At 44.3% G+C, this 576716-nt stretch overlaps 3 protein-coding genes and 3 long non-coding RNA genes across 11 annotated transcripts in view; 3 read left to right on the plus strand and 3 right to left on the minus strand.

The window, feature by feature from the left end:
- Nucleotides 1-103627: 103627 nt before the first annotated feature.
- pappab (pregnancy-associated plasma protein A, pappalysin 1b) lies at nt 103628-406869 on the minus strand. Of its 5 annotated transcripts, none has more exons than XM_060906902.1 (24): nt 406441-406869; nt 399586-400669; nt 332689-332834; nt 332277-332570; nt 309942-310134; nt 309588-309709; nt 289024-289525; nt 249049-249177; nt 248284-248375; nt 243976-244172; nt 241577-241687; nt 209378-209513; nt 208996-209209; nt 208587-208755; nt 165679-165862; nt 164913-165120; nt 164138-164298; nt 158087-158133; nt 157587-157616; nt 148208-148355; nt 144444-144559; nt 139736-139807; nt 133850-133948; nt 103628-106888 (listed from the first exon to the last, which is right to left on the minus strand). In XM_060906902.1, the coding sequence occupies exons 1-24, from the start codon at nt 406826-406828 to the stop codon at nt 106784-106786; spliced, it is 4947 nt and encodes a 1648-aa protein (XP_060762885.1). In that variant the 5' UTR covers nt 406829-406869; the 3' UTR covers nt 103628-106783. The 5 variants fall into 5 exon arrangements, with proteins under 5 accessions (XP_060762885.1, XP_060762887.1, XP_060762886.1 ...); XM_060906904.1 differs by lacking the exons at nt 157587-157616; nt 158087-158133 and adding exons at nt 160413-160438; nt 162324-162333 and having other exon boundaries at nt 164130-164298; XM_060906903.1 differs by lacking the exons at nt 157587-157616; nt 158087-158133 and having other exon boundaries at nt 164130-164298.
- LOC132872231 (uncharacterized) lies at nt 168785-169434 on the plus strand. Its single transcript, XR_009651400.1, has 2 exons — nt 168785-169100; nt 169375-169434. It is a non-coding gene; the product is annotated as an uncharacterized LOC132872231 (long non-coding RNA).
- Nucleotides 406870-534833: 127964 nt separating the features above from the next.
- LOC132872741 (uncharacterized) lies at nt 534834-535305 on the plus strand. Its single transcript, XR_009651480.1, has 3 exons — nt 534834-534865; nt 535032-535146; nt 535247-535305. It is a non-coding gene; the product is annotated as an uncharacterized LOC132872741 (long non-coding RNA).
- Nucleotides 535306-536147: 842 nt separating this feature from the next.
- On the plus strand, nt 536148-537135 carry LOC132872742 (uncharacterized). Its single transcript, XR_009651481.1, has 4 exons — nt 536148-536352; nt 536430-536589; nt 536680-536767; nt 536899-537135. It is a non-coding gene; the product is annotated as an uncharacterized LOC132872742 (long non-coding RNA).
- A 6772-nt stretch (nt 537136-543907) lies between these two features.
- On the minus strand, nt 543908-544498 carry cmlc1 (cardiac myosin light chain-1). Its single transcript, XM_060907790.1, has one exon. It carries the CDS (start codon nt 544496-544498, stop codon nt 543908-543910), a length of 591 nt encoding a protein of 196 aa, XP_060763773.1.
- Nucleotides 544499-570424: 25926 nt separating this feature from the next.
- Nucleotides 570425-576716, minus strand: part of ak5l (adenylate kinase 5, like) — a 13306-nt gene continuing 7014 nt past the window's right edge. The window contains exons 3-8 of one of the 2 annotated variants that reach the window (XM_060907792.1): nt 576273-576434; nt 575928-576100; nt 575180-575293; nt 574490-574681; nt 572444-572525; nt 570425-571513 (exon numbers count right to left, since the gene is read on the minus strand). In XM_060907792.1, the coding sequence (XP_060763775.1) occupies nt 571461-571513; nt 572444-572525; nt 574490-574681; nt 575180-575293; nt 575928-576100; nt 576273-576434 (776 nt within the window). In that variant the 3' untranslated portion in view covers nt 570425-571460. Of the gene's footprint in view, nt 571514-572198; nt 572366-572443; nt 572526-574489; nt 574682-575179; nt 575294-575927; nt 576101-576272; nt 576435-576716 lie in introns of those variants that run through there. The other variant, XM_060907793.1, reaches the window with a different exon arrangement.

The raw sequence follows: 576716 nt of genomic DNA on the forward strand, positions 1-576716 counted from the left end.
CTGTCCTGCCATCGGAACAGCCGCCAAATGGTCTTCTGCCAACTCGATGGCCTGATCCAGCGACGCCGGGCGGTGGCACTGGACCCACTCCACAGTTCCCTCTGGTAGGCGGGCGATGAACTGCTCCAGCACCACCTGCTCGATGATTCCCTCGGCGTCATGGTTGTCGGCCCTCAACCACCACCAGCAGGCATCCCAGAGCTGCTGGCCAAACGCCAACGGCCGGCCGACTTCCTCCAGACGCAGAGTGTGGAAGCGCTGTCGCTGTTGCTCGGGGGTGCGCCCCACCCGCTGGAGGACGGCCCGGTGAAGGTCTGCGTAGGCCAGCTGGCAGTCGGCGGAGAGCTGTAGCGCGGCCAGCTGCGCCTCGCCCGTTAGCAGGGGGAGGAGGCGCGCTGAGCGCTGTTCCACCGGCCAGCCCGAGGCCTCTGCTGCCTGCTCGAAGAGCGTGAGGAAGGCCTCGGGGTCGTCATGCGGGCCCATCTTAGTTAGGGTGAGGGAAGAAGGGCCAGCGGCGGTGGAGATGGTGGACCCCGCCGACGTGAGGAGGTGCCGGAATGCCTGTCGATCTTCCTGCTGCGCCAGCACCAGGGCCTCGAACCGGTGCTCTTGCTCCTTCCAGAGGGTGACTAGTGCCTGGTGCTGGCTCTGCTGGGCCATGGCGAGGGCATAGACCAGGTCTGCGAAGGGGAGGACTCCATGGAGCTGTTCTTTTCCTGTGCTCGGTCCCGGGTTTCAGCACCACTGTAGCAGTTCGTAGGAGGGGGAGGAGCACAGAAAGACGGCAGGCCAGAATAAAGTTCAATAACTTGTTTATTTTGCTCTTTTCAGATGCAAAATTCACTCTCTCAGCCATGCACGCACGCACGCACACACACACACAAGTCGTCTGGCTGGGGAGAGAGCTCACTTCCTCTTTATATAGGGCACGGTCACTGGGAAGACACACAAACACAGGTTAATTGACATCAGGTGTAGTGATTCTGCCACTTACCTTCCCTGACTCCGCCCTCCGGTCACAGACCGGTGCTTGACCACGCTCCCGCTACCACACCGTTCTTGTAACACCAGGTCATCTTACTCCAAGAACTTATATACTCAGTATTCTTGTACAAATCTACAAAATAACTCATTTTCCCGTGTTGGTGTTAGGGTATGGAACCAGATTCCAACTTCTATAAGATCTTCATCTAAATTGTCATTCAAGAAAAAAGTCAGACAGCACCTTTTTTTCTGATTTAAGTAGATATGGATATGATGTTGACATCTCCCAAACTCTTTCTTTCTACATAACTTTATTTCTACATATAAATAAGAGCTATTTATATATATATTTATTTATCTTAGTTTTAACTTTAAATAATATTTAATGCTATGCATGAATTATTATCAGTATGACAAGTATACCTCTCTCTATATATTTTTTTTCAATGTTATTGAATGATATATTACTGTAACTTTTATATCGAATAACAAGTATTGTCTCCTTTTTCTTTTTGTTACCAAATATTTGTTAATTTGTCAAGTATGTTTTATCTTTTTCATACATTTTTAAGTATTATATTACACATCACACACATCACATTATCTCTAGCCGCTTTATCCTTCTACAGGGTCGCAGGCAAGCTGGAGCCTATCCCAGCTGACTACGGGCGAAAGGCGGGGTACACCCTGGACAAGTCGCCAGGTCATCACAGGGCTGACACATAGACACAGACAACCATTCACATTCACACCTACGGTCAATTTAGAGTCACCAGTTAACCTAACCTGCATGTCTTTGGACTGTGGGGGAAACCGGAGCACCCGGAGGAAACCCACGCGGACACGGGGAGAACATGCAAACTCCGCACAGAAAGGCCCTCGCCAGCCCCGGGGCTCGAACCCAGGACCTTCTTGCTGTGAGGCGACAGCGCTAACCACTACACCACCGTGCCGCCAGTATTATATTAATTCATATAAAATATTTTTTTTCTTTGTAAACATGAGTCTGCCTTGATTAGCAGTGCACTATTTGCAGACTCGTGTAGTCCATTATATGTTTATATATAATTGAAATAAAAGATTGATTGATTGAAGTACGCATGCTCTCTCCATAAACACTGTCTAGTGTGCATGCTCTCTACATAAACACTGTCTAGTGCAGACATCCCAAGTCTCCTGGAAGTTCCGGGAGTCTCCTGCATATTGATATTGGCTCCCTGATGCCCGCAAATTGGATAATATCACCCGGAATCTAGAGCAAGCGAGCAAGAACGTGCACGTGAAACATTAACGTCTGCATCGCGCATATGACGGAGTGCGCAAGGGAGAGCGAGAGAGTCTGCATGTGTGCCTGTTCATGTAGCGCATGCTAGACAAAGAGCATCCTGATTGGTTTACAGACATCCAAACTCATTTCAGGGAGGTGTTGTGACACCCCCTCGCTGATGGGAAAAAAGTCATGCGTCACAACACCTCCCTGAAATGAGTTTCTGCAGGCTGGGATGTCTGCTAGTGTGCATGCTCCATTGTTCACAGACTTGTGTTTCTGCCTCCGTTTAACATGTCGCAATATATTAAGGCACAGCAACAGGTCTGAAAAGCGAAGTTTCCCCCCGTATGTTTCACAGTAACTCAAATATGGGTCAATATATGACAAAGCATTCAGTTGCTGTCCCACCAATAATCCCTGCAGAACAAGTTTCTCATGACATGTTAATTGAATTTAAGTTAGCTTAACCAAGCCAACTTTAGCATGAAGCTAGCGGTCCCATTCATTTTCGCCAGGTCACGGTGTTTTGGAAAACTTCATAGGAAATTCATGACAGCCTGATTGTTGAGTGACCTTAACCAAAGCTGGCAAATGTATGCATGACTTCTTGTAATGTTAACTTACTGTCGCAGAAATAGCAGCATGGTGAGCCTTTAGATGACTCTTGAGGTCGGTCGTATTCTTGCCACGTAGTTTATAGCCACAGCGTGTACCTCTGTCTCCCACTACAAGGCATTCCGTTTTATTTCTGCTGGATGATGTGTAAAGTATGTCCATAAATCATCGTGTCTTTTCCGCCCACCAAGCCCTTGTGCTGGCGTTGCAGCCGCCATGGTCCATGAACTGTGTGCACTGTGCCTGGTGGGCGTGGCCAAACAAGGACAGGATGCAGGTGCATTGCTGATATTTTCAGCATTTGGCAGACAGGTTGCACGCACTGTTGGAGGAAATGCCATGCATTTTGATAGTCCTATAGCCAACCTACTAACATTTTCGTCTCGTCTCGTCTCGTCAACGAAAACAACAGATACGTCTCGTCATATTTTCATGATCAAAGAGTTATGTTTAGCTCGTTACTGTCTTGTTTTAGTCATGAAAAAAGGTGCGTTGACGAAATCATTTCGTCATCGTTAACGAAAACAACACTGTAGTCTACCGGGCGGAGGCATCCCCATCGACGCCATTGGCGTCGAGTTCTGTCTAGTTTGAGATGTGTTGTTGTCATGAAATTTAAAATCACCTAATTTTTCTCTTTAAATGATACATTTTCTCAGTTTAAACATTTGATATGTCATCTATGTTCTATTCTGAATAAAATATGGAATTTTGAAACTTCCACATCATTGCATTCCGTTTTTATTTACAATTTGTACTTTGTCCCAACTTTTTTGGAATCGGGGTTGTACATCGGCTCTCCAACACCTGCTTTCAGGCAGAGACTCTCCAGCTAGCCGACAAGCTCATTAGAGAGCTGTGCCAGTCTGGTAACCAACATCAGTCACCCCTTCTGCTTGCAGTCAATGGCACCCTAGTTACTGAAGATGAACCCATCACAGTAGACCTGCTCAAAATCAGAGAGATCATGGACACTATCAGGAAGCTCCTGTCTGGTCAAGCCCCAGGTGTGGATGTCATCTCAGGTGAAATGCTGAAGGTAGCAGTTGATTTGGTTGCCCCCTGGCTCCAAGAGCTTTGTTAGTGCATCTGAAAAGAGCAAGTCCTAGCCAAGTGGAAGAAGGGCATCATCCTCTCATTTTATAAGAACAAGGGTGATGGGAGGAGTACCTCCGGCTATTGTTCCATCATCCTTTTCTCTGGGCCTTCCACAATTGTTATGGCCATTGTCCTGAGACTGCTAGCCAAGCACCACCCCCCAACAAGCCGGTTTCACACCAAGGTACTCCACCACAAACTGTATCCCTGCTCTAAGAGTCCTGGTGCAACAATGGAGTGAGTCCCAGCAGATGCTGTACACAGCCTATGTGGACATCAAGGCCACCTTTGACTCCTTGGACAAGAATGCTCTCTGGTTCTTGCTCCAGGCTCTTAGAGTCCCCCCCCAATACATCACCACCCTCTTGGACTACTACACCAACACCACCTGTAGGGTGCAAGCAGAGAGTGCAATATCAGACCCCTTCCTTGCCAACTTTGGAGTCTGACAGGGATGCATCACCACACTGAACCTCTTCAATGTTGCTGTTGACTATTGGCTGAACAGCAAGATGGAGCAGTGCCCTGATCTTGATGTTGAATACATCAAGAATACATCTCTATCTCTGCTATGCAGATGACCTCATGCTCTTCACCACACTTATGGACACCCTGACTGAGTCCTTAGAGGCTCTAAGTGAGGAAACTTCACCCCTGGGCCTCTCCATCAACTGGGCAAAGACGGTCCCTGTCTGACTTCCTGCCACCATCAACAAAGGTGATCAACTTTAACACCAAGGAGTTCAAGGTAGTTGACAGATTTGTTTTTCTTGGTTCAGAGACTACCAGTGATTGCTTGTTAGACCCTGAGACTGATTGTTGCTTCCAACTGGCCCATAGAACCTGTGAAACATGGACCCTCTCAGCTGCAATTAGTCACTGCCTTGATGCCTACCACCAAAGCTGCCTATCTGCTGGTACCATCACATCACAAACAACAAGGTCTGTTCAATTGCAGGTGATCCTACCCCCCCCCCATCACAAAAAGCAGGGCATACTGCAGCTCATGTCTCAGGGATGAAGTTCCGATGAAGCAACTACTCACTTCAGCTTCCTGTCTGCCTCCAGAGGGGTGGTAATCACCATCTAGGATGCCCTCGTCTCACGTGGATGTCCCAAGTGGCAGAAATACACCCACTAGCTCAGCTCAGCTTATGATTGCTATGTCTCTAGGCAACTGATTGCTATGGTTACAAGACTGTGACCAAGTGCCCTGAAGTCAAGAATTAGCATTGTAATTTCCCTGTACTGGAACTTTCTTTCAATTTATTTGTATCATGCTTTTAACAATCGACATTGTTGCAAAGCAGCTTGACAGAAAAAATATAGTTTAGTTTATTGAGTTCGCCACATTCACACAACACGCGCGTGCGTGCGCGCGCGCGCACACACACACACACACACACAAAAAGGAACAAACAAAATGTGGGAGGGGAAAGGAACCGGACTTGGATCCTACATGCTAGAACATGGTAATCCAAAGATTACACTATAAAAATTACACCACAATACATCATAATAACAGCAAACAATAGAAAAAAATTGTGCTGACATAAATCAATGTATGTGTTGATTAATAAATATCATATATATAAAAAATTAAATCAGACATAGAAACCGCACGATATCAGCACTGGATTGCAAAAAGTTTCTAAGGGCCGAGAATGAAAGGTTTAGGAAATTCTCATGTTGAGCATTTTCTTACCCAAATGGTAACAAGTCATGTAACATACATGTAAGTTACTTACATGTAACGTCTAAGTAAGTTATGTACATGTACTGTAAGTATACATGTAACTTACATGTATACATTTAAGTTACATCCACATTACATACATGTAAGTTTTTGTATATGTACAGAATGGCATTACTCGCAGATGTAGATGCTCCATAACACATTTTGGGGGTTCTTTATTTGCTTGTCACTCAGGCTAAGTGAGCAATAGGTATCCCTTTTTTCAATTCTGAGCATAGGCAAAGGAATATAAGAACTTAATGGAAACCACACAGGACTTTTGTCTCAAACTTTGCAAATAAAATCTAACAAAATATGACCAAGTACAGCAAAATGTAAAAACAATAAATGACAGTCAAATACATGAAAAATACAGCAGTGGAGGGTTCAAAAGTTCTGTTGCTTTACAGACTCCAAACTTTTTGTAAGGCAACTGCACAAATATCCCTCAAATCTTTTTTTTTTTTTTCTTGGCTAGTCTGCAATTTCTCAACTAAATGCTTAACACATCATGTTATACTTGAACCCTAGGGTTAATGCCATAATTCTTGCAGAGCCACCATTCTCTCTCCATGTATGCCAACTGGACCACCAAGGAAATAAATGTCACATTAAGTATATTCCATACATTACCAGGGACCATGCCTTTTTAAAGGGACAGTAACAGTGGTTAATGCATATATGCAATATAATTTTCATAAAACTGATCAGTCCCTAACAACTATCAAAACCTGAATAAACAAAAAAATTTTATTAACCCAATAAGAAAAATCAATGTACAAAAACAAGCAATAAATGTTCTGGGCACATAAAATAGATTAAAGAAACATACTTGAACTCAAGCTATTCAAGATTCAAGATGTTTATTTGTCATATACACAATAACAGACACAGTGGTTTATTATTGGGTAATGAAATTCTTATTTTGCAACTGCCCAACCAAACTATGCTTACCAGTATAAAAAGAAATTTATATATATATATATATATATATATATATATATATATATATATATATATATATATATATATATATATATATATATAAAATATGAAATATAAAATATAAAGTGCATATGGAATGCAAAATATAAAAGTAGAATGAAAAATGAAGATAACATTTAAAAAAAGGAGAGGCAAACAAACAACGTGCAAACATAGAGGTAGATATACTGTGCAATGTCTTTTAAAAAAAGGAGAGGCAGACAATGTGCAAACATAGAGGTAGATATACTGTGCAATGTCTTGTGAAAAATTGCTAATATAATCTGTGGTTCAAAGCCTGATGGAAATATAGAGGTAGATGGTGGATATAATCCGTGGTTCAAAAGCCTGATGGAAATATAGAGGTAGATGATGATTATAATCTGTGGTTCAAAAGCCTGATGGCCTGGGGGTAAAAACTATTTGTCAGTCTTGTAGTCCTTGCTTTCACACTCCTGTAGCGTCTGCCAGATGGTAGGAGTGTGAATAGTCGTTGTTGTGGGTGTGTTTGGTCCCTGATGATGCTCTGTGCCCTTTTTGTGACCCGGGTGTTGTAAATGTCCTGTAGTGGGGGGAGGACAGCTCCACAGATGAACTGTGCCATTTTAATGATACGCTGGAGAGCCTTTCTGTCCTGAGTTGTGCAGTTCCCATACCACACAGTGATGGAATTTGTCAGGACGCTCTCCACTGTGCACATGTAGAAGTTGCTGAGGCGTTCGGTGGACAGTCCAAATTTCCTCAGCTTCCTCAGGAAGAAGAGTCTCTGTTGAGCCTTCTTGATGGTCTGCTGTGTGTCCAGGTGAGATCCTCACTGATGTGAGTTCCGAGGAATTTAAATGTTTTCACCCTCTCCACCTGTGTCCCGTTGATGTGCAGCGAGGCGTGCTGGTCTCTCCTCCTCTTCCTCGGGTCAATAATCATCTCCTTGGTCTTCTCACCATTCAAGGAGAGGTTATTTTCCTGGCACCAGGAGACCAGCTGAGCCACCTCCTCCCTGTAGGCTCTCTCATCTCCGCCGGTGATCAGCCCAATGACAGTGGTGTCGTCAACGAACTTGATGATGGAAGTGTTGCTCTGGGTGGGGGTGCAGTCGTAGGTGAAGACGGTGTACAGGAGTGGACTGAGCACACAGCCTTGGGGGGTCCCTGTGCTCACTGTCTTGGTGCTGGATGTTCTGGTACCAACTCTGACAGCCTGGGGTCTGTTTGTGAGAAAGTCCAGGACCCAGCAGCAGAGGGAGGATGTCAGTCCAAGGGTGGAGAGCTTCTCTGTCAGTCTGCTGGGGATGACGGTGTTGAAGGCTGAACTGTAGTCCACAAACAGCATTCGAACATAGGTGTCCCTGTGTTCCAGGTGTGACAAGGCTGTGTGGATGGCTGCATTGACGGCATCATCAGTTGAACGGTTCTGACGATATGCAAATTGAAGGGGGTCTATTGTGTCTGGGATGCCCTTTTTGATGTATGACATAACTATCCTCTCAAAACACTTCATTACAACTGAAGTGAGTGCAAGTGGGTGATAGACAGGCATGTTATATTGTTTTTCTTTGGGAGGGGCACTATGGTGGTGGTCTTGAAGCATGTGGGCACAGAAGACATGGAGAGGGACAGGTTGAAAATGTCTGTGAAGACCTCTGCTAACTGTGTGGAGCAGGCCCTCAAAGCACGGCCGGGGATGTTGTCAGGGCCGGCTGCCTTTCGGGGGTTAGTTCTCCTGAAGACCTTGCTCACCTCAGTTATGGTCACAATAGGTGAAGAGCTCTGTGCTGCCTCTGTTGGTAGAATCCCTCTATGTTGGTTGGTGTTGAGAGTGTTGAAGCGAGCATAGAACTCGTTCAGCTCATCTGGTGATGTGTTGTGGTTGGCTGTGACCCTGCTGTTCTTCTGCTGGAAATTGGTAATGTGTTGCAGGCCCTGCCACATGCATCTGGAGTCTGAGGTGTTGTAATATCCTTCCAGCTTCAGTCTGTACTGCCTCTTGGCATTCCCTGATGGATCTGCATAGGTCATATCTGGCCTTTTTATATCCATCTGCGTCACCAGAGGCAAAAGCGGTGGAGCGTGCATGTAGCATGGAGTGTTCTTCACTGTTTAATCCAAGGTTTTTGGTTAGGATATATTTTTCAGCGCTAGGTGGGGACAATGTCATTAATGCACGTAGTGATGTAGCTGGTGACCACAGATGCATATTCCTCTAAATCCACAGAACAGTCTTCTCTCAAAGCAGCAGTCTTAAACACATCCCAGTTTGTAGAACTGAAGCAGTCCTGGAGCACCAGATCAGTCTCCTCATTCCAAACTTTAACAGTTTTACTCACTGGGGGGGCTTGTTTGAGAAGGGCCTTGTAAGCTGGGTAGAGGAACACAGAGATGTGGTCAGACTGTCCAAAGCGGGGCACAGCCTTGTAGCCATTTCTCACGTTGCTGTAGACATGGTCCAGGATGTTGTTGTCCCTTGTCGGAAAGCTCACGTGTTGATGGCACTTTGGTAGCACAGTCCTGAGGTTGCAATGATTAAAATCCCCGGCCACGATGAACACAGCATCTGGGTGTGTGGTCTCGTGTTTGCCGATGATGTCGTGTAGTAGTCCTAGCGCTGTAGTGCGGTCGGCCCACGGCAGGATGTAAACAGCCAGCATAAACACAGCACTGAACTCCCTCGGTAGATAAAAGGGTCTGCACTTCACCATCAGCAATGTCCGCACAACAGTGTTTTTCAACCACCTGTACGTCTGTACACCATCTGTTGTTAACATAAACACACACACTGCCACCTTTGTTTTTACCGGAAGCAGATGTGCGGTCTCCGCGGTGCATGGAGTGGGTCTGTAGTTCAATGGCCAGGTCTGGCAGGCTTGCAGTAGTCCAGGTTTCCGTAAAAATCAGGGCACAACACTCTCTGATCTCACGTTGAGATGTTATCTTGGTTCTCAGCTCATCCATCTTATTCTTGAGCGAGCAAACGTTAGCTAGCAGAAGGCTAGGTAGCAGTGGTCTTGTAGCTCTGGGCTTTAGCCTAGCATGTAGCCTGCCTCTCTTACCGCGCTGCCGTTTTGGGTGTGTGGATCATCGGCCGTTTCGCCTACTCGAGTCTGGTGATGATGCGGCCTGCCGGATGGTGTCGGTGTAGCTTCGGTCGGTGTCAGCGATGAGAAGAAAGCTACAGTCCAGAAGGACTGGACTGGGCCCGTGGTGAATTTTACCAATGTCCAGAAGTCTGTCTTTGCTGTAGGTGATCCTAGTGTACAAGCACTGAGCATTTGTCACAATCAAAAGTACTAAAATAAACAATAAAGACAATCGGTGTCGGGAGCGCGTCGCAAACACGTTCGCCACGGGGGGCGCCATTTTTTAGCAATTTTTTAAGCTATGATAAAGTAACTTGACAATGTAACTCAACAAACCATCTGGCCTAACAAAAATGAATTGCACTCACAAAGACAGAACAAAGGCAACATATATCATAGCTGATCAGACCAGTGACAAACACAGGGGGTGACAACTCAAAACATACTAACTAACTAACTACAAAGGAAACAAAACAGGACAGATGGTCTATAATTTAAATTAAACATCTTATTAATCAAACAAAAGTTCTCTCAACTATCAACTGAAGCCTAAAAAAATATATAAAATCTGAACTAAATGATCTCAGATCCCCATCTGATGCAGCAGAAACATTGGTAGGGCCCAGTTGCTTCTTCCTACATTTAAGGCCACTCCTCCCAGGGCTCAGCCTTTTTCCAGGTTCTGCCAAATTACCTCAGCAGCTCGGAACCCCCCAGCACCGATTAAACAGAAAAGGGAATTAGAACTGACTTTCATGCAGTTGTGTAGCTGCATGTGTGGCCATCAAACACACTCTTGTATGACACGCTTCATCAGCAATTTTGAAATGTGCTTCCTTGACTTCCTTGTATTGTGTGGGAGGGATACACCTGTGTAGCAGTGTGACAGGGACATGTAACTTATGCTGCATTTTATCAATGTAGCCTAAGTCCTCATCTTCAGAGCCAAATATCCTGGAGTAATTTCCTAGCGGTACCTGCAGATGAGCTCTCTGTTCAGGAATGCCCCCTATTGGACTTTGTCAAGAATTGACTGGAAACATGTAAATGGTGACCTGTTCAAGGTCTACAGAAATTCTCTGAAACGTATTTTCACAAGGCTTATCAGAGTACAGATGCTGTATGGACAGATTACCCGGCCTAATCCTAGACTGCAACCAAATGTCTTTCTCAGATGCAAAGGTGGACTGAAACAATAATTCAGTACAGGGAATTGACTCCATCCCAGGCCACCCTGTTTATGCAAACCACCTAATTCTGTAGGCTAATCGTGGGCATAATTTTGGTTGAAAAGTGCTAGGATCTGTCACTGGTCTATTGCACTGTCTGACTCTATTATGATGAGTGTAACCCACTAGATATAAAGATAATAAAATAGGTGAAATTATTTTACTATCATACTATCATTAATGTATCAGTAGACTACATTAATATATTATTGTAGTTACATACGTATAATGTTATAGTGTACTTGCAGATGGTGCTAATGATCTTTGTCATTGCCTGTGTTGCACAGATTACTGTGCCATGTTCATGGATGTATTATGGTTATGTTACTGTATCCTGTTTCAGTGCATAGTGTGTACATTTTCCCTAACTTATGTGACATGACTGAGTGCTGGCAAGCACATAGTCTAGGTTTAATATTTTTCATGAGTTGAAACATTTTGCTTTCAGTGTCCTATGATTGCTATGTTGTGTAGCGTAGACTATCCCAGCCAGGTTAAAGTTAAGTTGTTTGTGGGTTGTTTGTGGGTTTCCCCCTTTTACGTTCATTAATCCAGGGGTGCCAGGCAGACAATACATTTTTTAAATCCACTACAGCAATTCAACTTTATTAAAGAAAACAGAGATGCTAGTTTTAAATGAAAAAGTTCATATATTGGAGATGTAGAATGAAGTTAATAATTATGGTAAATTAGAATTTGCACATGATTTTATACCATTTTAATACGCAAGCAAAGTAAAAAACAGAACATATAACAATCATAACAACATAAGCTGATGTTTAATGTTCAGGGATGAGAGGTTTAACTGAACCGGTGAGTTGTATGCAGAGAAGCCGGTGGAATAAAGGGAATTGCAAGGGAGAAAGATAACTTTGGGGAAGAAGAGGTTTAGGGCCATTCGGCCAGCAGGAATAATAAGAAAAAAATGCTTTTCCAACCCATCTGTCCAGCGCTGACTTTCTTCCAATCACCGTTCCTGTTCCAAGAAACATGCAGTTTGGTCACAATAGAATCCATACTCCGATTGCAGTGTCCTCCCAGGGAAATCCAAGAGTAATCAGGTTCCAGAGACTACTACACTTGACTTACTGACTTTTTTTAGAACCACTGCTACACTGTCATCCACCCTCGGCTTCCGACTACTACAATCTCGACTCATTCATAAGACGATGTCATCATGATGTCATCAGACTAGCCTATCGTAATTACCATGGTAGACAGTCCAACCCCCTGTGGCAACGCAGAAAGAGGGTAAACAATTACTGCTTTATTATACAGGATTGATGTGAACATTGCAGCCACCTGCTACAGTTGCAGTCATTGCTATGATATAAATCCTCGACAAATATGTTACACATGTAAACTGTGTAGCCTATTGTCCTATAGGCTGTTGTCAGACTGTTATACGCTACTAAGCTAGTAAGGATGGGTGGATCAATGCCAAAATATTGACACTTCCAATCTTGATGGTTCAGTTTTGAGAATTGATCCTCATATTAAAAATAAGTAACAAGTATTGTCTTTTTAAGTAATGATTAAATAACTTTATTTTATTAATTTTTTTTAAATTATTGTTTAGGATAGTGTAACAAGACTTTAATTTGTGGGGGAAGAGAGGAACTGGAAGCAGGGTTCAGAACAGGTGAGTTCTTTTATTTTTGACACTTCATTGATGACTAATATGTCTGCTTGCGCGCGCACACACATGTGGGGTGACACAGCTCTCGTTCGCTCTCATCCCTGGCTGTCTGAAAGACACACAGAAACACAGGTTAATAGACAGCCAGTAATTTGACACAGGTGCACCTCCTCACATGTTACCTGCTGGCTCAACCTGCTTCTTCGCCTTTCTCAGCTGATGCTCAACCACACCCCTGCTGCCACATAACCCTACCACCAGAATCAGACCAGGGAGTTGTCCCACCTGCAGCTGACTCCCCCCAGCAGGAGAGGTAATCTGCCACCACCATCTGTGCCCCTGGCCTGTGGACCACCTCAAATTTAAAGGGCTGAAGGCCCAGATGCCAATGAGTAATATGCATGTTGGCATCCTTCATGTGGTGGAGCCACAGGAGCAGGGCATGGCCAGAACAGAGGGTGAATGGGCATCCTATCAGGTAGTACCGGAGGGTGAGGGCCACCCACTTGATAGCCAGACACTCCTTCTCTATTGTGCTGTACTTTGACTCTCGCATGGAGAGCTTGCAGCTGATGTATAGCACCGGACACTCCTCCCCCTCCACCATCTGGGACAAAAAATAGCCCCCAGCCCTCTGTCCGACATGTCAGTCTGTAAAACAAAAGGGAGAGAAAAGTCATGTGAATGCATCAGCAGGCCCCCACACAAAACCGCCTTTACTTGAGCAAAAACCTGTTCGCACAGCTCTGTCCACTGGATGGGACCTGGTGCCCCCTTTTTAGTGAGGTCAGTCAGCGGGCTGGGGACATCCAAAAAGTTAGGCACAAACTGCCTACAATAGCCAGCCAGCCCCAGGAACTGCCTGACCCCCTTTTTGGTCTTGGGTCACAGGCAGACCGCAATCACTGCCATCTTAACAATTTGGGGACGCACCTGCCCATGACCCAAGTGGAAGACCAGATACTGTAATTCCACCCATCCAATTGCACATTTTCTGGGTTTGCTGTGAGCCCAGCACACCTCAACGACCTCAGAACCATCCTAAAATACTATAAATGCAGCTCCCAATCATGACTATAAATGATTGTCATCTAAGTAGGCCACCGCATATGTATTGTGGAGACAGAGAATTTGGTCCATGAGACTCTGAAACATTGCTGGAGCCCCAAACAACCTGAAAGGAAGGGTAATAAATTGGTCTAAGCCAAACGGAGTGGAAAAGGCAATTTTCTTGTGGGATAATGGAGTCAAGGGGATCTGCAAATATCCCTTTGTTAAATCCAGTGTCAAGTAAAAGTGAGCCGTGCCTAACCGATTGAGCAGTCTATCAATGCGAGGCATTGGATATGCATCAAATTTAGACACCGCGTTGACTTTTCTATAGTCCACACAGAACCAGACCGACCTTTCAGTCTTGTGTGCCAAAACCAATGGGCTGCTCCAGTCACTGTGCGACTTCTCAATTACTCCCACCTTAAGTATAGCCTGGAGTTCGTCCCGAACCACATTTTTCTTGTTTTCAGGGAGCCGATATGTGCGGCTGTGCACCACCACCCCTGGGGGAGTTTCAATGTGGTGTTCTGTGAGGTTAGTGCAACCAGGGAGGGGCAAGAACACATCAGAGAATTCCTCCTGCAATGCAATTTCCTGTGCTTTCTTAGACAGTGAGAGGTGGTCTCCACAGGGGACCAGAGTGAATTGGGTCACGTTTTTTAGACTTACCTCCGGTCCCAGCTCTGCTCTCTCCGGAACTACTGTTACCAGAGCCACAGGAACCTCCTCTCTCCACAGTTTCAGGAGCAGAGACTCAGAATGTTGGCAAGCCTACGTCTAAGACGCACTATTTCGAATAATGAACGCATTGTCGAGAGGGGCGGGGCCAATATGGACGCGAGCATTTTATACCCTATTTGGAACATTTTGTGGCGTATTACTTGACTTCATGGTCTCAATATCGAAAATCTTGCACAAATATGCAACTTCCAACATAATTATCTGGATATTCAACAGATTTCAGCATCGGATGAATTTGTTTTGACCGCCGCCATATTGAATATACATCGGACCCGTTCGGACCCATTCATGTATTTACGCCACCCCATTTGTAGTGTCCCAAGCGAGTAAAACCTGATCCAAGTCTTTCGCTAGGTGGCGTCTTACGGTCTGTGTACGAATATTCGAAAGAGACAAGAAAACATGGATAAGAAAAAAAAGAAAAATACATCTATTTTGTCATTCTTCGGCAGAAAGAGAGTACATTCACCTGAAAAAACTGATACCCCTGATACCCAAGGTTCTAGTCATACTAGATTTACAACAACAACAACAACTACTACTGCAACATCAACTACTACAACAGCAACCACGACTACTACTACTACTACTACCACTGCCACTAAGATGATGTCAGATGATCTGATCATTACTTGTATAAGTTGTTACTATGGTTGTTAAACATTAAAGAAATGTTCAGAGATTGAGTTCAATTATTTTACTTTCTATCATCACAAAATACTGAACAGCATGCAGAACAATCATAGGCTACGTTCACACTGCAGGCTGAAGTGACTCAAATCCGATCTTTTCGCCCATATGTGACCTGTATCCGATCTTTTATTGACAATTTGAACGACACAGATCCGATTTTTTCAAATCCGACCCAGGCCGTTTGGATATGTGGTGCTAATTCCGATTCCTATCCGCTCTTTTCATATGCGACTTCAGTCTGAACCGCCAGGTCGCATTCATCCGACTTACACGTCATCAACAAGCCACAAATGTCACTATTCTGCGCTGAAGTAGGCGGCGGGTCTCTCAAAAAAGTTACAACAACATGGCGCATAATCACGGGCGCAGATAGAGGGTGGGACGAGTCATATTTAAATTCACCTCATTCGGTCCCCCCCACTTATAGGGAGGAAAAAACGTCTATGCTGTCTTTCTTTGCATAAAGCAAACCTCACGGAAAAATCAAAAGACTAATTACCATTCGGTTTATTGAGGTGCACAGCAACACTGCTGTGCACCTCAATAAACCGAATTATACATAGTTGCAACAACTATACATAGTTTTATTATAGAATTCTATATTCTATCATAGAATTTTATCATTTTTTAGAGTTTTATCATAGAATTATACATAGTTGCAACAACTCACATAAAACAAAACAAAGACTGATATTCGGTTGGTTGAGCTGCGCAGACTGCACAGGTTGCGAGATCGAGCTTGGTTGCTATGGTTACTAACAACAAGTTTGACAGGCATATCGGGGTTGGGGTTGGTTTGCTGGCAGCTTTGTCCCCCCCCAGTTTTTTGTTCCCCCCAGTTCAAAAAATGTATCTGCGCCCCTGCGCATGACATCAGTGCGAGGGACGCTTCGGGCTGTGAAGGTTCTGAATCTTCTCAATGGAAGGACGCAGAGGTTAGGGAGCTGATTTCCATTTGGGGGGATGCAGCTATTCAAGCTAGATTGGATGAGTCATACCGCAACCGGGCGGTTTTACTTCCGTAAACACTGGCCATGCTCACTGCGTGTGACGTCGTCGTATCCTGCAGTGCGCATGCGGAACACTTTTAGGTCGCTTTTCGTTCATACTGAGGATCACATACAAGTCGCATATATTTGTTAATGTGAACGACCTCACAAAAAAATCGGATTTCACAAAAAAATCGGAATTGAGCATTAAGCCTTGCAGTGTGAACGTAGCGATAGACATACATACAGTGGGGCAAAAAAGTATTTAGTCAGTCACCAATTGTGCAAGTTCTCCCACTTAAAAAGATGAGAGAGGCCTGTAATTTTCATCATAGGTATACCTCAACTATGAGAGACAAAATGAGAAAAAAAAATCCAGAAAATCACATTGTCTGATTTTTAAAGAATTAATTTGCATATTATGGTGGAAAATAAGTATTTGGTCAATAACAAAAGTTCATCTCAATACTTTGTTATATACCCTTTGTTGACAATGACAGAGGTCAAACATTTTCTGTAAGTCTTCACAAGGTTTTCACACACTGAGTGCGTTTACATGCACATAGAGAAAATCGAATTTCTGCCATTGCTCGTCTGAAATCGAAGTTCTAAATGGCATGTAAACACCTTAGCTAGGCTGAAATTGAACCGAACTTGATTTCTCGGAATCGAGCTACACGACCTAGATTATGCGATTTCTGCCGAGCTACTTAGTGCATGTAAACCCTATTGAGCTACGTATTCGAGCTACTTACTTCAGCACTGCCCCTTCCGGAAGTGACGAGTGACGAGACCACAAGCGGGAAACACAACAGCCTCAGTCGGAAAAAAAAAAAAAAAAAACAGCCTCGGTTGGCATGACACGTCACCTTAGCCGCCCACTTTATTAGGAACACTTCTGTTACCTTACCCGCCCACTTTATTAGGAACACTTCTGTTCGTACATACAAACTACAAACACTCTTCTTAAAGTTTAGAGTTTATTTTATTTTTAAAAGGGACAGTGTACAAATTAAACATTATCCTTGTGGTAAGGACAGATGTCTGTACCAGGTTATAGCAGTACATGCTAATTTCCACCTGTAGTCCCTTTGTTTATACTCTTGAATAGCTCTTCTTCATGATGACAACCGGTACCAACACGATGGGGCGTGTAGCGCCACCTGTGGCTCGGGTGCACAATGCACCTCACACAATAGCTCGATTTCACAGTATGCATGTAGGATTGGATTTCTCTGGCATCCCTGCTGGGACCCTTTGCTTGATTACCGACAGCAGCTCGATTTGGATGCGCATGTAAACGTACTGAGTGTTGCTGGTATGTTGGCCCATTCCTCCATACAGATCTCCTCTAGAGCAGTGATGTTTTGGGGTTGTCGCTGGGCAACACGGACTTTCAACTCCCTCCAAAGATTTTCTATGGGGTCGAGATCTGGAGACTGGCTAGGCCACTCCAGGACCTTGAAATGCTTCTTACGAAGCCACTCCTTTGTTGCCCGGGCGGTGTGTTTGGGATCATTGTCATGCTGAAAGACCCAGCCATGTTTCATCTTCAATGCCCTTGCTGATGGAAGGAGGTTTTCACTCAAAATCTCATGATACATGGTCCCATTCATTCTTTCCTTTACACGGATCAGTCGTCCTGGTCCCTTTGCAGAAAAACAGCCCCAAAGCATGATGTTTCCACCCCCATGCTTCACAGTAGGTATGGTGTTCTTTGGATGCAACTCAGCATTCTTTCTCCTCCAAACATGACAAGTTGAGTTTTTACCAAAAAGTTCTATTTTGGTTTCATCTGACCACATGACATTCTCCCAATCCTCTTCTGGATCATCCAAATGCTCTCTAGCAAACTTCAGATGGGCCTGGACATGTACTGGCTTAAGCAGGGGGACACGTCTGGCACTGCAGGATTTGAGTCCCTGGCGGCGTAGTGTGTTACTGATGGTAGCCTTTGTTACTTTGGACCCAGCTCTCTGCAGGTCATTCACTAGGTCCCCCCGTGTGGTTCTGGGATTTTTGCTCACCGTTCTTGTGATCATTTTGACCCCACGGGGTGAGATCTTGCGTGGAGCCCCAGATCGAGGGAGATTATCAGTGGTCTTGTATGTCTTCCATTTTCTAATAATTGCTCCCACAGTTGATTTCTTCACACCAAGCTGCTTATCTATTGCAGATTCAGTCTTCCCAGCCTGGTGCAGGTCTACAATTTTGTTTCTGGTGTCCTTTGACAGCTCTTTGGTCTTGGCCATAGTGGAGTTTGGAATGTGACTGTTTGAGGTTGTGGACAGGTGTCTTTTATACTGATAAAGAGTTCAAACAGGTGCCATTAATACAGGTTATGAGTGGAGGACAGAGGAGCCTCTTAAAGAAGTTGTTACAGGTCTGTGAGAGCCAGAAGTATTGCTTGTTTGTAGGTGACCAAATACTTATTTTACCGAGGAATTTACCAATTAATTCATTAAAAATCCTACAATGTGATTTCCTGGATTCTTTTCCCCCATTCTGTCTCTCATAGTTGAAGTGTACCTATGATGAAAATTACAGGCCTCTCTCATCTTTTTAAGTGGGAGAACTTGCACAATTGGTGGCTGACTAAATACTTTTTTGCCCCACTGTATACCGGTACACACATCCTGATTCTGATGATTTAATCAACTGTTGTATCATTAGTATCAGACATTATTAATTTTCAAACTTCATAGCCTGAATTTGAACCCAAGATTGAAGATTCAGCATCCCATCTGATTCTCTGAAATTAGAAGTAGAGATGATTAGAGACAAGCAGAATTAGACCGTCACAGCATGCAAAAAACAAACCCATTCTTGTGCTATAATTTACAAGGAGGAGATAATATAGATGTGATATATAGTGGCCTGTGGTTGAATTCCAAAATATTGCCACTGATTAAACAATATCTCAATATATTTGGTTGAAGCATTGATTTTTGTCATCTACATTGCTTCATATGGCTTCTAATACCAAAAAAAAACAGAATTGAGAAGAAAAAAACAGCCCCTGGGCTGCCCCAGCTGTTCATTGGGCTTGCTTTGCTCACTAGGTTCGCTTCAACTGAAGGATAATCACTGGGCCCCCCATTGTAGAAATGGGCCCCTGTTTTTTCCCAGGAGGGGCCCTGTGGGCCCCTTGACCTGCAAAACAATCTGAGTCTCTGCAGGAGATTGAATTGGTAAATTTGATGTCATCCCTATCTGGCTGTTTGACTTCCCCAAATCACCATGTAACCTCAAAGGGCCCTTGCCACTTGGCCAGCAATTTTGAACTTGAAGTGGGCAGTAAAATGAGGACTTTATCTCCCAGTGCAAATTCCCTTAGCCATGCCCCTCTGTTGTACAGGCAAGCTTGACATTCTTGGGCCTGTAGCAAATTCTCCAGGGTTATGTGTCTCAGTGCATGGACTTTTACTCTCAGGTCAAGAACGTATTGAATTTCATTTTTGCTTTGAGAAGGCCCCTCCTCCCAATTTTCTCTAATGATGTCTAAGACACTATGGGGATTATGCCCATACAGTAATTCAAATGGGGAAAACCCAGTGGAGGCTTGTGGGAACTCACGCACTGCAAACAAGAGAGGGTTGAGCCACCTGTCTCAATTTTTAGAATCTCCATGAATGAACTTATGAATCATGTTCTTAAATGTTTGGTTAAATTGTCCGACCAGCCCATCCATTTGTGGATGATAAACACTACTATGAATCGATTTAATCCCCAATAATTTGTATAATTCACACAGTGTGTGAAATAATAGTGCCTTGATCAGTCAAGATTTCTTTCAGAATCCTGACTTGGGAGATAACGTGGAAGAGTGCCTCTGCAAGACTGTGTACTGAAATATTGTGGAGCAGCACTGCTTCCAGATATCACATTGCATAGTCCACCATGAGTAACACAAAGCAATACTCACATGCAGATTGATCTAATGGCCCAATGAGCTCCATGCCAGTTCTTTCGAAGGGGATCTCCATCAATGGCAGTGGGCGCAATGATGCTTTTGGTGTGGCCGTTGGATTTACCAGCTGGGATTTGTGACATGCCACACACTACCTGCGGCCATCAGTGTGAATCCCTGGCCAATAGAAATGGGCCATGAGATGATTTAGTGTTTTTATCCTGCCCCAAATGCCCAGCCATAGGATTATGATGAGCCGCATGGAATAAAAGTTCCCTGCAGCTCTTTGGGGCCAACAACTGTCATCTTTTCTTTAGTTTGAGTGTTGTGCATCACTTGATACAGCCTATCATCAATAATACCAAAGTACATGAAGGAAAGCGCAATGTTAGGCTGGAGGATTTGGCCATCAATTATTTTTACTTGGTCAAAAGCGTGTCTCAGAGACTCGCCATGCGCCTGCTCCAATGGGAAGTCCCCTAAGGGATGTCATGATGACACTCTGTGTCATCATGACATGGTGCTGATGCTGACAGCCCTGGGACTGCCTCCTCAGCTAATGTTGCAGCGGGATTCCCCCATGACATGCTACTGCAGGACCCACCCACTACTATCTGCTTTATTAATGTTTTACACCCCACCAATTGGTTCCCAGGATCAGCAGGTGACTGAGGCTTGGCCCAACCGCTGCCTCCTCACTATGTTTTAATCACCAGAAGTGAATAGTGTTGGGCATTAGTGGATATTTGTGTATATGACTGTGCACACACTAAACCTTCACCAAACATGCATTTCACAGTGCCCTGCATTGAGCCAGGCTTTGATGTATGGAGTTCTGATAGCAACCCAAATCCACCAAAGCCTGATGTGTACCCCCTTGAATACTCACAACTATCCTGTATGCCTCTGCTCAATCAGTGGAAGCCTGAGGTACATCAGAGATGCAAATCAATAGCCCCACCTTCTTGCAGAAGCGCTGATTCCCCACCTTCCCCCTATGCCTACCGACCTGCCTGGGCTCGCTCTTGGTTCTGGTGGGCATGGATGAGTTCATCTGTGGAGAGAGAGAGGTGGTTAATGGTGGCACAGACACAGAAGGAGGAGAGTAGACACAAGGACAGACACAGGTGCAGGAAGTGGGTTTCAAGGGAATTGGCTCCAGTTTCCGCAGGGCTGGGGTAGGGAAGGAGCAAGGAGAGGGAGAAGGAGAAAGCAAAAGCAGGAGAGGGAGAGAGGAACTTGTAACGGAGCCTGCTTCCGAAAACGCCATCAGATGATCCTCGGCCAGGTGGACCGCCTCCTCCAGTGACATCATTTGGTGACACCAAATCCATGCTAATGTCCCATGTGGCAGCTGGGCAAAGAACTGTTCCAGTGTCACTCACTCAATGATGGATTCCACATTGCTCTCGCCAGCCAGCAGCCACTGTTGGCAGGCATCCCGGAGTTGTTGGGCGAATGCGAACCACCGGCCCACTTCACCATAAGCCAGTGAGCAGAAGCGCTGGTGCTGCTCTTCTGGACCACGGCTGACCCACTATAGGTTGGCTCATTTCAGGTGGGGGTACTCCACCCTGTTGATGGCTGGGAGCTGTCGAGCTACAAGCTGGGCTTCCCCTGACAGGAGTGGCAGTAGGCGAGCTCGCCTCCAGAACATGCTTGAACAGCTCAAGGAAGGCATCAGGGTCATTCTGCGGCCCCATCTTCACCAGCTGTATGGGCATGCTGGCCTCAGGAACGACGGCTGGAGCACCTGCAGACTGGATCCAGCTTCGTATCACCTGCTGGTCCTCTGTCTGGGCTTCAAGCAGAGCCTGGAAGCGTCAGCCCCAATACACGGATAGCACGACAAGAGTGAGCTGCTGGCACTGAAGGTCGTTGGCGAGCATCTCAGCCTGGTTCAGATCCCATGGCGGTGTTCGTTCGTCAGTCCCGGGTTTTGGCACCAGTGTAACACTTTAACTTGTGGGGGAAAAGAAGAACTGGAAACAGGCTTCAGAACAGGTGAGTTCTTTTATTTTTGACACTTTTCAATGATGACTAATACATTTGCTTGCACACAAACACACATGTGGGGTGACACAGCTCTGTCTCTCTTGTTCTTGTGTGTCTGAAAGACATGTTAATAGGCAGCCAGTAATTTGACACAGGTGCACCTGTGTCACATGTTACCTGCTGGTTCAACCTGCCTCCTCACCATTCCCATCCAACGCTCAACCACACCCTGGCTGCCCCAGATAGTAACTACTTTTCCTTCCACTTTCTCACTCCCCACCCCATAGCTTATAGAAAGGCAGTAGTAAGGCATGCAAGGAAACAGATTCTGCCAGTTAGTCAGTCCCACAATGGCAGAAAAGAGACAAAGCAATATTCTTGAACATTCATGAACTTGTTAATGTGAGGAGTAACTCCTGAAAAGGATACTAATATCCAACCCTGTCTCAAAAAAGTTGGGATGCTGTGTAAACTGTAAATAAAAATAGAGTGTGATGAGTTCTAAATCATGGAAACCCTATATTTAATTGAAAATAGTACAAAGACAACATATCAAATGTTGTGGTGTAGTGGTTAGCGCTGTCGCCTCACAGCAAGAAGGTCCGGGTTCGAGCCCCGTAGCCGACGAGGGCCTCTCTGTGCAGAGTTTGCATGTTCTCCCCATGTCCGCATGGGTTTCGTCCGGGTGCTCCGGTTTCCCCCACAGTCCAAAGACATGCAGGTTAGGTTAACTGGTGACTAAATTGACTGTAGGTGTGAGTGTGAATGGTTGTCTGTGTCTATGTGTTAGCCCTGTGATGACCTGGCGACTTGTCCAGGGTGTACCCCGCCTTTCGCCCGTAGTCAGCTGGGATAGGCTCCAGCTTGCCTGCGACCCTGTAGAACAGGATAAAGCGGCTAGAGATAAAGAGATAAGATGTATGCTGCTTTTGAATTTAATGCCAGCAACAGGTTTCCAAAAATTGGGACAGGGGCATGTTTACCACTGAGTTGCATCACCTCTTCTTTCAAAAACTCTCTGGAAACATTTGGAAAATGAGGAGACCAATTGAACCTGTGTTTTATAATTTCTGTTGTTTAGAATTAAATTAAAATAGAGAAGTCTGATCTTTTATAGTTTTTCATACTATTGCCAAAGCTTTCAAGTACAACTTTTGATGTCTGCATTTACTAATGTTCCAAGAGAAATCACAAAGATTTCCTGTTTTTTTGTATGTAAGAAAACTTTTTTGCTGTTATTTTTTAAAGTATAGGTATCAAGATAGTGGAGAGGCTTGGGGCATGGGAGACTTGGGACAGTTTATATTCCCATAAATTAATTTCAATCAATCAGGTTTTAGATTACATCAGAGGTTAGATTTTACCCCTTAGAGTGACCTTCCTTTGGAGCCACGAAGCTGGACACTGCAGCAAGGTATGTACAGTTAAATATTTTCTACTTTCTACAGTTTACCTCCATTCTGTATAATGTGTACGCTAGTGTATGCATAATGTTGGTGAAATTGGGATTTGTTAGGAATTAAAGTATGTAGCCTAGACTTACCATATATAGTATTATTTATTAAACAAATTCTGGAAGAAAAAAAAAATCAGGATTTTTTTTTTTCAAAATGGCCTGGGACAGTTCAAGTTACAGTTTTTTTTTTCTTGTGGTTTGCAAATATAAAATAAAAAAAAATCTTAAAAATGTGCCAGGAGTGTACCATCATGAGGATTAGGATTTCATTCCTTCTTGAGAATGGAACTCTCTTGTCCAGTCAGGTTTGGGTAAACTGACATTTTTCTATAGCTGTACCAGCATTGTGTGTTCATACAGTTCATATGTTAAAGTTTTGATAATAAATAAAAATTAAACATGTAGGCTTATGTATTTTATTTTTGTCCCAAGAAGAAGAAGGTGGTGGCACGGTGGTGTAGTGGTTAGCACTGTCACATCACAGCAAAAAGATTCTGGGTTCAAGCCCAGTGACCAACAGAGGCCTTTCTACAGTATATGGAGTTTGCATGTTCTCCCTGTGATTGTGTGGGTTTCCTCCGGGTGCTCTGGATTCCCCCACAGTTCAAATGTGGTTAGGTTAACATGGGATGGCCTTGGGCTGAATTGCCCTTGAGCAAGGCACCTAACCCCCAACTGCTCCCTGGGCACTGTAGCATTGCTGCCCACTGCTCTGGGTATGTGTGTGTGCTCATTGTGCATGTGTGTTCACTGCTTCAGATGGGTTAAATGCAGAGAGGAATTTCACTGTGCTTAAATGTGCATGTGATATAGTTCTTCTTCTAATGCAATATGAATGTGAGTGCTACCTGCAAGGAATTTCACACAACCTACAAAAGCTAAAAAACTTGTCCCAAGTCTCACTGCTCTTCCCTACTAGCTTTAGTATTACTTGGTATCAGATCAAAAAGAAAATCAGTGGTATCGCCCATCCCTATTAGCTAGCCATGCTAGGTATGTTGTGTGTGTGTGTGTGTGTGTGTGTGCGCGCGCGTGTGTTTTAGTTTGTGTTTTTGATGGACCTGGTTCCTTACTGGTGAATATGTTGTTTATTTTGCAGCACTTGGCTGCATCTGTGGCAAGGGCCTTTTCTGTTTTGTTCAAAATATTATTGGTTAGAGAAGCAGGTAGAACATTTCTGTGTGCACTGCTGAGGGACCTGATCATTTTTATAATATGCACCCTTGCACTAGGGACAGTGTGGCAAAGGTGAGAATTGTGCCTGATATATAGATTCTGAGAAGTCTGTCATGTCATTCCAGCTTTCTGTATTAATTTATCGCTCGTCAGGGTAACTGTTCATGGCAGGCCAAAATAACCCTCAGGCCACTGGGAAATGTCCTAGCATGCCTGACAAGCTGTCCGTGTGTGCTTGGATGGATTTACTACCTGCACAGGGAACATGACACTGGAAAGTTACTAATGTGGGCAAAACAATTAAACCACCAGATGTGGCATTCACTGGCTCTAACACTAACTTAGGACCCACATCCTTCTTGGCCCTCAGCCTTTTAACCATGACAGTGGATACTGATGAAGCCGGCGCATGGACGATGTTTCTTCCCTACCACCCGGGCACATAAACAATGTCTTTCCCCACCACCCAGGCACAGGGAGATTTATTCATTAACGTTACTCTCTACATTTGCTGCAAAGCTTATTGCCAATCAGAATCAAGTGTACAGCAATGCAAAGTATGTAGTGCATGCAGTGCAATGTCATGTTGAACCATTTCCCTATATCTTCTGATGATATTCATTCCAAATGTCCTTAACTATGAGGATCCTGCAATCTTGCAAAGTTACCCCCATAGTCTCTACATCCAGATCAAGGTCCTCAAGGTATGGTATGTCCAACCTGTTGGATGCAGTTAACTTTCAGTATCCAGATGTAAAAAGTATGTCTTCATACAGGATGCTGTGACCCCCCCCCAATCTTTAAATCCACCACTAGACATTTGCCACCTGCATGATCCAGTCACTTACTCTGGCATCAGTTGTCTTTAGCTGAGCGTACTGTGACTGGTCACATTGCCTGGCTCAACACAACCAAGGGGATCCATTTCCCTGAGCTGTTCTCCCTGACTTTGCTGTCTAGTCCTCAAGACACTTTCAAGTTCTTCAATGAGTTCCTACATAGACATTCCTACATGATGTAAATAAATTCCTACATTCAGATCCTTACTGAACTCCCCACAAAAACTCCTGGAACATACTGTATATATAAGAGCATGTGGGACTATTCCCTGCCATGGCCCTACTGGCCATGATTTCATCCATCTACTACTTGGCTCTATCTAATGTTGAATTCCTTCAAGTTCATTATGCCAATATACCCCAGAAAGAAATGGGGCATCATCACAAGATTCTTGTGACATTTCATTCAGCTATGCTAGATACTCAGTCCACAGTCAGAGTCCTCAGCTAATTAGAGCTGCACCTGTGCAGTCTTTAGGATGTCTTAAGGATATGGGTTATGGTTGACATAGTTTATCTCCCAGCCTTTCCAAAATTGGTACCAAGATTGTATAGCCTAAAGAGCACATATTACTCAGGACATGTGACTCAGTGAGGACTCAACAATTCATTTTGGGGTTCTTTATTTGCTTGTTGCTCAGGCTAAGGGAGCAACAAGTATCCCTTTGTTTAACTCTGAGCATAGTCAAAGTAATATAAGAATTTGATGGACGCCACACAGGATAGTGTGAAATTTTGATTCAGACTTTGCTAATAAAATCTGATAACTTGTGATCAAGTAGAGCAAATATAGCCAATAGGATAAATTATTGTCAAATAAAAGAAGGAAGAAAAAAACAGCACTGGAGGGTTCACAAATTGTTATTTTACAGACTGCAAACTTTCTCTAAGGCAACTGCACAAATATCCCCCAAATCTATTTTTCTTGGTGAGTCTGCAATTTTCTCAAAAGAAAAACACTTAAACCACTGAGTTGTATCCAAACCCTCAGGTTATTGCTACAGTCCTCACAGAGCCACCATTCTCTCTGTGTGCCAACTGGACCACCATGGAAATAAATGGCAAGTTAAATTTGCTCCACAAAATACATGTGAACATGCCTTGTTAAAGGGAAAGTAACATAGTGCATGCAGTGTCTTACAAAAGTATTCATCCCCCTTGGTGTTTGTCCTGTTTTGTTGCATTACAAGACAGAATTAAAATGGATTTTTGGAGGGTTAGCACCATTTGATTTACAGAAAATGCCTGCCACTTTAAAGGTGCAATTTGTTTTATTGTGACACAAACAATAATTAAGATGAAAAAACATAAATCTGGAGTGTGCATAGGTATTCACCCCCTTTCACATGAAACCCCTAAATAAGAGCTGGTCCAACCAATTCACTTCATAAGTCACATAATTAGTTGATTAAGATCCACCTGTGTGCAAAGTGTCACATGATGTCTGTATAAATCAACCTGTTATGGAAGGACCCTGACTCTGGGTTCCAGGTGGACACTTGAACAAACCTAGTCTTTCAACAGATATCATCATCAGACAGGGCACAGCAGGGACAGATATGTGTCGATGCATGTCTCCAGAGCCCGGGCTTCAGGCAGTTGGTAACAACTGGGCTGTGAATGGACAGGAGACGGGAGTGACGGTTCAGGAAGTGAGACAGTGGAATTGAAATATGGCTGGAGTTACGAAGAGTGGGATTTGGTGAGAAGTAAAAAGAAAAGTGTAGCAGCCCCTCTGAAAGATGGTCTGACACTTGACTGATGATTTCAGATTTATTAACAAATCACAAAACCAATGTAAGAGCTGAGTAAAAAAAACATAAAAACAAAACATATGAGCCATTTTACCGTCCAGATCCAGAGAATCATCATTGCCAAACATTAGCTTACATTAATATAACACTAACATAAACTAAGGTGAAAGAGTTATTTTAAGCCAAAAACAAAATTGATAGAGCAGTATTTTAACAAACACCAACCTTGTACATCTTTGGGGGATGCTAAACATCAGCATTCTACTATTTTTGTTTTCATTTCACCATCCCTTTCTTTATTTACCGTATTTTACCATCACTACATTCATAATCAAGTTACCGATCTTCTTTGCACCACAGGAAGTAAGCAAGTACAGCTGAGCAATTTTTCAAAATAAAAGCCCGTCTAATAAAAAATAGGAAATTAGAAAATAAGAGCAGATATAAACAGATATAAATACCTAATGAAAAGCAACAGACATTACTGTTAAACAGGGTTAGCTTTTCCTTTGAACAATTAACATGAACTGGGTTATTTACACTCACCAAAATTATGAATGTTTCACATTAGTAACACAAACAATGAAGAATTTTCACATTTGGTATGCTAATGTTACTTTACAGCTATGGACTCAAGAGACCTCAAACAGAATTAATTTTTGTACGGGATGCTCCAGCACAAAGTTTACCTAGGTGTTCACCCTTCTTATTCAGTTTCATATCTCCCACTGAAATTTTCATGTTCCTCACAAGTCCATCCTTACCACTGACAGCCTTTAAGACTCTTGCAAGTTTCCATTCATCTCTGGGTGGCAGTTCATCCACATCAATCACTACATCATCCACTTGTAGATTTCTCCTTGGTGAGTGCCACCGCCACGGCGATGTAGTGGTTAGCGCTGTTGCCTCACAGCAAGAAGGTCCAGGTTTGAGCCCTGTGGCCGACTAGGGCCTTTCTGTGTGGAGTTTGCATGTTCTCCCCATGTCTGCATGGGTTTTCTCTGGGTGCTCTAGTTTCCCCCAAAGGCCTGCAGGTTAGGCTAACTGGTGACTCTAAATTGACCATAGGTGTGAATGTGAATGTGAGTGTTGTCTGTGTCTATGTGTCAGCCCCGTGATGACCTGATGACTTGTCCAGGGTGTACCCTGCCTTTCGCCCATAGTCAGCTGGGATAGGCTCCAGCTTGCCTGCGACCCTGTAGAACAGGATAAAGCGGCTAGAGATGATGAGATGAGTGCCAGTGCTGCCTTGTGGTGGTGATGTGGAGATACTCACCTTTCCAGCAGCTCCAAAACTGCTCTGCCAGATACCATATGTAGGGCCATCTTTTCATTCCATACAAGTCCTCTCTGAGAAACTTGCCAGGTGGAGGCAGTGCTGTGCCAGATTTCATGTTGATCAGATGATTGGGGCTCAGTGGTTTCAGGCTGTCAGGGTTGTTCAGATTATCCACAGAGAGGGGTTGACTGTTGGCTATGGCCATGGCCTCACAGAGTGGAGTCCATAATGAGACATCATTGAGTCTGCCATGAGAAAGTGATAGAGTGGAGTTCAAAACAGTCTTGACCTTCTTTATCTAGCGCTCCCAAACACCCCCTGCATGACTGGAGTAGGGTACATTCATGACAGTCACACTGCCTTTGTGACAGAAATGTACTGAGTCTCTTTTTGTCAAGCTCTTGTAAAGCTGCCTTGAATTCATTCTTTGCCCCAACAAAGTTAGTGCCTTGGTCACACTGGATTTGACGAACAACACTTTGAACAGCAATGAAGCATTGTAGGCTGTTAATGAAGGCATTGGTGGACAGATCCTCCAGCATCTCAATGTGTACAGCCCTTGAGCAAAAAACAGGTAAAGAGCAGCCCATATTGTTTATGCTGTTTTCTTAGTGACAAAAGGACCAAAGCAGTCCATGCTGCAATATGTGAATGGCAGGGAAGGCTCTATATGTTCTGCAGGTAGGTCACTCATTCTTTGGCCCTCCAGAGGTCTCCTGAGCCTACAACAAGTCACACACTGGTGGATGAATGAAGCAACTGTGCTGCTCATTCCAGGTATCCAAAAGCCCATTGGATCTGATTTTGGATATGGTGAAGCCTTTTCCCTGATGCTTTGTATTTTTGTGGTTATGAGCTATTATCAGCTTTATTGTATGATGTTCTTTAGGGATGATGATGGGATGCTTGAATGATTCAGCAAGAGATGAGTGGTGGAGTCTTCCTCCGCCTTGAGGATACCATCCGTGTCTAGAAAAACATCAACGTGTTGCAGTTTGTTGCAATGTGGTAGTTGACTCCCTTTGTTTAACAATTTGATTTCTTTCTCATAGGTTTGACTTTGTAGAGCTTGGATTATCACACAATCAGCACTTTCTAGCTCACTCACTGTAGAAGGAGCATGTGACTTGATTTTCTTAGTCCATCACAGAAGGTGGGCCACAGCCTTGGTGGCTTGAAGCCTTGAAGAGAACTTGGACAGGTGGTCAGCAAGACTTGTCGGTTCTGTGCGTAGCAGCGTTTGTGCCTTGTTGATTTCCAGATCTCCAATGGTTAGATCTGGTACTACATCATTTGTCCCAGGTATTTCCTTTTCCCAGAGGAAAATGGGACCAGTGAACCAATTTGATGTGAGCAGCTCCTTTACAGATTTTCCTTGGGATGCACTGTCCACTGGATTCTCTTCTGTGGGGACATAAAACCACTGCTGGGGGCTTGTGCTTTGGCGGCTCTTCTGGACTCGGTTGGCAACAAAATGTGAAAGCATCATGCAGCATTCTTTATGTAGCCTAAAACTACCTTTGAGTCTGTCCAGAAGTATTCTTTCACAGCAGCATAGCTGAGCTCCTCTCTGAGCATATCCTGACAGTGACTGAGACCAAAGCTGCTATTAATTCAAGCCGTGGTATTGTCAGCTTTGTGGGGAAAACACGGGGCTTTCCTATCACTAGACAGCAATGAATCTCTCCCTTTTTGTTCCTGACTCTCAGATAAGAGCACTGAACGTATCCACAGGTGCTTGCATCTGAAAAGTGGTGCAAATCTGTGCCCGCGACCTCTCCAAAATCAGTGGGTATGTAACATCGACCTATGTTTATCTTCTCTAGGTTGGCAAAGTCGTGTTGCCAGCTCTCACACCGTGGCTTCAGTGGCTCCAGAAGGGGGTCATCCCAGCCAATGCTTTGTCTGCACATTTCCTGTAGGATCCTCTCCCCAGTGAGGACATATGGTGCGAGGAGGCTGAGAGGGTCATATATGGAGGCAACAGGAGACAATATGGCCCTACGTGTCCTGGTTGGTCTTTCAAGGTGTTGTTAAATCTGAAGCTATCCACCTTAATGTGCCAGTGAATCCCTAGTGCCTGCTCCATAGGTATGTTAGTGAAAGTCAAATCCTTTGTCTTGACAGTTATTGCACACTGATGAGGGTATGCTCTGTATGACAGCAGGGTTGTGTAGGTGCATTTGGGTAATTGAGTGATCAATCTCATTAAATCTGAAGGTTAATAATTTAAGTTGAATCAGTCTCATATTATCATTAAATCACTCATGGAATCAGTCTCATTAATCAGTCTCATTAATTAATACCATTAATTTTGGTGCATAATAATAAATTAGCAAACAGCTAAATTAGGGTATATTCCAAATTATTATGATCACTTACCATATTACATAAATCATATGCACCTTTTCGAATTCTTTGGAGATTGGGGACTTCAAAGATATTGGAACACAAATAAACACACAGTTTCAATAATAAATGAATTTATTATAACAAGATAAAATGGATAATGGCAGTTGAAATATATACAAACAGTGAGGTGTGTGTGTGTGTGTGTGAGTGAAGACAAAAGATTAGCTCATCTCATCTCCTCAAGCCGCTTTATCCTTTTACAGGGTCGCAGGCAAGCTGGAGTCTATCCCAGCTGACTACGGGCGAAAGGTGGGGTACACCCTGGACAAGTCGCCAGGTCATCACAGGTCATCATCAAGTCGCCCCCCCCCCATCTGTCCCTCTGAGTTACATGTTGATCCTGGGATTGAGATGCTGGCCTCTTCTGCCCCTCGGACCTGCTTGATCCATCCTGGTGCCCTGTGTCTGGTCGGAGTTTTATCGCCCCACTCCTGTGAAGGACGGCCCCATGAGGACAGTTGAGGGTTATACCTGTTAAAACTGTTAATATTATAGTCAGGCTGTCTGTTGTTGCCCAAATGAGGATGGGTTCCCTTTTGAGTCTGGTTCCTCTCGAGGTTTCTTCCTCATGTCGTCTGAGGGAGTTTTTCCTTGCCACCGTCGCCACAGGCTTGCTCATTGGGGATAGATTAGGGATAAAATTAGCTCATGTTTTAAGTCGTTCAAATTCTGTAAAGCTGCTTTGCGACAATGTTTATTGTTAAAAGCGCTGTACAAATAAACTTGATTTGATTTGATCACAGGGCTGAAACATAGACACAGACAACCATTCACACTCACATTCACACCTACGGTCAATTTAGAGTCACCAGTTAACTTAACCTGCATGTCTTTGGACTGTGGGGGAAACCGGAGCACCCGGAGGAAACCCACGCGGACACGAGGAGAACATGCAAACTCCACACAGAAAGGCCCTTGCCGGCCCCGGGGCTCGAACCCAGGACCTTCTTGCTGTGAGGCGACAGTGCTAACCACTACACCACTGTGTATTAAGACAAAGACAATTAAGACAAAGGAATGTTATCTAAGTAGAACAAAGGATTAGCTCTGTTGCTAACTAAGGTGTGTTTGTGGGTGTAAGGCCTTGTGTCCACGTGGTGGAGTTGACCATGTGTCGCTAAGTAAAACAAAGAATTAGCACGTGTTGCTAATGTGTGCTTGTGTGTGTGGCCTGTGTGTGAGAAAGGCCCTATGGCCTGAGCAGAAGGCTAGCGTGGGATGCTAGCTATGTTTGTGTGTGTCCACGTGGGAGAGAGAGAGACCTTGTGTGTGGCCTACAAAAAGGATTAGCTCTGGTAGCTAACTCCATGTGTGTTTGTGGGGGGAGGAGTTGACCACATGGTAAGGCCTATGGCCTAGCAAAAGAAAGAAGCTAGCATGGGATGCTAACTGAGGTGTATTTGTGAAGCCAGGTGAGGCCTGTGACCACGTGTTTGTGTGTGTGTCAGGCCTGGTGTCCACGTGTTCGTGTAGGCCTAGATTAACCTCGTGTGGCTAAGCTAAGACAAAGGAATGCTAGCTAAGGTGTGTTTGTGAGAGGCCACGTGTTTGTGTAGGCCTAGATTAGCCTTGTGTTTAGCTAAGGCAAAGGAAAGCTAGCTAAGGTGTGTTTGTGAGAGGCCACGTGTTTGTGTAGGCCTAGATTAGCCTTGTGTTTAGCTAAGGCAAAGGAAAGCTAGCTAAGGTGTGTCTGTGTGGGGGGAGGAGGACCGCCACTTGTTTCTAAGACAATACACTTAGCTTTGGATGCTAATGGGACAAAAGATATTCACTAGCTTATAACAGTACTGAATCCACTGAAACCTTGATAAGGTCAAAATGTGATAAGGAAATTAAAGGGTTAGTCAGGAATAAAGAGAAGCATGCACAGCCTATCTATTAAAACAACTGAGAGATTAAAACAAAACAATACAGTGGTGCTTGAAAGTTTGTGAACCCTTCAGAATTTTCTATATTTCTGCATAAATATGTCCTAAAACATCATCAGATTTTCACACAAGTCCTAAAAGTAGATAAAGAGAACCCAGTTAAACAAATGAGACAAAAATATTATACTTGGTCATTTCCCAGATAGCAGAGGGTCGTTGATTCGACGTGGAATCATCGGCATGTTCTTCGACCTATACGCCGTCGAATCACCGTCGATCACCGACGTTGATTCAACACCGCTTTGCTCATACGAGTTTCCGTTGAAACGACGTTGAAAAGTGGATGGTGCCTGACAGAGAATAGACCCCCTTTCACCCTTTATTCATCTACGTATTTCGGTCGATTTATAGTTGAATTTTCGGCGATGATTCATCCAACTTTACTTCCTGTTTTATGTACAACAGGAAGGCTACAAATTAAGCAAAACAGGCTAAATTAAACTAGCTAACAATAAAGCATCGGGGCTCTTGCCTAGGATGAACACACACATGCATACTTCAACCATGAAAGTGAAACTTAATTTATATCAATGTGCGTAGGCTACGTCCTGTTTAATGTACAACAGGATATAAAAATGCATGCAACAATGCACCTCTCCTAATGTTTGTCAAGCTATCTAATGAGGCATAACTTTTAACATTTATAAGGAACAGAACACACTTGAACAAGTTCTTAGAAACATTTTATGATTTATTTATAATTGTGGCCTATTCCTCCTGCGGCGCAGACCTGTACATGGAAACAGAAAAACATAACCAAAATTAATTTGATGCAGCATTGATAAAGAAAGTCAGCAGTAGGCTATGGGTTTCTAAATGCCACCCTACCTCATTATTTGGACATGGGGAAAAACTATATTTAAAATCCAAAGAGGGATGGAGGGAGGAAAATTAAAACAAAAGAAAGAAATGAAATATAGAGTAGAGAATATTTGATAAAATTAAGGATGTTTTTATTCAGTAAACATTTTAAAAAATGTTCTACAACACTCTAGCCTAGTGACTTACCAGTAACAAAATAGACTTGAAGTATTCAGATCCGCTCTGCATAAAGCAGCTAAATCCTCTCTCTGTCTCCCGGCAGAAAGCTCCTTGGTTTGCTTGTGTCTCAATCACAGCTGGTATTCTGTAGAAAGACTTCTTTCCCATCAGCTTTGTTAGAACCCTAACACAGCACAAAAAGTTTACCATTGTAGGTTTATGATGAACCAAGTGCCTCGTGGGTTCACATACCGCGCGCTGCCTTTATTTCCCCCAAATCACGAGTTTATGGTCTTCCAATGTGGCGCAGGGTTTGTTTACTTCCGGTTTCGGGTGACGTCAGTGAAAGGGGTCTAATGGGGGCATTACCGCCACCCACTGGATTGGGGTGTAAAGCAGTCTGAACAAAACGTGTAAACATAAACATAGGAGAAATGAACCCGTTTTTCTAACTCGTCCTCACTTAGTCTACTTTTCTTTTTTGATTAGTCTGGATTTGATATTGTAAATTTAAATGTGAATCAATGTATATTCATCGGACATGAACAAATGAATAAATCTTGAGTAATCTTGAGGGGCGTGTGTGTCCGGGGCGCAGTGTCGTGGGGGGGGGATCGAATTCACGAACCCTCCGATCCCCCCTGGCTACGGGCCAGTTGCTCATCCTACCAATGTTGAAAACTGGCCGGCAAAAGTGACAATGGTTCAACGTCATATATTCAACCTTCTCTGACGGTCGACAGATCAACCTTTACCCACGTTGATTCAACGGTGATAAATCGACCCTCTCAGACGGCGGAGAAATCGACGTTTCACGGCGCCGTTTCAACGTTGATTTTCTGACGTACGACGGAAACCGACCATTCTGACCAAAACTCTACGTCGTTTCAACGACCCTCTGCTATCGGGGTTATTTATTGAGAAAAATGATCCAACATTACATATCTGTGAGTGGCAAAAGTATGTGAACCTTTGATTTCAGTATCTGGTGTGACCCCCTTGTGCAGCAATAACTGCAACTAAATGTTTCCGGTAACTGTTGATCAGTCCTGCACACCAGCTTGGAGGAATTTTAGCCCATTCCTCTGTACAGAACAGCTTCAACTCTGGGATGTTGGTGGGTTTCCTCACATGAACTGCTTGCTTCAGGTCCTTCCACAACATTTCGATTGGATTAAGGTCAGGACTTTGACTTGGCCATTCCAAAACATTAACTTTATTCTTCTTTAACCATTCTTTGGTAGAATGACTTGTGTGCTTAGGGTCGTTGTCTTGCTGCATGACCCATCTTCTCTTGAGATTCAGTTCATGGACAGATGTCCTGACATTTTCCTTTAGAATTCACTGGTATAATTCAGAATTCATTGTTTCATCAACGATGGCAAGCTGTCCTGGCCCAGATGCAACAAAACAGATCCAAACCATGATACTACCACCACCATGTTTCACAGATGGGATAAGGTTCTTATGCTGGAATGCAGTGTTTTCCTTTCTCCAAACATAACACTTCTCATTTAAACCAAAAGGTTCTATTTTGATCTCATCCGTCCACAAAACATTTTTCCAACAGCCTTTTGGCTTGTCCACATGATCTTTAGCAAACTGCAGATGAGCAGCAATGTTCTTTTTGGAGAGCAGTGGCTTTCTCCTTGCAACCCTGCCATGCACACCGTTGTTGTTCAGTGTTCTCCTGATGGTGGACTCATGAACATTAACATTAGCCAATGTGAGAGAGGCCTTCAGTTGCTTAGAAGTTATCCTGGGGTCTTTTGTGACCTCACCGACTATCACATGCCTTGCTCTTGGAGTGATCTTTGTTGGTCAACCATTCCTGGGGAGGGTTACAATGGTCTTGAATTTCCTCCATTTGTACACAATCTGTCTGACTGTGGATTGGTGGAGTCCAAACTCTTTAGAGATGGTTTTGTAACCTTTTCCAGCCTGATGAGCATCAACAATGCTTTTTCTGAGGTCCTCAGAAATCTCCTTTGTTTGTGCCATGATACACTTCCACAAACATGTGTTGTGAAGATCAGACTTTGATAGATCCCTGTTCTTTAAATAAAACAGGGTGCCCACTCATACCTGATTGTCATCCCATTGATTGAAAACACCTGACTCTAATTTCACCTTCAAATTAACTGCTAATCCTAGAGGTTCACATACTTTTGCCACTCACAGATATGTAATATTGGATCATTTTCCTCAATAAATAAATGACCAAGTATAATATTTTTGTCTCATTTGTTTAACTGGGTTCTCTTGATCTACTTTTAGGACTTGTGTGAAAATCTGATGATGTTTTAGGTCATATTTATGCCGTAATATAGAAAATTCTAAAGGGTTCACAAACTTTCAAGCACCACTGTAAATCAATTCAACACGCTGTGTGTTTACAGTGTAACAAACCGTTCCTGAGGTAAATTCACACTACTTCAATAAAAGCTAATTTCCTAAGACTAGGTTTTGCCCAAATGCCAAGTCTTACTCAGTATCTTGCCTCTAGCAAGATTATGAAGAAATGTTCCGAGACTTTGGAGTTTCGCCGTTGTGGAGCACGTGAGTAGCTTCCGTGAGGCACAGAGAACTTCTTGGTCCGACGCGTGGTCGCTCGTGATGAAAAGAAAGTCTCTGATCAAATAATGTGCACAGCTTTTGAGTTAAAAAGGATCCAGTTGCTTCTTAACTTTAAAATAACTGCCTGGACTGCAGTAGTACATACTTATAAGGAACAAATGAAAAACCGGTTGTAAGCTCAAGATGAGTTTAAAATCGCGTGATCTTAGAGTCTACCGTGGCCAAAGGTAAACAAAGAAAAGCGCGAAACTCTGATTCTTGCAAGAAAGAAAAGACGTCTTTTTGGGTTTGCTCGCGGAGAGAGCGATTCCTCCCTGTGTCCATGTTGAAATCACGGCGCCAAAAGAGGAGGAGCTAGGAGTTTCCGGGTTTCTTATGCTTTCATGGAGGATGTGATGTTGGTGATCCCGCCCCCGCGTGACGCAGGTCAAAGCGGAAGCTGGTGATGGGAAATGTGGTCCTTAAAGGGACTGTGTATTGTACCTACAGTTGTTTGACATGAATTTGTGTCGACAAAGACCTCCTTTGGCTCATATCTCTCTTGCCTCATGAACCAACTGAACAGCCTTTTCCACTGTGTCTGTACTTGTGACTCCAATACCCACATAAAAGTCTCTTGCAACAAACTGTGATCCAGCTGGATGTGAGAGACTGTTTTACTTGGCTAGGTGTTTCAGCCCACAGTTGGCACAGCTGGGGGATGACACTGCCCTGAACAGATGTACCTTCTTTCTGTATTCCTGAGGTTGTATGTTTGTGTCACCGTCCCTCCACCACAGGAAAAACAGGTACCGTAGTTGCGGTCATCTTCCTAAACGTGGAACTGGTGAAACATTTTCTCTGTGTCACACATAAGAGCTATGGGACACTGTCTATCATATGAGGATGCCTGTTAAATTGTTTATCATGTCTGGACCTAGTAGAAGGTGCTCGATGAGGCTGGTGCCACCATATTTTGCTGAGCAGTCGAACACAACGTGTAGTTTTTCAGGCTTTTTAGGGTGGTAGATGCCATGATGGGGAATATACCACCATTCACCATGAGTTCCATCATTGTGTACCTCTTCAGCATCACCTCTCTCAATGATTTCTTTCATGCATGCTGTGTAGTCTTTCTTATATTTTTTATCCCTGTTGAACTTGCATCATAGATGACTGAGCCTGATTTCAGCAAGTTTCTTATTGTCAGGTAAGTGTAGTCATCGCTTATGCCTCAGTCACAACCAGCCGTACATGCTCCTATGGCCAGTCTATGTGCAAAAAATGCAAGAAACACACGGAGGGCACGCGTGAAACGCACGGAGGGCGCGCGTGTGACGTGCTGATTTTCGAGCCTTAGACTGGCCGCAGACTGGCCGCAGAGGTTCTTTGTCATGTCAAACAAACTCTATGGGCGCTTACGTTTTTTCAGGTTGCAAGACAAACTTGCAGCCAATGTGCGTCTTTCTCCATGAACAAAAAAACGCAGCGATTTGGGAAATGCCAAAAATCGCACGGCCAAAAAAATCGTACGTCCGGTTGTGACCTAGGCTTTAAAGGGGAGAGGCATCTCATAATGTCCTTGATCATTTCTCTGTAAACCTTGTTCAACTTTGCTCAGGAAAACCAGATCCTCTTGCGAGACAGCCTTGTCATTTCCTTTAGTGTCCTTGACATCTGACTCCAGGGTACTTATCACATTCATTGGTGTTACTGGAGGGAGTTCCTTTATGGTGACACTGTGGCACAGGTGGGTTTGAGTCTCATCACAGCATGGTGTTGGGGAGCCAATAACGCTCCAGCCAAAATCTGTGAGGATGGCATAGGGCTCATCATCTTTTCCTGCTAATAACTGTCTGGGTGCTAGTGCTCTGGGGCAGTTGAACCCAATCAGGAGTCCTACATCACAGCTAAGGAGAGGTGCCATCTTACCTGTGATTGCTCTTAGGTGAGGCCATAGTTTTGCCATTTCATGGGTGGGTATATGATCACGATTCATAGGGATGCAGCCTTTTGTATATGAACAAGGAAGGTTGATGTGAACACATGAATTGTAGCCTTTCACACAGAGTCCAGATACAACTTCACTCTTTACACTGCAAAAAATCATATCTTAGCAAGTGAAAATATCTTGAAAATAGTTGAAGTGATTTAGCATTTTTTGTTAATAAAATACAAGACAACAATTCTGAGATTATTAAACCTAGTTCTAGATTGCAACCAACTTATTCTTAGATGTCTTATCAAGTAAAAATATTTGTCCATGCAACAAGATAATTTCACTAGTATTAAGTAATTTTCTCCTCAAATTCAGTTTTCAATTTTTTGCAGTGTATGATCTTGTTTTCTCCAAGCATTGTGGTAAGTTTCAGTCTCACAGGATAGGTATTTGCTTGTAACTCTTTACTCACATCATTGTCAATGAAGGTGCTGTCACTCTGCATGTCTAGCAGTGCATAGACAAGCTTTTCCTTGGATGGGTTTGTAGTAGAGAACACCCACACAGGGATGATCATGAAAGTACTGCATGACAGACCACCTTGAGTGACATTAAGTGCCATGGCTGCTGTGGTTTCATTTGCCATGTTTGAAGCTGTGTTCATAATGGAGACAAACCTCTCTCTGCCTTCACGTCCTCTGAAGTTCTTATCAAGAAGGCAGGTAGGGTGTCTTCCCTTGCAAACATTACAAGTGTAGCAGTGATGGCATTCCTTGGCGCTGTGACCTGATTTTCATACATCCATAACACAGCTTTTTATCCTTCACATGTTTTCATCAATCTTCAAGGGACCTTTTCATGAAGTCTGCACTTCGAGATTTGATACTTATCATCTTTACACCACGTGCAGGAGGGCCTTGATTTTTTCATTGATTTATCACTGTAAATAACAGTTTGAGTGCTTAAGACATTGGCTTTGCTTACCTTTGTTTCTTTTGTACTTCTTTTGTCATGGGGTGAGTTAGATGAGTGAAGATGTAGAGAAGTGACTGGGTTACATGCTATCTCTTGCCTCAACAGCCACAAAGTTAGCAAAATCCTCAAAGGTAGGAAACTCTTTGCCTTCCATGAGGGCTAGTGTAACCTGATGATTCCAATGGGATGCTAACCAATCAGGAGCTTTCTGCATCAGTTTTTGGTTTTCTTCAGTCACTTAATATTTCTAGACCTTTCACATAAGGCATGGCTTGCTGGCAAGTATTTAGGAAGTCTGAGAATGTTCTTAACCCTTCAGCATCTTTGGACTGTATCTTAGGCCATTTAGACAGCTGGTCTCTGAAAGCTCTTTGAATGACAAATGGCTGACCGAAGCATTGGTTGAGCTTGTTCCATGCATCTCTGTATGCTTCATCATTGCGTCTATAAAAGGTGGCTTTTCTATTTCTAGTTCTATTGCTGATATGTCTTTCTTTAAATGTTCTCTGGATTTTCTTATCTGAATTTTTCATTGTTTGTTTCCATTGCTAAGCAGTCTCTTCTCTTTTACTCAGTTCATCCCTTTGGTAGGTGAGTATTTTCTCTGTGGGCACACTACAACGTTCTGAACGACATGGTAATATTAATGCATCAGCTTCATCCCCTTTGTTTTGAAGCTCAGCTAGTTGTTTTTCCTTGAATTTAATTATCCTCTTTAGTTCCTGCCTTAACGTGCCTTCACATTCCTCTTGATGTACAGTGGTTCTTGAAAGTTTGTGAACCCTTTAGAATTTTCTATATTTCTGCATAAATATGACCTAAAACAACATCAGATTTTCACACAAGTCCTAAAAGTAGATAAAGAGAACCCAGTTAAACAAATGAGACAAAAATATTATACTTGGTCATTTATTTATTGAGGAAAATGATCCAATATTACATATGTGAGTGGCAAAAGTATGTGAACCTTTGCTTTCAGTTTCTGGTGTGACCCCCTTGTGCAGCAATAACTGCAACTAAATGTTTCCAGTAACTGTTGATCAGTCCTGCACTTTTTTTTAGCCCATTTTAGAATTTTAGCCCATTCCCCCATACAGAACAGCTTCAACTCTGGGATGTTGGTGGGTTTCCTCACATGAACTGCTCACTACAGGTCCTTCCACAACATTTTGATTGGATTAAGGTCAGGACGTTGACTTGGCCCTTCCAAAACCTTAACTTTATTCTTCTTTCACCATTCTTTGGTAGAACAAATTGTCTGCTTCAGGTCATTGTCTTGCTGCATGACCCACCTTCTCTTGAGATTCAGTTCATGGGCAGATGTCCTGACCTTTTCCTTTAGAATTCACTGGTATAATTCAGGATTCATTGTTCCATCAATGATGGCAAGCCATCCTGGCCCAGATGCAGCAAAACAGGCCCAAACCATGATCTTACCACCATCATGTTTCACAGATGAGATAAGGCTCTTATGCTGGAATGCAGTGTTTTCCTTTCTCCAAACATAACGCTTCTCATTTAAACCAAAAAGTTCTAATTTGGTCTCATCCATCCACAAAACATTTTTCCAATAGTCTTCTGGCTTCTCCACATGATCTTTAGCAAATTGCAGATGAGCAGCAATGTTCTTTATGGAGAGCAGTGGCTTTCTCCTTGCAACCCTGGCATGCACACCATTGTGGTTAAGTGTTCTGATGGTGGACTCATGAACATTTAATATTAGCCAAGGTGAGAGAGGCCTTCAGTTGTTTAGAAGTTACCCTGGGGTCCTTTGTGACCTCGTTGACTATTACACGCCTTGCCCTTGGAGTGATCTTTATTGGTCAACCACTCTTGGGGAGGGTAACAATGGTCTTGAATTTCCTCCATTTGTACACAATCTGACTGTGGATTGCTGGAGTCCAAACTCTTTTAGAGATGGTTTTGTAACCTTTTCCAGCCTGAATAGCATCAACACTTTTTCTGAGGTCCTCAGAAATCTCTTTTGTTCATGCCATGATACACTTCCACAAACATGTGTTGTGAAGATCAGACTTTGATAGCTCTCTGTTCTTTAAATAAAACAGGGTGCCCACTCATACCTGATTGTCATCCCATTGATTGAAAACACCTGACTCTAATTTCACCTTCAAATTAACTGCTAATCCAAGAGGTTCACATACTTTTGCCACTCACAGATATGTAATATTGGATCATTTTCCTCAATAAATAAATAACCACGTATAATATTTTTGTCTCATTTGTTTAACTGTGTTCTCTTTATCTACTTTTAGGACTTTTGTGAAAATCTTTTGAGGATTTAGATCATATTTATGCAGAAATATAGAAAATTCTAAAGGGTTCACAAACTTTCAAGCACCACTGTAGTAAGCCTCTGCTTTCTTGTATTTCAGTTTGTAGCTTATGTATCTGAGAAATATCTAGGTGTAAATGGACTGTTATGGGAAACAGTCAGAGACAGTTCACATGAAGACGCACAATCTTCCCAGACAGGATCCAGCTCCTATTAAAGATGCTAATACTGCAATGGAATAATAGAAGCCTGATTGTACATGGTCAAGGATTCAATAAATATATTGATAAATTGAGAGAAACCTAATATTTGTGTACAGGAAACATGGTTGAAACCAAAATTAGATTTTATAATAAAAGGATATACTGCAATTAGGAGGGATAAAGAAAATGGTACAGGAGGAGGATTTGCTACTTTCATACAAAATGGAATAAGTTATAGAATTATACTTGTAAATAATAATCATGAATCAATTGTAATCAAGATATGGACTAACAGAGGTACTGTAAATGTAATTAATTATTAAAACCCATGTGGGAAATTAAATGAGAGTATTTTAGAAAATATTGTGGGACCACTACAAAATGAAGTAATATGGTGTGGGGATTTCAATTCACATAACTCACTATGGGGAAGTAATGGCTCTGTTATAGAAGAGTTTATTGATAGTCACTGTTTAGTGTATCTTAATAATGGGGAAGGTACACTATATAATACTACAAACAATACAGAATCAGTGCTTGACCTGACATTTGTATCAACTACAATAACAGGTATGAGTACATGGAATGTGGTTAAACAAACTACAATAGGAAGTGACCATTATCCAGTGCTAACTGAAGTTGGAACAGAGATGTGCTATGAAAGCATGAAAAAAATTCCCAGGTGGAAAATGGAGAATGCAAACTGGGAAGGTTTTCAAATGATCAGCGGTGGGTTTCCTGAAAGCCTCTTAAGGCCAAGAGTGTCTTTACCTACCTCCTAAAAGCCATTGTCAAGCTAATGTGGTTTTTCCGAACAACATCATAGCCAAAGTAGTCCTTTAGTTTGCTCTGAATTTACGAGAGACCCAGACCACTCGTTCAAAACAAAGAGCAACTTGCTCGCAGCTGAATACATAGAATGTGCATGCGCCTCCAAGGGACTCTCACAGCCAATGTGGGAAATTGTTGTTGAATCTGCTGCTGGTGTTCAGTTATTTTTTTTGTACATTGCAAGTACATCAAGTTAATTATTAAATAACTATACTCAAAACATTATGAATATATTTCAATATGTTCTGGAATTACGTATGGATATTGTAATGTCACCTTGATATTGCCACATTTTTAAAATAAAATTTAACTCCATGAGGCAAGTGATTATTGAATTTAGTGTCAGAAATGAGACATTTCTGCACCTGTAACATTGTGCGTGTGTGCACGAGAGAGGTTTTAATCTGTCTCTACTGAAGGACGTGTGTGTGTGTGTGTGTGTGTGTGTGTGTGTATATATATATATATATATATATATATATATATATATATATATATATATATATAAGAGGTCAATTCAATCTCCTTAGGTAGAGACAGATCAAAACTCGTCTCTCTCTCTCTGCGCGCACACACTTAAGGGAGACCATTGCTTACTTGGCATTGTGGATAAGAGTTGAAATAATCCTGACTGCATGTTTGGGTAACAGTGAAATGAGCAGGCATGGAGTACACATTTACTTAATTATTTAGTTTACTATTTGCTCATTCCTTCATGTGAATGTTTATTTGTTGAATTAAAAAATGCACTTGGAATAAAAATTTTTGCCCAAAAATGTAGTTTCAATTATTAATTACCACATTATGTGTGTGTGTGTGTGTGTGTTGGCCTTGCATCACAATGTGATGATAAGGGGGTTCCAAGCTTAGGTATTGGGGTTTGATGACTGTTGTCACTTTTTCAAACAATAAAGATGCTGTCGGTGACGCAAGTTTGCAAAATTGACTACTGATGATTTGGATCCTTCATGTAGAAGCGATTTCCAAGCAGTTCTATCCTTTGCAAAGTGTTCCCATGTAGAGGGATCGATACCAAAGTCCTTCATGTCTCTTTTTAAAACATCTTTGAAACGGAGAAGTGGACGACCAACAGAGCGCTTGCCATCACAGAGCTCTCCATAGAGTATTCCTTTTGGAAAGCATGACTCATCCATACGGTAGACATGACCAAGCCAGCGAAGGTGACGTTTGCAAATAATTGTAAAAAGGTTTGACGACCCACAAAAATCAAGAAGTTGGACATCAGGAACTTTATCCTGCCAGCTAACTTTGGCAATCTTATGAAGACACCTAAGGTGAAAGGAGTTAAGGCGCCTCTCTTGATTACTGTATGTTGGCCATGTTTCACTCCCATATAGCAGGATAGATAAAACACAAGCTTCATAGACTTTAACCTTAGTGATTAAAGAGAGTTTTCTGTTGTCCCAGACACAGTCTTTTAAGTTTCCAAAGGTTGAAGCTGCCATCCCAATCCGTTTACTTATTTCGACATCCAGATGTGGTATGTTGGCGACAGTAGAACCAAGATAGCAAAAATGATCGACTGACTCAAGGGGCTCACCATTTATTTTGATTTCAGTGGGACATGGCAGATCATACGACATCACTTTTGTTTTCGAAGTGTTGATTGACACCCCAAAGAAAGCACAAGCTGAAGCAAAGGAGTCACAAAGTGATTGCAAATCATCCTGGGTGTGGGCTAGAAAGACTGCATCATCAGCAAAGAGAAGTTCGCGTATCAGGAGAGTGTTAGTCTTTGCTTTTAATCTGGCCAAGTTGAACAATGACCCATCTGACCTAGTGCACAGAGATATTCCAGAGGGATCAGGAAAAGCATGTCTTAACATAACAGAAAAAAAGATACCAAACAAGGTAGGAGCTAGTACACAGCCTTGCTTTACACCATTCTGAATATCAAAGGGAGCAGACATTGTGTCTTCTGAGCTGACAATGGCTTGCATATTCTCATGAAAGGAGCGAATAACTGATAGCAGAATAGATGGACAGCCAATGATCTGGAGGACAGAAAAGAGTGCCGATCTATTAATTGTGTCAAAAGCCTTGGTTAGGTCAATGAAGACCATAACCAGAGAACGATTCTGTTCCACTGCTTTTTCCTGTAGTTGGCGTAAGGAGAAGACCATATCCACAGTTGAACGACCAGAGCGAAAACCGCATTGACTTTCTGGGAGTACTTGTGCAGCAAGGCAGTTCAGACGATTCAGGACAACATGGGCAAGAACTTTACCAGCAACATTCAAAAGGGAGATAGCACGATAATTATTGCAATCTCTACGATCACCTTTGTTTTTGTACAGTGTTATCATCTTTGCATCACGCCATTCTTTTGGGACAGTGCCAGAATTCCACCAGTTGACAATAATTGAATGCAGATATTCGATTAGAACAGTTCCTCCACTTAACAACAGTTCAGGAACAATACCATCATCACCAGCAGCTTTACCAGGTTTTAAGCACTTAACAGCCACTTTTAACTCATTCAATGTTGGTACGCTATCAAGGTGGAAGAGTGTATCGAGGTGAGGGGTACTTAGGATAACATCCATGTTAACTGGGATAGTGCAGTTGTAGAGGTTAGAGAAATGATCAACCCAACGGGATATCTTTTCATCCTTGCTGGAGAGTACAGCCCCATTAGAATCAAGCAGGGGTGCAACCTTTAATGTTCTGGGACCAAGCACTTCTTTCAACCCACTGTACATACCTTGCAGATTCCCAGAGGTGGCACAGTTTTGAATCCTAGAAGACAGGTCTAACCAGTAATCCTGCAAGCACTGGCGAGACAATGATTGAGCATGAGCACTAGCATGTTTTAAGAGATCTCTGTTTGACTGGGAAGGATCTTTAAGATATTGAAGATGGGCTGACCTTTTCTCCTCAATGGCAGGCCAGAGACGACCAGCAGAAGCTGCAAACCAGTCAGGCTGCTTATGAAGAGCTGTTCCAAGGGAGCATTTAGCACTTGAAGTAATTGCACTACGCAGTATTTCCCATTGGGAGGAAGGACAACCAACAGAAAGGCACTTTGAAGCCTTCAACACTGTTTCCAAGTTTGACTGATAGATAGCACAGTGATCAGGATGTTTTAATGCTGTGATGTTTAATCTCGGCTTTGGAGAGGGACGTACACGATGGACTTTTTTAGGATGAAACATTGTTTTACAGCGAACAAGAGCATGGTCAGTATTACACACAGCACTATGCATACTGCGGGTATGATGAATATGCCTCAAGTCATGTCTGCGACAAACAATGTGATCTAGCTGATGCCAGTGTTTTGAGCGAGGATGCTGCCATGTTACCTTGCTGCGAGAATTGCCCTCGAAAAACAAATTTGAAAGGCACAGAGAGAAGTCACAACAGAATTCTAATAAACGCTGGCCATTTTCATTCATTTTGCCAATACCATGTGGCCCAAGAACTGATTCCCATGTCAAGCTGTCTGAGCCCACTCGGGCATTAAAATCACCCAATATGAACAAGCTATCAGAGCGTGGAATTGTAGATACAATGGAAGACAGATGTTCGTAGAATGCATCCTTTGACTCACTTGAGGATGAGAGTGTTGGCGCATAAGCTGCTAAGAGATGAATTGTGTGACCCTCACAGGACAAATCAAGCTGCATTAGACATTCAGAGTAACCAACAGGGGCAGTTATGCAAGATTGTAGGAGATTGTTCCTTACCACAAAGCCAACCCCATGTAAACGGTGCTCGTTGGAAGGTTTGCCAATCCAGAAGAAGGTATGATCTGCTTCACGGATTGAACCATGTTCAGCAATACGAGTTTCAGTGTGGGCTGCAATATCGACATTTAAGATATTTAGTTCTTTTGAAATCCAAGCCGTTTTCCGTAAGTCTGGCTCCAAGGGATTAGAGTCCAGACCTGTTAACATAGTCCTAACGTTCCAGGTCGCGAGGGTTAAAGGGGTAAATCTTGTACGACGAGAAGAGACAGGAAATAGAGAACTGACATCAGCTTTTTTAGCGCACCTTTTCTAGCGCCCTCCCCGGACTGGGGCACGCAGGCCATCCCTAAAAAGGGCTGCGTGGTCATATGGTCAGCTGCTGGAGTAATCCTAGATGCCAGATTTTGGATTTAACAACGACCATCTTAACCATACCTTCGGCTCGTAAGCCTGGGCAAAAGGGATTAAGAAGGTACGCTTGCCCTAAGTCGAACACTCTTCTTTAATCCAATGGAACCAAGTGTGGAGGCAAGGGGAGACCAAGACGTCCAGCAAGTTCCACAGGATGTAGATTTTCTGTCGGGGTTTACTCCCTAAGCCTTTACTCCTCCCGGAGCTACACACAAGGCAGTGCAAAATAAGGTGCATGATGGCTGTTGGCTAGCTAGTAGCTCATCCGCCCTTTGACAGGTCTTGTTTTTAATCCTGCTGGGTGTCATGCCACCCTCCTCACCAGCGAAAAGCTGGTGGGGGAGACGGTTTAGACGCCGACTGCCCGTCCATGCAGCAGGTAGTACTGGATTACATGTTACCAGTAGCAGTGACCAGCACTGACCTCACCTGAAATTACCACATTATGTATGCAATGCTTAATGATGATGATACAATATATTAACATATTTTAAACACTTTAATTTTTTTTTGGTAAAAAAAAACAACGGCATGTGACCTCATCGACTGGACTTGGCAACTACTAATGCCTATATCAGGGACATGCATTGCAAAGAAGCTCTTCATCCTGTTGCTCTTTAGACTTCTCCTTACGAGTGAGTTCAGGAAAACCATGTCCAGAGACTACATTCATTGCTGAAGGGAGTCTCTCAACTTGCTCTTTAGCCCCAAAGGGCAACATTATTGGGAAACCTACCCCAGTGCAGTAAGATGTCTCAAACTGGAAAAAGTAAAAGAAATTGATATAAATGAATATAACACTGTATTATTAAATGGGTGGCATGGTGGTGTAAGTTGTTAGCACTGTCGCCTAATAGCAAGAAGTTTCTGGGTTTGAGCCCAGTGGCTGATGGGGGCATTTCTGTGTAGAGTTTGCATGTTCTCCCTGTGTCTGCGTGGGTTTCCTCTGGGTGCTCCAGTTTCTCTCACAGTCCAAAGACATGCAGGTTAGGCTAATTGGTGGCTCTAAAGTGTCCATAGGTGTGAATGGTTGAGAGGAGAAAGCCTCTATAATAATCCAGTAGAAGGCAATGGGAAACCACTACTGTAATGTTCCCTAGAGACTTTGATGGCTGAAGCCATCAGAGTGGCCACGTCACTGTAGTGATATGCCAAAATGGATGGATTAGTACAGGGGTTTTCAAATACCCCTTTTCCATCAAATCAGTTCCAGGGCTGGTTCGGGGCCAGTGCTGGTGCTGGTTCACAACTGGTTCAACTTGCGAGCCCGCTGAGAACCAGTTTGCTTTTCCATAGATCGGGTGCTAAGGGGAGCCACATCATTATGTCGCTGTATATGTCAGTTACGTTGCTGCATTTGCATAAACCTTGGCGTGAATATCGAAGCAAAAACAGCACGGAAGAAGAAGTAGCAACAACAACAATGGATGACTTCACATTTGTACAGCTGCTGCTTATGGCTTTCCGGTGGTTCATTGGGATCAGACAATGGCAGATCCAATACGTTTGTGCTGCTCGACAGGCTTTGATTGGATGGTGATTAAGTTCTAGGAGACAGGTAATAACCTAATAACGTTTTGACTCTTACTTACACTGAACGTGAGATGGTTATGTTAGCCGGTGTTATGTCCCTGCTGGAATCGCCACAAATTCACAAACATATTACTGGCGATTTTTAAGTCGCTGCTCATATCTACCACAGCGGTAGATATGAGGATGCTTAGCTCTGTAATGAACTTAACTTGCTGAAGTGAATGTAAACAAACTGCATGGAAATACAAGTGAATGATTTATGTTTAACCTCGTTTCTTTAACCGTTTTGCCTCACTAAGGACATTTTTGGCTTGTCAGTAGTTAATTTTATTATTTTGACTGTGTTCAAACACATAGAAATATAATAAGGTCAGAATATTAAGTATGGCAAATGTGCTGTACATTAACTCCACAAGTAAATGTAACACTTATGTTTCCAACACTCACACATGCACACTTATTTGTCAATACACATCCCACTCTAATCAAAGGGGAAACAGAGGCACAAGGGTTAAGTACCATGATGAATATTTGTTTGAGTATTGATGATTCTCCACACAACATGTTTATTTACCTACATATTTTTCTCTTTACAGGTAATCTTGCAAATGATGGCAAGGCGGAGATCACATGTTGTCTGGGCACACCCAAGATTTCGCTACTGGTGGGACACAATTGTTCCTGATTTCACCTCTCACCAGTTCATGCAGAATTTCTGTATGTCCCGAGAGTCGTTTGAGTATATCTGCAGTCGGTTGAGGCATGTCTTGGGGAGAAGGAACACAAATTACCATTTGTGTGTCCCAATCCAGAAGCGGGTGGCTATTGCCATCTGGAAGCTGGCCACTGGCGGCGAATACAGGACCATCAGCCATCTTTTTGGAGCAGGCGTGAGCACCGTCTTTAATTGTGTTCAGGATTTCTGTAACGCAGTCATCAAGCTGCTGATCCCTGCCCACATAACATGCCCTGATGCTGAGAGGTTAGTGGAAATGGCTGCTCTCTTTCAGAGTTATTGGAGAGTGCCACAGTGTGTTGGTGCAATAGATGGAAGCCACATTCCCATTATAGCACCAGAAGAGTATCCCCGAGACTACTACAACCGGAAGGGATGGCATTCGGTTGTTCTGCAAGCAGTTGTAGATGGCAGAGGTTTTTTTCTTGGATGTGTATGTTGGCTTTCCAGGGAGTGTGCATGATGCAAGAGTCCTAAAACAGTCACATTTGTGGGAAGTCCTAAGTGACGGAGAACTTCCAGGTCAAAGCAAAGTGACCATCTCTGGCTGTGAGGTTGGACATTACCTGATAGGTGATCCAGCCTACCCCATGCAGAACTGGCTGATGAAACCCTTTTCTGACACTGGCAGATTAACCCCTGAACAACACATCTACAATTACAGACTCAGCAGTGCACGATCGGTTGTGGAAATGGCATTTGGGAGGTTGAAAGGATGGTGGAGGTGCCTACTAAAAAGAAAGGACTGCAAGCTGGAACTGTGCAAGAAAATAGCGCTGACCTGCTGTGTTCTTCATAACATCTGTGAGGAACATGGTGACAATTTCACTGAGGAGCACCAAGACAGACATGCCAACATCCAGCCTCCTCTTCAGGCATTACCTGAGCATGGCAGTCAAGAAGGGGCTGACATTAGAGCCGCTTTAATGGCTTACTTTAACAGAGGGAATGAGCAATTTGTTTGGTTATTTTGCTATTTACTTCATGTCAATGTTGCTTAATTGCTCAGTTTGATAAGTTCATAGAAATGAGTCATTTATTTGTAAATAAAGTGACTGAGAAAGGTAGCTTGTTGTTCTTTCATTACTTGTTTTCACAAGCTCTAACCAGCTTTACTTGTACTTATTACACAGTTAAAATAATTTTACATCACTAGTGAAAACATATACAAGCAGACATGTTTCTAGAAAAAAAACATTTATTTACATAGTGTGTGGAAACACAAAATAACAAAGTGACGTGAGCAGTACAAGGGTGCAAAAAAAAGTGGTGTGGTTATTTTCTGGCTTGCACCTCCATTACAGACACCATGCACCCCATCATGCTGAGGAATGCACTGTTGTCTGCCTCCAGCTTGTGCAAGGCATCGTTGATTTCCTTGCAGTACTGCAGGAACCTCTCGTCCGCCCGCTCAAGGTATTCCAGGAACTCAGTGCTGTCTCGCTTCCTCTTAGCTGTGTACAAGAACAGAATAATGAGTTTAAAAGTTTTTAAGTCATAAGTAGATTAACACAGGTTCAGCAATACAATATAAGAAACATGTTGGCTCAGCAATAAGAGCATTAGTTAACTGTTTACGGTTGGTGGGGGATTTTATATGAATGACTGGTCACTTATTACAGCATGTATTTATAATATAAAGTCACACTATTACGGTAGGTATATATCCATGTTTGCATAGTATCCGGTGAGAAACAGACTACTGGATACTCAGCACAACAACTTACCAGGTCTGGTCTGCTGTGATTGTCCTGAGCTGCTGGATGATGCAGGAGAGCTGCAGTGGAGTGGAGACATAAGGTCCTCATCCCCAATGCTGGACAACTCTATAAACCACATAAAAACAGCCAGTGTTCACCTTCTACATGAACTATTTCAAAGTTCAGTTCACAAATGTTAAAATGAGCTAGTTCAGTCTCATCTCATCTCATTATCTCTAGCTGCTTTATCCTTCTACAGGGTCGCAGGCAAGCTGGAGCCTATCCCAGCTGACTACGGGCGAAAGGCGGGGTACACCCTGGACAAGTCGCCAGGTCATCACAGGGCTGACACATAGACACAGACAACCATTCACACTCACATTCACACCTACGGTCAATTTAGAGTCACCAGTTAACCTAACCTGCATGTCTTTGGACTGTGGGGGAAACCGGAGCACCCGGAGGAAACCCACGCGGACACGGGGAGAACATGCAAACTCCGCACAGAAAGGCCCTCGCCGGCCCCGGGGCTCGAACCCAGGACCTTCTTGCTGTGAGGCGACAGCGCTAACCACTACACCACCGTGCCGCCCGAGCTAGTTCAGTTCATAGTGAAAATTTTTGAACTAAGTTCACAGTTACAAAAATGAACTATGCATCAAATTTCATTATAACATTATACAAACAAACATTAACTGAAGTAGCTAGTAATGGTCACTCACTAAAAAACTTTATGCAAGGCGAAAATGTTTGAAAAGAAACTTACCAGGCTGTGATTGCGGCACCATCACCTCCAGCATCGCCGTCGCTGAATTTAAGGCTCCAGTGGCGTTATTTGCCGGTCTATCACCGAGGACCGAGTCCAGAATATCGAAGTGGGGGTTCTTCCTCGGCCGCCCGTTGCCGCTTCGACCGAGCTCCTTTTTTTGGTCCCTGTAATCTTTCTTAAGTTTCTTTAATTTGTTGCTTATCTGCTCGAGACTGCGTTCGTATCCCGCCGCAGCCATCTCTTTTTGTATTTGGTATAATACAGGTTTGGTCCGCGTAGCACCCTCCAGTTTCGCCTGGACTTCACCTGTGGACCATATTGCTAGGAGACAGGTTGTCTCCTCCACAGACCACTGCTGCTTTACTGCATCCATATCTCGTAGCTTAAAAATACCTCGTAGCTTAAAAATGGCGACTTTTCGTGGTCTTGTTTTGTTGTTGGTCTTAACAACTCCGCCCCCCTGCTGTCATAAGCGGTTCTTTCCTCTGGCCCAGCAGAGAGTTGGTGCTAGCCTGGAACCGGTTTTTCTGGTCCCAGAGACAGTTCTTTGTCAGTGGAAACAGAAAGCCCGGTTCCAAACTAAGCACTGGCCTCAAACCAGCCCTGGAACTGCTTTGGTGGAAAAGGAGCAAAAGTGTGGGAGAGTCAGCCCCCCCCCCCCCAGAGAGCAAATAAACAACAGCGCCCCCTCACAATTTTTGTTGTTGCTATACTTAATGTTCCATTCGTATTTAAAAAAATGGTTGTTGTACACATTTTTATTTTTTTTCTTTTACACATTTTAAACATCTGTGCTTTTTAAAACATCTTTTTTTACACATTTTAAACATCTCATAGCATCGTTAGCTAGGACCTCTTGGCAGACAACACACTGTGGCAGTGGAGCATCTTCAGATCCAGTCCATGAAAATCCAAACTTTAAATAATCGTGGTCATACTTCCTTCTTTTTTCATTCCCCCCAGGATTCCACAGGCCTTGTTTGTGATTGTTGCGGGCTAAAATGTCTGATGTTGTGGGGTTTTTTTTCCAAAAAATTGCGATGAAAGTTGCGGTGTTTTTTAGGTTTTTGTTGCGATTACATTGCGGGAGGAAGTGAAAGTTGCGAGAAATTGTTGCAATTTTCTGTTTTTGTGATTAAAATTGAGTGATATGTTAAATATTAAGTTATTACCAAAAAACTATTGATTAAAAAAACAAAGACACTGAGAAATAGTCCTATAAACAACTTTACCAATATAAAAGATTACCAGGACTACAAAAATGCAGAAAAATAGGCTTTACTTATCCAAATGCACTTGTTGGTTCAAAAGTTAAAGTGCATAGAACCTCACAGCACAACAAGAAGTTACCTTAAAATATAATATAAATGCCTCAGCTTTCATGTAAGAAAAAAAAAACTATTAATACTAGTACTGTGTGCAGGCAGTCTCTCCTGAAGACTAAATTAACCAATAATTATAAACTAATAAAATAAATGGCTCAGGCTTCATAGAAGAAAAAAATAATTGAACAGAATCTCACAGTATGATGCTGAAGCTGCCTAAACAATGGAAATTAAATACCATTTTGGCAAAAATGTTGGCATCCATTAATTTCTTGTATTAAGTAAAAAAATAATGTAAAGTGCACAGTCCTTCACTGTAAACATAGCACACTTGCAGTAACAGAATTTAAGCCTATATAAACATTGTCGGGCGGCACGGTGGTGTAGTGGTTAGCGCTGTCGCCTCACAGCAAGAAGGTCCTGGGTTCGAGCCCCGGGGCCGGCAAGGGCCTTTCTGTGTGGAGTTTGCATGTTCTCCCCGTGTCCGCGTGGGTTTCCTCTGGGTGCTCCGGTTTCCCCCACATCCCAAAGACATGCAGGTTAGGTTAACTGGTGACTCTAAATTGACCGTAGGTGTGAATGTGAGTGTGAATGGTTGTCTGTGTCTATGTGTCAGCCCTGTGATGACCTGGCAACTTGTCCAGGGTGTACCCCGCCTTTCGCCCGTAGTCAGCTGGGATAGGCTCCAGCTTGCCTGCAACCCTGTAGAAGGATAAATCGGCTTGAGATAATGAGATGAGATAAACATTGTCTCACACATGCAGTGTTGCCAGATACTGCTGACGTTTTCCAGTCCAAAATATGTTCAAAATGCACTTAAAACCGCCCAATCTGGCAACACTGCGTGCATGCTGCTTCTCTTGAACGTATACATGGAAGTAAGACGGAAGGTAGTTTGTCGACGTCACCTCAAGACGATGCCAACGATTGGTCAAATTTGTGGGAAGGTTGCGGTGATTGGATATAATTGCAACACCGCCCTGAATTTGCGGGGATTGGTTGAATTTGCAAATCACAACATCGCGAAATCCTGGAGGGTCTGGTTTTTTGCTTGGCCCAGACTCTGTCTCCTCACTCACTCTAGCTTTAGGTAATAAAAATCGATCCATTTTGTCTCTGGCAAAGGCTAGCTGAAGTTCGCTAAATGTCCGCAATAGTAACTTATTCTGGTTTATGTTTCCTCACGTTGCGCCCCCTCCGAAGAACTCTGGTGCCCCCAGGGGAGGCGCACCCCACACTTTGAAAAGCCCTGGATTAGTAAATGAAATAATTAGGTCTGCTGAGGAAACAATACCTAGTACAGGAATTAGAAGCAATAAAAGTGGTGGAATGATGAATGTAGTCTTCTTCTTCATGTGTCAGGCCTGGCACAGGCATCGATGATCATGGTCTGCCAGTCAGTTCTGTTGCCAGTAAGGTGGGTAAGATCATTATTGGTCAGTGAACTGTTGGTGGCAAAGGTGTTAAGGCTATTTGTATATGTCATTCTCTGTCTTCCTCTTCCTCGCTTTCCTTCAATTTTACCACTTAACACAAGTTTTTCTAGGTCATCTTTTCTGTTGATGTGGCCAAAGAAATCCAGTTGTCATTTTCTGATTGTCTTAATAAGTGAACATTTTGTTCCTGCCAGCTGTAGCACTTCTTCATTTGTCTTTCTCTTTTCCCAAGATATTCTCAGCATTCGTCTGAGGAACCACATCTCTGTTGCCTCCAACTTCTTCTTTAAGTCATTCATAATTGTCCAGCATTCGCAACCATATAGGAGGACTGACCATACATACGATTTTAGTGTCCTTAGTTTCGTGTCTGTTGTGATATTTCTGTTTTTGAGTATGGAGCTCATTTTACCAGAGGTATCTTTCGCCATTGCTATGCGTCTTTTAATCTCAGTACTGCATTTTGCATCTGATGTTATCATGAAGCCGAGATATTTAAATTTAGTTACTTCTTTGAATTTTTCTCCTTTGCAGTTGATGTTGCATGTGGGCTTTTGCTCTTTCTTGGAGATCACCATGCATTCTGTTTTCTTTGCATTCAGTTCTAGCCCTTTTATCTCACTTTCTTCTGATACTTTGTTGAGGATTTTTTGCAGCTGGTCTTCAGAATCTGTAATGAGTACTGTATCATCTGCGTATCTTAGGTTATTGATGTTCCAGCCCCCTACTTTCAGCCCATCATGATCACAGATATTTCGAAGGATCATTTTGCTGTAGATGTTAAACAGGTCGGGTGACAATACACAGCCTTGTCTCACTCCTCTGCATATTGGTTCAAATTTACTGACTTCACTGTCTAATCTGATCGCTGCTTCTTGTTCCCAATAAAGATTACGCAGGATTCTGAGGTCTTTTCCATCTATATTTAAGTCAGCTAGAATCTTAAAAAGTTCTTCATGTTTCACTCTATCAAATGCCTTTGAATAGTCGATAAAACACAGGAATAGGTCTCTTTGCATTTCAATTGATCTTTCCATCAGTGTTTGTAGAGTGAAGATTGCATTCCTTGCTCCACTGTCTGATATAAAACCGAATTGAGAATTTGAAATTTCTGGGTTCACTTTGTTTCTAACTCTTTTCATGATGATCCTGAGGATTAGTTTTGTGAGATGACTCATGAGGCTTATTGTTCTATGTTGTTCACTTGAGGGGCGCGTGGTCCGAACAGAGAGTGAAAGGGCGCCCCAGCAGGTAGTATCGGAGGGCGAGGACTGCCCACTTGATGGCAAGACACACTCTTTCTCAATTGTGCTGTACCTGCTTTCACACATCGAGAGTTTCCGGCTGATGTACAGCACGGGGCGCTCCTCCCCCTCCACCTCCTGGGCCAAAAGGGCCCCCAGCCCTCTGTCAGATGCATCAGCCTGCAAAATAAAGGGGAGAGAGAAGTCAGGGGAGTGTAAAAGTGGCTCCCCCCACAGTGCAGCTTTTACTTTAGAGAAGGCCTGTTGGCACTGCTCTGTCCACTGGACCAGATCTGGAGCTCCCTTTTTAGTGAGATCGGTTAGTGGGCTGGTGACGTCCAAATAATTGGGTATAAATCTACGATAATAGCCAGCCAGCCCCAGGAACCTTCTCACCTCCTTTTTGGTCTTGGGCCTTGGGCAGGCCGCAATCACTGCAGTCTTGTTAATTTGGGGATGCACCTGCCCATGACCCAAGTGGAACCCCAGATACCGTACTTCCATCCGCCCAATTGCACACGTTATCGGGTTAGCTGTGAGGCCCGCTTGCCTCAGTAATTTTAGAATGGCCCTCAGGTGTTCTAAGTGCCATGGCCAATCATGGCTGTAGGTTATTATATCGTCCAGATAGGCAGCCGCATTGGCAGCATGAGGGCGGAGGACCCTGTCCATAAGCCGCTGGAACGTAGCAGGTGCCCCAACAACCCAAAAGGGAGCGTGACAAATTGGTGTAATCCAAACGGTGTGGAAAAGGCCATTTTCTCTTGGGATAGAGGAGTCAAGGGGATCTGCCAATGTTCCTTAGATCCAGTGTCGAATAAAAGCAAGCAGTGCCTAACCGGTCAAGCAATTCATCAATGCAATGCATTGGGTATGCGTCAAATTTATTGTAGTAGAGAATGCACGCACAACCAACTTTGTACAGGTGCAGGGTAAAAAAGTCCGTCAATTTAAAAGAAAAAATATACCCGCACACTGTCGCTGCTGCTCTCAGTGGTTTTATTGATAGATACACAACGTTTCGACCATAGTAGGTCTTCGTCAGGTGTTCGTCAACACCTGACAAAGACCTACTATGGTCAAAACGTTGTGTATCAATAAAATCACTGAGAGCAGCAGCGACAGTGTGTGGGTATATTTTTTCTTTTTAATATGCGTCAAATTTTGACGCCATGTTGACCGGTCCACACAGAAATGGACCGACCCATCTGTCTTGGGAACCAGGACCCCTGGGCTGCTCCAGTCACTGTGGGACTCCTCATTTATGCCCATTTTGAGCATAGTCTTAAGTTCGTCCCGAACCACCTTTTTCTTGTGTTCGGGCAAGCGGTAAGGTCAGCTACGCACTATCACCCCCAGGGGTATTTCGATGTGGTGTTCTATGAAGTGGGTATGACCAGGAAGGGGCGAGAACATGTGGGAGAATTCCTTTTGCAACTTGGCCACCTCTGTGAGTTGGGCCGGTGAGAGGTGGTCTCCACAAGTGACCAGCTCCACCTTATCTGGGACTACAGACACCAACGCCATGGGGACCCCCTCATTCCAGCATTTTAAAAGGTTGAGGTGGTAGATTTGCAATGCCCCATCACATCCATTCGCCTCACCTCATAGTCGACGTCCCCGACTCACTGTGTGACCTTGAAGGGCCCTTGCCAATTGGTGACTAATTTGGAGCTTGACGTGGGCAATATGAGCACTTTGTCTCCCAGCGTGAACTCTCTAAGGCGTGTGCCCCTGTCATACAGCCAGAGTTGATGTTCTTGTGCTTGCTGCAAATTCTCCTGGGTTAGGTGCATGAGGGTGTGGAGTTTTACATGCAGGTCAAGAATGTACTGGATTTTGTTTTTGCTAGGTGAAGGTCCCTCCTCCCAATTTTCTTGTAGCATGTCCAGAATGCCACGCGGCTTATGCCCATATAATAATTCAAATGGAAAAAAAACCCGTGGAGGCTTGTGGGACCTCTCGTACTGCAAAAAACAGGGGCTTGAGCCACTTATCCCAATTATGTTCATCTTCACTTATGAATTTCCGGATTATGTTCTAGAGTGTTTGGTTAAATCGCTCTACTAAGCTATCTATTTGTGGGTGATAGACACTGATGCAGATAGACTTAATCCCCAATAACCCATACAGCTCGCGCAGTGTGCATGACATAAATGAAGTGCCTTGGTCTGTCAGGATTTCTTTCGGAATCCCAACCCAGGAGATAAACCGGAAGAGAGCTTCCACAATACTACATGCTGAGATATAGCAGAGAGGCACTACTTCTGGATATCGCGTTGCATAGTCCACCAGAACTAAAATAAAGCGATACCCTCATGCCGACCAATCTAATGGCCTGACGAGATCCATCCCAATTCACTCAAACGGGGTCTCAATTAGAGGAAGAGGGTGCAAAGGCACTTTTGGAGTGGCTGCTGGATTTACTAATTGGCATTCATGGCATGCCACCGACGGACATCCCCGTGAATCCCTGGCCAATAGAACCGGGCCATTATTTGGGCTAGTGTTTTATCTTGCCCCAAGTGTCCAGCCATGGGATTAAAGTGAGCCGCATGGAATACGAGTTCCCTGCGGCTCTTTGGGATTAGCAATTGGGTTATTCATTCACTAGTTTGAGTGTCCTGCATCACTCGGTACAATCTATCGTTAATAACAGCAAAATAAGGGAAGGTAGGTGCCACACTTGGCTGAAGAGTTTGACCACCGATTACTCTCACTTGGTCAAACACATGCTGCAGAGTCTTATCTCGTGACTGCTCTAATGGGAAATCCCCAAGAGAATCCCCGAGAGAGGGAGGAGGAGCGGGCTGCTACTCACTTTGACGCAGTGTTGATATAGACGGCTCTGTGACAGCTTCTCCAATCAACACCACACCGGGATCTTCCCGTGACCTACTAGTGCAGGACCCACTACATGTTAAATATTCCATCAGCTTTTTAAACCCTGGCCAAACAGTACCCAAAATCAACAAGTGGGTGAGACTAGGATTAACCACCACCTTTACTCTATGCATTTGGCCATGGAATAGAATACAGATAGACACTAAGGTATAATTGTGAACATTCCCGTGCACACACAACACTTTCACCACTTGTGCTCTCCCCAATGCTTCACCTTGCACCAGGCATTGGTGACTTGAGGTCTGATTACAACCGGAATCCACTAAGGCCTGATATGTATCCCCTTGAACACTTATCGGTATGCGATACATTCTGGCCCAATCAGGGGTAGTTTCTGGCACGTCGGGGATCCGGATCACAGCTCCCACCTCCCTTGCCGAGCTCCAACTCTGGAGATGCTCCGACTCCCTGCCACGCCAGCACACCGGCCCAGGTACTGGTGTTATGGGTGTCACTCACCTGAGGAGGGGGCAACACAGGCATGGAAGAGGGAGATGGGAGGACACCACGGGTGTGACGGGCCGGCTGGAGACAAGCCAGCCGCCACCTCCGCGGCAGGAGAACGGGGTGGGGTGGGGAGGGGAATGAGAGACGGTGGGAAAAGAGGGAGAGAGAAGAGAAGCGAGGGGAGACACCTCATCTGCCTGCCATTGGAACTGCCTCCAGATGGTCTGCCGCCAGCTCGATGGCTCGTTCCAGCGATGCCAGGCGATGACACTGGACCCGTTCCGAGATGGACTATTCTAGTGCCACCAGATTGATGATCTCATCGGCGTCACAGTCTTCCACCCTCAGCCACCACCAGCAGGCATCCCGGAGTTGCTGGCTGAATGCAAACAGCAAGCCATCCTCCTCCAATGCCAGCAACTGGAAGCGCTGGCAATATTGTTCCGAGGAGTGGCCGACCTGCTGCAGGATGGCTTTCCTCAGGTCAGCATACACCAGTCGGCTGTCAGCAGGGAGCTGCTGTGCTGCGAGCTATGCCTCGCCAGTCAGGAGCGGGAGGAGGCATGCCGCGCACTGCTCCAGCGGCCACCCCATGCCTCGGCTGCTTGCTCGAAGAGGGTGAGGAATGCTTCTGGATCGTCCTGCGGGCCCATCTTCATGGGGATGCTGGCTGCGGTGATGGTCGACACCCCTGCTGACGCGAGCAGGTCAGACCCTCCAGGATTTCGCGAAGTTGCGATTTGCAACTTCAACGCAAATTCAACCAATCCCCATGAATTCAGGGCGATGTTGCAATTATATCCAATCACCGCAACTTTCCCGCAAATTTGACCAATCATTGGCGTCGTCTTGAAGTGACGTCGACAAACTACCTTCCGCCTTACTTCCGTGTATACATTCAAGAGAAGCAGCATGTGCGCAGTGTTGCCAGATTGGGCGCTTCCCCGCCCAATTGGGCGGTTTTAAGTGCATTTTGGCGGGTTTTGAACACTGGAAAGCGTCAGCAGTATCTGGCAACAATGAATGTGTGAGTCAGTGTTTATATAGGCTTAAATTCTGTTACTGAAAGTGTGTTATGTTTACAGTGAAGGACTGTGTGCACTTTACATTATTTTTTTTACTTAATACAAGAAATTAATAGATGCCAACATTTTTGCCAAAATGGTATTTAATTTCCATTGTTTAGGCAGCTTCAGCATCATACTGTGAGATTCTGTTCAATTATTTTTTTCTTCTATGAAGCCTGAGCCATTTATTTTATTAGTTTATAATTATTGTTTAATTTAGTCTTCAGGAGAGACTGCCTGCACACAGTAATAGCATTAATAGTTTTTTTTTTTCTTACATGAAAGCTGAGGCATTTATATTATATTTTAAGGTAACTTCATGTTGTGCTGTGAGGTTCTATGCACTTTAACTTTTGAACCAACAGGTGCATTTGGATAAGTAAAGCCTATTTTTCTGCATTTTTGTAGTCCTGGTAATCTTTTATATTGGTAAAGTTGTTTATAGGACCATTTCTCAGTGTCTTTGTTTTTTTCAATCAATAGTTTTTCAGTAATAACTTAATATTTAACATATCACTCAATTTTAATCACAAAAAGAGAAAATAGCAACAATTTCTTGCAACTTTCACTTCCTCCCGCAATGTAATCGCAACAAAAACCTAAAAAACACTGCAACTTTCATCGCAATTTTTTGGAAAAAAACCCACAACATCAGACATTTTAGCCCACAACAATCACAAAAAAGGCCCGCGAAATCCTGGGGGGACTGGCAGGTGCCAGAATGCCTGGCCATCTTCCTGCTGGGCCAGCATCAAGGCTTCAAAGCATTGCTCTTGTTCCTTTCAGAGGACAGTCAGAGCTTGATGCTGGTTCTGCTGGGCAGTAGTGAGGGCCAGGATGAGCTCTTCGAATGGGGAGGACTCCATGGGGTGGTTCCCTTCTGTGCATCCTGGGTTTTGGCACCACTGTGGCAGTTCCTGATGTGGGTGGAGCACAGAAGCATGGCAGGCGAGTTGATGGTCACACACAAACTCTTTATTTCACTCATTACTAGCTTTTCAGCTTGCTTTCATTCATTCATTCATTCATTCATTCACTCAGTCACTCACTACACACACACATGCATTGTGGTCGGGAGGGCATCCCTTTTCTCTGCTCTCCCTCTCCTTTTATGCTCCGTCCCTGTAACAAACACACACATTAATTGACAGCAGGTGGAATGACTTAGCCACTTACCTTCCCGACCCCACCCTCCATTCACAGATTGCTGCTTGGCCACGCCCCCACTGCCACACACACTTCTTTGGGTTTGTTGTGAGCCCAGCATGCCTCAGCAACCTCAGAACTGCCCTGAGATGTTGTAGATGCTGCTCCCTATCATTACTATAAATGATTATATTGTCTAAGTAGCCTGCCGCATCTGTATTGTGGGGACAGAGAATTCGGTCCATGAGATGCTGAAATGTCACAGGGGTCCCAAACAACCTGAAAGGAAGGGTGACAAATTGGTGTAAACCGAAAGGAGTGGAAAAGGCCATTTTTTTCTGGGATAACAGAGTCAAGGGCATCTGCCAATATCCCTTTGTTAAATCCATTCTTGAGTAAAAGTGAGCTGTGCCTAACTGATTGAGCAGTTCATTCATGCAGGGTATTGGATATGCATCAAAATTAGACACCGCATTGACTTTTCTATTGTCTACATAGAACTGGATCGACCCGTCACTCTTGGGAACCAAGACCACTGGGCTGCTCCAGTCACTGTGTGACTCCTCAATTACTCCCATCTTCAGCATAGCCTGGAGTTCATCCCAAACCACATTTTTGTTGTGTTCAGGGAGCCGATATGGGTGGCTGCGCACCACCACCCCTGGGGCAGTCTCAATGTGGTGTTCCATGAGGTCAGTGTGACTGGGGAGGGGTGAGAACACATCAGAGAATTCCCCCCCCCCCAAAAAAAATGTCCCTCTGAGTTACATATTAATCCTGAGATCTTCTGCTCCTCCGACCTGCCTGATCCATCCTGGTGCCCTATGTCTGGTTGGAGTCTCATCACATCGCTCCTGTGGCGGATGGCCCCATATGGACAGTTGAAAGTCACACTTGGAAGACGCTCTGGACACTTACAGTAATGCTTTTATGGTTGAGGACTACAGTTGACTTGCTTACTTTAGGACTGCAGTTGTCATGAACAGTTTTGCACTCAATTTTCAATCAATGAAGAGTTATTACATCAACAAAACTGACTTCATGTTAAAACTGTTAATGTTATAGGCATGTTGTCTGTTGTTGCCCAAATGTTGCCCAAAAGGGTTCCCTTTTGAGTCTGGTTCCTCTTGATGTTTCTTCTTCATTGCGTCTGAGGGAGTTTTTCCTTGCCACTGTCACCACAAGCTTGCTCATTGGGGATAGATGAGGGATAAAATTAGCTCATGTCTTAAGTCATTCAAATTCTGTAAAGCTGCTTTGGGACAATGTCTATTGTTAAAAGTGCTAGACAAACAAACTTGACTTGACTTCACCCCTGCAACCTAATTACTGATATTTCTCTGGGACAGTGAAAAGTGGTCTCCACAGGGGACCAGGGTGAATTGGGCTGCACTTTTCAGACTTGCCTCTGGTCCCAGCTCCACCCTCTCTGGAACTACCATCACCAGAGCCACAGGAACCTCCTCTCTCCATGGTTTTAGGAGCCTGAGGTGGTACATTTGACATGTGTCACCCCTATCCAGACACTTAATCTCATAGTCGACTTCCCCAATTTGTCATGTGACCTCAAAGGGTCCTTGCCACTTGGTGAGCAATTTTGAATTTGAAGTACACAGTAAAATGAGGACTTTATCTCCCAATGCAAATTCCCTTAGCTGTGCCTCTCTGTTGTACAGGCAAGCTTCACATTCTTGGGCCTATAGCAAATTCTCCTGGGTTATGTGACTCAGTGACAACAGAGGGGGTCTAGCCACCTGTCCCAATTTTCAGCATCTCCGTGAATGAACTTATGAATCATATTTTTAAGTATCTGGTTAAATCATTTGACTAGCCCATCCATTTGTGGATGATAAACACTAATATGAATTGATTTAATTCCCAGTAATTTGTATAATTTGTGCAGTGTGCGTGACATTTTAAAGTAGTGCCTTGATCAGTCAGGATTTCTTTCAGAATCCTGACTTGGGAGATAACACAGAAGAGTGCCTCTGCAACACTGCATGCTGAGATATTACGGAGAGGCACTGCTTCCAGGTATCCCGTTGCATAATCCACAATGTCTCATGTTTTTTATCATGATTTTTTTTTGTTATATATTTATCATGCTGTGTTTTATGTTGGATGTTTTAAGTGTTGTTTGGCCTGTGTGGAAGAGAAAGCTGACTTACTTCACTGCAAAACAAGTTTACCTTTGGGTATAAAGTTACTTGACTTGACAATGACTAACACGAAGTGATATCCACATGCAGATCGATCTAATAACCCAACGAGATCCATGCCAGTTCTTTCAAAGGGGGTCTCAATCAAGGGGAGGGGACACAATGGTGCTGGATTCACCAGCTGGCATTCGGGGCATGCCACACATCACCTGCAGACATCAGCGTGAATCCCTGGCCAATAGAAATGGGCCATGAAATGGTTTAGTGTTTTATCCTGCCCCAAATGCCCAGCCATAGGATTATGATGAGTCACATGGAATAAGAGTTCCTTACGGCTCTTCGGGACCAACAACTGTGTCTTCTTTTCTTTAGTTTGAATGTCCTGCATCACTCTATGCAATCTATCCTTAATAATAGGATAGATTGTGCAAAGGAAAGGAAAAGGAACGTTAGGCTGGAGGATTTGACCATCAATTACTTTCACTTGGTCAAAGGCGTGTCTCAGGGACTCGTCACACGCCTATTCCAATGGAAAATCCTCACTCTCTGTGTCCTCATGACACGGCGCTGACGCAGACGAGCCTGAGACCGCCTCCCCAGCCAATGTTGCAACAGGATTCTTCTGTGATGTGCTATGGCAGGACCCACCCACTACTATCTGCTTCATTAATATTTTAAACCCTGGCCAATCAGTTCCCAGGATCAGCGGATGGGCAAGGCTCAGACTCTACATTATGCTTTTCTCCCTGGAAATGAATAGTGATGGGCAATCGTGGATATTTGTGTATATCACTGTGCACACAACATTCACCAAACGTGCATTCCCCAGTGCCCCACAGTTTATCAGGCTTTGATGAATGGAGGTCTGATTACAACCTGAATCCACCAATGCCTGATGTGTACCCTCTTGAACACTCATCAGTATGCAGTATGTTCTAGCTTAATCGGGGGCAACTTCTGGTGTGTCAGGGATTCAGACCACTGCCCTAACCTCTATCACCTGGCACTGGTCCTGGAAGTGCCCCAGCTCCCCGCAGCGCCAGCACACCGACCCAGGCCTCACCTCTGCACTGCTGGGGTGAGGAGCACTCAACTGTAGGGGAGACACAGAAATGCAGGGGGAAGGGGGACCATGGGCTCAGGGAGTGGGCTGCAGGGGAATCAGCCCCCGTGGTGCAGGGAGGGGACAGGAGGGAGGGGAGGAACAAGAGGAAGGAGGCATAGAAAGAGAGAGAAGCTAGATGTCTGCCTGCGACTGGAACTGCTGCCAGATGGTCCTCTGCTAGCTCAATGGCCCAATCCAGTGATGCTGGGCAGTTGCACTGGACCCATTCCTCTGTCCACCTCATCAGCTGAGTGATGAATTGCTCCAGCGCCACCGCATCCATGATTTCCTCAACCTCACGGTTCTCCACTCTCAGTGAAGGGTTGGCCGACCTCCTCCAGCATCAGGTCATGGAAGAGCTGCTGATGTTGCTCCAGGGAGTAGCCAACTCTCTGGAGGATCGCGCGCTTCAAGTCTGCATACACCAGCCAGTTATACATGGGCAGTTGCTAAACTACAAGCTGTGCTTTGCTGGTCAGGAGTGGTAACAGGCAGGCCACTCGCTGCTTGTCCAGCCACCCCCACACCTCTGCAGACCACTCAAACAGGTCCAGAAATACTTCTGGGTTGTCATCTGGCCCCATCTTGGTGAGGGTGATGTGTGGAAATCCTGCAGACTCCAGGACTGGTGCACCTGCAGGGTTGATGAGATGCAGGAGCACCTGGTAGTCATCCTATTGGGCCCATAGCAGAGCCTCAAAGTGCTGCTCCTGCTCTGTTCTCATGGTTCTGCTGGGGCGCGTCAAGGACATGAATCAGCTCACTAAACGGGGAGGACTTCATGGCAAAGGCTTTTTTCCAGCATCCCAGGTTTGAGCACCAGTGTAACGTTTCCCTGATCACAGTGGATGCTGAATCACAGGCAGGCGGGATCAAGTTCACTCTCAGTTTTATTTCAAAACCACAAAATCAATCAAAACATTCTTTTCAGCAGTTTCACAATGATGAGCTGTGTGCCAATGCACGGATGTGACTTCAGTCGGGGGAAGAGAGAGCTCCTCACACTCCGCTGCTCTCCCCTTTTATCTGCTCCTTCTTACTGTGCACAAACACACACAGACAGCACATTAATTCACCACAGGTGCTTCCACTTTACCACTCACCTTCCCCGGCCTCACTCTTCATTCACAGACCGGCACTTGACCACGCCCCCACTGCCACAGTGACAGTGAAATCTGAGAGTTGTGCAGGGAGATCACCTGATCTTGACATGGAGAAGCATCTCTGGGGATGTACAGCAGCTCAGTCTTGCTGGGATTTAGTTTTAGCTAATGAGTTGTCATCTATGATATATCTGCCAGATATGCTAAGACCCATGGAACTACGCGAGTGTCTGAGAAAGTATTTAAGTTGACTGTCATCAGTACAGCATTGGCATGGAAATTCATGCTCAGATATGACCTCACAGAGAGAGTAGGTACAAAGGGAGAACAGAAGAGGGCCCAGATAGCAGTGGACAGTTTGTATGGAGCAAATGAGGATCCATCCATGAGAGCTCATATAACCATCCCTCCACCTAAACAGTTAAAGGTTCCCCTAATTCCTATGTCACTTCCATCAGTGTTCATCAGCTCTAGATGTTTACCCACTGCCATGTGTAATGGCACACTACACACTGATACCATTTCCCCCTCCCCTGGCTAACCCTAAATAACCCTATTATATCTTAGAATGATTGAGAATTAACTTATTTGAGTTCAATTTGTCTTGAAGAGTGCATTTCAAACCCTGCAACAAACACTTAGAGTCCCAAAAACTGTTATGTTTAGATCTGCAAACTCCATAAAGTCTAAGCTGAAGCCAAGGCCTCTAAGTTACCACCACACAAAATGTGGACCTGCATTTTCCACCTCCTCCCAGGAACATCTCCACCACATTGCCGGGTGTATAACTTATTGGCAGTGGCGGCTCCTGAATTTTTTTTCAGGGGGGGCAATTTTCCCCAGTTATGTCTACACGGACCATAAATGTCCACAGGACTGAAGTAAATTGACCTAGGTAGCAAATCAATTGGCCAAACTTGTTTTTGCCTAGTAAATTCAGATATCAATATAGACAATATCTCTTCTCTCCACTAGGTGGCAACACTGAACAAATTAAAGGTGGCAAACTAAGGTAGCCTAGTAAACTAGACCCACCCGCCTAGCGGCCAAAAATATTTTTGCCTACGAGTGGCAAATATTCACATTTAGTCTGGCTTGCCAGGCTAAAACTAAGGAAGATTCATTGTGAAGCCTTCAAAGCAAAACATTTGGCATCACAATCAATTAATATTACATTACTCATTTATTTTCTCATATTTTTCCAGTATTCTATAATAAGTAGACACAAATTCTTAATTATAAACATATTCTAATTTCTTCATTCTAAAGAATGCAGTTAAAGTGGCAGGATATAAATCCAAAACAAGTGTTTATTTAAGTTTTGAAAAAGATGAAGAAAAGCATAACCATCAAACAAACATGTGCAGCTTAATTATGTGTTTTTTTAAAATATGGAATTGCACCATTTTAACAACAAATAATAATTCTAAATAAACTCTGCAGTTTTTTTTCCCAAGAATTCCTCCAGAAAGCCATGCCTTAAAAGGAAATTTAAAGTATTACAAGCATGTCAATGAACACAAAAGGCTTTAGTTATTTAGCTATATACACACAAGGTTACACAAGGTTTTGTAGTCAGTGCAACTTGGCTTAACAAGTTGGAAAAAAGGTAAGGTGCTGCTGGCTCCAATGAACACATATACTGTACAATATATCTCATCTCATCTCATTATCTCTAGCCGCTTTATCCTTCTACAGGGTCGCAGGCAAGCTGGAGCCTATCCCAGCTGACTACGGGCGAGAGGCGGGGTACACCCTGGACAAGTCGCCAGGTCATCACAGGGCTGACACATAGACACAGACAACCATTCACACTCACATTCACACCTACGGTCAATTTAGAGTCACCAGTTAACCTAACCTGCATGTCTTTGGACTGTGGGGGAAACCGGAGCACCCGGAGGAAACCCACGCGGACACGGGGAGAACATGCAAACTCCGCACAGAAAGGCCCTCGCCGGCCCCGGGGCTCGAACCCAGGACCTTCTTGCTGTGAGGCGACAGCGCTAACCACTACACCACCGTGCCGCCCTGTACAATATATAAAAACTGAAAATATGCTTAATTTACACCAAGTCAGAGAGAACTTGAGGCTACTGAAATATTCCAAGCATGGCAATGTTAAACTGCCATTGGTAAAACAAAAACATGGCAATGTTAAACTGCCATTGGTAAAACAACTGCCATTGGTAACACACACACACACACACACAAAAACTTTTACCTAGTAAATTCAAATATCAGATATCACTGTACCGTCTGCTGTGCTACTTCCAGGGTGGAAGAGAACGCAAGGGTAGCAAAAAAAGAGCAGTGACTACATCACAGCCAGCTAGCCAAGTTTTCCGGTGGTACCAGTTCTTGTTAAAACCTCTTGAGTAGGTCTTCTCCCCCTTCATAGACACTTGCTTGATGTTTAAATTCGGTCTAGGAGGTCCTAGCTGTTTGATTGCCGTTTTCTCCTCATAGAGTGCTCCGAGATGATGCTAAAAATAGTAACACTGTGGTCTGCGCGGCCATCTTGGAAGTCACTTGCTCCAGAGCGCTCATAGAGTACACATGATAGAGTACACATTCACTGATTCATTTCCGCATTAGAGGGCTTAGAAGCTTGGATTTTTTAAGAATTTAGACATCTGAAGTGATGGAGCACTACTGTGATAGTTTAGATAAACAGGCACGGGAGCGTTATGCTGAGAAGGTATGTTTCATTGGGAATGTAGATCCATACACTGTTAGTGAGAAGGAATGGAAAGCTGACCCCAGCTTGTTGCCGCACGTGACATACATCGATCTTGTGAACTATCTAGTGTTTCACCCAAGTCCATTTTGTGAACTAAAGCATGTGTACATAAACATTACTAGGCCTAGATCTTAAATGCCATTTGATGCAACAATGCACTGCAGTAGACATAAGCTACCTAATCTGACAAATATATCCATTAATCATTGCTGAAAGTAAATAGAAAAGATAATAGTTTGTATCACATTCATTTTAGTAACTATGAAATTCAAGACAATTTAACCTACCTGTCACAAAGTGATCAGAACAAATCCGGAAACAGTCAAGTTGTCCTAAATTTGATCGGTTAATGGCAGCCAGCCACTGTCATCTCCTCCGCTCGCTTTTCTCCTGTGCTGCAATTCCCTGGTTAGTCACGACTTTAGGGAGTCTGTGGAAGCTTTTGCCACCCTTTTCCCCCCGGCTACTACAGCCAACAATGACACACGTATTCGGCACTGTCACCCCTTTTTGCTTCGCTGAACAACAACAATGCACTGACACAGCGACCTTTGACTTCCAATATGGCCACCGCTGGGTTCACGCTGACCTCGAAGCACTCTATTGGTACGACGACTAAAGGGAACTTCTTTCAGAGATGCTATTGTATTGTTGCACTTAACACTCACCATCTTCTTCATAGAATGTTCACACATTTCCTGCGCAAGTTGCGTTTTCCAGCCCAAAATTATGTTCAAAACCCGCCAAAATGCACTTAAAACCGCCCAATTGGGTGGGAAACAGCCCAATCTGGCAACACTTGCGCGGCGCAACCGGTGTATGACGTAAGCACGCTGCTTGTACGAGCACATAAAACCTAATAGAAAATGCATTGGGAGCATGATTTTCGAAAAAAAAAACGTACGTACCATTACTGTCAATGGGAGATTTTGGGGCAAATCTGAACCTGACAGAAATCGCCCCAAAAGGGCGTGGCTACACCAGGCACGACCTTAGTTTGATTGGACAATGACATTACTGTTGCTGTGGTAGTAGGAGTAGATAAAAAAAAATCTCCCTCCCTGTTTGGGAGTCGCCCAAATCGCCCCTATTAATGAGGCGCCAGTGCTTATTGGTTCCTGAAACACCGACCATGGAAGAATATATAAAGGAGGCTCTAACTTTGACTTATACATGTCCTTAAACTTCCCCAGCAGCAGCTAATTGCAGCTTCACTGAAATAAAAGATGGCACTGCAACCATGTATTGATAAATATGGTTTAAATTTAGTAAACATTAAATACAGACATCCATTTCCATTAGTCTCTTCAGCCACTAGAATGGCTGCAGTGATTATAAATAGTATAACTCAGTATTAGAAGTGACTTGCTTATTCAAATTAGGAAAGGGAATGAGTGGAAGACAGACTTCAGCACTAATTCAGGCCTATGTGAGTATTTAAATAATATTGGCTTGTCTTTGATTCATTCAATATCATGCTAGCTGAATGGAATATATCTGATATATCATGGAAAAAAGCCAGCCAATAAATTATTATTATTATTATTATTATTATTATTATTATTATTATTATTATTATATATTTGATGGAACAATTACAGACTTTACAAAAAGTTAAGAACAGGTGGGTTACTTACCAATATCAAATGCTCTTTGGTAAAGAGAGAACTTTCTCATTGAATATTCACATCAGCTCTGACGTGTGATGCCAAGTTGTTTTGACAACCATGCAATATCATAAACCATATTCAATGCTCATTCTCCATTGTGTAGAGTGACAATACATGTAGGATAAGCAATATGCTAACAATATTGCATGCTATCAAACCAAATTAGTGAAACCTGCTAGAAAGGAATAGAATAATGTTCTTATTCCATTAAAAGTGTCCTGTCTGTATAATAATTGGTGATATCTAATGGAATTGTAACATTACAGGCCAAACCATCCTACCTCCATCATGTATAGTGCCTATTTATTGGAAAATATTGGAATACATCACAAGAGGTCAGGAAAATGACCCTGCTCCTCCACAGTGCCCCCAAACAAAGTTATATTCCACAGATTATGTGTAAAGAAATTTATGGGAAATGTTCATTAATTTGAACAGGAAATGTTCATGAAATGGAATTCAGAGGACCACGGGTCAATAAGAGATTCTCTTGGATCACCATTAACGATGATGTAAATAACTTTGAATTTTTTGATTTTGACTTCATAATGGATCTCCTGCAGTCAAATGTTTACACCACCATTCTTGTGATTACTGATTGCTATGTGTTCGCTGGATGTAGTTCCTATGACTTAGGTCATTTTTGAATTGTTTGCCAGGAGTTTCTTGCCTGTATCAGAATTCAAACTATGCCACTTTTTATTTTTCTTCAATAATAGTTTTTGTTTGTTGTATTTTCCCATTCTGCTTAATTTTAATTTTCTCAAAGAATGCCATTTTTTTTATCTAAATACAGCAAGCAGAAGCCATCCATGTTGAAACTTCCTAAAATCATCTCCACAAAACATTGACTAAGGTGTGTTTAACATGCCAAACTTTCAACGCTTTCAGTGTGTTGAGGGCAGGATGTTTGGTATTTTTTCCTCCATCATTAGTTAGTACCTTTATTTGTTAGAAGTATAAATTATTTAGCTCTCTAACCGAGAAGATGGTAGCAATAGAGGTGTCCATCCAGATGCTACAGAGGGTTAGTGAGAGTGAGTGAGAGCAGCATACTTTTGGTAGGGGAATGTCTGGGTGCCTTAGGCATAGATAGCAACTGAGGAATTACAGCCCTCACAATGATGCAAATGGATGAAAACTTGGCAGCATTATTGTGAAGTCAAAGGTAATGCCGTGGTTCACACATGGGAGCACCACTCCTCTCCACTTTATGCATCAAACAGGTTTGCTTTCATTAGTGAAGCACCCACTGAGAAGCCTGTTGAAAGACCAGTGGTTATAGGAGACTGTATCTTATGGCACTTCAAATTAGCTAGACTTTTAGGTACACAAGACTAGTTAGATGTATTTTGGGAGCCAGGGTGCTGGACATAGCAGGTAATCTTTGGGTCCATCCATCCATCTGTCCATTATCTGTAGCCACTTATCCTGTCCAAGAGGGTCGCAGGCAAACTGGAGTCTATCCCAGCTAACTATGGGTGAGATGCGGGGTACACCCTGGACAAGTTGCCAGGTTATCGCAGGGCTGACACAGAGACAAACAACCATTCACACTCACATTCACACCTACGGTCAATTTAGAGTCACCAGTTAACCTAACCTGCATGTCTTTGGACTGTGGGGGAAGCCGGAGCACCCGGAGGAAACCCACGCGGACACGGGGAGAACATGCAAACTCCACACAGAAAGACCCTCTCCGCAATATCTCAGCACGCAGTATTGTGGAAGCGCTCTTCCGCTTTATCTCCCGGGTTGGGATTCCGAAAGAAATCCTGACAGACTTCGTTTATGTCACACACAGTGTGTGAGCTGTATGGGTTATTGGGGATTAAGTCTATCTGCACCAGTGTTTATCACCCACAAACAGATGGCTTAGTAGAGCGATTTAACCAAACACTCAAGAACATAATCCAGAAATTCGTAAGTGAAGATGCACGTAATTGGGATAAGTGGCTCGAGCCCTTGTTATTTGCAGTACGAGAGGTCCTGCAAGCCTCCACAGGGTTTTCTCCATTTGAATTATTATATGGGCGTAAGCCACATGGCATTCTGGACGTGCTACAAGAAAATTGGGAGGAGGGACCTTCACCTAGCAAAAACGAAATCCAGTACGTTCTTGACCTGCATGTAAAACTCCACACCCTCACGCACCTAACCCAGGAGAATTTGTGGCAAGCACAAGAATGTCAAATCTGGCTGTATGACAGGGGCACGCGCCTTAGAGAGTTCACGCCAGGAGACAAAGTGCTCATATTGTTGCCCACGTCAAGCTCCAAATTAGTCGCCAAGTGGCAAGAGCCCTTCGAGGTCACACGGCAAGTCAGGGACATCAACTATGAGGTGAGGTGAATGGATGGGGCGGAGCATTGCAAATCTACCACCTCAACCTTTTAAAACACTGGAATGAGGGGGTCCCCATGGTGTTGGTGTCAGTAGTCCTGGAGAAGGCGAAGTTGGGGCCGGAGGTGAAAAAGATAACATCTTGGACTACTCTGGTCACTTGTGGAGACCACCTCTCGCTGGCCCAACTCATGGTGGTGGCCAAGTTGCAAAAGGAATTCTCCATGTTCTCACCCCTTCCTGGTCATACCCACTTCATAGAACACCACATCAAAATGTCCCCGGGGGTGGTAGTGCATAGCTGACCTTACCGCTTGCCTGAACACAAGAAAAAGGTGGTTCAGGATGAACTCAAGGCCATGCTTGAAATGGGCATAATCGAGGAGTCCCACAGTGACTGGAGCAGCCTAGGGGTCCTGGTTCCCAAGACAGATGGGTCAGTCCAGTTCTGTGTGAACTATAGAAAGGTCAATGCGGTGTCTAAATTTGATGCATACCCAATGCCTCGCATTGATGAGTTGCTTAATCGGTTAGACATTGCTCGCTTTTATTCGACACTGGATCTAAAAAAGGGATATTGGCAGATCCCCTTGACTCCTCTTTCCCGAGAGAAAACGGCCTTTTCCACACTATTTAGATTACACCAATTTGTCACACTCCCTTTTGGGTTATTTGGGGCGCCTGCTACATTCCAGCAGCTTATGGACAGGGTCCTCTGCTCTCATGCTGCCTACGCGGCCGCCTATCTGGACGATATAATAATCTACAGCTATGATTGGCAATGGCACTTGGAACACCTGAGGGCCATTCTAAAGTTGCTGAGGTGAGCGGGCCTTACAGCTAACCCGAAAATGTGTCCAATTGGGTGGGTGGAAGTACAGTATCTGGGGTTCCACTTGGATCATGGGCAGGTGTGTCCCCAAATTAACAAGACTGCAGCAATTGCGGCCTGCCCAAGACCAAAAAGGAGGTGAGACGGTTCCTGGGGCTGGCTGGCTATTATTGTAGGTTTATACCTAATTATTCGGATGTCACCAGCCCGCTAACTGATCTCACTAAAAAGGGGGCTTCAGATCCGGTCCAGTGGATGGAGCAGTGCCAACAGGCCTTCTCTGAGGTAAAAGTTGCACTGTGTGGGGGGCCACTTTTACACTCCCTGACTTCTCTCTCCCCTTTATTTTGCAGACTGATGCATCGGACAGAGAGCTGGGGGACATTTTGTCCCAGGAGATGGAGGGCGAGGAGCACCCCATGCTGTACATCAGCCAGAAACTCTCGATGCATGAAAGCAAGTACAGCACCATCGAGAAAGAGTGTCTTGCCATCAAGTGGGTGGTTCTCGCCCTCCAATACTACCTGCTGGGGCACCCTTTCACTCTCTGTTCAGACCACGCACCCCTCCAGTGGCTCCACTGCATGAAGGATGCCAACGCGCAGCTCACCCATTGGTATCTCGCCCTCCAGCCATTTAAGTTTGAGGTTATCCACAGGCCGGGGGCACAGATGGTGGTGGCAGACTTCCTGTCCCATCAGGGGGAGTCAGCTTCAGGCCGGACAGCTCCCCGGCCTGAGTCAGGTGGTGGGGGTATGTGGCAGTGGGGGCATGGCCAAGCAGCAGTCTGTGAATGGAGGGTGGGGTCGGGGAAGGTAAGTGGCTAAGTCATTCCACCTGCTGTCAATTAATGTATGTAGGTGTGTTTGTTACAGGGATGGAGCATAAAAGGAGGGGGAGAGCAAAGAAAAGAGGCTCCCTCCCGACCACAACGCATGTGTGTTTGGAGTGAGTGAGTGAAAGAATGAAAGAACCGGCCCCAGGAACTGCTTCACCCCTTTTTGATCTTAGGTTTTGGGCAGGCTGCAATTGCTGCAGTTTTACCAATTTGGGGATGCACCTGCCCATGAGTAAAGTGGAAGCCCAGAAACCATACTTTCACCCGCCCAATTGCACACTATTTTCAGGTTTGCTGTGAGCTCCACATGCCTCAGTGCCCTCAGGACAGCTCTTAGGTGTTGGAAATGCTGCTGCCAGCCATTACTATAAATAATTATGTCCTTTTAAATAGGCAGCAGCATATGCATTGTGAGGATGGAGGATTAAATCCATGAGATGCTAAAACGTTGCTGGGGCCCCAAACAACCCAAAAGGAAGGGTGCCAAACTGACATAAACCCAAGGTAATTTTCTCATGGGGTAAGAGAGTCAAGAGGAACTGCAAATATCCCTTTGTTAAAGCTAGTGTCAAATAAAAGCAACTCGTGCCTAACAGATTAAGTAGTTCATCAATGCAATGCATCAGATATGCGTCAAATTTAGACACCGTGCTGACTTTTCTATAGTCCACACAGAAACAGATCAACCCGTCGGTCTTGCAAACCAAGACCACTGGGCTGCTCCAGTCACTGTGCGACTCTTCAATTACCCCCATATCAAGCATAGCCTTGAGTTCATCCCAAAACACATTTTTCTTCTGTTCAGGGAGCCAATATGAGCAGCTGTGCATGTAGTGGTCTATGAAGTCATTGCGACCAGGGAGTGGCGAGAACAGATTGCAGAACTCTTCCTGCAACCTGATAGCTTGTGCTCTCTGGGACAGTGAGAGGTGGTCTCCACAGGGGATCGGGGTGAATTGGGCCACACTTTTTGGACTTACCTCTAGTCCCAGTTTTGCCCTCTCCAGAACTACCATCACCAGAGCCACAGGAACCTCCTCTCTCCACACTTTTAGGAGATTGAGGTGGTAAATTTGACATGCATCCCCCCTCTCTGGGCGCCAGACCTCATAGTCAACTTCCTCAATTCATGGTGTGACCTCAAAGGGCCCTTGCCACTTGGCAAGTAATTTTGAGCTCAATGCAGGAAGTAAAATGAGGACTTTATCTCCCAGTGCAAATTCCCTTAGCTGTGTCCCTCAGTTTTACAGGCAGGATTTAAGTTATTGTGCCTGTAACAAAGTCTCCTCGGTTATGTGATTCAGTGTATGGAATTTTGCTCTCAGGTCAAGAACATATTGTATTTCATTTTTGCATTGAGAAGGCCCCTCCTCCCAATTTTCTTTGATGATGTCTAAAACACCCCAGGGTTTGTGCTCTTACAGAAATTCAAATGGGTAAAACCCGGTGGAGGCTTGTGGGACTTCACACACTGCAAACAACAGTGGGTCTAGCCATCTGTCCCAGTTTCTAACATCCCTGTGAATGAATTTATGAATCATGGTTTTAAATGTTTGGTTAAATCGTTTGACCAGCCCATCTGTTTGTGGATGATAAACACTAGTACGAATCAATTTAATCCCCAATAATTCATACAATTTGTGTAGTGTGTGTGACATAAAAGTAATGCCTTGATCAGTCAGGATTTCTTTTAGAATACCAACTTGGGAGATAATGCAGAATAGTGCCTCTGCAACACTACATGCAGAGATATGGTGAAGAGGCTCTGCTTCCGGGTATTGCTTTGCATAATCTATTATGGCTAACACAAAGCAATACGCATGTTCAGATCGATCTAATGGCCCAATGAGATCCATGCCAAGTCTTTCAAAGGGGATCTCAATTAATGGTAATGGGCACAATGGCATTTTTGGTGTGGCTGCTGGATTTACCAGCTGGCATTCACAACAAGCCTCACACCACCTGCGGACATCTGTGCAAGTCCCTGGCCAATAGCAATAAGCCATGAGTTGATTTAGTGTTTTGTCCTGACCCAAGTCTCCAGCCATAGGATTATGATGAGCTACATGGAATTTGTTTCCTACGGCTCATTGTGACCAGCAACTGAGACTTATGTCACTCAGTATAGCCTATGCTTAGTAATACAATAATATGGAAAGGAAAGTGCACTGTTGGGCTGGAGTTTTTGGCGATCAATTACTTTCACTTGGTCGTGCATCAGAGACACATCACATTTCTGTTCCAATGGGAAATCCCCTGAGGAATTTCCCAGAAAGAGAGGAGGTGCATGGTCCTCCCCACTCTCCATGTCATCATGATGCAGAGCCGATGTGGACAGCTCTGGGACCGACTCCCCAGCTAACATTACAACAGTATTCTCTTGTGACGTACTTCTGCAGGACCCATCCACTACTAACTGTTTTATTAATGTTTTAAACCCCAGCCAATCTGTCCTCAGGATAAGTGGATGGGTGGGGGTACGGGGTGCCAGATAGACAGGATAACACCTTTAGTGGGGGGGCTTGCAGTGTCCCTGTCAGGGACAGCTCATTCACTACTAGTTCCCACCTGGCACTCAGCTCTCACCTGTGGCTCCTAGAACTGCTTGCATGTGGCAGTGTGCCACCTCCTGGGCAACGGCTTTGGCAGGTTTGTTAAACCAGGTGAGGGTAGCCATCAAGTCATAGACTCTTGGTGATTCCCAGGGCTTGTCACCCTAACCACGTAAAGACTGGATCCTCAGTGGACTTTACGGAAGAAACCCAACAGTCATCGGTCACAGTTCAATGGACAGGAAGGCAACATCCAGCAACACAGCCACGGGATGCACTTCTCAGAACATGGCAAGACACATAGGTCATCCTGCTGCATCCTGGACTTCCCCCAGTCATCTTGGCCATGCCTTGTCAATGGACCAGGAGGTCAGAGATGAGAGAGTGAGGCTGGTGTCCTGCACAGCCCTCCCTCACTATAATCCAAGTCCAGTGCAAGTCATCTTCCTGGACCAATCTGCATTTCTAAAGTCCTGTGGCGATGGGGGAAAGGTGAACCAACAGGTGAGGATCCACCCAAGCTGCAGTCATGAACCTGCACGCAGGTGACTCAAGCTATAGGGTCATTCCCCACTGGACTGAAGAAGCAATGGAGTCTGGCAGCCCCCTGAGTGACCGAGCAGTCCTCTTTAGGATCACTCAACTTGCCTCCAAAGCCTGAGCATGGGGTTAGAAAAGGTGCCCTAAAAATAGCCTGCTTTACCTCACCCTGGCCATCTAACCATGACTGTATGGGATCCCATCATTGCAGCCGAAACTCAAGAAGGAAAACTATGCTCACCCTTGCATCTTGGAATGTTCACACTCTGCTAGACAACACCACAGCTGATAGACCCAAGAGGAGAACTGCACTCATGACCAGAGAGCTTTTTTTTGTGTGTATATACTGGTGAACAAATTGGTTCACTGCTACTCAGAGATAAAGAAGTCATTACAGTCAGGGACTGAAAGGGAAGCATGCATGGCTGGAAACCCATGTGGCTGAGAAGAGAGAGAACTTATCCTTACCAGAAAAGGACAGAGCCAGGTCTTATTGCATTGTTCTCTGGCAGTTTAAGGAGCAAGTCCAGCCAGCTTATAAATCACAAGTGCTCTAATAAGCCAGGTGATTTAAGCTTGCCCACTACATCAGTATTGCAGCTCTCAGTGAGACTTGCTTTGCAGGCAAAGGCCAGCTGACACAGATCAGAGGCGGCTACACCTTCTGGAGTGGCCACAGCAGCAAAGACCATTGTGAGGCCACTGTGGGCTTTGCCATCAAGACCCACCATGTGTCGAAGCTTGCCAGCATCCCTGAGGGCCTCAATGACCGGCTGATGACCATGAAGCTCCCACTGGGGAACAAGAAGAGCACCACACTAATCAGTGCCTACACTCCCACCATGTCCAACCCTGACAAGTCCAAGGACAAGTTCTATGTGGAACTGCATGCTCTCATTGCTGCCATCCCACAGTTTGAGAAGCTCATCATCCTCGGTGACTTCAACGTTCATGTTGGCACCGACTACAAAGCCTGGGACATGGTCATCCGGAAGCACAGAGTGGGCAAGTGCAACAGAAACAGACGACTCCTGCTTAGGACCTGCACATCCCATGATCTGACCATCACCAATACCATGTTCTGCCTACCAACCTGCAACAAGATGTCGTGGATGCACCCTCACTCTCACCACTGGCATCTCATCGACTACGTCATTGTCAGGGCAAAGGGCAGGCATGATATGAGAGTGACTAAGGCCATGTGTGATGCATATTGCTGGACCAACCACTGCCTCATTGTATCCAAAATGGCCCTACACATTCAGCCCAAGAGGAGACCCCAGGGCCAGGAGGTCATGAAGAGGATCAATGTCAGCAAGCTTAAGTCCACACAGACAATAGAGGAGCTCCAGCATGCCCTGGACAGCAAGCTCTCCAACAACCCCAGTAATGAAGCCAGGGTCAATGAACAGTGGGTGTTCTTCAGAGACATGTTCCATCTCACCACCCCTGAGGTTCTTGGTCTGGCCACCAGAAACCACCAGGACTGGTTTGATGAGAACGATGCCAAAATTCAAGCATTGCTGGAGGAGAAGCACCACTTGCTCAGAGCCCGCCAGATCGACCCCTGCTGTGTTGCAAAGATGGCTACCTTCACCAACGTGTGCAGCAAAGTCAGGGCCAAGCTCCACACCATGCAAGGCTCCTGGCTCAGTGCCAAAGCTGACAAGCTCCAGGGCTACACTGACAGGCACGACATGAAGAGGTTCTACAATGCACTCAGAGCTATCTATGGACCACCATCCTCTGGATCATCCCCATGCCATCACCTGCTTTCCTCAAGTGGAGACCAACCCCAAACTTGATGTCCCTCCCATGTACAAGTGAGGTCCAGATGGCCATAAAGCACATGTCCACCAGAAAAGCCCCTGGTCTAGATGCCATCCCAGTCAAGATTTACAAGATGGGAGGCCCAGCACTGCTTGGCTAGCGAACTGATCTCTTCCAGTCCATGTGGAGCAAGGGACAGCTACCACAAGAGTTCAGGGATGCCACAATTGTCCACACCTACAAGGAGAAGAGAAATTGGCAGTCGTGTGATGACTCTCAGGGAATCTCGCTCCTGTCAATTGTGGGCAAGATTCTGGCCTGTGTCCTGCTTAACCACTTGCTGCAGCACCTTGAGCAAGGCCTCCTCCCTGAGAGCCAGTGTGGTTTCCACGCAGGTTGAGGGACTGTGGACACAATCTGTGCCATTCGCCAGCTTCAGGAGAAGTGCATGGAACAGCATCAGTACCTATACACCACCTTCATGGACCTGACTAAGGCCTTTGACACTGTCAGCCAGGAGGGACTGTGGAAGATCATGTCCAAGTTTGGCCGCCCAGACACCTTCATTTCTATTGTGTGTCAGTTCCACCATGACATGATGGCCCACATCCTGGACAATGGCGATTCCTCTAAAGGCCTTCCCGGTGACCAATGGGGTCAAACAAGGCTGTGTCCTTGCGCCTACGCTGTTCAGCATGATGTTCTCCGCCATGCTCATAGATGCCTTCAGTGACTCTGATGCCAGTATACCCATCAGATTCCGGTACAACAGAAAATTCCTCAACCCTAGGAGACTCAAGGCCATCACCAAGGTGTCCAAGACCATTATCAGAGACTTTCTCTTTGAAGACGACTGTGCTCTTAACACCTGCCTCAAGCAAGAGATGCAGTCTCAGGTGGACAGCTTTGCATCAGCCTGTGACAACTACAACCTCACCATCAGCATTCAAAAGACCATAGTGATGCTCCAACCAGCCCCAGGCAAACCCTACCAGGAGCCCAACATTGCAGTGAAGGGTCAGAAACTCCAGGTGGTCAACAGCTTCACATAACTGGGCAGCACTCTCTCCCACTTGGCAACTATCAACAACGGAGTCTTGAAAGCCCAAACACCTGGGACCGAAGAGGGATAAGCCTGACCACCACGCTCAAAGTTTATTGGGCTGTTGTACTCACAACTCTCCTCTATACCTGCAAGACATGGACTGTGTACAGGAGGGACGACAAGCAGCTGTACCAGTTCCACCTCACATGTCTCAACAACCTCCTCAAGATACACTGGCAGAACAAAGTACCAGACACTGAGGTCCTGAGTAACATCACCACCATCATATGCAAGGCACAGCTCAGATGGGCAGGCCATGTCACTCATATGCCAGACAATTACATCCCCAAACAGCTCCTCAATAGGGAATTCAGCCATGGCAAGCACTTGGTCAGTGGCCAGAGAAAGCATTTCAAGGACAATCTGAAGGTTTCCCTGAAAGACTTTTCAATTGACATCAAGTCCTGGGAGTCTCTGGCAGCAGACTGACCAGCCTGGCATGGTCTCATCTGGCAAGGAGCGAAAGCAGCAGAAGAGTGGCACACCTCCATGGCTGTTAAGAAGCACCAATTTCACAAGGCAAGAGCCTCCAGCACCCCCCGTGCCCCACCCACGCACTGGTGCCCTACCTGTGGGAGAGGGTTCCTCACCCGGATTGGTCTTATCCATTTCCAGGCCCACACCAGATTGACTTCAACTTAACCAGTGGACACGGTTATCTTCAAAACCAAAGGACAAACAACAAGAAGTGGATGGGTGAGGCTCAGGCTAACTGCTGCCTCCACACTATGGTTTTCACCCCGGAAATGAATAGTGATGGGCTTTCGGGGATATTTGTGAACACCCATGCACGCACCTCATCAATTGTGCATTTCTGTGTGCCCCACAATGAATCAGGCTTTGACGCATAGAGATTAACAGGGGGTTAATGACTCCTAGGACTTGATGTCAATTGAAAAGTCTTTCAGGGAGACCTTCAGATTCCAACCAGAATCCACCAAAGCCTGATGTGTACTCCCTGGATTACTCACAGAGGCTTACTCAGTACTCAATTACTCAGTATGTTCCTGTTCAATCAGGGGACGCTCACAGCATGTCAGGAATCCCTGCCTCCTTGTGGAAGTGCTGATTTTGTGAAATCCCAGCCTTCTTGCTGTGCCAACAGACCTGCCCGGACTCACTCCCAGTTCTGGTGGGCATGAATGAGTCCACCTGTGGAGAGAGAGAGAGACAGGGGGTTAATGACAGCACAGACACAGAAGGAGAAGGGAGGGAGGAAACATGAGGACAGACATGAGTGCAGGGAGCAGGTTATGGGGAACTGGCCCCCATTTCTGCAGAGGGAGAGGGGAGAAAGTGAAAGAGAGAGAGGAGAAGATAAGCTGCAGGAGCACCTGCTCCTGGAAACACCATTAGGTGGTCTTCTGCCAGTCAGACTGCCTCTGCCAGCAATGTCACGCGATGACGCTGGATCCACATCAAGGTCTCACTCAGCAGTTTGGTAACAAACTGCTCCAGCGTCAGGTGGTCGATGACATCCTCCATGTTGCACTCGCCTGACAGCGGCTACATTTGGCCAGCGTCTCATAGGTACTGTATGAATGCAAATTGGTGGCCAACTTCACTGTAGGTCAGTGCACAGAACCACTGGATATGTTCTTATGGGCCATGGCCAACCCATTACAACATAGCCCACTTCAGGTCCAGGTACTCCAGCATGTTGGTGGCTGGGAGCTGCCGAGCCACAAGTTGTGCTTCCCCGACAGTAGTGCCAATATGCATGCTGTCCACTACGAGGTTGGCCACAAGCTTGCCTCAGAAACATGCTCTAACAGCTTGAGGAAGTCTTCAGGGTCATCCTGTGACCACATCTTGACCAGCTGGATGGGCATGCTGGCCGCAGGAATGACCACTGGAGCACCCACTGACTGGACCAAGCTCTGAATCACCTGCTGGTCCTTCAGCTGGGCCTCGAGCAGAGCCCAGAAGTGCTGCCCCTGTTAGATGGACAGCATGACAAGTGCTTGGTGGTGGCACTGGAGTTCATTGATGAGTGTCTGGAGGAGATCTCTGACTGGTTTGGACTCCATGGCAGTGTTTTGTTCCTCACTCCTGGATTTCGGCACCAGTGGAGCAGATTATTTTGGGGCAATGAAGAACATGGAGACAGGCACTGAAATTTAAGGTGCACTTTTATTTTTCCTTTCACTTTTCAGTGATGACTGACATACACACTAACATGCCACAAATAGTGGGGAACTTCTCTCTCTCTCTCTCTCTCTCTCTCTCATATTGCTGGCTATCTGAAAGATGCACGGAGACACACGTTATAGACAGCCAGTAATTAGACACAGATGTAACTTGTCATATGTTATCTGCTGGTTCAACCTGATTCCTCATTGTTCACAGCTGATGCTTGAGCACACCCTCACTGCCACAAGTTTATATGAATATTTGAATTAAATATAGAAAATATAGTCACATAGCTTGAATATTGAAGGTGACATCAGGGGTATAAATAGGTGGTTCTTACAAAGCCCCCATTTATGATACAGCCTTCCAATTAGTATTCAGAGCTGAAACATAGTCTATGTTTATGGATAGCCTGAATGTCTATTTGTTCATTCAAGGTTTTTGTTCATAATCTTTTCTCTTGGGTAAAGGCACAGGTCTGAAGGGTTCATGAGCATAGAGTGTTTTGATAAACTTGTATGTTTGGATGCTGTCACCTCCCACTCTCATGTGTTCACTCAGGTTTATTGATGGGTAGAGTGGTTGGCTGCTTTATGTCCCAGGATGTCCTCATATCTGTTAGGGTTTTGCTGGGATTCGAACCTGGTTCGCTGGTGTGATAATCCAGCAAACCCCCACTAGGCCACCAGGGGGATGACTCAAATGCAGAGGCGTGAGGCGGAAGTAGAAAAAGTATCAAAAGGTTTATTTACAATATTTAAACTATTTACAATCCAAGGCAAAAGCAAAAGTTCAAAGAAACAAAGAGCCAAAAAACCAGAAAAGAAGAGGCAAAAATACAAACGCTCAGAGGATCCAAAATGGTAAACACAAAGTCCAAAAAGTCCAAAAGAAAGCAAAGTACAAAAACCACAAAGACATGGGCGAGGAAATCGGAACAGAGGTTACTGGAGCTAAACATAACAGCACAAAGACTCCGTGACAAGAGGACTGAACTCAGGGGTATAAATACACAAACTAATTAAGGACAGGGCGGGGCAGGAAACAGGCAATAAGACAAAAACAAAACACAGAACACAGTGGTGACCTCTAGAGGCCCAAAACAAACATGGCCAGAAAAGGAAATAACAGTGGCCTATAGAGGCCAAAACAGTCCCAGTCCTAACAATATCTGTGTTATGTTCTGGCTCACCTTTTTTTTATTATCATAGCTTGTCATGCTGGAGTCCCTGCTTGCAGTCTGCACACAATGTACATGTTTTTAAACTATTACAGGACAAGAGCACACTTAAAGGTGCTGAAAGTGCGCATAAGTGAGATGTAAACAAACCTTCAGAAATTGGGCAAAACAGTATATTTTAAGCATTTTATTCAATTTTAGGGTGAAAATTAGAATAAGTTATATTTGCAATATAATAATAGTTATATTAACAATATAATAATAGGCAATGGTCAGAGGTGAAATGTAGAATATCAACTTTATTGTCTAGAAGAATGACCCAAAAAGCGAATTCAATCTTCCTGGTGTCTAATTTGCACCCTAAAATTGAATAAAATGCTTAAAATATACTGTTTTGCCCAATTTCCGAAGGTTTGTTTACATCTCACTTATGCGCACTTTCACCACCAGGGGGCCATCGTCATGATGTCATTTAAGCCAAACAGATCGGGAGTACCTCTGTGTTAACTTGCAAACCGAGCACACGTTTAGGAGATTCATTTATTTAACCACTTTCTAAATATATCTTTTTTTTTTTTTGCTGGAGAGAAACGTACATGGCTAATTTTCAACAATTCAATAATAATATATACCAAGACATTTAATGGGGTTACTACTGATGCGCACAGGGGCACACACATAATCCCTATAATAGAACATGGATTCATTTACTAGTATATTGCTAATATAATTTATTGCTAATATTAATCCAAGCATTATACTGTTTATAACCTACTCTAAACATACACACAAACATTAATCATGTTAGTCAATAGCATGTTAGCATGCTAGCAGCTAGCCATTGCAAATCAACTTCAACTTAGTGGCCACTTTATTAGGAGCACTTGTGTAAAAACATGCACAGACATACATTGAGCATGTCAGCAATTGTCATGTTAGCAGGGTAGCAGTTAGTATGTTAGCTGTGACTAATCAACTTCAACTTAATGGCCACATTATTAGGAACATGTCTGTCTGTATAAACACACACATACATTTAGCATGGGGGCGGCACGGTGGTGTAGTGGTTGGCGCTGTCGCCTCACAGCAAGAAGGTCCTGGGTTCGAGCCCCGGGGCTGGCGAGGGCCTTTCTGTGTGGAGTTTGCATGTTCTCCCCGTGTCCGCGTGGGTTTCCTCCGGGTGCTCCGGTTTCCCCCACAGTCCAAAGACATGCAGGTTAGGTTAACTGGTGACTCTAAATTGACCGTAGGTGTGAATGTGAGTGTGAATGGTTGTCTGTGTCTATGTGTCAGCCCTGTGATGACCTGGCGACTTGTCCAGGGTGTACCCCGCCTTTCGCCCGTAGTCAGCTGGGATAGGCTCCAGCTTGCCTGCGACCCTGTAGAAGGATAAAGCGGCTAGAGATAATGAGATGAGATGAGATGACATTTAGCATGCAAATGGCATGTGAACCATTAGCATGTTAGCATGCCCGCAGGTATCATTTTAGTGGTGACTAATTAACTTCAGCTTAGTGGCCACTTCATTAGGAACACTTGCGTTTGGACATACACACACAGACATTTATCATGTTAGTCAATAGCATATTAGCATGCTGGCAGGTAGCCATGACAAACTATCCCTTTTGTCTCATTGTACAGGATCCCTCAGGATTCTTTACTTGAAAACTTGCAAGTAAAGGTAAAAATGTTTACCTCCAATCTTCTCCTTTTTGCTTGAGCGTTGCTGGTCCGTTTCTTCTGTGACTGCTTGCTTTTGTGCTCGAATTTTGTTGAAACAGTATCAGGTTTGAGTCTTCTCAGTCCAACACTGACACCTAAACTCTCCAACAGATGGGGATTCTTCAAAAATGAATCCTCCTCGAAGTGATCAGAGCACAGAGCGGCGTATTTACCCTGCTGCCAAACCTCTCGCTTCACACACACAATCCACTGTCTCCTCCTCTTATCCTCTTTTGGAAAAAGGTAAAAACTTCTTCTTGAACCGGTCCCATTGTCACAGTTCACTGCACAACAATAAGGCATGTTTTTTTTGGAAATTCACGAACACACGTCTGCACTTAAGCCAAACGGCAATGTAAGTAAATGGAAGTGGACTCAACTCAAGCAGTTTGTTTGGCTTAAATGACATCACGCGCCGAGTGGTCGCGGAAATAGCCGACAGAAATTTGCCGTGATCCGAGCTAACTTATTTTAATTATTACAACCCCGATTCCAAAGAAGTTGGGACAAAGTACAAATTGTGAATAAAAATGGAATGTAATGATGTGGAAGTTTCAGAATTCCATATTTTATTCAGAAGAGAACATAGATGACATATCAAATGTTTAAACTGAGAAAATGTATCATTTAAAAAGAAAAAAATTAGGTGATTTTAAATTTCATGACAGCAACACATCTCAAAAAAGTTGGGACAAGGCCATGTTTACCACTGTGAGACATCCCCTTTTCTCTTTACAACAGTCTGTAAATGTCTGGGGACTGAGGAGACAAGTTGCTCAAGTTTAGGGATAGGAATGTTAACCCATTCTTGTCTAATGTAGGATTCTAGTTGCTCAACTGCCTTAGGTCTTTTTTGTCATATCTTCCGTTTTATGATGCGCCAAATGTTTTCTATGGGTGAAAGATCTGGACTGCAGGCTGGTCAGTTCAGTACCCGGACCCTTCTTCTATGCAGCCATGATGCTGTAATTGATGCAGTATGTGGTTTGGCATTGTCATGTTGGAAAATGCAAGGTCTTCCATGAAAGAGATGTCATCTGGATGGGAGCATATGTTGCTCTAGAACTTGGATATACCTTTCAGCATTGATGGTGTCTTTCCAGATGTGTAAGCTACCCATACCACATGCACTAATGCAACCCCATACCATCAGAGATGCAGGCTTCTGAACTGAGCACTGATAGCAACTTGGGTCGTCCTTCTCCTCTTTAGTCCGAATGACACGGCGTCTCTGATTTCCATAAAGAACTTCAAATTTTGATTTGTCTGACCACAGAACAGTTTTCCACTTTGCCACAGTCCATTTTAAATGAGCCTTGGCCCAGAGAAGACGTCTGCGCTTCTGGATCATGTTTAGATACGGCTTCTTCTTTGAACTATAGAGTTTTAGCTGGCAACGGCGGATGGCACGGTGAATTGTGTTCACAGATAATGTTCTCTGGAAATATTTCTGAGCCCATTTTGTGATTTCCAATACAGAAGCATGCCTGTATATGATGCAGTGCCGTCTAAGGGCCCAAAGATCACGGGCACTCAGGATGGTTTTCTGGCCTTGACCCTTACGCACAGAGATTCTTCCAGATTCTCTGAATCTTTTGATGATATTATGCACTGTAGATGCTGATATGTTCAAACCTTTGCAATTTTACACTGTCGAACTCCTTTCTGATATTGCTCCACTATTTGTCGGTGCAGAATTAGGGGGATTGGTGATCCTCTTCCCATCTTTACTTCTGAGAGCTGCTGCCACTCCAAGATGCTCTTTTTATACCCAGTCATGTTAATGACCTATTGCCAGTTGACCTAATGAGTTGCAATTTGGTCCTCCAGCTGTTCCTTTTTTGTACCTTTAACTTTTCCAGCCTCTTATTGCCCCTGTCCCAACTTTTTTGAGATGTGTTGCTGTCATGAAATTTCAAATGAGCCAGTATTTGGCATGACATTTCAAAATGTCTCACTTTCGACATTTGATATGTTGTCTATGTTCTATTGTGAATACAATATCAGTTTTTGAGATTTGTAAATTATTGCATTCTGTTTTTATTTACAATTTGTACTTTGTCCCAACTTTTTTGGAATCGGGGTTGTACTTATTACCAATACTTCTTGGGACCAGAAGAAAATTACAGAGGGTTTTTTAAATGTATAAAGTTTCAAATGTGCATAAAATTAAAACTCTTGCCTATGACCTTTAATAACTCTATTGAGCCACACATGACACTCCTGATATACCAGTTATCCTGACTCCTGACTTTTGGAACTGCCTGCTTTCATCACCTGAAAATCATTCACCTTTGCTAAGGATGGCCCCACATGGATAGCCAAAAAGATCATCATGTGATTACTGTGGATGGTGCCACACAGTCACCCAAAAGATGGCTGTGAATGTTCTTCATTGGATATCATTGAACAGTTGATAAATTTGGTTTGATATGATAGACTTAAAGCTAAAACATTAATGATGCTCATACTGTTTGCACAATTAGCAATTAATCATTCCTTCTTTTGGATTTTGAAGGGCAACCAACTCAGTCCAGGCAACGGGGTCTTTTCCTGTATTATCTGCTGGACTGGGAGAGGTATGGGCCAGAGGACACCTCCTGCTCTTATCTGAAGTCATCCTTGATGCCTTCTTAATTCCAAACTTTCATTGCATCTGGAGTGGCCTTCCAGGCTGAGAGGAAAACCATATCACAGGAGTGTTTCAACTTCAGTAGCCAATCCATCAGGGGAGCTCTCTCACAATTATCCAGGACAATAACCTTGCCCATCAGCAGAGAGAAATGTCTCCAAATTTCTACTTCTGCCTCTTGCTTTCTGTTCCTGTTCCATTTAGCACTCCTGGGTCAAAAACGATATAGGACACAACACACAAGCTTTGCCTCTTTATGCAGTATGTATGTTCTGAGACATATTATACTGTTTTTGCCTTGCTTGTTTTAGTCCTTGCCATTCCCTGTCTTGTTTATGCTATTGGATTGTACCTCTCTGGGTCTGGCTATTTTGGATGTTTGGTGGTATTGACCTTGCCTCTTTATGACAATGACTTAGATGATGTCCACAGCCCCAATTCCAAAAACAAACAATGACTGTGCTCATTAGCTTTTAGGAAGTATTACTATTTCTTCATTGTCTGTAAATCACAACTTGTTAAAGTACAAAGAAAAGATTTTCTATAGTTTCCCTGACCAACTTAATTGTATTTTGTAAATATAAAACAAAGTTAGAATTTGATGCCTGCAACACACTCAAAAAAAAGTTGGGACTGAGGCAAAATAAGACAGAAAAGCTTATAGGATATTTAAGTAACACCATTTTGGAAGATTCTATAATAGGCAGGTCAGCTGGTAACATGATTGCTTATAAAAGGAACATGCACCAAAGGCTCAGTTTTTGCAAGCAAGGATGGGTCATGGCTCATTCCTTCATGCAAAAATCTCATCTCATCTCATTATCTCTAGCCGCTTTATCCTTCTACAGGGTCGCAGGCAAGCTGGAGCCTATCCCAGCTGACTATGGGCGAAAGGCGGGGTACACCCTGGACAAGTCGCCAGGTCATCACAGGGCTGACACATAGACACAGACAACCATTCACACTCACATTCACACCTACGGTCAATTTAGAGTCACCAGTTAACCTAACCTGCATGTCTTTGGACTGTGGGGGAAACCGGAGCACCCGGAGGAAACCCACGCGGACACGGGGAGAACATGCAAACTCCACACAGAAAGGCCCTCGCCGGCCCCGGGGCTCGAACCCAGGACCTTCTTGCTGTGAGGCGACAGCGCTAACCACTACACCACCGTGCCGCCTCATGCAAAAATTTGTGGGAGAATTGTTAGTCAATTCAAAAAAGAACATTTCTCAATGCAAAATTGCAAAGAATTTAAGTCTTTCAAAATCTTTAGTACATAATATTGTGAAAAGATTCAGGGAATTCGGAGACATATCAGTGCATAAAGGGCAAGATCAGAAACCACTGTTGAATGTGGTGACATTTGAGCCCTCAGGCAGCACTGCCTGAGAAACTATCATGCTAATGTGACAAATATAGTCACACAATCTTGGGAGTACTTCGGAAAACCATTGTCCATTAACACAGTCTGCTGCTGCATCCAGAAGTGCAACCTGAAAGTGTATTATGCAAGGAGGAAGCCATTCATCACTTCTATGCAGAACCACTGCCAACTTTTCTGGTCTTAAACTCATCTCACATGAACCAAAAGTCAGTGAAAACATGTGCTGTGGTCAAATGAGTCCACATTTCATCATTTTTTTTTCAGGAAAACCAGGTGTAGAGTTCTCCATACCAAAGATGAATGTGGTCATCCAGTTTATCAGAGAATGTTGCAAAAGGCAGCATTTGTGATGGTATGGGGGTGCATCAGTGTCCATAGTATGGGTGAGTTGCATGTGTGTGAAGGTACTATTGACGTGGAGACATATATTGGGATTTTAGAGTGACATATGTTGCCATCAAGGCGATGTCTCTTCCTGGGAAGTCCATGCTCATTCCAGCAGGACAATGCCAGGCCTCATTCTACATGGGCTACAACAGTGTAGCTTTATAGACGCAGAGTGCTTGACTGGCCTGCCTGCAGTCCAAATCTGTCTCCTATTGAGAATGTATGGCACATGAAGAGGAGAATCAGACAACAGTGACCACGGACTGTTGAGCAGCTGAAGTCTTGTATTAACCAGGAATGGACAAAAATTCCAATTGCAAAACTGCAACAGTTGGTATCCTCAATTCCGATACAATTAAAAAGTGTTATTAAAAGGAAAGGTGATGTAACACAATGGTAATAATGCCTCTGTCCCAACTTTTTTTTTAAGGTAATGCAGGTGTCAAATTCTAAGTTCATTAGTGTACATGACATGGAAATAAATTTAGCTTGTCCAGCTGGGAATACATCATTAATGTTGAATGATATATACACTCCCGTTCAAAAGTTTGGGGTCACCCAGACAATTTTGTGTTTTCCATGAAAAGTCACACTTTTATTTACCACCATAAGTTGTAAAATGAATAGAAAATATAGTCAAGACATATTTCTGGCCATTTTGAGCATTTAATCGACCCCACAAATGTGATGCTCCAGAAACTCAATCTGCTCAAAGGAAGGTCAGTTTTATAGCTTCTCTAAAGAGCTAAACTGTTTTCAGCTGTGCTAACATGATTGTACAAGGGTTTTCTAATCATCCATTAGCCTTCTGAGGCAATGAGCAAACACATTGTACCATTAGAACACTGGAGTGATAGTTGCTGGAAATGGGCCTCTATACACCTATGTAGATATTGCACCAAAAACCAGACATTTGCAGCTAGAATAGTCATTTACCACATTAGCAATGTATAGAGTGTATTTCTGATTAGCTTAAAGTGATCTTCATTGAAAAGAACAGTGCTTTTCTTTCAAAAATAAGGAAATTTCAAAGTGACCCCAAACTTTTGAATGGTAGTGTACATGTTTCAGAAAAATATGTTGCCATCCAGACCCTTTTTTTTCAGGGAAGGCTTTCTTTCTTTCAGCAAGACAATGCCAAAATGCTTTCTGTAGATATTAAAATTGCATAGCTTCATAGTAAAAGATTCCAGGTGCTATACTGGCCTGCCTGCAGTCCAGACCTGTCTCCCATTTAAAACATTTGGCACATTATGAAATGCAAAATACAACAAAGGAGACCCGAAATGTTGAGCAACTGAAATTGTATATCAGGCATGAATGGGACAACATTTCTCTTTCAAAACTTCAGCAACTGGTCCCTTCATTTCCCAAATGTTTACAGAGAGTTGTTAAAAGTAGAGGTGATGCAACACAGTGGTAAACATGGCCCTGTCCCAACTTTTTTGAAATGTGGCTGACATCAAATTCAAAATGAACATGTATTAAAAAAACAAACAAAAAACCCAACAAAATCTGTTTTTCAACATTTGACATGTTGTTTTATACTATTTTTAATGAAATATAGGTGTGGCAGCGGGGGCGTGGTCAAGCATCGGTCTGTGACCGGAGGGCAGAGTCAGGGAAGGTAAGTGGCAGAATCACTGCACCTGATGTTAATTAATGTGTTTGTGTGTCTTCCCCAGTGACCGTGCCCTATTGAAGGAGAAAGAGCGAGAGCAGAGGGAGCTCTCTCCCCAACCAGATGACTGATGTGTGTGCGAGAGTGAATATAGAAGCTGAAAAGCTAAATAAAAGAGTTGTGTGAACTCAGTTCTGGCCTGCCGTCCTTCTGTGCTCCACCCACCTACACAAACTGTCACAGTGGTGCCGAAACCCGGGATGAGCACAGAAGAGAACAGCCCCATGGAGTCCTCCCCCTTTGCAGACCTGATCCACGCCCTCACCACGGCCCAACAGAGCCAGAACCAGGCGCTCCTCGCCCTCCGAAAGGAGCAAGAACAATGGTTCGAGGCCCTGGTGCTGGCGCAACAGGAAGATCATCGGGCGTTCCGGCACCTCCTTGCGTCGGCGGGGTCCACCAACTCCACCGCCGCGGGCCCTTCCCCCTCACCCTCACGAAGATGGGCCCACAGGACGACCTCGAGGCCTTCCTCATGCTCTTTGAGCAGGTAGCAGAGACCTCGGGGTGGCCGGTGGAACAGCGCGCGACGCGCCTCCTCCCCCTGCTAATGGGAGAGGCACAGCTGGCCGCGCTACAGCTCCCCGCCGACCGTCGGCTGGCCTACGTGGACCTTCACTGGGCCGTCAGCGCTTCCGCGCTTTGCGCTTGGAGGAAGTCGGCCGGCCGTTCGCATTTGGCCAGCAACTCTGGGACGCCTGCTGGCAGTGGTTGAGGGCCGACAACCGCGATGCCAAGGGACTCATCGACCAGGTGGTACTGGAGCAGTTCATCGCACATTTACCTGCAGGAACCGCAGAGTGGGTCCAGTGCCACCGCCCGGCGTCGCTGGATCAGGCAATTGAGCTGGCGGACGACCATTTGGTGGCTGTCCCGATGGCAGGACAGCAGACAACCTCTTCTCTCCTCTCCTCTCCTCTCCTCTCTCTCTCTCCCCCTCCTCCTGTGTCTCCTCCTCGCCCCATTCCCCCACCGCAGAGGAGGGGGCTGGCGCCACCCCAGCTGGCCCGTCACACCCACGGTGCCCTCCCGTTTCTCCCTTCTGTGTCTGTCTCCCCCCCCCAGGTGAGTGAGCCCCTGAGCACTAGTGCAGAGAGGAAGCCCGGGCCGGTTTGCTGGTGCTGCGGGGAGCCGGGCCAGCCACCTCCAACAGCAGTGCTTGGTAATGGAGGAGGGCGCGGTGGTTTGGATCCTTGACGTGCCAGAAGCCGCCCTTGATCAGGCTGGAGCATATCGCATACCGGTGAGTATCCAAGGGGATACATATCAGGCGTTGGTGGATTCTGGTTGTAATCAGACCTCAATCCACCAAAGCCTGGTGCAAGATGAGGCATTGGGGGGAGCACAATTGGTGAAGGTGTTGTGTGTGCACGGGGATGTTCACAACTACCCTCTAGTGTCGGTCCACATTCTTTTTTCATTCTTCTTTGAACCCCTGTTATTCACAGTGCGAGAGGTCCCACAAGCCTCCACGGGGTTCTCCCCGTTCGAATTATTATATGGGTGTAAGCTGTATATCTACAGTGGCATGCAAAAGTTTGGGCACCCCTGGTCAAAATTGCTGTTACTGTGAACAGTTAAGCAAGTTGAAGATGAAATGATCTCCAAAAGGCATAAAGTTAAAGATGACTCATTCCCTTTATATTTTAAGCAAAAACTATTTTTTATTTTCATTTTTTACATTTTCAAAATGGCAAAAAAGGAAAAGGGCCCAACGCAAAAGTTTGAGCACCCTGCATAGTTAGTACCTAGTAACACCCCCTTTGGCAAGTACCACAGCTTGTAAACACTTTTTTGTAGCCAGCTAATAATCTTTCAGTTCTTACCTGGGGGATTTTCACACATTCGTCCTTGCAAAAGGCTTCCAGTTCGACAAGTTTCTTGGGCTGTCTTGCATGCACTGCTCTTCTGAGATCTATCCACAGATTTTCAATGATGTTTAGGTCAGGGGACTGCGAGGGCCAGGGCAAAACCTTCAGCTTGGGCCTCTTGAGGTATTCCATTGTAGATTTTGAAGTGTGTTTTGGATCATCGTCTTATTGTAGGACCCATCCTCTTTTTAACTTCAACTTTTTTACAGATGGTGTGATGTTTGCTTCCAGAATTTGCTGGTATTTATTCGAATCCATGCTTCCCTCGACCAATGAAATGTGCCCTGTGCCACTGGCTGCAATACAACCCCAAAGCATGATCGATCCACACCCATGCTTCAGAGTTGGAGAGGTGTTCTTTTCCTGGAATTTGCCACCCTTTTTCTCCAAACATACCTTTGCACATTGTGGCCAAAAAGTTCTATTTTGATTTCATCAGTCCACAGGACTTGTTTCCAAAATGCATCAGGCTTATTTAGATGTTCATTTGTAAACTTCAGACGCTAAATTTTGTGGCTAGGACGCAAGAACGGTTTTCTTCTGATGACTCTCTCATGAAGGTCATATTCGTTCAGGTGTCTCTGCATAGTAGAACAGTGCACCACCACTCCAGGGTCTGCTCAATCTTTCTGAAGGTCTTTTGCAGTCAAACAGGGTTTTTATTTGCCTTTCTAGCAATCCAACGAGCAGGTAACTTTCAGAAAGTTTTCTTCATCTTCCAGACCTCACCTTGATCTCCACTGTTTCCGTTAACTGCCATTTCTTAATAACATTACAGTCTGAGGAAACAGCTACCTGAAAACACTTTGCTACGTTCTTGTAGCCTCCTCCTGCTTTGTGAGCGTCAATTATTTTATTATTCAGAATGCGAGGGAGTTGCTTAGAGGAGCCCATGGCTGTTGATTTTAGGGACAAGTTTGAGGAGTCAGAGAATTTATACAGCTTTGAAATCTGCATCATCTGACCTTTCCTAATGAAGAATTTGAACAAGCCACAGCTCAATAAGCTAATTAAGGTCTGGAACCTTGGTAAAAGTTACCCGAGAACTCCAATGTATTGGGGTGCCCAAACTTTCGCATGGTGTTCCTTTTCTTTTTTCACTCTCCAATTGTACAAAACAAAAATAATACACAAATCCTGCATAAAACGCTGAAAAGAAATGTCTCATCTTTACCCTTCTGCCTTTTGGTGATCAGTTCATGTTCTGCTCACTTAACTATTCACAATAACAGACATTTTCAGCAAGGGTGCCCAAACTTTTGCATGCCACTGTAGGCATCCTAGATGTACTGCAGGAAAATTGGGAGGAGGGACCTTCACCGAGCAAAAATGAAATTCAATACGTTATTGATCTGCACGCAAAACTCCACACACTCACTCACCTAACCCAGGAGAATTTGCGGCAGGCCCAAGAACGGCAAATCCGCCTGTATGACAGGGGTATGCACCTTAGAGAGTTCACACTGGGAGATCAATACTCATACTGTTGCCCACATCAAGCTCCAAATTGATCGCCAAGTGGCAAGGATCCTTTGAGGTCACACGGCAAGTCAGGGACGTTGACTATGAGGTGAGGCGAACGGACAGGGGTGGGGCGCTACAGATTTACCACCTCAATCTGCTCAAACTCTGGAACGAGGAGGTCTCCGTGGCGTTGGTGTCGTTGGTTCCAGAGAAGGCGGAGCTGGGGCCGGAGGTTCCAAAGGGAACATTGACATCGCTTACCTCTCTGGTCCCCTGTGGAGACCACCTCTCCCTGACCCAGCTCACAGAGGTTGCCCAGTTGCAGACAGAATTTTTGGACATGTTCTCACCCCTGCCCGGCCACACCCGCCTCATAGAACACCACATTGAGATGCCCCCAGGGGTGGTAGTGCGTAGCCACCCTTACAGGCTTACCCGAACACAAGAAAAAGGTGGTTCGGGAAGAACTCGAGGTCATGCTCGACATGGGCATTGTAGAGGAGTCCCACAGTGACTGGAGCAGCCCGGTCATCTTGGTTCCCAAGGCTGACGAGTCGGTCCGGTTCTGTGTGGACTATAGAAAAGTCAACGCTGTGTCTAAATTCGATGCGTACCCAATGCCTCATATTGACGAGTTGCTGGATCGACTAGGCACGGCTCACTTTTATTCGACACTGGATTTGACAAAGGGTTATTGGCAGATCCCCTTGACTCCACTATCCCGAGAAAAAACGGCCTTTTCCACACCATTTGGCTTACACCAATTTGTCACACTTCCTTTTGGGCTGTTTGGGACGCCTGCTACGTTCCAGCGGCTTATGGACAGGGTCCTCCGCCCCCACGCCACCTATGCGGCTGCATACTTAGACAACATTATAATCTATAGTAATGACTGGCCGCGGCATCTGCAACACCTGAGGGCCATCCTTGGGTCGCTGAGGCGAGCGGGTCTCACGGCCAACCCAAAGAAGTGTGTGATTGGGCAAGTGGAAGTACAGTATCTGGGCTTCCACTTGGGCAATGGGCAGGTGCGTCCCCAAATTAATAAGACAGCAGCAATTGTGGCCTGCCCAAGACCAAAAAGGGGGTGAGACAATTCCTGGGGCTGGCTGGCTACTATCATAGGTTTATACCTAATTATTCGGATGTCACCAGCCTGCTGACTGAGCTCACTAAAAAGGGGGCACCAGATCTGGTCCAGTGGATGGAGCAATGCCAGCGGGCTTTCTCTGAGGTGAAGGCTGCACTGTGTGGGGGATCACTGTTAAACTCCCCTGACTTTTCTCTCCCTTTATGTTGCAGACAGACACATCGGACAGAGGGATGGGGGCTGTTCTGTCCCAGGATGGGGAGGATCACCCTGTGCTGTACATCAGCAGAAAGCTGTCGGTGCATGAGGGGCGCTACAGCATGATAGAGAAGGAATGCCTAGCCATCAAGTGGGCGGTCCTCACCCTCCGCTTCTATCTTCTGGGATGCCCTTTCACCCTCTGTTCAGACCACGCGCCCCTCCAGTGGCTCCACTGCATGAAGGATGCCAACGCGCGGATCACCCATTGGTATCTGGCACTCTAGCCCTTTAACTTCAAGGTGATCCACAGGCCAGGGGTGCAGATGGTCGTGGCGGACTTCCTCTCTCGTCGGGGGGGGAGTCGGCTGCAGGCCGGACGGCTGCCCGGCCTGAGTTGGGCGGTGGGGGCATGTGGCAGTGGGGGCGTGGTCAAGCACCAGTCTGTGACCAGAGGGCGGAGTCAGGGAAGGTACGTGGCAGAATCACTGCACCTGATGTCAGTTAACCTGTGTTTGTGTGTCTTCCTTAGTGACAGCGCCCTATATAACGAGAGAGAGAGAGCAGAGGAACAGAGCTCTCTCCCCAACCAGACGACTGATGTGTGTGTGCATGTCTGTGTGACTGGGAGGTTGAAAAGCTGAAAATAAAGAGCTTTTTGAAACTCAGTTCTGGCCTGCCATACTTCTGTGTTCCACCCACCCGCTCAAAGTCCTACACTCGTCTTATGAGCACGGCATTAGATTGGGCTACCACAGTTTGGCTCACAGTCCAATCTAACACTTATGATCATTTTGTTAGAGAATTTAAAGCAGTTTTCAATCACAGCAATGAGGGCCGCTCCCAAGGGGAATTACTCACCCGACTACATCAGGGTAATCGCTCAGTTTCTGATTACACTTTGGAATTTCGCACTCTCGCGGCTGGGAGTGGTTGAAATGAGCCTGCATTATTAGTGACATTTTGCAACAGACTTAACTCTGACATTTTGGCTGAAATGGCTTGTAAGGACAACAGTCTTTCGCTAGAGAAGCTGATTTCATTGACCATTTGCCTAGACCAACTGAAACATGGGAGAAGTCCATGTAAATTTCCTATGGCTCCATCTACTGCACTGACCCCTCACTGCTCGTATCCACCTACAACCCAGACTTGTGAGGATCCAGAAACTCCCGAACCTATGCAGTGTGACACATTTTGTTTGTCTGCAGAAGAAGGTCACCGACATCTCCAAAGTGGTTTGTGTCTCTATTGCAGGACTACCAGTCATGTTTTACATGACTGTCAAATCGGTCGACACAGAACTCCGGCACCAACCCCAGGAAAGCGCATGGAGTCTACTCCATGCGCTAATGTGGTGAGTATACCCACTATGGGGTTGGTCTGTAAGTCCTTTCTCCTACCCGTGACAGTTAACTGCCCGCAGTCTGTCTCTGTGTTCTCAGTGTTAATTGACTCCAGAGCTGAAGGGGACTTTATTCACGCCAAGCTCGTAGAGCAAATCCAGATTCCTGTGGAGCCACTGGAAACACCGCTGAGACTGACTACTGTCAATGGGGATCCTGTTAAAGAGGAACTTATTAACTGGGTCATGAAACCCATCAGTATGACTGTCAGTGCTTTACATTCTGAAGAGATATTTTTGTTGTATTAAATTCTTCTGAGTATGCTATCATTTTAGGTTTGCCCTGGCTTAGAAAACATAACCCTGTCATATCCTGGTCTGATAAAGAAATACTCTCTTGGTCTAGTTCCTGTTATGACACCTGTCTAGCATTTCCCACAGTTATGGTATTGTCAACTACTCTAGAAAGCCCCAATACTAATGTTGTAGTCTCCATTCCCCCTGAACACAGTGACCTGTTAGAAGTGTTTAACAAGAAAAGTGCTACCAAACTTCCTCCCCACAGAGAATATGACTCTTCCATTGAGTTGATTGATGATGCTAGGCCACCTAAATCTAGAATTTATCCACTCACTCAAGCAGAGGGGAAAGCGATGGAGGAGTACATTCAGGAAGCTTTAGAACAGGGTTTCATCCATCCTTCTACATCTCCCACAGCTGCAGGGTTCTTTCTTGTTAATAAGAAGGATGGGGGGGCTTAGGCCCTGCATTGATTATTGTGGCCTTAATCAAATCACCAGACCCTATTCTTACCCTTTGTCTTTGGTCAATGTAGCACTAGAACAATTTCATGGAGCATCCATTTTCACAAAACTCAACTTAAGAAGCGCATATAATTTAGTCTGCATTAAGGAAGGTGATGAGTGGAAAACTGCATTCCTTACCACTAGGGGGCACTATGAGTACTTAGTAATGCTCTTCGGGTTACATAATTCTCTGTCTGTATTCCAAGCGTTAATAAACAATGTTCTAAGGGATATGCTTGGGCATTATGTTATTGCCTACATTGACGATATTTGGATTTATTCCCCCAATTTCGAAACTCGTGTTTGACCTGTTCTTTCTGTCCTGATGCGTCTGCTTGATGATGAGTTATATGTCAAAGGAGAGAAGTGTGAATTTCATTTCCCTTCCACTTCTTTCCTAGGTTATGTCATCAGTCCAGAGGGTGTTGTTATGGATGACAGGATGGTAGAGGCTGTAGCGAACTGGCCCATCCCCATGTCCATAAAGGAACTCCAGCGATTTCTTGGGTTTGCTAACTTCTATCACTGATTTATCCATAATTTCAGTAGCATAGCAGCCCCTCTTACCACCTTATTGAAGGGAAATGCCAAAAAACTAACATGGAACCCCCGGGCACAGGAGGCATTCGAAACTCTCAAATTAGCCTTCACCTCAGCCCTTATTCTGAAGCATCCCGATCCCACTCAGCCTTTCATGGTAGAGGTGGATGCCTCTGAGGTAGGCACTGGAGCTGTGCTGTCCCAGTGTGTAGGTGATCCCTGTAAACTATATCCAATAGCCTTCTACTCCCATAAATTGACTCCTGCCAAATGCAATTATGGTATAGGAGATAGAGAATTGCTGGTCATGAAACTAGCTTTTGAAGAATGGTGCCATTGGCTAGAGGGAGCTATGCATTCATTCCTAGTTTTAACGGATCATAAAAACCTTGAATATTTATGGTCAGCTAAATGGCTCAACCCCTGTCAGGCTTGGTGGTCCTTATTTTTCTCACTTTTCCATTACTTATCATCCTGGTTCCTGTAATATTAAGGCAGATGCCCTTTCATGTATAGATCCTAGTCCTGAGTCCTCTACTGAGGTTGTCAATGCACTACTCCCGTCAGTTGTGGGCACCCCATTAGATGGGAGATAAAAGAGGAGATAGATCAGGAATTAACTGTCAATCCTGCCCCTGAATCTTGCCCCGTGGGAAGGAAGTATGTGCCTATTCAATGCAGGGACAAATTAATTATGTGGGCCCACTTCTCTTTAACTTCTGGCCATCTGAGGGAGACACGTATTCACCAGTTATTGTCTGGCAGATATTGGTGGGAGGACATGCTGTCAGATATCCATAGGTTTGTCTCCTCGTACACCACCTGTTCCAAGTGCAAAACACCCAAAACTCTCCCTGCCAGTAAACTCATGCCCTTGCCTGTCCCTTCTCATCCATGGTCGCATGTAGCTGTAGACTTTGTCACTGATTTGCCCCCTCACAGAACTACAGTCATTCTGACCATTGTTGATAGGTTCTCATGAGGAGTTAGCTTTATCCCCTTCGTTAGCCTACCTACAGCCTTTCAGACAGCTGAAGCCCTTTTCAACTATGTGTTCCGTATATTTGGTGTTCCTGAGGATATAGTATCAGATTGAGGGCCTCAATTCACCTCTCATGTGTGGTCAGCATTCTTTGAGATACTGGGAGTTAATGTAAGTCTCACTTCCGGTTACCATCCCCAGTTTAATGGTCAATGCAAAAGAGTCAACCAAGAATGAGGAAAGTTTTTAAGAATTTATTGTCATGATAATCAAGCCGACTGGTCAAAACATTTGCCCCAGGCAGAAATGACGCAAAACTCATTAACTACCTCTGCTACAGGGTTAACACCTTTTCAATGTATGCTGGGTTACCAACCCCCTTTCATGCCATGGTCTGCCATGCCCTCTGACAACCCTGCCATTGACAGTTGGATGCAACAGAGTGAGCAGGTCTGGGAACAGACACACCAATGGATTGAGAACATCCTCCGCTGACACAAGAGGCTGGCGGATCACCATAGAGGTGACACCCCTACCTACCTCCCTGGGGACCGAATGTGACTGTTGACCCGGGACTTCAGGTTTCCTGAGGGAAGTAGAAAATTATTGCCTAAATACATTGGTACGTTTAAGATTCTCCAGAGAGTCAATGAGATTACTTGCACATTAGATCTGCCTGTGCATTACTGTATTTCCAAGTCATTTCATGTATCTCTCCTGAAACCTGTGGTCTCAGGTCCACTGGACGAGGCCACACCTGATGTCGCGCCCCCACCTCCGGTGTATGTGGAAGGCACCCCAGTGTATGCTCTCCGCCGGTTGCTGGACTCCAGAAGGAGAGGAGGGGCTCTGCAGTACCTGGTGGACTGGGAGGGCTATGGGGCTGAGGAGTGTAGCTGGGCTCCCGCACAAGATGTCCTGGATCCAGTGTTGGTGGAGGAGTTCCATCAGCATCATCTAGAGAAGCCCAAGCCTTGGCCTAGGGGTCGTCCCAGGTGCCGTATGTCCAGCCCTCCCAGCAGTCTGCACAACAGTGGTTCCAGAGGTGGTCCACAGCAACGGCCCTCTGTCCAGCACAGTTGCAGTTCTGATGGCTCACTCAGGAGTGTTCCTGGCAGCGTGGGTGGCGGTCGTCATGGTTGTCCTCGTCCCTCAGCCTCCTTGGACTCCTTGGGGGGGGTACGGTCATGCTTCCGGGCTCACCCTTCATCTGCCTCAACCCTCAGGACTCCATTTCCCATAATCCCCTTCACACACCAGTTACTACCACGTGCACTCCGTCAACCAATCTGGAACCACTTTGTAGGAGTGGTTCACCTGAGTTCTGATCACAATCACCTATACCCTTTTGGTTTTGTTTGTATTTATACCCTTTTGTCTGTCTTGTCCTTTGCACAGTATTGTCTTCACTTCTTGTAAGCCTACTGAGCATTATTATATATATTGTTTCTCTGTGTATGACCCTTTTGCCTTCCAGTTTTTTTTCCTGTTTTGCCTAGCCCTTGTGTTTTGATTGCCCATATCTCTTGACTCCTGTTTTTTTGACTATTGCCTGTTTACTGACTACGATTTGTCTAGCCCTTGTTGCTGTTTTGGATTTCCCGGTTTTGACTTGGCCTGGCTTTTGTACTCTGATTTTGGATTCCCCTTCTCTCATTAAAACCTTGAGTTCATTTATAATCTGCGAGCATCTGGTTTGTCACAGCCGCATTACAAAAATAATAATGCAAACTTGATAAAATGTGTTAATGCTTTGACTTGGAATTGAATGTTTAATGTTTCCACTACGTTTGAAATATGGAAATAAAAGCTATTAAAATTATTTCACTTGTTTCACTTTTTTAATGTACTGCTATTTATTTGAACACAACTGTATATGCTACCTACATGGGGTCATGGTCAGGAGGTGATGACTCATTTTTTACTCAGCAAGGAAACATTATCTTTTAAAGGCTGAGGCAAAATTACTTGGTACAGTGGCTAGAAAACAAAACATTTACATGAAATGTTAAATTGCATGTGGAAAAAAAAGAAAATATTCACATGTAAAACATAATGGATGCAATTGTGAGATGATTGTATAATTAAACACAAGCTTACCAATTATGTGTACTGAAGCAGGCTTTATTGCCTCAATGATGCATATCAAGAAAAAAAATGTTGGTGTCCTTAATAGTTGTATTATTAATGTTTAAAGAGTTTATGAAAAAAATATAATATAGTGTGGTAGTATGATGTGTGGGAAAAATACAAAAAAAGAATGACATCAAGGATCTATTTGAAAAACTGACAATTAATAGTAATTAGTTGATTGCCAAAAAGACAAAAAAAAAAAAACAGACTGGTGCTCAAACCAGTGCACTGAATGTGTAGTAAGATAAAAGTTGGTTCATAAAGTTTAACCAGTGCTTCTGGCAACCAGTGCTAATGGAGGAGAGGTACAATTGTAACAACCTGTATGGCCACACTTACAATCAGGCAGGAGGAAGAGCTGCAGTTTTTCACCCTACATCGTTCACCCGATCTGGATTTGAATACCCTTAAATTAAACCTAAAAGTCTGCACTTTGAGCTCCTTCTCATTGTTTAATTTCAGCTCTAATGTACTGCTGTAGGCAGCTAAAATAACTTTAACTTCATAGATTATAATTTCAATAACTCAATCTGGGAAATGAATCACATAAAATTAATTCTGATGATTGTTGGATGAATCTGTCCACAATGCTAAAAATGAATGGACAGTGTTGCTTTTTGCTCATAGGGGGAAACTGCACAAGAGCTTGTTTATATGCAACCAAATAACAGTCGCTAAACTGCCTTTCTCTGCTTTACTGATATGTTCAACAATTTACATTTAACCACATGAACACCTTTAGTCCCTGACCTTTTCAAAATGAATGTCTACATGCATGGGTGCAGATCCCGGAGGAGGACATTACCCCCCACCCCCAATTTCTGAAAAACATGAATTGTCCCCCCCAATAAAAATCCCCTAAATTATTCAAAATTGTACAAACAAATGTATTTTCAGACAAATGATTCCCTGTGCAGTACTTCTTGAATGATGTGGTGAGCCTCTACGAAGTTGTGATTTATGGTTGCATGGTACGAGTTGCATATGGGCAAAAAAAAAAATAAAATTACTTTTGTGTCCCCCCCCCAATCCTGACATCGGATCTGCACCCGTCTACATGCACACTCGAGAAATAGACATTCTCTAAGCATTTCCCTCGAATTTAATACACTCACTGAATTTAAAACACAGACGTCAATATCGCAAAGGGGAATTTTATGCAGCTTTTCTCACTTGACATTTCTATAACATTTCAGTTATGAGAAACATTTATGAAGAGAAGGGTCATTTTGTTTGCTTGTTTGTAAATTATGACCTGTAGCTTTTAACTGAAAAATGATAAACTGACAGGGGGGGACTCAAACTTTTAATGACACCAAGTAATGTTTACATCAGAGACATACAAAAAAATAACTTAGATGAACACTATGTAAATATAAATAGAAACACCCACATTATTAATAAATAGTTGTATTATTTACAGTACAACACTGTATATTGCTAAGTGACTTAAATTACTAAAATACTGAAGTAAGCAGCAAACATTCCAAGCATGAGGTACAGCAAAAGGATCCTGTTGACTTTACAGTAGAATGTGTTTTCTCTTCTGACATTTACATCAGACTTCACTTATTTCAATGTAGGTTTTCATGGTTTAAAAGAAAGAACAACAGAATTTATGTATCTTTTTTCCAGAAAATAAAAGCAGACATTTAATGAAAAAGAAGTGGGCCCTTCTGAAGTGAAACTGGTTTGGATAGGGCTTCGTGAGATTACATGTGTAATTTGTCCTAGGCACTCTTTCCAAGTGATGTACATATTTAAAAGTAGTGGCATTTTTGTATTTATTACATACAATAGCATACAAACACTGAAGATAAAGATGTTTATAAAAGACTTAATAGCACATGGTGCACTGATAAATTGAGAACAGACCCAAGTTTGAATGCTAAAAAATAAGCTCACTACTTGACTGTGCTACCTACATGGTCTTTTCACTCTACTCCATGCGTTTTTTTTTTTTTTTTAAATTGTTGCTGGGGTTGTTCTATTGGATAGCCATGGGAAAAAAAAAAGCTGTATTCTGAGTGTATCTAAATTTCCTTTCTGAACTTTGTTTTATTTCTTCCTACTTTTGCATTTAGGTTCTAATATAAAAAAAAAGTTAAAAAAAGTTAAGTACATTATGATGGACTACAAAATAAAACATTACTTCATGTAATAATTATAATTTACCTGTCTGACTATAGCAGCTTTTGCATATTAAACTTTTTTTTTTATCTTAGATTTTTTTTTTTTTTTTTTTTATTGTTGACAATTTTACAAACACGTGCAGTAACTGAGGTCAGTGAAAAAAACAGATGATACAGTTTAAGAATGCACCATCAAGTCCAAAGACATCATAATCTGCATACTACATCTATCCCAAGACCATCTATCCCATCTTTCCTGTGGTCACAATTGCTTCCAAATAATTCCATAAAAACGTGATTTGCTGAGATCACATGTTGAACTGCCACAGCCAGTCTCTGCTGAATGTGCAGCCTTGCATTTTTTGCAGCTACAGTGTTGTTTGTTGAAAATTATTATTTCTTGATGAGAGATTTGTTTTTCTCTGAATAAATTTATTTCAATTAAAAGTTGGGTTTTTCCTCATTTTTCTCAGTTTGAGATGAAGCTACTTCACCAAAAGTTATACTTTTTCTAACCCTTTTCACTACTATTCACAAGGGATACCAATAATCATGGAGGATACAGTATGTATCAACATCTATTGCCTTCCCACATTATCAGTAACAGATGCACAAGAGGAAGCCACAGTGAGAGTGTGTGGGGCAGGGTTCATGGACACTGTGTAAGATAAATGTGTCTATAGTATTCTGTAGCTGGATGAGGTCATATTGTGAGTGTGCACATGCATGGATGGAAAGTACATATGGGGTTACAAGATGGGGTTACAAGATATTACTGATTGTAATGTAGCTATATACTAATCTAAATATTAAGGATAATGCATTATATACAATCTCTTGGAAAAAGATGTTATTAAAACCTGAAATCATATTCTCAACTCACCTCTGAATGAAAATTTCTTAAGTACGCTGCTTATACTGATAATGCACATTAGAGGGAATTCTATGATTAAAAATATTCATGAGATACAACCTACCTGCATTTTAGATTTTTTTTTTTCATGCGTAGACATGAACTGAAAAGTCTGTGAGGTTACTGCTGTAAGTATTGCAAAAAAAAAAATCACATCAATAACAAGATCCATCCATCCATTATCTGTAGCCTCTTATCCTGTTTTACAGGGTTGCAGGCAAGCTGGAGCCTATCCCAGCTGACTATGGGCGAGAGGCAGGATACACCCTGGACAAGTCACCAGGTTATCATCATTATTATTATGTTGTTGTAGTACAGCATTAATCACTGTAGCCATTAGTCCCAAATCCAGGATCCCTGGTTCAATCTTAAACTTGGGTTACTGTCCGTGTGGAGTTTCTGCATGTTTTCCCCATGTCTGCATGGGTTTCCTCCAGGTTCTCTGGTCTCCTCCTACCTTCCAAAAACATGATGTTAGGTGGATTGGCTATGCTAAACTGCCCCAGTTTCACATGTCCAGTGTTCCTGGGCCAGGATCCAGAGCCACTGTGACTCTGTCCTTAAGAGGTTAATAATGAATGAGAATGTGCATCCTTACAAAAAAAGTTTCTGTAGACATGATAAAGCAATGTTTAATGCTGAAACCCAGCAGTTCTCTTTTATGTAACTTTTGTTTATTGTAACTGCCTCTGTAATTTGCTAACGTCTACTATTGTGACTAGTTAGCGTGGAAAGTCTGAGGGTTACATTTGTGCCAAGCAAAGGGTGATATACATTCCTTCACTGGTTTCATAGGGTACTTATGCTAATTCTAGTTAGCTCAGGATTCAGATGTATCGGGTGTCTGCATGACAGTCTTTCTGTTTTACTGGTCTACTTTAACACATTCTATTGAGTTTTTATCAAAAGCTCACCTCGGAAATCTGTCAAATTAGCTCTACTCTAGTCAGGGTGGGATAATGACTACTGATGGCATTATCATTATTGAGTAATGATCAGCTTTTAACAAGCCAAGTCAAATAAAGTTCAAATAAGCTGCAACTATAGTGTTGAAAAAGGATTTACATATTGCATATACCTAAATTCAAATGTTAGAACTGTTAGCATGTCTCAGCACAACACTATTAGGCAACAGGTCTCATCGCAGCTCTCCGACAAGCTGACCATGCAAGTTTTAATTTGGCTACAATTTCGTAAATTATGCTTGCTATGACTGTACTGGATTTTTGGTGTTAAAAATAATGTTTTACTGAATATGTTGTGAGAAGGCCAAATATATAAAGCCCAGAATTCTTATATGCAAGTCATGAAGTCTGATTATGTAACAAACTGTCAGTTGTGTACGCTTTCTAAAATAACTCTACCTGCATTATGGCAGGAGATGGACAGCAAACTATAAGATGGTCCTGCATGGCTCAAGCTGAAACTCCAGCAGCAACAGCTATGCTTTCTGTCTATCTCCATTTTATCCCTTCTTTATCTCCTTCCCCCCTTATTCTTGATCCCTTGCTCTCAATTACATACAGTTCTAGGGCTGTATTTCATTGAATAAGTCTCTTGAGAGTGTCATTCATCCAATAAAATAAGTGATACTTTTCAGATTCAGGTGTGCATATTTCTTGGTGATTTGTAGGTTTCTTTTGCTGATTTATTGCTTCCCTCATCTTCCAATAGATCATAGACACACCTCATGTTTCCTATGTTTCACATAGCTCAGTACTGCTTTTAGCTCTTGAACATTTGTCAAAATGCCTTAGGAGGTGCTATGAAATCACCACAAGAGGATTTTACTTTTCCTATGTAATAGCAGACCATCTGTTGTTAAACACATCAGTGGGAAACTGAAGGACATAGGCAGGAGAATGCTTATGAATAGCTGAAGTGATCTCTGAAGTGGAATATCCAAGAATGCCTCATCCTTCCTTTCCTGCTTTTTGTTGATCACATTAATAATGAATGGTTTGTCTTAACAAAACAAAAGCATGAAAAGGTGTTCTCAGTTTTGCCTTCTAAAACACTTTGCTGCAGTTCTTCCTTAAAATAATGACTAGGGAACACAAAAGACTAAAACTGTCAAGTTCAGGCTTGTGTCCAGCTTCTACTGATGTCTCTGGTTGTTTATTTTTTTATTAAGCTGATACCTAAAGCACTCCACTTTCAATCCATAATTGGATCCTATTTAGCATTATATATTGTAGTGTGTTGTTTGCATGTTGAGCAGCATACCATAATGGGCAAGGGCTCATCGGCAGGCATGTCAGGGTACAGCAGGAGTGGAATGGCCCTCTTGTAAGCAGCATGGAGAGAGAAAGGTTCTGTTTTATTGTCCCCCCCGTTGGGTACCAGAAGGACCTCCAGTGGCCCAGCCTCAGCCTAGTGTATGGTGTTGAATCCCTTTATTGTTCTCCTGTGCATTGGGGTCTCGACATGCACAGTCTTCTCGGGTGTCACAAGACATGGGGAATGGAATCACCTAGAAAAGAGTCACACATTTCATCAACAAAACCAGAAAAGGCCTCATTCTATGCTATAAAAAAAAAAAAAAAACCTGCATGAATCCAACTTCCAGTAGTAAAGCAAAATATCTTTAAGGTCAGCCATGTAACCTTCATAGAACTATTTTTCCATTTAAAGCCCCCAAAACTGCACATTATCCACAAAGCTGCTAGGGGTGATGGAGATATGAGGAGATAAAGATCTAAAAGTGGAACACAGACAGTAATCCAATAAATAAGGTGATTTAATCCAGAGGAAAAAAGGGCATGGCAAAAAGGTAAACAAACAGGACAAAAACACAAATGGCAAAAATAGTCCAGGTAAAAAGAGACAAAAAACTTGACAAAAACACGAGACAGGTAAGGACAAAAATGCTAAAGCAAAAAACCATTAACAAGAAAAAGTACTAGTGCAAAAACCCATGAACAAGAAAACAAGACAATGAACTAGAGAAATAAGCTAGAGGAAAAAAAAAAAACCATGAGGCACAGAAATGGCTAAAGTAGCAAAACAAAACGTTCTAGCAAAGTCAGAGTCTGAAAACAGCGTTTAAATATCCAGCAGTGAAAACCAGGAAGTGAGTTCAGGTGAGATGGAATTCCCGTCCCGGATCAGGATCGGTGCTGGCGTGGGAGATCCGTAATCTCCGGAGCGGATGTCCGGGGTGGAGCATGACAGAAGCATTCACACTGACCACCCAAACCTTGGTCTTGTCACTTTGCATGTAAACAGCACAGTAATACATTGTAGATCCCTCCTGTATGTCAGTATGTACTCAGCTAAGGGAATGCCTGTCAAAGTGGACAGAGCAGGGCAGCAGCAGGTCAGGGTCTCAGGGCAAAAGAAAAAAAAACAAACAAAAAAAACAACAACACACGTATGGGAACAGAGGAACAAGGCTTCTCTTGTGCAGAGAGCAGTAGATGGAGGACTGGCCTCATATTGCCCTGAGAAACACCCAGGTTTGTCCTCTCAGTGTTCACATATACACTATGGAGGATTTTCCCAAGTATAAATCTGGCCCATTCATCCGGGTACATGCTCATACTCCTTGTTACAGTTCTCCAGTCATTGCATGTATGCATGCTTGTGCAAATGTGCAAAAATGTTTTTATTGTCCTCAAGCATCTTAACAATTGTTTAAAAAAAAACATAGTTCGGAAGACCAAAACCCATTATGCACGTTCTCTGGGCTGCATGTTTGTTTTGGAGATGTAATTATCACAACCTTGGCTAATAGTAGAGACACGTCTGTGAATAATTTAAGTGAAACTATCTCATCTCATTATCTCATTATCTCTAGCCGCTTTATCCTGTTCTACAGGGTCGCAGGCAAGCTGGAGCCTATCCCAGCTGACTATGGGCGAAAGGCGGGGTACACCCTGGACAAGTCGCCAGGTCGTGAAACTATCATAATAAATAAATAAATAAATAAATATTTGGGACTAATAGATAGATAGATATTTTAAAAAATACATGAAAAGTGTGTAATGATGACTGCTTGTTTCATGCTTTGGATGAGCCATAATGTTACTTTGTGAGGAAATTAATTTGAAAGCTAAAATCATATATAAACATAAATGTAGGGGACTTTCCTTCTCACTGGTGATAACCTGACATCTGGGTAATATAAAAATCATGCATTTCAAAAGAGTATGACAAGCACAGACACAGGAGTCAACAATGCAATCAAGGTGTACAATAAGCAGAGGTAAAAAAAAAAAAAAAATCTTCAGTGACTCTTCCAAATCTAAAAGCCACTAGATGTTCTGACAACAACTAACCTTATCCTTATTGATGTCACTTAGCCTGTCAGAAGTCAGGGAGATATTCTTATTGTTTATAGCCTGCTTGGGAATTTTGTGAGCCACCAGGCAGGGTTTTTTTTTTGTCTTTTAGCCATAACATTGGTGGAATAAAAATGATGCTACAGAGAAAAATTTGAGATCAATTGAAGTCAAGTCGCCAAGGTACAGTGGTGCTTGAAAGTTTGTGAACCCTTTAGAATTTTCTATATTTCTGCATAAATATGACCTAAAACATCATCAGATTTTCACACAAGTCCTAAAAGTAGATAAAGAGAACCCAGTTAAACAAATGAGACAAAAATATGATACTTGGTCATTTATTTATTAAGAAAAATGATCCAATATTACATATCTGTGAGTGGCAAAAGTATGTGAATCTTTGCTTTCAGTGTCTGGTGTGACCCCCTTGTGCAGCAATAACTGCAACTAAACATTTCCGGTAACTGTTGATCAGTCCTGCACACTGGCTTGGAGGAACTTTAGCCCATTCCTCCGTACAGAACAGCTTCAACTCTGGGATGTTGGTGGGTTTCCTCACATGAACTGCTCGCTTCAGGTCCTTCCACAACATTTCGATTGGATTAAGGTCAGAACTTTGACTTGGCCATTCCAATACATTAACTTTATTCTTCTTTAATCATTCTTTGGTAGAATGACTTGTGTGCTTAGGATCATTGTCTTGCTGCATGACCCACCTTCTCTTGAGATTCAGTTCATGGACAGTTGTCCTGATATTTTCCTTTAGAATTCGCTGGTATAATTCAGAATTCATTGTTCCATCAATGATGGCAAGCTGTCCTGACCCAGATGCAGCAAAACAGGTCCAACCCATGATACTACCACCACCATGTTTCATAGATGGGATAAGGTTCTTATGCTGGAATGCAGTGTTTTCCTTTCTCCAAACATAACACTTCTCATTTAAACCAAAAAGTTCTATTTTGGTCCCATCCATCCACAAAACATTTTTCCAATAGCCTTCTGGCTTGTCTATGTGATCTTTAGCAAACTGCAGACGAGCAGCAATGTTCTTTTTGGAGAGCAATGGCTTTCTCCTTGCAACCCTGGCATGCACACCATTATTGTTCAGTATTTTCCTGATAGTGGACTCATGAACATTAACATTAGCCAATGTGAGAGAGACCTTCAGTTGCTTAGAAGTTACCCTGGAGTCCTTTGTGACCTCGCTGACTATTACATGCCTTGCTCTTGGAGTGATCTTTGTTGGTCGACCACTCCTGGGGAGGGTAACAATGGTCTTGAATTTCCTCCATTTGTACACAGTCTGTCTGACTGTGGATTGGTGGAGTCCAAACTGTTTAGAGATGGTTTTGTAACCTTTTCCATTCTGATGAGCATCAACAATGCTTTTTCTGAGGTCCTCAGAAATCTCCTTTGTGCCAAGATACACTTCCACAAACATGTGTTGTGAAGATCAGACTTTGATAGATCCCTGTTCTTTAAATAAAACAGGGTGCCCACTCACACCTGATTGTCATCCCATTGATTGAAAACACCTGACTCAAATTTCACCTTCAAATTAACTGCTAATCTTAGAGGTTCACATACTTTTACCACTCACAGATATGTAATATTGGATCATTTTCCTCAATAAATAAATGACCAAGTATAATAATTTTTGTCTCATTTGTTTAACTGGTTCTCTTTATCTACTTTTGGGACTTGTGTGAAAATCTGATGATGTTTTAGGTCATATTTTTGCAGAAATATAGAAAATTGTAAAGGGTTCACAAACTTTCAAGCACCACTGTATGTCAAAAAGCACCCAGATTCATATAATCATTGTATAAGATTAGTGTTTTTACCCTATTTTACCATTAATCTCATCATAAATTACACCAATCCATGTATTCTTAAATAATTGCTTACTTCTTGAATTGCTATAACCATTTCAGATTAGCTAACAGAAATGTTATTATATTTGACAGTGGAATTAGCCTTGCCTCCTCCCCCCCAATATTTACATTTCTTGAGCAAAGTCACTGATCTCATGTCCAAAATGGCAGACCACATTTTTTGACAGCAAAGACTCATGATGACCAAGCCTTCCTCAGTCCTACAGAACTATTAAGATGCTTTGTGTTGTTGTTGCTTTTCTGTCTGCAGTGAACCACTCAGACCAGGCTTTCCCAATTGCTTATGCAGTGAGAGTAATTATCTCCTATTGATGGCACACTTGGGAGAAAAAGACTTTAGCTGACATCAGGCTTACAGAAGAGTGATGTGATATATGCTGTAACATTGTGGGCAGTGGCAGAGCCAGACAATTTTTCTAGGGGTAGCCAGACTGAGGCTACATCCACATGACAACGGCGAGATTTTTTTTTTTAAATATCGCGTCCACATGGGCAACGGATCAGTAAAATTTCAGGTACATATGGCAATGCAACGCTTGCTGAAAACGATGCAGTACACATGCCACACCACTATGTGCGCTGTAAGACGGTCCCATCGGAGACACCAGAACAATAGAAGAAGTAGACGCATGCGCATAAACCCCTTCTTCTGTAGCATTAGCCACATAAAGTTTTGATTATTAATCAGTAGCGTAAAACGAAAGATGCGGAAAGAGGAATGAATGGGGGTAGATGGAAGCCGGTAGGCCAACATTCTGATATCCTCCAGAATTCTTTAATAGTCCGGAATAAATTGAATGCTACACGTTGATGGATTACTTTGTTCTTCTACGCCCTTTTTGAGGAATGTATTGTCGGACTTAAACCAACATCTGAAGAGGTGAGATCACTCCTTTTTTTTTCCTATGTTTGCTGGCGGGATTGTTTTTGTTTTTGGAAAGCGCACGGGCGGTGCGCAGTTTGGTACTGCTTCCGTAGTGTTTGGACTAAAGACTCTGCCCTAAGGGCTATTCTCTCACTCTCTCTCTCTCTCTCTCTCTCTCTCACTTTGCACCATCACACAATAAATATTCACAGTGAAAATATTTTGTAAGCGCGTTTCATGAACCAAGTTATAGGATTTGTTGACAACTTGCATCGAGTTCGTTACACTTCTACCCAGCGTGAAGCACTGACAGTCATGTGGTTGTGACGTCATCGTAAACAAATCCGTTCTACTCATCCAGACGACTTCGCAACGGCGCCGTTGCCAGATTTTTTCACTCTGGAACCCGTTCTCAAAAGATTTCATTTTGGGGCACCCAAAACGCCGGTGCTGTGTGGATGCCAGGCCGAAACGATAAACAATTTTATCAGATTCACCTGAATCCGTTGCCGTGTGGACAGGGCCTGAGACCATTGTTCATACAGGGGTGGCACATAAACTGATACACTGCAAAAATGATATCTTAGTAAGTAAAAATATCTTGAAAATAGTTCAAACGAGGCGGCATGGTGGTGTAGTGGTTAGCACTGTCGCCTCACAGCAAGAAGGTCCGGGTTCGAGCCCCGTGGCCGGCGAGGGCCTTTCTGTGCAGAGTTTGCATGTTCTCCCCGTGTCCGCGTGGGTTTCCTCCGGGTGCTCCGGTTTCCCCCACAGTTCAAAGACATGCAGGTTAGGTTAACTGGTGACTCTAAATTGACCGTAGGTGTGAATGCGAGTGTGAATGGTTGTCTGTGTCTATGTGTCAGCCCTGTGATGACCTGGCGACTTGTCCAGGGTGTACCCCGCCTTTCGCCCATAGTCAGCTGGGATAGGCTCCAGCTTGCCTGCGGCCCTGTAGAACAGGATAAAGCGGCTAGAGATAATGAGATGAGATAGTTCAAACGATCTAGCATTTCCTATTAAAAGAATACAATATGGTGCACTGCATTTCATTTTAAATGCCAAATCATGTATACATCACTGCCGTCTTTATGAGATGGCTGGTCTTAGCTCTCTGGCTCTGCCCAGATGGATTCACTGGCACATCTTCATCTACAAAGCAATTATTGGCGAATTGCCCAGTTACCTTATTAATCTTCTGACCTGGAAAAATAGCACATACAGTCTGCATTCAAATGACACTCTGCTGTTCACAGTTCCACACTCAGATACTGAGCTTGGTAAAATGGCTTTCAATTATTCTGCTCCTTCATATTGGAACCTTCTCCAAAAAGGCATACAGCTTTGTGTAATTTCACTAGCGCAGTTTAAACAGCTACTAAAAAACTTCATATCAGACTTTTGCACATGTTTCCAATGACCCTTACCTATGCCCCCTTTCCCCATCAGATTTCTAATCAATTCAATGTGTTTTACTTTTCTCTGTTTGTTTTGTTCCTTGTTTGCACTGTCTACTATATGTAGCCCCTTTTATCTCTTCTGTTTGTTTTGATGTTGTTCTGTATTGTATACTTTGTTTTCTTTGTCTTAACAGGATGTGTTTATATTGTCTATATGTACTCCCAGGGCTCCCTTGCAAAAGAGATTTAATATCTCAATGGGATATCACCTGGTAAAATAAAGGACAAATAAAAATAAAAATAAATAAAAACAAGACACAAATTCTGAGATTATTAAACCTAGTTCTAGATTGCAACCAATTTATTCTAAGATGTTGTGGTAGCGGGGGCGTGGCCAAGCATCAGTCTGTGAATGGAGTGTGGAGTCAGGGAAGGTAAGTGGTGAAATCATAGCACCTGATGGGAATTAACCTGTGTTTGTGTGTCTTCCCCAGTGACCGCGCCCTTTAAAAGGAGAGAGAGAGCAGGGAAGGGGCTCTCTCCCGATCAGAATGTGTGTGTGTGTGTGTGTGTGTGCGCGCGCGCGCGCGCGCGCGCGCACGTGTCTGAGAGAGTGAATGAGCTGAAAAGCCACATATATCTTTAAAAATAAAAGAGTTTCTGAGAACTCAGTTCTGGCCTGCCGTGCTTCTGTGCTCCACCCACCTTGGTCTGATTCTACAGTGGTGCTGAAACCCGGGAACAAGTGCAAAAGGGAACTGCCACATGGAGTCCTCCCCCTTCAAGGACCTGGTCCATGCCCACGCCATGGCCCAACAGAGCCAGCACCAGGCACTGATCACCCTCCGGAAGGAGCAGGAACAATGGTTCGAAGCCCTGATGCTGGCACAATAGGAAGATCTCCAGGCATTCCAGCACCTGCTTATGTCAGCGGGGTCCACCACCGCCGCGGACCCTTCCCACCTCACCCTAACGAAGATGGGTCCCCAAAGCCTTCCTAGCTCTTTTTGAACAGGCAACAGAGGTGTGGGGTTGGCCGGTGGAACAGCAAGCGGCGTGCCTCCTCCCCCTGCTAACAGGCGAGACGCAGCTGGCCACACGACAGCTCCCCGCCAACAGCCAGCTGGTCTATGGGGACCTCCGCAGGGCTGTCCTCCAATGCGTGGGTTGCACCCGGAAACAACAAAGGCAGTGCGCCTGGAGGAGGACGGCCAGCCGTTCGTGTTTGGCCAGCAACTCCGGGACGCCTACCGGCGGTGGCTAACAACCATGACACCAAGGGAATCATCGATCTGGTGGCACTGGAACAATTCGTCGCCTGACTTCCAGAAGGAACAGCGGAGTGAGTCCAGTGCCAACGCCTGGCGTCGCTGGATCAGGCCATCGAGCTGGTGGAGGACCATATGGCAGCCATTCCGACAGCAGGACAGCGTGTCTCCCCTTCTCTCCTCTATTCTCTTTCTCCCTTCTCTTCTCCCTCTCCCTCTGCTCCTTGTCCTCGCCCCATTCCACCACCGTGGAGGCGGGGACCGGCTCCACCCCAGCTGGCTCACCACACCCGCGGTGCCCTTCCATTTCCTACTTCCTTGTCTGTGTCTTCCCCCACCAGGTCAGTGATCTCCAGAATACCGGTGCAGAGAGAGAGCCTGGGCCGGTATGCTGGCGCTGCGGGGAACCTCCAGCATCAGTGCCCGGCGATGGAGGTGGGCGTGGTGGTCCGGATCCCCGACGCACCAGGGACCACCATCAATCGGGCCAGAGCATATCACATACCAGTGAGTATCCAAGGGGATACGTATCAGGCTTTGGTGGACTCCGGCTGTAATCAGACCTCAATCCACCAAAGTCTGGTGCAAGACGAGGCATTGGGAAAAGCACAATTGGTGAACGTGTTGTGTGTGCACGGGGATGTTCACAACTACCCTTTAGTGTCAGTCCACATTCTTTTTCAAGGGGAGAAATTTAGAGTAAAGGTGGCGGTTAATCCTCGCCTTACCCACTCGATAATTTTGGGGACTGATTGGCCAGGATTTCGGGAATTAATGATGCATTTAGTGAAGAGTGGGTTCTGCCGTAGTTCAGCAGGGGGAGGTCCCAGAGTGGCATTGGCGGGATCAGCTGTCACAGAGCCATCTACATCATCACTGTGTCAGAGTGAGGAGCAGCATGCTCCTCTTCTCTCTCTTGGGGAATCCCTCGCGGATTTCCCGTTAGAGCAGTCGTGAGAAGAGACTCTGCGGCATGCATTTGACCAAGTGAGAGTAATCGATGGTCAAACTCTCCAGCTAAATGCCACCCCGTCCTTCCCCTATTTCTCCATTATTAAGGATAGATTATACCAAGTGACACAGGACACTCAGACTAAGGAACAAATACAGCTTTTAATCCCAAAGAGCCGCTGGGAATTTATATTCCAGGCGGCTCACTTTAATCCCATGGCTGGACACTTGGGGCAGGATAAGACACTAGCCCAAGTAATGGCCCAGTTCTATTGGCCAGGGATTCGCGGCGATGTCCATAGGTGGTGTACGGCATGCCGCGAATGCCAGTTAGTAAATCCTGCGGCCATTCCAAAAGCGCCTTTGCGCCCTCTGCCATTAATTGAGACCCCATTCAAAAGAATTGGGATGGATCTCGTCGGGCCATTAAATCGGTCAACACGAGGATATCGCTTTATTTTATTTCTGGTGGACTATGCAACGCGATATCCGGAAGCAGTGCCTCTTTGCAATATCTCCACATGTAGTATTGCAGAAGCACTCTTCCGTGTCATCTCCCGAGTCGGAATCCCCAAAGATATTCTCACTGATCAAGGCACTACGTTTATGTCACGCACACTGCGCAAACTGTATGGGTTACTGGGAATTAAGCCGATCTGCACCAGCGTTTATCACCCACAAACGGATGGCTAAGTCAAATGGTTTAATCGCACCCTCAAAAACACAATTAGAAAATTTGTAAGCGAAGACGCATGCAATTGGGATAAATGTCTCGAGCCCCTGTTATTTGCAGTGTGAGAGGTCTCACAAGCCTCCACGGGGTTCTCCCCATTCGAATTATTATACGGGCGTAAGCCGTGTGGCATTCTGGATGTGCTACGCGAAAATTGGGAGGAGGGACCTTCGACCAGTAAAAATGAAATTCAATAAATTATCAACCTGTGTGCCAAACTCCACACCTTCACACACCTAACCCAGGAGAATTTGCGGCAGGCCCAAGAACGTCAAGTCCATCTGTACGACAGGGGCAAGCGCCTTAGGGAATTCACACCGGGAGATAAAGTACTTGTGTTGTTGCACACGTCAAGCTCCAAATTGATGGCCAGGTGGCAGGGACCCTTTGAGGTCACATGGCGAGTCGGGGACGTCGACTATGAGGTGAGGTGAATGGACAGGGGTGGGGCGTTACAGATATCCCACCTCAGTCTACTAAAACTTTGGAATGAGGAGGTCCCCGTGGCATTGGTGTCGGTGGTTCCGGAGAAGGCGGAGCTGGGGCCGGAGGTTCAAAAAAGAAAATCGACATCGCCCACCGCTCCGGTCCCCTGTGGAGACCACCTCTCCCCGACCCAACTCATGGAGGTCGCCCAGTTGCAGACAGAATTTTCTGACGTGTTCTCACCCCTGTCCGGCCGCACCTACCTCATAGAAAACTACATTGAGATGCCCCCGGGGATAATAGTGTGCAGCCGCCCTTACAGACTGCCCAAACACAAGAAAAAGGTGGTTCCGGAAGAACTCGAGGTGATGCTTGAAATGGGCATCATCGAGGAGTCCCACAGTGACTGGAGCAGCCCGGTGGTCTTGGTTCCCAAGGCCGACGGGTCGGTCTGGTTCTGTGTGGACTATAGAAAAGTCAACGCGTTGTCTAAATTTGATGCATACCCAATGCCTCGTATTGACGAGTTGCTCGATCGACTAGGCACGGCTCATTTTTATTCGACACTGGATTTCACAAAGGGATATTAGCAGATCCCCTAGACTCCACTATCCCAAGAGAAAACGGCCTTTTCCACACCGTTTGGCTTACACCAGTTCATCACACTTCGTTTTGGGCTGTTTGGGGCGCCCGCTACATTCCAGCTGCTTATGGATAGGGTCCTCCGCCCCCACGCCACCTATGCGGCCGCATACCTGGACAATATCATTATTTATAGTAATGACTGGCCGAGGCACTTAGAACACCTAAGGGCCGTCCTTAGGTCACTGAGGCAAGCGGGTCTCACAGCCAATCCGAAGAAGTGTGCAATTGGGCGGGTGGAAGTATGGTATCTGGGCTTCCACTTGGGCAATGGGCAGGTGCGTCCCCAAATTAACAAGACAGCAGCGATTGCGGCCTGCCCAAGGCCCAAGACCAAAAATGGGGTGAGAGTTCCTGGGGCTGGCTGGCTATTATCATAGGTTTATACCTAATTATTTGGATGTCACCAGCCTGCTGACTGATCTCACTAAAAAGGGGGCACCAGATCTGGTCCACTGGACGGAGCAATGCCAGCGGGCTTTCTCTAAGGTAAAGGCTGCATTGTGTGGGGGGGCCACTGTTACACTCCCCTGACTTTTCTTGCCCCTTTGTTTTGCAGGCAGATGCATCGGACAGAGGGCTGGGGGCTGTTCTGTCCCAGGAGGTGGAGGGGGAGGACCGTCCAGTGCTGTACATCAGCTGGAAGCTTTCGGTGCGTGAGGGCAGGTACAGCACCATAGAAAGAGTGTCTTGCCATCAAGTGGGCGGTCCTCGCCCTCCGATACTACCTGCTGGGGTGCCCTTTCACCCTCTGTTTGGACCACACACCCCTGCAGTGGCTCCACCGCATGAAGGATGCCAACACGCGGATCACCCATTGGTATCTGGCACTCCAGCCATTTAAGTTCAAGGTGGTCCACAGGCCGGAGGCGCAGATGGTCGTGGCGGATTTCCTCTCCCATTGGGGGGGGGGAGTCAGCTGCAGGCCGAAAGGCTCCCCGGTCTGTGTCGGATGGTGGGGGTATGTGGCAGCAGGGGCGTGGCCAAGCGTCGGTCTGTGAATGGAGGGTGGAGTCAGGGAAGGTAAGTGGTGGAATCATTGCACCTAATGGGAATTAACCTGTTTTTGTGTGTCTTCCCCAGTGACTGCACCTTTTAAAAGGAGAGAGAGAGAGCAGGGAAAGGGGGCTCTCTCCCGACCAGAATGCATGTGTGTGTGTGTGAGAGAGTGAATGAGCTGAAAAGCCACATATATCTTTAAAAATAAAAGTTTCTGAGAACTCAGTTCTGGCCTGCTGTGATGCTGTGCTCCACTCACCTTGGTCTGATTCTACAGATGTCTTATCAAGTAAAAATATCTGTCCATCCAGCAAGATAATTTCACGAGTATTAAGTAATTTTCTCCTCAAATTCAGTTTTCAATTTTTTGCAGTGGATCTTGTTGTTATTTGATTGTGGGAGACTGGATTGAAACATACTCTACACAGTCTGTCCAAAACCACAATGCAAATGGCAGTTGATTCTTTAAGACATGTGAAATAAATGTCAGCATAGACCTCCTAAGTTCTTGTGCCCAACATTGCCTTTGGAAAAAAAATGAATAAATAACCCCAATAAAAATTCAATAAGTCAAGTTTATTTTTATAGCACTTTTAGCAATAGACATTGTCACAAAGCAGCTTTACAGAATTTAAATGACTTTAAACATGAGAATTTTATCCCTAATCTATCCCCAATGAGCAAGCCTGTGGGAATGGTGGCAAGGAAAAACTCCCTCAGACAACATGAGGAAGAAACCTCAAGAGGAACCAGGCTCAAAAGGGAACCCATCCTCATTTGGGTGATAACAGACAACATAATTATATTAACAGTTTTAACATGAAGTCAGTTTTGTTGATGTTATCACTCTTCACTGATGGAAACTTGAGTGCAAAACTGTTCATGACAACTGCAGTCCTAAAGTTAGCAAGTCAACTGTAGTCCTCAGCCACAAAAGCATTACTGTAAGTGTCCAGAGTGTCTTCCAAGTGTGACTTTCAACTGTCTATATGGGGCCATCCTCCACAGGAGCAATGTGATGAGACTCCAACCAGACATAGGGCATAAGGATGGATCAGGCAGGTCCGAGGAGCAGAGGAGGTCAGCATCTCAATCTCAGGATTGACATGTAACTCAGAGGGACAGATGGGGTGGAGAGAAAGAGAGAGAAAACACAGGTTGTTAGGTATGCCCAATGTCACCTGATGAATAAGAACAGTATACATTTTGCACTGAGTGCAAGCAGGGCTTCCGGCAAAACTAACAATGACAAGCATAACTAAAAGGGAAGAGCCAGAAGGTAACACAGGCATGAGGGCACCCCGGGACATCGGCAGCAGCCACTACACCATCAACAAACTCGAGTGAGCAAGTGAATGGGGGACTGACAGCATCCATACATCCCAGTTTACCAAAACACTCTATGCCTGAGGACCCTCCAGATCTACTCCTAATAAACACTATTAACAAAAGGCTTGATGAAACAGATATGTTTTCAGCCTAGATTTAAATGCTGAGACTGTGTCTGATTCCCAAACACTACTTGGAAGGCTGTTCTATAACTGTGGGGCTTTGTAAGAAAAGGCTCTGCCCCCTGATATAGCCTTCATTATATGAGGTACCAGCAGATAGCCTGCACCTTTTGATCTAAGTTGGTATGGCGGGTCATAAAGGACCAGAAGTTCGCTCAGGTACTGTGGTGCAAGACCATTCCATGCCTTAGAGGTCAATTGCAGTATTTTATAAACAATAAGAAATTTGATTGGGAGCCAATGCAGTGTGGGTAAGACAGGGGTGATGTGGTCATATTTTCTAGTTCAAGTAAGGACTCCTGCTGCTGCATTTTGACCTAACTGGAGTTTGTTTATGCACTTATTGGAACATCCAGACAGTAAGGCATTATAATAATCCAACCTGGAAGTAACAAAAAGCATGAACTAGTTTTTCTGTGTTGTGTAGTGACATTAAATTTCTTATCTTAGCAATATTTCTGAGATGAAAGAAAGCTATCTGGGTAATGTTATCGATATGAGTTTCAAATGAAAGACGGGGGTCAATAATCATCCCGAGGTCTTTTACTGCTGCACATGAAGAAATAGAAAGGCCATCCAGAGTCACGATGTAGTCAGAAAACTTACTTCTAGCTGCATATCGTCCTAGTACAATTACTTCAGTCTTGTCAGAGTTAAGCAGAAGGAAGTTAATACACATCCAGTGTCTAATGTCCTTTACACATTCCTCAATTCTATTAAGCTGGTGTCTCTGGTGTATCTGGTTTTGCAGAAACATACAACTGTGTGTCATCAGCATAACAGTGGAAACTAATACCATGCTTACAAAAAATATCACCCAGAGGTAACATATATAAAGAAAAAAAGCAGTGGACCTAAGACAGAACCTTGTGGAACACCAAACTTGACCTCAGTATGTCTAGAAAAATCAGCATTTACATCAATACACTGATAGCGATCAGTTAAATAAGACCTGAGCCAGGAGAGGGCCATTCCCTTAAGTCCCACAACATTTTCTAATCTATCCAGAAGAATGGAATGATCAGTGGTATCAAATGCTGCACTAAGGTCAAGCAACACAAGCAGCGAGACACAGCCCTGATCAGACGCCAACAGTAGGTCATTTACTACTTTCACCAGTGCTGTCTCTGTGCTATGATGAGGTCTAAAGCCTGACTGGTACATTTCATGGATGTTATTCCTATGTAAATATAAGCATAACTGCTGTGCCACAGCTTTTTCTAGAATCTTGGAGATAAAGGCGAGGTTTGATATTGGCTGATAATTGGACAGCTGACAGGGATCAAGGTCAGGATTTTTTAATCAGGGGGTTCGATAACTGCTAGTTTAAAGGATTTGGGTACATAGCCAATCGTAAGAGAAGAATTTATTATTTTTAGAAGCGGTTCAATTCCTTCAGGTATTATCTGTTTGAATAGACGTGTAAGTAAGGGATCTAGTACACAAGTTGTGGATTTTGATGCGGAGATGAATGAAAGTAATTTGATTTCTCTCAGGGGAGTAAAACATTTTAATTGCTGATCTGATACAGTTATATTCTTATTCTTCTTACATTGTCTGACCTTAAATTAGTTGTTTGAATTTTTTGTCAAATATTTTCAATTTTGTCATTGAAAAATCATGAAGTTCTTTCTCCTACATACTGCAGATGTGCATGTGTCTATAGTGGACTTATTCCTGGTTAATTTTGCTACAGTATTAAATAGGAATCTCAGATTATTTTTGTTATCTTCTATTAGGGAGGAGAGATATGTTGATCTAGCAGCACTAAGAACTTTTCTGTACTTCAGGAAGCTCTCCTTCCAAGCTAATTTGAACGCTACCAATTTTCTTTGATGCCATTTACGTTCCAATTTTCAAGTGGTCTGTTTTAACATACAAGTGTCATCATGATACCAGGGTGCTAATTTTTTCTCTCTGATCATTTTCCTTTTAAGAGGAGCTATATTATCTAAAGTATAGCGGAACGTTGACTCTAAGCATTCAGTTGCCTGATCAAGTTCTGCAGGGGCTGACAGTGACCCAATCAAAGTTGATAACTCTGGGAGATCATTTATAAAGCTCTGTGCAGTAGTTGACATGAATGTGCATTTAATACAGTAGCATGGTGAGGTGCATATATTATTACTCAGGCAGAATGAGATGAGATAATGATCTGAGATAACTTCAGGGTGTGGAAGTGTGACTATATTTTCTACGTTTAACCCAAATGTTAGTATTAGATCGAGAGTGTGACCACCATTATGGGTCAGTCCTATGACATTCTGATTAACCCCTACTGAATCTAAAATGGACACAAATGCTGTTTTCAAAGGATCTTCTGGGTTATCGAAGTGAATATTAAAATCTCTGAAAACTAAAGCTTTGTCTAAGGAAATAACCAGGTCTGAGATAAAATCTGCAAATTCAGAAAGAAACTCAGAATATGGCCCTGGGGTCCTGTAAATAATAAGTAGCAGAATTAACTGGGTAGACTTATTTTTCGAGGCTACATACATTGTACTAGGATGAAGAACTTCAAATTAAATTTATAACCAGGTTTGTGTGTTACACCTAGATAATAATTTTAAATAATCACAACGCCCCCTCCTAGAACTGCCACCTTATTGTGGTGGAGGGGTTTGTGTGCTTGAATGATCCTAGGAGCTATGTTGTCGGGGGCATTATGCCCCTGTCAGGGTTTCCCAAGGCAGACAGGTCCTAGGTGACAGGCCAGACTAAGAGCAGTTCACCAAAACCCCTATGGAGAAAAATCCGAGGACCGTGACGTCACCCGGGATGACGCAGCCGGGGCCCCACCCTGGAGCCAGGCCCGGGGTTGGGGCTCGTATGCGAGCGCTTGGTGGCCGGGCCTTTGCCCATGGGGCCCGGCCGGGCTCAGCCCGAAGAGGGGACATGGGCCCGACCTCCTGTGGGTTCACCACCCACAGAGGTAGCAGTAGGGGACTGGTGCAATGTGGATTGGGTGGCAGTCGAAGGCAGGGGCCTCGACGACCTGATCCCCGGACACAGCGGCTGGCTGTTGGGACATGGAATGTCACTTCGCTGGGTGGGAAGGAGCCTGAGCTTGTGCGGGAGGTTGAGAGGTACCGGCTAGAGATAGTCGGGCTCACCTCCACGCACAGCTTGGGCTCTGGAACCCAGCTCCTCGAGAGGGGCTGGACTCTCCACTTCTCTGGAGTCGCTCGTGGTGAGCGGCGGTGGGCTGGTGTGGGCTTGCTTATAGCTCCCCAGCTCAGCTGCCATGTGTTGGAGTTTACCCCAGTGAACGAGAGGGTCGCCTCTCTGCGCCTTCGGATTGGGGAGAGGGCTCTTGCTGTTGTTTGTGCCTACAGTCCAAATAGCAGTATAGAGTATCCGGCCTTCTTGGAGTCCCTGGGAGAGGTACTGAGGAGTGCTCAGACTGGGGACTCCATTGTGTTACTGGGGGACTTCAATGCTCACGTGGGAGATGACAGTGACACCTGGAGGGGCGTGGTTGGGAGGAATGGCCTCCCCGATCTGAACCCGAGTGGTGTTTTGTTATTGGACTTCTGTGCTAGTCATGGTTTGTCCATAACGAACACCATGTTCGAGCATAGGGGTGTCCATAAGTGCACGTGGCACCAGGACACCTTAGGTCAGAGGTCAATGATAGACTTTGTAGTCGTTTCATCTGATCTCCGGCCCTATGTCTTGGACACTCGGGTGAAGAGAGGGGCTGAGCTGTCAACTGATCACCACCTGGTGGTGAGTTGGATCCGCTGGCGGAGGAGGAAGCTGGACAGACCTGGCAGGCCCAAACGTATGGTGAGGGTCTGCTGGGAACGTCTGGCCGAGCACTCTGTTGGGGAGCTCTTTAACTCCCACCTCCGGGAGAGCTTTTCCCAGCTTCCGAGGGAGGCGGGGGACATGGAGTCTGAGTGGACCATGTTCTCTACCTCCATTGTGGACGCAGCTGTTCGGAGCTGTGGCCGCAAGGTCTCCGGTGCCTGTCGTGGTGGCAATCCCCGAACCCAGTGGTGGACACCAGAAGTAAGGGATGCCGTCAAGCTGAAGAAGGAGTCCTATCGGGCCATGTTAACCTCCAGGACTCCCGAGGCAGCTGACGGGTATCGGCAGGCCAGGCGTGCTGCAGCTCGGGCAGTTGCGGAGGCAAAAACTCGGAACTGGGAGGAGTTCGGGGAGGCCATGGAGAAGGACTATTGGTCGGCCTCGAAGAAATTCTGGCAAACTGTCCGGCACCTCAGGAGGGGGAAGCAGTACTCTGCCAACACTGTTTACAGTGCGGGTGGGGAGCTGTTGACCTCGACTGGGGACATTGTCGGGCGGTGGAAGGAATACTTTGAGGATCTCCTCAATCCCACCATCATGTCTTCCATTGAGGAGACTGAGGCTGATGACTCAGAGGTGGACTCGTCCATTACCCAAGCCGAAGTCACTGAGGTGGTTTGCAAGCTCCTTGGTGGCAAGGCACCGGGGGTGGATGAGATCTGCCCTGAGTATCTCAAGTCTCTGGATGTTGTGGGGCTGTCTTGGTTGCCACGCCTCTGCAACATCGCGTGGTGGTCAGGGACAGTGCCTCTGGAGTGGCAGACTGGGGTGGTGGTCCCTCTTTTTAAGAAAGGGGACTGGAGAGTGTGCTCCAATTATAGGGGAATCACACTTCTCAGCCTCCCAGGGAAGGTTTACTCCAGGGTACTGGAGAGGAGAATTCGACCAATAGTCGAACCTCGGATCCAGGAGGAACAATGCGGTTTTCGTCCTGGTCGCGGAACACTGGAACAGCTCTATACCCTTCATAGGGTGCTCGAGGGTTCATGGGAGTTTGCCCAACCAGTCCACATGTGCTTTGTGGATCTGGAGAAGGCATTCGACCGTGTCCCCCGTAGTATTCTGTGGGGGGTGCTTCGGGAGTATGGGGTTCGGGGCTCTTTGCTAAGGGCTGTCCGGTCCCTGTACGAACGGAGCAGGAGTCTGGTTCGCATTGCCGGCAGTAAGACAGACCTGTTCCCAGTGCATGTTGGACTCCGGCAGGGCTGCCCTTTGTCACCGGTTCTGTTCATAATTTTTATGGACAGAATTTCTAGGCGCAGCCAGGGGCCAGAAGGAATCCTGTTTGGGAACCACAGGATTTCATCTCTGCTTTTTGTGGATGATGTTGTCCTGTTGGCTTCTTCAAACCAGGACCTTCAGCATGCACTGGGGCGGTTTGCAGTCGAGTGTGAAGCGGCTGGGATGAGAATCAGCACCTCCAAGTCCGAGGCCATGGTTCTCGACCAGAAAAGGGTGGCTTGCCCTCTCCAGGTTGGTGGAGAAGTTCTGCCTCAAGTGGAGGAGTTTAAGTATCTCGGGATCTTGTTCACGAGTGAGGGAAGGATGGAGCGTGAGATCGACAGGCGGATCGGTGCAGCCTCCACAGTGATGCGGTCGCTTTACCGGTCCGTCGTGGTGAAGAAGGAGCTGAGCCAAAAGGCGAAGCTCTCAATTTACCGGTCGATCTACGTTCCGACTCTCACCTATGGTCATGAGCTTTGGGTAATGACCGAAAGGACAAGATCGCGGATACAAGCGGCCGAAATGAGTTTCCTTCGCAGGGTGGCTGGGTGCTCCCTTAGAGATAGGGTGAGAAGCACAGTCACTCGGGAGGAGCTCAGAGTAGAGCCGCTGCTGCTCCACATCGAGAGGAATCAGCTGAGGTGGCTCAGGCATCTTTTTCGGATGCCTCCTGGACGCCTCCCTGGGGAGGTGTTCCAGGCATGTCCCCCCGGGAGGAGGCCCCGGGGAAGACCCAGGACACGCTGGAGGGACTATGTCTCTCGGCTGGCCTGGGAACGCCTCGGTGTTCTTCCCGAGGAGCTGGCCGAGGTGTCTGGGGAAAGGGAAGTTTGGGCTTCCCTGCTTAGACTGCTGCCTCCGCGACCCGGTCCCGGATAAAGCAGAAGAAGACGAGACGAGACGAGACGAGATAATCACAACGCCTTCTCCTCTGCCCATTAGATAAGGCTGGTGTATATAAATGTATCCAGGAGGACTAGCTTCATTTAATGCTGTATATTCATTTGGCTTCATCCATGTTTCAGTTAAGCATACAGTGGTGCTTGAAAGTTTGTGAACCCTTTTGAATTTTCTATATTTCTGCATAAATATGACCTAAAACATCATCAGATTTTCACACAAGTCCTAAAAGTAGAGAAAGAGAACCCAGATAAACAAATGAGACAAAAATATTATACTTGGTCATTTATTTATTGAGGAAAATGATCCAGTATTACATATCTGTGAGTGGCAAAATTATGTGAACCTCTAGGATTAGCAGTTAATTTGAAGGTGAAATTTGAGTCAGGTGTTTTCAATCAATGGGATACAATCAAGTGTGAGTGGGCACCCTCTTTTATTTAAAGAACAGAGATCTATCAAAGTCTGATCTTCACAACATATGTTTGTGGAAGTGTGTCATGGCACAAACAAAGGAGATTTCTGAGGACCTCAGAAAAAGCATTGTTGATGTTCAGCAGGCTAGAAAAGGTTACAAAACCATCTCTAAAGAGTTTGGACTCCACCAATCCACAGTCAGACAGATTGTGTACAAATGGAGGAAATTCAAGACCACTGTTACCCTCCCCAGGAGTGGTCGACCAACAAAGATCACTCCAAGAGCAAGGCATGTAAAATTCAGCAATGTCACAAAGGACCCCAGGGTAACTTCTAAGCAACTGAAGGCCTCTATTACATTGGCTAATGTTAATGTTCATGAGCCCACTATCAGAGAACACTGAACAACAATGGTGTGCATGGCAGGGTTGCAAGGAAAAAGACACTGCTCTCCAAAAAGAACATTGCTGCTCATCTTCAGTTTGCTAAAGATCATGTGGACAAGCCAGAAGGCTATTGGAGGAATGTTTTGTGGACATATGAGACCAAAATAGAACTTTTTGGTTTAAATGAGAAGCGTTATGTTTGGAGAAAGGAAAACACTGCATTCCAGCATAAGAACCTTATCCCATCTGTGAAACATGGTGGTGGTAGTATCATGGTTTGGGTTTGTTTTGCTGCATCTGGGCCAGGATGGCTTGCTATCAGTGATGGAACAATGAATTCTGAATTATACCAGCAAATTCTAAAGGAAAATGCCAGGACACTTGTCCATGAACTGAATCTCAAGAGAAGGTGGGTCATGCAGCAAGACAACAACCCTAAGCACACAAGTCGTTCTACCAAAGAATGGTTAAAGAAGAATAACGTTAGTGATTTGGAATGGCCAAGTCAAAGTCCTGACCTTAATCCAATCAAAATGTTGTGGAAGGACCTGAAGCGAGCAGTTCATGTGAGGAAACCCACCAACATCCCAGAGTTGAAGCTGTTCTGTATGGAGGAATGGGCTAAAGTTCCTCCAAGCCAGTGTGCAGGACTGATCAACAGTTACCGGAAATGTTTAGCTGCAGGTATTGCTGCACAAGGGGGTCACACCAGATACTTAAAGCAATGGTTCATATACATTTGCCAGTCACAGATATGTAATATTGGATCGTTTTCCTCAGTAAATACATGACCAAGTATAATATTTTTGTCTCTTTTGTTTAACTGGGTTCTCTTTATCTACTTTTAGGACTTGTGTGAAAGTCTGATGATGTTTTAGGTCTTATTTTTGCAGAAATATAGAAAATTCTAAAGGGTTCACAAACTTTCAAGCACCACTGTATTACATTAAACTCCATCATCAGTATGTGGCAGTGGGGGCATGGTCAAGCATCGGTTTGTGACCAGAGGGCGGAGTCAGGGAAGGTAAGTGGCAGAATCACTGCACCTGATGTCAGTTAAAGTGTTTTGTGTGTCTTCCCCAGTGACCGCGCCCTATGTAAGGAGAGAGAGGGCAGAGGAAGGGAGCTCTCTCCCCAACCAGACACCTTGTGTGTGTGCGTGTATGTGTGGCTGGGAGAGTGGAAAATATGTACACTGAAAAGTGGAAAATAAGAGTTTTGTTGAACTCAGTTCTGGCCTGCTGTCCTTCTGTGCTCCACCAACCCGTCAGAATTGCTACAGTAGTGCTGTGATCCAGATCAGGGCACAGAGAAGAACAGCCCCATGGAGTCCTCCCCCTTCGCGGACCTGGTCCACACCCTCGTCACGGCCCAGCAGAGCCAGCACCAGGCGCTAATCACCCTCCAGAAGGAACAGGAGCAAAGGTTTGAGGTCCTGGTGCTGGCACAGCAGGAAGATCGTCAGGTGTTCCGGCACCTCCTCGCATCGGCGGGGTACACCACCTCCACCGCTGCAGGCCTTCCCCACCTCACCCTAATGGAGATGGGCCCACACGATGACCCCGAGGCCTTCCTCACACTCTTTGAGCAGGCAGCAGAGGCCTCGGGCTGGCCGGTGGAACAGCGTGCGGTGCGCCTCCTCCCCCTGCTAACAGGCGAGGTGCAGCTGGCCACGCTACAGCTCCCCGCCGACAGCCAGCTGGTGTACACGGACCTCTGCCGGGCCATCCTCCAGCATGTGGGGCGTACCCCCGAACAACATCGACAGCACTTCCGTGCTCTGCGCCTGGAGGAAGTCAGCTGGCCATTCGAGTTTGGCCAGCAACTCTGGGATGCCTGCTGGTGGTGGCTGAGGGCTGACAACTGCAACACCGAGGGAATCGTTGATCTGGTGGTACTGGAACAGTTCATCGCCTGACTACCCAAAGGGACCGCAGAGTGGGTCCAGTGCCATTGCCCAGCGTCACTGGATCAGGCCATCGAGCTGGCGGAGGACCATTTGGAGGCTGTTATGATGGCAGGACAGCAGATCTCCTCTTCTCCCTTCTCCTCTCTCTCTCCCCCTCCCCTTCTGTGTCTCGTCCTTGCCCCGGTCCCCCACCGCGGAGGCGGGGGCCGGCTCCACCCCAGCCAGCCCACCACACCCGCGGTGCCCTCCCGTTTCCCGCTTCCGTGTCTGTCTCTTCCCCCCTCAGCTGAGTGAGCCCCAGAAAACCGGTGCAGAGAGAAAGCCCGGGCCGGTTTGCTGGCGCTGTGGGGAGCCGGCACACCTCCAGCAGCAGTGCTCGGCAATGGAGGTGGGCGTGGTGGTCCGGATCCGTGACGTGCCAGGAGCTGCCCTCGATCAGGCTGGAGCGTATCGCATATCGATGAGTGTCCAAGGGGATACATATCAGGTGTTGGTGGACTCTGGCTGTAATCAGACCTCAATCCACCAAAACCTGGTGCAAGACAAGGCATTGGGGGGAGCACAATTGGTGAATGTGTTGTGAGTGCACGGGGATGTTCACAACTACCCTTTAGTGTCGGTCCACATTCTTTTTTGAGGGGAAAAATTTAGTGTAAAGGCGGCGGTTAATCCTTGCCTTACCCACTCGATAATTTTGGGGACTGATTGGCCGGGATTTCAGGAATTAATGAGGCATTTAGTGAAGAGTGGGTCCTGCCATAGTTCAGCTGGGGGAGGTCCCAGTGTGGCATTGGCAGGAGCAGCTGTCACAGAGCCGTCTACGTCATCTCCGTGTCAGAGCAAGGAGCCACAGGCTCCTCCTCCCTCTCTCAGGGAATCCCTTGCAGATCTCTGCGGCATGCGTTTGACCAAGTGAGAGAAATCGATGGTCAAATGCTCCAGCCAAACGCCACCCTGTCCTTTCCCTATTTCTCCATTATGAAAGATAGATTATACCGAGTGACGCAGAACACTCAGACTAAGGAGCCGATTACACAGCTTTTGATTCCAAAGAGCCGCCGGGAATTGGTATTCCAGACGGCTCACTTTAATCTCATGGCTGGACACTTGGGGCAGGATAAGACACTAGCCCAAATAATGGACCGGGTCTATTGGCCAGGGATTCACGGCGATGTCCGTAGGTGGTGTACGGCATGCTGTGAATGCCAGTTAGTAAATCCATCAGCCATTCCAAAAGCGCCTTTGCACCTTCTACCATTAATTGAGACCCGGTTCAATCGCACACTCAAGAGTATAATTTAAAAATTTGTTTGCTAGGACGCACGCAATTGGGATAAATGGCTCGAACCCCTGCTATTTGCAGTGCGAGAGGTCCCACAAGCCTCCACGGGGTTCTCCCCATTCGAATTATTATATGGGCTTCAGCCGCGCAGCATCCTAGATGTACTGTGAGAAAATTGGGAGGAGGGACCTTCCCCCAGCAAAATTGAAATTCAATACGTTATTGACCTGTGCGCAAAACTCCACACACTCACACACTTTACCCAGGAGAATTTGCAGCAGGCCCAAGAACGGCAAACCCGACTGTATGACAGGGGTATGCGCCTTAGGGAGTTCGCACCAGGAGATAAAGTACTCGTACTGTTGCCCACATCAAGCTCCAAATTGATCGCCAAGTGGCAAGGACCTTTTGAGGTCACACGACGAGTCAGGGACGTCGACTATGAGGTGAGGTGAACGGACAGGGGTGGGGCACTACAGATTTACCACCTCAATCTGCTCAAACTCTGGAATGAGGAGGTCCCCGTGGCGTTGATGTCGTTGGTTCCGGAGAAGGCGGAGCTGGGGCCGGAGGTTCAAAAGGGAACATTGACATCGCATACCTCTCCGGTCCCCTGTGGAGACCACCTCTCCCCGACCCAACTCACGGAGGTTGCCCAGTTGCAGACAGAATTTTCGGACGTGTTCTCGCCCCTGCCCGGCCACATCGACCTCATAGAACACCACATTGAGACGCCCCTGGGGGTGGTAGTGCACAGCCGCCCTTACAGGCTATCCGAACACAAGAAAAAAGTGGTTCGGGAAGAACTTGAGGCCATGATCGAAATGGGCATCATCGAGGAGTCCCACAGTGACTGGAGCAGCCCGGTGGTCTTGGTTCCCAAGGCCGAAGGGTCGGTCCGGTTCTGTGTGGACTATAGAAAAGTCAATGCGGTGTCTAAATTCGATGCATACCCAATGCCTCGTATTGACGAGTTGCTGGATTGACTAGGCACAGCTCGCTTTTACTCGACACTGGATTTAACAAAAGGTTATTGGCAGATCCCCTTGACTCCACTATCCTGAGAAAAAATGGCCTTTTTCACACCGTTTGGCTTACACCAATTTGTTACCCTTCCTTTTGGGCTATTTGGGGTGCCCACTACATTCCAGCCGCTTATGGACAGGGTCCTCCGCCCCCACGCCACCTATGTGGCCGTGTACTTAGATGATATCATAATCTATAGTCATGACTGGCCGCGGCATTTAGAACACCTAAGGGCCGTCCTTAAGTTGCTGAGGCGAGCGGGTCTCACAGCCAACCCGAAGAAGTGTGCAATTGGGTGGGTGGAAGTACGGTATCTGGGCTTCCACTTGGGCAATGGGCAGGTGCGTCCCCAAATTAACAAGACAGCAGCGATTGCGGCCTGCCTGAGGCCCAAGACCAAAAAGGGGGTGAGACAGTTTCTGGGGCTGGCTGGCTACTATCGTAGGTTTATACCTAATTATTCAGATGTCACCAGCCCACTGACTGATCTCACTAAAAAGGGGGCACCAGATCTGGTCCAGTGGACGGAGCAATGCCAGTGGGCTTTTTCTGAGGTGAAGGCTGCACTGTGTGGGGGTCCACTGTTACACTCCCCTGACTTTTCTCTCCCCTTTATGTTGCAGACAGATGTGTTGGACAGAGGGCTGGGGGCTGTTTTGTCCCAGGAGGTGGAGGGGGAGGATCGTCCAGTGCTGTACATCAGCAGAAAGCTGTCGGTGCATGAGGGGCGCTACAGCACCATCGAGAAAGAGTGCCTAGCCATCAAGTGGGCGGTCCTCACCCTCCGCTACTATCTGCTGGGACGCCCTTTCACTCTCTGTTTGGACCATGTGCCCCTCCAGTGGCTCCACCACATGAAGGATGCCAACACGCGGATCACCCGTTGGTATCTGGCACTCCAGCCCTTTAACTTCAAGGTGATCCACAGGCCGGGGGTGCAGATGGTCGTGGCGGACTTCCTCTCCCGGCAAGGGGGGGGAGTCGGCTGCAGGCCGGACAGCCTCCCAGCCTGAATCGGACGGTGGGGGTATGGGGCAGCGGGGGCGTGGTCAAGCGTCGGTTTGTGACAGAATCACTGCACCTGATGTCAGTTAACGTGTGTTTTGTGTGTCTTCCCCAGTGACTGCGCCTTATATAAGGAGAGAGAGGGCAGAGGAAGGGAGCTCTCTCCCCAACCAGACACCTTGTGTGTGTGCGTGCGTGTGTGCCTGGGAGAGTGGAAAATAAGTACACTGAAAAGTGGAAAATAAAAGACTTTTGTTGAACTCAGTTCTGGCCTGCCGTCCTTCTGTGCTCCACTCACCCGTCAGAATTGCTACACAGTAATAAGCTCATTAACCATTCATGCTTTAGATGTAAAAGATCTAGTATTTAATAGCTCTACCTTTAGATCAAAGGTGCTGGCAGTGGCTGTACAGTCAGTATGATTTAATTTTATATTGATTAGTTTACTGGAACAAACTCTCTGAGTATTTCTACTTTTTTCTTTAGCTCGAGAAACAGACACAGTCTCAATGTAGTGGACCCTGAGTGGCAACTCTGTGTAGCTAGCAGATAGTCAGTTTAGCCTGTTCGTCTGCTCCCTGGCCTTGGCTCTGAATTGTCAGAAGTTAACTAGACCTGTTCTGGGGGTATGACCTATGCTGCAAGAAATGAGAGCAGCACCTTCCTGAGTGGGATGGATACTGTCCTGCCCTAACAGGCCTGCAGTGCCCTCAAAATTAGCCCAATTATCTATAAAGCCCACACTGTTTTCAGAGCACCACCTGGACAACCAGCAGTTCAGCGACCATAACCTGCTGTAAGCTATCTCACCACATCGCATTGGGATGGGGCCAGAGCATACTACAGCATCGGACATCGCCTTTGCTAATTTAAACACCTCTACAAAGTTACTCTTAGTAACCTCAGACTGACAAAGGTGTATATTATTAGCTCCTACATGGCTAACTACCTTTGAAAACCTGTGCTTGCCTAGGACCCTAAGATTACCTGCTATGTCCGGTGCCCTGGCTCCTGGTATACACCTAACTAAAGCTGCTGGTGCCCCTAAAGGTCTAGCTAATTTCACATGCCATATGATAGAGTCTCCTATAACCAGAGCTCTTTCAGTTTTCTCAGCGGGTGCATCACTAAGGAGAACAAACCTGTTTGACATGTGAAGCGGAGTGAAGTGGGACTCCTGTGGGTGAGCCTCAGTGGTAGCTTTGGCTCTACGCTTATGCCGCCGAGTTGTCCCCATTCGCCCCACTGTGAGGGCTCTAATGTCGGAGTTTGCGGATTGCTAACTCCACCTAGGGCATCCAGACTTTCCCCTGCAGAAACTACACTGTTCTCATTCTCACTAGCCTTCTCGAAAGTCTGAATATGCCCTTCAAAAACTGTAATCTTCTCCATCAGATAGCTAACTAATCTGCACTTATCACAAATAAAGCTATTACTAGTAATGGAGGAAGAATGACTAAACATCCTGCACTCAGCACACTGAACAAGCTGAAGGTGTGCCATGATGAAAGGATTCACGTACCTTAATCAAGGATCTGTTGATATTAAAACAGATCCGATGTGGATGGCCTCCGCTTGTGGTCTTTATGCAGGAGCAGAAGAAAAACAGAAAGAAAGCTTCTAGTCTTGGCATTCTTCCGAAAAAATGTTAAAAGGAAAGCAAAAGTGAAAGTGCAATAAAAAAAGAAAAGGATACTGGAAAATTATTTGTAGAAAAAAAAAGGTTAGTGATTAATGCCAACACTTGCGGAAAAAAGACTTGTCGCAAACAACTTGGAAACCAGGAATAACTCACTAAAAGGGAAGACAGCCTCTAAAATTCAAACCACCAAAGTGGTAGAGCCAGCATCATATTTAGGCTTTGTGAAGTCATTTTAAATATTCAGAATGCCAGTGTGTAATTTTGTATCACCTTTTTTGATGTAGTAGTAGTCAGAGGAATCAACATTTTATTTGATGAAATCCTTTTTTTTAAATTTGGTATCATATTATTAATTTATTAACATAATAACTAGTTCTACTGAAGCCATAACAGCAGCCATACAAGTTGCTGAGAGTTCACATGTTTCTGTCAGTCAGGATCTGAAGAGGTTACTTTTCCATTGTTAAAAGGAGGAGGATGAAGAGGGTAAGTATATCATGGAAAACCCAGGCTTCTCTGGAGTAAGCAATATGGTCTACAAAATGAAACACATTTCTGACTCGTGTTACAATATGGAAATACTGTATGCACTCACTTAAGGAAAGCTATATATTATATGTGTTGCTCAATAAACATTAAGGAATCAGTGAGCTCTTCTGATAGCTCATGTGACCTCAAACATCACTTCCATAGCGCTAGTTTTTTCCATGACCCACTGCTGAAATAACAAATAATAGCCAGTGATGAGTCCAACTCATGCTTGCATGGACTAATAAAGGACTATGAACATGATTATGAGCCAGTCTTATATTATAAAAATAAATTAATTTAACACAAACACAACATAAACTCACCATTTTCGTTTTGACAGTCGAATGACAGCAGTCTCCACCATCGTAGTTACAGAACGCTCGGTTGTTGATGGCATCACAGTAGTTATCACCCATGAAAGGCTACAGAGAAAAAAACCCTTATATTTGTACATTGAATGTCTCATCTCATCTCATTATCTTTAGCCGCTTTATCCTGTTCTACAGGGTTGCAGGCAAGCTGGAGCCTATCCCAGCTGACTACGGGCGAAAGGCGGGGTACACCCTGGACAAGTTGCCAGGTCATCACAGGGCTGACACATAGACACAGACAACCATTCACACTCACATTCACACCTACGGTCAATTTAGAGTCACCAGTTAACCTAACCTGCATGTCTTTGGACTGTGGGGGAAATCGGAGCACCCGGAGGAAACCCACACGGACATGGGGAGAACATGCAAACTCCACATAGAAAGGCCCTTGCCAGCCACGGGGCTCGAACCCAGGACCTTCTTGCTGTGAGGTGACAGCGCTAACCACTACACCATCGTGCTGCCCCAAACCCACACGGACACAGGGAGAACATGCAAACTCCGCACAGAAAGGCCCTCATCGGCCACGGGGCTCAAACCCGGACCTTCTTGCTGTGAGGCAACAGCGATAACCACTACACCACCGTGCCACTACACTGAATGTATTTTGAATTAAATGCAATGCACACTCATCTTCATAACGATCACAAACATACATATGGCACACAGCCAGAATAAACATGTCCTCTGTAATTACTGAGAAAGAGACAGAGAGAGAAAAGCATTCACACGTACATCCACGCCATGCAAAAATAAACAGAGTTTGTTGTAATTATGCCACCCTGGAAAAATTGAGTTAGCATTTCTGAGTCTATAGATGGCAGCCTCTGTTAATTGGAAAACTAAAGCACTATTAAACTTATGTGTCTCCCTTAAGAATTACTACATATTTCCATACTGACAGGCCCCATAGGTTGCTCGGAACACCTGTGACCTTTTTCAAGTTTGAATTTATCTCCCTGACATAACCCAATTCTTTACAGGGGACTGCCAATTAACTATCCTGTGTCTGAAATTGGGTCAGAATATGGCTGGTTCCAAAGACTCTTGTTTGGGCACAAAACTAGTGATGGGTGAGCTGCCATCACTGCTGAATTACTGTGCTGCCTTATTAAAGATTATTTGTTGGATGGTTTCTTAAATAGGACGGCACGGTGGTGTAGTGGTTAGCACTGGCGCCTTACAGCAAGAAGGTCCTGGGTTAGAGCCCAGCGGCTGATGAGGGCCTTTCTGTGTGGAGTTTACATGTTCTCCCCATGTCTGCATGGGTTCCCTCTGGGTGCTCTGGTTTCCCTCACCGTCCAAAGACATGCAGGTTAGGCTAATTGGTAGCTCTAAATTGACCATAGGTGTGAATGTGAGTGTGAATTGTTGTTTGTCTCTGTGTGTTAGCCCTGCGATGACCTGGTGACTTGTCCAGGGTGCACCCCATGTCTCACCCATAGTCAGCTGGGATAGGCTCCAGCTTGCCTGTGACCCTGTACAAGATAAGCAGCTACAGATAATGGATGGTTTCTTAAATAATGGTTTTCAGTGGGATTTTCTTTTACATCCAGAATGCACTCAATGTACAGCCTTTAAAATACAACCAGTAGTAGTATTTGCCGATAGCATAACATGAGGCAGTTAATAGGAGAAAATGGACTGATGTTAGTTTCCATAGTCATTGCAGTGTGTAGGATGAGCATGATTAAGCCTCATCATTTCACAGCCTCATGGATTCTACATTAAAAGGAAGACTTTAAAAGCTCTGAGGATCACAAAGATGTCACATTTGCCAATTGAATCCCCTCCTCCAAATTCTCATTACAAAAAGACAAACAAACAATGGTATATGTGCCATGGAAGATGTGAATGCAACAGGGAAAAACTATTCTGATCACAAGATACAGTCATGTGAAAATGTGAAAAAAAAATAAGGACTTCCCATGGAAATTGTAGATATTTCTCAACATATTTCAACAAGCAAACATTTCACTCTCTTTGATACAGTGCCTACAGATAAAGGTAATATACAGGAGGACAGACGATGGGAAGGAGCAGTAGCCCAGCCTAACAATAAGCAATACTGGACAATGTGCAATATAATGTGCAATATAAACTGCGATATCTCTCCTGTCACCACCCCCCCTTTTTCCCCTCCTTCCCCCCTTCCCCATATCTTATTCTTTTTATATTTGTATATGTCAATAATTTATTTTAATTTATCTAGAAGTTTTATCTATTTATTTTCTCTGTTTATCTGTAATGATGCTGCTTGAATCTTAATTTCCCTGAGGGAACCTGCCCAAAGGGATCAATAAAGTTTTATCTAATCTCTAATCTATACTCCAACAAATGACACATAAAACTGACATTTTGTTGTCATTTTCATAATTAAAATTTTAAAAAATATCAGTTAAAAAAGTAAGGGCACCCTGGAAAAAGTAAGTACACACAAGCCCATGATGTCACATCCGTGCCTGCTAGCTGTGAACTATCACTAGCGCCCATGCACAGTCGTGCTTTCTACAAGCAGTGCATACCTCAAGGACTAATTACATGCACCTGTCCCAGATTAGAGTTCAATCAGTGCATGCTTATAAGGACATTGAACACAGAAATGTGACCGTTGTAGCCCCTTTCCTGAAGATGTCTGTGCATGATGGCTCATGATGAACTGAGACGAGCCTCAGTTTACACCTTGTGAAGCTCTCCCAAGTTCCTGAATTGGCTTGATTGACAATCCTCTCAAGGCTGCGGTCATACTTGTTACTTGTGCACCTTTTCCAGCCAACCTTTTCAGCAATGCTATTCAGTGGCTCACCCTCCTTTTGGAGGGTGTCAATGATTGTCTTCTGGACAACTGTCAAGTTAGCAGTCTTCCCATGATTGTGATTGCATGTACTGAATTAGACCGAGAATTACAAGGTATTTATACTGCTTTACTCAAACTCAAAATGAAATATTCTAATATTTTGAGATACTGGATTTTTGATTTTCATTAGCTATAACCATAATCATCAAAATAAAAAAGCCTTGAAATTTCATTTTATATGTAATGATTATAGAATATATGAAAGTTTACCTTTTTCAATTAAATTATGAAAAAATGAACATTTTCATACATTCCAATATTTTGAGATGCACTAGTATGTGTCTGCTTGTTATTTTCATAATTAAACTCTTCCTGTGATTACATCTGTCTAATTGCCACATACCTGACACATTACTTTACCAACACATGGATATAGTGAAAGAGAGCAGGCACGCTGCTCAATGCTACACCTGGGTTTCCATTCCTCAGCCGTGATTGGATTTTCTTCAGCAGCTAGGGTTGGACACACCAGCACCCTATGATTGAGTGGAATATCCCCCAACTGGGTTCCTTCTACAATATGCATTCTTTTACTCAGACCTGGTGAAGCCCAAGTCTTCTGAGCACTTCTGGGTGGGTTGCATGATATACTGGCTTACTGGGCGAGCATGCCAGTGGCCAGAGTATCTGCTCAGAGTCAAACATCCATGCCTTGGAGACTCTAAGCCATTCACCACCATGCTCATGCAGCTGTTCCAGACTCTAGGAGAGGAAGATCCCCTAGAAATTTGGTGGGGACTGATATTCCAGAGGCTGATGCAGCGGTAGATGAGGAGGCCTTTGCACATGAGCTCCCTCCAGAGGTTGATGCAGTGGCAGACAAGGGGGGCTTTGTTCCTGAGCTCCCTCAAGTGGTCAATGCAATGGCAGACGAGGATGCCTCTGCTCCAGAGCTCCCTCCAGAGGGTGACAGGGTGGCCTCCGTTCCAGATTTCAGTGGAGACGAGCACTTCACCCCGCCACCTGGCTTCAAAGATGCCATCACTCCACTGCCTGGCTTCAGCGGGGCTGAGCTCTGCTGCACAGATTTGAGGATGCCGTCAATCCACCATCGGGCTTCGAGGATGTCGTCACTCCACCACCAGGCTTTGAGGACATCATCAGCAAGAATGAGACTGTCACTCAAACAAAGCTTCTGCCTGTCTCTGAGCCCATGTCTGTGCACAAAACCATGTCCATGCCTCAGCCCAAGTCCATGCACAAGTCCATGCCCACAGCAGAGTCCATGCCATGCTCAAACCCATGCTGATGCCCGAATCCATGCCCATGCCAATGCCAGGGTCCATGCCCATGCTCAAACCCAGGTCCATGCCTGAGTCCATGCTCAAGCACATGTCCATGCCTATGCCCAAGCCCATGTCCACGTCTATGCCTGAACCCATGCCTATGGCTGAGCTCAATTCCGGGCCTATGTTCATGTCCGAGTCTAAGTCTACACCCATGCCCAAGCCTCCATCTGCATCCACGACTCAGTCTAAGCCTGAATCAAAGCTTCCACATGTGTCCTTGCTGCCATTCAAAGCCCAACCAAAACCCAAACCTCTGCCCAAGCCAATGCCATGTCCTCCATGAGCCAGAGCAGACCTCCATAGAAACTTCATCCAATGCAAAGTTCTTGCTCCTGGAGCCATCCAAGGATGGTTTTAACTCTTTTTTTGGGGGGTGGAGTTTTCTGTCACATGCATATATGTTTGCACATGCCCGCCAGCCATGAACTATCATTTGTGCCCATGCGCAGTTACTCTCAGTGAGCAGTGTGCACCTCAAGTACTAATTACATGCACCTGTCAAAGATTAGAACGCAGTCAGCGCATGCTTATAAGGATGCTGAACACAAACAGACTGCAAAGTAACTGCTCAGTACACTCGTGTCTGACCTTACCAAGACTTCTGTTTATATTGTCTTCCTGGATTCTGATTCACATTTGTATTTTGGATTCTGTCCTTTGTCTGTTTGTGCCTCACATGACCTTTGTCTGTCTTTTGGATTTTGATTCTGCCTTACATTTTGAATTATATGCCTGCTTGTTATTTTTATAATAAACTCTTTCCTGTGATTGCGTCCATCTACTACCACATACCTGACACATAAAATTAGAATCAGGTGTTCCAGATTAGGTGCCATTGAATCCTTCAGGTGGAGATGCAGGTGGAACCTGTCTTATTTAAACCTGACATGTTCTGGTGCGGGCGGCACGGTGGTGTAGTGGTTAGCGCTGTCGCCTCACAGCAAGAAGGTCCGGGTTCGAGCCCCGTGGCCGGCGAGGGCCTTTCTGTGCAGAGTTTGCATGTTCTCCCCATGTCCGTGTGGGTTTCCTCCGGGTGCTCCGGTTTCCCCCACAGTCCAAAGACATGCAGGTTAGGTTAACTGGTGACTCTAAATTGACCGTAGGTGTGAGTGTGAATGGTTGTCTGTGTCTATGTGTCAGCCCTGTGATGACCTGGCGACTTGTCCAGGGTGTACCCCGCCTTTCGCCCATAGTCAGCTGGGATAGGCTCCAGCTTGCCTGCGACCCTGTAGAAGGATAAAGCGGCTAGAGATAATGAGATGAGATGAGATGTTCTGGTGCTCTCTTTGCTATTGAAGTGTGTGACATCATCATGAAAACCCTCAAACATCTTGCAACTGAAGGAATTTTGCATGGAAGAGTGAACAAAAATTTCATCAAACCAATGTCAGAGACTGATGGACAGTTATGCAAAACACCAACAAGAAGTTATTTCTGTTAAAGGGGGCAATACTACCTTCTGAAGCCAAGGGTGTACTTAGTTTCTCCACAGAAGAATATGACATCTATTGGTAATTTTGTTGATGATTGTAATTATAAATGATTGAAAGAGCTAATTTTCCTTGTTGTTTTGTTCAAGTATATCACCTTTATCTGTTGGCACTGTATCAAAAGGGTGAACTGTTTGCTTGTTTAAATATGTTAATAAAAGTGTTATTTTTTCACATGACTGTATAAGAGACATCTTACCTCACAATCTTTGATGCAGTGGAGAATATCTGGGTTTGGATACCACTTCAGTACTATTGTGCATACAATACTCTGCAAAAGAGACAGAAAGATTTAATTTTTATTCCTTTTTGCAATTCCCACAACTTCAAGCCTCATTCTTCTAAATACTTACCATTCCTACTTAGTGTCATCAAATACACCAATTCTGTCAGGACCACTTTTGTCAAGGAACTTTATTTACATTGCAATATTTTTGCAACAAGTTGTATTTGGCGGGTGACTCTGTTCTGGGACCACTCTGCCCTTCAACGTGCATACATGGAAAGCCTTGGGGCAGGGAGAGCACACCTCCCTGCTCTACCATGTGCCTACATGGAAAGGCTAAAGCAGGGAGAGCCTCAGCAACCCCCCCTCCCCCCACCCACACACAATAGGGTACAGGACAGAGCAGGCATCAATGACAACAGAGATGACGTTGATTAAGGTTGGAATATGGGACCTCCCTGCCCTTCCACATGCCTACATGGAAAGCCTTGAGGCAAGGAGAGCACATCCCTGCCCTTCCATGTGCCTGTGTGGAACAGCTAAAGCAGGGATGGCAGCAGCAACAGAAATGGCATGGATGAAGGGGGTGTTCCTAGCATGCAGTGATTATTATCCATCAGAAGTCATCCAAGGAAGGACATTCAGTGAACTACAGAAGAGCACCTGTAGCACAACTGCTGAAAAAGTTAATGCTGGCTAGATAGGAAGGTGTTGCACGTGATACAGTGCATCACAGCTTGCTTGTATGGGCTGAGTAGCCGCAGACTGGTCAGGGCACTCATGCTGACTCCTGTCCACCAAGGAAAGTGCCTACAATAGGTATGTAAGCATCAGAACTGGACCATGGAGCAGTGGAAGAATGTGGCCTGGACCGGGTTGTGAGCAGGCATCAATGATACAGAAATGACATTGATTAAAGTCAGACACCATAAAATGGGAAAAGTTGGGATAGTGGTGGGTTGCAAAATGGCTTGCAGAGGAAGCAACAAAGGTAGGCAGGTTAAAGCAGCTTAAATAAGGTCCTCTATGAGAGATATGCCAATAGAATACATAGAAGGGCTGTCAGCTGAGCTGTCAGCTGATGTGGGCTGGCTTGAGATCAGCTGCAGTCAGTTGATGTAGCTGGGATTGAGGGCTGAGCTTGACTTCGTGGCCTACCAGAGCTTATGCTATGCTTGATTTCATGTTACTGAATAATACTCTTTAAGATGAATAACTGAATAAGCTGAGATTTTAGCAGATTCCTAACCAAGCCTGTAATGGAGCAAACATAAAACCTGGATCAAACCCCCTGGTTTTAGTCTTAGAGGGCAAAATATAGAAAGTAAAGAATTGGGCTTTTAGCATGTCAGACTTAAGAATTTGGCGTGGTAGGGGAGCCATTAAATGTAAGGAGCACAAGCTGGCTGCGACTCCTGAATTAGCACAGGTAGAGAGGATGTTTAAAGAGGCAAAATGACATGCTCTGGGGGAACTCCAGAAGCCATGAAGAGTGGAAAAGGCTAAACATAAACATAACATTTCCAAGAAAGCAGGTATTTGTCCATTATTCCAGCATGGCTTAGGGTGGTAAGGCTTGGCCTAGGCAATCCACACACACACATACACACACACACCATTCAGGTGTCACACAGAATACCCAGGCGGCATGTTTACTCAGGCCTAATTTGAATCATCTGCTCCCGAAACTGTGCTTGTTTTTAAAGTTTTTCTAAAAGTCTGGGTTGGACAAGCACTACCTGCTTCCTTTTAAATAGACTTTTATGCTATCCCTATCAGAGGGCTGTTCTTCTTTTCCCTACTTTTGCCAAGACATTCCATTGACCCGTTAACATTTTTAACATTTTCCCATGGAGAATGTTATTGCATTGCATCGTGTGATTTCTTAAGGACACAAATGGTGCAGACTCTCCAATTCATCACATAAATTAATTTGCATGGTCCATCAACACATTTATGTCTTGCAGGGCCATATCGGGTCAGAGTAAGAAAGCAGCACTATTCACGCACTTGTACATGCTCTACTGCTTCAGATTCCACCACTGAGTTCAACAAGGTGGATTATTTACCAAGTGAATGAAAAACAGTCAGGCTTCTCAAATCATCCTCAACAACCATTTGGTGGTAGAGAAAAAAAAACAAGAAAAAAAACAGACAAACTCTTAACCACTCACAGGCATGACATCACCCCAAAACACCATTTAATCCACCAGGAATAAATCAGTGCCATCATAAAGCTTGATGACAGATATTCCTCATCTCTTTCTCAAGCCCCCAACCTTTTCAGGGTCTCTAGCTGTTTATTCATTGCGTCAAATACCTTTTACTTCAGTGCTACTGAAATTGTGTGAAATCTTTCATTCACCACAAAAACACAGAAGGCTCAGGGCAGGCCTTTCTTTTTATTTGCCATTTCATGAATTTAAACAATGAGTCATTTAATAAGGCCAAAGTATTTTTTTAAGGGCTAGACTGATGTCTATGGTCTTCTTTCAGTAGCAAAACAAGCAACATAACGTTCTCAAAGACAGAACTGAGCAAGTGGGGGAGGAAGATAGGAGACACATGATCATAGTTCTAAAGGAAAGGCAACCACCTACACTCATGATCACCTTCATAAAGTGAATGCTTTGATCATTTATAAGACCGATGGTCTGAAAGTGCATTTGGGTCAAGGGCAGTTAGTAGTGATGCCACTGTTAACGTCAAGCCTGCGTCTTTCATCCAGTGTGGTGGTCAGACAGCTATAATGGGAACCTCATTCTAAGGTGGGGTTTACATTAGACCGTATCAGCGGATCATCAGTTTAACGTTTTAAAAATGATTAGTGTGCACACAGCAACACCAATACACGATTTGCGTGCACACAGCAACACCAATACACGGATACGCTCGGCTCCGCAGGCATCCTGTGCTCCAAATCACTCCGCCCTGAACAGCGAGTGCCCTCTGGAGGGTGCGCACTCTGGCCCTGCGCAGCTCACAGAGCGCGCGAGTGAAGTGCACAAGCAGTGATTCGGGACTGAGCCGCTGTGTGTGTGTGATCCCAGCTCATATCACTTACCACTTGCAAGTGGAAGGATGGCAAGCCTAAAGACAATCATAACTACACAATGGGCAGTATTTGCATCAGTATTTGCAATATTTTCATACTTTTATACTCTTTAATGAAAGGTGATACAAGGCGGAAGTCTGCGCCGTTTTTCAGCAGTTGCGTCACATGACCAACGCCAGCGAATCAGGAAGGTGGATGTCACAGTGACGTTGTCCAATGACGACGCCAGCTAGAGCTCAGCACAGCGTATCCACGTATCCGCGTATTCTCAATGTTTACACAGCACTGGACCTGACACGATCTGGATTGAATACTTGGACCCTGGCGGATTCACGTTTCCCGGCGTTTCCAGGCGTTTCCAGGCGTTTTAATGTAAACGGACAGTGCATCCGCGAAGAAAACGAGACAGATACAGTCTAATGTAAACTTGGCCTAAGGAAAATAATAGCTGGTCTTTTCAGTCATCCACCACACAAAGGTGTTCCAGAACAGGTCAGAGAAAAGAGGAACAAAGATATGCATCCTGGCTGTATGAAAGCTCATGTCTGTGTCTGAACCATCTTTTATGACAGAGGTTTTCTGACTAAGTCAGACTCTGACTCTAACTTGCAAAAATATTACACTGTATGTCACTGGTAAAGTAATAAAACATATAATGGTTTTATGGAAAATAACCAGACAGCAGTTGTGTATTAGGAAACAAAAAATCCTTTTTATCTTTAGTCCTGCCATCCTTCTCTAACCATTTCTTTACCTTTTTCAAACACAGTCAAAAGGGTAAACAGAAAATTTTGTGTTTGTGTGGTCCAGCCTTGCTTGTGTCTGATAAACAACATAACACATGGAATTTTGGCACTAAGAGAAGAAAGCCTTTATCATTTCCACCTTACTGATAAGAAATCATTTTTATTCTTTCTCATAATATGGTCAAGATTCAAAGTTGGCTTCTTGATGGCTCCATATTTAAGGATTTACAGATGTTTACTTTGACCACCTTACAATGTTTTACAGAATATTTTGAGTGATTTTAGATTAGTTACATCATGCTTGGTTGTTAAACAACTGCTATTCAGACTTAATTATAATTTCTAATTTGTAGACATATTCTGGGGCGGCACGGTGGTGTAGTGGTTAGCGCTGTCACCTCACAGCAAAAAGGTCCGGGTTCGAGCCCCATGGCCAGCGAGGGCCTTTCTGTGCGGAGTTTGCATGTTGTCCACGTGGGTTTCCTCCGGGTGCTCCAGTTTCCCCCAAAGACATACAGGTTAGGTTAACTGGTGACTCTAAATTGACCATAGATGTGAATGGTTGTCTGTGTCTATGTGTCAGCCCTGTGATGACCTGGCGACTTGTCCAGGGTGTACCCTGCCTTTCGCCCATAGTCAGCTGGGATAGGCTCCAGCTTGCCTGTGACCCTGTAGAACAGGATAAAGCGGCTAGAGATAATGAGATGAGATTTAAGTATTCTGCTTTTACTAAGATTGCATTGTGAACATTTAACAAACTCTTTGAGCCATCTAGAGAAGAGGATACATTTAGAAACATAAATACAAACTGGATAATATGCTTCATGTTATTACTAATGATGGTCAGGAAAATAGTATACCACCAAGTTTTTGACTGCACCTTAACTCTGGGTGGGTTTCTCCAGTGGTCTTTCACCAACATCTCCACAGTAATATTCCTGGGGAGGAGCACCACACTGCTACCTGCATCTCTGCACGTCAGCTCACATTGCTCTCCTAATATACCGGTACATACAGGTCTGAGATCAGCCCATTGTAAAAAGCATCGAAAATTCTGCAAGCATTTAAAAGTTTGTCAGGTCAGTATCAATGCAACCTTTTTCAGCTAAAATTAAACATCACAAATATGATCTAGTTGTTTCAGATGCAGCTCATTTATTCAGGACTTATTTTAACTACAACTCCAAATTAGAAAATGTTGAGATGGTGTAGAGATTGAAATTAAAACTGAAAACAACAATTTGTAAATCATTTTTGACCTGTATTGCAATAAAAAACAATACAACAGCACATTATTTGATGTTTTACCACAGGATTTTTCATAATTAATTAATTTGCAAAATAAACATGTTACAATTTTGATTCTTGCAACACATAATAAAAAAAAAAAACACAGTTGGGATGGTGAAGCATTTACCACTTTGTAATTTTGCCATTCCTTCTCACAACACTTAAAAGATGTTTAGGGACTAAAGACACCAAGGATGAAGTGGTTCATGTGTTATTTTGTCCCATTCTTTCTGCAAACAGGTCTTAAGGTGTGTAACAATATGGGGTTGTCATATTGTTGTCATATTTTTCATTTCAAAATTCACCACACATTCACTATTGGGGACAAAGGGGCCATATACCCTCTTCTTCCACAGCCATGCCTTTGTAATGTGCGCAGGATGTGGTTTTGCATTGTCTTATTGAAATATCCCTGGAAAAGATGTCATTGTGAAGGCAGCATATGTTGCTCCAAAATCTCAGTGTACTTTTCTGCATTAATTCTACCTTCACAGAAGTGTAAGCTACCTTTGCCAAGGGCACTGATACAACCCCATACCATGACAGACCCTGGCTTTTGGACTTTTGCTGGTAACATTTGGGATGGTCTTTTTCATCTTCGGTCTGGCGCACACAGTGTCCATTCCTTACAAAAAAGGACTTGGAATACTGATTTGTCTGATCACAATACATGTTTCCACTGTGTGATGGTCCATCCCAGATGCCGCAGAGCCCAGAAAAGTCAATGGCACTTTTGGACACAGTTAACATAAGGCTTCCTGTTTGAACAATAAAGCTTTAACTGGCATTTGTGGACATAACTCCATATTGTAGTGCTTGACAAAGGTTTGCAAAGTAATTGGCAGTACGGTAATGTAGTGGTTAGCACTGTCACCTCACAGCATGAAGGTTCTGGGTTCGAGCCCAGCAGCCAATGGGGGCCTTTCTGTGTGGAGTTTGCATGTGTCTGCATGGGTTTCCTCCGGGTGCTCCGGTTTCCTCTACAGTTCAAAGACATGCAGTTAGGTTAACATGGGGCAGCCATGGCCTGAGGTTGGGCTGAAGTGCCCTTGAGAAAGGCACCTAACCCCCAACTGCTCCCTGGGCACTGTAGCATAGCTGCCCACTGCTCTGGGTATATGTGCATGTGTGTTTACTGCTTCAGATGGGTTAAATGCAGAGGAGACATTTCACTGTGTGCTTAAAGGACATGGGACATGGATTTTTTTCTGGGTATAATTATGTATAAAGGACATAAGAAATGCCATCTAAATCACTGCAGGGCGTCAAAAATGTGAAAATCATCACATTATTCAACTTTTTTATACATCAGCATAAAACGATTCGTTAATTAGCTAAGCAGTCACATGACCCATGACGTCACAAAAACTTTTCAAGGAGCCAGCGCTTGGGTATCTAATGTAAACAGGTTACCGAAATGGACACCATCGACAGTGACATTCCCAATGTTTCACAGAGATGTGAAGTTAGACCCTATCAATTCGAACCGATAGCTGGAAATTCACATGAACATAGATCTTGTCTTTACTCTGATGGGTCAGATGATTCTGAGAGTGAGAGTTCATTCAATCCCCATGAAACTGAAAGCGGTCGGCTCGATAACACATCCTGGTAAGTTAAAAACAATTCTGCTCAAAGGCTAATGATCTGTTGAAAGAAGTATTATTTTTGTATCATACATTGAAAGTTCATCATAGATCTAGCTAAAGTCCGTTGCAAGCTAGGGTTTTTTGCTGATATTTTTCGAGATTGATTGAGATACAATGCTTCCAGAGTCCGAGATGAAAACATTCAAAATGGCGAAACGAGTCAGAATTATGATAATCAATAATTGATACACCCAAAATTATAATACTAATCCTTACCGCATGAGGCCCATGGTAAAACCACACTTCCAGGAGGGGCTGCCGTCTGCCTCCCAAGCCGGCCGAGAGCGCTCCTCGTCGGGCACGGCCAGGCGGGCGAATGCCCTGGTCCGTCCGCCCTGTCTAAAAAATAATGGTACAACTCCGAGTGAAGGTATCAATGCGCTGTCGAAGCGCGCAGAAGGTGTTAGTACGCCTGTCATTATAGTGCGGACTTTCCATAGCATAGAAAATCGCCACGTTTCAATTTGTGTAACTGAACTTTGTTTCATGTCACTGGTCATATAAACCTATGTAAACAGGAAAAACATGGAAGAGTTTGGTCGCATCTAACTACAGCCCCAAAAAATACCATTGGCCATGCTGAGCCTAGCTACATTGCTAACAGGAGTAACAGCGCGTCTGACTGACTGGGAGGTCGCAATACACCATGATGTTCAATATACGTTAAACACTCTAAAAACAAAACAATTTTCTTGTCATCCAAGACACAAAAACTATTTTGTCACGTTCGTCATCATCACGATTCACACTTCTCCATATTCATCTACCCGCTTGTGCTGTACCCGAAAGTTTTTGTGACGTATGATCACGTGACAGAGGCTCTTCCGGTTGTAAAATATGCATATCGGAGCTCGAGCAGAAATGCCATATAATCATCACGAATATAACAATTTTGCTGAATTTAATAGATAATTTTGTATTTGTTGATGCAATTATTTCATATTTTTAATGGAAAGAAACTGATATAGCATGCATTTATGTTTCATGTCCCATGTCCTTTAAGTCTGTGTTTGAGTGTATATGTGACAAATAAAGGCTTCTTCTTCTTAGTCCCAAACCCATGTGGTTATATCAGCTATAAATGAACGACAGTTCTTGATGCAGTGCATCTGAGGGATCAGAGGTCAGGTGTGTTCAGCTTAGGCTTGCACCCTTGTCCTTTATGCACCGAAATTCCTCCAGATTCCTTGAATTATTTAATGATATTATGCACCATTGAGAGTGAAATATCCAAATCCTTTCATATCTTTCTTTGAAGAACATTGTTTTTAAACATTTCTATAATTTTCTCACACATTTATTGACAAACTGGAGATCATTTTTGCTCCTCAAAAACTAAGCTTTTCCTGATTTTGTGTCAAATCATGATTACAGTCACCTGTTGACATCACCTGTTTCAAATCACACCATTCTTTAATTGTTTTACCTCCTTACAAGCCCAAATTGCCCCTGTCCCAACTTCTTTTTGGAATATATTGCAGGCCTGAAACCAAGGAATGGTTAAATGAAATGAAGTTGACCAGAAAACATGAAATATATTGGGTTCATACTGTATGCAATGAAATACAAGTCAAAGTAAATTTAGAAATAACTTATTTCTTGCATTTTCCATACCACCCCAACTTTTTCTGATTTGGGATTTTAAATTGACAAAAACTGGCCCTGGCAATGACTGTAGGTGGACTGTCTATGTGTTTGTACAAACCAATGCCATGCCCCCTGTTGCAGCTGAGGTTGATGTCCAGGCTTAGGTTCTGAGGGAGGGAGCACTGGCTTTTTAGCTGTGGACAGAGCCGGAAAGAGCCAGTCCAGTTCCCATCCTTTCTACAGCGGATCACAGTGGTGGAGGTTGCCTGGGAGAAAAGGCAAGCACATACCCCTGAAAGCATATGCTTTTCAACCCATGTTGATTCAACACATGGTTTAATTTTGATACTTGATTAAATTACTTTCAACCTCAAAAATATATTTTATACATTATATATTTTAAAATGTTGAACTCTTCTTGGATGGGTGATTCAGTTTATGTTTGGCTCAAATTTGTTAAAGCATTATTTATTTTTTATTTTTTTCCCATTTAAAGTTGAGTGTAACTGGCTGTACTTCTGTTAAAAACTGATCAGGAAGTTTAGGATATGGGCTCAAACTGTATACCACACCAAGTATTCAAATTAGAGAATACTTACAGAAATTAAAGAACAATGTGGTACAACCCCGATTCCAAAAAAGTTGGGACAAATTACAAATTGTAAATAAAAATGGAATGCAATGATGTGGAAGTTTCAAAATTCCATATTTTATTCAGAATAGAACATAGATGACATATCAAATGTTAAACTGAGAAAATGTATCATTTAAAGAGAAAAATTAGGTGATTTTAAATTTCATGACAACAACACATCTCAAAAAAGTTGGGACAAGGCCATGTTTACCACTGTGAGACATCCCCTTTTCTCTTTACAACAGTCTGTAAACGTCTGGGGACTGAGGAGACAAGTTGCTCAAGTTTAGGGATTTGAATGTTAACCCATTCTTGTCTAATGTAGGATTCTAGTTGCTCAACTGTCTTAGGTCTTTTTTGTCGTATCTTCCGTTTTATGATGTGCCAAATGTTTTCTATGGGTGAAAGATCTGGACTGCAGGCTGGCCAGTTCAGTACCCAGACCCTTCTTCTATGCAGCCATGATGCTGTAATTGATGCAGTATGTGGTTTGGCATTGTCATGTTGGAAAATGCAAGGTCTTCCCTGAAAGAGGCGTCATCTGTATGGGAGCATATGTTGCTCTAGAACCTGGATATACCTTTCAGCATTGATGGTGTCTTTCCAGATGTGTAAGCTGCCCATGCCACGTGCACTAACGTAACCCCATACCATCAAAGATGCAGGCTTCTGAACTGAGCACTGATAACAACTTGGGTCGTCCTTCTCCTCTTTAGTCCGAATGACACAGCGTCCCTGATTTCCATAAAGAACTTCAAATTTTGATTTGTCTGACCACAGAACAGTTTTCCACTTTGCCACAGTCCATTTTAAATGAGCCTTGGCCCAGAGAAGATGTCTGCGCTTCTGGATCATGTTTAGATACAGCTTCTTCTTTGAACTATAGAGTTTTAGCTGGCAATGGCGGATGGCACGGTGAATTGTGTTCACAGATAATGTTCTCTGGAAATATTCCTGAGCCCATTTTGTGACTTCCAATACAGAAGCATGCCTGTATGTGATGCAGTCCCATCTAAGGGCCTGAACATCACGGGCACCCAGTATGGTTTTCCGGCCTTGACCCTTATGCACAGAGATTCTTCCAGATTCTCTGAATCTTTTGATGATATTATGCACTGTAGATGATTATATGTTCAAACTCTTTGCAATTTTACACTGTCGAACTCCTTTCTGATTATTGCTCCACTATTTGTCGGCACAGAATTAGGGGGATTGGTGATCCTCTTCCCATCTTTACTTCTGAGAGCCGCTGCCACTCCAAGATGCTCTTTTTATACCCAGTCATGTTAATGACCTATTGCCAATTGACCTAATGTGTTGCAATTTGGTCCTCCAGCTGTTCCTTTTTTTGTACCTTTAACTTTTCCAGCCTCTTATTGCCCCTGTCCCAACTTTTTTGAGATGTGTTGCTGTCATGAAATTTCAAATGAGCCAATATTTGACATGAAATTTCAAAATGTCTCACTTTCGAGATTTGATATGTTGTCTATGTTCTATTGTGAATACAATATCTGTTTTTGAGATTTGTAAATTATTGCATTCCGTTTTTATTTACAATTTGTACTTTGTCCCAACTTTTTGGAATCAGCGTTGTACATTCTCCCAATAATTTACAGGCTTCTCCAAATGTTCTGGAGCAATCAAGCTTCAAAATGCCTTTTTTCAATAATGGAGTCTTCTAGAGTGATCAAGAATGGAGACCATGACTGTGGAGTGCATTGTCTAATTTTTTCTCTTTCTAGAACTATTTTCAAGTGATCCTTGGGCTACTCTTCTGAGTAACGTTCTGACTGTCCAGTCAGAAATATCGCGAGGAGCTCCTGTGGGTGGCTGGTTGATGGTTGAGTGATGTTCCTTCCATGGTTGAGTGATGTGTTGAGTGATGTGTTGCTGTCATGAAATTTCAAATGAGCCAATATTTGGCATGAAATTTCAAAATGTCTCACTTTTGACATTTGATATGTTGTCTATGTTCTATCGTGAATACAATATCAGTTTTTGAGATTTGTAAATTATTGCATTCCATTTTTATTTACAATTTCTACTTTGTCCCAACTTTTTTGGAATCAGGGTTGTACATACATATCAACTTGTAGCCAAAAAGCATTGGAAAAAGGCTACTGTTAAATTATGTACTGAGAATATGATAATGCAAGGTGGTGTAGTAGTTAGCACTGTTGCCTCACAGCAAGAACGTCCTGAGTTCAAGCCCAGCGGCTGGCGATGGCCTTTCTGTGTAGAGTTTGCATCTTTCTGCATGGGTTTCCACCGGGTGCTCCGTTTTCCCCCACAGTCCAATGACATGCAGGTTAGGTTAATTGGTGGCTCTAAATTGACCGTAGGTGTTAGGGGTCATGGAGGTGTGGTGAGATAAGGATCCACAAGCAGAACACAGGCAGTAATCAAATAAATAGAGAGATTTAATTCAAGGAAAATGGCATGGCACAAGGGTAAACAAATGCAACAAAAACAAATGGCAAAAATAATCCAGATAACAAGAGACAGAAAACTAGACAAAAACACGAAACAGGCAAGGACAAAAATGCTAGAACAAAAAACAAAAACAAGAAAAAAATGAGGATTATGTATATAACCGCGGTTCTATGAGTTTTGGATGACCGCCAGAGGCGGTGCTTTCAGCACATGGATATCCATCACACGAACGTGCAGGTCGAGTAATAGTAACAACAAAGTCACGTGTGACCTGGGTGACATCACCCCGTGACCCCGGCACAAAAGACCAGTGAACCCAGGAAGTGACCTCTTGGCAAATCTTCTCGTGTACACTCCGAGTGACTGCCAAGCTCTGGCGGTCATCCGAAACTCATAGAACCGCAGTTATATACATAACCCTCGTTCTATTTTGTTTCTCCTGACCGCCAGAGGCGGTGCTTTCAGCACATGGATGACTAATACCAACCAGGTCATGAGGAGTGCCTACCCGTACTCAGTGCTGCTGCGACAGGCCTGGAATGATGGCCGTCGCCACAGGATTATGTGGGACGACATTAAGACGGTAAAACCTGGTGAAGGTGCAGCTGGACGCCCAGGAGGCTGCGCTGCATATGTCTGAAAGGGGTACACCCTTCAGTGATGCCCATGAGGCTGCCACGCCCCGTGCAGAGTGCGCCCTGACAGCCGGAGGAATTGGGGAGCCACTGTGCCTGTAGGCATGTAATATGGCCTCGACTATCCACTTGGATAGCCTCTGTTTAGAGAGCACCAGACCCCTCCTCAGCCCTGTGTGGCACAGAAACAGGGCGTCACTCCTACGGAAGCCCTCCGTACGGGACACGTACACCCTGAGGGCGCGAACTGGGCACAAAAGTTCCGACCTCTCACCATGGCCCGCCTCGAACGCCGCAACGCTAAGGGGCTGGTTGACGAAGGTAGCAGAGAGGGTCTTCAGGAGGAAAGAGGGGTTAGGCCACAGAGTGACCCCACTGTCGCCGGAGTGCCACTGCAGGCACTCGCCACTGACTGACAGCGCGTGTAATTCCCCGATGCGCCTCGTCGATGTAATGGCCAGAAGAAAAGCAGTCTTCAGGGAGAGCCATGAAATGTCTGCCGTGAGCAGGGGCTCAAACGGTGCGTCGCAGAGAGCCTGCAGCACCAAGTGAAGATCCCATGTGGGTACCCGGCTCCGTCGGGGGGGTCTCAACCGGAGAGCACCCTTCAAGAAACGTGCCACCAAGGGGTGGGACCCCACGGTCCTTCCCCCAACTCTGCCATGCTGAGCAGAGATGGCAGCTGCATAGACCTTGATGGTGGAAGGAGTAAGACCCTTGTCAAACAGAGACTGGAGGAACAGTAGAATGGTCGGCAGGGGGCAGCATGTAGGCTCCTCCCCCCCGAGTCAAGCACCAGTTGGAGAAAAGCCTCCATCTGTTGGCGTAGAGGGCATTGGTGGAGGGTGCCCGAGAGCTTGCAATGGTGTTGACCACTGCCGGCTCACAAAGACCTAGCAGGGGGTCCAGCCCTTCAGTGGCCACACCCAGAGCTGCAGACGGGCTGGATCCGGGTGCCAGATCTGCCCTCCCAGCTGTGATAGCAGGTCCGTCCTCACTGGCAGGCACCAGGGGTCACCGTTCAGAAGTTGCAGCAACTTGGGAAACCACACTCGGCCCAGCCACCGAGGGGCGACAAGCAGCAGCCCATGGTGGTCCATCACAACCCTGTGTAGGGTCGGCACGATCAGCGGCAGAGGGGGGAAGGCATACAGCAGCTGCCTCGGCCAAGCATGCGCCAGCGCGTCCTGGCCCAGGGAGCTGGGGCCGTGGAGGCTGAACCACAGGGGGCAGTGTGTCGACTCCTGGCAGGCAAAGAGGTCCACCTCTGCCCTGCCAAAATGTTCCCAGATGGTGAGAACCACCGCTGGGTTGAGTCTCCATTCCCCGGGATCAGGGTCCTGGCAGGACAGCAGATCCGCTGCCCTGTTGGCAGTGCCTGGCAAGTACATGGCACGCAGGCTCAAGAGATGTTGATGGGCCCACCGCAGAAGTTGGCCGGCCACTTCCAAGCACTGGAGGGACTTGGTGCCTCCCTGGTGGTTGATGTAGTACACTACCGTAGCGTTGTCCGTCCGCACCAGAACGTGTCTGCCGGCCAGGCCTGGGAGGAAGTGCTGTAGGCCGAGGAACACAGCCCATAGCTCCAGCACGTTGATGTGCTGCTGTCGCTGCCCTGGATTCCAGTAGCCTCTGACGGTCCGGCATTGCCAGACTGCACCCCAACCTCCCAGGGAAGCATCCGTGGTGATGACCTCCTTCTGGGAGGGGATAGCCGCCAGCGGAACACCCTGCAGAAGGTAAGCCCTCCTCCTCCATGGACGGAGGAGCCTGCAAAAAGTATCCATCACCTTCACAAGCCTGTGCCCGTGCAGCGCCGGGTGGAGGTGGAGACCGTTGAGCCACCTCTGAAGTGGACGTAAGTCCAGGAGCCCCAGCAGGACCAGAGAGGAGGCTGCCGTAAGCATGCCCAACAGGCGCTGAAAGGTCTTCAGGGCGAGTGACCTGCCCCGTCCGAAGCGGCCAAGCAGCAGGCGGATGTTGTGGATCCTGGTCTGGGAGGGGGTTGCCATCAATGACCTCGAATCCAGGTGCATGCCCAAGAAAATCGTCTCCTGGCTGGGCACCAGCGAGCTCTTCTTGTAATTCACCCTGAGCCCCAGCTCTGCGACATGTGAGAGCACAGTCGCGATGTCGGTGTGGGCCTGAGCTGCTGACCGTGAACAGACGAGCCAGTCGTCCAGATAAGGCAGGACACGCAAACCCCGTGCCTGAAGTGGTGCCAATGCCGCTGCCACACACCTGGTGAACACACGGGGTGCCAGCGATATCCCAAAGGGCAGAACATTGAACTTGAAAGCCTGGCCCTCTAAGGCAAACCGCAGGAACTGCCTGTGGTGTGGCGCAATGGGAACATGGAAGTAGGCATCTTTCAGGTCGACGGTGGCAAACCAGTCGCCCGCCTGGATGTGGTGTAAGACGTCCACTGTACGCAGCATGCGGAATCTCATGGTCTTCAAGTGAGAGGTGAGGGACCTCAGGTCGAGGATCAGGCGGATACTGCCGTCCTTCTTCGGAACCAGAAAATACCTGGAGTAGAACCCACCTTGCTGTCTCTGCCTGTCGACGGGAGAGATTGCTCCTTTCTCCAGGAGGGTGGCGATTTCCTGCCGGAGGACGAGGGACTTCCCTGGATGGCTCATGGTGGTGTGTTTGACCCCATGAAAATGCGGCGGTCAGCAGCAGAACTGGATGCGGTAACCCTCGGTGAGGGTCACCAGCACCCAGGGGTCTGGGGTCAACGCTCTCCAGCGTTGGAGCTGTTCGCTGGAAAAGCGGCCGACCGCCGGCGCGCTGATGTCAGCGCCGCCCAGACCACCCCTGTCGGTCACCAGGGGGGCGACGAGGAGCGGACTGGGTGTAGGGGGCGGCGCCGCGGGTCCGGGAGGTGGTGGGGCGACGAACGTCATCAACCCGTCTGGTCTCCTGGCGGGTGTGTGGCCGAGACGGAGTTGGTGTGGGCCCCCTGAAGGACTGGGCAGCGTTGCCGTGGTGGTAGACCTGGCGGAGGCCAGCGAACTGCTGTCGCGCCTGGACGACCTGGGCACTCCGGTCCAGGGCTTGTTGAGCGGCCTCACCAAACAGCTCCCCGGGGACAACAGGGAGAGAGCGCAGCACACGCTGGTCGGGCTCGGCCAGAGGGGACTGCGCTAGCCATATCTGCCGGTGGGCGAGGGTGAGATATGACATCAGCCGGCCCAGTTCCCGCGACGAGTAGGCAAAGGCCTGGAGAGCTGCGTTGCACAGCTCCCATGATGCCGCGCTCGTCCCCTCCAGTGTCTGGGCGAGGGCCAGCAGCAGGTGGGACATGGAATTGTCGATATGACCCATTCATGCCGCCGTGTCGTATCCCCACACGATGAGGCTGTCAGTCACACGGCATTGAGTGCGGGGGCATCGGGCGTCAGGCCGCAGAGCCTCATTGGGCGAAAGGGCGAGGGCAGCCATGGAGGGCTCAATGTTGGGCATCTGCTGGAGGCCATAGGTAGGGGCATCCTGCATTGCTGCCAGGGCCCTGCAGTCACTAGGGAGGTGGAAAAGGCATCTGGGGTCCGCCCAACACCTCTAACTCCTCGATGTATGGGGCCGAGGGCGGAACAGACAATGAGGAAGGCTGTGTGGAGCCTCTGAAAAAAGCACTCTGATACTGGGCCACCAGGGGTGTGTCCAAACCCAGATGGGCCAATGCAGCCCTCAGTGTTGGCTGGATGGATGAGCGTCCGCCTTCCAACGCTGCCACGGTGCCATGGCTGGTGGCCTGGGAACCGGCCAGAGAGGTGGAGTCGTGACCATCAGACCCACCGCAGTCAAAGCTCTCCGACGCCTGGATCGACAGCTCATCCAGGCCACATGCATCAACTGCCGGTGGCAGAAGCGGTGGTGATGGCGAATGGTCGGGCTGCCAGGCAGATGGGGTGGCTGCGGGAACACTGCTGCCCTGTGGCGGAGGCTGGAGATTCACCAGCAGGGCCTTCATCTCCTCCAGCTCGGCGGACATCACCTCCACCTTCCGAGCCAAATCGCCCGAGCGTTTCTTTTTCACCTTGGAAGCGGAGACGTGTGGGGGAGCCCCACGGCGCTTGCTGGGCCCCACTGCTGCAGCCGGCACCATGTCCTGTCCCCCCGAGGCCCGGGGGATGTCAGAGAATAGGTCCATGACACCTGGCTGGCAGAAGGGAACTTAAAAAATAGGGCGAGAACACCCCAATAATTAGTAAGTAACACAAAATAAACAATCAGGCGGCAACAAAAAACGACCGGGCGAACACACCCGTGGTCGGAAGAAAATGGTGCGAGGGCCTAAGCGGGAGCACCCAGACCTCGCGAACCGTGAGCCTACTGCCGTGGGTTTAAAAGACTGCCGCAACTAAACAGTCACTCACTAGCGTGAGAAGACATCATACACCGCTAAAACACACAAGACAGCCAGCCCATGAACAGGCCAGAGGCAAGGCTACACAAAACAAGGCGGTCGATAATACTAACAAAAATAGGCGCCGTGCGCCACAGAACTGATAACAAAACAGCGGCGAGAAACACCGCTTTAATTCAAATGAAATGAAAACCACTTACCTGAATGAAAACAAGCCGGCCTCCAGCGGTGAGGACACCGCCTCGGAGGGCTAGTCAGCTAACTCCACCAAGCGAGAGCACTCAGCTAACGGAGTAACAAAACAATACGAATACAACGACAAGAGAAAAAAAAAGAATTGATGGACTTAACGCAGTTTCTTGGGGGATGCGTAAGCATAGCCCCAACCCCACGGGTAACGAAACTTAACACTGCACTTTGTCCAAATTCCAATCCAACTCGCAACCTGCAAAACGTGAGAAGATGCAAGAGGTCACTTCCTGGGTTCACCGGTCTTTTGTGCCGGGGTCATGGGGTGACGTCACCCAGGTCACATGTGACTTTGTTGTTACTATTACTTGACCTGCACATTCGTGTGATGGATATCCATGTGCTGAAAGCACCGCCTCTGGCGGTCAGGAGAAACGAAATAGAACCCTAGTGCAAAAAAACATGAACTAGAAATAAACCTTTAGTACAAAAACCATGAAATAGAAAAATGAGCTTGAGCAAATAACCATGAAACAGAACAGAGGCACAGAAATGGTTAGAAGCAAAGTGAGACGTTCTGGCAAAGTTCTTGTCTGAGAATGGCGTTTTTATAACAGCAAAGAAAACCAGGAAGTGAATGCAGGCATGAAGGAATTCCTGTTCTGGATTCGGATTGGCACTGGTGTGAGAGATTCGTAATCTCCGGAGTGGATGTCCAGAGTGGAGCATGACAGTACCCCCCCTTCAATAAGCGCCTCCAGGCACTTTAGGAAGTGCATCGGGGTGTTGCTGGTGGAAGTCAGAGATGAGGGTTGGGTCCAAAATGAACCTGGCGGGGACCCAACTTCTCTCCTCGGGACCATAACCCTCCCAGTCCACCAGATACTGGAGTCCTCTGCCTCGCTGCCATGCCTTCAGCAGCTTTTTTATCATGTAGGCTTCGCCACCATCAATGAGCCTGGGAGGAGGAGGGGCTTTGGAGGGTGGAAGCAAAGAACTAGAGACCAGAGGTTTAAGCTGTGACACATGGAAAGTGGGGTGAATATGTCGCATGGTGAGTGGTAATGCCAGTCTGACGGAATATGGATTGATTACCTTGCTGATGAGGAAGGGTCCTAGGTATCTGGGCGCCAGCTTGCGGGAGACGGTTCTGAGTGGCAGATGGCACGTGGAGAGCATGACTCGCTGCCCCACCTGGTAAGTGGGTGTCTTAGAGTGGTGTTTGTCAGTCTGCCTCTTGGATGCTAGGGTGGAGTGAATGAATCTTCTCCGAGCCAATGCCCACGTCCTCCTGCAGCGGCGTATGAAGGGCTGGGCTGAGGGTATGGCGACCTCCTCCTCTTGATTGGGGAAGAGTGGTGGTTGGTAACCTAGGGAGCACTGGAAGGGTGAAAGGCCTGTGGCAGATGAAGGGAGAGTGTTGTGAGCGTACTCGACCCAAGGTAAGTACTTACTCCAAGAAGTGGCATCCCTGGATGTCATGCACCTGAGTGCCACCTCCAAAGCTTGATTTTCCCATTCTGCCTGGCCATTGGTTTGAGGATGGAACCCTGAGGAAAGGCTACAGGAGGCCCCGAGGAGTTTACAGAAGGCCCTCCAGAATTGCGCAGTGAACTGAGGACCCCGGTCAGAAACTATGTCAGTGGAGAGTCCATGTAGGCAGAAAACATGAAGGATGAGTAATTCGGCAGTTTCTTTAGCTGTGGGAAGCTTGGGCAGAGGGATGAAATGAACTGTCTTGGAGAACCGGTCAATAACTGTGAGGATGCATGTGTTGCCACCTGAAGTGGGGAGTCCTGTGATGAAGTCCAGGGCGATGTGAGACCAGGGTTGATGAGAAATCAAGAGGAGTCTTAGCAAGCCAGCAGGGGGTCGATTGGCTGTCTTGTTCTGGGCACATGTGTCGCAGGCTGCCACGAACTCCTGGATGTCTTCCTTGATGGATGGCCACCAGAAGTGCTGTTGGATGAGTGCCAGGGTTAGAGGAGCTCCTGGGTGACAAGCCAACTTGGAGCCATGATCCCACTGCAGCACCTGGGTTCGCACAGAACAGGGAACAAGCAGATGGTTAGGTGGTATGTTGCTTCCGTTACCTCCTCTGGGGTCCTACTCCAAGGCCTTCTGCACCAATGTCTCTACTTCAAGTAGGGTGGCCCCCACCAGACAGCATGGAGGGAGGATGGTTTCAGGCATACTAGACTACTCCTGGTGGGCAGAGAATATCCTGGACAGGGCATCAGGTTTGCCGTTCTTGGAGTCTGGGTGGTAGACGAGCATGAATTGGAAATGGGAGAAGAAGAGAGACCATTGGGCTTGCCATGAGTTAAGGTGTTTGGCGGATTTGAGGTATTCCAGATTCTTGTGGTCGGTCCAGATGAGGAAGGGGAGATCCGACCCCTCGAGCCAGTGCCTCCACTCCTCTAAGGCTAGCTTGACGGCTAACAGCTCTCTGTCGCCGATGCCGTAAGTTTGTTCAGCAGGGGACAGCCGGTGAGAGAAGAAGGGAGCAGGGGTGGACCTTGTTATCATTGGCCCTCTGGGAGAGGATGGCTTCGACCCCAGACTCGGAAGCATCAACCTCCATGATAAACTGTTTTGTGGGATTGGGTATGGTGAGAATGGGTGCTGTGGTAAACTTGTGCTTGAGCACGGAGAAGGCTCTCTCTGCTTCCTCCCCCCAACTTGAATGAGGTCTTAGTCGAGGTTATGAGAGGTCCGGCCACTGTGCTGAAGTTGCGGATAAAGCACCTGTAGAAATCGGAAAATCTCAAGAAATGCTCTAGCTCTCATCACAAGGATGGGGTGGGCCAGTCAGCAACTGCCTCAAGCTTGAGGGGGTCCATCTGGATCCTAGCTGGGGAAATGATGAACCCCAGAAATGAAACAGAGCTTTGGTGAAATTCACTTTTCTGCACCTTGACATATAGCTTATTTTCTAGCAGGTGCTGGAGGACCTGCCAGACGTGGCCCCGATGTTCCTCCAGGGAGTGAGAGAAGATCAGGATGTCATCCAGGTACACAAAAATGAAGATATTGAGAAAGTCCCTCAGGATGTCATTGATGAGTGCCTGGAAGACTGTGGGCGCGTTGGTCAGGCCGAAAGGGACCATGAGGTACTCGTAGTGGCCAGTGGTGGTGTTGAAGGCCATCTCCCACTCATTCCCCTCCCTGATCCTGATGAGATGGTAGGCATTGCGTAAGTCCAACTTGGTGAATATCTTGGCTCCTTGGAGTAGTTCAAAGGCCATGGTCATGAGCAGTAGTGGGTAGCGGTTCTTGACTGTGATGGTGTTGAGACCTCGATAATCAATGCATGGGCGGAGTGACTTGTCCTTCTTATCCACAAAGAAGAATCCTGCCCCTGCTGGGGAGGAAGAAGGGTGGATGATCCCAGCTGCCAGAGACTCTGAGATGTACTTCTCCATAGCTTGCCTTCCGAAGGGAGACAGAGAGTAGAGTCACCCTTTGGGTAGCGCTGTCCCAGGCAGGAGGTTGATTCTGCAGTCATAGAGTCTGTGAGGAGGGAGGGACACTGCTTGGGTCTTGCTGAAAACAAGTCTTAAGTCCAGGTATTCCGGAGGCACATGAGAGAGGTCGGGAAACTCGCTGGCTGGAGGCTGCAGTGGTCTGGCGGGAGGCAGAGCGGAGTTCAGGCAGGAAGCTAGGCAGGAATGGCTCCAGCCTAGGATGGTGTTATTGGCCCAGTTTAGGTGAGGGCTGTGCAGCGTTAACCAGGGTAATCCTAGGATGATGGGTACGTGGGGGCTGTTCATGACATGGAGCTGGATGGTTTCTGAGTGGTTACCAGAAATCCTCAGGGTGAGCGGGACAGTAAGGTGGGTGATGGTGGTCAAGCCGGTGCCATTGAGTGTCAGGACAGTGAGGGGGCATCAAGGGCGGGTAGCAGGATTCCCAGATGCTTGGCAGTGGCAGAGCAGATTAGGGTTCTGTCTGCCCCTGAGTCGATGAGGGCCTGGAGATGGTGATGCTGGTTGTCATAGATAATGATGACAGGGAGTAATGGTCGATCAGCGGGGAGCTGGATCTGAGTGTTGCCCACCAGGGCCCCTCGATTCACTGGTGGGGCTCGTCCTTTTAGCAGGCAGGCTCGGCAGATATGTCCTCACTGACCGCAGTAGAAATAGGACACTGTGCTCCGCTGGCGTTGTCGTTCCTCCACTGACACCTGTACCCGGTCTAGCTGCATAGGTTCGACGGACAAGGTGGGAGGTGGAGAGGAGGTGAAGCTGGGGTGGGTCTTCTCTCTCTTCCATTGCTGGATCTGGGCATCAATGCAGTTGGCAAGGTCCATGAGACTGGAGAGGTCCGATGGCAGTTCCCATGATACCAGCTCATCCTTAATGATGTCAGACAAGCCATGCAAGAATGCGTCAACCTGGGCATTCTTGTTCCAACCGCATGATGCTACCAATGTCTGGAACTTGATGGCATAGTCCAAGGCAGACCGGGACCCCTGCTGCAGCTCCATAAGTTCCCTAGTGGCCTCCCGGCCGGATAGAGAGCGATCAAAAGTTCACCTCATCTCTTTGGAGAAATTTTGAAACAGGAGCAGAAGGGAGCGTCGGCATCCCAGACTGCTGTTCCCCACTCCCTGGCCTTGCCAGTGAGGAGCATGATGATATATGCCACCTGGGAGTGTTCTGTGGGGAAGGTCAGAGGTTGCAGCTCCATGATCAATGAGCATTGAGACAAGAACGATCTACAAATACCTGGCTCTCCATTGTAGAGCCAAGGCGCTGGGAGTCTCGGCTCATGGGAAAAGGCACTGCCAGGAGCTGAAATTGGAGACTGCTGGGCAGAGGTAGGCATGGCTTGATAGTGCTGCATTTGTGTGGTGAGGAGGTTGAGTGAGTTGGACAGGGTGGCGAGGTTCTGTGTAATCTGTTGAAGGTCTTGCTGATGGGTCCCAAGGAAAGTCCCTTGTTGCTGGATGGCCGTTCTTAGATGGGTGAGTTCCGCTGGATCCATGTTGGCCAGAACGTACTGTTAGGGGTCGTGGAGGTGTGGTGAGATAAGGATCCACAAGCAGAATACAGACAGTAATCAAATAAATATAGAGATTTAATTCAGGGAAAAGGGCATGGCACAAGGGTAAACAAATGGGACAAAAACAAATGGCAAAAATAATCCAGATAACAAGAGACAGAAAACTAGACAAAAACATGAAACAGGCAAGGACAAAAATGCTAGGACAAAAAAAACAAAAAACAAGAACAAAACCCTAGTGCAAAAAAAACATGAACTAGAATAAACCCTTAGTGCAAAAACCATGAAATAGAAAAATGAGCTTGAGCAAACAACCATGTAACATAACAGAGGCACAGAAACGGCTAGAAGCAAAGCAAGACATTCTGGCAAAGTTCCTGTCTGAGAACGGTGTTTTTATAACAGCAGAGAAAACCCTTGCAGGCATGAAGGAATTCCCATTCCGGATTCAGATTGGCGCTGGCGTGAGAGATTCGTAATCTCCAGAGTGGATGTCCGGAGCGGAGCATGACAGTAGGTGTGAATGTGAGTGTGAATGGTTGTTTGTGTCAGCCCTGGCGACTTGTCCAGGGTGTACCCCGCCTCTCACCCATAGTCAGCTGGGATAGGCTCCAGCTTGCCTGCGACCCTGTACAGGATAAGCGGCTACAGATAATGAATAGATAGATGGATGATAATGCAAATTGCACTCATGTCTACCTGACAAATGCAAGCTAGTTTACTTGCAGTTAGAAAACCAGCGAGCAGTTATAGATGGCAGGATGATATTGGAGCATTAGTAAAGATGTAAAGTTATAGAAATGGAAGGATATAATGATTCTAATGCAATTTTTAACATTTTTTTTAAATTAGAAAACATTTTGCGATAAACTCATTAATCTACATGTTCTGGAGTTCTTTTTGATTAACTTCTTAACAACTATTAATCAACCAATTACAACCCCACTTCCAAAAAAGTTGGGACGCTGTGTAAACTGTAAATAAAAACAGAATGCAACAATTTGCAAATCATGGAAACGTTATATTTCTTTGAAAATAGTACAAAGACACCATATCAAATGTTGGAACTGAGAAATTTTATTGTTTTTTGAAAAATATATGCTCATTTTGAATTTGATGTCAGCAACACGTTTCAAAAAAGTTGGGATGGGGCGTGTTTACTACTGTGTCGCATCACCTCTACTTTTAACAACACTCTGTAAACATTTGGGAAATGACGAGACAGATTGCTGTAGTTTTGAAAAAGAAATGTTGCCCCATTCTTGCCTGATATACAATTTTAGTTGCTCAACAGTTCGGGTCTCCTTTGTCGTATTTTGCGCTTCATAATGCACCAAATGTTTTAAACGGGAGACAGGTCTGGACTGCAGGCAGGCCAGTTTAGCACCCGGACTCTTACTATGGAGCCATGCAGTTTTAATATGTGCAGAAAGCGGCTTGGTGTTGTCTTGCTGAAAGAAGGAAGGCCTTCCCTGAAAAAGATTTTGTCTGAATGGCAGCATGTTGCTCTGAGACGTGTTTATATCATTCAGCATTAATGATGCCTTCCCAGATGTACAAGCTCCCCATGTCATGTGCACTAATGCACCCTCATACCATCACAGATGCTGGCTTTTGAACTGTGCACTGATAACAAGCCGGATGGTCCCTCTCCTCTTTAGCCTGGAGGATGTGGGGTCCATGATTTCTAGAAAGAATTTCTACATTTGATTCATCAGACCTTGGGACAGTTTTCCACTTCGCCTCAGTCCATCGTAAAAGAGCTCAGGCTCAGAGAAGGTGGCGGTGTTTCTGGATATTGTTTATATCTGGTTTTAACTTGCATTTGTGGATGCAGTAATGAACTGTTTTCACAGACAATGGTTTTCTGAAGTGTTCCTGAGCCCATACAGTGATTTCCACTACAAACACGTGTCTGCTTTTAATGCAGTGTCTCCTGAGGGCCTGAAGATCATAGGCACCCAATGTCAGTTTTCAGCCTTGTCTCTTGCATACAGAGATTTCTCCAGATTCTCTGAGTCTTTTAATGATATTATGTATCATAGATGATGTGATCCACAAATTCTTTACAGTTTTACATTGAGGAACGTTATTCTTAAATTGTTGCACTGTTTGCCCATGCAGTCTTTCACAGAGCAGTGAACCCCTCCGCATCTTTACTTCTGAGAGACTCCGCCTCTCTGGGATGCTCTTTTTATACCCAATCATCTGACTGACCTGTTGCCAATTAAACAAATTAGGTTTTTTTTTTAAGCATTACACAACTTTTTCAGTCTTTTCTTGTCCCTGTCCCAACTTTTCTGAAACGTGTGGCTGACATCAAATTCCAAATGAGCCTATATTTTTCAAAAACCAATAAAATTTCTCAGTTTCAACATTTGATATGTTGTCTTTATACTATTTTCAATTAAATATTAGGTTTCCATGATTTGCAAGTTATCGCATTCTGTTTTCATTTACAGTTTACACAGCATCCCAACTTTTTTGGAATTGGGGTTGTATGAGTTACAGTATAAACAAGTTCAGAGTTTTTGCCATTTTCCACATGAATATAAATATAGCAACAAACACTCCAAGACTGTGATGACCAAGACAGATTGTGTCAGTGGGATGTTCTTTAATAACACAACATGCAATGAGAAAATTAACAACAGCAAAAGGAAACTTCAAGAAAACCATGCAAACGGTGAGCAGATTGTCAGTAAGAAACTTTAGACCAAGTCAAGTCTGAGAGGTGACAGATCTGCTTGCAGAGACTGTGTTCTCTCACCATGTGACTGGCCTCAGGACAGCTCAGCCAGCACTCGCTATTGAACTGGAAGCCATTAGTACACTGGTAGCTGCCGTGGAAGACTGGTGGTGGTGGCTCGCACATCACTGGCACACACATGCCTAGTTGCCAGGTACCGTTCTCTGTACACTGTCGTGTGAATGACCGTCTGAATATGAATGAACAAAGCCCAGTTTACACCAAAACATGGTAAACAGGTCACAGAGGGCCACACAAGCATGATCCAACATGACCCAACATCTTTTTTTCAGTTACCCAGGATCCCACTCCCAAACAATTTAAAATCATACAATTTACATTTTACAATTTCAATCAATTTACAATCTGCCAATTCTAAACATACGAGAGACAAGTGTAACTGCATCATAAATTATAAGAGCCAATCATGTTCCAATATGTAAATATAGGCCATAGAGCAACCAGGGTTTGTGGAGCATGTAGCATTGCAGGAGTTTCTATTTTGCATATTCAATGCTTTTCTGGTCTTTTTCTGGATTTCTTGATGAGAATAAAGGTGAATGCACTTTGCTGCCTTTTTCTTTTATCTACTATTTTTTTTTGTGAAACTACAACATCCAAAATGTATTGTTCAATGTAAAAAATACTTGATAATGGCATAGTGTTAATGCCTTAAGGATAGCCAGTCAGTGTATTTTAATTAGTCATCTATGAATGTAATCACTATTTACAGTTTGTACACTAATGTAATCAATTTGTAATCATAACAGTCAGTTGGTGTTTTCAGAGCTAGAAGTGACTCACCTTTTGGGGTTGTCAGCACTAAGCACATGATAGCCCGGCTTGCACTTGTACTTGCAGAAAGAGCCAACTTTGAGACCACTGGCACTGCAGCGTTTGGTTTGCAGGATAGCGTTGGGGATGGAAGGAGGCATGGGACAGCGCAGCTCACACATAGCCTCTGGGAAGGACCACATGCCATCCTCCATACATGTCAGCACGTTATTGCTGCCTATAAGAAATCACATGTTTCCGCTTGTTCATACTCTGAAAAGCAGTGACCTGGGTGGTAGAATTCCAACAAAATTCTTCTTCCCTAAACATGGAAATTTCAGTCTAGCTACCACTTAATAAAACAAACTTCATCAACAAACACTAAAAAAGTTTGTTTTATTAAGTGGTAGCTAGACTGAAATTTCCATGTTTAGGGAAGAAGAATTTTGTTATGCTTTTGTTATTATTACGTTTTCCCTACAATAGGAGGACTGTGTTTCACATGTGTATCAGTTGATTTAGTCATAAAAACCTGATATCATGCAGTTTAACCTGTTTGTCAATGTGTCCTTGAGTTTCAACTAAACTATGCTGTAATACAAAACAACACTATAAATGCAGGATTAACATTTTTAAAAAATCATTGTCATTAAATAATTTCAAGACTTTCATTTTGTTTTGTGGTTGAATCAACAGACATTTATGTAGCTTACATATTACATATTTACATACATTTACATACATAGACCTATTAAACCCAGTGACTTTCTTGGTGGATCTACTGTGCTGAACTCACCTAATAGCTGCGCTGGATGTATACACTGGAAAGTGCACTTCTTGCCAAAGGTGGTGCCCTCAGTGAAGCTGAAGTTAGCTGGGTGCACGTGGTACTTGTCTGGACGTCCACAGTCCACTGGCTCACAGGACACCTGTTTGTTCCATTTCCCATCAGCACAAGTGAGGGTGGCCATAGAGTCCGACTAAGGAACAAGAGCTATATCAGCTTTTCCTTATAGCTAGGTGTGATAACTTTAGTTTCTGGAGTTTTAAGCTTACACTGACAAATAATACCCAAAAATAGAAAAAAAACCCTCCCCTTCCTCAACAAAAAAAACTTAGTGTCTGTGATGGATCTCTTAATGAGAGTGAGCAGAGGCAGCGGTCATTGCAAAGGCGGCCACTGATAATAAATAGCGTGTCTGCAGTGTATAAAGCTGTCAGGAGCAAAGGCGGTGGGAGTCAGGGGTCATTTCAGCTGATTTAATAAGTCATTTCAGGAGTGTGGAATGCTTGTAAAGACATTAGCAGAGCCCCATCAGAGCCATTGGAAGAGCTAGGCCAGCCAGATTCTGTTTCTCTCTCTTTTTTTTCTGTCCAAACACCACCATTGTCTTCTCTCCTCCCAATGGAACCACACTGGCAAGCATGCAACTGATCCCATCCAACCAATGTCAGCTCACTGGTTGTGAAATGGATCAGCAACATTCCTGCCAAACATAGGCCAACAGCGAGTAGTGGTCTGCTTTGACGGGAAATCATTCAGCCTCTAAAGCTTTCTCTCACTGAGGCATTGTGGTGAGCCTTAAGTGTTGCAAAACACAATGTTTATTGGCAGAGGTGGAAAAACTGGATTGACAAAGTAAAAGTCCTGCTTAGGTTTTCCTTCTGCCTGTGCGCTCAACACAGATGATTTCACCAATTAGCTCATCAACCTGGCTTAGGGGATGTGGTAATTAGGATCAGCTGGTTCACTGAATTGGCTGGAGCAAAAATGTGGCAGGGTTTTTACTTTCTGCACCCGGGTTTTTCCACCTCTGTTTATTGGATCAATACAAATTAGTGCTTAAGTTGACATATCTTTACAAACTTTTTATTAAGTAAAAATAAGATAAAAATTTTTGCACACTTGACAAATCTGAAAAACCCACTGAGCAAACCATTAATTTAGTGACCACTCAGTTACAGTAAAATGATTATAGATCAATTTTTACCCTATTCATTTATGGAGATGCATAAAAATGCTTGTACATTGCATGATAGCAAATTTAAACCATTAAGCCAACAAATTATTGTGGGTGTCTGGTATTTTAAAATGTTGTAAGCATTCGGCACAAACTTTATTTGATCACATTCAGAGTACTGGAAAGTGGCTGTGTGTATACACAAAGTCCACCTCTTTCAGAGAAATACAGAATAAAACACACTTCTCATACATGGATCTCTTAATCTCTTTATGACAAGGGCCAAAAGACTGGTCATAAAAAAAAAGAAATGTCAGAGATGTTTGTTGAACCAGTTTCTGTGAAGTCAAACAGTTTTTGTTGGCAAGGCATAGATTATTGTGGCAAATGTTCTTTTACTCACATCCACAAAACTAAACACAGAAGGGAACTGCATTTTTTTATTGTGTTTTGACCCCACTCTCTCTTTTCTCTCTCCCTATTCCCTCTCAAATGGCAGATTTAAGGCAGTCTGGAATGCAGCATGGCCATGGAATCCAATGCTTATCTAATGTTCTGTACCCTCTCAGGAAATACATAAGCACCTAAAACTAAACAAAACAGCAGGAAACAGTTGAAATGCAATCCAGATCCAGATCAAAAACTTGCAATCTTTTCTGCATTTTCCTCTTTTCAGCCAAGGGCTCTTATTGAAAACAGGTCAGTGGTGAGACAGTGCAAGCCTTTCCATATTTCAAGTGAATATTTTAAGCAACATGCATCTCATCTCATTATCTCTAGCCGCTTTATCCTTCTACAGGGTCGCAGGCAAGCTGGAGCCTATCCCAGCTGACTACGGGCGAAAGGCGGGGTACACCCTGGACAAGTCGCCAGGTCATCACAGGGCTGACACATAGACACATAGTCTAAATTGACCTATGGTCAATTTAGAGTCACCAGTTAACCTAACCTGCATGTCTTTGGACTGTGGGGGAAAACGGAGCACCGGAAACCCACGCGGAGAACATACAAATTCCGCACAGAAAGGCCCTCGCCGAACACGGGGCTCGAATCCGGACCTTCTTGCTGTGAGGCGACAGCGCTAACCACTACACCACCGTGCCGCCCAGCAACATGCATATTTGTCCTTATGTTTGTATTTATTAACTGTATATTCAGAGTATAGTATAATAACAGAATAATGATCAAAAATTGACTTGAGATCAGTGGTTACGTTAGACTTTTTCATTGTCCGTCATTTTGACGGACAGGGTCGTAAAAATTCCGTCATTGTCCATTATTATCTGTCATTTTATTTTTACTTTTAAATGACAATGTATATAGGCTATAAATGCTATATATTTAATAACTTGTGTTTTCATGGACTCATTCCCCGATAGCAGAGGGTCATTGAAACGACGTAGAGTTTTGGTCAGAATGGTCGGTTTCCGTCGTACGTCAGAAAATCAACGTTGAAACGGCGCCGTGAAACGTCGATTTCTCCGCCGTCTGAGAGGGTCGATTTATCACCGTTGAATCAACGTGGGTAAAGGTTGATCTGTCGACCGTCAGAGAAGGTTGAATATACGACGTTGAACCATCGTCACTTTTGCCGGCCAGTTTTCAACATTGGTAGGATGATCAACTGGCCCGTAGCCAGGGGAGATCGGAGGGTTCGTTCGATCCCCCCCCCGCGACACCGCGCCCCGGACACACACGCCTCAAGATTACTCAAGATTTATTCATTTGTTCATGTCCGATGAATATACATTGATTCACATTTAAATTTACAATATCAAATCCAGACTAATCAAAAAAGAAAAGTAGACTAAGTGAGAACGAGTTAGAAAAACGGGTTCATTTCTCCTATGTTTATGTTTACACGTTTTGTTCAGACTGCTTTACACCCCAATCCAGTGGGAGGCGGTAATGCCCCCATTAGACCCCTTTCACTGATGTCACCCGAAACCGGAAGTAAACAAACCCTGCGCCACATTGGAAGACCAACAAACTCGTGATTTGGGGGAAATAAAGGCAGCGCGCGGTATGTGAACCCACGAGGCACTTGGTTCATCATAAACCTACAATGGTAAACTTTTGTGCTGTGTTAGGGTGTTCTAACAAAGCTGATGGGAAAGGTGAAAAGAAGTCTTTCTACAGAATACCAGCTGTGATTGAGACACAAGCAAACCAAGGAGCTTTCTGCCAGGAGACAGAGAGAGGATTTAGCTGCTTTATGCAGAGCGGATCTGAATACTTCAAGTCTATTTTGTTACTGGTAAGTCACTAGGCTAGAGTGTTGTAGAACATTTTTTAAAATGTTTACTGAATAAAAACATAATTTTATCAAATATTCTCTACTCTATATTTCATTTCTTTCTTTTGTTTTAATTTTCCTCCCTCCATCCCTCTTTGGATTTTAAATATAGTTTTTCCCCATGTCCAAATAATGAGGTAGGGTGGCATTTAGAAACCCATAGCCTACTGCTGACTTTCTTTATCAATGCTGCATCAAATTAATTTTGGTTATGTTTTTCTGTTTCCATGTACAGGTCTGCGCCGCAGGAGGAATAGGCCACAATTATAAATAAATCATAAAATGTTTCTAAGAACTTGTTCAAGTGTGTTCTGTTCCTTATAAATGTTAAAAGTTATGCCTCATTAGATAGCTTGACAAACATTAGGAGAGGTGCATTGTTGCATGCATTTTTATATCCTGTTGTACATTAAACAGGACGTAGCCTACACACATTGATATAAATTAAGTTTCACTTTCATGGTTGAAGTATGCATGTGTGTGTTCTTCCTAGGCAAGAGCCCCGATGCTTTATTGTTAGCTAGTTTAATTTAGCCTGTTTTGCTTAATTTGTAGCCTTCCTGTTGTACATAAAACAGGAAGTAAAGTTGGATGAATCATCGCCGAAAATTCAACTATAAATCGACCAAAATACGTAGTTGAATAAAGGGTGAAAGGGGGTCTATTCTCTGTCGACCACCAGCCACTTTTCAACGTCGTTTCAACGGAAACTCGTATGAGCAAAGCGGTGTTGAATCAACGTCGGTGATCGACGGTGATTCGACGGCGTATAGGTCGAAGAACATGCCGATGATTCCACGTCGAATCAACGACCCTCTGCTATCTGGGTTTTCATTTAAAAATTAATTCACAGAACAAGCTTGTATTATTTAATCATTTATTTATGTATTTATGATGCAAAAAGATGAACAGAGATTCTGACGTTCGGTCACTTGTGAACCCATTTTCCCTCCGCTAAAAACATTGCGGCTGTTGTGCCTTAACGGGCATATGAACAATGTTATTTTACAATGTAGCAAGACAATTGCAGTTAAAATATGAACAGTCCACTACAACGATTTAAGTGACAATCTAATTTGACCTGTCTGCGTGAGCTCAAACCTTCCTTCTGGCCCGCATGGATTTAAATTGGGAGCTCGCTTGTGCATAATCAAAGTCGTCAATGGAGACTGCTGCCGAGGCAATTGTCATTAAATTTTGCGTCTTTGCCTCGGACAGACGACTTCTCACTGACGTTTTAATTTTATTCTGAAGGCTGAACCCGCGCTCTGCTGCGACACTGGAGACTGGAATAACCAGCGCCACTTCAGCCAAAGTTCTGAAGTCGGGAAACATTTCTCCCAGGGAAGTGATCAGAAGCCGGCAAGAGCTTCTGAAAGTTGGATTTCCCGACCCTGCTAGTACTCTCTTCATAGGGAGGAAATCCTGCAGCATGCGGTCTTTCTGCACCAGTGGTGCAGCTGCACCCCGCGTCTCGGCTCGGCGGAGCCTGGAACCTGACACGGAAGGTCTTAAATAAAACGAAGTTATGTTTAAATGTTAGTTTGTCTACCCGTGCTCTCATTAAAATGATAGTTTAGCAGATATTCGAGCAGTGATGTTCCTAAGCTTGCTGGGGAAGAATACAATAAATCGACATTTGTCTCATCTCATTATCTCTAGCCGCTTTATCCTTCTACAGGGTCGCAGGCAAGCTGGAGCCTATCCCAGCTGACTATGGGCGAAAGGCAGGGTACACCCTGGACAAGTCGCCAGGTCATCACAGGGCTGACACATAGACACAGACAACCATTCACACTCACATTCACACCTACGGTCAATTTAGAGTCACCAGTTAACCTAAGCTGCATGTCTTTGGACTGTGGGGGAAACCGGAGCACCCGGAGGAAACCCACGCAGACAACATGCAAACTCCACACAGAAAGGCCCTCACCGGCCCCGGGGCTCGAACCCAGGACCTTCTTGCTGTGAGGCGACAGCGCTAACCACTACACCACCGTGCCGCCACCCAATGCATCTCTTTTTTTAATAGCAAAAATGACGTGTCTTCTGCAGAGAAGGGAAACATTAATACATCTCACTGTGCTAGTGGATAGAAAAGTCAGAGCGCGGTCAGGAGCGCGATGGGGGGAACAGCCTTGCGCAGTGGCTACAATGTATACATGAGTAGCCTATGCACTGAACATCAAGACTGCCGCAACGTCGGCTCAGATTGAAAGTGACGGCAGTGAAGACTATGTATACTGTATGTAAGAAAACTCTGCCACAACTTGCCAATCATTTCAATTGTGTGTTTTATTATTGTTATTATTAGGCTATTATTGTTATTGGTAATGGTAACGGTAAACATACATCAAAATGACCGACGGCCTTCAGATTTTTCCGTCATAGCTAAAAAAAATCTGTCAACGACGGACAATTGTCGGTTAATGCGACCTATGCTTGAGATCATGACAGAGTAGAAAGACTCCATCTCTCCAATTTAGGTGTCGATTTATATAGAGGAAGCATCACTGTCCTGGTAACAAAACCACCCCAAGGAGAAAGAAGTACATAAAACTTCAGAGGATCTCCTCTGCAGACCCCATAAAACCCCAGTTACAACTTTCTACCTTGTTTCACATCCAAGCTCTACACATTGTATCAACAGCCACTAAACCAACAAGCCCAGCTCTAGGGGGTGTCAGGAGCCTGGCCTGAAGAGAGAGGGACCAACACAAAAACAGTCAGTCATTGGTGAACAGACACAGGACACACATGTACACATGTGCGCACGTGCACAAACACACGCACACACACACAATGAGGGGGGTGTTTAAATACCAAACATCAATTTGCAAAGCATTCAAGCACAATGCACACAATGACACACCGAATGACACACAAGTACACAAATATGATGTTCTAGATTTAGACATCATTGCTCAACAGGCTATCACTGGTTGCCTCCTCCCCTTCCCCCTCCTCCTTTCCTCACAAAGCAAGGAATGACAACTGGCAACATGTCTAAGTTGTGAAGCAATGTGGAGTGGAGCAGGGATGTCTGCGTGCAAGGAGTTTCCTTCTTTTAAAAATTTACAGCTTCTGATTCCTCCTCCACTGAGAATTTAACTACGACTGACTACTGTGCCTAATTCAACACAGATGCCCCTGTTGCCTGTTGGACTTTCTTTTGCACCCCATCCCAAGACTTTTTCTCTCTGTGGACACACACACACACACACACACACACACACACACACACACACACACACACACACAGGCGTGCACGTCTTACTATTTTGTGAAGACCTTCAACTAGTAATTATTAATAGAACTAATGAAAACACCTAAACCTAATCTTAACATAAGCAACCAGCCAAATGTTTCCACAAGTTTAAAAATGTCAGATATTCCTATCTTTGAGATGACATTTGGTCCCCATCTATATACAAAAACGTGTACAACAAAAACATCACCACCACCACCACCACCACACATGCACACATGTACACACAGTTGGAGAAAAATGGAAAATAAGAGAAGGAAAGTAATACTTGAACTCTCCATTTGGCTTTCTGACCTGCCTAAATGATGTTGTTTGTCTAATGGTGATTTTCAAGACATGTTCTGCTTTCAATAACACCATGGCAAAAATAAGTGGTGTGCCGCCAGGATACGGAGGCCACAAATGACACTGCCCTCATTGTGATGTGGCACCCCACTGCCACCAGTGCAACCAGAACAAAAATCATTCAGCTTCAAAGTTACTTTTTCATCACGGAGACAATACTATGTGGAGCTAACAATGTTTGGTGCTGCTGTTTCTACATATGATTTTTTTTTTGAACATTCTAAGTTCCATTGATGGTGAAATTACTAATTTCTCATTGACTGGGCCTTTTAGAAGCAGACTTTAGTGCTCTCTGGAGACAGTAGATAAGCAGTAATTGCTGTGCTGGAATCAGCACTTTCCCTTTCAGTGCAAGCCCATGGGCACCCTCATACGATCATCCATCAGTCCATCTCTCTATCTCTCTTTCTCTCTCTCTCCCTTTCCCTCCTGGAAGGATTTCAGAGTTTCTTCACGAGTTCAAAAGTAGGGCATCTGATTAAAACCTGCCACACACTAGCTATATGTGTGGCAAACAAACATGTTTTCATGTTCTCACATTCTGACCATGCTTTCTCATAAACAGCCATAGAGAAGACTGTGCAGATGTATTCTGTAGTCACCAATTTTCTTTGTTATTCTGTGCAGAATTGCCATAACTGGATGTGATGCAATAGAGTAACAAATGTGGTATTAGAACCAGAGATTGTATCATTATTTTAACGTAGTCAGTAGGCTTAAAGAAAACTCTCTCACATAACTAGTCCAGACATCTCCTCTGAAAAGGCCCCTGCAACCCCCTGGTTCTGGGCCCCAAATCATACTGCTGTTATATAAACCAAGGCCTCCCAAAAAGCTGAGAAAATCTGTCTGTTGCCTCTCTTTTCTAATGCATAATAGCTGCTGTATGGAAGCCAAGCCTATCAGCGGACAGCGGTCTCTGGCAGCAATCAGCCCAAACACATACATATAGTACTGTCCTTGCATTTGCAAAACATGTTGTGTGTGTTTTTACACTCTTGCTATATTTTCCTATACTACTGGCATTTTTTATTGTTGCATGTATTTTTTATATTTTTTTAAACCAACATACAGTATACCGTAGTATGTACAGAAAAAAATAGCCCTGTATTCAGTTATGTGAGTGCATGTGATTAGTCATACAAGGATAGTTTGGTAAGGCTTTCCTAATTTAGTATTATGCTAGCAAGTCAGTAACAGAAAGGGTTCTAGATTTTGGATGGTCAGCCTTGCTGCAAGCTGGACACTGTACTCGATAAAGAAGTCAGGACTTAAAGGGAAACTTCAGGATTTATATATATATATATATATATATATATATATATATATATATATATATATATATATATATATATTTTTTACCTGGGCCCTATTTTCCCATCACTTTGGGTCCAAATAATTACTACGGATAAAACCAATTGAAATTGGTCCAGTATTGAGTTAGAACGCTATAACCGGCAAACACAAAATGACTATACAATAATGTATCAAAGTAAACCACTTGTTTTTGCCACTGTCAGGCTCATAATATGTGACTGACAACATGGAAAAGATCCCTACAGAGATACACCCGTGTCTGTTTACCTCAATAACTCCAGTAAAGAAACTGGAGAAAATGACTGTTTCTATAGCCATTGTTTTACCTTTTTCTTCTTACAGGCTGTGATGCAGTGCCCCATTCAATGCATCACACTGAATCGAGAGAGGGGATCTCTCCCGACCAAAGCACATGTTTTGTGTGTGTGTGTGCGTGTCTGTGAGCAAGCAAGTGAATGAAATTAGTAAAGTTGAAAAGCAAGCCCGAAGTGAGAAATAAAGTCTGTGTTTACATCATTTCCTGCCTGCCACGCTTCAGTCTTCTGCCCATGTCAGGGACTTACCACAGTGGTGCCGAAAGCTGGGATACTGAAACGAACCACCCATGGAGTCCGCCCCACTCAAGGACCTCATCCATGTCCTTGCTGCCGTACAACAGAGCCAGCACCAAGCACTGATTGCCCTCCAAAAGGACCAAGAACAACACTTCAAAGCATTGCTGCTGGCCCAGCAGGAAGCTCGCCAGACATTCTGGCACCTGCTTGCATCAGCTGGGTCCTCGACTGCCACTGCTGTGGACCCACCTCACATCACGATCACCAAGATGGGGCTGCATGACGATCCAGAAGCCTTCATTGTGCTCTTTGACCAAGAGGCCAAAGCATGGGGTGGCCAGTCGAGCAATGCATGACATGTCTAATACCGCTGCTGACTGGAGAGGCACAGCTTGCTGTGCAACAGCTCCCTACCAACAGTCAGCTTGTCTACACCAACTTGAAATGAGCCATCCTTCAGCATGTAAGCCACTCCCCAGAACAACACCACCAGTACGTCCACATACTGACATTGGAGGAAGTCGGCCAGCCATTTGTGTTCTGCCAATAGCTCCGGGACGTCTGCCGGTGGTGGCTGAGGGTGGACAATCACATCACCGAGGGGATAAATGACATGATGACACTGAAGTAGTTCATCACGCGGCTGCCGGAAGGAACAGTGGAGTGAGTCCAGTGCCACCGCCCAACATCACTGGATCAAGCCATCAAGTTGGCGGAGGACCATTTGGCGGCGGTTCCAGCGGCAGGCGGACATTCCACCTCTTCTCTTTCTCTCTCTCTCCTCTTCTCTCACCTCTCCCCATCCCCGCCCTGTTCCCCCACCATGGAAGCAGGGGATGCCGCCCCCCAGCTGGCTTGCCACACCCATGGTGTCCCCCTCCCTTCTTCCCCTTCTATGTCTGTGTCTCCCCCCCCCCCAAGTGAGTGACTCCCATATCGCTGGTGCAGAGGTGAAGCCTGGGCCGGTATGCTGGTGCTGCAGGGAACCTGGGCATCTCCAGGGCCAGTGCTCTGTGATGGAGGTGGGAGCTTTGGTCTGGATCCCTGATGCACCAGAGACTACCCTCGATCGGGCCAGAGTGTATCATATACCAGTGAGTTTTCAAGGAGATATGTATCATGTGTTGGTGGATTCCAGCTGTAATCAGAATTCAATCCACCAAAGCCTCGTGCAAAGTGAGGCACTGGGGAGAGCACAAAGTACTGATAGTTTTGTGTGTGCATGGAGATGTTCACAAATATCCACTAGTGTCCATTCACATTCTATTTCAGGGAGAAAAGCATAGTGTACAGGTGGCAGTTAACCTGCATCTCACCCACCCACTGATTCTGGGGACCAATTGGCCAGGGTTTAGAGGTTTAATGGCGCATGTAGTAGTAGGTGGGTCCTGCAGTAACACGTCACAGGGGGATCCCGGTGTGGCATTCACTGGGGAAGTTGTCTCAGAGCCATCTACATCAGCACCACATCAGGATGATATGAGGAGTGGAGAGCAGCCCACCCCTCCTCCCTCTCTTGGAGATTCTCTCAAGGATTTCCCATTAGAACAGACGTGAGATGAGACTCTGCATCATTCTTTTGACCAAGTGAGAGGAATCGATGGTCATCCCCTCCAACCAAATGCAACACCCTCCTTCCTGTACTTCGCGAGTATTAAAGATAGGCTGTTCTGAGTGTTGCAGGACAATCAAACTGGCAAACAGATAACCCAGTTGTTAATCCCAAACAGCCGTAGGGAACTTGTATTCCATGTAGCTCACTTTAATCCAATGGCTGGACATTTAGGTCAGGATAAAAGACTTGCCTGAATAATGGCCAGGTTCAATTGGCCAGGGATTCACGGGGACATCCGTCAGTGGTGTGCAGCATGCCACGTATGCCAACTAATAAGTCCAACAGCCACCCCAAAAGTGCCTTTGCACCCTCTCCTTCTAATCAAGACCCCCTTCGAGAGAATTGGCATGGAGCTCCTTGGGTGATTACATCGGTCAGCATAGGGATATCACTTTATTGTAGTCCTGGTGGACTATGCAATGTGATATTCAGAAGTTGGTGCCTCTCTGCAATATTTCAGCACACAGTATTGTGGAGGCAGTCTTCCGTGTTATCTCCTGAGTCAGGATTCCCAAAGAAACCCTGACTGACCAAGGCACTACATTTATGTCATGCACACTTTGCGAGCTATATGGGTTATTGGGAATTAAATCCATCTGCACCAGCATCTATCACCCACAAACAGATGGCTTGGTAGAACAGTTCAATGAAACACTTAAAAATTTAATTTGGAAGTTTGTAGGTGAAGATGAACATAATTGGGATAAATAGCTCGAGCACCTGCTATTTGCAGTATGAGAGGTTCCACAAGCCTCCACAGGATTTTCCCCATTCGACTTATTATACCAGTATGGACATAAGTCTTACAGCATTTTGGATGTACTGCAGGAAAATTAGGAGGATGGATCTTTGACTAGTAAAAATGAAATTCAGTACTTCCTTGACCTGTGCACAAAGGTCCACACCCTCATTCACTTAACCCAGAAGAATTTACAGCAGGCACAAGAACGTCAAGTCTGGCTCTACAACATGGACGAGTGCCTTAGAGAGTTCACCCTGGGAGATAAAGTACCCATATTATTGCTCACTTCAAGCTCCAAATTGATCACCAAGTGGCAAGGGCCCTTTGAGGTCACACGACAAATCAGGGACGTCAAATATGAGGTGAGGCAAACAGACAGGGGTGGGGCATGACAAATATACCAACTCAACCTGTTAAAACATTGGAAGGAGCAGGTCACTGTGGCATTGTCATCAGTAGTTATGGAGAAGGCAGAGCTGGGGCTGGAGGTAAAAATAAAAGTAACCACTCAAACTGATCTGGTCCCTTGTGGAGACCACCTCTCACTGGCCCAACTCATGAAGGTTGCCAGGTTGCAAACAGAATTTTCCAATGTGTTCTCGCCCCTTCCTGGCTGCACTCACCTCATAGAACACCACATTGAAATGCCACCAGGGCTGGTGGTGCATAGCCACCCATACTGCTTTCCTGAACACAAAAAAGGTGGTTTGAGATGAACTCAAGGCCCTGCTCAAAATGGGCATAATTGAGGAGTCCCACAGTAACTGAAGCAGCCCAGTGGTCCTGGTCCCCAAGACTGACAAGTCGGTCAGGTTCTGTGTGGACTATAGAAAAGTCATTGTGGTGTCTAAATTTGATGCATACCCAATGTCTCGCATTGATGAGTTGCTCAATCAGACACTGCTTGCTTTTATCTGACACTAGATTTGACAAAGGGATATTGGCAGATCCCCTTGACTCCTCTATCTCGAGAGAAATCACCCTTTTTCACATCATTTGGCTTACACCAATTTGTCACACTTCCTTTCGGGTTATTTGGGGCTCCTGCTATGTTCCAGCAGCTCATAGACAAGATCCTCCACCCCCATGCCATTTATGCTGTGGCCAACCTAGGTGACATTATTATATATAGCAATGATTGGTCGCGGCACCTAGAACACCTTAGGGCTATCCTGGAGTCGCCAAGGCATGTGGGTCTCACTGCGAACCCAAAAAAAAGTGTGTTATTCCATGGGTGGAAGTACAGCATCTGGGTTTCCACTTGGGTCATGGGCAGGTACCACTCCAAATTGACAAGACTGCAGCTACTACAGCCTGCCCAAGGCCCAAGACCAAAAAGGGGGTGAGACAGTTCCTGGGGCTGGCTGGCTACTAGCACAAGTTCATACCTAATTATTTGGATGTCACCAGCCTGCTGACTGATCTCACTAAAAAGGGGGCACCAGATCTGGTCCAATGGATGGAGCAGTGCTAACAGGCTAAGGTAAAAGCTGCACCATGTGGAGGCAACTTTTACACTCCCCTGACTTCTCTCTCCCTTTTATTTTACAGACGGATGCATTGGACAGAGGGCTGGTGGCCGTTTTGTCCCAGAATGTGGAGGGCAAGGAACATCCAGTGCTGTACATTAGTCACAAGCTTTTGATGCATAAAAGTAAGTACAGCACCATCAAGAAGGAGTGCCTGGACATCAAATGGGCAGACCTCACCCTCTGGTACTACCTGCTGGGGTGCCTTTTCACCCTCTGTTTGGACCATGTGCCACTCCAGTGGCTCCACCACATGAAGGAAGCCAATGTGCGGCTCAACTATTGGTATCTCACCCTCCAGCCTTTTAAATTTGAGGTGGTCCATGGGTGCAGATGGTGGTGGTGGACTTTCTGTACCATCGAGGGGGAGTTGGCTGCAGCGGGGGCAAGACCAAGCATCGGTTTGTGAATGGAGAGCAGGGCCAGGGAAGGTGAGTGGCAAAGTCAGTACACCTGTTGTCAATTAATGTTGTGTGTGTTTTGCAGTGATGACGGAGAATAGAAAAGGAAGGAGATAGTGAAGAGAGGGGATATCTCCTGACCAGAGCACATGTTGTGTGTGTGTGTGTGTGTGTGTGTGTGTGTGTGTGTGTGTGTGTGTGTGTGTGTGTGTGCGCGTGCATGAGTGAGCCATTGAGATTAGTAAAGCTGAAAAGCAAGCTTGAAGTGAGAAATAAAGTCTGTGTTAACATCATGTCCCACCTGCTGCACTTCAATATTCCATCCATGTCAGGGAATTACTAATTCTGCATGACTTCTCCATTTCTAAGCATCAGAAAACAGCCCCTGTGTGATAATCATCTACAGGCACTGAATGGGGCACTGCATTAGAGAGCGGAGGAAGAGAAAGGTAAAACAATGAATATATCTCTGTAAGGATCCTTTCCATGTTGTCAGACACTTAAAATAACATCATGAGCCCATCAGTGGTGAAAACAGGCAGTTTATTGGCCCTAGAGAATTCCATTGTTATAGCTTGTAACAATTTTCTGACTGTGGGAAACAGAGGAACTGAGAGGCTTCAAAACGGGTGTGTTCTTTTTATTTTCACACTTTTTGGTGACAAATTGACAAACAAACACACTACACACACATGCAACAAGGTGTCACAGCTCTCTCTCTCTCTCTCTCTCTCCTGGCTGTCTGAAAGATACACAGAGTCACAGGTTAACCATCTGGGGTCTGAGGGTATTTTCTGTCACTCTAAAGATTTTGGCATGCTCTGATTTTGTTGTCAATTTCAACAAATATAATCAGTATTTTCAAAGTCATATAACTCTTTTGTTTTCAGCACAAGTTCAGCTACAACAGTATCTGTGTAGTATGTATGTCATGATTGTACTTTAAAAAATAACAGGTAAATGAAGATGTTGTAAAAAGTGGATTTAGAACTGTGTTGGAATGTGTGAAATAAACATTACCTTACTGTGGCAGTGGGGGTGTGGTCAAGTGTCGGTCTGTGAATGGAGGGCAGAGTCAGGGAAGGTAAGTGGCAGAATCACTGCACCTGGCATGAATTAACCTGTGTTTGTGTGTCTTCCCCAGTGACCGTGCCCTATAAAAGGAGAGAGCAAGCAGAGGAAGGAGCTCTCTCCTGACCAGAATGCAAGTGTGTGCGTGTGAGAGAGTGAGTGAGCTGAAAAGCCACATACAGAAAAATAAAAGTTTCTGAGAACTTGTTTCTGGCCTGCCGTGCTTCTGTGCTCCACCCACCTGCTCTGGTTCTATAGTGGTGCTGAAACCTGGGACGGAGCGCAGAAGGAGACAGCCCCATGGAGTCCTCCCCCTTCAAGGACCTGGTCCATGCCCTCGCCTCGGCCCAACAAAGCCAGCACCAGGCGCTGGTCACCCTCCGGAAGGAGCAGGAACAATGGTTCGAAGCCCTGGTGCTGGCACAGCAGGAAGATCGCCAGGCATTCTGGCACCTGCTTGCATCGGCGGGGTCCACCATCACCACCGCTGCGGACCCTCCCCACCTCATCCTAATGAAGATGGGTCCACACGACGACCCCAAAGCCTTCCTTGCTCTTTTTGAGCAGGCAGCAGAGGCATGGATTTGGCCGGTGGAACAGCGCGCGGCGCACCTCCTCCCCCTGCTCACGGGCGAGGCACAGCTGGCCGTGCTACAGATCCCCACTGACAGTCTGCTGGTCTACGCTGACCTCCACAGGGTCGTCCTCCAACATGTGGGGCACACCCCAGAGCAGCAACGGCAGCGCTTCTGTGTGCTGAGCCTGGAGGAGGTCGGCCGGCCGTTCGAGTTTGGCCAGCAACTCCGGGATGCCTGCTGGCGGTGGCTGAGGGCCAACAACTGTGACGCCGAGGGAATCATCGACCTGGTGGCACTGGAACAATTCATCACCCGACTTCCGGAAGGAACAGTGGAGTGGGTCCAGTGGCATTGCCCAGCATCTCTGGATCAGGCCATCAAGCTGGCAGAGGACCATATGGCAGCTGTTCCGATGGCAGGACAGCATGTCTCCTCTTCTCCCATCTCTTCTCTCTCTCTGTCCCCTTCCGTTTCTTGTCCTCACCCCATTCCCCCACTGCGGAGGCGGGGGCTGGCTCCACCCCAACTGGCCTGCCACACCCACGGTGCCCTGCTGTTTCCTACTTCCATGTCTGTGTCTCCCCCCCCTCAGGTGAGTGAGCTCCGAAACACCAGTGCAGAGGGAGAGCCTGGGCCTGTATGCTGGCGCTGCGGGGAACCTCCAGCATCAGTGCTCGGCTATGGAGGTGGGCACGGTGGTCTGGATCCCTGATGCGCCAGGGACCGCCCTCGATCAGGCCGGAGTGTATCGCATACCAGTGAGTATCCAAGGGGATACGTATCAGGCTTTGGTGGACTCCTGCTGTAATCAGACCTCAATCCACCAAAGCCTGGTGCAAGATGAGGCATTGGGGAGAGCACAATTGGTGAAGGTGTTGTGTGTGCACAGGGATGTTCACAACTACCATTTAGTGTCGGTCCACATTGTGTTTTGAGGGGAGAAATTTAGAGTAAAGGCAGCGGTTAATCCTTGCCTTACCCACTTGATAATTTTGGGGACTGATTGGCCGGGATTTAGGGAATTAATGTCACATTTAGTGAAGAGTGGGGCCTGCCATAATTTAGCAGGGAGAGGTCCCAGTGTGGCATTGGCGGGAGCAGCTGTCACAGAGCCGTCTACGTTATCACCACGTCAGAGTGAGGAGCAGCATGCTTCTCCTCCCTCTCTCAGGGAATCCCTCGTGGATTTCCTGTTAGAGCAGTCGCGAGACGAGACTCTGCGGCATGCATTTGACCAAGTGAGAGTAATAGATGGTCAAACTCTCCAGCCAGATGCCATCCTGTCCTTCCCCTATTTCTCCATTATTAAGGATAGGTTATACCGAGTGACGCAGGACACTCAGACTAAAGAACCAATAACACAGCTTTTAAACCCAAAGAGCCGCCAGGAATTTATATTCCAGGTGGCTCACTTTAATCCCATGGCCAGACACTTGGGCCAGGATAAGACACTAGCCCAAATAATGGCCCGGTTCTATTGGCCAGGGATTCGCGGCGATGTCCGTAGGTGGTGTACGGCGTGTCGCGAATGGCAGTTAGTAAATCCCACGGCTATTCCAAAAGCGCCTTTGCAGCCTCTGCCATTAATCGAGACCCCGTTCGAAAGAATTGGGATGGATCTTGTCGGGCCATTAGATCGGTCAACACGAGGATATCGCTTTATTTTATTTCTGGTGGACTATGCAATGCGATATCTGGAAACAGTGCCTTTTTGCAATATCTCAGCACGTAGTATTGCAGAAGCACTCTTCCGCGTCATCTCCCGAGTTGGAATCCCCAAAGAGATTCTGACTGATCAAGGCACTCCGTTTATGTCATGCACACTGTGCTAACTGTATGGGTTACTGGGAATTAAGCCTATCCGCACAAGCGTTTATCACCCACAAAAGGATGGCTTAGTTGAACGGTTCAATCACACCCTTAAGAACATAATTCGGAAATTTGTAAGCGAGGACGCATGCAACTGGGATAAATGGCTCGAGCCCCTGTTATTCGCAGTGCGAGAGGTCCCACAAGCCTCCACGGGGTTCTCCCTGTTCAAATTATTATACGGGCGTAAGCTGCGTGTCATTCTAGATGTGCTGTGTGAAAATTGGGAGGAGGGACCTTCAACAAGTAAAAATGAAATTCAATACATTCTCGACCTGCGCGCCAAACTCCACACAGTCATGCACCTAACCCAGGAGAATTTGTGGCAGGCCCAAGAACGTCAAGTCCATCTGTATGACAGGGGCACGCACCTTAGGGAATTCACACCAGGAGATAAAGTACTCATGTTGTTGCCCATGTCAAGCCCCAAATTGATCACCAGGTGGCAAGGACCCTTTGAGGTCACACGGCGAGTCAGGGATGTCGACAATGAGGTGCGGCGAACGGACAGGGGTGGGGCGTTACAGATTTACCACCTCAATCTGTTAAAACTTTGGAACGAGGAGGTCCCCGTGGCGTTGGTGTCAGTGATTCCAGAGAAGGCAGAGCTGGGGCCAGAGATTCAAAAAGGAAAATTGACATCGCCCACCGCTCCGGTCCCCTGTGGAGACCACCTCTCCCCAACCCAACTCACGGAGGTCGCCCAGTTGCAGACAGAATTTTCTGATGTATTCTCGCCCCTGCCCGGCCACATCCACCTCATAAAACACCACATTGAGATGCCCCCGGGGGGGCTAGTGCATAGCCGCCCTTACAGACTGCCCGAACACAAGAAAAAGGTGGTTCGGGAAGAACTCGAGGCTATGCTCGAAATGGGCATCATTGAGGAGTCCCGCAGTGACTGGAGCAGCCCAGTGGTCTTGGTTCCCAAGGCTGATGGGTCGGTCTGGTTCTGTGTAGACTATAGAAAAGTCAACATGGTGTCTAAATTCGATGCGTACCCAATGCCTCATATTGACGAGTTGCTCGATCGACTAGGCACAGCTCATTTTTATTCGACACTGGATTTGACAAAGGGATATTGGCAGATCCCCTTGACTCTGCTATCCCGAGAGAAAACGGCCTTTTCCACACCGTTTGGCTTACACCAGTTCATCACACTTCCTTTTGGGCTGTTTGTGGTGCCCGCTATGTTCCAGCAGCTTATGGATAGGGTCCTCCGCCCCCACGCCACCTACACGGCCGCCTACTTGGATGACATCATTATTTATTGTAATGACTGGCTGCAACACCTAGAGCACCTCAGGGCCATCCTTAGGTTGCTGAGGCGAGCGGGTCTCACAGCCAACCCGAAGAAGTATGCAATTGGGCGGGTGGAAGTATGATATCTGGGCTTCCACTTGGGCAATGGGCAGGTGCGTCCCCAAATCAATAAGACAGCAGAGATTGTGGCCTGCCCGAGGCCCAAGACCAAAAAGGGGGTGAGACAGTTCCTGGGGCTGGCTGGCTACTATTGTAGGTTTATACCCAATTATTCGGATGTCACCAGCCCGCTGACTGATCTCACTAAAAAGGGGGCACCAGATCCTGTCCAGTGGACAGAGCAATGCCAGCAGGCTTTCTCTGAGGTAAAGGCTGCACTGTGTGGGGGGCCACTGTTACACTCCCCTGACTTTTCTCTCCCCTTTGTTTTGCAGACGGATGAGTCGGACAGAGGGCTGGGGGCTGTTCTGTCCCAGGAGGTGGAGGGGGAGGACCATCCAGTGCTGTACATCAGCCAGAAGCTGTCGGTGCACAAGGGCCAGTACAGAACCATAGAAAAGGAATGTCTCACCATCAAGTGGGTGGTCCTTGCCCTCCGCTACTACCTGCTGGGGTGCCCTTTCACCCTCTGTTCAGACCACGCGCCCCTGCAGTGGCTCCACCACATGAAGGATGCCAATGTGCAGCTCACCCATTGGTATCTGGCACTCCAGCCGTTTAAGTTCAAGGTGGTCCACAGGCCCGGGGTGCAGATGGTCATGGCGCATTTCCTCTCCCATCGGGGGGGGGGGGGGGGGGGGGGGGGCGGGGAGTCAGCTGCAGGCCGACGGCTCCCCGGCCTGAGTCGGGCGGTGGGGATATGTGGCAGCGGGGGTGTGGTCAAGCATCGGTCTGTGAATGGAGGGCGGAGTCAGGGAAGGTAAGTGGCAGAATCACTGCACCTGACATGAATTAACCTGTGTTTGTATGTCTTCCCCAGTGACCATGTCCTATAAAAGGAGAGAGAGAGCGGAGGAAGGAGCTCTCTCCCGACCAGAATGCATGTGTGTGTGCATGTGAGAGAATGAGTGAGCTGAAAAGCCACATATACAGAAAAATAAGTTTCTGAGAACTCAGTTCTGGCCTGCCGTGCTTCTGTGCTCCACCCACCTGCTCTGGTTCTACACTTACCCATAGTCACAAATTGTTTTGATCACTTGAGGGGATTCTGTTCAGTCTTAGGAATGTATCAAGCACAAAAACTTAAATCTACTCCATTGATTTGGACAATTAACTGACCATCAAAAAATTATGTCCTATTGTTTTGGGATAAAGGGTTGGGAGTGGGAGGGGTATTCAGTGAAAAGATTAAAAAATTCCATTCCATTCAATGAGAAGAATGAATACTCCTTCCACTGCCAACTCTTAATCCCTTCAGGTCAAGTGATCAAAACGGTTCACCACAATGGGTAAGTGTGGCAGCGGGGGCGTGGTCAAGCGCCGGTCTGTGACAGGAGGGCAGAGTTGGGGAAGGTAAGTGGCAGAATCGCTTCACCTGAGTGTGATTAACCTATGTTTTGTGTGTGTTCTCCCCAGTAAACCGCGCTATTTAAGGAGGGAGAGTGAGAGCAGAGGGGACTGATCCCCGGACGAGACGCTGGTGTGTGTGTCTGTCTGTCTGTCTCTCTATTGAGGAAAAATATTGTTAGACTGAAAAGTGTGGCAATAAAAGCCTTTGTACCAACCTGATCTCTGTCCTGCCGTCCTCTGTGCTCCACCCACTCGTAAAGAACTGCCACAGTGGTGCCAAAACCCGGGAAGGTGGAGCACCTGTCCTGCAGCCCCATGGAATCCTCCCCGTTCGCGGACTTGGTCCACGCCCTCGCCACGGCTCAGCAGAGCCAGCACCAGGCACTCGTCACGCTCCGGAAGGAGCAGGAGCGCCGCTTCGAAGCCCTGGTGCTGGCTCAACAGGAAGACCGAGAGGCGTTCCGGCGCCTCCTCGCGTCGGCGGGGTCCACCAGCGCCCCGGCCGCGGGCCCATCTCCCATCACCTTGACTAAGATGGGCCTGCAGGACGACCCCAAGGCATTCATCGCGTTGTTTGAACAGGTCGCCGAAGCCTCGGGGTGGCCGATGGAGCAGCGCGCGACGCGCCTCCTCCCCCTCCTGATGGGAGAGGCGCAGTTAGCCGCACTACAGCTCCCCGCCGACCACCGGCTGGCCTACGCCGACCTTCGCCGGGCTGTCCTCCAGCGTGGGGCGCACGCCGGAGCAGCAGCGCCAGCGCTTCCGCGCGCTGCGAATGAAGGAAGTCGGCAGCTCGTTCGCGTTCGGCCAGCAGCTCCGGAACGCCTGCTGGCGGTGCCTGAGGGCCGAAGATCGCGACGCCGAGGGGATCATCGACCAGGTGGCGCTGGAACAGTTCATCGCCCGCCTACCCGCCGGAACAGCGGAGTGGGTCCAGTGCCACCGCCCGGCGTTGCTGGATCAGGCCGTAGGACTGGCGGAGGATCATCTGGCGGCTGTCCCGGCGGCAGGACAACGGATGTCATCATCTTCTCTCTCCTCTTCTCTCTCTCTTCCCCCTCCTCCCATGTCCCGTCCTCGCCCCATCCCCCCACCACAGAGGCGGGGGCCGGCTCCACCCCAGCCGGCCCGCCGCACCCGTGGTGCCCTCCCGTTTCTCCCTTCAGTGTCTGTCTCTCCCCCCCCTCAGGTGAGTGACCCTCAAACCACAGCTGCAGAGGGGAGGCCCGGACCAGTTTGCTGGCGCTGCGGAGAACTGGGCCACCTGCAGCAACAGTGTGCCGCGATGGAGGTGGGGGTGGTGGTGCGGATCCCCGACGCGCCAGAGGCTGCCCTCGATCAGGCCGGAGCGTATCGCATACCGGTAAGTGTACAAGGGGCGACATATCAGGCGTTGGTGGATTCGGGTTGGAACCAGACCTCGATCCGCCAAAGCCTGGTGCAAGATGAGGCATTGGGGGGAGCACAAGGGGTGAAGGTGTTGTGTGTGCACGGGGATGTTCACTGCTACCCGTTGGTGTCGGTCCACATACATTTCAGAGGGGACAAATCCATAGTAAAGGCGGCGGTTAATCCTCGCCTTACCCACTCTTTGATCTTGGGGACTGATTGGCCGGGATTCCGGGGGTTGATGGCACACCTAGTAAAGAGTGGGTCCTGCCGGTTAGCGGGGGGGGGGTCCCGGTGTCATTTTGGCTGGAGCTGCGGTCGCAGAGCCGTCTACGTCATCTCCGCGACAGAGTGAGGAGCCCCCGGCCCCTCCTCTTTCTATTGGGGAATCCCTCGCGGATTTCCCCCTGGAACAATCGCGAGACAAAACTCTGCGACATGCATTTGACCAAGTGAGAGTAATCGATGGTCAAACGCTCCAGCCGAACGCCACCCCGACCTTCCCCTATTTTTCCATTTTAAAGGATAGGTTATACCGAGTGACGCAGGACACTCAGACGAAGGAGCGTGTCACCCAGTTGTTAATTCCAAAGAGCCGCCGGGAATTGGTATTCCAGGCGGCTCACTTTAATCCCATGGCGGGACACCTCGGGCAGGATAAAACACTCGCCCGGATAATGGCCCGATTCTATTGGCCGGGGATTCGTGGCGACGTCCGTAAGTGGTGTATGGCGTGCCGCGAATGCCAGTTAGTAAATCCAGCGGCCATTCCAAAAGCGCCCTTGCACCCCCTACCATTAATCGAGACCCCGTTTGAAAGAATTGGGATGGATCTCGTCGGGCCATTAGATCGGTCAACACGAGGGTACTGCTTTATATTGGTTCTGGTGGACTATGCAACGCGATACCCGGAAGCGGTGCCTCTCCACAATATCTCCGCACGTAGTATTGCAGAGGCCCTCTTCCACATCATCTCCCTGGTCGGAATCCCGAAAGAGATTCTGACTGACCAAGGCACCTCGTTTATGTCACGAACACTGGCCAAACTGTATGGGCTACTGGGTATTAAGCCAATCCGCACCAGCGTGTATCACCCACAGATGGACGGTTTAGTCGAACGGTTCAACCGCACCCTCAAGAATATTATCAAAAAATTCGTAAGTGAGGACGCACGTAACTGGGATAAGTGGCTCGAACCCTTGTTGTTTGCAGTGCGAGAGGTCCCCCAAGCCTCCACGGGGTTCTCCCTGTTTGAATTATTGTATGGGCGTAAGCCGCGCGGCATCTTAGATGTACTGCGGGAAAATTGGGAGGAGGGACCTTCGCAGAGCAAAAATGAAATTCAATACGTTATGGATCTGCGTGCAAAACTCCACACGCTCACCCACTTAACTCAGGAGAATTTGCAGCAGGCCCAGGAACGGCAAACCCACCTGTACAACAAGGGTGCGCGCCTTAGAGAGTTCACTCTAGGAGATAAGGTACTCGTCCTGTTGCCCACGTCGAGCTCCAAATTAATCGCCAAGTGGCAAGGGCCCTTCGAGATCACATGGCGAGTCGGGGACGTCGACTATGAGGTTAGGCGAACGGACAGGGAGGGGGCGCTACAGATCTACCACCTCAATCTGCTGAAGCTCTGGAACGAGGAGGTCCCTGTGGCATTGGTGTCGGTAGTTCCGGAGAAGGCGGAGCTGGGGCCGGAGGTCCAAAAAGGGTCATTGGCATCTCGCACCTCTCCGGTCCCCTGTGGAGACCACCTCTCCCTGACCCAACTCACGGAGGTTGCCCAGTTGCAGGCCGAGTTTTCGGATGTGTTCTCGCCCCTGCCCGGTCGCACCAACCTCATAGAACACCACATAGAGACACCCCCGGGGGTGGTAGTGCGTAGCCGTCCTTATAGATTACCCGAACACAAAAAAAGGTGGTTCGGGAAGAACTTCAGGCCATGCTCGAAATGGGCATCGTCGAGGAGTCCCACAGTGACTGGAGCAGCCCGGTGGTCTTGGTTCCCAAGGCCGACGGCTCGGTCCGGTTCTGTGTGGACTATAGAAAAGTCAACGCGGTGTCTAAATTCGACGCGTACCCAATGCCTCGTATTGATGAGCTGCTCGATCGACTAGGCACAGCTCATTTTTACTCGACACTGGATTTGACGAAGGGATAATGGCAGATCCCCTTGACTCCATTATCCCGGGAAAAAAACGGCCTTTTCCACACCGTTCGGCTTACACCAGTTCGTCACACTTCCGTTTGGGCTGTTTGGGGTGCCCACTATGTTTCAGCGGCTGATGGACCGGATCCTCCGGCCCCACGCCACCTATGCAGCCGCTTACTTAGATGACATCATCATTTATAGTAATGACTGGCAGCGGCACCTGCAACACCTGAGGGCCATCCTTAGGTTGCTGAGGCGGGCGGGGCTCACTGCCAACCCGAAGAAGTGTGCGATTGGGCGGGTGGAAGTACGGTATCTGGGCTTCCACTTGGGTAACGGGCAGGTGCGTCCCCAAATTAATAAGACAGCAGTGATTGCGGCCTGCCCAAGGCCCAAGACCAAAAAGGGGGTGAGACAGTTCCTGGGGCTGGCTGGCTATTATCGTAGGTTTATACCTAATTATTCGGACGTCACCAGCCCGCTGACTGACCTCACTAAAAAGGGGGCGCCAGATCCGGTCCAGTGGACGGAGCAGTGCCAGCGGGCTTTCTCTGAGGTAAAGGCTGCACTGTGTGGGGGGCCACTTTTGCACTCCCCTGACTTCTCTCTCCCTTTTTTGTTACAGACGGATGCGTCGGACAGAGGGCTGGGGGCCATTTTGTCCCAGCGGGTGGGGGGAGAGGATCGCCCGGTATTATACATCAGCCGCAAGCTGTCGGTGCGTGAGGGGCGCTACAGCACCATCGAGAAAGAGTGTCTGGCGATCAAGGGGGCGGTCCTCGCCCTCCGTTACTACCTGCTGGGGCGCTCTTTCACCCTCTGTTCGGACCACGCGCCCCTCCAGTGGCTCCACCGCATGAAGGATGCCAACGCGCAGATCACCCGTTGGTATCTAGCGCTCCAACCTTTCAACTTCAAGGTGGTCCACAGGCCGGGGGCGCAGATGGTCGTGGCGGACTTCCTCTCCCGTCAAGGGGGGGGGAGTTGGCTGCGGGCCGGATGGGCACCCGGCCTGAGTCGGGCGGTGGGGGTATGTGGCAGCGGGGGCGTGGTCAAGCGCCGGTCTGTGACAGGAGGGCAGAGTTGGGGAAGGTAAGTGGCAGAATCGCTTCACCTGAGTGTGATTAACCTATGTTTTGTGTGTGTTCTCCCCAGTAAACCGCGCTATTTAAGGAGGGAGAGTGAGAGCAGAGGGGACTGATCCCCGGACGAGACGCTGGTGTGTGTCTGTCTGTCTGTCTCTCTATTGAGGAAAAATATTGTTAGACTGAAAAGTGTGGCAATAAAAGCCTTTGTACCAACCTGATCTCTGTCCTGCCGTCCTCTGTGCTCCACCCACTCGTAAAGAACTGCCACAGTAAGGTAATGTTTTTTTTCACACATTTCAACACAGTTCTAAAACTGCTTTTTACATCACCTTCATTTATCTGGTATTTGACTCTATTCAGTATGTCTTGAAAGTAACTCTTGTCCTATTTTACTCAGTTCAGAGCCACAACCAACTTTGTTACTCTGTTACACAATTTCTCTGTAATTTTGCCCCCACTCCAACTCCAAATTTTACTCTCTAAACTCAAAATAGAGCAAAATTAACTATTTTTGAGGAAAATACTTTTAAGTCTGAAAAAATCGCTCAGTCATTTTTCCAGTTTATGCACTACAGTGCATGCATGTCAACTGATATGCTCATAAGAAATTGAAAGAATATTCACACTTACTCCAGTTGATCTTCAGCTGGATCGAGTCAAAGTAAAAAAAAGGCACCGCTCATCATCAGTGTCGCAGTTCTCAAGATTGCATTGAATCGCTGTCCTGAATCATGAATTAAATCATGAATTGATTCACTGTCCTGAAATTGAATTGATGTCCTGAATCATGAATTGAATCATGAATTGAATTGCTTCTCTGAAATTGAATCGCTGTCCTGAATCATCCAAAGCGCATAAAATCTGCATGCCATCTCACAACAAGTTTTACCTCCAAATATCCTAAACTATGGCAGAAAAATTGTATCCCGTTTACAGTGGGTGTTCCCAATGCGAAAGAGAAACCATTTGAAACCGAAAGAGTAAAAGTGATTATCATGCCATTACCATGTGACTAGTCTTTTATGAATGTGTCGGGGTGCTCAGCACTCCGACTCCAGGGTGACTGAGTAAGGTGACAAGTTTTATATTTCATCTACTTTAGGTAATTTAAAAAATAGAATATTATTTGGCAGTGGGCACATAGGAAAGTGTAAAGTATAAAGTTTCTGTCAATATGTTTATCATGCTTGTATGATTAAAAACTTGCAAAGAAATTTATCTAAATATATGACCTACTTATTCTAAACCTTCCAAGCTTTGCCGGCAAAGCTTTCAACCCCAGAGGGTTAATAGACAGCCAGTAATTAGACACAGGTGCACCTCATCGCATTTTACCTGAACAGTTCAACCTGACTCTTCGCTGTTAACAGCCAGTCCTTGACCATGCCCCTACTGCCAGACTCAGGCCGGTGAGCTGTCTGGCCTGCAGCTGACCCCGCCCCAGTGGGAGAGGTAATCTGCCACCACCATCTGTGGCCCCGGCCTGTGGACCACCTCGAATTTAAAGGGCTGAAGGGTGAGATACCAATGAGTGAGCCACGCGTTGGTATCCTTCATGTGGTGGAGCCACTGGAGTGGGGCATGGTTGGAAGACAGGGTGAATGGGTGTCCTAGCAGGTAGTACTGGAGAGTGAGGACCACCCACTTGATGGCCAGACACTCTTTTACTATTGTGCTGTACTTTGACTCTTGCATGGAGAGCTTGCAGCTGATGCACTGGACACTCCTCCTCCTCCACCACCTGGGACAAAATGGCCCCCAGCCCTCTGTCCGATGTGTCGGTCTGTAAAACAGAAGGGAGATCAAAGTCAGGAGAATGCAACAGCAGGCCCCCACACAAAACCACCTTTAACTGATGAAAAGCCTGTTCACATGGCTCCATCTACTAGACTGGATCTGGTGCTGCCTTTTTAGTGAGGTCAGTTAGCAGGCTTACGATGTCCAAAAAGTTAGGCACGAACCACCTATAATAACCAGTGACCCCCAGGAACTGCCTCACCCCTTTTTTGGTCTTAGGTCTCAGGCAGGCCACCATCACTGCAGTCTTATAAATTTGAAGATGCACCTGCCCATGACCCAAGTGGAAGCCCAGATACCATATTTCCACCTGTCCAATTGCACACTTTTTCAGGTTTGTTGTGAGCCCAGCATGCCTCAGCGACCTCAGGGCTGCCCTGAGATATTGTAGATGCTGCTCACATCATTATCATAAATAATTATGTCATCTAAGCAGGCTACCACATACGCATTGTAGGTACAGAGAATTTGGTCCATGAGATGTTGAAATGTCACTGGGGCCCCAAACAACCCAAAAGGAAGGGTGACAAATTGGTATAAACCAAACAGGGTGGAAAAGGCCATTTTTTTGTGGAATAATTGAGTCAAGGGGATCTGCCAATATTCTTTTGTTAAATCTAATGTCGAGTAAAAGCGAGCCATGCCTAACTGATTGAGAAGTTCATCAATGCGAGGCATTGGATATGCGTCAAATTTAGATACCATCAATTACTTTCACTTGGTCAAAAGCATGTCTCAGAGACTTGTCATGCACCTGCTCCAATGGGAAATCCCCTAAGGAATTCCCCTGAGAGCGAGGAGAGCTCTCCTCCCTCTCTGTATCATCATGACGTGGACCTGACACAGACTGCCCTGGGACCACCTCCCCAGTTAATGTTGCGGCGAGATTCCCCATGACATGATACTGCAGGACCCACCAACTACTAACTGTTTCATTAATGTTTTAAACCCTGGCCAATCAGGTCTCAGGATCAGTGGGTGGATGAGGCTCGGACTAACTGCTCCTTCCACAATATGTTTTTCTCCCTGGAATTGAATAGTGACAGGCATTAGTGTACGTATATATATATATATATATATATATATATATATATATATATATATATATACACACAAAGACTGTACAATATAACAAAACAAAACAAAAAACAATAGACAAAGACAACAGTGAATAAACAGTGAATACAAGATGTGTAATCAACAAAGTGAAGAGGTAAATTTTTAAAGTGCAAATTAAATCTTAAGTGATTCATACAGTATCAGTGATTCTGTTGTATATACACCTTACCAGTCAAAAGTTTGTACACCCCTACTCATTCATAGGTTTTTCTGTATTTTGACCACTTTCTCTACTGCAGAATAATCCTGAAGAAACCAAAACTCTGAAAGAACATATGGAACACATATGGAATTATGTGATAAACAAAAAGTGGTTAAAAAATCATATTTTAGATTCTTCAATGTAGCCACCGTTTAGCGCCGTTTATCTTTCCTTTCCCTTCCCTTCTTCTCTCTTCCCCTCCCCCTTCCCCCTTCTCTCTTTTTCTTCCCTCCCACAGGCTCCAGGAATGACAGACTGAACAAGAAATAAGGGATATAAAAAATTAGAACAACAGAGATAATAGAAATAAAAGAACCATGACAAAAAAGACGAAAGGCAGGAAAGATAAACCAAGAAACTCTTGTAATACTGAAACAAGGATCATTATGCAAAAGAAGAGCAAGAGAGAGAGCACAAAACTCCATCATCCCCCAGCCACCAGCAAAGCAGGCAGGTGCCCAATGCAGACAAGGCAACCACCAACGGGCACATATTGCCACACCCAGAACCCCAGATGGACCAACACAGGGCAGTGGGCGTAAGCAGGGAGCCGGCACCAGTGCACAGCTTTGTCCTCACCCTGCACTGTGACTACCTCAGGCCATCTCTGCAGTAGCAGTGGTCCACAGTATGTGGGGCATGGTTGGTGCTCCAGGCATTAGCACCCTCTTCCAGGAGTATTTTTCTTCTTTCCCCTGTTGACAGGTAGCCATGGTGAGTCATTAAGTGGGAAGATGTGTGGACCTGGGCTATGCATTATTAAATATTAGCACCATGGTTCCGCAGCAGGTGTACAGTGCTTGTGTGGCTTATTTAGATTGTAATACTCATTGGCAGTCAAAGATCTAGACTGAATCTGCCACACATTGGTGCCCAGCCTCACCAGCCCATGCACCACCCCAGCCCGGTGCATCCAAGCCTCCCGATGCAGCAATGCTCACCACCAGCTATGTGTAACCAGTGTATGGTTATGAGGCTGTATTATGGTTGGAGTACTTCTATGAAGGAATTCCAGATTACTGTAAAAATTGGTGCATTTTCCTTATGTGATGCAATTTGTTTATCAAGTGAAAAAAGAAAAAAGAAAAGGAAAAGACAGAGAAAAGACAAATTGGTCATTTGTGGTAATAAAGTAAGAGTATAATTATTTTGTTTGTGTATCTATTTGTGCACAGGGATATGGGTGTATATTAGTATGTGTAGATGTGTACCTGGATGTGCATAAGTATGTATGAGTATGTAGAAGTAGCATCAGGTCACAGGCACATTTAGAAAGGAAATAATTGGTTTCCAGATTTGCAAAAACTATTAAGTTTTTTTTGTTTGTTTTTTTATGAAGCTGACATTTTTTCATGTAATATGTGTTCTGTAATTAAGTGAGTCCATAATGATGTACTGAGTTTCATGTCCTCTCTCACCACATCCATGTATCTCCTCTTTGGCCTTCAAACGAAAATGAGGAAGGCCAAAGAGGAGATACATGGATGTGGTGAGAGAGGACATGAAAGTGGCAGGTGTGGTAGAGAAGGATGCAGAAGACAGGGAGCAATGGAGACAAAAGATCCGCTGTGGCAACCCCTAATCAGGAGCAGCCCCAAAAGAAGAAGAAGAAGATAATGATGTACTGAGTTTATGTTTTCCAGTTCATAAGTATTGTTTTCTTGGTGATAGCAAGGGTGACTAAAACTAATTTTGAGTTATGATATTGTGGGTGAAGCATTGTTAGATCTCTGAATCAGCAGAGTTTTGGGCATAGTGGGATGGTGCAATTCAGAACCAAAGAGATGATATGATGCATTCCCAGAATTGATGAACCAGTGGACAGTGCCATGTGGCATGGGTATAGGTGTCTGTGGTATTAAGTGAGCAGTGAGAACCTATGTCAGAAGTATTGAAGCCCATTTTGTGCATTTTATGTTGAATGAGATGTGTTCTATGTAATACTTTGTATTGTATTAATTGTATATTTGTAGATGAGGTCATTGTAAAGGTAAAGATTTGATCCCAGAAGTTGTCACCAGTAGAGATGGATAAGTCATCTTCCCATTTTTTTTTTGTGCATGGCAATGGTTGGATCTATAGTAGACAGCAGTTTATATATTTTTGCAAGCTGTTTTTTTAGAGTCATATATTGTAATCAATTTTTCCAAGGAAAAGAGGCTATTGAAGATTATTAAAAACAATACTGATTTTTGTTTTTAGTGCATTTTTTATTGGTATGTATTGTAGAAATTTATCTCCTCCAATTCCATACCTCTGGCACAATTCTTCAAAGCTGAGGAGAGCGTTGTTATCAAAGATGTGATGGAAATGGAAGATTCTTTTTTGTTTCCAAATTTGAGATTTTATTGGAGTTTTATTGACCAAAAAGTCTGGATTTGACTAAATTGGGGTGTGTTTGCAAGGTGTCATATCAAAGTTTGTCAATGTATTTATCTTCCACCAGGCTGTCAGAGTTCTTGAGATGACTGGATTTTTATAACAGGGGTGTTTTTTAATGGTTTTGCTCAAGAAGGGTAGGTCTTTGATATTAATGTCTCTGCATGATTGTTCTATTTCAAGCCATGAGTTTTGATATTGATTTTTGCTGATCCATTTTGTAATACAGGTAGTCGTTGACTTACGGCCTATGCGACTTACACCTGATCGACTTTACGACCCTCTGGTTATGACTGGCAAGTGTTTCCCAGCTGAGCTAGCTGAGCGTACGACAGTTTCCGCCCCAGCTCCCGGCAGCGCCTCTCGCCGCGTACGACAGTTTCCGCCCCAGCTCCTGGCAGCCTCTCGCCCCCAGCTCCCGGCAGCACCTCTTGCCACGTACAACAGTTTCCTCCCCAGCTCCCGGCAGTGCCTCTTGCCGCATATGACAGTTTCCGCCCCAGCTCCCGGCAGCGCCTCTCGCCGTGTACAACAGTTTCCGCCCCAGCTCCCGGCAGCCTCTTGCTGCGTACAACAGTTTCCACCCCAGCTCCAGGCACACACGCAGTCTCTCTCGCACTCCATCATACAATTTCCACCCCAGCTCCTGGTTTATGAAATGAGCAAATGCTCCCGCCAGCCCAAGTGCTGCAACAGCTGATGATGACATAGACGACCCACAGCCAAGCACCAGTGATGCCAGCGGTCACTAAATTTTGTATTTTGCTATGTTTTACATTTGTCTTTTGGTATGTTATAAACTAAAATGTTTTCTATTTTTCACACCTGTATTTCGTATTTTTTGTTTTGCACATATTAAACAAATTGTACTGTACGCAGTGTAGTATGCAGTGTTTGACTTAAACCAAATAATGAGCCAAGGTAATGAAATAAGAAAATGCTGATAAAATAAGACTTTAAGATGATTACAATATCATTACACATCACAATATACTTACGTTCATTTAACATAGGCCGACTTACGACCAGATCGGTTTACGACCGGTCAGTCATAACCAAACGCAGTCGTAAGTCGACAACTACCTGTATACTGTAGTTGGTTTGCTAAATAGTAATGTTGAAAATTTGGTGCCTCTAAACCTCCGTGGAATTTATCTTTTTGTATGCTGGTTAGTTTTATCCGGGGTGGTTAGTTTTTCCAGGAAAATTTTGATATTATTGAGTCAATGGTGGAAAACCAGTTTGAGTTAGGTTGGACAGGATTCATTGTGAATAGATAATTAATTTTGAGCAGAATATTTATTTTTACTGTAGAGATTCATCCCATAAGGGAAAGAGGGAAACTATACCAGCATTTTAAATTCTCTTCTATTGTTTTTTAGCAAGGGGTTGAAATTGAGCTGAAACAACTCTGACAGCCTGGGGGAGATGTTAATTCCAAGGTATTTGATATTGCCAGTGGTGAGGGGAAGTGAGATTTGATTCTGGACTGCATCATCCCACTTAGCTTCATTGAGGGGTAGAATTAGTGACTTTGTCCAATTGACAGAGTAGTCTGATGCATCTGAAAATAAATTGATGAGTTTGAAAGCTTCTTGAAGTGATATTGATGGAGTTTGTGAATATAGCAGTACGGTATGTCATCCACAACAAGACTAATTTTATGGCTTGAGTTCAGGATTAAGATTCCACTAATGTTGTTCTGACGGACAGCAATAGCTAAGGGTTCTATAACGATTGCAAAGAGAGAGGAAGAGAGAGGGCATCCTTGTCTCATCCCCCATTGTAGTGTGAAGGGTTGAGAAGTGATACCGTTAGTTGTAACTGCAGCCATAGGGAATGTGTAAAGTATCCTTATCCAATGAATGAATGATTCTCCAAAGCCAAACTTTTCCAGTGTGGTGAATAAAATTCTCCAGTTTACTTTGTCAAATGCTTTTTCTGCATCTAGTGAGGTGACTGTTGCATTGATATTTGTGGGTTGTTGGTGTTTTTTTTTTGGACAATATGCATTAGATTGAACAGGCATCATGTGTTATTGGATGATTGTCAACCTTTTATGAAGCCAGTTTGATCAGGGTGGATTAGTGATTGAATGACACCTTCAATTCGGGTGGCTAGAGCTTTGCTGATGATTTTCAGGTCTGTGTTAAAGAGTGATATGGGGCAGTAGCTAGAACAGAAGATAGGATCTTTATTAGGCTTAGGTAGCACTGAGATCAAAGCTGTGTTCATGTGAGGTTGTATATATGAGGTGGATTTTATTTCTTTAACAGTCCTGATGAAAAGTGTTGAGATACTATGCATGAAGTGTTGCTAGAATTCAGCAGGGTAACCATTAGATCCTGGTGCTTTATTATTGGTCATTGAATGTACTGCTTTCTCCAGTTCTATTGGTGAGAGTGGTTTATCAATTGTTTCTACCTGTTCTGATGTGGGGCGGCACAGTGGTGTAGTGGTTAGCACTGTCACCTCACAGCAAGAAGGTTCTGGGTTCGAGCCCAGTGGCCAATAGGGGCCTTTCTGTGTGGAATTTGCATTTTCTCCACATGTCTGCGTGGGCTTCCTCCGGGTGCTCTGATTCCCCCACAGTCCAAAGACATGCAGGTTAGGTTAATTGGTGGCTCTAAATCGACCATAGGTGTGAATGGTTGTTTGACTGTATGCGTCAGCCCTGTGATGATTTGGTGACTTGTCCAGGGTGTACCCTGCCTCTCACCCATAGTCAGCTCGGATAGGTTCCAGCTTGCCTGCGACCCTGCACAGGATAAGTGGATAAGGTTCTGATGGTAGTTTTGGGAAGTTAATGCTATTTACAAAAGTTTCAATATCTAATGGGTTTGGATCTTTGATAAAGGTTGACTATAGAATGTCTGAAATGCAGTGTTGATGTCTTCTGAGGAATGCAAGATGTTACCTTGTGAAGTAACACAATAACTGGAATTATTGATTTTTCTTTGTCTATTTTGAGTTGATTTGCTAAAAATCTGCCTTACTTGTTACTAAATTCAAAATTATGTTTTGAATTTTGGATTTGATTTTTTTTTGTTAAGTATGTCTTCAAGAAGGCGGCACGGTGGTGTAGTGGTTAGCGCTGTCGCCTCACAGCAAGAAGGTCCTGGGTTCGAGCCTCGGGGCCGGCAAGGGCCTTTCTGTGCGGAGTTTGCATGTTCTCCGTGTCCGTGTGGGTTTCCTCCGGGTGCTCCGGTTTCCCCCACAGTCCAAAGACATGCAGGTTAGGTTAACTGGTGACTCTAAATTGACCGTAGGTGTGAGTGGGAATGGTTGTCTGTGTCTATGTGTCAGCCCTGTGATGACCTGGCGACTTGTCCAGGGTGTACCCCGCCTTTCGCCCATAGTTAGCTGGGATAGGCTCCAGCTTGCCTGCGACCCTGTAGAAGGATAAAGCGGCTAGAGATAATGAGATGAGATGTCTTCAAGAAGGAATGTTGCTTTTCTGAGTTCACTGACAGTTTGGTCAGAAGGATTAGAAGAATATAAATTTCATCTCATTATCTCTAGCCGCTTTATCCTTCTACAGGGTCGCAGGCAAGCTGGAGCCTATCCCAGCTGACTACGGGCGAAAGGCGGGGTACACTCTGGACAAGTCGCCAGGTCAGAATATAAATTTGCTAAATGTTTTATATTTTGTTCATGTTCAATTGTTTGTTCTTTTTTTCTTTTTCTATGTTGAAAATGAAATGATTTTGCCTCTCAGTACTACCTTAGCCATTTACCAGAGGAGTGTGGTTGATATGTCTGGAGAATCATTCATTTCTAGAAAGGTTGCCCACTCTCTCTTGAAGTGCATGTTAAAAGTTAGGTCCTTTAAAAAAGATATATTGAAGTGCCATCTAGAAGCTGCTTTTTTCTAAAATATTCATTATGTAAATCAAAACTAATTGGGGCATGGCCTGAAATAATAATTGGGTGAATTTGTGTGTTAGAAATATTAGACATAGAGTTACTTGTAAGGAAGAAATCAATCCTCAAGAAAGATTTGTGCATGGATGAGAAGAATATGTACTCTTTTGCTGATGGGTTTTGGAGTCACCAGCTATCACCAAGGCCAAAATCATCCATATATTGTTGTATTATTTTAGTGGAGTTCCAGGATCTTTTATTTTCTAGATTGTTAGATCAGTCAATTACTGGGTGCAAGACTGTATTAAAGTCTCCCCCTATTGTCAATGTGGAGGATGAGAAATCAAGTCATGATGAAAAGAAGTTATGGAAAAATGTTGGATCATCATAGTTTGGACCATACACACTGGCTACTGTTATCTCATTATTATTGATTGAACCATGGATTATAACATATCACCCTTCTGTGTCAGTAATAGTTGAATTTAAGTGTTTTAAACATTGTATGTTTTTATTTATTAATATAGAGACACCTCATTTTTTGGAATCACAGAAAGCAGAGTAGACTTGAGTGGCAACTGAGGTTTTTAATTTTGTGTTGTCGGATTGCAAAACGCGTCTCTTGTAAAAAGTAAATATGTGCTTTGAGATTAGTAAGATGGTTTAATACCTTTGTTCTCTTTGCCTGTGAGTTAATGCCACGGGTGTTCCAGCTAACAGATCTGATTGACATTATTATCTAGATAGTTTGTCAATAGACATATAGAGCACATTAACTGATATTCCATAACTAGGGTAGAAGGGTGTATAAATACATGTAATGTTTGTGTAAAAAAAGGAAAAAAACATTTTGTAGGTAGGGTGTGTATATGAATGTATGTACAGTGGTACTTGAAAATTTGTGAACCCTTTAGAATTTTCTATATTTCTGCATAAATATGACCTAAAACATCATCAAGTTTTCACACAAGTCCTAAAAGTAGATAAAGAGAACCCAGTTAAACAAATGAGATAAAAATATTATACTTGGTCATTTATTTATTGAGGAAAATGATCCAACATTACATATCTGTGAGTGGCAAAAGTATGTGAACCTTTGCTTTCAGTATCTGGTGTGCCCCCCCGTGCAGCAATAACTGCAACTAAATGTTTCCAGTAACTGTTGATCAGTCCTGCACACCAGCTTGGAGGAATTTTAGCCCATTCCTCCCTACAGAACAGCTTCAACTCTGGGATGTTGGTGGGTTTCCTCACATGAACTGCTCACTTCAGGTTCTTCCACAACATTTCAACTGGATTAAGGTCAGGACTTTGACTTGGCCATTCCAAAACATTCACTTTATTCTTCTTTAACCTTTCTTTGGGAGAATGACTTGTGTGCTTAGGGTCATTGTCTTGCTGCATGACCCACCTTCTCTTGAGATTCAGTTCATGGACGGATGTCCTGACATTTTCCTTTAGAATTTGCTGGTATAATTGAGAATTAATTGTTCCATCAATAATGGCAAGCCATTCTGGCCCAGATGCAGCAAAACAGGCCCAAACCATGATACTACCAGCACCATGTTTCACAGATGGGATAAGGTTCTTATGCTGGAATACAGTGTTTTCCTTTCTCCAAATGTAATGCTTCCCATTTAAACCAAAAAGTTCTATTTTGGTCTCATCCATCCACAAAACATTTTTTTCCAGTAGCCTTCTGGCTTGTCCACGTGATCTTTAGCAAACTGCAGATGAGCAGCAATGTTATTTTTGGAGAGCAGTGGCTTTCTCCTTGCAACCCTGCCATGCACACCATTGTTGTTCAGTGTTATCCTGATGGTGGACTCATGAACATTAACATTAGCCAATGTGAGAGAAGCCTTCAGTTGCTTAGAAGTTATCCTGGGGTCCTTTGTGACCTTGCCAACGATTACACGCCTTGCTCTTGGAGTGATCTTTGTTGGTCGACCACTCCTGGAGAGGGTAACAATGGTCTTGATTTTCCTCCATTTGTACACAATCTGTCTGACTGTGGATTGATGGAGTCCAAACTCTTTAGAGATGGTTTTGTAACCTTTTTCAGCCTGATGAGCATCAACAACGCTTTTTCTGAGGTCCTCAGAAATCTTCTTTGTTCGTGCCATGATACACTTCCACAAACATGTGTTGTGAAGATCAGACTTTGATAGATCCCTGTTCTTTAAACAAAACAGGATGCCCACTCACACCTGATTGTCATCCCATTGATTGAAAACACCGGACACTAATTTCACCTTCAAATTAACTGCTAATCCAAGAGGTTCACATACTTTTGCCACTCACAGATATGTAATATTGGATTATTTTCCTCAATAAATAAATGCCCAAGTATAATATTGTTGTCTCATTTGTTTAACTGGGTTCTCTTTATCTACTTTTAGGATTTGTGTGAAAATTTGATGATGTTTTAGGTCATATTTATGCAGAAATATAGAAAATTCTAAAGGGTTCACAAACTTTCAAGCATCACTGTATACATGGGCATGCATGACTAGGTATACATATCATTACCAGAGTAACAAAAAGACAGAGTCATCTCTGTCTATCCCCTGCCCTATATACCAATGATATACCAAGTTTCAAGATATTATTTGTCACATTTTTCAAGTTCTGCTGCAGGAAACCAACCCTACCTCTTTACACTGACCTCAGCAGCCCATGGCATAAGCCCACCGGACCTTTGGTTCGGACAAAAATTTAAATTTCTCACATTTCTTAGTATCAAAAGGCACATATACATTACTTAATCAACACATATAACAACTTTCAAGACCATACCACTCATAGTTTTCAAGTTTTGCTCCGAAAAAAAACCTACCGTACCCCTAAGACTAACCTGAGAGACTAAGTCTGAAATAGTTTCCATGGAAACATGAAACATTTAAATTTCTCAAATTTCTTACTATGAAAAAGCACACCTGCATCACCTTGTTAATATGTATACCAAGTTTCAAATCTGTATCATGAATAGTTTTGGATATATACTTCGGAAATGAACTCTTAGAAACTAAGTCAAAATCTATTTTTTATGTAAAAATTTGAAAAACACTTTATCAAAAATCCAAAATAGCAAAAGGCACCAGTTCACATGTTGCTTGATATGTATGCAAAGTTTCATGACGATATCTTCAGTAGTTTTAAAGATATGGCCCGGAAACAAAAACGTGACCGGCCGGCCGGACAGACGGACCCATTTCAAAATCCCCCGCCAAACTTTGTTTGGGCAGGGGATAATAATTATTGCCTTCTTCATCACAATTTTCCTAATAATCTGCACCATGGCTATCATGATGTTGATGATGATGATGATGATGATGATGATCAGTACCGTAATCTTTATATTTGTTGTCAATGTTACGGCACAATAAAAACGGCTTCACGATAACACATTTCCCCATGATAAGTAAATAAACTTTCTTACTGCACCCATTCCTCTCCCAATGAATCCACAAAATTGTATCATTACACATACATACAGACAATATAAACACACATACTGTACAATACATACCGTAAACACAGAGGACGTAATCATATGTACATACACAACAGAGATAGACTGAGTGAGTAAGAAAGAGTGAGAGAGTAGGAGAGAAAGAGAGAGAGAGCAGAAAAGGCCAAATGTGAAAAACAGGGAGCAAGGTAGAGAGTTGCATTAGGGCTGAGTAAGCTATCAGACCTGTGAAATCACATTAGGAGGTTTTGTACTGTATATATTCAGGTTTTGATACAGTTATGGAAATCAAATCAGCCAAAGAGTGATAGAGCTGTCACGGAATAGTTGTCTGTTGACACAGAGTTTGCCTACAGTATGATAATTGATGCGTGGTTGCCCTTTGCCCAGTGCTGTTTCATAATTGGGAATGGTTTTTTCCTTCATTTGTTTATTTCTTTAGGGAATTGGTCATTGAGCCCAAAGTTTGTGCGTTTGTGCTCTTTCCCTTGCTTTTAATCAGTTCTTTGTTTTTAAAATGTTCAAATTTCACAATAATAGGGCGAGGACTGATTCCTTTACCCTGCGCTCTGAGACAATGGACCCGGTGGAAAGTTATTTTCTTGACCACATCTGATGGAAATTTCAGCTCAGTGTGCATGAATTCTCAGATCGCGTTTTCTGGGTTGTCCTGTCGATTTTCGGGTATTTCTGATAAAATGATATTATCACGCATGATTCTACATTGAATGTCAAGTATAGTTTCTTTCATTAACCTGTTTTCTTTTATTACATTGACCATTTGCTTGGTGAGCATTTTGAAGGTGGATTGGAGTATGGCATTGTTGTTTTTGAGGGCCTGGATTTCAGCCTGACTGTACTCCAGACTCCATACTTTTCTGTTTACCACATAATTCTACAACCCCGATTCCAAAAACTTTGGGACAAAGAACAAATTCTCATTATCTCTAGCCACTTTATCCTTCTACAGGGTCGCAGGCAAGCTGGAGCCTATCCCAGCTGACTACGGGCGAAAGGCGGGGTACACCCTGGACAAGTCGCCAGGTCATCACAGGGCTGACACATAGACACAGACAACCATTCCCACTCACATTCACACCTACGGTCAATTTAGAGTCACCAGTTAACCTAACCTGCATGTCTTTGGACTGTGGGGGAAACCGGAGCACCCGGAGGAAACCCACGCAGACACGGGGAGAACATGCAAACTCCACACAGAAAGGCCCTCGCCGGCCCCGGGGCTCAAACCCAGGACCTTCTTGCTGTGAGGCGACAGCGCTAACCACTACACCACCGTGCCGCCCAAAGAACAAATTGTAAATAAAAAATGGAATGCAATAATTTACAAATCTCAAAAACTGATATTGTATTCACAATAGAACATAGACAACATATCAAATGTCGAAAGTGAGACATTTTGAAATTTCATGCCAAATATTGGCTCATTTGAAATTTCATGACAGCAACACATCTCAAAAAAGTTGGGACAGGGGCAATAAGAGGCTGGAAAAGTTAAAGGTACAAAAAAAGGAACAGCTGGAGGACCAAATTGCAACTCATTAGGTCAATTGGCAATAGGTCATTAACATGACTGGGTATAAAAAGAGCATCTTGGAGTGGCAGCGGCTCTCAGAAGTAAAGATGGGAAGAGGATCACCAATCCCCCTAATTCTGCGCCGACAAATAGTGGAGCAATATCAGAAAGGAGTTCGACAGTGTAAAATTGCAAAGAGTTTGAACATATCATCATCAACAGTGCATAATATCATCAAAAGATTCAGAGAATCTGGAAGAATCTCTGTGCGTAAGGGTCAAGGCCGGAAAACCATACTGGGTGCCTGTGATCTTCAGGCCCTTAGACGGCACTGCATCACATACAGGCATGCTTCTGTATTGGAAATCACAAAATGGGTTCAGGAATATTTCCAGAGAACATTATCTGTGAACACAATTCACCGTGCCATCCGCCATTGCCAGCTAAAACTCTATAGTTCAAAGAAGAAGCCATATCTAAACATGATCCAGAAGCGCAGACATCTTCTCTGGGCCAAGGCTAATTTAAAATGGACTGTGGCAAAGTGGAAAACTGTTCTGTGGTCAGACGAATCAAAATTTGAAGTTCTTTATGGAAATCAGGGACGCCGTGTCATTCGGACTAAAGAGGAGAAGGATGACCCAAGTTGTTATCAGTGCTCAGTTCAGAAGCCTGCATCTTTGATGGTATGGGGTTGCATTAGTGCGTGTGGCATGGGCAGCTTACACATCTGGAAAGACACCATCAATGCTGAAAGGTATATCCAGGTTCTAGAGCAACATATGCTCCCATCCAGACGACATCTCTTTCAGGGAAGACCTTGCATTTTCCAACATGACAATGCCAAACCACATACTGCATCAATTACAGCATCATGGCTGCGTAGAAGAAGGGTCCGGGTACTGAACTGGCCAGCCTGCAGTCCAAATCTTTCACCCATAGAAAACATTTGGCGCATCATAAAACGGAAGATACGACAAAAAAGACCGAAGACAGTTGAGCAACTAGAATCCTACATTAGACAAGAACGGGTTAATATTCCTATCCCTAAACTTGAGCAACTTGTCTCCTCAGTCCCCAGACATTTACAGACTGTTGTAAAGAGAAAAGGGGATGTCTCACAGTGGTAAACATGGCCTTGTCCCAACTTTTTTGAGATGTGTTGTCATGAAATTTAAAATCACCTAATTTTTCTCTTTAAATGATACATTTTCTCAGTTTAAACATTTGATATGTCATCTATGTTCTATTCTGAATAAAATATGGAATTTTGAAACTTTCACATCATTGCATTCCGTTTTTATTTACAATTTGTACCTTGTCCCAACTTTTTTGGAATCGGGGTTGTAGATATCTGTGGGGGTAATGTTGTTGTGATGTTGTGAGACAACAGGAGGTGAGATTGAACATGGCAGCATTCTGTTGCTAGACATCAAGAATAACAACAACAATAACAACACTACCAACAACAACACGCGTGGATTCGATAGACTCAGGCTTTTTTTCCCCACACATATCAAAATGGCAAAAACACAATTATTTCTGTGTGGAGCATTTGGAAAAATGTATTGATAAATACTGTACTTTGTTCTCATGGAGAAATGCGAAGATGACATGAATAACCCAAGAAAGAGAAAAAAGGACTCTGCCACCAACACAGACAATCTCCTTACTACTGACGTTGAGGTAGTGTCCTAGAATTGATTTACAGAAAATTAACCATTCTTAAAGAATTACACAGAGAACTGCAACACGTTCACACTAGTCTGGATTGGTGGATATTTGTGTATATCATTGTGCACACATGTGACTGTCACCAATTGTGCATTTCCCAGTGCCCCGCATTGAATCAGGCTTTGATACATGGAGGTCTGGTTCCAACCAGAATCCACTAAAGCCTGATGTGCCTGATGATACCCCCTTGAATAATCACAACTATCCTATATGGCCCCACTTGATCAGGGGAAGCCTGTGGTGCATCAGGGACGTGAATCAGTAGCCCCGCCTCCTTGCGGAAATCCTGATTCCCCGCCATCCCTCCACACCAACAGACCTGCCCAGGCTCGCTCTCGGTTCTGGTGGGCATGAATGAGTTCACCTGTGGATAGAGAGAGGGGGTTAATGGTGGCACAGACACAGAAGGAGAAGGGAGAGGAGAAACATAAGAACAGACATGAGTGCAGGGAGCGGGTTTCGGGGGAATTGGACCCCATTTCCTCAGGACTGGTGGGGGTGGGGGGCAAGGGGAGAGAGTGGGAGAAAGTGAAAGTGAGAGAGAGAGCGGAGGAGAAGTTGTGTGGATGCCTGCTCCCAGAAACGCGATCAGGTAGTCGTCGGCCAGCCGGACCGCCTCTTCCAGTTACACCACTTTGGGACACTGGATCCATGCTGAAGTCTCACTCAGCAGCTGGGCAACAAGCTGCTCCAGTGTCACTCACTGTAGGATGGGCTCAACGTCACATTTGCCTACCAGCAGCCACTGTCGGCAGGTGTCCCAGAGCTGTTGCGCAAATGCAAATGGTCAGCCCACTTCATCGTATGCCAGTGAGCAAAAATGCTGGTGCTGCTCTTCTGGGCCATGGCTGACCCACTGTAGGATGGCTCGTTTCAGGTTGGGGTACACCAGCATGTTGGTGGCTGGGAGCTGCTAAGCCACAAGCTGGGCTTCCCCCATCAGGAGCGGCAATAGGTGAGCCACCCACTGTGAGGTTGGCCATAAGCTCACCACTGTGACACACTTGAACAGCTTGAGGAAGGCATTGGCCTCTATCCTGCAGCCCCATCTTGACCAAGATGGTCAATCTGGACAGGAATGCTGGCTGCAGGGATGACTGCTAGAGCACCAATTGACTGGATCCAGCTCCAGATCACCTGCCAGTGTTCTGCCTGGGTTTTGAGCAGAGCCCAGAAGCACCACCCCTGGTCTACTGACAGCGTGACGAGGGTGTTTTGCTGGCACTGGAGGTCGTTGGCGAGCATTTGGAGGAGCTCTCTGACTGGTTCGGACTCCATGGTGGCGTTCGTTCCTCAGTCCTGGGTTTTGGCACCAGTGTAACAATTTTCTGACTGTGGGAAACAGAGGAACTAGGAGCAGGCTTCAGAACAGGTGTGTTCTTTTGATTTTCACACTTTTTAGTGACTGGTAATCGACACATAAACACACTACACAAACACACGACAGGGCATCACAGTTCTCTTGTTCCTGGCTGTTTAAAAGATACACAGAGACACAGGTCAATAGACAGCCAGTAATTAGACACAGGTGCACCTCATCATGTGTTCAACTTGGTTCAACCTGACTCCTTACCATTCATAGCCGACACTCAACCACGCCCCTGCTGCCACATAGCTGTTTTGCAGTTGCCAGTTATAGTGTTCTAACTCAATACTGCACCGATTTCAATTGTTTGTGTCCCTAGTAAATATTTGGAACTAAAGAATTGGGGAAATAGGGCCCAGGTTAAAAACATCTCAGAATTTTCCTTTAACTCTGACACACAATGTCTTTTTTCCTCTTTGGACGTGCATTAAACCTGAAAATGCATGTATGTTAACAAACGGCAATGCAACTATACTCACATTCCAACTTGCATGCCCTCAGTTGTGTGGAACTAACTGGCTAGAAATGCAAAAGACCTGTGCTTATTATTTTGTCTCTAAATGTCTAGAAGAATGCAACCTTTGCTGTTGCTATGATGCATGGTTCATATGAGTATGAAACTAACCAACCAACCAAGCAAAACATTTTGGCCCATGTACATATAGATTGTTCTGAATTTGTGAATGACATAAGGCTATATGGTCCTTTAATTGTAAACAATAGCAATAATTAAAAAGAGTAAGCATAACAAAAAGAAACAGCATATCCAGGAGTAAAGCTAAATGCTGCGAAATGATGTGTAAACTTAGCATTGCCTCTCACTAAGTTTTGGCTTGCCCAGTGTGTTTTCCTCCCTCTCTCTTCCTTGCTTCGTGAATGGAGAACCTTAGAACCTTGCTTTTATTTGAGTCACATGAACCGTTCCCATGGTTTCAGACTCCTCAAACAGAGTGGTTTAGAAAGAAACACATAAACCTGGGGAGAAGCCAGCAGCAGCTCAGAGCCCACCAGCCTGAGCGCCAGCACTGCTCTCCTCTCTGATAGCTTGCTCCATCCAACCCACGAGATCAATAAAACTTTATTGCTACTCACTCCATAAGTGCTTAGTGCATGAGGCAAGATTATTGTGGTGTAGGTGTAATACCTTGCATGTTCCTGTCCATATGTGTGTTTTCATGCATATGCTACTGAATATGTTTATCAAAATGATACGCTTGAAAAATTTGGAATTGAAAGGTAGGGCCCCCCGATAAAACATCCTCGACCATAAAATAATAGCAGCACCTGTGTTTTGATAATTTCGTCATCTCTGTGGATTTTGAGAGTGTATCCATGGTTGCAGGTGACTGTACAACGGACACCATTGAAGTAACCTGGACTACTACACTTCATCTCTGCATTATGCACCATAGGCTTCTGGCAGTCAATAGTGTCACATGAGTAATGCACACAACTGTAGGAGAGAAATATTATTATTATTATTATTATTATTATTATTATCTACCAAGATTCAGCATTGAATACCATCAGATACATTTAAGTTTACACATTTGGGTATGACAGGTTTCACTGGTATAACCGTATACTTTGTGTGTGTGTGTGTGTGTGTGTGTGTGTGTGTGTGTTAAATCAGCATCACAGTGAACTCTGATTCTGAATGAGATTTAATTTGTTGTTGCATTGAAACCCTCACCTTTGGCCCATTGGGTTGTAGATCTCATTGCTTTGGCAACCACTAATTGTGATGGGGTCAAAATACTGAAAGGAACGCAGACCCACTCCAGAAATGGCCACCAGTGCTGAGTGGAAGCTGACCACAATAGCCTTGGTCCTGTAGAAAGCCGTGCTCAGGTCATGAATCACCGGGATCACAAGAGGGTTGTTCCTGCAACTCAGCCGCCATTCGCCTGCATAAGATTTGAAATACTGTAAAGACTTATCATCATAGAGACTGGCTCATCTGCACATTAGTGATGAACGGTGTTAATGAAGGAGCAAAATTTTAACTGAATTATGGTGTTATGTAAATAATAAGATAAAGATGTATAAGACGTATAATCTGAAGTCAGACGAACCAAGATTGTGGAGCTGCTCCTTGGTGTCCACCAGTTGGACGGTGACATTGTTCTGCGTCTGATCACTGTAGATGGTCCCATCTGCAGCCAGGTGAATAATGACAGCAGCAGCTACCATGGGGTGGGAATAGTATGTCTGAGGAAAATGTTAGATAAGCATGTGAGTCATTTATACAAATAAAAACCTTTTTAAATAAAATTTTAAATACAACCCCAAATCAGAAAAAGTTGGGATGGGATGGAAAATGCAAATTAAAAAAAGAAACAGTGATTTCTAAATTTACTTTGACTTGTATTTCATTGCAGACAGCATGAACCCAAGATACTTCAAGTTTTGTCTCGTCAACCTCATTTATCAATATACATCCATTCCTGCATTTCAGGCCTGTAAAACATTCCAAACAAAGTTAGGACGGGGCAATTTCAGGCGAGTAATGAGGTAAAATAATTAAATTATGATGTGATTTGAAACAGGTGATACCCTGTAGAACAGGATAAGCGACTACAGATAATGGATGGATGGATGGATGGATGGATGGATGGATGGATGGATGGATGGAAACCGGTGATGTCAACAGGTGATTATAATCATGATTTGGGAGAAAACCAGTATCGAGGAAAGGCCTAGTCTTTGAGGAGCACAGATGGGTTGAAGATCTCCAATTTGTGAATAAATGCAAAAGAAAATTACTGAAATGTTTAAAAACAATGTTCCTGAAAGAAAGATACAAAAGCAGTGGGATATTTTACCCTCTATGGTGAATAAAATCATTAAACGATTCAAGGAATCTGGAGAAATTTTGGTGAGTAAAGAGCAAGGGCACAAGCCTAAGCTGAACACATGTGATCTCTGATCCCTCAGACGGCACTGCATCAAGAACCGTCATTCATCTATAGCTGATATAACCAGATGGCCTCAGTATTACTTTGGCAAACCTTTGTCAAGCATGACACTACAGAGATACATCCAGAAATGCCAGTTAAACCTTATTGTTCAAAAAAGAAGACTGATGTTAACTGTGTCCAGAAGGGCTGTTGATTTCGCTGGGCTTGGAGGCATCTGGGATGGAGCATCACATAATGGAAATGTGTATTGTCAGAGGAATCAGTATTCAAGGTCTTTTTTTGTCAAGTCAAGTCAAGTTTGTTTGTATAGAGGTTTTAACACAGACATTGTCCCAAAGCAGCTTTACAGAATCTGAATGACCCAAGACATGAGCCGGCGGCACGGTGGTGTAGTGGTTAGCGCTGTCGCCTCACAGCAAGAAGGTCCTGGGTTCGAGCCCTGGGGCCGGCGAGGGCCTTTCTGTGTGGAGTTTGCATGTTCTCCCCGTGTCCACGTGGGTTTCCTCCGGGTGCTCCGGTTTCCCCCACAGTCCAAAGACATGGAGGTTAGGTTAACTGGTGACACTAAATTGACCGTAGGTGTGAATGTGAGTGTGAATGGTTGTCTGTGTCTATGTGTCAGCCCTGTGATGACCTGGCGACTTGTCCAGGGTGTACCCCGCCTTTCGCCCGTAGTCAGCTGGGATAGGCTCCAGCTTGCCTGCGACCCTGTAGAAGGATAAAGCGGCTAGAGATAATGAGATGAGATGAGATATCCCAAGACATGAGCCAATTTTAACCCTAATCTATCCCCAATGAGCAAGCCCATGGTGACGGTGGCAAGGAAGAACTCCCCCAGATGACATAAGGAAGAAACCTCGAGAGGAACCAGACCCAAAAGGGAATCAATCCTCACCTGGACAACAACAGACAACATGACTATAACATTAACAGTTTTAACATGAAGTCAGTTTTGTTGATGTTATAACTCATTAATGGAAACTTGAGTGCAAAACTGCTCATGACAACCGCAGTCCCAAAGTTAGCAAGCCAACTGTAGTTCTCAGCCACAAAAGCATTACTGTAAGTGTCCAGAGCGTCTTCCAAGTGTGACTTTCAACTGTCCATATGGGGCCATCCTCCACAGGAGCAATGTGATGAGACTCCAAACAGACATAGGGCATCAGGATGGATCAGGCAGGTCCGAGGAGCAGAAGAGGTCAGCACCTCGATCCCAGGATTGACATGTACAGTAACTCAGAGTGACAGATGGGGGGGGGGGAGAAGAGAGACAAAACACAGGTTGTTAAGTATGCCCAATGTCACCTGAATAAGTAGGTACAGTATACATTTTGCACTGAGTACAAGCAGGGACTCCGGTAAAACTAACTATGACAGCATAACTAAAAAGGGAGAGCCAGAAGGTAACACAGGCATGAGGGAGCCCCAGGACATAAAGCAGCCAGCCACTACACCCTCAACAAACTCGAGTGAGCAAGTGAGTGGGGGACTGACAACATCCATACATCCCAGTTTACCAAAACACTCTATGTCTGAGGCCCTCCAGATCTACACCTTTACCTCATAAACACCATTAACTTGATTAAACAGATATGTTTTCAGCCTAGACTTAAATGCTGAGACTGTGTCTGATTCCCAAACACTACTTGGAAGGCTGTTCCATAACTGTGGGACTTTGTAAGAAAAGGCTCTGCCCCCTGATGTAGCCTTAACTATATGAGGTACCAGCAGATAGCCTGTACCTTTTGATCTAAGTAGGTGTGGTGGGTCATAAAGGTCCAGAAGTTTGCTCAGGTACTGTGGTGTGAGACCATTCAGTGCTTTGAAGGTCAATAGTAGTATTTTATAATCAATACAAAATTTGATTGGGAGCCAGTGCAGTGTGGATAAGACAGGGGTGATGTGGTCATATTTTCTAGTTCTAGTAAGGACTCTTGCTGCTGCATTTTGAACTAACTGGAGCTTGTTTATGCACTTATTGGAACATCCAGACAGTAAGGCATTACAATAATCCAACCTGGAGGTAACACAAGCATGAACTAGTTTTTCTGCATCATGTAGTGACATTAAATTTCTTATCTTAGCAATATTTCTGAGATGAAAGAAAGCTATCTGGGTAATGTTATCAATATGAGTTTCAAATGAAAGACTGGGGTTAATAATCACCCCGAGGTCTTTTACTGCTGCATGTGAAGAAACAGAAAGGCCATCCAGAGTTACTATGTAATCAGAAAACTTACTTCTAGCAGCATGTGGTCCTAGTACAAGTACTTCAGTCTTGTCAGAGTTCAGCAAAAGGAAGTTAATAAGCATCCAGTGTCTAATGTCCTTTACACATTCCTCAATTCTATGAAGCTGGTGTCTCTCATCTGGTTTTGCAGAAACATACAACTGTGTCATCAGCATAACAGTGGAAACTAATACAATGTTTATGAATAATATCACTCAGAGGTAACATATATAAAGAAAAAAGCAGTGGACCCAAGACAGAACCTTGTGGAACACCAAACTTTACCTCAGTGTCCAGTAAAATCACCATTTACATCAACATACTGATAGCGATCAGTTAAATAAGGTCTGAGCCAGGAGAGGGCCATTCCCTTAACTCCCACAACATTTTCTAGTCTATCCAGAAGAATGGAATGATCAATGGTATCAAATGCTGCACTAAGGTCAAGCAACACAAGTAGCGAGACACAGCCCTGATCAGACGCCAACAGTAGGTCCTTTACTACTTTAACCAGAGCTGTCTCTGTGCTATGATGAGGTCTAAATCCTGACTGATACATTTCATGGATGTTATTCCTATGTAAATATGAGCATAACTGCTGTGACACAGCTTTTTCAAGGATCTTGGAGATGAAGGGGAGGTTTGATATTGGCCGATAATTGGACAGCTGACAGGGATCAAGGTCCGTTTTTTTAATCAGGGGTTTGATAACTGCTAGTTTAAAGGATTTGGGTACATAGCCGATCCTAAGAAAAGAATTTATTATTTTTAGAAGTGGTTCAATTACTTCAGGTATTATCTGTTTGAATAGACATGTAGGTAAGGGATCTAGTACACAAGTTGAGGCTTTAGATGCGGAGATTAATGAAAGTAATTCAATTTCTCTAAGGGGAGTAAAACATTCTAATTGCTGATCTGATACAGTCATATTGTTAACTACAGGGTCACTTACATTGTCTGACCTTAAATTAGTAGTTTGAATTTTTTGTCGGATATTCTCAATTTTGTCATGAAAAAAATTCATGAAGTCATTGCTACTACATACTGTAGGTGTGCATGTGTCTATAGAGGACTTATTCCTGGTTAATTTTGCTACAGTATTAAATAGGAATCTAGGATTATTTTTGTTATCTTCTATTAGGGAGGAGAGATATGTTGATCTAGCAGCACTAAGAGCTTTTCTATACATCAGGAAGCTCTCCTTCCACGCTAATTTGAACGCTACCAATTTTCTTTGATGCCATTTACGTTCCAATTTTTGAGGGAGCTGTTTTAAAGTGTGAGTGTCATCATTATACCAAGGTGCTAATTTTTTATCAGATCATTTTCCTTTTAAGAGGAGCTACATTATCTAAAGTAGAGTGGAACGTTGACTCTAAGCATTCAGTTGCCTGATCAAGTTCTACAGGGGCTGATAGTGACCCAATCAAAGTTAATAATTCTGGGAGATCATTTATAAAGCTCTGTGCAGTAGTTGACATGAATGTACGTTTAATACAGTAGCGTGGTGAGGTGCATATATTTTGAATGACATATTTTGAATGAGAAGAGATCATGATCTGAGATAACTTCAGACTGGAAGTGTGACTATATTTTCTACGTTTAACCCAAATGTTCGTATTAGATCGAGGGTGTGACCACCATTATGGGTCGGTCCTATGACACTCTGATTAACCCCTACTGAATCTAAATGGATGCAAACGCTGTTTTCAAAGGGTCTTCTGGGTTATCTAAATGAATATTAAAATCTCCAACAACTAAAGCTTTGTCTCAGGAAATAACCAGGTCTGAGATAAAATCTGCAAATTCAGAAAGAAACTCAGAATATGGCCCCGGGGGCCTGTAAATAATAAGTAACGGAATTAACTAGGTAGACTTATTTTTTGAGGCTACATACATTGTAATATAGGAAGAACTTCAAATGTATTAAATTTATAACCAGGTTTGTGTGTTATACCTACTGTAGATAATCATTTTAAATAACCGTGACACCGCCTCCTCCTCTGCCAGTTAGACGAGGCTGGTGTATGTAACTGTTTCCAGGACAACTAGCTTCATTTAATGCTGTATATTCATTTGGCTTAATCCATGTTTCTGTTAAACACAATACATTAAACTCCTGATCAGTAATAAGTTCATTAACCATTTGCGCTTTAGATGTAAGAGATCTAATATTTAATAGCCCACCTTTAGATCAAAGGTGCCTACAGTGGCTATACCAGGGGTGCCCAACCTTTTTTGACCCGAGGTCTACTTTTCAGTAGCCAACCCCTCCGGGGTCTACCAGTCCAATACCAACATTTCAAACCACAAACATCGTCGCCAGCCTGCAGTAACTTCACAACAACACAATACTACTTTGTTTACCACTTTACTTTATGTCCACATAAGCATAAAGTAGGCTACAAGTTGACAGACTTATAAGTAGGCCTACATCAGTAAAACATAAGTACAACAGATTTGGACAAACACTGCCATGCAATCATAATAAGAACAGTCCATCACAAGTTGCAGGTGGCAGAACAGGCCAGAAATTGAAAAGTCCATTACAAGTTGCAGAACAGTCCATTACGTTGCAGAACAATACTATTGGCATAATTCCACAGACAGCAGACAATCCTCCAAATGAGCCGCTTCCTATAACAACAGACACACACAGACCACATTACACGTTGCAGAATAATACTGTTGGCATAATTCACAGACAGCAGACAACAATCCTCCAAAAAATGAGCCGCTTCTTATAATAACAGACAGACAGACAGACAGACACACAGCCATAACTGCCTACCTGTGGGCTGGGTGAGACGATGCGCTGGGCAGAGCGGAGGCAGCTAGTGGGACACCTGGCACTGGGAGGAGGAGGCGAGCTTTTCGTAGGCAGGAGTGTAGGTACTGATTGCAAGGCGTAGGCAGGCTACAAGGTGGTCGTCAGTCATTGTTGATCGGTACTTGGACTTTATAATTTTCATGTGCGAGAACGCACACTCGCACAAATAAGTGGAACCAAAAAGAGCTGTCAGGTTTAAAGCACATCTTCGGAGATTGGGGTATTTCTCATCCAACAGCAGCTCCCAGAACGCTGCGTGCTTTCCAGGCGGGGCCAATGTTGATTTGGCTTTCATGACAATGTCATTTTGCAATTTTAGAATCTCGTTTTCAATCGCATCGCGTTCCAAATCGAACAGTGATTTGACTTTGTCAGCAATGTCACCAACAGCAACATTTGCACCAAACGGATTACACATGTAGGTTGCTACAGGTTCGAGGGTCGCAAAGTCAGTAAAACGCCGCTCAAATTCTGACGAGACGTTCTGAACATGCTCCATATAGCGGTCAATATCAAGTTGCGTCAGCCTTTTACCTTGACTTTGTAGTTCAGCATGCATATTTGGAAAGTTTGTGTGCAGGTCGCGCTGCTGCAGCCGCCGTGACATGAGCTGTAGCTTGCTTTTAAAAGTGTTCACAGAACTCATCATCTGGACTACGTCTTTATCTTTACCCTGCAGGTCTACATTCAACAAATTGAGTTCGTGGGTGAGGTCGGTGAGGAAAGATAAATCTAAAAGCCACTGGTGGTCATTTAGCTTGTCATGATAATCTGCATGTTTAGACAGCTTCAAGAATTCCTTGATTTCTGGCAGCAGCTCTGTGAATCTGGCTAAAAACTTCCCTCTGCTTAACCACCTGACGTCTGTATGAAGCAGCAGCTCGGTGTGCTCAGCGTCGCTTTCCTCCAGATGTGCACGGAAAAGCCTTCTCTGAAGACTCCTGGCGCGCACTGAACACAAAATCTTCATGCAGATATCCATCACGTCTTTCATTTGAACGATCTTCCCGCTTAGTGCTTGCTGGTGGATAATACAGTGATAATTCAGAATGTCTGGAAAAGACTCACTTTGCTTGCACAGTGCTATAAATCCATTTGTGCGGCCTATCATAGCAGGGGCACCGTCAGTGGTTATAGAAATCAGTTTAAAGAGCGGCAGTTTTGTCTCGCGGGCGAATGTCATGAAGGCATTGAAAATATCCTCGCCTCTCGTTTGTCCTTTTAGTGGCAACATGGTCAGTAGCTCTTCCCTGGCGCTCATGTCTTCGAAAACCATTCTGATGAAAACACATAACTGAGCCACATCCACCATATCAGTTGACTCATCAAACTGCAGAGAGAAGCATTCACATGCATCGATGTCCTTTCTTAGCTGCTCCTCCACGTCCACAGCCATTACCTCACATCGCTTTGTAGTGGTATTGCGGGACATTTGTACATCTTTAATCGCCTTCATGATCTCCGTTTTATTTTTAAAGCCGTCAAATAGGCTATCCGCGGCCTCCAGAAAGCCTTCCTTCCACGCCTCGCCGTCTTTGAATGGCTTCTTGTGTTTAGCAAGGATGTGACTAGCCCGATATGAAGCAATTGTTGCGGCCTTCGACTGTTCATTAGGTCTGGTGAATTGTGCCTGCTGCTCAGACAGGCGTGCTTTCAGTTCCTTGAGTCTTGCGGCACGTAAAGGGGTTTTTGCGGGGTATTCCTTCTCGTACTTCCCGGCGTGCATCGTCTTGTAATGACGCTCAACATTCGCTTTTTTTGCCAATCCCACCTTTGCATTGCAGATCAGACAAATGGGCGCTTTATTAAAATAAACAAAAAAATAATCTTCCTCCCATTCAGAGTGAAAATGATAGGTCTTGGGACGTTTCGGTTTGCTCGGGCCCTCCGCCATGTTAACCCGTTGCTGTTGCTAGGCCACTGCCGGGGTCAGCTGTCAATTTCCCATAACGCACGTGTCACTGGTAGACTACACATGCGCACACGCACACACATACAGCCAGCCGGTGCGGTTGCGAAAATTGCTTTTTTTCCCGTTTTCCCCCCTTTTTTTCTTTTCCCCCCCAAACCTCCCGCGGACGACTTGTGATCAGGCCGCGGGCGACCGGTCGACCGCGGGCTACTGGTTGGGCACCACTGGGCTATACAGTCAGCATGAGCTAATTTTATATTGATGAAGTTACTGGAACAAACTCTGAGTATTTCTACTTTTTTGTTGAGCTTGGGGAACAGACACAGTCTCAATGTAGTGGACCCTGAGTGACGACTCTGTGCAGCTAGCAGACAGTTGGTTTAGCCTGTTCGTCTGCTCCCTGGCCTTGGCTCTGGATTGTCAGAAATTAACTAGGCCTGTTCTGAGACTATAACCTATGCTGCAAGAAATGAGAGCAACACCTTCCTGAGTGGGATGGTAACTGTCCCGCCCTAACAGGCCAGCAGTGCCCTCAAAATTAGCCCAATTATCTATAATGCCCACACTGTTTTCAGAGCACCACCTGGACAACCAACAGATCAGCGACCATAACCTGCTGTAAGCTGCATTGCCACACTGCATCGGGATGGGGCCAGAGCATACTACAGCATTGGACATTGCCTTCACTAATTTAAACACCTCTACAATGTTACTCTTAGTAACCTCAGACTGACGAAGGCATCTATCATTAGCTCCTGCATGGATAACTATCTTTGAGAACCTGTGCTTGCCTAAAAACCTAAGATTACCTGCTATGTCTGACACCCTGGCTCCTGGTATACACCTGACTAAAGCTGCTGGTGCCCCTAAAGGCTGAGCTAATTTCACGTGCCGTATGAAAGAGTCCCCTACTGTATAACCAGAGCTCTTTCAGGTTTCTCAGCGGGTGCATCACTAAGGAGAGCAAACCTGTTTGACACATGACGTGGAGAGGAGTGGTGCTCCCATGGGCAAGCCTCAGCGGTAGCTTTGGCTCTACGCCTATGCCACCGAGTCATCACCCATTTGCCCCACTGTAAGGGCTCTAGTGCCAGAGTTGGGGGATTCCTAACTCCACCTAGGGCATCCAGACCTTCCCCTACAGAAACTACACTGTTCTCATTCTCACTGGCTTTCTCTAAAGCCTGGATATGTGCTTCAAGGACTGCAATCTTCTCCGTCAGAGAGCTAACTAATCTGCACTTATCACAAATAAAGCTATCACTAGCAATGGAGGAAGAATGACTAAACATCATGCACTCAGCACACTGAACAAGCTGAAGGTGTGCCATGATGAAAAGATTCACGTACCTTAATCGAGGACCTGTTTTTTTATGAAGTTTATTTGACATGGACAGTCCACATTAATAAACATAAAATGTAAATGTGCCAGAATTAGCCAAAATGTCAATTTTACATCTGTTGTCCATGGACCAGTGTTAAAAGGTCAGATGCATATTAAAAGAATCAGTATACATAAACTACACATACATTATGGTAAAAATAATAGGTAAAAAGACACTTACCACATAAAACATACAATTACAGTAAGGACAGTAAAGAAGAAGAAACCTTTATTCGTCACATGCACACTTCAAGTACAGTGAAATTCATCCTCTGCATTTAACCCATCTGAAGCAGTGAACACACGCACACACTCAGAGCAGTGGGCAGCCACACCAGAGTGCCCGGGGAGCAGTCAGGGGTCAGGTACCTTGCTCAAAGGCACCTCAGCCCAAGGCCACCCCATGTCAACCTAACTGCATGTCTCTGGATTGTGGGGGAAACCAGAGCACCCGGAGGAAACCTACGCAGACATGGGGAGAAAATGCAAACTCCATGCAGAAAGGCCCTCCCCGGCCGCTGGGTTCGAACCCAGAACCTTCTTGCAGTGAGGTGACCATGCTAACCACTACACCACCGTGCCGCCCGATAGGGGGAAGAAAGAGAAGGTAAAAAAAAGCAGAAGAAAGAAAGAAAGAACATGGCTAACATGGAAGTGGTGGTATAAAGCAACATCCAGATACAACTGATCAGTAGAGGTGCTAGTGGTGTAAAGCTGTTTAGTGTTGACATGTTTGGTGGTTAACTAGATTGTATTTGAATGTATGATATGTATTTATGTCTCTGATGTGGGATGGTATTATGTTCCATGCAGGTGCAGCTCTAATGGAAAATGCAGATTGGCCAAAACTGCTTTTTCTGAGCTGAATTAGACAGTCCCCTCTAACTGTGCCCCGCTGTGTATCTGTTGATATTAAAGCAGATCCGATGTGGATGGCCTCCGCTTGTGGTCTTTACGCAGGAGGAGAAAAAAGAAAGCTTCCGGTCTTGGCGTTCTCCCTAAAAAAGGGGAAAAATGGAAAAAGGAAAGCAAAAGTGGAAAGTACAAAAAGGAAAGCGAAAGTGCAATAAAAAATGAAAAGGATACTGGAAAATTATTTGTAGGAAAAATAAAAAAGATTAGTGATTAATGTCAACACTCGTGGAAAAAAGACTCGTTGCAAACAACTTGGAAACCAGGAAGTGTGTAGCAGAGAATGCGCATGCGCCACTTTGTAAGAAATGGACACTGTGTGCACCAGACCAAAGATGAAAAGGACCATCGAGACTCTTCCCAGTAACAAGTCCAAAAGCCAGGGTCTGTCATGGTGTGGGGTTGTTTCAGTGCCCTTGGCAAAGGTAACTTACAGTGGTGCTTGAAAGCTTGTGAACCCTTTAGAATTTTCTGTTTCTGCATAAATATGACCTAAAACATAATCAGATTTTCACACAAGTCCTAAAAGTAGATAAAGAGAACCCAGTTAAACAACTGAGACAAAAATATTATACTTGGTCATTTATTTATTGAGGGAAATGATCGAATATTACATATCTGTGAGTGGCAAAAGTATGTGAACCTTTGCTTTCAGTATCTGGTGTGACCCCCTTGTGCAGCAATAACTGCAACTAAACATTTCTGGTAACTGTTGATCAGTCCTGCACACCGGCTTGGAGGAATTTTAGCCCATTTCTCCGTACAGAACAATTTCAACTCTGGGATGTTGGTGGGATTTCCCACATGAACTGCTCACTTCAGGTCCTTCCACAACATTAAATTTGATTGGATTAAGGTCAGGACTTTGACTTGGCCATTCCAAAACATTCACTTTATTCTTCTTTAACCATTCTTTGGGAGAATGACTTGTGTGCTTAGGGTCTTGCTGCATGACCCACCTTCTCTTGAGATTCAGTTCATGGACAGATGTCCTGACATTTTCCTTTAGAATATGCTGTTATAATTCAGAATTAATTGTTCCATCAACGATGGTAAGCCGTCCTGGCCCAGATGCAGCAAAATAGGCCCAAACCATGATACTATCACCAACACATTTCACAGATGGGATAAGGTTCTTATGCTGGAATGCAGTGTTTTCCTTTCTCCAAACATAACACTTCTCATTTAAACCAAAAAGTTCTATTTTGGTCTCATCCGTCCACAAAACATTTTTCCAATAGCCTTCTGGCTTGTCCACGTGATCTTTCACAAACTGCAGATGAGCAGCAATGTTCTTTTTGGAGAGCAGTGGCTTTCTCCTTGCAACCCTGCCATGCACACCATTGTTCAGTGTTGTCTTGATGGTGACTCATGAACATTAACATTAGCCAATGTGAGAGAGGCCTTCAGTTGCTTAGAAGTTTCCCTGGGCTCCTTTGTGACCTTGCCGACTATTACACGCCTTGCTCTTGGAGTGATCTTTGTTGGTCGACCACTCCTGGGTAACAATGGTCTTGAATTTCCTCCATTTGTACACAATCTGACTGTGGATTGGTGGAGTCCAAACTCTTTAGAGATGGTTTTGTAACCTTTTCCAGCCTGATGAGCATCAACAACGCTTTTTCTGAGGTCCTCAGAAATCTCCTTTGTTTGTGCCATGATACACTTCCACAAACATGTTGGGAAGAACAGACTTTGAAAGATCACTGTTCTTTAAATAAAACAGGGTGCTCACTCACACCTGGATGTCATCCCATTGATTGAAGACACCTGACTCTAATTTCACCTTCAAATTAACTGCTAATCCTAGAGGTTTACATACTTTTGCCAGTCACAGATATGTAATATTGGATCATTTTCCTCAATAAATAAATGACCAGTTATAATATTTTTGTCTCATTTGTTTAATTCGGTTCTCTTTATCTACTTTTAGGACTTGTGTGAACATCTGATGATGTTTTAGGTCACATTTATGCAGAAATATAGAAAATTCTAAAGGGTTCACAAACTTTCAAGCACCACTGTACATATTACCTAATGGCAGCATTAATGCAGAAAAGTACATTGAGATTTTGTGGCAACATGTTCTGCCTTCAAGGCAACATCTTGTCCAGGGTTGTTTCAACAAGACAATGCAAAACCACTGTGGCAGCAGGGGTGTGGTCGAGTGTCAGCTGTGAATGGTGAGGAGGCAGGTTGAACCAGCAGGTAATATGTGATGAGGTGCACCGGTGTCAAATCACTGGCTGTCTATTAACGTGTGTCTCTGTGTGTCTTTTAGACAGTCAGGAATGAGAGAGAGATGCATCACCCCACGTGTGTGCTTATGTATGTGTGTTAGTTGCCACTGCAAAGTGAGAAATAAAAAAAGAACACACCTGTTCTGAAGTCTGCTTCCAGTTCCTCTGTTTCCCACAAGTTAGAAAGTTGTTACACTGGTGCCGAAACCTGGGGCCGAGGAACGAATGCCGCCATGGAGTCCAAACCAGTCAGATAGCTCCTGCAAATGCTTGCCCACAATCTCCAGCACCAGCAGCATGCCCTTGTTGCACTGCCAGTCAACTACGGGTGATGCTTCCAGGCTCTGCTCAAAGCCCAGGCAGAAGACCGGAAGGTGATCCGGAGCTGGATCCAGTCCACAGGTACTCCAGTGGTTGTCCCTGCGGCCAGTGTGCCTGTCCACCTGGCCAAGTTGGAGCCGCAGGATGACCCTGTCACCTTCCTTGAGCTGTTTGAGCATGTCACAAAGGTGAACTCGTGGCCAACCTCACAGTGGGTGGCTCGCCTATTGCTGCTCCTGTCGGGGGAAGCCCAGCTCATAGCTTGGCAGCTCCCAGCCACCAACATGCTGAAGTACCCCCCACCTGAAGTGAGCCATTCTGCAGCGGGTTGGCTACAACCCAGAAGAGCAGCACCAGCACTTCTGCTCACTGGTATTTGGCTAAGTGGGCCAGCCATTTGCATTCACGCAACAGCTCCAGGATGCCTGCCAACAGTGGCTGCTGGCTGGTGAGCACAACACCGAGTCCATCATCAAGCGAATGACACTGGAGCAGTTCATTGCCCAACTGCGAAGCAAGATGTCAGCATGGATCTGGTGGCACCAAATGATACCGCTGGAGGACGCGTTCTGACTGGCTGAAGACCCTCTTGCAGCTTTTCCAGAAGCAGGCACTGTTCCAACTTCTCCTCTCTCTCTCTCTTCCATTTTCTCCTCCTCCTTCTCCTCACCCCTCCCCTACCCCAGCCCTGCAGAAAGGGGGCCAATTCCCCCAAAATCTGCTCTCCACACTCGTGTCTGTCCTCATGTTTCCACTCTCCATTCTCCTTCTGTGTCTGTGCCGCCATTAACCCCCTTTCTCTCTCCACAGGTGAACTCATCTCTGCCCACCAGAACCAAGAGCAAGCCCGGGCAGGTCTGTAGGTGCAGAGGGAAGGTGAGGAATCAGTGCTTCTGCAAGGAGGCAGAGTGATTGATTCACATCTCTGATGCACCACAGGCTTCCCCTGATTGAGTAGGGGTGTACAGGATAGTTGTGAGTATTCAAGGGGGTACACATCAGAGCTTGGTACATCAAAGCCTGATACAGTGTGAGGTATAGCATGTTTGGTGAAGGTTAAGTGTGTGCACAGTGATATACAAATATCCACTAATGCCCATCACTATTCACTTTCGGGGAGAAAAACATAGTGTGGGGACAGTGGTTAGTCTGAGCCTCACTAACCCACTGATCCTGGGAACTGACTGGCTGGGGTTTAAAGCATTAATGAAGCAGACAGTAGAGGGTGGATCCTGCAGTAGCATGTCACCGGGGAATTGTTAGCTGGGGAGGCAGTCCCAAGACCATCCACATCAGCAACCCATCATGATGACAAAGAGAGTGGGGAGAGCCCTCCTCCCTCTCTGGGGAAAGCCTTAGGGCACTTCTCATTGGAGCAGGCATATGATGAGTCTCTGAGACACACTTTTGAATGAATGAATGAATGAATGAATTTATTTTATTCCGAACATGTATAAAAATGTATGTAACTATTTGTACATACAAAAGAAAGAAAATGAAAAAAAATTTGACCAAGTAAAAATAATTGATGGCCAAATCCTCAAGCCTAATGTTGCGTTTTCCTTCCTGTACTTTTGAATTATTAAGGGTAGGCTAGATCAGGGGTTCTCAACCATTTTCAAGCTGCCCCCCCAAGCTGGTTCATTGCAGTTGGGCCCCCCCCTCCTCCCGGCACCCCCCCTTACTGGCCCCACCCCCACCTTGCATAGATAGATAGATAGATAGATAGATAGATAGATAGATAGATAGATAGATAGATAGACTATTATTTTTAGGCCCACACTATTATTATTATTATTATTATTATTATTATTATCAGTAGCGGTAGGTAGGCCTATCATAATTACTAGGCTATTGTTATAACTGGTGTTAGGACTGGGACTGTTTTGGCCTCTAGAGGCCGCTGTTATTTCCTTTTCATGTCATGTTTGTTTTGGCCTCTAGAGGCCGCCACTGTTCCTGTGTTTTGTGTTTGTGTTGATTACCTGTTTGTCTTCATTATCGTCACCTGTGTTCAATTTATTTTGTGTATAAATACTCCTCTGTTTGTTCCCTAGTCACGGAGTCTTTATGCTATGCTGTCTAGTGCTAGTTTCCTCTGTCCCATGTACCTTGCCTGTGCCCTTGTGTTTTTGATATTTTTTGCTTTCTTTGAACTTTGTACTTTTGGATCTTCTGAGCATTTTGCATTTTTGCCTTTTAATTTTTTTTTTGGACTTTGAATTGTTGGATTTTTTATTTTTCCCTTTGTCTTCTCAGCGTTGGATTATACTTTTTGGTTTTTTGCCCTGGATTATATATAGTGTATATAGTGTAAATAAACTGTTTTTTTTTACACTCTACTTTCGCCTCACGCCTCTGCACTTGAGTCATTCCCCTGGTGGCCTAGTGGGGGTTTGCTGGATCACTACACCAGCGACCCGGGTTCGATTCCCAGCAAAACCCTAACAGAAAGACTCCGTCATGACTGACTCAGCAGAGGCTGCTTCAACTGTCTACCCGGCCAACCTTCAGGGCAAAACACGCTTCGGAGCAACCATGGACACTCATGGATGAATGCTCGCAAGCCAACGTGAGGCCCTTGCTTGCCACGAGGTACTGCTTCAGCAAATTGGGAAAACCCTGGCACAGCTGACTCCTCTGCCCGCATCTCCTCATCCTGCTCCCGCTCCAGTGCCTCCCACCACGCTGTCTCCTTCACCTCGCGAACCCAGCCTTCCTGCACCACATAGGTATGACGGCAAGCACGGTGAGTGCCGGGAGTTCCTTACCCAGTGCCAACTCACCTTTGAGCTCCAGCCTACCACCTACACTATGGATCGCCGCAAGATTGCCTTTGTGATAACCTTGTTAGCTGGTAAGGCACGAGCTTGGGCAACAGTTATCTGGCAGAGACGGGGACCCGAGTGCTCTGATTTCGAACTGTTTACAGAAGAGATGCTTCGGGTCTTCGATCAGGTGGACATCAGTAAAGATGCAGCCAGGAAGCTCATGTCCATCTGGCAAGAAGGAAGCGTCAAGGACTACGCCATCGCGTTCCGGACGGATGGAACGAAGCAGCCCTGGTTTCAGCCTTTCACCATGGTTTGTCTGACCCCATCAAAGACAGCCTGGCCTCTATCGGATGCCCAAGTGACCTCGAAACTCTGATCTCACATTCTACTCATCTTGACAACAGGATTAGAGAGCGCCGCCGAGTCCTGAGCTTCCCCGGCCTCACTGCCTCGACCTGGAGCCTGTCTACCTCCTCCAGTGACTGTCCAGAGCTCATGCAAGTTGGCCGTACTCGTCTCTCCGCAGCTGAGAGGGAGCGCAGAAGGAGGGACAAGTGCTGCATCTACTGTGGCAAGCCTGGCCATTTCCGAGCATCATGTCCCGAGCTCTCGGGAAAAGGACCGCCCCGACCAGCCGAGGGAGGGTTGTGACGGGGCCTATCTTCTCTCCTGAACTCCCTGGCCAAGGAGTCTACATCCCGGTCTCCATCTCCTGGGGTGAGTCCGTCCACTCTTGTCAAGCCTTGTTAGACTCCGGGGCGGCTGGAAACTTTATGGATGTTCACTTTGCCCAAAGTGTCAATGTCCCGACTGCTCCTCTTGAAATCCCTCTGTCTGTGTCTGCCCTCGATGGCCAAGCTTTAGGTGATGGAAGAGTCACCCAAGTTACTTCTCCAGTCTTTCTCCAGTCTCAAGCTCACAAAGAAGAAATATCCCTGCACCTTATTCACTCACCAGAGTTCCCGGTGATTCTAGGCCTTCCTTGGCTTACCTGCCACAACCCTCATATAGACTGGGTAACAAGCCAGGTTGTGGAATGGGGTCCTGCATGCCATGCCTGTTGTCTGCTCTCTAGCTCTCCTGTGTCTCCTGCCAAGCCTCCTGATCTCACCAAGTTATCTCAAGTTCCCACAGAGTACTGGGACCTCAAATAAGTCTTTAACAAAAGCAGGACCACCATTCTTCCTCCACACCGTGCCTACAACTGTGCCATCGACTTGCTCCCTGGGACTACCCCTCCTTGGGGCAGACTGTTCTCCCTCTCTCAGCCAGAACATAAGGCCATGGAGGAATACCTCAAGGATGCCCTGGTCTCTGGGTTCATTCGACCCTCCACCTCACCTGCTGGTGCCGGCTTCTTCTTTGTCGGCAAGAAGGATGGGGGGCTCCGACCACGTATGGAACACAGGGGCCTGAACAAGATCACTGTGCGCAACTGCTATCTCCTTCCGCTGATGTCCACAGCATTCGACCTGCTCTAAGGCGCCACCGTCTTCACCAAGTTGGACCTACAGAACGCATACCACCTCATCCGTATCCGACAGGGAGACGAGTGGAAGACTGCCTTTAACACCCCGTCAGGGCACTACGAGTACCAGGTGATGCCCTTCGGACTCACCAACGCACCAGCAGTTTTTCAGGCCCTAATCAATGACGTCTTGAGGGACATGATCAACCAGTACGTTTTTATCTACCTCGACGACATCTTGGTATTTTCCAAGACCTTGCAGGAGCACCGCCACCATGTCTGCCAGGTTCTCCAGAGGCTGCTATGGAACAATCTGTTTGCGAAGGCCCAGAAATGCGAATTTCATGTCCCCAAGCTCTCCTTCCTGGGATTTATTGTTCGGACAGGACAACTCCAAATGGACCCAGCCAAGACCCTGGCCGTCCGGGACTGGCCCACTCCCAAGTCTGTCAAGGAGGTGCAGCGGTTCATAGGATTTGCTAACTTTTACCGCAAGTTCGTCAGGAACTTCAGTTCCATAGCAGCACCCATGTCAGATCTCACCAAAGGGACTGATGGATCTTATGTCTGGTCTCCTCAGGCGGAAAAGGCGTTTAAAGACCTCAAGCACCGCTTCTGCACGGCACCCATTCTGGTCCTTCCAGACACCTCCCAACCATTCATCGCGGTGCTCTCTCAACGTTCAGAAGGAAAGTTGCACCCCTGCACATACTTCTTCCACCGCCTGAGCCCTGCGGAGTCCCGGTACGATGTGGGGGATCAAGAACTGCTAGCAGTCAAACTGGCCCTTGAGGAGTGGAGGCACTGGCTGGAGGGAGCGCAACATCCATTCCTGGTTTGGACGGACCACAAGAACCTGGAGTACCTCCAGCAAGCCAAGAGGCTGAACCCACGACAGGCTAGGTGGGCCCTGTTTTTCAGTCGTTTTGACTTCACCCTATCGTACCACCCCGGCTCCAAGAACACCAAACCTGACGCACTGTCCAGGCTGTTCTCTGCCACTAACAGGGAGAGTGAAGTCGGGCCTATTATCCCTGTGTCCCGGATTGTGGCCCCTGTCCGCTGGGGTGTCGAGGAGGTCGTCCGACGAGCTCAATGCCAGGACCCCGGTCCTGGGACAGGGCCACTGGGCCTCTTGTACATCCCTCGTCAAGCCCGGGCCAAGGTTCTCCAGTGGGGTCATTCATCCCCTCTCACCGCCCACCCAGGAGCCCGGAGGACCCTGGACTTCTTGAAAAGATGCTTCTGGTGGCCAAGCATGGAGAAGGAGGTGAAGTCATTCATCCTGTCCTGCGAAGTGTGCACCAGAAGCAAGAATCCATGACAGCATCCCCAGGGCCTCCTGCACCCTCTGCCTATTCCCCAGCATCCCTGGTCTCATGTGGCGGTCGACTTTATCACGGGCCTTCCAGACTCACAAGGTAACACTGTCATTTTGGTAATAGTTGACAGATTCTCTAAGGCCTGCCACTTCATACCACTGTACAAACTCCTTTCTGCTCTTGAAACAGCCAAACTCATTTTCACTCATGTCTTCCGAGTCTTTGGTCTCCCGCAGGACATCGTCTCAGACCGGGGGCCCCAGTTCTCCTCCCAAGTGTGGTGCAGGTTCTGCAAGCTTATCGGAGCCACTGCCAGCCTCTCCTCTGGGTTCCACCCCAGTCCAATGGCCAGACAGAGAGGCTCAACTAGGACCTGGAAACCACCCTGCGAGGCCTGGCGATGGATAACCCGACTACATGGAGCACCTGGCTGCCATGGGCAGAGTACGCTCACAACACCCTGCAGTCATCGGCCACCAGGTTATCACCGTTTCAGTGCCAGTTCGGGTTCCAGCCACCTCTGTTTCCGGACCAGGAGGAGGATGCTGGGGTGCCCTCAGTCAATCAGTACATGAGACGGTGTCGCAAGACCTGGAACAAGGTCAGGAGGACCCTCATCCAGACTTCCAGGTCCAACCAGATTCAGGCCAACCGCCATAGAAGGCCTGCCCACGTTTTCCACCTGGGGCAGCGGGTTTGGCTGTCCACCAAGGACCTTCCACTGCGGGTGGAGAACCGCAAACTTGCTCCTCACTACATTGGCCCCTTCAAAGTTGTGCGCAGGGTGAACCCTGTCTCCTACCGGCTCCAGTTACCATGAACTCTTAGGATCAACCCTACATTCCATGTTTCCCTGTTGCGGCCCGTACTGTCGTCCACGTATGCCCCTGCCCCTAGGAATCCCCTGCCCCCCACATCTTCCAGGGTCAGACTGTGTTCACTGTGCGCCGTCTGCTGGACTCCCGCCGGGTCCGTGGCGGGCTTCAATATCTGGTGGACTGGGAGGGCTATGGCCCTGAGGAACGCTGTTGGGTCCCCGCCTGGGACATTTTAGATAAGGAACTTTGTCGGGACTTCCATTCGGCCCATCCGGATCGCCCTGGGAATGTTAGGAGACGCTCCTGGGGGGGGGGGGGGGGGTCCTGTTAGGACTGGGACTGTTTTGGCCTCTAGAGGCCGCTGTTATTTCCTTTTCTTGTCATGTTTGTTTTGGCCTCTAGAGGCCGCCACTGTTCCTGTGTTGTGTTTGTGTTGATTACCTGTTTGTCTTCATTATCGTCACCTGTGTTCAATTTATTTTGTGTATAAATACTCCTCTGTTTGTTCCTTAGTCACGGAGTCTTTATGCTATGATATCTAGTGCTAGTTTCCTCTGTCCCATGTACCTTGCCTGTGCCCTTGTGTTTTTGATATTTTTTGCTTTCTTTGAACTTTGTACTTTTGGATCTTCTGAGCATTTTGCATTTTTGCCTTTTCCTTTTTTTTGGACTTTGAATTGTTGGATTTTTTATTTTTCCCTTTGTCTTCTCAGCATTGGATTATACTTTTTGTTTTTTTGCCCTGGATTGTATATAGTGTATATAGCGTAAATAAACTTCTTTTTTTTGATACTCTACTTTCGCCTCACGCCTCTGCACTTCAGTCATTCCCCTGGTGGCCTAGTGGGGGTTTGCTGGATCAGTGACCCAGGTTCGATTCCCAGCAAAACCCTAACAACTGGAAGTAGCATCAGACTTCTAATGTGAGCTTGCAGGCATTACTATTATTATTATGAGTAGTGGTAGGCCTATTATCATTACTAGGCTATAGCTATATAATTATGAGGTTACATGTTTTGCTGTTATTATTATTATTATTATTATTATTATTATTATTATTATTAACATTATTTTCAGTAGGCCTATTATCATTACTAGGCTATTGCTATAACTGGGAATTGGCACTAGACCTCTGATATGAATTTATGCTTTATTATTGTTATTATTACTAGGCCTAATAATAGGCATATCATCTGCATGTTTTACAGAAGCTTGCAGGTAGGGAATGTTAATGTGAGACCTGAGTCTGCCTTGCAAAGATCCTCAATTCTTGGTGCAATGTCTGATAAACATAGCCTCAAATCATCCTCGATTTGTGCACGATTGCAGTATTTCATTTTGTGTGCAGTCATTTTTGAGAATCCTGCCACACACAAATATGTGGACACGAAAGGGAGGAGAATCTTCAAGGCGATGTCACAGAGTTGAGGGTATTCCTGCATCAATGCTGCCCAGAATGACAAAAGAGGGCAGGAGGTAAAAAGTTCCTTCAGCCTACTGTCACTCTTCAGCTCAATAAGCTGTTCCTGCATATCAACTGACAGCTCGTTTGCTGTGCACACAAATGGGTCTCAAACCCACGCAAAAGAGCGATAATCCTCTTAAAAGTATGTCGCAAATTCTTTTCTCATTGCAGACAGGTGCTCAGACGCTGATTGAAATAGAGAGGAGAAATCGTGTGACGTGCCTGCATCAGTGATAAAGTCTGCAAGGCAGGGGAACATGTCGCAGTTCCCTCGACTGATGCGGCCATGCCAGAGGTCAACTTTTTGTGTGAAGGTGTCCACTCTGTCTGCGAGGAGCAAAATATGGGTTTCGCGGCCTTGCAGAGACAAGTTGAGGCCATTCAAACGGTCAAATATATCAACCAAATAGGACAGAGACGCAAGCCACATAGCGTCATCCAGATGCTTCGCCAGATCTGATTTGATTTCTGTCAAAAGAAATCCTCTCACACCTCCTCTCACAGCTCATACAACTGCTGCAACACCCGCCCCCTGGAGAGCCAGTGAACTTCAGTGTGCAGAAGCAGCTGTTCATGCCCTGACCCCATCTCTTGTGTCCATTTCACAAGTGGAGCTACTTGCTGAACATGAGCAACTAGGCCACGCTCGTGGCCCGTCATTGCCCATGCACCATCCGTGCATAGGCCAACGCATCGGTCCCAAACCAAACCATTTTCATGGATAAAAATATCAAGGACATTGAAGATGACTTCTCCTGTAGTGTGCGACTGAAGAGGCCTGCAAAACAGGACATCCTCCTCAATTGCCTTGTCACGCAGATACCTGACATAGGCGAGGAGCTGTGCCTGCCCAGCAATATCAGTGGATTCGTCCAGCTGCAGCGCCTAGTAAGGACTCTGTTTTATGAACTCTATGAGTTGCTCTCTGATGTCATTAGACATGTCTGAAATCCTCCTAGCGACTGTGTCATTGGACAGTGGTACTGCACTGAGTTTGGCTGCTGCACTATCTCCTATCATTATTCTGCACGTCTTGTGCGGCCGGCAAAATGAGAGTCTCGGCAACTGTATGCGGTTTACCCAGTTTAGCTATTCTTTTGGCCACTACATACGATGCCGCCAAACACTGTTTAGACACAGTGCTGTGCACTGAAATGGCTGCCTGTTGCTGATGGAGGCCATCAAGCTTTCTTTTAAAATATTCTGCCGGTTTATCTTTAATAGCAGCATGTTTTGTTTCGAGGTGCCTTTTAAGTTTCCAGGGCTTCATGCTGTCGTTTGCTAGCACCTCGGCACACACAACACACTGACGTCTCAGATCAGCCGTGACTGTAAATCCAAACTGCAGGTCTGCTTCATCGTACCTTCGAAGCTTTTTTGCAGCTGGTGGTGCGTCGGTTGCCTTGTTGGTCCTCACTAGAAATCTCTCCATTTTTGTTAATTATAATTTGGATGTGTGGCTATGTTAAGAGACAAGTATCGGGGACTAATCAGACGGGACTTATGCACATTCTTTAATGCAAATGTTTAACAATTTTGCAGGCAATACCAATTTTATTTGAAGACTTAAGATTGTAGTCGTGAGTGAGTGAGTGAGTGAGTGAGTGAGTGAGTGAGTGAGTGATTGTCTTAGTTGCGTGTGTCGTATGTGTTGCAACATGGTGAAAAAGGCAGAGGCTTACCCTATTAGCTAAGTGCACGCTTAGCAGTTAAAAAATAGCTAGGGCTGAGATTGGGATAGTCTTAAAAAAGACTTTTTGTGGTATTAGTCTTTAAAAAGACTGTTTGGGTTTGAAGTAAAGGCCTAAAGTAGATCGATATCAACACTGATACCAGATAGACTAGTGAGAGCTGGCACAAGCGAACTTGGCAAGAGACTAGACTAGAGTGAATGAAGCTCAACGCATGTGCAGATGCTTATATAGTAGGCTAACCTAGCAGTTACGTGACATCATGTCACAGGCTCAAAATACTACCCCCTGTATTGGTAAATTTGAAACTGTGTGGTTGATTTGTTTCTGTGTTATAGTAGTCCAACCACTTGCATTTTCAACATGGGAATTTTCGTGATTTTTTAAAAATTTTTTCCTGATTTTTTTCCCCTCATCCTAGCCTACTCACGCCCCCCCCAGGAGAGTGTCCGCGCCCCCCCAGGGGGGCGGGCCCCACCAGTTGAGAACCACTGGGCTAGATCGAGTGACACAGGAGACTCAAACTAAAGAAAAGATGACACAGTTGTTGGTCTCGAAGAGCTGTAGGGAACTTTTATTTCATGCAGCTCATCATAATCCTATGGCTGGGCACTTGGGTCAGGATAAAATACAAAATCATCTCATGGCCTGTTTCTATTGGCCAGGGATTTGCGCTGATGTCCACAAATGGTGTGTGGCATGTCGTGAATGCCAGCTGGAAAATCTAGTGACCACACCAAAAGCGCCACTGCACCCATTGCCATTGATGTAGAGCCCCTTCAAAAGAATTGCCATAGATCTCATCGGACCATTAGCTCGATCTGCATGTGGGTATCGCTTTGTATTATTCATAGTGGATTATGCCATGCGATATCCGGAAGCAGTGCCTCTCCGCAATACCTCAGCATGCAGTGTTGTGGAGGCACTCTTCCGCGTTATGTCCCGAGTCTGGATTCCGAAAGAAATCCTGACTGATCAAGGCACTACTTTTATGTTATGCACACTGCATGAACTGTACGAATTATTGGGGATTAAATTAATTCAGACTAGTATTTATCATCCACAAATGGATGGGCTGGTTGAATGATTTAACCAAACACTGAAGAACATGATTCATAAGTTCATTCATGGGGATGCTCAAAATTGGGGCAGGTGGCTAAACCCTCTGTTGTTTGCAGTGTGTGAGGTCCCACAAGCCTCCACCGGGTTTTCCCCTTTTGAATTGCTGTATGGGTGCAAGCCCCATAGTGTCTTAAACATCATTAGAGAAAATTGGGAGGAGGGGGCTTCTCAAAGCAAAAATTAAATTCAATACATTATTGCCCTGAGAGCAAAACTCCATGCACGGAGTCACATAACCCAGGAAAACTTGGTACAGGCCCAAGACCATCAATCTCACCTGTACAACAGAGGGGTATGCCTCAGGGAATTTGCAACGGAAGATAATGTCCTCATTTTACTGCCTGCCTCAAGTTCAAAATTGCTTGCTAAGTGTCAAGGGCCGTTTGAGGTCACACAGCAAATTGGGGAGGTCAACTATGAGGTCAAATGGCCAAACAGGGGCAACACGTCAAATTTATCACCTCATTCTCCTGAAACTGTGGAGAGAAGAAGTTCCTATGGCTCTAGCAACAGTAGTTCTGGAGAAGGCAGAGCTGGGACTGGAGGCAAGTCTAAAAAATGCAGCCCAATTCATGTTGGTTCCCTGTGGAGACCACCTCTCACCGTCCCAGGTTGCAGGAGGAATTCTTCGATGTGTTTCCATCCCTCCCTCATCACACTAACCTCATAGAAAACCACATTGAGACTCCCCTGGGGTGGTAGTGTGCAGCCACCCATACTGGCTCCCTGAGCACAAGAAAAATGTGGCTCAGGATTTGGTTCAGGCTATGCTTAAGATAGGAGTAATTGAGGCATTGCACAGCGACAGGAGCAGCCCGGTGGTCTTGGTTCCCAAGACCCAGGGGTTGGTCTGGTTCTGTGTAGCCTATAGAAAAGTCAATGCAGTGTCTAAATTTAACGCATATCCAATGCCTCCCATTGATGAACTGCTCGATCGGTTAGGCATGGCTCACTTTTACTCGATACTGGATTTAACAAAGGGATAATGACAGATCCCTTTGATGCCATTATTCCATGAGATTTTCCACTCCATTTGGTTTACACCAATTTGTCACCCTTCCTTTCAGGTTGTTTGGGGCTCCGCCAATGTTTCAGCATCTCATGGACCGAATTCTCTATCCCCACAATGCATATGCGTTGGTCTACCGAGAGGACATAATCATTTACAATAATGATTGGGAGCAGCATTTACAGCATCTTAGGGCGGCCCTGAGGTCGCTGAGGCACACTGGGCTCACAGCAAACCCGAAAAAGTGTGCAACTGGATGGGTGGAAGTATGGTATCTGGGCTTCCATTTGGGTCATGGGCAGGTGCGTCACCAAATTGATAAGACTGCAGCGGAAAGGGGGTGAGACAGTTCCAGGGGCTGACTGGCTATTATATGTAGATGGTTCGTGCCTAACTTTTCGGATGTCACCAGCCTGCTGACTGACCTCACTAAAAATGGGGTGCCAGATCCAGTCCATTGGACAGAGCCATGCAAACAGGCTTTTGCTCAGGTAAATGTAGTTTTGTTTAGGGGCCCGCTGTCACATTCTCTTGACTTTTCTGTCTATTTTGTTTTACAGACCAATGCATCAGACAGAGGGCTGGGTCCATTTTGTCCCATGTGGTGGAGGGGGAGGAGCATCCAGTGCTATACATCAGCTGCAAGCTCTCCATGCAAGAGTCAAAACACAGCATGGTAGAAAAGGAGTGTCTGGCCATCAAGTGGGCAGTCCTCTGTCTCCAGTACTACCTGCTAGGATGCCCATTCACCCTCTGTTCTGACCATGCCCTGCTCCAGTGGCTCCACTGCATGAAAGATGCCAACGTGCAGACCAATCATTGGCCCTTCAGCCCTTTAAATTTGAGGTGGTCCACAGGCCAGGGGCGCAGATGGTGGTGGCAGATTACCTCTCCCGCCAGGAGGGGAGTCAGCTGCAGACTGGACAGCTCCCTGGCCTGAGTCTGGCAGTGGGGGTATGTGGCAGTGGGGGCGTGGTTGAGCATTGGCTGTGAATGGGAGGAGGCAGGCTGAAACAGCAGGTAACATGTGATGAGGTGCACTTGTGTCAAATTACTGGTTGTCTATTAATTTGTGTCTCTGTGTGTCTTTCAGACAGTCAGGAACGAAAGAGAGAGCTGCATCACTCCAGATGTGAGCTTATGTATGTGTATTAGTTGCCACTGAAAAGTATCATCTCATCTCATTATCTCTAGCCGCTTTATCCTGTTCTACAGGGTCACAGGCAAGCTGGAGCCTATCCCAGCTGACTACGGGCGAAAGGCGGGGTACACCCTGGACAAGTCGCCAGGTCATCACAGGGCTGACACATAGACAACCATTCACACTCACATTCACACCTACGGTCAATTTAGAGTCACCAGTTAACCTAACCTGCATGTCTTTGGACTGTGGGGGAAACCGGAGCACCCGGCGGAAACCCACGCAGACGCGGGGAGAACATACAAACTCCACACAGAAAGGCCCTCGCCAGCCACGGGGCTCAAACCCGGACCTTCTTGCTGTGAGGCGACAGCGCTAACTACTACAACACCGTGCTGCCTGCCACTGAAAAGTGAGAAATAAAAAAAAGAACACACCTGTTCTGAAGCCTGCTTCCAGTTCCTCCATTTCCCACAAGTTAGAAAATTGTTATAACCTCATTCTGCACACATTACTAAGGCATGGCTGTGGAAGAAGAGGATCCCTGTCCCCTCTGTCCTCAATAGAGAATGTGTGGTGAATTTTGAAATGGAAAATATGATAAGAATGTCCCTGTACTTTTGCGCACCTTAGGTTGGTGATGTAGTTCCTGTTTTTAAATTGTTTGCCGTGAGTCTTTTTTTGGTGTCAGTGTTTAAACTACAACTTTTTTCTGTTTATCATCAGTAATTTCCACTGTATATATTTTTTATTTTTCCCTTCTGCTGCATTTTAATTTTATTGAAAAATGCCTGTTTTCCCATTCAAAATAGTGAACATTGAGAATTTTGAAATTAAAAATATGACAACCACGACCATTTACTGTTGCACACCTGAAGACCTGTTTGCAGAAATAATGGAACAAAACACCTGAAATGCTTCATCACTTGGTGTCTTCAGTCCCTAAACATCTTTTAAGTGTTGTGAGAAGGAATGGCAACATTCTAAAGTGGTAAATGCTTCATGGTCCCGGCTTTTTTTTAATGTTTTGCAAGAATAAAAATTGAAATAAGGGTTTGTTTAAAAAAAAATAGGTAAAACATCAAATAACGTGCTGTTGTACGGTTTTCAATGTAATGCAGGTCAAAGGTTATTTACAAATCATTGTATTCAGTTTTAATTTCAGTTTCAACATACTGGCCATACTTTTTCTGATTTGGGGTTGTATATCTTATATTGTTAGTTTCCTACTTCTGTCACTTTTATTATTATTATTATTAGTAGTAGTAGTAGTAGTAGTAGTAATTGTAGTAGTAGTAGTAGTAGTAGTAGTATGTCTTACTATTTTATTTTTGCAAAGCATTTTAAATGTCTGAAATGTTGTCAGTAATAGCACCAAAACCCTGAGTTCAGAGCAGCCTCCACACATGGCTGCTCCGGACTACACTTCCCAAGTGCCACAGTGCCTCTCATCTCCCGAATTCTAGGAAGTGCACCTGTTTCCCATTATCCCAGTAATCATCACTCTATATCAACTCAGCACTCACTCCAGTTGCAAAGTATCGTTCTGTGTCCACATACCTGATCATACCAAGCCTTATCTTCCAATTCTGACCTCCCGTGACTTTGACCCATTTTCCCATGATTACTTTGACTCCGTTTTCTCACCTAATCTCCGACATGCCATTTGCACATCGACTGACCCTAACCCATCCCCAACTACATCTTTTGACTGTTGTTTTGGATTTGGTTACCAGTTTGCGATGCACCTGCTGTCCCCTGCATTTGCATTTGTAAGTGCCTGCACCCTGACAGGATAATTCACCTGCAATGGATGTAGCAGAGAAAGCTAAGCAAACTGCTCTCAATGCTCAAGGATGATTGTTAGGAGAGCACCAGCAAATGTCAAGTGAACTCAACACCAGAATGTCACAGTTAACAGCTGTTGTCTCACAGGCCATCCTGAAATGCCCCTCATCCTCCACTAGTGCTGCCACGGTGGTTCTTCAACCAGAAAAGTACTCCGGAGAGGTTTCTGACTGCAAAGGGTTTCTTCTTCAGTGTTCATTATACTTCACAGCCCTCACAGGAGCGATAGAGGAGCAGAAGATCATCCAACTCCTCAATCTCCTCACAGGCAAGGCAGTGAAGTGGGCTAGTGCTGTTTGGGGGCACTACAATCATTTTATTGATCAGTTTAAGCAAGTCATTGATCATCAGCCTGAGGGTATCGAAGTAGGAGAAAAGCTGCTCACAAGCCAGCAGAGGGACAGGAAAGTGGTCGAATATGCCCTGGAGTTCTGCATGCTGGCAACAGGAAGTGAGTGGAATGAGTCAGCCCTAAAGGCCACTTTTCAACAGGGACTACACCCCAAGGTTCTCACTGAACTGGCATGCCACAATGAGCAACTCACCCTCGACTACCTCATTGACTTGGCTCTCTGCCTAGATCATCTGCTTCACAACAGACCCTCTTTACAACCCTCACCAGCCCTTCCACCAACTCCACAATCCCAGACTCTGATGGAGCTCTCCCATGCTCACCTTCAATGCTCAGAGAGGGACAGGAGACATCATGAGTGGTTGCATTTCTATTGTGGTGAACCAGGCCATCTTATAGCTACAGTAGGTGCCCAATTTGCTCACCTAACCCTAGAGGGGAGGTTCCCCCCAGCAAAGAGACCCATCCTTCCAGCCTGGTGAGTCATGAACCAATTCACACACCACATTCTCTCAAGATTCAAGTACTGTTAAAGCTCCCAGACTTGACCCATGTTCTCTCTGCCTTCATAGACTCAGGGACAGAGAGTAACTTCATCAGTCTCGAGGTCGTCCAGAGGTACAACCTGCCCATAGAGGAGCTCCAGCAACCTGTGAACCTCAAGGCCATAGACCAGGGGTCATCAAACTATGGCCCACGGGCCGACTCCAGCCTGCCACCCCCCCTTTGACTGGCCCCCCAGCCCCTCTGCCCCCCACCACTTGAACCGTCCCTATGAGGCAAGCCCCAAAAGTGGTCATGGCCTATTTTTTTTAATTGCTTTTTGGCAAATAATAACATGTCTGCATCTTGTATTTTGTTGATTTTATCAATTAAAATTGATATTTAGTTATAAAATGAACTATTCATATTTTCCGAATTTTCGTCATATGCTCGCGATCAAGTAGTGACAGGCAGTGCATGCGCAGAGAACTGTCAGTGTTCAGGACAGCAAAATGGCGAGTGGTAAGCGAAAAGTTGATAGAGAGTGCAGAGTTTTTAAAGAACAGTGGACCACCGATTATTTTTTCGTTCAGTGTAAGGACCGTGTAGTTTGTCTTGTATGTAAAGAAAGTGTGTCGGTTTTCAAAGAATATAATCTGCATCGTCACTACGAAACCCGCCACAAAGAGTATGCTAGTTTGCAAGGGCAAACAAGAGAAGACAGGATTCAGAGGATGAAATGCAGACTAGCTGCACAACAGAATGTATTCCTTCGCCAAACCCAGATCAACTAGGCTGCTGTCCGAGCTAGCTATAAGGTAGCTCACCTACTAGCTACCCATGGAAAGCCGTTTACTGATGGGGACTTTGTTAAAGTATGCATGCTTGCTGTGGCCGAGGAGGTGTGTCCCGACAAGAAGGATGCGCTCAACATGGTGAGTCTCTCCGCACCTACTATGACCAGGCGAACCGAAGATTTGGGGGACAACGTGTATGATCAGCTGAATGAGAGAGCATCAGAATTTGAGTTTTTTTGTTTTGGCTATGGATGAGAGCAATGACGTGCAGGACACAGCACAACTGCTGTGATCTATTGATCTATTGCTCATATTATTATAATTTCACTGTTTTTTTAATGTATTTATTTTATAGGCCTATTTACTTGACCTTTATTAAGTGCTGCACACAATGATTATTAATATTATAAATAATATCAACAGTTCCCACCACAAACATGTTATGTCAATGCTCGCTCGGCTCCTAGAAAACCACCTCTATGTTAAAGCAGAGATTTGTGAATTTCATGTTCACCCAATCTCATCCCTTGGTTAGATCATCAGCATGGAGGGAGTAAGCATGGACAACAGCAAAGTCTCTGCGGTCACACCCTGGCCTGCACCAACCACCATAAAGGAACTGCAACGCTTCCTGGCGTTCGCCAATTTCTATCACCGCTTCATCTGAGGCTTCAGCATGATTACCGCACCCCCCACAGCCCTGCTGAAAAAAGGACTGTGATGTCTCCAGTGGAACCCAGCCACCAAAGAAGCCTTCAAACAGGTTAAGGCAACTTTCATGTCAGCCCCCATTCTCAGGCACCCAGACCTGATTCAGCCATTCACCATGGAGGTAGACACCTCTGAGACAGGAGCAGGAGGGGTGCTAACCCAATGCTTTGGAGAGAAGCCCCGTAGCCTTTTTCTCAAATAAACTCACCCCAGCTGAGCAGAACTACGACATTGGAAATTGGGAATTTCTAGCTATCAAACTAGCCCTTGAAGAGTGGAGACACTGGCTGGAGGGTGTCACACATCCATTCACCATCCTCACAGACCATAAAAACCTTGAATATGTAAAAACAACTAAACACCTGAATCCCTGCCAAGCCAGGTGGGCACGCTTCTTCACCTGATTTTGATTCACTATTTCATATTGTCCAGGTCACAGAAACACAAAAGCAGACACCCTCTCCAGAATTCACACCGTCTCTAACAACAGTTCAGAGCCCATGCCCATCCTGCCGCCTGTGTGCTTCATGCATGCTATTACATGGAAGGTCGATAAAGAGATAGCACAGGCCCAACCTCCAAATCCTCCTAAGGCCTGTCCTCCCAGGCTCATGCATGTTCCTTTCCACTTTCAAGGTCAACTCATCACCTAAGCCCATGCATCCCCTACCATGGGGCACCCTATCGGTTAATTCACCTATCACCTATCAGCTCATTCTCAGTGCAGCATGTCTCTTGTATAGCTTTACAAACATTCCACACATACAGTATTCTCAAATTAAGGAAATAATTACCAGATGCTTGCTTTTTTAAAGTGGATTCTTTTCAATTAAAGATAGCTTTTTTTTCAGCAGTTTGAAACTGCTATATTTTATAATACATTTTAGGTATATAGTTTGTTAAAAATGACATGTTCTATGGTCATCAACATTAAATATTATACCTGAATGTTAAATATTCTGTTTAAAAATGCACTGGAACATTTATTTATGTATTTATTTGTTTGTTTGTTTTACGTATAATGTTAGTCACATTAATACAGTCATACACATGGACAATCCATTGGTATGATGTATACAATTTTAAGTAATAAAAGCAATATTAATGACAAAAAGACTGGATATCATGGTTTTTCAATACTTTATGCATGAAATGGCTAGTATATGATGATGTCTTTACATTAAATAGAGAAGAACTTATTATTGGACTTATAAAAATACATTTCAGTGTGGGTTCACCATTCAAGAATAGTATGATTGTAATATTTCAAAGAGTTATTTTGTCTTTACTAATAGTACATTTATTAACGTGGGGGCGTGGCCTAACATCAATTTGTGAATGGAGGGCAGGGCCAGGGAATGTGAGTGGCAAAGTCAATGCATCTATTGTCGATTAATGTTTTGTGTGTGTGTGTGTGTGTGTGTTTGTTGCAGTGATGGTGAAGAATAGAAAAGGAGAGAGAGAGCAGAGAGAAGGGATCTCCCCAGACCAGAACACAACTGTATGTGTGCATGTGTCTGTGTGTGTCTAAAACAGGTGTTAAAGCTGAAAAGCAACACAAAAATAAAAGTGTGTGTGATCGTCATCTCTCGCCTGCCGTGCTTCTGTACTCCACCCACATCAGGGACTTATTACAATAATGTATCTATTTTTTATGATGTATCCACACGCCACCTTTTGAGAACTGTATTTTCTGTACCTAAAAGTATAAAAGTGAGTGTTTTCATTAAAAATAATTATCCATGTAATAATTATTAGCATGTAACACATTGAAAACTACAGTATGTATACCTTCTGCATCTTCACATATTTAAGAGGCTCATGTCATTTGAATGAATAGGAATGATGTGAACAATTAATAGATGTTTCAAAGCATCCATTGTGCTTTTGAGTAAAGGCAAGTATAATTAATTTTATTCTCACTTTTTTTTTAGTCATTTTCTTGTCTTTACTAACAGCACAATAGACCCTGAACAGTTGATCCATAATGATAATGCTGATTCTTCTGTCTTTCACTCTTTCATGTAAAATAAAGATCATACTACACAAAAACCTCTAATGTCAGTTCACATAATGATGCATTTCATAAATCATACCTTTAATAAATTCTCAAGCACTGCTTCATAAAATGCATGTAATGCCTGGAAATGTGTTAAAAAGGATGTTTTATTCTTCAAACAAATTATTAGTGACCATGTAAAAAGCAGTTGCTGGTAAAATTAGAATATTGCTGTGTCCTTCTGATTCTTTTAAATAACTGCTGAGTTAGAAAATATGTATAGTCTTTAAAACAAAATGTTTTAGTATGGATCATATCTAAAACAAGCTGAATAGTATCTAAAACAAAAATGACTATTTTCTGTCTTGTGTAGTCTCAGAGTTTTGCCAATATTTACTCATTAATAAAGCATTACTTGAAACTGATGGTTTAACCTATTGGCAATTTTTTTTTTTTTTTTTTTTTTTTTTGTGGTTATCAGATCTTATTGTGCACATATTAAGTCTCTCCACTCTATATCTTACCTTTAACCTGTACTGAGTGTTCCAGCTCTGATGTTGTGATTCCTCACATGGAAACCAGGCATACTGGGACACCCCACCATCAGACAGGTCAAACACCTTCGACAGACAGCTCTGTAAAAACACACACATGATTAACATTCTGCTATCTCACATCAGTGTTCACTGATAGATGTATTAAAAATAGCAACAGCCTCAATCAGGGAAAAAAATGAAGAAACTTCACTTTCAACATTACAACACAGGTTCAAAATAATTCACTACCTAAAGGACACTCCAGTAATGATGGGAACTGCCAGGCTGCGTTTCCCTTATCAAGATATAATTTAGACCATCTGAGAGTTATAATTAAGCAGAGACCCAACAAGGTTCACCACTGCCCCTGCTGATTTTTTGATCAGCAGGGGCAGTGGTGTACCTTGTTGGGTTCAAAATGCAAAATGGGGCAGAGGGGCGGAGGGGTAATGAGGCAAACACCCCCCCCCCCCCCCCCCCCCCCTCATTCTCCCACTATGTGCACTCCAGGGGTTGTATGTTTCAGATGTCTTGGATTAAGCATAAAGGTCTAGACATCTGGTCACAGGAATTCAGTCTTGAAAAGAAATTGCTCAAATGTGATCCTACATTGCAGGGTTAATGTAACTTATAGTGCAAAACACTTGTGGCCTGTTTTTAAAGCCAAATATTTCCAAGTTGCATAAACCATACATGCTTGGACTCAGTAAAGATTAAGCTTATGCTTTAAAAAGACTAATTTAATCTGATTTATTCAATTCATCTGACATTTGCAAGCAGCATGTCAATTACACCAGAAGCTTACAGAAAACCTGGAGATTTGAACTCACTGAACCCAAGTGTGGGGTGACGGCAGTGAGACACTAGGTGACACTGGAGAGCTGCATGGTTTCTGAGATTGTAAATGGCACTAATTACGTGTTTTGTGTGTGTGTGTGTGTGTGTGTGTGTGTGTGTGTGTGTAACAGGAGCAGTGGGAACGGTCAGGCTGTCTGCTGTCTCTGCACAATGGATGTCCCCAGTATTTTTGAAGTAGTTTATGGTGGAGAGTTTCTGCTGCATCAGCAGTACAGTGACTGTCTGGCCTTTTTTTTTCCCTTGCGCGTGCGTGCGTGCGCGCGCGCGCGCGCACACACACACACACACACACCTGTCTCTCAGTTCCAGCGCTGTGTATGGATCCTGCACTCATAAACTTGTAAATCATTTAATGTTGTACACCTCAATACAATATCAAACTTATAATTGTCTCTTGGAAAAGTTGGAATCCATATCACAATCAGCAAACTCAAGTAAAAGTCATAACTTCAATCAATATGCAAAGGAAAATGCCTCTTTGTTAAAATGCATATTTTCAGACAGCTGTCTATAAATTCATGGCAGCATGCTTCTCTATGGTGCTTCACAGCTTTCACACACAAATCTAGGATGGTATTCTTCTGAAATGTCAATAAACATTTGTACATGCTACTATTTGCCAGAAACAGAACCATTAAAAATCATAACATGCCTGTAGTACCACCAATTCTGATCCATTTCTAAATTTAAAAAGTAGACAAAAGGCAAATATGAAGTTTTGGAAACTGTATTAATGAATTATAATGAAGTTTAAATTATTGCATTTGGCCTACCACTAGAAATCTTTTTTTTTTTTTTTTTTGTGGAGGGGCCATTGTTTGCTCTGAAAACAATATAAACTAGAGAAGATGATTAGGTACAGTTTCCAAGAAATGTGTAAAATTATAAATATTTCATATTGAAATATCCAAGGAGTAATGCAGCTCAGTTTTCAGGCATCTTTTAGAAATGTTTTGCAGTCCCTCTGTGTGATGGCAGCCATATTTTTTTAATAACAGTGTGTTTAAAAGAACATATTCGACTTGAACAATACCCACTGACACATAGCAGCTTTACAAGCATCTGGATATAGATTTAGATTCCTAGTGAACAAGCCAGAGGCAACAGTATCAAGGAAAATGTCCCTGAGAAAACATAGCATGACATCACACTGGTTAATCGGATTAAAAATTATTACTTTTCACTGTAATACTGTACTCTCTTTACAAGCAGTACTAAATATGGTGAAAGCATTTTGAAGGTAAATTCATACAGATGTTTAGCATATGTAGAGGTATATTATTAAAATTCATGACCGGATTCATTTTCACGAACCAGAGTAAGACTTCATATGCTTTGATTTACCTGAAACCCATTGAAGCAATTTCAGTCACTCTCAATATTATATAAGCCACTTTGGTCCAAAACCAGCTTTGTAATAACTATGACAGTGTTAGATATGAGTTACATTGAGTATGTAATGTGTGTGTGTGTGTGTGTGTGTGTGTGTGTACTGTATGTGTGTGCGTGCGTGTATGTGATCTTGTCACCTTTGTCACGGCAGGATACCCAGCAGCCACCTCTGCAGGGCAATGAACTCTGTGCTCATTGGAAACCTCCACCCCTGTGGCCCACTGGTCCAGGAAACCACTGGGTGTATAAAGCCCACAGTCCCTCACACTCATCTCCCGCTCAAAGTCCTCGCAAATACCATCGCCATCATAGAAATAGCAAAGACTGGGCTCATCTACATGCAAGAAAAAGCACAGATGCAGAAAATTTACAGCTAATATACACTGCTGAAAAATTTACCAAAAAAAGTCATACTACTGTATGACAAATTCTACACAGATCCTGTGTTTCTTTGGATGTGTTAAAATCTTACTGACTCATTTACAAAAGTTAAAAGCCAGTCAAAAGTTAGGCCAGAGTGGTGGTTAGCACCATCGTCTCATAGCAAGAAGGTTCTGGGTTCAAACCTCAGGGCTGATAGAGGCCTTTCTGTGTGGAGTTTGCATGGTGTCTGCGTGGGTTTCCTCTGGGTGCTCCGGTTTCCCCCACAGTTCAAAGACATGCAGATTAGGTAAAATACCTAGCCCCTGGGGTTTGCATAAGCCAGTGCATACTTAGTGCCGGTCCCAAGCCTGAAGGGTTGCATCAGGAAGGGCATCCGGTGTAAAACCTACACCAAATCAAATATGCGGATCATGATGATCTGCTGAGGTGACCCCTAACCAGAAGAAGAAGAAAAGTCAGGGTCACAAGTTTCTAACTAGTGCATTTTTATGTGGACATTTTAGCAGAACTGCTAAATTACTTAATTACAATTGCTGTATACACAGCAATTGCTTCCAAATGGAGCACAGCCAAAGTTAATATAATTAGTGATTTTCTGAGCAGGAAACAACAGGTTTAAAAAAATGGTTTTGGAATTACTGCTCACCATTTCACAGAGATTATAATGTTTTACAACATAAAAGTGAGAAATTTCTTTGGATGATGAATATCTAATCACAATAATTCATTAAATTAATAAAATGCAGCTGTTTTGTTTCGTAAATGCTTGCAAAGTCTTTCTGTGTTTCTTCAATGTCTTGGATATATATATATTTTTTTTTTTTTTGGAATTGCTATCTGTGGTCTTCTGATTTCTGGGGGGTTGTTTTATGTAGTTGTTTGTTTTGCTAGTTACCTTGTTGCGTTTTGTCTGGTTTTTTTTTTTAATTCCTTCACCTGAATTCCTGGACTGAGAAAATGAATTTGCTCTTGTTAACCTTGTCTGGACTGTTACAATAATGTTTGGAAATTCTGAAATGAATAAATACATCCCTTTTTCCAACTGTTATACAGTTATGCAGATAATATTTACATCTATATAGGAAGTCCACTAATTTGACTAGCTGAGTGGCATTCCAAGAGTGCCTATATTTCCTTTAACTGCAATGGGACATTTCAGTGTGTGTATCACTCTGCTCACCTGTGTTCACCATGTAGAGATAGAAATAGAGATAGACAACTTGTATTGTCATTCAGTATGCAACAAGTGTACACAGAATGATTCTCATTGCAATTTGGCTCAGCACAGAATTAAATATAAAAGTATATTAAAATATACAGCAGCAAAAATATTATAAAGTGCAATAGTACAAAGTGACCTGTGGAATTAGGAATTGTTCAAGTAGAAATGGAAGTTAGAGTTCAGTCTGATTTAGAATTTGGATTTGGAGTTCAGCAGTCTAATGACCAGGGTGAAAAAGCTATGACAGAACCTGGTGGTCCTGCACTGAATGCTGCGGAACCTCTTTCCAGAGGCCAGGAGGGAGAACAGTCCATAGTGAGGGTGTGATGGGTCACTGATGATGTTTCTGGCTTGGGACATGCAGCGCTTAGGTGCGATGTCCTGAATGGAGGGAAGAGAATATAAAATTCCACTTCCTAGTTTGAAACAGTTACTACCATAGCGTTAGTGACATGGCAAGCAATACTTTTCAGGAATATAACTTTTGGCTTAAAATATTAAAGTTTGTCATTTGGCACCTTTAATGGGAATGTACAAATCAATGTGAGCTTGCTAGTGAGCAAGCCAAAGTGGTATAAAGTGAGTGTGGCTTATTCAAGATGTATTTCCATTCAAGGAGCAAAAATAAATAGAAAACTTGACCACACTCTGTCTGAAATACCACTTACTCCATATTAATTCTTTACAGAACTGCTTTGTAAATTCAGTATTACCTATGGCACTTGCCCTGCAGGCTCATGCCTGCAGTGAATGACAGCTGTGTTGATATTCAATATAACTGCACTCTTACTTGTGAGAATAGAACCTCTGTTTTGTTCTGGTTGGAGCATCTATCACATTTGGTTGGTGACAGCTGTCTTACCTATATACAAACAGGTCATAATTTGATATTGCAATAAGCCCATCTCTGGAATTTTGGAATGTCAAGTGGCCCATATATGCCAGTATGTTTTAAGACTATGAGGTGTCTACAGACAACTGTGCAAGAGCCCCAGTTAAGTTCAATAACCTCCTCTTGGTCTTTCCTGCCTGCTGGTCAAGAGCCATGGGGTGGTTGCTGAACCATGTGGCCAGCCAGGAAACATTTCTAGCAGATATCCACAGTGAGAGTAACTCATCCCTAGCACATTATATGCATGACTAAGATGGGCCACTGACAGAGACTGGTGTTAACACCCAGAGGAAGTCACAAAGTGTTCAGGACAAGGGGATCTAAGAAGTACATCTTTACCTTCCTGGCAATGTTATAAAGCTTCTTGTCTAATTAATAGTATATTTACACATGCTTGTCAGCTTACATATTGAAAAATAGAAGACATTTTGCTCTGAAATATTGCAAAGTTTTTGTTGGTGCCATTTCAACTGTTAGTCAAATAAAAACATCATGATGAGACAAAACCAAGGCGCATCGCATATTTTACAACTTGGAAAGCAGTAGATGAAGAGTAGAAATATAAACCCATGTTTTGCACAGCTTTTTGTTCACAGTACAATCTGTAAATAATAGTACACCTCCATCTGTGGAGGAATAACTTGAAATGATATGGTCCTTCAAAAGAAAGCCACTGACATAGGAGGATCTTGTGAAAAATAAAGGACACAATAGTGCAAGATGCTGCTGAAATGACAGAGGCCTTCTGTTAACTATTCCTCTGAGACAGTTATCAGTCAAACCACGCTACAGGACTATCAGAAGTCTAGCATGTCGTACTATGTATGATTATGTATGTGACAAATAAAAATTGAATTTGAGTATAGGATATATGTATGGAGACAAATGTAATCATACCTCCAGTATGATTAAAAAGATAAAATAATAGCCCCATCTGCTCCAGTCCTTTAGAAATGTTATGCAAGAATGCAAAAATAAATAAATAAATAAATAAATAAAAAATCCTACACTTTGTTACAAAGTATAGAAATAAAGAATACCAACAAAATGCTGACACAGGATTTTCAAGGGAAAAGAGAGGATCTGTGAAGCATGAACTCATTGAACCCCTTCCAAACAAGTGGCTTGATGGTCTCATCTCTGAGGAGGGTTATTAATTAATCTGTACGAAACATCAGAGCAACTCCAGAGAGACTTCTACAAATGTCTCACGTCATCTCTTCAGCAGAATGTACATTCAGAGAGACACTTCAAAGGCTTGCGGGATTCTTTGGTCACTTTCCTCTTCTCTGCACTGTTTTCTTCCGCTCCATTTCCATGACTCACTCTTACTCACAAGTTTTGTCATGATGAATGAAACACTTCTAGCAGGAAAAGAAACACAAAAGTCTGTCCCAGAATTTCTGTTAATCCCAATGCACAGTGCACAATACTGTGGGATTATACAAGGTCTTTATATCGCAATGGTTTTCCTTTGTTATGAGAAGTCTTTGTCTTTAAGAGTTCCCATAATGTCAGTTAGAGGGCCTAATTACTAACATTCAGCAATAAAGCTACATTATTATCATGATATTCAGGTATCCCAGTCTGATTAACCATGCATTTGAAAGAGCAATGTGACTCATTGGTACATTCATGGAAAAACCTGAAGATAAATTCACTTGGTCTGGAAACTATAAAAATGATGGTGAAGTAATTGATTAAAGCATCAACCAAAACTACAAAACATGAGTCTTTAAACTTATCCCCAGAAATTTCAACCCAACTATGCAAGATCACATCAGCTCCCATGTGTGTTCTTCAAAATAAATCACGTTGGATGTGGTCCTTGTTTGGTTGAAATCTGCAGCAATACCAGCTGTTTGTTGATGCACCATCTATAAAATGCTACTTCAAATTAAAGTGTCTTGTTTCCCAGATAAGCATAAAACTTTTAGCAGCACATACCAACACAGTTAAACAAAGGTTCCTTTTTACACTGGTTGGAACAGCCATCTCCGTTGGCAAAGTTCATGTCATCACACTGCTCCCCCAGATAACTGAAACACACACAAAAAAAAAAAAAATCAAAAGAATAAGATGGTCTTGGAAAAAAAAACAAAAACACCTCTTTAATTTCATCTGCATAGAGAACAAATCAATATATATCTTGCTCCATTGTATATGTTGCATTATCCCCACAGGCCTTTCTACATTCTTCATAATGTTTGCCTGTAAACACCACTTATTGGTACTTTAGTTTTTGAGTGCTGCAGTATTTCCTAGGCTGAAACATTTACTATAGTATCTAGTTTATTTCTTTGCTAGGCACAGAAAATATACCCCTAAATACATCTTTATAAAGAAGTCATTACATAATAATCTGAGCACTGATGCTATGATAATGTTGATTTATGCTTGTACAGCAAAAATATTTTCGTTTTGTTACTGTCCAAGCTATCAGCAGTGTACCTTACCATAGCCTTACAATAACTGATGTAATCACTGAAGCAGTGTATCCACTTTAAAAATGGCCTGCAATTAGTCTAATGCAAAAATTAGAACATATATGTCACTTAGGTAAGCCTGCTAGACAACAATAAACAAGTTTTAAGTAAATTTCAGTAATTACTGGAGTCTGGACCTATGAATGGTCCTAGTAATTTAATGGGTTAATATAATTAGTGTTGTTCCCAGGTTACTTGGAGTGCCTATGAGCTTAAGATGACTTACTGTTGGATGAGTCCGTCTCCACAGTATGGTGAGCCCAGCTGATGTATGAGAGCAGGAGATAGCTCACTCTCTGCTGTCTTGGAAACAGTCAGCACATGGTAGGTGTACATCTCACCAGACTCTATGTTCCTGCAGATTTATTTTCAGAGTGTTATAGGAGATCCAGCTTTCTGGGCCCTTTTTATGTATAGGAAATGTACAATGTACGATCATTAAAAAAAAAATCTAAATCTCAGGTGTTAAACTTAACCCACAGGCAAAATGACAGCCCTCTTGTTTCATATAGCCTGTGTGATCTTACAAAAATAATACTGATATGACCTGTAGCATAAGCTACTACTCAACATTTTCACTATATCTATAATTTAGACCAGATCCATAGTGAATGTTGTTCTGTGTTGTGTATGTGCTACAGTGTACATGGGCTAATGTCACCCAGTGCTGAAACTCTGGTTAAAACCAACATCTATTGGCTGCAAGTCAGGTTCAGAAATGTTTCAAGTATTGGCATTTAGTGTGATTCAGTGATTTATTCAAAATCCCCAAATCTATCATCCAGTGTAGAGAAATACTGAAAAAAGAAAAGTTGATGGACTGCAAAGATGAGAGAGATGGGAGACTATGGTCATGTATGGCATGAGTTTGACACCCTTGATCTCAATGTAAAAAAAAACATAAAGAATCTAAAAGACAACAACACAAAATGTCCACAAACATCTAAAATACCTGACCTGAATATCATATAATTGGAATGGTGAAAGCCCAACACTGGCCCATAATTTCAAGTCTGCAAAGAACCAGATTCAGCTGTATTTCTTCAAAGTGAAGAGACTGCACTTGGGATCAGCAGAAGTCCATGCCACTTGGCTGATCTCACTTTAGTGTAACAAACAGCACAGAAGCTGGTGTGTAGGTTACTTCCACAAAGAACACAAACTTTGGTCCAGCTCATAAATTGTATGGAAAACTGAGGCAGCTATTGCAGGTAGGTTCACTGCTAGAAGCAACAACATGAAGCAGTGACCCTACTGGACTCCTCCAGTAGTAAACATTCAAGTATAGGTCAGACCGCATCAGTGACATGAGAACAGCAAAGAGAGCCAGAGGACGGTCTGTAAGAAGTGCCTATGCAGAAATCTTAGCCAATCCCAGAGGCAGGAGTTAGATCATGTGGTCATGTTTTTCTAAGGTATGTTTGTTGTGGTGATGCAGAAGCAAAGCTAAAAGCATTCTGCTGCTATCCTTAACAGCCGCAATGACTCCTGAGGTAGAATGCTGGCTTGACTTATGACAAGAGGAAATAACATTTGCTTGTTGAATTGAGTAAGCATCAATTTAGGCATCAATGTCAGGTGGCTAGGTTATGCAATTGTGGTTACACTGCTTGCAGGTTACAAGTGCATTCTGCATTGCAAATCATACTCTGAAGCTATCAGCCTTCAGTTTAGCACTTCTGCAATTCAAGAAAGGAAAATTATAAATTATATATATAGCAAATAACATCTTTTCTCAGGGCAACGAGTTGAAAATATACATAAGTTTGTTCAAATATATAGAGAGTTGAAATACTATCTTACACGAACATTCCCAACATAGCAATAATAAGAGGCAGATCATAACACCATGTTTGAATTAGAAGAAAGTACACCCTGCACAAAGTGATCTGCTGAAGCTGCTTACCTGGTTTTGGTTTTAAGATGGTAACACTATTTTTTTAAGTCTGTGTGTCAAAATGTGGGGTGGACCATGATATCAACATTGTATGTCAGGTCACACACCAGAAGTGGTGTGAAAGAGAACACACTAATCCTGTGTTCTTCAATTCTGTCCCAAGAGGCTGGTGGTTGTAGTCCTGCACCCATTTGCACCAACTGGATGCAAGTTTTGTCATAGTCTATTTTGAAGGTAAATTTATATGCAGGGTAAGATATGATAGTGGATCACTGATGCTTTGAATCTGTTTTACATCTAGTGCTCAAAGAGGTCTTGAGAAGGGATCATTAAGCTACACGATTTTCAAGTACCAGGATATGTTAGCCCAGAACCTGACTGTCTCTGCCAAGAGGTCAAGGCTTGCCCATAGATAGCTGCAGGAACACAAGTTCAATATTATGTAAAGGCAACATCAGTCTCCAGATTTAAACCTGTCATCGATATTAAAAAGGGCAGCCCACATATACAAACCTAATAATATAAAGGAGCTTGAAATGTTCTGGATGGAGGAAGAACCTAGACTAGGCTACCTACATATGGTCAGTGGCAAACTTTGCCACAGTGAAGCCATTGTTTCCCTATGGAGAGAACAGTGCTTCTTTGTCTACAGGCATTGCCACTGCTTGGATTTGACACATTCACTCAAATTCAACTTTGACCCCAGATGAGACATTATACAGTGCCTTGCAAAAGTATTCATCCCACTTTGTGTTTGTCCTGTTTTGTCGCATTACAAGCTGGAATTAAAATGGATTTTTGGGGGGCTAGCACCATTTGATTTACACAACATGCCTACCACTTCAAAGGTGCACATTGTTGTTTTTTTTATTGTGACACAAACAATAATTAAGATGAAAAAAACAGAAATCTGGAGTGTGCATAAGTATTCCCCCCAAGTCAATACTTTATAGAGCCACCTTTTGCTACTGTACAAGCTGCAAGTATCTTGGGGTATGTCTCTATTAGCTTAGCACATCTAGCCACTGGGATTTTTGCCCATTCCTCAAGGCAAAACTGCTCCAACTCCTTCAAGTTAGATGGGTTGCGTTGGTGTACAGCAATCTTCAAGTTATGCCACAGATTCTCAATTAGATTGAGGTCTGGGCTTTGATGAGGCCATTCCAAGACATTTAAATGTTTCCCTTTAAACCACTCCAGTGTAGCTTTAGCAGTATGTTTAGGATCATTGTCCTGTTAGACCGTGAGCCTTTGTCCCAGTCTCAAACCTCTGGCTGATTCAAACAGGTTTTCCACCAGAATTGCCCTGTATTTAGTGCCATCCATCTTTCCTTCAGTCCTGACCAGGTTTCCTGTCACTGCAGATGAAAAAATATCCCCACAGCATGATGCTGCTACCACCATGCTTTATTGTAGGGATGGTGTTCTCAGGACACTGGGTTTGCACCATACATGGCATTTCCCATAATGGCCAAAAAAGTTCAATTTTTGTCTCATTTGACCAGAGAATCTTCTTCCATGTGTTTGGGGAGTCTGCCGCATGCTGTTGGGCAAACTCCAAATGTGATTTTTTAAGCAATTACTTTTTTTCTGGCCACTTTTTCATAAAGCCCCACTCCGTGGAGCGTATGACTTAAAGTGGTCCTATGGACAGATATTCCCATCTCCACTGTGGATCTTTGCAGCTCCCTCAGCATTATCATTGATGTCGTTGTTGCATCTCTGATTAATGCCCTCCTTGCCTGGTCTGTGGGTTTTGGTGGGTGGCGTTCTTTTGTCAGGTTTGAAGTGGTGCCATATTCTTTTTATTTTGCTATAATGGACTTAATGGTGCTCCCTGGGATAGTCAAAGTTTGGGATATTTTTTATGACCCAACCTTGATCTATACTTCTCCACAACTTTGTCTCTGACCTGTTTGGAGTGCTCTTTGGTTTTCATGTTGCTTGCAGAGTCAGGGTCCTTCCAGAACAGGTTGATTTATACAGACATCATGTGACAGATCATGTGACACTTTGATTGCACACAGGTGTATCTTAATCAACTAATTATGTGACTTATGAAGTGAATTGGTTGGACCAGCTCTTATTTAGGGGTTTCATATGAAAGGGGGTGAATACTTATGCACACTCCAGACTTCTGTTTTTTTATCTTAATTATTGTTTGTGTCACAATAATAAAAAAAACAATGTGCACCTTTAAAGTGGTAGGCATGTTATGTAAATTAAATGGTGCTAACCCCCCAAAAATCCATTTTAATTCCAGCTTGTAATGCAACAAAACAGGACAAACACCAAGGGTGATGAATACTTTTGCAAGGTACTGTGTGTGACAATGTGACATGTAGACATGACTTATGGCCCTTTTCCACTACCCTTTTTCAGCTCACTTCAGCTCGCTTCAGCTCACTTCAGCCCGACACGGCTCGTGTTTCGACTACCAAAAACCAGCACGACTCAGCTCGCTTCAGCCCTGCTTAGCCCCTAAAACTCGCACCGTTTTAGAGTGGGGCTGAAGCGAGCCAAACCATGCCGAGTGAGGCTGGGGGCGTGAGCAGACAGTCCCCTGTGCACTGATTGGTGAGGAGGAGTGTCCTCACATGCCCACACATGCCCCGCAAACGCGCTGGGATCTGTAAACACCGCAAACCCGGAAGGAGAAGAATTACGAATTACGAGAATTTCTGAAGCCTTATGCGCCTCGCCTCATCTATACGCTCTTGCCAGTATCTGTCCGCGTTGTTGGTGACAACCAGCCACAGCACCAAGACCAGCAACACTAACGACTCCATGTCCTCCATGTTTATTGTTTACTATTCGGGTCGTGAGACTACCGCTTAAAAGCTCACTGATGTCACTGTTTGCGCTGCTTAACGACATCACCTGACGTCCACCCACTTTCGCTAACTCCACCCAATGTGTCCACCCACTTCCAGCCAGCACGGTTCAGCACGGTTGTAGTCGAAATGCAACTCCAACAGCCCCGCTCAGCCCGACTCAGCACGGCACGGCTCAGCCCGACTCAGCTGCGTTTGTAGTGGAAAAGCGGCATTAGTTGCAATTGAGGAGCAAGTAATTATTTGTGTGTCTAAATATCTAGAGCTATTTAATATAACCTGAAAGACATGCCCTGATGGGGGGGGAATGCAGCATGGAAAACTGTGATTCATAGTTTCATAGCTCTCTGATGAGGTTGAACTTGTCATTAGTTTGTTTAGAAAATAGAGTGGCACTCATTTTCTTGCCCTCCATTCTCCAATTTCTTCAAAGGACAGTGAAAGCCAGAGTCCTTTTTGTTTGAGACTTGGATACATTCTGGACTTAGAAGCACACAGAACAGGCTAAATGTGTGAATGATTTATATTTTTAAATGCATATTCATGATGTGGCACCACTTCAATCTTGCAGTAAAACACTAATTTGTGTTTAATGTACACTTTTATCAAATATTTTACTTGTATTCAATTAAATTGACATTACAACAGTGCAGATGTTTCAGCTGTGTCAAGGTGCAGGCACTTACAGATGCAAACACAGGGGAGAGCAGGTGCATTGCAAACTGTAAGCAAAGCCAAATCGGAAAACTGGAGATGTAGTCAGGGACGGGCAAGGGTCAGTCAATCGGCTAACAGAATATCAGAGATCAGGAGAGAGAACAAAGTCAGAAATAAACATAAACAGAGTTCAATAATGGGAAGTCAGGCAGATAGTCAAACGGCTTGGTAAAGTCAGGCACGGGGATACAGAACGATACTTCACAAAGTCAAAGTATGAGAGCTAAGCTTATATAGGGAAGGTAATTGCCAGTAAATTAGAGACAGGTGTTGAAGTTAGAATTCTGGTGACGAGGGATGTTGTGGTGCATGTTTGGAGGCTGCTCCAAACTCAGTTTTTCAGTGCAGTTACTGACAAGCTGAATTCTTTGAGTTAAGAATTACAGATCTACTATGATATCAATGATGTATTTTCATTAAGTGGTCATTTATTTTGAACAATGGAATGAATCAGATAATGGGTAAGTGTAACTTTCTCCTATATGTAAAAGTAGCAAGGTGGCGATGGCTATCATATGCTCTTGCTTCCACCATCTGCAATACTATAGTTAATCACCACAAGGCAAAACCAAATATAACAGCAAACAAACAGTAAACCCAACTGGCATTGCTGTGTGAGAAAGATGTACTGTAGAATCTAAGTATCAATGTGACAGATCTCTGTCTGTTAATGCACATCTGTATCTCACAAGCATGCCTGCAACCTCTCTCTGACCTCTTCCAAGGCCTGAAAACAAATGTGGCAGATCACAGAATCCAGGGACACATGTCGGCCCGGGGGCATTTTGAGTTATTGACAGATTCAGAAAGTACAGTTTCTAAGCTTTCCAATGATGCCTTCCATGTGGAGATCTGACAATATTTGAAGAATGTGTGGCCTTTTGAAAGTGTATACTTCTTAAAACAGAAAAGGGAGAAAATCGCCCTCAAAGTTTTCCATCTCAGCTACTCTCGGTGTAGGGCGGGCACATAATGGTGCTCATTTGCATGACATTAAGGAAAGCCCTACCCCCTACTAGCTAGCACAATACTACTTTCATGTAAACAAAGATCACCACGTCAATTTTCCTTCCATGCAAAGTATGCCCAAAACAATTATGAAGTACAAAAATAAGTCCTAAAGTATACTTTAACGCTTTGTGGTTGAAAAATTACTCACACCGTAAGAAAGAAAGATAGCACGATGATGACACAACTAACACAACACTAGTTTCATGTAAAGCCTCGGTCACAACCAGCCGTATGTGCTCCTACAGCTGGTCTACATGCAAAAAACGCAAGAAACACACAGAGAGCGCGCATGAAATGCACGAGAGCGTGCGTGTGAAAAGCACGAGAGCGCGCGTGTGATGTGCTGATTTTCGAGCCGCAGACCGGCCACAGAGGTTCTTTGTCATGTCAAACAAACTCTATGGGCGCTTACGTTTTTTTCAGGTTGCAAGACAAACTTACGGCCAATGCACGTCTTTCTCCATGAACAAAAAAAACCCCGCAGCGATTTGGGAAACGCCAAAAATCACACGGCCAAAAAATCGTACGTCCGGTTGTGACCTAGGCTTAACCAAACCACAACACTCTCCGTTACATGCAAAAGTAACCACACAGCCTTAGATTAATAAACTTACCCCATCAGAAAGAGAAACGGCGCCTTGCACACACCAATGCCTCCGATGGAATGTAATCCTAGAACGGTCCGTGTATCATCCGATCATTCAAGTATTCCATTCAATCTGGAAAACGAGGTTGCGGTTTTTTTTTGCTAGAAATGGGTATCTCCGATGTAAATACCGAGTGTCCGTTTGCTTCGCGGTGTTTGCTCCTCTGCGCTCTGTTTAGTAACTCATTCCATAGTGAAATCACACGCCTGTATGCAGTTAAGTAGCCATGCGCTCAACTCGGATCATACAGCTGATTCGCGGAAAAAAAAAATGACTTAAATCTTCATGTGAATGGCCCATATGGTAATTTATCCACACCCCCCAGCAGGCTACAGTCCTGACAAAAACGAGACAATTTGCAACAAAAAAATTATGCTTTTCCAACAAAACAATCTATTATCTGAAATACTGATTGCATTCTTCAAGATCTCAACTTGCACATGATGGAAAAAAAACAAAAATCACAAATTTCGAAAAAAAATGCTTCTTTTGCGATTATCTCAGATTCGTTTCGGCCGACATGTGTCCCTGGATTCTGTGATCTGCCACAAATGAGAACAATGCGAGCAGTGAAATCTCTCGTGATCAACACAGCCTAATGCACAACTTTTTCAAATGAATAAACAGCTGTTTAGTTGGACACAGATAAGAATCCCTGCTAGCATTTTCTCTCTTTTGCTGAATGGAGCAGAGATGTTTGGTACAGGAGTTTTGAACGTTGCCATCTACTGCACTGCTTGAAATAAAGTGTAGTGGAGACAGAGAGAGAGACAAATAAATGGAAGAGACACAAACAGAGAGAAAAGCAGATAGAAAACAAGTGAGTGAGAGCAGAAACCAGATAAGAGCTTCATCTTCATGGTGTTGGCAAGACAATTTTGGTAAACTAATGCATACACTGTTTACTTTCTGTTTTTCTTGTACTTCACTGTAGTACTTCACAAAGTATGGTGGAAAAATCCTGAGAATTCCCATGGATTTAAACCTACAGAGGGTTTAAGGATAACAAAGAAGAATCCAATGGTCTAATGCCAAGTTTTCTTAAATCACTTGGAGTTCTCGGAGATGAGAAGCTATAAGACACAGATCAAACTTGGCAGCACAGTGGTGTAGTGGTAAGCACTGTCGCCTCACAGCAAAAAGTTTCTGGGTTTGAGCCCAGCAGCAGGCAGGGGCCTTTCTGTGTGGAGTTTGTATGTTCTCCCCATGTCTGCATGGGTTTCCTCCAGGTGCTCTGGTTTCCCCCACAGTCCAAAGACATGCTGTTAGGTTAAAATGGGGCAGCCATGGCCTGAGGGTGGGCTGAAGTGCTCACTTGTGTGTGCATGCATGTGTTCATTGCTTCAGATGGGTTAAATGCAGAGTTCTTGCCGTTCACAGCCGATGCTTGACCATGCTCCCACTGCCACATACCCCCACCACCCGACTCAGCTGTCTGGCCTGTAGCTGACCCCCCCACACCCACACCCACCCAGTGGGAGAGGTAATCTGCCACCACCATCTGTGTCCCCAGCCTGTGGATCACCTCGACTTTAAAGGGCTGAAGGGCCAGATACCAATGAGTGATCCACACATTGGCATCCGTCATGTGGTGGAGCCACTGGTGCAGGGCATGGTTGGAACAGAGGGTGAATGGGCATCCTAGCAGGTAGTACCAGTGAGTGAGGACCTCCCACTTGATAGCCAAACACTCTTTTTCTATCATGTTGTACTTTGACTCTCACACGGAGAGCTTGCAGCTGATGTACAGCACTGGATGCTCCTCCCCCTCCACCACCTGGGACAAAATGGCCCCAGCCCTCTGTCCAACGCATTGGTCTGTAAAACAAAAGGGAGAGAAAAGTCAGGAAAATGCAACAACGGGCTCCCACACAAAATCACCTTTACCTGAGCAAAAGCCCATGCTTCTGGCTCTGTCCACTGGACCAGATCTGACATCCCCTTTTTAGTGAGGTAAGTCAGTGGACTGGTGATATCTGAAAAGTTAGGCATGAACCACCAGTCAGCCCCAGGAACTGCCTCACCCCCTTTTTGGTCTTAGGTCTTGGGCAGGGCACAATCGCTGCAGTCTTGATGGAGAATTCGGTCCATGAGATGCTGAAATGTCGCTGGAGCCCCAAACAACCAGAAAGGAAGGGTGACAAATTGGTGTAAGCCAAATGGAATGGAAAAGTCCATTTTATTTTGCTGGATAATGGAGTCAATGGGATCTGCCAATATCCCTTTATTAAATCTAGTGTTGAGTAAAAGTGAGCCGCACCTAACCAATCAAGCAGTTCATCAATGTGAGGCATCGGATATGCGTCAAATTTAGACACTGTTGACTTTTCTATAGTCTACACAGAACTGGACTGACCTGTCAGTCTTTGGAACCAAGACCACTGTCCCGAATTACATTTTCATTGTGCTTGGGTAGCCGATACAGGTGGCTGCACACCACCACCTCAGGAAGAGTCTCAATGTGATGTTCCATGAGGTCAGTGTGACTGGGGAGGGGTGAGAACACATTGCAGAATTCCTCCTGCAACCTAATAACCTGTGCTCTCTGGGACAGTGAGAGGTGGTCTCCACAAGGGACCAGGGTGAATTGGGCAGCACTTTTTAGACTTACCTTTGGTCCCAGCTTCGCCCTCTCTGGAACTACTGTTGCACAGGAATCTCCTCTGTCCACAGTTTCAGGAGTTTGAGGTGGTAAATTTGACATGTGTTGCCTCTGTCTGGATGTTTGACCTCATAGTCAACCTCCCCAATTCACCATGTGACCACAAACAGCCCTTGCCACTTGGCGAGCAATTTTGAGCTTGATGTAGGCAGTAAAATGAGAAATTTATTTCCTAATGCAAATTCCCTTAGCTGTGCCCCTCTGTTGTACAGGCAAGCTTGATGTTCTTAGACCTGTAGCAAATTTTCCTGGGTTATGTGACTCCGTGCATGGAGTTTTGCTCTTAGGTCAAAATTGTACTGAATTTCATTTTTACTTTGAGAAGGCCCCTCCTCCCAATTTTCTTTAATGATGTCTAAGACACTACAGGGCTTGTGACCATACAGTAATTCAAATGAGGAAAACCCGGTGGAGGCTTGTGGGACCTCACACACTGAAAACAACAGAGGGTCAAGCCACCTGTCCCAGTTTTTAGCATCCCTGTGAATGAACTTATGATTCATATTTTTAAGTGTTTGTTTAAATCATTTGACCAGCCCATTGGTTTGAGGATGAAAAACACTAGTCTGAATCGATTTAATCCCCAATAACTCATACAGTTCGCATAGTATGCATGACTTAAAAGCAGTGCCTTGATCAGTCAGGATTTCTTTCAGAATCCTGCCTCGAGAGATAACATGGAAGAGTGCCTCCGCAACACTGCCTGCTGAAATATTGCAGAGAGACGCTGCTTCTAGATATTGTGTTGCATAATCCACTATGAATAATACAAAGCGATACCCATGTGCAGACCAATCTAATGGCATGAGGAGATCCATGGCAATTCTTTCAAAGGGGACACCAATGGGCACAATGGCACTTTTAGTGTGGCCACTGGATTCACCAACTGACATTCGCAACATGCTGCACACCACTTGCAGACACTGGCATGAATCCCTGGCCAATAGAAACAGGCCATGAGACAGTTTAGTGTTTTATCCTGCACCAAATGGCCAGCCATAGGATTATGATGAGCCACATGGAATTAAAGCTCTCTACGGCTCTTCAGGACCATCAGCTGGCCTAGTGGTTAGCATGTCAGCCTCTTGACCAGGAGATTGTGAGTTCTACTCGCTGTTGGGTTATGCCAAAGACCATTATAAAAATGGTACCTTCTACTGTCTGGCAAGGCAATACCGATGCAACTGGAGAAGTCAAACTCTTGTGGTTACCAGAGGACTAGCCCCCCACTATAACCCCTCACCTATAACTGTATAGGTGAGAGGCTGAGGGTTAAAGAGTTGGTTAGTACTGAGACAGGAGACTGCCTGGGAAGACCAGATTCTGGTGAGAGAGGGACTTGGACTTTTGACTTGATGCCTCTTTGGAATCAACAACTATGTTATCTTTTCTTTACTCTGAGTGTCCTGTGTCACTTGATCTAGCCTATTCTTAATAATAAAGAAATATGGGAAGGAGATTGCAATGTTAGTTTGGAGGATTTGATCATCAATTACTTTCACTTGGTCAAAAGCATGTCTTGGAGACTCATCACGCACCTGCTCCAATGGGAAATCCCCTAAGGGATTCCTCAGAGAGAGAGGAAAGTTTTCCTCCCTCGCCATGACATCATGATGCGGACTTGATGTGGACAGCCCTGGGACTGCCTCCCCAGCTAATGTTGCAGTGGGATTCCCCCATGACATACTACTGCAATTGGTTCCCAAGATCATTGGGTCAGTCAGGCTCAGGCTAACCACCACCTCCACACTATGTTTTTCTCCCTGGAAGTGAATAGTGACAGGCATGTACCCCATTGAATACTCAGAACTATCCTGTACACCCCCGCTCGATCAGGGGAAGCCTGTGGTGCACTGGAGACAAGAATCAGTAGTCCCGCCTCCTTGCAGAAGCACTGGTTCCCCGCCTTCCCTCCACACCAACAGACCTGCCTGGGCTTGCTCTTGGTTCTGGTGGGCATGGATGATTTCACCTGTGGAGAGAGGGAGGGAGTTAATGGCAGCACAGACACAGAAGGAGAAGGGAGAGCAGAAACATGAGGACAGACACGAGTGTGGGGAGCAGGTTTCGGGTGAACTGGCCCCTGTTTCCATGGGGCTGGGGTAGGGTAGGGGCAAGGAGGGGGGGAGAAGGAGAAAGCAAAAGTGAGAGAGAGTGGAAAAGTTGTGAGAGCGCCTGCTCCCAGAAATGCCATCAGGTGGTCCTCAGCCAGCTGGACCGCCTCCTCCAGTGACACTGTTCAGTGACACTGGATCAACGCTGATGTCTCACTCGGCAGCTGGGTGACGAACTGCTTTAGTGTCACTTGCTCGATGATGGACTTGATGTTGCCCTCACCAACCAACAGCCACTGTCGGCAGGTGTCACACAGCTGTTGCACAAAGGCAAATGGCCAGGCCACATGTCAGCGAGTGCAAGTGCTGGTGTTGCTCTTCTGGGCCATGAACAACCTGCTGTAGGATGTCTCACGGGTTGTGGTACTCCAGCATGCTGGTGGCCGGGAGCTACTGAGCCATGAGCTGGGTTTCCCCTGACAGGAGCAGCAATAGGTGAGCCACCCACTGTGAGGTCGGCCACAAGCTCGCCTCCATGACACACTTGAACAGCTCAAGGAAAGCATCAAGGTCATCCTCTGGCCTCATCTTGATCAGCTGAATGGGCATGCTGGCTGCAGGGACGACCGCTGGAGCACCCATTGACTGGATCCGGCTCCGGATCACCTGCCGGCCTTCTGCCTGGACTTTGAACAGAGCCTGGAAGAGCTGCCCCGATCTACTGTCAGCATGACAAGGGCATGCTGCTGCCACTGGAGGTCACTGGCGAGCATTTGGAGGAGCTCTCTGACTGGTTCAGACTCCATGGTGGTGTTCATTCCTCAGATCCTGGGTTTTGGCACTAGTGTACCAACTCTTTAACTTGTGGAAAACAGAGGAACTGGAAGCAGGCTTCAGAACAGGTGGGTTTTTTTAAACACTTTTCAGTGACTAGTAACTGACACTTAAATGCACTACACACATGCAATGGGGTGTCACAGCTCTCTCTCTCTCTCTCTCTCTTGCGCTCTCTCTCTCTCTCTCTCTCTCTCTTGTTCCTGGCTGTCTGAAAGACACACAGAGATGGGTTAATAGACAGCCAGTAATTAAACACAGGTGCACCTCATCACATGTTATCTCCTACTACACCAGATTTGAGACAGACAACATTACCCAGCTTGAGGCTACTATGTCATCACTTAAATCTAGATTTCAGCACTCATCTTTAACATAGAAGAGGTGGTGAGAGCCCTTAGAAAGACAAAAGAATAAACAGTGCCTGGCCCAAATAACACTGGCGGTCGTGTTCTGAGGCACTGTGCTGAGCAGCTGGGGGGCATGTTCCAGAGCTCCCTGGACAGCAGCACAGTCCCCCAGCTGTGGAAACACTCCACAGTCATTCCCGTCCCCAAGAAAGGAACCAAAGTGCTGAATGACCTCAGGCCTGTGGCTCTCACCTCCCTTGTGATGAAAGCAATGGAAAGGGTGGTCAAATATCACATCATCAAGGTGACAGACACCCAGATGGACCCTCTCCAGTTTGCATATCGTGCTGGCAGAGGCACTGATGATGCAAAAATCTTCATCACAGACACCATACATAAACACCTGAAATTCCCAAACACTTCAGCCAGACTTCTGTTTGCTGACTTCTCCTCTGCATTTAACACTCTGCAGCCTCGCATTCTCGCAGAGAAACTCACCACTCATTTTGGACTAAATGACCAGCTAATCCTATGGATAATAGACTTTCTCACTAACAGGTCACAGAGCGTGCTGGTCAATAACACCTTCTTAGACCTCCTTCACACCTTCACCGGCTCCCCACAGGGATGCGTCCTCTCACTTCTGCTCTTCATCCTGTACACTGATGACTGCAGGTCCACTCAGCCAAACTGTCACCTGATAAAATATGCAGATGACACAGTGCTCTTGTCTCTGCTCTCTGGCCCCTTACAGCGCCACAGCTCAGCTCTGCAGGACTTTGTGGAATGGTGTGACAACTTCTGCCTGGAACTGAACTCCAGCAAGACTAAAGACAAGGTAGTTATGTTTAATAACAAGCAGAGTGCTGCTGCAGTCATCACCACCATTCATGGGAAGCCGGTGGAGATCATTGAGGAGTACAAGTACTTGGGCACAATCTTTGATAATAAACTCAGATTTGCCTCCAACACAGAGGAGAGCCTCAGAAAGTGCCAACAGCAACAGTACCTCCTGAGGAAGCTTAAGTCCTTTGGGGTCAGCAAGGACATTCTGACTACTTTATACTCTCAATGAAGGAGTAGTAGAATGTTGTTTTCCATAACCTACTGGTTCCACTCCCTTAGCCTTCAAAACAAAAACCGCCTGCAGAGCACAGTCAAGGTGTGCTCTAAAATTATTGGACTCCCTCTCAGGTCACTATCAATTCTCTGTGAGCAGCAGACAGTAAACTCAGTGGTCAGGATTCTTCAGGACCCTTCACATGTCCTGTTCCATGCATTTGAGTGGCTCCCCTCAGGACACCTGCTCCATTGTCCAAGCTGTCGAACACAGAGAAGAGCGACCTTTGTCCCCAAAGCGGTTCAGCTCCTCAACTGTCTGTCATCCTTGTCCCTCTATTCACCCCTCCAGCCCCTTCTCCCTTCTTCAGATCCACTATAACCTGTCTGGTGCACTAACCACCCCCTCTGTACACATACCACTTTAAACATAGACTCTGCTGCTATTGATCATTCTACCTCATAAGCAAATTGCACCACACAATATTTTTGTATATACTGTTTTTTTAAATTATCATATTTATACATATTGTACCACTGTACAGTTATTTATCCTCATACTGCCACCTTGCACACTGTCATAATGTTATGTTTACATAATGATATGTTTAATGTTTTATTATTATTATTATTATTATTATTATTATTATTATTATTATTATTATTATTATGTGTTTAACTGTACTTCTCTGCATGCCTTTCAATTGCCCCTAGGGGACAAATAAAGTGTTTTGAATTTGAATTGAACTGAATATTCTGTTTTTATTTACGTTTTACACCATGTCATAAATTTATGAAATTGGGGTTGTAGAAATTAATACATTATGCTTGTTTCTTCTTGAAAAACTTATTTTACTTTTTTTGTTATTTCTTATTGAATGAAATATTTTGTTATGGCACAGCAAACTTTTTTACATATTACACAGAAATATGTAAATCATTTAAATCGAATAGAATGATATTATTTTGAGAATATTTATATAGTTTGCTGTGTCATAATCAAATATTTCTTTCAGTTGTATCAAGACAAATTGAAGCTGTTGGAGTGATTTGTTGGGAAACTGACATGAAGAAAATAGATTGAGCAAATTATTTTCTTCCTTCAAAATATTGCAAAGAAGAAGAAGATTTGTAATGTAATGATTTGAAATGTAATCAGTGATTGGTTGTTGGGAACATAAGCTTTTGAAAATGCAGCTCAGTCAGGCTTTACGTACTGGTGGTGAATCAACCAAACCTACTCTCTTAATTCAGATAACTACCAGGTGTAATTATATCACGTAAAGGGCAATTGCTATCATCTGCTCAAACAGTCACTAGATTCACTAGGTTCTTTGTGAAATAAAATCATTAAAAGGGTCTCCAAATCAAGCAGACCCTTGACTTTGACTGTGCATTATTATTTCAACTAATAACTTTTCTACATTAATAATTATCACTGCATCTGTAAACCTGCCATGCTACAATGCCCATATTCTATTAAAATATGACGTATAAGACATGGTGGCACACTGGACCATGACACAAATAATTGACCTTATATAATGTATCGTAGGTGTTTCTTAGTCCGTCGATTAACAATATCTGTACTGATGTACTCAACTCAACTTTCAACTTTATTGTCCCCAGAGGGCAATTGGTTTTGCAGCAAGACATCTGTTAGGGGCGGCACGGTGGTGTAGTGGTTAGCGCTGTCGCCTCACAGCAAGAAGGTCCTGGGTTCGAGCCCCGGGGCCGGCGAGGGCCCTTCTGTGTGGAGTTTGCATGTTCTCCCCGTGTCCGCGTGGGTTTCCTCCGGGTGCTCTGGTTTCCCCCACAGTCCAAAGGTTAGGTTAACTGGTGACTCTAAATTGACCGTAGGTGTGAGTGTGAATGGTTGTCTGTGTCTATGTGTCAGCCCCGCCTTTCGCCCGTTGTCAGCTGGGATAGGCTCCAGCTTGCCTGCGACCCTGTAGAAGGATAAAGCGGCTAGAGATAATGAGATGAGATGAGATGAGACATCTGTTAGGACTGGGACTGTTTTGGCCTCTAGAGGCTGCTGTTATTTCCATCGTGTCATGTTTGTTTTGGCCTCTAGAGGCTGCCACTGTGTTTTTGTGTTTGTCTTCATTGCCTGTTTCCTGCCCCGCCCTGTTCCTTAATTAGTGTGTGTATAAATACCCCTCTGTTTGTTCCCTTGTCACGGAGTCTTTTTCTTATGCTATGCCTGTTAGTGCTAGTTCCCTCTGTTCCTTGCCTGTGTATTTGTGGTTTTTGTACTTTGCTTTCTTTTTGGACCTTTTTGAATTTTGTTTTTACCATTTTTGAGATCTTCTGAGCGTTTGCATTTTTGTCTTTTCTTTTCTTATTTTTGGACTTTGAACTTTTGGATATTTTTTATTTTCCCTTTATCTTCTGAGCTTTTGGATTACTTTTGTTTTTTGCCGTGGATTGTACATTTTGTAAATAAACTTTTGATACTTTTCTACTTCCGCCTCACACCTCTGCACTTGAGTCATCCCCCTGGTGGCCTAGTGGGGGTTTGCTGGATTATCACACCAGCGACCCAGGTTCGAATCCCAGCAAAACCCTAACAGAAAGACTCCGTCATGACCGACTCAGCAGAGGCTTCTTCATCTGTCTACCCGGCCAACCTTCAGGGAATGATGGCTGCGTTAACATGCCTTGGATCCACCATGGACACTCATGGACGGACTCTCGCAAGCCAACGTGAGACCCTTGCTCACCACAAGGTACTGCTTCAGCAGATTGGGAAAACCCTGGCACAGCTGACTTCTCTGCCCCATCTCCTCTGCCTGATTCTGCTCCTGCTCCACCATCTGCTCCTGCTCCAGTGCCTCCTGCCATGCTGCCTTCTTCACCTCGTGAACCCAGCCTTCCTGCACCACAGAGGTATGACTGCAAGCACAGTGAGTGTCGAGAGTTCCTTACCCAGTGCCAACTCACCTTTGAGCTTCAGCCTACCACCTACACTACGGATCGCCGCAAGATTGCCTTTGTGATAACCTTGTTAGCTGGTAAGGCGTGAGCCTGGGCTACTGCTATCTGGCAGAGACAGGGACCCGAGTGCTCTGATTTCCAGCTGTTTACTGAGGAGATGCTTCGTGTCTTTGATCAAGCAGACATCAGTAAAGACGCAGCCAGAAAGCTCATGTCCATCCGGCAAGGGGGAAGCGTTGCAGACTACGCCATCTTGTTCCAGATGCTTGCAGCAGTAAGTGGATGGAACGAGACTGCCCTGGTGTCAGCCTTCCACCATGGTCTGTCTGACCCCATCAAAGACGGTCTGGCTTCTATTGGATGCCCTAGTGACCTCGAAACACTGATCTCACATTCTACTCATCTGGACAACAGGATGAGAGAATACCGCCAAGTCCTGAGCCTCCCCGGACTCCCTGCCTCTACCTGGAGCCTGTCTACCTCCTCCAGTGATTGTCCAGAACCCATGCAAGTGGGTCGTACTCGCCTCTCCGCATCTGAGAGGGAGCGCAGAAGGAGGGACAAGTGCTGCATCTACTGTGGCAAGCCTGGTCACTTCCGAGCATCATGTCCCAAACTCTCGGGAAAAGGACCGCCCCGTCCAGCCGAAGAAGGGTTGTGACGGGGCCTACCCTCTCTCCTGAACTTCCTGGCCAAGGAGTTTACATCCCGGTCTCCATCTCCTGGGGTGAGTCCGTCCACTCTTGTCAAGCCTTGTTAGACTCCGGGGCGGCTGGAAACTTTATGGATGTTCACTTCGCCCAAAGTATCAATGTCCCGACTGCACCTCTTGAAGTCCCACTGTCTGTGTCTGCCCTGGATGGCCAAGCCTTAGGTGACAGAAGAGTCACCCAAGTAACTTCTCCAGTCTTCCTCCAGTCTCAAGGTCACAAGGAAGAAATATCCCTGCACCTGATTCCTTCACCAGAGTTCCCAGTGATTCTAGGCCTTCCTTGGCTTACCCGCCACAACCCTCGCATAGACTGGGTAACAAGCCAGGTTGTGGAATGGGGCCCTGTGTGCCATGCCTCTTGTCTGCTCTCTAGCTCTCCTGTGTCTCCTGCCGAGCCCCCTGATCTCACCGAGCTATCTCAAGTTCCCACAGAGTACTGGGATTTGAAGGGGGTATTCAGCAAAAGCAGGGCCGCCGGTCTTCCTCCGCACCGGGCCTACAACTGTGCCATCGACTTGCTCCCTGGGACTACCCCTCCTCGTGGCAGACTGTTTTCCCTCTCTCAGCCAGAATGCAAGGCCATGGAGGAATACCTCAAAGACGCCCTGGTCTCTGGGTTCATTCGACCCTCCACCTCACCTGCTGGTGCCGGCTTCTTCTTTGTCAGCAAGAAGGATGGGGGACTCCGACCATGTATTGACTACAGGGGCCTGAACAAGATCACTGTGCACAACCGATATCCCCTTCCACTGATGTCCACAGCATTCGACCTGCTCCAAGGCGCCACCGTCTTCACCAAGCTGGACCTACAGAATGCATACCACCTCATCCGTATTCGACAGGGAGATGAGTGGAAGACTGCCTTTAACACCCCGTCTGGGCACTACGAATACCAGGTGAGGCCCTTCGGACTCACCACCCACCAGCTGTTTTTCAGGCCCTAATCAATGACGTCTTGAGGGACATGATTAACCTGTACATTTTTGTCTACCTCGACGACATCCTTATCTTTTCCAAGACCGTGCAGGAGCACCACCACCATGTCCGCCAGGTTCTCCAGAGGCTGCTACAGAACAATCTGTTCGCCAAGGCCCAGAAATGCGAATTTCATGTTCTCGAGGTCTCCTTTCTGGGTTTTATTGTACGGACAGGCCAACTCCAAATGGACCCTGCCAAGACCCTGGCTGTCCAGGACTGGCCCACTCCCAAGTCCGTCAAAGAGGTTCAGCGGTTCTTAGGATTTGCTAACTTCTACCGCAAGTTTATCAGGAACTTTAGTTCTGTAGCAGCACCCATGTTGGACCTCACCAAAGGGACAGGTGGATCTTATGTCTGGTCTCCTCAGGCAGAAAAGGCGTTCAAAGACCTCAAGCACCGCTTCTGCATGGCACCCATTCTGGTCCTCCCGGACACCTCCCAACCATTCATCGTGGAGGTGGACGCCTCGGACAGTGGTGTCGGCACGGTGCTCTCTCAACATTCGGAAGGAAAGCTGCACCCCTGCGCATACTTCTCCCACTGCCTGAGTCCTGCGGAGTCCCGGTATGATGTGGGGGATCGAGAACTGCTAGCAGTCAAACTGGCCCTTGAGGAGTGGAGGCACTGGCTGGAGGGAGTGCAACATCCATTCCTGGTTTGGATGGACTACAAGAACCTGGAGTACCTCCAGCAAGCCAAGAGACTGAACCCACGACAGGCTAGGTGGGCCCTGTTTTTCAGTCGGTTTGACTTCACCCTATCGTACCACCCCGGCTCCAAGAACACCAAACCTGACGCATTGTCCAGGCTGTTCTCTGCCACTAACAGGGAGAGTGAAGTCGGGCCTATTATCCCTGTGTCCTGGATTGTGGCCCCTGTCTGCTGGGGTATTGAGGAGGTCGTCTGACGAGCCCAACGCCAGGACCCTGGTCCTGGGACGGGGCCACCGGGCCTCTTGTACATCCCACATCAAGCCCGGGCCAAGGTTCTCCAGTGGGGTCACTCGTCCCCTCTCAACGCCCACCCGGGAGCTCGAAGGACCCTGGACTTTTTGAGAAGGCGCTTCTGGTGGCCTAGCATGGAGAAGGAAGTGAGGTCATTCGTCCTTTCCTGCGAAGTGTGCACCAGAAGCAAGAACCCATGACAGCACCCCCAGAGTCTCCTGCATCCTCTGACCATTCCCTGGCGTCCCTGGTCCCACGTGGCAGTCGACTTCATCACGGGTCTCCCTGAGTCACAAGGTAACACTGTCATATTGGTCATAGTTGACAGATTCTCCAAGGCCTGATGCTTTTTACCACTGTGCAAGCTCCCTTCTGCTCTTGAAACTGCTAAACTATTATTCACTCATGTCTTCCGAGTCTTTGGTCTCCCGCAGGACATCGTCTCAGACCAAGGGCCCCAGTTCTCCTCCCGAGTGTGGCACGGGTTCTGCAAGGTCATCGGAGCCACTGCCAGCCTCTCCTCTGGGTTTCACCCACAGTCCAATGGCCAGACGGAGAGGCTCAACCAGGACCTGGAAACCACCCTGCGAGGCCTGGCTATGGATAACCCAACATTGTGGAGCACCTGGCTGCCATGGGCAGAGTACGCCCACAACACCCTGCAGTCATTGGCCACCAAGCTGTCGCCATTCCAGTGCCAATTTGGGTTCCAGCCACCTCTGTTCCCGGACCAGGAGGAGGACACGGGGGTGCCCTCAGTCAACCAATATGTGAGACAGTGTCGCAAGACCTGAAGCAAGGTCAGGAAGACCCTCATCCAGACCTCCAGAACCAACCAGACTCAGGCCAACCGCCATAGAAGACCTGCCAAAGCTTTCCGCCCTGGGCAGCGGGTTTGGCTGTCCACTAAGGACCTTCTGCTGCGGGTGGAGAACCGCAAGCTTGCTCCTTGCTACATTGGCCCCTTCAAGGTGGTGCGCAGGGTGAACCCTGTCACCTACCGTCTCCAGTTGCCTCGGACTCTGAGGATCAACCCCACATTCCATGTTTTCCTGTTGCAGCCCATACTGACGTCCATGTATGCCCCTGCACCTAGGAACCCCCCACCCCCCCGCATCTTCCAGGGTCAGACTGTGTTCACCATGCATCGCCTGCTTGACTCCCGCCAGGTCCGCGGCGGGCTTCAATATCTAGTAGATTGGGAGGGCTATGGCCCTGAGGAACGCTGTTGGGTCCCCGCCCGGGACATTCTAGATAAAGGACTATGCCGGGACTTCCATTCGGCCCATCCGGATCGCCCTGGGAACGTCAGGAGATGCTCCTGGGGGGGGGGGGTGTCCTGTTAGGACTGGGACTGTTTTGGCCTCTAGAGGCCGCTGTTATTTCCATCTTGTCATCTTTGTTTTGGCCTCTAGAGGCTGCCACTGTGTTTTTGTGTTTGTCTTCATTGCCTGTTTCCTGCCCCGCCCTGTTCCTTAATTAGTGTGTGTATAAATACCCCTCTGTTTGTTCCCTTGTCACGGAGTCTTTTTCCTATGCTATGCCTGTTAGTGCGAGTTCCCTTTGTTCCATGTTCCTTGCCTGTGTCTTTGTGGTTTTTGTACTTTGCTTTCTTTTTGGACCTTTTTGAATTTTGTTTTTACCATTTTTGAGATCTTCTGAGCGTTTGCATTTTTGCCTTTTCTTTTCTTATTTTTGGACTTTGAACTTTTGGATATTTTTTATTTTCCCTTTATCTTCTGAGCTTTTGGATTACTTTTGTTTTTTGCCGTGGATTGTACATTTTGTAAATAAACTTTTGATACTTTTCTACTTCCGCCTCACGCCTCTGCACTTGAGTCATCCCCCTGGTGGCCAAGTAGGGGTTTGCTGGATTATCACACCAGTGAACCAGGTTCGAATCCCAGCAAAACCCTAACAACATCAAAACAGACAGAGAAGAACATAAGACAACAAACTACTAGGGCCACTGAATACAACAGCCTAAGAAGTAACAGTGGTCCCCTTTTGGCTGTAATAAACAAATGAACTAAAAGTACAGTATTTACACAACATAACATCATGCAGGCTGACAGAATTCCATGCATGACATTATTCATATATTGATAAAAATCCCTAAGTCAAGAAAACAAATAAGTTAGTTAAATAAATTAACTAGTTCTAAAATACCACAAGGATGAACCATAAGGTTTCTGCTGGAAATGTTGTCAATATATTTGTGCTGACCAAAGCAACACAGCTAAGTATTGATGTACTGATGTCTTGTAATTGATGTAATGATGTTCCACCACAACCAAACCACTATATAACACTCAACAGGGCTTTTTAGCCAGTTGCTGCTTTGATTTGGGCTGCCTTCACCCTCCACAGTGAACTGTTAACTCATTCATTCACAGGCTAAAATAGGGCTGCACCTGGCAGATAAAACGTCCATGTAATTTTTGGCTATTCCGGTAAGAACACTTTAATTCTCTTGTTTTCTTGAGTGATATGAAAATGATCGATCATTAAATAATCACTCAATGATGAAAGAGGGCAAAGAGTAGGCCCAGGGCAGGCCACCCACTTTGACAGAGTACAAGAGAGAGTGAGAGAGCGAGAGAGAAATTGAGCAAGAGTGGACAAAAGCACCAGCTCAAATGGCGGGTCAGAATAAAATTTTGCCACAATAATGAAATAGGATGTTGGTCACTTAAAATTAGGTTTTATAGATTAACTAATAAAACTGGTCAATATAAAAGTTCCATAAACGTATTAATATTACACCAATAAAGGACTATTAACATCTTATGTAACAACTTTTCTGAATGTGATGGTATTTTGAGCAGTAATCAAATGATATCCATTCATAATTAAGTTACTGTCTTATCCTAGTCAAGGTAGCAGTGGATTCATAGCAAATCCTGGGAACATTTGGAAGCAAGGCAGAATAATTAACCTCAGAGGACATGCCAGTTCATCACAAGGCACCATGCCCACATGCATGCTCACAGTGAATCACACCTGTAGACAATTTAGTGTAACCAATTTGCCCACCTGCATGTTTATAGACAGTGGGAGGAAACTACAGAACCTTGAGGAAACACAGGAAGGACATGCAAAACTCCACACAGACATTAACCCAAACTCAGGATTGAACCATGGACCTTGGAGCTGTAAGTTGGCAATGCTACTGTAGCGGTTCAGTGTTGGTGGGTGGAGCACAGAGGACGGCAGGACAGAGATCAGGTTCAACAATCACTTTTATTGCTACACTTTTCAGTCTAACATTCCTTTCACACAGACGCACACACAACTGGCATCTTGTTCGGGGATGAGCTCTCCTCTGCTCTCTGCTCTCTCTCTTTAAATAGGGCGCGGTCACTGGGAAGACACACAAACACAGGTTAATTGATGTCAGGTGTAGTGATTCTGCCACTTACCTTCCCTGACTCCTCCCTCCTGTCACAGACCGGCGCTTGACCACGCCCCAGCTGCCACATACCCCCACCGCCCAACTCAGGCTGGGCGGCCATCCGGCCTGCAGCCGACTCCCCCCCCCCCCCCCTTGATGGGAGAGGAAGTCCGCCACGACCATCTGCACCCCTGGCCTGTGGACCACCTTGAAATTAAAGGGTTGGAGTGCCAAATACCAACGGGTAATCCGCGCGTTGGCATCCTTCATGTGGTGGAGCCACTGGAGGGGCGCGTGGTCCGAACAGAGGGTGAAAGGGCGCCCCAGCAGGTAGTACCTGAGGGCGAGGACCGCCCACTTGATGGCCAGACACTCCTTCTCTATGGTGCTGTAGCGCCCCTCACGCACCGACAGCTTCCTGCTGATGTACAGGACGGGGCTGTCCTCCCCCTCCACCTCCTGGGACAAAACCGCCCCCAGCCCTCTGTCCGATGCATCCGTCTGCAACATAAAGGGGAGAGAAAAGTCAGGGGAGTGTAAAAGTGGCTCCCCACACAGTGCAGCCTTTACCTCAGAAAAAGCCCGCTGGCATTGCTCCGTCCACTGGACCGGATCTGGTGCCACCTTTTTAGTGAGATCAGTCAGCGGGCAGGTGATGTCCAAATAATTAGGTATAAACCTACGATAATAGCCAGCCAGCCCCAGGAACTGTCTCACCCCCTTTTTGGTCTTGGGCCTCGGGCAGGCCGCAATTGCTGCGGTCTTGTTAATTTGGGGACGCACCTGCCCGTTGCCCAAGTGGAAGCCCAGATACCGTACTTCCACCCGCCCAATCGCACACTTCTTCGGGTTGGCTGTGAGCCCCGCTCGCCTCAGCGACCTAAGGACGGCCCTTAGATGTTCAAGGTGCCTCAGCCAGTCATTGCTATAGACGATAATGTCGTCGAGATAAGCGGCCGCATAGGTGGCGTGGGGGCGGAGGACCCTGTCCATCAGTCGCTGAAATGTCGCGGGCGCCCCAAACAGCCCAAACGGAAGTGTGACGAATTGGTGTAAACCAAACGGTGTGGAAAAGGCCGTTTTCTCTCGGGATAATGGAGTCAAGGGGATCTGCCAGTATCCCTTTGTCAAATCCAGTGTCGAATAAAAGCGAGCAGTGCCGAGTCGATCGAGTAGCTCATCAATACGAGGCATTGGGTACACGTCGAATTTAGACACCGCGTTGACTTTTCTATAGTCCACACAGAACCGGACCGACCCGTCGGCCTTGGGTACCAAGACCACCGGGCTGCTCCAGTCACTGTGGGACTCCTCGATGATGCCCATTTCGAGCATGGTCTCAAGTTCTTCCCGAACCACCTTTTTTTGTGTTCGGGTAGCCTGTAAGGGCGGCTACGCACTACCACCCCTGGGGGCATCTCTATGTGGTGCTCTATGAGGTTAGTGCGACCGGGCAGCGCCCCACCCCTGTCAATTCACCTCACCTCGTAGTCGACGTCCCCAACTCGCTGTGTGACCTCAAAGGGTCCTTGCCACTTGGCGATTAATTTGGAGCTCGATGTGGGCAACAGTACAAGTACCTTATCTCCCAGTGTGAACTCCCTAAGGCGCGTACCCTTGTTGTACAGGCGGGCTTGACGTTCTTGGGCCTGCCACAAATTCTCCTGGGTTAGGTGGGTGAGCGTGTGGCGTTTTGTGTGCAGGTCCATAACGTATTGAATTTCGTTCTTACTTTGTGAAGGTCCCTCCTCCCAATTTTACCGCAGCACATCTAGAATGCCACGCGGCTTACGCCCATATAATAATTCAAATGGGGAGAACCCCGTGGAGGCTTGGGGGACCTCTCGCACTGAAAACAACAAGGGCTCGAGCCACTTATCCCAATTACATGCGTCCTCACTTATGAATTTTTTAATGATATTTTTAAGGGTGCGATTGAACCGTTCCACTAAACTGTCCGTTTGTGGGTGATACACGCTGGTGCGGATCGGCTTAATCCCAAATAACCCATACAGTTCGCGCAGTGTCCGTGACATAAATGTGGTGCCTTGATCAGTCAGAATCTCTTTCGGGATTCCAACTCGGGAGATGACGCGGAAGAGTGCCTCCGCAATACTGCATGCTGAGATATTGCGAAGAGGCACTGCTTCCGGGTATCGTGTTGCATAGTCCACCAGAACTAATATAAAGCGGTACCCTCGTGCTGACCGATCTAATGGCCCCACGAGATCCATCCCAATCCTTTCGAACGGGGTCTCGATTAACGGTAGAGGGCGCAAAGGAGCTTTAGGAATGGCCGCTGGATTTACTAACTGGCATTCGCGGCACGCCGTACACCACCTACGAACATTGCCGTGAATCCCCGGCCAATAGAATCGGGCCATTATTCGGGCTAGTGTCTTATCCTGCCCTAAGTGTCCAGCCATGGGATTAAAGTGAGCCACCTGGAATACCAATTCCCGGTGGCTCTTTGGAATTAAAAGTTGCGTTACTCGCTCTTTAGTTTGAGTTCCTGCGCCACTCGGTATAATCTATCCTTCATAATCATGAAGTAGGGGAAGGACGGGGTGGCATTCGGCTGGAGCATTTGACCATCGATTACTCTCACTTGGTCAAACGCATGTTGCAGAGTCTCGTCTCGTGACTGCTCTAATGGGAAATCTGCGAGGGATTCCCCAATAGAGAGAGGAGGGGCCGGCGGCTCCTCACTCTGATGCGGAGATGACGTAGACGGCTCTGTGACAGCTGCTCCCGCCAAAGCGACACCGGGACCTCCCCCTGTTAAATGGCAGGACCCACTCTTTACTAAGCATGTCATTAACTCCCAAAATCCTGGCCAATCTGTCCCCAAAATTAAAGAGTGGGTAAGGTGAGGATTAACCGCCGCCTTCACTATAAATTTTTCCCCTCGGAAAAAGATGTGGGCCAACACCAAAGGGTAGCTGTGAACGTCCCTGTGCACAGACAACACCTTCACCCCCTGTGCTCCCCCCAATGCCTCGTTTTGTACCAGGCTTTGGTGAATTCAGGTCTGGTTACAACCAGAATCCACCAACGCCTGATATGTATCCCCTTGAATACTCACCGGTATGCGATACGCTCTGGCCCGATCGAGGGCGGCTTCTGGCGCGTCGGGGATCCGAACCACCACGCCCACCTCCATTGCCGTGCACTGCTGTTGGAGGTGGCCCGGTTCCCCGCAGTGCCAGCAAACCGGCCCGGGCTTCCTCTCTGCACCGGTGTTCTGGGTCTCACTCACCTGAGGGGGGGGGAGAGACAGACACAGAAGGGAGAAATGGGAGGGCACCGCGGGTGTGGCAGGCCGGCTGGGGTGGTGCCGGCCTCCGCCTCTGCGGTGGGGGAATGGGGCGAGGACGGGACACAGGAGGAGGGAGAGAGAGAGAGAGAGAGAGAGAGAAGAGGAGAGAAGAGAAGAGGCGGTCTGCTGTCCTGCCGCCGGAACAGCCGCCAAATGGTCCTCTGCCAGCTCTATGGCCTGATCCAGCGACCCCGGGCAGTGGCACTGGACCCACTCCGCGGTTTCTGTCGGCAAGCGCACGATGAACTGCTCCAGCACCACCTGATCGACGATCTCCTCGGCGTCGCGGTTGTTGGCCCTCAGCAGCGCCAGCAGGCATCCCGGAGTTGCTGGCCAAACGCAAACGGCCGGCCGACTTCCTCCAAGTGCAGAGCGCGGAAGCGCTGGCACTGCTGTTCGGGGGTGCACCCCACACGCTGGAGAATGGTCCGGCGAAGGTCCGTGTAGGCCAGCCGGCGGTCGGCGGGGAGCTGTAGCGCGGCCAGCTGTGCCTCTCCCATTAGCAGAGGGAGGAGGCGCGCCACGCGCTGATCCATTGGCCACCCCGAGGTCTCCACGACTTGCTCAAAGAGCGTGATGAAAGCCTCGGGGTCGTCCTGCAGGCCCATCTTTGTCAGGGTGAGGGAGGACGGGCCCACGGTGGAAGCGTCGGTTGTCCCCGCCGACGCGAGGAGGTGCTGGAACACCTGTTGGTCCTCTTGTTGGGCCAACACCAGGGCCTCAAAGCGCTGCTCCTGCTCCTTACGGAGCATGACTAGCGCCTGGTGCTGGCTTTGCTGGGCCGTGGCGAGGGTGTGGACCAGGTCAGCGAACAGGGAAGACTCCATGGGGCGGTTCGGCGTTGGTGCTCCACACCCGGGTTTCAGCACCACTGTAGTGGTTCAGTGTTGGTGGGTGGAGCACAGAGGATGGCAGGACAGAGATCAGGTTCAACAATCGCTTTTATTGCTACACTTTTCAGTCTAACATTCCTTTCACACAGACGCACACACGACTGGCATCTTGTTCGGGGATGAGCTCTCCTCTGCTCTCCCTCTTTAAATAGGGCGTGGTCACTGGTAAGACACACAAACACAGGTTAATTGATGTCAGGTGTAGTGATTCTGCCACTTACCTTCCCTGACTCCGCCCTCCTGTCACAGACCGGCGCTTGACCACGCCCCCGCTGCCACAGCTACCTACCAAGCCATCTTAATTAGCAAATAGTAGCTATGTTAAACTGTGTGTTTTGTGTACTTCTAGCATCTATACACTGTGAGATGTTGTGTAGCATTAATAAGCATTCTGTGTATGAGAATCTTTGAAAAATAAAGCCTCGACTACTTCACACATTTTGACCAGAAGTGCAAGAACCATCAGAGAGAGCTGTAGTTTTAATGGGAAACTTACCATATCAGAATTAGACACAAGGTTATACTGGCACGGTTCAGTGATGATGGGTATTTGAAATTTCTTTCTTGATTTGAAACATCGGGGTGGCACGGTGGTGTAGTGGTTAGCGCTGTCGCCTCACAGCAAGAAGGTCCGGGTTCGAGCCCAGTGGCCGGCGAGGGCCTTTCTGTGTGGAGTTTGCATGTTCTCCCCGTGTCCACGTGGGTTTCCTCCGGGTGCTCCGGTTTCCCCCACAGTCCAAAGACATGCAGGTTAGGTTAACTGGTGACTCTAAATTAACTGTAGGGTGTGAATGTGAGTGTGAATGGTTGTCTGTGTCTATGTGTCAGCCCTGTGATGACCTGGCGACTTGTCCAGGGTGTACCCCGCCTTTCGCCCGTAGTCAGCTGGGATAGGCTCCAGCTTGCCTGCGACCCTGTAGAATAGGATAAAGTGACTAGAGATAATGAGATTTGAAACATCAATATACTGTAGGGCACTATCAGTTGATAATAACTTGCATCATGGGTCCTTTGATGATATGTAGATATAGAAGTCATGTGACAAAAGTAGACTAATATTACAAGTTTATTACAGTTTCTCAGACAGCAGTCAGACATTTTATGTCTGCAAACATCAGTCTTGACATTTGTCAGAAACAGTTGGGGTTTATGTAAAGGCATTGTGTACCTCACTGCTTATAGTTCTATCATAAATTATCGATCTGAGCATGGATGGCTAGATGCTGTGTATTCGCCCCTTGTAAGCTTGGTATGCTTGTCAGCTATTGTCAGTGCATTTTGCAAATACCAAATTAGTAATGTTAGTTCACATATTTGATGTCAATGACAGCATCGGAATCTAAGTGAGCCATGAATCACACAATCACACATCATTCACAGTAATTACTCATGAACAGAGGACCATCATTAGACAACAGTAGATATTTAAACCTGATTTTTTTTTTCAAATCTTGACAAACAATAGGTGCTAAGCTTTTTGGACATTTCCATTCTGAAACTATAATCGGTGAGTAACCTGGTTTGGCAGTCGTAAATCACTGGTTAAGATGTTGGACTACTGATCAGAAGGTCATGAGTTCCAATCTTCCAAACACATTAAGAAGGCAAGGAATTCCACTAATTAACTTTTGACAAGGCACACCTGTTAATTACCTAATGATTGCCCCCCTTGAATGTCTCTACCAGTGTATCGACCAAATCAACAACTGGATGTCACAAAATTTTCTTCAGCTGAACACCGATAAAACAGAAGTAATTCTATTTGGGAAAAAACATGAAAGACTCAGGATTACCACTATTCTTGACACAAAGGGGATTAAAACAAAAGATATGGTTAAAAATCTTGGTGTTTTCATTGACAGTGAGCTAAACTTTGACAGTCACATGAAAGCAATCACTAAATTGGCATTTTATCACCTAAAAAACATTTCCAAACTAAGAGGACTTATGTCAAAAAATGATCTGGAAAAACTTATACATGCCTTCATCTCTAGTAGGGTTGATTACTGTAATGGCCTTTTCACAGGCCTGCCAAAAAAGACCATCAAACGACTTCAGGTGATTCAAAATGCAGCGGCTAGGGTTCTCACACAAACAAAAAGAACATAGCACATTACACCAATTCTAAGGTCCCTTCACTGGCTTCCAGTAAGCTATAGAATTTAAAGTATTGCTGCTGGTGTACAAATCTCTAAATGGTACAGGGCCCAATTACCTTTCTGATATGTTGCAGCGGCCTAACCCAATCAGATCTACCAGATCGCAGCAGCAAAATTTACTGGTAAAACCTGTTGTTAAAACAAAGTGTGGTGAAGCAGCTTTTAGCTACTATGCAATACAGCTATGGAACCAACTCCCAGAGGACATTAAAAATGCTCCTGCTGTTGGCAGCTTCAAATCTAGACTAAAGACCAAGCTGTTTTCAGATGCTTTCTGCTAACTGATTAATATTGTCATCTTTACATGTTTTAAACTTTCTTAACTTTTACAGTCTCTGCATGTTTTAAACTTTACTTAACTTTTATTCTGCTGTTTTTTTTACTGAACTTTTACTTCATTTTATTATTTTATTTCTACTATTGTTTAATTCTTATTATTTTTTTCTCTCTTCTTCCCCATTTATTTTATGTAATTTTATTTTCTATTGTTTACTGTTTTGCTTTTACTTCTGTAAAGCACATTGAACTGCCACTGTGTATGAAATGTGCTATATAAATAAACTTGCCTTGCCTTGCCTTAATTGAAAAGCATTCCAGGTTATGAATTCATGAGGCTCATTAAGATAATGCCAATATAATACAACCTGTCATCAAGGTAAATGGTGGCTTTTTTGTTTACCACATAATTACATGTGTTAGTTAATGGATTTGATGTCTTAAGTATTGTTCTACAATATATAAAATATTCAATATACAGACAAACCTATATGAATGAATAGGTGTTTCCAAACATTTGACTCACTCTCTATTTGAAATATCAATATACTGTAGGGCATATTTCCGCCTCTATTACTATAGCCAGTAATGCAAGCAAACCATCATGCAAATAAATACGAGAACCTGTATCACACTTTCTCATATCAGGTAAATTTATTTGTCTCACAATTTTAACAATAGATATTGGCAGAAAGCAGCTTTACAGTATATAAATTCCAGATATAAATTTTACACATATGAATTTATGAATGTATCCCTAACTAGCAGGCCTGAGGCAATGGTGGCAAGGAAAAACTCCTTGAGATGACATGAGGAAGAAACTTTGAGAGGAAACAAACTTAAAAGGGAACCCATCCTCATTTGGGTGATAACAGATAATGTAATTATGAATAACTTGCTTCTCTAACTGTGTTCTATGGTCTGGGGTGGGGGATTTGTGAAGCACAACATTAATTGCATTTTGGGCATAACAGCTGTGCTCTAGAGCTATTGGAAACAAAATTTACTTTTGACTACTTATAAAGGTCATTGAATAAATCAATTTCAGCCCATGCTATGAACTTTAATCCACATCACACATGCAGATGTCAATTTTAATGTCTCGCCCATGGGAGCATCACTCCTCTCCGCTTCACATGTCTAACAGGTTATCTCTCCTCAGTGAAACACCCACTGAGAAATCTGAAAGAGCTCTGATTACAGGAGATTCTATCTTACAGCACATGAAATTACCTAGGCCTTAGTTAGGTGTATACGCGGAGCCAGGACACCGGTAATAGTGGGGTCCTTGGCAAGCACAGGTTTTCAAAGATAGCTATTCATGTAGATCAGCAATTAACAATATATGCCTTTGTCAGTCTGAGGTTACTAACAGTAACTTTGTAAAGGTGTTTAAATTAGTAAAGACAATATCTGATGCTGTAGTATGCTCTGGCCCCATCCCAATGTGGCATGGCAATGTAGCTTACAACAGGTTATGGTCGCTGAACTGCTGGTTTTCCAGGTGGTGCTCTGAAAACAGTGTGGGCTTTATAGATAATTGGACTAGTTTTGAGGGCACTACTGGCCTATTAGTGCGGGACTGTATTCATCCCACTTGGGAAAGTGCTGCTCTCATATTTTGCAGCATAGCTCATTGTCTCAGAACAGGCCTAGTTAATTTGTGACAATCCAGAGCCAAGGCGAGGGAGCAGACAAACATGCTAAGCCACCTGCGTACTAGCTGCACAGAGTCGTCACTCAGGTTCCACTATGGTGATACAAAAGGTAGAAATAGTCAGAGTTTGTTCTAGGACTCTAATTAATATAAAATTAGATCATACTGACTGTATAGCCACTGCCAGCACCTTTGCTCTAAAGTTAGAATGATTAAATATCAGAGCTCTTTCATCTAAAGTGCTAATTGTTAATGAACTTATCACTGATCGGGAGTTTAATGTACTGTATGTAGCATTAAATGAAGCTAGTCCTCTTGGATACAATTATATACACCAGCCTTGTCTAACTGGTAGAGGAGGAGGCGTTGCAGGTATTTATAATTATTATCTAGGTGTAACACAAAAACCTGGTTCAATATGTTTGAAGTTCTTCATATAAACATAATATATGTAGCCAGAAAAAAATGTAAACAAAGTCAATTCCATAACTTATTATTTACAGACCCCTGGGGTCATATTATGAATTTCTTTCTGAATTTGCGGATTTCATCTCAGACCTCGTTATTTCCTTCAACAAAGCCTTATTTGTTGGAGACTTTAACATTCACTTTGATAACTCTGCAGACCTTCTGAAAACAGTGTTTGTGTCCATTCTAGAGTCAGTAGGGGTTAATCAGAATGTAATAGGACCTACTGATAATGGTGACCACACTCTCAATCTAATACTAACTTTCAGGTTAAATATAGAAAATATAGTCACACATCCACAGTCTGAAGCTACCTCAGATCATTATCTCATCTTATGCAAAATATGTCTGAGCAATAATATATGGCACGTGACTGTGTCAAACATACATTCACATCAACTACTTCACAAAGTTTTATAAATAGTCTCCCAGAGTTACCAACTTTGATTGGATCACCATCAGAGCCCACAGAACTTAGATTAGATTAGATTAGATTAGATTAGATTAGATTAGATTAGATTAGATTAGATTAGATTAGATTAGATTAGATCAAACTTTATTGATCCCTTTGGAGGGTTCCCTCAGGGAAATTAAGATTCCAGCAGCATCATGACAGATAAACAGAGAAAATAAATAGAGAAAACTTCTAGATAAATTAAAATAAATTGAGTATTTACATATACAAATAAAAAAGAATAAGATATGGGGAAGAGAGGAAGGGGGGAAAGGGGGGAAGGGGGGCACAGCAGGAAAGATATTGCACTTTATATTGCACATTATATTGCACATTGTCCGGTATTGCTTATTGTTAGGCTAGGCTACCACTGCTCCTTCCCATCCTCTGTCCTCCTGTTACCCTTCCTTCCTCCCAGAGAGGAGTTGTACAGTCTGATGGCATGAGGAACAAAGGGGTTTTTGAGTCTGTTTGTCCTGCACTTGGGAAGGAGCATTCTGTCACTGAACAGGCTCCTCTGGTTGCTGATGACGGTGTGCAGAGGGTGACTGGCATCGTCCATGATGTTCAATAGTTTGTCCATAGACCTCTTCTCTGCCACCGTCACCAGAGAGTCCAGCTTCATACCGACCACAGAGCCGGCCCGCCTGATCAGTTTGTCCAGCCTGGATGTGTCCTTCTTGGATGTGCTGCCCCCCCAGCACACCACGATGTAAAACAGGACACTGGTGACCACAGACTGATAGAACATCCACAGGAGTTTCCTGCAGATGTTAAAGGACCGCAGCCTTCTAAGGAAGTATAGCCTGCTCTGTCCCTTCCTGTACAAGTGATTGGTGTTGCAAGTCCAGTCCAGCTTGCTGTCCAGCCACAGCCTGAGGTACTTGTAGGAATCCACAGCCTCCACCTCGACTCCCTCGATCAGAACTGGTCGTGACCTTGGTCTGGACCTCCCAAAGTCAATGACCAGCTCCTTGGTCTTCGAGGTGTTGAGCTGCAGATGGTTCCTGTTGCACCACACAGCAAAGTCCCTCACCAGGCTCCTATACTCCTCCTCTCTGTTGTCACTGATACACCCAACGATGGCTGTGTCATCGGCAAACTTCTGAATGTGACACAGCTCTGAGTTGTAGCAGAAGTCCGTGGTGTACAGGGTGAAGAGAAGAGGGGCCAGCACCATGCCCTGGGGTGCTCCAGTGCTGCTAATTACAGTGTCAGACGTGATATCCTTCAGCCTGACGTACTGTGGCCTGTCAGTGAGGTAGCTGGAGATCCAGGTAACCAGGCAGGGGTCCACTCGCATCCTGTTCAGTTTGTCCTGAAGCAACAGGGGCTGGATGGTGTTGAAGGCACTCAAGAAGTCCAAGAAGAGGATCCTCACTGTGCCATTTCCCTTATCCAGATGTGACTGGGCTCGGTGTAGCAGGTAGAGGATGGCGTCTTCTACACCAACACCTGCCCAGTACACAAACTGCAGACAGTCCTGGGCATGTTGTACCTGGGGTCTGAGGAGGCTGAGGAAGAGCCGCTCCAACATCTTCATCAGATGTGAAGTCTACATGTTGATCCTGGGATTGAGATGCTGGCCTCTACATGTTGATCCTGGGATTGAGATGCTGGCCTCTTCTGCCCCTCGGACCTGCTTGATCCATCCTGGTGCCCTGTGTCTGGTCGGAGTTTTATCGCCCCACTCCTGTGAAGAACGGCCCCATGAGGACAGTTGAGGGTTATACCTGTTAAAACCGTTAATATTATAGTCACGCTGTCTGTTGTTGCCCAAATGAGGATGGGTTCCCTTTTGAGTCTGGTTCCTCTCGAGGTTTCTTCCTCATGTCGTCTGAGGGAGTTTTTCCTTGCCACCGTCGCCACAGGCTTGCTCATTGGGGATAGATTAGGGATAAAATTAGCTCATGTTTTAAGTCGTTCAAATTCTGTAAAGCTGCTTTGCGACAATGTTTATTGTTAAAAGCGCTGTACAAATAAACTTGATTTGATTTGATTTGATTTGATTTGATTTGATTTGATTTGATTTGAAGTGAGTGCCACTGGTTGGAAGTCATTCAGCTCGCTGGGCCAATTCTTTTTGGGAACTGGACGATACATTATGTCTTCCAGAGGGTTGGCACTCTCCCCAGCTGCAGGCTAAGGTTGAAGATGCACTGGAGTGGTTCACCCAGTTCAGCAGTGCAGGTCTTCAGTGGTCGTGGACACACCTTGTCCGGGCCTGCTGCTTTCCTGGGGTGAAGCTTCCTCAGTTGACTTCTGACCTGATCTGCAGTAATGCATGGAGGAGTCTGTGTTGAGGTGGGGGAGGAGGGGGATGCTGTGATGACTGAGGTGTGTTGAGGGAAGAAGGAGAGATGGCTGCAGTGAGGGAGAGGGTGGGGGGGATGTGGGATGGTTGAACCGATTGAAGAAGTCATTCAACTCGTTCGTCCTCTCCACTGTCCCCTCAACAACTCTGGTCTTTGTATTGTGGCCTGTGATGGTTTTCACACCTTCCCAGACCTCCCTCATGCTGTTCTCCTTCAGCTTCTGCTCCACCCGTCTCCTGTAGCTGTCCTTAGCTTCCCTCACACAGCATTTCACCTCCTGCTGCGCTGCTTTCATCGCCTCCCTATCCCTGCTCCTGAAGGCGGCCTTCTTCCTGTTGAGGACAGCTTTGACTTCCTGTGTTACCCAGGCAACTGAATGCTATGAGTCAAAGTTCTGCTATACTTTGGATAATGTATCTACACTTAAAAGAAAAATGATTAAAGAGAAAAAACTCGCACCCTGATATAATGATTACACATGCACCTTAAAACAGACCACCTGAAAATTAGAATGTAAATGGCGTTTTAAAAAATTGGTAGTATTCCAATTAGCATGGAAAGAGAGAGAAGTATAGAAAAGCTCTTAGTGCTGCTTGATCAACGTATCTCTCCACCCTAATAGAGAATAACAAAAATAATCCTAGATTCCTATTTAATACAGTAGCAAAATTAATTTGGAAAAAGAATACCAGAAACATGCACACCTGAAATATGTAGTCGATGGAATATTTTACTCCCCTTACTGAACTCACTTCATTAATTTCCACATCAAAATCTTCAACTTGTGTCCGATATCCCTACCTATACAACTCTTCAAACAGATACTATCAAAGGCAATTGAACCTCTTCTAAAAATAAATTAATTATTCCCTTAGAATTGGCTATGTACCCAAATCCTTTAAACTCAGTTATCAAACCCCTGATAAAAAAAAAACTAACCTCAACCCCTGTCAGCTGTCCTAGATATGCCCATACCTACATAGGAATAACATACATGAAATGTATCAGTCAGGACTTAGACCTCATCATAGCACAGAGACTGCACTGGTTAAAGTAGTAAATGACCTACTATTGGCCATTGATCAGGGCTGTGTCTCCTTGCTTGCATTACTTGACTTGGCCTTTGACACCATTAATCAAACCATTCTCCTGGATATACTAGAAAATGTTGTTGGAGTCAAGGAAATAGCCCTCTACTGAATCAGATCTCACTTAACTGATCACTCCCAGTTTCTTGATGTAAATGTGATTTTTCTATGCATACTAAGGTAAAGTTTGGTGTTCCACAAGGTTCTGTCTTAGGCCCACTGCTTTTTTCTTGATAGCGGAGCTCCTGCATGGGCCAAAGGCCCGCACAAGCAGAATCCCATAGACATACAGTAGAATGTGGATACATAAAGAACCCCATCGAGGTGTTTTCTGATGGTTTCGGTCCTGTGCGTGCCTGCCACCATACCAGTGTTAGTAATTACCAGTCATACACACCGCCTAGTGGCCAGTGTTAGTAATTACCAGTCCTAAACACCGCCTAGTGGCCAGTGTTAGTAATTGCCAGTCATACACACTGTCTAGTGGCCAGTGTTAGTAATTACCAGTCATACACACTGCCTAGTGGCCAGTGTTAGCCAGTAAAGAAATAAAACAAAAGAGGGTGGCTATGATATAAGAAAATTCTACAACCTAGAAACAAATAGGAGCTCTGCTTTTAGGCAGTGCCTAAATCTATATATTATATGCTAACTCTGGGTAATATTATTTGCAAGCACAGTATTAGCCTTCACTGTTATGCTGGTGTCTCTCATCTGGGTTTGCATACAGTTGTATGTTCCTGCAAACCCAGATGAGAGACACCAGCTTGATAAAACTGAGGAAGGTGTAAAGGACATTCGACACTGGATGCTTATTAATTTCCTTGTACTTAACTCTGACAAGACAGAAGTCCTTGTACTCGGATCACATGCAGCTAGAAGTAGGCTTTCTGATTAAGTAGTAACTCTAGATGGCCTTTCTGTTTCTTCACGTGCAGCAGTAAAAGACCTCAGGATGATCATTGACTCCAGTCTTTCATTTGAAACTCATATCGATAACATTACAAGGATAGCTTTTTTCGTCTCAGAAATATTGCTTAGAGAAGAAATATGTCTTTACATGAGGCAGAAAAACTAGTTTATGTTTTTGTTACCTCTAGGTTGGATTATTGTAATGCCTTACTCTTCTGGGTGTTCCAATAAGTGCATAAATAAGCTCCAGTTTGTTCAAAATGCAGCAGTAATAGTCTTTGCTAGAATTAGAAGATATGACCACATCACCCCTATCTTATCCATATTGCACTGGTTCACAATCAAATTTCATATTGATTATAAAATACTACTATTGACCTATGAAGCGCTGAACGGTCTTGCGCCACAGTACCTGAGCAAACTTCTGGTCTTTTATGACCAGCCACCCCTACTTAGATCAAAAGATGCAAGCTATTTGTTGGTATCTCAAATGGTGATGGCTACATCAGAGGGTAGAGCCTTTTCTTACAAAGCCCCACAATTATGGAATAGCCTTCCAAGTAGTGTTCGGGACTTGTACACAGTCTCAGTGTTTAAGTCTAGGCTGAAAACATATCTTTTTAGTCAAGCCTTTTGTTAAAAGCTTTTTGTTAGGTAAAGGAGTATATCTATGGCCCTTTTCCACTACCCTTTTCCAGCTCACTTCAGCTCGCTTCAGCTCACTTCAGCCCGACACGGCTCGCGTTTCGACTACCAAAAACCGGCACGACTCAGCTCGTTTCAGCCCTGCTTAGCCCCTAAAACTCGCACCGTTTTGGAGTGGGGCTGAAGCGAGCCAAGCCGTGCCGACTGAGGTTGGGGGCGTGAGCAGACACTCCCCTGTGCACTGATTGTGAGGAGGCGTGTCCTCACATGCCCACACACGCCCCGCGAGCGCGCTGGGATCTGTAAACACCGCAAACCCGGAAGAAGAATAATTACGAATTACGAGAATTTCTGAAGCCTTATGCGCCTCGCCTCATCTATACGCTCTTGCCAGTATCTGTTGGCGTTGTCGGTGACAACAAGCCACAGCACCAAGACCAGCAACACTAACGACTCCATGTCATCCATGTTTATTGTTTACTATTCGGGTCGTGAGACTACCGCTTAAAAGCTCACTGAATCAGTGACATACAGAGCATCGTGGACGAGTTCGCGGAGCGCAAGGCTCGTCGTATGCCCTTCAAATAATGCGCGCAGTAGGCTATTGATGTTTTATTATGAGCCATGTACAGTATGTCACCTAATGTTTTTTTGTTTCTGAGTTACATGTTCGTTTGAAGGACTTAATGTACAAAATAACGTTGAAATTGGTAAACACAGTGCATTCAGTGAGGTTTGCACCGCCCTCCTTTTATTTCTGACTCTTCCTGTCACCGTTGCAACCTCTGAGCGCTCATTCGTATGCCCTTCAAATAATGTGCGCAGTATAGGCTATTGATGTTTTATTATGAGCCATGTACAGTATCCTAATGTTTTTTGTTTCTGAGTTACATGTTCGTTTGAAGGACTTGATGTACTAAATAACATAGTTGCACCCGGTAGTGATGAAATTGGTAAACACCGCAGTTGCGGACATTTTGTAGCCTAAAATGATGTTATGATAAGCTTTAATAAAGGGCCCGGTCATTTGCCCCGCCCCCGGCCCGGCTCTGACTTGTTCCGCCACTGTCACTGATGTCACTGTTTGCGCTGCTTAACGACATCACGTGACGTCCACCCACTTTCGCTAACTCCACCCAATGTGTCCACCCACTTCCAGCCAGCACGGTTCAGCGCGGTTGTAGTCGAAATGCAACTCCAACAGCCCCGCTCAGCTCGACTCAGCTCGACTCAGCACGGCACGGCTCAGCCGCGTTTGTAGTGGAAAAGCGGCACTAGAGGCTTCTCAGGCATAGAGTGTTCTGAAAAACTGGGATGTATGGATGCTGTCAACCCCCACTCTCACTCATTTATTTGGGTTTGTTGACAGTGGAGTGGCTGGCTGCTTTATGTCCCAGAGCTCCCTCATGTCTGTGCTACCTTCTGGCGCTCCCTTTTAGTTATGCTGTCATAATTAGTCTTGCTGGAGTCCCTGCTTACACTCAGCACAAAATGTATACTGTTCTTAACCATTAGGTGACACTGGGCATGCCTAATAACCTGTGCTTTCTCTCTGTCTCTCTCTCCCTCTCTCCATCTCTCTGTCTGTCTCTTTCTGTCGAGATACATGTCAGTCATAAGATACCAGTGATGCTGGCCTCTGCTGCTCTTTGAACCTGCCTGATCCATCCTGATGCCCTACTTCTGGCTGGAATCTCATCACATTGCTCCTGTGGAGGATGGCCTCATGTAGACAGTCGAAAGATGCACTTAGAAGATGGCTCTGGGTGCCTGCAGTTTTGCTATGATGGCTGAGGATTACAATTGCCATGATATCTTTAGGACTGCAGTGGTCATGAACAGTCTTGCACTTTCGTTTCCATCAATGAACAGTTGATAACTTCAACAAAATAGACCTCACGATAAAACTATAATGAATTTCCTGGTTATATAATTGTACTTTGTGAGTATATAGGACACACTGAAGTAAGTTATTTATAATCATGCTGTCTGTTATCAACCAGATGAGGATGGGTTCACTTTTGAATCTGGTTCCTCTCAAGGTTTCTTCCTCGTGTCATCTGAGGGAGTTTTTACTTGCCACCGTTGCCTCCGGCTTGCTCATCAGGGATAAGTAAATTTATCAGGAATAAAATTAGCTCACATCTTTAAAGTCTTTATTTTACTGTGAAGCTGCTTTGTGACAATGTCTGTTGTTCAAAGTGCTATACAAATAAACTGACTTCACTTCACTTTACCATCCACACTAAATACATTATTATAAAAATATCAAATCACTGTTCAAATTCCAAATGTTTTAAATAGATTTGCATGCATGTCAAATGGCAGTGAGGAAACTGAAAATGACCTTACATAGTCTGGCTTATACAAGGAAAGAGAGGTTCACCTGGTTCACATCAACTGCTGTTTACAGAAACAAAGGAGATTTTTAGTGAATTTAATATACAGCTTTGTCAGCTTGTCAATAGATGTATCCCAGGGCCCCAGGAAAGGCACATTATTGACTGTGTCAGGGGAAAAAAATAACACACACACACTCGACCCACAATCACACACAAAAAGACAACAAAGACAATGCCTGCCTCCTGATTGACTAAACTCTTCATTTCTGTATTGTTAATTTGAGACACATCTGCCAGAAAGAAAGAATGGGTTCTCTATTGGGCTGTAATTTTTTATAGCTCAATAAAGGGGGGGGGGAGCTTTGAACTTGCCTCCTCATTCTGTATAGACTATAATTGTTACACTTGAGTAGCTGTGAAATTCTTTAAGCTGGCTTAAATCCCCTCCTAATCCTCAGGGCAAAAGGGCAAATTGGGAGACCGCACACATACAGAGAGGACCTTGGACTATGGCATGAATAGCATGAACACCACTGAGGCTGCATGTAAAAATCATTTTGCACTAATATCCTTGTATAATATCTTATAACATTAACAGTTAAAGTGGAAATCACCAAATTACCAAATTTCTCATCCATACCTGTCTATAAATCTCCTCATGGGCTCCATAAGCACCACCCCATGAGGTGCATGACTGAAAGGTGGGCTCCGTGTCAGCCTATAATGCAGGGGTTGGCATGCCTGACAGAGTACATGCCCTGGTTTGGAGGCTATCAGTGTGGCATCGATCTCCAGGTGTTGATCTATTATGAAGAACTGAACGCCATACACTTCCTCATCCACAGCCAGCTTCAATGTCAGTGGCATGTCACAGAAGATGCTCTGTGGACCCAGAGACACATTGTTGCCACTCAGTGTCAGTAGCAGGATGTTGTGGATGGCAGCCAGGTCATTCTCTTCTGCTGAGAAGAACGTGACCCAGACAGTGAGCGAATCTGGCACAAGTGGATAGGTGAAGTTCAGGTGGAGCATGCAGCCTTGTGGAGGGCACGAAGCAGAGCCCACACTGCTGGAGTCAAGGCCAGCATGGGGACTCCAGGTATGCACACTGGGTTCACACACCTGCTCCACATCTGGTGAACCTGTAGAATAAAGTCAGATGACACACAACGTCAAATGTATTGAAAGCTTTACCTTTGATACCTTAGAACCCTTAAATTCTTCAAAGTAATAATGGGCAAATAATTTGTCACAATCCAGCTCGGAGTGAAAACTGCTCTGTACTTTTCTATCTACAGTCCATTTTAACACTATAGTTATTTTAATCTGACCTACTTCCTTCACCTACTAAATGGATAATCACTGCTAACATTATTATATTGTTAAAATTATTATATTGTTATTGATCACAGAATCACAAAGTACAAAAATTATTGCTCTAATTAGCTGCATGTAAGATGATGTAGTAAATCTCTAGCACAACATATTTTAGCTTTTATTACACTGTGTGAAATTTTGATTACTATATGCTAAAACAAATTTTAATTCAGTCTGTCTAGTCAGAATTTCCTTTTTGATCTTATTCAGGATACAATATTTTCCTCCATCTTCCTATTCACCAGAAGACTAGATTGGAATAGTATGTGGTGAAGAAAACCTCAAGGAAAGAAATCTGATAAACAAACTAACTGAGACAAAGCAAATCATGTCTTTTCATGAGACAGCAGGAGGTCTTTTGAGTGATTTTGGCCCTCAGCCCAGTTATTCTTTCAGGAGCCATCAAGAGGCCATTGTGAGGTGACTAAAGGGGAAGGATGCAAAATGAGGGAAAGTTTAACTCAGAGGCCCCAATGAGGAATGAGAGTAAAAGAAGATCAATGGGACCTATAGCAGTGAAGGATCTAACGCTCACAATCACATCATTATTAAAGGATGGGGTAAAAGCCATGGTAACTTGTTTGTACATAGAATGTCATTATCTTTTTTTTTTAGCTTGCAAAGTTTGCTGATGTTTAGTGCTATATATGGTAAGAAAATGTAAACAGCTATGGCTGTAGAGTAACCAAGTTTTTCAATTTGTTAAAAGACCAATCACAATTTAAATCATCTTCCAAATAAAAATTCAGGATTCTGCTGCATCCTTTCGGTGGCTTTTACTGGCAGACATGCAAGAGCATATTTCAGCTTCAAGAATATTTCTGTAACATTTTCCCTCTGTCAATAAACCTGCTGAGAATGCCGTGACGACAAACATGGACTCCCTGAACTACAGTTCCCAAGACCCACAGTGCCCTCTGTCTCCCGATTACTAATCACAGCTGTCACGCATCTTCCCAATTACCTCTTCCCCTGTTTAAGCCACTCTCTCGCTCTACTCCAGTGCGAAGTATTGTTCTGCTTTCACAGTTCATGCCAAGCCTTATATCTTTCTGACTGTCTTTCATATTTCTGACTTCTGCTTATCCTCTCACATTTTTGCTCTGTCTCCCCTTTATTACATTGTTCACTGATCGCCCGACCCATGCTAGTTTACTGACCACGATTCCTGTCTCTTATCTTGGCTTTGCTTACTGTTTGCATCCCACTCTTTTCTGCATATACATCCTTAAGTGCCTACAGGATACTTCGCCTCCACGGATGTAGCGGAAGAGGTGAAGCAGACGGCTCTTAACACCCAAGGACGACTTCTGGGAGAACATCAGCAGATGCTAGCAGACCTGAACACTTGTATGGCACAGCTAGCTACAGTGATGTCGCAGGCCCTTCTAACTCGTCCCGAGTTTTCCACAAGCCCCGCACTGCAACTTCCTGTTCCAGAGAGGTTCACTGGAGACGCGCTCGCTTGTAAAGGTTTCTTACTTCAGTGTTCCACATATTTTGCTACTGTACAATGCCTCACCTTTCTGAAGAGCACAAGCTCGCCAAGTTCCTTTCTTTCCTCACTGTTAAAGCACTCCAGTGGGCCAGCACAGTTGGAACCAGGGCGGTGAACAGATTAAATCCTATGAACTCTTCCTCTCTCAGTTCAAGAGGGTATTCAATCACGAACCAGAAGGAAATGAAGTAGGTGAGAGCTTACTTACCATTTCACAAGGCTCCAGAAGTGTAGCTAAGTACGCCCTAGACTTCAGAACACTAGTGGCAGCTAGCGGGTGGAATGATCCAGCTCTTAAGGCAGTTTTTCGCCAAGGTCTGTGCCCTGAGATTCTAAGCAAGCTCGCCTGCAGAGATGAACAGTGCACTCTGGACTCTCTTATCAACTTAGCCATCCATCTCGATCATCTGTTGGCCCACCAACCTTCCATTCAGGATAGTGGCAAACAGGTCCTCACCCCTGATGACAGTGCATCCATGGAAGTGTTACATACCTGGTTAACATGCACTGAGCATTTAAGGAGGAGGAAGGAGGGATTGTATTTCTACTGTGGAAGTGCCAAACATCAGCTCAACCATTGTCCCATCCGTCCATCCCGTGCAGCTCCCGCCGAAGTCCCAGCATGCAATGTGAGTCCAGTAAGAAAGTTCAGTTCCAAATTGTTCAAGGTTCTAGTGTTGTTAAAGTTGGCAGATGTCACACACATCCTTTCTGCATTTATCGATTCAGGGGCAAAAAGCAACTTCATCAGCAGCTCTGTCACTCAGAGATTCAACCTTCCAACAACCCTCTCCAAAGTGCACTCAGTATTCAAATCATTGACGGAGGGTCCATAGGAGAAGGTTATGTCACAGTGTGTACAACTCCTATTCATATCCAAGTTGGTGCACTACATTCAGAGTTCATCTCCCTCTACGTCACTGCTACTGTAAGTCATGACATCATTCTTGGCTATCCTTGGCTACAACTTCATGACCCATTGATTTCATGGCAGAACAAGGAGATTCTCCAGAGGACCCCTACATGCTTTTAAAGTTGCATTTCTCATCCTCAAGTCAACATCTCATCTACCTCTGTGGAGAGCCCGCAGCCAGACTCTCTAGACCAGGGGTCACCAAACTTTTTTCTCTGGGGGCCACATTGTCGTTCCTGACTGTGATGGGGGGCCGGGGTCGGGTTAGCTATATAACATAGAATTATATGACCCAGACAAATATGACCACCAGCAGGCCTCATTGTGTAGTAGAGATTACTAGCCTGGCACAGCCATCCCCACTACTATATCCACACTACTATATCAACACTTGATTCCTGGCACATATTTGTTTATCTTTACTAGTGGTTTGCAAAAGTAGTAATCGAGTCTTCACACTTTGTTTTAATTTGAAATACCACAGGTATTCCATTTATTTATTTTCTAATAAAAATAACATCAAAGCTGTCAAGGTAAGAAACATCTGCCTAGTTGAGGTGATTGACACTGGCAAAGGTGAGTGGAAAATTATAAAAATTGTAGGTCGGCCTGTTGATATTATTTATAATATTAATAATCATTGTGTGCAGCACTTAATAAAGGTCAAATAAATAGGCCTATAAAATAAATACATTTAAAAAACAGTGAAATTATAATAATATGAGCAATAGATCAATAGATCACAGCAGTTGTGCTGTGTCCTGCACGTCACTGCTCTCATCCATAGCCAAAGCAAAAAAAACTCGAATTCTGATGTTCTCTCATTCAGCTGGTCATACACGTTGTCCCCCAAATCTTCGGTTCGCCTGGTCATAGTAGGTGCAGAGAGACTCACCGTGTTGAGCGCATCCTTCTTGTCGGGACACACCTCCTCGGCCACAGCAAGCATGCATACTTTAACAAAGTCCCCATCAGTAAACAGCTTTCCATGGGTAGCTAGTAGGTGAGCTACCTTATAGCTAGCTTGGACAGCAGCCTGGTTGATCTGGGTTTGGTGAAGGAATATATTCTGTTGTGCAGCCAGTCCGCATTTCATCCTCCAAATCCTGTCTTCTCTTGTTTGCCCTCACAAACTAGCATACTCTTTGTGGCGGGTTTCGTAGTGACGACGCAGATTATATTCTTTGAAAACCGACACACTTTCTTTACATACAAGACAAACTACAGAGTCCTTACACTGAACGAAAAAATAATCGGTGGTCCACTGTTCTTTAAAAACTCTACACTCTCTGTCAACTTTTCACTTACTGCTCGCCATTTTGCTGTCCTGAACACTGATAGTTTTCTGCGCGTGCGCTGCCTGTCACTGCTTGATCGCGAGCATATGACAAAAATTCGGAAAATATGAATAGTTCACTTTATAACTAAATATCAATTTTAATTGATAAAATCAACAAAATACAAGATGCAGACATGTTATTATTTGCCAAAAAGCAATTTAAAAAATAGGCCATGACCACTTTTGGGGATTGCCTCATAGGGCCGGTTCAAGTGGTGGGGGGCAGAGGGGCTGGGGGGCCGGTCAAAGGGGGTGGGTGGGCCGGAGTTGGCCCGCGGGCCGTAGTTTGATGACCCCTGCTCTAGACAATATTCTGGAGTGTTATTTAGGCCTCAAGGAGGTATTCAGCAAGGGAAAGGCTTGTGGGCTACCACCTCATCGACCCTACAACTGTGCAATTGATCTGCTGCCGGGCATGTCACCACCATGAGGTCATATATACCCAACCTCCCAAAAGGAGCATGCAGCTATGGAATGAGTGGAAGACTGCCTTCAGCACTACCGCCAGCCATTTTGAGTACTGGCTTTTCTTCGGTGCCTAGCGTGTTCCAATACCTGATTAATGATGTGCTATGGGACATGCTAGGTAAGTATGCCATCACCTATATACTGTAGGTGACATTCTCATCTACTCCCCAGATGAAGGAACTCACAAGGATCATGTAAGAGCGGTTCTCCAATGCCTACTACAGAACCACCTCTATGTCAAAGCAGAGAAATGTGAATTCCATCAAAGTCACATCTCCTTCTTAGGGTATGTTTTCAGTGCTGAAGGATGAGCATGGGCTCATCCAAGGTAACTGCAGTCACCTCTTGGCCTACACCCATGTCTATAAAGGACCTTCAATGCTTTTTGGGCTTTGCCAACTTCTATTGCCGTTTTATTAGAAGTTTCAGCAAGATCACCACTCCCTTAACAGCCCTACTAAAGAAGGGACCTAGGCACCTCAAGTGGAACCCTGCAGCAGAAGAAGCATTTACTCGTCTTAAACAAGCATTCACATCCGCTCCAGTTTTACAGCACCCTAATCCATCCAAACCCTTCACTCTAGAGGTCGATGTCTCTGATACAGGAGTTGGAGCAGTACTCTCACAGCGTTTTGGGGAGAAACAGAAGCTCCATCCTGTAGCATTTTTCTCTAAAAAGCTCTCATCTGCAGAGAGAAACTATGATGAGGGCAACAAAGAACTTCTTGCCATCAAGCTAGCCCTGGAGGAGTGGTGACATTGGCTAGAAGGAGCCACATACTCTTTTGTCATCCTCACAGACCACAAAAACTTAGAATATCTCCACAAAGCTAAGAGGTTAAATCCTCGCCAGGCCAGGTGGGCTCTCTTCTTCACTTGCTTCGATTTCACCATTTCATTCCATCCAGGCTCCAAGAACACCAAAGCAGATGCCCCATCTCGAGTCTATGCACCGTCACACCAAGATTCTGTCACCTATCCCATTCTTCCACCCAAGTGCTTCATACAGTCGATCACCTGGGACCTTGACAAGGAAATAAAGAACTCTCAACCCCAGACTCTCCCCAACAATCTCCCACCTGGTTTACTATATGTGCCGAAATGCTTTAGAGGAAGACTCATCATTTGGGCTCATGCTTCCCCCACCCCAGGACAACCTTGCAGTCAATGTACTTATCTTACTGTATGTTGAGAAACAAGTAGGGGAGAGCGGGGTAAGATGAGCCAGGGGGGTAAGATGAGCCACCCCCTGTTTCTAAGAAACAGTACACAAATGTGACCATGTGACCACATTCAAAGGGGGGGCGGGACCATTTACTTACACTTGTGGAGAGGAGCACCACATGTCAAACTAGGTGAGGGAGATATTTATAAAAATGTGTTTTTGTGCTTTCTAAGTCAATTCCATGTTTGTCCACAGTGAAGATGATTTAGAGAAGACAAAAGTAGAATAATATTTAGACACATTAGGGTTAAGTTAGTGGCTTTCTAAGCTATGATATGAATGCTAATAAAAATAATTTTGATTAGCCTAATCCCCTTTATTAGCATTTTTCTACAAAATGGTGGCCACGGGGTAAGATGAGCCATTAGATGTGGGGCAAGTTGAGCCACTGGCTCAACTTACCCCATTGGTGGCTGAGCTTACCCAATATGGATGACACTTAAGTTTTCACATTTACTGGTCATATATGACAACAACATATATATATATATATATATATATATATATATATATATATATATATATATATATATATAATGACATCAGATGAGGAAGACCAGTTGTTAGATGTGGGGGATTATGTTGTGGCAAAATTCACAGGGAAGAAGAAAGTGCATTTCTTCATTGGCCAGATAATCAAATTGGATGTCTTCGAAATAGAGGCAAGATTTCTCAAAAGAAGCCGGTCATGCCATGGCTCTGCAAGAAAGCCAATCTTTGTCTTCAAAGAGAAAGATGAGGCTGTCCTGTCAAGACAGGATATTGTGAAAAAATTGCCCCGCCCCTTTACTGTTGGGGGGACAGCACGGAGGGAGAGGCAAATGGTGTTCCCTTGCAATTTGAACGCTTGGAACATTGAATAATGATGAAATTATTATGGATGGAATGATTGCTGCATGTTTTAACCTACTGAAAGAAATAAGATTTTTTGGCACTGTTCTACTGTTTTAGTAATTTCTATAATATAGTACATCTCTCATTCCCTCTCTAACCATCCCTCTTTCTATCTATCTATGCATATCTCTCTCTCTATCCATCTATCTATCCCTCCCTATCCCATCTCGTTCTATCACCTCTCTCTTCATCTCCCCTTCTCTATGCAACGGCCCTATCCCCCACTTGATTGACTTGACTTGATTCACTGATTGCATTTCTAATAATAAAAGTTGTTTACTTTGTTAACCTAACATGTTTTGTGTTGGCTCAATTTACCCCACACAGTGGCTCATCTTACCCCGTGCATGGGGTAAGTTGAGCCACTTGACTTTTTTTTTTCAAGAGGTAATATCACTCTAACCATAAGAGCTTATCAATTATTTTTTGCTCAGATAGTAACAGTACACTTTGAAATTTGGTATGGTGTGTAGACTGGAAGCAAAAATGGCTTTAACATGTAGTTATGATGAAAAATGTAAAAAGTGGCTCATCTTACCCCGCTCTCCCCTACTGGTAGAAGAACATGCTGATTGAAATTAATCAGCATATTGCCTCATGCTCTGTCTGTGCCCAAGCTAAGGTTCCTAGAAACCCCCCAGCTGGTAAACTTTGCCCTCTCCCTGTGCCTCAAAGACCCTGGTCCCACATAGCCATTGATTTCATCACTGATCTCCCTCCCTCACAAGGCAATACCACCATAATGGCAACCATTGACTGCTTCTCTCAGGCTCTTAAACTCATTCCATTACCTGTTATCCCCACAGCCTCCCAAACAGCAGAACTATTGTTCCAACAGGTCTTCAGATACTATGGCCTCCCAGAGAACATAGTCAGTGACCAGAGCTCTCAGTTTGTTTCACGCTTCTGGACTTGCTTCATAGAAAGACTGGGAGTTTCTGTGAGCCTCACGTCTGGATAACACCCTCAGTTGAATGGCCAAGTAGAGAGGGCAAATCAAGAAATAGTCTGTTTCTTAAGAATCTTCTGCATGCATAACCAGGGGGACTGGGCACGTTTCCTTCCGTGGGCCGAGTATGCACAAAACTCTCAGACATTCTGCAACTCAATTAACACCATTTCAGTGCATGCTAGGCTACCAGCCACCCCATTCTCTTGGGACGACACGCCAACCCAAGTACAAGCCATAGACAAATGGTTTTCATGTAGCCAGACTATATGGGAGGAGGTACATCAATGGCTCGAGAGGGTCAATGCCAAGTATAACAATTATGCTGATAAACCTAGAGCAGGCAACCCAGACTTTTTCCCAGGAAACAGAGTATGGATTGCCACAAGGAATCTAAGAGAACCCTACACCTGTAAGAAACTTCAGCCATGATACATCGGACCTTACAACATACTTCGTCGCATCAGTGAGGTCTCGTACCATCTTGAACTTCCCCCTCACAGCAGGTTATCTCCTACATTCCACGTCTATAACCTGAAACCTGCCATTCCAGGCTCCCTTGCCAAGAACTCACCACTCCAGGAGCATTCAGCTCTCGACATACAGTGGCGCTTGAAAGTTTGTGAACCCTTTAGAATTTTCTATATTTCTGCATAAATATGACCTAAAACCTCATCAGATTTTCACACAAGTCCTAAAAGTAGATAAAGAGAACCAGTTAAACAAATGAGACAAAAATATTATACTTGGTCATTTATTTATTGAGGAAACTGATCCAATGTTACATATCTGTGAGTGGCAAAAGTATGTGAACCTCTAGGATTAGCAGTTAATTTGAAGGTGAAATTAGTCAGGTGTTTTCAATCAATGGCATGACAGTTAGGTGTGAGTGGGCAACCTTTTTTATTTAAAGAACAGGGATCTATCAAAGTCTGATCTTTACAACACATGTTTGTGGAAGTGCATCATGGCATGAACAAAGGAGATTTCTGAGGACCTCAGAAAAAGCATTGTTGATGCTCATCAAGTCAAGTCAAGTCAAGTCAAGTTTATTTGTATAGCACTTTTAACAAAGTGCTATACAAAACATTGTCTCAAAGCAGCTTTACAGAATTTGAACAACTTAAAACATGAGCTAATTTTATCCCTAATCTATCATCAGGCTGGAAAAGGTTACAAAACCATCTCTAAATAATTTAGACGCCACCAATTCACAGTCAGACAGATTGTGTACAAATGGAGGAAATTCAAGACCATTGTCACCCTCCCCAGAAGTGGTCGACCAACAAAGATCACTCCAAGAGCAAGGCATGTAATAATCGGTGAGGTCACAAAGGACCCCAGGATAACTTCTAAGCAACTGAAGGCCTCTCTCACATTCATCTCATCTCATCTCATTATCTCTAGCCACTTTATCCTGTTCTACAGGGTCGCAGGCAAGCTGGAGCCTATCCCAGCTGACTACGGGCGAAAGGCGGGGTACACCCTGGACAAGTCACCAGGTCATCACAGGGCTGACACATAGACACAGACAACCATTCACACATTCACACCTACGGTCAATTTAGAGTCACCAGTTAACCTAACCTGCATGTCTTTGGACTGTGGGGGAAACCGGAGCACCCGGAGGAAACCCACGCGGACACGGGGAGAACATGCAAACTCCGCACAGAAAGGCCCTCGCCAGCCACGGGGCTCGAACCCGGACCTTCTTGCCGTGAGGTGACAGTGCTAACCACTACACCACCATGCCGCCTCTCTCACATTGGCTAATGTTAATTTACATGAGTCCACTATCAGGAGAACACTGAACAACAATGGTGTGCATGGCAGGGTTGCAGGGAGAAAGCCACTGCTCTCCAAAAAGAACATTCCTGCTTGTCTGGAGTTTGCTAAAGATCACGTGAGCAAGCCAGAAGACTATTGGAAAAATGTTTTTTGGACGGATGTGATGCCCACCTGTGCCCCCTTCAGGTTTGGCCCTGCCAGTGCACGGGCATGGGCTGAACCTGAGCCTAAGTGCTTTATTGTCTGCACCTGTATTTAGGGTGGGGCTATAAAAGGGTTTCTGTCTCTCTCTCAGGAGCACTTGAAGCACTTCTTTTCAGTTCTTGTAGGCACTATTTTTGATATTCTCTCTGACACAGGCACTTTGACTCCTTTCTCAATCTGTCCCCCTTTACATTTCTTTAGCTCTCACTTTCTCATTTATTTACCTAACATACTGATGCATTCATTCACCCACTCATACACAACATCGATCATTATCTTTTTCAGACCACTATTTGATTGATTATTAATACTGGTAATAATAAATTTTTATTATTGATTTAACCCTTTGGTGACTGACCCCTTGAAAATGGTTCCTCCAGGAACGATGACGTTTCAGTTGTCAAGACAACGGAAAAACTAAAATACAAAAACAGAAAGATACGTCACAATGCTCTTGTGCACAAAACAAAATGCTCTTGTATTTGTATTTGTATTTTAGTTTTTCCGTTGTCTTGACAACTGAAACGTCATGGTTCCTGGAGGAACCATTTTCAAGGGGTCAGTCACCAAAGGGTTTTAAGCCATTTTGTGCCTTGTCCCTCATTATGTGATGGTAAACGAGTCTGCCATTACACGGATGAGACCAAAATAGAACTTTTTGGTTTAAATGAGAAGTGTTATGTTTGGAGAAAGGAAAACACTGCATTCCAGCATAAAGAACATAAAGACTCCACCGATTCACAGTCAGACAGATTGTGTACAAATGGAGGAAATCTCCACCACCATGTTTCACAGTCCTATCTGTGAAACATGGTGGTGGTAGTATCATGATATGGGCCTGTTTTGCTGCATCTGGGCCAGGACAGCTTGCCATCATTGATGGAACAATGAATTCTGAATTATACCAGTGAATTCTAAAGGACAACGTCAGGACATTTGTCCATTAACTGAATCTCAAGAGTAGGTGGGTCATGCAGCAAAACAATGACCCTAAGCACACAAGTCATTCTACCAAAGAATGGTTAAAGAAGAATAAAGTTAATGTTTTGGAATGGCCAAGTCAAAGTCCTGACTTTAATCCAATCGAAATGTTGTGGAAGGACCTGAAGTGAGCAGTTCATGTGAGGAAACCCACCAACATCCCAGAGTTGAAGCTGTTCTATGCAGAGGAATGGGCTAAAATTGCTCCAAGACAGTATGCAGGACTGATCAACAGTTACCAGAAACGTTTAGTTGCAGTTATTGCTGCACAAGGGGGTCACACCAGACACATACTTGCCAACTTTTCAAAATTCTCATGGGGGAGAACAGTGCGTGAATGACGTTTTCAATTGGACGAGGGTATGATGCGCGGTTGAAATGATAAAAACAGTGGATACCAATTAATTGCAAACCATTTGAAATTCATACAGTTAGAGTTTTTGAATTGTTGATATTGTTCTCTCAATTACTATAGGTTATGGGATTCATGCATCAGGCATGAGATAGCTCAGAGTGAAAAATCTGAAATAATACTCTTGTCTTGAATTTTAATATAACAACAATGAAAGGGAATTCTTAAATCAGATTTTTAGCTTAAAAATCTCATGCCTGAATATTGTATACATACAGAGACCCACAGAAAATAACACAAGTGATGCTTTAGAAGAATGCTTATAATTTCTTAAAATAGTCACAGTGAATGAAAGTATTATTGGATTGCATCAAATGTGTTTTCCTTCTGTAAGCTCATGTAAAAATACAGAGAACTATAATATCATATATAAATTAAATTTTAATAAGATTTAACCAAAATAGTAACAACTCAATTAAATAAATACTGCACTGTCATAGTACTACTAAAATGCATGTCTCTCACTAAACATTTTCCAACAGAATTTTTAAAAAGCACTGGAAATACTATCAAAATCCTATCGGAATGCATCAAAGGAATTTGCTCATTTGCAAACTTTGACTGAAAGTTTTCAAACAAAATTTAAAAATGGCACTATAAATACTACCATACTATCAAAATATACTCCACAAAGAAATTCACTCAAATGCAAAATTTTAGTACTACCAAAATACACTTACTAGTAATCTTTCACTTAAAACCTCAAAACTCTATCAAAATCAATCACTTTCCAGATAATTCACTTGTAAACTTTCACTTAAAACTTTCAAACATAAATTCAAAATAGCACTAAGACACTACCACACTATTCAAATACACTCATCAAACAAATTCTCTGTCATGCAAAATTTCACTAAACACTTTAGAAGTTGGACAGTTTTGTGGCAGTGGGGGCGTGGTCAAGCATCGGTCTGTGACCGGAGGGCGGAAGTCAGGGAAGGTAAGTGGCAGAATCACTACACCTGTCGTTAATTAATGTGTTTGTGTGTCTTCCCAGTGACCACGCCCTATTTAAGGAGAGAGAGCGAGAGCAGAGGGAGCTCTCTCCCCACCCAGATGACTGATGTGTGTGCATGTGTCTGAGTGTAGGAAAGAGTAAATATATAAGCTGAAAAGCTAAATAAAAAGAGTTTTGTGAACTCAGTTCTGGCCTGCCGTCCTTCTGTGCTCCACCCACCTATACGAACTGTTACAGTGGTGCTGAAACCCGGGAATGAGCACAGAAAAGAACAGCCCCATGGAGTCCTTCCCCTTCACAGACCTGATCCACGCCCTCACCACGGCCCAACAGAGCCAGCACCAGGCGCTGCTCGCCCTCCGAAAGGAGCAAGAACAACAGTTCGAGGCCCTGGTGCTGGCGCAACAGGAAGATCGTCGGGCGTTCCGGCACCTCCTCGCGTCGGCGGGGTCTACCAACGCTCCCACCGCGGGCCCGTCCCCCCTCACCCTAACAAAGATGGGCCCGCAGGACGACTCTGAGGCATTCATCATGTTCTTTGAGCAAGTCGCGGAGACCTCGGGGTGGCCGATGGATCAGCGCGCGGCACGCCTCCTCCCCCTGCTAATGGGAGAGGCGCAGCTGGCCGTGCTACAGCTCCCTGCCGACCGCCGGCTGGCCTACGCGGACCTTCGCCGGGCCATCCTCCAGCATGTGGGGCGCACCCCCAAGCAGCAGCGTCAGCGCTTCCGCGCTTTGCGCTTGGAGGAAGTCGGCCGGCCGTTTGCATTTGGCCAGCAACTCTAGGACGCCTGCTGGCAGTGGTTGAGGGCCGACAACTGCGACGCCGAGGGACTCATCGACCAGGTGGTACTGGAACAGTTAATCACACGTTTACCAGCAGGAACCGCAGAGTGGGTCCAGTGCCACCAACCGACGTCGCTGGATCAGGCAATCGAGCTGGCGGAGGACCATTTGGCGACTGTCCCGACGGCAGGACAGCAGACGACCTCTTCTCTCCTCTCTCTCTATCTCCCCTCCTCCTGTGTCTCCTCCTCACCCAATTCCCCCACCGCGGAGACGGGGGCCGGCACCACCCCAGCCGGCCCACCGCACCGGCGGTGCCCTTCCGTTTCTCCCTTCTGTGTCTGTCTCTCCCCCCTCAGGTGAGTGAGCCCCAGAGCACTAGTGCAGAGAGGAAGCCCGGGCCAGTTTGCTGGCGCTGCGGGGAGCCGGGCCACCTCCAACAGCAGTGCTCGGTAATGGAGGTGGGCGCGGTGGTTCAGATCCCCGACGCGCCAGGAGCCGCCCCCGATCGGACCGGAGCGTATCGCATACCGGTGAGTATCCAAGGAGATACATATCAGGCATTGGTGGATTCTGGCTGTAATCAGAACTCAATCCACCAACGCCTGGTGCAAGACGAGGCATTGGGGGAGCACAATTGGTGAAGGTGTTGTGTGTGCACAGGGATGTTCACAACTACCCTTTGGTGTCGGTCCACATTCTTTTTCGAGGGGAAAATTTATAGTGAAGGCGGCGGTTAATCCTCGCCTTATGCACTCTATAATTTTGGGGACCGATTGGCCGGGATTTCGGGATTTAATGACACACTTAGTGAAGAGTGGGTCCTGCCATTTAACAGGGGGAGGTCCCGGTGTCGCTTTGGCGGGAGCAGCTGTCACGTCGTCTCTGCATCAGAGTGAGGAGCCGCTGGCCCCTCCTCTCTCTGTTGGGGAATCCCTCACGGATTTCCCATTAGAGCAGTCACAAGACGAGACTCTGCAGCATGCATTTGACCAAGTGAGAGTAATCAATGGTCAAACGCTCCAGCCGAACGCCACCCCATCCTTCCCCTACTTCGCGATTATGAAGGATAGATTATACCGAGTGAAGCAGGACACTCAAACTAAAGAGCGAGTCACGCAGCTTTTTATTCCGAAGAGCCACCGGGAATTGGTATTCCAGGTGGCTCACTTTAATCCCATAGCTGGACACTTAGGGCAGGATAAGACACTAGCCCGAATAATGGCCCGATTCTATTGGCCGGGGATTTGTGGCGATGTCCGTAGGTGGTGTACGGTGTGCTGCGAATGCCAGTTAGTAAATCCAGCGGCCATTCCAAAAGCGCCTTTGTGCCCTCTACCGTTAATCAAGACCCCATTCAAAAGAATTGGGATGGATCTCGTCGGGCCATTAGATTGGTCAGCACGAGGGTACCGCTTTATATTAATTCTGGTGGACTATGCAACACGATACCCGGAAGCAGTGCCTCTTCGCAATATCTCAGCGTGCAGTATTGCGGAGGCACTCTTCCGCGTCATCTCCCGAGTTGGAATCCCGAAAGAGATTCTGACTGACCAAGGCACCTTGTTTATGTCACGAACACTGAACGAACTATATGGGTTATTAGGTATTAAGCCGATCCGCACCAGTGTGTATCACCCACAAACGGACGGTTTAGTTGAACGGTTTAATCACACCCTCAAGAACATAATTAAAAAATTCGTAAGTGAGGACGCATGTAACTGGGATAAATGGCTCGAACCCTTGTTATTTGCAGTGCAAGAGGTCCCCCAAGCCTCCACGGGGTTCTCCCCGTTTGAATTATTATATGGGCATAAGCCGCGCGGCATTTTAGATGTGCTGAGAGAAAATTGGGAGGAGGGACCTTCACCAAGTAAAAACGAAATTCAATACATTATTGACCTGCGCGCAAAACTCCACACACTCACACACCTAACCCAGGAGAATTTGCGGCAGGCCCAAGAATGGCAAACCCGCCTGTATGACAAGGGTACGCGCCTTAGAGAGTTCGCACCGGGAGATAAAGTACTCGTGCTGTTGCCCACATCGAGCTCTAAATTAGTCGCCAAGTGGCAAGGACCCTTTGAGGTCACACGGCAAGTCGGGGACGTCAACTATGAGGTGAGGCGAACGGACAGGGGTGAGGCGCTACAGATTTACCACCTCAATCTGCTCAAACTCTGGAACGAGGAGGTCCCCATGGCGTTGGTGTCGGTGGTTCCGGAGAAGGCGGAGCTGGGGCCGGAGGTTCAAAAAGGAACAGTAGCATCATGTACCTCTCCGGTCCCCTGTGGAGACCACCTCTCCCCGACCCAACTCGCGGAGGTTGCCCAGTTGCAGACCGAGTTTTTGGACGTGTTCTCGCCCCTGCCCAGCCGCACCAACCTCATAGAGCACCACATTGAGATGCCCCCGGGGGTGGTAGTGCGTAGCCGCCCTTACAGGCTACCCGAACACAAAAAAAAGGTGGTTCGGGAGGAACTCGAGGCCATGCTCAAAATGGGCATCATCGAGGAGTCCCACAGTGACTGGAGCAGCCCGGTGGTCTTGGTACCCAAGGCCGACAGGTCGGTCTGGTTCTGTGTAAACTATAGAAAAGTCAACGCGGTGTCTAAATTCGACGCGTACCCAATGCCTCGTATTGATGAGTTGCTTGATCGGCTAGGCACGGCTCATTTTTACTCGACACTGGATTTAACAAAGGGTTATTGGCAGATCCCCTTGACTCCATTATCCCGAGAGAAAACGGCCTTTTCCACACCGTTCGGCTTACACCAATTTGTCACACTTCCTTTTGGGCTGTTTGGGGCGCCCGCTACGTTTCAGCGGCTGATGGATAGGGTCCTCCGCCCCCACGCTACCTATGCGGCCGCCTACCTTGATGACATTTTTATCTATAGTAATGACTGGCCAAGGCACCTCGAACATCTGAGGGCCGTCCTTAAGTCACTGAGGCGAGCGGGTCTCACAGCCAACCCGAAGAAGTGTGCGATTGGGTGGGTGGAAGTACGGTATCTGGGCTTCCACTTGGGCAACGGGCAGGTGCATCCCCAAATTAACAAGACAGCAGCAATTGCGGCCTGCCCGAGGCCCAAGACCAAAAAGGGGGTGAGACAGTTCCTGGAGCTGGCTGGCTATTATCGTAGGTTTATACCTAATTATTCGGATGTCACCAGCCCGCTGACTGATCTGACTAAAAAGGTGGCACCAGATCCGGTCCAGTGGACGGAGCAATGCCAGCGGGCTTTTTCTAAGGTAAAGGCTGCACTGTGTGGGGGGCCATTTTTACACTCCCCTGACTTTTCTCTCCCCTTTATGTTACAGACGGATGCGTCGGACAGAGGGCTGGGGGCCATTTTGTCCCAGGAGGTGGAGGGGGAGGATTGCCCAGTACTGTATATCAGTCGTAAGCTGTCGGTGCGTGAGGGGCGCTCCAGCACGATTGAGAAGGAGTGCCTGGCAATCATGTGGGCGGTCCTCGCCCTCCGTTATTACCTGCTGGGATGCCCTTTCACCCTCTGTTCAGACCATGCGCCCCTCCAGTGGCTCCACCGCATGAAGGATGCCAATGCGCGGATCACCCGTTGGTATCTGGCACTCCAACCCTTTATCTTCAAGGTGATCCACAGGCCGGGGGTGCAGATAGTCGTGGCGGATTTCCTCTCCCATCAAGGGGGGGGAGTCGGCTGCAGGCCGGACGGCCGTCCGGCCTGAGTCGGGTGGTGGGGGTATGTGGCAGCGGGGGCGTTGTCAAGCATCGGTCTGTGACCGGAGGGCAGAGTCAGGGAAGGTAAGTGGCAGAATCACTACACCTGTCGTTAATTAATGTGTTTGTGTGTCTTTCCAGTGACCGCGCCCTATTTAAGGAGAGAGAGCGAGAGCAGAGGGAGCTCTCTCCCCATCCAGACGACTGATGTATGTGCGTGTGTCTGAGTGTAGGAAAGAGTAAATATATAAGCTGAAAAGCTAAATAAAAATAGTTTTGTGAACTCAGTTCTGGCCTGCCATCCTTCTGTGCTCCACCCACCTATACGAACTGTTACAAGTTTGTTTCTGAAATAGTATGGAAGACTAGTTTAATTTCACACTCAAATGTGAAAATTACCTTAAAATGCTTAACTGGCTGGTCAAACATTTGCTTATCCATGGAAATTCATTCTCCCATGCAACCTGGTAATTGTATTCATATTTTTGCCGTTTGGTATTGGGTTTAGTGGCCATGATAAATGACTGTTTGTAAAAAATGTCGGACAGCCTGGGTGAATCCTACTTTACAGAAGTGACTGTTATTCTGTTCGTTGATTGGTTAAGAATCAGTTGACATCAGCAGTGTTTCTTGTATGATTCTGATTGGACATAATCAGGAATATTTTTAACTTGGCGGTAGGGATTTCCCCAAACCGGGAGATTATCCAGTTTTTAACAAATACAATCGGGAGGCGGGAGATGGAGGCTAAAATCAGGAGCCTCCGGCCGAAATTGGGAGGGTAGGCAAGTATGCGGATACTGAAAGCAAAGGTTCACATACTTTTGCCACTCACAGATATGTAATATTGGATCATTTTCCTCAATAAATAAATGACCAAGTATAATATTTTTGTCTCATTTGTTTAACTGGGTTCTCTTTATCTACTTTTAGGACTTGTCTGAAAATCTGATGATGTTTTAGGTCATATTTATGCAGAAATAAAGAAAATTCTAAAGGGTTCACAAACTTTCAAGCACCACTGTAGAGGGGGAACCCATCTACCAGGTAAATAATATTCTCAACTCTAGAAGAAGAAGAGGGCAAGTTGAGTACCTGGTACCGTAGATGTAGGTAGATGTAATGATGGCAGCATTAATGCAGAAAAGTACAATGAGATTTTGAAGCAACATTCTGCCTTCAAGATGAGATCTTTTCCAGGGATATTTCAACAAGACAGTGCAAAACCACATTCTGCACACATTACAAAGGCATGGCTGTGAAAAAAAGAGGGTGTCTGTTCCTGCTGTATCCAATCAAGAATGTGGTGTGAAACAAAAAACTATGACCCCATACTGGCAACATTGCAGAGTGATAAATGCTTTACTGTCCCAACTTTTTCTGATTTGGGGTTGTATAAAATATTATGTATGCTTAATGAGTATCACATGTGAGAAAGTGGCCACAATAGTAACTGGTCAGAGTAGAACATAACTCTTGGCAGCTTTGACAGTAGATGTAGCCTGAGTCACTGGGTTGTTGGTGTGAGTTGAAATGGTGTAAATGATCAGACAAGGTGGTTTTTCTGGGCAGTGCAGGAGGCTCACAGACAGTTGAGTGAGGTAAGAATCGGAGACACCATGGATTCTTCACATTCCTCAGTTTTGTCTTTCTCACAATTGCCTAATCCGCTGCAGGATCCTTCTCATGAACCCCACTGACCACAAGGCAATTTGCATAGCAAAACTCTCAAAATCTTGCCTTTGGCACAGTTTCTCAAGCCAGTACATTTTTGTGCCCTCATTGTTTTTTTCTTGAATTTCTGAAACTCGATAATGGTACTGCTCTAATACTGCTTGTTCCATCATTTTTACCCAGGAGGCAAATGAGGACACTCAGTGATGGTGGAGAGGTAAAAACACAAGTGTCTAACTTGGTTGTTTAGTTTATATAGCGGAAGACATGCATTATAGAGTCTAGGTGCTCTCTCAGGTGATTTTCTCAGATTGTAGGTTGTAGGTAGCTGCAGGTTGTCAAAGGAAGGTTTGTATATCAATTTATTAACAGTCAAAAGATCACCCTGGCTATGGAGTACACCAAGGAAATGTTCCAAGCACAGAGAAGTTAAATGCTGTGGCAATGGCAAGCCTGGGCATGCCTTTCCCAGCTGACTGAGTGTCGCCACTGTAGTGCCAACTTGGCTTTGAGGAATACAAGTTTGCACTTATAGCCTTCCTCCACCACAAACCTGACTCACCCATTTTTAAAAGCAACCCAAACTGAGTGATTAAGTAATTAAACAGAAAAACAGGCAGCCCCAGGGGATGTAGACAACTTGGTTTGTTTTCAATGTCAACCTCAATTCTCTTTTTTCAAGAGGTTTTTAAGTTTTGTGGAAACTTTATAGGGGAGGCAAGTGTTATCCCTGTTAAGTTTCTAATTTCCTATATGTGTGAAGACCTAGAAAGACCATTTATTCAGTAAAATATAGTGGTAAATTACTGGATAACCTCCAACAAGGGAAAGTGGATTAAGGACAATATTTTTGGCATGGAGCATGTTCTTGTGCAGTGTCAGAGGTTAAATTTCAATCTTAAAATAATTAATTTAGTCAAGGAAAACATGAGTCACTCTCAGTGATGAAGAACATTTTCATTCATATCACAATGCTCTATGGACTAATTCTTTTATATATTTATGTCCATATTTTCATCTCTTAAAATAAACCCATGAGAAAATTAAATTTTGTGACAACCAGTGTGGCTAATATTTTCCACACAGTTTCCTTCACTGTTTTACCTGATATTGGCCTCTAGAATGACAGGATATTTTGAATGACACTTACCAATAAAATATTTTTCAAAGCTTAAATAGAAACAAGCATCTTGCCAAAGCAAGCATGGGCTAAAAACAACAACAACACCACTCCCAAAAATGCTTCAGCCTCTAACGATATACTTAAGATATAGCCATTCAAATGGCATTAGCTCTTGTTTTTGTTCGCACTTGTTAACACAAGTATTGATTTTCATAAAATATTACTATATGACGACCTTCATGGGTTGAATTAGAGTTGGTGGAACAAGGGTTTATCTGTCATAAAATTGTTACAAGGCTTGTGACCTTGTAGTATGAATTGAGGTTCATACATGAAACTCCCAGTCAGATCAATGCTAGCTGACATCAATTACTGTAGCAAGGTAATCTGCTGACTAGCTACTTAGCAGTATGAAGTAGCAACTCATACTGTACACTACTAATAGATAATATATGAAAAATTTGAAGCTGATAGTTAAGCTTAACATTCTGACACCTATGCCAGTAGCTGTTATTGAATCTTTTGAACCCATCAACCTGAGATTCAAACATATAAAATTGCATGTAAAAATTGTATGTTGTCTTTTTGTTTTATACTGGTTTACTTGTTAAACAGCATGGCTTCATGTAGGGGACCTGTGTTTCCAGAATGCATATTGTTTGACTGTATAAACTGTAGGCATGATTCTGTCCCTTATTCTATTGTATGATGACATTTTTGGGGAGCTGCCACATCAAACAATTTATTATTTAATAAAGTTTACATAAAGTCGGATGATCTAAATACACTTCACAGACATAAACAGCAGGGTTTTTTTTGTTGTTGTTATTGTTGTTGGTTTTGTTTTGTTTTTTTGTAAATCCTTAGTGAAAACCAATTGTATTATCAGACAACATGCCTACTTCTTACCCTCTGCCTCACGCGGGCTCCAGTGTCCTGATGAAGCACAGGGTTTTGGGGAGGATGAGTTGGAGGCATACTGCAGGAACACTCGGCCTTCAGTGCATCTGTCACATAAGGATCCCACTTCTCTAGGAAACCAATAAACAGCCGAGGTAGCAACTTAGACATAGTAAAAGATAAACTACTAGCACCCCAAAGTTCTTTTATGTTAATAAATTGGAAGCATTAACTGATTATGTATAGGGAAACTTGTGTACAGCTGGCCAACAGATACATGCATTTAAAGGAACATTCTGTGGCATAATTTGCTACAAAATAAAGCTGATTCAGAGAAAAAACTTTTGTTGCTTTCATTTTCACCTGTCAAAATAATGACCAGTAAGTGCAGGGAACCACTCCAGGGTGAGAGAGTCTTGCCCTTGCTTCATCAGTCGAGGAGCTAGAGGAACTGGGGCTGGCTTACTCTCAGTCCTCCAGGACTGGTAGACCAGATCTAAATAGCAGTGCATCCGAGCCACCTGGTTCATTGTAAAGGAATTCGTGCAGACATCATCTTCAGAAGACAAAAAAAGAAAATTAGAAACTGAAGTGTCTATGAAATTTGTTCTGCCTGTGACACACTTGGCATCATGATTTAAAGGCAACTACCAAAGTAGGAAGCATTTTGAGCAGCTCCCAAGATAAAGGCTGGACACTTTACAAAGGCAGCTGCTTTCTCATCTCATCTCATTATCTCTAGCCGCTTTATCCTTCTACAGGGTCGCAGGCAAGCTGGAGCCTATCCCAGCTGACTACGGGCGAAAGGCGGGGTACACCCTGGACAAGTCGCCAGGTCATCACAGGGCTGACACATAGACACAGACAACCATTCACACTCACATTCACACCTACGGTCAATTTAGAGTCACCAGTTAACCTAACCTGCATGTCTTTGGACTGTGGGGGAAACCGGAGCACCCGGAGGAAACCCACGCGGACACAGGGAGAACATGCAAACTCCACACAGAAAGGCCCTCGCCGGCCCCGGGGCTCGAACTCAGGACCTTCTTGCTGTGAAGCGACAGCGCTAACCACTACACCACCGTGCCGCCCGCAGCTGCTTTCTGAGTTTCCTTATTTTTGGCCAAATTTACAGACAAAATTGGTGTAGAGTATCACATAATTATTTTTATTGGACCAGAGTTCCCTGAAAGGTTACTTCATTTGAAGGGTATATTTAATGATTATTCCACAAAATCGAGTCGTACATGAGCTGATAGCTGACGAGGTGCATAGTGCCGAATCGGCTATAAGCCATGTATGACGAGATTGAGTGGAATAATTGTTTTATTATATGCACATTCACTGGACTTTGAGAAACAGAGCATTTTTATTTTGTGCAAATTCAATAAGTAAAAAATTTATACAAAATGTCCAACAAAATCATTTCCACTGAGGCAGACTTCTTAAAAACCTATCAATGGCTGTACAAATTGACTTTAGTTTTTTATTTATTTATTTAATAGAAAGTGCCATTATGTTGTCATGCCGAGATATAAAATAGCTTTAGACATTTATTTAATTCTTCATTGGACATTTCAATTATGTCATTTTCAAACTTCTTTGAGCTTTTAAACAAGTCTAAAAAAAATCAAGTTTTAATGCTTAAAGATGAAGAATGTAAATCAACCAGCAAAATGACAGTAGCAATTTGTGAAAAATGCTATCATAATAATTCTTGAAAAATAAAAAAAACAATATGTTTTTACCATCAAATACTTTCATTCCATATTTTGTTGTTTTTTTGTATTTGGGGGGGGGGTTGTTTTTGAATAGAATTTTTATTTTGTCCTCAGTTGGTTCAGCAAAATGCTCCATCATTTTGTTTTTCTCTACTCACGGTATATGAGCTGATAGCCTAGTAGTAGAGTAGCCGATCAGAGTGTGCGATTGCTCATATCCAGTGAATGTGGATATAATAATTACAGATGTTCATGAACTGCTTATCATATGTAGCTAACAGTGATATTTGCATATTTGTATTTGTAAATAGAAGACGTGATTCCATGACCAATGTGGTCTTACAGTTGACATGCAGTAGCTAGATTAGCTTAGCTTGTGATCATTTATTAGGTGAAAATAGTTGTACACACTCGGCATGAAGTTTCATTGATGGGGGTCATATACTCCATGATTTTTGATTGCAGATCAAAATTGTGCTTTCTTATGAAAATAAATATGAGAGCTATCTGTCATGTAACTTTGTCATTATTTTGTATGGTAATGAAAAAAGAGAAAAATGTGAAAGTAATACTCTTTGGGGAAGACTGAGGACATTGCAATGAGTGTCTGTTTTGGAAAGAGACCCTTAAAGCATATATGCAGAGCCATGGCCTCACCTTGAGACCTCAAGAATGGCACAGGAATAGTTTTAAAGTGCTGATGACACGTTTTTGACATCTTTGGCGATGTTTTATAACATAAAAAGTAATTCCCGATGATCCATATATTAATTCACGAAGGCGGCTATTTTACAAGTTATGATAAAAAACGTGGCTATTTGGGCAAATTTGACGGGGCTGCAGCACCCAGGAGACGAAAGAGGAGGAGGAGCTATATGACGTCAGCGAAAGAACCTTCCTCCTAACTTACCAGTTTGTTGTTGATGCGGCAGGTGTTCAGTTTATCATTATTAGTATTTTTATTATACATTATTATACATTATTATATCTCCTTCTCACCCCCGGCGGGGGGGGGGGGGGGGGGGGGTATCCATGTCATCCTCAAGCTCGGGTCCTCTACCAGAGGCCTGGGAGTTTGAGGGTTCTGCGCAGTATCTTCGATGTTCCTAGGACTGCGCTCTTCTGGACTGAGGCTTCAGATGTTGTTCCTGGGATTTGCTGGAGCCACTCTCCCAGTTTGGGGGTTACTGCCCCAAGTGCCCCCACTACCACGGGGACCACGCAACCCTTGACCTTCCACATCTGTTCCAGCTGCTCTTTCAACCCTTGATACTTCTCAAGTTTCTCATGTTCCTTCTTCCTGATGTTGGCGTCAGCTGGGATTGCTACATCTATCACCACCACCCGCTTCTGCTCTTTGTCCACCACCACTATGTCCGGTTGGTTAGCCAGGATCTGTTTGTCAGTCTGGAAGCTGAAGTCCCACAGAACCTTGGCCCTGTTGTTCTCAGCCACCTTCTGTGGTATGGCCCATTGGGACTTGGGTACTTCTATTCCATGCTGGTTGCAGATGTTCCTGTATACTATCCCAGCCACTTGGTTGTGCCTCTCCATGTACGCTGATCCAGCTAGCATCTTACACCCTGCTACTATGTGCTGGACTGTTTCAGGGGCTTCTTTGCACAGTCTGCATCTTGGGTCTGATCTACTCTGGTAGATCCTGGCCTCTATGGCTCTTGTGCTTATGGCCTGTTCTTGTGCTGCCATGATTAGTGCCTCTGTGCTGTCTGTCAGTCCTGCATTATCCAGCCACTGGTAGGATTTCTTGATATCAGCCACTTCCTCTATCTGACGGTGGTACATGCCATGTAGGGGTTTGTCCCTCCAGGTTGTCTGTTCCTCCTCCTCCTCTGCACTCTCATCAGGGTTCTGCTGCCTGAGACATTCACTTAGCAGTTCATCCTTTGGGGCCATCTTTCTGATGTATTCTCGGATTTTTGATGTTTCATCCTGGACCGTGGTCTTGATGCTCACTAGCCCTCGGCCTCCCTCTTTCCGCTTAGTGTATAGTCTCAGGGTGCTGGACTTGGGGTGGAACCCTCCATGCATGGTGAGGAGCTTTCTAGTCTTGATATCTGTGGCTTCTATCTCCTCCTTTGGCCAGTTTATGATACCAGCGGGGTATCTGATGACTGGTAGTGCGTACATGTTGATGGCTCGGACCTTGTTCTTACCATTCAGCTGACTTTTCAGGACCTGCCTTACTCTCTGGAGGTATTTGGCTGTGGTTGACTTCCTTGTGGCCTCTTCATGGTTTCCATTAGCCTGTGGGATGCCAACGTACTTGTAGCTGTCTTGGATATCACCTATGTTGCCCTCTGGTAGGTCAATCCCCTCAGTCCAGATCATCTTGCCTCTCTTTGAGACCATCCGGCCACACTTGTCCAATCCGAATGACATCCTTATGTCATCGCTGTAGATCCGGGTGGTGTGGATCAGCGAGTCTATTTCTCGCTCGTTCCTGGCATACAGCTTGATGTCATCCATGTAGAGCAGGTGGCTGATTGTTGCCCCACTACGGAATCGGTACCCGTAGCCGCTCTTCGTGATGATCCGACTGAGGGGGTTCAGGCCTATGCAGAACAGCAGTGGTGATAGCGCATCTCCTTGGTATATGCCGCACTTGATGTTGACTTGGGCAATGGGTTTTGAGTTGGCCTCTAGGGTTGTCTTCCACATTTCCATTGAGTTCTGGATGAAGGTCCTTAGGTTCCTGTTGATCTTATACAGTTCCAGTATCCATGTGTGTGGCATTGAGTCGTAGGCTTTCTTGTAGTCAATCCAGGCAGTGCACAGGTTGGTCTGTCTCTTCTTACAGTCTCGGGCGACTGTTCTATCGACCAGTAGCTGGTGCTTGGCTCCTCTGGTGTTACTGCCAATTCCTTTCTGTGCCTCGCTCATGTATTGAGCCACATGCTTACTCATTTTTGCCGCAATGATGCCTGACAGGGCCTTCCATGTTGTGCAGAGACAGGTAATTGGCCGGTAGTTGGATGGGATGGGTCCCTTCTGGGGGTCCTTCATGATTAGGACTGTCCTGCCTTGGGTTAGCCATTCTGGGTGGGTCTCATCCCTCAGCAGCTGGTTCATCTGTGCTGCTAGGCGTCCATGGAGTGCAGTTAGCTTCTTCAGCCAGTACGTATGGATCATATCGGGGCCTGGTGCTGTCACAGCTCTTCATCTTTGACACTCTTTCTTGGACGTCTGCCATTGAGATGGTTACTGGTTCTTGTTCTGGGAGGTTGCTGTGGTCAGCTCTTAGGTCCACTAACCATTGGGCATCGGTGTTGTGTGATGCCTTTCTTTCCCATATGTCTTTCCAGTATTTTTCCACCTCAGCTCTTGGTGGGTCTTGGTGGGTTGTTGTTTCCCTGCCACTGAGAGTACACCTTGGTTGGTTCAGTGGAGAACAGCTTATTTATTCCAAGCTTGTCCAGCTTGTTCCTGGCCTCTCCCTCCTTGGTGTATCTCTTCAACCGGGTGGCCAGAGCTGTTAGTTGCTGTTTGGCAGTTTTGAGTGCCTCTGGTATGGAGAGTGAGTTGTACTTCCTGGGTGCCCCTTTATTCACCATGTTCCCTTTCTGTAGTTCAGCTAGCTGGCTAACTTCTCTCTGTGCTGCCTTTATCTTGGCCCATGGTGGATACTGTTTGTTATGTCCCGAGCCCACCTTGTGTCCAAGCATCTCCATGATTACTGTTGCTGTACTGTGTATCAGCTTGTTGGTCTCAGTGATGGTTCTTGTGGAGATTGTCTTCAGAGCAGCATTCACATCTACTAGTAGATCTTCTGAAGGTACTTGGCAACTCAGCTTCGGTATTCGTCGGGGGCTCCAGGTTTCCAGTTGGGTCCTTCTCAGGTCAGCAGCTCTTGTGTTGAGGCTGTTAGCTGTTGGGGCTTGGTACCCAATCTCTGGTTGTGGGGATGGCATCTCCCCGCTGACCTGTCTTCCTGGCTCCCCCTTGCTGTAGCATCATTGTTGTATTTGTATTTCATTAATCTTTGTTATTGTTTGTTATTGATTACGGATGTGTTAGGACTAGGACTGTTTTGGCCTCTAGAGGCCGCTGTTATTTCCTTTTCATGTCGTGTTTATTTTGGCCTCTAGAGGCCGCCACTGTTCCTGTGTTTTTGTGTTTGTGTTAATTGCCTAATTATCTTCACCTGTGTCCTTAATTAGTTTGTCTATTTATACCCCTGAGTTCAGTCCTCTTGTCACGGAGTCTTTGTGCTGTTATGTTTATCTCCAGTTTCCTTTGTACTGTGTTTTTTGATCTTCTTAGCTTTTGTATTTTTGCACTTTGCTTTTCTTTTGGATTATACTCTTTGGTTTTTTTTTTTTTTGTTTTGTTTTGCCCTGTATATAGTGTATATAGTTTAAATAAACCTTTTGATTCTTTTTCTACTTCCGCCTCACGCCTCTGCATTTGAGTCATCCCCCTGGTGGCCTAGTGGGGGTTTGCTGGATTATCACACCAACGAACCAGGTTCGAATCCCAGCAAAACCCTAACAGAAAGACTCCGTCATGACCGACTCAGCAGAGGCTGCTTCAACTGTCTACCCGGCCAACCTTCAGGGAATTATGGCAGCTTTGACACGCTTCGGAGCGACCATGGACGCTCATGGACGTACGCTCACCAGCCAACGTGAGGCCCTCGCTCGCCACGAGGAACTGCTTCAGCAAATTGGGAAAACCCTGGCACAGCTGACATCTCTGCCTGCATCTCCTGCTCCTGATCCAGTTCCTGCTCCTGATCCAGCTCCCACTCCTGCTCCAGTGCCTCCTGCAATGCTGCCTTCTTCACCTCACGAACCCAGCCTTCCTGCACCACAGAGGTATGACGGCAAGCACAGTGAGTGCCGAGAGTTCCTTACCTAGTGTCAACTCACCTTTGAGCTTCAGCCTACCACCTACACTACGGATCGCCGCAAGATTGCCTTTGTGATCACCTTATTAGCTGGTAAGGCGCGAGCCTGGGCTACTGCTATCTGGCAAAGACAGGGACCTGAGTGCTTTGATTTCCAGCTGTTTTCTGAAGAGATGCTTCGGGTCTTCGATCAGGCAGACATCAGTACCGACGCAGCCCGAAAGCTCATGTCCATCCGGCAAGGAGGAAGCGTCGCAGATTACGCCATCTCGTTCCGAACACTCGCAGCAGTAAGTGGATGGAACGAGACTGCCCTGGTGTCAGCCTTCCACCATGGTCTGTCTGACCCCATCAAGGACGGTCTGGCCTCTATTGGATGCCCAAGTGACCTCGAAACCCTCATCTCACATGCTATTCGTCTGGACAACAGGATGAGAGAACGCCACCAAGCCTTGAGCCCCCCCAGCCTCCCTACCTCTACCTGGAGACCGTCTACCTCCTTCAGTGACTGTCCAGAACCCATGCAAGTGGGTCGTACTCGCCTCTCCGCATCTGAGAGGGAGCGCAGAAGGAGGGACAAGTGCTGCATCTACTGTGGCAAGCCTGGTCACTTCCGAGCATCATGTCCTGAACTCTTGGGAAAAGGACCGCCCCGTCCAGCCGAGGGAGGGTTGTGACGGGGCCTACCCTCTCTCCCGGACTCCCTGGCCAAGGAATCTACATCCCGGTCTCCATCTCCTGGGGTGAGTCTGTCCACTCTTGTCAAGCTTTGATAGACTCAGGGGCGGCTGGGAACTTTATGGATATTCACTTCGCCCAAAGCATCAATATTCCGACTGCACCTCTTGAAGTCCCTCTGTCTGTGTCTGCCCTCGATGGCCAAGCGTTAGGTGATGGAAGAGTCACTCAAGTTACTTCTCCAGTCTTCCTCCAGTCTCAAGGTCACAAGGAAGAAATATCCCTGCACCTGATTCCTTCACCTGAGTTCCCAGTTATTCTAGGCCTTCCTTGGCTTACTCGCCACAACCCTCGCATAGACTGGGTAACAAGCCAGGTTGTGGAATGGGGCCCTGCATGCCGTGCCTCTTGTCTGCTCTCTAGCTCTCCTGTGTCTCCTGCCCAGCCCCCTGATCTCACCGAGTTATCTCAAGTTCCCACAGAGTACTGGGATCTCAAGGAGGTATTCAGCAAGAGCAGGGCCGCCGTTCTTCCTCCGCACCGGGCCTACGACTGTGCCATCGACTTGCTCCCTGGTCCCACGTGGCAGTCGACTTTATCACGGGTCTCCCTGAGTCACAAGATAACACGGTCATTTTGGTCTTAGTTGACAGATTCTCCAAGGCCTGCCGCTTCATACCACTGTGCAAACTCCCCTCTGCTCTTGAAACTGCGAAACTTTTGTTTAATCATGTCTTCCGAGTCTTTGGTCTTCCACAGGACATCGTCTCAGACCGAGGGCCCCAGTTCTCCTCCCGAGTGTGGCACGGGTTCTGCAAGGTCATCGGAGCCACTGCCAGCCTCTCCTCTGGGTTTCACCCACAGTCCAATGGTCAGACGGAGAGGCTCAACCAGGACCTGGAAACCACCCTGCGAGGCCTGGCTATGGATAACCCGACATCGTGGAGCACCTGGCTGCCATGGGCGGAGTACGCCCACAACACCCTGCAGTCATCGGCCACCAAGCTGTCGCCATTCCAGTGCCAATTCGGGTTCCAGCCACCTCTGTTCCCGGACCAGGAGGAGGACGCGGGGGTGCCCTCGGTCAACCAATATGTGAGACGGTGTCGCAAGACCTGGAGCAAGGTCAGGAAGACCCTCATACAGACCTCCAGAACCAACCAGACTCAGGCCAACCGCCATAGAAGACCTGCACACGCTTTCCGCCCTGGGCAGCGTGTTTGGCTGTCCACTAAGGACCTTCCACTGCGGGTGGAGAACCGCAAGCTTGCTCCTCGCTACATTGGCCCCTTCAAGGTGGTGCGCAGGGTGAACCCTGTCTCCTACCGGCTCCAGTTGCCCCGGACTCTGAGGATCAACCCCACTTTCCATGTTTCCCTGTTACGGCCCGTACTGACGTCTACGTATGCCCCTGCCCCTAGGAACCCCCCACCCCCCCGCATCTTCCAGGGGCAGACTGTGTTCACTGTGAATCGCCTGCTTGACTCCCGCCGGGTCCGCGGCGGGTTGCAATATCTGGTGGACTGGGAGGGCTATGGTCCTGAGGAGCGCTGCTGGGTTCCTGCTCGGGATGTCCTTGATAAAGAACTATGTCGGGACTTCCATTCGGCCCATCCGGATCGCCCTGGGAACGTCAGGAGACGCTCCTAGAGGGGGGGGTCCTGTTAGGACTAGGACTGTTTTGGCCTCTAGAGGCCGCTGTTATTTCCTTTTCATGTCGTGTTTATTTTGGCCTCTAGAGGCCGCCACTGTTCCTGTGTTTTTGTGTTTGTGTTAATTGCCTAATTATCTTCACCTGTGTCCTTAATTAGTTTGTCTATTTATACCCCTGAGTTCAGTCCTCTTGTCACGGAGTCTTTGTGCTGTTATGTTTATCTCCAGTTTCCTTTGTACTGTGTTTTTTGATCTTCTTAGCTTTTGTATTTTTGCACTTTGCTTTTCTTTTGGATTATACTCTTTGGTTTTTTTTTTTTTTTTTTTTTTTGCCCTGTATATAGTGTATATAGTTTAAATAAACCTTTTGATTCTTTTTCTACTTCCGCCTCACGCCTCTGCATTTGAGTCATCCCCCTGGTGGCCTAGTGGGGGTTTGCTGGATTATCACACCAACGAACCAGGTTCGAATCCCAGCAAAACCCTAACAGGATGTTGGAACACTGGGCTAATAGCTGTTTCTTTGTTAGCCTTGATTGTGGGTTTCGAAGTATCCAATGGTCCCACATTCACTGCATGTATCCCCTCTCTCTGGGATTGCTTGTATAGTAGCATTCCAGCAATTCCGTATTTTCTGTCCTCGTCGTCTTGTTCCAGTAGCCCATTTCTCATCAGTTTGCCCTGGTTCCCTAGCACTGACGCAGACCTTGTTGACCCGGGCGACGTCTGAGCTGGTATGACTCCACTCATTCCTGAGGTAGGCTGATATATCATGAGGGGTCTTGCCTAAGGACCCTTACTGGATGATGTTTTGTCCCGACCTGGATTCGAACCCCGATCTCCCACATCATAGTCAGTGAGCATTATCACTGTACTATCCAGCTGATATATATATAGTTATTATGCCTTCGCATTGTGTTGCCAGCTTTTGCTCCAAAACCCACAAGGATGGGGTAAGTTTATTCAAGTTTCCCAGAGATCCCGAGCTGCATGCAAAGTGGGTGAGGCAAGTCAGGCACACTCATGACAAGTGGGAGCCCTCACCAACATCCGTCCTGTGCTCTGAACACTTCGATTTGGATTGTTTTGACACCCTTCCCAGCTTAAAAGAATCTCTTGGGTGTTCAGTTCAGCACAAACGTGTGCTGCTACCATCAGCAGTGCCTACATTATTCCGGAGGGGGTCTACTAGTAGCTATGCTGGATCCAGCAGTCGCCTGGGACAAGCCGACTCCTCCAAAGACAGTCCAACTGTCAGAACATGTGTTGAGAAACGACATAAGATAAAGGTATGTAGAGCTATAGAGTGCTCCGACATGATGCTAAAAATAGTAACCATGCGGTCTGCATGGCCATCTTGGAAGTGACTCGCTCCAGAGCGCTCATAGAGTACACATCATAGAGTACACATTCATGATAATCATAAATGTAATCATAAAGTCGGTGTGATATCAGTCATGTATTTGCTTGTGAAAGCTTGCGGCTTTCATGTAACTGCCGCCTAGCAACGAGAGGCAAAGGGTAAAGAGGGTAGGCTATCATAGATTCTATTCGAAAGAGATCAATACATGATTGCTTAAAAATTAGGTATTTTAACAATTTGCGTCTGTTTTGTGATTATTGTGACACTTGTGTGTTATATAGAACTGTATGTCTTATCAGCACATCAAGGCTTTAGCAAGTACTCGTAGCAACACTACACTTTACCCTTTGCCATGCGTTGTCAGGGAACGGTAGCAAGTACCCCGATGACCAACTTCAAGAATATGTAGAAAAAATTTAGAAATTATACTTTCCAAAAGTCATTTGAGCTTAGTGTATTGCATTTCCATTTATATTGTAGGTTCTTGCTGATGTTTTTGCGGCGTATGATGCAGCTGCTGAATCAGAAGCTGCAGAGTTTGCATGTACTAGTTGTGAACATTCACATTATTATCAATCTCATTTATTTAAAATCAGATAAAATCATGCCATCATGATCACTGCTTAAAGTACCAGTATTTGGTTGTTGAAGAGCTAGCACTAGAAAGCTCAACAGCGGTTTCATGCGCCATTTCCATTGAGTAGAACAGCCAGTGAACCGCAGCGTGTTCTTCCGCTGATGTCACAACATGGCCACGAGCCACGGACCCAGTTTTCTTGCGCTGTGCAATTAAAAGTTGGATATTCGCGTAACAACAGCTTCTTTTCACGTAATTATAACAGAAATCTAACATGTTTGCCATGTTGTATAGTTTATTTAAGAAATTGCATAGAGTCATGTTCGTGTCATCAGCACTTTAAGCATTAACAATAAATCTAATATAGTAATTTTTATGATTAAAGTGATTTATATAGGTAGCAGTCTGAGTGAATGACCTTGATGTGCCTAATGTCACAACAGGAAGTCTATCGGTCTCATCGCCATTTCCGCTATACTAAAACACAGAGCTGACTGCAACTCCGATCCTCCATTTTGAGCTAATTTTTCGCCATGCCACGTACCGTAGATGTGCTGCTGCACCGGCCAGCTACACAACAGAAGGTGGATTTACGTTGCATTCATGGTCCAAGAATGTTCAAACTGCAAAGGCTTGGACGTGCTTTGTGAGAAGTTCACGGGCACATTGGGCGCCTACGAAGTGGTCTCACCTCTGCTCTGCACATTTTACTGAGGACTCGTACAAGACCTCTGATCTGTTGAGGAGCATTGGCTAGAAAGTATTTATTTATTTATTTATTTATTTATTAAAAAAAAAAATCAGTTGCACCAGTCCTCCTGGAGTGAGCTGAGGGTTGTTGCTAAAACCCGGGATGGAATGGGACAGGAACTATTGCTCGGGCAGTGACCTCCCCACGGTTGTTGCTAAAACCGGTGACGTCCCGTTCCGTTCCGTCCCGGGTTTTAGTAATTGCCTGAGCCGAGCAGTAATGGCAGAGTAGTCAGTATGGAGAGAATGAGTGGACCATCCATCTGATATCTAAACTGGATATTGCTGCCATCTCGCCCTTACGTGGAAGAAGCGAATGAACGGAGAACTGAACGAACAACTGAAAGTTAGACTGTTTCAAAACAATCGGCCACAAGATCGGCCTTCAAGAAGCGAGAACACAGACGGGTAAGCTACAACTCTCATTTGGTTAAAAAAACAACAACACGTTGTTTACCTGCATTTAGATTAAGACGTAACTTGTATTGTGTATTTAAGTTACCGCTATAAGATTATTTAATTTGCTTCAGAATGTGATTGTCTCAGTTCATCTGATTATTTAATTGGCCTTTTACATTTTATCAGTGAAAATGCATGCATGCACATGTATGTTGCATAAGTTATAACACCTATCCTGTTTTAATGAGAGTCCACCCACAATCAATGAAGTCAAATCAGTCTTAGTTGAGCAAGTCGGTAATGGTATTTCTTACTTTCACCATAAATTTTTATTTATACGACTTTGGTCTATAATAGGGTGACCAGACGTCCCGGTTTTACTGGGACAGTCCCGATTTGGGGTTGTGTGTCCCGAGTCCCGACAAAAGTCTGTCGGGACACGGATATGTCCTGCTTTTCGCCACTCGCGACGTTTGCGACTGAGCAGCGTGGGAATCATTAGCGGAGAAATGCCTGCATTTACAATTTTGATGAATTGACAGGAATCGCAAACTTTTTCCTGGTTACTGCCCCCTGGCCCTGTGGCACAGGTGTTTATTTAGCCACATTATTCCAGACAACAGAATGTGTTGCCATGCAACAATAAAATAAACATTAACTGGCGCGAATGTTCTTTGTCTAGCAGCTAGCAGCAGTAATGCTGCAGCAATTATGCCAAAAAGAAAATGTACCTTTTCCAAAGATTTACAGGGCACCTACCCCTTCCTCCGAGAGGTGCAGAACAATGCGCATGAAGCCTACTGCACACACTAAGTGTTCCTCCTCCGTAGCCCACGGTGGTAACACCGATGTACAGGATCACATTAAAACGGATCACTCTTCTTGTAAATATACGTAGCCTAATGCATTTTGTTTAGGGTGGGTGGACTGACAGTCGCCTTAGCTTTGTTCCTGTGCTTTGTTATTGTACTGAGTTGGGTAGTGTTATGTCCCCAAATTGTCTAGGGGTAAAAAAAATGAGGACATAGACAAAAGTGGTAAAAATAAGTGACAGACTTCTCGCAAAAATGTTTAAGGGGGGTTTATTTACATAATGGAAAATAAGGAAATGAGTACAAAAGAAGAAAAAAAATGAACCACAAGCGGACAAGCAAGCAAGCTAAAGCTCTCTCCCCCCGTGGGTGATGTCACAGCCGGTGGCTTTTAAAGGCTGGGCACCAAATACCAGCCAATCCTGTGCTGCCCTCACCAGACTCCAGGTGGTGGTAATTTGGGCCCATCAGCCACCCACGGGATTTGCAAGAGTAAAACACAAAACAAAGGCAAATCAAACAAGAAAAATATGGGGTCGTAACACCCCCACCACCAAAAATCAACATCTATGTTGATTACAAAAATAACACAGCTCATTCACAAAAAGCTCGCGACAAAGTGTCTGCCAAAATATTTTCACTACCCCTCTTGTACTTAATCTCTAGGTTGAAACCTTGCAGATAGAGTGACCAGCGCATAATGCGCTGGTTGGCATTCTTCATCCTAGAGAGAAAGACAAGAGGGTTGTGGTCAGTAAAAACAACGACAGGTGCTGCAGTGGAACCTATATAAACTTCGAAGTGTTGCAAAGCTAACAACAGGGCAAGGGCCTCCTTCTCGATGGTACTATAGTTTACTTGATGTTTTAGAAACTTTCTGGAGAAGTAACAGACGGGGTGATCAAATCCATCCGCTCCCTCCTGAAGGAGCACCGCACCAGCACCTGTTGCGCTAGCATCCACCTCGAGTTTAAAGGGAGTCTCGAAACTAGGCGCACTGAGCACTGGTGAGCTGCACAGCAAAGCCTTGGTGTTCTGAAAAGCAGACTCAGTCATTAGACCACACAAAATCAACACGATCACGGAGGAGGTTCGTCAATGGCAAAACAACATCCGAAAAGTTGCGGCAAAAATTACGGTAATAACCGGCCATTCCCAAGAACCGACAGACCGCACCTTTGGTCTTGGGAGTGGGAAACTCGGCAATTGCCTGAATTTTGGCCTCAACAGGACGAACCTGACCTTGACCTAGCTGCTTACCTAAATAGGTAACGGTTGCTTTGCCAAACTCGCATTTGGCGAGGTTCAAGGTCAGTGAGGCTTTACGCAAACGATTGAAGACTGTATCAATTAACTGAAGATGACTAGACCACGAGGAAGAATGTAATACGATGTCATCCAAATATGCCTCACAATTCGAGATGCCAGCTAAAACTTGGCACATCAAGCGTTGGGATGTGGCGGGAGCATTCCTCAGCCCGAATGGCATGACTTGATATTGCATGAAACAATCTGGAGTAACAAAAGCGGAAATCTCAGCAGCGCGAGATGTAAGCAGGACCTGCCAATAACCTTTAAGAAGGTCGAGCTTGGTAACGAACTTGGCAGAGCCGACTCAATCCACACAGTCCTCCATCCGGGGGAGTGGAAACGAGTCAGGCTTTGTAACCGCGTTGACTTTTCTGAAGTCAGTACAAAATCTAAATGTTCCGTCAGGTTTCAGAACCAAGATACATGGGGAGCTCCATGGACTAGAGCTAGGCTCAGCTAACCCATGATCGACCAAATACTCAACCTCAGAAATCATCGCCGCCCTCTTTACCGGATTAACACGATATGCATGCTGCTTGATTGGGGAATGATTGTTCACATCAATATCATGACTAAGGACGTGAGTCTAAGAAGGGACATCTGAAAATAAATCAGAGTAAAACTCAATCAGTTGCTGGATATCCTTAGCACGATCATCTGGCAAATCTGAAAGAAAATTGGTGAGGTTAGTCAGCAACTCAATTCTTAAGACGTGGAAAAGACACTGGAACATCATGAAAACTCAGGCCATCCTCCTCTGGGGAATAAGAGGAGAGCACAGGAGCACACGAAGCAACAGATACAGGAGACGCAGACTCAGATACTTCACTCCCCACCACCTCACCATCACGAGACACATATAGCTTTAACATATTCACATGACAGACGCGAGTCTTGCGCCTCCTTTCAGGTGTATGGATCGCATAGTCTGTCTCACTCAATTTAGATACGATTTCATAGGGCCCAGAAAACTTGGCCTGTAACGCTGATCCCACCATTGGCAGTAACACTAAAACTTTATCCCCCACCTGAAAGGAGCGCAGAACTGACTTATGGTCAAAACGAATCTTCATTTTTGACTGAGCAGAAGACAGGGCTTTCTGAGCACAGGCACAAGCATTGTGCAAGTGCTCATGAAACAAACAAACATAATCCAAAACGTTCTTCTGCTGAGGAGCTGTGGTCTCACACCCCAACTGCTCTCTAAGCTGCTTCAACGGACCTCTCACGGTGTGGCCGAACACCAGGTCAGCAGGACTGAAACCTAGTGACTCTTGGGTTGTTTCATGCACAGCAAACAAAAGCAGTGGGAGACCTTCATCCCACTCCTTTGCAGAGTCGTGACAGTAAGTGCGAAACATGGATTTCAGTGTCTGATGGAATCTTTCCAGAGCTCCTTGCGACTCTGGGTGATATGCACTAGATGTAACATGCATAATGGACAACTGCTGTAACACCTGTGTGAACAAACGCGACAGGAAATTTGATCCCTGATCAGTTTGCACCACTTTTGGTAGCCCAAAGGTTGAGAAAAACGAATAAGTGCTTTAATTACGGGCTTTGCTTTTAGCGAACGCAGTGGAATAGCCTCAGGGTAGCGAGTAGCTGCACACATGATTGTCAAGAGAAACTTATGGCCAGATCTAGTCTTGGGCAAGGGGCCAACACAATCCAAAATTATGCGCTCAAATGGCTCACCAATTACTGGAATAGGGTGAAGAGGAGCAGGTGGAACAATTTGATTTGGTTTTCCTGCCATCTGACAGCGATGGCATGAACAGCAATATCTCACAATGTCAGACTTTAAACCGGGCCAAAAAAAATAACAAAGAATACGATGGTAACTCTTCTTAATGCCTAAATGACCAGCAAAGTCATGATCATGGCCCAAAGTCAAAACATGTGGTCGAAATTTGGCAGGAACAACCACCTGGTAAACAATGTTCCACTGTGAGTCTTGATTTAATGGTGTCCACTTTCTCATCAACATGCCACCTTCCCAATAATAAGCCACCGTTTTACTTGCCATTTTCCCCTTCCCATTAGCTATAGCACGACGCTTACCCAGTGATGGATCTTTTCTTTGCTCACTCTTAAGTAACTCACTGTCAACAGGTAGCGACAACACATGAACATTTTCTGCGGACACGGTCACCGACTTCGGGGCATCAGCACTACTGGCCATGGACAGCGACCGGTGCGCTGAACTACTTTGAGAGTCAGGACACAGTGCAGCTAGATTCTCAAGTGACATGAATGTATCACAGAGGTCAGTAGAGTGAGATTGGCGTGCTTGAGCTCTCGTTACAACACTCACTGGAAATACGTCAGATAGCCCTGGGCCTACCTCACTGTTCTCTGATGGAATCGAAGATACTTCAGGGAGAGAAAACACTTTTTCCCTGCATAAATTATTCCCCATGAGAAACTGAATACCCTTCATCAGTAACTGGGAACAAACAGCCACTTTAACAGTCTCAGATACTAAATTACTTTTAACATGAATGGTATGCAAAGGGACTTTTAAATGTCCCATCTCAATCCCTTGCACCAACACATCCGTTCCACAATAACTACTGTCAGAAAATGGTAAAACAGAAGACAAAACAAAACTCTGAACAGAGCCTGTATCACATAACATTCTAACAGGTACGCTGTCTGCCTCACGCCCTGTGAATGATACTTTCCCTTCAAAAACAAACGGATCATAGACAGAGTCAACTTCATCATGACAATCACCATGCTGAACAAAACCAGAACTTTTGGGTGACTTTCGTTTCGGAGAGCCTGACTTGGGGGAGCCCTGCTTGAATGAGCCTCGCTTGGGGGAGCCTGGCTTAGGGAAGCTCCCATATTTTCGATACACAGGACATGATGCAATGAAATGACCAGCTTCGTGACAATAGAAACTGAATACCCTTCATCAGTAACTGGGAACAAACAGCCACTTTAACAGTCTCATTTGACGAAGACTGGTCAGACTTTTGATTTCGAAAGTTTGAATGAGAGTTGGGAAGTTGCGCAGAGTCATGGCGAGAGGAGGATAAACGAAAAGAACGTTTATGCATAAGGACATATCGGTCAGCACAAACAGCAGCATTCGCAAGAGTGGTAACTTTTTGGTCATTTAAATACATCGCTACATCGGTGGACACACAATTTTTGAACTCTTCGAGCAACATCAACTCTCTTAGTTGGGCTCAGGTGTTTGCGTGTTCTGATGTGCACCACCTATCGAACGCATTCTCCTTCTCTCGCGCAAACTCTACAAACGTTGTTCTGTCATTTTTACGAAGACCACGGAACTTTTGCCTATAGGCCTCCGGGACCAACTCATAGGCAGTTAGTATTGCATTCTTCACAGTCTGGTAATCGGAGCCCTGCTGCACAGTTAATGCAGAATACACAGATTGCGCCTTACCACTCAATACAGTTTGCAATAACAATGTCCAAATGTCTACTGGCCACTTAAGCGTTCATGCTACCCTCTCAAAATCAGCAAAATATTTCTCAACTTCTCGTTCATTGAAAGGGGGAACCATACGAACATAACGACTAATCTCCAATGGTGGGTCAAGCAGTGGCTGTCCCACCAAAACGGGAGCATTTACATTAGTGCGGTTGGGAACAGGCAACGGAGTCATGACTGGAACATACGAGCTGGAGTCTACACTTACTAATGGGACAGCATGTGAGGGCACAATGTTATGTACACTCATCAGAGGAGCTGAATCAGAATCTACAACATTTACGGCCACAGAATGCCGAACAGGCGAAGTATGTTCATCGCTGGAAATACCAGCAAAGGGCCGAACAGGAGAGGTAGGCTGTGAACTGAAAGCAGGAACCGCGGCAACACCCGACTGGGATAAAGTGAGTTTCTTTACTGCTAACTCAAGCTCGAGCCTTTTCAGTTCAAACTCATGCTGCTCTCGTTCTCGTTGATATTCGCAGTCTTTTACACAAACTTCAAATTCACGCTGCTCTCGCTCTTGTTCCCATTGATATTCGCAGTCTTTCTCATGAGCTGCAAACTCTAATTTTTTCAACTCCATTTCATGCTGTAATTCCAACTTTTTCAACTCGAGTTCTTTATCAACCTCGCCTTCTTTCACAGTGCGACTCACAGTGCACTCCGCTGTCTCAGAAGATTGCTTGATTTTAAATTCCTGATCGGAAATATTGCTCTCACCCAACAACACTGACGTCAGAGATACTAGACCTTCACCAATAGAGATGATCTCTTTTTCAACTAAGCCTGCTCGAACAGCTTTAAACAAATAACTTTTAAGTTTCTTTTCCTCAGTTGAAACACTAATTGAATAACGCTCTGCTATATCAATTAATTGGTCCTTAGTACAGCAAACCAAACTAATTTCTGAAGGATTCTTCACGAATTCTTCTACCAGCAACATGATTATTAACTAAAGCACGCTTCCAAAACAAATTGAATGTGACTTAACTCACAAACTAATTCATAACCTCGGTCAGGCAATCCAGAGCTGAAACTTTCCCCTCCACCCCCAAAATGCTGCTCTGTAGCAGAGCCCAAAAATAGAGAAGATGGGAGGAAGAAAAGCCCCCAGAAAAATTCCACGGAAAAGTTAGGTCACCCGAGAAAAAACCTGCGTCGACACAACAGCTGCGCACAGGTAAGGATGCGCACCAGGAGAAAAAACACTTCTAACAGAAGAGGAAAAAATATTCAGAAGTCTGTCAACTCAATGAGAAAAATTAACTGTAGGACAAAAACAAAGTGCCAACTTCTACAATGCGGAAGCAACGCTGCGACCTCGCGACTCTGGTCCCTACCTAAATTCACAAAAACTAAATAAACCTCAAATATCTTCGAAGCGTACCAATTGAAGGCCCCTTTAAACGCTGAACGCAAAGAAGTTGATCTGTCAGTAGTCAAACTTCCTGCAGCGTACCTCCCCCCGGGGTTGCTTCAATAAGCCCACTTCCCCAAATCAAAAAACAATCAAAACGCTAAACTCACCAGAGATGCTGTCCACAAGCGCCACCCCAAACGAATGTGGGTATCTGAGAAAAAATGCACACGGCACCACAAAGCAAGAAAAAAACTACGGCCAAAAAAAATTTAGGGAAAACCGAGAACAAAAATTGGACGAGCCTCCAATTGGTATGTCCCCAAATTGTCTAGGGGTAAAAAAAAATGAGGACATAGACAAAAGTGGTAAAAATAAGTGACAGACTTCTCGCAAAAACGTTTAAGGGGGGGTTATTTACATAAAGGAAAATAAGGAAATGAGTACAAAAGAAGAAAAAAACGAAACACAAGCGGACAAGCAAGCAAGCTAAAGCTCTCTCCCCCCGTGGGTGACGTCACAGCTTTTAAAGGCTGGGCACCAAATACTAGCCAATCCTGTGCTGCTCTCACCAGACTCCAGGTGGTGGTAATTTGGGCCCATCAGCCACCCACAGGATCTGCAAGAGTAAAACACAAAACAAAGGCAAATCAAACAAGAAAAATATGGGGTCGTAACAGGTAGCCTATGTTGCAAATGCTGTGCGCTCCTGTGGGGGCTTTCCTCGGGCTGTCGCTCCTCTCCTCCTTTATTGCTGTTTTGTTCGAGTGTATATTCTCAAATCACTTGTCTCTTTTTTTTTCTGTTTAACATACCATTCTGACAGTTTGGCCATATTGCTGTGTTGAACAGCTTCACCTTCCATTAAAGTGTTCACTTTTGTACACATCTTCTTGCTTTATTCATTCAGTTGTGGGGAATGGTTAGTAAGGTTGATTCTGACCTAGGCTATAATGTTGAGGTCACATATCTACTTTTTAAGTTCATGCTATAGTGCATACAATTTTAGAGATATAGCCTATATGTACATATGCATTTTTCTTGGTGTTCTCACAAACAGGTGAAATAAATCAGTTTAAATTTGGCCTATGGACATAGCCTGGCCTATTCTCAGCCATTACAAAATCTGTTGTCTGACCATAATTTAACTGATCTGTATACCACTATGCTACTAGATAACAAAATGCCTGTTTGTTTTATTTCATGTGAGATGTTGATAAATGTGAGCTTTAACAAAATGATAAGAGCACCTCTCTGAGTGTCACATTTACGTAAAAAAAAGGTGTGCGTGCATGAGCATGGTCACGCGCAAAAGTGTCCCGGTTTCAGACTAGGGAAATCTGGTCACCCTATCTATAGAGGATGTGCAGTCACGTGACCCGTCCGTGTTTACTCCGCCATATTGGACAGCTTCAGGATTGTTTACCTTGCGTGAGCATAATGGATCCAGGGAGTAATCCCCAAGAAAATTCGGAAAATACCCCATCTACATCACGCAACAACTTGTCTAAGTTTGTTCAGCATCTTGAAGGTGACGTGAGGCAGCGTTACGTGGAAAAGTGTTCCAGGTTGGGGATTGCAGATCCGTACAACTTGCCGCAATCCTTGTTCAGGGAAATTCGGAGCTGCGGTGCTGGAGATTTGCCCGATCTGGCCTACCAAGACATTTACAATTTTCTTGTTAATCATGAATCGTGTTACACTGGCAAAGCCCTCAAACCTTACAAGAGCCTGGAAGCTTATAAATATTTTGTTGCGGGATGGGTATCCCAACTAATACCTCTGGAAGGTTCCGAAGAAGAATATCTACTTGATAACCTCACGGGTAAGTGGCATTAAGACGTTTATCATAAAGAGACTATGCAAGACGTTTTATCGAAAGAATGTTCGAAATCTAAACTCAGTTCCAGATAATGACAGGGTTGTAAATATGTATGTTTTTGTCTGAAAAAAAAAATCACAAATCACCGCTATCTTTATCTGTGCAGAATTATTATTCAATATCAGATATAAATGTATTAGAAGATTACACCTACCTGATATGAAGTGTTTACTACAAATTCGGCTGATAGAACTGGGGTACCAGTTTTCTCTTCGCACAGTGGACACCCATTTTGCGCGTCTCTCCTCGTCTGCGGGGAATCTATAAAATGACAGGCTCTCCTTTTGGCCCTGTCTATGCTGAACAACCAAATGCTGAACAAGATATAACCATTCTTGAAAGATCTACTCCCACACACTTGATAATTAGAACGGGTTCGTCTAAGTTCTATGCGCAGCCATGCCGTCCAAGATGGCAGATAAACAAATATCACGTGACCTCGTGACATCACGTGCACGCTCTCTATAGCTGTCAAAGGCCTCGGCCTTAAAACCGGTTACCTCTGTGACGTCACACACTCAGGCATAGCTGGATCAGCGGGGAAGCTTGAATGCCAACTTTACAGTCGATTTTAACTCTCAAAAATATATATTTTTAAATTCCCATTTATGCAGCATACAAGAGTCAAGGATGGAGATACTATCCACTCAAACCTTTATTTAAAAATAAAGGTTCTGCATATCTGCTTTAAGTATAGTTCAAGGCATGGTGGTGTAGTGGTTAGCACTGTCGCCTCACAGCAAGAAGGTTCTGGGTTCAAGACAAGCAGCTGACAAGGGCCTTTCTGTGTGGAGTTTGCATGTTTTCCCCCTGTCTGCATGGGTTTCCTCTGGGTGTTCTGGTTTCCCCCACAGTCTAAAGACATGCAGGTTAGGCTAACTGGTGGCTCTAAATTGACTGTAGATTTGAATGTTTTTTTGTATCTATGTGTCAGCCCTGCGATGATCTGGTGACTTGTCCAGGGTGTACCCCACCTCTCGCCCATAGTCAGCTAGGATAGGCTCCAGCTTGCCTGTACAGGATAAGCGGCTACAGATAATGGATGAAAGTATAGTGCAAAAGACTATTTTTTTCTACTATGCATCACCAGGAATCATGTCCTTTGTGTTTTCATTTTTGCTGTTCCTAACAACCATTTCTGTACGACATGTCAAATAATGTCTAATAGAAACATTACTACTGGGCTTACATTTTATTCTTGCTCTTCCCCACAAGTAGATGGATTAAAACTGAATACAGGGACTTACAGAGCATGAGAGCAGATGAGTTTGATTTCCATTTCAGCTCTTATTGGCCATTTCTTAGAGGTGCTCTTGCTAATAGTCAGACACATTCACACTGCACAATTCGTTGCTGAGAAAATCAAACATGCTTGAAAATATCAGAGCCTCCTCCGGGTGCTCCAGTTTCTCCCACAGTCCAAAGACATGCAGGTTAGGTTAATATGGATGGCCTTGGGCTAAGGTGCCCTTGAGCGAGGCTCCTAACTCCCAACTGCTCCCTGGGCGCTGTTAGCATGGCTGCCCACTGCTCTGGGTATGTGTGTGTGCTCATTGCTCATGTATGTGCATGTGTGTGTTCACTGCTTCAGATGGGTTAAATGCAGAGAGGAATTTCACAAGTGTGTGATGAATAAATTTGTGCTTTCTTTCTTTCTTTCTTTCTTTCTTTCTTTCTTTTGACAATGGCTCAAAGATCAAGAAAATAATGTCACCTGAATCATTCTCATTACATGACTAGTCAGTGCAGGAGCTGGTGAGGGGTAGTTACTGAAGAATATGAGTATATGTATGTATCTATATGGAAATAGTTTTATTTCTGGCCAGTGCAGAGCATTTACGTTTCATTCTCACCAGCATAACTCATATAATTTCTAAATGGTGTGTGCTTGAAGAGCCGCTGGCCACATGTGTCATTTCCATGCTCCGGATCTCTGCAGTATTTGTACTTCGGTGTGGGGTTTGTATCAGCACACAGGTCCCCAGTCTCTAATGAGGGTTCTGTCTCTAGACAAGCATCATTGCACGACTCTATTTCTGAAATCCCCCTGAAGACATGGTACAGTCCAAGGCTGTGGCCAATCTCATGGATCATGGTGTGCGTGTGGCCAAAAGTGCCATAGAACAAGGGATTCAGCACGATCCCACCTCAAAAACAGACAGAAAAAAAGGATAATGAAACCATGACATGTATAACTTAATTGAACTGAATCACATCAGCTAAAGGAACAAACTGGAACTATTTTGTCCAGTTACTACTATTTACCTAAATGTGTTAAGGCATCTTTATCCCAAGGCCATGTGGCTTCGCCTGCTAGGTCTTCATCAGTGGCATTGGCAAAAAAGATGTTCAGGTGTGTGGAGCCATCCAGATGCAAAGTTTCTTTCAACTCCTTCACATCCAAGTAAGCCCTGAGATAGAGACAAAACAGAACAGGACAGTTACAATGATATTTTAAATAAGATATTAAATAGGGCCAAGTTTCCCTTAAGGCATAATTGGTTAAGATCAAATGATATTTAATGTGATACTTTAACAATGATCTTTGGGCTGCAATGGGAGAAACTGAGTTTTGGGAAACTCAGTCCACATATTTCTGGTGACCATTCTGATCATCATGCAATCGTTGCAAGAAATATTTAAGTATATTCTACTTTTCATATCATGTTCCTTTGAAATTAGTTGTATAGCCTGTGGTATGATGTTCAATAGTGTTTACAGCATATTTTATTACAAATAACATCAATAAATAGCAAATAACTTTGTGTTATTCACAAGCAAAACAGCAATGTAGCTTAATGTCCCCCTGTTGTAATTAGGGATGTTAACCGATGACCGTTTGACCGGTGGTTGACCGAATCAACGTCAACCGGTTAATTTTTTTTTGGTTGTCAGTTAAAAAAAAATCAATAATTTTGAAGCTGCCGATTTTGAAGCGGAGAACCTGGAATTCTGTGTTGTAAACGCTTGGGGCATGCCATGCGGTGTAAGGACGACAGCTGACAAATCAGAAACACCCATTCAGTCATGTCCCACCCTCCCACCCCAGTTGAAGACAGCTGACAAATCAGAAACACCCATTCCCGCCCTCCCGCTGCCACTCGGCGAAAGAAAAGTGTAGACACAAGCTTTTTAGCTTACAAATTACTATTCTGTTTTTTTTTAAATTATTATTAAAAGGCACATCGAGTTTAGTCCTGCCTTGGCCAGCGCATTCTGAAAGTATGTTTCGGTCTATAGCCAACAATGCATGTTATTGCAGATCATATCTTTCCACACAAACTAAAGGTGCAGATGCCGCCTTTTTCACGGCTGAATCATGCAGATCCGATTTTTTTTTTGGGGGGGGGGCGTTGGAGTGTCTGAATAATTTCATCAGAGTAAATTCTGTATTAAAATTACTAAATAAGCAAATGCTGTTAGTCCATGAAACAGGAAGTATAAGTATGAGAAGAAAACAGTAAATCAGAAAGCTGCGTACATTTGCACAGCTTCCGCGAAAACGTGCGCAGCTTTCTTATTTACTGTTTTCTTCTCATACTTATACTTCCTATGTTTCATGGACTAACGACATTTGCTTATTTAGTAATTTTAATACAGAATTTACTCTGATGAAATTATTCAGACACTCCAACGCCCCCCCTAAAAAAAAAATCGGATCTGCACGATTCAGCCATGAAAAAGGTGGCATCTGCACCTTTAGTTTGTGTGGAAAGATATGATCTGCAATAACATGCATTGTTGGCTATAGACTGAAACATACTTTCAGAATGCACTGGCCAAGGCAGGACTAAACTCGATGTGCCTTTTAATAATAATTTTTTAAAAAAAAACAGAATACTTCTACTGCGGTCAGCTGGGACACATCTGCTGAGCCCACCCACTAAAAGGACGAGCCCACCAGTGAATCAAGGGGCCCTGGTGGGCAACGCTCAGAACCAGTCCCCCGCTAATCATCCATTACTTCCTGTCATCATTATCTGTGACAACCAGGCTTTGGAGGTTGCACTCAGGTGGATGGCATCCAGGGATGCCAGTTATTGGAGTAAGTACCTACCCTGGATTGAGTACGCTCATAACATTCTTCCTTCATCTGCCACAGGTCTCTCACCCTTCCAGTGCGCCATACCCTCTGCCCAGATCTTCATATGCCACTGCAGGAGGACGTGGGCATTGGCCCGGAGAAAACTCATTCACTCCGCCCTAGCATCCAAGAGGCAGGCTAACAAATGCCGCTCTAAGGCGCCCACTTATCGGGTGGGGCAACGAGTCATGCTCTCCACACACCATCTGCCACTCAGAACCGTCTCCCGCAAGCTGGCTTCCAGGTATCTAGGACCCTTCCTCATCAAAAAGGTAATCAACCCATGTTCCGTCAGACTGGCACTACCACTCACCATGTGATGCATCCACCCCATGTTCCACGTGTCGCAGCTTAAACCTCTGGTCTCTAGTTCTTTTTAATTCATATATTTAATGAATTCATATGTAGAATATAAATTAAATATATGAATTAATTTACAAATGGGATCTTATGCTTTTTTTATTCCATTCATATTACTACTGTTTTCTATTTTTAAATTCTTTTATCTTCACTGTTCAAGCACCAATCCCCAAAGCAAATTCCTTGTGAGAATGTACTTGGCAATAAACTCAATTCTGATTTGCAAAGACTGTAAGCACAACCATTTCCTGAGTTTCCACCAGTTACACCCATTCAAGCTCTCCTGTCCTCTGACCTCTTCAATTCTCTAGCCTCATTCATTCATTCATTTGCTCATTTGTACACTAAACACACACAAAACTACAAAAAATGAGAGCGCATACTACAGCTGTGTTTAAGCGATGTCCAAGAGTTCATCAAATTATCAGCAAAACATTCAAATACCTCACAGAGAAAAATAAAACAATAATACAGTGTGAAAAATAGTTCAAGTATTCAACACACTTTTTTTCCCCTCCAAATGTAAATGACTCTTATTGATGGTATATAAGCAGGTTAACTACTTCCTGTAAGTTTTATTTTGTTAGTGCCTTTTTCGTTTTTGGGTCTTTTATTTTGAAGCCCTTCTGGTGTACTCCTCATTTGAGAGTCAGCAACTTGTTCATAAGTGTTCACACATGAACAGCAGCTAATTGAAGTGTACGGAAGAAAAAGGTGTTTTGAAGACATTGCTTTGCAATGTCTCTCATCTCATCTCATTATCTGTAGCCGCTTTATCCTGTTCTACAGGGTCGCAGGCAAGCTGGAGCCTATCCCAGCTGACTACAGCCGAAAGGTGGGGTACACCCTGGACAAGTCGCCAGGTCCTCACAGGGCTGACACATAGACACAGACAACCATTCACATTCACGGTCAATTTAGAGTCACCAGTTAACCTAACCTGCATGTCTTTGGACGGTGGGGAAAACCGGAGCACCTGGAGGAAACCCATGCAGACACAGGGAGAACATGCAAACTCCGCACAGAAAGGCCCTCGTCGGCCACGGGGCTTGAACCCGGACCTTCTTGCTGTGAGGCGACAGTGCTAACCACTACACCACCGTGCTGCCAATGTAATGTTTCATTACGGATAATTAAGTGCCTAGCTGGAAATGGGAACAAGCTCTTAAGGTGTTTGTGAAGAAAGGTTGTGAAGGAAAGGAAGTATATTTGTGTTCAAATGAAAGATGACAGTTGAACATAATAAATGCTTCTTGAACATCAGTAAGTTTCACCATTGTCTGGCTGGGGTTCACTATAGTAAGAGCTTGCCCTCATTGATCTGACGACTTGTTGCCATTATGACGGGCTATGATGGAGGGTCCTTATGGTGTGCCAGCTGCTGCTACTACTTTGCCACATGCTGTCTACATGGATTCATCATGCACATGTCCTGAAGTATCAGCACATGATCCACTTCGGCAATCCAGGCAGCGGTTTCATGGATTCAGTGCAATGGTCAAGTACGGTCACATTCACTGATATTGAAGCAGAACTGAGTATACACCTATATTACACAGTCTACAGACTGCAGCAAGGTGAGCTCTACATGAACAGCCCTTTTAGACTGAACCAGTGAACTTTTCATACTCACCTGCTCATCTACAGCAAAGGAAAGAAACTGTTGCTTACACTCACACATGGACACATTCACATGGACTTTTTTCTTAATTTTTTTATTAAGGACATTTTATATTTTTTGCATACCAAGTACTTTGATAAGTGTGTTCATTACAGTACTTACCTGGACATTTACAGTTGTTTGAGTGTATGCACATTAATGCAGCTCTGCTAGTTGTTCATGCTTGTATTCTGATATTTGCATTTTGCATTTCAAGTACTTTAAGGTTTGCCTTTTATTGTAATACTTGTCTGGATATCTACAGCAACTTTCTGTTTATTGCAAAGGTTTGATCATACTTGTTAAGGGGTTTCTTCTGACTTAATAATTTCAAATTGAGTTGATAATGTCAAAGTCAAGTAGCCTCAAGGAGACAGTGGAGCAGATGCCTGGTTCCCAGCACAAAGTTGAAGACTTCCAGAGTGAGCTCCACTCAGTGGAAGTTGTATCTGAGACACCTGACCTGAAGGGCCTCGATGCTCTGAACGTGCACGGAACCCGACAGAGAAAATGCGTGTGCTATCAGATGAAGAGGCCAAGAAAAGGGAGAAACGTCTGCTCTCCATGTACGAAAAATGGAAGCTTGACATACGCAAAGCAAGAGATCAGCTGAAGATGTACATGCCAGAGAGTGAGCTTTAGCCTCTCACTGAAGAGCTTAAGAAAGTTAAGGAAGATAAAATTAATCTGTATTTTGGAATTCGAGATCTTGCCACACCTTCCACTGACGTGAGAAGAAGAGTTGACACTTGCGAATCAGTTACCACAGAAATCATCACCATTGCCTACGGCAGAGCAATAGACAAAGAAGGTGAGTTTAATGAGGACATGGAAAGATGCCGCCTTCATGAACTGCTCCACCGTGACTATGCAAAGTCTGTCTATGGATCTGCTGCTTCCTTGACAAGTCACAGCAAGTCTGACCAACACTCTACAGCTTCGTCCATGGCAGCCAAGCATGCAGATGCAGCTGCAGAGCTAGCAGTGAAAGAAGCAAATTATGAAATGATGGAGGCAGAAGAAAGACAAAGAGAAGTCATCCAAGAGTTAGAGGAACAGCAATGGAAGGCTTTGGAGGCACAAAGGCATGAGTTGGAGTGATTGCAGGCAGTGAAGGAAGTGCAGGCAGCTCAAGCTAAGCTAAAGATATATACAATAAAGAGACGGAATGTGAAGCTGCTGACTGCATTAACGATGAAAGGAACAAGGAAACAAAGAACGTGCCTGAAACTGCAGTCCCTCTATCTCATGTTGCAACATCCCCTCACACAGATGCTTCCTCTCTTGCTCGGGTCTTTCAAGACAGCATAGCCTTAAATAGGCTCCCTGTTCCAGAGCCATTTTTCTTCAATGGTGATGCAACACGGTTCATTGAATGGAAAGCAGCGTTTACCTCACTCATTGACCAAAGAGCAATCACACCAGTTGGAAAAACTCTATCTGAAGAAATATGTTGGTGGTCCGGCACGCTAGGTTCTAGAAGGCACTTTCTACCGGAATGATGATGAAGCCTATTGGGAGGCCTGGAATAAGCTGAATCGTTGCTTTGGCCAGCCATTCGCCATTCAGCAAGCATTCGGAGAGAAGCTCACCAATTGGCCAAGGATTCAACCTAAGGATGTTCAAGGACTCAAACTTCTCAGATTTTCTGAATGCCTGTCAAGATGCCATGCCCCATGTCAAGGGTCTTGACATACTAAATGACTGTGAGGAGAATCAGAAGCTTGCCCATAAACTACCAGACTGGGCAGCTTCACGCTGGAACCGACAAGTCACCCAAAGCCTGAACGAGAAGCAAGAATTTCCAGGTTTCAAGGACTTTGCAACATTCATGTCAACTGAAGCTGAGATTGCCTGCAATCCAATTACATCGCTTCATGCTCTTCGTTCGTCAGACTCTAACACTGAGAAGAAAAATCCCAGAGACACAAAGAGAAACAAGGCCAGCTTTCTCACCACTCACACAGCTACAGACAACACAAATCAAAGATTAGACCAGAAAAGGGCTAAAACTCCATGCATCCTATGTCAAGATAACAGACACCAACTTCATGCATGTCCCAAGTTCACAGAGAGGTTGTTGGCAGAACGACGGAACTATGTAAAGGAAGAAATTATGCTACGGATGCTTAAAATCTGGACACAGCGCAAAAGACTGTCGTCATCGTCACTTCTGTGACAACTGCAAAGGAAGGCATCCTACAGTCCTCCATGATCACAACTATGGAAAGGAAAGGTCTTCATCTGAAACAGGGATGAATCCAAATGCTGCTGCTGCAACGTCACTCAGTGTAGCAGGCGTAGGCTCACCCTATACATCGATGGTAATACCAGTGTGGGTGTCAACTAAAAACAATTCAACAGCTGAGAAGCTTGTCTATGCTCTACTCGACACTCAAATCGATACAACATTTGTCGACCAAGAAGTGAGCGACAGTCTAATTGCTGACAAGTATCCAGTGAAGTTGATCACCATGAGTGGGAAAAAACACAGTTCTCCCAAGTGAGAGTCTCCAGCCTTCATGTAAGAGGATACATTTCTGCTATTCAGGTTGATCTTCCAGTTGCCTACATGAAGGACTGCATACCTGTTAACCATGCTCACATTCCCACTTGTGAGATGGCTAAACGATGGAGTCATCTCAGAGAAATAGCAGATGAAATCCAACCATTAAAGGACTGTGAAGTAGGACTTCTTATAGGCTACAACTGCCAGAGCCATGGCACCAAGGCAGGTCATCCTAGGAGGAGATGAGGAACCCTGTGCAATACAGACAGACTTGGGATGGACTATTGTGGGGCGCTCATCCCAAGGCCATGATCCGTTGAGCACAAGTCACCTGTGTCACAAAATCACAGTTAAAGATCTGCCTCTGGTAACTCTTGCCGATGCTATTCGCATTCTAGAATCTGACTTCAAGGATGGCAGTGAAGTCAGCAAAGCAGTGTCACAAGACGACATCGCCTTCCTCCACAAGCTAGATAAGGGTATACGGAAAAACATGCATGGCCACTATGAAATGCCCCCGCCCTTTAAAAACAGACCTAGCTTGCCGGACAACAAAGACTCAGCCATGATACACCTCAACCACCTGAAAAGGAAACTGCAATGGGACGAAAGGTATAAGGAGTAGTATGTCGAGTTCATGGAGGAGGTAATCGAGAAGGGAGATGCAGAGCAGGTTGAAGATGGTGGGAGTGAAGGTGAGAGATGGTACATTCCCCATCATGGTGTTCATCATTCAAAGAAGCCAGAAAAGCTTCGTGTAGTGTTTGATTGCTCTGCCAGATACAAAGGAACCAGCCTAAATGACCACCTTCTCTCTGGTCCTGACATGTTGAACAAGTTGAGTGGTGTTCTCATTTGCTTTCGACAACACCCTGTTGCTCTGATGTGTGACATTGAAAAAATGTTCTATCAATTTCATGTGCATGAGGCTGATGGCAACTACCTGCACTTTCTTTGGTGGAAGCAAGGAGACTTGAACTCACCGCCTAGCAAGTTCCAGATGAAGGTGCATCTGTTCGGTGCTGCTTCCTCTCCTGGATGCGCAAACTACTGGCTGAAGCATCTAGTTAAAGAGACTAGCAATCTCTACCCTAAAGGCTCCTGGTTCATCATGAGGGATTTTTATGTAGACGACGGGCTTGCCAATATTGAAAGCACTGAAGATGCTATTCAGCTTGCCAGAGAAGCTTGTAAACTGCACCACGGGTGGTCTGAGACTACATAAGTTTGTGTCGAATGACAGAGATGTTCGAGTGTATACCACCCTCAGAATGAGCAACTAATGTGAAAAATATGGACCTCACCTTTGACAACCTGCCACTTGAGAGAGTCCTAGGGATTCAATGGGATGTGGAATACAACCACTTCCAGCTTAATGTCAGCCTAAAGGATCAGCCTGCAACATGCCATGGCATCCTATCTGTAGTGGCTTCCCTGTATGACCCGCTCGGGTTTGTAGTGCCTGTTCTGCTCAAAGCGAAGATCATTCTTCAGGAGATGTGTAGGCGAGGCACAGGCTGGGACAATCCTCTCCCAGACGAACTTTGTCCAAATGGGAACAGCGGAGAAGTGATCTAACCCAATTAGATAATGTTACCGTATCCCGTACCTACTCACCTGCTGGATTTGGAAAGGTCACAAAGACAGAGCTGCATCATTTCTTGGATACTAGCCTTAAGAGTTATGGCCAGTGCTCGTACTTGAGACTTCAAAATGAAGAGGGAGATGTTCACTGTGCTTTAGTTGTAGGAAAGGCACACGTCTCACCATCCAAGGTCACAACTGTTCCGAAATAGAAACAACTGCAACTGTTAGTTCCAGTGAAGATAAGCAACATGCTCAAGGATGAATTTGCATTTACTGGGACTGAGGAGTTCTTCTGGATTGATTCTAAGGTGGTCTTAGGATATATCAACAATGAAGCACAACAATTCCACACCTTTGTGGCTAATCGCGTTCAGAAGATTCATCTCAGCTCAGCCCTTCAGCAATGGAGATACGTCCCAACCAATGAGAATCCTGCTGACCATGCTTCCAAGGGCTTGACTCCCAGTGAGCTTCGTTCATCCACCTGGCTCACTGGAAATGGAAATGAAGCTGCCTGCTGCTGAGATTCCAGAGTTAACGATCGGAGATCCAGAGGTCGGAAGTGCTCTAGTGCTTGACACAAGAATCACAGAACGAGTAAGCCTTGTTGATTGCTTGTCTAAGTTCTCATCTTGGTCACTGGCTACTTGAGCTGTTGCACGCATACTAAGGTGCATCAGGAAGAACAGATCAAACTGTCTCGCCATTCGTGCCTAATGTAAACTGTATACTGTTCCATTATTTACTCATGATTGGTGGGAGTGTAAATGACTCTTATTGATGGTATATAAGCAGGTTAATGACTTCCTGTAAGTTTTATTTTGTTAGTGCCTTTTACATTTTCGGGTCTTTTATTTTGAAGCCCTTCTGGCGCACTCTCATTTGAGAGTCAGCAACTTGTTCATAAGTGTTCAAACATGAACGGCAGTGAATTGAAGAGTGTATGGAAGAAAAAGGTGTTTTGAAGACGTTGCTTTGCAATGTAATGTTTCATTACGGATAATTAAGCGCCTAGCTGGAAATGGGAACAAACTCTCAATGTGTTCGTGAAGAAAGGTTGTGAAGGAAAGGAAGTATATTTGTATTCAAATTAAAGATGACGGTTGAACATAATAAGTGCTTCTTGAACATCAGTAAGCTTCACCATTGTCTGGCTGGGGTTCACTAAACCAACCCCAATTCCATAAAAGTTGGGACGCTGTGCAAACTGTAAATAAAAACAGAATGTGAAGATTTGCAAATCATGGAGACCCTATATTTCATTGAAAATAGTACAAAGACAACATATCAAATGTTGAAACTGAGAAATTTGTATTGTTTTTTTGAAAAATGCATGCTCATTTTGCATTTGATGTCAGAAAATGTGGGACAAGGTCAATAAAAGACTGAAAAAGTTGTGTAATGCTTAAAAAAAATAATAATTTGGTTAATTGGCAACAGGTCAGTAACATGATTGGGTATAAAACTTGCATCCCAGAGAGGCTGAGTCTCTCAGAAGTAAAGATGGGGAGGGGTTCATCGATCTGTGAAAGACTGCATGGGCAAACAGTGCAGCAATTTAACAATAACGTTCCTCAATATAAAACTGAAAAGAATTTGGGGATCACATCATCTGTGGTACATAATATCATTAAAAGATTTAGAGAATCTGGAGAAATCTCTGTATGCAAAAGACAAGGCTGAATACTGACGTTGGATGCCTGTGATCTTCAGGCCCTCAGGTGACACGTTAAAAGCAGACAGGTGTCTGTAGTGGAAGTCACTGTATGGGCTCAGGAACACTTCAGAAAACCATTGTCTCTGAAAACAGTTCATTACTGCTTCCACAATTGCAAGTTAAAACCATATATAAACAATATCCAGAAACATTGCCACCTTCTCTGGGTCCAAGCTCTTTTACAATGGACTGAGGTGAAGTGGAAAATTCTCCCGAGGTTTGAGGATATTTCTGCATAAATATGACTGAAAACATTATCAGATTTTCACACAAGTCCTAAAAGTAGATAAAGAGAACCCAGTTAAACAAATGAGACAACAATATTATCCTTTGTCATTTATTTATTGAGGAAAATGATCCAATATTACATATCTGTGAGTGGCAAAAGTATGTGAACCTCTTGGATTAGCAGTTAATTTGAAGGTGAAATTAGAGTCAGGTGTTTTCAATCAATAGGATGACAATCAGGTGTGAGTGGGCACCCTGTTTTATTTAAAGAACAGAGATCTATCAAAGTCTGATCTTCACAACACATGTTTGTGGAAGTGTATCAAGGCACAAACAAAGGAGATTTCTGAGGAACTCAGAAAAAGCATTGCTGATGCTCATCAGGCTGGAAAAGGTTACAAAACCATCTCTAAAGAGTTTGGACTCCACCACTCCACAGTCAGACAGATTGTGTACAAATGGAAGAAATTCAAGACCATTGCTACCCTCCCCAGGAGTGGTCAACCAACAAAGATCACTCCAAGAGCAAGGTGTGTAATAGTCGGCGAGGTCACAAAGGACCCCAGGGTGACTTCTAAGCAACTGAAGGCCTCTCTCACATTGGCAATGTTCATGAGTCCACCATCAGGAGAACACTGAACAACAATGGTGTGCATGGCAGGGTTGCAAGGAAAAAGCCACTGCTCTCCAAAAATAACATTGCTGTTCATCTGCAGCTTGCTAAAGATCACATGGAGAAGCAGGAAGGCTATTGGAAAAATGTTTTGTGGACGGATGAGACCAAAATAGAACTTTTTGGTTTAAATGAGAAGTGTTATGTTTGGAGAAAGGAAAATACTGCTGTAGGTACAACAGCGCCACAGTCCCGCCTAAGAACTACAGATCCCATCAACCAACTTCCGCGTTGACCTACGTCACGCCTGGGCGGGATCACCTACGTCACTTCCTCCATGAGCCCATAAGTGACTCAACCACAGTCTGTCTAAGAACTACAAATCCCATCAACCAACTTCCACGATGACCTACGTCACACCTGGGTGGGATCACCAACGTCACATCCTCCCTGAAGACATAAGTTACTGAGTCAACTTCCGTTCTGTCTCTTTGGCTCTGCAACCATGCGGGAACAGACATAAAGAGGCACTCTCTCATCAGACTGTCCAAAACCACGATTTCTTTCTTGCAAGAAGAAAGATTCAGCGCATTTTTTCTTTCATTTACCACTGGCCACGGTAAACAACAGAATCGCTTGATTTTAACTCAGATTGAGTTACAACCGGGTTTTTCATTTGTTCATTATAAGTATGTACAACTGCTGCCCAAAGCAGTTAATTTTAGTTAGAAGCGACTGGATTCCTTTTAACCAAAGCACTGTACACATTGTTTGACCAGAGACTTCTTCCCACGAACTACGAAGTGTTGGACCAAGAATTCTCTGCTTTCTACAGAAGTCTCCACGAGCTCCTGTGAATTTCAGCCTCTTCGTAGCTTCTCTGTATTCCTACACAGGAGCAAAGTACTGAAGTAAGACTGGCATTTTGGGCAAACTAGTCTTAGGAATTAGTTTTATGAAGTAGTGTGAATTTAAACTCAGGAACGGTTTAATTGTTTACACTGTAGACATGCAGCATGTTGAATTGATTATTTTTCTATTTGTGTTGATCTCTCAATTGTTAATAGATAGGTTGCATGCTCTCTCTCTCTCTTCCTTTCTAACACTTTAATTTCATTATTACACATATTTTGACCTCATCAAGATTTCAGTGGCTTTAGTAGTGTTATAAGCTAGTGGAGTTAGCTACCACGGCTAATTCTTTTGTCTTGTTAGCAAGCAAGGCTAACCCTCTGTTTAGGCCACACACCCCTTTTGTTCTTAACCCCACAAGGTAGAACTCTTTGGCCTTAGCTAGCAACACAAGGCTAATCTTTGTCTCCACACGTGGCCACACACACACACACACACACACACACACACAAACACATACACACAAACACATCTTAGCTAGCAACCAAAGCTAACTCTTTTGTTCTACTTAGAAATACGTGGTCACCTACCCCACACACAAACACACCTTAGATAACATTCCTTTGTCTTAGCTAGCAACACAAGGCTAATCTTTTGTCTCCACACATGGCCAAACACACACACACACACACACACACACACACACACACACGCGCTCATCAAGTATATGACCATATCATATTTGAATGTATTTCAATTGCTAATATTTAATTTTTTTATCACACGCGCGCGCACACACACACACACACACACACACGCTCAAGTATATGACCATATCATATTTGTATATAATGATTTCAACTGCTATTATTCAATTTTTATCATTGTTATAATAAATTCAATTATTCTGTTAAACTGTGTCTGTTGTACTGATATTATTGAAGCCATCCAATCTCAAAGAATTCCAAGGTGCATATGAGTTATGTAATACGGTAAGTGATCATAATAATTTGGAATATACTATAGTTTAGCTGTTTGATAATTTATTATTAAGCACCAAAATTAATGGTATTATTAATGAGACTGATTTACTGATTTAATGAGACTGATTTAATGAGATTGATCACTTAATTACAAATTGCACCTACACTGCATTCCAGCATAGGAACCTTATCCCATCTGTGAAGCGTGGTGGTGGTAGTATCATGGTTTGGGCCTGTTTTGCTGGATCTGGGCCAGGATGGCTTGCCATCATTGATGGAACAATGAATTCTGAATTATACCAGTGAATTCTAAAGGAAAATGTCAAGACATCTTTCCATGAACTGAATCTCAAGAAAAGGAAGTTCATGCAGCATGACAACAACCCTAAGCACACAAGTCATTCTACCAAAGAATGGTTAAAGAAGAATAAAGTTAATGTTTTGGAATGGCAAGTCAAGTCAAAGTCCTGACCTTAATCCAATCGAAATGTTGTGAAAGGTCCTGAAGCGAGCAGTTTATGTGAGGAAACCCACCAACCTCCCAGAGTTGAAGCTGTTCTGTATGGAGAAATGGGCTAAAATTCCTCTAAGCTGGTGTGCAGGACTGATCAACAGTTACCGGAAACGTTTAGTTGCAGTTATTGCTGCACAAGGGGGTCACACCAGATACTGAAAGCAAAGGTTCACATACTTTTGCCACTCATAGGTATGTAATATTGGATCATTTTCCTCAATAAATAAATGACCAAGTGTAATATTTTTGTCTCATTTGTTTAACTGGGTTCTCTTTATCTACTTTTAGGACTTGTGTGAAAATCTGATGATGTTTTAGGTCATATTTATGCAGAAATATAGAAAATTCTAAAGGGTTCACAAACTTTCAAGCACCACTGTACATGTTTCAGAGCAATATGCTGCCATCCAGACAAAATTGTTTTCAGGGCAGGCCTTCCTTCGTTCAGCAAGACAATGCCAAACCACTTTCTGCACATAGTAAAACTGCATGAATCTGTCGTAAAAGAGTCTGGGTGCAAAACTGGCCTGCCTCCAGTCCAGGCCTGTCTCCCATTTAAAACATTTGGCGCATTATGAAGCGCAAAATACGACAAAGGAGACCCTGAACTGTTGAGCAACTGAAATTGTATATCAGGCAAGAATGGGACAACTACAGCAATTGGTCTCAGTTTCCAAATGTTTACAGAGTGTTGTTGGAAGTACAGGTGATGCAACACAGTAGTAAATATGCCCCATCCCAACTATTTTAAATGTGCTGACATCACATTCAAAATGAGCATATATTTTTCAAAAAACAATAACATTTCTCACTTTCAACATCTGATATGTTGTCTTTATACTATTTTCAATAAAATATAGGGCTTCCAAGATTTGCAGATTATCACATTCTGTTTTTATTTACAGTTTACACAGCATCCCAATTTTTTTGGAATTGGGATTGTACAAAACATTGCACAGTGGCACGAAGATATGAAGTTTATCTTCGAGTGGTGAATATATTCTCACTCTTTCATTTCACTCACTTGTGAATATATTCACCACTCGAAGATAAACTTCATATCTTCACACCACCGTGTAATATCCCCTCTCTCTCTCTCTCTGTGTGTGTATACACACACACACACACACACACACACACTGTGTTAAATCAAGAGTTGGAATGGATGAGAATAATCAGCATGTGAGCCCAGAGGGAGATCTGTACTTACAACCCCGATTCCAAAAAAGTTGGGACAAGGTACAAATTATAAATAAAAACAGAATGCAATGATGTGGAAGTTTCAAAATTCCATATTTTATTCAAAATAGAACATAGATGACATATCAAATGTTTAAACTGAGAAAATCTATCATTTAAAGAGAAAAATTAGGGGATTTTAAATTTCATGACAACACATCTCAAAAAAGTTGGGACAAGGTCATGTTTACCACTGAGAGACATCCCCTTTTCTCTTTACAACAGTCTGTAAATGTCTGGGGACTGAGGAGACAAGTTGCTCAAGTTTAGGGATAGGAATGTTAACCCATTCTTGTCTAATGTAGGATTCTAGTTGCTTAACTGTCTTAGGTCTTTTTTGTCGTATCTTCCGTTTTATGATGCGCCAAATGTTTTCTATGGGTGAAAGATCTGGACTGCAGGCTGGCCAGTTCAGTGCCCGGACCCTCCTTCTACGCAGCCATGATGCTGTAATTGATGCAGTATGTGGTTTGGCATTGTCATGTTGGAAAATGCAAGGTCTTCCCTGAAAGAGACGTCGTCTGGATGGGAGCATATGTTGCTCTAGAACCTGGATATACCTTTCAGCATTGATGGTGTCTTTCCAGATGTGTAAGCTGCCCATGCCACATGCACTAATGCAACCCCATACCATCAGAGGTGCAGGCTTCTGAACTGAGCGCTGATAACAACTTGGCTCGTCCTTCTCCTCTTTAGTCCGAATGACACGGCGTCCCTGATTTCCATAAAAGAACTTCAAATTTTGATTTGTCTGACCACAGAACAGTTTTCCACTTTGCCACAGTCCATTTTAAATGAGCCTTGGCCCAGAGAAGACGTCTGTGCTTCTGGATCATGTTTAGATACAGCTTCTTCTTTGAACTATAGAGTTTTAGCTGGCAACGGCGGATGGCACGGTGAATTGTGTTCACAGATAATGTTTTCTGGAAATATTCCTGAGCCCATTTTGTGATTTCCAATACAGAAGCATGCCTGTATGTGATGCAGTGCTGTCTAAGGGCCCGAAGATCACAGGCACCCAGTATGGTTTTCTGGCCTTGACCCTTACGCACAGAGATTCTTCCAGATTCTCTGAATCTTTTGATGATATTATGCACTGTAGATGATATGTTCAAACTCTTTGCAATTTTACACTGTCGAACTCCTTTCTGATATTGCTCCACTATTTGTCGGTGCAGAATTAGGGGGATTGGTGATCCTCTTCCCATCTTTACTTCTGAGAGCCGTTGCCACTCCAAGATGCTCTTTTTATACACAGTCATGTTAATGATCTATTGCCAGTTGACCTAATGCGTTGCAATTTGTTCCTCCAGCTGTTCCTTTTTTGTACCTTTTAACTTTTCCAGCCTCTTATTGCCCCTGTCCCAACTTTGAGAGGTGTTGCTGTCATGAAATTTCAAATCAGCCAATATTTGTCATGGAATTTCAAATTGTCTCACTTTCGACATTTGATATGTTGTCTATGTTCTATTGTGAATACAATATCAGTTTTTGAGATTGTAAATGATTGCATTCCATTTTTATTTGCAATTTGTACTTTGTCCCAACTTTTTTGGAATCGGGGTTGTGGAATTAGTTGAAGAAATCACCAATTCCATAGAGCAGAAAAAAACATGCAGTTGGAATATTCATTGATTTAAAGAAAGAATTTGATAAAATAAATCATGACATATTAATAAAAAAACTGGAACAATATGGCATCAGGGGTATAGTTTTAAACTGGGTTAAAAGCTACTTAAGTAACAGAAGACAGTTTGTGAAGCTGGGAGATTGTTCTTCCTCATGTTTGACATAACTTGTGGTGTTCCCCAGGGGTCAGTGTTAGGACCAAAGTTTTTTATACTATATATCAACGACATATGTAGTGTATCTAAAGTAATGAGGCTTGTCTTGTTTGCTGACGATACAAATATCCTCTTTTCTGTTGATAATTTAATGGAACTATTGCAGGAGATCACAACAGAAATAAGTAATTAATAATATGGTTCAACAGTAACAAATTATCATTAAACTTGAACAAATCCAAAGTAATATTATTTGGTAACAGCAAAACAAACACACAAATATTCAAATAGATGGGGTTATTATAGAAAGAGTTAAGGAAATCAAATTTCTTGGAACAACTATTGATGAAAAACTCAGCTGGAAACCACATATAAAAAACATACAATCCAAAGTATCAAGAAGTATTGTAATATTAAAGGCATCGTGCAGTAATTTCAGCAATCAGGCTATATCATGTGTCAAAATGTCGGGTTTGGTGGGTTATTCAAGCCCCTCGGTTTCCCGCGATCTCAGTGTCACGATGCGCCCGCTACAAGCATTTAAAGTTGACGCGTACAGCCAAATTTAGGCAGCCAGCTGTTAACTAGGTCAACTTATGTGTGACGTCATACCAGTAACCTCCCTTGGGTGATGCTGGCCTGTCCCCATGTTTTCTCTATAGCGTGCGTTTACCAGAGTTGTTTACATTGCGGATTTTGTGGATTTATTCAGTTTGTGGATAGTTTTGAACACTCAAAACACTATGAAATGATGTATTAATATTTTGTGATACAAAATGCCTAATCGGTGTATTGTGTTTGGCTGTAACAACGAACACTGAACACTATTTGTGACTGTTGTTATCAATGGATCTGATTTCAAGGTCATGGCTAGGTATTGATAGAAAAAAAAAATTTTTTTTAAAAACACATTGTGGCAGCGGGGGCGCGGTCAAGCGCCGGTCTGTGACAGGAGGGCGGAGCCAGGGAAGGTGAGTGGTAGAATCATTACACCTGACGGTAATTAACCTGTGTTTTGTGAGTTTTCCCAGTCACCGCGCCCTATTTAAGGAGGCAGAACTGCCCCGGCGAAGGTCCGCGTAGGCCAGCCGGCGGGGAGTTATAGCGCGGCCAGCTGCGCCTCTCCTGTCAGGAGGGGGAGGAGGCGCGCCGCGCGCTGCTCCATCGGCCACCCCGAGGCTTCGGTGACCTGCTCGAACAATGTGAGAAACGCCTCGGGGTCGTCCTGCGGGCCCATCTTGGTCACGGTGAGGGGAGACGGGCCCGCGGCCGGGGCGCTGGTGGACCCCGCCGACGCGAGGAGATGCCGGAACGCCTCGCGATCTTCCTGCTGGGCCAGCACCAGGGCTTCGAAGCGCCGCTCTTGCTCCTTTCGGAGCGTGACGAGCGCCTGGTGCTGGCTTTGCTGAGCCGTGGCGAGGACGTGGACCAGGTCCGCGAACGGGGAGGATTCCATGGGGCTGCGAGGTTGGTGCTCCACCTTGTCCCGGGTTTTGGCACCACTGCAGAGCTCTCTGAAGTGTGGGTGGAGCACAGAGGACGGCAGGACAATGCTTCAGATGCAAATAGGCTTTTTATTGCCAGACTTTTCAGTATAACCGCCAGTTTTAATCTGATAGCGAAACACACACACACTGTGTTCTTGTCCCGGGATGAGCTCTTCTCTGCTCTGCCTCCTTAAATAGGGCGCGGTGACTGGGAAAACACACAAAACACAGGTTAATTACCGTCAGGTGTAACCTTCCCTGGCTCCGCCCTCCTGTCACAGACCGGCGCTTGACCACGCCCCCGCTGCCACACTCATGTTTTAAATGTTTCTATGTATCAATCATTAATTGTACAAAATGATTTTCATACATTTATGTATTTGTCATATCTTTCTTTGTCACATGAAGTGTTGTCTTGATAACACATGTGGCACATAATTTTAGCAAATGGATGACAGAAGATTAATTGAAAGATTTATGCCACAGAGCTGCCTTTAACTAATAATTATCACTTATTACTGACGATTGTACGTTTACTAAACAATACAATACAAAGCTCAATACTCCCAGCCTATAACATACTGAATATCAAGTTAAAATCAACCGCAATAAAAGGAAAATGTTGAAAACTGGAATATCAAGGGGTCTACTGTATCAGAAGGCCCACTGCATTTCGCGAGATCGCAAGCTGTCAAGTTGCTAGAATTCAATCTTTCTAGCTATTCTTTCACCCCCTACAGCTATCAGTATTACACATAATCATAGATTAATCACACAGCATTCTAACTCAAGTGAAAATGGTCTTTAAAAATACACATAAGTAGTGATTTAGTCAGAGAAACCAACCAAAACAAGTCTTCAAGTCACCGGTCTTCATTCTCGTCTTCGTTTCTGTCGTCGTCAGAACTGTCATTTTCTTCTGAAGATGAGCGCTCAGGTTCAAATCTGTAAGGCTGGATACCACCAGGACATTCAGCTGTCAAAATCTCTACTTGTGGGCCATTTTCTTCTTCTGTATCGGTAAAATCAAAGCTAATTTCCTCAGCATCGCTCCTATTTTCTGGTGTGTCCGTCATTGCAACTGCACCGAGTGGTTACTGGTATGACGTCACGCAGCTGTTCCATTGACCGAGAGGGGGCGCTGCGAACGCGGAAAATTTCAAGTGATGGGCATGATCAAATAAGGACCGATTACAACTGCGGGAAGCTTTTGAAAAATCGACGGTCAATTTATTTCGAATCTCGAAAGCATTCTGGTGCAGAATAATGCGACTTTTATCGCCACTGCGTGACGCCTTTAAACAAAGTCAAACCATTTTTAGATCACAATTCACTCCGGATTCTTTACTGTTCCCTGGTTTGACCTTATTTAAGTTACTGTGCAGAGGTATGGGGAAATAATTACAAAAATACAATAAATTCATTATTCATTCTCCAAAAAAAGAGCAATAAGGATTATACACAAGGATGGTTATCGGGCTCATACAAATACATTATTTTTACAGTCAGAAATACTGAAATTTGCAGATCTGGTGGACTATCAAACAGCACAAATATTATTCACAGCAAACAATAATCAACTACCACATAATATTCAAAAACTGTTCACTGAAAGAGACGGGAGTTCTAATTTAAGGGGTTTATTTAAATTTAAAAATCATAGGGTGTGCACAACCAAGAAAAGTTTTTGTATTTCTGTTAGTGGGGTGAAGCGGTGGAACAGTTTAAATGAGGAGCTCAAGGGATGCCCAGACATGAAGCGGTTTAAAAAGAAGTACAAAAATTTGATTTTCACAAGGTATAAGGATGAAGGGGATTAATCATAACTGGCTGTTTACTGTGTATTTTTTTTTCTTTTTTGAGTCATCGTATATTTGTTTTGTTTTTATCTTGTTCTCCATTGTGAGCATGGTATTAGTAGTAAACTTGTGTAGACATATGGATATACATATCTAATTAATTATATGATATAGTCATAGAGAATTGATATCTGAATAGTTGAAGTAATAAGTAATATACTGTGTGTGTACATATATGTGTATATATATATATATATATATATATATATATATATATATATATATATATATGTGTGTGTATGTATATATATATATATATATATATATATATATATATATATATATATATATATATATATAAATAAGTTTTATTTCAGCCCACTCCTTTTCGGACATGTAATCTCAAAACTGCTTAGTGCATCCTTGTTTGTATTTTTGTTTTGTTTTATTTTGTTTTGATATATATTATTATTATCTATATTATTTATGGTTTATTTTCTAATTTAGTGGCTTTTTACATGTTCTTGTTGCTTATTTATTCATTGTTTGTTTACATGTTCAAAATAAACTTTTGTCATCATCATCATCAACCCTTTAGAATTTTCTATATTTCTGCATATGACCTAAAACTTCAAATATTATTCTTGATCATTTATTTATTGAGGAAAATGATCCAATATTACATATCTGTGAGTGACAAAAGTATGTGAACCTCTAGGATTAGCAGTTAATTTGAAGGTGAAATTAGAATCAGGTGTTTTCAATCAATGGGATGACCATTACTGGGATACCCAAACACCTGGGCTCCCGGTCCATCTGCCTTGTCATGGTGTGAAGGCCCGAATGTACCGATTTCCTAGTCCTGGGGTAGGTGCAACATTCTTACTCTGTAGCCTCGAATGAGGGGGTGGAAATTGGGTAGTTGCTAAAGGATGGACACAACACCGCTCTCCTGTCAGCGGGATACAAAATGATGAGGTTTGGCTTCAGGTCAGCGACCTGCTCCTGTAAAAACTACTGCTAGGAAAACAGTTAGAAGTAAAGCAGTTACGAAGCAGCCAAGACGAAAGTCGTCTCTCGCAAGAGTCAGAAGGACGGACACCAGTGAAAGCCTCAGCGAGGAAGCTGATGCCCCGAAGACCAGAGTCCTGTCTGCGAAAACCGTCACCCGTATTGGGTATTGGAATATTAGAACATTAAACCAGCCATCCAAACTAGCTCAAGTTATAAGGGAAATGGAGACATATGGAATCAGCATATTAGGTCTTAGTGAAGTCCGTTGGACAGACTCAGGCAAGACTACTTCAGACGATAAAACAATTCTGTTCTCAGGTCGACAGGATGGAATTCACTGAGACAGAGTAGCCCTCATTATAGACAAGTTTGCAGCCAATGCCCTCGAAGAATGGACACCAATCAATGAACGCATTATAACAGCAAGATTCATCACAAATCATGCAAAGGTCAGCGTAGTCCAGTGCTATGCCCCAACGAATGAATATGATGATGCTGATAAGGATACATTCTACCAACAACTACAAGACGTAGTTGAAAAGATCCCCTGCTATGACATCCTCATTGTCATGGGGGACATGAATGCTCAGATTGGAGGCAACAGATCGGGGTTCAAGCATGTTCTGGGCCCCCATGCTTTTGGCAGCCGTACAGACAACGGAGACAGATTCATCCAGTTTTGCGCCATGAACAACATGAAGATTGGCTCAACTCTATTTGAGCACAAGGATATCCATAAGATAACATGGTCATCTAACGATCATAGAACCAAGACACAGATTGACCACATAGCAATTGGACCAAGATGGAGAGTGTCGTGTCTCGAAGATGTGAGAGTGTACCGAGGGGCTGATGCTGGCAGTGACCACCTCCTGTCCATTGCTAAAATCAAGATCAAGCTGAAGAGACAAATGAAGAAAGCATCACTGCCCAAACGGTTTGATAGTGGGAAGCTGAAAGACCCTGCCATAGAAATTAAGTTTAAAACCCTTCTGAGGAATAAATACTCTGCACTAGAAGGCATACAACCAGACACACTAGTTGGATGGGAGACACTGAAAAATGCTATGACAGAAACAAGTAAAGAAGTCCTGGGCTTCAAGAAATCTCTCAGAGAAGCATGGATTAGTGACCAAACATGGAAGCTGATTGATGAAAGGAAAACCTTACATTGAATGAGACACAGTAAGAGTTCAGATAACAGTGCTGTCCATCAAGAATACACCAAGAAAAACAAAGAGGTGAAACGCAGTGTTCAAAGGGACAAGCGAGTGTGGATAGAAAGACAGGCTGAAGAGGCAGAGCAAGCAGCAGCCCGAAACGACATGCATACAGTGTACCAGATCGCTAAGAAGGTCACTGGCAGTACAAAAGCCAGTTCAGGTCCAATCAAGGCAAAGGACGGTTCCCTCCTCTCTAGAGGAGAGGACAAACTCAACAGATGGGCAGAACACTTTGAGGAGGTCTTTAACAGACCAAATCCTACCTCACCAGCAGTAACAAAAGACCCACAGCACTTACTAGACATTAACACTGGAGACTTCACGGAAGAAGTAGTGAGAAATGCCATAAAGGTACTTAAGAACAAGAAGTCACCAGGCATGGATGGCATCACCGCTGAAATGCACAAGGCTGGAGGCGAGTGCACTGTCAAGTGGATGTGTCCGCTCTGCAACCAAGTCTGGAATTCTGGGGAAGTACCAGATGACTGGAAAACCAGAGCAGTGGTATGCATCTCGAAGAAAGGAAACCTTGCTGAGTGTGACAACTGGAGAGGGGTTACCCTCCTGTCCATACCAGGAAAAGTGTACTGCCAGATGATCCTGAACCGCATGCGAGATGCAGTGGATAGAGAACTCTGGGAACAGCAAGCAGGTTTCCGACCCAAGCGATCCTGTGCTGAACAGATCTTCACTCTGAGGCGCATTATAGAAAAGTGCAACGAACTACAAACCCCACTTGCCATCAGCTTTATCAATTTTACTAAAGCATTTGATTCCATTCATAGACCTTTACTGTGGAACATCATGCAGACGTATGGACTGCCTCCTAAGATAATAGCTGCAATCAAGGGGATCTATGTCAGCTCGAGATGCTGCGTAAGGACCAGCGATGGGTACAGTGATTGGTTCGAGGTAGCAACAGGGATATGTCAGGGATGTGTGTTGTCACCGATCCTCTTTGCCCTCGCCATCAACTGGGTTCTATCTAAAGCAACAAACGACAAGGGCATAAAGTGGTTGCAAGAACAGAAACTGGCGGATCTGGATTTTGCAGACGACATTGCTGCACTAGCAGAATCCACACAGGAGCTACAACCGCTAGTGAGTGAAATAGGTTCTTCAGCAGCTTGTATTGGACTCAAGATGAGTACTAAAGAGACCAAGAACATGCTGTTAGGAACCCATCCACCACCAACAGCTGTGTTCATCGACCAGGATGAAGTAGAAGTGGTAGAAAACTTCACTTACCTTGGAAGCTCTATCAACAACAATGGGGAGATGGATAAAGAGCTAGATTGTAGAATTGGAAAGGCCTTAGCCTCATTCAACCAAATGGGAAAGATCTGGAGATGTAAGAAACGTTCTCTTAAAACAAAACTACGTTTTTACAACAGTAATGTTCTGTCCACCCTCCTGTACGGCTGCAAAACTTGGAACATGAAAACCAGCCATGAGAAGAAACTTGATGCCTTTGACAACAAATGTGTGAGAAAAATCTTGAGTATTAAGTGGAGTAATTTCATCTCAAACAAAGACATCAGAATACAAGCAAAACAGCAACCAGTGTCCTCAATCATATGTAAATGGCGGTTGAATTGGCTAGGACATGATGTCCGACTCCCACCTGAGAGATTTGCTAATCAAGTCCTTCAATGGAAACCAGAAGGCCGGAGAAGGAGGGGTCGTCCAAAGATGAGCTGGCAGCAGACAATTGACAGAGATCTCCAGACAGTGAACAGGAGATGGAAGGATGTGATGAGACTGGCTGTAGACAGAGCGTGCTGGACTTCTTTAACTGCCTCATGTGTCGCATGACGTGGGAGCCTCTAAGTCTAACTAAGACGACAATCAGGTGTGAGTGGGCATCCTGTTTTATTTAAAGAACAGGGATCTATCAAAGTCTGATTTTCACAACATATGTTTGTGGAAGTGTATCATGGCACAAACAAAGGAGATTTCTGAGGACCTCAGAAAAAGCATTGTTGATGCTCATCAGGCTGGAAAAGGTTACAAAACCATCTCTAAAGAATTTAGATGACATTTTATATGTCGTCTATGTTCTATTGTGAATACAATATCAGTTTTTGAGATTTGTAAGTTATTGCATTCTGTTTTTATTTACAATTTGTACTTTGTCCCAACTTTTTTGAAATCGGGGTTGTAGTCTGGCAATAAACAAGTAAGAGCAGAAGGGATATTGGAATTCAACATTTAATTTTTTTTTTTAAACTCTTTCTCCATACTTTCAAAGATAACAGGTTTCAATCTCACCATGCTTCAGTGCCAGACACAATCATGCTTTCACTTTTACAAAAATTTTGGAACATTCATTGGGCTCGTTTCCATCTAAGATAATGTTTGACCCATTTTCTGAATTTGTCCAAATGATCACGTTGTTGTTTAACTTCAGCTGTACCATTGTGGAGAATTAGACTCTGCATATTGTCTGTCTCACAAGCAAACTGGCAATGTCTCTTATGTAGCTGTTACTATTACCTGAACTGGAGATGATAACAGAGGCAGAAAAGAGACATTTTCAATCTTTATATATATTTCAATACAGTATATAGAGTACTAAGATATTTTTTCAGGCAAGTTTAAACAGTCACTGAGGCTAAATTGTGACAAATATCCAAGGAAGACAAAGTTTTATAGGGGGTCTTTATCACAGGCCATTAGAAAGCGGGCTGTGGAAACTTGGTACTCTCCATGATGGACATATCTGTGGAGAAAAGATGATATTACAATTCATCCTAATAACTTAAGGAATTTCATTATGTCCTATGAAAATATTTAGCCAGCTGTACAAAATGGTGCAAAGTGGGTCAGTGGGTTTAGCAGGAAGATGAACTTGATGTGCTTACAGAACAAGTGTAAGAAAGAGCTTGTTTTATTTGTTTGTTTGTTTGTTTTGTTTTAAGTAACTACTACTACTACTACTACTACTACTACTATAGGTCAGTGCAAATCTAATTCATTCAGTTTTAGCCACTGGCTCACTTGCAAAAGTTCAACATGAATTAGATTAGATTAGATTAGATTAGATTAGATTAGATTAGATTAGATTAGATTAGATTAGATTAGATTAGATTAGATTAGATTAGATAAAACTTTATTGATCCCTTTGGGAGGGTTGCCTCAGGGAAATTAAGATTCCAGCAGCATCATTACAGATAAACAGAGAAAAGAAATAGAGGAAAACTTCTAGATAAATTAAAATAAATTAAGTATTTACATTTACAAATATAAAAATAATAAGATATGGGGAAGAGAGGAAGGGGGAGAGAGGGGGAAGGGCAGGAAAGGTGGGGAGAAGGGGGGGGCTGCGGCAGGAGAGATATTGCACATTGTCCGGTATTGCTTATTGTTAGGCTAGGCAACTGCTCCTTCCATCCTCTGTCCTCCTGTTACCCCTCCCCCCCCCCCCAGAGAGGAGTTGTACAGTCTGATGGTAAGACCACATTAAAAAAAATGTTTGTGGTGATTAAAATGTTTATATAAGTGTATTTACTTTGGACCGGTATAAAACAGACTCAAATTAATGCAAATAATTAAAGGAATAGTAAACATATAGTCTTTTTTTTATCCTAATCTTTATCGAACACATTTGCAGTACATGGGCAATTAACATGAACAAGAATGCCAGCATGTTCACCTGAAAGCCCAGAAACTCTCTCATGATAGAATTCAAAGACCAGTTGCTGTTTCAGTCAGTAAATATAAATATGAAATAAGTAAAACCCAAATTCGAAAAAAAAGATGGGATGCTGTGTAAAACATAAATAAAAACAGAATGGGATGATTTGCAAATCATGGAAACCCTATATTTCATGGAAAATAGTACAAAGACAAAATATCAACTGTTGAAACTGAGATTTTGTTGGTTTTTGAAAATACATGCTCATTTTGAATTTAATGTCAGCAACACATTTCAAAAAAGTTGAGATGGGCACGTTTACCACTGTGTTGCATCACCTCTACAATTAACAACAATCTGTAAATGTTTGGGAACTGAGGAGACCAATTGCTGTAGTTTTGAAAGCAAAATGTTGCGTTTGTGGACGCACTTATGAACTGTGTTCAGACAGTCGTTTTCAGAAGTTTTCCTGAGTCCATGCAGCAATTTCCATGACAGAATCATGTCTGTTTTTAATGCAGTGGCATCTGAGGGTCCGAAGATCATGGGCATCCAATGTTGTTTTTTGGCCTTGTCCCTTGCATACAGAGTGGATTTTAATCAACTAATTGTGTAACTTATGAAATTAATTGGTAGGAGCAGCTCTTATTTTGGGGTTTCATACGAACGGGGGTGAATACCTATGCACACTCCAGCTTTCTGTTTTTTCATCTTAATTATTGCTTGTGTAAAACAAACAAACAAACAAAATAAATGGTTTAAACTGGTTGGCATGTTGTATAAATCAAATGGGCTAACTGCCCCTAAAATCCATTTTAATTCCAGCTTGTAATGTGACCAAACAGGACAAACACCAAGGGGGATGAATACTTTTGCAAGACACTGCATGCTCTGGCCCCATTCCAATATATTGTGCCAATGTAGCTGACAGCAGGTTGTGGTTGCTGAACTGCTGGTTGTCCAGGTGGTGCTTTGAAAACAATGTGGGCTTTATAAATAATTGGAGTAGTTTTGAGGGTAAGGATGGCCTGTTAATGCGGGACGGTATCCAACCCACTCAGGAAAGTGCTGCTCTCATTTCTTGCAGCATAGCCCATCTTCTCAAAACAGGCCTAGTTAATTAGTGACGATACAGAGCTAAGGCCAGGGAGCAGTCAAACAGGCTAAACTGACTGTCTGCTAGCTGTACAGAGTTGCTACTCAGGTTGCATTATATTGAGACTGTCTGTTCAAAAAAAAATACAAAAAAATATAAATACTCGGAGAGTTTCTTCTAGTAACCTAATTAGCATAAAATTAGATCATACTGAATGTACGGCCACCGCTAGCACCTTTGATCTGAAGGTAAGACTATTAAATATCACATATCTTATTTCTAAAGTGCTAATTGTTAATGAACTTATTACTGATCAGGAGTTTAATGTACTGTGTTGAACAGAAATGTGGATTAAACCAAACAAGTGTGTAGCATTAAATGAAGAAAGTCATCCTGGAGATAATTATATACGGTACACCAGCCTCATCTAATTGGCAGAGGAAAAGGTGTCACAGTTATTTATAATGATTATCTAGGCATCACACAAAAACCTCATTATAAATTCAATAAAGTTCTTTATACTAGCATTAACATATGTAGCCACAAAAAATAAGTCTACCCAGATGATTCTATAATTTATTTAGACACCCCTGGAGCCATAATCTGAATTTCTTTCTGTATTTGCAGATTTCATCTTGAACCCGGTTGTTTCTTTAGACAGAGCCTTAGTTGCTGGAGACTTTAATATTCACTTTGGTAACTCAGAAGACCCTGTGAAAAGAGCATTTGTGTCCATTCTAGTTTCAGTAGGGGTTAATCAGAACATCATAGGACCTATTCATAACTCTTGATCTAATCCTAACATTCAGATTAAACATAGACCACACAGTCACACTTCCACAGTCTGAAACTACCTCAGATCAGTATTTCATCTCATTCAAAATATGTCTTAGCAATAATATATGCATCCTACTATTAGTGCATATATTGGTGCATATATGTAAACTATTGGATAAAGTTTTATCAATAGTGTCCCAGAGATATCAACTTCAATTGGATCACTGTCAGACCCCACAGAACTTAATCAGGCAACTGAATGCTGAGAGTCAAAGTTCCACTTCATTTTAGAGAATGTAGTTCCACTTAAAATAAAAATGATTAGACAGAAAAAAAAACTAGCACCCTGGTATAACAATTACACATTCACCTTAAAACAGACCACCTGAAAATTAGAACGTAAATATCATCAAACAAAATTGGGAGTATTCCAATTAGCATGGAAGGAGAGCTGCTTGAAGTATAGAAAGGCTCTTAGTGCTGCTCGATCAACGTATCTTTCCATGCAGAACATAATGAAACTAATTCTAGATTCTTATTTAATACTGTAGCAGAATTCACTAGGAAACAAACCACCATAGACACATGCACACCTGCAATACCGGTATGTAGTAGCAACAACTTCATCAATTTTTCTCAATGACAAAATTGAAAATATCGGACAAAAAGTAACACTGTAGTTAACAATATAACTATCAGATCACCAATTAGAATGCTTTACTCCCCTTTGAGAAAGTGAACTAACTTCATTAATTTCCACATCCAAATTTACAACTTGTGTATTAGATCCCTTACCTACATGACTTTTCAAACAGATAATACCAGAAGCAGTTGAACCTCTTCTAAAAAAATAATGAATTCTTCCCCTAGAATTGGCCATGTACCCAAATCCTTTAAACTAGCAGTTATCAAACCCCTGATTATAAAACCTAACTTCGACCCCTTTAGCTGTCCAATTATAGGCCAATATCAAACCTTCCCTTTATCTCCATGATCCTAGAAAAATGTGGGGCATAGCAGTTATGCTCATATGTAGGAATAACATCCATGAAATGTATCAGTCAAGATTTAGACCTCATCAGAGACAGCACTGCTTAAAGTAGTAAATGACCTACTGTTGGCCTCTGATGAGAGCTCTGTCACCCTGCTTGTATTGGGCAGCACAGTGGTGTAGTGGTTAGCACTGTCACCTCACAGCAAGAAGGTTCTGGGTTCAAGCCCAGCGGCCGATGGGGTCTTTCTGTGTGGAGTTTGCATGTTCTCCCCGTGTCTATGTGGGTTTCCTCTGGGTGCTCCAGTTTCTCCCACAGTTCAAAGACATGTGGTTAGGCTAATATGGGGCAGCCATGGCCTGAGGTTGGGCTGAAATGCCCTTGAGCAAGGCGCCTAACCCTCAACTGCTCCCTGGACACTATAGCATAGCTGCCCACTGCTCTGGGTATGTGTGTGTGCTCATTGCTCACTTGTGTGTGCATGTGTGTGTTCACTGTTTCAGATGGCTTAAATGCACAGGTTAAATTTCATTGTGTGCTTTAGTCTGTGCTTGAGTGTACATGTGACAAATAAAGCTTCTTCTTCTTGTATTGCTTGACACCATCATATGTACTTCTAGCGATCTATCAAGGAGTATGTTTTCTGTTTACATAGTAACTTTGGATGGCCTTTCTTTTTCTTCATGTGCAGCATTAAAAGACCTCGGGGTGATCATTGACTCCAGCCTTTTCATTTGAAATTCATTTCGATGAAATATAATATCACTACATGATGCAGAAAAAAAATAGTTAATGCCTTTGTTACCTCCAGGTTGGATTACTGTAATGCCTTACTGTCTGGATGTTCCAATAAGTGAATAAACACGCTCCAGTTAATCAAAAATGCAGCAGCAAGAGTCCTTACTAGAACTACTGCATTGGCTCACAATCAAATTTCAGACTGATGAGAAGTCAAGTCAAGTTTATTTGTATAGTGCTTTTAACAACAGACATTATCGCAAAGTAGCATTACAGAAAATTAAAAACTTTAAACATGAGCAAATTTTCTGAAACTCTCGATTACGTTCATTATGTCTTATATTAGATATGGTTATTTTTTTCTTTTTTATCAGACATCTAGTTTTAGGTTTGTTTACCTGACATGTTTCGACGTACGTCAAAACATGTCAGGTAAACAAACCTAAAACTAGATGTCTGATAAAAAAGAAACAACTAAACCATAAATTTTCTGAAAATACTTCAGATAAGTTAATGTTATTCATGTTAGTGTAACTCCATTTTTACATGCTAACTAACAGTGTCCAAGTTAACTAGCTATGTGTTAACGTTAGCCATTGACAAGGCTATGGCAACGTGGTGGGTGAATTCATAGAACGTCATTTGACTAACCAGACTGCACAGCTATTGCAACATTATCGCTAGCTCTAAAAGTGCAGACAACTTTATTGCAAGCTTTCTCTTGGAATAAGATGCTTACATACCTCATTATGCTTCCGCAGGTCGGATGGCAAGTTTTTGTAGGCTGTGATGTGCTCTGTTTTAGGCAAACAAAGCAAACATTTAAAACAAAACTTTTTATTCCCTTCAGAAAACTGAAACATGGGTATAGATCCATGGCTCTAGAACCATGTGTGTGCATTCCCCAAAAGAACCTCCTCCTTCCATTCTGCCATCAACTAATCGTGTTCAAATAATGCTGTGGGGAAATCATTGATCTTGATTTTATCCAGTCTATGGATGTGACCTGACCTAGTGATTACTGATAGGCTGTTTCAGTGTCGCCTGTGAAAAAAAAAAAAAAAAACAATCACATTTTAGAAAAGAAAAGAAAAAAAACATCCACTTTCAAAGCCACTTCATAGTAATGAGTAATGAGGACCTTGATAGAAATGTAGTGGAGTAAAAAGTACAGTCTTTCAAATGTAGTGAAGTTAGTCATAAGTTGCCAAAAAAATTAATGCTCAAGTAAAGTACAGATACTCAAAAAGTGTACTTAAGTACAGTACTCAAGTAAATGTACTTCGTTACTGTCCACCTCTGTCAATTTTATTAAGCTGCTGTCTCTCATCTGGCTTTGCAGAAACATACAACTGTGTTTTGTCAGCATAACAGTGGAAATTAATACCATGCTTACGAATAATATCACCCAGAGGTAATATATATAAAGAAAAAAACAGTGGGCCTAAGGCAGAACCTTGTGGAACACCAGAGTTTACCTCAGTATGTCTGGAAAAATCGCCATTTACATCAACAAACTGAAAGCGATCAGTTAAATAAGACCTAAGCCAGGAAAGGGCTGTTCCCTTAACTCCCACAATATTTTCTTGTCTATCCAGGAGAATGGAATGATCAGTGGTGTCAAATGCTGCACTAAGGTCAAGCAATACAAGCAGTGAGACACAGCCCTGATTAGATGCCAACAGTAGGTCATTTACTATTTTAACCAGTGCTGTCTCTGCTATGATGAGGTCTATATCCTGACTAATACATTTCATGGATATTATTCCTATGTCAATATGAACATACCGGTAACTGCTGTGCCACACCTTTTTCTAGGAGCTTGGAAATAAATGGGAGATTTGATATTGGCTGAAAATTGGACAGCTGACAGGGATCGAGGTCAGGGTTTTTTAATCAAGGGTTTGATAATTGCTAGTTTAAAGGATTTGGGTACATAGCAAATTCCAAGGGAAGAATTGATTATTTTTAGAAGAGGTTCAATTTCTTCGAGTATTATCTGTTTGAAAAGGCATGTAGTGAAGGGATCTAGTACACAAACTGAAGAGTTTGACATGGAGGTTAATGAAATTAGTTCGATTTCTCTAAGGACAGTAAAACATTCGAATTGCTGATCTGATATACAGTGGTGCTTGAAAGTTTGTGAACCCTTTAGAATTTTCTATATTTCTGCATAAATATGACCTAAAACATCATCAGATTTTCACTCAAGTCCTAAAGTAGATAAAGAGAACCCAGTTAAACAAATGAGACAAAAATATTATACAACCCTGATTCCAAAAAAGCTGGGACAAAGTACAAATTGTAAACTAGCGGCCTTGACGGGCCCTCACACATGTGGTTCTGCAACCCAGGACATCCCGTCACCCAACAAAACAGTCACGTCATATATTCATCAAATGTTCAAAGGTGATGTGCATGTTGCAAATGCCATGACTGCTTGACGGATGAGAGATAGACAAAGACTAAGTGTGTGTGTGTTTCTGTGGTGTGAAAATGTACATTTTATATATGTACAAAACTTTGGAATGATGTCATAAGGCCATTTGGAGTGAAATTACACATGGTCATTTCTAACGTACTCCTCCTAGACGGTTCATCAAATTCATGTCAAACTTGGCAAACATGATGCCAAGATATATATGGCTCCTCCTTATCTCTATCTCATGCTGTAATCTTAAGTCATCTAAAGCTGGGCATACACTGTGCAATTTTTGGCCTGATTTTGACATGATTTTCACTCGTGCGACTATTTTGGAGATTGGGCCGAGTTTTGGCTCAATCGTGTGTCTCAGATCGTGTAATATACATGGGGTAACGACAAGCGATTAACACCTCACGACCTCCTCCCGATCGATTGGATGAAAATCAAACCTGTTTGAAATCCTGAGCATCGCATCTGAGCATCGGATCGTATAGTGTGAGAACAGGAATCATAAGCTGCATGCTGTTTACCCCTGCGATTCACTCGTACAGTGTGAGCAGCAGCTGAATACCGCGATTGAAAAAATCACACAGTGTATGCCCAGCTTTAGCTTTCCTGTGTCTGCAGTGCGTTTGTGTGTGTGTGTGTGTGTGTGTGTATGTACATGCAGAGTTTTCATATGTCTGCAACAAAATGCACAATGATGGCAGGTCACTAATATATAGATTTAGGCACTGCCTAAAAGCGGAACTCCCATCTGTTTCTGGGTTGTAGAATTTTCTTATATCCTAGCCAGTCTCTTTTGTTTTATTTCTTTACTGGCTAGCACTGGCCACTAGGCGGTGTGTATGACTGGTAATTACTAACACTGGCCACTAGGCGGTGTGTATGACTGGTAATTACCAACACTGGCCACTAGGCAGTGTGTATGACTGGTAATTACCAACACTGGCCACTAGGCGGTATGCATGACTGGTAATTACCAACACTGGCCACTAGGTGGTGTGTATGACTGGTAATTACGAACACTGACCTATGACTGGTGGTACACGGACAAACCACAAAAAATCGACTCGATGGGTTTACCATTTTATAGAGATAGAGAGAGAAAGTGTGTGTGTGTGTGTGTGTGTGTGTGTGTGTGTGTGTGTGTGAGAGAGTGTGCTCATAGATGTTGCGTGTGCATGTGAGTGCATACTTGTGAGTGTATGTGTGTATGCATAAATATGCATATAACTGTGTGTATGAGTGTGCACAGAATTGTATATGTTATATCATCAGACTCATGATATCCAATATTTTGTAAAGTTTCAGATCAATCCATCAATGAATTGAACATTTTTCCCCATTTCCTGCTTGGGCAGATGGTGGCGCTGTGCTAGGCATCTGAATTACACATGTGAATATCATCACAATCATAATACACAATATTTTGTAAAGTGTCAGATCAATCAGTTAAGGCATTGTCAATTTCTGGCACATTTCCTGCTTGGCCAGGTGGTGGCGCTATAACAGACAGGCCCACTGGGTGTCAGGTTATCATAATCATATCTATTGAAGTAAGAAGTGTCAGACCATACAGTCAATGCACTGTGGCTTTCTGACAAGTTTCCTGTTTATGTGGCAAGATATTAAAATCATAAGGCCATTTCAACATATTACAAGATATCAAAAATCCCTTCGCAATTTAATATCAGTGACATCTTGGCATCACATATAACAAATTTCACATGACTCTCATGAACCGTCTAGGAGGAGCATGTTAAAATTTATCATGTGTCAAAACACACATATTCAAAACCCTATTCTTTCCATGGCCAGTTGGTGGTGCTATTACCAGACAGGCCCATAACGGCTAAAGAGAATCAGAATAATATTACAAGATATCAAGTTCAACATTCAGCAGTATCTTGGCATATTATATGTTATAATATTTCAGCATATTACAACACATCAAAAATCCCTTAGCAATTCAACTTCAGCAATATCTTGGCATCATGTTTGCCAAGTTTGACATGAATTTGATGAACCATCTAGGAGGAGTACGTTAGAAATGACCATGTGTAATTTCACTCCAAATGGCCTTATGACATCATCATTCCAAAGTTCTACCCATTCATTTCAATGGGAAATGGAAAAAGGGGTGCTATGAAGTCCCTGGGCCATGCCCGGGGACAGAAGTCTGTGGCTGAGTAGTGATGACGATGACTGATGTGTGTATCGAATTTCATGAGTTTTCGTGCATGAGAAATGCCTCAAATAAGGCCAAACGTGGTATAATAATAATAATAATAATAATCCTTCGAAAAACAATAGGGTCTCGCACTGAATGGTGCTCAACCCTATTGTTTTCCTTTGAAAAACAATAGGGTCTTCACACCATTCAGTGCTCGGGCCCTAATAAAAACGGAATGCAATGATGTGGAAGTTTCAAAATTCCATATTTTATTCAGAATAGAACATAGATGACATATCAAATGTTTAAACTGAGAAAATGTATCATTTAAAGAGAAAAATTAGGTGATTTTAAATTTCATGACAACAACACATCTCAAAGTTGGGACAAGGCCATGTTTACCACTGTGAGACATCCCCTTTTCTCTTTACAACAGTCTGTAAACTTCTAGGGACTGAGGAGACAAGTTGCTCAAGTTTAGGGATAGGAATGTTAACCCATTCTTGTCTAATTTTCCATCCAAGATGGCACTGCAGATGGCTGCCACGGGACTTTGCTCTCTTGTACTTTGTTTTTGTGTAATTGTTGTGTTAATTCTTCTCTGTGCTTCACGGAATGCTGTGCTGAGGGTTTTTTTTAATGCCTACACATTCCGGTCCTGATAGGAGCGAAATGTGTGGGTGTTTTTTCCTCTCATCTCTCATGTCTTATTTCTCAGCCTCTCCCTTCCTGACAAGCCTCTCTCCTGCTTTGCTTCTGCGGACTCGTCTTGTCTGAGAGACCCTTCCTGCACTGTTCTCCGAATCGAAATTATGGATTTGATCAACTGGTCACTTCACGCAATTGACACAATCTTCTCGACGAGAAGTCTGGGTTCGGGGGAACCTGCCTGTCCTGCCGGAACGTTTGCAGCCGGATACACCATGGATGCCTGGGAGAAGTGGCGTGTGGTGTGCTTGGCGATTCTTTCCGTGGAGGACATTGAGGATATTTACCTATTCGGAACCATGATCACAGGATTTTTGCTGATTGGACTTGGCATTGCACTGGTGTATCGAGGAAATCAGTTAACGGTGGCAGCTGTTCAAAGCCCCACAAAGCTGCCCGACATGATTGAGGCGGTGGGCAGAGCTGTCAGCACTCAGACTGTGGCTGTTCAGAACTTGAGTCACAACATTGATAATATCATGGAAAAGTTGATGGCTTTGCAAAGAGAAATGGATCATTTTGGTGGCCAGAATGGACAAGCGGGTTAAGCGAAAAAGGACACGTCTACCCATCTTAAGTCTAAACAAATTCCAATCTTATCTTGGCTCTCCCAGCCAGCACTGCCTTCAAGGACGTCACTATAGAAACGCGATTCTCCCCCTGGAGTTCACTGCAGTGAGACTCCGTGTGTGTGTGTGTGTGTGTGTGTGTGTGTGTGTTTTTTCCCTATACTTTCTTTCTGTCTGTACTATGAAAGCTTAGTCAAACCGGAGTCAAATTCCTCATGTGTGTAACATACCTGGCAATAAAGTGCTACTGATTCTGATTCTAATGTAGGATTCTAGTTGCTCAACTGTCTTAGGTCATTTTTGTCGTATCTTCCATTTTATGATGTGCCAAATGTTTTCTATGGGTGAAAGATCTGGACTGCAGGCTGGCCAGTTCAGTACCCGGACCCTTCTTCTACGCAGCCATGATGCTGTAATTGATGCAGTATGTGGTTTGGCATTGTAATGTTGGAAAATGCAAGGTCTTCCCTGAAAGAGACGTCATCTGGATGGGAGCATATATTGCTCTACAACCTGGATACCTTTCAGCATTGATGGTGTCTTTCCAGATGTGTAAGCTGCTCATGCCCCATGCACTAATGCAACCCCATACCATCAGAGATGCAGGCTTCTGAACTGAGTGCTGATAACAACTTGGGTCGTCCTTCTCCTCTTTAGTCCGAATAACACGGTGTCCCTGATTTCCATAAAAGAACTTCAAATTTTGATTCGTCTGACCACAGAACAGTTTTCCACTTTGCCACAGTCCATTTTAAATGAGCCTTGGCCCAGAGAAGACATCTGCACTTCTGGATCATGTTTAGATACAGCTTCTTCTTTAAACTATAGAGTTTTAGCTGGCAACGGCAGATGGCACGGTGAATTATGTTCACAAATAATGTTCTCTGGAAATATTCCTGAGCCCATTTTGTGATTTCCAATACAGAAGCATGCCTGTATGTGATGCAGTGCCGTCTAAGGGCCCGAAGATCACAGGCACCCAGTATGGTTTTCCGGCCTTGACCCTTATGCACAGAGATTCTTCCAGATTCTCTGAATCTTTTGATGATGATATGCACTGTAGATGATATGTTCAAACTCTTTGCAATTTTACACTGTCGAACTCCTTTCTGATATTGCTCCACTATTTGTCGGCGCAGAATTAGGGGGATTGGTGATCCTCTTCCCATCCTTACTTCTGAGAGCCGCTGCCACTCCAAGATGCTCTTTTTATACCCAGTCATGTTAATGACCAATTGCCAATTGACCTAATGAGTTGCAATTTGTTCCTCCAGCTGTTCCTTTTTTGTACCTTTAACTTTTCCAGCCTCTTATTGCCCCGTCCCAACTTTTTTTTAAGATTTTTTTTGGGGGGGGGCTTTTTTCACCTTCATTGGACAGGACAGTATAGAGAAAGGAAACGAGCGGGAGAGAGAGACGGGGAGGGATCGGGAAACGACCCCGGGCCGGAATCGAACCCGGGTCCCCGGACCCACGGCATGGCGCCCCATCCACCTGAGCCACAACGCCCCCTATCCCAACTTTTTTGAGATGTGTTGCTGTCATGAAATTTCAAATGAGCCAATATTTGGCATGAAATTTCAAAATGTCTCAGTTTTGACATTTGATATGTTGTCTATGTTCTATTGTGAATACAATATCAGTTGTCATGGAATTGGTGATTTCTTCAACTAATTCTACAACCCCGATTCCAACAAAGTTGGGACAAAGTACAAATTGCAAATAAAAACGGAATGCAATAATTTACAATCTCAAAAACTGTTTTGAGATTGTAAATTATTGCATTCCATTTTTATTTGCAATTTGTACTTTGTCCCAACTTTTTTGGAATCGGGGTTGTAGAATTAGTTGAAGAAATCACCAATTCCACAGAGCAGAAAAAACATGCAGTTGGAATATTCATTGATTTAAAGAAAGCATTTGATAAAATAAATCATGACATATTAATAAAGAAACTGGAATATGGCATCAGGGGTATAGTTTTAAACTGGGTTAAAAGCTACTTAAGTAACAGAAGACAGTTTGTGAAGCTGGGAGATTGTTCTTCCTCATGTTTGGACATAACTTGTGGTGTTCCCCAGGGGTCAGTGTTAGGACCAAAGTTTTTTATACTATACATCAACGACATATGTAGTGTATCTAAAGCAGCCTTCCTCAACCGGGGTGCCGCGGCACGCTGGGGTGCCATCTGGCTTCATTAGAGGTGCTGTCAAAAAATTATATATTCTAACACTGTAATAAATAAAATGAATTAAAATTCCAAAAAACGATAGTTACACTAATGCAGGTCATCGCCGCCTCATGCATCATCAAAATTTGTCTCACAGCCCCCTTTCCCATGTCACAACGTCACTGCCATGGTCAGCGTATTGTCAGCGTGACTGCATATATTTTATATGGGCGTGCCTTGAGAATTTGCATACTTCTGAAGGGTGCTGTGACTGAAAAAAGTTTGAGAAACGTTAATCTAAAGTAATGAAGCTTGTCTTGTTTGCTGACGATACAAACTGTGGAGCTTCTTACAAAGCTCCACAGTTATGGAACAGCCTTCCAAGTAATGTTCGGGAATCAGACACAGTCTCAGCATTTAAGTCTAGGCTGAAAACATATTTGTTTAGTCAAGCCTTTTGTTAATGGTGTTTATGAGGTAAAGGTGTAGATCTAGAGGGTCCTCAGACATAGTGTGTTTTGGTAAACTGGGATGTATGGATGCTGTCAGTCCCCCACTCGCTTGCTCACTCGAGTTTGTTGATGGTGTAGTGGCTGGCTGCTTTATGTCCCGGGGCTCCCTCATGCCTGTGTTACCTTCTGGCTCTCCCCTTTTAGTTATGCTGTCATAGTTAGTTGCCGGAGTCCCTGCTTGTACTCAGTGCAATATGTATACTGTTCCTACTTATTCAGGTGACATTGGGCATACCTAACCACCTGCTTTTTCTTTCCCTCCCCCCAAAAAATCTGTCCCTCTGAGTTACATGGAGTCAACAGAAAATCTTTTGGTGGAGAGGGTGGAGACCTCGACTGGCTCTCGTAGCCTGCAGGGAATTGGCCGTCAGACATTCTGTCGCATGTCCCAGACCCGGTGAAACGTAACTGAATTGTCTTGGCCAGCCCTAAGGGTCCCATCTGCATCTCATCATTGCTGAGGAGTGTGCTCCCATCACCCAATCAAGCATCCAGTCAGAGCAGGTCATGATATTTTTTAACCATATTAACATGCCATTGTTGTGTGTTATGCCTGATGTCAAGAGACTCGTCTCTGCGAGCCTACCACACAGATTTAATACTTGTGTCATTTTTAGGGCATACCTAACAACCTGTGTTTTCTTTCTCTCTCTTTCTCCCCCCCCCCCCCATTTGTCCCTCTGAGTTACATGTTGGTCCTGGGATTGAGATGCTGGCCTCTTCTGCCCCTCGGACTTGTTTGATCCATCCTGGTGCCCTGTGTCTGGTTGGAGTTTTATCGCATCGCTCCTGTGGAGGATGGCCCCATGAGAACAGTTGAGGGATGCTCTGGATTCTTACAGTAATGCTTTTATGGCTGAGGACTACAGTTGACTTGCTAACTTTAGGACTGCAGTTGTCATGAACAGTTTTGCACTCAAGTTTCCATCAATGAAGAGTTATAACATCAATGAAACTGTCTTCATGTTAAAACTGTTAATGTTATAGTCATGCTGTCTGTTGTTGCCCAAATGAGGATAGGTTCCCTTTTGAGTCTGGTTCCTCTCGAGGTTTCTTCCTCATGTCATCTGAGGGAGTTTTTCCTTGCCACCATCGCTACAGGCTTGCTCATTGGGGATAGATTAGGGACAAAATTAGCTCATGTTTTAAGTCGTTCAAATTCTGTAAAGCTGCTTTGCGACAATGTTTATTGTTAAAAGCGCTATACAAATAAACTTGACTTGACTTAACAAATATCCTCTTTTCTGTTGATAATTTAATGGAACTATTGCAGGAGATCACAACAGAAATAAGTAAATTAATAATATGGTTCAACAGTAACAAATTATCATTAAACTTGAACAAATCCAAAGTAATATTATTTGGTAACAACAAAACAAACACACAAATATTCAAATAGATGGGGTTATTATAGAAAGAGTTAAGGAAATCAAATTTCTTGGAACAACTATTGATGAAAAACTCAGCTGGAAACCACATATAAAAAACATACAATCCAAAGTATCAAGAAGTATTGCAATATTAAACAAAGTCAAACCGTTTCTAGATCACAATTCACTCAGGATTCTTTACTGTTCCCTGGTTTCACCCTATTTAAGTTACTGTGCAGAGGTATGGGGAAATAATTACAAAAATACAATACATTCATTATTCATTCTCCAAAAAAGAGCAATAAGGATTATACACAAGGATGGTTATCGGGATCGTACAAATACAGTGTATACAGGGGCTGACAGTGATCCAAAGTTGATGACTCTGGGAGACTATTTATAAATCTTTGTGCAGTAGTTGATGTGAATGTACTTTTTACACAGTAGTGCGGTGAGGAACATATTCCTCAGACATATTTTGATGAAGATGAGATAATGATCTGAGGTAGCTTCAGACTGTGGAAATTTAATACAAATGTTAGGATTAGATCGAGTGTGATCACCATTATGGGCAGGCCCCATGACTTTCTGATTAACCCATACTAAATCTAAAATGGACACACATGCTGTTTTCAGAGGGTCTTCTCTAAACCAATGATGTAATGCTTCATCACTCATTTACGTTAATCCATAGATAATTTAGCTTCATCAATGAAATAATAATAATCATCATCATCCAATCATATAGCTACAATACACTCTTGAATGCAAATGTATACTCATGTTTGTCCTACAATAAACTGAGAAACATCTCTGAGCAGCTGTGTATGTGTCAGTGACTGTTTGCTCCCGGATTGATCCGTGAGGCAGAATCTCCCGTATAACCATGAGGCAGAATCTCTTGGGTGACAGAGGTCTCCATTCCTACAACCCCTGGCAAAAAATATGGAATCACTACTCTTGGAGAATGTTCATTCAGCTGTTTTACTTTGTAGCAAAAAAACAAATCACAGATATGACATAAAATTATTTTATTTAACAGCTGAACATTCTGGCTTTGTAAAATATACCTCAAAAAATTTAATGAAATTGTTGTAATTAATGGCACTTTTTTAAAATCAAGTATAGGAAAAAATTATGGAAATCACCCTATAACTTGCATTTCTAAAACAAATACCCACACAAGACTAAATATGCAAATTAGTCTGCAGTTAAAAGAGAGTGCTTGTAGACCTTAATGAGCTGTTGCACCTGGCTGATTGACATGAAACATGGCCCCAACAAGAGAGCTGTCAGTTGAAACAATGGAAAGGATTATAAAACTCCTTAAAGAAGGTAACTCAACACAGTGTGTGGCAAAAGATGTTGGTTGTTCCCAGTCATCTGTGTCTAAGGCCCTGTCCACACGGCAACGGATTCAGGTGAATCTGATAAAATAGTTTATCGTTTCAGCCTGGCGTCCACACGGCACCGGTGTTTTGGGTGCCCCACAATGATATTTTTTTGAGAACGGGTTCCAGAGTGGAAAAATCTGGCAACGAAGCCGTTGCGAAGTCGTCTGGATGAGTAGAACGGATTTGTTTACGATGACGTCACAATCACATGAGTAGAACAAGCAGCACTCTCACTGTTTTGTATGAACCACTGCATTGCATTCACTTTTGTATACAGCTTTTCTTTTAAATAAACAAGTAACTGAACCATTTCTTGAATTTCTTTTTTTATTGGATAAGACTGCTTTTCAAAATGTTCACACACAATATACAAAGTTATATAAATTATATAAAAATTCTTTTCAAAATGTTCACACACAATAAGAAAATTAAGTTATATAAAACTATGCACACTAATAAAACTAATTTGTACACACAGAAGGCACGATTTCCTCGCGTAGTCGCAGCCATCTTCTTCTTGTTGTGTTTGTTCCTGACAGTGCTTCACACCTAGCCTGGGCCCGCCCATCCTAAGCGTGACGCAACACGAGGGCCTGTTGCGAGCTTAGTCTGGCCAGGCAAGCTATCTACAGCTCTTCCAAGCTCCGGAAAAATCGGGAGCCAATCAACTTTGAGCATCTCCAATGGCCCTGGGTAGAGGCGTGTTCAAGGCAGTAACGTAGTAGAACTGCGACCAGAAGCCATAGATTGTTTACAGAATCATGCTGTATTGAAAGCATTCAACAGGAAGTTCTCATTGAAAACGGAGCAAAGAGCAGCCCTGGAGGTATTTACTGAAAGGAAGGATGTTTTCGCCTTGCTCCCGACCGGCTTCGGTAAGAGTTTAATCTACCAGTTAGCCCCGCTAGTAGCCAAATCAATGGGGCTCAGCGAGAATCCTATCATCGCGTCACATACGTCAGAGGAAAGAGTGATGTGATTGGTTTAAGCTTTGTCACAGCCTTTTCTGGCTTCGACCAGTAGCAAACTGAGGCATTTCAGGGAGGCGGGTCAACCACGGGCTCTGGGAAATGGTTGGGCTGAATATCTTGGCCAGACCAATAGCTCGTAGAGCTTTGAAGTCGCGTTAGCCAGACTACTTCACACTGGGTAGAAGAAGGAGTTTATGCGGATGCGTCTACTTCTTCTATTGTTCTGGTGTCTCCGATGGGACCATCTTACAGCGCCCCTAGAGGTGTGGCATGTGTATTGCATTGTTTTCAGCAAGCGTTGCGTTGCCATATGTACCTGATATTTTACTGATCCGTTGCCCATGTGGACGCGATATTTTTTTTAATAAAATCTCATTGCCGTGTGGATGTAGCCTAAAATTTGAAGCAAGAACAAACAAAATGGGAAGGTTGTAAAAGGCAAACATACAGGTAGGCCAAGGAAAACATCAAAGTGTCAGGACAGGAAACTCAAAGAAATATGCCTTGAAAATAGAAAATGCACAACAAAAGAAATGAAAAACAAATGGGCAGAAACAGGAGTCAATGTTTGTGACCGAACTGTAAGAAATCGGCTGAAGGAAATGGGATTTACATACAGAAAAGCCAAATGAAAACCATCATTAACACCTAAACAGAAGAAAACAAGGTTACAGTGGGCTAAAGAGAAGCAGTCATGGACTGTGGATGATTGGATGGAAGTGACATTCAGTGATGAATCACGAATCTGCATTGGCCAAGGAGATGATGCTGGAACTTTTGTTTGGTGCTGTTCCAATGAAACATATAAAGATGACCACCTGAAGAAAACAAGCAAATTTCCACAGTCATTGATGATATGGGGTTGCATGTCAGGTAAAGGACCTGGGGAGATGGCAGTCATTACCTTTATAGTAAATGCACAGGTATACATTGAAAATTTGGACACTTTTCTCATTCCATCAATCGAAAGTACTTCTGGTGATGTCATTTTTCAGGATGATAATGCATCTTGCCACAGAGCAAAGAGCATTAAAACTTTTGATCAGGAAAGGCATATTAACTCAATGACACAGCCAGCAAATAGTCCGGGTCTCAATCCAATTGAAAATTTATGGTAGAAATTGAAAAAAATGTTCCATGACAAGGCTCCATCCTGCAAAGCTGATCTGTCAACTGATATACGATAAAGTTGGAACCTGACTGATAAAGACTATTGTTTTTCATTAGTGAAGTCCATGCCTCAAAGAATTCAAGCTGTCATAAAAGCCAAAGGAGGTGCAACTACAGTAAGTACTAATTGTGAATTTTTTTGGTTCATGATTCCATAATTTTTTCCTCTACTTGATCTTTAAAAAAAATTGCCATTAATTGCAACAATTTCATAACATTTTTTGAGGTATATTTTACAAAGCCAGAATGTACAGCTGTTAAATAAAATAATTGTCATATCTGTTTTTTTTTTTTTTTGCTACAAAGTAAAACAGCTCAATGAACATCCTCCAAGAATAGTGATTCCATATTTTTTGCCAGGGGTTATAGATCATACTTTGTCAATTCAACCTCCTTCATTACAGACAGATCAAAATCTAACAGTACCTCAAATAGTAAAGGGTACATCAGAGGGCAGAGCCTTTTCTTACAAAGCTCCCCAGTTGTGGAACACCCTTCCAAGTAATGCTTGGGACTCAGGCACAGTCTCAGTGTTTAAGTCTAAACTGAAAACATATCTTTTTACAAAACATAAGCTATTTGTTAATAGCTTTTTACTGGGTAAAGGAGTAGATCTGGAGGTTCCTTGAGCATAGAATGTTTTGGTAAACTAGGATGCATGGGTGCTGTTGGCCTCCACCCTCAAACGTTCACTCAGGTTTGTTGATGGTGGAATGGCAGGCTACTTTATGTCCCAGGGCTCCCACATGTCTGTGTTACCTTCTTGATCTCCCTTTTAGTTATGCTGTCATACTTAGCCTTGACAGAGTCCCTGCTTGCACTAAGTTCTTAGCCATTAGGTGACAACGGGCATACCTAACAACCTGTTCTTTCTCTCTCTCTCTCTGTGTTGCGTTACATGTCAATCCTGAGATACCAGTGATGCTGGCCTCTCCTGCTCTTTGGACCTGCCTGATACATCCTGATGCCCTATTTCTAGTTGGAGTCTCATCACATTCAGGGTGTTTACATGCACATCCAAATCGAGCTACTGTCGGTAATCGAGCTAAGGGTCCCAGCAGGGGTGCCAGAGAAATCCAATCCTACATGCACACAAGGAAATCGAGCTATTGTGTGAGGTACACTGTGCACCTGAGCCACAGGTGGCGCTACACGCCCCATCATGTTGGTACACTTCCGGCTGTCGTCATGAAGAAGAGCTATTCAAGAGTATAAACAAAGTTATCAGTTCCGTGTTCACAAGAAGAATGACGACGAGGACAGCAACATCGATATATATATACATTCAACTCCTTAAGCTGAATGAGCATGAACTCTATCTCCTCATTGCTCCAGAAGTGCACATTTCTACTACTGTTGTAATGCCGACCGAGGCTGTTGTGGTCTCGTCACTTGTCACTTCCGGAAGGGGCAGTGCTGAAGTAAGTAGCTCGACTACGTAGCTCGATAGGGTTTACATGCACTAAGTCGCTCGGCTACAATCGCATAATCTAGGTCACGTAGCTTGATTACGAGAAATCCAGTTCGGTTCGATTTCAGCTGAGCTAAGGTGTTTCCATGGCATTTAGAACTTCGATTTCAATCGAGCTACGGCAGAAATTCGATTTTCTCTATGTGCATGTAAACTGATTGCTCCTGTGGAGGATGGTCCCATATAGACAGTCAAAAGATGCAGTTAGAAACTGGCTCTGGACACTTACAGTTTTGTTACAATGATTTAGGACTACAACTGACATGATAACTTTAGGACTGCAGTTGTCATGAATAGTTTGCACTCAAGTCTCCATCAATGAACAGTTGATAACTAACAAAATAGACTTCATGCTAAAACTATAATAAAGTTCCTGGTTACACAATTATATTTTGTGACTATATAGGACTGTTATAGAAGCAAGTTATTTATAATCATGCTATCTGTCATCACCCACATGCAAATAGGTTCCCTTTTGACTCTGGTTCCTCTCAAGGTTTCTTCCTCGTGTCATCTTAGGGAGTTTTTCCTAGCTACTGTTGCCTCACGCATGCTCATCAGGGATAAATAAATTTATTAGGGATATAATTAGTTCATATGTTAAAAGTATTTTCTGTAAAGCTGCTTGAGTGATTGGAGATCACAGCTTAGACTTGCGCCTTTGCCCTTTACACACCAAAATTCCTCCAGATTCCTTGAGTTGTTTAATAATATTTTGCACCACAGAGAGTGAAATATCCAAATCCCTTCACATCCTTCTTTGAGGATTTTTTTTTAAACATCAATTATTTTCTCACGTTTGTTGACAAACTGGAGATCTTTGGTCCATCTTTGCTCCTCAAAGACTAAGCCTTTCCTGGATACTGATTTTCTACAAAATCATGATTACAATCATCTGTTGACATCACCTGTTTCAAATCAGATTATTATTTAAATTATTTTACCTCATTACTAGCTCTAAACTGCCACGTCCTAACATTTTTTGGAATATGTTGCAGGCCTGAAATGCGGGAATGGATGTATATTAACAAATGAAATGAAGTTGATGAGACAAAACATGAAATATATTGGGTTCATACTGTCTGCAATGAAATATAAGTCAAAGTAAATTTAGAAATCAGTGCTTTCTTTTTTATTTGCATTTTCTATACCATCCCAAATGTTTCTGATTTGGGATTGTATAAGCACTGTGAATTACTTTTTAACTGTTTTGCTTCAGTAGTCCAAAATTAGTTAGAACTACTGTACATACAGTAAGAATAACTTCATATTTTATTCTCATACTAAAACCTCTTGATAATTGTTATATTGTTGCATATTTGAAAAAATGCTGTTAAAATTTAACAACTGTCCTTAAATTTCCAATAGTTTCCATTACAGGAGAACTGTAGCAAAACAATGTTATAATTGTACATACATTACAGATGTGGTCAGTGAATGAAAGGTTGAGACAAAATGTTGAACTATTCCTTTAACACTTGTTCCATTGTGAGCATGCAGGCACTTACTGATGTATGTGTGGAGGAAGCAGATAAGCAGACTAGCAGACTGTCAACAAAGCTAAAACGTGTGACTGAAATCGGTGTTGGTAAACTAGCGAGGGTCAGGTGATCAGCAAGCAATGTGATGTGGAAAAGATAGAGCGAAAATGAAGAGGAAATAGCAAAAGGTCAGGAAACACTAGAGATAGTCAGAAAAGATACAAGGCTCGGTATGTACTGAAATGGCAGGATGGTACTTTGTACTGGAGTGGTGTGAATGAGTGGCTTAAATAGCGGAAGCAGTGATTAAGGAAATATGTGACAGCTGTAGTTCAATAGGCTAGGGACAGAGGGTTGTGTGGCATGGGAGTTGTAGTCCTGAGTGTTTGTAGTCTGCTCCTTCACACCAGGATTACTGACAGAAACACCCCCCCGAGAGGAGCTACTTCTGGGAGCTACACTCTTTCTAGGATGACCTCTACCTCTGGGTGCTGGCTTGTTAGGATACTGGGTGTGAAACTCTTGCTTCAAGAGTGGTTCGAGAATGTCCTTGGACTTAACCCAACTTTTTCCTCAGGTCCATATCCTTCCCAATCTACCAAGTATTCGATTTGACATCCTCATCATCTGGAGTCAAGGAGCTTGTTTACCTGGTAGATTGGGTCTCCCTCAAGGTTGAGTGCAGAGTGTTCCTGGTCTGGTGAGTTGTGGGCAAGGGGCTCCGGGATGGCAGGTTTGAGGTGTGGAACGTAGGGGATATTCAACAGTGAGGTGGGAGTTCAAGATGGTATGACACATAATTGATTCGGCGCAAGACCTTGAATGGCCCTATGTAGTGTGGCTGGAGCTCCTTGCAAGTTCCCTGTGGCTACCCACTTCTTGTCACCAGGGAGGAAGTCAGGAGTCTCACCTCTATGTTTATCTGCATACTCCTCGTACTTGGCACTGACTGCTTCCAGATGCTGGTGGACCTCCTCCCAGATGGTTTGACTTCATTGAAACCAGTCGTCGACGACCTGTACTTGGCTGGGTGCATCATCCCAGGGAAACAAGGGCAGCTGGTAGCCGACTATGCACTGAAACAGTGTTAGCTGGGTGGCTGAGTGTTTGAGTGAGCTTTGTGCATACTCAGCCCAAGGTAGGAGGCACGCCCAGTCCCCCTGGTTGTGCATGCAATATATTCTCAGGAAGCAGCCAATCTCCTGATTTGCTCTCTCCACTTGGCCATTAGACTGGGGGTGGTAGCTGGATGTGAGACTTACTGATACTCCCAACCTTTCCATGAAACGTGCCCAGAATTGTGAGATGAATTGGAGACCCTGGTCACTAACTGTATCTTTGGGAATGCCATAGTATTTGAAGACCTGTTGAAATAACAGCTCAGCGGTCTGAGAAGCTGTGGGGATGCCGGGTAAAGGGATGAGTTTCAGAGCTTTTGAGAATCAATCGATAGTTACCATTATGGTGGTATTGGGGAGGGTTGGAGATCTGTGATAATCAATCGCCAGATGTGACCAGGGTCTTTGCGGAATTGGTAGAGGGCATAACTTGCCAGCGGGGGGGTGTTCTTGGGACCTTTGCTTGGGCACATTCAGAGCATGATGCGATGAACTGATTGATTTCGGACAACATGTTCTCCCACCAGTACCTGTTTCTTAGCATTTGGTGAGTACGCCACCTGTTGGGATGTCCCATGGTGGGAGATGAGTGAGCCCAGGTGATGAGTTGACTTGCATAGGTGCTTGGGCACATCAAGAAGACCAGGTGGGAGATGAATCACTGCTTGTGACACTATTCACTCTGCAATAGCCCGGCTACAGACTCAACACCCGAGTGCATTCATTCCTATCTCGTGTGACTTTAATCATGTTAATTTGGACAAAACACTTTCCACTTTCCTCCAATTTGTGAACTGTCCTACCAGAGAGTGAAGAACAATAGAACTGCTGTATGCTAATGTTAAAGAGGCTTACAGCTCTTCCCCCCTCCCCCCACTGGGCAGGTCAGACCACAATCTGATTTCCTCTCCCCCTGCTATGTGCCTCTGGTGAAGAGACTGCCCACCACATCAAAGATAGTGAGGAGATGGACAGACGAGGCCGACGAGACACTGCAGGGATGCTTCGAGGTGACAGACTGGCAGACACTGTGCGAGCCCCACAGAGACGACATTGATGGGCTCACAGAGTGCGTCAACTTCTGTGTGGACACCATTGTCCCAGCTAGGACTGTCAGCTGTTACCCCAACAACAAGCCATGGGTAAGGAAGGACATCAAAGCCCTCTTAAATGAGAAGAGGGCTTTCAGAGCTGGCAACAAGGAGGAGGTGTGAAGAGTACATCATGAACTGAGAGCAATGATCAGGGAGGCCAAGGTTAAGTACAGGAGAAAGTTGGAATGGAAACTCCAACAGAACATCATGAGAGAGGTGTGGAGTGGAATGAAGACCAACACTGGTTACAAACCAACCAACAGTGAAGGAGTGGATGGCAATGTGGAAAGGGCGAATGATCTGAATCTTTACTTCAACAGATTCGATGGCATGACCACAACCCACCACCACCACTCTTCTGTGGGATGGCTACAATCACACACTTCACATTCTCTCCCCTCCCCCGCCTCTTCTTGCCCAACCTCATCCCCATTTCAGGATGGGGATGAGCTTGCACCTCCTCAATAGACCCCCTGGCTGAGCACCCCAAGAAACACCTTCATCCCTCCCCCACCAATCACCTCCACACCAATCATCAGCGAGGAGCAAGCGAGAAGACAGCTGAAGAGACTCCATGCAGGAAAATCAGCAGGCCCGGATGGTGTTAGCCCCAGGGCCCTGAAGACCTGTGCCCTCCAGCTAAGTGGAGTACTTCAGCATGTCTTCAACATGAGCCTGGGTCTTCAGAGGGTCCCCGTGCTGTGGAAGATGTCATGCCTCATCCCTGTACTGTAGAAGCTGCGTCCCAGTGACCTCAAAGACTACAGGCCTGTGGCACTGATGTCACATGTCATGAAGACCCTTGAGATACTCATCCTGGAGCAGATCCGGCCTATGGTCCAACCACTTCTTGACCCCCTTCAGTTCGCCTAGCAGCCCCATCTTGGAGTAGGGGATGTAATCATCTACCTGCTCAACAAAGTCTACGACTACCTGGACAAGCCAGCTAGCACTGTGAGGATCATGTTTTTTTATTTCTCCAGTGATTTTGACACCATCCAGCCAGCTCTGCTGGGTGAGAAGTTGACACCGATGCAGGTGGATGCCCCACTGGTGTCCTGGATCATGAATTATTTGACTGGCAGACCACAGTACGTGTGCTTGCAGTGCTGTGTGTAGGACAGAGTGATCAGCAACACCAGGGCTCTGCAAGGGACTGTCCTTTCTCCTTTCCTTTTCACTCTACACCACTGATTTCAACTACTGCATGGAGACCTGCCACCTCCAGAAATTTTCTGATGACTCTGCAGTGGTTGGATGTATTACTGGTGGTGATGAGAGCAAGTACAGGACGGTGGTGGACAACTTTGTCACATGGAGCAAGAAGAACCACCTACAGCTCAATGTGACGAAGAAAGAACTGATGGTTGAACTGAAGAGAATCAGGGCTCCGGTGAACCCTGTTAACATCCAAGGGGTCAGTGTGGATGTGGTGGAGAAATATAAGTACCTGGGGGTGTACTTGGATAATAAACTAGACTGGTCCAAAAACGTGGACATGATATACAAAAAGGGCCAGAGCCATCTCTATTTTCTGAGACGGCTGAAGTCCTTCAACATCTGCCGAATGATGCTGTGGATGTTCTATGAGTCTGTGGTGGCCAGTGCCATCCTATATGCTGTTGTCTGCTTGGGCAGTGGCTTGAGGGTGAAGGACACTAACAGACTCAATAAGATCATCAGGAAGGCTGGCCATGTTGTAGGTGTGGAACTGGACTCTCTGACAGTGGTGTTGGAGAAGAGGACACTGTCCAAAATAAAACAATCTTAGACTGTCCTTCCCACCCTCTACATAAGGAGCTGATGAGCCACAGGAGCACGTTCAGTAAACGGCTGATTCTTCCACGCTGCACAACTGAGAGACACAGGAAATCATTCCTACCTGTTGCAGTCAAGCTGTACAATGCCACTATATAACTGTGGTACACTGTCTTACCATGTATACTGTATCCTTAACTCAGGTGCAATATATGTATATAGGAATCATTGTACAGTGGGGCAAAAAAGTATTTAGTCAGCCACCAATTGTGCAAGTTCTCCCACTTAAAAAGATGAGAGAGGCCTGTAATTTTCATCATAGGTACACTTCAACTATGAGAGACAGAATGGGGGGAAAGAATCCAGGAAATCACATTGTAGGATTTTTAATGAATTAACTGGTAAATTTCTTGGTAAAATAAGTATTTGGTCACCTACAAACAAGCAAGATTTCTGGCTCTCACAGACCTGTAACTTCTTCTTTAAGAGGCTCCTCTGTCCTCCACTCATTACCTATATTAATGACACCTGTTTGAACTTATCAGTATAAAAGACACCTGTCCACAACCTCAAACAGTCATACTCTAAACTCCACTATGGCCAAGACCAAAGAGCTGTCAAAGGACAGCAGAAACAAAATTGTAGACCTGCACCAGGCTGGGAAGACTGAATCTGCAATAGGTAAGCAGCTTGGTGTGAAGAAATCAACTGTGGGAGCAATTATTAGAAAATGGAAGACATACAAGACCACTGATAATCTCCCTCGATCTGGGGCTCCACGCAAGATCTCACCCCGTGGGGTCAAAATGATCACAAGAACGATGAGCAAAAATCCCAGAACCACATGTGGGGACCTAGTGAATGACCTGCAGAGAGCTGGGACCAAAGTAACAAAGGCTACCATCAGTAACACACTACGCCGCCAGGGACTCAAATCCTGCAGTGCTAGACGTGTCCCCCTGCTTAAGCCAGTACATGTCCAGGCCCGTCTGAAGTTTGCTAGAGAGCATTTGGATGATCCAGAAGAGGATTGGAAGAATGTCATATGGTCAGATGAAACCAAAATAGAACTTTTTGGTAAAAACTCAACTTGTTGTGTTTGGAGGAGAAAGAATGCTGAGTTGCATCCAAAGAACACCATGCCTATTGTGAAGCATGGGGGTGGAAACATCATGCTTTGGGGCTGTTTTTCTGCAAAGGGACCAGGACGACTGATCTGTGTAAAGGAAAGAATGAATGGGGCCATGTATCGTGAGATTTTGAGTGAAAACCTCCTTCCATCAGCAAGGGCATTGAAGATGAAACGTGGCTGGGTCTTTCAGCATGACAATGATTTCAAACACACCACCCGGGCAACGAAGGAGTGGCTTCATAAGAAGCATTTCAAGGTCCTGGAGTGGCCTAGCCAGTCTCCAGATCTCAACCCCATAGAAAATCTTTGAGGGAGTTGAAAGTCCGTGTTGCCCAGCAACAGCCCCAAGACATCACTGCTCTAGAGGAGATCTGCATGGAGGAATGGGCCAAAATACCAGCAACAGTGTGTGAAAACCTTGTGAAGACTTACAGAAAACGTTTGACCTCTGTCATTGCCAACAAAGGGTATATAACAAAGTATTGAGATGAACTTTTGTTATTGACCAAATACTTATTTTCCACCATAATTTGTAAATAAATTCCTTAAAAATCAGGCAATGTGATTTTCTGGATTTTTTTTTCTCATTTTGTCTCTCATAGTTGAGGTATACCTATGATGAAAATTACAGGCCTCTCTCATATTTTTAAGTAGGAAAACTTGCACAATTGGTGACTGACTAAATACTTTTTTGCCCCACTGTATATAAAATCACTTTATTTTGCTTTCACTTAAGTTATTGAACTTATTTCAGTTTATTTTATTTATTCTTTTTTTCAGATTTTATCTTCTATTTTTAGACATGTTTACTACTTCTCTGATTCAGGAGCTTGGTAGCAAATTTGAATTTCCCTCCAGGGATTAATAAAGTGATTCTGATTCTGAATGGGGTGGGTTCAGGGCTGAGACTTGCTTATTTCTTTGTCCAGTTCACAGGTGATGGATTGCATGAAACAGTGTGATGGGATGAGAGCTAGAATCTTGTTGAGAAGGACTGAAAGTTCTGGATAATGTATCTGCCTTGGTGTTTTTGGAACTTGGACAGAAAGAAATTGAGAAATTGAACCGGATGAAGAATAATGCCCACCTGGCCTGCCTGGGGTTTAGCCTCTTGGCCTTTCAGAGATACTCGAGGTTCTTGTGGTCTGTGAGGATGACGAAGGGATGTGTGGCTCCCTCCAACCAGTGCCGCCATTCTTCAAGGGCTAATTTAATAGTGAGGAGCTCTCTGTTTCCCACATCATAATTCCTTTCTACTGAAATTAATTTTTAGAAAAAAAGGCTAGGGGGTGTAGCTTCAGTTTCTCCCCAAAGCATTGTGACAGGATGGCCCCTACCCCGGTGTTGGATGTTTCTACTTCCATGATGAAAGGCTTAGTGGGGTCAGGGTGTTGGAGTATGGGGGCTGAGGTGAATGCAAGCTTAAGTCAACCAAAGGCTTCCTCGGCCACAGAGCTCCACTGTAGGTGCTTGGGGCCCTTCTTCAACAGTGCAGTTAGGGGAGCTGCTAGAGAGCTGCAACCTCGAATGAACCGGTGATAAAAGTTCACAAAGCCTTGGAATCACTGGCGCTCCTTTACAGACTTGGGTGTAGGCCAGGACGTGACGGCCGCTACCTTGGAGGACTCCATGCACACTCCTTCAGCACTAATGATATAGCCAAGGAAGGAAATCTTGTTTAGATGAAACTCACACTTCTCTGCCTTTACATAGAGGTTGTTCTCTAACAGTTGCTTGAAAATGGTTCTGATGTGTTTCTGGTGACTCTGGACATCTGAAGAGTACATCGGGATATTGTTGATCTAGGCAATGACACATTTGCTCAGCATGTCCCATAGCACATCGTTGATGAAGCACTGGAACATGCTGGGTGCCGAAGAAAGGCCATATGGCATGACCCGGTACTCGAAGTGCCCCGTGGTCATGCTGAAGGCCGTCTTCCATTCATCACCCCTCCTTATTTGGATCAGGTTGTATGCACTTCATAGATCAAGTTTTGAAAATATCTTAGCAGATCAAAGCTGTTCAAGAGCTGCTGGAACCAGAAGAAGAAGATAAGGATACTTTACGGTGACCTGGTTTAAACCTCTGTAGTCGATGCAAGGTCTCAGTCCACCTCCTTGTTTCTCAACAAAAAAGAAACCAGCCGATGTGGGTGACTTGGAAGGCCGGATGTATCCATGTTTAAGAGCGTCCTGAATATATTCCTCCATGGCCACCTGTTCTTTTTGGGACAAGGGATAAATATGACCATGTAGAGGAGACATATCTGGCAGTAAGTCGATCAAACAATCGTATGGCCTGTGAGGAGGTAACCCGCAGGCCTTCCTCTTACTGAAGACTTCTGCAAGGTCTAAGTAGCAATCTGGAATATTGTCTATGGAGTCGGATTGGGGGCTCTCTACAGAGGTAGAAGCTACTCTGATCTGAGGGAGAGGGAGGCAGATCTGGAAGCATGTGGGTGACCATTTGAAGAATTTCCTTGTTTTGCCATGAAATCAATGGATCATGTAGCTGCAGCCAGGGATAGCCGAGGATGATGTCATGATCGACAGTGGTGGTTACATAGAGTGATATGAATTATTTGTGTAAAGCCCCTATTTGAATCTGCACTGGTTGTGTGCAGTGGTGACCAGTCCATCACCTATGGGTCCTCCATCGATGGTCTTGATACTGAGTGTGCTATGCAGGGGGATGGTAGGTAGGTCGAGGTTCTGCACGATGGCACTACTGATGAAGCTCCCCTCTGCCCCGAATCAACAAAAGCAGATAAGACATGAGTGGAGGACCCTACCCTGAGTAGGACTGGAATGGTAAAGGATATAGAACTGAATTTTCCCTCCAGACTTGTGGAGCTTACAGGCCTCTGTTGGGGTCTCTCGGGCTGGTCATACGGGACACTGCCATATGCTATGCTCAGGGCTCCTACAGTAGAAAGATAGCCCCTCCTTGCACCACCTAGCATGTTCGGCGCAGGTTAGATGGGTGCATGAGACCTCCATGGGTGAGCCATCCTCCATAGACTGGGCTGATTTTGTATTGAAGTGGATAGATGGTTGGTGCTTTAACAATTGGTCGAGTCGAATAACTAAGTCAATGAGGGAGTCCAGAGTGAGGTTCTCATCTCTACAAGCCAGCTCACTAACAATCTCTGGACGTAGGCCTTGGTGAAAGGCTGCTTTTAGTACCAGATCGTTCCACCCACTGGCAGCTGCTAGTGTCCTGAATTCCAAGGCATATTCAGCAACACTTCTGGAGCCTTGGGAAGTGGCGAGAAGACTCTCTCCAACCTCTATCCCTTCTGGTTCATGATCAAACACCCTTTTAAACATGGTGATTAATTGTTCATAGGACTTGGTTTGCTCATGCCCCTTATTACAAACTGTGGTGGCCCAGCAAAGTGCTTTGCCCGAGAGAACAGATATAAATTTTGCAATCTTGTGCTCCTCTGATAAATGCAGCATGGTCGAAAAAAACATAGAACATTGCAGTAAAAAACCCTTACATGTGATGACATCTCCAGCAAACTTCTCTGGAGTGGAGAGTTGAAGCACTGGGGTAGGAGGAGGCTTGGAGCATGCTAGGAGGGCCTGCAATATCACAGATGTGAATTGCGTCATCCGAATGTTGAGGTCGGTGAGCATCTGTTGATGTTCTCCTAGCAAACACCCCTGTGCGTTAAGAGCAGTCTGTTTAGGACCTTCCGCTACATCCATTACAGCAAGTATCCTGTGAGGGTGCAGACACTTACTGATGTATGCGCAGAGGAAGCAGATAAGCAGACTGTCAACAAAGCTAAAACGTGTGACTGAAATTGGTGTCAGTAAACTAGCAAGGGTCAGGTGATCGGTGAACAACATGACGTGGAAAAGACAAAGAGCAAAAAGGGAGAGGAAATAGCAAAAGGTCAGGAAACACTAGAGACAGTCAGAAAAGATACAAGGCTCAGTATATACTGAAATGGCAAGACGATACTTTGCACTGGAGTTGTGTGAATGAGTGGCTTAAATAGCGGAAGTGGTGATTAAGGAAATGCGTGACAGCTGTAGTTCAGTAGGCTGGGGACAGAGGGCGCTGTGTGTCATGGGAGTTGTAGTCCTGAGTGTTTGTAGTCTGCTCCTTCACACTGAGATTACTGACATCCATAACCAAAAGAAAGTAGTTACTGAGTTAAAAACATTCTGTGGAGCTGCATTCCATGTTCTCAGCCTGCTATGTTGAAGCATCTATATTTAATGTTTATTAAATGTAGGATTACAGCTTCATCCATTGAAACACATGCATTATTCAATAAAGTCTATAAAAATGTCCATATGTACAGATGTAGCACATGGAGCTTTGTTTGGAGCTGCCTGAGGTGGGTGGACATGGCACTGTCTCACCACATGGCTGAGGAAACAGTAATTTTCAGGGCACCTTCATTGTTCTTTTTATCAGGGCCATCGGCATCTGAACTGCTGTCAATTGTATACACAAAGTTTTGCATGTGCACAGAGAAATTTGCAGGTGACCTCTACAGAAATAATATTACATGGCAGCATAAAGATGATAAGGCACAGGCAACATGAGAGCATTCATAAAGTAAATCACTCAGGTTTATGAGCAACTATAAGGTGTACATCAGGCAGCATATGAGTGGGAAAACCCTGGATGTGAAAGTTTGATTGATTGAAGAATTATTATAAACATCCATTTTAACATACTGAAAGCATGAGCAAGCTAGCTTCAAAAGTGCATAATAATATTGTAAATCCATACAGGACTGATACATGTTTAGGATTAACTTTCTGGCTTCTGAGTTGTTTGCAATGAGTCTTTTTTTCCGTGAGTGTTGGCGTTAATCACTAATCTTTTTAATTTTTTTTTCTAAAAATAATTTTCCAGTATCCTTTTCTTTTTTAATTGCACTTTCGCTTTCCTTTTTCCGCATTTTTTTTTGGAAGAACACCAAGACCGGAAGTTTTCTTTCTTTTATTCTTCTCCTCCTGCATAAAGGCCACAAGCGGAGGCCATCCACATTGGATCTGTTTAAGAAACCTTTATTTTAAGAAACCTTTATTCGTCACATGCACACTTGAAGCACAGTGAAATTCATCCTCTGCATTTAACCCATCTGAAGCAGTGAACACACGCACACACTCAGAGCAGTGGGCAGCCACACCAGAGCGCCCTGGGAGCAGTCAGGGGTCAGGTACCTTGCTCAAGGGCACCTCAGCCCAAGGCCGCCCCACGTCAACCTAACTGCATGTCTTTGGATTGTGGGGGAAACCGGAGCACCCAGAGGAAACCCACGCAGACAACATGCAAACTCCACACAGAAAGGCCCTCGCTGGCCGCTGGGTTCGAACCCGGAACCTTCTTGCTGTGAGGCGACCGTGCTAACCACTACACCACCGTGCCGCCCCAATAATATCAACATAATATCAACAGATCCTTGATTAAGGTACGTGAATCCTTTCATCATGGCACACCTTCAGCTTGTTCAGTGTGCTGAGTGCAGGATTAAGGTATGTGAATCCTTTCATCATGGCACACCTTCAGCTTTTTAGTGTGCTGAGTGCAAGATGTTTAGTCATTCTTCCTCCATCACTAGTGATAGCTTTATTTGTGATAAGTGCAGATTAGTTAGCTCTCTGATGGAGAAGACTGCAGTTTTAGAAGCACATATCCAGACTTTAGAGAAGGTTAGTGAGAATGAGAACAGTGTAGTTTCTGCAGGAGAAAGTCTGGATGCCCTAGGTGGAGTTAGCAATCCCCCAACTCTGGCATTAGAGCCCTCACAGCGGGACAAATGGGTGACAACTCGGTGGCATAAGCATAGAGCCAAAGCTACCACTGAGGCTCGCCCACTGTATCACCACTCCTCTCTGCTTCACGTGTTGAACAGGTTTGCTGTCCTTAGTGATGCACCCGCTGAAAAACCTGAAAGAGCTCTGGTTATAGGAGATAGAGGTCTGCGCGGGACAGAATTTTCAGTCCCGCTCCTGCCCGCGCCTGCCATATTTTGTCCCACTCCCGCCCGCAAATCCCGCATGATGCAGACGTTCGCGTTATTTCTCACGAAAGTTCTTGTCATTGGCTTGGGGAATTAAACATGCTGAGCTTAGCTGAGCGCTCCACTGACGGATCCTTCACCTAGCGCACATAGCGAGGGTGCACGTTGCCAGGAGGCATGCGCAAACACCTACCAAAATCTACAGTGGATATTAAGAATATTGTACATTGCACATAGCTTATATGTCACTCCTCACAGTTACACTCTAGGAAATACAAGTAGGCCTATAAGAAATTAATATAATTTAAAGACACAGCGTGATGGTGCCCCGCCCCCTACTTTGAGTGGATTTGAGTATAAATATCTACAGCTCATGTTCAGGGGTGCATCTGATTTCAGGACTCTTGACTTTTTAAAGGAAAATGTACCTCTTTTTAAAGCAGCACTTACTTCTGAAGCACTGTGAGCTTCACTAGAGGAGCTCTGCTCTTCTGCCATGATCGGAGATCTCAAACATGGAAGAGCGGAAAGGAATCGGAAACGTACGCGAGATTAGACCACATCCGCAAATTTAGGCATCTTAAAATGTTTTTATTAATGCCAAATAAAATATCCAGCATAAATTATATATGATAGACATAAATTAATAATTTATAAATTTTATTTTAAACACGTTTTTAGTTAGCGGGACTGCAGCTTATCACCTCTCCTGCCCGCTCCCGCATTGTGCACTCCCCCTCCCGCCCATGTCCGCAATGAGCTTTCAAAATTTGTCCCGCGCCGCACTGCTTTGCGTCGGGTCCCGCAGGTCCCGCGGGACTCCCGCGGGAGTGTAGGGCTCTAATCATACAGCACATGAAATTAGCTCAGCCTTTCGGAGCACCAGCAGCTTTAGTCAGGTGTATACCGGGAGCCAGGTTGCTAGACATAGCAGGTAATCTTAGGGTCCTAGGTAAGCACAGGGCCTCAAAGGTAGTTATCCATGTAGGAGCGAATGATATATACCTTCGTCAGTCTGAGGTTACGAAGAGTAACTTTGTAGAGCTGTTTGAATTAGTGAAGGCAATGTCTGATCCTGTAGTATGCTCTGGCCCCATCCCAATGCAGTGTGGTGATATAGCTTATAGCAGGTTTTGGTCACTGAACTGCTGGTTGTCCAGGTGGTGCTCCAAAAACAGTGTGGGCTTTATAGATAATGAGACTAATTTTGAGGGCACTGCTGGCCTGTTAGGCCCATCCAACTTGGGAAGGTGCTGCTCTCATTTCTTGCATAGTCTCAGAACAGGTCTAGTTAAATTCTGACAATCCAGAGCCAAGGCCAAGGAGCAGATGAACAGGCTAAACCGACTGTCTGCTAGCTGCACAGAGTTGTCACTCAGCGTCCACTACATCGAGACTGTGTCTGTTCCCCAAGCTAAACAAAAAAGTAGAAATACTCAGAGTTTGTTCCAGTAACCTAATCAATATAAAATTAGATCATACTGAAAGTACAGCCACTGCCAGCACCTTTAATCTAAAGGTAGGGCTATTACAGTCGGAGGAAAATGTTTGTACACCCTTTGGAATTTTTTACATTTCTGCCTAAATTGGTCATAAAACATCGCCTGAACTCTCCAGCAATCTTAAGAATGAACAAACAGTGTCTGCTTGAACTAAAACCACTCAAACAATTACATGTTATCATATTTTTATTGGCCATAAGATGGAAATATTGACAGGATAGGGAGGCATAAGTAAGTACACCCTTAGCTAAGGCTCATCCAAGAGCTAATTAGACTAATTAGATGATTAAACAATTTGACTAAGGTGTGAGCCAACCTGATGTCCAATCACTGAGGTGTGTTGTAAGCTACCCACCCCACTGGAAAACCAGTTAAAAGGTGTGTTTTGATGAGAGGCATGTTCTGTGCATCAAGCCTTGCTCAAAGGAGCTGTCTGAAGACTTAAGACACAAAATAATTGATTTGTATAGAGCTAAAAAGGGTTACAAAACCATCTCTAAGACCCTTGGTGTTCATGTTTCTACAATTAGAAAAATTTTGTATAAATGGAGACAATTTGGAATGGTTGTTACTCTGCCAAGGAGTGGCCGCCCTGCAAAGATCACTCCAAAGGCACTGCGAGTCATCATCAATGAGGTAAAAAAGAATCCAAGAGTGTCCGCTGAAGACTTGAGGAAATCACTGAAACATGCAGACATCTCTGTGGACACATCTACTATAAGAAAGACACTGAACAAGAATGGGATTCATGGGAGAAGGCCATGGAGGAAGCCATTGCTGTCCAGAAAGAACATTTCTGCTCGTTTGGAGTTCGCAAAAAAGCATTTGGATGCTCCTCAGCGCCACTGGAAAAACATATTGTGGTCTGATGAAACCACAGTTGAATTGTTTGGGGGGAACACACCACATCATGTGTGGAGGAAAGTCGGTACAGCACACCATCAGCAAAACCTCATCCCCACCGTCAAGTATGGCGGCGGTAGCATCATGGTGTGGGGGTGCTTTGCTGCCTCTTGGCCTGGACAACTGGCTATAATCAATGGGAAAATGAATTCTCAAGTATATCAAGATATTTTGCAGAAAAACCTGAGGCAATCTGTCAAAAAGTTGAAACTCAAGGGAGGATGGGTCCTGCAACAGGACAATGACCCTAAACACAGAAGCAGGTTGACATTAGAATGGTTTCAGAAGAACAAAATTCACATTCTGGAATGGCCCAGTCAAAGCCCTGACCTCAATCCAATCGAGATGTTGTGGCATGACCTCAAGAAAGCCATCCATTCCAGGCATCCCAGGAATCTTGCTGAATTGCAACAGTTTTGCAAAGAGGAATGGTGCAAGATTTCTCCTGATTGTTGTGCCCATCTAGTCTGCAACTACAGGAAACATCTGGTTGAAGTTCTTGCAGCCAGAGGAGGGTCAACCAGCTACTAAATCAAAGGGTGTACTTACTTATGCCTCCCTATCCTGTGAATAATTCCATCTTATGGTCAATAAAAATATGATAAAACGCAAATGTTTGGGTGGTTTTAGTTCAAGCAGACACTGTTTGTTCATTCTTAAGATTGCTGGAGAGTTCAGATGATGTTTTATGACCAATTTAGGCAGAAATGTAAAAAATTCCAAAGGGTGTACAAACATTTTCCTCCGACTGTAAATATTAGATCTCTTACATCTAAAGCATTAATGGATAATGAACTTATTACTGATCAGGAGTTTAATGTATTGTGTTTAACAGAAACAAGGATTAAGCCAAATGAATATAGCATTAAATGAAGCGAGTCCTCCTAGACACAGTTATATACACCAGCCTCGGCTAACTGGCAGAGGAGGAGGCGTCGCGGTTATTTATAATGATTATCTAGGTGTAACACACAAACCAGGTTATAAATTTAATACATTTCAAGTTCTTCATACTAATATGATGTATGTAGCCTCGAAAAATAAGTCTACCCAGTTAATTCCATTACTTATTATTTACAGGCCCCTGGGGCCATATTCTGAGTTTCTTTCTGAATTTGCAGATTTTATCTCAGACCTGGTTATTTCCTTAGACAGAGCTTTAGTTGTCGGAGATTTTAATATTCACTTCGATAACCCAGAAGACCCTTTGAAAACAGCATTTGTGTCCATTTTAGATTCAGTAGGGGTTAATCAGAATGTCATAGGACCGACCCATAATGGTGGTCACACTCTCGATCTAATACTAACAGAGAAAATATAATCACACTTCCACAGTCTGAAGTTAACTCAGATCATTATCTCTTCTCATTCAAAATATGTCTGAGTAATAATATATGCACCTCACCATGCTACTGTATTAAACGTACATTCATGTCAACTACTGTACAGATCTTTATAAATGATCTCCCAGAGTTATCAACTTTGATTGGGTCACTGTCAGCCCCTGCAGAACTTGATCAGGCAACTGAATGCTTAGTCAACGTTCCACTATACTTTAGATAATATAGCTCCTCTTAAAAGGAAAATGATCAGAGAGAAAAAATTAGCATCCTGGTATAACGATGACACTCACATGTTAAAACAGACCACTTGAAAATTGGAATGTAAATGGCATCAAACAAAATTGGTAGTGTTCAAATTAGCTTGGAAGGAGAGCTTCCTGAAGTATACAAAAGCTCTTAGATCAACATATCTCTCAACATATCTCTCCTCCCTAATAGAAGATAACAAAAATAATCCTATATTCCTATTTAATACTGTAGCAAAATTAACCAGGAAAAATACCACTACAGACACATGCACACCTGCAGTATGTAGTAGCAATGACTTCATGAATTTTTTCAATGACAAAATTGAAAATCTCATCTCATTATCTGTAGCTGCTTGATCCTTCTACAGGGTCGCAGGCAAGCTGGAGCCTATCCCAGCTGACTACAGGCGAAAGGCAGGGTACACCCTGGACAAGTCGCCAGGTCATCACAGGGCTGACACATAGACACAGACAACCATTCACACTCACATTCACACATACGGTCAATTTAGAGTCACCAGTTAACCTAACCTGCATGTCTTTGGACTGTGGGGGAAACCAGAGCACCCAGAGGAAACCCACGCGGACACGGGGAGAACATGCAAACTCCGCATAGAAAGGCCCTCATCGGCCACGGGGCTCGAACCCGGACCTTCTTGCTGTGAAGCGACAGCGCTAACCACTACACCACCGTGCCGCCAAAATTGAAAATATCTGACAAAAAATTCAAACTACTAATTTAAGGTCATACAATTTAAGTGACCCTGTAGTTAACAATATAACTGTATCAGATCAGCAATGAGAATGTTTTACTCCCCTCAGAGAAATCAAACTAATTTCATTAATCTCCGCATCAAAATCCTCAAATTGTTTACTAGATCCCTTACCTACACATCTATCCAAACACATAATGCCTGAAGTAATTGAACTGCTTCTAAAAATAATAAACTCTTCTCTTAGGATTGGCTATGTGCCCAAATCCTTTAAACTAGCAGTTATCAAACCCCTGATTAAAAAAACCTGACCTTGATCCCTGTCAGCTGTCCAATTATTGGCCAATATCAAACCTCCCCTTTATCTCCAAGATCCTCGAAAAAGCTGTAGCACAACAGTTATGCTCATATTTACATAGGAATAACATCCATGAAATGTATTAGTCAGGATTTAGTACAGAGACAGCACTGGTAAAAGTAGTAAATGACCTACTGTTGGCGTCTGATCAGGGCTGTCTCTCGCTGCTTGTGTTGCTTGACCTTAGTGCAGCATTTGATACCACTGATCATTCCTTTCTTCTGGATAATCTAGAAAATGTTATGGGAGTTAAAGGAATGGCCCTCTCCTTGCTCAGGTCTTATTTAACTGATTGCTATCAGTATGTTGATGTAAATGGTGATTTTTCTAGACAAACTGAGGTAAAGTTTGGTGTTCCACAAGGTTCTGTCTTGGGTCCACTGCTTTTTTCTTTATATATGTTACCTCTGGGTGATATTATTCATAAACATTGTATTAGTTTCCACTGTTATGCTGATGAGACAGTTGTATGTTTCTGCAAAACCAGATGAGAGACACCAACTTAATAGAATTGAGGAATGTGTAAAGGACATTAGACACTGGATGCTTATTAACGTCCTTCTGCTTAACCCTGACAAGACTGAAGTACTTGTACTAGGACCACATGCAGCTAGAAGTAAGTTTTCTGATTACATAGTAACTCTGGATGGCCTTTCTGTTTCTTCGCGTGCAGCAGTAAAAGACCTCGGGGTGATTATTGACCCCAGACTTTCATTTGAAACTCATATTGATAACATTACCCAGATAGCTTTCTTTCATCTCAGAAATAATGCTAAGATAAGAAATTTAATGTCACTACACGATGCAGAAAAACTAGTTCATGCTTTCGTTACCTCCAGGTTGGATTATTGTAATGCCTTACTGTCTGGATGTTCCAATAAGTGCATCAACAAGCTCCAGTTAGTTCAAAATGCAGCAGCAAGAGTCCTTACTAGAACTAGAAAATATGACCACATCACCCCTGTCTTATCCACACTGCATTGGCTCCCAATCAAATTTTGTATTGTTTATAAAATCCTACTATTGACCTTTAAGGCACTGAATGGTCTCGTGCCACAGTACCTGAGTGAACTTCTGGTCCTTTATGACCCACCATGCCGACTTAGATCAAAAGATGCAGGCTATCTGCTGGTACCTCGTATAGTGAAGGCTACATCAGGGGGCAGAGCCTTTTCTTACAAAGCCCCACAGTTATGGAACAGTCTTCCAAGTAATGTTCGGGAATCAGACAGTCTCAGCATTTAAGTCTAGGCTGAAAACATATTTGTTTAGTCAAGCCTTTTGTTAATAGTGTTTATGAGGTAAAAGAGTAGATCTGGAGGGTCCTCAGGCATAGAGTGTTTTGGTAAATCAGGATGTATGGATGCTGTCAGTCTCCCTCTTGCTTGCTAACTTGAGTTTGTTGACGGTGTAGTGGTTGCTGCCGATGTCCCAGGGCACCCTCATGCCCGTGTTACCTTCTGGCTCTCCTCTTTTAGTTTTGCTGTCATAGTTAGTTTTGCTGGAGTCCCTGCTTGCACGCAGCGCAAAATGTCCTTACTCATCAGGTGACATTGGGCATACCTAACAACCTGTATTTTCTCCCCTCCCCCCATCCCTCTGAGTTACATGTCAATCCTGAGATTGAGATGCTGACCTCCTCTGCTCCTCGGACCTGCCTGATCCATCCTGATGCCCTACGTCTAGTTGGAGTCTCATCACGTCGCTCCTGTGGAGGATGGCCCCATATGGACAGTTGAAAGTCACACTTGGAAGATGCTCTGGACTCTTACAGTAATGCTTTTATGGCTGAGGACTACAGTTGACTTGCTAACTTTAGGACTGCAGTTGTCATGAACAGTTTTGCACTCAAGTTCCCATCAATGAAGAGTTATAACATCAACAAAACTGACTTCATGCTAAAACTGTTAATGTTATAATCACGTTGTCTGTTATCACCCAAATAAGCATGGGTTCCCTTTTGAGTCTGGTTCCTCTTGAGGTTTCTTCCTCATGTCATCTGAGGGAGTTTTTCCTTGCCACCATCGCCACAAGCTTGCTCATTGGGGATAGATGAGGGATAAAATTAGTTCATGTTTAAAGTCATTTAAATTCTGTAAAGCTGCTTTGTGACAATGTCTATTGTTAAAAATGTTATAAAAATAAACTTGACTATTATGTGTATAGTGTGATCATAGCAGGAAAGAGTTCCCCTCCCTGACTCTCCCTGTTTAGTTCTGCATGAAAGGAGCTCCTCAAAATTCTCAGACAAAATAATCAATTCTGCACACACTTCAGAGGCGAAAAGCTTATTTAATTATTGCTGTTTAACAAGAGGAAGTTCCACTGTCCCCAGGGATCAACTATCCTCATCACACTTCTAAACACTGCAGGTTATGTGCACATTCATACAGTGGTGCTTGAAAGTTTGTGAACCCTTTGGAAGTTTCTATATTTCTGCATAAATATGATCTAAAACATCAGATTTTCACACAAGTCCGAAAAGTAGATAAAGGGAACCCAGTTAAACAAATGAGACAAAAATATTATACTTGATTATTTATTTATTGAGGAAAATGATCCAATATTACATATCTGTGAATGGCAAAAGTATGTGAACCTCTAGGATTAGCAGTTAATTTGAAGGTGAAATTAGGGTCAGGTGTTTTCAATAAATGGGATGACAATCAGGTGTGAGTGGGCACCCTGTTTTATTTAAAGAACAGGGATCTATCAAAGTCTGATCTTCATAACATGTTTGTGGAAGTGTATCATGGCACGAACAAAGGATATTTCTGAGGACCTCAGAAAAAGCGTTGTTGATGCTCATCAGGCTGGAAAAGGTTACAAAACCATCTCTAAAGAGTTTGGACTCCACCAATCCACAGTCAGACAGATTGTGTACAAATGGAGGAAATTCAAGACCATTGTTACCCTCCCCAGGAGTGATCAACCAACAAAGATCACTCTAAGAGCAAGGCGTGTAATAGTTGGTGAGGTCACAAAGGACCCCAGGGTAACTTCTAAGCAACTGAAGGCCTCTCTCACATTGGTTAATGTTCATGAGTCCACCATCAGGAGAACACTGAACCATAATGGTGTGCATGGCAGGGTTGCAAGGAGAAAGCCACTGCTTTCCAAAAAGAACATTCCTGCTCGTCTGCAGTTTGCTAGATTATGGCAAGCCATCCTGGCCCAGATGCAGCAAAACAGGCCCAAACCATAATACTACCACCACCATGTTTCACAGATGGGATAAAGTTCTTATGCCATTAACATTAATTATGATCATGTGGACAAGCCACAAAGCTATTGGAAAAATGTTTTGTGGATGGATGAGACCAAAATAGAACTTATTTGGTTTAAATGAGAAGCATTATGTTTGGAGAAAGGAAAACACTAGATTCCAGCATAAGAACCTTATCCCATCTGTGAAACATGGTGGTTGTAGTATCATGGTTTGGGCCTGTTTTGCTGCACCTGGGCCAGGACGGCTTGCCATTATTGATGGAACAATGAATTCTGAATTATACCAGCGAATTCTAAGGGAAAATGTCAGGACATCTGTCCATGAACTGAATCTCAAGAGAAGCTAGGTCATGCAGCAAGACAATGACCCTAAGCGCACAAGTCGTTCTACCAAGGAATGGTTAAAGAAGAATAAAGTTAATGTTTTGGAATGGCTAAGTCAAAGTCCTGACCTTAATCCAATTGAAATGTTGTGGAAGGACCTGAAGCAAGTAGTTCATGTGAGAAAACCCACTAACATCCCAGAGCTGAAGCTGTTCTGTATGGAGGAATAGGCTAAAGTTCCTCCAAGCCAGTGTGCAGGACTGATCAACAGTTACCGGAAACGTTTAGTTGCAGTTATTGCTGCACAAGGGGGTCACACCAGATACTGAAAGCAAAGGTTCACATACTTTTGCCACTCACAGATATGTAATATTGGATCATTTTCCTCAATAAATAAATGACCAAGTATGATATTTTTGTCTCATTTGTTTACCTGGGTTCTCTTTATCTACTTTTACGACTTGTGTGAAAATCTGATGATGTTTTAGGTCATATTTATGCAGAAATATAGAAAATTCTAAAGGGTTCACAAACTTTCAAGCACCACTGTATGCCTGCATGAATGTGTCTGTGTGTATTTGTATTTATTTTTTAGAACAAAGTGTGGCCATTGTGTGTAATTCATCTCACTTCTGGCATCTCATCTCACTTCTGGCAGCAGGTGTTTTTTCTGAACCCATCAGACTCTTTAAATTGAGTTTAAAAATGAATATCTTCTCCAAAATCCTCAATCAAGACAAAAACATGTAGAGACCCTGGTTTACAAGGTTATATGGCTCCAATTCAGACAGAACTTTTTTAAGTTTGTGATCCACTGACATCAAGTTAATTATGGAAAGCACGATTCTCAGGGCCCTTCAGCTGAAATTTGTGGTGTATAGATGCAATTCCACAACACTCTGGGAAGCATTGTCCTTCTCTCATGTCATAAGTGACTTCATAAATGTCTCAGTAAGATGCTATATATTTCCATTATAAAACTAAACTGTAAAATCTGGTGGAATAATTTAGGTAGACCAGACAGATAAACAGATACACAACAGCATTCAATTCCATTCTTATATTCTTGCAAAACCTTTACTTTATGCATTCTTCAATAATCAGAAAGGAATGTCAAATCATTTTGTTTACGCAGTCCTCAACAAAGTACTCCAGACCTACCATAATCAAATCAAAACAAGCAACAAGTTGGAGACCTCTTTTCTTTTTGATTAACTCACATGCTTTAACCTCCTCACAAAAACACATTCGCACACATGCACACACTCACATGCGCACACACACAGACACACACAGAGTCATGTAATCATTGGTTGTGATTACAAAAAAAGTGTGCATTATGTAATTTATAATCAGTATCATATTGAAGTGGGGTTACATTTTCAAGGCTGAAAAACAGAAAAAAAAGGATCACCAACAGTCACAGAAAGCTCAAATAAAATGCAGAACATTTCCATTCTTCCAAATCAATCAGCAGAAGTACTTTGTTTCAGTAGCAAAACAAAAAGGGACTGACTGCTTTACTTTGAATGAATGTCACAGAGGGCCACAGAGGACCTGTAAAGCATGTACTGCTAGCGAACACAAAAATACATGGCAGAGGCTGACAAGACACACATGCAATGTTTTATTCTCTGCTTAATTCAAAACAGAAATCCCTCCATTATCTGTACCTCTTATCCATTGTGGTCACTGGTGAGTTGGAGTCAATCCTAGCTGAGTTCGTGTGAGAGGTGGGGTACACCCTCAGCATGTTGCCAAATTATCGTAAGGCTAACACACAGATGAACAACCATTCACAACTATGAGAAATTTAGAGTAGCCAGTTGACCTAATCCACATGTATTTCAGCTGTGTGAGGAAACCAGAGGACCCAGAGGGGACCCACACAGGCACAGGAAGAACATGCAAACTCTACACTGATAGGCCACAGTTGGCTGTGAGGTTCAAACCCAGAACATTCTCACTGTGAGGCAACAGTGCTAACCACTGCACCATCATGCCACCCAAAACAGGAATGTTCTGAATATTTTAAATTGTAGTAATACTGTCTTCTCAAATACAAAAATTAATACATCATACTACTTTGCAGAATTATAATTAACTTGTAAAAATACCCCAAATCCTCAGACTTACCTGTAGTGTGATGCAGGATTAAAGCAGGTTTTTGTGACATCAGTGATGTTCGGGTCACAGCAGTCACCCTGGTCATAGTTAAAATTATCCCAGTTACACTCAGGATCACAAACTTTGTTCCCTATTTTGTGATCAGGACAGCTGATGGTTTGCCTCCTGCAATAGCCTGCATCAAAACCAGTGAGTGTGTGGTTGCATTCTGGGTCACACTCCTCATCACCCACTTTACTGATGTCACAGTTAGCCAGGACCAGACGGTTGCGTAAGGAGGAGTTGTAGACATTGTGCACAGTGTGCTCCCAGGTGATGTTGTAGATGCGGAAAGCTTTGTTTAGATGCTGGTGCTGGAGGTTGATCTGGTGCTCTGTAACTGTTGGCCAGTGACCATCATCATCATATACATTAACCAATCTATAACGCACTGTCTTAGGCTTGCGGAAGGTCCATAAGTGGTTGTAATTTGTCACTACCTCAACATTGTCACAGATTGTCTGTCCACATGGAGGAGGAACTAGTGCAGTCTCCACAGAGCCACCAAGATTAGCTGTAAGTGTGCGGTCAGAAATCCCCACTTGGGGAAAGCTCCCATCTTTTACTGTCAGCCACTTCTGAGATGCATTTTCAAAGTTCTCGTAAATGACCAGCTGGGAAAGGTTATCATGGTGCACATGTTGAGGGCTCTGCATGTACTGGATGATCTTGTGTTGGGCCAGAGCTTCATTCCATAGGCTCAGGTGCTCCTGTGTCCCTCTGTAGTTGTGGTTGAGAGTATTCCCACCTATCATTAGCACCTTGCACTTTTTGGTAAGGGGGCTAAAGACCTCACCAGACTGCTCTCGGCTTACAGCCACTTGAGCGCCATTCAGGTAAAGCTTCATATGGAGGCCATTGTAGGTGACAGCCAGATGGTGCCAGTGGTTGGGGGAGTAGGGCGCATTGGAGATGACTGTGGTAACCTTGTGCGCTCGGTCTGTTTTGAGAGAGAAGAAGAAACGAGGGTCCCTTTTCCCTTGATCACTCACTGCTCTGATGCCTAGTAACCAGCCTCGATCACAGGATGCATAGAAGCATTTGTCAAAGAGTCCTAAATGGAAGAAGAGTAAAGTTAGACTCAGTTACACTCAGTCCTAATCACCCATAGAGCATGGCTACACAAATCTAATAGCACATTTTGATACAAATGCACTTAGAAACAGGGTTCTTAAATGATTTAAAAGTTTGCCCCTAATAAGTTTCTACTTGGAATCCTTTTGGATATGGATATAAAACTCTTAATGTTTCCTACAGAGGGCCAAACCAAAGAACTGCTAAGGGTTCAAGATTTAAATGTTTTGGGGGTTTTTTCTAAGAATTTACACAGTAAACATGCAGTAGTGCAATAAACATATATAAACTGTCAATTTCCTTGTCCAACAAATGGGATGTTAATTGCTTACCATATTAAACTGACACATGATCTTAAAAACATGGGCTATTATTTTCACTTTTACTATGTCCTGTGAAGAACAGTGTGAGACTGCATGTGTGCCAATGCAGCAATGTGAGGAATACCATGCAGTTCCCATGACTGAACTTTTTAAAACAGTGCAGTCCAAGGACTGCAAGCCTACAGCGAGGCATCTGCTAGCAATCAGACTCCAACACTGTGGCCTTGTGTCAACAGACCAAAGATTACATGAACTTTCGGTCTATTTCTTGAAATATGCCTCAGCAGTTGGGTTGGTTTGAAATAAAAAAAAAAACAGTCCTTTTTCAGCAAAGAACTTATTATGATAAGAGAAACCCTCTTTTCCTGTTTCATTTGGAAAATGTGTCTGTTAGTCTCAGGAAGGCAACATTTTCTTACATCCAGTGAGAATGTTTCTTTCATGGAGAAAAGTAAATGTAAATAAAAGGCAGTAATCCTGAATTACTGAGTTATCCTAATTCCCACTGAGCCAGTCAGCGGGAATTAGGATAACTACATATTAAATGTTAAATCTTCAACTGCCTGAATTGGATTGGACTAAACAAATTGCTATTGCAAAGATCTAAAAGTCAGTAAAGAGTCAAATGATGTAGCAGTTCTGTAAATGCAAAAGGTTAAATATACCATATGTATGAAAACATTAATAAAAGTGAATGTCAGTGTAAATTATGGTCCTTGGTGAATATAATAATTAATAGGATTGGCAGTTAACGAGGATAAGATAACAGTTGTTTAGAGCACATTTAAGAAATGGCCTCTTTGTGTCTACACTCAAAGAAATGAAACATGCATGTTGCTGGAGTTAAATAACTAGTTCATGTTAAATTTATTAAATATTGTCGTGTTTAACGATTAAATCAAGTGAGTTTTGTTTTAATAACCTAACAGTATTGGTTTTTATGATTATTAGACCTTACTGAGTTGGATTTATGTAATACAGTTGATTAAATTGCATTAAGGTTGTCCCAATGCGCTCTCCGTACTTTCTTGCACACGCTCAGTAAAAGACGGGGGGAGCAACGGCCATTTTTGTAGAATTCCAGCGCATGGTTCGGCTTGATGCAGATCAGTGTGAAGACATAATGGTTTTCTGTTACACATTTTGTTTGCATTGGTAATGCTGCCAAATGTTTTCTGTTTATAGATAGCCTAAGGTGTTTTTTTTAATGCACTTAAAGATGCCCGTGCACTTTACAACAAAGGCGAAGGCTTTTTTTTCTTTAAAGTAACTTGAATCACCTTTCTATTTTTTTGACATTGTAATCTGCCAAATGTTTAGTTTTTCAAATTGAAAGATGCACTTGGGCATGCACAAGTTTATTAAATAAATCCAACATAACTCTGTTCACCAAATGCAACATGACGTTAATTAAATCCAACATAACTGTTCACAAAATGCAACATGATGTTGTTAATTAAATCCAACATAACTTTGTCAGCTAAATCCAACATGGCTTTATTTAATACCGTCCATGCAACTTTGTGTAGTGAATCTAACATAACTCTGTTGAATAAACTCAACATAACTGTATTCAATACATCTAAATTAACAGAGTTTCGTGGGACCGGTTGCCATAACTCGGTTAAGTAAATCCAATGTTTTATTTTTTGAGTGTATTTAGGTGTTAATCAAACTACTTTCTATGACTACTTGCCACTGGTAATTTGAAAACAAATTCAAAATATAGCCCACCAAGATTTGGGATGCTGGAGTGTGACTCAGTTGTACTTCAGGGAGTTGCACTGGAGACAAAAAGAAGGATGGGTGGCTTTGTGACCCTCAGTTTAGTGCTGTGTACACAGTCTGCTCCTTCTCACTGTGTGAGGAATGTTCCCTCTTCTCATATAGCTGTGAGATGTATGTTTGTTAGAAGTAATTGTTTAAAAAAAAAAACCCTGTCAAATAAGCTATAAAGTTTTACTAGTGTAGTAGGGGGAAATGTCAGCTTTTGTTTGTTAGTGTGCATTGCAGACATGATTACACAAAGCACAACTAGCTTTTGCCACTAACCCTAACAAAATCATACATTTAATAAGCAAATATTTAAATGATGAATTTCTTACAGCAAGTCTAACAATTTCAAAAGCTAGTAAAAAGGAAATGTATGTGCATCTCCTCAACAGGGCAAGTTTTCCTCAAACAGCCTGAACTAGATGAAACATTGCTCATTTTAATGACCATTCCCTTTTTTCATTCTGACCACTAGCATTAGAAAAAGATCATTCACATTAAGAGAGAAGCCCCAGATTTGGGGCAGAAATGGGCACACAAGTGCCTGCAGCTTCCCTCACACTCCTCTGCTGCCTGCAAAAGCACTGCCAGCTACTATAAAAATAAATTGTGTCATAAAAGTGAGGAAATTACAATCTGCAAAATCCTGGAATGAGACCACTAAGTGGCAAATAAGAAACAGGTAAAAATTATACCAGCTCCAAACTTTGCACGAGTATCAGTGGAGGCAAAAAAAAATGTGTCAGAGATGGACATATCAGTGAAGAGAGAATTGTATTTCCTTTCCTTTTGATAATAATACAATCTGAAGATTAAGGTTAGCATTTGAGTTAAATGACAGTTTCACACGAAAATGATCAAGCTTAGGTTCACAAGTGTGTTTCTTTGAAGTACATTACATCTCAGCACCATGGACAGAGCACAACGCAGTCAGTATTGCCAAATGAGAGACACAAGAAGCATTTTTGATTGAGAATAAGTCTTACACCTGGGCTTCCACACTGGATTTATAACTTATTATGATATGAAGCTATATGTTTAACATTGAAACTCATTATAAGCACACACACACACACACACACACACACACAAATTCCCTCTGATTTCAATATTATTTGTTTGTTCAAGAAAGCATAGAAATTCTGACAACTGTCCAGAAATCATTCAATATTGTTATATGCACTTTATAACCATGTATTATCTGGTCATATGCAAGTTCTCTATGCTGATTTATATACTTTAGAATACAAAATTGCATCATGGAAACTACATCTAAACTAATGTTTTATGATATGGCCACCTCTGTGACTGACCTTTGAAATGATTAAGTGAATAAGTAAGAGAGTAGAATAAATGTTCTACTATTTATACTGCATGTTTAAAGACAGGACACGATCTGCCACTTTCCTCTCTATGTGCACTTCTAGTGTATGGGATCTGATTCACTGGCTCCATTTGATGGTTTTTGTCATGAAAGTAACATCTTAATCTAAAGCAATAAAAAAAACACTTGATGAAAGGATGGACAAGGCACTAATTTTCCAGCTTAAGCCATCAAGAATGGCACTTTAAAACCACGCCTTCATAAAAGACTGTAATTTGCAAACAATGTGCTTCTGTCAGGCTGTGAATTACTGGCTTATGTCACAGCACAGGAAGGAAAAGAAAAATGAGAATGTGTAATGTGAAATGTAAGGCTACATCTATGAGATGTATTCAAACAATTTAACCTCTTAAATCCCCAGCCTCACTCTCCTACATATATTTCTGATTAGTTTCAGAGTATGTACTTCATAAGGTTTAAGAAAAATAATTGAATAAAATTTACAAATTTATAGTTTTATAGTGTTGGTGACATACTGCTTGATTTTAGTGCTGTTGGGGCACCTATTTTTTGTTTCTTGAAATCTGCTAAAATGAAAAAGCAAACATTCACAATTTTAAATGTCTACTCACTTCCATGGTATTGCATAAAACAAAATAAAATAATTATGTACATTGTTTAAATTATTTAAATTAAAATAAAATAATAATTAAAAAAAATTAACCCTCAATCCCTTTCATGCTTGTTAAATTGTTCTTTTATGTTAGGTTGCTAGGATGATCCACAATGATCCATTGTGCATTTAAAACATTAGTTTGATGCGCAAATATTTAGTAAATTTATTTTTTTTACTTTTTATATATGAAATATGTTGCAGTCTGACAATTTTGTTTGAGAGTCTGTTTAAGCTGGTTAAGAATCACTGAGTTTTGTATTTTAGCTGTTTTTCATTTCTGCTCTAATTAGAATCAGTATAATATTTTTGAATAACATATTAGAACTAAAAACTGTTTGGATTAATCAGTAGTAATAAATCTAAACACTCTCATAATGAGGGAAAACCTGTATGAATCAATTAACCATTTCACTCTTGTAACTCGTAGAAAACAAGAATAAAACGAAAAAAGAATCAAATGAATTCTTGACAAAAAGAAAGTAAATATGCATGTTTACATTAAAAAAAGAAAAGAAAAGACAACTAATTTGGCACCCATACTAAAACATCTTAATAAGTCATGAAGGCTATTTGGTAGGCTATAATTTGTAAAAAGTCTTGTTTTTATATCGCCATGCCAATAATTTATTTTATTACTGGTCCAAAAATTAAATAAGTGCCTCCATTTGTTGAATTTATAGGTTATTTAAGGAATCTAGCAAAGGTAACTTGATTTAGATTATTAATATCTGAACGAAGGGTTGGTGTAAACTCTAGACAGTTTGTTTTCATGCCGATCAGAGCTGGAGGCCAGCCTAGAGCTTATTATATAAGGGGCGGGGCTATATTACGTATCAAAGCGATGACGTCTTCCATACAGATTCAAAAAGACGAGCTACGATTTTAGCGGAATTTTGGCACCGGACGCTTCTTCGACGCAGCATCTTCAACTGTCAGCTATAAATATAAAGGTACTTAAAATTTAGGCTGTCCCATTTAAAGACTGGAGTATTCATGAACATTTTAATAACGAGCGGAAATAAAACCCCATTCACGATTAATGTCTCTCAGTTATACAGGCTTCACATTAAGTCTTAATTAAAGGTGTGAATAGCTTATAATTAAGAAGATGAATTGAGAAAGTTGTCATCGTGAATATGGTGGTGTTGTTTCGGGGCATGACGGTTTGAACTTGCGGTGGCCGTAAAAATAGAAATAGGCAGATATTTAGATGAAAAAGAAAACAAATCACAGTTTAGTATCAATAAAAGAAGCACAGAAGCCGTAAATGATAACCTGTCAAATACCACGAGTTTGTTTTTGTTGTTTTGTTTTGATTTCTTCACGTGGTGAAGAAAACAAAACAGAAAATGCACATAAATACATACAAAACAGAAAATGCACATACATACATATGCTCTGTAAAATAGGATAGGCAAATATAAATGCGCTAATGTCGGCTATATAAGGCGCGGTATTTCAAAGCTACCTTTGTTTGATAAATAGAAAATATAAATGATAAGAAAGGGCGTTAATTACTTATAGATTACAATTACATTTGTATTTATTTAGCTACGTGTTTTTACCAATAAACAACAGCTTGCATGTGTACAATGCAGTCTATATATCATCAGGATTACATCGGAATGTGGAAGGAGCAGTAAATCCAAGCAAACCTGCGATCACACTTGGAGAGCGCTGACCGCCCTCAGGTTTTATCCACATCTCCAGGGTGAAATTGCCGCGTGGGACCTCTACGCTCGGTTTAAGCCGCAGCTGATCTCCTCTGCCGGTGAAATAAACACTGTTGCGGCGGAGCGCTTTGCTCGCGCTTTCTCCGGGCTGACTAAAACGCGTGTGTAGACGGCCCACGCGCTGCTCCGTTTCGGACACAGAGCGCTTACCCCGCGGCAGCCGCGTGCCGCACGCTCCGGGCGAGACTCCCCCAGCCTCCCTCGCGCGCATCAAGTCTCTCTTCCGCCCCAGAGCGCTGCACTCACAGCCCAGACACAAGCTCAACACCAAGAGGCACGGCAACCAAGTACAAAACCGCAAAAGTTTCATTTTTCACGTGGCGCGAATAAAATATAACCTACACACACACACACACGCACACACACACACACACACACACACACACACACACACACACACACACACACACACACACATATACACATATATATGTTGTTTTCCCCCCTTAAATAGATTAGGTAAAAACAATGTCCTCCAGAAACAGCGCGTCTAAATGTTCTTCTCCTTCGGTGCTTCGTATATTTTAGGCTAACAAAAGCTTGTCAAGACAGCGGATCCAAACAGCGAGAAAGCGATGCTGTCTTACTTTTTTCCTTTATAATGTTAAGCCACGACCCCCCCCCCCCTTGCCCCCTCCTCCTTGCCCCTTTCAAAGACACTTCAGCACAGATTTTTTTTTTTTTTTTTTGGGGGGGGGGGGGGGGGGGGATGTTAATTCATCCAAGTGCTCCACCTTCCCAATTGAAGTGCCTATTAAAGTGCAGGCATGACTAATAATCAATGTAGGAGAGTTATCAAAATAATTTCCCTTTCAGGGCTCCTTTTCAGAACCTACATTTTACAGGAAATGCGCCTATTTCTTCAGCGTGTCACGCAGCTCGTGAAGCAGGGAAAAAAAGGCGCCAGTTATAGTAAAACATTCTTAAAAAGGAGGATGTAGAACCCGGGGGGCATCATCTTAATCTTAATTAAGGTTGATTTCAGCGAGGGTCAAGGATTTGGCTCGGGCAGTATAAGGTGGTGTAGGCTACTGATGCTCGAGCCTCTTACAGGAGCTCGCTGCTCAGAGAACATGAAATAATGAACAGATCTTTAAGTTAAGGGCGCTTGAGGTTAAGAGTCACGGGTGGCCTATGACCGCACCACTGATTTCCACCTCTGTGCGTCTCTGTGGGGAGGAAAAACAGCGCGCCGAGCGCCCCCTGGTGATTACACACCTAACAAACAAAGGGTGCAATCAACCCGCAGAATTTGAACGATTTTATTATATACATGAAGTCGTACGAAAAGCCTTGAAGCACTAGTGTCGCTCATTCCGCCTAACCATAACAGAACAATACATTAATAATGGCTTTGCCGCTATTCGATTCTTTCCAGTTACCTATTTAAGTGAATCAAATGAGGTTTGATTAATTTGATTCACCAAGAGCCGCATTTCGACCAGCACATAAGGCGTTCATGGTTTTATACAATCGTTTGTTCTATTTAACTCTATTTGTCTCGGGAAAAACGTCCTTTGTATGATAACGGAATCTAATCTATAACCACTTATACAATTCACAATCGAGCGTTTTACAAGGAAAAACAACAACTGATTAGCTAGAAACGGTGAGGAGAATGAATACCACAATGACCAATACATCCATTTGGGGGCTTCTCAGTTTCCTATTTCTAGTGCAAAGCTCTAAAAAGTTATTTGCTTTTCACACGGAATATCAGCAAGAGTTTGAACTGGGTGCACTGGTATTTTCAGTTGTTTTGATTTCACAGATTCAGACGGTCTCCTTGCAAACATATGACTTTACTGCAATTGAATATCAATAGGAAATTACTGCAAAAGGGTAAAGTAGGAAAACCTGTGGGGAGCCAATTTAGTGCCTCTTTAATTCTTAATCTCCTTATTTTGCTTTCAGTTACTTTCAATTTTATCTCCTTTGGTTCGGATGGGAAAAACAAGTATATAAATAAAGTACAAATCTGAGTTATGCTTGTACATAGTACATTATACTGTACATGCATTACTAAAATACATATTGTACATACTGTATATCCAAAAGAAGTACCTTACAACACACACACACACACACACACACACACACACACACACACACGATCCCACCAGGAGTTGTTGTCACACAACTAGCTTTAGTCATATCATTCTATTATTTACATGGTTCTGTGCCCTTCTATAGATCTTTTGCTCTCATTTATTATTTAGAAATAGCAAATTATTAAGATTTAAAGCAAAATTTAAAAAGCAATGGAAAACTCCATTATTTAGTGCTCACATTATTTCAAATTCATACAATGTTTAATTGTCAAATCCGATTGGCCAGAAGGTGTTGATTATTTCTGTGTAAAAGCACAGCTCTGACAGTATTGCCAGCTGAATGGCAAATCATAGCCAGATGTTAATGTGCTTGTGTTATTATTGTATAGTAACAGCTAACTCCAAGGTGCTCATATTAGACACTTTTATAATTTATGTCTAACGATAATAGTTTGTTTTTCTTTTTTAAAGGAATGTCACACAATTACACAAACAAAACAAAACAAACAACCCTCCATTTAACCACTGCTAAAGTGAAGTTTTCAGTAAGTGTATCATACTAGCCCTTTTCTTTTAAGTTTTCTGCTATTGGGAACTTTTCAGGGCAGAGGACTTTGCATTTTGGGGGTTTGTCAATGAAATGAAAAGCTGCATTTTATTTTTCTGATTAATTCTATTTCAAAAGAGAAAAAGAGAGAGAAGCTGGTGAGAAAACAACTGTTTACGTAACAATAGCAATATAAGAAATGTGGTAATGAGAAATGTTTTTTGTACTTTCCATAACATTAAACACTATAAATGGATGAAAAGTATGGTGTTGCTATTTAATAAATAAAGACATAATTGTAATCATTGGATAATTTATGTGGTATAAGGATAAAGCACACAAGGACACAATTTTATTGGAAAATAATGAATGACAAGTTGATGTGATAAGACCTTGAAATTGATTATCTTGGGTCTCTCCAATAATACTTCATGGTGGCAGTGAAAATTCTGGACTCAAAGACAGGCTTTCCTGAACACAATTTAAATTCTATCTATCTATCTATCTATCTATCTATCTATCTATCTATCTATCTATCTATACATCTATACATCTATACAATCAATCCAAAATCAGCATGCAATATAAAAAAGGGAAAATGTAACAAAAAAAGAAAGAAAGAAGAAAACTATACAGTAAGCAATACAGCAAACTAGGCCAAAAAGGGCAAAAAAAGGAAACAAAAACCAAATAATGAGAGCATTCACAGATACAGAAATAAGACTTTATACTGTAGGGAATAAAATACAAGTCTTAAAGCAACATTAGGCAAGAATCCATATGGTTTGGTCCTGTGCGCCCCCTACAGTTTTGGAGTGTAATTCACTTTTATGCCACTGTTGTAAATGCAAATCATGCATTGAACTCTTCTCACAGACTGCTGTACCTGTGCATGAACATTTGTTGACAACCTGAAGGATACTTAACTTGGAGAAGCCAAACGACTACCAAAGATCAAGAATATTGACTGAAAAGGTAAAGTAAAATGAAAGGATTTTTCAGAAATATGATGACATAACTTTAATAAATGACATTGGAGATGAACACTAGCATAACAATAAATAAATAAATAAATAAATAAATGACAAACTTTTAGCTTTGCTGAAATAACCTGTTTGCATTTTCAGACCATATACATTGCTAAGTATTTGAATGTGGAGTATGTGTGTAATCGAATAAAAGATGGTGACATGATATAGGCACATGTTGCACATAGTATACATTGGACAGTGTAAATTATTGCAGGTTACCTGAAATAGGTTTGCAAAGCTGCAAGCTTTCAAGGCCGATTTGACATGAGATTGACAAAGACTGACCAAACGGTTTGGTGTTAGATGAATTTATTTATTTACATGCTATCCTGAGATGGGACTGAGGTTAGATTACTTTTGTCATCTGGAAAAACTACAACTCTTCATGAGAGGATTGGAAAACACAGATATGGTTACAGCCTTCATTGCAATCTCAAAGTGGGGTCCGTGGACCCCTGGGGGTCCGTGGCGCGTTGCCAGGGGGTCCGTGAAAAAATTTGCCACAAAATAATAAACTTCCCTTATGTGGAGAAAAATGCTACAGTATTCGCCCAATCGCATTATTCACATTATTCTCGCTATTCCCGCTCGCATAGGATAGCTTGGTGAGCTGATTGAAAGGCAGCAATCAGAGTTAGGAAAAAGAAAATGGATAGATTTTTGAAACAGACAAGTAACGACACTCCCAAACCAAGCAAAGTAAGAAAATATGATGAGACTTATATAGAATTTGGCTTCATTGAAAGCAGCGGATGAAAGGCAATGTGTGTGAACTGTCTCCAGGTGCTAGCTAATGAGGCTATGAAGCCAGCCAAGCTAAAGCGGCATCTGTTAACAAAACATCCGGAATACATCAACAAACCAAAAGAGTTCTTTCACAGAAAAGGTGAGGAATATTTCTCTCAGCGAACAAGACTAACCAAGCTGGCAACTACGTCAGAGAGGGCGCAGAAAGATTCTTATTTGGTAGCCCAGCATATAGCTAAGTGTAAGAAGGCTCATACCATAGCAGAAGAGCTGATCCTTCCATCAGCAGTGGATATGTGCAAGGTTATGATCGGAACAGAGGCAGCTAACAAATTGAAAACGGTACCACTCTCCAACGACACCATAAGGCGAAGGATTGATGATCTCTCTGATGACATCCTGTCACAACTTCTAGGTAGACTTCGCTTCAGTGGTCAATATTTTATTCAGCTGGACGAGCCTACTGACATAGCTAGTGCAGCTCAGCTCATCGCTCTTGTCCGATATCCATGGGGAGAAACAATTTTAGAGGACTTTTTGTTCTGCAAAGCAGTCCCAGGTAGGGCAACAGGAGAGGAGATATTCAGGCTCCTGGATGAATTTATTAATGAAGCTGGGATGAGCTGGGGTAAACGTGTCGCCGTGTGCACAGATGGAGCGGCAGCGATGACTGGCCGAAAGAGTGGTGTTGTCACTCGCATAAAGGCTGTCAACCCAAATGTCAAGTCTGTGCACTGTATGCTTCATTGGCAAGCGCTCGCCTCCAAAGCCACTGAACCTGACTTGCACTTGGTGCTGAATAAAGCTGTGGCTGCAGTTAATTTTGTTAAGTCAAGGGCACTGCAGACACGTTTGTTTGGGCAACTTTGTCAGGAGATGGACGCAGGCCACGACACACTGCTTTATCATTCCGAAGTGAGGTGGCTCTCTCGTAGAATGGTACTTCAGTGGGTGTTTGAGTTACACACTGAAATGTTGGAGTTTATGCGAACAGAAAAGCCCAACATCGCAGAGTTTTTCTCTGATCCTGTGTATGTTGCTAAGTTGGCCTTTCTGGTGGATGTTTTCAATGCCCTCAATAGCCTTAACCTCTCCATTCAAGGACACTATGCCTCCATCCTTGAAGTAAGCGACAAACTCACCGCCTTCATGAGGAAAGCAGGGCTGTGGCCAAGACGGCTACAAGATGGAGTGACAGACATGTTCCCACAGCTCACAGAATTTCTGCTCGCAAACAACCTGCCTGTGACTGTCGTGAAAGAGGCAGCCACCTCTCACCTCACTGCTCTCAGCAAGCACTTCACCTCATATTTCTCAGACGTAAACACTGATGCCTGGGACTGGGTGTGAGATCCCTTTGCTCCAGCAGCTACATACAGCCTTACAGGCAAAGCAGAGGAGGAGTTGGTGGACTTATCTTGCGATCGGACTTTGAAGGCCAGATTCCAGCAGGTAAGCCATGCAGAGTTTTGGCCCTCCCTAGGATTTGAGTATCCTGAACTCACAGCGCATGCTATGCAGATATTGCTCCCCTTTCCTACTACCTACTTATGCGAGCCATCTCTCTCTACTTTGACTGCAATGAAGACCAAGTACAGAGCTCGTCTCCATGTGGAGAGTGATCTTAGAGTCTGTCTATCATCCATCACACCAAGACTGGACAAACTGTGTAGTGAGAGACAGGCACACCCATCTCATTGATGATGATGATAATGATACAGTAGACCCCCGCCTATTCGCGGTTCAGTATTCGCGAATTCACATATTCGCGGGATTTTATATAGAACATATCTCCTATACATTCGCGGAAATCTCAGTGATTCACGGTCATTTGCGGCAAACATATCGAACGTTTACGCACTGCGAATGTTTACGCACTGCTACATTCTCGGAGCCGAATGCTCGCTCGCTATTGGCTGAAGTTTGAATGGCGGGCTGCTGCTCATTGGCTGATACGAATGAGCGTATTGTACAGTACAGTCTCACGGTTCCCGTAGTTCAGACTTGTTCACGTGTTGTGCGTTCTTGGTATTTTTGAATAATTTTTATGCCCTACAATGGCTCCTAAATGCTCTGCATTTTCTAAGGCTCCTGCCAAGGAAAATAAGCATTTGTGAGCAGTTTTATGGGGGGGGGAGGGTTACAAGTATTCACGATTTTGGCTTATTTGCGGCCATGTTCGGTCCCTAACCCCCGCGAATACTGAGGGCTTACTGTACTGTTGCATTCCCCCTGACCCCCACCCAAAACCACCAACAATATGGTTAATCAGATATTTTCATAGTATTTAAAAAGTTATCTACTGTTGTCAATCTCACTTGCTCACTCTCCAGCTGCCCCCACCCCACCGCTAAAAATGGTTAGTCATAACATTTTTAGTTGTAATGCATGAAATATTTCTAGCAGTTTGATTCTCTTACTGCAGTTTGATGCCTGTTACTGCATCAGTGCTTTTTCATTGTTTTTTGATGGTTAGTATATTGCCATTCATTTTACACCATGAGATCAGTTACCTCTGAATGCATTGAGTGTTTGTCAGTCTGTTATCTATTCTGATGAGTTCTAAAATGTAATCCCATCAATATGTCAATAATCAATACTAAACTAAAATGGAATTCTATTTGTTCCACAGTATATTGTTCCAACATATATTTTTTTTAAAATTTGCTAAATGCATTAAAATGACGATTTAAAACAATGTGGTAATAACTGTACGTAACAGGACAAATATTTATAAGCCTATATGGTTAAATTTGTGGTGCGATTATGAGGGGGTCCTTGGAAAAATTTCTGCTCCATTGGGGTCCCTGGCCCAAAAAAGTTTGAGAACCCCTGACCCAGAAGACCCTCTGAAAACAGCATGTGTGTCCAATTTAGATTTAGTATGGGTTAATCAGAAAGTCATGGGGCCTACCCATAATGGTGGTCACACCCAATCTAATCCTAACATTTGTATTAAATATGGAATATATAGTCACACTTCCACAGTCTGAAGCTACCTCAGATCATTATCTCATCTTCATCAAAATATGTCTGAGCAATAATATATGTACCTCACCGTACTACCGTGTTAAAAGTACATTCACATCAACTACTGCACAAAGATTTATAAATAGTCTCCCAGAGTTATCAACTTTGGATCACTGTCAGCCCCTGTATACACTGTATTTGTATGATCCCGATAACCATCCTTGTGTATAATCCTTATTGCTCTTTTTTGGAGAATGAATAATGAATGTATTGTATTTTTGTAATTATTTCCCCATACCTCTGCACAGTAACTTAAATAAGGTGAAACCAGGGAACAGTAAAGAATCTGGAGTGAATTGTGATCTAGAAACGGTTTGATTTTGTTTAATATTGCAATACTTCTTGATACTTTGGATTGTATGTTTTTTATATGTGGTTTCTAGCTGAGTTTTTCATCAATAGTTGTTCCAAGAAATTTGATTTCCTTAACTCTTTCTATAATAACCCCATCTATTTGAATATTTGTGTGTTTGTTTTGTTGTTACCAAATAATATTACTTTGGATTTGTTCAAGTTTAATGATAATTTGTTACTGTTGAACCATATTATTAATTTACTTATTTCTGTTGTGATCTCCTGCAATAGTTCCATTAAATTATCAACAGAAAAGAGGATATTTGTATCATCAGCAGACAAGCTTCATTACTTTAGATCAACGTTTCTCAACCTTTTTTCAGTCACGGCACCCTTCAGAAGTATGCAAATTCTCAAGGCACATATAAAATATATGCAGTCACGCTGACGATACGCTGACCCCGGCAGTGACGTTGTGACATGGGAAAGGGGGCTGTGAGACAAATTTTGATGATGCATGAGGCGGTGATGACCTGCATTAGTGTAACTATCATTTTTTGGAATTTTAATTAATTTTATTTATTACAGTGTTAGAATATATAATTTTTTGACGGCACCCATAACGAAGCCAGACGGCACCCCAGAGTGCCGCGGCACCCTGGTTGAGGAAGGCTGCTTTAGATACACTACATATGTCTTTGATATATAGTATAAAAAATTTTGGTCCGAACACTGACCCCTGGGGAACACCACAAGTTATGTCCAAACATGAGGAAGAACAATCTCCCAGCTTCACAAAATGTCTTCTGTTACTTAAGTAGCTTTTAACCCAGTTTAAAACTATACCCCTGATGCCATATCATTCCAGTTTTTTTATTAATATGTCATGATTTATTTTATCAAATGCTTTCTTTAAATCAATGAATATTCCAACTGCATGTTTTTTTCTGCTCTATGGAATTGGTGATTTCTTCAACTAATTCTACAACCCGATTCCAAAAAAGTTGGGACAAAGTACAAATTGCAAATAAAAACGGAATGGAATAATTTACAATCTCAAAAACTGATATTGTATTCACAATAGAACATAGACAACATATCAAATGTCAAAAGTGAGACATTTTGAAATTTCATGCTAAATATTGGCTCATTTGAAATTTCATGACAGCAACACATCTCAAAAAAGTTGGGACAGGGGCAATAAGAGGCTGGAAAAGTTAAAGGTACAAAAAAGGAACAGCTGGAAGAACAAATTGCAACTCATTAGGTCAATTGGCAATAGGTCATTAACATGACTGGGTATAAAAAGAGCATATTGGAGTGGCAGCGGCTCTCAGAAGTAAAGATGGGAAGAGGATCACCAATCCCCCAATTCTGCGCCGACAAATAGTGGAGCAATATCAGAAAGAAGTTCGACAGTGTAAAATTGCAAAGAGTTTGAACATATCATCTACAGTGCATAATATCATCAAAAGATTCAGAGAATCTGGAAAAATCTCTGTGTGTAAGGGTCAAGGCCAGAAAACCATACTGGGTGCCTGTGATCTTCGGGCCCTTAGATGGCACTGCATCACATACAGCCATGCTTCTGTATTGGAAATCACTAAATGGGCTCAGGAATATTTCCAGAGAACTATCTGTGAACACAATTCACCATGCTATCCACCATTGCCAGCTAAAACTCTATAGTTCAAAGAAGAAGCTGTATCTAAACATGATCCAGAAGCACAGATGTCTTCTCTGGGCCAAGGCTGCTCATTTAAAATGGACTGTGGCAAAGTGGAAAACTGTTCTGTGATCAGATGAATCAAAATTTGAAGTTCTTTATGGAAATCTGGGACGCCGTGTCATTCGGACTAAAGAGGAGAAGGACGACCCAAGTTGTTATCAGCGCTCAGTTCAGAAGCCTGCATCTCTGATGGTATGGGGTTGCATTAGTGCGTGTGGCATGGGAAGCTTACACATCTGGAAAGACACCATCAATGCTGAAAGGTATATCCAGGTTCTAGCGCAACATATGCTCCCATCCAGACAACATCTCTTTCAGGGAAGACCTTGCATTTTCCAACATGACAATGCCAAACCACATACTGCATCAATTACAGCATCATGGCTGCGTAGAAGAAGGGTCTGGGTACTGAACTGGCCAGCCTGGAGTCCAGATCTTTCACCCATAGAAAACATTTGGCCCATCATAAAACAGAAGATACGACAAAAAAGTCCTAAGACGGTTGAGCAACTAGAATCCTACATTAGACAAGAATGGGTTAACATTCCTATCTCTAAACTTGAGCAACTTGTCTCCTCAGTCCCCAGACATTTACAGACTGTTGTAAAGAGAAAAGGGGATGTCTCACAGTGGTAAACATGTCCTTGTCCCAACTTTTTTGAGATGTGTTGTTGTCATGAAATTTAAAATCACCTAATTTTTCTCTTTAAATTATAAATTTTCTCAGTTTAAACATTGGATATGTCATCTATGTTCTATTCTGAATAAAATATGGAATTTTGAAACTTCCACATCATTGCATTCTGTTTTAATTTACAATTTGTACTTTGTCCCAACTTTTTTGGAATCGGGGTTGTATTAAAGCCAGTGATGTTGATCTATATGCTCTAAATCCATATTGACTGTCACTAAGTAGTTTATGTTTGTCAATGAATTTATCCAATCGGTTATTGAAAAGTTTTTAAAGAATTTTGGAGAATTGCAGAAGTAGTGAGACAGGTCTGTAGTTTGTGAAGTGGTGTTTGCTCACAGATTTGTACAGAGGAATGACTTTTGTTGTTTTCATTCTGTTTGGAAATGTTCTGTTTGGAAGGGTTCACAAACTTTCAAGCACCACTGTACTTGAAGATGATATTTTAAAGGAATCCTCCAGCAGATTTATTCTCAAACTTGATTTAAAAAATCAAATTTTCATTTTCAGAGACCAAATAGTGTTCAAGAAAAATCAGTTTTCTTTCAAATGCCAGATGGGCTTCCTGTGGTGGTGTATGCGATGACGTCAGATAGTGGTCGCTTGGAGCAACTCAGCTGATTATATTCACTGTTTACATTATAGTTTTACAAGTATTTTTTTTTACAGAATTTATCAGTTTTAAATAAGTATGCAGGGTCGGCACTGTGGTGTTGTGGTTAGCACTTTAGCCTCACAGCAAGAAGGTTCTAGGTTCGGGCCCAGTGGCCAATGGGCGTCTTCCTGTGTCGAGTTTGCATGTTCTCCCTGTGTCTATGTGGGTTTCCTCTGTGTGCTCTGGTTTTCCCCACAATCCAAAGACATGCAGGTTAGGTTAACTGGTAGCACTAAATTAACCGTAGGTGTGAATGGGCATGTGAATTGTTGTTTGTCTCTATGTGTTAGCTCTGTGATGATTTGGTGACTTGTCCATGGTGTACCCTGCCTCTCGCCTATAGTCAGCTGGGATAGGCTCCAGCTTGCCCATGACCCTGCACAGGATAAGCAGTTATGGATGGATGGAAATAAGTATGCCTCATTGTGTAGCATATAAATGCCACAATAATGCTTAAAAGAAAGCACACGCTCGAACTAGACTGTATTTCTACAGAGAAAATGCAGAGTGTCACCGACAGAAACTGGATCAGACATAAGACCTCATGCTGCAAGATCTTTTTTTTACATGAGCAGCTCGAGTGTGCAAAGGCATGATGAATTCATTCTCCCTATTACAAGTCAGTGTACCATCCAAAGGATTTTGAAGCTGATATTTTAAGGTAAAGTTCCTACATAATGCTACTTTAGGTCCTTTAGGTTAGGTTACTGTAATATGGGATAGCCTTAGGCTGAGGTGCCCTTGAGCGAGGCACCTAACTCTCAACTGCTCCCTGGGCACTGTTGGCGTGGCTGCCCACTGCTCTGGGTGTGTGTGCACATGCGTGTGTTCACTGCTTCAGATTGGTTAAATGCAGAGAGGAATTTAATAAGTGTGTGATGAATAAAGTTGTGCTTTCTTTCTTTAACAGGCAACTGAAAGAAATGAAGGTATACTGTATAAATAAAATAAATGAGCAACAAGTAAGATTGCTGGTGAACTCCAGTGATTGTAGTTGGAGGAAACTGGAAATGGGGTAGTGGTTGTTGACTGGGGATTCTGGGAGTTGGAGATCTTGAAGGGTGGGATGGTTGTGACAGTAATATCCCCCTCCCTGAAAGACTATATACATTCGGGCAGGGAGTAGGCTTGTATAAAAATGGTCTTAGTTAAGTGTTCAACTTCCCAGCTTTTTTCCTCCTGATCATACCTCCCAACTTTCAGGGTTCTTTAGCTGTCCCCTCCATCTCTGAATCCAAAAGTTAGACCATTGTTACCTGCTAATACCAACTGAGGACACTACCCCTCCCTGCCAGCTTCTTCCATTCCACTTCTGGTTCACTCCCTGACTCTCTAGTCATAACCATGCCAAGAACATCTATTCAGTGTGAAACATTCTGGTTGGGTAAGTTCTAAGCTTTGTTATTCTCCTAATCATTTACAACCCTGATTCCAAAAAAGTTGGGACACTAAAGCGTAAATAAAAGCAATGCAATGATTTTCAACCTATATTTATTTAAATACAATACAAAGGCAAGATATTTAATGTTCAAACTGAAACTTTTTTTTTGTAAATATACACTCATTCTGAATTTGATACCTGCAATACATTCCAAAAAAGTTGGGACAGTGCAAGAAAAGACTGGGAAAGTTTTGGAAAGCTCAAAAAACACCTGTTTGGAATATTCTACAGGTAAACAGGTTAACTGGTAATTGGAAAGGCTCAGTCATTTACAAGAAGAGATGGGGTGAGGTTCACCACTTCATGAAAAACTGCGTGGGCAAATAGTCCGACAGTTTAGAAACAACATACACTCACCCGCCATTTTATTAGGTACACCCACACACTTGCTGTTTTATGCAGTTATCTAATCAACCAATCCCTTGACAGCAGCACAATGCATAAATTCATGCAGATACAAATCAAGAGCTCCAGTTAATGTTCACATCAAACATCAGAAAGGGAAAAATTGTAATCTCTGTAACTTTCACTGTGGCATGGGTGTTGGTGCCAGATGGACTGGTTTGAGTATTTCAGAAACTGCTGATCTCCTGGGGTTTTCACACACAGTCTCTAAAGTTTACACAGAATGGTGTGAAAAACAAAAACATCTTGTTGATAAGAAAGATCAGAGGAAAATGGCCAGACTGGTTTGAGCCCCAAGGAAGGATACAGTAACATATAAATCACGCTTTACAACTGTGGTGAGCAGAAAAGCATCTTCAACAGCAGAAGACTATATTGGGTTCCACTCCTGCTAGCCAAGAACAAGAAGTTGAAGAACAAACTCCTATTACAGTGGCTGGTGAGTGCATCACAACATACAATTGCAATGAATTTAGGGATTTTACCACAATTAATAATATCATGAAACGATTCAAAGGATTCAGAAATTTCTGCACATAAGGGGCAAGGCTAAAAAACATTGAATGCCTGTAAATTTTGATCCCTCAGATGGCATTGCATTAAAAACCAACATGATTTTTTCCCCCAAAGCCTATTTTTTTTTCATTTAAAAGAACAGAAATGTTAGAATCAAGAACAAGTTCCTGTTACAGTGGCTGGTGAGTATATGTTGTGTTGTTATTGTAGTGAATCCCTGATGTGGGTGGAGTACAGAAGCACGGCAGGCGGGAACTGAAGCTCTTACAAACTTTTATTCCTATATTTTATCTATCTATCTATCTATCTATCTATCTATCTATCTATCTATCTATCTATCTATCTATCTATCTATCTATCTTTTCAGCTGTCTCACTCCCACACATGTACTCTGGTCAGGAGAGTCCCTTTTCTTTGCTCTCCCCCTCCTTTTATGCTCTGTCCCTGTAACAAACACACACACCCACTTTAATTGACAGCAGGTGGAATGACTTAGCCACTTACCTTCCCCGACCCCGCCCTCCATTCACAAACTGACGCTTGGCCACGCCCCCACTGCTACATACCCCCACCACCTGACTCAGGCTGGGGAGCCATCCGGCCTGAAGCTGACTCCCCCCCCCCCGATGGGACAGGAAGTCCACCACCACCACCATCTGTGCCCCCGGCCTGTGGACCACCTTGAACTTAAATGGCTGGAGGGGGAGATACTCCAGGTGATCCATGCATTGGCATCCTTCATGCGGTGGAGCCCCTGGAGGGGTGCGTGGTCCAAACAGAGTGTGAAAGGGCACCCCAGCAAGTAGTATTGGAGGGCAAGGACTGCCCATGTGATGGCAAGACAGTCTTTTTCAATGGTGCTGTACTTGCTTTCATGCATCGAGAGTTTCCGGCTGATGTACAGCCCCGGGCGCTCCTTGCTCTCCACCTTCTGGGACAAAACAGCCCCCAGCCCTCTGTCAGATGCATCAGTCTGCAAAATAAAGGGGAGAGAGAGCGAGAGAGAGAGAGAGAGAGAGAGAGAGAGAGAGAGAAGTCAGGGGAGTGCAAAAGTGGCCCCCCCACACAGTGCAGCTTTTACCTCAGAGAAGGCCTGTTGGCACTGTTCCATCCACTGGACCGGATCTGGAGCCCCCTTTTTAGTGAGATCGGTTAGCGGGCTGGTGACATCCAAATAATTAGATATAAACCAATGATAATAGCCAGCCAGCCCCAGGAACCATCTCGCCTCCTTTTTGGTCTTGGGCAGGCCGCAATCGCTGCAATCTTGTTAATGGGACGCACCTGCCCATGACCCAAGTGGAACCCCAGATACCGTGCTTCCACCTGCCCAATTGCACACTTTTTCGGGTTAGCTGTGAGGCCCGCCCGCCTCAGCAACTTTAGAACAGCCCTCAGGTGTTCCAAGTGCCATGGCCAATCATGGCTGTAGATTGTTATATCATCCAGGTATGTGGCTGCATAGGCAGTGTGAGGGCAGAGGACCCTGTCCATAAGCCACTGGAATGTAGCAGGCACCCCATATAACCCAAAAGGGAGTGTGACAAATTGGTGTAATCCAAACGGAGTGGAAAAGGCCATTTTCTCTCGGGATAGAGGAGTCAAAGGGATCTGCCAATATCCCTTTGTTAGATCCAGTGTAGAATAAAAGTGAGCAGCACCTAACCGATCAAGTAACTCATCAATGCAAGGCATTGGGTAGGCATCAAATTTAGACACTGCATTGACCTTTCTATAGTCCACACAGAACCAGACCAACCAGTCTTGGGTCTTGGTCTTGGGACCCAGGACCACTGGGCTGCTCCAGTCACTGTGGGACTCCTCAATTATGCCCATTTCGAGCATGGCCTTGAGTTCATCCCGAACCACCTTTTTCTTGTGTTCAGGCAAGCGGTAAGGGCGGCTATGCACTACCATCCCTGGGGGCGTCTCGATGTGGTGTTCTATGAGGTGGGTACAACCAGGAGGGGGTGAAACACGTCAGAAAATTCCTTTTGCAACTTGGCCACCTCCGTGATTTGGGCTGGTAAGAGGTTGTCTCCACAAGGGACCGGAGTGGTTTGAGATGTTCTTTTTCACCTCTGGCCCCAGCTCCGCCTTCTCTGGGACTACCAACGCCACGGGGACCCCTCATTCCAACGTTTTAAAAGGTTGAGGTAGTAGATTTGCAATGCCCCACCCCATCCGTTCACCTTACCTCATAGTCGACATCCCCGACTTGCCATGTGACCTCGAAGGGCCCTTGCCACTTGGCGATTAATTTGGAGCTCAACGTGGGCAATAATACAAGCACTTTGTCTCCCGGTGTGAACTCTCTAAGGCACGTGCCCCTATCATATAGCTGGATTTGATGTTCTTGTGTCTGCCACAAATTCTCCTGGGTTAGGTGCGTGAGGGTGTGGAGTTTTGCGTGCAGGTCAAGAATGTATTGGATTTCATTTTTGCTAGGCGAAGATCCCTCCTCCCAATTTTCTCATAGCATGTCCAGAATGCCACACGGCTTACGCCCATATAATAATTCAAATGGAGAAAACCCCATGGAAGCTTGCGGGACCTCTCATACTGCGAATAACAGGGGCTCGAGCCACTTATCCCAATTACGTGCATCTTCACTTATGAATTTCCAGATTAGGTTTGAGTGTTTGGTTAAATCGCTCCACTAAGCCATCCATTTGTGGGTGATAGACACTGGTGCAGACAGAATTAATCCCCAGTAACCCATACAGTTCATGCAGTGTGTGTGACATAAATGAAGTGCCTTGATCTTGCCATATTCAGGATTTCTTTCGGAATCCCAACCGGGGAGATAAAGTGGAAGAGCGCTTCCACAATACTGCATGCTGAGATATTGCGGAGAGGCACCGCTTCTGGATATCGCGTTGCATAGTCCACCAGGACTAAAAGCGATACCCTCATGCTGACAGATCTAATGGCCTGACGAGATCCATCCCAATTCGCTCAAACAGGGTTATAAATAACCAATTTATGTTTAATCTGTAGACTAGAGATATCTCTGTTGTAATGTAATTTAGTTACTCTTATCATATTTCACCTGTTTTTAAACTGTATTTGTGTCACCTCACCAAATCCAGGGACACATGTCGGCCGAAACGAATCCAAGATAATCACAAAAGAAGCATTTTTTTTCGAAATTTGTGATTTTCGTTTTTTTTCCATAATGTGCAAGTTGAGATCTTGAAGAATGCAATCAGTATTTCAGATAATAGATTGTTTTGTTGGAAAAGCATACATTTTTTGTTGCAAATTGTCTCATTTTTGTCAGGACTGTAGCCTGCTGGGGGGTGTGGGTAAATTACCATATGGGCCATTCACATGATGATTTAAGTCTTTTTTTTTTTCGCCAATCAGCTGTATGATATGAGCTGAGCTCGTGGCTACTTAAGCTGCATACAGGCATATAATTTCACTATGGAATGAGCAAGCTAAACAGAGCGCAGAGGAGCTGAAACACCGCGAAGCAAACAGACGCACGGTAGTTACATCGGAGATAACCATTTCTAGCAATAAAACCCCAACCGAAAGGAAGTGTTCTAGGACTACATTATTCCATCGGAGGCATTGATGTGTGCAAGGCAACATTTCTCTTTCTGATGGGGTAAGTTTATTAATCTAAGGCTGTGTGGTTATTTTTGCATGTAACGGAGAGTGATGTGGTTTGGTTACATGAAACTAGCGTTGTGTTGTGTTATCATCATGCTATCTTTCTTTCTTACAGTGTGAGTATTTTGTTATTTTTGCATGTAACGGAGAGTGTTGTGGTTTGGTTACATGAAACTAGCATTGTGTTAGTTGTGTTATCATCATGCTATCTTTCTTTCTTACGGTGTAAGTAATTTTTCAACCACAAAATGTTAAAGTATACTTTAGGAGTTATTTTTGTACTTCATAATTGTTTTGGGCATACTTTGCATGGAAGGAAAATTGACGTGGTGATCTTTGTTTACATGAAAGTAGCATCGTGCTAGCTAGTAGGGGGTAGGGCTTTCCTTAATGTCATGCAAATGAGCACCATTATGTGCCCTCCCTACACCCCGAGTAGCTGAGATGGAAAACTTTGAGGGCAATTTTCTCCCTTTCCTGTTTTAAGAGGTATGCAGTTTCAAAAGGCCACACATTCTTCAAATATTGTCAGATCTCCACATGGAAGGCATCATTGGAAAGCTTAGAAACTGCACTTTCTGAATCTGTCAATAACTCAAAATGCCCCTGGGCTGACATGTGTCCCTGGATTTCGTTATCTGACACATTTTCTGTTTTGAATAGAGAGGCTTTTATTTTGAAAGGACTTCTGGTAAAACACAGTTCCTCTAAAACGCGCAGTAGCTTAATGTAGTAGTAAGTAAAGGCGAAGTAATGGACAAATAAAAGGATATAAAGGAAATTTCTAATGTGTTAGCAAACTCCCTGAAGAGGCACAAGCTCTTACGTTGGTTCTGGGACATTTATTAAAGCCTAAAATCATCAGTCCAAGTGTCAGACCATCTTTCAGTGGGGTATGCTACAAGGGTCTTGATTAGAGGGAAAGGGCGCAAAGGCGCTTTTGGTGTGGCCGTGAGATTTGCTAACTGGCATTCACCGCACGCCGCACACCCCTGCAAATCCTTGGCCAATAGAACCGGACCATTATTCAGGCTAGTGTTTTATCTTGCCCCAAGTGACCAGCCATAGGATTAAAGTGAGCCACACGGAATACGAGTTCCCTACATCTCTTTGGGATTAACAATTGGGTTATTTGTTCACTATTTTGAGTGTCCTGTGTCACTCAGTACAATCTATCTTTGATAACAGTAAAATAAGGGAAGGCCGGTGCCGCGCTTGGCTGAAGAGTTTGACCATCGATTACTCTCACTTGGTCAAACATATACCACAGAGTCTCGTCTTGTGACTGTTCTAATGGGAAATCCTCAAGGGAATCCCCAAGAGAGGGAGGAGGAGCAGGCTGCTCCTCACTCTAACGCAGTGCTGATGTAGACAGCTCTGTGACAGCTTCTCCAGTCAATGCCACACCAGGATCTTCCCATGACCTACTAGTGCAGGACCCACTATGTGTTAAATATTCCATCAGCTTTTTAAACCCTGGCCAATCAGTACCCAAAATCAACAAGTGGGTGAGATGAGGATTAACTGCTGCCTTTACTCTATGCATTTGGCCCCGGAATAGAATATGAACAGACACTAAGGGATAACTGTGAACATCCCTGTGCACACACAACACTTTCACCGCTTGTGCTCTCCCCAATGCCTCACCTTGCACCAGGCTGTGGCAGCGGGGGCGTGGTCAAGCGCCGGTCTATGACAGGAGGGCAGAGTCAGGGAAGGTAAGTGGCAGAATCACTACACCTGATGTCAATTAACCTGTGTTTGTGTGTGTCTTCCCAGTGACCGCACCCTACTTAAGGAGGGAGAGCGAAAGCAGAGGAGCTCATCCCCGAACCAGACGCCGGTTGTGTGTGTGTGTCTGTTTAGCCTAAGAGTTGTTCACTGAAAAGTGTGGCAATAAAAACCCTGTTGCCGAACCTGATCTCTGTCCTGCCGTCCTCTGTGCTCCACCCACCCATACAAACTGTTACAGTGGTGCCGAAACCCGGGATCTGGAGCGCAGCAGCCGAACAGCCCCATGGAGTTCTCCCCGTTCGCCGAACTGGTCCACGCGTTCGACGAACTGGTCCACGCCCTCGCCACGGCCCAGCAAAGCCAGCACCAGGCGCTAGTCACCCTCCGAAAGGAGCAGGAACAGCGGTTCGAGGCCCTGGTGCTGGCCCAGCAAGAAGATCATCAAGCGTTCTGGCACCTCCTCGTGTCAGCGGGGTCCACCAGCGCTCCCACCGCGGGCCCGTCCCCCCTCACCCTAACCAAGATGGGCCTGCAGGACGACCCCAAGGCACTCATCACGCTCTTCAAGCAAATCGCGGAGACCTCAGGGTGGCCGATGGAGCAGCGCGAGGCGCGCCTTCTCCCCCTGCTAACGGGATAGGCGCAGCTGGCCGCGCTACAGCTCCCCGCTGACCGCCGGCTGGCCTACACGGACCTCCGATGGGCTGTTCTCCAGCGTGTGGGGCACACTCCTGAGCAGCAGCGACAGCACTTCCGCGCTTTGCGCTTGGAGGAAGTTGGCCGGCCGTTCGCGTTTGGCCAGCAACTCCGGGACGCCTGCTGGTGGTGGTTGAGGGCCGAAAACCGCGACGCCGAGGGGACCATCGACCAGGTGGTACTGGAGCAATTCGTTGCACGCTTGCCAGCAGGAACCGTGGAGTGGGTTCAGTGCCACCGCCCGGCGTCGCTGGATCAGGCAATCGAGCTGGTGGAGGACCATATGGCGGCTGTCCTGGCAGCAGGACAGCAGACAGCCTCGTCTCTCCTCTCTTCTCTCTCTCTCTCCCTTTCCTCCTGTGTCTCGCCTTCGCCCCATTCCCCCACCGCCGAGGCGGGGGTCAGCGCCACCGGTGCCGGCCCGCCGCACCCGCAGTGCCCTCCCGTTTCTCCCTTCTGTGTCTGTCTCTCCCCCCGCTCAGGTGAGTGAGCCCCAGAACACCGGTGCGGAGAGGAAGCCCGGGCCGGTTTGCTGGCGCTGCAGGGAGCCGGGCCACCTCCAACAACAGTGCACGGTAATGGAGGTGGGCACGGTGGTTCGGATCCCCGATGCGCCAGGAGCCACCCTCGATCGGGCCGGAGCGTATCGCATACCGGTGAGTATACAAGAGGATACATATCAGGCACTGGTGGATTCTGGTTGTAATCAGACCTCAATTCACCAAAGCCTGGTGCAAAACAAGGCATTGGGGGGAGCACAGGGGGTGAAGGTGTTGTGTGTGCATGGGGACGTTCACAGCTACCCTTTGGTGTCGGTCCACTTTTTTTTCCGAGGGGAAAAATTTATAGTGAAGGCGGCAGTTAATCCTCGCCTTACCCACTCTATAATTTTGGGGACTGATTGGCCGGGATTTTGAGATTTAATGACTCACTTAGTGAAGAGTGGGTCCTGCCATTCAATAGGGGGAGGTCCCGGTGTCGCTTTGGCGGGAGCAGCTGTCACAGAGCCGTCTACGTCATCTCCGCGTCAGAGTGAGGAGCCGCTGGCCCCTCCTCTCTCTGTTGGGGAATCCCTCGCGGATTTCCCATTAGAGCAGTCGTGAGACGAAACTCTGCAGCATGCGTTTGACCAAGTGAGAGTAATCGATGGTCAAACGCTCCAGCCGAATGCCACCCCGTCCTTCCCCTACTTCGTGATTTTGAAGGATAGATTATACCGAGTGACGCAGGACACTCAAACTAAAGAGCGAGTCATGCAACTTTTAATTCCGAAGAGCCACCGGGAATTGGTATTCCAGGCAGCTCACTTTAATCCCATGGCTGGACACCTAGGGCAGGATAAGATACTAGCCCGAATAATGGCCCGATTCTATTGGCCGGGGATTCGCGGCAATGTCCGTAGGTGGTGTACGGCATGCCGCGAATGCCAGTTAGTGAATCCTGTGGCCATTCCAAAAGCGCCTTTGTGCCCTCTACCGTTAATCGAGACCCGGTTCGAAAGAATTAGGATGGATCTCGTCGGGCCATTAGATTGGTCAACGCGAGGGTACCGCTTTATATTAGTTCTGGTGGACTATGCAACGCGATACCCGGAAGCCATGCCTTTTCACAAGATCTCAGCACGCAGTATTGCGGAGGCACTCTTCCGTGTCATCTCCCGAGTTGGAATCCCAAAAGAGATTCTGACTGATCAAGGCACCTCGTTTATGTCACGAACACTGAACGAACTGTATGGGTTATTAGGTATTAAGCTGATCCGCACCAGCGTGTATCACCCACAAACGGACGGTTTAGTTGAACGGTTTAATCGCACCCTCAAGAACATAATTAAAAAATTCATAAGTGAGGACGCACGTAACTGGGATAAATGTCTCGAACCCTTGTTATTTGCAGTGCGAGAGGTCCCCCAAGCCTCCACGGGGTTCTCCCCATTTGAATAATTATATGGGCGTAAGCCGTGCGGCATTCTAGATGTGCTGCGAGAAAATTGGGAGGAGAGACCTTCACCCAGTAAAAACGAAATTCAATACGTTATTGACCTGTGCGCAAAACTCCACACCCTCACACACCTAACCCAGGAGAATTTGCGGCAGGCCCAAGAACGGCAAGCCCGCCTGTACGACAAGGGTACGCGCCTTAGAGAGTTTGCACCGGGAGATAAAGTACTCGTACTGTTGCCCACATCGAGCTCTAAATTAGTCGCCAAGTGGCAAGGACCCTTTGAGGTCACACGGCGAGTCGGGGACGTTGATTATGAGGTGAGGCAAACGGACAGGGGTGGGGCGCTACAGATTTACCACCTCAACCTACTCAAACTCTGGAACTAGGAGGTCCCCGTAGCGTTGGTGTCGGTGGTTCTGGAGAAGGTGGAGCTAGGGCCGGAGGTTCAAAAAGGCGCATTGACATTGCATACCTCTCCGGTCCCTTGTGGAGACCACCTCTCCGGTCCCCTGTGGAGACCACCTCTCCCCGACCCAACTCGCGGAGGTTGCCCAGTTGCAGACCGAGTTTTCGGACGTGTTCTCACCCCTGCCTGGCCGCACCAACCTCATAGAGCACCACATTGAGACGCCCCTGGGGGTGGTAGTGCGTAGCCGCCCTTACAGGCTACCCGAACACAAAAAAAGGTGGTTCGGGAGGAACTCGAGGCCATGCTCGAAATGGGCATCATCAAGGAGTCCCACAGTGACTGGAGCAGCCCGGTGGTCTTGGTACCCAAGGCCGACGGGTTGGTCTGGTTCTGTGTGGACTATAGAAAAGTCAACGCGGTGTCTAAATTCGACGCGTACCCGATGCCTCGTATTGATGAGTTGCTCGATTGACTAGGCACTGCTCGCTTTTATTCGACACTGGATTTAATGAAGGGATATTGGCAGATCCCCTTGACTCCACTATCCCGAAAAAAACGGCCTTTTCCACACCGTTTGGTTTACACCAATTCGTCACACTTCCGTTTGGGCTGTTTGGGGTGCCCGCTACGTTTCAGTGGCTGATGGACAGGGTCCTCCGCCCCCACGCCACCTATGTGGCCGCCTACCTCGACGACATTATCGTCTATAGTAATGACTGGCTGAGGCATCTCGAACATCTGAGGGCTGTCCTTAGGTTGCTGAGGTGAGCGGGTCTCACAGCCAACCCGAAGAAGTGTGCGATTGGGCGGGTGGAAGTATGGTATCTGGGCTTCCACTTGGGCAACGGGCAGGTGCGTCCCCAAATTAACAAGACCGCAGCAATTGCGGCCTGCCCGAGGCCCAAGACCAAAAAGGGGGTGAGACAGTTCCTGGGGCTGGCTGGCTATTATCGTAGGTTTATACCTAGTTATTCGGACGTCACCAGCCAGCTGACTGATCTCACTAAAAAGGGGGCACCAGATCCGGTCCAGTGGACGGAGCAATGCCAGCGGGCTTTTTCTGAGGTAAAGGCCGTGCTGTGTGGGGGGCCACTTTTACACTCCCCTGACTTTTCTCTCCCCTTTATGTTACAGACGGATGCGTCGGACAGAGGGCTGGGGCCTGTTTTGTCCCAGGAGGTGGAGGGGGAGGACCGCCCAGTCTTATAAATCAGTAGGAAGCTGTCGGTGCAGGGAGGGGCGCTACAGCACTATCGAAAAAGAGTGCCTGGCAATCAAGTGGGCGGTCCTCACCCTCCGTGTACTACCTGCTGGGACGCCCTTTCACCCTCTGTTCGGACCACGCGCCCTTCCAGTGGCTCCACCGCATGAAGGATGCCAATGCGCGGATCACCCGTTGGTATCTGGCACTCCAACCCTTTAATTTCAAGGTGGTCCACAGGCCGGGGGCACAGATTGTCGTGGCGGACTTCCTCTCCCGTCAAGGGATGGGGGGGGAGTTGGCTGCAGGCCGGACGGCCGCCTGGCCTGAGTCGGGCAGTGGGGGTATGTGGCAGCGGGGGCGTGGTCAAGCGCCGGTCTGTGACAGGAGGGCGGAGTCAGGGAAGGTAAGTGGCAGAATCACTACACCTGATGTCAATTAACCTGTGTTTGTGTGTGTCTTCCCAGTGACCGCGCCCTACTTAAGGAGGGAGAGCGAAAGCAGAGGAGCTCATCCCCGAACCAGACGCCGGTTGTGTGTGTGTGTGTGTGTGTGTGTGTGTCTGTTTAGCCTAAGAGTTGTTCACTGAAAAGTGTGGCAATAAAAACCCTGTTGCCGAACCTGATCTCTGTCCTGCCGTCCTCTGTGCTCCACCCACCCATACAAACTGTTACACAGGCGTTGGTGAATTGAGGTCTGAAGGACCTCAATCCACCCAAATCCACCAAAGCATGATATGTATCCCCTTGAACACTTACTGGTATGCGATACATTCCGGCCTGATCAGGAGCGGTCTCTGGCATGTTGGGGATCCGGATCACGGCTTCCACCTCTCTTGCGGAGCCCTGATTCTGGAGATGCTCTGGCTCCCCGCCACACCAGCATGCCGGCCCAGGCTTTTCCTCTGTGTTAAAGGCATCACTCACCTGAGGGGAGAAAGACACAGACACGGAAAAGGGAGATGGGAGGACACCACGGGGGTGACAGGCCAGCTGGTGGGGGAGGAGTTGGCCCCTGCCTCCATGGTGGGGGAATGGGGTGAGAGGGAGAGAGAAAGAGAGAGAGGGGAGAGAAGAGAAATGAGGAGAGGCACCTTCACCTCATCTGCCTGTCATCAGAACAGCTGCCAGCTGGTCCTCCGCCAACTCGATGGCTCGCTGGAGCAATGCCAGGTGGTGAGACTGGACTCATTCTGCCATTCCTTCTGGAAGCCAAGAGATGAACTGTTCCAGTGCCACCAGGTCGATGATCCGGTCAGCATCACAGTCTTCCACCCTCAGCCACTGTCAGCAGGCATCCCAGAGTTGCTGGCCAAATGCGAACGGTTGGCCGACCTCCAGTGTCAGCTTCCAGAACCTCTGGAAATGTTGTTCCGGGGAGCGGCCAACCTGCTGCAAAATGGCCCTCTTCAGGTCAGCGTAGTTGAGCTGGCTGTCGGCAGGGAGCTGCTGCACCGTGACCTGCGCCTCGCCTGTCAGGAGCGGGAGGAGGCGAGCTGCACACTTCTTGATTGGCCACCCCCACTCTTGGGCCACTTGCTTAAAGAGAGCAATGAAGGCTTCAGGTTGGTCATGCAGGCTCATCTTCGTGAGGGTAACATGGGGGGAGTCCACAGTGGCAAGGGTGGATGCCCCTGCCAACAGATGCCCGAACATCTGCCGATCTTCCCGCTGGGCCAGCATCAAGCCTTCAAAGCATTGTTCTTGGTCCTTCTGGAAGGCGGTCAGCACTTGATGCAGGTTCTGCTGGGCAGCAGCGAGGGCATGGACGAGGTCCATAATTGGCGAGGACTCCATAGGACGGTTCCCTTCTGTACTCAATCCCAGGTTTCGGCACCATTGTAGTGAATCCCTGATGTGGGTAGAGTACAGAAGCATGGCAGGCAGGAACTGAAGTTCTTACAAACTTCATCTCATCTCATTATCTCTAGCTGCTTTATCCTGTTCTACAGGGTCGCAGGCAAGCTGGAGCCTATCCCAGCTGACTACAGGCAAAAGGCAGGGTACACCCTGGACAAGTTGCCAGGTCATCACAGGGCTGACACATAGACACAGACAACCATTCACACTCACATTCACACCTACGGTCAATTTAGAGTCACCAGTTAACCTAACCTGCATGTATTTGGACTGTGGGGGAAACCGGAGCACCTGGAGGAAACCCACGCGGGCACGGGGAGAACATGCAAACTCTACACAGAAAGGCCCTCTCCAGCCACGGGGCTCGAACCCGGACCTTCTTGCTTTGAGGTGACAGCGCTAACCACTACACCACCGTGCCACCCTCTTACAAACTTATTCCTATTATATATACAGTGGTATGCAAAAGTTTGGGCACCCCAGTCAAAATTGCTGTTACTGTGAACAGTTAAGCAAGTTGAAGATGAAATGATTTCCAAAAGGCATAAAGTTAAAGATGACTAATTCCAGGGCGGCACGGTGGTGTAGTGGTTAGTGCTGTCGCCTCACAGCAAGAAGGTCCTGGGTTCGAGCCCCGGGGCCGGCGAGGGCCTTTCTGTGTGGAGTTTGCATGTTCTCCCCGTGTCCGCGTGGGTTTCCTCCGGGTGCTCCGGTTTCCCCCACAGTCCAAAGACATGCAGGTTAGGTTAACTGGTGACTCTAATTGACCGTAGGTGTGAATGTGAGTGTGAATGGTTGTCTGTGTCTATGTGTCAGCCCTGTGATGACCTGGCGACTTGTCCAGGGTGTACCCCGCCTTTCGCCCGTAGTCAGCTGGGATAGGCTCCAGCTTGCCTGCGACCCTGTAGAAGGATAAAGCGGCTAGAGATAATGAGATGAGAGATGAGATGACTAATTCCCTTTATATTTTAAGCAAAAAAATAAATTATTTTCATCTTTTACATTTTCAAAATGACAAAAAAGGAAAAAGCAAAAGTTTGGGCACCCTGCATGGTTAGTACCTAGTAACACCCTCTTTGGCAAGTATCACAGCTTGTAAACACTTTTTGTAGCCAGCTAATAATCTTTCAGTTCTTACCTGGGGGATTTTCACACATTCGTCCTTGCAAAAGGCTTCCAGTTCTACAAGTTTCTTGGGCTGTCTTGCATGCACTGCTCTTTTGAGATTTATCCACAGATTTTCAATGATGTTTAGGTCAGGGGACTGTGAGGGCCATGGCAAAATCTTCAGCTTGTGCCTCTTGAGGTATTCCATTGTAGATTTTGAGGTGTGTTTTGGATCATCGTCTTATTGTAGGACCCATCCTCTTTTTAACTTCAACTTTTTTACAGATGGTGTGATGTTTGCTTCCAGAATTTGCTGGTATTTATTCGAATCCATACTTCCCTCGACCAATGAAATGTGCCTTGTGCCACTGGCTGCAACAACCCCAAAGCATGATTGACCCACACCCATGCTTCAGAGTTGGAGAGGTGTTCTTTTCCTGGAATTTGGCACCCTTTTTTCTCCAAACATACCTTTGTACATTATGGCCAAAAAGTTCTATTTTGATCATCAGTCCACAGGACTTGTTTCCAAAATGCATCAGACTTATTTAGATGTTCATTTGCAAACTTTAGATGATGAATTTTGTGGCTAGGATGCAGGAACGGTTTTCTTCTGATGACTCTTCCATGAAGGTCATATTTGTTCAGGTGTTGCTGCATAGTAGAACAGTGCACCACCACTCCAGGGTCTGCTAAATCTTTCTGAAGGTCTTTTGCAGTCAAACAGAGTTTTTTATTTGCCTTTCTAGCAATCCAATGAGCAGTTCTTTCAGAAAGTTTTCTTCATCTTCCAGACCTCACCTTGATCTCCATTGTTTCTGTTAACTGCCATTTCTTAATAAACATTACAATCTGAGAAAACAGCTACCTGAAAACACTTTGATATGTTCTTGTAGCCTTCTCCTGCTTTGTGAGCATCAATTATTTTATTATTCAGAATGCAAGGGAGTTGCTTAGAGGAGCCCATGACTGTTGATTTTAGGGACAAGTTTGAGGAGTCAAAGAATTTATACAGCTTTGAAATCTGCATCATCTAACCTTTCCTAACAAAGAATTTGAACAAGCCACAGCTCAATAAGTTAATTAAGGTCTGGAACCTTGGTAAAAGTTACCTGAGAACGCAAATGTATTGGGGTGCCCAACCTTTCGCATGGTGCTCCTTTTCTTTTTTCACTCTCCAATTGTACAAAACAAAAATAATACACAAATCTTGCAGAAAACACTGAAAAGAAATGTGTTGTCTTTACCTTTATGCCTTTTGGTGATCAGTTCATCTTCTGCTCACTTAACTATTCATAGTAACAGACATTTTCAGTAAGGGTGCCCAAACTTTTGCATGCCACTGTATCTAGCTTTTCAGCGCACACACACACATGCATTCTGGTCGGGAGAGTCCCTTTTCTCTGCTCTCCCCCTCCTTTTATGCTCCATCCCTATAACACACACACACACACACACACACACATTAATTGACAGCAGGTGGAATGACTTAGCCACTTACAGTACCTTCACAAACTGACGCTTGGCCACGCCTCTGCTGCCACAGTTACGTTATGTTATATTTTTATTGCTTATTGACTCTTTGGATTTACTACAAGCAGTTCATGCCCCTACAATTGTTTTATCAAAACCTTTACTGCTGGGGAATTTCTGTTGGCTTTTAATGAAGTAGCTTGTTTAATACTTACAGATGATCTGTTTAGTAATGGCAGTCTAGACAATATGATTAGTGTGTTTAATTCCACCTGCTTTGCTGTTCTAGACTCTGTTGCCTGTTTTAAGACATTCTGCCCTAAACCTAAGCCATGATTTAATGACACCATTAATGCATTGAAACAGGTCTGCAGAAGAGCTGAACATAGGTGGAAAAAGGACAAATTTCAGATTTCTTTTGAAATTTTGAAAAGTAGTCTGTTAGACTACCAAAATGCAGTAAAAGATTCAAAACAAAGGCTCTTTTCTGATCTCATCTCATCTCATCTCATTATCTCTAGCCGCTTTATCCTTCTACAGGGTCGCAGGCAAGCTGGAGCCTATCCCAGCTGACTACGGGCGAGAGGCGGGGTACACCCTGGACAAGTCGCCAGGTCATCACAGGGCTGACACATAGACACAGACAACCATTCACACTCACATTCACACCTACGGTCAATTTAGAGTCACCAGTTAACCTAACCTGCATGTCTTTGGACTGTGGGGGAAACCGGAGCACCCGGAGGAAACCCACGCGGACACGGGGAGAACATGCAAACTCCACACAGAAAGGCCCTCGCCGGCCCCGGGGCTCAAACCCAGGACCTTCTTGCTGTGAGGCGACAGCACTAACCACTACACCACCGTGCCGGCCCTCTTTTGTGATCTATTTTTTTTTTAAAAATCACAGATTTTTATTATTTAATATTTAATCACAGATTTTTATTACTCAATATTTTATTTGATGCTATTAACTCCACTAGCCTAGAAATGCTTTATCATGTCACATGATTTATGTGAACAGTTTTTAAAGTTTTTGTTGATAAGGTTGAGGGTATTCAATCTAATTGAATGTTAGATTTGTTGACAATGGTGGCCTTGCAGGTTCATCAACACTGTAAGTTGTTCAGCTGTTTTTAACCAGTTTGCACCTGTGTCTCTGCTTTGGTCACTAAGCTCAGACACAGAACCTATTTTTCTAAAATTTTGCCAAGTTGCTTTTTGACAGATGCTTTTGACACTCTTGGTCCTTTCATTTAAAAACTTGTAAAACATTCTCTTACTCATGGGGTCATTCCTCCTTATTTTAAAAATGCAATTGTGCAGCCCCTGAATACAAAAAACAACTTGGTCCCGCAGTTTTGTCTAATTATAGGCCGATTTACCAGCTGCTCTTCATGCCAAAGGTCCTAAAGAAAATAGTTTTTGGACAGCTTCATGCTTTTTTAGATGAAAACAAAATTAATTCCAAGTCTTTCAGTCTGGTTCTAAAAAAATACCATAGTACTGACTCATGAGCATCTTCCACACTGGTGCTCCTTGACCTAATGGCAGTCTTTGATATAATTGAACATAACATCCTCTTGTCATGTCTTGATCAGATTGTGGGCATTAAAGGATTAGCCATTGACGGGTTGGGGTTGTACCGCCAAGACAGGACATTCTCAGTTAATATACAGTAGATGAAGTTTCCTAATCTAGTGCTCAGTTAAAATGTGGGGTCCTGCAGGGGTTTATTTTGGACCCAATTCTATTTTCATTATATATGCTCCATGTAGGCTCTATCTTTAAAAGGCATAACATCTCCTTTCACTGTTTTGCAGATGATAAATGACAAGTAATAACTCTTTGGAACCTCTAGGTTGTCTTGAGGACCTAAACAATTGGATGGCAAAAAATGTTCTTGATTTAAATGAAAATAAAACTGAAATTATCTTATTTGGATTGGCAGACACAAGTGGTAGGCTCCTTCGTAGCCTCAGCCCGTGATCTACTTATTGTAAATAATATGCTAGGAGCCTTGGTGTCACTTTTGACAGCAGTCTTAAGCTTGGTAAACAGATTCATTTAGTTGTTAAGAATTGTTTCAGCTGAGACTGGTAGGTCAAATCTTTCTTTAGCAGTCTGTTAGATACATCATGTGCTTGATGCTATGCTAAGGCACATCATCAGTGATGTTACCTGGGGTCACAGGGTGTTTCGGGTCTTTCACACATCATACACCCTCGCCCAGGTGACCCAACTGAGGCTGATCAGACCCCAGCCTGTGCCCTAGCAGCAACCCACGGATCTGCCCTCTTGAGCCAGAGCCATCTTGATCCCTTTTCAGCTGTGTCTATGGTGGTAGCAATGGCTCTCCTCCGTCTCCCATTATGCCAAGTGCCGTGTATGCTCTGCAGAGTGACTGGCCTGCAAAGCCACGACACCCAACCTCCACAGGCCAACACTTGGCTCTCCAGCCTCTATTTTGGCAGCTGATTTTTAAGTCTCATATTTACTCTTCTTCTGCTCATGGGCCTCCTCCATCTGCTCCTCCCATGGCACGGTGAGCTCGAGCATGAGGACCTGCTTTGCTGAGTCTGATCACAGAATGATGTCTGGTCGCAATGTGGTCTCTGTGATGTGGGGTGGGAACTTGAGCTGTTTGCCAAGGTCTGCCTCCGTCTTCCAATCCCAGAGATGCCTACTAGTACAGATTGGCCGTATTTTGTACGGAAAAGTTACGTAAATATGATGTTACAGCAAACAGTGTTATTCTGTACGGAATTATTATAAAGTCTTAAAAAATTCCAGTGAATTGTTTTTAAATGTCCAAGCAACTTTTTCAATCCATGCACGATTCACGGCTATTTATTTTTACGACAACCACACATGCTGTGTGTGGCATGCGCAGATACATAGACATATAAACATAGACGCCGCCTTCCACGTAGAATCATACGTCATCCACGCCGCCATATTGGATGGGGCAAAGTGGAGAATAAAGATGTCTCATTCATGTGCTGCGTTTAACTGTATCAACAGGTTTACCGTCCAAACGAGATCACATGGGATTACCTTTCACAGGTGAGACTGGAAAAATACTTTTCATTGTATTTGGTCATTATAACGTAATTTTACAAACAGATTTTTCTGACTTTGTGGCTAATATGAAGTCTCGCGCATAATAGCTGCTCGGTGAAACCTGTCTCCGAACGAATATAATATAATTTATTTCATAGCCCACCCAACCAATTTCACCACCAGCTGTCAGATGGTGATGGCACACTCAAAAATAGAAGAGATTGGAAGCATGTCAGACTGTGAAGCAATCACATGGAGCAATCCCATTGTATGGTTTAATTGAATTTTTTTCCATATAGCACTGTATATTGTAAAAATTGTTTTTGGAGACATTTTATAGCCTATCTGCACGGCATTTAATGAAAGTGATGCGGAGACGGCACGGCACGGCTTCAGCAGCATAAGCACAGCACATTATTCTACTCGATCCCCGCTGAGCTCCAAAACATGCCTTGATGTGTAGATATCGTTAGTAGCCTACGATAGTAGCAGCGGAATAAAATTTAGGTCACACCTCCCAAGGAATATTGACGGGTATTTCGCACACTATTTATAACCATCACATTAAAAGTTATACATGTTGTTTTGATGCCTGTTTGTTTCCCAAATATATATGTGTGTGTCTTAATGGGTGAATAAAAGGCATTGAGTTAAATATTATTGTAGAAAGGGGCTTTATGAAGTTCAGTCCATTTACTTGCATTGGTTTACGGGGAAGATTTGCCACATCCAATATGGTGGACACTCTGACGTATCCCAGCAACGGGCCACCCAGCTCAATGCAGCGTCTATGTTTATATGTCTATGCGCAGATACCGCACATGCTGTGTGTGATATGCGCAGATACCGCACATTTGTTCGCGCTATTTTCACTCGACATCACACACGCATGGTGCTGCTTCTCAATAGTGGAAATAAAATGCTCAGTATCGGGACAAGTGAAACACAGGTGTCAGGTGTTCCTCCCACAATATACGGTAGAATGGCCGTGCATTACACCCAGTCAAAAGGGCAATGGATACGCGCACTGCAAACTGTGTAGAACTGACATTAACATCACTCATGGTGGTCGCGATGACTGCAGGCGGCATGTCAACTCCAAAAAACATATGGAGTATGCTGAAATGGCGAGTCAGGCGGAAAGTAAATCTGGGGGTATCCAGCAGTTTTTTACGAAATCTGTGGATGAAAAGACACGGAACGTGACACGTGCTGAAGCGGTGATGGTTGACCTATGCTTGGAGTTGAACTTGCCAATTAGTGCCATGAAATGCGAGTTAATCTTATTCAGTTTCTTTTTACATGTATGATTTTTATTCACTGAAATATCAAACACTGGCTGTACTTCTTTAATTCAAAGTCTTTTCAGTGTTGCAAGTGCAAATGTACATGTAGTATGATCAAAAACAGAATTTTATGATTAGTGTTGTTGGGATTGTGGCAAAAAATTGATCATTCCACTGTTTTAAATACAATTATAAATGTAATTTTATTCAATGTCTCTTCTGAAGCATTATGCTGAAGTATTTATATATTGGGACATTAAGATAACAATGTCAGACTCTCTTTGGCATGAAATAAGATTTTTTTAAAATTTTATTAGAATCCGTTAACAGGTAGAATATTTTGCCAGGCAATATAATATAATACTTTTGAGGAGTTACATTCAATACCAATGATTGGTAGTCAACCATAATGTCTGCAAACAGGGAACACTATTGTATTTATAAAAATGTGATATATTGTATGCTCTAGAAATTTGTTGAGTGGAAATTCAATTGAGATGGCTGCTCGTGTTTTGTTTATTCAATTCATACAAAACAGTACTTCTTAATAATTTAAATGTTAAACATATTGGTATATACACCTCTTTATAATGCGCATAAATTAATGTTACTGAAAGTCATTCCAAAATACTGAAAAATGTTTTCAAGAATACTGAAATTCAAAATTTGGGGTAGGCATCTCTGCAATCCTGAGCAGTGAAGAGCAGCCCTGATGGCTTATGATGTTATCTTACTCCTTCACCCTCCTTGACAAACTGGATGATGCTTCTGCTTAGCCCTATCTTCCGGCAGATGTTGATGGAGCTGCAGATTGCCTCGGCAATTGCTCGCAGGACCTGGTCATGCCACCACCAATAGCGGCCGTCAGCAAGGGCTCTTGGGCAGCAGCTCATGATATGTTCCAGGGAGCCTGTTTTCCCACAGGGGGGGCAGGATGGTTGTTCTACAATGCCCCAGTGGTGCAAATTGGATGGACTTGGAAGGATGTCGTAAACAGCTTGGATGAGGAACTTGATGGTATGTGGATGCATCTTCCAAAGATCATTCCACGTGATCTTGCACTCTATTGCCTGCTCCCATTTGGTCCAGGCACCTTGTTGCCTCATTGCCACTGCTCTCCCCATCCTTTCATCCTCCAGCACTGCTCTGATCTCCTCTTAGATCAGCTGTCTTCACTCCCTTCCTTGAGCTCTGTCAAACCTGGGAACTTCCAGGCTCCCAAGGCCAGCTCTTTCCCTGGCAACCGCTCCCACCAGCACCTTATGGCACAAGCATGCCTCGGCTCCTTCCACCACAGCCTCGGCTCTCCACTTTCTTCCCAATCTAACTGCCACTCCTGCCTCAGCAACCTTCAGATCTGAAGATTCCCGGTACTGCAGCACTTCTCTTGTTCACAAGACCTTAAACTCTTCCTCAATGGATTTCAAGGGGAGCCTAAGTTTGCAGCTGTTCCCATACAGAGCAATGTTGATGTTTCTCAGTAGTCCAAGCCATCTACAAAGGAACTGGCTGACCACCCTCTCCAGTTGGGCAACAGTAGATATTGGGAATTCGTAGAGCAGCAGAGGCCAGAGGATCCTTGGTAGTATTCTGTGCTGGTATATCCATGCTTTGAACCGGCCTGGGAGGCCAGTCATGTCAACCTCTTTCAGCCACTGCTCACAATCCCCACAGGTATTCTTAATTGCTGTCTTGTCCCTGAGTGTGGCATCAAATGTTTTTTTGATCAAAAAAATGTTTTTTTTTATCAAAAGACTTTTGACAGGGTTTTCTGTGATGGTTGGAATTTGGATGTCTGCTATTGAGAATCGGAATTTCTCAATTACTTTACCCCTCTTCAGCACCACAGACCTAGACTTTGATGGTTTGAAGGACATCCTGGCCCATGTCATCAGCCTCTCGAGCCCCTTCAGAATCCACCTCGCACCAGGCACCAACTCTGTTGTAACTGTCAGGTTGTCCATAAAGGCTCATATCTGTGGTTGTCAGACTCCAGATCTTGGTTTTGGGCCTCGGCACTCCAGTTCTGCAGATTTGACCAACATGGTCATTGCCAGGGCAAACAGGATGACTGAAATGGTGCAACCTGTGATGATGCCCACTTCAAGCCTGCACCAATCTGATGTTATTGATCCTGATGAGGCTCTCACATGGAATCCATCGTAATAATCCATGAGGAGTTCTCTAATGCTTTCAGGAACATGGTGCATCTGCAGAGTTCTTTCAACCAGTTTATGGGGAATTGAGCCATAGGCATTTGCCAGGTCCAACCATAACAAACAAGATCACCCTTGTTCTCCCTGGCCTCCCTCAGGAACTGTGTGATGACCCCTGTGTGTTCCAGGCAGCCTGGTACCCCTGGCACCCCACCCTTCTGCACAGAGGTGTCGATGTACTTGTTCCTCAGGAGGTACTCTGTTAAGCATAGTGACACCACACTGGAGATGTTTCCTTCGACACTCAGCAAGGATATCATCCTAAACTGACTGATGTTTTCAGAGTTTTCTTCCTTTGGAATCCACGCTCCATTTGCTTGCTTTCATTGCTCTGGCACCTTGCCTCTCTTCCAGATGACCTGGAAGATCTTCCACAATCTCTTCAAGAGCCAAGGGCAGCATTTGTAGATATTATAGGTAGTACCACTTGGACCGGGCGCAGAGCCGGCTCATGCCTTCTTGACCACTTGTTGCACCTCTTGGAAGAGAGGCTCACATAGGGCAAAAGCCTCTGATGGTTCTCCTAGGGTAATGAGGGCACTGCATTCTCCCAGTTCAACTTCTCTGTCTGGGTCACTGAAAATATGTTGGAGATTGTGGTCCATCTGTTCCTTCGTACACAGCAGCTTTCCACTTCTCTTCTGACCCAGAAGCTGCTTAGTGAACTGGAAGGGGTTGCTAATAAACACAGCTCTTTTCCGGGCTCTTTCCCTTCTGCGTCCCCAACGTTGTTCCGCTCTACGCATGGTTATGAGCCTCTTCCTCAATACCACACACAGTTCTTCAAGAAGTGCCCTTTCTTCCTGGCTTGCTTCTCTGTGTTGCCTGTAGCAAAACTGATACTGAAAAAGTAACTCATGCCTTCATATTTTCACATCTTGACTATTGCAATTTATTATATAACAGTATCAGTGCTTCACTTCTTTCACGTCTGCAAGTTGTACAAAATGCAGCAGTGAGCTTTATAATGGGAGAGTGTAAGCATGAGCACATTCCACCAATTCTGGCTTCCCTTCATTGGCTGCCTGTAAAATTTAGAGTTGAGTTAAAATTTTTATTAATTATTTATAAATCCATTAATGGTTTAGCACCATCTTATCTTGCTGAGCTTATGGTTCCTTATGCCCATTACTGAAGGCTAAGATCTTCTGATCAGCTGCTGCTGGTCATCTCTGGAGCTTAAAGGTACCTGCATTGAAAAATAAATAGGCTAGAAATATTACACATTTTGCACAAATGCATTTTGACTACCCTGTATTGTCACACTGTGTTGCATATAGCAGTGCCTTAAAATTATTTTGTATTCCTGCTCACTCAAGGGTGCAGCCATATTGCCAGTGTCAAAGGTCAGTATGATGTAGCATCGTTGATAGGTTTCCTGTATCTTGATTGGCTTGTTGCTTGTGACACCACAATGTAGCCAGATGTACAAAACTTTGTTGACAAATAGCAGAGTGCAAAACCTATGGTTGCAAAAATAATAAACATGATAATAATGGAAAGCATTTTTTCTCTGTTCCATTGCCAACAACTGAGCAATATAAACAACTTGCTAAACAGTGGCTACACAACTTGGGAACAGGCCACACTTTAGAGACACTCTGCTTTGGTAGAAATTCTGTTGTTTGCAAGGACCATTTTGAGCCTGATTGCTTTGAAAGGAATCTACAGGCCGAGCTCTTGGGCTACCAGAGTGCAAGGACCATCCATTTGATGACCAGACCCTCTTTCTTAATCATGCTGTATTTACTCTTCTGCACAAACAGCTTGTGGCTAATGGACAGCATGAAATGCTCCTCTCCCCCCACCACCTGAGACAAAATGGCTCCCAGCCCTCATCCAAAGCATCAGTCTATAAGACAAAAGGGAGAAAAAAGTCAGGTGAATACAACAGTAGGCCATCCACACAAAACTGCCTTTGCCTGGCAGAAAGCCTGTTTGCACAGCTCCATCCACTGGACTGGATCTGGTGGCCCCTTTTTCGTGAGGTCAATCAGTGGGCTGGTGAAGTCCAAAAAATTATGTGCAAACTTTAAATGTATGTGTGTGTGTGTGTGTATTATATATATATATATATATATATATATATATATATATATATATATATATATGAGTGATTCCACGCTTATGGGTACTGAAATGGGGACATGAACTTATTTTTAAAAATTCACCTAAAACCATTTCTTTTTTTACCATCAGGTCACAAAACATGTAATCTTTAATGAATGATATGTTAAAAGATAACTTTAATTTTCTGAGATGTAATAAAAACGCATTTATATGCCAAAGTCAGAACGTAACAGAAGTGTTGTGGACATATATATTCTCAATTTTAACAATGTAGAATTACTTTTTGAAACATAGGAAGGTGATGTTTTAGCAAATATAATTAATAAACATGTGCAGTAGAATAAACATACACATTCTTTCAATAAGATTAACATGGTATATAGCTAGATTGTAATTAATTTGTAACAGACGCGAGATGGACAATCGTAACAAGTAATGTAACAGACATCATTTTGGAACTCATAGGCTTGACTTTGGCATATAAATATGTTTTTATTACATCTCAGAAAATTAAAGTTATCTTTTAACATATCATTCATTAAAGATTACATGTTTTGTGACCTGATGGTAAAAAAAGAAATGGTTTTAGGTGAATTTTTAAAAATAAGTTCATGTCCCCATTTCAGTACCCATAAGCGTGGAATCACTCATATATATATATATATATATATATATATATATATATATATATATATATATACACACACACACCTGTGAGTGTTTAGTCTGTCTATTTCTTATCTAGAGTGTTTATACTGTTTATTTCAGTTATTCTATTTTTATTTATTACATTGCCTGTTTGCACTGTGGGTCAAAGAGAACTGAAATTTCATCTGTGCTGTATGTCGAGCATGTATAGCATATTTGACAATAAAGTTGACTTGACTTGAAATAATAGGAACTGTTTCTCAATAACAGGAACTGCCTCGCCACTTTTTTGGTCTTGGGTCTCAGGCAGGCCACAATTGCTCCAGTCTTATTAATTTGGGGACCCATTGTGGAAGCCCAGATAGTGTTTTTCCACAGCCAATCATGACCGTAAATGATTGTAAGTAGGCAGCAGCATATGCATTATATGGGCAGAGGATTCTGTCTATGAGATGTTGAAACATAGTTGGGGCTCCAAACAACCCAAATGGAAGGGTAACAAACTGGTATAAACCAAATAGAGGGGAAAAGGTTTCTGTTTTTTCTTGGGATATGAGAGTCAAGGGAATCTGCCAAGGTGGCATGGTGGTGTAGTGGTTAGCACTGTTGCCTCACAGCAAGAAGATCCTGGGTTTGAGCCCAGTGGACGACGAAGGCCTTTCTGTGTGGAGTTTGCATGTTCTCCCTGTGTCTGTGTGGGTTTCCTCTGGGTGCTCCGGTTTCCCCCCCAGTCAAAAGACATGTAGGTTAGGTTAATTGGGGGCTCTAAATTGACCATAGGTGTGAGTGTAAATGGTTGTCTGTCTCTGTGTGTCAGCCCTTTGATGACCTGGCGACTTGTTCAGGGTCTACCCCATCTCTTGCCCATAGTCTCTCGCCATGCCGGACTGTGTACCACCTGGACAGACTACTTTTCTTCCGCGCCGACCGCGATCAGCTGTTGGGGAAAAGCCGTGGTGGAGGACTCTGTGCTTATGTCAAAAAGAACTGGTGCACAAACTGCGTCCTGGTAAGCCAGCATTGATCTGAATCTATGGAGTTTATGTCACTAAAGTACCACCCCACATTACCTGCCTCAGGAGTTTACGGTAGTGCTGCTGGTGATTGTTTACATTCCTCCGAGCGCGCATGCCAGCATGGCACTGACGGAGCTGCATGCGCATGTCAGCGAGCTGCAGGATCAACACCCAGAGGCATTTTTTGTGATTACTGGGGACTTTAATCACACCCGCCTGACGGACTGCCTGCCCCGATTTTACAAGAACATATACATTGCAACCAGGGGAGGCAATACTCTGGACCAGGTCTACACCAGCAAGCGGGGTGCATATGCTGTGGTGTCATGGCCCCACCTGGGCTTCTCTGATCACATCTCCGTCTTGCTGGTCCCTGTCCATGAACCTGTGCTGAAAAACGACTGGCCAACATGGAAAACAATCACTGTGTGGCCCAGCACAGCAGTCCCAGCACTGCAGGACTGCTTTGAGCGGACGGACCGGCGGGTCTTCAGGGAAGCTGCTACCACCAGTGAAGGTGTAGATCTGGAGAAGTACACCTCGGCCGTCTCCGGCTTCATCCAGAAATGCATCAATGACATCACCACCACCACCAAGAACATCACCATACGTCCCAACCAGAAGCCGTGCATGAATGGTGAGGTTCAGTGTCTCCTGAGAGCACATGATACAGCTTTCAGGTCTGGATATGCACTGGCACTGACAGCGGCAAGGAGGGACCTCCAAGAGGGTGTGACACGTGCAAAAAGAGCACATGCTGACAAAATCCAGGGCCACTTTGCATCCAACAACCCTTGGAGCATGTGGCAGGGCATAAAGGCAATCACAGACTACAATAAGAAGAATGCCGAGTGTCCTTGGGACCCATCCCTGCCAGATGCCCTCAATGCCTTCTATGCCTGTTTTGAACCCACCGACTCCCCTACCCATACCAGGCTCACTATCACAGAGGGTGAGCTACCATCATTCAGTGTGTCAGCAGATGATGTGAGGAGGACTCTGCAGCGTGTCAACCCCCGCAAGGCAGCAGGACCAGACAACATCCAGAGGAGGGTCCTGAAGGCGTGTGCACATGAGCTCACTGAGGTGTGGACTTTAACACCTCCCTCTCCCAGGCTGTGGTGCCAGTGTGTCTGAAGACATCTTCCATCGTTTCAGTGCCCAAGTGTGCAGCAGTGAGAAGCATGAACGACTATCGACTGGTGGCTCTCATCCCGTCATGAAATGCTTTGAACACCTGGTCATGGACCACATTAAGGAGAAGGTGGACATAAATGTGGACCCAGACTAGTATGCATACAGGAGGAACAGGTCTGTAGAGGATGCCATCTCATCTGTCGTCCACTCTGCTCTCACCCACCTGGAGAGCAGAGACACCTACATGAGGCTGCTCTTCCTGGACTTTAGCTCAGCATTCAACATGATTGACCTACAGACTTTAGTCAACAAACTGCTGCTGCTTGGATTACCACCATCCCTCTGCAACTGGATACTGGATTTCCTGACACACAGGCCACAGACAGTGAGGATCCACTGTGTCTCTTCTTCTACCATCATCCTCAACACCAGCTCCCCCCAGGGTTGCATCCTTAGCCCCCTGCTCTACACTCTGCTCACATATGACTGCTCTGCTAAACATCTGGGCAGTCGTATTGTGAAGTTTGCAGACGACACGGCGGTGGTGGGACAGATATCCCATGGCAATGAGTCAGTGTACAGACAGGAGGTGGAGGACCTGGTGGACTGGTGCAGGGACAACAATCTCTGCATCAATGTGGGGAAAACAAAGGAGATGGTTGTGGACTTCAGGAGAGGTGACCATGCCCCCTCCCCCCTCTACATCAGAGGAGAAGCTGTAAAGATGGTCCACAGTATCAAGTACCTGGGGGTCTACATCTCTAGTGATTTGAAGTGGACCACAAACACAGCCAGTGTGGTCAAGAAGGCCCACCAATGCCTCTACTTTTTGAGGAGGCTAAGGCAGGCCAGACTGAGCCTTGTGGTCCTGGGAGCCTTCTACAGGTGTGTAGTGGACAGCACACTGACCTCCATCACCTCCTGGTATGGAAACTGCTTGGCTGTGAACAGGAAGACTCTGCAGAGGGTGGTGCGCACAGCACAGAAGATCACCCATTGCAGCCTGCTGTCCATAGAAGACATCTACAACAGCCGGTGCAGGAGCAGAGCAGCCCACATCATGGGTGACTCCACCCACCCAGCACACAGACTATTCAGCCTCCTCCCCTCAGGAAAAAGACTGCAGCGTCAGGGCCAAAACATCAAGGCTCCAGCACAGCTTCTTCCCAGAAGCTGTGAGACTAATGAACACTAAGCCTAAGCGCTGATGCTGCCCCCCCACTCCCCTCATTTTGCATTTTTGCACATATTGAAGTTTGTACTGTTCACCTGAACACTTTTTCATCACGGTTGCACAATTTTTTTCCTATTCTATTTTTTATTTTTATTATTAATTTTAATGCTTGGCGGCACGGTGGTGTAGTGGTTAGCGCTGTGGCCTCACAGCAAGAAGGTCCGGGTTCGAGCCCCGTGGCCGGTGAGGGCCTTTCTGTGCGGAGTTTGCATGTTCTCCCCGTGTCCACGTGGGTTTCCCCCATAGTCCAAAGACATGCAGGTTAGGTTAACTGGTGACTCGAAATTGACCGTAGGTGTGAATGTGAGTGTGAATGGTTGTCTGTGTCTATGTGTCAGCCCTGTGATGACCTGGTGACTTGTCCAGGGTGTACCCCACCTTTCGCCCGTAGTCAGCTGGGATAGGCTCCAGCTTGCCTGCGACCCTGTAGAACAGGATAAAGCGGCTAGAGATAATGAGATGAGATGAGATTTTAATGCTTCTATTTATATACACTGCTGGCCCTGAGGCACAAATTTCATTTACATGTTGTGGCAGTGGGGGTGTGGCCAAGCAGCAGTCTGTGAATGGAGGGCGGGGTTGGCGAAGGTAAGTGGTTAAGTCATTCCACCTGCTGTCAATAATGTGTGTGTGTGTGTGTGTGTGTGTGTGTGTTTTACAGGGATGGAGCATAAAAGGAGAGAGAGAGCAGAGAAAAGGAGCTCTCTCCCCGACCACAACGCATGTATGAATGAATGAGTGAGTGAGTGAGTGAGTGAGTGAGTGAGTGAGTGAGTGAGTGAATGAGAGAAAGAAAGAAAGAAAGAAAGAAAGAAAGAAAGAAAGAAAGAAAGAAAGAAAGAAAGAAAGAAAGAAAAAGAAAACTGAAAAGCTAACTAAAGTGGTTTGGCTAACATCAACTCTGGCCTGCCATGCTTCTGTGCTCCACCCACATCAGGAATTGTTACAGTGGTGCTGAAACCCAGGAGCACAGAAGGGAACCACCCCATGGAGTCCTCCCCATTTGAAGAGCTCATCCTTGCCCTCGCTACCGCCCAGCAGAACCAGCATCAAGTGCTGATCAGCCTCCAGAAGGAGCAGCAGCAACGCTTCGAAGCCTTGATGCTGGCCCAGCAAGAAGATCGCCAGGCATTCCAGCACCTGCTCGCAGGGCCGTCGGCCACTGCTACTGCCACCCTCATGAAGATGGGACTGCAGGACAATCCGGAAGCATTCCTTGCTCTCTTTGAGCAAGCAGCTGAGGTGTGGGGGTGGCCGCAGGAGCAGCGTGCAGCACACCTCCTCCCGCTCCTGACTGGCGAGGCACAGCTCACAGCGCAGCAGCTCCCTGCTGACAGCCGACTGGTCTATGCTGACTTAAGGAAAGCCATTCTGCAGTGGCTCAGCCACTCCCCGGAGCAACATCCCCAGCGCTTCCAGACGCTGGCACTGAAGGAGGTCAGCCGGCTGTTTGCATTCAACCAGCAACTCCAGGATGCCTGCCTGCGGTGGCTGAGGGCAGAAGACTGCAATGCCGATGAGATCATCGATCTGGTGGCATTGGAGCAGTTTATCTCTTGACTTCCGGAAGGAACGGTGGAATGGGTCCAGTGTCACTGCCCGGCATCGCTGGAACGAGCCACTGAGCTGGCGGAGGACCATCTGGAGGCAGCTCCGATGGCAGGTAGATGAGGCATCTCCCCTTGCTTCTCTTCTCTCTCTTTCTCTCCTTTTATGCTCCATCCCTGTAACAAACACACACACATACACATTATTGACAGAAGGTGGAATGACTTAACCACTTACCTTCCCTGACCCTGCCCTCTATTCACAGACTGCTGCTTGGCCACACCCCGCTGCCACACATGGGAAACATGCAAATGACAATAAAGACCCTTGACCTTGAGTCAGCTGAGATAGGCTCCAGCTTGCCTGCGACCCTGCACAGGATAAGTGGCTATAGATAATGGATGGAATTTGCCAGTATTCCTAATATTAATATCAAATCCAGTGTTGAATTAAAGCAAGCTATGCCTAATCGATCAAGTGTCAAATTAAGACACCATATTGACTTTTCAAATGTCCACACAGAAATAGATTGCCCATTGGTCTTTGGCACCAAAACCACCAGGCTGCTACAATCGCTATGGGACTCCTTGGTTAATAATAATAATAATAATTTCAATTTATATAGCGCCTTTCACAAACCCAAGGACCCTTTACACAGAAGTTACCCCCAAAAAAGAAGGCCACACTAGGAAGAGTAGTGTGAGGTAAAGAGGAAAGTTTTCAAGTTAGCATTGAAGGAAGAGAGAGTGGAACAGTTACGAAGCGATTGTGGTAATGAGTTTCAAAGTTTAGGAGCAGCAACACTGAATGATCTGCCACCCATAGATGCCAGTTTAAAAGGTGGAATAGTCAGAAGTCCACAGACAGAAGATCTGAGGGAGCGGGAGGGACAGTACAAATGAATTAGCTCACAGAGATACACTATATTGCCAAAAGTATTTGCTCACCCATCCAAATTATCGGAATCAGGTGTTCCAATCACTTCCATGGCCACATGTGTATAAAATCAAGCACCTAGGCATACAGACTGTTTTTACAGTTTGGAGCTGGCCCCTTCCTCTTCCAACATGACTGTGCACCAGTGCACAAAGCAAGGTCCATAAAGACATGGATGACAGAGTCTGGTGTGGATGAACTTGACTGGCCTGCACAGAGTCCTGACCTCAACCCGATAGAACACCTTTGGGATGAATTAGAGTGGAGACTGAGAGCCAGGCCTTCTCATTCAACATCAGTGTGTGACCTCACAAATGCGCTTCTGGAAGAATGGTCAAAAATTCCCATAAACACACTCCTAAACCTTGTGGACAGCCTTCCCAGAAGAGTTGAAGCTGTTCTAGCTGCAAAGGGTGGACCGACGTCATATTGAACCCTATGGATTAGGAATGTGATGTCACTTAAGCTCATATGTGAGTCAAGGCAGGTGAGCAAATACTTTTGGCAATATAATGTAGGAAGGGGTGAAACCATGAAGAGCTTTATAGGTTAAAAGCAAGATTTTGTATTTAATCTGAGAGATAACTGGCAACCAATGCAGTTGCTGTAAAACAGGAGTAATGTGAGCAGTGCGCTTGGTGAGTGTGAGGACTCTAGCTGCTGAGTTTTGGATGTACTGCAGGCGATTGAGCAATGTAGCAGGGAGACCATAAAAGAGAGAATTGCAATAGTCAAGATGAGAAAAGATAAACGCATTGACCAACATTTTGGCATCAGTTTCCAAGAGAAAAGGGCGGAGACGTGCAATATTGCAGAGGTGAAAGAAAGCATTCTTAGTAATGCGTTTAAAATGGGGTTCAAACATAAGGGTGGAGTCAAAGAGAACTCCAAGGTTTTTTATAACTTGGGAAGGACTAATAGACACACCATCAACATCAATAGTGAAATTGGAGAAGTTCAGAACCTGTCTTTTGGTACCTACTAATAGAACCTCAGTTTTGCTAGCATTAAGTTTAAGGCAGTTCTTATGCAGCCATTGCTTAAAGTCAGTGATGCAAGTCCTTAGCAGCTGGACAGAGGCTATGGAAGGGGTGACAGTGATGTAGATTTGAATGTCATCAGCATAACAATGAAAGTTAAGGCCATGGTTACGAATAATCTGGCCTATAGGAGAAACATAAAAAGAAGGGGACCAAGGACAGAACCCTGAGGCACACTTTGAGCAACAGTAACAGTGGATGATTTATGAACACCAATAGAGAGGAACTGTTGCCTGTTTGCTAGATATGACTGAAACCAGGCTAAAGCTAAGTCAGTAATACCAAAAGAAGATAGTCTTGAAATGAGCATCTCATGATGTACAGTGTCAAAGGCAGCTGCGAGATCCAAGAGAACAAGGACACTGAGGCCCTGTCCACACGGCAACGGATTCAGGTGACTCCGATACAATTGCTTATCGTTTAGGCCTGGGGTCCACACGGCACTGGCGTTTTGGGTGCCCAAAACGCAATCTTTTTGAGATTTTACATTCCTCAAAAAGGGCGTAGAAGAACAAATTAATCCATCAACGTGTAGCATTCAATTTATTCCGGACCATTAAAGACGCCGCCTTCCACGTAGAATCATACGTCATCCTCGCCGCCATATTGGATGGGGCAAAGTGGAGAATAAAGATGTCTCATTCATGTGCTGCGTTTAACTGTATCAACAGGTTTACCGTCCAAACGAGATCACATGGGATTACCTTTCACAGGTGAGACTAGAAAAATACTTTTCATTGTATTTGGTCATTCTAATGTAATTTTACAAACAGATTTTCCTGACTTTGTGGCTAATATGAAGTCTCGCGCATAATAGTTTATGCGCATGCGTCCTTACTTCTATTGTTCTGGTGTCTCCGAAGGGACCGTCTTACAGCGCCCCTAGAGGTGTGGCATGTGTATTGCATCATTTTCAGCAAGCGTTGCGTTGCCATATGGACCTGATATTTTACTGATTGTTGCCCATTTGGACGCGATATATTTTTAAATAACATCTCATTGCCGTTGTCATGTGGATGTAGCCTGAGATGACCAGCATCAGTTGAGAGCAGGAGGTCATTAACAACTCTTAAGAGAGCAGATTCAGTGCTATGCAGATTGCGAAAGCCTGACTGAAAGGGTTCATAGAGATCATTATGAGCAAGGAAAGTATGAAGCTGAAAGGCTATAGCTTAATCCATTACTTTAGCTAGGAAAGGGAGGTTTGAAATGGGTCTGTAATTGGACAGTGAAAGAAAATCTAGACCAGGTTTCTTTAGTATTGGTATAACAGAAGCAATTTTGAGGGAGATGGGAACAGTGCCTAAAGCAAAACACTGATTAATCATATGAGCAATATAAGGGGAGATAGCAGATACACAGGATTTAAGAAGTGCAGTGGGTGCAGGGTCCAGCAGACAGAAGGAGGAGGAGGACTTGGTCATAATTTCCGATACTTTAAAAGAATCAACAGGAGAGAAAGCAGCAGTCAGCAGTCAGCTTTATGAGAAAGGGCTACTTGCAAGACAGAAGAATGAATTTCAGAATGAAAGTGTTGGTAAATGCTGTTAATTTTATCCTTGAAAAAAATCCAAAAAAGCCTGACACTGAGCAGGGGAACTGGGAGTGGTTGAGGAAGGAGGCTGAAGAAGTTTATTTATTGTATTAAAAAGAGTTTTGGGTCTATAGTTGCCACTCTTAATGATGTTAGCATAGCAAGAGGAACGGGCAGCATTAAGAGCATCCTTATACTTTGCGATGTGTTCAGAGAAGAGTGAAAGATGAATAGCAAGACCAGTTTTCTTATAAAGGCGCTCTAGCCATCTTCCCTTGGCCTTCATGGCCCTAAGCTCAGAGGTGAACCAAGGAGAGGCGCGATTTGCAGAGACCTGTCTAGTTTTAAGGGGAGCGAAAGTGTTGTGTGTTAGATATAGTATTGTAAATAGAAACTGTATCATCAGGAGAGGAAACCTCAGCAAATTTACAAAAAGAAGAGAGGAGAGAGGTAGAGAAAGAATACACATCAATAGAAGAAAGATTACGGAAAGAGACAGTAGAACGCAGAGGAAGTTTAGAAGAAGGCACACTGAGACAACACTCAATCAACTTGTGGTCAGTAAAACCTACATCAGAACCCAATACAGATACAATTTTTATACCAGTAGAGCAAAGCAAGTCAAGTATAGACCCTTTTCAGTCACGTGACCTTCGTAAACGCGACCGCCATTTTGGACATGTAGTGGACTTCGGCTCGAATCAGTTTGAATGCGAGGAAGGCGACAAACGAAAAACATAAAAGAAAAAGGAGCGAGATGCAGAAAACACCTTCACTATCCAGCGACGTAGGGCATTTACAGGGCGAGCAGAGGGAGAGGTATTTGCAAAAATTGAGGTTAGCAGGCTTAGAGAACGACATTTACCTGCTTCCACCAGGATTGCTCACTGATGTACGGAAGTACACGAAGCCCTCGTCTTTACCTGACTTCGGCCCACATGATCTGCAGGCTTTCGTCTAAATGGGGGAACAGGGGCGCTGCGCCCTCTTACTCTCGGCGTGCGCCCCCTTACCGACTCCGTGAAAACATCCCAGCAACACTACGTGACAAAGTGTCTGATCATCAAATACGTTATAATTGCTCCAAAAATATTCCAATCATAGTAGATACACCGCCAGACGGTGCAAAAACAATCCGAATTGGCGTTTTCCAGACTGAGGCGCCATGTTGTTTAGTTGTTTACTTGTCGCGGCTGCTCTCGCGAGATTTGACATGGGTTACATACAAGGTCAGCTGACTTGTAGAGTGAGATTTCTCGAGACTGAATGACCTTTCACCCACCGGCGCGGGAGCTTTTGACAGAAGTACTTCGCGAGTTGTTTTTGTTGACACTTGGGCATTTAAAGATGTCATCCCGCGGCATGAAAAGGAAGAAAGCCAAAGACCGTCCGGGGCAGAAGAAGATTAGGCCAAAAAAAAAAAGTGTGTTTCCGGTAACATGAAATACTAAAATAAGGTCGGTAGGTAGGAAAGTTTTTTTTTTTCTTAATTTTTTTTTATTTTGTTCGAAAAAATTAACACAAGTAAACATTTTACAAAATAGTATTTTGGCACAGAATCCTTTATACCACACATCATAATAAAATAAGTGTTTTAAATCTCATTCATTCTCATTATCTCTAGCCACTTTATCCTTCTACAGGGTCGCAGGCAAGCTGGAGCCTATCCCAGCTGACTACGGGCGAAAGGCGGGGTACACCCTGGACAAGTCGCCAGGTCATCACAGGGCTGACACATAGACACAGACAACCATTCACACTCACATTCACACCTACGGTCAATCTAGAGTCACCAGTTAACCTAACCTGCATGTCTTTGGACTGTGGGGGAAACCGGAGCACCCGGAGGAAACCCACGCGGACACGGGGAGAACATGCAAACTCCACACAGAAAGGCCCTCGCCGGCCCCGGGGCTCGAACCCAGGACCTTCTTGCTGTGAGGCGACAGCGCTAACCACTACACCACCGTGCCGCCCGTTTTAAATCTTTAAACGAATAAAAAAAATATCGTGAGAGTTCGAGTTATGATCTGCGGAAGCGATATTTCATGATATTTTCATGTAATAACGTGAAAATAACGTCCTAGGCTAGGCTACTTCCATTAAAAGCAGACGGCCTAGCCTAGCCTACTGTAGAACTTGGGTCGGGCAAAAACATGGCTGAATCCTGAATGACTCCTATTTGTATAAATAGGGGACTACATAGGCGGCAAAATGTAGTGTTTTTCCCTGCCATGGAAGTGCACTTGTATACTGAAAAGGAAGCAATTTGCATTACAGCCTTGAATGAGGATTCAAAATGGCGGCTCGGCTCAGTTTATGCAGGAGGGCGGATAGAAGTGGCGAAACATTTTACTTTTTATCGTTTCTTTCACAACTTGAATGCGTTGAAACAAAAAATTATGACAAACCAACGCCACTTACACTAAAATATCGAGGGAAATTTGTAATAAAAACTTGGATTGGGTGGCAGTCGAAGGCAGGGGCCTCGACGACCTGATCCCCAGACACAGCGGCTGGCTGTTGGGACATGGAATGTCACTTCGCTGGGGGGGAAGGAGCCTGAGCTTGTGCGGGAGGTTGAGAGGTACCGGCTAGAGATAGTCGGGCTCACCTCCACGCACAGCTTGGGCTCTGGAACCCAGCTCCTCGAGAGGGGCTGGACTTTCCACTTCTCTGGAGTCGCCCGTGGTGAGCGGCGGCGGGCTGGTGTGGGCTTCCTTATAGCTCCCCAGCTCAGCCGCCATGTGTTGGAGTTTACCCCAGTGAACGAGAGGGTCGCCTCTCTGCGCCTTCGGATTGGGGAGAGGGCTCTTGCTGTTGTTTGTGCCTACGGGCCAAATAGCAGTATAGAGTATCCGGCCTTCTTGGAGTCCCTGGGAGAGGTACTGAGGGGTGCTCAGACTGGGGACTCCATTGTGCTACTGGGGGACTTCAATGCTCACGTGGGCGATGACAGTGACACCTGGAGGGGCGTGGTTGGGAGGAACGGCCTCCCCGATCTGAACCCGAGTGGTGTTTTGTTATTGGACTTCTGTGCTAGTCACAGTTTGTCCATAACGAACACCATGTTCGAGCATAGGGGTGTCCATAAGTGCACGTGGCACCAGGACACCTTAGGTCGGAGGTCGATGATCGACTTTGTAGTCGTGTCATCTGATCTCCGACCCTATGTCTTGGACACTCGGGTGAAGAGAGGGGCTGAGTTGTCAACTGATCACCACCTGGTGGTGAGTTGGATCCGCTGGCGGAGGAGGAAGCTGGACAGACCTGGCAGGCCCAAACGTATGGTGAGGGTCTGCTGGGAACGTCTGGCCGAGCACTCTGTTGGGGAGGTCTTTAACTCCCACCTCCGGGAGAGCTTTTCCCAGCTTCCGAGGGAGGCGGGGGACATTGAGTCTGAGTGGACCATGTTCTCTACCTCCATTGTGGACGCAGCTGTTCGGAGCTGTGGCCGCAAGGTCTCCGGTGCCTGTCGTGGCGGCAATCCCCGAACCCGGTGGTGGACACCGGAAGTAAGGGATGCCGTCAAGCTGAAGAAGGAGTCCTATCGGGCCATGTTGACCTCCGGGACTCCTGAGGCAGCCGACGGGTATCGGCAGGCCAGGCGTGCTGCAGCTCGGGCAGTTGCGGAGGCAAAAACTCGGAACTGGGAGGAGTTCGGGGAGGCCATGGAGAAGGACTATCGGTCGGCCTCGAAGAAATTCTGGCAAACCGTCCGGCGCCTCAGGAGGGGGAAGCAGTACTCTGCCAACACTGTTTACAGTGCGGGTGGGGAGCTGTTGACCTCGACTGGGGACATTGTCGGGCGGTGGAAGGAATACTTTGAGGATCTCCTCAATCCCACCGTCATGTCTTCCACTGAGGAGACTGAGGCTGATGACTCAGAGGTGGACTCGTCCATTACCCAAGCCGAAGTCACTGAGGTGGTTTGCAAGCTCCTCGGTGGCAAGGCACCGGGGGTGGATGAGATCCGCCCTGAGTATCTCAAGTCTCTGGATGTTGTGGGGCTGTCTTGGTTGATACGCCTCTGCAACATCGCGTGGCGGTCGGGGACAGTGCCTCTGGAGTGGCAGACTGGGGTGGTGGTCCCTCTTTTTAAGAAAGGGGACCGGAGAGTGTGCTCCAATTATAGGGGAATCACACTTCTCAGCCTCCCAGGGAAAGTTTACTCCAGGGTACTGGAGAGGAGAATTCGACCAATAGTCGAACCTCGGATCCAGGAGGAACAATGCGGTTTTCGTCCTGGTCGCGGAACACTGGACCAGCTCTATACCCTTCATAGGGTGCTCGAGGGTTCATGGGAGTTTGCCCAACCAGTCCACATGTGCTTTGTGGATCTGGAGAAGGCATTCGACCGTGTCCCCCGTGGTATTCTGTGGGGGGTGCTTCGGGAGTATGGGGTTCGGGGCTCTTTGCTAAGGGCTGTCCGGTCCCTGTACGAACGGAGCAGGAGTCTGGTTCGCATTGCCGGCAGTAAGTCAGACCTGTTCCCAGTGCATGTTGGACTCTGGCAGGGCTGCCCTTTGTCACCGGTTCTGTTCATAATTTTTATGGACAGAATTTCTAGGCGCAGCCAGGGGCCGGAAGGAATCCTGTTTGGGAACCACAGGATTTCATCTCTGCTTTTGCGGATGATGTTGTCCTGTTGGCTTCTTCAAACCAGGACCTTCAGCATGCACTGGGGCGGTTTGCAGTCGAGTGTGAAGCGGCTGGGATGAGAATCAGCACCTCCAAGTCCGAGGCCATGGTTCTCGACCGGAAAAGGGTGGCTTGCCCTCTCCAGGTTGGTGGAGAAGTCCTGCCTCAAGTGGAGGAGTTTAAGTATCTCGGGATCTTGTTCACGAGTGAGGGAAGGATGGAGCGTGAGATCGACAGGCGGATCGGTGCAGCCTCCGCAGTGATGCGGTCGCTTTACCGGTCCGTCGTGGTGAAGAAGGAGCTGAGCCAAAAGGCGAAGCTCTCAATTTACCGGTCGATCTACGTTCCGACTCTCACCTATGGTCATGAGCTTTGGGTAATGACAGAAAGAACAAGATCGCGGATACAAGCGGCCGAAATGAGTTTCCTTCGCAGGGTGGCTGGGCGCTCCCTTAGAGATAGGGTGAGAAGCACAGTCACTCGGGAGGGGCTCGGAGTAGAGCCGCTGCTCCTCCACATCGAGAGGAACCAGCTGAGGTGGCTCGGGCATCTTTTTCGGATGCCTCCTGGACGCCTCCCTGGGGAGGTGTTCCAGGCATGTCCCCCCGGGAGGAGGCCCCGGGGAAGACCCAGGACACGCTGGAGGGACTATGTCTCTCGGCTGGCCTGGGAACGCCTCGGTGTTCTTCCCGAGGAGCTGGCCGAGGTGTCTGGGGAAAGGGAAGTTTGGGCTTCCATGCTTAGACTGCTGCCTCCACGACCCGGTCCTGGATAAGCGGAAGAAGACGAGACGAGACGAGACTTTACGGTCGGCAATTTCGACGCGAAAATTCTCGATCTGTCGTGTTACCGGAAATACACTATTTTTTTTAATTTGGCCTTACTTCTTTCTTTTTCAATGTTGACAGACAATCTGTTACAATTTCCCTCTCAGATAGCCTCAGAATGTCCCATTGGAGCATTTTTCAAAGGCTTTGCACGGCGGGGGGGGGACAACCGGCCCCCCCCCCATGGTGAGCGCCCTCATACTAAATTTTTCTAGAAAAAACCCTGATCTGTATACCTATGTCATTAAAAACCCATCGCCATACACATACACGCCAAAGTCTGAGGTTCCGGAGCACGCTCCGGCTTGCTCCAGGAGTGCTCCGGCCGAGGTTCCGGAGCGCGCACCAGCTTGCTCCCCCTCAAATTAAGCAGCGCGCTCCAGCTTGCTCCGGAGCAAGCCGGAGCGCGCTGCTTAATTTGAGGGGGAGCAAGCCAGAGCGCGCTGCTTAATTTGAGGGGGAGCAAGCCGGAGCGCGCTGCTTAATTTGAGGGGGAGCAAGCCGGAGCGCGTTGCTTAATTTGAGGGGAGCAAGCCGGAGCACGCTCCGGAACCTCGGCCGGAGCACTCCGGGAGCAAGCCGGAGCGCGTTGCTTAATTTGAGGGGGAGCAAGCCGGAGCGCGCTCCGGAACCTCGGACGTTGGCTCCGGCAGCTATTTACACTGGATCCGGTGTAAATAGCTGCCGGATCATAATTACAGTAAACTAGTAAATACAGTAAAGGAAAAACTTGAGACTGAAAGGTTTTAACAGTCATCCAAATGACTGAACGTAAACATTGCTACAGTAACATACTAGCTACTATGTTGTTGACATTAGCTAGTCAACAATAGCTACTACAGAAGAACAAAGAGGTTACAATGGGTTATTTTAACCTATTTGGTTACACACTCGCCGCCACAGAATGTTAACAGCAATGTAATGCCTTTTCTGGCTAATTTTATTCGTCTTACCTCCAACAAAGTGGTCACTACACAAGCGTTGGTATGCCGAGGGCTGCCAATCTTTCCTGTTAATGGTCGCTATCCATCTTCTCCGTCAGGATCCGATAAAATGATAAACCTTGCCTTGTTTGTTGATGGTTACTACATCCAGGTGCACAACAATATAGTGGCATGATGGAAGTCTTGCTGAAAGTAAAAACTTTCTTTGCTGCTTCCTCAATGTTGGCTCTGGTAAACTACTGGTAGTACATGTCCAAAATGGCGGCCACGTTTGTCGTGACGTCACGTGAAAAGGGTCCATATGACTAGGATTATGTGTGGTAAAGTCAACATGCTGAGTTAAACCAAAACATTCAAAGACAGTCAAGAGCTCATCAGTAAGGGAGCAACTAGTGTCAACATGAATATTCAAGTCACCCAGAAGAATGATGGCAGTACAGACAGATGAGGCTACAGTTAGCAGTTCATTCAGTTCAGACAGAAAAAGAGACGGTGATGATTTGGGATAGATTAAGAGCAGCAACATTGGTGTGGGAGTGGAGGTTTTCAAAGCCAGATATTCACAAGATGTAACATCATGAAAAACAATCTCTAAGTTTCAAACCACATCAGAAAACTGCAGCTAGACCTCCACCTTTCCCTGTGAGACGTGGATTTGATATATGTGTGTATCCAGCTGGTGAAGACATATTTAAATGGAGATAGTCCTCAGCCTGCTGCCATGTTTCCACCAGCATGGTTACACCCATGTTGAAGATAACCATGAGTTCATTCAGAACCATATTTTTTGTGTTCAGGTAACTGATACAGATGGCTAAATACTATACCACCAACCCTTGAGGAGTCTTAATGTCATAGTCTATCAGGCCATCTTTAAAAAAAAATCCGTTTCCTGTCCACCGGGTGAGCAAAAAAATTTTCAGTAGGGAGGGAGGGATTTATTTTTTTTAAATGGATGGATAAGAAATCACAATGCTGTGTTTGCTTTTTCTTTCAGTACTTTTTTTATTACAAAAGCAGACACATTTAATAAAATGACAGTTTAATCAACTGAAACTTGTACAAAAACTTTAAGTTAGCATTTTAAATGCTGACTGTAACATTTGCAAAACTTTTACAAAGGTACTTAAAATGTCCGACACACGGACTTTTTGTAGTTCTAAATCGACCGTTAGGCCTAGTTCGGATGAAATTACACTATTAAAATGATCACTGAATGATTTGTTTTTCTGAATCTTTACTTGTTCGCTAGAATACTGTACCATTTTGCGATTTCACACTTAAGCAAATGTTTGAAAACTCCGGATCTCCTTCCTTCATGGTGGCTGCCATTTTTTTGTGCCGCACGGCGCATGCGCAGAGCTGATTCAACAGGGCTTTCCACAAGCGCCGGCTGCTGGCCATACAGCCGACTACACAATTAAGTCCAGCCGGCTACTTTAATGACTATTATTTTTGTAGCCCACAGGTTCTAAATATTAATTTTCGATTTTAATAAAATTAAATGTTTATCTAATGGACTGACAGTAATGTCAAACTGAACCGCACTCATTTAAGTTGTGATTTGCGCTGTTTGTACCGATAATAACCACAAATTCCCCGCCGACTTCGTTGATCAAGGGAGAGTAACTCATCCGCAGCCCCGACATGCGGTGTGTGCGCGCGCACTCGGCGGAGGCAATAGTGTGTCGGGGCCATCGGAGGCGACATCGGAGGAAACCGAAGCAGAGATAACGCTTATTTTGTCTCCGGTAAACCAGTCTTCTCTTGTTCAATTACATGCTGGCATCAAAAGACACCGTTGGTTGTAAATGAAACCAAACTGAGTCGTTGGAGTGTATTTGCATACACAAATGGAGAAATGTTCGCTGAGCGTTTAATTGTGTAGCCACCACTGCAGACCATTGTCATTGTTAATTCATAGCATGCTCAGTTGCGTGAATGTGTCATGCACCGAAAATAAGAGATTTACAAGCCAGGAACGCCTCATGATGTAATACGCAAGAAAAGAAAGATGATTTACTGCCATTTTACTTTGTATTTGAGTAAAGTGAATAAATAAATGGTCTGTGGAAAATACATTTAATCCTGGGAACTGCGTGCACAGGAGTTTATTAGGCAGCTGGGCCATAGAAGGTTCACGCTGCACGCTGCATGCTGCACGCTACACACTACACGCGTGTAAAGAAAAGTGGACAAACGTAGCATGACTTGCTCTGGGCCATAGAACGGCGTTCACGTTGCACGCTGCACGCTGCACACTTCACGCGTGAAGCGAGAAATGAACATGCACACTTTTTTCTAGGCGTGAAGATGGAAATTCCAGTCAATGCATGCGGTCACCGCCGCGCCAGCCAATCAGAACAGGTCTAGGGAGATAACTCTATGCTTTCAGGGGAAAACTTCAGAAAAAAATATAATTGAATGGTATAATTGAAAAATAGTTCTTCATCGGGATTGTCAAGCAGATTATAGAATGTTCGGTGAAATTCACCATGGGTTTCTCTCAGAAGGAAGTGTTCTCGGCTCCAAATTCTGTTCCTTTTTCTCTTCCTCTGTCTCAGTAAAAGCAGAATGAGGCAATCGTCGTCATCCGAAGAGTCCATATTGTTGGTTACTCGGTCAAAGTAGAACAGACGCAACACGTGAACATCCAAGCATGAAGTTTAATGGCCCAGGGTCCGGTTCTTCACGTGAACGTGTAGCGTGTAGCGTGCAGCATGCAGCGTGCAGCGTGAACCTTCTATGGCCCAGCTGCCTTAGTGATGCAGTGCTATGCATTACAAACTATTGACTCCCATATAGGGAGTCAATAGTTTGCAGTGCAAAGCACAGCAAACTCTTGCTCTTCCGTTTTTCATCTTCCGTGCAAATTTCGATTTCGAATAACCCAATAACCGTACATCGCACACAGACAAACAATACATCAAAACGTGCGGCTCGATCGGACTCGCTATGCTATTACTTTGTTCAGCATTCTACGATTTTTTTCACGACATAGTCGCGAAAAAAATTCACACAAAATTTCTCATTCATTTTCTATGGAATTAATTGAAAAAATCGCACATTTTCAATGTTTTTCAAACATCCGCTACTCTGGCATACTTTCACCTAGAGACATGATTCAAACTTTAAAACGGAGACAAACTTCTCCTGTGTGGATCTGGCATTCAACTTTTTTGCTAGGTTGTATACTTTTTGATCAGTCACAGATCAAACACCATGATCAAATCTGGAGAAATTCAGACTTTATAATGGGTGTCTATGGCATTACACTTCAGTGGAGCTCGTTAAGTTAGAGTGTAGAGAGCTTGAAAAAGTAGCTTAAAGTTTCTCATTTAAACTGTGTTTTCAGCCACAAATTTCACTCTACACACAATTTTCTCAAAAGTTGTAGTCACACTTGTCTTGATTCACACAATGTGTCTACCTGAGCGATAGGATTTGCAGTTTTTGAATGAGAAGCCTGAAAGTAACGAGAGGACAGGCACGCTGCCCCATAGACTCCCATTATAAACCTGGCAGCGCTTTTACTGCAAAATCAGAAATGGCACTTGTTTTTAACTCACTCTATTGTCCTCATTTTTTAAACTAGGGACAAAAAAATTACATCAATGTGTTCATGGGAGCCTTGTAGCACTGAATGTGAAAAAAATTTCTGAATAGCTCCTTTCGTTTCCATGTAAATCACCGTTGTTCGAGGAGATGGAACTCTGAGAAAAAGCGCTCTTTGCTTGTCATATTGTGTCACTTCCCTGCACCTGAGCACCGTTACCAAGGCGACGAGCTCCACTCAGGGAGCAGAGAGGGGAGGGCCTGCTCTCTCTCTCTCAAACACACACAAGCTCATAGCATCGTAGCCTCATAGCCTGCGATAGCAGCTGCTACGCGCACTGCATCACTCTCACAATTTCCCACAGGGGAGTTGTCATCTCTAGTTTTGTGTTTACTCCCCCCCGGCTGGCTACTTATTTGTCATGGCTGGCTAGTATGAGCCTTAGTGGAAAGCCCTGGGAATGCGTAAATGTCAAGTTCAATTTTAGATTTACGAGCCCGAAAAAAAATGTCGAAAAAACGGTGTTAAAAAAAAAATTTCACCCGCACAAACAGCATTCACCCGGCCGGTGGACCGGAAACAGAACATTTTTTAATAATGGCCTCAGATTAATGAGACTTGGTAGGGTCAAATACACATCAGAGAATACCTCCTATATCCTGGCAAACTGCTCTCAGGGATGATAAAATGTGGTCTCCACAGGAGACTGGAATGAATTGGACCTCACTTTTTAGACTTACCTCCAGGCCCAGTTCCTCCCTCTAGAGCAGGGGTCGGCAACCCTAGGCATGCGTGCCACAACTGGCACGCCGAGGAATTTCCAGTGGCACACTGATGATGATACACAAACCTAATTATTCAACACATTAAAAATGTTCAAATGTCATCTTGAACTGTCATTGGCTGTTGCATGGCGAGCCTGCTCTTTTAGCATGACTACACAACAATATAGCGCCCCCTCCCAGTGTTGCCAGATACTGCTGACGTTTTCCAGCCCAAAATATGTTCAAAACCTGCCAAAATGCACTTAAAACCGCCCAATCTGGCAAAACTGTCCTCTCCCCATATTTCTCATGAGATGGGCCCACTTGATGCAGCAGTTGCACTAAGATGGCAAAGAAGCCGACAGTTCAGGCTTTCCTCTCCTCGTGGACCAAAGAATATGGGTTCATTTCTCAGAGGGACCGTGCTGTGTGCACGTTGTGTTTTGAAAGTGTTGTGTGTCGAACATCCAGTGTTAAACATCATTTCGAGGCAAAGCACAAAAAGACTTTCAAAGATCAGGCAGATAGGGACGAATCAATCTCACGCGCAGTGTGCGGATATGGGAAGCAAGCCCACACTTTAAAAGTCTTTGCCTCAGCTAAAAACAATGCCACTGAAGCTAGCTATATAATTTCTCACTGCATAGCTAAACATGGAAAGCCATTCACAGACGGTGAATACATTAAGGAGGCCTTTCTCTCCAGCTCAGATAGTCTTTTTGAGGGGCTGCCAAATAAAGAGACAATAAAATCAAGAATAAAAGACATGCCCGTATCAGCCAGAACTGTTGAGCGATGAATTGGTGAAATGGCAGAAAACATAAGGGTGCAGCAAACAACTGGCATAAAAGATGCAGCGGTATTTAGCATTGCGCTTGACGAAAGCGTAGATGTGAATGATGTGGCACGTTTGGCAGTGATGGCAAGATATTGTGATGTGACTGTGAGAGAGGAGCTCTGCTGTTTAAAGCCAATGAATCCTGCTGGGCATCTTTACCCGAAAAGTTCAACTGTCTTCGCAATATCGCACTGGCTTTATTGTCAGTGTTCGGATCAACATATCTGTGTGAACAGATATTTTCGCACATGAAGAATGTACTTTGCCCCTCCCGAAGTCGTATGACAACGGGCCATTCGGAAGCATGCGTCCAATTCAAAGTGACCAATTACCATCCCCACATCTCAGAGCTAAGTAAGGGGAAGCAGGGCCAGGGATCACACTGACTGATAGGCAAAACATTTATTTTGTAACAAGGCTACTTCAAATTTGCAGTTTATTGTTAAGCCACTTTATGTAGGCTACTTGTCAATGTTCTCTGACACTCATTATTTAATTTTTTTCTGTAGTTTTATTATTCATCAGTTCCATTTCCATTAAGCTGCTACGTCTTTATGGTGAATACCTTGGGCCTGTTACCTACTGAAAGATTTTGGATGTTATTTTGTGAATTTGTATAAGCTGCTTGCAGTATTGTTATCCAATGTGTGTGTGTGGGGGGGGGTGTTCTTAAACCTTGTGTGTGAGGTTAATTGCATAAAACAAGTGCAATGGTGTTTTACATTTGCTCAATGCATTAAATATCAATATCCGTCTAAAATGTGTGGTGTCTAATTACACATAGTTAACAATACCTATTTGAATGGCACACTAACAAGAAAATTTCTAATTGGCACTACATGGCAAAAAGTTTGCCAACCCCTGCTCTAGAGAGTGAACCACCATCACCAGAGTCACAGGAACCTCCTTTCTCCATGGTTTTAGAAGATTGAGGTGGTATATTTGAAATGAAGTCTCTGTTTTCCAGACCTTATAGTCGACCTCTCTGACTCACTGCATGACCTCAAAGGATCCTTGCTACTTCACAAGTAATTTAGAGCTTGACATGTGTCGTAAAACAAGCAGTTTATCTCCTGATGCAAATTCCCATACTGTAGCTGAGCCACCCTATTATACAGATTATGCAGCAGGTCCCTCCTCCCAATTTCCATTAATGACATCCAAGACACCACAAGGCTTGCAACCATTCAAATGAGGAGAACTCCATGGAGGCTTGTGGGACCTCTCAAACTGCAAATAGGAGGGGTCAAGCCATCTATCCCAATTTTAAATGTCATCATACATGAACTTATGAATTAAGTTTGTAAGCATCTGATTAAATCATTCGACCATGCCATCCATTTGTAGATGCTACATGCTGGTAAGAATTGATTTAATCCCCAACAATTCATACAGCTCATAGTGTGTGTGTGTGTGTGTGTGTGTGCGCGTGCGTGTGTGCGCGCATGACAAACTTTGTGTTTTGATCAGTCAGGATCTCTTTCAGGATCCCGACTTAGGAGTTAATGCTGAAGAGTGCCTCAACAACACTGCATGGAGTTACATAGAGGCACTGTTTCTGGGTATTGTGTTGCATAATTCATCAAGACTAATACAAAGCATTGCCCATGTGCAGTCTGAATTAATAACCAGACAAGATCCATACCTATTCTTTTGAAGGAGATCTTGATCAATGGTAAGGGCATAATAGCACTTTTGGGGTGGCCTGGAAATTGACCAGCTGACATTCGTGACACACCATGCACTACCTGCGAACATTGCCACGAATGTCCAGCCAACAGAAACAGGCCATGAGATGGATCAGTGTTTTATACTGTCCTAAATGACCTACCATGGGATTATGATGAGCTGCTGTAATGGAAACTTCTAATAAACACTTCAGAACACTTAGCAGTTTTCTTTTCAGTTATTTATTATAGTAGATTTTTTATTTTTTTATTTATTTAACCTTTATTTTACCAGGAGAGAAGACCCATTGAGATTAATAATCTCTTTTACAAGGGCGTCCTGGCCAAGAGGCAGCACAGGTTACAAAATTAAAATTACAATTTACAGGAGTCTGATTAAAAGGAAAAAAAAAAGAAAAAAATCATTTAAAACAGTTACAAATCAGGGACGCCGTCTCAAGTGCTCTCAGTCTGGAGTTAAAATCGCTCAATGGAATAAGTTCTTTTATTTTTAGGTCCTTTTGCAGCTTGTTCCAGGTGGTGGGGGCAGAGAAAACAAAAGCTCTTTTTCCCTGCTCTGTGCGGATGGATGGGACAGAGAGCAGCAAATGATCATTAGAGCGCAGGCCATAAGAGTCAAGGTACCTCAGTGTGATTAGGTTACTGATGTAGGGTGGCAGTAGTCCAAGTATTGCCTTGTATATAAAGGTATACCAGTGAGTCAGCCTCCTGGTAGACAGTGACGGCCATCCAACTCAGGAATATAGTGCTGAGAAAAAAAAATTCAAATATTCAAAAGACAACCCACAGCATGGCCAGTTTTACCAGAGCCATGACAGACTATTTATTGATAAAATTGCTAGTATGTTATGGCTGAGCAGATCTGGGTTTAAGGGAGAGACTGAAAGCTGATTACAGCAGTGCAGCACCAGGCACTCAACACCAGGTATCACCAGTGAAGCATCTTGTAGCAGCAGCAGCAGCAGGTTGAATGTAGAATGCTCAGTGAGGCTGAGCAGATGATCAGCCATGTCATTTGTGGTTGCACAATGCTGGCTCCCACTAAGTACATGAACCAGCAGAACAAGTTCTCCAGCTATTTTCACTGGTCAATCTGCAAGGAGTTTGGTAGACAAGTGCTTGAGAAATGGTATGAATACTTGTCCAAAGTGGGGTATATGGGGTAGCTTGCTAGTGGTAATACCTTTGATTAACCCATCTGTTGCATGCTCTGACGCCGATGACGGAGCATGGATGGGATCACTGGTCCACAGCAAGCTACTCAACCCCTCACTTCTGGCTGCAAGTAGCCGGTTGTGCATGCCAGCAGCCATACCCCGGGACCTCCACTCAACAGTGGTGCTAAACTAAGTGAGGGGCTATGGCAGCTTCCTGTTGTAGTTGCAGCGGGGATGCTTACGTTAAGTGCATGTAGCCTGGAATGGCTGAGAAGGCGGAAGAACCACAACCTTGGTCAATGGCTTTGATGGCAGATCCAACAACCTCAAATTGGTAGCACCCTGCAAGGGTAGACAGGACCCTCAGCTCCTTAGCAACTCATCTAAGAAAAGGCAACTCCGAAAACAAACCTGCAACCAGTCTTCTCACCACTTTGTGGCTACTTTAGCACCTGTAAACTGGGACTTCTGGTGGAGAGGGTGGATCTTGTTCTGCACATGCAATTTTCGCCATACATTCAGTTTGTGCAGGTTGTCTCAGCCAATTCAAACCCTGCGGCAATGGTGAAGTGGTGACAGGAACACGTAGAGGATGCTACTGGGAGTTTCTAGCCACAACTCTGCACATAGGTGGCTCAAGGGTGATGGTCGTTCAGCTAAGAACCAGGAAAGATTAGCTGTTCGTATCCTCCTTGGGTGTCAGAGCAGGCCTTTTAGGAACAGCACTGCTCTCCCCAATCAGGGGAAGGGGCAAGAAAAGGAGCCCTAAATATTACCTATCCCATTCGACCCTACTGGGTAGCCACGCCCAGTTGGGCATCCAGCTCTGTGGTAGGAAAAGAGGAAAGAAACTCAGACTTACTTTTGGACCATGGAACGTCCACACTCTACTAGACAATGATGACAGGGAAGAGAGGAGAACAGCGATAATAGGATGTATGCTTCGCAAGTATCACATAGACATAGTGGCCCTGAGTGAAACTAGGCTCTCAGAGGAATCAAATTTAGAAGAAATCACTGTGGGCTACACCTTCTGGATAGGAAAACCAGACTGTGTTCATTGTACTTCAGGTGTTGGCTTCACTATCCGCACATTCCTGGTGTGTAATCTAGAGTTGCTCCCAGAAGGGATCACAGATAGGATTATGGTCCTATGGCTCAGACTAAGCCACCAAACTTGTGCTACCATAATCAGCGTCTACACACCAACGATGACAAAACACTGAGAAAATCAAAGATGCCTTCTATGAAGAACTCGACAGTGCCATTTTGGCCATGCAGAAGAAGGACAAACTAATCCTCCTGGGTGATTTTAACATGAGTTTCGGAGCAGACCACAGCTTGTGCTTGGAAAACATGGCCTAGGTAAATGCAACTCAAATGGAGAGCTTCTTTTGTCTAAGTGTTCTGCTCATAACCTCTTCATCACGAACTTGGCCTTCCAACAAGCTGATAAATATAAGACAACCTGGATGCACCCAAGATCCAAGCACTGGCATCTGCTGGACTATGTTATCTTACGTCAACAGGACAGAAGTGACATAAATGTTACTCGCGTCATGAGAGGCAGTGGCTGGCTGTCAGACTATCTATTAGTCAGAAGCGTTATGAAACTACAAGTTGCACCACTGGAGAGGAGGCAGCACCAACCTCAGGCAAAAAGGCTCAATGTGAAAGCACTTGGGTGTGAAGAAAAGGCAAATGAACTAAGCGAAAAACTGCAGTCTCGCCTGTACACAGTTGACACTTGCTGATGAAACCATAGACATTGAGAAGCTGTGGAGGGACTTTCATGACACAACATTCACCATCGCCACTGAAGTGCTAGGTTTCGTGAAAAGGAAACATCAGGACTGGTTTGACGAAAATGACGCAGAGATTGAAGAACTCCTCAATGCTATCCACGAGCCACACTGCAAACATATCACGAACAAACAGTCACCTGCGCTTAGGAAGGCCTACCAGGAATGTAAAGGAGCTGCTCAGAAACGTCTGAGAGACATGAAGAATAAGTGGTGGGAAGTAAAAGCTGCTGAACTACAAGAAGCCACTGACAAGCACAACAACAAAGCCCTTTTTAATGGTCTTAAAGCAGTGTATGGACCACGCGCCAATGGACCCACACAGATTCTATCAGCCGACAACACCACACTGCTAACAGACAAAGATGAAATACTCTCCAGATGGGTGGACCACTTCAATTCGCTACTGAATAAGCAATCCGTTATTTGTGATGAAGCCCTGCACAATATACCACAACTACCTACATTGGAACATCTTGACAATGTGCCCAGCTGTGCAAAAGTCTCAGAAGCAATCAAGCAACTCTCGATTGGCAAAGCGCCAGGTCCCGATGGCATACGTACCACCAGAAGTTTACAAATGCGGAGGTGCTTACATGGTTACTGCACTTACCAAGCTGTTTGGGGCATTCTGGACAAAAGGTGAGGTCCCACAAGACCTGAAAGATGCATCCATCATACACCTCTATAAGCGTAAGGGGAACAGGGCACAATGTGACAACCATCATGGAACATCCCTACTCTCAATCCCCGGGAAAATCCTAGCCAGAGTTGTTATGAACCGCCTCACCAGCAAAGTGATAGACAAGGTATATCCAGAATCACAGTGTGGTTTCCGCAGCGGTCGAGGCACAGCTGATCTTCACATATCGGCAACTTCAGAAAAAGTGCTTAGAACAGAACCAATCTCTACTCTGTATTCGTTGATCTGACCAAAGCGTTTGACAATGTAAGTAGGGAATGGCTCTGGAAGTTACTTCACAAGGTCGGATGCCCAGAGAGACTTATTGCCATTATTAGATCATTTCACAATGGCATAATGGGTCGCATTTATTACAACGGTAACTTTCACCGAACCATTTAGTATATATAATGGCATAAAATAAGGACTTGTATTAGCCCCTACTTTATTTGGCATTGTATTAGCACTCATGCTGCAATATGCATTCCATGAGTTAGACCTCAGTGTGTACTTACAAGTAAGATCTGACAGTGGTGTCTTTAAATCTCAGGCATTTTTCAGCTCGCACGAAGGTAACCGAGATGCTAATAAGAGACCTACTGCTTGCTGATGACTGTGCACTCTCTGCTGACTGCCTAGAAGACATCCGAGTAATAGTTGATAGGTTTGCTGACAGTGAAAAAGTTCAGTCTCACCATTAGCCTGAAAAGGACAGAGGTAATGTTCCAGCCTTGTCCTTGTGTAACTCACCATGATCCAGTTGTCACAATCGACGGTATAAAATTTTTGTTCGTAAAGAGCTTCTGTTACCTCGGCAGTGTAATGTCACACAACGGCTCACTTGATGTTGAGATAATCCAGTGCATATCTAAAGCCAGTGTCGCATTTGGTTGTCTGACAAATAGACTATGGAATAATAATAATAATAATAATGTTAAATTTATATAGCGCTTTTCAAGAAACCCAAGGACGCCTTATCATTATAGACAAGGAAAAAAAAATAAAGAAAAAATAAAGAAAATAAAAATAATAATAAACAATAAATTTATAAATTAAAAAAATAAAAAGTAAAAAGTCCACCAAGTAGGGGTCAGGATGTAATTCCAGTGGTGTAGCAGCCACAGTCCCACCAAAAGGCACATGAAAATGAGTCCCACATCTCCAGCACAGCCGCCGTGACGCTGTCAGCAACATAGCTTGAACACCACGCCATGGATCCACAAAGCGAGCACAGAAGCACCACCATGCAGAGCGCTGGTGTGTCCCAAACCACCTGCACAGCCGCCGCGACACCACCGAGCAACATCGCTCAGAACATCACGCCAAGCGTTAAAGCACAGAGCGCTGGACAACCACGATGTTAAATGAGCAATGAGCTCACTGCAGACCATAGCTGGAAGCACAGGCATTACCCACGGCGAACCAAGGCCTGAAGGGGACCGATGCCCAAAACTAAGTCCGGAGCTAGACCAGAACCAGCGGACAAAACACTCAAATAAACATCAAACTACACAAACACACAGAAAAAAAATTAAAAAAAAATAAATAAATAAATAAAATGAAAATAGAAAAAGAAAATAAAAATAATTTTAAAAAAAAGCTCTGGTGAGAAGCGGCAGCCAGAATGCGCACGGCGTACTCTCAACCGGGAAGAGCCATGATGTAAAATTGGGCACAAAAATTAGGGTGTATAAGTCCACAGTGCTACCCTCTTTGCTGTATGGCTGTGAAATGTGGACCCCATACAGAAGACACATACAACAGCTTGAAGCATTCCACATGCGATGCCTTTACCAAATATGCAATATCCGCTGGCAAGATCACGTTCCCAACACCGTTGTTTTGGAGAAGTGTGGCATAACAAGCATCGAGGCTCTACTGATAAAATTGCAGCTGCATTGGGCTGGTCACTTTTGTGTATGGACAACAACCGCATCCCAAAGGCACTGTTCTACGGGCATCTGAAAGGGGTCAGTCGCCGAGTAGGATGTCCATGCCTGCGGTATAAGGACAACCTAAAGTGCAACCTTATGGGCTGCAGCATAAACCTGACCACCTTGGAAGCTGACTCACTCAACTGTGCTTCATGGTTGAACCAGTGCTACTCGGCAGTCAAGGGGTTCGAAGAGCAACACATCACAGACATGAAGGAAATCCCACACATTGGTGACCGACGTATCCTTTGAGTGCAGCTTGTGCAGCAAGAAATGCCTCTCCCACATCAGACTCCAATTGCATGAAAGGGCTCACCAGCACCGAGACGCTCATCCGTCATAATGACGGGAGATACAAGCAGAACTTTTCCGAAGCAATGGTTAATATCCAAGACACCACCATTGTGTGGGACATGCAGACCAAAGGTAACATTTCTTCAAACCAATGGAGAAGCAATGCCTGCTGATTCATATAACAATCCTAGATGACACCAACATCATATTCAAAGCTGAAAGGCTGGGCAAAGTAAAGATCTGGAGATCAAGACCAGTACTAAATGGGGAACCAAGACCAGAGTTACGCTGGTGGTGGTTGGGACTCTTAGAACCATCAAGAAAGGATTTGACATGAATTTTCAACATCTACTGGGACAACACCCAGTCCAAAAAGTAAAGAAGATAACAGGAACGGCACACATTTGATGCAAATGTTAAACCTTAGGTGCCTGGCTGGGAAACGGACACATCACCGGCCACCAGCTATTTGGCAATAAGTAAGTAACTAACTAAAGTAAGTAAATAAACATACCACTCTATTTGTTCATATTGCATAAATATATAGTAGAACATTATTTTATAATTTACTTTAGTGCATTATATTAATTTCTCTTTATGTATCAACAGTAATGTTTTAGAATGTTTATCATTTCATTGCCTACTACATCTGTGGAAATCCTTGCAATATTCAAAATAATTTTTATGCACATGTCCGGTGTGAATGTGAATGGTTGTCTGTGTCTATGTGTCAGCCCTGTGATGACCTGGCGACTTGAACAGGGTGTACCCTGCCTTTCGCCCGTAGTCAGCTGGGATAGGCTCCAGCTTGCCTGCGACCCTGTAGAAGGATAAAGCGGCTAGAAATAATGAGATGAGATGAGATGCACATGTCCACTGTGTGATGGTCGATGGCACTTCTGGATACCGTTAACAAAAGGCTTCCTTTTTCCACAGTAAAGATTTAACTGGCATTTGTGGATGTAGAGTGCCTTGCAAAAGTATTCATTCCCTTTGGTGTTTGTCCTGTTTTGTTGCATTACAAGCTGGAATTAAAATGGATTTTTGTGGGGTTAGCACCATTTGATTTACATAACATGCCTACAACTTTAAAGGTGCATATTGTTTTTTTTCATTGTGAAACAACAAATAATTAGGATTAAAAAAACAGAAATCTGGAGTGTGCATAGGTATCCCCGCCCCAAAGTCAATACTTTATAGAGCCACCTTTTGCTACAATGTCACGGTGCAGGCACTTACGGATGTATGCGCAGAAGAGTAATGAGGAGCAAACAGTGACGGAGGCAAAACATAAGACAAGAATCAGAGTCGAAGAACAAGCAAGGGTTGGGCAATCAACAAACAACATTAAGGGAGAAAGACAAAGAGCATAAATAGGAAAGGGAGAAGCAAGAGTCAGAATAATGAGAGTCAGTCAGAAAACAACAAGGCCTGGTATGAACTGATGAAAGCAGAACGATACTTTGCATCAGAGTAGTGTGAGAGAGAGGTTTATATAGGCAGGGGGACTAATTAGGATGATGAGTGACAGCTGAGTTCAATAGTCTGGAGACAGAGGGCACTGTGAGTTTTGGGGAGTGTAGTCCATGGTGTCCATGTTTGTTGTTTGGACAGTTTCAGCAAGTTTACTAACATACAATTACAGCTGCAAGTCTCTTGAGGTATGTCTCTATTAGCTTAGCACATCTAGCCACTGGGATTTTTGCCCATTCCTCAAGGCAAAACTGCTCCAACTCCTTCAAGTTAGATGGGTTGCATTGGTGTACAGCAATCTTCAAGTTATGCTACAGATTCTCAATTGGATTAAGGTCTGAGCTTTAATTAGGCCATTCCAAGACATTTAAATGTTTCTCTTTAAACCACTCCAGTGTAGCTTTAGCAGTATGTTTAGGGTCATTGGCCTGCTGAACCGTCAACCTTCATCCCTGTCTCAAACCTCTGGCTGACTCAAACAGGTTTTCCTCCAGAATTGCCCTGTATTTAATGCCATCCATCTTTCCTTCAGTCCTGACCAGCTTTCCTGTCCCTGCAGATGAAAAACATCCCTACAGCATGATGCTACCACCACCATGTTTCACTATAGGGATGGTGTTCTCAGGGTGTTGGGTTTGCGCCACACATGGAATTTCCCATGATGGCTAAAAATTAAAATTTTTGTCTCATTTGACCAGAGAATCTTCTTCCATGTGTTTGGGGAGTCTGCCACATACTGTTGGGCAAACTCCAAATATGAATTTTTAAGCAATTCCTTTTTTTCTGGCCACTCTTCCATAAAGCCCCACTCTGTGCAGTGTATGGCTTAAAGTGGTCCTATGGACAGATACTCCCATCTCCACTGTGAATCTTTGCAGCTCCTTCAGTGTTATCTTTGGTGTCTTTGTTGCATCTCTGATTAACGCCCTCCTTGCCCGGTCTGTGAGTTTTGGTGGACGGCCTTCTCTTGTCAAGTTTGTAGTCATGCCATATTATTTCCATTTTGCTATAATGGATTTAATGGTGCTCCCTGGGATGTTCAAAGTTTGGGATATTTTTTATGACCCAACCCTGATCTATACACAGCTTTGTCTCTGACCTGTTTGGAGTGCTCCTTGGTTTCATATTGCTTGCTTGTGTTGCAGAGTCAGGGTCCTTCCAGAACAGGTTGATTTATACAGACATCATGTGACAGATCATGTGACACTTTGATTGCACACAGGTGGATCTTAATCAACTAATTTGAATACAAAGCACTGTAAATCTGTTTTGTAGTGCTTGATAAAGGCTTGCCAAAGTAACCCATGATTCCATCAGCTAGAGATAAATGACACTTCTTGATGCAGTGCCATCTGAGGGATCGGAGATCATGGGTTATCAGCTTAGGCTTGCGCCCTTTGCCCTTTATGCACCATAATTCCTCCAGATTCCTTGATTCGTTGAATGATATTATGCAGTGTAGAGGGTGATATATCCAAATCTCTTCCTATCCTCCTTGAGGAACATGGTTTTAAAACATTAAATAATTCTATTCACGGGCGGCACGGTGGTGTAGTGGTTAGCGCTGTCGCCTCACAGCAAGAAGGTCCTGGGTTTGAGCCCCGGGGCCGGCGAGGGCCTTTCTGTGTGGAGTTTGCATGTTCTCCCCGTGTCCATGTGGGTTTCCTCCGGGTGCTCCGGTTTCCCCCACAGTCCAAAGACATGCAGGTTAGGTTAACTGGTGACTCTAAATTGACCGTAGGTGTGAATGTGAGTGTGAATGGTTGTCTGTGTCTATGTGTCAGCCCTGTGATGACCTGGCGACTTGTCCAGTGTGTACCCCGCCTTTCGCCCGTAGTCAGCTGGGATATGCTCCAGCTTGCCTGCGACCCTGTAGAAGGATAAAGCGGCTTGAGATAATGAGATGAGATGAATTCTATTCACCTGGTGACTTGTCCAGGGTGTACCCCGCCTCTCGCCTGTAGTCAGCTGGGATAGGCTCCAGCTTGCCTGCGACCCTGTAGAACAGGATAAAACAGCTAGAGATAATGAGATGAGATGAGATAATTTTCTTCTGTATTTATTGACAAGCCAGAGATTCTCGGCCCATCTTTACTCCTCAAAGACTAGGACTGTCCTGGATACTGATTTTTTTTTTTTTTTACCAAATCATGATTACAGTCACCTGTTTACATCACCTGTTTCAAATCACATCGTTATTTAATTGTTTTACCTCATTACTAGCCCTAATTTTCGCTGTCCCAGCTTTTTTGGAATTTGTTGCAGGCCTGAAGTCCAGGAATGGATGTATATTAACAAATGAAATGAAGTTGACCAGACAAAACTTGAAATATCTTGGGTTCATACTGCCTGCAACGAAGTACGAGTCAAACTAAATTTAGAAATCACTGCTTTCTTTTTTTACTTGTATTTCCCTTGCCAACCCAACTTTGGCTACGTTCACACTGCAGGCTGAAGTGACTCAAATCCGATCTTTTCGCCCATATGTGACCTGTATCCAATCTTTTATTGACAATATGAACGACACAGATCCGATTTTTTCAAATCCGACCCAGGCCGTTTGGATATGTGGTCCTAATTCCGATTCCTATCCGCTCTTTTCATATGCGACTTCAGTCTGAACCGCCAGGTCGCATTCATCCGACTTACACGTCATCAACAAGCCACAAACATCACTATTCTGCGCTGAAGTAGGCGGCGGGTCTCTCAAAAAAAGTTACAACAACATGGCGCATAATCACGGGCGCAGATAGAGGGGGGGACTCGTCCCACCCAGATTTAAATTCACCTCGTTCGGTCCCCCCCACTTATAGGGAGGAAAAAACATCTATGCTGTCTTTCTTTGCATAAGGCAAACCTCACGGAAAAATCAAAAGACTAATTACCATTCGGTTTATTGAGGTGCACGGCAGTGTATACATAGTTGCAACAACTCACATAAAACAAAACAAAGACTGATATTCGGTTGGTTGAGCTGCGCAGACTGCACAGGTTGCGAGCTCGAGCTTGGTTGCTATGGTAACCCACAAGAAGTTTGACAGGCATATCGGGGTTGGGGTTGGTTTGCTGGCAGCTTTGTCCCCCCCCCAGTTCAAAAAACGTATCTGCGCCCCTGCGCATGACATCAATGCGAGGGACGCTTCGGGCTGTGAAGGTTCTGAATCTTCTCAATGGAAGGACGCAGAGGTTAGGGAGCTGATTTCCATTTGGGGGGATACAGCTATTCAAGCTAGATTGGATGAGTCATACCCGCAACCGGGCAGTTTTACTTCCGTAAACACTGGCCATGCTCACTGCGTGTGACGTCGTCGTATCCTGCAATGCGCATGCGGAACACTTTTAGGTCGCTTTTCGTTCATACTGAGGATCACATACAAGTCGCATATATTTGTTAATGTGAACGACCTCACAAAAAAATCGGATTTCACAAAAAAATCGGAATTGAGCATTAAGCCTTGCAGTGTGAACGTAGCGTTTGTCTGATTTGTGGTTGTACTTAAGGCTGCCAGTGGAAGTACTTCTGTCTTTTCAGAATTAAGTAGAATTATGTTCTTTCTACATTCTCTCATCTTAATGAAGGTGGCATCTGTCATCTGGCTTCACTGAAATAGCTGTGTCACTAGCATAGCAGTGGAAGCTAATATTTTGCTTATGAACAATAAAGAATGCAGTTACCTTAAAACAGAGGCTTGTTTCAACACCAAAACATATACATTAATATTTACAAACTGATAGCAGTCAGTTAAGTAAAACATGATCCAGGGCAGAGCTATTGCCCTACTTCAACAGACAGTGGCTGCACAAAAGCGAGTGTGTTAAACTAAAAGCAGCAGACCTTATGTTGGAGAAATCACTCAAACATTCTGCTAGCAGTATGTGGGGGATGTGGGAGTTTAGAGTTAACGAGAACAGTCCAGGGGATGATGAGATGACTGAGGAACCAATTCTCTTTTGCTGTATTACCAAAGTGACTAATGCATTGGGCTAACAGAACACTGTTTTGACTTTGCAAACAGAATCCTGAGGGAGAACCTGAACTGGCAGAAAGAATGTACATTGATTGACAGAAACCAACCCCAATATCAATGTTAACAGATCCAGCTAAAATAGCAGGCTCAACAGTGAATAGTTACAGCCTGTTTAGGTAGGCCACAACATAAACAAGGATGTTTCCCCCAACCTCCCAGTACACCAGCAAAAGACTCAAGCTGAAGTACTAGCCAGTAATTTACTCTCTTATTAACGCAAAGATTCTTGACTAATATAAATATTTCATATACTACAGACAAATATATTACAAAAAAAGAGTTTCTGGCTTGAGAATAGGCAAACACACAGCCACAAGCAATGGCATTTCACATGGATCTGGTCAGTAGCGACATGGCGAGAAGGAGGAGGAGGCACCCCAAAGCACGTCATCATCATTTCCCCTTTTATCCCGGTCATTAACTCTACAGATCCAGTCAATGGCCAGCTCATCAGATCACCGATAATAGGGCTCTGAGTAAGACAGAGGGAAAGGGAGAACACACCAACCGAGAAACAAAAATGGCAGCACACTACACATTCCCACCACTCCAGAAAAAAATCAATTAAATAACAGGACATAACATTGCATGGTACAATAAGAAATACCTACTTGATAATTTTGTTCTGCTTCCACACAGGGCTGCTATTCAGTCAACAGTGGGCTGTGTGGCAAAGTCTAATGCTAAGGTCATACAGTACATAGCCGATTGATCCATGAGAACTGTGGCTGGGGCTACTGTGGCCATTCCGGCAGATTTTAGAGGTGATCTGTTGCATAAATTTGGATGGAGTAAATATGCAAATGAAGTGATGGTAGCTGCAACAGTAGCGATGGAAGATACCAGTAAAACCAAATGTGTCAGCAACAGAAAGCAACATATGGCCTTACGGCAATGACAGCAGTGTGTACAGTTTTCATGGTTGCAGTATGGCATAGCCACAGCAAGACGAAATAAGCCACATCCCCTAGGCAAACTTTTCACTTTCTGCAGAATGTTGTTCCATGCACATTTTGAGTTTGACGGTTGCAACAAAATGCTACGGTAACTCCCAGTAGCCCACATAAGCCTCACGTATGCCTCAAGGATGCTCACAGATGCCTTTACGGTTGCGACAGATTATTTTATCTGACACTTGACCCATGGCTATTTTCACTATGACCAAATTTTCTGGGGATGGAAGCCATGCCCTCCTGATTGTCAAGGTGGCTCCCTGGCTCTCAAGTATTCTGACAGAAAAGCCCAGAATGTATGCCAGTTGACCCCTGGAAGGCTCAAAACTGTCTACCAGCATCTACCATGAAGTAGTTCTGGCTATGTGAAACCTTAGCTTAAGCACAGAGAAACTCAGACATAGGACCCAACTGGCTAGATGGCAGGATATGTGGAAAAGTCTTAGCAGAGATGCCATAGAATAATGTGGTCATGTGGAGGGAAACTTTAGAAAGCTATAAATTATTACTCCATTATGTCTGCCCTTGTTATGTAGTATGATGACAATTCTTGGGAAAGCCTAAATAAAGAGTTTCAGTGTTCACATGCTATTGCATCTGGTTTATAATTAATAATTAGGCCACACTTTTGAATTCTCTGTTCTGATTGATCAGAAAGTGTTGGTTCATTTTCCATAACAGTAGCTCTGAGAGTACAAGGCAAATCAGAGGTTTACATTAGAGCACCTGTTATAATACCTTACATTTCTTACAGAGTGTATGGTCCATATTCTGTGCAATTTAAGTCTTATAATAAATGAATTAAATGTGTTGTCATATAACAAAAAAAAATCAATGTATAATCGTTATTGTTAAGCTTTCTACATTTAATATTTATGTAAGTAGTCTTCAGTGTCAGTGCTTTGTAACAGTCAGACATCTACCATGGGAGATTCTTAAGGAGGATTTTGTACTTTCTGATTTCTTAGGAAGATGACAATGATGTTTGTTTGTTTGTTTTTAGCAACTTCAAGAAAGAGAAATAACAGAGAAGCTGATGAAGGAATGACTGATTGATTATAGCTGTAACAGTCAGATATCTACCATGGGAGATTCTTAAGGAGGATTTTGTACTTTCTGATTTCTTAGGAAGATGACAATGATTGTTTGTTTGTTTGTTTGTTTGTTTGTTTGTTTGTTTGTTTGTTTGTTTGTTTTTAGCAACTTCAAGAAAGAGAAATAACAGAGAAGCTGATGAGGGAATGACTGATGATAGCTGCTAGAATGTTAGAGATAACACACAAACTTGTTTCACCAGACATTCCACAATGATTCCCATTGTGTTTTATTCCTTACATCTATTAGAGATGTCTGAATCAATTTCTGACTAGTTATGAATTTTAAAAAAAGCCTGCCAAATATGTTTTCTGTAAAGTTGGCATTACTTTTTTTAATCATTGAATTATAGCTAAAAACAATAGGAGAATTTAAAGTATTCCAGGAGAATATTTTTTTCTCATTTTAACTAAATATATAAAGATATATGGATTTGTGGAGCATTAAAAACACAGGTTCTGAAAAAGTTCAAAATCTCACTTCTAGCAGTATTTTGCACTCCGTCATTGCCATTCCAAAATGACCATGATTAAGAACTACAGCTATTTTCCCACACCATCACAAAAGTAATGAACTCCACAAAGATGTGGTGTAAATTAAAATGAGTGATGGTTTCTGGGCTTCAATTATATTCTAATTTATGTCACACCCAGGCCATAGTCTTGCCTTGTTGATCTCATCTCATCTCATCTCATTATCTCTAGCCGCTTTATCCTTCTACAGGGTCGCAGGCAAGCTGGAGCCTATCCCAGCTGACTACGGGCGAAAGGCGGGGTACACCCTGGACAAGTCGCCAGGTCATCACAGGGCTGACACATAGACACAGACAACCATTCACACTCACATTCACACCTACGGTCAATTTTAGAGTCACCAGTTAACCTAACCTGCATGTCTTTGGACTGTGGGGGAAACCGGAGCACCCGGAGGAAACCCACGCGGACACGGGGAGAACATGCAAACTCCACACAGAAAGGCCCTCGCCGGCCCCGGGGCTCGAACCCAGGACCTTCTTGCTGTGAGGCGACAGCGCTAACCACTACACCACCGTGCCGCCTGCCTTGTTGATAATTGATAGAAAGTTGATAAATGAGGCAGGATTGGTTCTATGAATTTTAGCATTGTGGGGTGATGACACAGTCTTTACTCTCTTCAAACTGGCTCTTGTGTGCTGCTTGTATTTGATAGAACTTCTGTGTTTTAGGGGTTTTCCCCCTATACTTCTAGCACTGATCTTAATGATCCTACTGTGGCACTTATTTCATCCAGAAAAGAGAACAGCCTTCATGTCAAGGATTACATCACTGTGCTTTTTAAAAAAAAAAATCTAAAATGCTTTCAAGAGTAATTACAACTCAGTTTCAAAGGATAATGCCATAGTTTCTAATAGTCAGATGGAAGATGTCTGCAACATTGTGACTGTAGTCTACATGCCAAGGCTGACCTAGATTACAGACTTAATTGCTCTCTAAGGTCATGGAAATGAATTCATGTGGACAGATTAATATTTCAGTCCTTCACATAACTCTTCTCATTTGATGTTCCCACTTCAGAGAACCGTGTCCTTTACTCCATGAAGGACAGAGGGAGATGTGCCAGTCAAGATGGGTTTTTATGGTTGACAGTGACACTTCCACCCCAGTGTGGTGGCAACATTTTGAGCCTTGCTCTCTCAGGTCAGGCTGGAAAATCAGTCACACAAAGCATTATTCTTGTTGCATAAGCACTCAACCCTAATCATTCTACATGGCTGGAATGTACCAGGGTTATACAGTTAGGTCCATATATATTTCGACACTGACACAAATTTTGGTTTTTTACCTGTTTACTGAAACATATTCAAGTTATAGTTATATAATGGACATGGGCATAAAGTCCAGACTTTCAGCTTTCATTTGAGGGTATCCACATTAAAATTGGATGAAGGGTTTAGGAGTTTCAGCTCTTTAACATGTGCCACCCTGTTTTTAAAGGGACCAAAAGTAATTGGACAATTGACTCAAAGGCTATTTAATGGGCAGGTGTGGGAAATTCCTTCGTTATGTCATTCTCAATTAAGCAGATAAAAGGCCTGGAGTTGATCTGAGGTGTGGTGCTTGCATTTGGAAGAATTTGCTGTGAAAAAAACATGCGGTCAAAGGAGCTCTCCATGCAGGTGAAACAAGCCATCCTTAAGCTGCGAAAACAGAAAAAAAAACATCCGAGAAATTGCTACAAATATTAGGAGTGGCAAAATCTACAGTTTGGTACATCCTGAGAAAGAAAGAAAGCACTGGTGAACTCATCAATGCAAAAAGACCTGGACACTCACAGAAGACAACAGTGGTGGATGATCGCAGAATAATTTCCATGGTGAAGAGAAACCCCTTCACAGCAGCCAACCAAGTGAACAACACTCTCCAGGAGGTAGGCGTATCAATATCCAAATCTACCATAAAGAGAAGACTGCATGAAAGTACGGTAAATACAGAGGGTTCACTGCACGGTGCAAGCCACTCATAAGCCTCAAGAATAAAAAGGCTAGATTGGACTTTGCTAAAAAAAAAACATCTAAAAAAGCCAGCACAGTTCTGGAAGAACATTCTTTGGACAGATGAAACCAAGATCAACCTACCAGAATGATGGAAAGAAAAAAGTATGGCGAAGGCGTGGTACAGCTCATGATCCAAAGCATACCACATCATCTGTAAAACACGGCGGAGGCAGTGTGATGGCTTGGGCATGCATGGCTGCCAGTGGCACTGGGTCACTAGTGTTTATTGATGATGTGACACAGGACAGAAGCAGCCAGATGAATTCTGAGGTATTCAGAGACATACTGTGTGCTCAAATCCAGCCAAACTGATTGGTCGGCATTTCATAATACAGATGGACAATGACCCAAAACATAAAGCCAAAGCAACCTAGGAATTTATTAAAGCAAAGAAGTAGAATATTCTTGAATGGCCAAGTCAGTCACCTTATCTCAACCCAATTGAGCATGCATTTCACTTGTTAAAGACTAAACTTCAGACAGAAAGGCTCATAAACAAACAGCAACTGAAAACCACTGCAGTAAAGGCCTGGCAGAGCATTAAAAAGGAGGAAACACAGTGTCTGGTGATGTCCATGAGTTCAAGACTTCAGACAGTCATTGCCAACAAAGGGTTTTCAACCAAGTATTAGAAATGAACATTTTATTTACAATTATTTAATTTGTCCAATTACTTTTGAGCCCCTGAAATGAAGGGATTGTGTTTAAAAAAATGTTTTAGTTCCTCACATTTTTATGCAATCATTTTGTTCAACCCACTGAATTAAAGCTGAAAGTCTGAACTTCAACTGCATCTGAATTGTTTTGTTCACAATTCATTATGGTAATGTACAGAACCAAAATTAGAAAAATGTTGCCTCTGTCCAAATATTTATGGACCTAACTGTATATGAAAAATATGAATATATGGGCACAGTGAGTTCTGCAAGTAATTTTTAAAAATGACAAGTACACCTAAATGGATTTCCTCATACTGAGTTGCTCAACACCAGTCCTGGAGGGCCAAAGTCCAGCACTTTCCTACTCTAATTCTGCATTCCTGTAGGAGGACTTACTGGATAAATATTGGCTGCACTATTTAATCTAGCATTAGCATACAGTTGTGTGAATGCTAACCAGCTGCTGCAACCTATCTGTTCTAATTCATACTAAATGAAACAAGTGTTGCCAGGGAAAACAAACCTCACCCGGTAGCACTTATGATGAATATGAAGGAAGATATCGTGAAAAAAATAGGTACCCTATGGCTCCATGTGGCCACTGCTTATTGTTTTCTTATACCATGTCCATACAGTAAATATAGCATATATATTTACTCTATGAGGCAGCAGACACAAAAATGAAGTGTAATCCAAAAATGAACAATTTAAAAAATCACAGAAAATATACTAAGTGTCTGTACTTTATACTATTCTACTCTTACCTCTTACAGTTTTTGAAACTGAAACCTCCGAACCGAAGCTGACATACACACGCTGTATGTTCAGCTACAGTTGTAATTACTGTAGCTTACAGCAGGTTATGGTCGCTGAACTGCTGGTTGTCCAGGTGGTGCTCTGAAAACAGTGTGGGCTTTACAGATAATTGGGCTAATTTTGAGGGCACTGCTGGCCTGTTAGGGCGGGACGGTATCCATCCCACTCGGGAAGGTGCTGCTCTCATTTCCTGCAGCATAGGTCATAGTCTCAGAACAGGCCTAGTTAATTTCTGACAATCCAGAGCCAAGGCCAGAGAGCAGACGAATAGGCTAAACCGACTGTCTGCTAGCTGCACAGAGTCGTCACTCAGGGTCCACTACATCGAGACTGTGTCTGTTCCCCGAGCTCAACAACAAGGTAGAAATATTCAGTGAGTTTGTTCCAGTAACCTAATCAATATAAAAATAGATCATACTGACTGTACAGCCACTGCCAGCACCTTTGATCTAAAGGTGGGGCTATTAAATATTAGATCTCTTACATCTAAAGCGCTAATGGTTAATGAACTCATTACTGATCAGGAGTTTAATGTACTTTGTTTAACTGAAACATGGATTAAGCCAAATGAATATAGAGCATTAAATGAAGCGAGTCCTCCTGGATACAGTTATATACACCAGCCTTGTCTAACTGGCAGAGGAGGAGGCGTCGCGGTTATTTATAATGATTATCTAGGTGTAACACAAATACATTTGAAGTTCTTCATACTAATATAATGCATGTAGCCTCAAAAAATAGGTCTACCCAGCTAATTCCGTTACTTATTATTTACAGGCCCCCGGAGCCATATTCTGAGTTTCTTTCTGAATTTGCAGATTTTATCACAGATCTGGTCATTTCCTTAGACAAAGCTTTAGCTGTTGGAGATTTTAATATTTACTTCGATAACCCAGAAGACCCTTTGAAACCAGTGTTTGTGTCCATTTTGGATTCAGTAGGGATTAATCAGAATGTCATAGGATCGACCCATAATGGTGGTCACACCCTTGAAATTCAGGTTAAACGTAGAAAACATAGTCACACTTCCACAGTCTGAAGTTATCTCAGATCATTATCTCATCACATTCAAAATATTTCTGAGTAATAATATATGCACCTCACCACGCTACTGTATTAAATGTACATTCACGTCAACTACTGCACAGAGCTTTATAAATGATCTCCCAGTTATCAACTTTGATTGGGTCACTGTCAGCCCCTGCAGAACTTGATATGGCAACTGAATGCTTAGAGTCAACATTCCGCCATACCTTAGATAATGTAGCTCCTCTTAAAAGGAAAATGGTCAGAGACAAAAAATTAGCACCCTGGTATAATGATGATACTCCCACATTAAAACAGACCACTCGAAAATTGGAACGTAAATGGCGTCAAACAAAATTGGTAGCGTTCAAATTAGCATGGAAGGAGAGCTTCCTGAAGTATAGAAAAGCTCTTAGTGCTGCTAGATCAACATATCTCTCCTCCCTAATAAAAGATAACAAAAATAATCCTAGATTCCTATTTAATACTGTAGTAAAATTAACCAGGAATAAGTCCACTATAGACACATGCCCACCTGTAGTATGTAGTAGCAACGATTTCCTGAATTTTTTTAATGACAAAATTGAGAATATCCGACAAAAAATTCAAACTACTAATTTAAGGTCAGACAATGTAGGTGACCCTCTAGTTAACAATATAACTGTATCAGATCAGCAATTAGAATGTTTTACTCCCCTTAAAGGAACTGAATTACTTTCATTAATCTCAGCATCAAAAGCCTCAACTTGTGTACTAGATCCCTTACGAACACGTCTATTCAAACAGATAATACCTGAAGTAATTGAACCGCTTCTAAACATAATAAATTCTTCTCTTAGGATTGGCTATGTACACAAATCCTTTAAACTAGCAATTATCAAACCCCCGATTAAAAAAAACCTGACCTTGATCCCTGTCAGCTGTCCAATTATCGGCCAATATCAAACCTCCCCTTTATTTCCAAGATCCTTGAAAAAGCTGTGGCACAGCAGTTATGCTTATATTTACATAGGAATAACATCCATGAAATGTATCAGTCAGGATTTAGATCTCATCATAGCACAGAGACAGCGCTGGTTAAAGTAGTAAATGACCTACTGTTGGCATCTGATCAGGTCTGTGTCTCGCTGCTTGTGTTGCTTGACCTTAGTGCAGCATTTGATACCACTGATCATTCCATTCTTCTGGATAGACTAGAAAATGTTGTGGGAGTTAAGGGAACGGCCCTCTCCTGGCTCAGGTCTTATTTAACTGATCACTATCAGTATGTTGACATAAATTGGTGATATTTCTAGACATACTGAGGTAAACTTTGGTGTTCCACAAGTTTCTGTCTTGGGTCCACTACTTTTTTCTTTATATATGTTGCCTCTGGGTGATATTATTCATAAACATTGTATTAGTCTCCACTGTTATGCTGATGACACACAGTTGTATGTTTCTACAAAACTTGATAAGAGACACCAGCTTAAGAGAATTGAGGAATGTGTAAAGGACATTAGACACTGGATGCTTATTAATTTCCTTCTGCTTAACTCTGACAAGACTGAAGTACTTGTACTAGGACCACATGCAGCTAGAAGTAAGTTTTCTGATTACACAGTACCGGTAACTCTGGATGGCCTTTCTGTTTCTTCACGTGCAGCAGTGAAAGACCTCGGAGTGATTACTGACCCCAGTATTTCATTCGAAACTCACATTGATAACATTACCCGGATACTTTTCTTTCATCTCAGAAATTTAATGTGACGTGGAAAAACTAGTTCATGCTTTCGTTACCTCCAGGTTGGATTATTGTAATGCCTTACTGTCTGGATGTTCCAATAAGTGCATAAACAAGCTCCAGTTAGTTCAAAATGCAGCAGCAAGAGTCCTTACTAGAACTAGAAAATATGACCACATCACCCCTGTCTTATCCACACTGCATTGGCTCCCAATCAAATTTTTTATTGATTATAAAATACTACTATTGACCTTCAAAGCACTGAATTGTCTCGCACCGCAGTACCTGAGAACTTCTGTTCCTCTATAACCTGCCATGCCTACTTAAATCAAAAGGTACAGGCTATCTGCTGGTACCTCATATAGTGAAGGCTATATCAGGGGGCAGAGCCTTTTCTTACAAAGCCCCACAGTTATGGAACAGCCTTTCAAGTAGTGTTTGGGAATCAGACACAGTCTCAGTGTTTAAGTCTTGGCTGAAAACATATCTGTTTTGTCAAGCCTTTTGTTAATGGTGTTTATGAGGTAAAGGTGTAGATCTGGAGGGTCCTCAGACATAGTGTTTTAGTAAACTGGGATGTATGGATGCTGTCAGTCCCCCACTCGCTTGCTCACTCAAGTTTGTTGACGGTGTAGTGGCTGGCTGCTTTATGTCCTGGGGCTCCCTCATGCCTGTGTTTCCTTCTGGCTCTCCCCTTTTAGTTATGCTATCATAGTTAGTTGCCAGAGTCCCTGCTTGTACTCAGTGCAATGTATATACTGTTCCTGCTTATTCAGGTGACATTGGGCATTCCTAACAAACTGTGTTTTCTCTCTCTTCTCTCTGTCCCTCTGAGTTACACGTTGGTCCTGGGATCGAGATGCTGACCTCTTCTGCTCCTCGGACCTGCCTGATCCATTCTGGTGCCTTGTGTCTGGTTGGAGTCTCATTGCACTGCTCCTGTGGAGGGCGGCCCCATGTGGACAGTTGGGGGTTGTGCCTGGATGATGCTCTGGACTCTTGCAGTGGTGCTTTTGTGGCTGGGGACTGCAGTTGACTTGCTGACTTTAGGACTGCAATTGATTTGCTGATTTTGGGACTGTGGTTGTCGTGGGCGGTTTTGTGCTCGGGTTTCCGTTGGTGGAGGGTTTATAGCATCAGTGAAGCTGACTTTATGTTAGGACTGTTAATGTTATAGTCATGTTGTCTGTTGTTGCCCAAATGAGGATGGATTCCCTTTTGAGTCTGGTTCCTCTCAAGGTTTCTTCCTCATGCCGTCTGAGGGAGTTTTTCCTTGCCACCATCGCCACAGGCGTGCTCATTGGGGCTAGATTAGGGATAAAATTAGCTCATATTTTAAGTTGTTCAAATTCTGTAAAGTTGCTTTGCAGCAATATTTATTGTTAAAAGCACTATACAAATAAACTTGACTTGACTTGAAGCTGTCGCCATGACCAAAACTCTTGTTTCCCGGAAATGGCCTGGCATTGGAGCTCAGTAGAACGCACTTCCCTCTGTAATAAGCATAAACATGTCTGAAAGCGATTTCTTTAGTCAAGTCCATTTATTTCGAATGGTGAACCGAATTGCATACACTCACTGGCCATTTTAATCCAAACACATGCACGCACATGCACAGTGCGCGATGACATTGTGGCTAGTGCCTCTATATGAGGCAGTAGTCAAAACAAAAATGATTTTGACCTTTTTGGTGACCTTGACCGGATGACCCTCAAAATGTTGGAGGTTCTATTTGAGACCAATGCCCATCTATCCTGAAAGTTTCATGAAGATTGATCCAGCCATTTTCCCATAATATCATTCACAAAAAAACAAAGGAACGCAACTGAAAACAATACCTTGCCCCCTGGTGGACTCTGTCCTGGGCAAGGAAAATATTGTTCCCAATAATATGAGAACATTGCAGGGCTTTACATTAACTTTTTTGCTCACCGGCCACTGTGGCTAGTGGTTTTCCCGAGTCACTAGCCATTCAGCCTTTTCACTAGCCACAATTTTGTTGCCAGGAAATCGCAGTTTTTTTCTTCACCATGATATGTTAAAGTTCGGAAGATCTAGATTTAATTATGAATGGCAGTGTATAATGTATCTCTACAGTAGCACTCAAGTATTCAGTGCTGTTAAGGTTTCGCCCAGCTGACTATGGGCGAAAGGCGGGGTACACCCTGGACAAGTCGCCAGGTCATCACAGGGCTGACACATAGACACAGACAACCATTCACACTCATATTCACACCTACGGTCAATTTAGAGTCACCAGTTAACCTAACCTGCATGTCTTTGGACTGTGGGGGAAACCGGAGCACCCAGAGGAAACCCACGCGGACACGGGGAGAACATGCAAACTCCACACAGAAAGGCCCTCGCCGGCCACAGGGCTCGAATCCAGACCTTCTTGCTGTGAGGCGACAGCGCTAACCACTATACCACCGTGCCGCCCGCTCTGAATTATAATATTGAAATTATTTTTTCAAGCACATCTTACCATGGTTTCGGCTCCAGCTTACCTGCGACCCTGTAGAACAGGATAAGCGGCTACAGATAATGGATGGATGGATCTTACCATAATGTGCTAAACAAAAAGTTGTAAATTCAAGACAAGTGAAGGTATAACCCATCCTTAATTTTAATTTTTTTTTTTTACTTTAACACAAACAGCATCAGCATCATTAGCCTTTAAAACATGAGCAAAGATCATCATCTGTTGCTACTTAAATAACAAAGAAACTTCATAAGAAAAGAAGAAAACCAGATAAGAGAGAAGAAAAAAGAGTTGTCAAGAAGTAAATACATCAGGATCAATTTTGGCTCCCAGTTCTGAATGTAGGAAAATATTTTTACCATGTGAGCAAAACAAATGGTTCTTCTGACTGCATTTTAATAAGATTAACAAACAGCATTCATCTGGACAGTATAAAAAAAAAAAGGTGTGTGTGTGTCTTTCAACAGTATTGCTGCTGTTTTTTGTATATTGAGGCAGGCAGGCAATCCTTGTATTCAGTGGAAACTTGATTCCAAGCTCTTTCTTGAACTGTGAATGAGCTGTGTTTTTAATATTGGAATTTTAGCCGACTTTGAAAAGAAGTGGAGAGTGCTTAAGTGGCTGGTATTAACAGGAGTCATGCTCAAAGGCAACAAACAAGTGATCCTTTTAGAGCACTGGACAGACTCAGACTGTTTCTCCAATTCTAGGAACATGGTAAGGTGGCCCGTTGCCAACTTACACAAAAGTCCCCCACTGGCCTGGAAAGTGTACCTATAGGAAACTGTAAAGACCTCAAACTTGCCTGCAAGCTAAAGCTTAGTGCAGGACAGCTCTCTATTTTTTTCCCTTAAATCAAACAGACCATATAAAAAATGAAAGATATAACAGTTCCACATGGAACCCCAGCAAGACATTTAATTCAAATAAAAAGGCTGAACACAGCCTGGAGGCCCAAAAAGGGGAATGTGAAGAAACATTTGAGCCTGCTGACTGTGCTGAGAAGAGATATACTGTTATGGTCTTGTTCTCTGCTACTAGCTTTAACTTTACACCCCCTCTGGTGCCCACTACCCAGAAATCCCAAATATTCACCCCTTAGCCTGGCAAAACTTTACCTCTATGATTGCCTTTAATGATCTTAACAAGAGGATTAACCAAAGAAAGTCCAGAAATACTTGTGGACATGATGTGGATAAATACCTGTGAATCTATACGCTGTTCCCAAACAAAAATCCCAAACAAAAAAAAAGTCAACATTTCAAAAGTTCCATACATATGGAGGAAGCTGCATTTAATCCTGTGCAAATGACCACATAGAAGTTTAATCAACTTCCATCCAAAAACCCTGAACTGGAGCATGATAAGAGAAAAGACCAAACTGGTCTCAGATCATATAAGGCAGATGAACTGAAGTGTGATGACCTGATTGGCATAATCATTGCAGCTTGAAAACAAGAAGTGTAAATATGGCCCTGTGGCAGCAGGGGCGTGGTCTAGCATCGGTCTGTGACAGGAGGGTGGAGTCGGGGAAGTTAAGTAGCAGAATCACTACACCTGTTGTTAATTGATGTGTTTGTGTGTCTTCCCAGTGACCGCGCCCTTCTTAAAGAGAGAGAGTGAGAGCAGAGAGGCTCTCTCCACAACCAGACAGCTGCTGTGTGTGCATATGTCTGAGTGTGTGTTTGCAACTGAAAAGTACAAATAAGAGAGAGTTTTGTTAAAACAGTTCTGTCCTGCCGTCCTTCTGTGCTCCACCCACCTACATGGACTGCTACAGTGGTGCTGAAACCCGGGACTCGAGCACAGAAGACAACAGCCCCATGGAGTCCTCCACCTTCGCCGACCTGATCCACGCCCTCGCCATGGCCCAACAGAGCCAGCACCAGGCGCTGCTCGCCCTCCGAAAGGAGCAAGAACAACGGTTCGAGGCCCTGGTGCTGGTGCAACAGGAAGATCGTCGGGTGTTCCGGCACCCCCTCGCGTCGGCGGGGTCCACCAACTCCACCGCCGCGGGCCCTTCCCCCCTCACCCTCACGAAGATGGGCCCGCAGGACGACCCCGAGGCATTCTTCACACTCTTTGAGCAGGTAGCAGAGACCTCGGGGTGGCCGGTGGAACAGCGCGCGGCGCGCCTCCTCCCCCTGCTAACGGGAGAGGCACAGCTGGCCGCGCTACAGCTCCCCGCCGACCGCCAGCTGGCCTACGCGGACCTTCGCCGGGCCGTCCTCCAGCGGGTGGGACGCACCCCGGAGCAACAACATCAGCGTTTCTGCGCTTGGAGGAAGTCGGCCGGCCGTTCGCGTTTGACCAGCAACTCCGGGACGCCTGCTGGCAGTGGTTGAGGGCCGACAGCTGCGACACCGAGGGACTCATCGACCAGGTGGTACTGGAACAGTTCGTCGCGCGTCTACCAGCGGGAACAGCAGAGTGGGTCCAGTGCCACCACCTGGCGTCGCTGGATCAGGCAATCGAGCTGGCGGAGGATCATCTGGCGGCTGTCCTGACGGCAGGACAGCAGACGACCTCTTCTCTTCTCTCCTCTCTCTCCCCTCCTCCTGTGTCTTCTCCTCGCCCCATTCCCCCACCGCGGAGACGGGGGCCGGCGCCACCTCAGCCGGCCTGCCGCACCCACGGTGCCCTTCCATGTCTCCCTTCTGTATCTGTCTCTCCCGCCCCCTCAGGCGAGTGAGCCCCAGAGCACTAGTGCAGAGAGGAAGCCCAGGCTGGTTTGCTGGCGCTGCGGGGAACTGGGCCACCTCCAACAGCAGTGCTCGATAATGGAGGTGGGTGCGGTGGTTCGGATCCCCAACGCACCAGGAGCCGCCCTCGATCGGGCCGGAACATATCGTATACCGGTGAGTATCCAAGGGGATACATATCAGGCGTTGGTGGATTCTGGCTGTAATCAGACCTCAATCCACCAAAACCTGGTGCAAGACGAGGCATTGGGGGGAGCACAATTGGTGAAGGTGTTGTGTGTGCACGGGGATGTTCACAACTACCCTTTAGTGTCGGTCCACATTATTTTCAGAGGGGAAAAATTTATAGTGAAGGCGGCGGTTAATCCTCACCTTACCCACTCTTTAATTTTGGGGACTGATTGGCCGGGATTTCGGGGTTTAATGAAACACTTATGCCGCTTTTCCACTACAAACGCGGCTGAGTCGGGCTGAGCCGTGCCGTGCTGAGTTGGGCTGAGTCGAGCTGAGCGGGGCTATTGGAGTTGCATTTCGACTACCACCGTGCTGAACCGTGCTGGCTGGAAGTGGGTGGACACATTGGGTGGAGTTAGCGAAAGTGGGTGGACGTCACGTGATGTCGTTAAGCGGCGCAAACAGTGACATCAGTGATCTTTTAAGCGGTAGTCTCACGACCCGGATAGTAAACAATAAACATGGAGGACATGGAGTCGTTAGTGTTGCTGGTCTTGGTGCTGTGGCTTGTTGTCACCGACAACGCCAACAGATACTGGCAAGAGCGTATAGATGAGGCGAGGCGCATAAGGCTCCAGAAATTCTCGTAATTCTTCTTCTTCCGGGTTTACGGTGTTTACAGATCCCAGCGTGCTCGTGGGGCATGTGTGGGCATGTGAGGACACTCCTCCTCACCAATCAGTGCACAGGGGAGTGTCTGCTCACGCCCCTAGCCTCACTCAGCTCGGTTTGGCTCGCTTCAGCCCTACTCCAAAACCGTGCGAGTTTTGGGTGCTAAGCAGGGCTGAAGCGAGCTGAGTCGTGCTGCTCTTAGATAGTCAAAAGGCGAGCCGTGTCGGGCTGAAGTGAGTTGAAGCGAGCTGAAGTGAGCTGAAAAAGGGTAGTGGAAAAGGGCCATTAGTCAAGAGTGGGTCCTGCCATTTGACAGGGGGAGGTCCCGGTGTCGCTTTGGCGGGAGCAGCTGTCACAGAGCCGTCTACGTCATCTCTGCGCCAGAGTGAGGAGCCGCCGGCTCCTCTCTCTATTTTGGAATCCCTCGCGGATTTCCCATTAGAGCAATCGCGAGACGAGACTCTGCGGCATGCTTTTGACCAAGTGAGAGTAATCGATGGTCAAACGCTCCAGCTGAACGCCACCCTGTCCTTCCCCTACTTCGCGATTATGAAGGATAGATTATACCGAGTGACGCAGGACACTCAAACTAAAGAGCAAGTCACGCAGCTTTTAATTTCGAAGAGCCGCCGGGAATTGGTATTCCAGGCGGCTCACTTTAATCCCATGGCTGGACACTTATGGCCCTTTTCCACTACCCTTTTTCAGCTCACTTCAGCTCGCTTCAGCTCACTTCAGCCCGACACAGCTCGCGTTTCGACTATCTAAGAGCAGCACGACTCAGCTCGCTTCAGCCCTGCTCAGCCCCCAAAACTCGCACGGTTTTGGAGTGGGGCTGAAGCGAGCCAAACCAAGCTGAGTGAGGCTAGGGGCGTGAGCAGACACTCCCCTGTGCACTGATTGGTGAGGAGGAGTGTCCTCACATGCCCACACACGCCCCGCGAGCACGCTGGGATCTGTAAACACCGTAAACCCGGAAGAAGAAGAATTACGAATTACGAGAATTATGAAGCCTTATGCGCCTCGCCTCATCTATACGCTCTTGCCAGTATCTGTTGGCGTTGTCGGTGACAACAAGCCACAGCACCAAGACCAGCCACACTAACGACTCCATGTCCTCCATGTTTATTGTTTACTCTCCGGGTCGTGAGACTACCGCTTAAAAGGTCACTGATGTCACTGTTTGCGCCGCCTAACGACATCACGTGACATCCACCCACTTTCGCTAACTCCACCCAATGTGTCCACTAGGGCTGCACAATATATCGAAAAAGTATCAATATCGTGATATCATAGTTTGCGATACACATACCGCAAAAATTACTTAAATTTCAATAAAAGGCACATTTTTCTGTGCCGTCCAATCACATTTGAATGTCAACAAGCGCCGTGGGATAACTCCGCCCCCTATTGCAAAACAAGTAAAAGCCTCGTGGTGATGGCGAAGGCGGGAGCAAGTGTGGTGAGACAAACTTGTGTGAGGAGGAACTGGTTTCCAAAAAAAAAAAAAATGCACGTCTGCTATTTGGAAGTACTTTGGATTCAGGAGGGGTGATGTACTGCAAACTCAAGTACTTTGCAAGACATGTACCTGTAAAACAGTGGTGGGGCGGCTCACTGGGACAAACACTGCTGTACAGAAGCATAAAAACATAAAACCGCGCTCTCTCACACACACACACTACCTCTCACTCTCTCACACACACACACACACACACTACCGCTCGCTCACTCACACACACTACCGCTCTCTCTCTCTCTCTCTCTCTCACACACACACACACACACACACTACCGCTCTCACTCTCTCACACACACACACTACCGCTCGCTCACTCACACACGCTACCGCTCTCTCTCTCTCTCTCTCTCTCTCTCACACACACCACTGCTCTCTCACCCGCATGTGTTATTAACAGATTGTGTTTGAGTTTATGGTGAATCTGTGTCGCTCACCTTCATCTCCCGGGAGCCGCTGAAATTGCCATTTTGAATGCTTTATGTTAATGTAATGTAGTTTTCAGTTTTTTGTTTACTTCAACTTCAGACATTTTCTGCTGCGCTCACAAAAATTAAGAGATTTAAAGATGATTGATGGACACCATTGCAGGTGTAGCCATGTTTTTCCAATAAAAAATAATGTTGGAATGGAAGCGATGCATTGGGTGTTTTTTTTAAATGCTAGATACAGGGCAGAACGTCGAGTAGAGGTAAGAAAAACATTATATATTTAATTATCGTGATACATATCAATATCGAGATATTCAGTCATGTTATCGAATATCGCATATTTTTCTGATATCGTGCAGCCCTAGTGTCCACCCACTTCCAGCCAGCACGGTTCAGCGCGGTTGTAGTCGAAATGCAACTCCAACAGCCCCGCTCAGCTCGACTCAGCACGGCACGGCTCAGCCCAACTCAGCCACGTTGGTAGTGGAAAAGCGGCATTAGGGCAGGATAAAACACTAGCCCGAATAATGGCCCGATTCTATTGGCCGGGGATTCGCGGCGATGTCCGTAGGTGGTGTACGGCATGCCGCGAATGCCAGTTAGTAAATCCAGCGGCCATTCCAAAAGCGCCTTTGCGCCCTCTACCGTTAATTGAGACCCCGTTCGAAAGAATTGGGATGGATCTCGTCGGGCCATTAGATCGGTCAACACGAGGGTACCGCTTTATATTAGTTCTGGTGGACTATGCGACGCGATACCCGGAAGCAGTGCCTCTTCGCAATATCTCAGCACGCAGTATTGTGGAGGCGCTCTTCCGCGTCATCTCCCGAGTTGGAATCCCGAAAGAGATTCTGACTGATCAAGGCACCTCGTTTATGTCACGAACACTGAATGAACTGTATGGGTTATTAGGTATTAAGCCGATCCGCACCAGCGTTTATCACCCACAAACGGACGGCTTAGTGGAACGGTTTAATCGCACCCTTAAAAACATAATTAAGAAATTTGTAAGTGAGGACGCGCGTAACTGGGATAAATGGCTCGAACCCTTGCTCTTTGCAGTGCGAGAGGTCCCCCAAGCCTCCACGGGGTTCTCCCCGTTTGAATTATTATATGGGCGTAAGCCGCGCGGCATTGTAGACGTGCTGTGAGAAAATTGGGAGGAGGGACCTTCACCAAGCAAAAATGAAATTCAATACGTTATTGACCTGCGCACAAAACTCCACACACACACACCTAACCCAGGAGAATTTGCGGCAGGCCCAAGAACGGCAAACCCGCCTGTACGACAAGGGTACAGGGCCTTGGAGAGTTTGCACCGGGAGAGAAAGTACTCATATTGTTGCCCACATCGAGCTCTAAATTAGTCGCCAAGGGGCAAGGACCCTTTGAGGTCACACGGCGAGTCGGGGACGTCGACTATGAGGTGAAGCGAACGGACAGGGGTGGGGCGCTACAGATTTACCACCTCAACCTACTCAAACTCTGGAACGAGGAGGTCCCCGTGGCGTTGGTGTCGGTGGTTCCGGAGAAGGTGGAGCTGGGGCTGGAGGTTCAAAAAGGAACATTAGCATCATGTCCCTCTCCGGTCCCCTGTGGAGACCACCTCTCCCCGACCCAACTCGCGGAGGTTGCCCAGTTGCAGACCGAGTTTTCGGATGTGTTCTCACCCCTGCCCGGCCGCACTAACCTCATAGAGCACCACATTGAGACGCCCCCGGGGGTGGTAGTGCATAGCCGCCCTTACAGGTTACCCGAACACAAGAAAAAGGTGGTTCGGGAAGAACTCGAGGCCATGCTCGAAATGGGCATCGTCGAGGAGTCCCACAGTGACTGGAGCAGCCTGGTGGTCTTGGTACCCAAGGCCGACGGTTCGGTCCGGTTCTGTGTGGACTATAGAAAAGTCAACGCGGTGTCTAAATTCGACGCGTACCCAATGCCTCGTATTGATGAGTTGCTCGATCGGCTAGGCACGGCTCATTTTTACTCGACACTGGATTTAACAAAGGGTTATTGGCAGATCCCCTTAACTCCATTATCCCGTAAAAAAATGGCCTTTTCCACACCGTTCGGCTTACACCAATTCGTCACACTTCCTTTTGGGCTGTTTGGGGTGCCTGCTACGTTTCAGCGGCTGATGGGCAGGGTCCTCCGCCCCCACGCCACCTATGCGGCCACATACTTAGATGATATTATTTATAGTAATGACTGGCCGCGGCACCTACAACACCTGAGGGCCGTCCTTAGGTCGCTGAGGCGGGCGGGTCTCACAGCCAACCCGAAGAAGTGTGCGATTGGGCGGGTGGAAGTACAGTATCTGGGCTTCCACTTGGGCAACGGGCAGGTGCATCCCCAAATTAACAAGACTTCAGCGATTGCGGCCTGCCCAAGGCCCAAGACCAAAAAGGGGGTGAGACAGTTCCTGGGGCTGGCTGGCTATTATCGTAGGTTTATACCTAATTATTCGGACGTCACCAGCCCGCTGACTGATCTCACTAAAAAGGGGGCACCAGATCCGGTCCAGTGGACGGAGCAATGCCAGCGGGCTTTTTCTAAGGTTAAGGCTGCACTGTGTGGGGGGCCACTTTTACACTCCCCTGACTTTTCTCTCCCCTTTATGTTGCAGACGGATGCGTCGGACAGAGGGCTGGGGGCCGTTTTGTCCCAGCAGGTGGAGGGGGAGGATCGCCCCATCTTGTACATTAGCCGCAAGCTGTCAGTGCGTGAGGGGTGCTACAGTACCATCGAGAAGGAGTGCCTGGCGATCAAGTGGGTGGTCCTCGCCCTCCGGTACTACCTGCTGGGATGCCCTTTCACCCTCTGTTCGGACCACGCGCGCCTCCAGTGGCTCCACCGCATGAAGGATGCCAATGCGCGGATCACCCATTGGTATCTGGCACTCCAACTCTTTAACTTCAAGGTGATCCACAGGCCAGGGGTGCAGATGGTCGTGGCGGACTTCCTCTCCCGTCGGGGGGGGGGGGGGAGTCGGCTGCGGGCCGGACGGCTGCCCGGCCTGAGTCGGGCGGTGGGGGTATGTGGCAGCAGGGGCGTGGTCTAGCATCGGTCTGTGACAGGAGGGTGGAGTCGGGGAAGTTAAGTGGCAGAATCACTACACCTGTTGTTAATTGATGTTTGTGTGTCTTCCCAGTGACCGCGCCCTTCTTAAGGAGAGAGAGTGAGAGCAGAGGGGCTCTCTCCACAACCAGATGGCTGCTGCGTGTGCGTGTGTCTGCGTGTGTGTTTGCAACTGAAAAGTGCAAATAAAAGAGAGTTTTGTTAAAACAGTTCTGTCCTGCCGTCCTTCTGTGCTCCACCCACCTACATGGACTGCTACAGGCCCATATGTTAACACAGATCTGTGTGTGTGTGTGTGTGTGTGTGTGTGTGTGTATATATATATATATATATATATATATATATATATATATATATATATATATATATATATATATATACACACACACACTAGTGTATCTCAAAATATTGTAATATTGTGAAAAAGTTCATTTTTTGTAATTTAATTCAAAAAGTTAAGGCTTCATATATTCTATATTCATTAGACGCAAAGTTAAATATTTCAAGGCTTTTTTGTTTTAATTTTGATGATTATGGCTTATAGATCATGAAAATCAGAAATCCAGTATCTCAATTTTAGAATATTTCATTTTGAGTTTGAGTAAAACAGTATAAATACCAGGTACAGTGGTGCTTGAAAGTTTGTGAACCCTTTAGAATTTTCTATATTTCTGCATAAATATGACCTAAAACATCATCAGATTTTCACGCAAGTCCTAAAAGTAGATAAAGAGAACCCAGTTAAACAAATAAGACAAAAAATATTATACTTGGTCATTTATTTATTGAGGAAAATGATCCAATATTACATATCTGTGAGTGGCAAAAGTATGTGAACCTTTGCTTTCAGTATCTGGTGTGACCCCCTTGTGCAGCAATAACTGCAACTAAACGTTTGCGGTAACTGTTGATCAGTCCTGCACACCGGCTTGGAGGAATTTTAGCCCATTCCTCCATACAGAACAGCTTCAACTCTGGGATGTTGGTGGGGTTCCTCACATGAACTGCTCGCTTCAGGTCCTTCCACAACATTTCCATTGGATTAAGGTCAGGACTTTGACTTGGCCATTCCAAAACGTTAACTTTATTCTTCTTTAACCATTCTTTGGAAGAACGACTTGTATGCTTAGGGTTGTCTTGCTGCATGACCCACCTTCTCTTGAGATTCAGTTCATGGACAGATGTCCTGACATTTTCCTTTAGAATTCGCTGGTATAATTCAGAATTCATTGTTCCATCAATGATGGCAAGCCGTGTCCTGGCCCAGATGCAGCAAAACAGGCCCAAACCATGATACTACCACCACCATGTTTCACAGATGGGATAAGGTTCTTATGCTGGAATGCAGTGTTTTCCTTTCTCCAAACATGACGCTTCTCATTTAAACCAAAAAGTTCTATTTTGGTCTCATCCGTCCACAAAATATTTTTCCAATAGCCTTCTGGCTTGTCCACGTGATCTTTAGCAAACTGCAGATTAGCAGCAATGTTCTTTTTGGAGAGCAGTGGCTTTCTCCTTGCAACCCTGCCATGCACACCATTGTTGTTCAGTATTCTCCTGATGGTGGACTCATGAACATCAACATTAGCCAATTTGAGAGAGGCCTTCAGTTGCTTAGAAGTTACCCTGGGGTCCTTTGTGACCTCGCCGACTATTACACGCCTTGCTGTTGGAGTGGTCTTTGTTGGTCGGCCACTTGTGGGAGGGTAACAATGGTCTTGAATTTCCTCCGTTTGTACACAATCTGTCTGACTGTGGATTGGTGGAGTCCAAACTCTTTAGAGATGGTTTTGTAACCTTTTCCAGTCTGATGAGCATCAACAACACTTTTTCTGAGGTCCTCAGAAATCTCCTTTGTTTGTGCCATGATACACTTCCACAAACATGTGTAATGAAGATCAGACTTTGATAGATCCCTGTTCTTTAAATAAAACAGGGTGCCCACTCACACCTGATTGTCATCCCATTGATTGAAAACACCTGACTCTAATTTCACCTTCAAATTAACTGCTAATCCTAGAGGTTCACATACTTTTGCCACTCACAGATATGTAATAGTGGATCATTTTCCTCAATAAATAAATGACCAAGTATAATATTTTTGTCTCATTTGTTTAACTGGGTTCTCTTTATCTACTTTTCGGACTTGTGTGAAAATCTGATGATGTTTTAGGTCATATTTATGCAGAAATATAGAAAATTCTAAAGGGTTCACAAACTTTCAAGCACCACTGTATCTCTTAGTCTAGTTCAATACATGCAACCACAAATCATGAAGACTGCTGACTTGACAGTTGTCCAGAAGATGATCGACACCCTCCACAAGGAGGGTAAACCACAGAAGGTCATTGCTGAAAAGGCTGGCTGGAAAAGGTACACAAGCAACAGGGATGACCACAGACTTGAGAGGATTGTCAAGAAAATTTGATTCAAGGAGTTGGGAGAACTTCATGAGGAGTGGACTGAGGCTGGTGTTAGTCCATCAAGAGCCACCACTCCTGTGTTATCAACCAGTCTTTTTGACAGCCAATACTTGAAGCCAACAGGTAATCTTCTGCAACAACACGCTTCAAAATTCCTATAAGAGAAAATTATGATGAAATAAAAACAAGCAACATTAGTTGCACTGGCAGATCAAAATAAATGCCAGTGGACAAGTGGGGCCTCCAAACAACACAATAAATCTGAATCCCACATGTGTGTTTCTCTGGTACAATGTTTGCTCTCCCTTATTTCTGAAGTGGGATGTGATTTGCTGCTCAGAACCAATAGTGCGCTCCCATTGGCCAATGTGCGGCACAGCAACCAACCATAGTCCTAGGTTCAGCTGTAGCAACAGAATAAAGGTTGCTCTCTGCAACCAACTTGGCATCTGTACATTGGACCACCTTGTTCGTCTAAGCAATGCCAAGATAGCCATTGAGGACTTCCCATTTGAGGAAGCCACAGAACTTTTCATGCAACCTCATCTGAGGCATGTGTGAAATGTCTAATCAGAGCTGTCCAGAAGAGCCAGCGTCCGGCGGTTTTCTCCGGCTACACAGACGGTCTGCGCCAGCTACTCGAGCCCAGAAAAAAATAAAAACTTGCCTTTCAATGTTCAAGTGATTTATATCATTTCCACTGCCCATAATTTGCTGTCAATTTAAGTATTTCACCATGAAATTGTCTTCAATTCAGGTCTAACATGACTGGAAGCGATGCCATATTTGTTGATCGATTCTTGCACTCTGATTGGCTGAGATGGACCACATGACCATGCCATAGCATATGTAGTTAGGTTACAGAGCCAGGCAGCGTACTACCGAGGATAACTGAGAAAGCCAAGCACACGTACATCTGGATGGAAATTTCATACATATTTTACAAGTATTTTACAGGGAAATAGTGAGTAATTTATGAGCTGAAAATGCACCAGAAGCCAACAGAAGGCATGTAAGTTTCAAAATTTTCTGGTGGGGCATGCCCCTAGACCCCCCCAGCATTAGCATTAGCTACCTACTTCAGATTTTCTGGAGAACCCTGTCTAAAGTTTACACATGCTCACTATGTACATGTAAAGGTTAGCTTCTGAGGTTGGGACAGCCATTACCAATTTACTACACCATGCTAATCAGGACTGAGCATTGCAAAATTAGGCACAAAGGCTACATGTGCTATAAAATGGCATAAAATAAATAATTTTCTTGAAATGATTTGAGTTGACTGATTCCTTTTTCATAGATGTGTGTGTGTGTGTGTGTGTGTGTGTGTGTGTATCAAGTCAAGTTTATTTTTATAGTGCTTTTAACAATAGACATTGTCGAAAAAGCAGCTTTACAGAATTTTAATGACTTTAACATGAGCTAATTTTATCCCTAATCTATCCCCAATGAGCAAGCCATATATATACTGTATATAATATACCACTTGTATTTTTCATATGCGCTACATCCAGGACATGGAGAACCAAAACCGTGACATAAACCTCTGTTACTCCTGAGGAAATCGATGAATTGTTTTGATAAATGTGGGTACTTTTTTGTTTGTGAATGTGTCTATAAAATAAAAAGAACATCACACACTGGCTTGAAGATATGAAGTTTATCTTCTCATGTTGAAAACCTCACATTTTGCATACAAAATATATCACAGCTCTGAGTGGCATTTTCAAATATTTCACTGATATTTTTCCCACTGTTTTCCCACTGACTAGATGCACGTTATCAAGATGGCGAACTGGTTCAATTTTTTTTAATTAACTTGCATTTTTTTTGTGGATGTATCCATATAATATAAATAACATTACACAGTGGCACGAAGATATGAAGTTTAGAATCAGAAACAGAAATCAGAAACACTTTTATTGCCAGGTATGTGGACACACACAAGGAATTTGACTCCGGTTTCACTTAGCTCTCATAGTACAAAACAGATAAAAAGCGTATACACAAAACAAACAAACAAAAATGGTGCAATAGGTGCATAGTGCAAAGTAATCAGGTAAGTCAAGTATGAAATAGATAAATAAATATAAAGTATACAGTGTGCACAGAATGACGGTATGAGTGTGCAGATATTTTACAAGTGATATTACTGATATGTGAATCTGGATTTTAGCTGTTCATCACAGAAAGGATTTTCCCTTTTGGTGCAATATGGTGCATAGTGCAAAAATGAAATAGTAAATATAAATAGTATAAATATAATATAAGTAACAGTGAGCACAGAATGACAGTATGAGTGTGCAGATATTTTGCAAGTGATATTAAATGGTATATTAATCTGGATTTTAGCTGTTCATCACAGAGACATATATATATATAATTTGTGTGTTTTGATCAATTTCAATTTAGCACCCATGTTTTTCCAATGGAATGTTAAATTCCCATCATAGAAACAGTGAGAGATGACATCTGAAAGATGTGCATGAGATGATTTAGACTAGAGATTATAGACACAGTGAGGTCAATCAATGCTACACTCTCCCCTCCCTAAGGTATTGTGTGTAAAGATGGAGAAGACCGTGCATTGAGCCTCACATCAATAAATGAATTTATATAAATTTCACCACAAATCACATTTGGAGTCACATATACTCTCTGTGGGTTCTTGCCAAACTGTAGTGTTTGCCACAACAAATTCTTTGTCTCTTCAAGTTTCCTATTTCTACTTTCTTTGTCCATATTCTGCAATTTTAATCAGTTATATCATGTTCAGATGCTATTGAGGTTGTGAAGGGGTTGTGTGTCAATAACTATGTGAGACAATAACTCCATTCATCAACCAAATAACAAGGAACCTGGAATTTATGCAATAGGTCAAGTTATTTTCCATAAGCTTTTGCTGAGAATCTCTCAAAAGTTACCCCATCACTCGGATCTGTTCCATTGCATTAGTGACTTCTCTCTATCAAGAGTTTACCTCTGATCCCTTTTCTCCTATTGTTCAGAGGTGGGTAGAGTAGCCAAAAATTTTACTCAAGTAAGAGTATTGTTACTTTAGAATAATATTACTCAAGTAAAAGTAAAAAGTAGTCGTCCAATTAAGAGTAAAAAGTACTAAGTGAAAAAACTACTCAAGTACTGAGTAACTGCTGAGTAACTTTTGTTTATTGATCAGGATGTCATAACAGGCAGAGATTTCATATATATTTCACACAAACTGTGTATGTGTAGTTCTGTGTATTAACCATAACAACAAGAAGCTCAAGGCAGTCTGCACATAAACCATAACACTGTGTGTGTGTGTGCGCGCGTGCATGTTCACTCCGTGAAGTGACTGTTCAGCTTTAACAGCAACTGAACATCACACTTAATATCTCCTCGTACGAAAAAGACTGGAAATAATCCTGTAAGATCAGGGTATCTGCACATTTTTCAAGTACAAATTTAAAGATTTTTAAGACCTTTTCAAGACCTCTAAATGGAAAAATTAAGACTGTACCATGGCAAAGAAAATGATAAATACGACAACTTAAAACTGTTTTCTCCAATAGTTTTTTTTTTACTAACTTTAAGAAGAATGCACCCAATTGGTGAACAACAGGGTGCATCAATGGCAATTGTTAGACATGCAAACAGCTGAAGCAAAGTCGTGTGTTTTGGGCCTGCAGAACTACTGTAGTTGCAAGAAGACTGGTGTTTACTGGAGAAAACACCATGAATCATTTCAAAAACGAAAACAATAAACGGCAAATAGAACCAGCTGAACAACCTTAGCCGGCATTATTTCAATCCCCAAAGATTATCTTTGATGATGTGTGATTTTGTGTCCGACAGCAAAATCAGTCTGAGTGTCGTACAGTATACAGCTGGCTGAGGAAGTTCTCGAGTATCTTCTGCATTATAGCAGGTAACAGCATAAACCTGTTTATGCAGTCATACAATCATCAGAGCGTTACATTAAACACAGAAAAACAACTGTCATCTTTCATAACCATTATCAATATTAATCAATATGTTGTAATAACTGGAAACTAATTATCACTGCAATTGTTATATCAATGTTCATTATTCAAAAATAATCATGAATTATTATCTATAATCCATGAATAATTGTTTGTATTACTAATAATAATAATAATAATAATAATAATAATAATAACTACTTTTTTAATAATAATGTAAAAAAATTAACTCAATTTTATAACATTTTAATAATCACTACTTATTAGCTATATTAATTAATAATTAATAGAGTAGCAATTATAATTCAGTATTATTAATTACTACTTAATTAATAAGCAGTGATTATCAAAATGTAATTTAATAATAAGTAGTAATTATCATCAACTACTAAATTATACTAATAAATAATAAGTAGTGATTATTAAAATGCTATAAAATTGAGTTATAAGATTAGTTAAAATTATTATTAAAAAAGTAGTAATTATTATTATTAGTAGTAGTAGTAGTAGGGGCGGCACGGTGGTGTAGTGGTTAGCGCTGTCGCCTCACAGCAAGAAGGTCCTGGGTTCGAGCCCCGGGGCCGGCGAGGGCCTTTCTGTGTGGAGTTTGCATGTTCTCCCCGTGTCCGCGTGGGTTTCCTCCGGGTACTCTGGTTTCCCCCACAGTCCAAAGACATGCAGGTTAGGTTAACTGGTGACTCTAAATTGACCGTAGGTATGAATGTGAGTGTGAATGGTTGTCTGTGTCTATGTGTCAGCCCTGTGATGACCTGGCGACTTGTCCAGGGTGTACCCTACCTTTCGCCCGTAGTCAGCTGGGATAGGCTCCAGCTTGCATGCGACCCTGTAGAAGGATAAAGCGGCTAGAGATAATGAGATGAGATGAGTAGTAGTAGTAGTACTAGTAGTAGCAGTGATACAAACAATTATTCATGGATTATAGATAATTTGTTTTTAATAGTGAACATTGATATAACAACTGAACTGATAATAACATTAACAACAAGTATTACTTGTAGTATTATTGTTTATTATTATTCATAGTAGTAGTTATTTTATATCAATGTTCACTATTTAAAAAAATTATCTATAATCCATGAGTATTTGTTTGTATTCTACCAATTACTACTTATTAAAAATTATTACAAATTATTAAAAACTTAATTTTATAACATTTAATAATCCCTAGTACTTATTAATCACTAATTCATAAGTAGTAATGATTAATAATCAATAATAATTACTATTACTACTAATTATTATTATTAGTGGTTGTTAATATTATTCTTATTATATTAAAAACACTGTTGTAGATGATAAGTAATAAAACTAAAACTTTTTGTACAAATTTTTTATATTGTACTATATTGAGAATTATTGTATTTTCTGGAGTTCTTTGTAATTGAGTTTTGAAATAAAGGTTGCTTATATATTTATATTAAACTTAGTACAATAAACAATGTTAATTATGTAAAAAAAAATGATGCTAATCATTATTAGTAGTAGTATTTCCTAGAAGCCCCATTTTCCACCTGACTCTTGTGCGCATGCGCGAACCCTCCTGCGTTTCACTCCGGAGCGCTTGACCTCTAACACGCGCGCGCGCCTCGTGTCTGTGAAAAGCCAGTTTCCCAGTCCGCAGTGTCCCCAGCGCTGCGGTACCGTCTTTAAAGACATTTGTGCGATCCAGCGCTTTTTTTATCGCAAACGATTCTTCTCCTTATTTGGGGGGGTATTTGTCATCCCCCAACCACTTGTTAAACAGACATCTTCCCATAATTATCAACGCTTTCTAGCGCCCGCGTAAGCTACCTGCGCATCTCTCACTCTTCACAACCACCGCACCACACCACACTGCCTCCAGTAGCCTCCTAACGTTAGTTCTTGATCTACGGAATGCACAGAACGCACAGAACCAATGCTGACCCCAAAAGGTACGCTGGTCACTTTTAAAATTACGGTTAAAAAAATACCCCAAATCAGATGGAGACATTTCACTCTTTAGGTCCAATATTAAATTTAATACCTCCCTTTCGAAAATCCCAGTCATTCCAAACAATTTAAGACATTTTTAGGCCTTGAAAACCGAAAGTTGTATTTAAGACTTTTTAAGGACCCGCAGGAACCCTGTAAGATGCGATCAACGATGTTAATCCTTTCATCTCCCAAAAAGTTGTTTACTGGATCCATCTCGTAGAGGAGTTAGCAAGTGGAAGTAACCAGCAAAAAGGTTGCTAACTAGCTGCCAGTGCCCAGCTTGGCTGGGTGGTGGTGGGGATTGCTAGCAAGCGGTCAAGCTAACAAGCTAATGCCCTTCCTTTTGTGAACAAGCACTTGTAGACAAATAATAAAACAAATCTCACAGAAAAAACACCTAAAGTCTTCACAAATCCCTCTAATCCACAACAAATACAGTAGCTTGAAAAATGGAGATTTCACAAACGATATGTTACGCGTTTTGTTATTTCATAAGTTTTCACCAGTCTTCCATTCCCAGTTTTTGACCAGAGCCGTGTACAACTGTAACGCTATTGAGGAGCTGACATTAGCCGAGCAACCTTATTTTCATGAGCATTTTTTGGTTTCACATCAATAAAAAGTGATTGTTAGGAAGATTTTTTTGTAGTTTTATTTCTTGGTTCTCTGGTGTGTGTGTGTGTGTGTGTATCTTGCCGTCTGAGGCCACAGTGCGTCAATACATTTCCACAAAACAATGTATTTTACAGTTATTTATGATGTTACAACAGGGCTACATCTGCCTACGAAGACAGCCAAAAGCACATAGCCTACTTACCGCAATGTGTTTCCTCAAATTCGGCGTTGAGTTTTTATAAGCTGAAACGTCCACTGGTTTGGGGAGACACACGTGACACCGCATAACATTATTATTTTTTGTTGTTTGGAGAGTGAACATGGTTTGTATGTGTAGCCAGGGGTGTGCCTCTTCAGCTTGATGAGAAACGCTGGCCGCTGTCTCTGCCATTTTTCTTCTGCTTCCCTGCTCTTTTCCACTTGGGCCCTGTACTACGAAGCGGGTTTTCTGGCTTACCAGGGTAACTTCGAGAGTAACTTGATCACGTGCAGCGTAACTTCCCGATTAACTCATACTACGAAAGTTGGCTATGTTCAAACCGAGGTATGCTGCCATGGCAACTTACGCTGCATCTCAGACCTGCTCGTCTCAGGTTATGTTCTTGGTTAACCCCAGGGGCGTGTTTAGCCTATTTTTGGGGGTGCTCAAGCACCCCCAAAAACGAGCTCAGCACCTTCGAGCTCAGCACCCTCAAAAACACTGCTTTTGGACGTAATTTTCAGAAATAAGTGCCCTTGCGCACTGCGCAATGAATGTGTGCGCGGGCATGTGTTCTTGAATTCACCTGTTACGTGATAGTTCTATGAGCAGTAAAATACCTCTCCTCCTTGCGTCCCCTCTGATTGGGTTGCCTGTCCGTGCGAGTGCTTGCTACGACATGGTGTTTTTTTTAACTGGATTCCACGCCGATGAGGAACTCGAAGTAGCACCTGAGTATTACTGGCATAGCGAGATGTGAAGGTATGGACCGGAGTTACAATTGTTAAACACAACACAATAATATGCATAATGCAATATTGATGTTCCCTGGTCTATGAACAGAATGATAAAAACAACATTTATCATCCATATCGAGATACTTTTGTGCAGAGCTGTACAAGTGCTACGGTGCTAGACCACCGTGTGTTAGTCAATTTTATTTAATGTAACATAGCGTTTACTAATGTAAACTAATGTAAAATCATAATAATACACACTATTATTGCACAATACACAATAACACATTAATTAACAATTACCACTGTTCAAAATGAATAGCTCCAACATTACAAATGCAGTAGTAGGTCTTGTTTAGTTAAAAATATAATGTAAATATTTGTGTCAGTGGTTGTAAATGTGTAGATATCATAGTTTATTGGGTCAGCTTCTGTTAAAACATTGCATAAGTCTAGTCTAAATGCGGACTAAACATGGAAACACTGTCGTTCAGGGCGGCACGGTGGTGTAGTGGTTAGCGCTGTCGCCTCACAGCAAGAAGGTCCTGGGTTCGAGCCCCGGGGCCGGCGAGGGTTTCCTCCGGGTGCTCCGGTTTCCCCCACAGTCCAAAGACATGTAGGTTAGGTTAACTGGTGACTCTAAATTGACCGTAGGTGTGAATGTGAGTGTGAATGGTTGTCTGTGTCTATGTGTCAGCCCTGTGATGACCTGGCGACTTGTCCAGGGTGTACCCTACCTTTCGCCCGTAGTCAGCTGGGATAGGCTCCAGCTTGCATGCGACCCTGTAGAAGGATAAAGCGGCTAGAGATAATGAGATGAGACACTGTCGTTCAAGCCAGGTGCCTCTGTCAGCTCTGGGGGCTAAGCACCCCCAAAGATCAGATGCTAGAATCACCCCTGGTTAACCCGAGGTTTCCGATTAACCACACCCTTTTTAAACACCACCTCTCCACCGCATTTCCTCTAGAGACAATGCCAGCGTACCTGGATGACCCGTGCGATATCGGAGCGCAGATTAGAGATGGGATTTGGCTCTTTGATGGGATCCGCATCTTTGTGATCCGTTCTTGGAAAAGAACCGTTCAAAAGACTGGCTCATTTGGCTCTTTTTAAATATTTATTCAGTTTTAAGAAGACAGCGTCTAAAGAAGCCAGATCCCTCTGCTTAGACAGTGACATCAATATTTCTGGACATACCTTTTATATAAAGCAACCTAGACTTACATTATTGTAACCCCTAAACGCTCATAAATAACCATTAAAAAACAATGAGGGCTTCAATGAATGTCCATGCATAACGGCTTTTCTGTAAAAAAAAGAAGAAGAAGAAGAAGAAGCCACTCAAGAACATAGTTATCAAGAACGCAAGAATATTTAGAAAAACACTTGTTTTACAAAAATACAAAATAGATACAACTACAATAAATATAACACAAGAACTAGTTATCACACAAGAACATTTTAATAGAAAAAAACAAACTTTCTATATTAAAAATATTGAAATTGTAACAAAAATAGATACAACTAAACAGTCAGATAAATAGATAAAGTTATAACAAGAACACAAGATTATTTTAATAGGAAAAAACAAACTATTAATGCAAAAAATATATTATTAGAAAATAGATACAACTAGACAAACAGATAAATAAAATACACAAAAATAGAACAAACAAAATGACGATAGAATAAATTAAATGAACGTCCGTGCAAAGTAGTTTTCCCACAATATTATCATTAATATCACACAACAACATTATAAACTGTATACAAAACAATTTGAACTATTAGGCAAACAGATAAAACTTGAATAAATAAAAGGCAAATGAATGCTTGCTTGCACGCACACACACACACACACACACACACACACACACACACCCTATTATGAATGATGTTTTTATATTTCTTTTTCACCTGTTGCCAGGTGCGTTTGGCACTGCTGTTGCCTCTGAAATGTTCACAGGACATAATACACCAACTTAGTCAAAGGGACTGAACAGTCAGTCATCCTAATTCATGTGACTCTGTGCACATATCAGTTTAAGTAGGCTACTCCATGAATTTACCATACCAAATTTTATTCAGGATTTTTCGGACATTAAGCTATATATGACTGGGGCCACGTCGAAGGACCATTTTCTGTGACTTGTGATTGATCATGAAGCTTTCTCTCATCCTCATCTCATTTCTCTTCTGTTCTGGAACATGTAGAAGGGAGAATGTACTTGCGCATTTACCCGATCGGCAATTCGTTGCCAACATGCTTGCCGCTCCTTATTGGCAGCCGCTGTGTTAGATTTTGCTCTTAATGTTGTCTTGAACTCCTCGTAGCTTTGCATTATGACAGCGCATTCTTCCTCCGTGAAGTACGGCGACCGTGCCATTGTGAACAGTGGTGATTTGCGCTGATAACCTCCCCTTTAACGTGAACGCGCATTAACCCTGATTAGGTTAAACCAGGTTCAACAAATCAACTTCATAACTGGCGTCGTAGTACCATTTAACCCCAAACAAGATAACCAGGTTTTGTCAACCCCGGTTTAGCGGGGGAACCCTGGGTTACTTCTGGGTAGGTTAACCTCCGTTCGTAGTACAGGGCCCTGGACTGCTCTTTCCGCGGGAATTTTGTGTGCGGGCGCGCACCGCGGCTTGGCTCTGTTTGATTGGCGAAACGGAGTTAAGCCATAGCTCCTCCCACTATGGCTCTGGCTGCTCCATTTGATCGGTGAGATGCGGTCATGTGACAGAGCCTCTGCTGGAAGTCTCGACAAAACATAAACAAACAGACCACGCATCGCACGGATCAATAAAAATAAAGTAGCGAGTAACAAGCAGAATATAGCCCAATGTAACGGAGTAAAAGTACCGCTTCTTCTTCACAAATATCTCATATCTCATCTCATTATCTGTAGCCGCTTTATCCTTCTACAGGGTCGCAGGCAAGCTGGAGCCTATCCCAGCTGACTCCGGGCGAAAGGCGGAGTACACCCTAGACAAGTCGCCAGGTCATCACAGGGCTGACACATAGACACAGACAACCATTCACACTCACATTCACACCTACGGTCAATTTAGAGTCACCAGTTAACTTAACCTGCATGTCTTTGGACTGTGGGGGAAACCGGAGCACCCGGAGGAAACCCACGCGGACACGGGGAGAACATGCAAACTCCGCACAGAAAGGCCCTCGCCGGCCCCGGGGCTCGAACCCAGGACCTTCTTGCTGTGAGGCGACAGCGCTAACCACTACACCACCGTGCCGCCCCTTCACAAATATACTCAAGTAAAAGTAAAAAGTATGCTGCATTAAAACTAGTCTTACAAGTACAATTCATCCAAAAAGTTACTCAAGTAAATGTAACGGAGTAAATGTAGCGCGTTACTACCCACCTCTGCTATTGTTTAACAATATTTTATAATTCAAAGAATCTGTAAACTACATTTAAGCACAACCTATTATTATTTATCTATTTCTATTACAAACATTTGTTCAATGCACCATCTCTAAGCCTTCTTGTCTCATGAAGTTATTATTCTAAATGGTTTAGCAATGAGTAGATATGCCACGAGTTGGCCTGGTGGGGAGATATATCGGGAGATCGCGAGATCTACTCATGGTCAGGTCATACCAAAGATCATCATAAAAATGGTACCTACTACCGTCTGGCAAGGCATGCTCCAATATAGATACGAGTGGGGAGTCAAACCCTCGCAGTTAACAGAGGACTAGCCTCACACTATAACCCTAGCTATGTAATACAACCAAGATTCCAAAAAAGTTGGGACAAAATACAAATTGTAAATAAAACCGGAATGCAATAATTAATGAATCTCAAATACTGATATTGTATTCACAATAGAACATAGACAACATATCAAATGTCAAAAGTGAGACATTTTGAAATTTCATGACAACACCACATCTCAAAAAAGTTGAGCCGGGGCAGTAAGAGGCTGGAAAAGTTAAAGGTACAAAAAAGGAACAGCTGGAGGAACAAATTGCAATTCATTAGGTCAATTGGCAATAGGTCATTAACATGACTGGGTATAAAAAGAGCATCTTGGAGTGGCAGCAGCTTTCAGAAGTAAAGATGGGAAGAGGATCACCAATCCCCCTAATTCTGCGCCGACAAATAGCGGAGCAATATCAGAAAGGAGTTTGACAGTGTAAAATTGCAAAGAGTTTGAACATATCATCATCTACAGTACATAATATCATCAAAAGATTCAGAGAATCTGGAAGAATCTCTGTGCGTAAGGGTCAAGGCCAGAAAACCATACTGGGTGCCTGTGATCTTCAGGCCCTTAGATGGCACTGCATCACATACGGGCATGCTTCTGTATTGGAAATCACAAAATGGGCTCAGGAATATTTTCAGAGAACATTATCTGTGAACAGAATTCACCATGCCATCCGCCGTTGCCAGCTAAAACTCTATAGTTCAAAGAAGAAGCCGTATCTAAACATGATCCAGAAGCGCAGACGTCTTCTCTGCGCCAAGGCTCATTTAAAATGGACTGTGGCAAAGTGGAAAACTGTTCTGTGGTCATTCATTCATTCATTATCTCTAGCCGCTTTATCCTTCTACAGGGTCGCAGGCAAGCTGGAGCCTATCCCAGCTGACTACGGGCGAAAGGCGGGGTACACCCTGGACAAGTCGCCAGGTCATCACAGGGCTGACACATAGACACAGACAACCATTCACACTCACATTCACACCTACGGTCAATTTAGAGTCACCAGTTAACCTAACCTGCATGTCTTTGGACTGTGGGGGAAACCGGAGCACCCGGAGGAAACCCACGCGGACACGGGGAGAACATGCAAACTCCACACAGAAAGGCCCTCGCCGGCCCCGGGGCTCGAACCCAGGACCTTCTTGCTGTGAGGCGACAGCGCTAACCACTACACCACCGTGGTTCTGTGGTCAGACGAATCAAAATTTGAAGTTCTTTATGGACATCAGGGACGCCGTGTCATTCGGACTAAAGAGGAGAAGGACGACCCAAGTTGTTATCAGCGCTCAGTTCAGAAGCCTGATATGTCTCTGATGGTATGGGGTTGCATTAGTGCGTGTGGCATGGGAAGCTTACACATCTGGAAAGACACCATCAATGCTGAAAGGTATATCCAGGTTCTAGAGCAACATATGCTCCCATCCAGACGACATCTCTTTCAGGGAAGACCTTGCATTTTCCAACATGACAATGCCAAATCACATACTCCATCAATTATAGCATCATGGCTGCGTAGAAGAAGGGTCCGGGTACTGAACTGGCCAGTCTGCAGTCCAGATCTTTCACCCATAGAAAACATTTGGCGCATCATAAAACGGAAGATACAACAAAAAAGACCTAAGACAGTTGAGCAACTAGAATCCTACATTAGACAAGAATGGGTTAACATTCCTATCCCTAAACTTGAGCAACTTGTCTCCTCAGTCCCCAGACGTTTACAGACTGTTGTAAAGAGAAAAGGGGATGTCTCACAGTGGTAAACATGGCCTTGTCCCAACTTTTTTGAGATGTGTTGTTGTCATGAAATTTAAAATCACCTAATTTTTCTCTTTAAATGATACATTTTCTCAGTTTAAACATTTGATATGTCATCTATGTTCTATTCTGAATAAAATATGGAATTTTGAAACTTCCACATCATTGCATTCCATTTTTATTTACAATTTGTACTTTGTCCCAACTTTTTTGGAATCAGGGTTGTAGGCTGAGGGCTACGGAGATCGGTGCTGCCCTATGTGTCACATGGTATGGGAAGAACTTTGATTGATTTTGACATATGCTGCACTCTGACCCCAATTTCCTAATGAGCTGAGCAATGTAAAGAAAAGAATTTCACTATGCTGTAATGTATGTATGAAGGCTTCTTCTTCTTCAGCAGAACTTACAAAGTTGTGGACGTTAGTTAACGCCTGCTTGGTGAAGTTGCTGCATGCACATTCTGTGTTATGCACTTCATGGTTTCCAAGTTGTTTGCAATGTGTCTTTTTTCCACGAGTGTTGGCATTAATCACTAATCTTTTTAATTTTTTCTACAAATAATTACCCAGTATCCTCTTCATTTTTTATTGTACTTTTGCTTGCCTTTTTGTACTTTCCACTTTCGCTTTCCTTTTCCATTTTTTTCCCTCCCTTTTTTTCGGAAGAACACCAAGATTGGAAGCTGTAGTGATTCGTGTAGAAGGGTGGAGCACAGAAGACGGCAGGACAGAGATCGGGTTGACAGAGCGTTTTATTGCCACACTTTTCAGTCTAACAACTAGTATGCACTTTACAGACAGACACACACACACTCGGCGTCTGGTTCGGGAAGAGCTCCCTCTGCTCTCGCTCTCCCTCCTTAAGTAGGGCGCGGTCACTGGGAAGACACACAAACACAGGTTAATTGCTCTCAGGTGTAGTGATTCTGCCACTTACCTTCCCTGACTCCGCCCCCCTGTCACAGACCAGGACTTGACCACGCCCCCGCTGCCACATACCCCCACCGCCCGACTCAGGCCGGGCGGCCGTCTGGCCTGCAGCCGACTCCCCCCCCCCCCCCCCGATGGGAGAGGAAGTCCGCCACGACCATCTGTGCCCCCGGCCTGTGGACCACCTTGAAATTAGAGGGTTGGAGTGCCAGATACCAACGGGTGATCCGCGCGTTGACATCCTTCATGCGGTGGAGCCACTGGAGGGGTGCGTGGTCCGAGCAGAGGGTGAAAGGGCGTCCCAGCAGGTAGTAACGGAGGGTGAGGACCGCCCACTTGATCGCCAAGCGCTCTTTCTCTATGGTGCTGTAGCGCCCCTCATGCACCGACAGCTTCCTGCTGATGTACAAGACTGGGCGGTCCTCCCCCTCCCCCTCCTGGGACAAAACAGCCCCCAGCCCTCTGTCCAATGCATCTGTCTGCAACACAAAGGGGAGAGAAAAGTCAGGGGAGTGTAAAAGTGGCCCCCCCACACAGTGCAGCCTTTACCTCAGAGAAAGCCCGCTGGCATTGCTCCATCCACTGGACCGGATCTGGTGCCCCCTTTTTAGTCAGATCAGTCAGCGGGCTGGTGACATCCGAATAATTAGGTATAAACCTCCGGTAATAGCCAGCCAGCCCCAGGAACTGTCTCACCCCCTTTTTGGTCTTGGGCCTCGGGCAGGCCGCAATTGCTGCCGTCTTATTAATTTGGGGATGCACCTGCCCGTTGCCCAAGTGGAAGCCCAGATACTGTACTTCCACCCGCCCAATCGCACACTTCTTTGGGTTGGCTGTGAGCCCCGCTCGCCTCAGCGACCTAAGGACAGCCCTCAGATGTTCGAGGTGCCTCGGCCAGTCATTACTATAGACGATGATGTCATCTAGGTAAGCGGCCGCATAAGTGGCATGGGGGCGGAGGACCCTGTCCATCAGCTGCTGAAACGTAGCGGGCACCCCAAACAGCCCAAAAGGAAGTGTGACGAATTGGTGTAATCCGAACGGTGTTGTAAAGGCCGTTTTTTCTCGGGATAATGGAGTCAAGGGGATCTGCCAGTATCCCTTTGTCAAATCCAGTGTCGAACAAAAGCGAGCCATGCCTAGTCGATCGAGCAACTCATCAATCCGAGGCATTGGGTACGCGTCAAATTTAGACACCGCGTTGACTTTTCTATAGTCCATACAGAACCGGACCGACCCGTCGGCCTTGGGTACCAAGACCACCGGGCTGCTCCAGTCACTGTGGGACTCCTCGACGATGCCCATTTCAAACATGGCCTCGAGTTCTTCCCAAACCACCTATTTTTTGTGTTCGGGTAGCCTGTAAGGGCGGCTACGCACTACCACCCCTGGGGGCGTCTCTATGTGGTGCTCTATGAGGTTAGTGTGACTGGGCAGTGGCGAGAACACATCCGAAAACTCGGTCTGCAACTGGGCGACCTCCGTGAGTTGGGTCGGGGAGAGGTGGTCTCCACAGGGGAGTGGAGGGATACATGACGCCACTGCCCCTTTTTGAACCTCCGGCCCCAGCTCCGCCTTCTCCAGAACCACCGACACCAACGCCACGGGGACCTCCTCATTCCAGAGTTTAAGCAGATTGAGGGCGTAAATCTGTAGCACCCCACCCCTGTCCGTTCGCCTCACCTCGTAGTCGACGTCCCCGACTCGCCGTGTGACCTCAAAGGGTCCTTGCCACTTGGCGACCAATTTGGAGCTCGATGTGGGCAACAGTATGAATACTTTATCTCCCAGTGCAAACTCTCTAAGGCGCGTACCCTTGTTGTACAGGTGGGTTTGCCGTTCTTGGGCCTGCTGCAAATTCTCCTGGGTTAGGTGGGTGAGGGTGTGGAGTTTTGCGTGCAGGTCCATAACGTATTGAATTTTGTTTTTGCTTTGTGAAGGTCCCTCCTCCCAATTTTCCCGCAGCACATCTAGAATGCCACGCGGCTTACGCCCATATAATAATTCAAACAGGGAGAACCCCGTGGAGGCTTGGGGGACCTCTCGCACTGAAAACAGCAAGGGCTCGAGCCACTTATCCCAATTACGTGCGTCCTCACTTACGAATTTTTTAATTATATTCTTGAGGGTGCGGTTGAACCGTTCAACTAAACCGTCCATTTGTGGGTGATACACTCTGGTGTGGATCGGCTTAATCCCCAATAACCCATACAGTTCGCGCAGTGTCTGTGACATAAACGTGGTGCCTTGATCAGTCAGAATCTCTTTCGGGATTCCAACTCGGGAGATAACGCGGAAGAGCGCCTCCACAATACTGTGTGCTGAGATATTGCGCAGAGGCACTGCTTCCAGGTATCGCGTTGCATAGTCCACCAGAACTAATATAAAGCAGTACCCTCGTGTCGACCGATCTAATGGCCCGACGAGATCCATCCCAACTCTTTCAAACGGGGTCTCGATTAATGGTAGAGGGCGCAAAGGCGCTTTTGGAATGGCCACTGGATTTACTAACTGGCATTCGCGGCACGCCGTACACCACCTACGAACGTCGCCACGAATCCCTGGCCAATAGAATCGGGCAATTATTCGGGCTAGTGTCTTATCCTGCCCTAGGTGTCCAGCCATGGGATTAAAGTGAGCTGCCTGGAATACCAATTCCCGGCGGCTCTTTGGAATTAAAAGCTGCATGACTTGCTCTTTCGTCTGAGTGTCCTGCGTCACTCGGTATAATCTATCCTTCATAATAGAGAAATAGGGGAAGGATGGGGTGGCGTTCGGCGGGAGTGTTTGACCATCGATTACTCTCACTTGGTCAAACGCATGCCGCAGAGTCTTGTCTCATGACTGTTCTAACGGGAAATCCGCGAGGGATTCCCCGAGAGAGAGAGGAGGAGCCTGTGGCTCCTCACTCTGACGTGGAGGTGACGTAGACGGCTCTGTGACAGCTGCTCCCGCCAAGGCGACACCAGGACCTCCCCCTGCTGAAGTATGGCAGGACCCACTCTCCACTAAACGGCTCATCAACTCCCCGAATCCCGGCCAATCAGTCCCCAAAATTATCGAGTGGGTGAGGCGAGGATTAACTGCCGCCGTTACTATGAATTTTTCCCCTCGGAAAAAAATGTGGACCAACACCAAAGGGTAGCTGTGAACATCCCTGTGCACACACAACACCTTCACCCCTTGTGCTCCCTCCAATGCCTCGTTTTGCACCAGGCTTTGGTGAATTGAGGTTTGATTACACCCGGAATCCACCAATGCCTGATATGTATCCCCTTGAATACTCACCGGTATGCGATACGCTCCAGCCCAATTATGGGCGGCTTCTGGCGTGTCGGGGATCCGAACCACCATGCCCACCTCCATTGCCATGCACTGCTGTTGGAGGTGGCCCAGCTCCCCGCAGCGCCAGCAAACCGGCCCGGACTTCCTCTCTGCACCGGTGTTCTGGGGCTCACTCACCTGAGGGGGGGAAGAGACAGACACAGAAGAGAGAAATGGGAGGGCACCGCGGGTGTGGCAGGCCGGCTGGGGTGGTGCCGGCCCCCGCCTCCGCGGTGGGGGAATGGGGCGAGGACGGGACACAGGAGGAGGTCGGAGAGAGAGAGAGAGAGAGAGAAGAGGAGAGAAGAGAAGAAGCTGTCTGCTGTCCTGCCGCCGGAACAGCCGCCAAATGGTCCTCCGCCAGCTCGATGGCCTGATCCAACGACGCCGGGTGGTGGCACTGGACCCACTCCATGGTTCCTGTTGGCAAGCGCGTGATGAACTGCTCCAGCACCACCTGGTCGACGATCCCCTCGGCGTCGCAGTTGTCAGCCCTCAGCCACCGCCAGCAGGCGTCCCGGAGTTGCTGGCCAAACGCGAACGGTCGGCCGATTTCCTCCAAGCGCAAAGCACGGAAGTGCTGGTGCTGCTGTTCGAAGGTGCGCCCCACATGCTGGAGGATGGCCCGGTGAATGTCCGCATAGGCCAGCCGGCGGTCGGCGGGGAGCTGTAGCACGGCCAGCTGTGCCTCTCCTGTTAGCAGGGGGAGGAGGTGCGCCGCGCTCTGATCCATCGGCCACCCCGAGGTCTCCACGACTTGCTCAAAGGGCGTGATGAAAGCCTTGGGGTCATCCTGCGGGCCCATCTTTGTCAGGGTGAGGGGCGACGGGCCCACGGTGGAAGCGTCGGTAGTCCCCGCCGACGCGAGGAGGTGCCAGAACGCCTGTCGATCCTTTTGCTGGGCCAACACCAGGGCCTCGAAACTCTGCTCCTGCTCCTTATGGAGCGTGACTAGCGCCTGGTGCTGGCTTTGCTGGGCCGTGGTGAGGGCGTGGACCAGGTCGGTGAACGGGGAAGACTCCATGGGGTGGTTCGGTGTCTGTGCTCCAGGTCCCGGGTTTCAGCACCACTGTAACAGTTCGTGTAGAAGGGTGGAGCACAGAAGACGGCAGGACAGAGATCGGGTTGACAGAGCGTTTTATTGCCACACTTTTCAGTCTAACACCTAGTATGCACTTTACAGACACACACATACACACTCGGCATCTGGTTCGGGAAGAGCTCCCTCTGCTCTCGCTCTCCCTCCTTAAGTAGGGCGCGGTCACTGGGAAGACACACAAACACAGGTTAATTGCTCTCAGGTGTAGTGATTCTGCCACTTACCTTCCCTGACTCCGCCCCCCTGTCAGAGACCAGCGCTTGACCACGCCCCCACTGCCACAGAAGCGTTCTTTTTTCTCGTCCTGCATAAAGACCACAAGCGGAGGCCATCCACATTGGATCTGCTTTAATATCAACAGATCTTCGATTAAGGTACGTGAATATTTTCATCATTACACACCTTCAGCCTGTTCAGTGTGCTGAGTGCAGGATGTTTAGTCATTCTTCCTCCTTCGCTAGTGATAACTTTATTTGTGGTAAGTACAGATTAGTTAGCTCCCTGACAGAGAAGATTGCAGTTCTAGAAGCACGTACCCAGGCTTTAGAGAAGGCCAGTGAGAATGAGAACAGTGTAGTTTCTGTAGGGGAAAGTCTGGATGCCCTAGGTGGAGTTAGTAATCCCCCAACTCCGGCATTAGAGCCCTTACAGCGGGGCGAATGGGTGACAACTCGGCGGCATAAGTGTAGAGCCAAAGCTACCGTTCAGGCTTGGCCACAGGAGCACCACTCCTCCACGCTTCACGTGTCGAACAGGTTTGCTCTCCTTAGTGATGCACCCACTGAGAAACCTGAAAGAGCTCTGGTTATAGGGGACTCTATCATACGGCACGTGAAATTAGCTCAGCCTTTAGGGGCACCAGCAGCTTTAGTCAGATGTATACCAGGGCGCCGGACATAGCAGGTAATCTTAGGTTTTTAGGCAAGCACAGGTTCTCAAAGATAGTTATCCATGCAGGAGCTAATGATATATGCCTTCGTTAGTCTGAGGTTACTAAGAGTAACTTTGTAGAGGTGTTTAAATTAGCGAAGGCGATGTGTAGAATGCTCTGGCCCCATCCCAATGCGGCATGGCAATGTAGCTTACAGCAGGTTATGGTTGCTGAACTGCTGGTTGTCCAGGTGGTGCTCTGAAAACAGTGTGGGCTTTATAGATAATTGGGCTAATTTTGAGGACACTGCTGGCCTGCTAGGGCGGGATAGTATCCATTCCACTCGGGAAGGTGCTGCTCTCATTTCCTGCAGCATAGGGCATAGTCTCAGAACAGGCCGAGTTAATTTCTGACAATCCAGAGCCAAGGCCAGGGAGCAGATGAACAGGCTAAACTGACTGTCTGCTAGCTGCACAGAGTCGTCACTCAGGGTCCACTACATCAAAACTGTGTCTGTTCCCCAAGCTCAACAAAAAAGTAGAAATACTCAGAGAGTTTGTTCCAGTAACCTAATCAATATAAAATTAGATCATACTGACTGTACAGCTGCTGCCAGCACCTTTGATCTAAAGGTGGGGCTATTAAATATTAGACCTCTTACATCTAAAGCGCTAATGGTTAATGAACTTATGACTGATCAGGAGTTTAATGTATTGTGTTTAACAGAAACATGGATTAAACCAAATGAATATATAGCATTAAATGAAGCTAGTCCTCCTGGATACAGTTACATACACCAGCCTTATCTAACTGGCAGAGGAGGAGGCGTCGCGGTTATTTATAATGATTATCTAGGTGTAACACAAAAACCTGGTTATAAATTTAATACATTTGAAGTTCTTCATACTAATATAATGTATGTAGCCTCGAAAAATAAGTCTACCCAGTTAATTCCATTACTTATTATTTACAGGCCCCCGGGGCCATATTCTGAGTTTCTTTCTGAATTTGTAGATTTTATCTCAGACCTGGTTATTTCCTTAAACAAAGCTTTAGTTGTTGGAGATTTTAATATTCAATTCGATAACCCAGAAGATCCTTTGAAAACAGCATTTGTGTCCATTTAGATTCAGTAGGGATTAATCAGAATGTCATAGGACTGACCCATAATGGTGGGCACACCCTCGATCTAATACTAACATTCGTGTTAAACGTAGAAAATATCGTCACACTTCCACAGTCTGAAGTTCTCAGATCATTATCTCATCACATTCAAAATAAGTCTGAGTAATAATATATGCACCTCACCACGCTACTGCATTAAACATACATTCACGTCAACTACTGCACAGAGCTTTATAAATGATCTCCCAGAATTATCAACTTTCATTGGGTCACTGTCAGACCCTGCAGAACTTGATCAGGCAACTAATGCTTAGAGTCAACGTTCCGCTGTACTTTAGATAATGTAGCTCTTTTTAAAAGGAAAATGATCAGAAAGAAAAAATTAGCACCTTGGTATTATGACACTCACACTTTATAACAGACCACTCGAAAATTATAACATAAATGGCGTCAAACAAAATTGGTAGTGTTCAAATTAGCGTGGAAGGAGAGCTTCCTGATGTATAGAAAAGCTCTTAGTGCTGCTAGATCAACATATCTCTCCTCCCTAATAGAAGATAACAAAAATAATCCTAGATTCCTATTTAATACTGTTGCAAAATTAACCAGGAATAAGTCCACTATAGACACATGCACACCTGCAGTATGTAGTAGCAATGACTTCATGAATTTTTTTAATGACAAAATTGAGAATATCCGACAAAAAATTCAAACTACTAATTTAAGGTCAGACAATGTAAGTGACCCTGTAGTTAACAATATGACTGTATCAGATCAGCAGTTAGAATGTTTTACTCCCCTTAGAGAAATTGAATTACTTTTATTAATCTCTGCATCAAAAGCCTCAACTTGCGTACTAGATCCCTTACCTACATGTCTATTCAAACAGATAATACCTGAAGTAATTGAACCGCTTCTAAAAATAATAAATTCTTCTCTTAGGATCAGCTATGTACACAAATCCTTTAAACTAGCAGTTATCAAACCCCTGATTAAAAAACCTGACCTTGATCCCTGTCAGCTGTCCAATTATCGGCCAATATCAAACCTCCCCTTTATCTCCAAGATCCTTGAAAAAGCTGTGGCACAGCAGTTATGCTCATATTTACATAGGAATAACATCCATGAAATGTATCAGTCAGGATTTAGACCTCATCATAGCACAGAGACAGCTCTGGTTAAAGTAGTAAACGACCTACTGTTGGCATCTGATCAGGTCTGTGTCTTGCTGCTTGTGTTGCTTGACCTTAGTGCAGCATTTGATACCACTGATCATTCCATTCTTCTGGATAGACTAGAAAATGTTGTGGGAGTTAAGGGAGCGGCCCTCTCCTGGCTCAGGTCTTATTTAACTGATCGCTATCAGTATGTTGATGTAAATGGTGATTTTTCTAGACATACTGAGGTAAAGTTTGGTGTTCCACCAGGTTCTGTCCTGGGTCCACTGCTTTTTTCTTTATATATGTTACCTCTGGGGCGGCACGGTGGTGTAGTGGTTAGCGCTGTCGCCTCACAGCAAGAAGGTCCTGGGTTCGAGCCCCGGGGCCGGCGAGGGCCTTTCTGTGTGGAGTTTGCATGTTCTCCCCGTGTCCGCGTGGGTTTCCTCCGGGTGCTCCGGTTTCCCCCACAGTCCAAAGACATGCAGGTTAGGTTAACTGGTGACTCTAAATTGACCGTAGGTGTGAATGTGAGTGTGAATGGTTGTCTGTGTCTATGTGTCAGCCCTGTGATGACCTGGTGACTTGTCCAGGGTGTACCCCGTCTTTCGCCCGTAGTCAGCTGGGATAGGCTCCAGCTTGCCTGCGACCCTGTAGAAGGATAAAGCGGCTAGAGATAATGAGAGGAGATGAGATGTTACCTCTGGGTGATATTATTCATAAACATTGTATTAGTTTCCACTGTTATGCTGATAACACACAGTTGCATGTTTCTGCAAAATCAGATGAAAGACGCCAGCTTAATAGAATTGAAGAATGTGTAAAGGACATTAGACACTGGATGCTTATTAACTTCCTTCTGCTTAAGTCTGACAAGACTGAAGTACTTGTACTAGGACCACGTGCAGCTAGAAGTAAGTTTTCTGTTTACATAGTAACTCTGGATGGCCTTTCTGTTTCTTCATGTAAAAAGACCTCGGGGTGATTACTGACACCAGTCTTTCAATCAAAACTCACATTGATAACATTACCCGGATAGCTTTCTTTCATCTCAGAAATATTGCTAAGATAAGAAATTTAATGTCACTACATGACGCAGAAAAACTAGTTCATGCTTTTGTTACCTCCAGGTTGGATTATTGTAATGCCTTACTGTCTGGATGTTCCAATAAGTGCATAAACAAGCTCCAGTTAGTTCAAAATGCAGCAGCAAGAGTCCTTACTAGAACTAGAAAATATGACCACATCACCCCTGTCTTATCCACACTACATTGGTTCCCAGTCAAATTTCATATTGATTATAAAATACTACTATTGACCTTCAAAGCACTGAATGGTCTCGCACCACAGTACCTGAGTGAACTTCTGGTCCTTTATGACCTGCTACACCTACTTAGATCAAAAGGTGCAGGCTATCTGCTGGTACCTCATATAGTGAAGGCTACATCAGGGGGCAGAGCCTTTTCTTACAAAGCCCCATAGTTATGGAACAGCCTTCCAAGTAATGTTCAGCAATCAGACACAGTCTCAGCATTTACGTCTAGGCTGAAAATGTATCTGTTTCATCAAGTCTTTGGTGCTTATGGTGCTTATGAGGTAAAGGTGTAGATCTGGAGGGTCCTCAGACAGAGTGTTTTGGTAAACTGGGATGTATGGATGCTGTCAGTCCCCCACTCACTTGCTCACTCAAGTTTGTTGATGGTGTAGTGGCTGACTGCTTTATGTCCCAGGGCTCCCTCATGCCTGTGTTACCTTCTGGCTCTCTCCTTTTAGTTATGCTGTCATAGTTAGTTTTGCCAGAGTCCCTGCTTGTACTCAGCGCAAAATGTATACTGTACCTACTTATTCAGGTGACATTGGGCATACCTAACAACCTGTGTTTTCTCTCTCTTCCTTCCCCCCTCCAATCTGTCCCTCTGAGTTATATGTCAATCCTGGATCCAGCATCCAAAGTTTAATGTCTGCATCTTAATTTGCATGTTCCCATGGGACTAGCCTCCTCCTTGCACCCATGCTGTGATGTTCTTCTGGTGGGTTGACCCCTATGCCCTTGTCTATTATGATCCTTGTCCTATCCATGTCAGCACTGTGAAAACAAAATGCATTGGCAGAACCAGTCTTTCTCCCATAACCTGAAGCACCCCAACCAAAGAAGGACTTCAGTGGTACTGAATGCTGCATGCTAATGAAACCACCATTAGAAAGTATGATTGCTCTATTCTAGGGATGGCAAATTATGCCTTGTGGGCCAAGTCCACATCACCTTTTACACAGGAAATTACCTGTATCTTAATGGAAATCACTAGATCAGAAAATTTGTGCCACAGACTTTTGGTCCCGAAAAAACTTTGCATGCAAAGTTTGTCTCAAGTTCGACTTTAAACTTCAAAATTTAGGTGTGTCACTTATAGCAGTTGCCTTGATGACTTAATGACAGTCTCATAGCTCAGTGTTTTAATGTCAATTTGGACATTAATACATGATAGACATAATTACCTGGAATTATTTCTACTGGCCATTTTATATAAATTAAAATACAACATAATTTTTCCCAGACACATGCACGCACAGATTGTAAAATATTACTGAAATGACAGATTCCAACAGGACTAAAATCCTAAAGATATGCCTATAATAATTACATTACCCCAGCTTCCCAAATAAAACTAGTTCAATCTAAATTGGGCTTTTGGCCTCAGCCAGACTAACATGCGTAAATTCTAAAATGCAACATTTAACAATCATTAAATTACATTTACAGATAATACAGTAAATATGCAGCCCTGTGATGACCTGGCGACTTGTCCAGGGTGTACCCCGCCTTTTGCCCGTAGTCAGCTGGGATAGGCTCCAGCTTGCCTGCGACCCTGTAGAAGGATAAAGCGGCTAGAGATAATGAGATGAGATGAGACAGTAAATATGTGGACACTACATCAGCTACAGTGGTGTGTGAAAGTTTGTGAACCCTTTAGAATGTTCTATATTTCTGCATAAATATGAACTAAAACATCATCAGATTTTCACACAAGTCCTAAAAGTAGATAAAGAGAACCCAGTTAAATGACTGAGACAAAAAAATTTATACTTGGTCATTTATTGTATTTATTAAGGAAAATGTTCCAATATTACATATGAGTGAGTGACAAAAGTACGTGAACTGATGCAGCAAAACAGGCCAAAACTATGATAAGGTTTCATCATAAGGTTCTTATACTGCAATGTAGGGTTTTCCCTTTGTCCAAACATAATACTTCTCATTTGAACCAAAAATTCTCAACCAGAGAGTCTATTTTGGTCTCATCCACCCATAAAATTGTTCCATTAGTCTTCTGGCTTGTCCATGTGATCTTTAGCAAACTGTAGTTAGGCAGCAATATTCTTTTTGGGGAGCAGTAGCTTTCCCCTTGCAACCCTGCCATGCACATGATGGTGGACACATGAACATGAACATTGGTTCATAAGAGAGGGGCCTTTAGTTGCTTAGAAGTTAACCTGGGATCCTTTGAGATCTCATGGACTATTACATGCCTTGCTCTTGGAGTGATCTTTGTTGCTCCACCACTCCTAAAGATGGTAACAGTGATTTTAAATTTCCTCTATCTGTCTTGCTATGGATTGGTGGAGTCCAAACTCTTTAGAGATTGTTTTGTAATCTTTTCCAGCCTGATGAGCATCAACAACTCTCTTTAAGATGCCCTCAGAAATCTCATTTGTTTATCCCATGATAAACTTCAACAATCCTGTGTTGTGAAGATCAGACTTTGATAGCTCTCAGTCCTTTAAATTAATGACTCACACCTGATTGTCATCCCACTGATTGAAAACACCTGATTCTAATTTCACCTTCAAATTCACTGCTAATCCTCAATGTTCACATACTTTTGCCACTCACATTGGTTTATTGGATCTCATCTCATCTCATTATCTCTAGCCGCTTTATCCTTCTACAGGGTCGCAGGCAAGCTGGAGCCTATCCCAGCTGACTACGAGCGAAAGGCGGGGTACACCCTGGACAAGTCGCCAGGTCATCACAGGGCTGACACATAGACACAGACAACCATTCACACTCACATTCACACCTACGGTCAAATTAGAGTCACCAGTTAACCTAACCTGCATGTCTTTGGACTGTGGGGGAAACCGGAGCACCCGGAGGAAACCCACGCGGACACGGGGAGAACATGCAAACTCCGCACAGAAAGGCCCTCGCCGGCCTCGGGGCTCGAACCCAGGACCTTCTTGCTGTGAGGCGACAGCGCTAACCACTACACCACCGTGCCGCCCGGTTTATTGGATCATTTTCCTTAATTATAACCAACTATAATATTTTTGTTTCATTTGTTTAACTGGATTATCTTAATCTACTTTTAGGACTTGTGTGAAAAGCTGATGATGATGTTTAGGTCATAGTCAAGTTTATTTGTATAGCACTTTGAAGAACCGACATTGCCGCAAAGCAGCTTTACAGAAAATTAAAGACTTTAAAAATATGAGCTAATTTTATCCCTAATTTATTCACCCCTGATGAGCAAGCCTGTGGCAATGGTGGCAAGGAAAAACTCCCTCATATGACATGAGGAAGAAACCTTGAGAGGAACCAGACTCAAAATGGAACCCATCCTCATTTGGGTGTGTGGCAGCAGGGGTGTGGCCAAGCAGCAGTTTGTGAATGGAAGGTGGGTTCGGGGAAGGTAAGTGACTAAGTCATTACACCTGCTGTCAATTAATGTGTGTGTTGTAGGGACAGAGCATAAAAGGAGGGGAAGAGCAGAGAAGAGTCTCTCTCCCGACCACAACGCATATGCGCATGTAGTGTGTGATAGTGTGAGTGAGTAAAGGTGAAAAGCTAAAATAAGTCAAATAAAGAGTGTGTATGTGAACATCAACTCTCACCTGCCATGCTTCTGTACTCCACCCACATCAGGAACTGCTACAGTGGTGCCGAAACCCGGGATGCACAGAAGCGAACCACCCCATGGAGTTCTTCCCATTCAAAGAGCTCATCCTTGCCCTCGCTACCGCCCAGCAGAACCAGCATCAAGCGCTGATCACCTTCCGAAAGGAACAAGAGCAACATATCGAAGCCTTGATGCTGGCCCAGCAGGAAGATTGCTAGGCATTCTGGCATCTGCTAGCGTCAGCAGGGGCGTCAACCATCACCGCAGCCAGCACCCTCATGAAGATGGGCCTGCAGGAAGATCCGGAAGCGTTCCTCACCCTCTTCAAACAAGCAGCCGAAGTGTGGGGGTGGCCACTGGAGCAGCGAGCGGCGCGCCTCCTCCCGCTCCTGACTGGCGAGGCGCAGCTCACAGCACAGCAGCTCCCTGCTGACAGCTGACTGGTGTATGCTGACCTGAAGAAATCCATCCTGCAGTGGGTTGGCCACTCCCCGGAACAACACCACCAGCGCTTCCGGACGCTGGCATTGGAGAAGATCGGTCGGCCGTTTGCATTCGGCCAGCACCTCTGGAATGCCTTCCAGTGGTGGCCGAGGGTGGAAGACCGTGACACCAACAAGTTCATCGATCTGGTGGCACTGGAACAGTTCATCTCTCGACTTCTGGAAGGAACGGCGGAATGGGTCCAGTGTCATCGCCCTGCGTCACTAGAACGAGCCATCGAGCTGGCGGAGGACCATCTGGAGGTGGCTCCAATGGTAGGCAGACGAGGTGTCTCCCCTCGCTTCTCTCTCTCTCTCGCTCTCTCTTCTCCCCCATCTCTCTTTCCCCTCCCCACCCTGTTCCTCTACCACGGAGGTGGTGTTTGGCTCCCACCCAGCCGGCCCGTTGCACCCGTGGTGTCCTCCCATCCTCCTCTTCCATCTCTGTGTTGTCTCCTCCTCAGGTGAGTGACTCCCATAACGCCGGTGCAGAGGGAAAGCCTGGGCCGGTGTGCTGGCGCAGCGGGGAGTCGGAGCATCTCCAGAGTCGGAGCTCCGCAAGGGACGTGGGTGCTGTGATCCAGATCCCCAATGTGCCAGAAACCGCCCCCAATCAGGCTGGAACATATCGCATACCAGTAAGTGTTCAAGGGGATACATATCACACATTGGTGGATTCCGGTTGTAACCAGACCTCAATTCACCAACGCCTGGTGCTAGGTGAGGCATTGGGGAGAGCACAAATGGTGAAGGTGTTGTGTGCACAGGGATGTTCACAATTACCCTCAAGTGTCTGTCCATATTCTATTCCGGGGCCAAACGTATAGAATTAAGGCAGCAGTTAACCCTCGTCTCACCCACTCATTAATTTTCGGAACTGATTGGCCAGGGTTTAAAGAATTGATGGAACACATAATGAGAAGTGGCTTCTGCATAAATATGTCACGGGAAGATCCCAGTGTGGCATTGTCTGGAGAAGCTGTCACAGAGCCATCTACATCAGCACTGCATCAGGGCAATACTACGACCTTCTGATGTGGCGCAAACGCAATTATCATCTGCGTACTGTAGCTCAATAAGTGAGATTATAGCAGTCTTAATTCTTGCCTTCAGCCTTTGAAGATTAAACAGCCCCCCATCCATTTTATAGATGACCTCTACACCGTCGGGCAGTCTGTCTTGTATTAGATGGAAAATGGCGGATATGAAGATGGAGAAAAGAGTAGGTGCGATTACGCAGCCTTGTTATATATACACACACAAAAAAAAAAAACACTTGTGTCTTTCTTTGAGCATGGGTGGTATTTCATTTGTCTGTTGATGAAAGAAGAAATACCTTAAAAGATGTGGGCTATAACTGAAATTAGTTCTCAGTTGCCAAAAAGGTTTTAGAGTTTTCAGTACACAGGTTAAGTCTTGCCTTAAGTCTTGAGTATCGGGAGTGCAGTTTAATGTGCTTCGTGGAGACATGGCTGCACCAGGATGTTCCTGATGACAATGCTACAATCAAGGGCTTCCACATGGTGCGTGCGGACAGAGACTGCGCCAGGAGCAGTAAGTGCAAAGGGGGAGGGCTCGCCGTTCTTGTGAACAACCGGTGGTGTAACCCAGCTCACATCACCATGAAGGAGTGCATCTGCAGCCCGGATGTTGAACTGCATGCTGTCGGACTTCATCCATATTATCTGCTCAGGGAGTTTTCCAATGTTATCATGGTGGCTGTTTATGTTCCCCCCTCTGCAAACCCACACACTGCTTGTGATATTATTCACTCTGTAATAGCCTGGCTACAGCCTCAACACCCGAGTGCATTCATTGCTATCTCAGTTGACTTTAATCATGTTAATTTGGACAAAACACTTTCACCCAATTTGTGAACTGTCCTACCAGAGAGGGAAGAACAATAGACCTGCTGTATGCTAATGTTAAAGAGGCTTACAGCTCTTCCCCCCTCCCCCCACTGGGCAGGTCAGACCACAACCTGATTTACCTCTCCCCCTGCTATGTGCCTCTGGTGAAGAGACTGCCCACCACATCAAAGATAGTGAGGAGATGGACAGATGAGGCCAATGAGACACTGCAGAGATGCTTCGAGGTGACAGACTGGCACAAACTGTGTAAGCTCCACGGAGACAACGTTGATGGGCTCACAGAGTGCATCACGGGATACATCAACTTCTGCGTGGACACCATTGTCCCAGCTAGGACTGTCAGCTGTTACCCCAACAACAAGCCGTGGGTAATGAAGGACATCAAAGCCCTCTTAAATGAGAAGAAGAGGGCTTTCAGAGCTGGCAAAAAGGAGGAGGTGCGAGGCGTACAGCGTGAACTGAGAGCAATGATCAGGGAGGCCAAGGATAAGTACAGGAGGAAATTGGAGTGGAAACTCCAACAGAACAACATGAGAGAGGTGTGGAGTGGAATGAAGACCATCACTGGTTACAAGCCAACCAACAGTGAAGGAGTGGATGGCAATGTGGAAAGGGCAAATAAGCTGAATATCTACTTTAACAGATTTGATGGCATGACCCCAACCCACCACCACCACTCTTCTGCGGGATGGCTACAACCACACACTTTACATTCTCTCCCCTCCCCTGCCTCTTCTTGCCCAACCTCATCCCCATTTCATGACTTCGCTCGCACTTCCTCAACAGACCCCCTGGCTGAGCACCCCCCCAGAAACACCTTCATCCCTCCCCCACCCGTCACCCCCACACTGATCATCAGTGAGGAGCAAGTGAGAAGACAGCTGAAGAGACTCCATGCAGGAAAATCAGCAGGCCCGGATGGTGTTAGCCCCAGGGCCCTGAAGACCTGTGCCCTCCAGCTAAGTGGAGTACTTCAGCATGTCTTCAACATGAGCCTGGGTCTTCAGAGGGTCCCCGTGCTGTGGAAGATGTCATGCCTTGTCCCTATACCGAGGAAGCCACGTCCCAGCGACCTCAAAGACTACAGGCCCATGGCATTGACGTCACACATTATGAAGACCCTGGAGAGACTCATCCTGGAGCAGATCCGGCCTATGGTCCAACCACTTCTTGACCCCCTTCAGTTTGCCTACCAGCCCCGTCTTGGAGTAGAGAACGCAATCATCTACCTGCTCAACAAAGTCTACGGACACCTGGACAAGCCAGCCAGCACTGTGAGGATCATGTTTTTTTTATTTCTCCAGTGCTTTTGACACCATCCAGCCAGCTCTGCTGGGTGAGAAGTTGACAGCGATGCAGGTGGATGCCCCACTGGTGTCCTGGATTGTAGATTATTTGACTAGCAGACTACAGTACATATGCTTGCAGGGCTGTATGTCGGACAGAGTGATCAGCAATACCAGGGCTCCGCAAGGGACTGTCCTTTCTCCTTTCCTTTTCACTCTCTACACCACCGATTTCAACTACTGCACAGAGACCTGCCACCTCCAGAAATTTTCTGATGACTCTGCAGTGGTTGGACGTATTACCGGTAGTGATGAGAGCGAGTACAGGATGGTGGTGGACAACTTTGTCACGTGGAGCAGGAAGAATCACCTACAGCTCAATGTGACAAAGATGAAAGAACTGGTGGTTGATCTGAAGAGAATCAGGGCTCCGGTGAACCCTGTTAACATCCAAGGGGTCAGTGTGGACGTGGTGGAGGAATATAAGTACCTGGGGGTGTACTTGGACAATAAACTGGACTGGTCCAAAAACGTGGACACTATATACAAAAAGGGCCAGAGCCATCTCTATTTTCTGAGACAGCTAAGGTCCTTCAACATCTGCCGAACGATGCTGTGGATGTTCTATGAGTCTGTGGTGGCCAGTGCCATCCTGTACGCTGTTGTTTGCTGGGGCAGCTGCTTGAGGGTGAAGGACACTAACAGACTTAATAAGGTCATCAGGAAGGCCGGCCATGTTGTAGGTGTGGAACCTGTTGCTGTCAAGCTGTACAATGCCACTGTATAACTGTATAACCCCCTTCAGTTTGCCTACCAGCCCCATCTGCCCATCAGCACAGTTCTTTCATTTTGCTTTTACTTCAGTTATTGAACTCATTTAAATTTATTTTATTTATTCTTTTTTAAAGACCATTTTACCTTCTATTTTTAGACATGTTTACTTCTTCCTTGATTCAGGAGCTTGGTTGCAAATTTGAATTTCCCTCTGGGGATTAATAAAGTAATTCTGATTCTGATTTCCACTACCCTTAATCTGTGTCTAGAACATCATCCCTATGGATGACCAACCAGAAGCATGGTACAGTACCTGACAGCAGACGCCTTACTGTACATGTGGTATTGAGTCCTTATCAAACATGAAGCTTTTCATAAGGATTTGTAGTTGGCAGACATTGCTGTGATCTTATACTCACCGTTAAGTTGATGGATGCTGTCTGGGATGGCTCTATTGGGAGTGTAACAGAGGCATCAGAGCACAGGAAAAAGAGATGTGGTGAAAAAGAGTATGCTAGGACACCAGCTATCACCAAACGTACATCATCCAAATATTATGCTTTTAATGCCAGTAGAAATAACCCATTTCTTAAAATACTCAAAAATATTTACACAAGCTTAAATGGAATCATGCATTTTCTGTCCTTATACAGCCATCTAACTGCCTCAGTAGTGCTTTTTGTGTCATTAAGTGCTATCATGGTGCCTCAAGATTTTCTTTGTGTACTGATTGACTGCTATTTCCTACACTAAGTCAAATATAAAATTATTAAATGTATTTCTAAATTTCTTTTTACTAATTTCAAGCTTTAAACTTTATTCTATTGGCAGAAATTTTTGCTGCTTTATAGAAATAAATGCTTATGAACCATGGTTCGTTTTATTTACATTGTATCTTCTATCCTTCTCAACGATTTATTGTAAATAAATGTCATGGATTTGTTGGAGATGGATGCAAGTGCAGAGTATTTTGTTTAAAGTGGAACATACATGAACAAAGACTAGGCATATGTATCAAACACAAATATAAGCAGAAAACTACATAAGCACAAACTACATATGAGCATGGCATGGATATGACAACATAACACTACTCATAACAAAGACTAGGCAAAGAGTGCTATACAAAAGTGATTTATATACTGGTGCTCAGGTGGTTCAGGTGTTCATGATCATGTGACTGTAGTCCTGCACCCCTATTGGCACCAACCTGACACCCCACCCCCACCCCCTTTTAATGTATGGGTCCTGATGCATCCAAGCCGGCTTTCAGGAGTGTGGCATGGAGGGCTATTCCTTATCTTCTTGCTTAGACACAACACACCAAAACTTGAAGTGGATTGACTACTACAGCAGAAGATCACATCAGGTTCTACTCCTGTCGGCCAAGAACAAGATTCCGAGGTTATCATGGGCATAGATTCACCAAAAACTAGACAGCTGAACACCGGAAAAAGACCAGGGAATTTTTTTTTTCTAATCTTTAAACTTCCATTTTTGGTGAGTCTGTCCCCACTGTTGCCTCAGATTTTTGTTCTTGGCTGACAGGAGCAAAAACTAATGTAATCTTCTGCTTTTGTAGCCCATCCACCTCAATGTGTTGTGCATTCTACCCTAGTAACACAGAACGTTAATGTACCGTTAGCCTATGGTTCTCTAAAGGTTTGTTAGAACGTAACCAACAACTAACATTTAGAGAACGTTTCCTCATGGTTATGCATAAACCTAACGAAGCCAAACGTCCCCGAAACGTTGAGGTAACTAACCAACTGAAACGTTATCATTTGGTTACAGTATAACCTCCACACAACGTTATGTTTGGTTGTTTTTTTGTTGTTCTGAGAACTATACTATCTGCTTTTCCTGATGCTGGCTAAATTATCTTTTAATCTTTTATTTCAACCTCTTTTGTACTTGTAGCCTATTTTTTTTGCCGTAGTAAACTGTCACATATAACTTTCCTTTTGTCATGCATTGTTATGTCGTGCAGGGCGGCACGGTGGTGTAGTGGTTAGCGCTGTCGCCTCACAGCAAGAAGGTCCTGGGTTCGAGCCCCGGGGCCGGCGAGGGCCTTTCTGTGTGGAGTTTGCATGTTCTCCCCGTGTCCGCGTGGGTTTCCTCCGGGTGCTCCGGTTTCCCCCACAGTCCAAAGACATGCAGGTTAGGTTAACTGGTGACTCTAAATTGACCGTAGGTGTGAATGTGAGTGTGAATGGTTGTCTGTGTCTATGTGTCAGCCCTGTGATGACCTGGCGACTTGTCCAGGGTGTACCCCGCCTTTCGCCCGTAGTCAGCTGGGATAGGCTCCAGCTTGCCTGCGACCCTGTAGAAGGATAAAGCGGCTAGAGATAATGTGATGTGTGATGTGTTATGTCGTGCCATTTTGGTTTGGAATCCAACCCTCACACATTGAAAACACCATATGGTCAACAGAAATGTGTGCATACTAGGCCAGATAAATAGGCTAGTCTATGTTGAGTTGTGAGATATATTGCAAGGAAATTTTCACAAAAATAGGCGACAAACCCATGTACATTCCTGAGTAATGTGTTTTGACTGTCTAAAGCAGTGGTTGCCAACCTTTTTTGGCCTGGGACCCCATTTTTACATCACCAATTTCTCATGACCCCATACACATTTTTTAGATTTTATAGAGATTGCACAGTGTCACATATTCTATATTTTGATCAGCAGCCTAGCCTTCAGTTATGTGGATGTTTTCTTTTCAAAGCTGATATATAGCATTTTATTTGTAATATATAACATAATTAGTTGAACATTTTTATTTTCAGTATTTTCCTTCTATTGGTTATTTCAGGCGACTCCAATTCAATTCCAGGAGACCCCGTTAAGAACGAAGGAAAGGAAGCATTTTGAGTGTTATGTAAAAGATATTTTACTGGGCAAGAAGGGAATGGTGAAAGCAAAAATGGACAGATTAAATGTTTTTCTAGTTAGTGCAATGTGGGTAGAGTGTGGCTGATTTGCAGAAATAAACTTATAGGCTAAATTTGTTTGGATTGTAAGTGGTGATGTTTTTTGTGGAATTCAAGTGATCTGTAATGAGCAGGCTGCAGCATATATCATATGAAGAGGGTGAACATGGGTCGTTGTGACTTGGTGCACAGTCTTGTGTGGTGCAAATTGGCTCCTGATAATATGGCAGAGCAGCAACAAAAGTTTGACCTTTAAGTTGTGGTCACACATTTCGCCCTCAAAACATGCTGCATTACAATAATGCCTACATTTTCTCATGCACATACGTCTCGTCTCGTCTCGTCTTCTTCCGCTTTATCCGGGACCGGGTCGCGGAGGCAGCAGTCTAAGCAGGGAAGCCCAAACTTCCCTTTCCCCAGACACCTCGGCCAGCTCCTCGGGAAGAACACCGAGGCGTTCCCAGGCCAGCCGAGAGACATAGTCCCTCCAGCGTGTCCTGGGTCTTCCCCGGGGCCTCCTCCCGGGGGGACATGCCTGGAACACCTCCCCAGGGAGGCGTCCAGGAGGCATCCGAAAAAGATGCCCGAGCCACCTCAGCTGATTCCTCTCGATGTGGAGCAGCAGCGGCTCTACTCCGAGCTCCTCCCGAGTGACTGTGCTTCTCACCCTATCTCTAAGGGAGCGCCCAGCCACCCTGCGAAGGAAAACTCATTTCGGCCGCTTGTATCCGCGATCTTGTCCTTTCGGTCATTACCCAAAGCTCATGACCATAGGTGAGAGTTGGAACGTAGATCGACCGGTAAATTGAGAGCTTCGCCTTTTGGCTCAGCTCCTTCTTCACCACAACGGACCGGTAAAGCGACCGCATCACTGCGGAGGCTGCACCGATCCGCCTGTCGATCTCACGCTCCATCCTTCCCTCACTCGTGAACAAGATCCCGAGATACTTAAACTCCTCCACTTGAGGCAGAACTTCTCCACCAACCTGGAGAGGGCAAGCCACCCTTTTCCGGTCGAGAACCATGGCCTCGGACTTGGAGGTGCTGATTCTCATCCCAGCCGCTTCACACTCGACTGCAAACCGCCCCAGTGCATGCTGAAGGTCCTGGTTTGAAGAAGCCAACAGGACAACATCATCCGCAAAAAGCAGAGATGAAATCCTGTGGTTCCCAAACAGGATTCCTTCTGGCCCCTGGCATGCACATACTTCTGGTACATTATCCCTATTGTTGCCCCAACTACATTTTCTCATGCACATACTTCTGGTACATTATCCCTATTGTTGCCCCAACTCACTCACACCCAGCTCCATTGATCAACTTATTTGTACTTTGTCCCAACAACAACCAAATCCACCCTGTACCACTAACAAAATCTGCTGCAATACAAAAATCCACTTCTCTTCTCCTCTTATTTTCTAAAAATAAAAGTCCAGCTAGGTAGCTTCGATGCATCATCATCCTGCACATTACCCAGAATTCTCTGTGCTTTCAAACAGCTCTAAGGCAAATAACAAAATGGCGGACTTAATGGATGCTACGATAGCCCTTTTATTTAGCTATTTGAAAATTTCACCGAGTCTCCTTGTTGGATTTAGAACTACCAGCGCCAGTGTACGTTATCTGGATTAGTACGTGCGATCAGGTAATGTTTTATTTTATTCTGTATAAATGTGAATAGTATTCACCTAGCAGTTAGCTGCTATGCATGCAACCATCTCCGGTCACATTATACGAAGTGAATCGTTGTTGGTATCTCTAAAACATGTCTTTTCCAGTCTCCCATCTGACAAAGAACTTGTACATAATTCTTTCACCTTTGTTGTGATTTAGCACGCTGATATAATGCTATGTAGCATACCTTTAGCATGGCTAACGCCATAGCGCCGAGGTTACGCATGATTACCCCATATCGATATACATGTCGTGTAGGTGATGGTGTTCTCTGTTAAAATGTCTGTGTATTTGTGCCTCAGAACGGCGGCATAACAGCAGTACGGATTTCCCCATGTATTATTTGACGAAATATAGTATGTTGGTGGATAAAACCTCAAGTGAGGGCCTACTTTTGTAGGCTGCAAAGATCAGCAACACGTTTACTGCAGTACTCTGTTGGCCTAGCTCACTCAAACCACATTGCTTAGAGTTTAGAATATAGCATGAGACAAGCATTGTAGTTCAGAGGTTGCACAGAAAACGTAACGTAACTTTTACTGTCTGTTGAAAAACAACACTTTGTTGGTGTGAAGGGTTGTCATAAAAGTTAATAATCATCATGTATTAAATCCAATGGATAAGGGAATCTGAACTATAAAATAAGTAACTTATTTTATAGTTCAGATTCCCTTATCCATTGGATTTGTTCCCATGGGGTCTACAGGAAAAAACGAGACCTAGCCACTGTAAGTTGTTGATTGGTCAGGTTGCCTGACGCAACGGCATGTGACGCAAAACGAACACTCCTCATTGGCTGGACAGATGGATAAGAGGACATAGGTGCGTGTAGTAAAGTCACTACCCGGAACTTGGATTTGGAAGCAAACGTCTCTGTTGGAAGTACTGAAGCCTGCTTCTGTTCAAGTACTCTACTTTCGAAAAGGTAATTTGTGATTTCTTTCTGGTTGTGGTTATACCTTAAAGGAGAATTCCGTCTGTTTTGCAAATATGTCTCAAACGTTTGTGGTCAAGGAAAGTTGCTAATGATGCCTTTGTTTTCACAGATGAGTTCACAGACAATGCTATTGAGGTTGTGCTATCTTCATGGCTTGGACACACTTCTGAGGTACGAGTCTTTTTTTTTTTTTGTCGATACATAGCAAATATGTATGCTTACATATATGCCTATATATTTTTGATAGCAAATAATATATATGCTTGTTATATATATATATATATATATATATATATATATATATATATATATATATTTAAATTATATATATTTTTAGCATGGCATGGTCTGCTACTGGACGACACACAATGTGCGATTGCATGTTGTGAAGTGCCGAGCACCAAATACAACTTGGGCCAAACATCCCGTTAAGAAAACCTGGTATGAAACAGGTGAGCTATCGCTGCTGCTATGCACTACATAGAATATACTGAATTGTTCTCTCTATGGCAGTACTTTTTTTTGTGCTACTGACTAAGTCATTTTCCATAGATTCATACGCCAAAGCTGAACAGAAGTGTTTGCAATTGATGGAGTCCTCAAGTGTTGAGACAGAGGATGATGTGAACACTTTTGCAAGGCAGCGTAAGCACCCAAGGAGGTTTGTCTCCGAATCCTCTGATGATGGTAAGCTCTCTTCACTAATGACAACATTAGTTACTCAATTCAGTGTTCATTTTCAAGTCATTTACAAGAAATTTACATTGCACATTGTATGGTCTTTCCTTCCAGATGATTCTGCTCCAGTGGTAGCAGCAACCAAGAAGCAACCCAAGACTCTGACTGTGCCTGGAAGCCCTGTGTGTAAGTTAACAGTTCCCAAATCATCATTCATAGCTTGGAGCTAACATTCATGATGAATAACCGGTGCATATTACGTGACTGATCTGATGTTTGTGTGCTCTTTTCAGGTCAGCAGGACCCAATGCCCCTACCACCACAATGTAAGTGTTTTTCAATTTATTTGTAAATGTCTAATGTATTATCATAGGTTCTTCTTTTGTGAATACCATGTATAAGAACCCCCCCCAATAAATGACTTAACATCCATATGCACCATCTTTTCAGGGTCAACACCAGCCGGGACTGGAGCCAGTCCTCACCACCCTAGCCCAAGTCCTGTTGACCCTGTTCAAGGTACAGTTGCTTTCAAGTTCCCATTTACAGATGTTGGAATACAAAGTCACGAACAGGAAAACTAACATTTTCTTTTTGAAAACTTCAGCCAGCAGCCGGGCGCTTCATGACGGACAGGGTGTCTCGGCTATCTCAGCCATGTTTGAGAGAAGTAAGTACTTTTATACACACTAACTAGTTCACTCATTCAGGAAAGTACATTATAAATTACAACTTCCATCACATTTGTCCCCATAGTCACAGAGGCCCACATGAGTCGCTTGATGCGGAGGCTCCAGGCTAGGTTTGACAGGACCGAGGCTAGGTTTGACAAGATCAAGTCATTGGTGGAGACCAACGCCCCGACACACACGCCTCAACTCCAGCAAGAAGATGTGGTGTTGGCTAAACCATGCAGCATGGTGATGGAGCTGCTGGAGTTGGAGAGGAGTCTGGAACAACCAGACAAGAGGAACAAGATGGTAATTTGATCTATCTATCTATCTATCTATCTATCTATCATAATTTTCATTGTATAATAATTTTTATTTTTTTACAGCAACATTTTCTTGAAACTGTCGGAGGGGCAGGTTTAGGGGCAACCATTCACCGTATGCTACGCTGAGTGGCAAATAATGAGGTACTCGCCCAGTACAGCTTGCGGGGCAGACGGGCCAAAATGTCCTTTGATGACCTCATTCTGTGCAAGATTATAAAGGGTAAGTGTTTATATATTGATCACATCACTTTTATGCCATGCTTGACTGACTAGGTTTTGATGTGTAACTTTCCTTTATTTTGCCTTCTAGCTGCATGTGTCAAAAAATTTCCCGGCCATATGGAAGCTGAAGTGGAGGAATGTCTTGGGCAGACTCTAAAATTTGCACCACACAGACGGTATACTTCTGCTCTCTAATTTGGTGCAATCACAGAAATTTCGTGGTTGGTAGTAGGGTGGTTTATCATGCTTTTGTGGACATGTGCTCATTGTTCTTGTTTTTAAACATTTTGTTCCTTTTTCTTTTCAGATCAGCTGGTCAGCAGCAACGGGTGAACAGTGAATTTTTATTCTTTTTTTGTGAACAGTGATTTTTATTCTATTTTTTTGTGAAGTGATTTTTTTTTATTCTATTTTGTTTGTTATTGAATGCACAGTTACACTTTAAAAAACTGTTATTTCTATTTTATTCTGTTTTGAATGTGTTTTATTGAATGCACCGTTTCAGAAACTTTTCTATTTTATTCTGTTTTGTATATATGATTGTTTTATTGAATGCACTGTTACACTTTCAGAAACTTTTCTATTTTATTTTTTATTTTCAAACTTTTTTTATTCAAATTTGTTATTGATATTTTATCTCATTAAACTTTCAAGACCTGCCAAATTTGCCTGTTCATTCATCACTGAGTTTTCTCATGTAGATATGCTAGCAGTTATGTGTTGATGTTGCTAATTAGTTGAAAGCAAAATCTAACCAAAACATAACATTCTACAACGTCAGGGGGACGTTAGGCTAACATTCAGGGAACCAAACATGCAACCAGCAAGGTTAGGGGAAGGGCAGGGGAAGGTTGTTGTTGTAACCAACAGGAAACGTTTGGGCAACGTCAGAAAAACTTTCCATGGCAACCACATGGCAACCAAGTGGCAACCAAACCTAACGTATATGCACCGTATAGGCAACCAAAGGCGTACGTGCCCAGAACGTTCTGGGAACATAAAATTGTTACTAGGGTAAGATGCTTTTCTGTTCACCACACTTGTAAAGAGTGCTTATTTGAGTGACTATAGACTTCCGGTCAGCTCAAACCAGTCTGGTCATTCTCCTCTAATCTCTCTTAGCTGCAAAGCCTTTCAGCCTGCAGACCCTCCATTCACAGGATGTTTTTCTGTGTAAACTCTGGAAACTGTATATTGTGAAAATCCCAGGAGATAAGCAGTTTCTGAAATACTCAAACGAGCCCTTTGAATACAGACATTTATGCCACGATCAAAAGTCACAAAGGCCACACTTTTTCTTCATTCTGATGATTAATGTGAACATTACCTGAAGTTCTTGACCTGTATCTGCATTATTTATTTATTTATTTATTTATTTATTTTTGTGCTGCTGCCACATGATTGGCTGATTAGATAATTGCATGGCTGTGCAGGTGTACAGGTGTTCCTAATAAAGTGTGTGTGAGATTATATACAGTTGTGGTCAGAGGTTTACATGCACATCATGAACATGGATGTCATAGTAATTTTGGGCTATTAATGATTTCCTTGAACTGTTCTTTTTACAGGGTGGAATGATTATACAGCATATATCTTTAATAACTTCAAAAACAAGAATTGAGTACACAAGTTTGAATTTATTTTGGATTTTCTCTAATTCATATAGGGTTAAAAATTATACATACAGCCTCAAATATATACATACACCCCTACTAATATTTGGTTAAATGTCCCTTAGCAAGTTGCACCTTGACCAGATGCTTTTGGTAGCCATCAACAAGCTTCTGGCATAATTCTGGCTGGATATTTGACCACTCTTTTCAGCAGAATTGGTAGAGTTCATTTAAATTGGTTGGTTTCCTGGCACAGACCCGGCTTTTAAGAGTAGTCCATAAATTTTCAATAGGTTTGAGGTTGGGGCTTTGGGAAGACCATTCCAGAAGCTTAATGTTAGCCTGCTTTATCCATTCCAAAACCAGTTTTGATGTGTGTTTGGGATCATTGTCCTATTGGAACCCCCAATTGTGTCCAAGTTTCAACCGTCTAACTCAGGGGTGTCCAAACTGATCCATAAAGGGCCGTGTGGCTGCAGGTTTTCATTCCAGCCATGCAGCAGCACACCTGATTTGGCTTATTCAATCAACTGACACACCCACCCTTTAATCAAGGGTGGGTGTGGCTGCAAGTATTTGACTGTGTGAAGACAGTTCAGTTGATTGAATGAGCCAAGTCAGGTGTGCTGCTGCATGGCTGGAATGAAAACCTGCAGCCACACGGCCCTTTATGGATCAGTTTGGACACCCCTGGTCTAGCTGTTGATTTGAGGTGAAGTTGAAGAATTTGGAGGCAGTCCTTCATTATTCCATCCACTTTGTGCAATGCACCAGTACCACTGGCAGCAAAACAGCCCCAGAGCATGATGCTACCACCACCATGCTTGAGAGTTGGTTTGAAAGCCTCACCTTTACTCCTCCAAACATACCTCTTGTCATTGTGGCCAAATAGCTCAATCTTTGTCTTGTCTGACCATAAAACTTTTCTTCAGAAGGCATTTGACTTGTCCATGTGGGCAGCTGCAAATTTCAGGTCAAGCTTGAAGGTGTCGATTTTGGAGCAGGGGCTTCTTTCTTGATCGGCACCCTCTCAGTCCATGATGATGTAAAACTTGCTTAACTGTGGACAGTGACGCTGGTGTTCTAGCAGTTTCCAGTTCATGACAGGCTTGAGCCTTGGTGGTTCCTGGGTTGTTCCTGTACATCCTAACCAATTTCCTCTCATCTGAGGGTGACAATTTGGGTCTTCTTCCAGACCTTGGCAAAGTGGTGACACAGCCGAATAACTTGTACTTATGTACAATTGTTTGAATTGATGATCTTGGAGGCGGCACGGTGGTGTAGTGTTTAGCGCTGTCGCCTCACAGCAAGAAGGTCCGGGTTCGAGCCCCGTGGCCAACGAGGGCCTTTCTGTGCGGAGTTTGCATGTTCTCCCCGTGTCCGCGTGGATTTCCTCCGGGTGCTCCGGTTTCCCCCACAGTCCAAAGACATGCAGGTTAGGTTAACTGGTGACTCTAAATTGACCGTAGATGTGAATGTGAGTGTGAATGGTTGTCTGTGTCTATGTGTCAGCCCTGTGATGACCTGGCGACTTGTCCAGGGTGTACCCCGTCTTTCGCCCGTAGTCAGCTGGGATAGGCTCCAGCTTGCCTGCGACCCTGTAGAACAGGATAAAGCGGCTAGAGATAATGAGATGAGAATGAGATGATCTTGGAATCTGCAGTTGTTTAGAAATGGCACCAAGAGACCTTCCCAACTTATGTAAATCTACAGTTCTCCTTAGATCTTCACTGAATTCCTTGGACTTTCCCATGGTTCTGAGTATTGGTCAATCCAATGAGTGCTGTCAAACAAATCCTTTTTATGCTGGCAAAGAGAAACTACCAGTTGTAGTTAATCATGATCATTAACGAGAAGTTAATAGGCTTTGGCCTTGTCAAGTTAAAAGACATTGTAGAACCTTCAGCACCACTTATTAATAGATTTAAGTAAATGTATGTATATATTTGAGCCTGTATGTATGATTTTGACCCTGTGTGGATTACAGAAAATCCAAAATAAATTAAAACTTGTGCACTCAATTCTTGTTTTTTGAAGTCATTAAAAATGTATGCTGTACAATCATTCCACCCTGGAAAAAGAACAGTTCAAGGAAATAATTAACAGCCCAAAATTACCATGACATTCATGCCCATGATGAGTGTATGTAAACTTCTGACCATAAAAGTGTGTGTGTGTGTGTGTGTGTGTGTGTAAAACAGATGTTCCTAATAATATATATATATGAGTCAATTTAAGGGCTTCAGTTAATAAGTACATTTTCTGTTGCCAATTGCAGAAGACCAACCTCATCACATTAAACTGCTTAACTACAGTGTTCATAAATAAAGGTGCAAAAGACTGAAACTGTTTACAGTATTGAATTTGGCAGTACAACTGGTATCTGTTGGGGAAGGTATCTGTTTTTATACATGCACTCATTGGCCACTTTAATATGAACACCTACATAATCTGCTCATTCATATACAGTGGTGCCTGAAAGTTTGTGAACCCTTTAACATTTTCTATATTTCTGCATAAATATGACCTAAAATATCATCAGATTTTCACACAAGTCCTAAAAGTAGATGAAGAGAACCCAGTTAAACAAATGAGACAAAAATATTAGATTTGGTCATTTATTTATTGAGGAAAATGATCCAAAATTACATATCTGTGAGTGGCAAAAGTATGTGAACCTTTGCTTTCAGTATCTGGTGTGATCCCCTTGTGCAGCAATAACTGTAACTAAACATTTCCGGTAACTGTTGATCAGTCCTGCACACCGGCTTGGAGGAATTTTAGCCCATTCTTCCATACAGAACAGCTTCAACTCTGGGATGTTGGTGGGTTTCCTCACATGAACTGCTCGCTTCAGGTCCTTCCACAACATTTTGATTGGATTAAGGTCAGGACTTTGACTTGGCCATTCCAAAACATTAACTTTCTTCTTCTTTAACTATTCTTTGGAAGAACGACTTGTGTGCTTAAAGTCGTTGTCTTGCTGCATGACCCACCTTCTCTTGAGATTCAGTTCATGGACAGATGTCCTGACATTTTCCTTTAGAATTCACTGATATAATTCAGAATTCATTGTTCCATCAATGATGGCAAGCCATCCTGGCCCAGATGCAGCAAAACAGGCCCAAACCATGATACTACCACCACCATGATTCACAGAAGGGATAAGGTTCTTATGCTGGAATGCAGTGTTTTCCTTTCTCCAAACATAACACTTCTCATTTAAACCAAAAAGTTCTATTTTGGTCTCATCCTTCCACAAAATATTTTTCCAATAGCCTTCTGGCTTGTCCATGTGATCTTTAGCAAACTGCAGACAAGCAGCAATGTTCTTTTTGGAGAGCAGTGGCTTTCTCCTTGAAACCCTGCCATGCACACCATTGTTGTTCAGTGTTTTCCTGATGGTGGACTCATGAACATTAACATTAGCCAATGTGAGAGAGGCCTTTAGTTGCTTAGAAGTTACCCAGGGGTCCTTTGTGACCTCGCCGACTATTACACGCCTTACTCTTGGAGTGATCTTTGTTGGTCGACCACTCCTGGGGAGGGTAATATTGGTCTTGAATTTCCTCCATTTGTACACAATCTGTCTGACTGTGGATTGGTGGAGTCCAAACTCTTTAGAGATGGTTTTGTAACCTTTTCCAGCCTGATGAGCATCATCAACGCTTTTTCTGAGGTCCTCAGAAATCTTCTTTGTTTGTGCCATGATACACTTCCACAAATATGTGTTGTGAAGATCAGACTTTGATAGACCCCTGTTCTTTAAATAAAACAGGGTGCCCACTCACACCTGATTGTCATCCCATTGATTGGAAACACCTGACTCTAATTTCACCTTCAAATTAACTGTTAATCCTTAAGGTTCACATACTTTTGCCACTCACACATATGTAATATTGGATCATTTTCCTCAACAAATAAATGACCAAGTATAATATTTTTGTCTCATTTGTTTAACTGGGTTCTCTTTATCTACTTTTAGGACTTGTGTGAAAATCTGATGTTTTAGGTCATATTTATGCAGAAATATAGAAAATTCTAAAGGGTTCACAAACTTTCAAGCACCACTGTATGGTAAGTAGTAGAAATGTTAAAGAAGTTGTTCTTTTTGTTGTGAATATTCCATTATCTTAATGTCAGACCCTTTTTGGTAAGGAAAATAGAAAAAAGATAAAAGTACAACTCAAATATTTGTTGTATCAAAGATAGACGAATGGCCTGTTTAGAAGGACAAGATGCAGGTCACTGGTAAAGTGGTCAGGTTTTGTCTATATAATCTACATTCTCTAGCTCTAAAATAATATAACTGAAATAGTATTCCCCTCTCCTCAGGGTGCAATATGCAGCTCTATATTGATTCAGGTTGAGTACTGCATGTATCCCACTTAAGAGGGCAATGCTATATCCACAGTGTTCTCAAAGTAAATAAGAATCAGCTGAATTCCCAGTGCTTGAATTGGTCTTTAGGATGTTAGAAGCATTCAGACTCATGCACTGACACATAAGGATGTTGTGTTCTGACAGAGTTTGAATGTAATCAGACTGATATTTTCATTGGTATTTTTCTTTCTAAAAAAAAAAAAATTTATATATATTTGGGCGGCGCAGTGGTGTAGTGGTTAGCACGATTGCCTCACAGCAAGAAGGTTCTGGGTTCAAACCCAGCGGCCGGCAAAGGCCTTTGTGTGGAGTCTGCATGTTCTCCCCGTGTCTGCGTGGGTTTCCTCTGGGTGCTCCGGTTTCCCCCACAGTTCAAAGACATACGGTTAGGTTAATATGGGACGGCCTTGAGCGAGGCACCTAACTCCCAATTGCTCCCCGGGTGCTGTTAGAATGGCTGCCCACTGCTCTGGATATGTATGTGTGTGTGCGCTCATTGCTCACGTGTGTGTGCGCGCATGTGTGTGTTCACTGCTTCAGATGGGTTAAATGCAGAGAGGAAATTTCACAAGTGTGTGATGAATAAAGTTGTGCTTTCTTTTTTCTTCTTTTTCTTTTCTGAGAGAAAAGCAACACCCAGTTGAATTGCTATACTAATGATTTAATTTCTGACAAGCTTTTAGGATAATTCCAGTTGCACGTTGCATTCTTTGCTCAATATGGCATACAATTTATATGCTTTTGGTCGGATCATTTTATCATTCCTTTGATAACATGTCCTGGCTGCTTTGAATATGTTGCAGGTGAAAAAAATAAATGCAGCTCACTCTCAAATATTTCAATGTTATTTTTTTCCTCTTCCCCTCTCTGCACAAGGAAAGTACATAACACACCAGAAAAATCAATATTGTTTCAGTGGCTATTGCTGACCAGTTATTAAACTTAGTTCTAGATATGCAATACTTTTCTGTAAATTGTTTTTCATACATAAAGCATTTAGAACACATAGATTTAGAGCACAGGTTCTCAGTCTATTAAATTTCTTACCTGGTGTGAAATGCATTTGCTTCCCAGAAGTACAGTAAATGAACTGAAGGAAAGAAAAGAAAAAAGGGCATCTCTGGGCATATTTACTGCTACAACCATGCACTCTAACATGTAGTTAACATGACTATAATCTGAAAGATATCGGCAAAAACGGAAAAGAACAAAAATAGAGTTGAGAAATCAGCTTTATTTTTACAGACACCAATATCCACTTTTCACTCTTCCTTCTTAATTTCATTTGAATGCTGAAGTCACACAAGGACAAACTCCAGCTCACCCAGAGAGGATGTGTTTGACGAATGAGATGTAATTGATGCACCCATTTGCATCCTCTTGTCCTGTCATGAGGCGTTCCACCTCGTCTTCAGTCAATCTCTCACCCAGGGTTGCCAGAACGTGGCGGAGCTCGGCACCCATCACTGTACCATTGCCTTCCTTGTCAAAAACCCTCAGCCCTTCCACAAAGTCCTCAAATGTACCCTGGTCCTTTGCCCTGGAGATGTGTTGCAACATAGGGAGGAAGGTCTCAAAGTCCAGCATCTTGCTGTTCATTTCCTCTGCCTTGGGCTTCCCTAGAACAACATGCACATCAGCATTAATAGGGTTATAACCCAAAGCCCTCATCACGTCTCCACACTGGGCAAATCTTATTTTCATCTCTCCTGTTGGTGTCTCATCAAATAGAGTAAAGGCATCTCTGAACTCCTCAATCTGATCTGGAGTGAACTCCAATACAATATTCTTCAGATCAACCTGAGGCTCTTTGGGTTCCTCCTTCACTGGAGCAGGAACAGGAGTCTCTTCCTTCTTAGCCTCAGGTTTTTTGGGTTCTGATTTCTTGGGTTCAATTTTTTTCGGTGCCATATTGCTCACACTTGCAGCCAGGAGATGGGAATGAAGAGCAATCTATATAAGCCAGTCGTGTTTTTATACAGGCCTCAGAGCATATGAGATAAGTTTTATCAGAACCAGAGCAGTGGCTGACTATAAATGGAGATGAATTTAAATAGACTGGAGTGGCTCTTAGGTCACACTGGAATGCTTGCTATGATCCATTAGATTGCAGGCTCAAACTATTTAATTACCCTTATTAAAACTAGCATAAGAGCCTGTTGAATTTTGGTCTTTTTTATATGATGTATATGTACTGTCCTAGTGTTTTAAATGTTCAATATCCCTGTCTGGTTTAATGTAAAGGACAGATGGCAGCAGGTAAGCTGATAAATATTTACAGTGGCATGCAAAAGTTTGGGCACCCTTGCTGAAAATGTCTGTTACTGTGAATAGTTAAGTGAGCAGAAGATGAACTGATCACCAAAAGGCATAAAGGTAAAGACAAGACATTTCTTTTCAGTGTTTTATGCAGGATGTGTGTATTATTTTTGTTTTGTACAATTGGAGAGTGAAAAAAGAAAAGGAACACCATGCAAAAGTTTGGGCACCACCCCAATACATGAGAGTTCTCAGGTAACTTTTACCAAGGTTCCAGACCTTAATTAGCTTATTGAGCTGTGGCTTGTTCAAATTCTTCATTAGGAAAGGTCAGATGATGCAGATTTCAAAGCTGTATAAATTCTCTGACTTCTCAAACTTGTCCCTAAAATCAACAGCCATGGGCTCCTCTAAGCAACTCCCTAGCATTCTGAAAAAATAAAATAATTGATGCTCACAAAGCAGGAGAAGGCTACAAGAACATATCAAAGTGTTTTCAGGTAGCTGTTTCCTCAGATCGTAATGTTATTAACAAATGGCAGTTAACAGAAACAATGGAGATCAAGGTGAGGTCTGGAAGATGAAGAAAACTTTCTGAAAGAACTGCTCATTGGATTGCTAGAAAGGCAAATAAAAAAAACCCTGTTTGACTGCAAAAGACCTTCAGAAAGATTTAGCAGACCCTGGAGTGGTGGTACACTGTTCTACTATGCAGCAACACCTGAACAAATATGACCTTCATGAGACAGTCATCAGAAGAAAACCTTTCCTGTGTCCTAGCCACAAAATTCAGTGTCTGAAGTTTGCAAATAAACATCTAAATAACCCTGATGCATTTTGGAAACAAGTCCTGTGGACTGATGAAATCAAAATAGAACTTTTTGGCCACAATGTGCAAAGGTATGTTTGGAGAAAAAAGGTGCCAAATTTCAGGAAAAGAACACCTCTCCAACTCTTAAGCATGGGTGTGGATTGATCATGCTTTGGGGTTGTGTTGCAGCCAGTGGCACAGGGCACATTTCATTGGTCGAGGGAAGCATGGATTCAAATAAATACCAGCAAACTCTGGAAGCAAACATCACACTATCTGTAAAAAAGTTGAAGTTAAAAAGAGGATGGGTCCTACAATAAGATGATGATCCAAAACACACCTCAAAATCTACAATGGAATACCTCAAGAGGCACAAGCTGAAGGTTTTGCCATGGCCCTCACAGTCCCCTGACCTAAACATCATTGAAAATCTGTGGATAGATCTCAAAAGAGCAGTGCATGCAAGACAGCCCAAGAAACTTGTAGAACTGGAAGCCTTTTGCAAGGACAAATGCGCGAAAATCCCCCAGGTAAGAACTGAAAGATTATTAGCTGGCTACAAAAAGTGTTTACAAGCTGTGATACTTATCAAAGGGGGTGTTACTAAGTACTGACCATGTCAGGTGCCCAAACTTTTGCTTCAGGTCCTTTTCGTTTTTTGGTATTTTACACCTGTAAACGATGGAAATAAAAATGTAATCTTGTGGAAAATATTAAAGAAATCAGTTCATCTTCTGCTCACTTAACTATTCACAGTAACAGACATTTTCAGCAAGGGTGCCCAAACTTTTGCATGCCACTGTATGTTGGACAATTATCCATTGTCAGGGTGGAGGCACTTACAGATGCAGGGGAGAGTGGGGAGAAGCAAACTGCAGACTGAGCCAAAATGAAGAGCAGGAATCATAGTCAAAGTAACAGCCAGAGGTCAGTTAATCAGCGAACAGGATAACGCAGAGAAAAAAAAAATAGAGCGAGGTCGGGGACTGAACGTACACAAGGGAAGTCAGGCAGAAAGTAAACGGCTCTGTAAAGTTAGGCATGGAAATGTTAAATGATACTTTGCGACGCAAGTGTGTGAGAGCTGGGCTTAAGTAGGTGAGGTGATTGCTGAGGAATGAGAGACAGGTGCAATTAGTAATCAGGTGACAGAGGACGCTGTGACTCTAGGGTGTTGTAGTCTGGAGCAACCATGTTTGGAGGCTGTTCCAAGCTTGTGTTTTCAACACTGCTACTGACAGAACCCCCAAGGAGCTCCATCTGGGAGCAGCCATCTTTTTTGGTCACCCTCTCCCGCTATGTGCAGGCTTGTACCAGGTACTCCAGCTGGCCTTGTCTGCACTGGGAGTTCAGGATCTTGCTTACCTGGTAGATGGGTTCACCTTCAATGTCTGGGGAGAGGAGTTCTTGGGTAGGTGCATTCATGGCTAGGGGACCTTGGATGGCTGGTTTCAGGCAGGAAATGTGGAAAGTTGGTGCCATTCTGCTATGAGGTGGGAGCTCTAGTTTGTAGGATACTTCATTGATATTGCATAGAACTTTGTATGGGCTGATACCCGATCTCCTGGAGAATACTCTGGATTTTTACTTCTGCGTTTGTCTGCATATTATTTACACTTTGTGTTTACTAGTACTAGCCTTTGGTGCACCTCTTCCCATACCTGCTGGCTATGCTTGAACCAGGAGTCAATTGCCGATACCTGGGTGGGTGTGTCATCCCGTGGGAGTGTGTGTGTGTGTGTGTGTGTGTGGGGGGGGGGGTTGATAGCTGAGTATGCACTGGAATGTGGTCAACTGTGTGGCAGAATATTTTTTTAACACTTTATTTATGGTGGTTTTGTCATTAAATTCACAATGCAATTAAAGATTTTACAATGCTTTGTGGCCAAAATGATGATCACACCAAAAGATGTTACTCAGGACAGACAAGAAGAAAGAAAAAACAACAACAAAACACATACACAAACAAAAATCAACTACAGAAGAGAAAAAAAGATTGGTGCTCCATTGTATAATTTGACATATCAGCAAGATGGATAGTAAATACAATAAGTATAAACAAGTGATATACACTCACAGTTCCAGGCCAGGTAACAAATTCACATATTGTATGAAAGGGTCCCACATTTTGTAAAACTTATTAACAGAGCCATTCAGAGTGCATCTAATCTTTTCCAGCTTTATATTTAACATAACATCTCTGATCCATTGATTATTTGTTGGAGGATTTGAATCCTTCCATTTAAAGAGAATGGCACGCCTAGCTAACAAAGAAAAAAAGGCAATAACCCTCTGAAGGTAAGCTGGAAGAATAGACCCATCTGTACATGATGCAACACCAAAGATGCCAATTTTAGGACAGGGCTGAAAATTACAATTATATGCCTTAGAGATTGTGTCAAAAAAGGAATCCCAGAAAGATGACAGTTTTGGACAAGACCATAGCATATGGTAGTTGGTGGCTGGGGCCTGTTTGCACCTGTCACAAGTAGTGTTTATATCTGGAAATATTTTGGCTAGTCTAACTTTAGAAAAGTGTAGCCTATGTAAGACCTTAAACTGGATCAAGGCATGTCTTGAACAGATAGAAGACGAATGGATCCTTAGCAAAGCCATATCCCATTCTTCATCTGAAAGTGGGATCCCCATGTCATATCCCCATTGTTCCTGGATGTGGGAAACAAAGGAACTAAGTGTATCCATTATTGCAGAATAAATTATTGACACCCTACCTTTCTTAAACAGATTGACCTTTAAAGGATGGTTGAAACAGGACAAAGGAGGGGTATTTGGAAAATTGGCAAATTTCTTGCTTACAAAATCCCTGATTTGGAAATAGCGAAAGAAATGAGTATAATGGCCCTTTTCCACTACCCTTTTTCAGCTCAGTTCAGCTCGCTTCAGCTCACTTCAGCCCGACACGGCTCGCGTTTCGACTACCAAAAACCAGCACGACTCAGCTCGTTTCAGCCCTGCTTAGCCCCTAAAACTCGCACCGTTTTGGAGTGGGGCTGAAGCGAGCCAAACCATGCCGAGTGAGGCTGGGGGCGTGAGCAGGCACTCCCCTGTGCACTGATTGGTGAGGAGGAGTGTCCTCACATGCCCACACACGCCCCGCGAGCGCGCTGGGATCTGTAAACACCGCAAACCCGGAAGAAGAATAATTACGAATTACGAGAATTTCTGAAGCCTTATGCGCCTCGCCTCATCTATACGCTCTTGCCAGTATCTGTCCGCGTTGTCGGTAACAACAAGCCACAGCACCAAGACCAGCAACACTAACGACTCCATGTCCTCCATGTTTATTGTTTACTATTCCGGTCGTGAGACTACTGCTTAAAAGATCACTGAATCAGTGACATACAGAGCATCGTGGACGAGTTCGCGGAGCGCAAGGCTCGTCGTATGCCCTTCAAATAATGCGCGCAGTAGGCTATTGATGTTTTATTATGAGCCATGTACAGTATGTCGCCTAATGTTTTTTTGTTTCTGAGTTACATGTTCGTTTGAAGGACTTAATGTACAAAATAACATAGTTGCACCCCGTAGTGTTGAAATTGGTAAACACAGTGCATTCAGTGAGGTTTGCACCGCCCTCCTTTTATTTCTGACTCTTCCTGTCACCGTTGCAACCTCTGAGCGCTCATTCGTATGCCCTTCAAATAATGTGCGCAGTATAGGCTATTGATGTTTTATTATGAGCCATGTACAGTATCCTAATGTTTTTTGTTTCTGAATTACATGTTCATTTGAAGGACTTGATGTACTAAATAACATAGTTGCACCCGGTAGTGTTGAAATTGGTAAACACCGCAGTTGCGGACATTTTGTAGCCTAAAATGATGTTATGATAAGCTTTAATAAAGGGCCCGGTCATTTGCCCCGCCCCCGGCCCGGCTCTGACTTGTTCCGCCACTGTCACTGATGTCACTGTTTGCGCTGCTTAACGACATCACGTGACGTCCACCCACTTTCGCTAACTCCACCCAATGTGTCCACCCACTTCCAGCCAGCACGGTTCAGCGCGGTTGTAGTCGAAATGCAACTCCAACAGCCCCGCTCAGCTCGACTCAGCTCGACTCAGCACGGCACAGCCGCGTTTGTAGTGGAAAAGCGGCATTAGTCAGTTCATATTTTGTGGACAGTTGTTCAAAACTTGCAAAAGTATTATCAATATACAAATCGCTATTGCTATGGATACCTTTATCATGCCAGGTCTGGAAGCCCCTGTCTAACAAAGATGGGCGGAAAAGGTGATTATTCGCTATAGGTGAATAAAAGGACATGTTTTGGGCACCCAAGCATTTCTTAAATTGCTTCAAGATACATAATGATTGGGTAACAATTACATTTCCATTCACATTATTAACAACTGATGGCAAAGATGCGCAGAGTAAAGCGGGAAGTGAGTAAGGACGACTTGTGGCTTGTTCAATCTGAAGCCATGCTGGGTACCTGCCATTCCAGTCCTTTAACCATAGGGAGATAGTATTCAGGTTTGCAGCCCAATAATATGAACGAAGATTTGGTAAAGAGAGTCCACCGCAGGTTTTTCGTCTCTCCAAAAATTCTTTCCGTATGCGTACTGATTTATTATGCCAAATAAAATGGGAAACAGCCTGATTGAACAATTTAAAAAATGAAAGTGGTATGAAAATAGGTATAGTTTGAAAAAGATAAAGATATTTAGGTATTACATTCATCTTTACAGAATTTATTCTCCCGATGAGAGATAACGGTAGGGTGGGCCAGAGTTTGATGTCTGTTTTGGTATGTTCTAGAAGAGCAGCAAAATTATTCCTAAAAAGATGATGGTATGATTTGGTAACCTTTACCCCCAGATATGTAAAGGAGTGAATTGAGAGCTTAAATGGTAGGTTTGGATATGTTTCAGCACCTTTGTTAATGGGAAAGTACTCGCTTTTACTATAATTGAGTTTGTAGCCAGATATTTTTCCAAAGTTTTCCAGGACAGTTAGGACCTCAGGTATACCTGTGATGGGATTGGTGATATACAATAATAGGTCATCAGCATATAGCGAGACAGTGTGGGTTAGGCCCCCACGTTCTATACCTTTTATGTTACCATTGTTTCTTAAAGGAACAGTCCACCGTACTTCCATAATGAAATATGCTCTTATCTGAATTGAGACGAGCTGCTCCGTACCTCTCCGAGCTTTGCGCGACCTCCCAGTCAGTCAGACGCAGTCAGACGCGCTGTCACTCCTGTTAGCAATGTAGCTAGGCTCAGTATGGCCAATGGTATTTTTTTGGGGCTGTAGTTAGATGCGACCAAAGTCTTCCGCGTTTTTCCTGTTTACATAGGTTTATATGACCAGTGATATGAAACAAGTTCAGTTAAAAAAATTGAAACGTAGCGATTTTCTATGCTATGGAAAGTCCGCACTATAATGACAGGCGTACTAACACCTTCTGCGCGCTTCGGCAGCGCATTGATATCTGAGCTCCGTATCAATGCGCTGTCGAAGCGTGCAGAAGGTGTTGGTACGCCTGTCATTATAGTGCGGACTTTCCATAGCATAGAAAATCGCTACGTTTCAATTTTTTTAACTGAACTTGTTTCATATCACTGGTCATATAAACCTATGTAAACAGGAAAAATGCGGAAGACTTTGGTCGCATCTAACTACAGCCCCAAAAAATACCATTGGCCATACTGAGCCTAGCTACATTGCTAACAGGAGTGACAGCGCATCTGACTGCGTCTGACTGACTGGGAGGTCGCGCAAAGCTCGGAGAGGTACGGAGCAGCTCGTCTCAATTCAGATAAGAGCATATTTCATTATGGAAGTACGGTGGACTGTTCCTTTAAAGCTATTGACAATGGCTCTATAGCTAAAACAAAAAGTAATGGACTTAATGGGTCACCTTGTTTGGTACCTCTGTGAAGAGAAAAATAATCAGAAGAGATTGAATTGGTGCAAACTGATGCAGTTGGATCTGTAAATATCAACTTAATCAATTTAATAAACTTACGGCCAAATCCAAATCTTTGTAGTGTATGGAAGAGATAATCCCACTTGACCCTATCAAATGCCTTTTCGGCATCAAGTGATATAATGGCTTCTGGGGTTGGTTTATTGGGCTTAGTATATATAATATTGAACAGGCGCCTCAAGTTAAAATAGGACTGCCTATCCTGGATAAATCCAGTCTGGTCCTCAGATATTAAATAAGGAAGGACTGACTCAAGGCGAAGTGCAATGACTTTAGAAAATATTTTACCATCACAGTTTGTTAAACTGATGGGTCTGTATGATGCGCAATCAAGTGGATCCTTGTTTTTCTTCAGTAGTAGTGTGATGGATGATTGATGGAGTGTGGGTGGGAGAACTTTTTTTCTTACCGATTCTTTATAAACTGAAAGAAGAAGTAGGGCCAATTGTTCCTTAAATTTTTTATAAAATTCGTTGGGGAATCTGTCAGGACCAGGGGCTTTACCACTTTGTAGAGACATTATTGCAATGATGATTTCTTCTATAGTGATAGGTTGTTCTAATTTTTCCTCTGTGTCAGAGTCAATAGTGGGGATGTTTAAGTTACAGAAAAAAGTGTCAAATTGTTACTGATCTAGATCTAAATCTGACGAATATAATTTGGAGTAGAACTCTTTAAAATTATTGTTGATGGTTTGATGATCATCACTTAATACACCATCAGGTAATCTAATTTGTGAAATGACATGGGATGCTGCTTTTTGACGAAGCTGACTAGCCAATAGTTTGGAAGGTTTATCACCCTCTTCATAAAATCGACTACGGGACTTAAAGATTAGCCTTTCTGCCTCAGTAGTTAATAGAAGATCAGCTTCAGTCTGTAAGCTAACTCTCGCTTTCATCCTATCGGGGGTTGGAGAGCTAGATATAAGGCTATCCAAAGCTTTAATTCTAGAGGACAGATCTGTGATGTTATTTTGGTGGACTATCCTAGTATATGCACTGTGGGCAATGATCTGTCCTCTAAGATATGCCTTAAGTGCCTCCCATAAAGTTGATGCTGAAATGTCATCAGTCATGTTTATATCCAAGTAGAAATCTATTTGTTCTGAAACAAACTGCACAAAAACATCGTCAGCAAGCAGCAGAGGATCAAGTCGCCATATCCGTCTTGGCCTTTGAGATGGGAGTTTTATGGTCATACTCACAGGGGCATGATCGGAAATCATAATTGGATTATATTTACAATCAGAAATGGCATTTAGGAGAAAAGGATCCACTAAAAAAAATCTATTCTGGAAAAAGATTTGTGTACATTAGAGAAAAAAGAATACTCCCTCTTGGTGGGATTTTTAAATATCCATGGGTCTATCAATTTATGTACATCCATAAATGCTTGCACTACTTTTACTGATTTAGTTGGTCTAGAGACTGAGTGAGGTGAACGATCCCAATCTGGGTCCATTACCAGATTGTAATCCCCAGATAACACAAGATGGTGAGTGTCTAGGTTAGGAATAGAGCTTAGCATCCTCTTAAAAAAACACTCATCATCACTGTTAGGGGCATAAATATTAACTAATATGACAGGGAGTTGAAATAGCTTTCCTACTACCATCTGGATCAGAAATAGTGTTAGTAACATTAAATTGAATATTTTTATGAATAAGGATGGCTGCTCCTCTACTTTTACTGTCAAATTTTGAATGAAACATCTGGCCAACCCAAACTTTATGAATCCTAAGATGATCTCTATTTGGAAGATGAGTTTCCTGTAGCATTGCTATGCCCACACCAAGATGTTGTAGATGTGAGAGAACCTTTTTCCTTTTTACCATATGATTGAGACCCTTAACATTCCAACTTATAATATTCACATCCCTGTTACCTGAGATTGAATTGGAAATACCATTAGGGCTAAACATTTGAAATATATCAATGTTGATCCATCTTGAATGATTTAAGATATTAATGGATGCACAAAAGAAATTAAAAACATACAGAAAACACGCATAGTAACAATGCGCATGTAGTGAACAAAACCCTAGTGCCATAAAATGGCAACCCCCCCTTAAACACTTGAATTTTCACAAACTCTCATTTGCATCCCTCCTGCTGTTTAACAAGCATTTAACATTGTGAACCTCGAACGCCGTCTGACATCTGTCAATGAAGCCTACTAAATCGCCATCGTACAAATCTAGTGATTACAGTGGAGAGGAGAAAGTCTTTGACCATATGCTCATAACATTAATGTCTTAATCAGTTGCATGAGGGCCGGTCGCAGTTCATGGAACATAATAACATAGAACGAAATATTTCCTTTCCCCCGGTCAAGCTAGGTAGGAGTAGCCTAGCGTATCAATCTTACATTTGACCCGTCACTTTAATTGTTCTCGGGAAGACCTGAAGCTGGGGATTGAGAAGACCCAGTGATGTTGTTACTGATGAAAGCAAGAGCCTCCCGGGGATCAGTGAACCTCATATTCTTATTGTTGTGGCTGAACTGCAGTGTGGCCGGGTAGTACATAGCGAACCTGATCTTGGCTGTGTGAAGCATCTGTTTGGATTCGGAGAAGGCGTCGCGTCGCTTGTTGACATCTGGGCTGAAGTCAGGGAAAATGTGGACTCTCGATCCATTGTAGGTAAGCGTACCTTTCTCCCGGGCAAGCCGCAGTATCCGCTCTTTGGTCTGGAAGTGATGTAGCTTTACAATGAATGGTCGTGGTCTGTCACCCTCCCCAGGCTTGGGGGCTAAGCTCCTGTGGGCTCTATCCAGGCACAATTGCGGTTGAAAATTGTCTTCTCCCAACAATTCCAGAAGAAGTTTAGTAATGAACTCTGTTGGCTTTGGTCCTTCCACATTTTCTTTAATCCCTACAATTCGAACGTTCTGTCTTCTTGTGTAATTTTCCAAGTACATTACCTTGTCTCTCAGCACACCGTTCTCTTTAGCTAGGGTGGCTTGTGCTAGCTTGACACAGTCCATTCTTTTATCAAGTTCATTCACTCCCTCCTCCACACTCGCGATTCTCTGGCCAAGTGCATTTAGCGTTGTTTGTAGAGAGGCAATGGATGCACGATTTTCCTCACGAAACGAGTCGACTGAAGCTTGTATTGCAGCAACTGCTTTTGTAAGCGTCACCATATTCTTAGTATTAGCATCCGCTTCAGAGTTAGCCATAGAGTTAGCAGTGTTTCTCGCCATCGATCGGCATTCTCTCAGCTCTTTAGAAGGCTTTGACATTGTAGAAATGCTATTGAACACTTTATACCCGAGGTGGCCGTATGACTAAATTATTGTAAGGTTCACAATATATGAATTTAATAAGATTTTGCAGGAGCTCCGGTAGACACGTCTACTCACAAGGCATGCTCAACAGCGCCCCCCATGTGGCAGAATGTTTGAGTGAATTTTGTGCATACTCGGCCCATGGGAGGAATTGTGCCCAATCCCCCTGGTTTCACATGCAAAATCTCATCTCATCTCATTATCTCTAGCCGCTTTATCCTGTTCTACAGGGTCGCAGGCAAGCTGGAGCCTATCCCAGCTGACTACAGGCGAAAGGTGGGGCACACCCTGGACAAGTCGCCAGGTCATCACAGGGCTGACACATAGACACAGACAACCATTCACACTCACATTCACACCTACGGTCAATTTAGAGTCACCAGTTAACCTAACCTGCATGTCTTTGGACTGTGGGGGAAACCGGAGCACCCAGAGGAAACCCACGCGGACACGGGGAGAACATGCAAACTCCACACAGAAAGGCCCTCGCTGGCCACGGGGCTCGAACCCGGACCTTCTTGCTGTGAGGCGACAGCACTAACCACTACACCACCGTGCCGCCCTCACATGCAAAATATGCACAGAAAACATCCCACCTCCTGATTGGTGCACTCTACCTGGCAGTTGGATTGAGGGTGGTAACCAGACATGAGGCTTACTGAAACTCCTAAGTCTTTCCATGAAACTGGGCCATAGTCTGGAAACAAATTGGGGACCCTGGTCACTCCCTATGTCCTTGGGGATACCAAAATAATGGAAGACATGGTTAAAGATTAGTTTGGAATGCAGTGGGTAGTCCTGATAATGGGGCAAGTGTGATTGCTTTATTGAATCAGTCTATGATTACCATAATGACTGTGTTACCTTGGGATTGTGGTAGGTCTGTGATGAAGTTGATGGCGATGTGTGACCAGGGTCTCTGAGGTACCGGGAGAGGACACAATTTCCCAGCAGGTGGAGCACGTGGTACTTTGGCTTGGGCACAGGCTAAGCATGAGGAGACAAAGTGACTGATATCTGAAATCATGTTCTCCCACCAGGACTTGTTCTTTATCAGTTGGTATGTGCAGTGACTGCTGGGATGACCAGTGGCAGGGGATGCATGCAGGGCCTTCCCTCTGCCGTCTCATTGTGGTATATCTTGTGCGGGGGCGGGACGACACCATGGTCATACTTGGGTGCCCAGGCAATCTGTATAATCAGTCAGTTAATCAAATTATTCCTATTCTTATCCCTATTCTTATTTTTCTTATTATTATCCTACATAAAGATAATAATACTCATTTCCTTTGAAACCCTCCTTCTCTGCGATCTAGCCTCCATCTCCCTGGTCCAACAGTAAGTCAATACTACTCCTTACACACACACACACACACACACACACACACACACAGACATCTCCATATACACATTATTCCTCACTGTTAATTTTGGTTTTTCACTCAATTTTAAATTCGGTGTTGTGTTTGAATTCTGTTTTTTGTGTAGTTGTATTGTGATTTTGTATAAAATGTACTGTATACAAATAAAAATTAAAAATAAAAAATAAAATCATAAATGGGTGTGCAGCACCCTCCAGCCAATGTCTCCATTCCTCCAGGGCCAGCTTGAAAGCAAAGAGTTCTCAACTGCCAATGTCATTAGTTCCTCTCAGTGGGTGTAAGCTTCTTTGAAAAGAAAGCTACTGGGTGCAGCTTGGGCCTCTCCCCGAATTGTTGTGAGAGCGCCCCCTCTTACTCCCGTTTCAGAGGAGTCTACCTCCACCACAAATGGTTTAGTAGGGTCTAGATGTAGTATGGGAGCAGAGGTGAAGGCTGCCTTGAGCTGGTTGAAGGCTTCTTCAGCTGCTGGGTTCCCATGGCCCATTCTTTAACAGTGAGGGTAGATGAGCAGTGATTGTGCTGAAGCCCCGAACGAAGTGCCGGTAAAAGTTCACAAAGCCCAGGAAACATTGCAACTCTTTCTTGGATGTAGAAGTGGGCAAAGATGTGAATGCGGAGACCTTAGACTGGTCCATGCTTACCACTTCAGAATTGATAATGTACCCAAGGAATGAGATCTGACAGATGTGAAATTCACATTTCTCTGCCTTGACATAGAGATGGTTTTCAAGTAAGCGGGAAAGTACAGATCTGACATGCTTGTGGTGACTGTCTTCATCTGAAGAGTAGATTAATATAAGCTATCACAAATTTCCCCAGCATATCCCTTAAGACATTATTGATCAGGCACTGGAAGACACCTGGTGCCGAAAAAAGGCCATAAGGCATCAGGTACTCAAAGTGGCCAGTGGTGGTGCTAAAGGCCATCTTCCACTCATCCCCTTCTCAAATTCTGACCAAGTTATAGGCACTGCATAGGTCCAATCTAAAAAAAAGATTCTGGCAGAACATAGTTGCTCTAAGGCAGAGGGCACTAGTGGAAGCAAGTAGGGGTATTTCACAGTGATTTGGTTCAGACCCCTATAGTCTATACATGGCCGAAGACTTCCTCCCTTATTTTTGACAAAGAAGCAGCCTACTGAAGCTGGTGAGGTGGATGGTCTGATGTACCCTTGGTTCAGGGTTTCTTGCACATATTCCTCCATAGCTGATTGTTCAGTTAGGGACAATGGATTGATATGATTGCATGGAGGAATAGTGCCTGGAAGGAGGTCAATGGCACAGTCATAGGGAGGGTGAGGGTGCAGGCCACATGCCTTACCTCTGCTGAATACTTCTTTCAAGTCCAGATAGCATGCAGGAGCATTGTCTAGAGAATCAGGCTGTGGGCTCTCCACAGAGGTGGACGAGACAATTAGTTTAGGATGATGAAGACAGTTTTGAAAACATGCCGGTGACCATTGAAGAATGTCTTTATTTTGCCAAGAGATTAACGGGTCATGGAGTTGAAGCCAGGGGTAACCTAGGATGTCATCATGATGAGCAGTTTGGGTGACAAATAAAGGAGTTCAGAATGGAGAGCTCCCGCCTGAATCTGTAGAGGGATTGTACGGGTAGAGATTAGTCCAATCCCCAATGGGGACCCCCTTCAGTGGTCCTTATGTTAAGTGGGCTTTGCAAGGTGTCTGTGGGGAGGATAAATCTCTGGATGATTGAACAGTCAATGAAGTTCCCCTCTGCCCCAGAGTCTATAAATGCAGAGAGAATATGGGTTGAGTCTGGCAGCTTCAAGAGTATAGGCAACTTGAAGGATTGTGCTTTATGACTAAATATGGAACTAACTGGGCTGGGTGGACTGTTACCTGGACGAGCCAGAGCACCCCGAGGCAGATGGACAGGATGTTTAGCAATGAGATGGCTGGACTCGCCACAGTAAAAGCACAAGCCCTCTCGCTATCTTCTCTCTCTTTGGTCATTTTAGCCGAGCATGAGAAACCTCCATAAGAGTGGGCATGCTAGTGGCAGGTGACAGTAGTGGTAGGTTGCAGAGAGAGTCTATTTATGATAAGGTGGTCCAGACAAATGGCCAAATCAATGAGTGAGTCAAGGGATAGATGTTTGTCGTGACAGGCCAATTCACTCAGCACCTCTGGACGTAACCCTTAGTGAAAAGTGGCTTTTAGTGCAGGCTCATTCCAACCACGACCAGCAGCCAACGTACAGAAGTCCAGGGTGTACTCTATGACTATTTCCCTGCTTGATTGACAAGAGACTCTCTTTGACCGCTATTCCTTTGGGTTTGTGATCAAAGACTCACTTAAACAGATCCAAGAAACAGCCGTAGGTTGTGGTGTGTTCACCGCCGTGCTCCCATACCACACTAGCCTACTGGAGAGCCTTGCCTGGGAGTAACATGAGAAATTTAGTGAGTTTCTGTTTGTCGGAGATTCCGGTGAGTGAGAAGAAATATACGGAACATTGGAGAAGAAATCCTTTACAGTTTGATGCTTCACCCGAGAACTTCTCTGGTAGCAGAATAAGCTGAATGGTGCTGGCAGAAAATGCGAGGTGCATTAGGAGGGCTACGGCATAACAGCAGCGAGTTGCACCATCCTAGTGTTGAGATTGTTGAGCATCTGCTGATGTTCACCTAATAAGCACCTCTGAGCATTGAGTGTGGTCTGCTTCGCCTCCTCTGCTGCATCCATTGGTGGTGAAGTATCCTGTCAGGGTGCAGACACAGGAGAGAGCATGTAGAAGCAAACTGCAGACTGAGCCAAAATGAAGAGCAGGAATCATAGTCAGAGTAACAGGCAGGGGTTGATCGATCAGCAAACAGGATAACACAAAGAAAACAATAGTGTAAGGTTGGGGACTGCACGTAGATAACGGTCTAAACACGGGAAGTCAGGCAGAAAGTAAACAGCTTGGTAAAGATAGGCATGGAAACACTAAATGATACTTCGCGACGTGAGTGTGTGAGAGCTGGGCTTAAGTAGGCGAGGTGATTGCTGAGGAACGAGAGACAGGTGCAATTAGTAATCAGGTGACAGAGGGCACTGTGACTCTTAGGTGTTGTAGTCCGGAGCAGCCATGTTTGGAGGCTGTTCCGAGCTTGTGTTTTCAATGCCATTACTGACATCAAATACATGTTGACCATTTGGAGATTTATTGCACATTCCAGTATGTCAGTAGCCAAAAAATGGATAAAGTGGTTAAAATGTATAGTTGATTGTAGGAGAAGACTAAGATTGAAACAAAGGATCAAGCACTGAGACATAATATGAGATCAAGGATAATGAAGCATGGATAATGAGAAGTGAAAGAGCAGCAGACTTTCCTACAAGAGACACCATGATGCCATTAAAGTGCCATTTTGTTCATGTGACCTTATACATTTAATAATAATTTTTTTTTTTAAGTGTAATATAAGACAGAAGAATGATTCATTGGTGGTTCTTCTGGGGGAGACAAGCCCTTATATATTTTGCTATCAGAAAGCTTTTACAAATAGAATACTTTTAGGAACTAACCAAACAACATTTGAAGGCTTTTTTGTTTGTATGTTTGTTTATTTGTTTGTTTGTTTTTTGGTATCCCATGTACCATCCCTCACGGCGGACCCTAAAAAAATGTAGAAAGAATTTCATATAGGGGCGGCACGGTGGTGTAGTGGTTAGCGCTGTCGCCTCACAGCAAGAAGGTCCTGGGTTCGAGCCCCGGGGCCGGCGAGGGCCTTTTTGTGTGGAGTTTGCATGTTCTCCCCGTGTCCGCGTGGGTTTCCTCCGGGTGCTCCGGTTTCCCCCACAGTCCAAAGACATGCAGGTTAGGTTAACTGGTGACTCTAAATTGACCGTAGGTGTGAATGTGAGTGTGAATGGTTGTCTGTGTCTATGTGTCAGCCCTGTGATGACCTGGCGATTTGTCCAGGGTGTACCCCGCCTTTCGCCCGTAGTCAGCTGGGATAGGCTCCAGCTTGCCTGCGACCCTGTAGAAGGATAAAGCGGCTAGAGATAATGAGATGAGATGAGAATTTCATATAAAAAAAATGTTGTGTGAAATATTGGCCTGGTGTGTGTGCTTTAAACATCATATCAGTGTCATTAGTTCTACTGCAAATGGTCCAACACCCAAATTAATATCTAGTCAGTGGTAGTCCTATAGAGGTTCTTTCCACTACAATGGCTGATGAGCTGGGGGGGCTGACAAATTGTGCACAGCAACAAATGGGCTACCATCAGTAATTGTACAATGTGGACATATATATTGTCAGTTAGAGCAGGTAAAGGTGGTGCACTTAATAAACAAGCAACTGTGTATGTAATTTTTAACATAATTATTAGTTAGTACTGTTGTAGTTTGATATTTGATTTCCCTGTGGCATGATTTGTGTCAGTTTGTCAGTTCACACGCAGCCATACTGATAAGGGGGATGAGGATAAGTAGGATGCTATTCTGAGAGGCACAGAATTGTTCACCGAGATAACAGCTCTGATAGGTTTATTTCAGCCCCTGTGAACAATGACCCTCTACATCAAGCCAGAGCAAGATGTATTGAATAATTTTAATAAAATCTCAGTAGGGGATGTTTTGTTTTGTCTGAATTACAAGGTGTACAATTTCTATTCTCAGGGTTGATAAACGTCATGAAAATCCAAGTGACGATCTCTTGATATAAACCTTATGCCATTCAATACAGACTTGCCTATTGATTCTTCAGACAGTGTGACTATGATCAGCAGTTCTTTTAGCAAAGCAAAAGTCTGCCATCTAATGGAACACATACCAAAACACAGAGAACCTTTAAGTTATGGAACTGCATAACTTTCATAAGCCTGGCACAAATCTGTGCACATTGGTAAAAATTATTGAGTAAATTAATGTAATTACATATTACAATCTAAAAATAACTTAACAGACTTAAACCAGAAACAGAGACAAAGGATCCTTTTAAGGAAATGCAATAAACCCCTTAAGTGTGCTTTATGTTGATACAGGAGATATACAGTGCCTTGAAAAAGTATTCATACTCCTTGAACTTTTTCACATTTTTCCACCTTACAACCACGAACTTAAAAGTTTTTTATTGAGATTTTATGTTATAGACCAACACAGAGTAGCACATAATTGTGACGTGAAACAAAAATGATACATGGTCTTCAAAATTTTAAACAAAAATCTGAAAAATGTGGTGTGCATTAGTATTCAGCCCCCTGTACTCTGATACCTCTAAATACAATCCAGTGCAATCAATTGTCTTCAGAAGTCATCTAATTAGTTAATAGAGTCCTACTGTGTGTAATTTACTCTCAGCATAAATACACATGTTCTGTGAAGGCCTCAGTGGTTTGTTAGAGAACACTGAAGAACAAACAGCATCATGAAGACCAAAGAACTCACCAGACAGGTCAGGGATAAAGTTCTGGAGAAGTTTAAAGCACGGTTAGGTTATAAAAAAATATCCCAAGCTCTGAACATCTCAAGAAGTACTGTTCAATCCATCATTCAAAAATGGAAAAAGTATGGCACAACTGCAAACCTACCAAGACATGGCCGTTCACCTAAACTGACAGAGCGAGCAAGGAGAGCACTGGTCAGAGAAGCAGCCAAGAGGCCCATGATCACTCGGGAGGAGCTGCAGAAATCCACAGCTCAGGTGGGAGAATCTGTGCACAGGACAACTATAAGTTGTACACTCCACAAGTCTGGCCTTTTTGGAAGAGTGGCAAGAAGAAAGCCATTGTTGAAAGACAGGCATAAGAAGTCCCGTTTGCAGTTTGCCAGAAGCCATGTAGGGGACACAGCAAACATGTGGAAGAAGATGCTTTGGTCAGATGAGACCAAAGTTTAACTTTTTGGCCTAAATGCAAAGCGCTGTGTGGCAGAAAACTAACACTCCTCATCACCCTGCACACACCATCCCCACTGTGAAACATGGTGGTGGCAGCATCATGTTATGGGGATGCTTTTCTTCAGCAGGGACAGGGAAGCTGGTCAGAGTTGATGGGAAGATGGATGGAGCTAAATACAGAGCAATCCTGGAAGAAAACCTGTTGGAGGCTGCAAAAGACTTGAGATTTGTTTTGTTCTTCATTTTGAAATAAAAGAACGTTGTTTAGCATTTTGTATTTTATTAAACACGGAACATATTTACATGCGTCTTCACTGAATCATGTCTGTGCTAAATCTCCTCTGTGTACAATGTTAACCATTCACTAATAAGGAACGCTACTGACACCTTGTGGTAGGAGGTAGAATTACACATATCATGACATTCCCCTTTCTTTAAAGAAGATACTCACCAAATTAAATGCATTACAGGTGTCAGGGTTTTTTTTAACCATTTACCTTAGATAACTTTTCATTTAACTTGCATAACTCACTTCTCAGTACTCAGCTACTGTAAATCACAATGGCAAATTACTGTGACTAACTTGAGCATTAATGTAACCATAACACACAACATATAACAAAGCTCATCTCATCTCATCTCATTATCTCTAGCCGCTTTATCCTTCTACAGGGTCGCAGGCAAGCTGGAGCCTATCCCAGCTGACTACGGGCGAAAGGCAGGGTACACCCTGGACAAGTCGCCAGGTCATCACAGGGCTGACACATAGACACAGACAACCATTCACACTCACATTCACACCTACGGTCAATTTAGAGTCACCAGTTAACCTAACCTGCATGTCTTTGGACTGTGGGGGAAACCGGAGCACCCGGAGGAAACCCACGCGGACACGGGGAGAACATGCAAACTCCGCACAGAAAGGCCCTTACTGGCCACGGGGCTCAAACCTGGACCTTCTTGCTGTGAGGCGACAGTGCTAACCACTACACCACTGTGCCTCCCTATAACAAAGCTTATTAACTCTTTTTTTTTTTTTTTTACAGGTCAAGTCTCTCAGGTTTCTTGATTGTTCTTGTGGATCTTCTTGTCGTAGTTTCACCTGGAATAAATGCACTGGTTAGATTTTCAGTGTGTGTGTCTGTGTTGCAGTGTGTAGTATGTGTAGAGTTGGACTCAGACTCAGCTTGTGCTTGACTGAGCTCTTGGTCTGGAACAGTCTCTGGTGTCGCTGGTGTCTTCAGGAGACTGTGCCGATTTTGTCTGATGATCTGTCCTTCTGCCGTTCTCACGGTGTAGGATTGTGGAGCGACCTCTTGAAGAACAGTGGCTTTCGTCGTCCATCCTTCAGGATTTTCAATCCTGACTGCGTCATCCCTGGACAGTGGTGGAAGCTGCTTTGCTGTTCTGTCATAGAAAGTCTTTTGTTTCATTTTCTGATGTTTCAACTTTTGTTCCAGCTTAAGGTGTTTCTTTTGCTTTGAACAGGTTGGAAGTGTTGTTCGGAGCTTTCTTTTCATCAGCAGCTCAGCAGGTGACAGCCCGCACTCCAGAGGTGATGCTCTGTAGCTCAGTAGAGCCAGGTAAGGATTGGAGTCACTACCTGAAGCCTTTTGCCATTAGACTGTGCATACAGAGGGCTAGATGTGACATGCTTGAAATCATAGACTTTTGCGAAGTCTTGCCACTCTTTGCTACTGAAGCATGGTCCATTGTCACTCATTACTGTATGTGGAATGCCATGTCTGGCGAAGGTGGATTTGGCATGTGTAATGACACAGTTAGACGATGTACTTGAGAGTAATGCCATCTCGGGGTAATTTGAGAAATAGTCAATGACTACTAAGTAGTCCTTTCCTTTCAGGTGGAACAAGTCCATTCCCACTTTGTGCTACGGTGCTGTTGGCACATCAGTTACAGTCATTGGTTCTTTTGTTTGTTTGTTTCTATATTTCTGGCATGTCTCGCATCTGCTTATCATGTTGTCAATGTCTTTGTTAAGTCCAGGCCAGAACACCGTCTCTCTCGCCCTTCTTTTACATTTTTCGACACCTAGGTGTCCTTCATGAATTCTCTGCAGTAGCTCTTGTCTGAGCGTACTTGGAATGACTATTCTGTTTTGCTTTAACAAAAGTCCATGAACTACACTCAGCTCACCTCTGACGTGGTAGAACTGTGGACATGATCCTGCAGCCCATCCATTCCGCATGTTCTCCATCACGCGCTGTAGTTCTGGATCTCTCGCTGTCTCATCGATGATCTGCCTGGTCTTGGTGTTGGACACAGGAAGCGTTGCAGACACCGTGTTGACGTGCACCTGGACATCCTCTTCGGTCATACTTGCACAACCCTTTACAGGTGCTCTTGACAATGCATCAGCGAGAATGAGGCGTTTGCCAAGTGTGTAGATGAGTTCAATGTCATACCTCTGCATCTTCATCATCATGCGCTGTATCCTTGGTGACATTTCATTTAAGTTCTTCTTCATGATTGCTACGAGTGGATGATGGTCAGTCTCTACAGTGAAGGTGGGTAGGCCATATATGTAGCTGTGAAACTTCTCAAGGCCAAACACTAATCCAAGACACTCTCTCAATTTGTGCGTATTTGCACTCAGTCTCTGTCATAGACCTGGATGCATATGCTACAGGTTTCCAGTGCTCACCTTCAGCTTGTAGTAGTACTGCACTGACTCCATCTTTCGAAGCATCTGTAGACATCTTGATTCTCTTGGTTGGGTCAAAGAATGTCAGCACAGGTGTGGCAGTGAGTGCATCTTTGAGCTTTTGCCACTCGCGCTCATGGTTGACTGTCCAGTCGAAGTTGTTGTCTTTGTGGAGGAGTTCACGCAGGTAAGTTGTCTTTGCTGAGAGGTTGGGTATGAATTTCCTGATGAAGTTTACCATTCCCATGATGCATAGGACGCCTGCTTTGTCTGTGGGTTTTGACATGTTCAGTATGGCGTTGATCTTTTCTTCATCCGGCTGTATGCCCTGAGCTGAGAGCTTGTCTCCCAGGAACACGATCTCTTGAGCAGCGAACTGGCATTTGTTTTTGTTGAGCTTTAATCCATTCTTCTGTATTCGCTCCAGGACATTGGTCAGTCTCTGATTGTGCTGCTGGATTGTGGACCCCCATATGATTATGTCATCCACATAGGCTCTTACTCCATCCAGGCCTTCGATTATGTGTTCCATTGCCCTATGAAAGATCTCAGAGGCGGATATAATTCCAAAGGGCAGCCTCTGAAAGCAATATCGTCCAAAGGGTGTATTGAACGTACACAGCTTGGTACTGCTCTCATCCAGCCTAAGTTGCCAAAAACCTTGTGACGCATCAAGTTTGGAGAAGTATCTGGCGCCTGCCATCTCGCTGGTGATCTCCTCTCGCTTGGGTATTTGATAGTGTTCACGCTTGATATTTTCATTGAGGTCTTTCGGATCCATGCATATCCTCAACTCTTCACTCTTTTTCTTCACACAGACCATGGAATTGACCCACTCTGTTGGCTCTTCTATTTTCTTTATCACACCAAGCGCTGTCATCCGCTCCAGTTCTTTTTTTCAAACTGTCCCTGAGTGCCAGTGGAACTCTTCTTGCGGCATGTACAACTGGCTGTGCGTTGTCTTTCAGCTGAATTTTGTATGTGAATGGCAGCACACCAAAACCTCTGAAGACGTCGGAGAAGTTCTGCACAATCGCGTCAGCAGAGTCAGGTACGTCAGTTATGCTGGTGTTGATCCGATACACTCTTTTCACAAGCTCCAGACTTTCGCAGGCTTTGTCCCCCAGCAGTGAATCAAGTCCTTCAGGAACAACTGAGAAGAGCAGGTGATGCACTTGATCCTTGACTGTGACTTTCAGCTTGCATGTGCCTAAGCACTCGATGCTCTGTCCACTGTAGTCTTTCAGTGCGAATGCTACCAGAACATCTTCAATATGCCTTGGTCTACATCTCCCTGACCTGCCTTCATTGATGACTAAGGGAATATCTTTTGTGAGAATGGTGTTCTTCCTTCTAGATTAGTTCCAGAGACTTATGCCGCTTTTCCACTACAAATGCGGCTGAGTCGGGCTGAGCCGTGCTGTGCTGAGTCGAGCTGAGCGGGGCTGTTGGAGTTGCATTTCGACTACAACCACGCTGAACCGTGCTGGCTGGAAGTGGGTGGACACATTGGGTGGAGTTAGCGAAAGTGGGTGGACGTCAGGTGATGTCGTTAAGCAGCGCAAACAGTGACATCAGTGAGCTTTTAAGCGGTAGTCTCACGACCCGAATAGTAAACAATAAACATGGAGGACATGGAGTCGTTAGTGTTGCTGGTCTTGGTGCTGTGGCTTGTAGTCACCGACAACGCGGACAGATACTGGCAAGAGCGTATAGATGAGGCGAGGCGGATAAGGCTTCATAATTCTCGTAATTCGTAATTCTCCTTCTTCCGGGTTTACGGTGTTTACAGATCCCAGCGTGTTCGCGGGGCGTGTGTGGGCATGTGAGGACACTCCTCCTCACCAATCAGTGCACAGGGGAGTGTCTGCTCACGCCCCCAACCTCACTCGGCTCGCTTTGGCTCGCTTCAGCCCCACTCCAAAACGGTGCGAGTTTTAGGGGCTAAGCAGGGCTGAAACGAGCTGAGTCGTGCTGGTTTTTGGTAGTCGAAACACGAGCCGTGTCAGGCTGAAGTGAGCTGAAGCGAGCTGAAGTGAGCTGAAAAAGGGTAGTGGAAAAGGGCCATTAGAGAATATAGCTTCTACAAGTCTCTGGAACTAATCTTGAAGAATGAACACCATTCTCACAAACGATATTTCCTTATTTGGTGTTTTGATGATGTTCACCATCATGCTCCACAGGCTGCTCAATTAACACTTAACTGTTGGCTGTGACAAGGGAACTCGAAGAGGGAGGGGCAGGGGCTTGTGCAGTCTCACATAATTAGTACTTAAATGCAGATGTCAGACATTATAGCATGCTTTTAATGAGAATTGATGTCATGGGCCAAATTTAAAAACTAAAATATAAAATTAGAAAAATAAATTTGAAGTATGTCTTGCAAAAAGGGCACCTTATCTAGTCAGAGGCTAAAAGGTCAGTTTATTGAGCACCACCTGGAGTCTCTCTGTGCACTTGCCTGATAGCCAGGGGTGGGTTTCCCAAAAGCCTCTTAACACTAAGAGCATTTTAACTAGGAAAGAGAGTGTTAATTGTGCTGCTCGCTGTACCATTTAATGATCTTTATGCTACAATGCTTTTGGAAAACTCTGCACAGCCTGGTTCAAGCTGACAGAAAGGCTGTTACCTGTTACCTATCTCCTGCGCGCCCTGTGGCACATAAGGCCTCCACAGAGTTCCTCCACTCTTTCTTGTTGCCAGTGCTCCTACGAACATGATCCCATGACCTCCATCCTGCTGTTTTCATCTCCTTCTCTACGGTGCGCCTCCATGTTGTTTTAGGGCGCCCTCGTTTTCGTCTCCCTTCTGGTGCCCATGTTAGTGCTGTGTTGTTGTTATTTCCGCGATCTTATCTTAGAAAGTGGCCAATCATCATCCATTTGCGCCGTTTCACCTCTATGCTCATAGGCTTCATGGTTGTTCTTTGTAGTAGCTCATCTGTGCTCACATGATCTTCCCAACGGATCCTTAGTATTTGCCGGAGACATTTGTTCTGGAACGTGTCTATGATCTTGTTATCCCCTTTATTCATTTTCCATGTCTCGCATCCATATAGAAGGACTGGTACGATCATTGTCTTGAAAAGTTTAAACTTTGTTCTTCTTGATATGTGGCTTGACTTCCAGATCTTTTTTAATCTTACAAATGAGCCTCTCGCCTTCGATACTCTATTCTTTAGATCTTTCATTCCTCCTCCTTCCTTGCATACTATTGCTCCTAGGTAGTTGAACTGTTCCACATTCTCAATATCATGCCCTGCAACAGCTATCTTTTCTTGGTTATGAGGGTTAATTCTCATCATGTTGGTCTTTTCTGCATTGATCTTGAGTCCCACGTGTCTGGCTTCTTGATATAACCTGTTCAATTTGTCCTGCATTTGTTGTCGAGTAGAGGACAGCAGTGCTAAGTCGTCTGCAAAATTGAGATCGTCTAATTTCGACGTGAACTTCCACCGTATACCATTTTCACCACATCCAACTGTTCTTCTCATTACCCAGTCCAGCACAATTAGAAATAGGAAACCCGACATGTTACATCCTTGCTTAACACCTGTTTTGACATCAAACCACTCTCCTCTTTCTCCTTGATCTTCTACAGCGCATTTAAAGCCTTCGTAAAATAGCCTTACCATCTTAATGATCTTCTCTGGGATACCATATCTTCTCAATATTATCCACAAACTATTCCGATGGATCAAGTCGAACGCTTTCTCGAAATCTACAAATCCTACATATATCGTCACTTGCCATTCATTTACTTGCTCAAGGATGTTTCTTAGTACAAATACTTGCTCTGTCGTTCCTCTTCCCCTCCTATATCCTGCTTGTTCATCTCTCAACCTTTTGTCCACACCATTCCGCACACGATCAATAATTATCCTACCAAGTATTTTCCCCACTACGGACAGTAAGGTTATCCCTCTAGAGTTCTTGCATTCTTTGAGGTTTCCTTTCTTCGGTAATTTGATGATGATCCCCTGCTTCCACTTTGATGGGAGCTCTTCCTGTCTCCATACATTCTGGAGCAACTGATGGACTTTGTTGATTGAAAATTCTCTGCCTGCTTTCAGCATCTCAGCCGTTATTGAGTCAATGCCTGGTGTCTTTCCATTTTTTAAAGCTCCTATCGCTGACTGTACTTCTTCCTTTGTTGGTTCTTCTATTCCTATTTCACTGATGACATCAGAGAAATCGAATCCGTTCTCTTCTTCTACTGTTATTGGGTTGGGCGGTTCCCCTCGATCAAGTACTTCCTCAAAATGCTCAGTCCATCTAGCTAAGATCTCTTCCTTGCCACTTAGGGTGTTTCCATTTTTATCGAGGATGGCAAAGGTTTTCCTCACTTTTTCGTTACACAAAGGACAGAAAGGCTACAGTAACTCAATCACTCTGCACAATTGTGGTGAGCAGAAAAGCATCTCAGAACACACATCATGTCGAACCTTGAGGCGGATGGACTACAACAGCAGAACCCCCCCCAATTGGGCTCCATTTCTATTTCAGTTTCAGTTTATTTATTTTACCAGAGGGTACATATCACCTGTAGGCATTTTTCAATCAGCCCTGGGGGGCAACCAGTAAGAAATAAGAAAATATACAATAATAAATAAAAATCATAAAACATACTGCATACATAAAATAATAACAATATAATGTTACAATAAATAAATAAATCATAATTAACTAAACAGGTAAACAGCACAAAGTAAAGCTATCCCAAAGAATATGAACAAAGCTTGAAGGAGTTTGCATATTGTTATTTACAATATTTACATCAGAACTCGGCGGCACGGTGGTGTAGTGGTTAGCGCTGTCGCCTCACAGCAAGAAGGTCCTGGGTTCGAGCCCCGGGGCCGGCGAGGGCCTTTCTGTGTGGAGTTTGCATGTTCTCCCCGTGTCCGCGTGGGTTTCCTCCGGGTGCTCCGGTTTCCCCCACAGTCCAAAGACATGCAGGTTAGGTTAACTGGTGACTCTAAATTGACTGTAGGTGTGAATGTGAGTGTGAATGGTTGTCTGTGTCTATGTGTCAGCCCTGTGATGACCTGGCGACTTGTCCAGGGTGTACCCCGCCTTTCGCCCGTAGTCAGCTGGGATAGGCTCCAGCTTGCCTGCGACCCTGTAGAAGGATAAAGCGGCTAGAGATAATGAGATGAGACATCAGAACTCTTGTTTATATATGCGTTTAAAGGCTGAGAGAGAGCTGGTGGATGTTAACTGGGATGGCAGTGTGTTCCATAGTGCCGCTCCAGAGAAAGCTCTCTGTGTCTGCTGAAGATGAGCTTTGGGCAATTGAAGACCTCCTTGTGTTCTGAGGCGAGTGTTTTGTGTGTGTGTGTTAGCTAGCTGGGTGAACAGATCTGAAATGTGTGGAGGGGACAAACCATTAAGGGCCTTGTATACTAGTACTGCCTTATTCCTTTTTTTGTATATCAGCTATCAATGCCTAGCCTAAAATGCTGAGGACAATGGAAAAGAGGGTGTAGTAATCACATCCTAGTATTACTCTGCCAGCCCCGTTTTGAAGTTTCTGCAGTTTCTCAAGGTACCCCTTACCTCCCTGGTCCCATACTCTGCTACAGTACTGAATGTGAGAGAGGAACAGTGCTGTGTAGATTGCGAGCAGTGCCTATCTATTCAGGTATGGCTTTATACATTTCATGATACCAATGGCCTGTGACAATTTCTTAGCAACATGGAGATAGTGATAGGTCCACCACAGACCACTGTTCAGAACAACTCCTAAGTACTTAAAAGTGTCCACTTGCTCAAGTTCAGTGTCTGCTAGTATGAGGTGTAAGTGGCTTTTTACGGCCTTGGCCCTAGGTGACCCTACTAGCATGGCTTTACACTTAGACGGATTCAATGAAAGCTTGTTTGCAGTGAACCACTGCACAAGTCTAACAGATTCTTGCTGAATGGTCCGTTTGATTGTCTGGATGTTGCGATCTGAAAAGTAAATAATGGTATCATCTGCATACATTGCCACCTTGCATGCCTGGATACAGTTTGGTAGATCATGGATATATAAAATTAAAAGAAGTGGACCAAGAATTGATCCCTGCGGTACACCACAAGTTACAGCTGATGATGTAGATAAAACAGAGTTAAGGCATGTGAATTGTAATCTTTCAGTCAGGTAAGACTTTAACCATTTACAGGCTAAGTCATTCACACCATAGGCTCGGAGTTTAAGCAACATTATATCATGGTCAAGCGTTTCAAAAGCTCTAGATAAATCACAAAAAAACACACCAGTTTGTTGTTTTATGTCAGTAGACTGAATCCAGCCAAGAATAGAAAGGCGAGACTGCAGCAGGCACAGACTCACCAAAACTACGCATTTGAAGCCATAGCCTATTCTGATGAATCTGTGGCACATAGATGGTAGCCTCATAATTTGGCACCAACAGCATGAATTCATGGACCCATCCTGCCTTGTGACAACAGTCCAGGCTGGTGAAGGTGGTATAATGTTGTGGGAAATGTTTTCTTGGTATTCTTTAGGCCCAGTCGATCATTGTTTGAGTACTGTTGTTGACCATGTGCATCCCTTCATGGCCATAATTTATCCATCTTCTAATGGATAGTATGATAATGCATCAAGTCACAAAGCAAAAGTCATCTGAAACTGGTTTCATGAACATGACAATGAGTTCAATATTCTTCAGTGCCCTTCCCAGTCACAGGATCTGAATCCAATAGAACACCTTTGGAATGTGGTAGAACGAGAGATTCACAGCATTATATTACATTACATGGCATTTAGCAGATGCTCTTATCCAGAGTGACATATAACAAGTGCATTAAGGTTCACCTGAAAAAATCTGCAGGAATTGTGTGATGCAATCATGTCAACATGGACCAGAATCTCACAGGAATATTTCCAACATCTTGTAGATTCCATGCCACCAAGAAGTGAGGCTGTTTTGAGAGCAAAGGGAGACCCTACCCAGTACTAATATAGTGTTCTTAATGAAGTGCTGAGTGAGAGAATGTTTCATGAAGAGTGATTATTGAATGCAAGAGACTCCGCTGGATAGGGGACCATTAATGAGAGGAGTGGCATGGGGTATCTTCTTCTGGGTGTTTGTCATGACATGGTCAAACCTTTATTGATTGTCCTTTATACAAAATAAACCCACTTATAATCCAACAAATCACTTTTTAAGTTATCTTTAAGAAATTATTCAAAGATGACAGAAATTGTATTTTTTTAAATCATCTCTTACACAGTCAACAATTCCTCATATGAAAGTTGCATATATAAATCATTAGAAAAGTAGAAAAAAAAAGAGGTTAAAGCAGAGCAGACACAAGGAGAGAAAGCATATCTTCTCAAAAGTCTTGTGAAATATTCAAAGCATCTTGCATGGTCCTAACAAGTACAGTGGTTTTCAAAAACAACTTCTTGATCATGTCTTTAAAAGAGTATGCAACAAGCTGACCGTAAGAAGAAATTTCTTTAACCATCTTAAAATATAATTTTAAAAAAAAAGCTCCATCGCAGATAAGCCTTTAAAGGTTTTGTGATAGTCATAATACTTATAAATCCTTTGGTTCTGCAAAGGAAGCATGAAGTAAAATTTAGGAGCTTTATCTCAAATAAATGGTATTGTAACAAAATGTAAAGCCATTACCTTTTTCCTTTGAGAACAGTTTATCTTTCACTATGGCTTTGATATCAGTGAAGATGTCATCATCTTCTCGATCTGCATCAACCTGATGACAAAATAATTTGCTATTATAAAATTCCATGCTAAAAGTCTACAATGGCTGTCATGGCTTTTATCATGGCTTTCCTGCCATGACTACTTCTAAAAGAGCTTTGTTTATGTAAACAAATCTATCAGTATTTAAAAGCTGACAATTAACCATCTTTTACACTTAATCTTTGCATATTATTCAGTTATTAGTCTTTAAGAGTATTAATCATGACCTACTTTGAATAATTTGCTGACTACAATAAAACTAATAGGAAAAGCACACAGTTTTGAGAATAAGGAATGCCAGTCCAGATCCTACAACGGGTCCTGGAAATGTAAAGCATTTACATAAAACACGGGGATACAGTGGGGCAAAAAAGTATTTAGTCAGTCACCAATTGTGCAAGTTCTCCCACTTAAAAAGATGAGAGAGGCCTGTAATTTTCATCATAGGTATACCTCAACTATGAGAGACAAAATGAGAAAAAAAAATCCAGAAAATCACATTGTCTGATTTTTAAAGAATTTATTTGCAAATTATGGTGGAAAATAAGTATTTGGTCAAAAACAAAAGTTCATCTCAATACTTTGTTATATACCCTTTGTTGGCAATGACAGAGGTCAAACATTTTCTGTAAGTCTTCACAAGGTTTTCACACACTGTTGCTGGTATTTTGGCCCATTCCTCCATGCAGATCTCCTCTAGAGCAGTGATGTTTTGGGGCTGTCGCTGGGCAACACGGACTTTCAACTCCCTCCAAAGATTTTCTATGGGGTTGAGATCTGGAGACTGGCTAGGCCACTCCAGGACCTTGAAATGCTTCTTACGAAGCCACTCCTTCGTTGCCCGGGCAGTGTGTTTGGGATCATTGTCATGCTGAAAGACCCAGCCATGTTTCATCTTCAATGCCCTTGCTGATGGAAGGAGGTTTTCACTCAAAATCTCACGATACATGGCCCCATTCATTCTTTCCTTTACACGGATCAGTCATCCTGGTCCCTTTGCAGAAAAACAGCCCCAAAGCATGATGTTTCCACCCCCATGCTTCACAGTAGGTATGGTGTTCTTTGGATGCAACTCAGCATTCTTTCTCCTCCAAACATGACAAGTTGAGTTTTTACGAAAAAGGTCAATTTTGGTTTCATCTGACCATATGACACTCTCCCAATCCTCTTCTGGATCATCCAAATGCTCTCTAGCAAACTTCAGACGGGCCTGGACATGTACTGGGTTAAGCAGGCACTGCAGGATTTGAGTCCCTGGCGGCGTAGTGTGTTACTGATGGTAGCCTTTGTTACTTTGGTCCCAGCTCTCTGCAGGTCATTCACTAGGTCCCCCCGTGTGGTTCTGGGATTTTTGCTCACCGTTCTTGTGATCATTTTGACCCCACGGGGTGAGATCTTGCATGGAGTCCCAGATCGAGGGAGATTATCAGTGGTCTTGTATGCCTTCCATTTTCTAATAATTGCTCCCACAGTTGATTTCTTCACACCAAGCTGCTTACCTATTGCAGATTCAGTCTTCCCAGCCTGGTGCAGGTCTACAATTTTGTTTCTGGTGTCCTTTGACAGCTCTTTGGTCTTGGCCATAGTGGAGTTCGGAGTGTGACTGTTTGAGGTTGTGGACAGGTGTCTTTTATACTGATAAGTTCAAACAGGTGCCATTAATACAGGTAACGAGTGGAGGACAGAGGAGCTCTTAAAGAAGTTGTTACAGGTCTGTGAGAGCCAGAAATCTTGCTTGTTTGTAGGTGATCAAATACTTATTTTACCGAGGAATTTACCAATTAATTCATTAAAAATCCTAAAATGTGATTTCCTGGATTCTTTCCCCCCATTTTGTCTCTCATAGTTGAAGTGTACCTATGATGAAAATTACAGGCCTCTCTCATCTTTTTAAGTGGGAGAACTTGCACAATTGGTGGCTGACTAAATACTTTTTTGCCCCACTGTATGGACTATGACAGTCTGAGCTCTCACCCTAATAATTAGTCCTCTCTCCTGGTAATACTTGGCTATGAGGGTTGTGTTGTGCTTGAAGGTTTCGAGCCGCTTCTCAATGGCATGGGCGTTATCATCAGGGCGACCCTGCTGCAGGGCACGTTTCTCCAGGCGCTGGCGCAGCTGCTGATTAGAGCAAGCTAGTAGGATCACTACATCTGGAGAGCCAATCTGACAGGAGGACATGTTGTATTAAAGGATTTTTTTTAATGTACCCTTGTCTTTTTTAAAACTATGTTTTGCTGTCCAGCAACATACTGCAGAATGAAAGTGGATTTTAAGGTTTCAAAAGCAATATAAATCTGCAATTAGCATCACTACCTATTAGCACCATTTCTATATACAGTGAAATAATTTGACACTGGTTAAAATTAGGTAAAATGTCAAAATATTGTCACTAAGTACATCATTGTCATTGCATCTGCTGTTCTATGAAAAATATTGTAAGAAAAAGAAAATGTCATAGCTCAAATAACATGAAGAGGTCAAACATATGTTTTAAAGCAATGCTGTATGTATCTTTAAATGAAAGTTCAGTCAGGTTCTAAGCATTACTGTAGGTAATGATTTAATCCGCAATTTAAAGTTCTTTGAAGATAACAGTAACGAAAATTATTACTGCAGTGTAGGATTAGATTGCCTTATTGCCAGTCTTAGTAAATTGCTCACTTGTTCTTCAAAGGTGAACACCTGAGATATTTCCCGTGGGAATCCATCCACAATGAAACCTTTGGCATCCTGCTTCTTGATGAACTGATGTTTGAGCTCCTCAATTGTTGTCTCCTAGAGAATTTAATCTCAGAGGGAGATCAAGGCAATCAGTCCATGTGTATTATGTGTTGTACTGTAATATAATAAACAATTTGTGCATGATTAATTGCCTACTTTTAATATGTTTAATGAAAAACAAACAAACCCATTTGCATTTTGTTATGGGGTATTAGACAATATGCTGATACTGACCCAAGATGACTGACGATGCTACAGTTAGCACAGCACTAATTAGCACTGTACTGGAAATGGCAATATATTAACAATAATTTGAATTTCACAGACCTACAGAAATTGTGCTGAAAAATCTTAAACAACACTAATCCTAAACAAATACAGACAAAGCTGTAGCGCTTGATTATAATTTACTGATAAAGCCCTCAAGAAGTTGTACTGACTTAACGTTAAGGAGTTAAACATATGATTACAGTGACTGAAGGTGCTGCTTGTAATAAACAAATGACACACTACCTACTATATTTGTGCATGGTTAATCTTGTCCTAATGTATTTCACATATTACTGTATCATCCATTTGCTGATGTAATTAAGCACTTTTTATATATAATTTTTTATTATTATTATTATTATTATGCGCAGTTCTGATGACAGTTCTATGTTGGAACAGAACTGACACAGCACCATACCTGAGGTGCCAGTTCTCCATTGGCAATGATTTGAGCAATCAGTTCCCATTTCCTGTCACTGGGAGCATGTTGAAGCAGCTGGTTTCTTAAAATCTCTCCAACAGATATACACTCAAAGTCATAATGAGCTGCGATCTTAGCTGTCTGAGTACCCTTTCCACTACCCGGACCACCTATGGAGAGAAAATGATGAGAACTAAAAAGGTACAATGAAATGTCAAAAATAAAACTCTTCAATAAAATAAGACATTGAGATTTAATTCTGTGAAAAGCAATAGGTTGTAGCACAGATGCTATACAAATTATATAATGTATTACCCTGAAATGTCACCCAAAACCCCTCACCTATGATGAATATGATGTGTGGCCTTGGTTTCAATGGGTCAAAGACATCATACTCCTGTATAAGACCAGAGGATTCGGTCATATCAGAATCACTCTCAATGGAGAACTGAGCCTGAATGGGAGGCAATCTGTCATAGCGTCGGTAAGGCCCAGAACCACTATCTGTGGAAAATGAAATAACACACAATAAATTGCCCAGAGATAACCAGATGTTTTTTTGTGTGGAGGGACCATTCTTAGCACAGCAGAAACATGGAAGTATGTGTGAGGCTGGCACAGCAGTGATTGAAAATGCTGTTTTATGATACAAATCTGCCTTGTTGGTCTACCATGTAGGCATAAAGGCATAAATAGAATAGCTCATCTTTCTTCAGAAGTAATTTATCACTCTCTAGCCTGTAGGTGTCAAATGCAAATTTGCTTAACATTTTCACTAGATCTGCA

This window comes from Neoarius graeffei, chromosome 24, assembly GCF_027579695.1.
Source record: "Neoarius graeffei isolate fNeoGra1 chromosome 24, fNeoGra1.pri, whole genome shotgun sequence".
Taxonomy (NCBI): Eukaryota; Metazoa; Chordata; class Actinopteri; order Siluriformes; family Ariidae; genus Neoarius; species Neoarius graeffei.

Coding starts and splice junctions, on each gene's coding strand:
- pappab (XM_060906902.1), bottom strand. CDS start 406,828: ATGAAACTTTTGCGGTTTTGTACTTGGTTGCCGTGCCTCTTGGTGTTG. Junction 158,134..164,137: donor GCTGAGCTGTCCTGAGGCCA/GTCACATGGTGA, acceptor TCCCCACTTCAG/GTGGCAACACATGCATCCTC. Junction 148,356..157,586: donor TCCACCCTAGCATCCAAGAG/GCAGACTGACAA, acceptor CTTTTCTCCCAG/GCAACCTCCACCACTGTGAT.
- cmlc1 (XM_060907790.1), bottom strand. CDS start 544,498: ATGGCACCGAAAAAAATTGAACCCAAGAAATCAGAACCCAAAAAACCT.